The sequence below is a fragment of the Phasianus colchicus genome, chromosome 29 (assembly GCF_987193195.1).
Source record: "Phasianus colchicus chromosome 29, bPhaCol1.hap1.1, whole genome shotgun sequence".
NCBI lineage: Eukaryota > Metazoa > Chordata > Aves > Galliformes > Phasianidae > Phasianus > Phasianus colchicus.
The window spans coordinates 3,958,584-4,513,398 of NC_143464.1; the positions used below are offsets into that span (position 1 = coordinate 3,958,584).

At 59.6% G+C, this 554,815-nt stretch overlaps 24 protein-coding genes, 3 long non-coding RNA genes and 2 pseudogenes across 49 annotated transcripts in view; 17 read left to right on the forward strand and 12 right to left on the reverse strand.

Moving 5' to 3' along the window:
- The first annotated feature begins 4,812 nt into the window (after positions 1–4,812).
- UXT (ubiquitously expressed prefoldin like chaperone) lies at positions 4,813–13,177 on the forward strand. Its single transcript, XM_090126736.1, has 6 exons — positions 4,813–4,941; positions 8,150–8,231; positions 10,146–10,213; positions 11,802–11,909; positions 12,823–12,886; positions 12,991–13,177. The coding sequence occupies exons 1-6, from the start codon at positions 4,877–4,879 to the stop codon at positions 13,036–13,038; spliced, it is 435 nt and encodes a 144-aa protein (XP_089982862.1). The 5' UTR covers positions 4,813–4,876; the 3' UTR covers positions 13,039–13,177.
- Positions 13,178–13,858: 681 nt separating this feature from the next.
- Positions 13,859–17,101, reverse strand: LOC149914670 (uncharacterized). Its single transcript, XR_016460411.1, has 2 exons — positions 16,962–17,101; positions 13,859–14,000 (listed from the first exon to the last, which is right to left on the reverse strand). It is a non-coding gene; the product is annotated as an uncharacterized LOC149914670 (long non-coding RNA).
- LOC149914671 (metabotropic glutamate receptor 6-like) lies at positions 14,142–48,189 on the forward strand (annotated as a pseudogene). The gene is made up of 12 exons (XR_016460410.1): positions 14,142–14,267; positions 15,284–15,335; positions 16,980–17,449; positions 19,121–19,337; positions 20,334–20,469; positions 24,767–24,921; positions 27,835–27,990; positions 30,653–30,849; positions 34,454–34,590; positions 38,732–39,278; positions 43,936–44,327; positions 48,004–48,189. The product of XR_016460410.1 is annotated as a metabotropic glutamate receptor 6-like (transcript).
- Positions 42,344–43,900, reverse strand: LOC149914672 (uncharacterized). 3 transcript variants are annotated; one of them, XR_016460414.1, is made up of 8 exons: positions 43,852–43,897; positions 43,760–43,809; positions 43,669–43,728; positions 43,379–43,407; positions 42,898–43,336; positions 42,777–42,836; positions 42,715–42,736; positions 42,344–42,580 (listed from the first exon to the last, which is right to left on the reverse strand). It is a non-coding gene; the product is annotated as an uncharacterized LOC149914672 (long non-coding RNA). The 3 variants fall into 3 exon arrangements; XR_016460413.1 differs by lacking the exon at positions 43,669–43,728 and having other exon boundaries at positions 43,379–43,448; positions 43,760–43,799; positions 43,832–43,900; XR_016460412.1 differs by lacking the exon at positions 43,669–43,728 and having other exon boundaries at positions 43,379–43,448.
- A 1,496-nt stretch (positions 48,190–49,685) lies between the features above and the next one.
- Positions 49,686–69,870, reverse strand: ZWINT (ZW10 interacting kinetochore protein). 3 transcript variants are annotated; one of them, XM_090126327.1, is made up of 12 exons: positions 69,822–69,870; positions 67,161–67,251; positions 66,985–67,065; positions 59,928–60,050; positions 59,699–59,783; positions 57,325–57,430; positions 56,423–56,586; positions 54,979–55,109; positions 52,562–52,712; positions 51,280–51,389; positions 51,034–51,187; positions 49,686–50,165 (listed from the first exon to the last, which is right to left on the reverse strand). In XM_090126327.1, exons 3-12 carry the CDS (start codon positions 66,999–67,001, stop codon positions 50,106–50,108), a joined length of 1,101 nt encoding a protein of 366 aa, XP_089982453.1. In that variant the 5' UTR covers positions 67,002–67,065; positions 67,161–67,251; positions 69,822–69,870; the 3' UTR covers positions 49,686–50,105. The 3 variants fall into 3 exon arrangements, 2 of the variants coding, with proteins under 2 accessions (XP_089982453.1, XP_089982452.1); XM_090126326.1 differs by lacking the exon at positions 69,822–69,870 and having other exon boundaries at positions 66,985–67,076; XR_016460343.1 differs by lacking the exons at positions 49,686–50,165; positions 51,034–51,187; positions 51,280–51,389; positions 52,562–52,712; positions 69,822–69,870 and adding an exon at positions 53,744–53,818 and having other exon boundaries at positions 54,060–55,109; positions 66,985–67,076.
- A 279-nt stretch (positions 69,871–70,149) lies between these two features.
- Positions 70,150–110,615, forward strand: PHF8 (PHD finger protein 8). The gene is given in 21 exon segments (XM_090126325.1): positions 70,150–72,511; positions 74,123–74,208; positions 76,023–76,164; positions 77,119–77,279; positions 79,490–79,631; positions 82,390–82,576; positions 85,674–85,836; positions 86,819–86,906; positions 91,189–91,295; positions 93,857–93,948; positions 95,385–95,474; positions 98,662–98,738; positions 99,959–100,104; positions 101,288–101,373; positions 102,596–102,702; positions 104,147–104,299; positions 104,301–104,386; positions 105,392–105,487; positions 107,339–107,448; positions 109,208–109,595; positions 110,277–110,615. Coding segments are annotated over 21 exon segments (2,694 nt in total). The 5' UTR covers positions 70,150–72,413; the 3' UTR covers positions 110,366–110,615.
- Positions 110,616–111,427: 812 nt separating this feature from the next.
- HUWE1 (HECT, UBA and WWE domain containing E3 ubiquitin protein ligase 1) lies at positions 111,428–210,879 on the forward strand. The gene is made up of 85 exons (XM_090126479.1): positions 111,428–111,540; positions 114,028–114,100; positions 115,558–115,629; positions 115,732–115,830; positions 117,492–117,698; positions 119,499–119,651; positions 119,774–119,836; positions 121,204–121,281; positions 121,379–121,426; positions 121,708–121,776; positions 121,883–121,982; positions 123,080–123,180; positions 123,252–123,402; positions 123,480–123,607; positions 125,219–125,359; positions 127,747–127,861; positions 127,969–128,049; positions 128,147–128,248; positions 128,358–128,438; positions 129,607–129,713; positions 132,055–132,232; positions 133,760–133,851; positions 135,620–135,831; positions 135,931–135,988; positions 137,925–138,101; positions 139,410–139,655; positions 139,876–140,009; positions 141,170–141,270; positions 141,390–141,575; positions 143,158–143,374; positions 145,054–145,176; positions 145,324–145,555; positions 147,304–147,534; positions 148,664–148,786; positions 148,876–148,971; positions 149,711–149,980; positions 150,079–150,231; positions 152,332–152,459; positions 152,548–152,629; positions 153,070–153,246; positions 155,158–155,296; positions 157,837–158,228; positions 159,494–159,689; positions 160,737–160,904; positions 162,594–162,736; positions 162,821–162,887; positions 164,072–164,280; positions 165,917–166,128; positions 167,460–167,639; positions 168,659–168,825; positions 169,592–169,737; positions 169,828–169,903; positions 169,985–170,083; positions 170,571–170,704; positions 172,030–172,201; positions 173,204–173,432; positions 176,831–177,009; positions 178,073–178,162; positions 179,106–179,260; positions 179,339–179,390; positions 181,190–181,378; positions 184,051–184,270; positions 184,968–185,101; positions 186,840–187,051; positions 188,263–188,551; positions 190,763–190,865; positions 191,682–192,252; positions 193,032–193,169; positions 193,203–193,638; positions 195,298–195,407; positions 195,970–196,126; positions 196,218–196,350; positions 197,628–197,830; positions 197,935–198,062; positions 200,393–200,489; positions 201,200–201,352; positions 202,235–202,480; positions 203,359–203,476; positions 203,630–203,770; positions 204,766–205,053; positions 206,023–206,128; positions 206,436–206,553; positions 206,645–206,826; positions 207,672–207,862; positions 210,726–210,879. Exons 3-85 carry the CDS (start codon positions 115,585–115,587, stop codon positions 210,826–210,828), a joined length of 13,056 nt encoding a protein of 4,351 aa, XP_089982605.1. The 5' UTR covers positions 111,428–111,540; positions 114,028–114,100; positions 115,558–115,584; the 3' UTR covers positions 210,829–210,879.
- A 314-nt stretch (positions 210,880–211,193) lies between these two features.
- GNL3L (G protein nucleolar 3 like) lies at positions 211,194–216,837 on the forward strand. Of its 2 annotated transcripts, XM_031610518.2 has the most exons (15): positions 211,194–211,489; positions 211,558–211,595; positions 212,447–212,548; positions 212,645–212,761; positions 212,842–212,916; positions 213,025–213,160; positions 213,259–213,362; positions 214,370–214,514; positions 215,022–215,109; positions 215,216–215,393; positions 215,794–215,936; positions 216,011–216,147; positions 216,224–216,333; positions 216,411–216,588; positions 216,716–216,837. In XM_031610518.2, exons 1-15 carry the CDS (start codon positions 211,477–211,479, stop codon positions 216,766–216,768), a joined length of 1,617 nt encoding a protein of 538 aa, XP_031466378.2. In that variant the 5' UTR covers positions 211,194–211,476; the 3' UTR covers positions 216,769–216,837. The 2 variants fall into 2 exon arrangements, with proteins under 2 accessions (XP_031466378.2, XP_089982907.1); XM_090126781.1 differs by lacking the exons at positions 211,194–211,489; positions 211,558–211,595; positions 212,447–212,548 and having other exon boundaries at positions 212,663–212,765; positions 212,845–212,916; positions 213,025–213,173.
- Positions 216,838–216,954: 117 nt separating this feature from the next.
- On the reverse strand, positions 216,955–222,953 carry ITIH6 (inter-alpha-trypsin inhibitor heavy chain family member 6). Its single transcript, XM_090126780.1, is given in 14 exon segments — positions 216,955–217,547; positions 217,628–217,999; positions 218,093–218,206; positions 218,283–218,321; positions 218,454–218,477; positions 218,558–218,584; positions 218,684–219,775; positions 219,904–220,075; positions 220,146–220,262; positions 220,338–220,776; positions 221,337–221,447; positions 221,538–221,692; positions 221,787–222,055; positions 222,675–222,953. Coding segments are annotated over 13 exon segments (2,970 nt in total). The 5' UTR covers positions 221,871–222,055; positions 222,675–222,953; the 3' UTR covers positions 216,955–217,323.
- Positions 222,954–223,002: 49 nt separating this feature from the next.
- LOC116240179 (non-structural maintenance of chromosomes element 3 homolog) lies at positions 223,003–225,573 on the forward strand. The gene is made up of 11 exons (XM_031610514.2): positions 223,003–223,065; positions 223,218–223,261; positions 223,357–223,452; positions 223,943–224,006; positions 224,204–224,283; positions 224,382–224,476; positions 224,577–224,656; positions 224,739–224,781; positions 224,888–224,950; positions 225,211–225,325; positions 225,448–225,573. The coding sequence occupies exons 2-11, from the start codon at positions 223,220–223,222 to the stop codon at positions 225,508–225,510; spliced, it is 741 nt and encodes a 246-aa protein (XP_031466374.1). The 5' UTR covers positions 223,003–223,065; positions 223,218–223,219; the 3' UTR covers positions 225,511–225,573.
- Positions 225,574–225,575: 2 nt separating this feature from the next.
- PFKFB1 (6-phosphofructo-2-kinase/fructose-2,6-biphosphatase 1) lies at positions 225,576–229,627 on the reverse strand. 2 transcript variants are annotated; one of them, XM_090126782.1, is made up of 14 exons: positions 229,585–229,627; positions 229,017–229,142; positions 228,843–228,939; positions 228,675–228,741; positions 228,473–228,547; positions 228,291–228,347; positions 228,044–228,165; positions 227,738–227,945; positions 226,624–226,770; positions 226,437–226,541; positions 226,212–226,341; positions 226,063–226,125; positions 225,855–225,919; positions 225,576–225,691 (listed from the first exon to the last, which is right to left on the reverse strand). In XM_090126782.1, the coding sequence occupies exons 1-14, from the start codon at positions 229,610–229,612 to the stop codon at positions 225,632–225,634; spliced, it is 1,350 nt and encodes a 449-aa protein (XP_089982908.1). In that variant the 5' UTR covers positions 229,613–229,627; the 3' UTR covers positions 225,576–225,631. The 2 variants fall into 2 exon arrangements, with proteins under 2 accessions (XP_089982908.1, XP_089982909.1); XM_090126783.1 differs by lacking the exon at positions 229,585–229,627 and adding an exon at positions 229,359–229,498.
- A 1,263-nt stretch (positions 229,628–230,890) lies between these two features.
- On the forward strand, positions 230,891–233,159 carry HSD17B10 (hydroxysteroid 17-beta dehydrogenase 10). The gene is made up of 6 exons (XM_031610513.2): positions 230,891–230,983; positions 231,067–231,231; positions 231,446–231,610; positions 232,027–232,155; positions 232,243–232,351; positions 232,461–233,159. The coding sequence occupies exons 1-6, from the start codon at positions 230,960–230,962 to the stop codon at positions 232,649–232,651; spliced, it is 783 nt and encodes a 260-aa protein (XP_031466373.1). The 5' UTR covers positions 230,891–230,959; the 3' UTR covers positions 232,652–233,159.
- Positions 233,160–233,240: 81 nt separating this feature from the next.
- On the forward strand, positions 233,241–236,176 carry NAA10 (N-alpha-acetyltransferase 10, NatA catalytic subunit). The gene is made up of 8 exons (XM_031610512.2): positions 233,241–233,604; positions 234,508–234,606; positions 234,710–234,768; positions 234,894–234,939; positions 235,212–235,327; positions 235,440–235,484; positions 235,685–235,769; positions 235,862–236,176. The coding sequence occupies exons 1-8, from the start codon at positions 233,359–233,361 to the stop codon at positions 236,084–236,086; spliced, it is 921 nt and encodes a 306-aa protein (XP_031466372.1). The 5' UTR covers positions 233,241–233,358; the 3' UTR covers positions 236,087–236,176.
- A 720-nt stretch (positions 236,177–236,896) lies between these two features.
- LOC116240186 (uncharacterized) lies at positions 236,897–243,841 on the forward strand. The gene is made up of 3 exons (XM_090126784.1): positions 236,897–237,235; positions 237,315–237,620; positions 241,693–243,841. Exons 1-3 carry the CDS (start codon positions 237,038–237,040, stop codon positions 242,254–242,256), a joined length of 1,068 nt encoding a protein of 355 aa, XP_089982910.1. The 5' UTR covers positions 236,897–237,037; the 3' UTR covers positions 242,257–243,841.
- Positions 243,842–244,462: 621 nt separating this feature from the next.
- Positions 244,463–248,606, reverse strand: TSPYL2 (TSPY like 2). The gene is made up of 8 exons (XM_090126507.1): positions 248,209–248,606; positions 247,030–248,136; positions 246,855–246,932; positions 246,651–246,762; positions 245,852–245,997; positions 244,873–244,949; positions 244,687–244,760; positions 244,463–244,566 (listed from the first exon to the last, which is right to left on the reverse strand). The coding sequence occupies exons 2-8, from the start codon at positions 247,315–247,317 to the stop codon at positions 244,514–244,516; spliced, it is 828 nt and encodes a 275-aa protein (XP_089982633.1). The 5' UTR covers positions 247,318–248,136; positions 248,209–248,606; the 3' UTR covers positions 244,463–244,513.
- Positions 247,938–261,512, forward strand: LOC149914674 (forkhead box protein P3-like). The gene is given in 16 exon segments (XM_090126480.1): positions 247,938–247,967; positions 248,125–248,243; positions 248,376–248,434; positions 248,527–248,660; positions 249,265–249,320; positions 255,857–255,935; positions 256,039–256,129; positions 256,219–256,330; positions 256,431–256,506; positions 257,764–257,832; positions 257,938–257,998; positions 258,001–258,039; positions 258,149–258,213; positions 259,561–259,662; positions 260,269–260,390; positions 261,424–261,512. Coding segments are annotated over 16 exon segments (1,254 nt in total). The 3' UTR covers positions 261,464–261,512.
- On the reverse strand, positions 249,232–252,149 carry LOC149914675 (uncharacterized; annotated as a pseudogene). Its single transcript, XR_016460348.1, has 4 exons — positions 251,689–252,149; positions 251,509–251,558; positions 251,194–251,264; positions 249,232–250,443 (listed from the first exon to the last, which is right to left on the reverse strand). The product of XR_016460348.1 is annotated as an uncharacterized LOC149914675 (transcript).
- Positions 261,513–261,729: 217 nt separating the features above from the next.
- Positions 261,730–273,705, reverse strand: CCDC22 (CCC complex scaffolding subunit CCDC22). The gene is made up of 18 exons (XM_090126505.1): positions 273,657–273,705; positions 273,476–273,574; positions 272,768–272,945; positions 271,026–271,158; positions 270,822–270,928; positions 270,670–270,736; positions 270,293–270,462; positions 269,571–269,765; positions 269,422–269,493; positions 268,332–268,451; positions 268,112–268,231; positions 266,422–266,538; positions 265,017–265,118; positions 264,818–264,925; positions 263,183–263,278; positions 262,497–262,556; positions 262,193–262,267; positions 261,730–261,877 (listed from the first exon to the last, which is right to left on the reverse strand). Exons 2-18 carry the CDS (start codon positions 273,523–273,525, stop codon positions 261,764–261,766), a joined length of 1,884 nt encoding a protein of 627 aa, XP_089982631.1. The 5' UTR covers positions 273,526–273,574; positions 273,657–273,705; the 3' UTR covers positions 261,730–261,763.
- A 162-nt stretch (positions 273,706–273,867) lies between these two features.
- On the forward strand, positions 273,868–300,632 carry CACNA1F (calcium voltage-gated channel subunit alpha1 F). 11 transcript variants are annotated; one of them, XM_090126504.1, is made up of 50 exons: positions 273,868–274,154; positions 274,239–274,331; positions 274,989–275,035; positions 275,378–275,621; positions 275,862–275,967; positions 276,877–277,016; positions 277,093–277,235; positions 277,343–277,495; positions 278,020–278,216; positions 279,119–279,222; positions 279,300–279,454; positions 279,535–279,618; positions 279,745–279,832; positions 280,591–280,617; positions 281,467–281,627; positions 282,524–282,749; positions 284,119–284,326; positions 285,294–285,414; positions 286,178–286,262; positions 286,369–286,423; positions 286,881–286,950; positions 287,072–287,204; positions 288,139–288,268; positions 288,548–288,607; positions 288,728–288,834; positions 289,348–289,435; positions 289,980–290,087; positions 290,187–290,239; positions 291,120–291,266; positions 291,349–291,550; positions 292,271–292,429; positions 293,127–293,237; positions 293,322–293,405; positions 293,570–293,590; positions 293,682–293,810; positions 293,906–293,971; positions 294,066–294,157; positions 294,910–295,069; positions 295,161–295,288; positions 296,026–296,122; positions 296,207–296,309; positions 296,409–296,510; positions 296,771–296,901; positions 297,041–297,166; positions 297,262–297,395; positions 297,899–298,042; positions 298,136–298,302; positions 298,883–298,995; positions 299,086–299,316; positions 299,417–300,632. In XM_090126504.1, exons 1-50 carry the CDS (start codon positions 274,087–274,089, stop codon positions 299,675–299,677), a joined length of 6,162 nt encoding a protein of 2,053 aa, XP_089982630.1. In that variant the 5' UTR covers positions 273,868–274,086; the 3' UTR covers positions 299,678–300,632. The 11 variants fall into 11 exon arrangements, with proteins under 11 accessions (XP_089982630.1, XP_089982625.1, XP_089982620.1 ...); XM_090126499.1 differs by having other exon boundaries at positions 296,207–296,510; XM_090126494.1 differs by having other exon boundaries at positions 296,207–296,510; positions 298,883–299,316.
- A 546-nt stretch (positions 300,633–301,178) lies between these two features.
- Positions 301,179–345,010, reverse strand: KDM5C (lysine demethylase 5C). The gene is made up of 28 exons (XM_090126482.1): positions 344,981–345,010; positions 344,075–344,686; positions 338,162–338,239; positions 337,938–338,060; positions 335,276–335,446; positions 333,659–333,793; positions 332,009–332,132; positions 331,743–331,933; positions 329,315–329,473; positions 327,680–327,799; positions 327,439–327,597; positions 325,956–326,137; positions 324,393–324,555; positions 324,197–324,316; positions 321,514–321,708; positions 319,886–320,067; positions 316,626–316,750; positions 316,393–316,540; positions 314,676–314,772; positions 313,170–313,549; positions 311,047–311,185; positions 310,770–310,949; positions 310,541–310,675; positions 308,274–308,792; positions 306,900–306,957; positions 304,646–304,845; positions 302,565–302,753; positions 301,179–301,348 (listed from the first exon to the last, which is right to left on the reverse strand). Exons 1-28 carry the CDS (start codon positions 345,008–345,010, stop codon positions 301,340–301,342), a joined length of 4,923 nt encoding a protein of 1,640 aa, XP_089982608.1. The 3' UTR covers positions 301,179–301,339.
- Positions 345,011–349,276: 4,266 nt separating this feature from the next.
- Positions 349,277–391,845, reverse strand: LOC116240088 (IQ motif and SEC7 domain-containing protein 1-like). The gene is given in 17 exon segments (XM_090126483.1): positions 349,277–349,779; positions 349,782–350,349; positions 350,885–350,934; positions 352,910–353,068; positions 355,530–355,691; positions 358,157–358,256; positions 358,346–358,471; positions 360,034–360,173; positions 360,288–360,454; positions 361,792–361,914; positions 362,028–362,189; positions 365,182–366,023; positions 367,014–367,487; positions 370,553–370,838; positions 383,590–383,619; positions 385,542–386,521; positions 391,645–391,845. Coding segments are annotated over 17 exon segments (5,073 nt in total).
- Positions 391,846–399,516: 7,671 nt separating this feature from the next.
- SMC1A (structural maintenance of chromosomes 1A) lies at positions 399,517–457,471 on the reverse strand. Its single transcript, XM_090126553.1, has 25 exons — positions 457,243–457,471; positions 453,893–454,081; positions 452,213–452,325; positions 450,773–450,976; positions 446,234–446,472; positions 443,508–443,766; positions 440,920–441,060; positions 440,738–440,820; positions 436,958–437,165; positions 434,289–434,474; positions 430,818–430,997; positions 427,939–428,085; positions 425,138–425,275; positions 421,729–421,845; positions 421,539–421,645; positions 419,577–419,718; positions 418,567–418,712; positions 417,138–417,291; positions 416,060–416,170; positions 414,294–414,450; positions 408,159–408,313; positions 404,265–404,416; positions 403,382–403,451; positions 400,568–400,678; positions 399,517–399,632 (listed from the first exon to the last, which is right to left on the reverse strand). The coding sequence occupies exons 1-25, from the start codon at positions 457,349–457,351 to the stop codon at positions 399,549–399,551; spliced, it is 3,702 nt and encodes a 1,233-aa protein (XP_089982679.1). The 5' UTR covers positions 457,352–457,471; the 3' UTR covers positions 399,517–399,548.
- Positions 457,472–459,036: 1,565 nt separating this feature from the next.
- Positions 459,037–477,687, forward strand: LOC149914676 (synaptophysin-like). Its single transcript, XM_090126484.1, has 7 exons — positions 459,037–459,185; positions 459,784–459,849; positions 466,220–466,344; positions 468,283–468,484; positions 471,470–471,664; positions 474,384–474,541; positions 477,588–477,687. The coding sequence occupies exons 1-7, from the start codon at positions 459,168–459,170 to the stop codon at positions 477,685–477,687; spliced, it is 864 nt and encodes a 287-aa protein (XP_089982610.1). The 5' UTR covers positions 459,037–459,167.
- LOC116241523 (uncharacterized) lies at positions 477,573–485,155 on the forward strand. 2 transcript variants are annotated; one of them, XM_090126554.1, is made up of 6 exons: positions 477,573–480,183; positions 483,182–483,253; positions 484,286–484,327; positions 484,415–484,455; positions 484,584–484,615; positions 484,703–485,155. In XM_090126554.1, the coding sequence occupies exons 1-6, from the start codon at positions 480,120–480,122 to the stop codon at positions 484,821–484,823; spliced, it is 372 nt and encodes a 123-aa protein (XP_089982680.1). In that variant the 5' UTR covers positions 477,573–480,119; the 3' UTR covers positions 484,824–485,155. The 2 variants fall into 2 exon arrangements, with proteins under 2 accessions (XP_089982680.1, XP_089982681.1); XM_090126555.1 differs by lacking the exon at positions 484,415–484,455.
- A 116-nt stretch (positions 485,156–485,271) lies between these two features.
- Positions 485,272–503,834, forward strand: LOC149914677 (V-type proton ATPase subunit S1-like). The gene is made up of 11 exons (XM_090126485.1): positions 485,272–485,746; positions 486,635–486,770; positions 488,158–488,232; positions 490,076–490,254; positions 491,222–491,262; positions 491,824–491,912; positions 493,597–493,899; positions 495,118–495,218; positions 496,365–496,412; positions 497,740–497,989; positions 499,403–503,834. Exons 1-11 carry the CDS (start codon positions 485,649–485,651, stop codon positions 499,610–499,612), a joined length of 1,530 nt encoding a protein of 509 aa, XP_089982611.1. The 5' UTR covers positions 485,272–485,648; the 3' UTR covers positions 499,613–503,834.
- Positions 503,835–504,355: 521 nt separating this feature from the next.
- FAM50A (family with sequence similarity 50 member A) lies at positions 504,356–522,660 on the forward strand. Its single transcript, XM_090126832.1, has 13 exons — positions 504,356–504,702; positions 506,577–506,661; positions 506,775–506,874; positions 510,523–510,671; positions 511,985–512,061; positions 512,194–512,260; positions 514,603–514,664; positions 515,223–515,299; positions 516,457–516,511; positions 517,366–517,414; positions 517,549–517,619; positions 519,715–519,825; positions 522,582–522,660. Exons 1-13 carry the CDS (start codon positions 504,592–504,594, stop codon positions 522,588–522,590), a joined length of 1,023 nt encoding a protein of 340 aa, XP_089982958.1. The 5' UTR covers positions 504,356–504,591; the 3' UTR covers positions 522,591–522,660.
- Positions 522,661–522,689: 29 nt separating this feature from the next.
- LOC149914678 (uncharacterized) lies at positions 522,690–525,238 on the reverse strand. Its single transcript, XR_016460433.1, has 3 exons — positions 525,111–525,238; positions 524,344–524,472; positions 522,690–522,827 (listed from the first exon to the last, which is right to left on the reverse strand). It is a non-coding gene; the product is annotated as an uncharacterized LOC149914678 (long non-coding RNA).
- Positions 525,239–525,354: 116 nt separating this feature from the next.
- UBL4A (ubiquitin like 4A) lies at positions 525,355–531,009 on the forward strand. The gene is made up of 4 exons (XM_090126830.1): positions 525,355–525,486; positions 527,006–527,111; positions 528,268–528,509; positions 530,787–531,009. The coding sequence occupies exons 1-4, from the start codon at positions 525,439–525,441 to the stop codon at positions 530,967–530,969; spliced, it is 579 nt and encodes a 192-aa protein (XP_089982956.1). The 5' UTR covers positions 525,355–525,438; the 3' UTR covers positions 530,970–531,009.
- Positions 531,010–531,070: 61 nt separating this feature from the next.
- LOC149914679 (protein FAM3A-like) overlaps positions 531,071–554,815 on the forward strand; it is a 30,083-nt gene continuing 6,338 nt past the window's right edge. The window contains exons 1-8 of one of the 4 annotated variants that reach the window (XM_090126826.1): positions 531,071–531,156; positions 536,086–536,202; positions 541,754–541,777; positions 542,694–542,817; positions 544,691–544,749; positions 545,922–545,972; positions 551,891–551,975; positions 553,798–554,447. In XM_090126826.1, the coding sequence (XP_089982952.1) occupies positions 531,144–531,156; positions 536,086–536,202; positions 541,754–541,777; positions 542,694–542,817; positions 544,691–544,749; positions 545,922–545,972; positions 551,891–551,975; positions 553,798–554,050 (726 nt within the window). In that variant the 5' untranslated portion in view covers positions 531,071–531,143 and the 3' untranslated portion in view covers positions 554,051–554,447. Of the gene's footprint in view, positions 531,157–536,085; positions 536,203–541,753; positions 541,778–542,693; positions 542,818–544,690; positions 544,750–545,921; positions 545,973–551,890; positions 551,976–553,797; positions 554,451–554,736 lie in introns of those variants that run through there. The other 3 variants (XM_090126829.1, XM_090126827.1, XM_090126828.1) reach the window with 3 other exon arrangements.

The window sequence follows — 554,815 nt, forward strand, 5'->3', positions numbered from 1 at the left end:
CGCCCCCCCCGGCAATAAAGCGCTGCTGCTGAGCGACGGACCCTATGGAATTGGGGGGGGGGGTTGGGAGGGGGGGCTGGAGCGGCCATTGTGACGTCACAGAGCCCCATTGTGACGTCACAGAGCCCCATTGTGACGTCATACAGCCCCATTGTGACGTCGTAGAGCTCCATTGTGAAGTCACAATACCTACTGTGACATCACAGAGCTCCATTATGACGTCACAAAGCCCCATTGTGACGTCACAGAGCCCATTATGATGTCACAGAGCCCATTGTGATGTCACAATCCCTATTATGACGTCATAGGGCCCCGTTATGACGTCACAGAGCCCCATTATGACGACACACTGCCTCATTGTGACGTCACAGAGCTCCATTATGACGTCACAACGGCCATTATGTCATCACGGAGCCCATTGTGATGTCACAGAGTCCCATTATGACGTCACAATGCCTATTATGACGTCACACTGCCTCATTCTGATGTCACGCAGCCCCATTATGACATCACAATGCCCATTATGACATCACAAAGCCCCATTATGACGCCACAGAGCCCCATTGTGACATCACAAAGCCTATTAATGACGTCACAGAGCCCATTATGACATCACAAAGCCCCGTTATGACGTCATAGAGCCCCATTATGACGTCACAAAGCCCCGTTATGATGTCACAATGCCCGTCATGACATCACAGAGCCCCATTGTGACATCACAATACCTATTATGACATCACAGAGCCCATTGTGACGTCACAGAGCCCCATTGTGATGTCACAATACCTATTATGACGTCACAGAGCCCATTATGACGTCACAAAGTTCCGTTACGACGTCACAAAGCCCCATTATGACGTCACAGAGCCCATTGTGATGTCACAAAGCGTCATTATGACATCACAGAGCCCCATTATGACGTCACAGGGCCTCATTATGACGTCACACAGCCCCACTGTGACGTCACAGAGATCGATTCTGACGTCACAATGCCCATTATGACATCACAGCGCCCCATTGTGACGTCACACAGCCCCATTGTGACATCACAGAGCCCATTATGACGTCACAAAGTCCCATTATGACGTCACAATGCCTATTAATGACATCACAGAGCCCATTCTGACATCAAAAAGCCCCGTTATGACGTCACAGATCCCAGTTATGACGTCACAGAGCCCATTATGACATCACAGAGCCCGTTATGACGTCACAGAGCCCCATTGTGATGTCACAATACCTATTATGACGTCATAGGGCCCCGTTGTGACGTCATAGAGCCCCATTATGACGTCACACTGCCTCATTGTGATGTCACTGAGACCATTATGACGTCACAACGGCCATTATGTCACCACGGAGCCCATTGTGACGTCACAGAGTCCCATTATGACGTCACAATACCTATTATTACGTCACAGAGTCCCATTATGACGTCACAACGGCCCGTTATGACGTCACAGAGCCCCATTATGACGTCACAATGCCCATTATGACGTCACACTGCCTCATTCTGATGTCACGCAGCCCCATTATGACGTCACAATGCCCATTATGACATCACAAAGCCCCATTATGACGCCACAGAGCCCCATTGTGACATCACAAAGCCTATTAATGACGTCACAGAGCCCATTATGACATCACAAAGCCCCGTTATGACGTCATAGAGCCCCATTATGACGTCACAAAGCCCCGTTACGATGTCACAATGCCCGTCATGACATCACAATACCTATTATGACATCACAGAGCCCATTGTGACGTCACAGAGCTCCATTATGATGTCACAATACCTATTATGACGTCACAGAGCCGATTATGACGTCACAGAGCCGATTATGACGTCACAAAGCCCCGTTACGACATCACAAAGCCCCATTATGACGTCACAGAGCCCCATTATGACGTCACAGAGCCCATTGTGATGTCACAAAGCGTCATTATGACATCACAGAGCCCCATTATGACGTCACAGGGCCTCATTATGACATCACACAGCCCCACTGTGACGTCACAGAGCTCCATTCTGACGTCACAATGCCCATTATGACATCACAGCGCCCCATTGTGACGTCACACAGCCCCATTGTGACGTCACAGAGCCCATTATGACGTCACAAAGCCCCATTGTGACGCCACAATGCCTATTAATGACGTCACAGAGCCCATTATGACATCACAATACCTATTATGACGTCACAGAGCCCATTATGACGTCACAAAGCCCCACTGTGACGTCACAGAGCCCATTATGACGTCACAATACCTATTATGACGTCACAGAGCCACCCTATAGATTTTGGGGTTCCTATAGGATGGGAGGGGGGAACTTTGGACCCTATAGAGCCTGGGTGGGAGCATTGGGCCCCTATAGGTTGCAGGGTGGCCCTATGGACTCTATAGAATGGTGGGGGGCTCTTTGGACCCTATAGATCTTGGTGGATCCTATAGGATTTGAGGGGGGGTTCCTATGGACCCTATAGAGCCCATGTGGGGTCTCTGGACCCCTACAGGCTTTGGGGTGGCCCTATGGCCCCTATAGAATGGTGGGGGGTTCTTTGGACCCTATAGATTTTGGGGGTCCTATAGGATGAACTGGGGGAACCTGTGGACCCTATAGAGCCTGGGTGGGAGCTTTGATCCCATATAGGTTTGGGGGTGGGTCTATGGACCCTATTGATTTTGAGGGGTCCTATAGGATGGGAGGGGGTTTCCTATGGACCCTATAGAGCCCATGTGGGGTCTCTGGACCCCTATAGGCTTTGGGGTGGCCCTATGGACCCTATAGAATGGTGGGGGGGTCTCTTTGGACCCTATAGATTTTGGTGGATCCTATAGGACGGAGGGAGAGTTCCTATGGACCCTATAGAGCCTGGGTGGGAGCTTTGACTCCATATAGGTTTGGGGGTGGGTCTATGGACCCTATAGATTTTGGGGGGTCCTATAGGATGGATGGGGGGTTCCTATGGACCCTATAGAGCCCATGTGGGGCCATTGGGCCCCTACAGGTTTTCGAGTGGCCCTATGGACCCTATAGAACGGTGGGGACCCTATAGGTTTTGGGGAGTCCTATAGGGTGGGAGGGGGGAACTTTGGACCCTATAGAGCCTGGGTGGGAGCATTGGGCCCCTATAGGTTTCAGGGTGGCCCTATGGACCCTATAGAATGGTGGGGGGCTCTTTGGACCCTATAGATTTTGGGGGTCCTATAGGATGGATGAGGGGAACCTATGGACCCTATAGAGCCTGGCTGGGAGCTTTGATTCCATATAGGTTTGGGGGTGGGTCTATGGGCCCTATAGATTTTGGGGGGTCCTATAGGATGGATGGGGGGTTCCTATGGACCCTATAGAGCCCATGTAGGGTTGTGGGACTCCTATAGGTTTCAGGGTGGCCCTATGGACCCTATAGAATGGTGGGGACCCTATAGGTTTTGGGGAGTCCTATAGGGTGGGAAGGGGGAACTTTGGACCCTATAGAGCTTGGGTGGGGGTGTTGGGCACCTATAGGTTGCAGGGTGGCCCTATGGACCCTATAGAATGGTGGGGGGGTCTCTTTGGACCCTATAGATTTTGGTGGATCCTATAGGATTTGAGGGGGGTTCCTATGGACCCTATAGAGCCCATGTGGGGTCTCTGGACCCCTATAGGCTTTGGGGTGGCCCTATAAACCCTATAGAATGGTGGGGGGGTCTCTTTGGACCCTATAGATTTTGGTGGATCCTATAGGACGGAGGGAGAGTTCCTATGGACCCTATAGAGCCTGGGTGGGAGCTTTGATTCCATATAGGTGTGGGGGTGGGTCTATGGACCCTATCGATTTTGGGGGGTCCTATAGGATGGATGGGGGGTTCCTATAGGACCCTATAGAGCCCATGTGGGGTCATTGGGCCCCTACAGGTTTTCGAGTGGCCCTATGGACCCTATAGAATGGTGGGGACCCTATAGGTTTTGGGGGGTCCTATAGGATGGGAGGGGGGAACTTTGGACCCTATAGAGCTTGGGTGGGGGTGTTGGGCACCTATAGGTTGCAGGGTGGCCCTATGGACTCTATAGAATGGTGGGGGGCTCTTCGGACCCTATAGATTTTGGGGGGTCCTATAGGATGGGAGGGGGGAACTTATGGACCCTATAGAGCCCATGTGGAAGCTTTGATTCCACAGAGGTTTGGGGGTGGGTCTATGGACCCTATAGATTTTGGGGGGTCCTATAGGATGGGAGGGGGGAACTTATGGACCCTATAGAGCCCATGTGGGGTCATTGGACCCCTATAGGTTTCAGGGTGGCCCTATGGACCCTATAGAATGGTGGGGGTCTCTTTGGATCCTATAGATTTTGGGGAGTCCTATAGGATGGGAGGGGGGTTCCTATGGACCCTATAGAGCCCATGTGGGGTCATTGGGCCCCTATAGGTTGCAGGGTGGCCCTATGGACCCTATAGAACGGTGTGAGGGCTGTTTGGACCCTATAGGATTTTTTTGCTGGGATCTTTCGGGGTGACCCTATAGACGTTGGGGGGGTGAACAACTGCGGACCCATAGAAATAAGGCGCAGTTCTACGGACCCTATATAGTTCCTATAGTGGGTCACTGTAGAATGGAGAATAGGGGTGTGGGGGGGTTTAACCTATAGAGCCTCGAAGGGCCCTACGGATCCTATAGAGCCTGGAGAAGGGGACAAAAAACCCTATAAATTAGGGGGGGGGGGGCGGAGCCCCATAAGCCCCACAAAGCTGCAGGACCCTAAAAAGAAAAACGCTCCTTTATAACCCTGCCAGGACCTGGGAAGCGGAAAAGGGGGGGGGGGGGGCGGAGCGTCGTCGCGCGTTGATGACGCGGAGCGGTGACGTCATCAGTGCGCGCAAAAGGGGGGAAAATGGCGGCGGGGAAAGCGCAGCGCTACGAGGCGTTCGTCAGCGACGTGCTGCGTCGGGACCTGCGGTCAGTGACGTCATCAACGCGCGACACCCCGCAACGCTCCCTAATGGAGCGGCAATGGGACCCCAGTGGGACCCCAAATAGGGACCCCAAAGGGACCGCAAATAGGGCAGCAATGGGACCCCATAGGGACCCAAATAGGGCAGCAGTGGGATCCCAAAGAGACCCCAAATAGGGACCCCAAAGGGACCCCAAATAGGGCAGCAATGGGATCCCAAAGAGACCCCATATAGGGACCCCAAAGGGACCGCAAATAGGGCAGCAATGGGATCCCAATGGAATCCCAAATAGGTACCCCAAAGGGACCCCAAATAGGGAACCCAAAGGGACCCAAATAGGGCAGCAATGGGATCCCAATGGAATCCCAAATAGGGACCCCAAAGGGACCCCAAATAGAGCAGCAATGGGACCCCAATGGGACTCCAAATAGGGCAGCAATGGGACCCCAAAGGGACCCAAATAGGGACCCCAAAGGGACTCCAAATAGGGCAGCAATGGGACCCTAATGGGACCCCAAATAGAGACCCCAAAGGGACCCAAATAGGGCAGCAATGGGATCCCAATGGCATCCCAAATAGGGACCCCAAAGGGACCCCAAATAGGGCAGCAATGGGATCCCAATGGAATCCCAAATAGGGACCCCAAAGGGACCCCAAATAGGGCAGCAATGGGACCCCAAAGGGACCCAAATAGGGACCCCAAAGGGACCCCAAATAGGGCAGCAATGGACCCCAATGGGATCCCAAATAGGGATCCTAAATAGGGCAGCAATGGGATCCCAAAGAGACCCCAAATAGGGACCCCAAAGGGACCCCAAATAGGGCAGCAATGGGATCCCAAAGAGACCCCATAGAGGTACCCCAAAGGGACCCCAAATAGGGAACCCAAAGGGACCCAAATAGGGCAGCAATGGGATCCCAATGGAATCCCAAATAGGGACCCCAAAGGGACCCCAAATAGAGCAGCAATGGGACCCCAAAGGGACCCCAAATAGGGCAGCAATGGGACCCCAAAGGGACCCAAATAGGGACCCCAAAGGGACCCCAAATAGGGTAGCAATGGGACCCCAATGGAATCCCAAATAGGGACCCCAAAGGGACCCCAAATAGGGCAGCAATGGGACCCCAAATAGGGACCCAAATAGGGACCCCAAAGGGACCCCAAATAGGGCAGCAATGGAACCCCAATGGAATCCTAAATAGGGACCCCAAAGGGACCCCAAATAGGGCAGCAATGGACCCCAATGGGACCCCAAATAGGGACCCCAAAGGGACCCCAAATAGGGCAGCAATGGGATCCCAAAGAGACCCCAAATAGGTACCCCAAAGGGACCCCAAATAGGGACCCCAAAGGGACCCCAAATAGGGCAGCAATGGAACCCCAATGGAATCCTAAATAGGGACCCCGAAGGGACCCCAAATAGGGCAGCAATGGGACCCCAAATAGGGACCTGGATGGGACCCCAAATAGGGCAGCAATGGGACCCCAAATAGGGCAGCAATGGGACCCCAAAGGGACCCCAAAGGGACCCAAATAGGGCAGCAATGGGATCCCAATGGAATCCCAAATAGGGACCCCTACGGGACCCCAAATAGGGCAGCAATGGGACCCCAAAGGGACCCAAATAGGGCAGCAATGGGACCCCAATGGGACCCCAAATAGGGCAGCAATGAGATCCCAGAGAGACCCCAAATAGGGACCCCAAAGGGACCCCAAATAGGGCAGCAATGGGACCCCAAATAGGGACCCCAAAGGGACCCCAAATAGGGACCTGAATGGGATCCCAAAGGGGACCCCAATAGGGACCTAAATGGACCCCAAAGGCACCTCAAATAGGGGCCGCAAATAGGGCACCAATGGGATCCCAATGGGACCCCAAATAGGGCACGTATGGGATCCCAATGGGACCCCAAATAGGGCAGCAATGGAACCCCAATGGGATCCCAAAGAGACCCCAAATAGGGACCCCAAAGGGATCCCCCTATTTGGGGTCCCTATTTGGGGTCTCTTTGGGGCCCCTTTGGGGTCCTATTGGGGTCCCTACTTGGGGTCCTATTTGGGGTCCCTTTGGGGTTCCCTTGGGGCCCCATTTAGGTCTCTATTTGGGGTCCCTTTTGGGTTCCCATTGGGGTCCTATTGGGGTCCCTTTGGGGTCCGTATTTGGGGTTCGTCTGGGATCCCATAGATGCCCTATTTGGGGTCCCTTTGGGGTCCCTTTTGGGTTCCCTTTAGGATCCCATTGGGGTCCCATTGGTGCCCTATTTGGGGTCCCTTTTGGGTTCTTACTGGGGTCCCATTCAGGTCCCTATTTGGGGTCCCTATTTGGGGTCCCTTTGGGGTCCCTATTTGGGGTCTCTTTGGGATCCCATTGGGGTTCCATTGCTGCCCTATTTGGGGTCCCATTGGGATCCCATACGTGCCCTATTTGGGGTCTCTTTGGGATCCCATTGGTGCCCTATTTGCGGCCCCTATTTGAGGTGCCTTTGGGGTCCATTTAGGTCCCTATTGGGGTCCCCTTTGGGATCCCATTCAGGTCCCTATTTGGGGTCCCTTTGGGGTCCCTATTTGGGGTCTCTCCGAGATCTCATTGCTGCCCTATTTGGGGTCCCATTGGGGTCCCATTGCTGCCCTATTTGGGATTCCATTGGGATCCCATTGCTGCCCTATTTGGGTCCCTTTGGGGTCCCTTTGGGGTCCCATTTCTGCCCTATTTGGGGTCCCTTCGGGGTCCCTATTTAGGATTCCATTGGGGTTCCAAATAGGGTCTGGAATGGGACCCACCAACTGACTATAAGCCCCGCCCCCTGACTGTAAGCCCCGCCCCCACTGCACAACCCCCCGCCCCAGTGTCCAATCACCGCCCAAATCGGTCGAGGCCACGCCCTCAAAATGGAAGACCACGCCCACATCCTTGGAAGCCACGCCCACCTGCAGCTAGCCACGCCCCCAAGCCAATCCTCATGTCAAAACTAAGCTCCGCCCACTTTTGCTTAGCCCCGCCCATTGCCGCCGAAGCCCCGCCCACAACCAACCCATCTCTATTAGCATCAGGCCCCGCCCCCATTGATTTTGACCACGCCTCCTTTCGCCTTAAGCCCCGCCCCCCGCCCCTTACGCGTTGAGGCATCGCCCAGCATCCGGTTTAAGCCCCGCCCCCATCCGGTTTGAAGCCCCGCCTCCTTCCCCGGCATTGACGCAGCGCCCCCTGCAGGCGGGTTCAGGAACAGCGCGACGCCGTGTGGGAGCAGCAGGCGCAGGTCCTCCAGCTGCGAGCCGCCATTGGCCGCCTCCAGGTGGGCGGGGCCGGAAGGGGGCGTGGCTTGACCCGGATGTGGGCGTGGTCAGTAGATGGGGGTGGGGCTTAGGGGGGGTTGTTGGGGGGAATTGGGGAGGGGGGTTTTGGGGTGGAATTTGGGGGGGTTTTGGGGAGCTGGTTGGGGGGTTTAGGAGGAATTTGGGGGGATTTTGAGGGGATTTGGGGGGGATTTGGGGGGGGTTGGGGGAGTTTGGGGGCATTTTGGGGGTCTTTGTGGGGATTTGGGGGTATCTGGGGGTCCTTGGGGGGATTTAGGAGGTTTAGGGGGATTTTGGGGGGCTCAGGGGGGGATTTGGGGGGATTTGGGGGGTCTTTGGGGGGATTTGGGGGGGAATTTGGGGGGATCTGGGGGTCCTTGGGGGGATTTAGGAGGTTTAGGGGGATTTGGGGGGCTCAGGGGGGATTTTGGGGGGGTTGGGGGGAGTTTGGGGGGATTTGGGGGGGATTTGGGGGGAATTTAGGAGGATCTGGGGGTCCTTGGGGGGATTTATGAGGTTTAGGGGGATTTTGGGGGGATCAGTGAGGATTTGGGGGGATTTTGGGGGTCTTTGGGGGATTTGGGGGGAATTTGGGGGTATCTGGGGGTCCTTGGGGGGATTTATGAGGTTTAGGGGGATTTTGGGGGGCTCAGGGGGGATTTGGGGGGGGTTGGGGGGATTTTGGGGGCCTTTGTGGGGATTTGGGGGGGAATTTGGGGGGATCTGGGGGTCCTTGGGGGGATTTATGAGGTTTAGGGGGATTTTGGGGGGCTCAGGGGGGATTTGGGGGGGGTTGGGGGGAGTTTGGGGGGATTTGGGGGGTCTTTGGGGGGATTTGGGGGGGAATTTGGGGGGATCTGGGGGTCCTTGGGGGGATTTATGAGGTTTAGGGGGATTTTGGGGGGCTCAGGGGGGAGTTTGGGGGGATTTTGGGGGTCTTTGGGGGGATTAGGGGGGGAATTTGGGGGGATCTGGGGGTCCTTGGGGGGATTTAGGAGGTTTAGGGGGATTTTGGGGGGATCAGTGGGGATTTTGGGGGGGTTGGGGGGAGTTTGGGGGGATTTTGGGGGTCTTTGGGGGGATTTGGGGGGGAATTAGGGGGGATCTGGGGGTCCTTGGGGGGATTTATGAGGTTTAGGGGGATTTTGGGGGGCTCAGGGGGGATTTGGGGGGGGTTGGGGGGAGTTTGGGGGGATTTTGGGGGTCTTTGGAGGGATTTGGGGGGAATTTGGGGGGATCTGGGGGTCCTTTGGGGGATTTAGGAGGTTTAGGGGGAATTTGGGGGGGATTTGGAGGGTCTCAGGGGGGATTTGGGGGTGAATTTGGGGGGGATTTGGGGGGTCTTTGGGGGAATTTGAGAGTTTAGGGAGACTTTGGGGGGATTTTGGGGGGTTCTGGGGGGGTTGGGGGGTGAATTTGGGGGAGATTTGGGGGGAATTTGGGGGGCTCTGGGGAGATTTGTGGGTATTGGGGAGGAATTTGGGGGTCTTTAGGGGCTTAAGGGGGAAATTGGGGGGATTTTGGGGGCTCTGGGAGGAATTTGGGGGTGAATTTGGGGGGGTTTTGGGGTCCTAGGGGGGATTAGGGGGTGTATTTGGGGGGATTCTGGGGGGCTCAGGGGGGATTTGGGAGCGAATTTGGGGGAGATTTGGGAGGATTTGGGGGTTTGGGGGTAATTTGGGGGGTCTTTGGGGGGTCTTTGGGGGTTTAGGTGGAATTTGGGGGGGAATTTGGGGGTCTTCGGGGATATTTTTGCAGGAGGGCTGAATTTTGAGGGGCGGTTTGGGGTCTTTTTATGGGGCGGAGGAGTTTTATTTTGGGGGGGGGGTTCTGTTGGGGGGGAGGGGTGGGTGGTTTTATTTTGGGGGGGGGTCTCAGAGTGATTTTGGGGGGTCTCCCCCCCCCCATTTTAGGATGCTGCCACAGCACCCCTGCGCACTCAGGTGGATCTGGGCTGCAACTTCTATGTCAATGCTGAAGTGTGAGTGATGCCCCCCCCCCATAAGACCCCCAAATCCCCCCCAAATTTCCCCAGGACCCCCAGTTCCAACCCCAGGTCCCCCCAAATCCCCCCCCAGGGACCCCCAAACCCCCCTCAAATTCCCTCAAGGACCCCATATTCCACCCCAAGTCCCCCAAAACCCCTTCAGTGACCCCCAAATCCCCCCCCAGTTCCACCCCAAGACCCCCAATCCCACCCCAGGTCCCCCCAAATTGCCCCAAGGACCCCTAAAACCCCCCTAGGGACCCCCAACCTCCCCCCCAATCACCCAAAGACCCCCAATCCCACCCCAGGTCCATGTAAATCCCCCCCCCAGGACCCCCAAATCCCCCCCAAACCTCCCCAAATGCCCCCAATCCCACACCAGGTCCCCCATAAATCCCCCCAGGGACCCCCAAACCCCCCTCAAATTCCCTCAAGGACCCCCAGTTCCACCCCGGGTCCCCCCAGATCCACCCCACATCTTCTCAAGACACCAAATCCCACCCCAGGTCCCCTTAAATGCCCCCCTATGACCCCCAAATCCCCCCCAAATCTCCCCAAATGCCCCCAATCCCACCCCAGGTCCCCCAGAAATCCCCCCAGGGACCCCCAAACCCGCCTCAAATTCCCTCAAGGACCCCCAGTTCCACCCCAGGTCCCCCCAGATCCACCCCAAATCTCCTCAAGACACCAAATCCCACCCCAGTTCCTCTTAAATGCCCCCCCAGGACACCCAAATCCCCCCCAAATCTCCGCAGGACCCCCAGTTCCACCCCAGGTCCCCCCAAATTCCCCCGAAGGACCCCCAAATCCTCCTCAAATTCCCTCAAGGACCCCATATTCCACCCCAAGTCCCCCAGAACCCCTTCAGTGACCCCCAAATCCCCCCCAGTTCCACCCCAAGACCCCCAATCCCACCCCAGGTCCCCTAAAATCCCCCCCAGGGACCCCCAACCTCCCCCCTAATCACCCAAAGACCCCCAATCCCACCCCAGGTCCCCCCAAATTGCCCCAAGGACCCCTAAAACCCCCCTAGGGACCCCCAACCTCCCCCCTAATCACCCAAAGACCCCCAATCCCACCCCAAGTCCACATAAATCCCCCCCCAGGACCCCCAAATCCCCCCCAAACCTCCCCACATGCCCCCAATCCCACCCCAGGTCCCCCAGAAATCCCCCCAGGGACCCCCAAACCCCCCTCAAATTCCCTCAAGGACCCCCAAATCCCCCCCAGCTCCCCCCCAAAAGCCCTTTATTCACCCCAAATCCCCCCCAGTTCCACCCAAAGACCCCCAATCCCACCCCAGGTGCCCCCAGATCCCCTAGGGTTCCCACAAAACCCCTTCAGTGACCCCCAAATCACTGCCAGATCTCCTCAAGACCCCCAATCCCACCCCAGGTCCCCTGTAAATCCCCCCAGGACCCCCAAATCCCCCCCAAACCTCCCCAAATGCCCCCAATCCCACCCCAGGTCCCCCATAAATCCCCTCAGGACCCCCAAACCCCCCTCAAATTCCCCCAAGGACCCCCAAATTCCCCCCAGCACCCCCCCAAAAGCCCTTTATTGACCCCCAAATCCCCCCCAGGCCGGACCCCCAACGTCTCTTTGTGGCTCTGGGTTATGGGTTCTATGCAGAGCTGACGTTGCCCGAAGCTCTCCGTCACCTCGACCGTCGCAGCAGGATGCTGGACAAGTAAGCCCCGCCCACTTCCGGTTTTGACCACGCCCACCGCCGAATAGGCCACGCCCCCATACTTAGACCCCAGCCCTGCTCTCATAAAAGCCCACCATTGAAGTTTTATGGGAGGAGCCAAGGGATGCAGACCACGCCCCCAGCTTTAAGACACGCCCCCTTGCTTAAGGCCACGCCCTCCTTTCTTTAGGCCACGCCCCCTTTCCTAAAGCCCCGCCCCCACAATAGGCTCCAGCCACCCGTCAATCTCCACCATTGAAGGCCAATGAAAAATTGAAGGGAGGGGGCCAGGCACGTGTGGCCACGCCCACAATTTTAGGCCACGCCCCCCGTTTCCCACAACCCCCTGCTCGTCCTATAGGCTCCGCCCCTTCGGCAAGCCACGCCCCCTCCTTGAGCCACGCCTCCTTATCCAGGCCACGCCCACCTCTGCTAGGCCACGCCCCTTCTCGAAAGCCACACCCCCTCTGATAGGCCACGCCCGTTCTGATAAGCTCAGCTCCCACCAATGATGCCCTATGGGAACCAATAAGCCACGCCCCCTATTTAAGCCACGCCCACCAGTTTAGCCACGCCCGCTTGTTTCAGGCACGCCCCCTCTGATAGGCTGAGCTCCCACCAATGATGCCCTATGGGAGCCAATAAGCCACGCCCCCTACTTAAGCCCCGCCTCCTTATTCGGGCCACGCCGATCTCTGATAGGCCACGCCCCTTCTCTAAGCCACGCCCCCTCTGATAGCCATATCCCTCTGATAGGCTCAGCGCCCACCAATGATGCCCTATGGACGCCAATAAGCTCCGCCCCCTACTTAAACCACGCCCCCTTACTCAGGCCACGCCCATCGCTCTAAACCACGCCCCCTTTCAGAAGACCACGCCCACTTCCCCCCCTAAGCCCCGCCCCCTCCCGCAGGCTCAGCGAATCCCTGACGCGGGACGGCGCTCAGATCCGCGCCCACATCCGCCTGGTGCTGGAGGTAAGCCCCGCCCCCTCATTAACCCCTCTGCTAATTAACGAACCCGTCGTTAGCGAGCCCCGTCTTCGTTAACTGCTTTTTTAATTAACGCTTTGTTCACGCAGGGTCTGCGGGAGCTGCAGGGCTTCCAGGATCCCCCGGGTGAACTCTGACCTTGGGGTGACCTTTGACCTTGGGGTGGCCTTTGACCTTGGGGTGACCTCTGACCCTTTGGGGGAAGGGGGAATCGGAAGTTGCTCTTTTACAAGTGGGATTAAAGTGGGAATAAATCTGGAGTAATGTGGACGTACATCTGGAAGAAAATGTGAATAAAAACGGGGGGGGGGGAGAGGGAGGGGGGCGTGGCCTCGGAGTGAGCAGAATGATTGGTTGGGGCCTCGGTAGGCGGGAAGAGTAGGAGCACGGTGATTGGTTGAGGGATCTGTCAGTAGGAAAAGCAGGAGCATAACTTCAGTGTGATGCACAAGGGGTGGGGCTACAGCAGAAGGAGTGCGGTGATTGGTTGAGAGCTTTGTGGGCGGGAAGAGTGGGGGCGTGGCCTCGGGGTGAGCACAGTGATTGGTTGAAGGCTCTGTCCATGGGAGGGGCACACAGCGATTGGTCGAGGGCTCTGTCAGTGGGAGGAGAGGGAGCACAGTGATTGGTTGAGAGCTCTGTGGGTGGGAATAGCAAGGGGGCGTGGCCTCCGTGTGAGGCAAAAGGGGCGGGGCTACAGCAGAGCCTCATTTTGTGTGCTTCCATGGATGCAGGAGGGCAGCATTCTCGAAGCCATTACACGCATTTTCTGCTACATCAAAGCTTTTCTTTCCCTCTCCTGTTATTTTTCCCTTCCCTTCCTGCTTCCCGAAATGCTGTTTAAGAACGAATGCGCATCAGAAAACACCTCACGGTCACTAAGCCCCCATTTCTCGTTTATGACACTCATTATAATGCGCTAACAAGCATAAATGTAATTCCACTACTCACCAGCTGTGCAACAAGAGCATAATCAGTTTATTAAAAGCCTTTACCTCGATATTAGAAGATTCTGTTGCGCGCGGGGAGGCGCGGCCTCAGTGTGAGGGAAAGGGGCGGTGCTACAGCGGGAAGAGAGCACGGTGATTGGCTGAGGGCTCTGCGGGCGGGATGAGAGGGAAGACAGTGATTGGTTGAGGGTTCTGTCGGTAGGAAGAGCAAGGGGCGTGGCTTCTGCGTAAGCGGGCAAGGGGCGGAGATAAAGTAGAGGCGGGAAGAGAAGGAACACAGTGATTGGTTGAAGGTTCTGTGGGCGGGAAGAGAGAGCATGGTGATTGGCTGAAGGCTCTGTGGGCGGGAAGAAGAGCGCGGTGATTGGCTGAAGGCTCCGGGCGGGAAGAGCGGGTGGCGTTACCTCGGGCTTGAGGTAAACTGAGCGTAGGCAAAGCTCTCTGAGGTGAAAAGCAGGAAGAGCAGCGCCTTCGGGCGTCGAGCACCGTTAAACGCTCATTAAATCGCTATTAGCGGCCGTTAATTGCTGCTAAGAGCCACCACAGGGCAGCACCTATGGCTGCGGAGCTGCTCTGAGACTTCGGATCCCCCTCAGGCCTGGACTCTCCCATCTTCTCCCCCCCCCCCCCCCCCCCGACTTACCCCCTTTTTGGGACATTGGGGACATTATGGGGGGGGTTCTGTGTCGTTCCACCCCCCCCCCCCCCGCTTTAAGGACACATCATTTGGGTGGGGGGGGGGGCAGATCTGTATTCCCTTGCCCCCACCTTTGGGGAGAGGGGGGGGGGGAGGAGGGGGGGGTTCTGTGTCCCCTCCCCCCCTTTTGGGACATAATGGGGGGTGTCTGTGTCCACTCCTCCCCTTCAGGGTCACATTAAGGGTACATTTGGGTTGGGGGGGGGACGACCCATTTGGAGACATATTGGGGGCATTTTGGGGGGGGGGGTCTGACCCCCTTTCCTCTCCCCCCCCCTCATCATCCCCATTTTAGGACACATTGGAGAGGTCGGTGCTTCTTCCCCCTCCCCCACCTTTGGGGACATTTTGGGGGGGGGGTTCTGTATACCCCCCCCCCCCCCCCCCCCATTTTTGGACATGCTGTGGGGGGGGGGTATACATCACCTCCCCCCACCCCCGCTTTAGGGTCACACTAAGGACACATTTGGGGGGGGGTTCTGTATCCTCTCCCCCTCCCCCTTTGGGGAAACATTGGGGACATTGCGGGGGGGGGTCTCTATCCCCCCCCCCCCCATTTGGGCACCCATCTGGGCAGCAGTTGAGCAGCGGGATTATGGGATTACCGCTCCCCCCCCCCCCATCCCATAATAATCCCATGGGATTGGGGTCCTTAATCCCCCCCCACAGCTGCTGCTGTTGCGCAGAGGTTCCCCCCTCCCTCCCTCCCCCCCAAACCCCCCCCTTCATTAACAGCTGCGCTTAATTGCTGGGCAGAGGCAGCGGCGACGGCAGCAAATGGAGCGAGGTGAGGTGGGGAGGGGGGAAATATGGGGCTGTGGGACCCCCGAGTGCCCCCCCCTGTGCCCCATAGTGAACCCTGGGCCCCATGCCCCCCACACCCCCAGCCCCACATCTCCTTCCCCCTCAGCCCCACATCTACCCCCAAAGCCCTACACCCCCAACCCCCCCTACGCCTCTCCCCCCTTAGCCCCCAGCCCCAACCTACCCAGCCCCCCAGCCCCAAACCATCACCTGAAACCCCACACATCCACCCCCAGCCCCACATCTCCCCCCAACCCCCCCCCAGCTCCACTCACCCCCATCTCCCCCCAGCTCCACACACCCATCTCCCCCCAGCCCCCCAACCCTACATCCCCCCCACCCCCCCAGCTCCACTCACACCCCCCATCTCCCCCCAACCCCACAGCCCCCAACCCCACACACCCCCCATCTTCTCCGAGCCCCACACAGCTCCAAACCCCAGCCCCACTCACCCCCATCTCCCCCCAGCCCCACTCACACCCCCCTGCCCCACACAGCCCCCATCTCCCCCCAGCCCCACTTAACCCCATCTCCCCCCAACCCCCCCACTCCCCCAGCCCCACTCACACCCCCATCTCCCCCCAGCCCCCATCTCCCCCCAGCCCCACTCACCCCATCTTGCCCCAACCCCCCCACCCCCCCTCACAACCCCCCGCCCCACACAGCCCCCATCTCCCCCCAGCCTCCATCTCCCCCCAGCCCCACTCCCCCCATCTCCCCCCAGCCCCCCCACTCCCCCAGCCCCACTCACCCCCATCTCCCCCCACCCCATATATCCCCCCAGCCCCACTCAGCCCCCCATCTCCCCCCAGCCCCACTCACCCCCATCTCCCCCCCCATCTTCCCCCAGCCCCCATCTCCCCCCAGCCCCCCCACTCCCCCCGCCCCACTCACCCCCATCTCCCCCCAGCCCCCATCTCCCCCCAGCCCCTCACCCCCATCTCCCCCCAACCCCCCCACTCCCCCCGCCCCACTCACCCCCATCTCCCCCCAGCCCCCACCTCCCCCCAGCCCCACTCACCCCCATCTCCCCCCAGCCCCCATCTCCCCCCAGCCCCTCACCCCCCATCTCCCCCCAACCCCCCCACTCCCCCAGCCCCACTCACCCCCATCTCCCCCCAGCCCCCATCTCCCCCCAGCCCCTCACCCCCCCATCTCCGCCCAGCCTCCATCCCCCCCCCAGCCCCACTCACCCCCATCTCCCCCCACCCTATATATCCCCCCAGCCCCACTCAGCCCCCATCTCCCCCCAACCCCCCACTCCCCCAGCCCCACTCACCCCCCCCATCTGCCCCCAACCCCCCCACTCCCCCCAGCCCCACTCACTCCCCCCATCTCCCCCCAACCCCCCCACTCCCCCCGCCCCACTCACCCCCATCTCCCCCCAGCCCCCATCTCCCCCCAGCCCCTCACCCCCATCTCCCCCCAACCCCCCCACTCCCCCAGCCCCACTCACCCCTCCCATCTGCCCCCAACCCCCCCACTCCCCCCAGCCCCACTCACTCCCCCCATCTCCCCCCAGCCCCCATCTCCCCCCAGCCCCCCCACTCCCCCCGCCCCACTCAGCCCCCATCTCCCCCCAACCCCCCACTCCCCCAGCCCCACTCACCCCCATCTCCCCCCCCAGCCATGCTGTGGCCGCTCCTCCTGGCGCTGCTCCGCGGCGCCCGCTGCTTCCCCCCGGCGCCCACGCAGCCGCACGCCATCCGCCTGGAGGGCGACCTGACCCTGGGGGGGCTCTTCCCGGTTCACGGCCGCGGCCCGGCGGGGGTCCCGTGCGGCGCCCTCAAGCGGGAGAAGGGCATCCAGCGCCTGGAGGCGATGCTTTACGCTTTGGATCGCGTCAACGGAGACCCCCGCCTGCTGCCCAACGTCACGCTGGGGGCTCGCATCGCCGACACGTGCTCTCGCGATACGTACGCACTGGAGCAGGCGCTGGGCTTCGTCAGGGCGCTGCTCCCCCCCGCGGAAGGGGAGGGGGTGTGCGCCGATGGGAGACCCCCGCCCAGAGCCCCCCCCGAGAGGTTGGTGGGGGTGATCGGAGCGTCCGCCAGCTCCGTGTCCATCATGGTGGCCAACGTGCTGCGGCTGTTCGCGGTACGGGGGGGGCTGGGGGGATGTGGGGGTGGGGGGGGGGTCGTGGGGGGGATCTGGGGGTCGTGGGGGGGTCGTGGGGGTGTGGGGCAGCTCCGTGTCCATCATGGTGGCCAACGTGCTGCGGCTGTTCGCGGTACGGGGGGGGCTGGGGGGTCGTGGGGGGGTTGTGAGGGTGTGGGGAGGATGGGGGGGTCGTGGGGATGTGGGGGGATGTGGGGGTGGTGGGGGGTCGTGGGGGTGTGTGAGGGATGTGGGGGGGTCGTGGGGATGTGGGGAGGATGTGGGGGTCGTGGGGGGGGCGTGGGGATGTGGGGGGGATGTGGGGGGGTCGTGGGGGTGTGGGGAGGATGTGGGGGTGGTGGGGGGGGCGTGGGGGTGTGTGAGAGATGTGGGGGTCGTGGGGATGTGGTGGTGTGGGGGAGATGTGGGGGTCGTGGGGGGGTCGTGGGGATGTGGGGGGGATGTGGGGGTGTAGGGGGGATGTGGGGGTCGTGGGGGGGTCGTGGGGGTGTGTGAGAGATGTGGGGGTCGTGGGGGGGTCGTGGGGATGTGGGGGGGATGTGGGGGTCGTGGGGGGGTCGTGGGGGTGTGTGAGAGATGTGGGGGTCGTGGGGGTGGTGGGGGGTCGTGGGGGTGTGTGAGGGATGTGGGGGTCGTGGGGGTGTCGTGAGGGTGTGGGGGTGAAGTGGGGGTGGTGGGGGGGTCGTGGGGGGGTCGTGGGGGTGTGTGGGGGTCACGGGGGTTCAGGGCAGCTCCGTGTCCATCATGGTGGCCAACATGCTGCGGCTGTTCGCGGTACGGGGGGGGCTGGGGGGCGCGGGGGGGGGGAGGAGGTCCGGGGGGTCGTGGGGGAATTTGGAGGTGGGAGGGGACGGGGGTCGTGGGGGGGGTGAGGGGAATGGGGAGTGGGCGGCTCTGGGGGGGGGGGGCCTCGTAGGGGCGATCAGCACCATGGACAGCGCCGCGTTCTCACGGTGTGGCTGTGCGGGGGGGGGGGGGGGGGGGGGCGGGGACATCCGGCAGCTCCCCCCCCCCCGCACCCCCCCACACCGTTCCCACATCCCCCCGCCCCACAAGTGCGCCCCCCGCCCTACACACACACCCCCACCCCGCCTGTCTCCCTGCCCCACACCACCCCGCAGCCCCACAAGTGTCCCCCAGCCCCACACCCTCCCCGCATCCTCCAAGCCTCACATGTCCCCCAACCCCACAAACACCCCCCAGCCCCACAAGTGTCCTCCAGCCCCCCGCCACACCCCAACCCCACATCCCTCCAGCTCCACACCACCTCCCCATCCCTACATCCCCCAGCCCCACGAGCGCCCCCCAGCCCCACACCACCCCCCAGCCCCACATACCCCCAACCCCACAACACCCGCACATCCCCACCTCCCCCTCACTCCCCCCACCCCCATCCCACCCCACATCCCCCCAGCTCCCCCCCGCTCCCCTATCCCCATCCCCCACACTCCCCACACTTCCCCCATTCCCCCCCCATCTCTCCCCACATCCCCACAATACCCCCCATCCCTCCCAGCCCCACAATACCCCCTCATCCCCCCCCACCCCCACATCCCCCCATCACCCCACCCTACCCCCATCCCCACATCCCCCCCATCCCCAGCCCACCCCCACCCCCAGCCCGGCCCCACACGCCCCCCCTCCCCCCAGATGCCGCAGATCAGTTACGCCTCCACGGCTCCGGAGCTGAGCGACCGCGGGCGCTACGAGTTCTTCTCTCGCGTTGTGCCGCCCGACTCGTACCAGGCGCAGGCCATGGTGGCTCTGGTGCGCGCCCTGGGCTGGAAATACGTCAGCACCTTGGCTTCCGAGGGCAGCTACGGGGAGAGCGGCGTGGACGCCTTCCTGCAGAGCTCCAGAGAGGCCGGTGGGGGAGCTGGGGGGGTGGGAGGGACCGGGAGGGTGGTACAGGGGGCTGGGAGGGGAATGGGAGGGACTGGGAGGAGCTGGGAGGGCGCTGGGATGGACTGGGAGCAGCCTCTGTGGGGAGAGCAGAATCTTTAGAGCTTCAGAGGGGCTGGTGGGGGAACTGGGAGGGACTGGGATGGATTGGGAGGACACTGGGAGGAACTGAGAAGCACTGGGAAGCACTGGGATGGATTGGGAGGGACTGGGATGGATTGGGAGGGACTGGGGGGGACTGGGAAGCACTGGGATGGATTGGGAGGGACTGGGATGGATTGGGAGGGACTGGGGGGGACTGGGAAGCACTGAGAGGGCACTGGGAGGAACTGGGAAGTACTGGGATGGACTGGGAGCAGCCTCTGAGGGCAGCTATGGGGAGAGCAGAATCTGCAGAGCTCCTGAGGGGTTGGTGGGGGAACTGGGAGGGACTGGGAAGCACTGGGATGGATTGGGAGGCACTGGGGGGGGACTGGGAGCAACTTAGGATGGGATTCAGAGGCACTGGGAGGGTGGTACGGGGGACTGGGGGGGCACTGGGAGGAACTGGGATGGATTGGGAGGCACTGGGTGGGACTGGGAAAGACCCGGGAGCAACTTAGGGTGGGACTGGGAGGGACTGGGAGGGCACTGGGACAGACTGGGAGGCAGTGGGAGGGACTGGGATGGATTGGGAGGCACTGGGGGGGGGGGTGCTGGGAGTGGCACCGGGATGAACTGGGAGGGACGCGGGGCCATACTGGGCCATAGCGGAAGAGCTGAGTAAGGGGTCAGCATCCCCTCCCCCCACCCACCCCCCTGGGCTCTCAACCCACCGATCCAAACCGGCGTGTAGCGGTTGGTACCGGTCCGTACCGGTGCACACCGGTGCCTACTGGTCCGTACTGGTGCCTACTGGTCCGTACCGGTGCCTACTGGTCCGTACTGGTGCCTACTGGTCCGTACTGGTCCGCCCCGGCAGGCGGGCTGTGCATCGCGCAGTCCATTAAGATCCCCCGGGAGCCGCGGCCCGGCGCCTACGCGCAGGTGGTGCAGCGGCTGATGGAGACCTCGACCGCCCGCGGGGTGGTGCTGTTCGCCCACGAGGACGACATCCGGTACGGACCAGTGCGCCCAGTACACAGCCCAGCACCCAGCCCAGCACCCAGCCCAGCACCCAGCCCAGTACACAGCCCAGCGCCCAGCCCAGCACCCAGCCCAGCACCCAGCCCAGTACACAGCCCAGCGCCCAGCCCAGCACCCAGCCCAGCACCCAGCCCAGCACCCAGCCCAGTACACAGCCCAGCACCCAGCCCAGCACCCAGCCCAGCACCCAGCCCAGTACACAGCCCAGCGCCCAGCCCAGCACCCAGCCCAGCACCCAGCCCAGTACACAGCCCAGCGCCCAGCCCAGCACCCAGCCCAGCACCCAGCCCAGCACCCAGCCCAGTACACAGCCCAGCACCCAGCCCAGCACCCAGCCCAGCACCCAGCCCAGTACACAGCCCAGCACCCAGCCCAGCACCCAGCCCAGCACCCAGCCCAGCACCCAGCCCAGTACACAGCCCAGCACCCAGCCCAGTACACAGCCCAGCACCCAGCCCAGCACCCAGCCCAGTACACAGCCCAGCGCCCAGCCCAGCACCCAGCCCAGCACCCAGCCCAGTACACAGCCCAGCGCCCAGCCCAGCACCCAGCCCAGCACCCAGCCCAGCACCCAGCCCAGCACCCAGCCCAGTACACAGCCCAGCACCCAGCCCAGTACACAGCCCAGCACCCAGCCCAGCACCCAGCCCAGCACCCAGCCCAGCACCCAGCCCAGTACACAGCCCAGCACCCAGCACCCAGCGCCCAGCCCAGCGCCCAGCCCAGCACCCAGCCCAGCACCCAGCCCAGTACACAGCCCAGCACCCAGCCCAGCACCCAGCCCAGTACACAGCCCAGCGCCCAGCCCAGCGCCCAGCCCAACACCCAGCCCAGCACCCAGCCCAGCACCCAGCCCAGCACCCAGCCCAGCACCCAGCCCAGCGCCCAGCGCCCAGCCCAGCACCCAGCGCCCAGCCCAGCACCCAGCCCAGCACCCAGCCCAGCACCCAGCGCCCAGCCCAGTACACAGCCCAGCACCCAGCCCAGCACCCAGCCCAGCACCCAGCCCAGCACCCAGCGCCCAGCCCAGCACCCAGCCCAGCACCCAGCCCAGCACCCAGCGCCCAGCCCAGCGCCCAGCCCAGTACACAGCCCAGCGCCCAGCCCAGCACCCAGCCCAGCACCCAGCGCCCAGCCCAGCACCCAGCGCCCAGCCCAGCACCCAGCCCAGCACCCAGCCCAGCACCCAGCGCCCAGCCCAGCGCCCAGCCCAGCACCCAGCCCAGCACCCAGCCCAGCACCCAGCACCCAGCCCAGCACCCAGCCCAGCACCCAGCCCAGTACACAGCCCAGCACCCAGCCCAGCGCCCAGCCCAGCACCCAGCCCAGCACCCAGCCCAGCACCCAGCCCAGCGCCCAGCCCAGTACACAGCCCAGCACCCAGCCCAGCACCCAGCCCAGCACCCAGCCCAGCACCCAGCCCAGTACACAGCCCAGTACACAGCCCAGCACCCAGCCCAGCACCCAGCCCAGCACCCAGCACCCAGCCCAGTACACAGCCCAGCACCCAGCCCAGCACCCAGCCCAGCACCCAGCCCAGCACCCAGCCCAGTACACAGCCCAGCACCCAGCCCAGCACCCAGCCCAGTACACAGCCCAGCACCCAGCCCAGCACCCAGCCCAGCACCCAGCACCCAGCCCAGCACCCAGCCCAGCACCCAGCCCAGCACCCAGCCCAGCACCCAGCCCAGTACACAGCCCAGCACCCAGCCCAGTACACAGCCCAGCACCCAGCCCAGCACCCAGCCCAGTACACAGCCCAGCACCCAGCCCAGCACCCAGCCCAGCACCCAGCACCCAGCCCAGTACACAGCCCAGCACCCAGCCCAGCACCCAGCCCAGCACCCAGCCCAGCACCCAGCCCAGTACACAGCCCAGCACCCAGCCCAGCACCCAGCCCAGTACACAGCCCAGCACCCAGCCCAGCACCCAGCCCAGCACCCAGCCCAGCACCCAGCACCCAGCCCAGCACCCAGCCCAGCACCCAGCCCAGCACCCAGCCCAGTACACAGCCCAGCACCCAGCACCCAGCGCCCAGCCCAGCGCCCAGCCCAGCACCCAGCCCAGCACCCAGCCCAGTACACAGCCCAGCACCCAGCCCAGCACCCAGCCCAGCACCCAGCCCAGCACCCAGCCCAGTACACAGCCCAGCACCCAGCCCAGCACCCAGCCCAGCACCCAGCCCAGCACCCAGCCCAGCGCCCAGCGCCCAGCCCAGCACCCAGCGCCCAGCCCAGCACCCAGCCCAGCACCCAGCCCAGCACCCAGCGCCCAGCCCAGCACCCAGCGCCCAGCCCAGCACCCAGCCCAGCACCCAGCCCAGCACCCAGCGCCCAGCCCAGCGCCCAGCCCAGTACACAGCCCAGCACCCAGCCCAGTACACAGCCCAGCGCCCAGCCCAGCACCCAGCCCAGCACCCAGCGCCCAGCCCAGCACCCAGCGCCCAGCCCAGCACCCAGCCCAGCACCCAGCCCAGCACCCAGCGCCCAGCCCAGCGCCCAGCCCAGCACCCAGCCCAGCACCCAGCCCAGCACCCAGCCCAGCACCCAGCCCAGCGCCCAGCCCAGCACCCAGCCCAGTACACAGCCCAGCACCCAGCCCAGCACCCAGCCCAGCACCCAGCCCAGTACACAGCCCAGCACCCAGCCCAGCACCCAGCCCAGCACCCAGCCCAGTACACAGCCCAGCACCCAGCCCAGCACCCAGCCCAGCACCCAGCCCAGCACCCAGCACCCAGCCCAGCACCCAGCCCAGCACCCAGCCCAGCACCCAGCCCAGTACACAGCCCAGCACCCAGCCCAGCACCCAGCACCCAGCCCAGCACCCAGCCCAGTACACAGCCCAGCACCCAGCCCAGCACCCAGCCCAGCACCCAGCCCAGCACCCAGCCCAGTACACAGCCCAGCACCCAGCCCAGTACACAGCCCAGCACCCAGCCCAGCACCCAGCCCAGCACCCAGCCCAGCACCCAGCCCAGTACACAGCCCAGCACCCAGCACCCAGCCCAGCACCCAGCCCAGCACCCAGCCCACAACACGCCGCCACACACCCAGCCCCTCCACCCCCCCGCCCCGGCCCCTCCCAGTCCATCCCAGTCCCTTCTCAGTGCACCCAGTCCATCTCAGTCCCTTCCCTGTTCCTCACAGTGCCTCCCAGTCCATCCCAGTCCCTTCCTAGTGCTTCCCAATCCATCCCAGTCCCTCCCAGTGCCTCCTAGTCCCTCCCAGTCCCTTCTCAGTGCCTCCCAGTCCATCCCAGTCCCTTCCCAGTGTCTCCCAGTCCCTCCTAATCCATCCCAGTCCCTTCCCAGTGCCCCCCAGTCCATCCCAGTCCCTTCCCTGTTCCTCCCAGTCCCTCCCAGTCCCTTCTCAGTGCCTCCCAGTCCCTCCTCATCCATCCCAGTGCCTCCCAGTCCATCCCAGTGCCTCCCAGTCCCTCCTCATCCATCCCAGTGCCTCCCAGTCCATCCCAGTGCCTCCCAGTCCCTTCTCAGTGCCTCCCAGTCCCTCCTCATCCATCTCAGTCCATCCCAGTCTGTTCCCAGTCCGTTCCCAGTGCCTCCCAGTCTGTTCCCAGTCCATCCCAGTCCCTTCCCAGTGTCTCCCAATCCATCCCAGTCCCTTCCCTGTTCCTCACAGTGCCTCCCAGTCCATCCCAGTCCCTTCCTAGTGCTTCCCAATCCATCCCAGTCCCTTCCCAGTGCCTCCTAGTCCATCCCAGTCCCTTCCCAGTCCCTCCCAGTCCCTTCCCAGTGCCTCCCAGTCCCTCCCAGTCCATCCCATTCCATCCGGTTCCCTTCCCAGCCCCCCCCCTTCCATCCCACCCCCTCCCCCACCCCCCCACACCCCCTCCCAGTGCCTCCCAGTTCCTTCTTAGTCCTCCCAGTCCATCCCAGTCCCTTCCCAGTGCCTCCCAGTCCATCCCAGTCCCTTCCCAGTCCATCCCAGTCCCTTCCCAGTGCCTCCCATTCCATCCGGTTCCCTTCCCAGCCCCCCCCTCTTCCATCCCACCCCCCCCCACACCCCCCCCACCCCCACCCCCTCCCAGTGCCTCCCATTCCATCCCATTCCCTTCCCATCCCCTCCCACCCCCCCGCACCCCCTCCCAGTGCCTCCCAGTTCCTTCTTAGTCCTCCCAGTCCATCCCAGTCCCTTCCCAGTGCCTCCCAGTGCCTCCCATTCCCTTCCCATCCCCCCCCAGCCCCCCGCACCCCCTCCCAGTGCCTCCCAGTGCCTCCCAGTGCCTCCCAGTGACCCCGTTCACCCGCAGACGCGTCCTGGAGGCGGCGACTCGCGCCAACCTTTCCGGGCACTTTGCGTGGGTTGGCTCCGACAGCTGGGGCGCCAAGCTGGGCCCCGTGCAGGGCCTGGAAGGGGCGGCTCACGGCGCCATCACCATCCTGCCCAAACGGGCCTCCGTGCCGGGTGAGCGCTGCCCCACTGCGACCCCACACAGCCCCTAGAGTGACCCCATAGAGACCCCACTGCGACCTTAGAGTGACCCCACAGAGACCCCACTGTGACCCCACTGTGACCCCATAGAGACCCCACTGCGACCCCACTGTGACCTTAGAGTGACCCCACAGAGACCCCACAGTGACCCTAGAGTGACCCCACAGAGACCCCACTGTGACCTTAGAGTGACCCCACAGAGACCCCACTGCGACCCCACTGTGACCTTAGAGTGACCCCACAGAGACCCCACTGCGACCTTAGAGTGACCCCACAGAGACCCTAGAGTGACCCCACAGTGACCCTAGAGTAACCCCATAGAGACCCCACTGCGACCCCACAGAGACCCCACTGCGACCCTAGAGTGACCCCATAGAGACCCCACAGTGACCCTAGAGTGACCCCACTGCGACCCCACATGACCCTAGAGTGACCCCACTGCGACCTTAGAGTGACCCCACAGAGACCCCACTGCGACCCCACAGAGACCCCATAGAGACCCCACTGCGACCCCACTGCGACCCTATATGTGACCCCATAGAGACCCCACTGCGACCCCACTGCGACCCCATAGAGACCCTAGAGTGACCCCACTGCGACCCTATATGTGACCCCATAGAGACCCCACTGCGACCCCACTGCGACCCCATAGAGACCCTAGAGTGACCCCACTGCGACCCTATATGTGACCCCATAGAGACCCCACTGCGACCCCACTGTGACCCTATATGTGACCCCATAGAGACCCCACTGCGACCCTAGAGTGACCCCATAGAGACCCCACTGCGACCCCACAGAGACCCTAGAGTGACCCCACAGAGACCCCACATGACCCTAGAGTGACCCCATAGAGACCCCACTGCAACCCTATATGTGACCCTAGAGTGACCCCATAGAGACCCCACAGTGACCCTAGAGTGACCCCACTGCAACCCCACAGAGACCCTAGAGTGACCCCATAGAGACCCCACTGGAGTGACCCCATAGAGACCCCACTGCGACCCTAATGTGACCCCATAGAGACCCCAGAGCGACCCTATATGTGACCCTAGAGTGACCCCATAGAGACCCCACTGCGACCCCACAGTGACCCTAGAGTGACCCCATAGTGACCCCACAGCGACCCTATAGCGACCCCATAGCAACCCCACAGTGACCCCATAGCGACCCTATAGTGACCCCATAGGGACCCCACAGCGACCCCATAGTGACCCCAGAGCGACCCTATAGAGACCCCACAGCAACCCTATAGTGACCCCATAGTGACCCTATAGCGACCCCACAGTGACCCTATAGCGACCCCATAGAGACCCTATAGCGACCCCACAGCGACCCCACAGTGACCCTATAGCGACCCCGTAGAGACCCTACAGTGACCCCATAGTGACCCTATAGCGACCCCACAGCGACCCCACAGTGACCCTATAGCGACCCCATAGTGACCCTATAGCGACCCCATAGAGACCCTATAGTGACCCCATAGTGACCCTATAGCGACCCCACAGCGACCCCACAGTGACCCTATAGTGACCCCATAGAGACCCTATAGTGACCCCATAGTGACCCTATAGCGACACCACAGTGACCCCACAGCGACCCTATAGTGACCCCACAGCGACCCCATAGAGACCCCACAGTGATCCAGAGCGACCCCATAGCAACCCCACAGCGGCCCCATAGCGACCCCATAGTGACCCCACAGCGGCCCCATAGCGACCCCACAGGAATCCTGCAGTGACCCCTTAGCTATGGGTTGCTATGGGGCACTATGGGGCCGGCCCTATAGCGCTATGGGGCGCTGTGTGTTGCTATGGGGCCGGCCCTATAGCGCTATGGGGCGCTGCGTGTCACTATGGGGCTGGCCCTATAGCGCTATGGGGCGCTGTGTGTCGCTATGGGGCTGGCCCTATAGCGCTATGGGGCGCTGCGTGTCGCTATGGGGCCGGCCCTATAGCGCTATGGGGCGCTGCGTGTCGCTATGGGGCCGGCCCTATAGCGCTATGGGGCACTGTGTGTCACTATGGGGCTGGCCCTATAGCGCTATGGGGCGCTGTGTGTCGCTATGGGGCCGGCCCTATAGCACTATGGGGCGCTGTGTGTCGCTATGGGGCTGGCCCTATAGCGCTATGGGGCGCTGTGTGTCGCTATGGGGCTGGCCCTATAGCGCTATGGGGCGCTGTGTGTCGCTATGGGGCCGGCCCTATAGCGCTATGTCTCCCTATGGGGCCGGCCCTATAGCGCTATGGGGCGCTGCGTGTCGCTATGGGGCCGGCCCTATAGCGCTATGGGGCGCTGCGTGTCGCTATGGGGCGCTGCGTGTCGCTATGGGGCCGGCCCTATAGCGCTATGGGGCGCTGCGTGTCGCTATGGGGCCGGCCCTATAGCGCTATGGGGCGCTGTGTGTCGCTATGGGGCCGGCCCTATAGCGCTATGGGGCGCTGCGTGTCGCTATGGGGCGCTGCGTGTCGCTATGGGGCCGGCCCTATAGCGCTATGGGGCGCTGCGTGTCGCTATGGGGCCGGCCCTATAGCGCTATGGGGCGCTGCGTGTCGCTATGGGGCCGGCCCTATAGCGCTATGGGGCGCTGCGTGTCGCTATGGGGCCGGCCCTATAGCGCTATGGGGCGCTGCGTGTCGCTATGGGGCCGGCCCTATAGCGCTATGGGGCGCTGTGTGTCGCTATGGGGCCGGCCCTATAGCGCTATGGGGCGCTGTGTGTCGCTATGGGGCCGGCCCTATAGCGCTATGGGGCGCTGCGTGTCGCTATGGGGCTGGCCCTATAGCGCTATGGGGCGCTGCGTGTCGCTATGGGGCCGGCCCTATAGCGCTATGGGGCGCTGTGTGTCGCTATGGGGCCGGCCCTATAGCGCTATGGGGCGCCCCATAGGCTTTGACGACTACTTCACGTCGCGCTCCCTGGAGAACAACCGGCGCAACCTTTGGTTCCACGAGTTCTGGGAGGAGGACTTCAACTGCCACCTGCCCCACAGCGCGCCCCACAGTGCGCCCCACGGCGCCGCCGGCCCCACGCGCAAGTGCACAGGTAGCACCCCATAGCCTGCCCCATAACCTGCCCCACAGCACCCCATAACCTGCCCCACAGCACCCCAAACCTGCCCCATAACCTGCCCCACAGCACCCCATAACCTGCCCCACAGCACCCCAAACCTGCCCCATGGCACCCTACATCCTGCCCCATAACCTGTCCCATAGCACCCCATAGCATGCCCCACAGCACCCCAAACCTGCCCCACAGCACTCCTATCTACCCCACAGCACCATCTGCCCCACAGCACCCTTATCTACCCCACAGCACCCCCACCTGCCCCATAGCACTCCTGTCAGCCCCACAGCACCCTTATCTACCCCAGAGCACCCCCGTCTGCCCCACAGCAACCCCACCTGCCCCACAGCACCCCCATCTGCCCCATAGCACCCCTGTCTGCCCCATAGCACTCCTGTCAGCCCCATAGCACCCTTACCTACCCCACAGCACCCCCACCTGCCCCACAGCACCCCCATCTCCCCCACATCACCCCGTCTGCCCCACAGCACCCTTACCTACCCCACAGCACCCCCACCTGCCCCACAGCATCCCCCACAGCGTCCCCCACACCTCCATCCCCACAACCCCCACCCCACAGCCCCCTCCCCTCCCCCCCCCCCCCCCCCGCCCCATAACCGCCCCCTCCCCACTTATGGGGCAGGCCGGGAGCGCATCGGCCGTGACTCCCCCCCCGCCCCATAACCGCCCCCCACTTATGGGTTGCCGTGGGGCAGGCTGGGTGTGTATCTGCCCCATAGCACCCTTATCTACCCCACAGCAACCCCGTCTGCCCCACAGCACCATCTGCCCCATAGCATCCTCATTTGCCCCACAGCACCCTTATCTACCCCACAGCACCCCCATCTGCCCCACAGCACCCCCACCTGCCCCATAGCACTCCTGTCAGCCCCATAGCACCCTTACCTACCCCACAGCACCCCCACCTACCCCACAGCACCCCTGTCTGCCCCATAGCACCCTTATCTACCCCATAGCACCCTTACCTACCCCACAGCACCCCCACCTGCCCCACAGCACCCCCATCTGCCCCATAGCACCCCTGTCTGCCCCACAGCACTCCTGTCAGCCCCATAGCACCCTTATCTACCCCACAGCACCCCCACCTGCCCCACATCACCCCTGTCTGCCCCATAACACCCTTATCTACCCCACAGCACCCCCATCTGCCCCACAGCACCCCCACCTGCCCCACAGCACTCCTGTCAGCCCCATAGCACCCTTACCTACCCCACAGCACCCCCACCTGCCCCACAGCACCCCCATCTGCCCCATAGCACTCCTGTCTGCCCCATAGCACCCTTATCTACCCCATAGCACCCTTACCTACCCCACAGCACCCCTGTCAGCCCCACAGCACCCCCACCTGCCCCACATCACCTCCATCTGCCCCACAGCACCCCCACCTGCCCCATAGCACCCTTATCTACCCCACAGCACCCCCACCTGCCCCACAGCACCCCTGTCTGCCCCATAGCACTCCTGTCAGCCCCACAGTACCCCCATCTCCCCCACATCACCCCCATCTGCCCCACAGCACCCCCGTCTGCCCCATAGCACCCTTACCTACCCCACATCACCCCATCTGCCCCACAGCACCCTTACCTACCCCACAGCACCCCCACCTGCCCCACAGCATCCCCCACAGCGTCCCCCACACCTCCATCCCCACAACCCCCACCCCACAGCCCCCTCCCCCCCCCCCCCGCCCCCTGCCCCATAACCGCCCCCTCCCCACTTATGGGGCAGGCCGGGAGCGCATCGGCTGTGACTCCCCCCCGCCCCATAACCGCCCCCCACTTATGGGTCGCCGTGGGGCAGGCCGGGTGTGTATCTGCCCCATAGCACCCTTATCTACCCCACAGCACCCCCATCTGCCCCACAGCACCCCCACCTGCCCCACAGCACTCCTGTCAGCCCCATAGCACCCTTATCTACCCCACAGCACCCTTACCTACCCCACAGCACCCCCACCTGCCCCACAGCACCCCCATCTGCCCCATAGCACTCCTGTCTGCCCCATAGCACCCTTATCTACCCCATAGCACCCTTACCTACCCCACAGCACCCGTCAGCCCCACAGCACCCCCACCTGCCCCACATCACCTCCATCTGCCCCACAGCACCCCCACCTGCCCCATAGCACCCTTATCTACCCCACAGCACCCCCACCTGCCCCACATCACCCCCATCTGCCCCATAGCACCCTTACCTACCCCACAGCACCCCCATCTGCCCCACATCACCCCTGTCTGCCCCATAGCACTCCTGTCAGCCCCACAGCACCCCCACCTGCCCCACATCACCTCCATCTGCCCCACAGCACCCCCACCTGCCCCATAGCACCCTTATCTGCCCCACAGCACCCCCACCTGCCCCACATCACCCCCGTCTGCCCCATAGCACCCTTACCTACCCCACATCACCCCATCTGCCCCACAGCACCCTTACCTACCCCACAGCACCCCCACCTGCCCCACATCACCCCCACCTGCCCCACAGCACCCTTATCTACCTCACAGCACCCCCACCTGCCCCACAGCACCCCCCACACCTCCATCCCCACAACCCCCACCCCACAGCCCCCTCCCCTCCCCCCCTCCCCCCCGCCCCATAACCTCCCCCCCCACTTATGGGGCAGGCCGGGAGCGCATCGGCCGCGACTCCCCGTACGAGCAGGAGGGCAAGGTGCAGTTCGTCATCGACGCCGTGCTGGCCATGGCCCACGGGCTGCACAGCCTGCTGGCCGAGGTCTGCCCGGGGGGGGGCTCTGCCCACACATGGACCCCCCCGACGGACGCCGCCTCCTCCAGCACATCCGGAGGGTGGCCTTCAATGGTACGGGGGGGGATTGGGGGGATTGGGGGGCGATGGGGGGGGATTGGGGGGTGATAGGAAGGATTGGGGAGAGAATGGGGGGGATTGGGGGCAATGGGGGGGTTGGGGGGCAATAGGAAGGATTGGGGGGGAATTAGAGGGGAATGAGGGGGATTGGGGGGCAATGGGGGGGGTTGGGGGGCGATGGGGGGAGATGGGGGGCAATGGGGGGGATTGGGGGCAATGGGGGGATTGGGGGCAGAATGGGGGGGATTGGGGGGGAATGAGGGGGATTGGGGGACAATGGGGGTGAATTAGGGGGCAATGGGGGGGTTTTGGGGGGTGATAGGAAGGATTGGGGGGAGAATGGGGGGGATTGGGGAAAATGGGGGGGTTGGGGGGCAATAGGAAGGATTGGGGGGGAATTAGAGGGGAATGAGGGGGATTGGGGGGCAATGGGGGGGATTGGGGGGCGATAGGAAGGATTGGGGGGAGAATGGGGGGGATTGGGGGGGAATGGGGGGGGATTGGGGGGCGATGGGGGGGATTGGGGGGTGATAGGAAGGATTGGGGGGAGAATGGGGGGGATTGGGGGGCAATGGGGGGATTGGGGGCAGAATGGGGGGGATTGGGGGGGAATGAGGGGGATTGGGGGACAATGGGGGGATTGGGGGCAGAATGGGGGGGATTGGGGGCAATGGGGGGATTGGGGGACAATGGGGGGGAATTAGGGGGCAATGGGGGGGTTGGGGGAGATTGGGGGGCAATGGGGGGGGTTGGGGGGCGATAGGAAGGATTGGGGGGAGAATGGGGGGGATTGGGGGGGAATTAGGGGGGAATGAGGGGGGTTGGGGGGCAATGGGGGGGATTGTGGGAGATTGGGGGGCAATGGGGGGCACTGGGGGAAGAATGAGGGGGATTGGGGGGCAATGGGGGGGATTGGGGGGGGATTGGGGAGCAGTGGGGGGGGAATGGGAGGGATTCGGGGGCATTGGGGGGGAATTAGGGGGGAATGGGGGGCAAATGGGGGGGAATGGGAGGGAATTAGGGAGGAATGGGGGGGATTGGGGGGCAATGGGGGGGAGGGAAGGGGAGGGGGGGGAATGGGAGGGGTTGGGGGGAGAATGAGGGGAATTGGGGGGCAATGGGGGGGATTGGGGGGCAATAGGAGGGATTGGGGGAGGATTGGGGGGCAATGGGGGGACAATGGGTGGGATTGGAGGGGGGGCTGGGGGGCAATGGAGGGGAATTAGGGGGGAATGGGGGGCAATGGGGCGGGAATGGGGGGGGAATGAGGGGGATTGGGGGGCAATGGGGGGGAACGGGGGAAGAATGAGGGGGATTGGGGGGCGATGGGGGGAGATGGGGGCTATTGGGGGGGATTTGGGGGAGATTGGAGGGGGAATGGGGGGGATTGGGGGGCAATGGGGGGGTTGGGAGGGGGATTAGGGGGGAATGGGGGGGGAATTAGGGGGGAGAATGAGGGGGATTGGGGGGCAATGGGGGGGGATGGGGGGCAATAGGAGGGATTGGGGGCAATGGGGGGGATGGGGGGCAATAGGAGGGATTGGGGGCAATGGGGGGGATGGGGGGCAATTGGGGGGCAAATGGGGGGGGTTGGGAGGGGGACTGGGGGGAATGGGGGGCAATTAGGGGGGAGAATGAGGGGGATTGGGGGGCAATGGGGGGGATTGGGGGGCACTGGGCGGGGCAAGGAGAGGCACTGAGGGGACTGGGTGGTGCTGGGAGGGCACTGGGATGGACTGGGAGGGCACTGGGAGGAACTGGGATGGACTGGGAGGGCACTGGGGGGGACTGGGATGGACTGGGAGGGCACTGGGGGGGACTGGGATGGATTGGGGGGCACTGGGAGGAACTGGGATGGATTGGGGGGCACTGGGGAGGACTGGGATGGATTGGGAGCGCTGGGGGGCGGTAGAATGGGGGGCACTGGGAGCAGACTGGGAGGCACTGGGAGGGACTGGGAGGGTTTGGGGGGCTCTGGGAGGAGACTGGGAGGAACTGGGGGGCGCTGGGGAGGAACGGGAGGCACTGGGGGGGCTGGGAGGAAGTGGGGGGCACTGGGAGGGGACTGGGAGGGACTGGGGGGTCTGAGGAGGGGCACTGGGTGTTACTGGTCCATACTGGGAGTTACTGGGCCATGCTGGGGGGGCGCTGGGAGGGACTGGGGGGCACTGGGAGGAATTGGGGGGCACTGGGAGTGGACTGGGAGGGACTGGGGGCTGTGAGGGTGGGGCACTGGGTGTTACTGGGCCATACTGGGATGGACTGGGCCGTACAGATTGTTACTGGTCCATACTGGTCCATACTGGGAGCCGCAGGTTCCCATTCCCATCCCAGCACCGCAGCCTTGCGGGGTTGGCAGCGGGGTCAGCCCGGTTTGTGGCAGCCTACAGCGGTGTGGGGCGCTCCGTACTGGTTTATACTGGTCTGTACTGGTTTATACCGGTCTGTACTGGTTTACACTGGTCCGTACTGGTTTATACCGCTCCGTACTGGTTTACACTGGTCCGTACTGGTTTACACCGGTCCGTACTGGTTTACACTGGTCCGTACTGGTTTACACCGGTCCGTACTGGTTTATACTGGTCTGTACTGGTTTATACCGGTCTGTACTGGTTTATACTGGTCCGTACTGGTTTACACCGGTCTGTACTGGTTTATACCGGTCCGTACTGGTTTATACCGCTCCGTACTGGTTTATACTGGTCCGTACTGGTTTACACCGGTCCGTACTGGTTTACACTGGTCTGTACTGGTTTACACTGGTCCGTACTGGTTTATGCCGCTCCGTACTGGTTTACACCGGTCCGTACTGGTTTATACCGCTCCGTACTGGTTTACACTGGTCCGTACTAGTTTATACTGGTCCACACGGGTTTACACTGGTCCGTACTGGTTTATACCGCTCCGTACTGGTTTATACCGCTCCATACTGGTTTATACCGGTTCATATTGGTTTACACTGGTCCGTACTGGTTTATACCGCTCCATACTGGTTTATACCGGTCCGTACTGGTTTACACTGGTCCGTACTGGTTTACACTGGTCCGTACTGGTTTACACCGGTCCGTACTGGTTTATACTGGTCTGTACTGGTTTATACCGGTCTGTACTGGTTTATACTGGTCCATACTGGTTTACACCGGTCTGTACTGGTTTATACCGGTCCGTACTGGTTTATACCGCTCCGTACTGGTTTATACTGGTCCGTACTGGTTTACACCGGTCCGTACTGGTTTACACTGGTCTGTACTGGTTTACACTGGTCCGTACTGGTTTATGCCGCTCCGTACTGGTTTACACCGGTCCGTACTGGTTTATACCGCTCCGTACTGGTTTATACCGCTCCATACTGGTTTATACCGGTTCATATTGGTTTACACTGGTCCGTACTGGTTTATACCGCTCCATACTGGTTTATACCGGTCCGTACTGGTTTACACTGGTCCGTACTGGTTTACACTGGTCCGTACTGGTTTACACCGGTCCGTACTGGTTTATACCGCTCCGTACTGGTTTACACTGGTCCGTACTGGTTTACACCGGTCTGTACTGGTTGATACTGGTCCGTACTGGTTGATACCGGTCCGTACTGGCGCAGGCAGCGCCGGCACGCCGGTGATGTTCAACGAGAACGGCGACGCGCCGGGGCGCTACGACATCTTCCAGTTCCAGTGGAGCAACGGCAGCGGGGCGTACCGGCCTGTGGGGCACTGGGTGCAGGGCCTGCATCTCCAGGTGGGCCCCAAAACCGCCCCACATCGCCACAAAGACACCCCAAATGGCCCCACATAGACCCCAAGTGGCCCCACATAGACCCCAAGTGGCCCCAAATAGACCCCAAACGGCCCCGAATCGCCACAAATGGAACCCAAATGGCCCCAAAATGGCCCCAAATCACCACAAATGGACCCCAAATGGCCCCAAATCGCCACAAATGGAACCCAAATGGCCCCAAGTTGCAACAAATGGCCCCAAAACGGCCCCAAATCGCAACAAATGGCCCCAAAATGGCCCCAAATCACCACAAATGGACCCAAAACGGCCCCAAATTGCAACAAATGGCCCCAAATGGACCCAAACGGCCCCCAAACAGCCCCAAATCGCCCCCAAATGGCCCCAAATTGCAACAAATGGACCCCAAATGGCCCCAAAACGGCACCCGAACGGCCCCAAATTGCAACAAATGGACCCCAAATGGACACAAATTGCAACAAATGGACCCCAAATTGACCAAAATGTCCCCAAAACGGCCCCAAATTGCAACAAATTGCAACAAATGGTCCCAAAACGGCCCCAAATGGCCCCAAAACGGCCCCAAATCGCCACAAATGGACCCAAAACAGCCCCAAATCGCAACAAATGGCCCCCAAATGGCCCCATATCACCACAAATGGCCCCAAAATGGCCCCAAATTGCAACAAATGGCCCCAAAATGGCCCCCAAACAGCCCCAAAATGGCCCCCAAACGGCCCCAGATTGCAACAAATGGACCCCAAATGGCCCCAAATTGCAACAAATGGCCCCCAAATGGCCCCAAAATGCCCCCAAATCACCACAAATGGACCCAAAACGGCCCCAAATCGCCACAAATGGACCCAAATGGCCCCAAATTGCAACAAATGGCCCCAAAATGGCCCCCAAATGGCCCCAAATCACAACAAATGGACCCAAAACGGCCCCAAATTGCAACAAATGGCCCCAAAATGGCCCCAAATTGCAACAAATGGACCCAAAACGGCCCCAAATTGCAACAAATGGCCCCAAAATGGCCCCAAAATGGCTCCAAATTCCCCTAATGGACCCCAAACGGCCCTAAATTGCAACAAATGGCCCCAAACGGCCCCAAATTGCAACAAATGGTCCCAAAACAACAACAAATGGACCCCAAACCGCCCCAAATCGCAACAAATAGACCCCAAACGGCCCCAAACAGCCCCAAATCGCAACAAATGGACCCAAAATGGCCCAAAATGGCAACAAATGGATGCAAAACAGCCCCAAATGGACCCAAAGTGGCCCCAAATCGCAACAAATGGACCCCAAACGGCCCAAAATTGCAACAAATGGACCCCAAACGGCCCCAAATTACCCTAATGGACCCCAAACGGCCCTATATCGCAACAAATGGCCTCAAATGCCCCCAAAACGGCAACAAATGGCCCCAAAACAGCCCCAAACCACCACAAATCACCCCAAAATGGCACCAAAATGGCCCTATATATGGCCCCAAAATGGCAACAAATGGCACCAAATCATCCCAAAACAGCCCCAGATTGTCCCAAAATGGCACCAAAATGGCCCTATATGGACCCAAAATGGCAACAAATGGCACCAAATGTCCCCAAATCGCCCCAAGTGGCCCCAAAAAGGCCCAAAATGGCCCCAAAATGACTCTATATGGCCACAAACAGCCCCAAATCGCCCCAAATGGACCCCAAACCACCCCAAATAGACCCAAAATGGCCCTATATGGCACCAAATAGCCCCAAATGGCACCAAATGGTCCCAAAACAGCCCCAAAATGGCAACAAATGGCAACAAATCACCCCAAATGGCCCCAAAACAGCCCCAAATCATCCCAAAATGGCACCAAATGGTCCCAAAACAGCCCCAAATCGCCCCAAATAGACCCAAAATGGCTCAATATGGCACCAAATGGCCCAAACGGTCCCCAAATGGCCACAAATGACATGAAATGGTCCCAAAAATGGCAACAAATGGCCCCATATGGCAACGAATGCCCCCAAAACGGCCCCAAATTGTCCTGAAATGGCTCAAAATGGCCCCAAAATGGCCCCAAATGGCTCCAAAACGGCCACAAATTGATCCAAAATGACCCCACCCTCGATACCCCCCAAGCCCCCTCAATCCCCCCCCAGCCACCCTCTAGACCCCCAAACCAGCCCCCAGTCACCCTCTCGACCCCAAGCCCCCCCAACCCCCCCAAATACCCTCTAGAGCCCCCCAAACCCCATCAATCCCCCCCAATCACCTTCTAGACCCCCCCAAAGCCCCCAACCACTCTCTAGACCCCCCAAAGCCCCTCAATCTCCCCCCAACCATCCCCCAGACCCCCAAACTACTCCACAATCACCCTCTAGACCCCCCCAAACCCCTCAATCGCCCCCAACCACCCTCTAGACCCTCCAAATCCCCCCCCCAAATACCCTCTAGACCCCCAAACCACCCCCCAATCATCCCCTAGACTCCTCCAAATCCCCTCAATCTCCCCCCAGCTACTCTTTAGACCCCCCCAATCACCCTCTAGACCCCCAAACCCCCTCAACCCCCCCCAAATGCCCTCTAGACCCCCCAAACCAGCCCTCAATCACCCTCTAGACCCCCCCAAACCCCCCCAATCACCCTCTAGAGCCCCCCAAGCCCCCCCAACCTCCCCCAGCCACCCTCAAGACCCTCCCCAAGGCCCCCCCCATCACCCTCTAGACCCCCCGAACCCCTAAATTCCCCCCCCCAAATACCCTCTAGACCCCCAAACCAACCCCAATCACCCTCTAGACCCCCCCAACCCCCCCAAATACCCTCTAGAGCCCCCCAAACCCCATCAATCCCCCCCAGTCACCCTCTAGAGCCCCCCAAGCCCCCCCAACCTCCCCCAGCCACCCTCAAGACCCCCCCCAAGGCTCCCCAAGCCCCCCCAATCACCCTCTAGACCCCCAAACCCCCTCAACCCCCCCCAAATGCCCTCTAGACCCCCCAACCACCCCCCAATCACCCTCTAGACCCCCCCCAAACCCCCCAAATGCCCTCTAGAGCCCCCCAAACCCCATCAATCCCCCCAATCACCCTCTAGAGCCCCCAAAGCCCCCCCAACCTCCCCCAGCCACCCTCAAGACCCCCCCCAAGGCTCCCCAAGCCCCCCCAATCACCCTCTAGACCCCCCGAACCCCCTCAATCCCCCCCCAAATGCCCTCTAGACCCCCCAACCACCCCCCAATCACCCTCTAGACCCCCCAAAGCCCCTCAATCCCCCCCAAAGCCCCTCAATCCCCCCCCAAATACCCTCTAGACCCCCCAAACCAGCCCTCAATCACCCTCTAGACCCCCCCAACCCCCCCCAATCACCCTCTAGAGCCCCCCAAAGCCCCCCCAACCTCCCCCAGCCACCCTCAGGACCCCCCCCAAGGCTCCCCAACCACCCTCTAGACCCCCAAACCCCCATCAATCTGCCCTCAATCACCCCCCAGACCCCCCCAACTCCCCATCACCCCCCTAACTCTGCCCACCCCCCCAAACCCCACCCAGGTCCAAGCCATGCGCTGGGCCGGCCCCCCCGGTTCCCCCCCGCCGCCGTCGGTGTGCAGCCTCCCCTGCGGTCCGGGCGAACGCAAGAAGCCGGTGAAAGGCGTTCCGTGCTGCTGGCACGTTGCCCCACCTCAACGCCCCCCCAGCCCTCCCCAACATCCCCCACACCCTAAAACCACCCCCAAAGCCCCCCGCAACCCCCCCCAACCTCCCCCAGCCACCCTCAAGACCCCCCCAAGCCCCCCAGTCACCCTCTAGACACCCCAAAGCCCCTCAATCTCCCCCCAAATACCCTCTAGACCCCCCAAACCACCCCCCAATCACCCTCTAGAACCCCCACAAAACCCTCCAACCCCCCCCCAAATACCCTCTAGAGCCCCCCAAACCCCATCAATCCCCCCCAGTCACCCTCTAGAGCCCCCCAAGCCCCCCCAACCTCTCCCAGCCACCCTCAAGACCCCCCCCAAGGCTCCCCAATCACCCTCTAGACCCCCCAATCACCCTCTAGACCCCCTCAATCTCCCCCAAACTACCCCCCAGTCACCCTCCAGCCTCCCTCGAACTCCCCATCACTCCCCTAACTCTGCCCCCCTCTCCCCCAAACCCCACCCAGGTCCAAGCCATGCGCTGGGCCGGCCCCCCCGGTTCCCCCCCGCCGCCGTCGGTGTGCAGCCTCCCCTGCGGTCCGGGCGAACGCAAGAAGCCGGTGAAAGGCGTTCCGTGCTGCTGGCACTGCGAGCTGTGCGACGGCTACCGCTACCGCGCCGACGAGCTGACCTGCCTGCCCTGCGCCCCCCACCTCCGCCCCACGGCCAACCGCTCCGCCTGCCGCCCCACGCCGCTGGTCCGCCTGCCCTGGTCCTCCCCTCTGGCCGCTCTGCCTTTGGCTCTGGCCGCCCTGGGGCTGCTGGCCACGGCTTTCGTGCTGGCCACCTTCGCCCGGCACCACGACACGCCCATCGTCAAGGCGTCGGGCCGGGAGCTGAGCTACGTGCTGCTGGGGGGCATCGCCCTGGTCTACGCCATCACCTTCCCCATGGTGGCCGAGCCCGGCGTGGCCGTGTGCGCCCTCAGGAGGCTTTTCCTCGGGCTCGGCATGAGCGTCACCTACGCGGCGCTGCTCACCAAAACCAACCGCATCTACCGCATCTTTGAGCAGGGTGAGGGGCTGCCGGGGCTGCGAGGGGCTGCGAGGGGGTGCGAGGGTCATGGGTTGGGGTTAGGAGCCATGGGTTGGGGTCAGGAGTCGTGGGTTGGGGTCAGGAGGCATGGGTTGGGGTCAGGAGTGACACAGTGGGGTCAGGAGTCATGGATTGGGGTCAGGAGTGACACAGTGGGGTCAGGAGTCATGGGTTGGGGTCAGGAGCCATGGGTTGGGGTCAGGAGTGACACAATGGGGTCAGAAGTCATGGGTTGGGGTCAGGAGTGACACAGTGGGGTCAGGAGCCATGGATTGGTGACAGGAGTGACACAATGGGGTCAGAAGTCACGAATTGGGGTCAGGAGTGACACAGTGGGGTCAGGAGCCATGGGTTGGGGTCAGGAGTGACACAGTGGAGTCAGGAGCCATGGGTTGGGGTCAGGAGTCATGGATTGGGGTCAGAAGCCATGGGTTGGGGTCAGAAGTCATGGGTTGGGGTCAGGAGTGACACAATGGGGTCAGGAGCCATGGGTTGGGGTCAGAAGTCGTGGGTTGGGGTCAGAAGTCGTGGGTTGGGGTCAGGAGTGACACAATGGGGTCAGGAGCCATGGGTTGGGGTCAGGAGCCATGGGTTGGGGTCAGAAGTCGTGGGTTGGGGTCAGAAGTCATGGGTTGGGGTCAGAAGCCATGGGTTGGGGTCAGAAGTCGTGGGTTGGGGTCAGAAGTCATGGGTTGGGGTCAGAAGCCATGGGTTGGGGTCAGGAGGCATGGGTTGGAGTCAGAAGTCATGGGTTGGGGTCAGGAGTGACACAGTGGGGTCAGAAGTCATGGGTTGGGGTCAGGAGGCATGGGTTGGGGTCAGGAGTGACACAGTGGGGTCAGAAGCCATGGGTTGGGGTCAGAAGTCGTGGGTTGGGGTCAGGAGCCATGGGTTGGGGTTAGAAGTCGTGGGTTGGGGTCAGAAGCCATGGGTTGGGGTCAGAAGTCGTGGGTTGGGGTCAGAAGTCGTGGGTTGGGGTCAGGAGCCATGGGTTGGGGTTAGAAGTCATGGGTTGGGGTCAGGAGTGACACAGTGGGGTCAGAAGTCACGGGTTGGTGACAGCAGTGACACAATGGGGCCAGGAACCATGGGTTGGGGTCAGAAGTCATGGGTTGGGGTCAGGAGCCATGGGTTGGGGTCAGGAGTGACACAATGGGGTCAGGAGACATGGGTTGGGGTCAGGAGTGACACAATGGGGTCAGAAGCCATGGGTTGGAGTCAGGAACCATGGGTTGGGGTTAGGAGCCATGGGTTGGGGTCAGAAGTCGTGGGTTGGGGTCAGGAGTGACACAATGGGGTCAGAAGTCGTGGGTTGGGGTCAGAAGTCATGGGTCGGGGTCAGGAGTGACACAGTGGGGTCAGGAGCCATGGGTTGGGGTCAGGAGCCATGAGTTGGGGTCAGGAGCCATGGGTTGGGGTCAGAAGTCGTGGGTTGGGGTCAGGAGTGACACAGTGGGGTCAGGAGCCATGGATTGGTGACAGGAGTGACACAATGGGGTCAGAAGTCACGAATTGGGGTCAGGAGTGACACAGTGGGGTCAGGAGCCATGGATTGGTGACAGGAGTGACACAATGGGGTCAGAAGTCACGAATTGGGGTCAGGAGTGACACAGTGGGGTCAGGAGCCATGGGTTGGGGTCAGAAGTCATGGATTGGGGTCAGAAGTCATGGGTTGGGGTCAGAAGTCATGGATTGGGGTCAGAAGCCATGGGTTGGGGTCAGAAGTCATGGGTTGGGGTCAGAAGTCGTGGGTTGGGGTCAGGAGTGACACAATGGGGTCAGGAGTCATGGGTTGGGGTCAGGAGTGACACAATGGGGTCAGGAGTCATGGGTTGGGGTCAGGAGTGACACAATGGGGTCAGGAGCCGTGGGTTGGGGTCAGGAGCCATGGATTGGGGTCAGGAGTGACACAATGGGGTCAGGAGCCATGGGTTGGGGTCAGGAGCCATGGGTTGGGGTCAGGAGCCGTGGGTTGGGGTCAGGAGCCATGGGTTGGGGTCAGGAGACATGGGTTGGGGTCAGAAGTCATGGGTTGGTGACAGGAGTGACACAATGGGGTCAGAAGTCACGGATTGGGGTCAGGAGTGACACAGTGGGGTCAGGAGCCATGGGTTGGGGACAGCAGTGTCCCACTGCATGATGCTGACTAACACCACTGTGTCCCCACTGTCCCCACATCTCACCATCCCCAACCATCCCCAATGTCCCCAATATCCCCAAATCCCATTGTCCCCACCATCCCCACCATCCCCAATGTCCCCATATCTCATTATCCACAATGTCTCCATTAATGTCCCCAATGTCCCCATTAATGTCCCCATTATCCCTGATGTTGTCCCCAATGTCCTCACATCCCATTATCCCCAATGTCCCCATGAACGCCCCCATGAACGCCCCCATGATCGCCCCCATTAACTCCCCATATCCCCAACGCCCCCATTAACTGCCCACATCCCCAATGTCCCCACTGACGCCCCCATTAACGCCCCCATTAACTCCCCATATCCCCAACACCCCCATGAACTGCCCATTAACTCCCCATATCCCCATCGCCCCCATTAACTCCCCCACTAACTCCCCATGAACTCCCCATTAACTCCTCATTAACTCCCCATTAACTCCCCCATGAACGCCCCCATTAACTCCCCATTACCTCCCCACATCCCCAACGTCCCCACATCCCCAATACCCCCACATCCCCAACGCCCCCATTAACTCCCCATATTCCCATCGCCCCCATGAACACCCCATTAACTCCCCATGAACTCCCCATGAACTCCCCACACCCCCACGGCCCCCATTAACTCCCCGCATCCCCAACGCCCCCATTAACTCCCCATTAACAACCCATATCCCCAACGCCCCCATTAACTCCCTATTATCCCCAACGCCCCCATTAACTCCCCATTATCCCCATCGCCCCCATGAACTCCCCATGAACTCCCCCTATCCCCAATGCCCCCATTAACTCCCCATTATCCCCAACGTCCCCACATCCCAATGTCCCCACTAACGCCCCTATTAACTCCCCATATCCCCAACGCCCCCATTAACTCCCTCACTAACACCCCATGAACTCCCCATTAACTCTTCATTAACTCCCCATTAACTCCCCATGACCACCCCACACCCCCACGGCCCCCATAACCTCCCCATGACCTCCCCACACCCCCATGACCTCCCCATGACCTCCCCACACCCCCATGACCCCCCCATGACCCCCCCATGACCTCCCCACACCCCCATGACCTCCCCACGACCTCCCATGACCTCCCCATGACCTCCCCACACCCCAATGACCTCCCCGTGACCTCCCCATGACCTCCCCATGACCTCCCCACACCCCAATGACCTCCCCGTGACCTCCCCATGACCTCCCCATGACCTCCCCACACCCCAATGACCTCCCCGTGACCTCCCCATGACCTTCCCATGACCTCCCCACACCCCCATGACCTCCCATGACCTCCCCATGACCTTCCCATGACTTCCCCACACCCCCATGACCTCCCATGACCTCCCCATGACCTCCATGACCTCCCCACCCCCCATGACCCCCCCATAACCCCCCCATGACGTCCCATGACCCCCCCATGACCTCCCCGTGACCTCCCCATGACCTCCCCACTCCCCCATGACCTCCCCACACCCCCATCACCCCCCCATGACCTCCCCATGACCTCCCCACTCCCCCATGACCCCCCCATGACCTCCCCACACCCCATGACCTCCCCACACCCCATGACCTCCCCACACCCCATGACCTCCCCATGACGTCCCATGACCTCCCCATGACCTCCCCTCACCCCCATCACCCCCCCATGACCTCCCCACGACCTCCCCACACCCCCACGACCTCCCCACTCCCCCATGACCTCCCCATGACGTCCCCACACCCCCATGACCTCCCCACGACCTCCCATGACCTCCCATGACCCCCCCATGACCCCCCCATGACCTCCCCACACCCCCATGACCTCCCATGACCTCCCACGACCTCCCCACTCACCCATGACCCCCCCATGACCTCCCACGACCTCCCCATGACCTCCATGACCTCCCCGTGACCTCCCCATGACCTCCCCACTCACCCATGACCTCCCACGACCTCCCATGACCTCCCACGATCTCCCCATGACCTCCCATGACCTCCCATGACCTCCACACACCCCCATGACCCCCCCATGACCTCCCATGACCTCCACACACCCCCATGACCTCCCCATGACCTCCATGACCTCCCCACTCCCCCATAACCCCCCCAAAACCCCCCCATGACCTCCCATGACCTCCCACGACCTCCCCACACCCCCATGACCCCCCCATGACCTCCCATGACCTCCCCACACCCCCAAAACCCCCCCATGACCTCCCATGACCTCCCACGACCTCCCCACTCACCCATGACCCCCCCATGACCTCCCATGACCTCCCCATGACCTCCATGACCTCCCCGTGACCTCCCCATGACCTCCCCACTCACCCATGACCTCCCACGACCTCCCATGACCTCCCCATGACCCCCCCATGACCTCCCATGACCTCCCACGACCTCCCATGACCTCCCACGACCTCCCCATGACCTCCCATGACCTCCCACGACCTCCCACGACCTCCCCCTTCCCCCCCCCGGCAGGGAAGCGCTCGGTGACGCCGCCGCGTTTCATCTCCCCGGCGTCGCAGCTGGCCATCACGTTCGGGCTGAGCGCCCTGCAGGTGGTGGGGGCGGGGGCCTGGCTGGGTCTCAGACCCCCCCACGCCGTGCTGGACTTCGAGGCGGGCCGGGCGGCGGACCCGGAGCGGGCGCGGGGGGTGCTGAGGTGCGACATGGCGGAGGGCGCCACGCTGGCCTGCCTGGCCTACGCCCTGCTGCTGATGCTGACCTGCACGGTGTACGCCGTGAAGGCGCGCGGCGTGCCGGAGACCTTCAACGAGGCCAAACCCATCGGCTTCGCCATGTACACCACCTGCGTCGTGTGGCTGGCATTCGGGCCCATCTTCTTCGGCACCGCGCAGAGCGCTGAGAAGGTGGGGGGCGGGGTGGGGGGGTGGGGGGAGGTGGGGTGGTGGGGTGATGCAGGGGATGCGGGGTGATGGGGAGATGGGGGGAGGTGGGGGGTGGGGGGTGATGGGGGGAGATGGGGAGTGGGGGGGGAATGGGGTGATGGGGGGAGGTGGGGGGAGGTGGGGGGTAGGGGAGGAATGGGGTGATGGGGAGGTAAGGGGAGATGGGGGCTGGGAGGAGGTGGGGGGAGATGGGGAGATGGGGGGGGAATGGGGAGATGGGGGGAGGTGGGGGGTGATGGAGGGAGATGGGGGCTGGGGGGGGAATGGGGAGATGGGGGGAGGTGGGGGGTGATGGAGGGAGATGGGGGCTGGGGGGGGAATGGGGAGATGGGGGGAGGTGGTGGGAGATGGGGGATGGGGGGAGATGGGGGCTGTTGGAGGGAGATGGGGGGTGGGGGGGGAATGGGGAGATGGGGGGTGGGAGGAGGTGGGGGGTGATGGGGAATGGGGGGAGGTGGGGGGGAATGGGGAGATGGGGGGAGGTGGGGGGAGATGGTGAGTGGGGGGGGAATGGGGTGAAGGGGGGAGGTGGGGGGAGGTGGGGGGTGGGGGGGGAATGGGGAGATGGGGGGAGGTGGGGGGAGATGGGGGGAGGTGGGGAGATGGGGAGATGGGGAGTGTGGGGGGGAATGGGGAGATGGGGGGAGGTGGGGGGAGATGGGGGGAGGTGGGGAGATGGGGGGTGGGAGGAGATGGGGGGAGATGGGGAGTGGGGGGGGAATGGGGAGATGGGGGAAGGTGGGGGGAGATGGGGGGTGGGGGGAGGTGGGGGGTGATGGAGGGAGATGGGGGCTGGGGGGGGAATGAGGAGATGGGGGGAGGTGGGGGGAGATGGGGGATGGGGGCTGTTGGAGGGAGATGGGGGGTGGGGGGGGAATGGGGAGATGGGGGGTGGGAGGAGGTGGGGGGTGATGGAGGGAGATGGGGGCTGGGGGAGGAATGGGGTGATGGGGGGAGGTGGGGGGAGGTGGGGGGAGGTGGGGGGAGGTGGGGAGATGGGGAGTGTGGGGGGGAATGGGGAGATGGGGGGTGGGAGGAAGTGGGAGGAGGTGGGGGGAGATGGGGAGATGGAGTGATGCAGGGGATGCGGTGTGATGGGGAGATGGGGGGAGATGGGGGATGGGGGGAGGTGGGGGGAGATGGGGGTGGGAGGAGGTGGGGGGAGATGGGGAGATGGGGAGTGGGGGGGGGAATGGGGTGAAGGGGGAAGGTGGGGGGAGATGGGGGGTGGGGGGGGAATGGGGAGATGGGGGGAGGTGGGGGGAGATGGGGGGTGGGGGGGGAATGGGGAGATGGGGGGAGGTGGGGGGAGATGGGGAGATGGGGGGGGGAATGGGGAGATGGGGGGTGGGAGGAGGTGGGGGCTGATGGAGGGAGATCGGGGGTGGGGGGAGGTGGGGGGAGATGGGGAGATGGGGAGTGGGGGGGGAATGGGGAGATGGGGGGAGGTGGGGGGAGATGGGGGGAGGTGGGGAGATGGGGGGTGGGAGGAGGTGGGGGGAGATGGGGAGATGGGGTGATGCAGGGGATGGGGGGTGATGGGGAGATGGGGGATGGGGGGAGGTGGGGGGTGATTTCAATGGATTCCGATGGGATTTTTGGGTTTCTATGGGATTTCAATGGATTCTGATGGGATTTTTTGGGTTTCTGTGGGATTCTGATGGGATTTTTGGGTTTCTGTGGGATTTCGATGGATTCCAATGGGATTTTTTCAGTTTCTATGGGATTTCGATGGATTCTGATGGGTTCCAGTGGGATTTAATGGATTCCAATAGGATTTTTTGGGTTTCTATGGGATTTCAGTGGATTCTGATGGGATTTTTGGGGTTTCTATGGGATTTCAATGGATTCTGATGGGAGTTTATTGGGTTTCTATGGGATTTGGATGGATTCCGATGGGATTTTTTGGGTTTCTTTTGGAATTTAATGGATTCCAAAGGATCCCAGTGGGATTTCATTGGGTTCCAATGGGACTTAGATGGATTTCAGTGGGATGTTTTGGGTTTCTATGGGATTTCGATGGATTCTGATGGGATTTTTGGGTTTCTGTGGGATTTCGATGGATTCTGATGGATCCCAGTGGGATTTGATGGATTCCAATAGGATTTTTTGTGTTTCTTTGGGATTTCGATGGATTCTGACGGGATTTTTTGTGTTTCTTTTGGAATTTAATGGATTCCAAAGGATCCCAGTGGGATATTTTGGGTTTCTGTGGGATTTCAATGGATTCTGATGGGATTCATTGGGTTTCTATGGGGTTTCAGTGGATTCCGATGGGATTTCATTGGGTTTCTATGGATTTCAATGGATTCTGATATATTCCAGTGGGATTTGGATGGATTCAGATGGGATTTTTTGGGTTTCTGTGGGATTTTAGTGGGATTCATTGGGTTTCTATGGGATTTCAATGGATTCTGATGGATCCCAGTGGGGTTTCAATGGATTCCGATGGGATTTTTGGGGTTTCTATGGGATTTGGATGGATTCTGATGGGATTCATTGCGTTTCTATGGGATTTCGATGGATTCTGATGGGATTTTTGGGGTTTCTATGGGATTTCGATGGATTCCAATGGGATTCATTGGGTTTCTATGGGATTCCGATGGATTCTGATGGGTTTTTTTGGGTTTCTATGGCATTTCAATCGATTCCAATAGGATTTTTTGGGTTTCTGTGGGGTTTCAATGGGTTCTGATGGGATTTTTTGGGTTTCTATGGGATTTCGATGGATTCCGATGGGATTCATTGGGTTTCTATGGGATTCCGATGGATTCCAATGGGATTCATTGGGTTTCTATGGGATTCCGATGGATTCTGATGGGATTCATTGGGTTTCTATGGGATTTCGATGGATTCTGATGGGATTTTTTGGGTTTCTATGGGATTTCGATGGATTCCAATGGGATTCATTGGGTTTCTATGGGATTTTGATGGATTCCAATGGGATTTTTTGGGTTTCTATGGGATTTTGATGGATTCCAATGGGATTCATTGGGTTTCTATGGGATTTCGATGGATTCCAATGGGATTTTTTGGGTTTCTATGGGATTTCGATGGATTCCAATGGGATTCATTGGGTTTCTATGGGATTTTGATGGATTTCAATGGGATTTTTTGGGTTTCTATGGGATTTCGATGGATTCCAATGGGATTCATTGGGTTTCTATGGGATTTTGATGGATTCCAATGGGATTTTTTGGGTTTCTATGGGATTTTGATGGATTCCAATGGGATTCATTGGGTTTCTATGGGATTTCGATGGATTCCAATGGGATTTTTGGGGTTTCTATGGGATTTCGATGGATTCCAATGGGATTCATTGGGTTTCTATGGGATTTTGATGGATTCCAATGGGATTTTTGGGGTTTCTATGGGATTTCGATGGATTCCAATGGGATTCATTGGGTTTCTATGGGATTTCGATGGATTCCAATGGGATTTTTTGGGTTTCTATGGGATTTCGATGGATTCCGATGGGATTCATTGGGTTTCTATGGGATTCCGATGGATTCTGATGGGATTCATTGGGTTTCTAAGGGATTCCGATGGATCCCAGTGGGATTTGGGTGTTTCCCAATGGGGTTCCCAAGCAATTCTGCTGGACTCCGATGGATCCCCCCCCCGTTTCCCCCCCCAGGTTTACATCCAGACGGCCACGCTGACGGTGTCCATGAGTCTGTCCGCCTCGGTGCCCCTGGGGCTGCTGTACGCCCCCAAGGTTTACGTCATCCTGCTGCACCCCGAGCGCAACCAGCCGCGCAGAGCGCGGGGGGAGCCCGCCCCATAGCGGGGGGGCACGGGGCGGGGGGGGGCGTGGGGAGGGGGGGAACGTCCTGCGTAGTGCTGGGGAAATAAAGGTGTGTGTAGAGAGGAGATTCGGTGGGGGGATGGGGGGCACGGGGAGGGCGGTGGGGTGTGGGGGGGCAGTGGGGGGTCGGGGGGAAGTGGGGGGGGGCGATGAGGGTGTGGGTTGGGAGTGGGGGTGGGGGGAAGTGGGGGGGGAGTGGAAGGGCAGGGGGGCGGTGGGGGGCAATGGGGGGGCAGTGGGTGTGCGATGGACAGAGGGGGTGGGGGAAAGTGGGGGGGAAGTGGAAGGATGGGGGGGTGGGGGCAGTAGGGGGGGCAGTGGGGGTGCGGTGGGGCAGAGGGGGTGGGGGGAAGTGGGGGGGCAGTGAGAACGTGGGGGGGCAGTGGAGGTGGGGGGCAATAGGGGGCAGTGGGGGTGTGGGGGGCAATTTGGGGCAGTGGGGGTGTGGGGGAACAGCGGAGGTGGGGGGCAATGAGTGTGGGGGGGTCAGTGGGGGGGTAGTGGGGGTGTAGGGGCAGTGGGGGGGGGGAACATCCTGCGTAGTGCTGGGGAGATAAAGGAGTGTGTAGAGAGGAGATTCGGTGGGGGGAAGGGGGGCACGGGGGGGGCGGTGGGGTGGGGTGTGGGGGGCTGTGGGTGGGCAGTGGGGGGTGGGGGGGAAGTGGGGGTGGGGGGAAATGAGGGGGAAGTGGAAGGGCAGGGGGGCGGTGGGGGGGGAGCGGGGGCAGTGGGGGGGCAGTGGGGGTGTGGGGGAATTGGGGGGGCAGTGAGAACGTGGGGGGGCAGTGGAGGTGGGGGGCAATAGGGGGCAGTGGGGGGTGGAGGAAATGGGGGGGCAGTGGCGGTGTGGGGGGGCAATGGGGGTGTGGGGGCAGTGGGGGGGCAATTTGGGGCAGTGGGGGTGTGGGGGAGCAGTGGAGGTGGGGGGCAATGGGGGGCAATGAGTGTAGGGGGGTCAGTGGGGGGGTAGTGGGGGTGTAGGGGGGCGGCAGTGGGGGGGCAATGGGGGGCAGTGGGGGGGGCAGTGGGGGGCAATGAGTGTAGGGGGGTCAGTGGGGGGGTAGTGGGGGTGTAGGGGGGCGGCAGTGGGGTGGCAATGGGGGGCAGTGGGGGGGGGGCAGGGGGGTTGTGGGGCGATGGGAGTGGAGGGGGCAGTGGAAGTGGGGGGCAGTGGGGCTGTGGGTGGCAGTGGGGGGGGGGCTGGGGCAGGGGGGACACCGGGAGACATGGGGACATGGGGGTGTTTGGGGACAATGGGTCAGTAGGGGAAATGGGGGCCTTTGGGGACACCGGGGGGCGTGGGGACATTTAGGGACAACGGGGTCCTATTAAGGACACTGGGGACCCCTGGGGGACATTGGGATCCCATGTGGGACCCCTTGAGGACACTGGGGGACATGGGGACCATTTGGGGACAATGGGGGGGATATGGGAACCCCTAAGGGACAATGGGGTCCCATGGGGGACATGGAGACCTTTTGGGGACACGGGGAGGGGACATGGGAACCCCTGAGGGACACTGGGGGACATGGGGACCTTTTGGGGACAATGGGGGGACATGGGGACCATTTGGGGACACGGGGGGGGACATGGAGACCCCTGAGGGACACTGGGGGACATGGGGACCATTTGGGGACATGGTGGGGGGGGACATGGGGACCCCTGAGGGACACCGGGGGACATGGGGGCCATTTGGGGACACGGGGGGGGGGACATGGAGACCCCTGAGGGACACTGGGGGACATGGGGGCCATTTGGGGACACGGGGGGGGGGGGACATGGGGACCCCTTAAGGACACTGGGATCCCAGTGGGGACAGCAGGGAACATAAGAGCCCTTGGGGACACAGTGACAGCACACAGCGTTTATTTGGGGGGGGGGTCAGGGGGGTCACCTGCGTCCCTCTGGAGCCACTGTGGAGTGGGGGGGGGTCACGGGGGGGTCCCCACCAGCAGCTCCACCCACTGCGTCAGTGTCGGCGCTGCTGAGGGCTGTTTGGGGGGGGGGGGGTTCAGTGGGGGACCCCAAAATCATCCCCCAGTATCCCAACACCCCCCCCCCTCCAGGCCCCCCATCTCAAGAACCCAAACTGCCCCCCCCCCCAACTCCCAGAGACCCCCAAATCCATTCCCCAATTCCCAAATGCTTCCCCCCCCCCCACACACAAAGGACCCCAAAAGCACCTCAGGGAGACCCCCAATGTCCCTATTACCCCCCCCTCCCCAAGCTGGGGGGCTCTAAGGACCCCCAACCACACCCCATGACCCCCCCCCCCCAATGACCCCTCCCAGGACCCAAAAGTTGCCCCCCCCCCATGCCCCCAAACCCCTTCGTTGCCTCTCCCCCCACCAAGACCCCCAGTGCCCCCCAGTTCCCCCCCTCAAACCCTTCCAGACCCCCCCCTCCTCCAAGCCCCCCCATAAAACCCCCCTCACTCCAGGACCACCCCCCAAACCCCTTCAGGGCCCCCAAAATTTCCCCCCTGCGACCCCCCCATCTCCAGCCCCCACCCAAAAGACCCCCCCCAAGGACTCCAAAACCTTCAATTCCCCCCCCCCAAGCCCCCCCCCCTCCCCCAATAAAACCCCCATTACTCTGGGACCACCCCAAACCCCTTCAGGACCCTCCAAGCAACCCCCCCCCCCCCCCAAAACCAACCCCCACAACAGACCCCCCCCCTCCCCCCCAAGGACCTTCAAATGCCCCCCCCCAGTTCCCCCCCCAACTCTGAATCACCCCAAACCCCTTCAGAGCCTCCAAAACAACCCCCCCGGGTCCCCCATCCCCCAAAAGACCCCCCCCCAGGGATCCCAAAACCTTTAAGTCCCTCCCCCCCCAGTTAAAAAAAAAGCAACTCACGGGGTTGGGGGGCTCCTTGCCGGGGGGGGCCACCACCCTCACAGCCCCCCCCGGGTGGGGGTACCCCCCCTCCAACTCCAGGGTCCAAACAACACCGGGACCCCCCCCCAAAACACGCACACGGCTGCGCTCCGGCTCCCAGTCCAGGGCGAACCTTTTTTTTGGGGGGGGGGGGTCATTATGTCAATATGGGACATTGGGGGGGGTCCTGGGGGGGCATTTTGGGGACGGGGGGGGGGCACCCACCTGCTCTGCAGCGCCCTCACTTCGCCCCACAGCGGCCCCCAGGCCCACAGTTGGCTCTGCAGCTCCAGCAGCCCAGGGCCTGGAGGGGGGGGCAGCGGGGGGGGGCTGCCCTAAATTGGAGGGGGGGGGGGGTAATTAGGGGGAAGCGGGTGGCCCCCACCTGATTGAGAGCAACGTGGAGACCCCCTGTGGTCCTTAGTCTTCCCCCACCCCCCCCCCCCAGGCCCTACAACCACCCCCCATGTGCCCCCCCCCATGCCCCCCCCAATCCCCTTTTCTCCCACCTCACCCCTTCCAAGACCCCCCATCTCTCCCCATATTCCCCCCCCCCACACACATAACCTCATTCTTCCCCCCCCCCCCCACCAGGACCCCCAATTCTCCCCCATACTCCCTACCCCAGAACCCTCAACCCCCCCCCCGCATATAATCCCCCCCCCCAAAAAACCCTCCTTTTCCCCCATGCTCCCACCTATACCTGCCCCATACAATCCCCCCCCCATAAACCCTCATCCTTTTCCCCCATGCTCCCCCCCATACCCGCCCCATACAATCCCCCCCCCCCATAAACCCTCATCCTTTTCCCCATCCCCCCCCCCAATAAACCCTCATCCTTTTCTCCTGTTTCCCCCCATACCCCCCCCATACAATCCCCCCCCCCATAAACCCTCATTCTTTCCCCCCATGCTCCCTCCTATACCCCCCCCATAAACCCTCATCCTTCCCCCCCCCCCCCCCCAAAAAAACCCTCATCCTTTTCCCCCATGGTCCCCCCCATACCCCCCCATAAATCCCCCCCCATAAACCCTTATCCTTTCCCCCATACCCCCCCATTAATCCCCCCCCATAAACCCTCATCCTTTCCCCCCATACCCCCCCCATACAATCCCCCCCCCATAAACCCTCATCCTTTTCCCCTGTTTCCCCCCATACCCCCCCCATACAATCCCCCCCCCCATAAACCCTCCTCCTTTCCCCCCATTCCCCCCCCATAAACCCTCATCCTTTCCCCCATAACCCCCATACAATCCCCCCCCCCATAAACCCTCATCCTTTTCCCCCATGCTCCCCCAATACCCCCCCATAAATCCCCCCCCATAAACCCTCATCCTTTCCCCCATACCCCCCCATAAATCCCCCCCCCCATAAACCCTCATCCTTTCCCCCATACCCCCCCATAAATCCCCCCCCCATAAACCCTCATCCTTTCCCCCCATACTCCCCAACCCCCCCCCACATAATCCTGCCCCCCAACCTCCCCCTCCCCCCCCCCCCAACTCACCACCACACTCAGCTCCCCGTTGCCCCCCCCCCTGACCCTCACTGCCGGGGGGGGGTCGGAGACCCCCGGGGGGGGTCCCAGCTCCAGCTCCAGGCCTGGCAGCAGCCGCACCCCCGCCAGCGCCTGCATTAAGCGGCAGCGTGCCCCCCCCCTGCCACAACACGGACGCTGTGTGACCCCCCCGCGGCACGCAAGTGTCCCCTCCCCCCCTCCCATGTCACCTGGGGTCCCCAAATGTCCCCCCCGGGGTCTCTAAGTGTGTCCCCCCCCCCTCCATGTCACCTCGTGTCCCCAAGTGCCACCTCTGGGTCGTCCCGTCCCCCCCCCAATCAATGGGGGCCCACAAATGTCCCCTCCTGCCCCATGTCACCTCGTGTCCCCAAATGCCACCTCTGGGTCGTCCCCCCCCCCCCCCCCAATCAATGGGGGCCCACAAATGTCCCCTCCTCCCCCATGTCACCTCGTGTCCCCAAATGCCACCTCTGGGTCATCCCCCCCCCCCCAAATCAATGGGGGCCCACAAATGTCCCCTCCTCCCCCATGTCACCTCGTGTCCCCAAATGCCACCTCTGGGTCATCCCCCCCCCCCCAAATCAATGGGGGCCCACAAATGTCCCCTCCTGCCCCATGTCACCTCGTGTCCCCAAATGCCACCTCTGGGTCGTCCCCCCCCCCCCCCCCCCAATCAATGGGGGCCCACAAATGTCCCCTCCTGCCCCATGTCACCTCGTGTCCCCAAATGCCACCTCTGGGTCGTCCCCCCCCCCCCCAAATCAATGGGGGCCCACAAATGTCCCCTCCTCCCCCATGTCACCTCGTGTCCCCAAGTGCCACCTCTGGGTCCCCACATGTCCCGTCCCCCCTCAATCAATGGGGCCCACAAATGTCTTCCCCCCCCCCCCACAACACCTGGGGTCCATAAAGTCCCCCGCCCCCCCCCCCCCCTTGTCACCTGGGGTCCCCAATTCTCCCCTCCCCACCCCCATCCATGTCACCAGGGGTCCCCAAATGTCCCCCCCGGGGTCTCTAAGTGTGTCCCCCCCCCCTCCATGTCACCTCGTGTCCCCAAGTGCCACCTCTGGGTCGTCCCGTCCCCCCCCCAATCAATGGGGGCCCACAAATGTCCCCTCCTGCCCCATGTCACCTCGTGTCCCCAAATGCCACCTCTGGGTCCCCCCCCCCCCCCCCCCCCCCAATCAATGGGGGCCCACAAATGTCCCCTCCTGCCCCATGTCACCTCGTGTCCCCAAGTGCCACCTCTGGGTCCCCACATGTCCCGTCCCCCCTCAATCAATGGGGCCCACAAATGTCTTCCCCCCCCCCCACAACACCTGGGGTCCATAAAGTCCCCCGCCCCCCCCCCCCCCCTTGGCACCTGGGGTCCCCAATTCTCCCCTCCCCACCCCCATCCATGTCACCAGGGGTCCCCAAATGTCCCCCCCGGGGTCTCTAAGTGTGTCCCCCCCCCTCCATGTCACTTTGTGTCCCCAAATGCCACCTCTGGGTCGTCCCGTCCCCCCCCCAATCAATGGGGGCCCACAAATGTCCCCTCCTCCCCCATGTCACCTCGTGTCCCCAAGTGCCACCTCTGGGTCGTCCGTCCCCCCCCCCGCAATCAATGGGGGCCCACAAATGTCTTCCCCCCCCCCCCACAACACCTGGGGTCCATAAAGTCCCCAAATGTCACTCCTGGGGTCCTTCAGTGTCCCCCACCCCCATCAATGGGGGTCCACAGATGTCCCCTCCCTCCCCCCCCCTTGTCACCTGGGGTCCCCAATTCTCCCCTCCCCACCCCCATCCATGTCACCAGGGGTCCCCAAAGTCCCCCCCCCCTCCACATTGTTCCCTGGGGTCCCCAGCTGTCCCCAAACGCCACCCCTGGGGACACACAGGACGGACATGGGGACACACAGGAGACACAGTGGGGGACATTGGGGGCACTTCTGAGATCCTACAGGGACACAGCGGGGACATGGGGACACAATGGGGACACAATGGGACATTGAGGACACAATGGGGACATGGGGACAAAATGGGGACACAATGGGACATTGAGGACACAATGGACATGGGGACATACTGGGACACAATGGGGACACAATGGGACCACAATGGGGACATGCAGACTCAGGCAGGACACAGTGGGACACAATGGGGACATGGGGACACAATGGGGGCACAATGCGGACATGGGAATACGATGGAGACATGGGGACACAATGGGGACACAATGGGGACATGGGAATACAACAGAGACATGGGGGCACAATGGGGACACAGTGGGGACACCATAGGACACAATGGAGACACAATAGAACACAATAGGGACGTGGGGATACAACAGGACACAATGGGGACACAGTAGGACCACACCGGGGACATGGGGACCCAATGGGACGCAATGGGGACAGCGCCACCTGCTGGCCGCCCCCTGCTGGCCGCTCATCGCACGCCGCCGCTCCTCCAGTCGCCCCCGCAGCGCCACCGCGCGGTCCCGCAGCGCCACCACGCGGCTCCGCCGCCGCTCAACCTCCGCCGACAGCGCCGCCTGCCGGCGGGACGGAGTAACGGCAGGGCCCGCCATGGAGCCCCCCCTCACAACCCCCCCCCGGACCCCCCATACCTCCTCAAAGCCCCCCCCCCAAATACCCCAGGACCGCCCCCCCCCAAAAAAAAACCCTCCAGGACCCCTCCGTACCATCCTCATAACCCCCCCCCCCAAGAAACCTTCCAGGACCCCCCGCCCCCCTCATATACCCGCCTCATAACCCCCCCTCCTCCCAGGACCCCCCCCAAACTCCCCCATAACCCCCCCAGGACCCCTCAAATAACCCCAGGGGACCCCCCCACCCCAGGACCCCCCCAGGACCCCTCAAATAACCCCAGGAGACCCCCCCACCCCAGAGCCCCTCCAGGACCCCTCATGTCTTCCTCATAACCCCCCCATGTGAACCCCCCCCCCCCACAAGAACCCCTCAAGGACCACCCCCACCCCCCATCTCCCCCATAACCCCCCATGACCCCCCCTCCAAAACCCCCCCCTAACCCCCCCCCAAAAGAACCACCCCAGAACCCCCCCCATCTCCCCCATAACCCCCCCTCCAAACACCCCCCCAAACCCCCCCCCCCATCTCCCCCATAAGCCCCCAGGACCCCCCCCTCCCCCAAGAACCCCCCCAAAAGAACCACCCCAGAACCCCCCCCATTTCCCCCATAACCCCCCAGGACCCCCATTCCAAAAACACCCCCCCCCCACCCCCCCCCTCAAAGAACCACCCCAGAACCTCCCCCCATCTCCCCCATAACCCCCCCTCCAAACACCCCCCCAAACCCCCCCCCCCCCATCTCCCCCATAACCCCCCCAGGACCCCCCCCTCCCCCAAGAACCCCCCCCAAAAGAACCACCCCATAACCCCCCACCCCATCTTCCCCATAACCCCCCAGGACCTCCCCCTCCCCCAAGAACCCCCCCATAAGCCCCCCCCATCTCCCCCAAAACTCCCCAGGACCCCCCCCTCCAAAAACACCCCCCCAACTCCCCCCCCCAAAGAACCACCCCAGAACCCCCCACCATCTCCCCCTCTCCAAGCCCCCCCCCCAAAAGCACCACCCCAGAACCCCCCCAATCTCCCCCATAACCCCCCCTCCAAACCCCCACCCCAACCCCCCCCCCCCATCTCCCCCATAACCCCCCAGGACCCCCCCTCCCACAAGAATCCCCCCCCCCCCCATAACCCCCCAGGACCCCCCCTCCAAAACCCCCCCCCAACCCCCCCCATCTCCCCCATAACCCCCCCTCCAAAAACATCCCCACCCCCCACCCCTCAAAGAACCCCCCCATGACCCCCCCCCAATTTGTACCCGGGGGGGCCGCATTGCACGCCGTATCCTCCTCAGCAGCCCCCGCCCCCGGCCCAGCTGGGTCAGGGTAGGGGGCACCGCCCCCCCCAGCGCCCCCACGGCCCCCCCGTAGCCCCCCTTCAGCGCCCGCCAGCGGCTCCGAGCCTCTGACACTGCGGCTGGCCCTGGGGGGGGGACAAAAATTGGGGGGGGGGGGAATTCAGGGGGGGATTTGGGGCTCCGGTTTTAGCGGGGGGGGGGGCAGCTGTAGGAACAGCCAAAGGATGGGGGGGAAAGGATGGGGGGGGCTTTGGGGCTCCAATTTTACTGGGGGGGGGGCAGCGATGGGAACAGCCAAATGATGGGGGGGGGAAACCAAAGGAGATGGGGGGGGCACTGAGGGGGTGGGGGTGTTCATAGGGATGGGGGGGGGCAACAAATGGGTGTAAATGAGGGAGGGTGGGGTGCGTATGGGGACACTCAGTAAATTGGGGGGGGGACTAAAGGGTCTGGGGGGGGGGCAGGCACCCAAAAGGTCTGGGGGAAGGGGGGGGGGCACTTATGGGGACAGCCAAAATGGGGGGGGGGGCACACAAGAGGACAGCCAGTAAATTGGGGGGGGGGGGGCACACAGGACACCAAAATTGGAGGGGGGGACCTAAAGGGTCTGGGGGGTGGACAAGGGAGGGGGGGGGCACAAATGGGGACACTCAGTAAACTGGGGGGGGGGCAGGCACCCAAAGGGGGGGGGGCACAATAAATGGAGGGGGGGGGGGGGAATCTAAAGGGTCTGGGGGGGGCATAAAGGGACACTCAGTAAATTGGGGGGGGGGGGCACCAAATCGGGACAGCCAATAAATGGAGGGGGGAGGGGGAGATGGGAGGGGGTCCCAGGGGACATTGGGGGGGGGGGGGTCACTCACTGAGGGGGGGGGCGGCCGGGGGGGGCGCGGGGGCTTCGAGGACCCCCAGCAGCAGCCGCAGAACACGGAGCTGAGTCAGTAGGAGCTTCTGGCGGCGGCGGGAACCCTGGGGGGTTTGGGGTGAAAATGGGGGATTTGGGGTTAAAGGGGGGGGAAGAGGGGGATGGAGAAGGGGGGGGAAGGGGGATTTGGGTTGAAAATGGGGAATTTGGGGTAAAGGGGGGGAAGAGGGGGATGGGGAAGGGGGGAGGGGGGATTTGGGGTGAAAATGGGGGATTTGGGGTGAATGGGAGAGAAGGGGGCAGGGGAATGGGGGCAGAGGGGATTTGGGGTGAAAATGGGGGATTTTGGGTAAATGAGGGGGGAAGAGGGGGATGGAGAAGGGGGGAGGAAGGGGGGGAGGGGGATTTGGGGTGAAAATGGGGGATTTGGGGTTAAAGGGGGGAGAAGGGGACAGGGAAATGGGGGGAGGAGGGATTTGGGGTGAAAATGGGGGATTTTGGGTAAATGGGGGGGGAATAGGGGGGTGGAGAAGGGGGGGAAGGGGATGGGGGATTTGGGGTGAAAATTGGGGAATTGGGGTAAATGGGGGGAGGGGGTTGGGGGGATGTGGGGTGAAAATGGGGGATTTGGGGTAAATGGGGGGGGAAGAGGGGGATGGAGAAGGGGGGAGGAAGGGGGGAGGGGGATTTGGGGTGAAAATGGGGGGTTTGCGGTAAATGGGGGGGGGTTGGGGGGATTTGGGGTGAAAATGGGGGATTTGGGGTAAAGGGGGGGGAAGAGAGGGATGGAGAAGGGGGGAGGAAGGGGGAGGGGGGATTTGGGGTGAAAATGGGGGATTTGGGGTGAATGAGGGGGGAAGAGGGGGATGGGAATGGGGGCAGGGGGAATTTGAGGTGAAAATGGGGGTTTTGGGGTAAATGGGGGGGGGTGAGGAATGGCTGGCATGGGGATTTGAGGTGAAAATGGGGGAATTTGGTAAAGGGGGAAGAAGGGGGGCTGGGGAATGAGGGGGAGGGGGGATTTGGGGGTTAAATGGGGGATTTGGGGTAAATGGTGGGGGGAGATGGGGGGATTTGGGGTGAAAATGTGGGATTTTGGGAAATGGGGGGGAAAGGGGGGATGGGGAAGAGGGAGGGGTGGGGGGATTGGGGTTGAAAATGGGGGATTTGGGGATATAAGGGGGGGATGGGGGGATTTGGGGTGAAAATGGGGGATTTTAGGTAAGTGGAGGGGAGAGGAGGTTATGGGGAATGGGGAGGGGGGTATCAGAGATGGGGAGGGGAAGCAGGGGGATTTGGGGTGAAAATGGGGGATTTGGGGTAAAGGGGGAGGGAAGGGGGCATGGAGGGAATGAGGAGGGGGGGGATGGGGGGATTTGGGGTGAAAATGGGGGATTTGGGGGAGTAAATAGGGGGGGGAAGGGGGGATGGGGAATGGGGAGGAATGGGGAGGGGGTATGGAGGGATTTGGGGTGAAAATGGGGGATTTGGGGTAAAGGGGGGTGGATTTGGGGAAGGGGGGATTTGGGGTGGAATAAGAGGGGATTCAGGGCAAAAAAAATGGTAATTTGGGGCAAAATTATAGGAAAAAGTGGAGTGTATGAAGAAATGGGGATTTGGGGGCAAATAAGAAAGAATCTGGGGACAAAAGGGGCAATTTTGGGCAAAAATAATGGGGGAAAGTGAGAGTAGGAGGGGAAATGGGGATTTTGGGACAAAATAGGGCAATTTATGGCAAAAGAACGGGGAGAAATGGGAGCACATGAAGGAGAATGTGGATTTGGGTGAAATGAGAGGAGATTTGGGGCAAAAAATGTCGATTCGGGACAAAAATCGCCATCGGTTTGGGTGGAAATGGGGATTTGGGGGCAAACAGGTGGGAAATTGGGGGCAAAATAAGGCAATTTTGGGCAAAAATAGCGGGAAAAAAGGAGTAGAGAGGGAAATGGGGGTTGGGGGAGAAACAAAGATAGGATTTGGGTCAAAAAAAGGTGAGTTTAGAGCAAAAATGCAGGAAAAGTGGGAGTATAAGGGGGGGAATGGGGATTTGGATGGAAATAAGAAAGGATTTGAGGGTAAAAAGGGGCAATTTAGGGCAAAAACAGGAGTATATGAGGGGATGTGGGAGCAAAGAAAAAAGAACTCGAAGAAAAAAAGCGCAACTTAGGGGAAAACAGCGAAGAAAAAAGGGGAATATGTGAGGACATGGACGTTTTGCTTCACGTAAGAGCGAATTTGGGACAAACGAGAGCGAATTTTGGGAGAAAAACTGCGGATTTTGGGACAAACGCTGCGGATTTGAGGCCGAGCTGCGGGCGCTGTGAGGAACGCCGCCTTTTTGGGGCCAAAGCGGCGGATTTCGGCTGTCTCACCACGAGGTGCTCGGCCAGGAGCCGCGCCGGGATCCCCCCGTCCTCCTCAGGCAGCGCCACGGCGGCCCGCAGCCGCTCCGCCAGCCTGGAAACAGCGGCGTGAGGGCGGCCAGCCGTTCCCCGACGGCTCACCGGGCCCGCCGTGACGAGAGCCGAGCGCCTCCGGTGGGCGCCAAGATGGCGGCGCGCTCTGAGGGAGCGCCGCGTTCCCGCCTTTTAGCTCTCTCACCCCCGCGCGCGTTCCGCCGCCGCCGCCGCCATTTCCGCCGCTCCAATCCTCCCGCGCGAGTCTCGCCCCGCCCACTTCCGGCGGAGGGAGCCAATCGGAGAAGGGTAACGCCCATCTTCTCGCCTTCGGGAAGGAGCCAATGGGAGAGCGGCGCGGGAAGCGCAGTGGGCGGCGCCATGTTGGGGGATGGCGATCCTCAGCCCCCCCCCCCCAAATTCCCCAGCAGAGCCCTCAGGGCCCCCCCGCGACCCCCCCCCAAATTCCACCGCGACTCCTCCCTTCCGCACAGCCCCCCCTCCCCAAAGACCCCCCGCATCCCGCAGGATCCCCTCAAAAACCGCCAAGGACCCCCCGCCCCCCTCCCCAAAAGCCTCTCAGGACCCCCAAAACCCCTCCACAAAAGACCCCCCCCCCAAAAAAAAAAACCCTCTGCCCTCCCAATACCCCCCCGCCCCAAATTGCCCACAAAACCCCCCCAAATTCCTTCTCAACCCCCCCCAAGACCCCCAAATACCTCAAGACCCCCCCCCAAAATCTCTTCAAGACCCCCCCTTCCCTCAACCCCCCCACCCCCCCCCAAATTCCTTCTGAGCCCCCCCACAGCCTCAGACCCTCAAGACCCCCCAAAATCCCTTCTAGACCCCCCCCCATCCAAAACCCCCCCAAGACCCCCCCCAAATTCCTTCTGAATCCCCCCCAAGACCCCAAAATCCCTCAAGACCCCCCCCCAAAATCCCTTCTGGACCCCCCCTTTCCTAACCCCCCCCAAGCCCCCCCCCCAAATTCCTTCTAACCCCCCCCAGACCCCCAAATCCCTCAAGACCCCCCCCCAAAATCCCTTCCGGACCCCCCCTTCCCTAAACCGCCCCCAAACCCCCCCCCCCAAATTCCTTCTGAGCCCCCCCACAGCCCCAAACCCTCAAGACCCCCCAAAACCTCTTCTGGACCCCCCCATCCCCCAAGCCCTCCCCCCGAGACCCCCCCAAATTCTTTCTATACCCTCCCCTCCAGCCCCCCCCCCAAAAAAAAACCCTTCTGGGTTTCCCCCTGCCCCAAAATCCCCCCCAAGACCCCCCCAGAAAATCCCCTTTTCAGCCCTCAGACCCCAAAACCCCCCTCAGACCCCCCCCAAATTCCTTCTAACCCCCCCCCCCAGACCCCCAAATCCCTCAGGACCCCCCCAGAATCACCTTCTGGACCCCCCCCCCAATCCACCCCCCACGGCGCCCCCCAAATTCCTTCTGAGCCCCCCCCCCCAGACCCCCAAACCCTCAAGACCCCCCCCCAAAACCCCCTTCTAGACCCTCCCCCCCTCAAATCCCCCCCCCAAGATTCCTTCTGAACCCCCCCAGACCCCAAAATCCCCCCCCAGTCCCCCTCCTGAATTCCTTCTGAATCCCTATGGACCCCCCCCCAAAAAAAAACCCCTTCCGAATCCCCCTCCCCCCAAATCCCCCCCAAACTCCATCTGAAACCCCCCAAGACCCCCCCAATTTCTTCTGACCCCCCCCCCCAAAAAAACACCCACCCAAATCCCCATCCAAAAACCCCTTCAAAACCTCCCCTAAATCCCCCCCCCCAAATTCCTTCAGTACCCCCCCCCCCCAAATTCAGGACCCCCCCCCACAACACCTCCAAACATCCAACCATCGTCACCCCCCCCCCTTTTTATTTCCCCTCCAAACGCAGCCCCAGGCCCCCCCGAATTAAAAGGGGGGGGGGGGTTACACAATGCCCCCCCCCCAAAAAAAAATATGGGGGTCCCACACGATTGCAACCCCCCCCCCCCCCAAATAAAAATCATCATCGCCGCCGTCTGTGCACCAGCGTCCATCCGCCGGGGTCCGGGGGGGGGCTGACGTCCATTTCCTGGGGGGGGGGGGGACAATGAGTGACCGGGGGGAGGGGGGGGACACTGGGGTGACAATGGGGGGGGGGGCAGCGAGTGACAATGGGGGTCATTGGTGACAATGGGGGGGCGTTGGGGGCATTGAGTGACAATGGGGGGGGAATTGGGGTGAGAATGGGGGGGCACTGGGGTGACAGTGGGGGTCATTGCGGACACTGGGGTGACAATGGGGGGGGTTGGGGACATTGAGTGACAATGGGGGGACATTGGCGTGACAGTGGGGGGGCGCTGAGTGACAATGGGAGTCATTGGGGACACTGGGGTGACAATGGGGGGGCATTGGGGTCACAATGGGGGGGGACACAATGAGGTGACAGTGGGGGGGGCATTGGGGACATTGGGGTGACAATGGGGGGGCGTTGGGGGCATTGAGTGACAATGGGGGGACATTGGGGTGACGGTGGGGGGGCACTGAGTGACAATGGGGGGGCATTGAGTGACAGTGGGGGGGCATTGGGGTGACAGTGGGGGGGGACATTGGGGACATTGAGTGACAATGGGGGGGAATTGGGGTGACAGTGGGGGGGCACTGAGTGACATTGGGTGACAGTGTGGGGGGGTGTTGGGGTGACAGTGGGGATCATTGGGGACACTGGGGTGACAATGGGGGGGCATTGGGGTCACAGTGGGGGGGGCACTGAGTGACAACGGGGGTCATTGGGGGCACTGGGGTGACAATGGGGGTCATTGGGGACACTGGGGTGACAATGGGGGGGGCGTTGGGGGCACTGAGTGACAATGGGGGGCATTGGATGACAATGGGGGTCATTGGGGACACTGGGGTGACAATGGGGGGGGCGTTGGGGACATTGAGTGCCAATGGGGGGCATTGGGGTGACGGTGGGGAGGCAGTGAGTGACAGTGGGGGACATTGTGGGCACTGGGGTGACAATGGGGGGGGAATTGGGGTGACAATGGGGGGGGGCGTTGGGGGCATTGAGTGACAATGGGGGGGGCATTGGGTGACAATGGGGGTCATTGTGGGCCCTGGGGTGACAATGGGGGGGGAATTGGGGTGAGAATGGGGGGGCGTTGGGGTGACAGTGGGGGTCATTGGGGACACTGGGGTGACAATGGGGGGGCATTGGGGACATTGAGTGACAATGGGGGGCATTGGGGACACTGGGGTGACAATGGGGGGGGCGTTGGGGGCATTGAGTGACAATGGGGGGCACTGGGGTGACAGTGGGGGGGGCAGCGAGTGACAATAGGGGTCATTGGGGACACTGGGGTGACAATGGGGGGGCATTGGGGTGACAGTGGGGGGGGACACAATGAGGTGACAATGGGGGGGCATTGGGGTGACAGCGGGGGGGCACTGAGTGACAATGGGGGGGGCATTGGGGACATTGAGTGACAATGGGGGGGCACTGAGGTGACAGTGGGGGGGGGGCATTGGGTGACAATGGGGGAGCACCGGGGTGATAGTGGGGGGGGGGGGGGCTATTGGGGACATTGAGTGACAATGGGGGGGGGGTCATTTCGGTGACAGGGGGGGGGGGCATTGAGTGACAATGGGGGGGCATTGGAGTGACAGTGTGGGGGGGCATTGAGTGACAATGGGGGGGGACACAATGAGGTGACAATGGGGGGGGCATTGGGGATGCTGAGTGACAATGGGGGGGGCATTGGGGTGACAGTGGGGGGGGGACATTGAGTGACAATGGGGGGGCACGGGGGTGACAGTGGGGGGGGGCACTGGGGACATTGAGTGACAATGGGGGGGTCATTGGGGTGACAGTGGGGGGGGCATTGAGTGACAACAGGGGGGTCACTGGGCACAATGGGGTGACACCGGGGGGGGGGCACTGGGGTGACAGTGGGGGGGGGGACACAAGGAGGTGACAATGGGGGGGGGGCGCACGCTGGGATGACAGTGGGGGGGGGGCATTGAATGACGCTGGGGTGGGACGTCGGGGTGACAGCTGGGGGGGGGCACTGAGCACACTGACTTAAAGCGTGGGGGGGTCACACGCACAGCGCCCCGCCGTCCCCAATGTCCCCAATGTCCCCAATGTCCCCCCCCCAAAAAAAAAGACCCCCCCCCTCACCTCCGTCGGCTCCTCGGCGCTGCCGGCACCGTCGCCCCCGGGGGGGTCTTCAGCTCCACCGTGGGGGTCTTCGGTGCCACCGCGGGGGGGGTCACCGTCCCCATCCCCGTCCCCGTCCCCCCCCCGGCGGCTGGCGGCCACCGCAGCCCGGAGGGCCGGAGCCCGGCGGGACAACGCGGCCACCGCCCCCCCCACGGCCACCGCGTCCCCGCGCCCGGCGGCCGCGGCCAGAGACAGCAGCTGGCGGCTCACCTGGGGGGGCATCAACACACAGCGATGCTGGCCCCGCTGATGGCCACACTGATGGCCCTAATGGTGGCCCCACTGATGGCCCCATTGCTGGCCCTATTGGTGGCCCCACTGATGGCCCCATTGCTGGCCCTATTGCTGGCCCTATTAATGGCCCCACTGATGGCCCTATTGGTGGCCCCACTGATGGCCCTAATGGTGGCCCCACTGATGGCCCTATTGGTGGCCCCACTGATGGCCCTATTGATGGCCCCATTGCTGGCCCCACTGATGGCCCTAATGGTGGCCCCACTGATGGCCCCATTGCTGGCCCTATTAATGGCCCCACTGATGGCCCTATTGGTGGCCCCACAGCAGCCCCACTGATGGCCCCATTGCTGGCCCTATTGATGGCCCCACTGATGGCCCTATTGGTGGCCCCATTGCTGGCCCTATTGCTGGCCCCACAGCAGCCCCACTGATGGCCCTATTGCTGGCCCCACTGATGGCCCTATTGCTGGCCCCACAGCAGCCCCCCTGATGGCCCCATTGATGGCCCCATTGCTGGCCCCACTGATGGCCCCATTGCTGGCCCTATTAATGGCCCCACTGATGGCCCTATTGCTGGCCCCATTGCTGGCCCCACTGATGGCCCTATTAATGGCCCCACTGATGGCCCTATTGCTGGCCCCACAGCAGCCCCACTGATGGCCCTATTGGTGGCCTCACTGATGGCCCTAATGGTGGCCCTATTAATGGCCCCACTGATGGCCCCATTGCTGGCCCTATTAATGGCCCCACTGATGGCCCTATTGGTGGCCCCACAGCAGCCCCACTGATGGCCCCATTGCTGGCCCTATTGCTGGCCCCACAGCAGCCCCACTGATGGCCCTATTGCTGGCCCCACTGATGGCCCTATTGCTGGCCCCACAGCAGCCCCACTGATGGCCCTATTGGTGGCCTCACTGATGGCCCCATTGCTGGCCCTATTAATGGCCCCACTGATGGCCCTATTGGTGGCCCCATTGATGGCCCCACTGATGGCCCCATTGCTGGCCCCACTGATAGCCCCATTGGTGGCCCTATTGATGGCCCTATTGCTGGCCCCATACTGTCCCCATTGATTGCCCCATGGCAGCCCCACTGATGGCCCCATTGCTGGCCCTATTGCTGGCCCCAGTGATGGCCCCACTGATGGCCCTAATGGTGGCCCCACTAATGGCCCTATTGATGGCCCCATTGCTGGCCCCACTGATGGCCCTAATGGTGGCCCCATTGATGGCCCTATTGGTGGCCCCACTGATGGCCCTATTGATGGCCCCACAGCAGCCCCCCTGATGGCCCTATTGGTGGCCCTATTGCTGGCCCCACTGATAGCCCCATTGGTGGCCCTATTGATGGCCCCATACTGTCCCCATTGATTGCCCCATGGCGGCCCCACTGATGGCCCCATTGCTGGCCCTATTGCTGGCCCCATTGCTGGCCCTATTGCTGGCCCCACAGCAGCCCCGCGATGGCCCTATTGGTAGCCCCATTGATGGCCCCACTGATGGCCCCACTGCTGGCCCCACTGCTGGCCCTATTGGTGGCCCCATTGGTGGCCCTATTGCTGGCCCCATTGGTGGCCCTATTGCTGGCCCCATACTGTCCCCATTGCTGGCCTTATTACTGGCCCATTGATGGCCCCATTTGGGCCAATCGATTGTCCCCACACCCCACAACGTCCCTATGTCCCCCCACACCCCATAATGTCCCCACACCCCATAACACCCCATGTCCCCCTCCCCCCACAATGTCCCCCCACACCCCACAACGTCCCCATGTCCCCCCAGACCCCATAACATCCCAATGTCCCCCCAGACCCCATAATGTCCCCATGTCCCCCCCACACCCCACAACATCCCCATGTCCCCCCACTCCCCACAATGTCCCCACACCCCATAACGTCCCCATGTCCCCCCACACCCCATAACATCTGCACACCCCATAACATCCCATGTCCCCCCCACACCCCACAGTGTCCCCATGTGCCCCCAGACCCCATAACATCCCAATGTCCTCCCACTCCCCATAACACCCCACGTCCCCCCACACCCCACAATGTCCCCACACCACACAACGTCCCCATGTCCCCCCACTCCCCACAATGTCCCCACACCCCATAACATTCCATGTCCTCCCACACCCCATAATGTCCCCACACCCCACAACATCCCCATGTCCCCCCAGACCCCATAACATCCCAATGTCCCCCCACACCCCATAATGTCCCCACATCCCACAATGTCCCCATGTCCCCCCCCACCCCATAACATCCCAATGTCCCCCCACACCCCATAACGTCCCCACATCCCATAGCATCTCCATGCCCCCCCCACACCCCACAACGTCCCCATGTCCCCCCACACCCCATAACACCCCATGTCCCCCCCACACCCCACAACGTCCCCACACCCCATAACATCCCATGTCCCCCAGACCCCGTAACATCCCATGTCCCCCCACACCCCATAACATCCCAATGTCCCCCCACACCCCATAATGTCCCCACACCCCACAACCTTCCCACAATGTCCCCACACCCCATAACATCCCATGTCCTCCCACACCCCATAATGTCCCCACACCCCACAACGTCCCCATGTCCCCCCACACCCCATAACGTCCCCATGTGCCCCCACACCCCACAACGTCCCCATGTCCCCCCAGACCCCATAATCCCATGTCCCCCCACACCCCATAACACCCCATGTCCCCCCAGACCCCACAATGTCCCCATGTCCCCCCACACCCCATAACACCCCATGTCCCCCCAGACCCCACAACGTCCCAATGTCCCCCCAGACCCCACAACCCCCCCGCCCCCCACCTCCTGCAGACTCCCATCCTCCACGGCGGTGTCGAACTCGTTGTCCATCACCTCAGCCAGGAACTCCTCCACCTCCTCCTGCTGCAGCGCGGCTGCGGCGACGCCTCCGTGTGACACGCGGGTGACAGCAGGTGACAAACCCCCCCCCTGTCCCCCCCCCCCCGACGTCCCCTCACCGTTCTGCTGGAAGAAATCCCCCAGGACCCCCTCCAACCACGTCACCTTTTCGGGGCCGTGGGGGCCGCCGAAGCCGTGGGCCACCGCCAGCTGTGGGGACACAAAGTGTCACCTGGGGCACCTCCCCCCCCATGTCACCTCCCCCCGTGTCAGCCCCTGTGTCACCTCCCCCGTGTCACCTCCCCCCCATGTCAGCCCCTGTGTCACCCCCATGTTACCTCCCCCTTGTAGCCCCCATGTCACCTCCCCTGTGTTACCTCCCCCCATGTCACCCCGTGTCACCCCCCTGTCACTTCCCCCTGTGTCATCTCCCCTGTGTCACCCCCCCATGTCACCCACCTGTGTCATTTCCCCCCTGTGTCACCTCCCCTGTGTCACCCCCGTGTCACCTCCCGTGTTACCTCCCCCCATGTCACCCCTGTGTCACCTCCCGTGTCACCCCCCTGTGTCACCTCCCCCTGTTTCACCTGAGTCCCCTCCCCCCATGTCACCCCTTCATGTCAGCCCCCTCATGTCAACCCCCCCACGTCACCCCCCCCGTCACCTCCCCCCCATGTCACCCTCACATGTCACCTCCCCCCATTTCACCTGGGTCACCTCCCCACATGTCACCTCCCTGTGTCACCCCCCCATGTCATTTTCCCCCGTGTCACCTCCCCCCGTGTCACCTCGCTCTCATGTCACCTCCCCTCATGTTACCCCTCTCACGTCACCCCCCAATGTCACCCCCCAGTGTCACCTCCCCCCATGTCACCCCCCCAATGTCACCCCGTGTCACCTCCCCCGTCACCCCCCATCACCTCTCCCAGTGTCACCTTCCCCCTGTCACCTCCCCCAGTGTCACCCCCCCCAGTGTCACCCCCCCATGTCACCCTCCATGTCACCCCCCCCGTGTCACCTCCCCCTGTGTCACCCCCCCTCAGTGGCACATCTGTCACCTCCCGCTCCCAACCCCACGTCCCCAAATCCACTGCACCCCACAACGTCCCCATCATGTCCCCACGACGTCCCCGTGTCCCTATGATGTCCTACAAAGTCCCCATCGTGTCCCATAACGTCCCCATGAGGTCCCCATAACCCCACAACGTCCCCACATCCCCACGATGTCCCCATGTTCCCACATCCCTACGATGTCCCCAAAATGTCCCCACGTCCCCATAATGTCCCCATGCTGTCCCCATGTCCCCACGATGTCCCCATGTTCCATAACCCCATGACGTCCCCATGTTGTCCCCATGTCCCCATGTTGGGACGTGTTCCCACATCCCCATGTTGTCCCCATGATGTCCCCATGTTCCCAAAATGTCCCCACGTCCCCATGATGTCCCCATGTCCCATAACCCCACAATGTCCCCATGATGTCCCCGTGTTCCATAACCCCATGACGTCCCCATGCTGTCCCCATGCTGTCCCCATGTCCCCACGATGTCCCCATGTCTCCATGTCAGGACGTGTCCCCACATCCCCATGTTGTCCCCACGATGTCCCCACGTTCCCACATCCCCACGATGTCCCCATGTCCCATAACCCCACGATGTCCCCATGATGTCCCCGTGTTCCATAACCCCATGACGTCCCCATGACGTCCCCATGTCCCCATGATGTCCCCATGTCCCCATGTCAGGACGTGTCCCCACATCCCCACGATGTCCCCACGTTCCCACATCCCCATGATGTCCCCATGTCCCCACGATGTCCCCATGTCCCATAACCCCACAATCTCCCCACGTTGTCCCCACGATGTCCCCACGTTCCCACATCCCCATGCTGTCCCCATGTCCCCACGATGTCCCCATGTCCCATAAGCCCACGATGTCCCCATGATGTCCCCGTGTTCCATAACCCCATGACGTCCCCATGACGTCCCCATGCTGTCCCCATGTCCCCACGATGTCCCCATGTCCCCATGTCGGGACGTGTCCCCACATCCCCACGTTGTCCCCACGATGTCCCCACGTCCCCACATCCCTACGATGTCCCCACGATGTCCCCATGTCCCATAACCCCACAATCTCCCCATGTTGTCCCCACGTCCCCACGATGTCCCCATGTCCCCATGATGGGACGTGTCCCCACATCCCCACGTTGTCCCCACGATGTCCCCACGTCCCCACATCCCTACGATGTCCCCACGATGTCCCCGTGTTCCATAACCCCATGACGTTCCCATGACGTCCCCATGCTGTCCCCATGTCCCCACGATGTCCCCATGTCCCATAACCCCACAATGTCCCCATGTTGTCCCCACATTGTCCCCACGATGTCCCCACATTCCCACATCCCCACAATGTCCCCAAAATGTCCCCAAAATGTCCCCACGTCCCAAAACCCCACGACGACCCCATGTCCCCATCATGTCCCCTCATGTCCCCAGGATGTCCCCATATCCCCACGTCCCCACGATGTCCCCACGTCCCCACGGTGTCCCCATGTCCCCATAATGTCCCCATGTCCCACAACCCCACGATGTCCCCACGTCCCCACGATGTCCCCACGTCCCTCAGCCCCACGTTGTCCCCACGTGTCCCCACGTTGTCCCCGCGACGCCCCCACCCCCCCCAAAGCCCCCCAAACCCCCAACCCAGCGCCCCCCCGCCCCCTCCCCCAACGAATCCCCCCCCAACGAACAAGCCCCGCCCACTTGAAGCCCCGCCCCCGACCTGTAGCGCCGCCCACCCGCCGAGCACGGCGCGCACCCCCTCCGCGAACAGCGCGGCCGCCGCCATGCCGACCGGAAATGGGAGCGGGGCTCAGCGCCACCGGGCCGCGCGCAGTGATGACGTCACATCCGGTTCGCCGAGCGCAGCCCCCGCCTATTGGCTCTAAGGGGAGTGGGCGGGGCTAACGCTTAGGGGGCGTGGCCTGCCGGGAGGAGGAGGAAGGGAGACTACAGCTCCCGGCAGCCCCCGCGCGGGGCGTCACGTGATCCGGGTGAGCGGGGGGGGGGGGAGTCTATAGGTTCTATAGGGTTTAGAGGCGCTGCGGGTTCTATGGCGGATATAGGGGAGGGGGGGGCGTACAAACCGTGTAGGGATTACAGATTCCATAGGGGGCACGGGGGGGGATGGGCTGTGGGTTCTATGGGGAGTTTAGGGGCGAAGGGGGCAGAATGGGGTGTGGGCTCTATAGGGGCTTGGGGGTTGTAGGCAGTATAGGGGGATACGGGTTCTATAGGGAGTTCAGAGAGCATTGAGGACTGTAGGATCTATAGAAGATTGGGGGCATAGGGGGATATAGGCTCTATAGGGGCCTTGGGGGTCTGGGTTTCTATAGGGGGTTTAAGGAGCATAGGGAGCTTTGGGGGGTATGGGTTCTATAGGGGGCTGGGGGGTATGGGGAGCAGAGGAGGGTATGGGTTCTATGGGAGCTGGGGGGTGTGGGGAGTATAGGGCGTGATGATTCTATGGGGCTTGCGGAATGTAGGGAGCAGAAAGAGATAGAGGTTCTATATGGGAGCGGGGGGTGTTGGGAGCATAAAGGGTGGAAGTTCTATGGGGCGTTTGAACAGTATAGGTTCTATAGGGGTTAATGGGCTGTGGGGGTTTGGGGGTATAGGGCTTATGGGAGATTTGGAGCTAAGGGGATTACAGGGGAGTATGGGTTCTATAAGGCTCCCAGGGAGACTAGAGTTCATAAGGGAAGATAGGTTCAGTATGAGACTTAGAGGGGATAGGGGGCGAATAGGTTCTGTAGGGAGCTTGGGGCTGCAGGGGGCATAGGGAGACATAGGTTCCATAGGGGACACGGGGGTTCTATAGGCGCTGTGAGGGCCGGAGGGCTGTAGAGATTCCTTAAGAACCAAAAAGGACGCGGGCTCTTTAAGATCTACCGGAAGTACAAGGGCTTGTAGTTTCTATCGAGGGACCCGACTTCCGCCGCGGAGCCGACTTCCGCCCTGCTCCTCCAGTACTTCCGGCGTCCCCCCCAAGATGGCGGCGCGGCCCTCCCCAAGATGGCGTTGCGGCTCCGCCTCCCCTTTCCCGTTCCGCGTTTGAATAAAACTTTCTCGGGAGGACCCGGGGCCACCGGGAACCGCGGAGAAGGAGGAGAAGGCGGCGGTGAATCCCCGACCGGAGCCGGGAAAGCGGCGCGGAACGGTCGGAAAGCGGCTGAGGCGGCGGCTGAGGCCTACGGGCCTCGCGGGGCCTGTAGAGGTGTAGAGGCCTTCGGGGAGGCCGGGCTGTTCTGGGCCCTATAGGGAGGACGGGACCTTCTATAGGATCCCGGGCCCTATAGGGCGTTTGTGGGGGGGTGTGCTGGGAGTGTGGGATCGTAGGGGTGCCGTAGGCGCTGTGAGGGGGGGAGTTGGGGCCCTATAGGTTCTATAGGGAGCTCTGTAGGGCGACAGGGGCCCTATAGGGGTTTTGTGGGGTGACAGGTGCCCTATAGGGGCTTCGTAGGGCAACAGAAGCCCTATAGGGGCTCTGGAGGGTGACAGGGGCCCTATCGGAGTTTCCCATAGGTGGTTTGGGGTGCTGTAGTGCTCTCAGAGAGCCCTATAGATCGTTTCTAAGGCATTCTATAGACCCTACAGAGATCCCAAAAAACGTTTTGGTGGGGGGGGGGGTGGGAGGAGTTCCCAGGACCTTATAGGTTTTCTGAGGAGCACTTACGGGGCCCTATAGATTCTTTAGGGGGTGCACCAGAGCTCTGTAGGCCCTTTGGGAGCAGCTAGAGGGGCCTATAGATGCTTTAGGGGTCTTTCTATGGCCCTCTAGGCCCTTTAGGAGCCCCTATAGATCCTTTGCGGGGGTTCCCGGGGCCTTATAGAGCCTGAGGGTCCTATAGCCACTCTAGGCGGCCCTATAGATCTTTCTGGTGCCCCTATAGATCCTTTGGAGGGGTTCCTGGGGTCTTATATTGTTTTTGGAGCGGGTTCAAGGGCCCTATAGGCTCTTTAAGGGTCTGCCCTGGGCCCTATAGATTCTTTTGGAGGCCCTGTCAATGTGCAGGTTCATATAGATTCTTTAGGGATTGTCCCCTTACATTTTTTTTTGGGGGGGAGAGGGGGGGTTCTCCTTGGTCCCCTATAGGGTCTGTCAGAGTTCTCCAAGCTCAGTCACCCTATAGAACAGCAGGGATCCATCTATGGGTGTCGTATAGAGGAAAGGTTACCCTATAAATACACTGTCCCCCACTGAGGGGGTTTCTATAGGGGTAAACAATAAATAAGGGGTGGGGGGGGGGGGGAGGGGAGTCTATAGGGGCCCCCATCGATGCCCGGGGAGGATCTATAGGGGCCTATAGGGGCCATGGCCTCCGTGCCCGTCTATTGCCTGTGCCGCCTGCCCTACGACGTCACGCGCTTCATGATCGAGTGTGATGGCTGCCAGGACTGGTTCCATGGCAGGTGGGCACTGGGATGGACTGGGAGGGAACTGGGATGGACTGGGAGGTGCTGGGAGGAACTGGGAAGGGATTGGGATGGATTGGGAGGTGATGGAAGGGGGCTGGGGGGCACTGGAGGGGACTGGGATGGACTGGGAGGGAACTGGGAGGTGACTGAGGGGCACTGGGAAGGGTCTGGGACGTGCTGGGAAAGGATTGGGATGGGACAGATTGGGAGGTGATGGAAGGGGGCTGGGGGGCACTGGAGGGGACTGGGATGGACTGGGAGGTGCTGGGAGGAACTGGGAAGGGATCGGGGTGGATTGGGAGGTGATGGAAGGGGGCTGGGGGGGACTGGGAGGGAACTGGGAGGTGACTGAGGGGTACTGGGAAGGGACTGGGATGTGCTGGGAAGGGATTGGGATGGGACGGATTGGGAGGTGATGGAAGGGCACTGGGGGGCACTGGAGGGAACTGGGATGGACTGGGAGGTGCTGGGAGGAACTGGGAAGGGATTGGGATGGATTGGGAGGTGATGGAAGGGGGCTGGGGGGCACTGGGAAGGGACTGGAGTGGACTGGGAAGGGATTGGGAGGGGATGGAAGGGGACTGGAATAGACTGGGGGACACTGGGATGGACTGGGAAGGGTTTGAGATGGATTGGGGGGTGCTGGGAGGGGCCTAGGGGGGACTGGGATGTGCTGGGAGGGACTGGGATGGATTGGGAGGTGCTGGGAGGGGTCTGGGGGGCACTGGAAGGAACTGGGATGGACTGGGGGGCGCTGGGAAGGAACTGGGATGGACTGGGGGGCGCTGGGAAGGAACTGGGATGGACTGGGGGGCGCTGGGAAGGAACTGGGATGGACTGGGGGGCACTGGGAAGGAACTGGGATGGACTGGGGGGTGCTGGGAGGGGCTTAGGGGGGACTGGGATGTACTGCGAGGGGGTTGGGGGGCACTGGGATGTACTGGGGGGGACTGGGCTGGACTGGGAGACAGACTGGGAGGTGATGGAAGGTGTCTGAGGGGCACTGGAGGGGACTGGGATGGATTGGGATATACTGGGAAGGGACTGGGGGTCACTGGGAGGGAGGTTGGGTGGAGTTGGGGGCACTGGGGGGTAGTAGGAGGGAACTGGAGGCACTGGGAGCTACTGGGAGGGATTGGGAAGGGGACTGGGGGAGAACTGGGAGGGACTGGGAAAGGAGCGGGGGATACTGGGGGGGACTGGGGGCACTGGGAGGGGACTGGGGGCACTGGGAGCTACTGGGAGGGAGTGGGAAGGGGACTGGGGGCACTGGGAGGGGGCTGGGGCACTGGGAGGTACTGGGAGGGAGTGGGAAGGGGACTGGGGGAGAACTGGGGAAGAGACTGGGGGAGAACTGAGGGGCACTGGGAGGGACTGGGAAGGGAACAGGGTGTACTGGGTTATACTGGGGGGCACTGGAAGGAGGCAGAGATGGGGAAGCGAGTGATGAAAGAAGGCACTGGGGGGGACTGGGGTGAGTTGGGATGTTGTGGGGTGGGTGCTGGGATGTACTGGGGGGGGCAGCAGGGGAGTATTGGTCTGTATTGGTGTGTACTGGGATGTACTGGGATGTACTGGGATGTACTGGTGACGCTGTCCCTGCAGCTGCGTGGGGGTGGAGGAGGAGGCGGCGGCCGAGATCGACCTGTATCACTGCCCGCAGTGCGCCGTGCTCAGGGGGCCCTCCGTCAGTGAGTGGGGCTGGGGGGTGGCAGCTGTGGGGCTGGGCCCTATGGGGCTGGGGCTGGGCCCCATGGGGTCGGCAGTGTGTGGGGTTGGGCCCTATGGGGTCAGCAATGTGTGGGGCTGGGCCCTATGGGGCTGGGGCTGGGCCCTATGGGGTTGGCAGTGTGTGGGGTTGGGCCCTATGGGGTCAGCAATGTGTGGGGCTGGGCCCTATGGGGCTGGGGCTGGGCCCCATGGGGTCGGCAGTGTGTGGGGTTGGGCCCTATGGGGTCAGCAATGTGTGGGGCTGGGCCCTATGGGGCTGGGGCTGGGCCCTATGGGGTCGGCAGTGTGTGGGGTTGGGCCCTATGGGGTCGGCAGTGTGTGGGGTTGGGCCCTATGGGGTCAGCAGTGTGTGGGGTTGGGCCCTATGGGGTCAGCAGTGTGTGGGGTTGGGCCCTATAGGGCTGGGGCTGGGCCCTATGGGGTCAGCAGTGTGTGGGGCTGGGCCCTATGGGGTCAGCAATGTGTGGGGCTGGGCCCTATGGGGTTGGCAGTGTGTGGGGCTGGGCCCTATAGGGCTGGGGTTGGGATTTATGGCGTCAGCAGTGTGTGGGGCTGGGTCCTATAGGGCTGGGGTTGGGATTTATGGGGTTGGCAGTGTGTGGGGTCAGGCCCTATGGGGTCAGCAGTGTGTGGGGCTGGGCCTTATGGGGTTGGCAGTGTGTGGGGCTGGGCCCTGTGGGGCTGGGGTTGGGATTTATGGCGTCAGCAGTGTGTGGGGCTGGGCCCTATAGGGCTGGGGTTGGGCCCTATGGGGTTGGCAGCGTGTGGGGTTGGGCCCTATGGGGTCAGCAGTGTGTGGGGTTGGGCCTTATGGGGTTGGCAGTGTGTGGGGCTGGGCCCTATAGGGCTGGGGTTGGGATTTATGGGGTCAGCAATGTGTGGGGTTGGGCCCTATGGGGTCGACAGTGTGGGGCTGGGCCCTGTAGGGCTGGGGTTGGGATTTATGGGGTCAGCAGTGTGTGGGGCTGGGCCCAATGGGGTTGGCAGTGTGTGGGGCTGGGCCCTATGGGGCTGGGGTTGGGCCTTATGGCGTCAGCAATGTGTGGGGCTGGGCCCTGTAGGGCTGGGTTTGGGCCTTATGGGGTCGGCAGTGTGTGGGGCTGGGTCCTATAGGGCTGGGGTTGGGCCCTATGGGGTTGGCAGTGTGTGGGGCTGGGCCCTATAGGGCTGGGGTTGGGACTTATGGGGTCAGCAGTGTGTGGGGCTGGGCCTTATGGGGTTGGCAGTGTGTGGGGCTGGGCCTTCTAGGGCTGGGGTTGGGATTTATGGGGTCGGCTGTGTGGGGGGTCAGGCCTTATAGAGCCAAGAGCGAACTGCATAGGGCTATATAGGGGTCTATAGGATCTTATGCAGCTGGGACTGGACCATTTGGGGCTGTGGTGGGGCCATATAGGGCCATATGGGGCTGGGGGTGGCCATATGGGGTAGTAGTGGGGCCATATAGGGCCATAGAGGGCTGCGGTGGAGCCATATAGGGCCATATGGTGTTGTGGTGGGGCCATATGGAGCTGCGGGGGGCCATATAGGGTTAAGACTGAACCATATGGCGTAGTAGTGGGGCCATATAGGGCCATGTGGGGCTGCGGTGGGGCCATAAGGGGCTGCGGTGGGGCCATATGGGGCCATATGGGGCTGTGGGGGGGCCATGTGGGGCTGCGGTGGGGCCATATAGGGCCATAAGGGGCTGCGGTGGGGCCATGTAGGACTGCGGTGGGGCCATGTGGGGCTGCGGGGGGGCCATATAGGGCCTGGCCCCCCCCCGGGGTCCCTATAGGTCCCTATAGGTCCTCCTGCCCCGTAGTGAAGCGGCGCCGGGCCGCCCCCAAAGGCGCCGCGGGGGACGCGGATGTGGGGCGCCCCATAAGGACCGGCAGCGCTCAGTTCGTGCGGGAGCTGCGGGGTCGCACCTTCCCCAGGTGAGGGGCGGCGCTTATAGGGCCGCTCGTTTTTCTATAGGGTTCTCATTTCGTTGTGGGGTTCTTTTGGTTTTCTATAGGACTCTCTGTTCCCTTTTCCTGCCCAGGGTGCTCTGTGTTCTTCTATGGGGTTTTGTGTTCCCCTGTAGAGTTCTATGTTCCGTTATAGGATTGTATGTTTCTTTGTAGGGTTTTATATTTTCTATAGGGTCTGTCTTCCTGCTGTAGGGCCCTGGGTTCCCCTGTAGGGCCCTGGGTTCCCCTGTAGGGCCTGTCCCCCACCTATAGGAGCCCTCGCTCCCCTATAAGCTGCTCTGCTGCCATATAGGATTCTTTTTTTCCTTTATAGGATTCTTTTTAGTTTTTTAGGGCTCTTTGTTCCCCTATGGGCCCCATTGTGCTCCTCTATATGGCCTCACGTTTTCTATGGGGTCTGCTTCATCCCTGAGAGCTCTCCACTACCTATAGCCCTTCTGGCTATTGGCCCGAGACCCCATAGACCTCATGACCCTCCCTATAGACCCCATAACGCCCCCTATAGACCCCCCAGACCCCATAACCCCCCACAGACCCCATAACCCCCCCTTGCCCCCCCGCAGTGCAGACGAGGTGCTGCTGAAGCCCAGCGGGGCGCAGCTGATGGTGGAGGACCTGGAGGAGCCCCCATAGACCCCATAACCCCCCCCCTATACACCCGAGAGACCCTGATCTGCCCCCCTATAGACCCCACAGACCCCATAACCCCCCCACAGACCCCATAACCCCCCCTTGCCCCCCCGCAGTGCAGACGAGGTGCTGCTGAAGCCCAGCGGGGCGCAGCTGATGGTGGAGGACCTGGAGGAGCCCCCATAGACCCCATAACCCCCCCCCTATAGACCCCATAACCCCACTATGGACCCCCCAGACCCCATAACCCCCCCACAGACCCCATAACCCCCCCTTGCCCCCCCGCAGTGCAGACGAGGTGCTGCTGAAGCCCAGCGGGGCGCAGCTGACGGTCGAATACCTGGAGGAGAAGAGTTTCAGCGTCCCCATCCTGGTGGCCCGCAAAGAGGGGCTGGGGATGACGTTGCCCCCCCCCAGCTTCGGCCCCCGCGACGTCGAACACTACGTGGGTGAGTGGGGGCGGGGGGGGGATTAAAGGGGGGGGGTCCTGACCCCAAATCTGACCCCAGTCTGCCCCTATATGACCCCAAAATGAGGCCATGAGACGCTTTGGGGGGTTTGGGGCTCAAAGGACCCCCCCCCAAGTTCTCAATATTGGGATTTTGGGGCTCAGACGACCCCCCCAGTGCACGTATTGGGTTTTGGGGTGTCCCCCCCCCCAGAAGAATGGACATTGTGGGGCTTTTGGGGGTTTCCTGACCCCAAATCTGACCCCAATCTACCCCTAAATGACCCCAAAATGAGGCCATGGGACACTTTGGGTGGTTTGGGGCTCAAAGGACCCCCAAGTTCTCAATATTGGGTTTTGGGGTGTCCCCCCCCCAGAAGAACAGACATTGAGTCACTTGTGGGGCTTTTTGGGTTTCCTGACCCCCCCAATCTGCCCCTAAATGACCCCATAACGACACCATAAGATGCTTGAGGGGGTTTGGGGCTCAAAGGACCCCCCCCCCAAGTTCTCAATATTGGGTTTTGGGGCTCAAAGGACCCCCCCAAGTTCAAAATATTGGGGTTTGGGGGCTCAAAGGACCCCCCCAAGTTCAAAATATTGGGGTTTGGGGCTCAAAGGACCCCCCCAAGTTCAAAATATTGGGGTTTGGGGGCTCAAAGGACCCCCCCAGTGCACAATATTGGGGTTTGGGGTGTCCCCCCCCAGAAGAACAGACATTGAGTCACTTGTGGGGTTTTTGGGGGTTTCCTGACCCCAAATCTGACCCCACTCTGCCCCTAAATGACCCCAAAATGAGACCATGAGACACTTTGGGGGGTTTGGGGCTCAAAGGACCCCCAAGTTCTCAATATTGGGGTTTGGGGGCTCAAAGGACCCCCCCCTATTTCACAATATTGGGGTTTTGGGGGTCCCCCCCCCAGGAGAACGGACATTGAGTCACTTGTGGGGCTTTTTGGGTTTCCTGAACCCCCAGTCTGCCCCTAAATGACCCCAAAATGAGGCCATGAGACACTTCAGGGGGTTTTGGGGCTCAGAGGACCCCCCCCAAGTTCACAATATTGGGTTTTGGGGGTCCCCCCCCCAGGAGAACGGACATTGAGTCACTTGTGGGGCTTTTGGGGGTTTCCTGACCCCAAATTTCACCCTAAATCCCACCCCGATCTCCCCCAGATTGCCCCAAAATTACCTCAAAACTTCCCCGACCCACATTTGGGGTTCTGTGTGTCCCCCAGCCCCAAAGGCCCACATTTGGGGTTCTGTTGTTCCCCAGACCCACATTTGGGGTTCTATGTGTCCCCCAACCCCCCCCCCGACCCACATTTGGGGTTCTATGTGTCCCCCAGCCCCAAAGTCCCCTGCCCCACATTTGGGGTTCTGCGTGTCCCCCAGCCCTGAAGACCCACATTTGGGGTTCTGTGTGTCCCCAGCCCCCAAAGCCCCACATTTGGGGTTCTGTGAGTCCCCCAGCCCCACATTTGGGGTTCTTTGTGTCCCCCTGCCCCACATTTGGGGTTCTTTGTGTCCCCCTGCCCCACATTTGGGGTTCTGTTGTCCCCCAGCCCCACATTTTGGGTTCTGTGTGTCCCCAGCCCCAAAGCCCCCAGCCCCACATTTGGGGTTCTGTGTGTCCCCCAGCCCCCAAAGACCCACATTTGGGGTTCTGTTGTCCCCCAGCCCCACGTTTGGGGTTCTGTGTGTCCCCCAACCCCCCCCTGCCCCACATTTGGGGTTCTGTGTGTCCCCCTGCCCCACATTTGGGGTTCTGTGTGTCCCCCAGCCCCCAAAGACCCACATTTGGGGTTCTGTTGTCCCCCTGCCCCACATTTGGGGTTCTGTGTGTCCCCCAACCCCCCCCTGCCCCACATTTGGGGTTCTGTGTGTCCCCCTGCCCCACATTTGGGGTTCTGTTGTCCCCCAGCCCCACACTTGGGGTTCTGTGTGTCCCCAGCCCCAAAGCCCCCTGCCCCACATTTGGGGTTCTGTTGTCCCCCAGCCCCACATTTTGGGTTCTGTGTGTCCCCAGCCCCAAAGCCCCCAGCCCCACATTTGGGGTTCTGTGTGTCCCCAGCCCCAAAGCCCCCTGCCCCACACCGCAGCTCCTCACGCCTCAATCGATGGGATTCCCCCCCTCCTCCCCCCGCACCATGTGGGGTTTTGGGGTCTCCCCGCCCCCCCCCGACCCCCCGGCCGTGTTTTGGGGTCCCGCAGGAGCGGAGAAGGAGGTGGAGGTGCAGGACGTGGGGCGCCAGGCCGCCCTCACCATGAAACTGGGGGATTTCATCGCCTACTTCTGCGGCGCGCGGCGCGACCGCGTCCTCAACCTCACCGCGCTCGAGTTCTCCGACACCAGGTGGGGCTTTGGGGGGGGGGGGGCGTTTGGGGTGAGGGGGGGATTTGGGGTGATGGGGGACTGGGGGGTGAGGGGGGGATTTGGGGTGATGGGAAGCTGGGAGGAGATGGGAGTCTGGGGGGTGAGGGGGGGATTTGGGGTGATGGGGGCAGAGGGGTGGGAGGGGGGGATTTGGGGTGATGGGAAGCTGGGAGGAGTGGGTGGGATTTGGGGTGAGGGGGGGATTTGGGGTGATGGGAAGCTGGGAGGAGTGGGGGGGATTTGGGGTGAGGGGGGGATTTGGGGTGATGGGAAGCTGGGAGGAGTGGGGGGGATTTGGGGTGGGGGGGGTCTGGGGGATGAGGGGTGGTTTTGGGGTGATGGGGGGCTGGGGGGAGTGGGGGGATTTGGGGTGGGGGGCATTTGGGGTGGGGGGGCTGGGGGGTGAGGGGGGGATTTGGGGTGATGGGGGACTGGGGGGTGAGGGGGGGCTGGGAGGAGTGGGGGGATTTGGGGTGGGGGGGACTGGGGGGAGTGGGGGGATTTGGGGTGGGGGGGCTGGGGGGTGAGGGGTGGTTTTGGGGTGATGGAGGGCTGGAAGGAGTGGGGGGCACTTGGGGTGAGGGGGGGATTTGGGGTGAGGGGGGACTGGGGGGTGAGGGGGGGATTTGGGGTGATGGGAAGCTGGGAGGAGTGGGGGGGATTTGGGGTGGGGGGGTCTGGGGGATGAGGGGGGGATTTGGGGTGGGGGGGGACTGGGGGGTGAGGGGTGGTTTTGGGGTGATGGGGGGCTGGGGGTGATGGGGGGTGGGGGGAGTGGGGGGATTTGGGGTGGGGGGCATTTGGGGTGGGGGGGCTGGGGGGTGAGGGGGGGATTTGGGGTGATGGAGGACTGGGGGGTGAGGGGGGGCTGGGAGGAGTGGGGGGATTTGGGGTGGGGGGGGTTGGAAGAAGTGGGGGGATTTGGGGTGAGGGGGGATTTGGGGTGAGGGGGGGCTGGAAGGAGAGGGGGTCTGTGGGGTGAGGGGGGGATTTGGGGTGAGGGGTGGCTGGGGGGTGCGGGGGGGATTTGGGGTGAGGGGGGGACTGGGGGGTGTGGGGTGGTTTTGGGGTGAGGGGGGGCTGGGGGGAGTGGGGAGGATTTGGGGTGAGGGGGGGGTTGGGGGGAGTAGGGGGCGTTTGGGGTGAGGGGGGGATTTGGGGTGAGGGGGGGACTGGGGGGTGAGGGGTAGTTTTGGGGTGATGGGGGGCTGGGAGGAGTGGGGGGGATTTGGGGTGAGGGGGGGTCTGGGGGGTGAGGGGTTATTTGGGGTGATGGGAAGCTGGGAGGAGTAGAGGGGATTTGGGGTGGGGTGATGGGGGGCTGGGAGGAGTGGGGGGATTTGGGGTGAGGGGGGGGCTGGGGGGTGAGGGGGGGATTTGGGATGATGGGGGGAGTTGGAAGGAATGGGGTGGATTTGGGGTGGGGGGGGGCTGGGAAGAGTGGGGGGGATTTGGGGTGGGGGGGGCTGGGGGGAATGGGGGGCATTTGGGGTGAGGGGGGGATTTGGGGTGAGGGGGAGGCTGGGAGGAGTGGGGGGCTGGGGGGAGTGGGGGGGATTTGGGGTGATGGGGGGCTGGGGGGAGTGGGGACGTTTGGCATTTGGATCCTAATAGGATCTCTTTGGGATCCTCCTGGCCCTGCTGACCCCATACCCCATCTTTGGGCTCCTCCTGGCCATGGTGGCCCCAATAGGATCTTTTTGGGCTCCTGCTGACCCCTTTGCCCCCCCTTTGCCCCCCTTTCCCCCCAGGCTGTCCAACGTGGTTCTTTGGGATCCTCCTGGCCGTGCTGACCCCATATCCCATCCTTTGGGGTTCTCTTGGCCATGGTGGCCCTAATAGGATCTCTTTGGGCTCCTCCTGGCCCTGCTGACCCCATCTCCCATCTTTTGGGATTCTCCTGGCCCTGCTGACCCCATCTCCCATCTTTTGGGGTTCCCTGGCCCTGCTGACCCCATACCCCATCTTTTGGGCTCCTCCTGGCCATGGTGGCCCCAATAGGATCTTTTTGGGCTCCCACTGACCCCTTTGCCCCCCCTTTGCCCCCAGGCTGTCCAACGTGGTTCTTTGGGGTTACCATGGCCAGGAGGATCCCAATGGGGCATCTTTGGGCTCCTCCTGGCCCTGCTGACCCCATATCCCATCCTTTGGGATTCTCCTGATCATGCTGACCCCATACCCCATCCTTTGCGATTCTCTTGGCCATGGTGGCCCCAATAGGATCTTTTTGGGCTCCTGCTGACCCCTTTGCCCCCCTTTGCCCCCAGGCTGTCCAACGTGGTTCTTTGGGCTCCTCCTGGCCCTGCTGACCCCATATCCCATCCTTTGGGGTTCTCTTGGCCATGGTGGCCCTAATAGGATCTTTTTGGGCTCCTCCTGGCCCTGCTGACCCCATACCCCATCTTTTGGGCTCCTCCTGGCCCTGCTGACCCCATACCCCATCTTTTGGGCTCCTCCTGGCCCTGCTGACCCCATACCCCATCTTTTGGGCTCCTCCTGGCCCTGCTGACCCCATATCCCATCCTTTGGGGTTCTCTTGGCCATGGTGGCCCCAATAGGATCTTTTTGGACTCCTCCTGGCCATGGTGGCCCTAATAGGATCTTTTTGTGCTCCTCCTGGCCCTGCTGACCCCATACCCCATCCTTTGCGATTCTCTTTGCCATGGTGGCCCCAATAGGATCTTTTTGGGCTCCTGCTGACCCCTTTGCCCCCCCCTTTGCCCCCCTTTGCCCCCAGGCTGTCCAACGTGGTGGAGACGCCGCGCATCGTGCGCAAGCTGTCGTGGGTGGAGAACCTTTGGCCGGGGGAATCGGCGCGCGAGCGGCCGAGCCTGCAGAAGTTCTGCCTGCTGGGGGCCAGGGACAGCTTCACCGACTTCCACATCGACAGGGGGGGGGCCTCGGCCTGGTGCCACGTCCTCAGGGTACGGGGGGGGCGGTTGTGGGGCTGTGTGGGGTGGTTATGGGGCTGTGTGGGGTGGTTATGGGGCTGCGCAGGGCGGTTATGGGGCGGTTTGGGGGTCTATGGGGTGGTTTGGGAGCTGTATGGGTGGTTTGGGGGGTCTATGGGGCGGTTATGGGGCTGTGTGGGGTGGTTATGGGGCGGTTTCGGGGTCTATGGGGCGGTTAGAGGGCAGTTTGGGGGCTGTATGGGGCGGTTATGGGGCTGTGCGGGGCGGTTATGGGGCAGTTTGGGGGCTGTGTGGGGTGGTTATGGGGCTGTGTGGGGTGGTTATGGGGTAGTTTGGGGGTCTATGGGGCGGTTATGGGGCGGTTTGGGGGTTGCTTGGGGTGGTTATGGGGCTGCTTGAGGTGGTTATGGGGCGGTTTGGGGGGTCTATGGGGCGGTTATGGGGCTGTGTGGGGTGGTTATGGGGCTGTGCGGGGTGGTTATGGGGCAGTTATGGGGCTGTGGGGGGTGGTTATGTGGCAGTTTGGGGGCTCTATGGGGCAGTTAGAGGGCGGTTTGGGGGCTGTATGGGGTGGTTATGGGGCTGTGCGGGGCGGTTATGGGGCGGTTTGGGGGCTCTATGGGGCGGTTATGGGGCTGCGCGGGGTGGTTATGGGGCAGTTATGGGGCTGTATGGGGTGGTTTTGGAGTGGTTATGGGGGTTTGAGGTGGTTATGGGGCTGTGTGGGGCGGTTATGGGGTAGTTTGGGGGTCTATGGGGCGGTTATGGGGCTGTGTGGGGTGGTTATGGGGCGGTTATGGGGCTGTATGGGGTGGTTATGGGGCTGCGTGGGGCAGTTATGGGGTGGTTTTGGAGGAGTTATGGGGCTGTGTGGGGCGGTTATGGGGCTGTGTGGGGTGGTTATGGGGCAGTTATGGGGCTGTATGGGGTGGTTATGGGGCTGCGCGGGGCGGTTATGGGGCGGTTTGGGGGTCTATGGGGTAGTTTGGGAGCTGTATGGGTTGGTTTGGGGGGTCTATGGGGCGGTTGTGGGGCTGTGTGGGGTGGTTATGGGGCGGTTATGGGGCTGTATGGGGCGGTTATGGGGCTGCGTGGGGTGGTTATGGGGTGGTTTTGGAGGAGTTATGGGGCTGTGTGGGGCGGTTATGGGGCTGTGTGGGGTGGTTATGGGGCAGTTATGGGGCTGTATGGGGTGGTTATGGGGCTGCATGGGGCAGTTATGGGGCGGTTTGGGGGCTGTATGGGGTGGTTTTGGAGGGGTTATGGGGCGGTTATGGGGCTGCGTGGGGTGGTTATGGGGTGGTTTGGGGGTCTATGGGGTGGTTTTGGAGGGGTTATGGGATTATTGGGGTGGTTATGGGGCGGTTATGGGCCCTCTATGGGGTCAGTATGGGGCAGCTGTGGGGCAGTGATGGGGTCTCTATGGGGCAGTTATGGGGTCTCTGTGGGATCTGTATGGGGCAGCTATGGGGCGGTTCTGGGCTCTCTATGGGGGCTCTATGGGGCAGTTATGGGGTCTTTGTGGGGTGGTTATGGGGCCGCTATGGGGTCTGTATGGGGCAGCTGTGGGGCAGCTATGGGCTCTCTATGGGGGCTCTATGGGGCAATGATGGGGTCTCTGTGGGGTCTGTATGGGGCCGCTATGGGGCAGCTATGAGCTCTCTATGGGGCAGCTATGGGTTGGTTGTGGGGTCTCTATGGGGCAGCTGTGGGGCAGCTATGGGCTCTGTATGGGGCCGCTATGGGGCGGCTGTGGGGCAGCTATGGGGCAGCTGTGGGGCGGCTATGGGCTCTCTATGGGGCAGCTGTGGGGTCTGTATGGGGCAGCTGTGGGGCGGTTATGGGCTCGCTATGGGGGCTCTATGGGGCAGTGATGGGGTCTCTGTGGGGTCTGTATGGGGCAGATATGGGGCAGCTGTGAGGCGGCTATGGGCTCTCTATAGGGCAGCTATGGGGTCTCTATGGGGCAGCTATGGGGTCTGTATGGGGCAGCTGTGGGGTGGCTATGGGCTCGCTATGGGGCCGCTATGGGGTCTGTATGGGGCAGCTATGGGGCAGCTGTGGGGCGGTTCTGGGCTCTGTATGGGGCCGCTATGGGGTCTGTATGGGGCAGCTATGGGGCAGCTGTGGGGCAGTTCTGGGCTCTGTATGGGGCCGCTATGGGGTCTGTATGGGGCAGCTATGGGGCAGCTGTGGGGCGGTTCTGGGCTCTGTATGGGGCTGCTATGGGGTCTGTATGGGGCAGCTATGGGGCAGCTGTGGGGCGGTTCTGGGCTCTGTATGGGGCCGCTATGGGGTCTGTATGGGGCAGCTATGGGGCGGCTATGGGCACTCTATGGGGTCTGTATGGGGCAGCTGTGGGGCGGCTATGGGGTCTGTATGGGGCAGCTGTGGGGCAGCTATGGGCTCACTATGGGGTCTGTATGGGGCGGCTGTGGGGTGGCTATTGGCTCGCTATAGGGTCTGTGTGGGGTGGCTATGGGGTCTGTATGGGGCTGCTATGGGGTCTGTATGGGGCAGCTATGGGGCAGCTATGGGGCGGCTATGGGCTCTCTATGGGGTCTGTATGGGGCAGCTGTGGGGCGGTTCTGGGCTCTGTATGGGGCTGCTATGGGGCAGCTGTGGGGTATGTATGGGGCAGCTATGGGGCAGCTGTGGGGCGGTTCTGGGCTCTCTATGGGGCAGCTGTGGGGTGGCTATGGGCTCTCTATGGGGTCTGTATGGGGCAGCTATGGGGCGGTTCTGGGCTCTCTATGGGGTCTGTATGGGGCAGCTATGGGGCAGCTGTGGGGCGGCAATGGGCTCTCTATGGGGCCGCTATGGGGTATCTATGGGGCAGCTATGGGGCGGCTATGGGCTCTCTATGGGGTCTGTATGGGGCAGCTATGGGGCGGCTATGGGCTCTGTATGGGGCTGCTATGGGGCAGCTGTTGGGCGGCTATGGGGGCTCTATGGGGCAGCTATGGGCTCGCTCTGGGGCCCGCCCCCCGGCTGCCGCCCCCCGGCTGCCGCCCCACGGCTGCCGCCCCACGGCTGCCGCCCCACGGCTGCCCGCCCCCCGGCTGCCGCCCCCCGGCTGCCGCCCCACGGCTGCCCCATTGCGGCGCAGGGCGAGAAGATCTTCTACCTGGCCCGGCCCACGGCCGCCAACCTGGGGCTGTTCGAGGCGTGGGGCCGCTCGCGCAACCAGGGCCAGCTGTTCTTCGGGGACCAGGTGGATCGATGCTACCGCTGCCCCCTGCGCCAGGGACAGACCCTCTTCATCCCCACCGGTATGGGGGGTGAAATGGGGGGCATGGGGGGGGTCCTGGGGGGTGAAATGGGGGGATTCTGGGGGGGGTCCTGGGGGGTGAAATGGGGGGATTCTGGGGGGCCTGGGGGGTGAAATGGGGGGCCTGGGGGGGATTCTGGGGGGTGAAATGGGGGGCCTGGGGGGGTTCTGGGGGTCCTGGGGGGGTTCTGGGGGGCCTGGGGGATGAAATGGGGGACCTGGGGGGGCTGGGAGGCTTTTGGGGGCAGGCAGGAGGGTGAAATGGGGTGCCTGGAGGGTGAAATGGGGGGCCTGGGGGGATTCTGGGGGTCCTGGAGGGTGAAATGGGGGCCTGGGGGGGGTCCTGGGGGTTCTGCAGGGTGAAATGGGGGCCTGGGGGGGTTCTGGGGGGCCTGGGGGATGAAATGAGGGGCCTGGGGGGGGTTCTGGGGGGATTCTGGGGGTCCTGGGGGGGGTTCTGGGGGTCCTGGAGGGTGAAATGGGGGTCCTGGGGGGGATTCTGGGGGGCCTGGGGGGTGAAATGGGGGGCCTGGGGGGGTTCTGGGGGGATTCTGGGGGTCCTGGAGGGTGAAATGGGGGCCTGGGGGGGTCCTGGGGGCATTCTGGGGGTCCTGGAGGGTGAAGTGGGGGGCCTGGGGGGGGTTCTGGGGGTCCTGGGGGGTGAAATGGGGGTCCTGGGGGGGGTTCTGGGGGGCCTGGGGGGTGAAATGGGGATCCTGGGGGGGGATTCTGGGGGTCCTGGAGGGGTTATTTGGGGTCTCAGCCCCATTTTGGGGGTCCTGGGGGGATTCTGGGGGTCCTGGAGGGTGAAATGGGGGGCCTGGGGGGAGAAATGGGAGTCCTGGGGGGGGTTCTGGGGGTCCTAACCCCATTTTGGTGGTCCTGGAGATGTTTGTGGGGGTCCCAACCCAACGCTGAGGCTCCCGGCCCCATATTTGGGGGTCCAGGTTTGCTCAGCCCCACATTTTGTGCCCCCCCCCCAGGTTGGATCCACGCCGTGCTGACCCCCGTCGACTGCCTGGCCTTTGGGGGCAACTTCCTGCACAGCCTCAACATCGGCATGCAGCTCAAGTGGGTGGGGGGCTGGGGGGGGGGCTTGGGGGGGGCTATGGGGTGGTTTGGGGGGGATGTGGGGCGGATGTGGGGAGTTTGGGGCTGGTTTGGGGGGGGTATGGGGGGGCTATGGGGTGGTTTGGGGGGGTTTGGGGGGGCTATGGGGTGGTTGGGGGGGATGTGGGGCGGATGTGGGGAGTTTGGGGGGGGTTTGGGGGGGTATGGGGGCGCTATGGTGTGGTTTGGGGGGGTTTGGGGGGGCTATGGTGTGGTTTGGGGGGGTATGGGGGGGCTATGGGGTGGTTTGGGGGGGTTTGGGGGGGTCCATGTGGCTGGGGGTTGGGTTGGGGGGGGTTGTGGGGCGGATTTGGGAAGTTTGGGGGGGGGGTTGGAGGGGTTTGGGGGGGTCCATGTGGCTGGGGGGTGGATTTGGGGAGTTTGGGGCTGGTTTGGGGGGGGGGTTGGGGGGCTATGGGGTGGTTTGGGGGAGATGTGGGGTGGTTTTGGGGGGGTGGGGGGCTTCATGTGGCTGGGGGTTGGATTTGGGGGGGGGTTATGGGGCGGATTTGGGGCTGGTTTGGGGGGGGGCTATGGGGTGGTTTGGGGGGGTTTCGGGGGGTCCATGTGGCTGGGGGTTGGGTTGGGGGGGGTTGTGGGGTGGATTTGGGGAGTTTGGGGGGGGGCTTGGGGGGGCCTTGGGGGGGCTATGGGGTGGATTTGGGGCTGGTTTGGGGGGGGGTTAGGGGGGGCTATGGGGTGGATTTGGGGGGGTTTGGGGGGGTCCATGTGGCTGGGGGTTGGGTTTGGGGGGGGTTGTGGGGTGGATTTGGGGAGTTTGGGGCTGGTTTGGGGGGGGGGGTTGGGGGCGCTATGGGGTGGTTTGGGGCGGTGGGGGGGTCCATGTGGCTGGGGGGTGGATTTGGGGGGGGTTGTGGGGTGGATTTGGGGCTGGTTTGGGGGGGGGTTGGGGGGGGCTATGGGGTGGTTTTGGGGGGGTGGGGGGCTTCATGTGGCTGGGGGTTGGATTTGGGGGGGGGTTATGGGGTGGATTTGGGAGTTTGGGGCTGGTTTGGGGGGCGCTATGGGGCGGATTTGGGGCTGGTTTGGGGGGGGCTTGGGGGGCTATGGGGTGGTTTGGGGGGGATGTGGGGTGGTTTTGGGGGTCCATGTGGCTGGGGGGTGGATTTGGGGGGGGTTGTGGGGTGGATTTGGGGCTGGTTTGGGGGGGATGTGGGGGGATTTGGGGGTGGATTTTTGGGGGGTGGGGGAGTCTATGGGGCTGGGGTTGGGTTTGGGGGGTTATGGGATCACGCTGTGGGGCGCTGGGTGTCGCTGTGGGGCGCTGTGGGTCGCGCTATGGGGCACTGTGGGTCACTATGGGGTACTCTGGGTCACGCTATGGGGCGCTGTGGGTTGCACTGTGGGGAGCTATGGGTCGCTATGGGGCACTGTGGGTCGCGCTATGGGGCACTGTGGGTTGCTATGGGTTGCGCTGTGGGGCGCTGTGGGTCACTATGGGGCGCTGTGGGGCCCTGTGGGTCGCACTATGGGGCGCTCTGGGGCGCTGTGGGTCACTTTGGGGCGCTCTGGGGCGCTGTGGGTCACTTTGGGGCGCTCTGGGGCGCTGTGGGTCACTATGGGGCGCTCTGGGGCGCTGTGGGTCACTATGGGTCGCGCTCTGGGGCGCTGTGAGTCGCTATGGGGCGCTGTGGGGCGCGCTATGGGTCGCTGTGGGTCGCTATGGGTCGCTGTGGGTCGCTATGGGTCGCTGTGGGGCGCGCTATGGGTCGCTGTGGGTCACTATGGGTCGCTGTGGGTCGCTATGGGGCGCTGTGGGTCGCGCTATGGGGTGCTGTGAGTCGCTATGGGGCGCTGTGGGTCACTATGGGTCGCGCTCTGGGGCGCTGTGAGTCGCTATGGGGCGCTGTGGGGCGCGCTATGGGGCACTGTGGGTCACTATGGGGCGCTGTGGGTCGCTATGGGGCGCTGTGGGGCGCGCTATGGGTCGCTGTGGGTCACTATGGGTCGCTGTGGGTCGCTATGGGGCGCTGTGGGTCGCGCTATGGGGTGCTGTGAGTCGCTATGGGGCGCTGTGGGTCACTATGGGTCGCGCTCTGGGGCGCTGTGAGTCGCTATGGGGCGCTGTGGGGCGCGCTATGGGGCGCTGTGGGTCACTATGGGGCGCTGTGGGTCGCTATGGGTCGCTGTGGGGCGCGCTATGGGTCGCTGTGGGTCACTATGGGTCGCTGTGGGTCGCTATGGGTCGCTGTGGGTCGCGCTATGGGGCGCTGTGGGTCGCTATGGGGCGCTGTGGGTCACTATGGGTCGCGCTCTGGGGCGCTGTGAGTCGCTATGGGGCGCTGTGGGGCGCGCTATGGGGCACTGTGGGTCACTATGGGGCGCTGTGGGTCGCTATGGGGCGCTGTGGGGCGCGCTATGGGTCGCTGTGGGTCACTATGGGTCGCTGTGGGTCGCGCTATGGGGTGCTGTGAGTCGCTATGGGGCGCTGTGGGTCACTATGGGTCGCGCTCTGGGGCGCTGTGAGTCGCTATGGGGCGCTGTGGGGCGCGCTATGGGGCGCTGTGGGTCGCTATGGGGCGCTGTGGGTCGCTATGGGTCGCTGTGGGGCGCGCTATGGGTCGCTGTGGGTCACTATGGGTCGCTGTGGGTCGCTATGGGGCGCTGTGGGTCGCGCTATGGGGTGCTGTGAGTCGCTATGGGGCGCTGTGGGTCACTATGGGTCGCGCTCTGGGGCGCTGTGAGTCGCTATGGGGCGCTGTGGGGCGCGCTATGGGGCACTGTGGGTCGCTATGGGGCGCTGTGGGTCGCTATGGGTCGCTGTGGGGCGCGCTATGGGTCGCTGTGGGTCACTATGGGTCGCTGTGGGTCTCTATGGGGCGCTGTGGGTCGCGCTATGGGGTGCTGTGAGTCGCTATGGGGCGCTGTGGGTCACTGTGGGTCGCGCTCTGGGGCGCGCTATGGGGCGCTGTGGGGCGCGCTATGGGGCGCTGTGGGTCGCTATGGGGCGCTGTGGGTCGCTATGGGTCGCTGTGGGGCGCGCTATGGGTCGCTGTGGGTCACTATGGGTCGCTGTGGGTCGCTATGGGGCGCTGTGGGTCGCGCTATGGGGTGCTGTGAGTCGCTATGGGGCGCTGTGGGTCACTATGGGTCGCGCTCTGGGGCGCTGTGAGTCGCTATGGGGCGCTGTGGGGCGCGCTATGGGGCACTGTGGGTCACTATGGGGCGCTGTGGGTCGCTATGGGGCGCTGTGGGGCGCGCTATGGGTCGCTGTGGGTCACTATGGGTCGCTGTGGGTCGCTATGGGGCGCTGTGGGTCGCGCTATGGGGTGCTGTGAGTCGCTATGGGGCGCTGTGGGTCACTATGGGTCGCGCTCTGGGGCGCTGTGAGTCGCTATGGGGCGCTGTGGGGCGCGCTGTGGGGCACTGTGGGTCACTATGGGGCGCTGTGGGTCGCTATGGGGCGCTGTGGGGCGCGCTATGGGTCGCTGTGGGTCACTATGGGTCGCTGTGGGTCGCTATGGGGCGCTGTGGGTCGCGCTATGGGGTGCTGTGAGTCGCTATGGGGCGCTGTGGGTCACTATGGGTCGCGCTCTGGGGCGCTGTGAGTCGCTATGGGGCACTGTGGGGCGCTGTGGGTCGCGCTATGGGGCGCTGTGAGTTGCTATGGGTTGCGCTGTGGGGCGCTGTGGGTCGCGCTATGGGGCGCTATGGGTCACACTATGGGGCGCTGTGGGTCGCTATGGGGCGCTGTGGGTCGCGCTATGGGTTGCGCTGTGGGTTGCTATGGGTTGCGCTGTGGGTCGCTGTGGGGCGCTGTGGGTCGCGCTATGGGGCGCTGTGGGTCGCGCTATGGGGCGCTGTGGGGCGCTGTGGGGCGCTATGGGGCGCTGTGGGTCGCGCTATGGGGCGCTGTGGATCACTATGGGTCGCGCTGTGGGGCGCTGTGGGTCGCGCTGTGGGTCGCGCTGTGGGTCGCGCTGTGGGGCGCTATGGGGCGCTATGGGGCGCTGTGGGTCGCGCTATGGGGCGCTATGGGGCGCTGTGGGTCACTATGGGTTGCGCTCTGGGGCGCTGTGGGTCGCTATGGGGCACTGTGGGTCACTATGGGGCGCTGTGGCTCGTGCTGTGGGGCGCTATGGGGCGCTGTGGGGCGCTATGGGGCGCTGTGGGTCGCGCTGTGGGGCGCTGTGGGGCGCTATGGGGCGCTATGGGGCGCTGTGGGGCGCTATGGGGCGCTGTGGGGCGCTGTGGGGCGCTATGGGGCGCTGTGGTGCTGCAGGGCGTACGAGATGCAGCGGCGGCTGAGCTCCCCGGCGCTCTGCACCTTCCCCAACTTCGAGACCATCTGCTGGTACGTGGGGCGCCACCTGCTGGACACCTTCCGAGGTGGGTCCCGGGGGGCCGGGGGGAGCTTGGGGGTCCCGGCCCCGCGCCTGGGGGTCCGGGGGGTCCTGGGGGGATTCCAGCCCCTGCTTGGGCGTCCTGGGGGGATTCTGGGGGCCCCAGCCCCACACCTGGGGGTCTCAGCCCCACACCTGGGGGTTCTGGGGGTCCTGGGAGGCTTCCAGCCCCACACCTGGGGGTCCTGGGGGGATTCTGAGGATTCCCAGCCCCACACTTTAGGGTCTCAGCCCCACGCCTGGGGGTCCTGGGGGGATTCTGAGGGGTCCCAGCCCCACACCTGGTGGGATTCTGGGGGTCCCAGCCCCACACTTGGGGGTCTCGGCCCCACACCTGGGGGTTCTGGGGGTCCTGGGAGGCTTCCAGCCCCACGCCTGGGGGTCCTGGGGGGATTCCAGCCCCACACCTGGGGGCCTTGGGGAGATTCTAAGTGGTCCCTGCCCCACACTTGGGGGTCTCAGCCCCACGCCCGGGAGTCCTGGGGGGCTTCCAGCCCCACCCCTGGGGGTCCTGGGGAGATTCTGACAGGTCCCAGTCCCACACTTGGGGGTCCTGGGGGATTCTGGGAGGTTCCAGCCCCACACTTGGGGGTCTCAGCCCTACACTTGTGGGCCTGGGTTGAACTTGGGGGTCCCAGACCCACATTTGAGGGTCCCAGCCCCACACTTGGGGGTTTCAGCCCCACACTTGTGGGTCTGTGTTGAACTTGGGGGTCTCAGCCCCACACTTGGGGGTCTGGATTGAACTCGGGAGTCCCAGCCCCACACTTGAGGGTCTCAGCCCCACACTTGGGGGTCTGGGTGAACTTGGGGGTCCCAACCCCACACTTGTGGGCCTGGATTGAACTCGGGAGTCCCAGCCCCACACTTGGGGGTCCCAGCCCCACACTTGGGGGCTCTGGGGGTCCCGGCCCCACACTTGGGGGTCTGGGTGAACTTGGGGGTCCCAGCCCCACACTTGTGGGCCTGGATTGAACTCGGGAGTCCCAGCCCCACACTTGGGGGTCCCAGCCCCACACTTGGGGGCTCTGGGGGTCCCGGCCCCACACTTGGGGGTCTGGGTGAACTTGGGGGTCTGAGCCCCACACTTGTGGGTTTGTGTTGAACTTGGGGGTCCCAGCCCCACACTTGGGGGTCTCAGCCCCACACTTGGGGGTCTGGGTGAACTTGGGGGTCCCAGCCCCACACTTGTGGGCCTGGATTGAACTTGGGGGTCCCAACCCCACACTTGGGGGTCTCAGCCCCACACTTGGGGGTCTGGGTGAACTCGGGAGTCCCAGCCCCACACTTGGGGGTTTCAGCCCCACACTTGTGGGTCTGTGTTGAACTTGGGGGTCTCAGCCCCACACTTGGGGGTCTGGATTGAACTCGGGAGTCCCAGCCCCACACTCGGGAGTCCCAGCCCCACACTTGGGGGTCCCAGCCCCACACTTGTGGGCCTGGGTTGAACTTGGGGGTCCCAACCCCACACTTGGGGGTCCCAGCCCCACGCTTGGGGGTCTGGGTGAACTTGGGGGTCCCAGCCCCACACTTGTGGGCCTGGGTTGAACTTGGGAATCCCAGCCCCACACTTGGGGGTCCCAGCCCCACACTTGGGGGCTCTGGGGGTCCCGGCCCCACACTTGGGGGTCTGGGTGAACTTGGGGGTCCCAGCCCCACACTTGTGGGCCTGGATTGAACTCGGGAGTCCCAGCCCCACACTTGGGGGTCCCAGCCCCACACTTGGGGGCTCTGGGGGTCCCGGCCCCACACTTGGGGGTCTGGGTGAACTTGGGGGTCTGAGCCCCACACTTGTGGGTTTGTGTTGAACTTGGGGGTCCCAGCCCCACACTTGGGGGTCTCAGCCCCACACTTGGGGGTCTGGGTGAACTTGGGGGTCCCAGCCCCACACTTGTGGGCCTGGATTGAACTTGGGGGTCCCAACCCCACACTTGGGGGTCTCAGCCCCACACTTGGGGGTCTGGGTGAACTCGGGAGTCCCAGCCCCACACTTGGGGGTTTCAGCCCCACACTTGTGGGTCTGTGTTGAACTTGGGGGTCTCAGCCCCACACTTGGGGGTCTGGATTGAACTCGGGAGTCCCAGCCCCACACTCGGGAGTCCCAGCCCCACACTTGGGGGTCCCAGCCCCACACTTGTGGGCCTGGGTTGAACTTGGGGGTCCCAACCCCACACTTGGGGGTCCCAGCCCCACGCTTGGGGGTCTGGGTGAACTTGGGGGTCCCAGCCCCACACTTGTGGGCCTGGGTTGAACTTGGGAATCCCAGCCCCACACTTGGGGGTCCCAGCCCCACACTTGGTGGCTCTGGGGGTCCCAGCCCCACACTTGGGGGTCTGGGTGAACTTGGGGGTCCCAGCCCCACACTTGTGGGCCTGGGTTGAACTTGGGGGTCCCAACCCCACACTTGTGGGTTTGTGTTGAACTTGGGGGTCCCAGCCCCACACTTGGGGGTCTCAGTGAACTTGGGGATCCGAGCCCCACACTTGGGGGTCCCAGCCCCACACTTGTGGGTCGTGTTCCCCCCCCCCCCCCCCCCAATTCCCGCAGGTCTGCGGGAGAACCGGCGCCCCCCAGCGGCGTATTTGGTGCAGGGCGCCAAGGCGCTCACGGCCGCCTTCCGGGCGTGGACGCGGAGAGAGGTGGGGGGGGGGGATTAATTAGGGGGGGGTCCTTAATTAGGGGGGGTCCTTAATTAGGGGGGGGGTCCTTAATTGGGGGGAGGGTTTTTAATTGGGGGTCGGGGTCCTCATTTGGTACGGGAGGTTTTTAATTGGGGGGGGGGGTGTTTAATGAAGGGGGGGTGCCTCGTTTGGGATGGGGGGGGTCTTTAATTAGGGGTTTCTTAATTAGGGGGGGCCTTAATTAGGGAAGGGTGGGCGTTAGTTGGGAGGGAGGATTCTTAATTGGGGGGGGCTCATATGGGAGGTCTTTAATTAGGGGGTGGGGGTCCCGCATTTGGGATGTGGTCCTTGATTGGGGGGGGGTCCTTAATTAGGGGGGGTCCTTAATTAGGGGGGGGGTCCTTAATTGGGGGGAGGGTTTTTAATTGGGGGTCGGGGTCCTCATTTGGTACGGGAGGTTTTTAATTGGGGGGGGGTGTTCTGCATTTGGGGGGGGTGCTTAATTGGGGGGGGTCTTCTTAATTGGAGGGGGTCCTTAATTTGGGGCAGTCCCTCATTTGGGGGGGGGGGGTGCTTAATTAAGGGGGGGGTGCTTAATTTGGAGGGGAGTCCTTAATTGAGGGGGGTCCTTAATTAGGGAAGGGGGCCCTCAATTGGGGGGGGGTCCCTCATTTATTTTTTAGGGGGGTCAGATGGGATTTTGGGGGCTGGGGGGGGGTCTTAATTGGGGGGGTCCTCATTAAGGAGGGGGGGGGCCCTAATTAGGGGGACCTTAATTAGGGAAGGGGGTCCTCAATTGGGGGGGGGGTCCCTCATTTTTTTGGGGGGGGTCAGATGGGATTTGGGGGGATGGGGCTGGGCGGGTCCCAGTGAAATTTGGGGGGGGGGTCTTAATTGGGGGGGTTCCTAATTAGCCTAATTAGGGGGTCCTTAATTAGGGAAGGGGGTTTTCAATTTGGGGGGGTCCCTCTTTCTTTTGGGGGGGGTCAGATGGGATTTGGGGGCTGGGGGGGGTCTTAATTGGGGGGGTCCTCATTAAGGAGGGGGGGGGCCCTAATTAGGGGGTCCTTAATTAGGGAAGGGGGTCCTCAACTGGGGGGGGTCCTTCATTTTTTTGGGGGGGGGGGGGTCAGATGGGACTTTGGGGGCTGTTGGCAGGGGTCCCAGTGAAATTCGGGGGGGGGCTCTTAATTGGGGGGGGTCGTCATTAATGAGGGGGGGGTCCCTAATTAGGAGGGTCCTTAATTAGGGAAGGGGGTCCTCAACTGGGGGGGTCCTTCATTTTTTTTGGGGGGGGGTCAGATGTGATTTGGGGGCTGGGGGCTCCCAGTGAAATTCGGGGGGGGTCCCGGGGAGATTTGTGGTGTGGGGGGGGGGTTGGATTTTGGGGGGGGGTCAGGGGGCGGTGCTGGGTATTTTTTGGGGGGGGTCCTCAATTCCCCCCCCCCCCGCAGGCACTGGAGCAGCACGCGGCTGACATCCCCGAAACGCTGCGGCCGGGGCAGCTGCTCAGGGAGCTGGGCAGGGAGGTGCGCCTCGCACAGGTGCGCCACACTGGGACGGACTGGGAGGGACTGGGAGGGACTGGGAGGGACTGGGATGGGATTGGGGGGGACTGGGAGGGACTGGGAAGGGACTGGGAGGGACTGGGAGGGACTGGGAGGGACTGGGATATACTGGGAGGGACTGGGAAGGGATTGGGAGGGGCTGGGGGGGACTGGGAGGGACTGGGATATACTGGGAGGGACTGGGAAGGGACTGGGACGGGATTGGGGGGACTGGGGGGGACTGGGAGGGACTGGGATGGGATTGGGGGGGACTGGGAAGGGGCTGGGAAGGGACTGGGGGGGACTGGGATGGACTGGGATGGACTGGGAGGGACTGGGATGGACTGGGAGGGACTGGGAGGGACTGGGATATACTGGGAGGGACTGGGGGGGACTGGGAAGGGACTGGGATATACTGGGAGGGACTGGGAAGGGATTGAGAGGGGCTGGGGGGGACTGGGAGGGACTGGGATATACTGGGAGGGACTGGGAAGGGACTGGGACGGGATTGGGGGGACTGGGGGGGACTGGGAGGGACTGGGATGGGATTGGGGGGGACTGGGAAGGGGCTGGGAAGGGACTGGGGGGGACTGGGATGGACTGGGAGGGACTGGGAGGGACTGGGATATACTGGGAGGGACTGGGGGGGACTGGGAAGGGACTGGGATATACTGGGAGGGACTGGGAAGGGATTGGGAGGGGCTGGGGGGGACTGGGAGGGACTGGGGGGGACTGGGAAGGGACTGGGATATACTGGGAGGGACTGGGAAGGGATTGGGAGGGGCTGGGGGGGACTGGGAGGGACTGGGATATACTGGGAGGGACTGGGATGGGACTGGGAGGGACTGGGAGGGACTGGGGGGGACTGGGAAGGGATTGGGGGGACTGGGATGAACTGGGAGGGACTGGGACGGGACTGGGATGGGATTGGGGGGGACTGGGATGTACTGGGAGGGACTGGGGGGGATTGGGAAAGGGATCGGGGTATACTGGGAGGAACTGGGATATACTGGGAAGGACTGGGAAGGGATTGGGAGGGACTGGGATATACTGGGAAGGACTGGGATGTACTGGGGGGGGACTGGGATGAACTGGAATGAACTGGGGGGAGCACTGGGATTTACTGGGATGAATTGGGATGAACTGGGGAGTGCGGCAGTGTGATGTACTGGGATGAACTGGGAGGCACTGGGGTGTACTGGGATGAACTGGGGGGGGCACTGGAACGAACTGGGATGTAGTGGGGTGAACTGGGAAGCACTGGGGGGGCACTGGGACAAACTGGGATGAACTGGGAAGACACAAAGGAGGCACTGGGATGAACTGGGATGGACTGGGAAGAATTTAAGGAGGCACTGGGATCAACTGGGATCGACTGGGAGGCACTGGGATGAAACTGGGATGTACTGGGATGAACTGGGAGGCTCTGGGGGGGAGCAGCGTGATGAACTGGGATGAACTGGGGTGAACTGGGGGGGGGCAGCGTGATGTACTGGGATGAACTGGGATGAACTGGGGTGAACTGGGATGAACTGGGGGGGGGGCAGCGTGATGAACTGGGATGAACTGGGGGGGGGGCAGTGTGATGTACTGGGATGAACTGGGATGAACTGGGGGGGTGCAGCGTGATGAACTGGGATGAACTGGGATGAACTGGGATGAACTGGGGGGGGGGGCAGTGTAATGTACTGGGATGAACTGGGGGGGGGGGGCAGCGTGTTGTACTGGGACGAACTGGGACGAACCGGGCTGACCTTTGACCCCCCCCAGGAGCTGTTCCCGCCGAGTGGGGTGAAGCCGGGCGCCCCCCCCTTCGCCCCCCCCCCTCGTGGCCCCCCCCACGTGACCGCCGCCCACCCCCCCCCACCCGCTGCCGCCCCCCCCCCCCTCCACAGCGACCCCCCCCCAAACAGCAGCGCTCGGCGCCGCCCGCACTGCAGGGCCCCCCCCGAGGAGGAGGAGGAGGAGGAGGTGGGGGGGGGTTGGGGGGTCTTTGTTGGGGGGGGTCTTTGGGGGGGTGGGTGGAATGGGGGGGGTCTTTGGGGGGGGGGTCTTTGGGGGGTGGGTGGAATGGGGGGGGTCTTTTGGGGAGGGGGTCTTTTGGGGGGGTGGGAATGGGGGGGTCTTTGTTGGGGGGTCTTTGGGGGGGGTCTTTTGGGGGGGTGGGAATGGGGGGGGCATTGGGGGGGTCTTTGTGGGGGGGGATTGGGGGGTCTTTGTGGGGGGGGTGTTTGTAGGGGGGTCTTTTGGGGGGGTCTTTTGGGGGGGTCTTTGTGGGGGTCTTTGTGGGGGGTGGGAATGGGGGGGCATTGGGGGGGTCTTTGTGGGGGGGGGTCTTTGGGGAGGGGGGGGATTGGGGGGTCTTTGTGGGGGGGGTGTTTGTAGGTGGGTCTTTTGGGGGGGGTCTTTTGGGGTGGGGTCTTTTGGGGGGTCTTTGTGGGGGGTCTTTGGGGAGGGGGTCTTTTGGGGGGGGTGGGAATGGGGGGGCATTGGGGGGGTCTTTTGGGGGGTGGGAATGGGGGGGTCTTTGTTGGGGGGGTCTTTGGGGAGGGGGGGTTGGGGGGGTCTGTTGGGGGGGTCTTTGGGGAGGGGGTCTTTCGGGGGGTGAGAATGGTGGGGTCTTTGTAGGGGGGTCTTTTGGGGGGTCTTTGGGGGGGGAGTCTTTGGGGAGGGGGGGGATTGGGGGGTGTTTGTGGGGGGGGTCTTTGGGGGGTGGGTGGAATGGGGGGGTCTTTTGGGGGCTCTTTGTGGGGGGGGTCTTTTGGGGGGGGTTGGGGGGGTCTTTGGGGGGGGGTCTTTGTTGGATGGGGAATTGGGGGGTCTTTGTTGGGGGGGGTCTATATGGGGGGGGGGCTTTTGGAGGGGGGACCATAGGGGGGTCTTTGTGGGGGGGGTCTTCTGTGAAGGGGGGGGGTCTTTGTGGGGGGGGGGTCTTGTTGGGGGGTCCTTGGGGGGCGGCATGAGGGGGTCTTTTTGGGGGGGGAATGGCGGGGGGGGTCTTTGCAAAGGGGGGGGGTCTGGAGGGAGGATTGGGGGGCATGGGGGGGGTCTTTGTGGCGGGGGGGGGGTTGAGGTAGGGAAGTGAGGAAGGTGTGTTGTACAGGGGGGGGGAGTTTGGGTTGGGGGGGGGGGGGGGGGGGGGGGCGCGTGAAATTTGGGCTCATTTTGCCCCCCCCCACAACAGCCCCCCAGCTCCAGCCCTGAGGAGACGGACGGAGACTCAGAGGGGGACCCCCAGATCCTGCTGGCCAATGGCGCGCGGTGAGAGACCCCCCCCCAATAAATAGGGGCCCCCCCTTAAAGCAATGCCCCCCATCATAGACCCCCCCCAATAAATAGGGGCCCCCCCTTAAAGAAATGCCCCCCCCAAATAAAATGGGGACCCCCCCCTTAAATGATTTCCCCCCCCCATTATAGGGCCCCCCCCAATAAAATAGGGACCCCCCCTTAAAGCAATGCCCCCCATCGTAGGGCCCCCCCCCAATAAAATAGCCCCCCCCTTAAAGCAATGCCCCCCCATTATAGCCCCCCCCCCAATAAAATAGGGACCCCCCCCAAATGATTTCCCCCCCCCATTATAGGCCCCCCCCAATAAAATAGGGACCCCCCCTTAAAGAAATGCCCCCCCCATTATAGGCCCCCCCCATAAATTGGGGACCCCCCCCTTAAAGCAATGCCCCCTCATCATAGCCCCCCCCCCAATAAAATAGGGACCCCCCCCAAATGATTTCCCCCCCCCATTATAGGACCCCCCCCCACTAAAATATGGCGACCCCCTCTTGAAGGAATAGCCCCCCATCATGCCCCCCCCCCCCCCATTATTAGCAGGACCCCCCCGTTTTAATAGCCCCCCCCCCATAAAATAACTCACCCTGCTGTAGACCCCCCCCCCCATTTTTACAGCCCCCCCCATAATTAGCAGGGTCCCACAATAGCGACCCCCCCCCATTAAATAACGACCCCCCCTTTATTACAGGGACGTCCCTATTATTTTAGGGCCCCCCCCCATTTTTATGACCCCCCCCTTTAATAAGGACTGTTGGGGGGGGGGGCCACACATAGACCCCAATATTGGGATACTGGGGGGGGGGGACATAAGGATGGGGGGGGGGGAACATAAGGACTGGGGGGGGGCACTTGGGGGGGGCCCCCCCTGAAATATTAAGGATCATAGGATGGGGGGGGGTCCCTATTTTCTAAGGGGGGGGCATGGGACCAATTGATGGCACATGGGATGGGGGGGGGGGGTCATGAGGGCCCCCTCCCATATTTTAGGGTCCTGCGGACCCCCCCCCATTTTAAAGAGTTTTTTTTTTGGGGGGGGGGGGCAGCATTAAAGGCTTTGGGGGGGGGGGCAAAATAAAGAGCTATTGGGGGGGGGAGGGGGGGGCAAAATTAAAGAGTGCAAGGAAATAGTTGGGGGGGGGGGTCTTGGGGTTCGTCCCCCCCCCCCAATTTAAAAGTTATCCCCCCCCCTCCAGCACCCGCCGCAGTCGCCGTGTGGGGGGGCCCCGTGCCCCCCCCTCGCCTTCCTGCTCCCCCCCGACCCCCCCCCTGGACCTGGATTCCGAAGAGGATCTGCAGATTGATGAGACCCCCCCCCGGCGCGGCCCCCGCCGCCTGCCCAGTGAGTGCGGACCCCCCCCACAAAAAAAATATGGACCCCCCCCCCCAAACAAGGGGCACAGCCACAAAGAGGACCCCCCCCCCCCCCCCCAGAAATTACAGCCCCCCCCCTCAAAAGATGGAACCTACAAAAAGGGCAGCCCCCCCCCCCCCTCCAAAATCAGGACTCTTCCAAAGGAGGAGCCCCCCCCCCAAAAAAAGAGTCCCCCCCCAAAAAAAAAAGAGTCCCTAAATTTGCCCCCCCCCCAAACCTTCAAAATCGCCCTATAACAAGGATACCCCCCCCCCCCAAAAAAAAATTCCCCTACCCCCCCCCAAAAAAAAACCCAACCCCCCCCAGCTCCCCCCCCCCCACCCAAAGTTCAACCCCTCCCCAAATAGTGACCCCCCCCCCCGAGAAAAAAATTGAAGACCCCTCCCCCCAAAATGAGCCCCTAAATTCACCCCCCCCCAAAAAAAAGTTGCCACAACGAGGACAGCACCCAAAACCTCCCCCCCCCCCAAAACCCCCCCGCCGCCCCCCCCCAAACTGCCCCCCCCCAAAGCCCATCCCCTCCTCGAATAGTGGCCCCCCCAATAGAAAAATTGGACCCCCCCCCTAAAAAAAAACTGAATTTGTGCCCCCCCAGCTCCCCAAAATCATTGTCCAACAACAGGGACACCCCAAAAACCCCTCCCCCCCCCAAAAAAAAAACACCTGACCCCCCCGCAAACCGCCCCCCCCACAAAGTCCGACCCCTCCCCGAATAGTGACCCCCCCCTCATAGAAAAATGTGGCCCCCCCTGCCAGAAATTGCCCCTAAATTTGCCCCCCCCCCCCAGCACCCAAAATTGTTCTCCAACAACAGGGACACCCCAAAAAACCCCTCTTCCCCCCCCCCAAAAAAAAACCCGACCCCCCCCAAACCGCCCCCCCCACAAAGTCCAACCCCTCCTTGAATAGTGACCCCCCCCAATAGAAAAATTGGAGGCCCCCCCTGCCAGAAATTGCCCCTAAATTTGCCCCCCCCCAACACCCAAAGTCACCCTCCAACAACAAGAACACCCCAAAAAAACCCTCTTCCTCCCCCCCCCCAAAAAAAACCCGCCCCCCCCCAAACCGCCCCCCCCACAAAGTCCGACCCCTCCCCGAATAGTGACCCCCCCACCAATGACCCCCCCCCCATTTTTTTGCCCCCCCCCAGGGCTGCCCCGCAAGCTGCCCCGCGCCAAGCCCTGCTCCGACCCCAACCGCGTCCGTGAGCCCGGGGAGGTGGACTTCGACATTGAGGTACAAAATGGGGCTTTATTTTGGGGGGGGGGGGGATTTTGGGCTGGGGGGGGGCAGAGGGTCAACCCCCCCCTCTGTGCCCCCCCCACCCCCACCGCTGTGGGAATGTTTGTTGGGGGGGGGGGCGACGAAAATTCCAACCCCCCCCCTTCCTGTAATGGGTCCTCCTTCCAATAGGGGGCGCTGTTAAAATAAGGACCCCCCCCCCCAGAGCCCCCAAATTTTTAACCCCCCCCCAAAAAAAAAATAAAGACCCCCCCCCCCCACCCAAAATAGGGCTTTTCTAATAGGTGATAGTGTTAAAATGAGGACCCCCCCCCCAAAAAAAGTAGGGACTCCTTTCCCCCCCCCCAAAATGGAATCTCCCCCCAATAGGAGGCAGTGTTAACATGGGGAGCCCCCCCCCCAAAAAAAAAGTGGGGGCCCCCACCCAACCCCCCCCCCAAAAAAAATGGGGTTGCCCCCATCCCTCCCCCCCCCAAGAAAAATGGGGGCTTCCATATTTGTGCCCCCCCCGAAAAAAAAATGAGGGATTTTGAGGAGGGATCCCAGATTTCAGTGCCCCCCCCCAAAATGAAAAGAGATTTTGAGGGGGAGGGGGGTCCGTATTTGTGCCCCCCCCAAAGAAAAGAAAAGAAAATAGGGATATTGAGGGGGGGGTTCCTATATGAGGCATTTTGGGGAGGGGGGGCTCCGGATTTTTGCCCCCCCCCCAGCCCCCAAAAGCCATTCTAATAGTAGGTATATTGAAGGGGGGGTCCATATTTGTGCCCCCCCCCAAAAAAAATAATTGGGATATTGAAGGGGGGGGGGGGGGGCGGGGAGATCCCATATAAAGGATTTGGGGGGGGGTCCAATATTTGTGCCCCCCCCCAGAAAAAAAACCAACCCCAATAATGGGGGTATTGAAGGGGGGGGGGTCCCATATTTGTGCCCCCCCCCCCAAAAGAAAATAATGAGGATTTTGAAGGGGGGGGTGGGGGGGAATCCCATATAAGGGATTTTGAGGGGGGGTCCAATATTTGTGCCCCCCCCTCCCAAAAAAAAAAAAGTCAATAATAGGAATATTGAAGGAGGGAGGATCCCATAGAACAGATTTTGGAGGGGGGGCATCCAATATTTGTGCCCCCCCCCCCCAAATAATAATAAGGGTATTGAAGGGGGGGGGGGTCCCGTCTATTTTGGGGAGGGGGGGTCCCACATTTCCGTGCCCCCCCCGCAGGAGGATTACACCACGGAGGAGGAGGAGGGGGGGGGCAGCGCGGCGGGGCTCCTGCATCTGCTGAAAGCCAGCCGGCAAGTGGGGGGGGCTGAGCTCCCTGCCATCAGGTGGGGGGGGGGGGCGACATCTATTGGGGGGGGGGGTCACACTATGGGGGGGGGGGGCTGAGCTCCCTGCTATCAGGTGGGGGGGGGGGTGACATTTCTTGGGGGGGGGGCAATAAGGGGGGTGGGGGGGGCTGAGCTCCCTGCCATCAGGTGGGGGGGGGCGACATCTATTGGGGGGGGGCTATAAGGGGGGGGGGGTCACATTTGGGGGGGGGGGCTGAGGTCCCTGCTATCAGGTGGGGGGGGGGGTGACATTTCTTGGGGGGGGGTGACATTTGGCGGGGGGGGGCTGAGCTCCCTCATATCAGGTGGGGGGGGGGGCAATAAGGGGGGTAGGGGGGGCTGAGCTCCCTGCTATCAGGTGTGGGGGGGGCGACATCTATTGGGGGGGGGGCAATAAGGGGGGTGGGGGGGGCTGAGCTCCCTGCTATCAGGTGTGGGGGGGGCGACATTTATTGGGGGGGGGCTATAAGGGGGGGGGGGTCACATTTGGGGGGGGGGGGGCTGAGGTCCCTGCTATCAGGTGGGGGGGGGAGTGAGATTTCTTGGGGGGGGGCCAATAAGGGGGGTGGGGGGGGCTGAGTTCCCTGCTATCAGGTGGGGGGGGGGCGACATTTATTGGGGGGGGGGGTCACATTTTGGGGGGGGGTCTGAGCTTCCTGGTATCAGGTGGGGGGGGGGGGCGACATTTATTGGGGGGGGGCAATAAGGGGGGTGTGGGGGGGTGACATTTGTTGGGGGGGGGCTCACATTTTGGGGGTGGGGGGGCTGAGCAACCTGCTATCAGGTGGGGGGGGGGGGTCACATTTTGGGGAGGGGTCGGACTTTGTGGGGGGGGCAGTTTGGGGGGGCGGTGGGTCGGGGTTTTTTTTGGGGGGGGGGTTGGGGGTGTCCCTGTTGTTGGAGGGTGACTTTGGGTGTTGGGGGGGGGCAAATTTAGGGGTTTTTTTTGGGGGGCCGGGGGGGGCGCATTTTTCTATGGGGGGGGTCACTATTCAAGGAGGGGTCGGAGTTTGTGGGGGGGGTGGTTTGGGGGGGGTCGGGTGTTTTTTTTTGGGGGGGGAGGGGTTTTTTGGGGTGTCCCTGTTGATGGAGGGTGACTTTGGGGGTTGGGGGGGCAATTTCGGGGGGGGGGGGGGCTGAGCTCCCTGCTATCAGGTGGGGGGGGGGGTGAGATTTATTGGGGGGGGCTGAGCTCCTTGCTCTCACGTGGGTGGGAAGAGATTTATTGGGGGGGGGGGTCCTTAATTTTAACCCCCCCCCTCAATGCTGGACCAAAACTGGGGTGGGGGGGGGGAGCTCGTATTGGGGATACGGGGGGGGGGGGGAGCATCGCATTGGGAACACGTGGGGGGGGCTGTATGAAAATGGGGAGACCCCCCCCCCAAATTAAATACGTGCCCCCCCCCCCCCCAATTAAAATACGCCCCCCCCCCCCTTGCAGTGAGGCCCCCGCCTCCCCCAGCACCCGTGAAGCCATTCAGGGAATGCTCCGCATGGCCAACCTTCCCGGTGCCCCCCCCGGCCCCCCCCCCCATTTCTGGCCCCCTCCCCCAGCAGAACGAAGCGCTTTTAATCCGGGGGGGGGTCCGGCCCCCCCCCCCGCCCCCCCCTCGCAGCACTGATAGCGAGGAGGGGGACGAGCAGGACAGCCTGGGGGCCTGCTTTAAGGATGCGGAGTACAGTGAGTGGGGGGGCTGTTTTTTTTTGGGGGGGGGGATGTTGGGAGGGGGGGGGCTTGGAAGTTGGGGGGGGATCCAGGGTATTTGGGGGGGGGTCGTTAAAATGCAAGGGGTCCCAGGGGGGATTTGGGGGGGGGGGGTTGAATGGGGGGGGTCCTTAACATGGGGGTGGAATTTGGGGAGGATTTAGGGGGGGGTCTGGAAATTTGGGGGGGTTTGGGGGGGCTGGAAATTTGGGGGGGGGTTTGAATGGGGGGGGTCCAGGAGTTTGGGGGGGGGGGTTAAGATTGAGGGGGGGGGCTTGGAATATTGGGGGATCCAGGATATTTGGGGGGGGTCGTTAAAATTCAAGGGGTCCTGGGGGGATTTGGGGGTTGGGGGTTGAATGGGGGGGGGTCTTTCACATGGGGGTGGAAATTGGGAAGGATTTGGGGGGGGGTCTGGAAATTTGGGGGGGGCCTGGATGGGGGGGGTCCAGAAGTTTGGGGGGGGGGCTTAAAATTGAGGGGGGGGGCTTGGAATATTGGGGGATCCAGGATATTTGGGGGGGGTCGTTAAAATTCAAGGGGTCCTGGGGGGGGGATTTTGGGCTGGTGTTTGAATGGGGGGGGGGGGTCCTTAAATTGGAAGGGGGGGGGGGAGATGTCCAGAAATTTAGGGGGGGGGTCGGTGGGGGGGGGTGGAATTTGGGGGGGAGGGGGGTGTTCCTAAAAATTGGTGGGGGGTCCTTGGGGAGATTTGGAGGCGGGGGGGGGGGGCAGTGTCTGGATGTGGGGGGGGGGGGGGGCTTCCAGGAATTTGGGGGGGGGGGTTTGGATGGGGGGGGTGTCCAGGAATTTGGGGAGGGGGGGGGATTTGAGAGGGGGGGATTTTGATGCAAGACAGGGGGGGAAGGAGGGGGAATTTGGGGAGGGGAGATCCTTAGGATTTGAGGATTTGGGGTTTTTTTTTGGGGGGGGGGGGGGGGGGCTAAAATTAATGCCCCCCCCCCTGACCCCCCCCCCCAGTTTACCCCTCCCTGGAGTCAGACGAGGACGACCCAGCGCTGAAGTCCCTCCCCAAGAGGAAAAAAGCCACCGATGACGCCCCATGGAGCCCCAAAGGTTGGGGACCCCCCCCCCAAATGCCTGCCCCCCCCCCATTTGTGCCCCCCCCCCTATTTGTACTCCCCCCCATATCCCCCCCCCAATAACCTCTGCCCTCCCCATACCCACCTCCATACGTGCCCCCCCCCCATACGTGCCCCCCCCCCCCAACAACCAGTGCCCCCCCCATTGGCCCCCCCATATAACCTGCGCCCCCCCCATGGCCCCCCCTCCCCATATCAACCCCCTAATAACCAGTGCCCCCCCCCTCCCACACGTGCCCCCCTCACTAACCATTGCCCCCTCCGTATGTGCCCCCCCCCCGATAACCTGTGCCCCCCCCATATGTGCCCCCCCCGTATGCCCCCACCAATAATCCTTGGCCCCCCCCCATGCTCCCCCCAATAACCAGTGCCCCCCCAATACCTATTGCCCCCCCATATGTGCCAACCCCAATAATCATTGCCCCCCCCATGTGCCCCCCCGTACCCCCCCATGTACCCCCCCACTGACTATTGCCCCCCCCATATATGCCCCCCCCATATGCTCCCTCTATACCCCCGATACGTGCCCCCCCACATGTGCCCCCCCCCACTAACCAGTGCCCCCCCATACGCCCCCCCAATCCCTATTGCCCCCCTATATATGCCCCCCCCATATGCTCCCCCTATACCCCTGATACGTGCCCCCCCCATGTATGGCCCCCCCCATATGTGCCCCCCCCACACTCTCCCCACTAACCATTGGCCCCCCCCACATGTCCCCCCCCCATATATACCCCCAATACGTGCCCCCCCCATATATGCCCCCCCCATATGTGCCCCCCCCACGCCCCCCCACTAACCATTGCCCCCCCCATATGTGCCCCCCATATGTGCCCCCCATATGTGCCCGCCATATGTGCCCCCCCCTGTGCCCCCCAATAGCCATTTGCCCCCCATATGTGCCCCCCCCATATGTACCCCCCCCAATATGGGCCCCCCCTTACGCCCCCCCAATCCCTATTGCCCCCCCATATATGCCCCCCCATATGCTCCCCCTATACCCCCGATACGGGCCCCCCCCATATATGGCCCCCCCCATATGTGCCCCTCCACAATCCCCCACTAACCATTGCCCCCCATATGTGCCCCCCATATTTGCCCCCCCATGTGACCCCCCCATATGTACCCCCCCATATGTGGCCCCCCATATGCCCCCCAATACCTATTGCCCCCCCCATATGTGCCCCCCCCATATGTGTCCCCCCCACACCCCCCCCACTAACCATTGGCCCCCCCCATATGTGCCCCCCATATGTGCCCCCCCCCCGTGCCCCCCAATAGCCATTTGCCCCCCATATGTACCCCCCCATATGTACCCCCCCCTACATGTGCCCCCCCCATATATGGCCCCCCCCATATGTGCCCCCCCCCCACTAACCATTGGCCCCCCCCATATGTACCCCCATGTGCCCCCAATAGCCATTTGCCCCCCATATGTACCCCCCCATATGTACCCCCCCCCACATGTGCCCCCCCCATATATACCCCTGATACGTGCCCCCCCCATATATGGCCCCCCCCATATGTGCCCCCCCCACACCCCCCACTAACCATTGCCCCCCATATGTGCCCCCCCATATGTGCCCCCCCACATGTGCCCCCCCATACGCCCCCCCAATCCCTATTGCCCCCCCCATATATGGCCCCCCCCACACCCCCCCACTAACCATTGCCCCCCCCATATGTACCCCCCATGTGCCCCCCAATAGCCATTTGCCCCCCATATGTACCCCCCCCACGTGCCCCCCCCCCCACACGTGCCCCCCCCCCCCAAACCCCCCCCCACTAACCGCTGCCCCCCCCCCCCCTTGTTGCCCCCCCCCAGCCCGCGTGACGCCGTCGCTGCCCCGCCAGAGCCGCCCGGTGCGGGAGGGCACTCGGGTGGCTTCCGTGGAGACGGGGCTGGCGGCCGCCGCAGCCAAACTGGCCCAGCAGGTGGGTTTGGGCTGAAATCCACCCCTTTTGGGACTTTGGGGCTTTTGGAGCATTTCTGTCTATGGGGTTTTGGGGTGATTTGGGGTTTTTTGGGGGGATTTGGGGGGCTGCTCCCCCCCCACTGCTGTTAATTCAGAGGCGTTCTGTCAATGTGATGCTTCGGGGTCCATTGATCCCATGGGGAATTTTGGGGTGAATTCCATCAATTTTGGGTCCGTTTGGGATTTTAGGGTTTTGTAGCATTTCTATCTATGGGGTTTTGGGGTATTTTGGGGTTTTTTGGGGGGGATTTGGGGGGCTGCTCCCCTGTTAATTCAGAGGCGTTCTGTCATTGTGATGCTTTGGGGTCCATTGATCCCATGGGGAATTTTGGGCTGAATTCTGTCAATTTTGGGTTCGTTTGGGATTTTAGGTTTTGTAGCATTTCTACCTATTGGGTTTGGGGGCTTTTTGGGGTATTTTGGGTTTTTTGGGGGATTTGGGGGGGCTGCTCCCCTGTTAATTCAGAGGCGTTCTGTCAATGTGATGCTTTGGGGTCCATTGATCCCATGGGGAATTTTGGGTCAAATTCCATCAATTTTGGGTCCGTTTGGGGTTTTAGCATTTTTTAGCATTTCTATCTATGGGGTTTTGGGGCTTTTTGGGGTATTTTGGGGGCTGCTCCCCCCCTCTGCTGTTAATTTGGAGGCGTTCTGTCAATATGGTGCTTTGGGGTCCATTGATCCCATGGGGAATTTTGGGCTGAATTCCATCAATTTTGGGTCTGTTTGGGCTTTTAGGGTTTTGTAGCATTTCTGTTTATGGGGTTTTGGGGTATTTTGGGGTTTTTTGGGGGGGATTTGGGGGGCTGCTCCCCCCCCAACTGCTGTTAATTTGGAGGCGTTCTGTCATTGTGATGCTTTGGGGTCCATTGATCCCATGGGGAATTTTGGGCTGAATTCTGTCAATTTTGGGTCTGTTTCAGATTTTAGGATTTTGTAGCATTTCTGTCTATGGGGTTTTGGGGTATTTTGGGGTTTTTTGGGGGGGATTTGGGGGGCTGCTCCCCCCCCACTGCTGTTAATTTGGAGGGGGTTCTGTCAATGTGACGCTTTGGGGTCCATTGATCCCATGGGGAATTTTGGGCTGAATTCCATCAATTTTGGGTCCGTTTGGGATTTTAGCATTTTGTAGCATTTCTACCTATTGGGTTTGGGGGCTTTTTGGGGTATTTTGGGTTTTTTGGGGGATTTGGGGGGCTGCTCCCCCCCCAGTGCTGTTAATTTGGAGGCGTTCTGTCATCGTGGTGCATTGATCCCATGGGGAATTTTGGGTCAAATTCCATCAATTTTGGGTCCGTTTGGGATTTTAGGTTTTTGTAGCATTTCTGTCTATGGGGTTTTGGGGCTTTTTGGGTTTTTGGGGGGATTTTGGGGGCTGCTCCCCCCCTCTGCTGTTAATTCGGAGGCGTTCTGTCAATGTGATGCTTTGGGGTCCATTGATCCCATGGGGAATTTTGGGCTGAATTCCATCAGTTTTGGGTCCGTTTGGGATTTTAGGGTTTTGTAGCATTTCTGTCTATGGGGTTTTGGGGCTTTTTGGGGTATTTTGGGACGGTCTCCCCCCCCCCCCATTGTGATTTCTTTGATTGGGGGGGGTGGGTTCTGTATGGGGTCTCAGCTGACTTCAAAATTCCTACAGGATTTTTGGGGTGAATTCTGATGATTTTGGGGTTCTCCCCCCCCCCCGTTTTGTTTTTTTTTTCCTCTCCCCCCCCCAGGAGCACCGGAAGCTGCAACGCCGGAAGGGTCCACCCAAACGTCGCCCCCCCTCCCCCCCCAGCCCAGAAGAAGAAACCCCCGAATTGGGGGGGGGGCTGGGGGGGGGCGGTGACCCCGACCCGGATTTGGGGGGAATGGAGGCGGATTTGGGGCCGTCGGAACCCGAAGCGGAATTGGGAGGGGGAGTAGGGGGGGGGGGAGCTGGGGATGCTGACCCCCCCCCGGCGGAAGCTTCGTACCCCCCCAGTTTGGCTGATCATGAATACACGGCGAGGCCCGGGGGGGGCGCGGGGGGGGTCCTGGGAAGAGCCCCCACCCCAATGGCACCTGGGGTCTTTCTCACTCAACGGCGGCCCCCCCCCGGAACGGCCGGGACCCCCGGGCAGGGTGAGTGGGGGGGGGTCGGGGGGGGGCATTAATAGGGGGTTTTATGGGGGGGGGTCCATTATTGGGGTTTTTATAAGGGGGGCTTCACTATTGGGGCCCATAATTGGGGGGGGGGTTCATTTGGGGGGGGGTGCATTATTGGGGGGGCCATTATTGGGGTTTTTATAGGGGGGTCCACTATTGGGGTCCATAATTGGGAGGGGGGTTATTTGGGGGGGGGGGTGCATTATTGGGGGCCATTAATAGGGGGTTTTATTGGGGGGGTCCACTATTGGGGGGTTTTATTGGGGGGGGGTCCATTACTGGGGTTTTTATGGGGGGGGTCCACTATTGGGGTCTTTATGGGGGGGGGAGGGGGGAGTCCATTATTGGAGGCCATAATTGGAGGTTTTTATGGGGGGGGTCCATTATTGGGGGGGGTCCATTATTGGGGTCCATAATTGGGGGTTTTTATGGGGGGGGGTCCATTATTGGGGTTTTTATGGGGGCGTTCCATTACTGGGGCCATAATTGGGGGGTTTTATTGGGGGGGGGGGTCTATGATTTGGTTCTTTATTGGGGGGGGGGGGGGGTTGTTTTTTTTTTAATTTGGGGGGGGGGGGTGTCCATAATCGGGGTGGGGCCGTGACGTCACGCAGCGTGATGACGTCACCGCGCTGACGTCACCCCCCCCCCCAATAGGGAAGCGCCCCAAGAAAGGCCTGGCCACCGCCAAGCAGCGCCTGGGCCGCATCCTTAAGATCCACCGCAACGGCAAGCTGCTGCTCTGAGGGCGGGGCCACGGGGGGCCACGCCCCCTTGTGGGCGGGGCCAGCACCAAACCACGCCCCACCAGGCGGTGCTTGCGCCGAAGCCACGCCCCTCCTGATTGACTGACTCCGCCGGAAGGGGGCGGGGCGATGGGTAAGCCACGCCCTCTCCTCGCCCCGCCCCTCCTCAGCTCTTTCTCTTCAGGTTTTGTAGGCGGGGCCGGAAGGTGAGGACCCGCCCCTACTTTTGTATTTGTTAGAATAATAAAAAGAAGTTAAAAAAAAAAGAATTGAGAAATCTGGGCTCCGGCTGAGGAATGGGGGTGGGGGGGGGAAGTCTCGCGAGATTTCACGAGGGATCGAAGGGGAAATGGGGGCTGCGAGTCTCGCGAGATTTTCGCGGCGGGAGCCTGCAGCTCGCGAGAGCTCGGCGCCGTTTTCTCGCGTGAGCTGAGCTCAGCCGTTTTCTCGCGAGAGTTGAGGTGCAGCTGAGGGAGGGCCGCGCCGCAACCGCCGCGCTCGGCTCCTCCTCCTCGGCCGCTTCTCGCGAGAGTCTCCGCGCGGCCTCGCGAGATCTCCCCGCGCCGGTGAGTGGCCAGGAGCCGGGATTTGGGGTTTCGGGTTGGGGGGTCGGGACGGTTTTGTGTCCCCCCGCACATCAAAAAAATACCGAAAAAATTCCTCCATAATAATCCCTCAAAATCGGCGTTGGGGGCCCCTCGTGACCCCGGTCCCCTCAGGAAAACTCGCGAGATCTCGGCTCAGACTCAGCCGGCTCTAACTTTCTCCTCACGGGGTCTCGCGAGAACTCCTCTCCGCCTCAAACGGCCCTAACTTTCTCTTCACGAAATCTCGCGGGATCTCTCAGCCGGGTTTAACTTTCTCCCTGGGAAACCTCGCGAGATCTCCTCTCGGCCTCCAAACCGTCCCTCCGCAATCACCTCCGGAACTCTCGCTCTGAGAGAAACACCTCGCGAGACTTCCCCTCTCCTCCCCGCCGCCCCTCCTCCGCCTTCCTATTGGCCCGCTCCCCCCTCCGAGCCCCGCCTCCTTTCCCCACCCCTCCGCGCAACTCTCGCGGGAGGCGGCGCTCTCGCGGGATTTCGGCGGGGCCGCGGCTCGGGGGCGCTGTGTAAGATGGCGGCGGCGGCGGGAGGCGGCCGGGCCCGGCGCTGAGCCCCTCCTTCCCCCTGCAGGTACCGGGCGGGCGCGGGACCGGGCCCGGCGGAGCCCTCAGGCTTCCCCGCTTCCCCCTTATAACCATTAAACCACCTCTAAGACCCTTCCTTCAACCCGACCCGACGCCGAGCTCCGCCGCTCGCAGGCCCCGAGTCGCGGCCCGGCCCTCACCGGGCGCTCCGGGCGTTTCCCGCCGCGGGGGCTGCGGGGTTTCAGTGCCCCCCCCTCTCCCCCCCCCTCCCCCCTTTCCAGCTTTGGGTTCGGTTCCTTTCTCTTAAGGTCCCGTTCTGTCGGGCTTTGCTGTCATTTAGGCCCCGCTCTGCCCCCCCCCCCCCTTTACCCCCCCACCCCAAAACCGGCTTATGATTCAGGGTCCTCCCTCTGCCCCCCCCCATCCATTTAGGGTCCTCTCTTCCCTCCCCCCCCCCACATTTACGGTCTCTGTTTCCCCATTATTTTGGGTTCCTTCTCTGCCACCCCCTCTCCCCCCATTTAGGGCCCCCCCCCTCACCAACTTAGGGTCTCTTTTTTTTCCCACTATTTAGGCCTCCCCTTTCCCGCCCCCCCCCAAAAAAAAAAAAAATTAGGGTCTCAGTTTTCTTTACCCACTATTTATGGTTCTGTCCCCCCCCCCCCCCCTTCAAATTTAGGATTTCCCTTTTCTTTCCCCACTATTTTGGGTCCCCTCTCTGCTCCCCCCCCCCCCCCCACCATTTAGGGTCTCATCTCCCCCCCCCCGTCCATATTTAGGGTCTCTGTTTTCTTTCCCCACTATTTTGGTTTTTTTTTTCTGTTCCCCCCCCCCCCCCCCATTTAGGGTCCTCTCTTTCTCCCCCCCCTCCCCCACAAATTCAGGGTCTCTTTTTTCCCCCACTATTTAGGGTTCCCTTTCTGCTCCCCTCTCCTCCCCCCATTTAGGGTCCTCTCTTTTGCCCCCCCTCGACCCCCCCCCCAAATTTAGACTCTCTTTTCTTTCCCCACTATTTAGGGTTCTCTCTCTGACCCCCCTTCCTCCCCCCATTTAGGGTCCTCTCTTCTCCCCCCCCTGCAATTTGGGGTCCTCCTTTTGCTCCTCCCTCCGATTTAGAATTCTTTTTCTGCCCCCCCCTCAATTTAAGGTCCTTCCCCCCCCCAAAATTTATGTCCTCACTCTGTCCGCCCCCCCCCCCCCCTCTATTTAAGGTCCCTTCTCTGCGCGCCCCCCCATATTAAGATCCTGTCCCTTCCCCTCCCCCCTGACTTAGAGTCTCCTCTCTGCCCCCCCCCTTCAACTTAAGCCCCCCCCCCTTATTTTGACACCCCTTATTCCCCCCCCATCCCTCAATTAGGCACGCTTTATCCCCTTCTTAATTAATGCTCATGTCTTAATCCAGGGTCTTCTTTCTGCCCCCCCCCAACCCCCCCCATGAACTTGGAGCCCCTCGCTGTAACTCAGTTCCCCCCCCCTTTTAATTTAGCAATTTATCTCTGCTCCCCCTTAATTACCGCCCCCATTCCTTCCTCCCCTTTATTTAGAGTTTTCTCTTTGCCCCCCCCCCCCCCTTAATTTAGGAGCTTTTCTCTGCCCCCACCGTAATTTAGGGCCCCCCCAGTTTGGAGCCCCATATCCCTCTCCTGTTATTAGGGCCCTATTCCCCCCCCCCCCATAATTTAGGGCTTCCTTTGTGCCCCACTCCCTTTAATTTGGGATACCTTTAATTGTCGCCCCCCCCCCCCCCTTAATTTCAAGCTTTTTTTTCTGCTCTCTTCTTAATTTCAGATTCCTTCTTTTGCACCCCCCCCCCCCCCCCCATTAATTTAGGATCATTTCCCTCACTTTGATTAAACAGTTTCCCCCCCCCCCCAGATAATTTGCATTCCTTTTCTTACTTCTTGTTGTACTTAAGGCCTTATTTCTGACCCCCCCCCCCCCCGCAAAACTTTGGATCCCATCTTATCAGACCCCCCCAGTTTAACCCCCCCCCATTTCCCCCATAATTCAGCCCCCCTTTTTACAAGTTCCCATTTTATCCCCCCCCAAAAAATCCTAAGTTAAATCCCCCCCCATTTTTCCATCATTTTGAGCCTCTCCCCCCATTTTGGTGCCCCCCCCCCCCTTTTGGGTTTTATTTAGGATTTCCTTATCACCTAATCGTTAACCACTCCCCCTCCCCAAATAAGTTCGACCCCCCCCCCAAAATAAATAGAGCCCCCCCTCTGTGAGGGGCTCCCAGTAAATCACAGACCCCCCCCCATTATTTCTCTATAGTTTTTCATCACTTAAGCTCCTTTTATTGTGCTGTAGGCCCCCCCTTTTTACAGCCCCTATTATTCCCCCCCCATTGAATCGTGTGCCCCCCCCCATTTCCCATCAATTTCCCTTAAATCCCTGCTTACATCCCCCCCCAAATTCCCCATTTATTTCCATAAGACCCCCCTTTTTTTTTTCCCTCCTTGTGCCCCCCCCCAGGAGGACTCCCCATTTCCCCTCCTCACTCCCACTTTTGCCCCCCCCCCCCCTCCAGGCCCCCCCAAAATCCGTTGGTTCCCCCCCGAAACCGCAGCGGGACGGCGAGGATGGACTGGCTGTGATTCCCGGTGAGTTCCCCCTCCTAGTTATTTTTTTTGGGGGGGGGATTGGAGATGTGGACCCCCCCCCAACTCCCAATGAAGGGATTGGGGACGTGGACCCCCCCCTTCCTGCTCTGTGCATCCCCCCCACCCCCCCTGAGGGGTTTGGGGTCAACAGACACCCACTTGTTATGCCCCCCCCCCCCCAATTCTGATAATTAGGGAACAGAGGAATACTTCCCCCCCCCCCCAATCAATTTTGCTAATTAGAAGACATCTCCCTGCTCCTCCCCCCCCCCCCCGTTTTGTAAACTGGGGGAAAAGGGATAGCCCCCCCCCCCCCCCCCCCATTTTGCTAATTGGGGGATGTAACCCCCCCCCCCTCCCCCTTCTGCTAACTTGGGGCAAGGCCCCCCCCCTATTCTGCTAATTAGGGGACAGAGGACTCTCTTTCTCCCCCTCCATTCTGCTAATTGGGGGACAGTAGATCCCCTCCATTCTGCTAATTGAGGGGCAAGGAACCCCCCCCCCCACGCTCCAAACCCCCCCCCCCCATTTTGCTAAATGGAGGAACCCGATGTGTCCCTTCTCCCCAAATCCTTCCCCCCCAATTCTTTTAGTTGGGGGGGACAATAAATGCCCCCCCCCCCCTGCCCCCCCATTCTGTTAATTGGAGGAAAACAAACTCCCCCATTATACCCCCCCCCATTCTGCTAATTGCAGGACAAGGGACCCCCCCCCCATTTCCCTACCCCCATTCTGCTAACTGAGGGATGGAGGACCCCCCCTCCTCATTTTGCTAACTGGGGTTACTACAAAATTTGGAGGGGGGGGGGGGGGGGCCTTCCCATTTTGTTTTTTCTGTGGGGGGGGGTTGGGGGTCCCAAAATTTGTTTTCCCCCCCCCCCCCTCGCTGTATTTTGGCTGCCCTATGCAGCACGGTGACGCTGTCACCCAACCAGCTCTGCCTGTTGTTCCGGGGGGGGGGGGTGGACACCCTAAAATTAACCGATGTGGGGGGGGGGGGGGAACACCCTAAAATTAATGTGGGGGGGGGGGGCACGCAGCAGCGAGCGCCGCGGGGTTAATTAATGAGGTCAGCACCCGGCTGGTTGGCGTCCTGCCGCTAATTACTACCAGGAAACGAAGCGGGAGGGGGGCAGGGCTGGAAGGGGGGGGGGGTGGGAGGAATCCTTATGCTGTGGATTTAAGGGGGGGGGGGGGGAATAAAATGGGGAGGGGGGGGAGCAATGTGAGCCCCCCCCCCCCCCCCCGTGCGGCGCCGCGGGGTTTTGCACATTCATTGTTCCACCGCACGGCGCGACGTCATCGGCTGCCGCCGGCGCAGCGCATGTCGGGACTGCGAGTCCTCGGGGGGGGGGAACACAGCACGACCCCCCCCAGCATCCTGACACAGCGAGGGGGGGCCTAAACGTCTGCCCCCCCCCCCACCACAACGGCCAGCCTCCTTCTGTTCCTTAAAGGGTGAACGAACGGACGGGTCCCCCAAAATGAAAGTGGATCGGACGAAGCTGAAGAAAACCCCAACCGAGGCGGTGAGTGGGTTTTTTTTTTTTTTGGGGGGGGGGGGGGGGGGGTTGGTGCTGATGTTGTGGGGGTGTATTTTAACACCCCCCCCCCCCTTAATTTTTTGGCAGCCCGCCGACTGCCGGGCCCTCATTGAGAAGCTGAAGGCGTGCGGCGATGAGCAGCTGCTGGCCGAGCTGCAGCACATCAAGACATGGAACATCGGCAAGGTGTGCCCCCCTCCCACCAAAAAGGCATTCATCACAGAGCCCCCCTTGGCCCCATAGGGTCCCCCCCCATCCCCTGTGTTCCCATAGACCCCCCCTTGTCTCCTTAAACCATCCATCCTTCTGATCTTCTCTGTACCTATAGGTTCATTTCTTGTCTTCTCAATCCATCCCCCCTTGCCCCCATAGGGTCCCCCCCCCCCCGTTGTCCCCTAGAGCCCCCCATCCCCATACGGCCCCCCCCTCTGTCCCCATAGGCTCCCCCCCTTTCCCCATAGATCTCTCATTGTCTCCTTAAATTGCTCCCCTCCCCCCGTTGTCCTCGCCTCCCCTTGTCCCATCGAGACCCCTGTCCCCATAGGTCCCCCCTTGTCTCCTTAAACCACCCTCCCCCCCCCATTGTCCCCATAAAGTTCTCTCTTTGTCCCCATATGTTCTCCCTTGTCCTATAGAGGCTTCCTGTCCACATGGGGACTTCCTTGTCTCCTTAAACCACCCCCTCCCCCCCCTTGCCCGATAGGGACCCCCCCCCTTGCCCTATAGAGCCTCCTGTCCCCATAGGTCCCCCTTTGTCTCCTTAAAATGTCCTTCCTGTTCCCATAGGATCCCCCTTGTTCCCTCCCCATCCCTATAGGGGGGGGTCAGTGGGGATGGGGGATGTTGGGATGGGGGCTCAATGGTGTGGGGGGGGCAGTGGGGATGGGATGTGCTGGGGGTGGGAGAGAAATGATGGGATGGGGGGGGTTCAGTGGGGGTGGGAGATGCTGGGGTTGGGGGGGTCGATGGGATGGGGGGGGTTCAATAGGGATGGGGAATGCTGGGATGGGGGGGAATGGGGGTCGTTGGGGTGTAGTGGTCAATTGGGTTGGGGGATGCTGGGGGGGTTGCTGAGGGGTAGGGGTCGATGGGATGGGGGGTCGACGGGGTTGGGGGATGCTGGGATGGGGGTGAATGTTGAAATGGTGGTCAATGGAGATGAGGGGTTGATGGGATGGGGGGGAGTGGTGGAATGGAGGTCAGTGGGGTTGGGGGTCGATGGGATGGGGGTCGTCGATGGGGTTGGGGGTCGATGGGATGGGGGGAGGGGTGGAATGGGGGTCAGTGGGGTTGGGGGTCAATGGGATGGGGGGAGTCGATGGGGTTGGGGGCGTCGATGGGGTGGAGGTTGCTGGGATGGGGGGGAATGGTGAGATGGGGGTTCGATGGGATGGGGGGAGTCGATGGGGTTGGGGGGGTCGATGGGGTTGGGGGATGCTGGGATGGGGGGAGTTGATGGGGTTGGGGGCATCAATGGGGTGGAGGTTGCTGGGATGGGGGGGAATGGTGAGATGGGGGTTCGATGGGATGGGGGGAGTCGATGGGATGGGGGGAGTCAATGGGGCTGGGGGATGCTGGGATGGGGGGAGTCGATGGGGTTCGGGGGGTCGATGGGGTTGGGGGATGCTGGGATGGGGGGAGTCGATGGGGTTGGGGGGGTCGATGGGGTTGGGGGATGCTGGGATGGGGGGAGTCGATGGGGTTGGGGGTGTCGATGGGGTTGGGGGATGCTGTGGTGGAGGGGTTGCTGGGATGGGGAAGATGGATGGGGTGAAGGTTTCTGGGGTTGCGTCGGAGGGGTAAGGGGGTACCCTGTTAATTTTTGGGGTGCCCCCCCATGCTTTCAGTGCGAGCTGTACCACTGGGTGGATCTCCTGGACCGCTTCGACGGCATCCTGGCGGACGCGGGGCGGACGGTGGAGAACATGTCGTGGCTGCTGGCCTGCGACCGCCCCGAGAGGGAGCAGCTGAAGGCGCTGCTGCTGGCCGTGCTCAACTTCACGGCCCTGCTCATCGAGTACAGCTTCTCACGGCACCTCTACAGCTCCATCGAGGTGGGGAGGGGGCGGTCTGGGGGGGTTTGGGGTTGGAAGGCTGCGGAGGGAAATGGGGGAGATGGAGGGAGAGTTGGGGGGGGGTGGAGGAGTGATAGGGGAAAGGAGGGGGGTTTGGAGGGAGGTGGGGAGGGTTGGGAGGGGTTTGGGGGCAGCTGGGAGGAGATGGGGGGGTGTTGGGGGAAAGGAGAGGGGGTTTGGGGGAGATGGGAGGGTTTGGGGGGCAGGTGGGGGGAGATGGGGGGTGTGGGGAAAGGAGAGGGGTTTGGGGGGTGATAGGGGGAGATGGGGGTTTGGGGGAGATGGGGAGGGTTTGTGGGGCAGCTGGGGAGAGATGGGTGTTGAGGGAAAGGTGAAGGGTTTGGGGGAGATGGGGAGGCTTGGAAGGGGTTTGGGGGAGATGGGAGGATATGGGGGGTGTTGGGGGAAGGGAGGGGAGTGTGGAGAGATGGGGAAGGGTTTCGGGGGGTTGTTGGGGGGCAGCTGGGGGGAGATGGGGGGTGTTGGGGGAAAGGAGAGGAGTTTGGGGGGGTGATAGGAGGAGATGGGGGGTTTGAGGGAAAGGAAAGGGGGTTTGGGGGTAGCTGGGAGGAGATGGGGGGGTGTTGGGGGAAAGGAAAGGGAGTTTGGGGGAGATGGGGAGGATTTGGGGGGGAGGTGGGGGGGTGTTGAGGGAAAGGAGAGGAGTTTGGGGGGGTGATAGGAGGAGATGGGGGGTTTGGAGGGAAGGGAGAGGGGGGTTGGGGGCAGCTGGGGGGAGATTGAGGGTTTGGAGGGGAGACGAGGGGGTTGGAGATGAGGATGGGAGTTGGGGGGGAGAGGGGGGGCTTGGGGAGAAAGGAAGGGAGGATTTGGGGGGAGACAGAGGGTTTAGGGGAAAGAAAGGGGGAATTCAGGGGTAATTGGGGGGAGACAGAGGGCAGGTGGGGGGTTTAGGGGAAAGGAGGGGGGGTTGGGGGAGGTGGGGCAGTTGGTGGGGAGATTGGGGGAGGTGGGGGAGGATTTGGAGGGTTTGGGGGAAGATTGAAGAGTTTGGAGGGATTTGGGGGAAAGGAGGGGGGGATTTGTGGGCAGTTGGGGGGAGATTGAGGGAGTTGGAGGCGAGGTGGGGGAGAATTGGGATATGGGGGGGTTGTGGGGGAGAAGGGGATTTGGGAAGAAAGTAATGGGGATTTGGGGGAAAGATGAGAGGTTGGAGGGGGAAGAAAAGTTTAGGGGAAAGAGTGGAGTTTTGGGGGACATGGAAGGATTTTGGAGGGGAGATTGGAGGGCTGGGGGAAAGTGGGGGACAGTGGGGAAGTTTGGGGTTTTGAGGGGGAGATGAGGGAGGTTTGGGGTGGTTTGGGGGCAGATAGGGGAGGTTTGAAGAGCAGATTGAGGAGATTTGGGGTGGTTTGGGGGCAGGTAGGTGAGGTTAGAGGGACGGATTGAGGAGATTTGGGGTGGTTTGGGAGCAGGCAGAGGAGGTTTGGGGTGGTTTGGGGGCAGGTAGGGGAGGTTTGGGGGCAGGTAGGTGAGGTTTGGGGTGGTTTGGGGGCAGGCAGGGGAGATTTGGGGTGGTTTGGGGGCAGGCAGGGGAGATTTGGGGTGATTTGGGGGCAGGCAGGGGAGATTTGGGGGCAGGTAGGTGAGGTTTGGAGGAAAGCAGGGAGGATCGGAGGTTTCTCTGGAGGCAGACGGGACAAATTTGGGATCAAGCAGCGCGGATTTGAGGTGGTTCGGGTCTGCAGCACCGGTTTGCCTTCTCGTGACCCCGCAGCCATCCTAATGATGTTTTGGGGCTGTTTTGATGTTCCTCAGCACCTGACGACGCTGCTGGCCTCCTCGGACATGCAGGTGGTGCTGGCCGTGCTCAACCTGCTCTACGTTTTCAGCAAACGCTCCAACTACATCACGCGCCTCGGCTCCGACAAGCGCACCCCGCTGCTGTCCCGTCTGCAGCACCTGGCTGAGGTTTGGCACCCCTGGGTGGGCTGGGGGGGGGCGTGGGGGCACCCTGAGGGGTTGGAGGGACGTGTGGTGGCGTCGCCTCGTCCCCAACGCCGTCCCCTGGTTGGTGTCCCCTCCCCGTGCAGAGCTGGGGCGGCAAGGAGAACGGCTTCGGGTTGGCCGAGTGCTGCCGAGATCTGCACATGATGGTGAGCCCCAAATGGCAGCCGGGGGTCCCCAAGTGCCACCCTGTGTCCCCAACCCCATCCTGGGGTCCCCAAGTGCCACCCCGTGTCCCCGCATCCCATCCTGGGATCCCCAAGTGCCACCCCGTGTCCCCGCACCCCATCCTGGGATCCCCAAGTGCCACCCCGTGTCCCCACATCCCATCCTGGGATCCCCAAGTGCCACCCCGTGTCCCCGCACCCCATCCTGGGATCCCCAAGTGCCACCCCGTGTCCCCACATCCCGTGCTGGGATCCCCAGGTGCCACCCCATGTCTGCATATCCCATCCTGGCTTCCACAGGTCCTACCCCCGTGTCCCCAGTGAGGTCCCCAGGTGCCACCTTGTGTCCCCACATCCCATCCTGGGGTCCCCAGGTGCTACTCTCATGTCCCTAGTGAGGTTCCCAAGTGCCACTCCATGTCCCCAACCCCGTCCTGGGGTCCCCAAGTGCCTCCCCACATCCCCAACCCATCCTGGGGTCCCCAGGTGCCACCTTGTGTCCCCACATCCCATCCTGGGGTCCCCAGGTGCTACTCTCATGTCCCTAGTGAGGTTCCCAAGTGCCACTCCATGTCCCCAACCCCATCCTAGGGTCCCCAAGTGCCTCCCCACATCCCCAACCTATCCTGGGGTCCCCAGGTGCCACCTTGTGTCCCCACATCCCATCCTGGGGTCCCCAAGTGCCTCCCCACATCCCCAACCCAATTCTGGGGTCCCCAAGTGCCACCCTATGTCCCCACATCCCATCCTGGAGTCCCCAGGTGCCACCCCCATGTCCCTAGTGAGGTTCCCAAGTGCCACTCCATGTCCCCAACCCCGTCCTAGGGTCCCCAAGTGCCTCCCCACATCCCCAACCCCATCTTGGAGTCCCTACGTGCCACCTCCATGTCCCCATCCCCATCCTGGGGTCCTCAGGTGCCACCCCATGTCCCCATCCCCATCCTGGGGTCCCCAAGTGCCACCCCATGTCCCCACATCCCATCCCAGGGTCCTCAAATGCCACCCCATGTCCCCATCCCCATCCCTGGGTCCCCATGTTCCCTCCACATCTCCCCCATCCTGTTCTGGGGTCCCCTTGTGCCACCCCATGTCCCCACATCCCATCCTGGTGTCCTTACCTACCACCCCATGTCCCCATATCCCCCCCCGCTGTCCCCAGATGCCACCCAACACCCCCAGTCCCCTCTTGTCCCCCCATCCCTATTTTGTCCTCACTGCTGTCCCTTAGGACACCCCCCCCCCCCTCCCTCCTGTTGTGGGGTCCCCCAGTGCCACCCCCTCCCTCTTGAGAACTCCCCCCAGCCCCACTCACTCCTTTATGTGCCCCCCTGCCCCCTTCCCCCCCCCAGAAATACCCCCCCAGTGCCACCACGCTGCATTTCGAGTTCTACGCTGAGCCGGGCGCTGAGGTGAAGGTGGACAAACGGGTGAGCAGCCCCCCCAGCCCCAAAAACCACGACCCCCCCCCAAAAAAAAACCTCTTAACCCCCCCCCACCCCTTTTTTCCTCCCCGTCTTCCCCCAGGCCACCAGCACCACCCTGCACTACATCCACATCGAGCAGCTGGACAAGGTGAGCTGGGGGGGGGGGGAGTCAATTGGGGGGGGGGGTCTCTGGGTGCTTCTTCTTTGCCCCCCCTCCCCCTTAAACCCATACATTTTTTTAACCCCGCCTTTTCTGTTTTGCTCTCTATTCTTTTTTTTTTCCTGTTTTCTCTTTTCTGCTTTTTCCCACTGCTTTTACCCCCCCTTTTGCTTTCTGCCCCCACCCCATTTTCTGCCCCCCCCCCCCCCCAATTTTTCTTTACATACGTATAATTTTTTACCTTGATTTCATACCCTCCCCCCCCCCAGATTTCAGAGAGCCCCTCCGAAATCATGGAATCCCTCACCAAGATGTACAGCATCCCCAAGGACAAGCAGGCAAGCTCAGAGGGGGGGACACACACCCATACAGACCCTAAAGGGGGGGTCCCCAAAATTAGGGACCCCCTGTGACCCCCCCATTTCCCCCCACCCCCCCCCCCAGATGCTTCTGTTCACCCACATCCGCCTGGCTCACGGCTTCTCCAACCACAAGAAGAGGCTGCAGGCGGTGCAGGCACGGCTGCACGCCATCTCCATCCTTGGTAGGGGGGGTTTGGGGGGGGGGAAACGGGGATTTGGGGTTTTTTTTTGGGGGGGGGGGGGGGTTGGGGAGAGGAAAAGAGGGTTTGGATGGGGGAAAAAGGGGGATTGGGGTTTTTTTGGGGGTGGGGAGGGATTTGGGGGGAGGAAAAGAGGGATTTGGTGGGGGAAAAAAGGGGGATTGGGGTTTTTTTTGGGGGGGAAAGAGGGATTTGGGGGTTTTTGGGGGGGGAAAAGGATTTGGGGGCTTTGGGGGGGGGGAAGAGGGTTTTGGGGGGGGAAGGGGATTTTTTTGGGGGGGGAAGAGGGATATTAGGGATCTGGGGGGGAAAGGGGGGATTTGGGGAAGGGAAAAGGGAGGATTTGGGTTTTTTTGGGGGGGGGAAGGGGATTTGGGGGAGGAAGAGAGAGTTTGTGGGGGGTGGGAAAAGGGGGGATTTGGGGGTCTTGGGGGGGTATTTGGGGTTTTTTTGGGAGGAAAGGGGGGATTTGGGGTTTTTGGGGGGGAAAGAAGGGACTTGGAGGGAGAGGGGAGATTTGCGGTGGTTCTGGGGAAGGATAGGGGGGTTTTGGGGGAGATTTGGGGTCATTTTGGGGGGAAGTGAAGGAGAATTGGGGTAATTTGAGGGGCAGATGGGGGAGATTTGGGGTTTGGGGGGAGGACAGAGGGATTTGGGGGTTGTTTTGGGGGAAGGTAGGGGAGATTTGGGGAAAATGGGAAGGATTTGGGGGTTTGGTGGAAGATGGGAGAGATTTGGGATTTTGGGGGAAAGACAGGGGAATTTGGGGGTTATTTGGGGGGAAAGTAGGGGAGATTTGGGGGAAAACGGGATTTGGGGGAAAATGGAGGGGATTTGGGGGAAAATGGGAAGGATTTGGGGTTGTTTTGGTGGAAGATGCTGTATTTTGGGGGGTCGTTTTTGGGGAAAACAGGAGGGATTTGGTGGAAGACGGGAGCGATTTGGGGCAAAACGGGAGGGCTTTGGGATTATTTTGGTAGAAGACGGGGGGAGATTTGGGGGAAAACCAGGGGAAACGTGTGGTTCTTTTGGGGCAGCCCCCCTTTTTTGGGGTCTGACGATGCTCTCCCCCCCCCCAGTGTACTCCAATGCGCTGCAGGAGTCGGCCAACAGCATCCTGTACAACGGGCTGATCGAGGAGCTGGTGGACGTGCTGCAGATCACCGACAAGCAGCTGATGGTCAGCATCCCCCCCACTGCCACCCCCCAACCCCCTCCCCGCACCCCCTGACCCCTTAAACCCCCCCCCAGGACATCAAAGCGGCCTCGCTACGCACCCTCACCTCCATCGTCCACCTGGAGAGGACCCCAAAGCTCAGCAGCATCATCGACTGCACCGGCACCGCGTCCTACCACGGCTTCCTGCCCGTCCTCGTCCGCAACTGCATCCAGGCCATGATCGGTGCGACCTCACCGGGGTTTGGGGGGCACCGGGAGGGGTCCCGACCCTTCCTAACCCCCCCTGTCCCCCTCTCCCAGACCCTTCTATGGAGCCCTACCCCCACCAGTTTGCCACGGCTCTCTTCTCCTTCCTCTACCACCTGGCCAGCTACGACGCGGGCGGCGAAGCCTTGGTGTCTTGTGGCATGATGGAGGCCTTGCTCAAGGTAGAGAGCCCTGAAATTTGATGGTTTTTTTCCCCGTTTTTCCCCCTGGGATCACAGAATCAATCACCAAAGTTGGAAAACACCTACAAAATCACGCAGTGCCCACCATCACCAGTAGCTCTCCTAAACCACGTCCCTCAACGCAACGTTCCTTGGATACCTGCAGGGTCGCTGACTGCAGCACCTCCCTGGGCAGCCCTTCCACTGCCTGAGCTCTCTTCCAGAGCAGTGTAACTTCCTAACATCCAGCCTGAATCTCCCTTGGCACAGCTTGAAGCTGCACCCTCCAGTCCTATCACTGTTACACGAGAGAAGCCAACCCCCAGCTCACATCAGGCTCCCTTCAGGCAGTTGCAGAGAGCAGTGAGGTCTCCCCTGAGCCCCCACTTCTCCGGACTGAACAATCCCAGCTCCTTCAGCTGCTCCCCATTGTGCTCCAGGCCCTTTTGTTGCCCTTCTTTGAACACATTTCAGGGCCTCAGTGTCTTTCTTGCAGCGAGGGGCCCAAAACTGGACGCAGCACTGCAGCTGTGATTCTGAGTACAGAGGGACGATCACTTCCCTGTTCCTGCTGGCCACACTATTTCTGATCCAAGCCACGATGCCATTGGCCTTCTTGGCTAGCTGGGCACACTGCTGGCTCACGTTCAGCCCAGCATCAACCAACACCCCCAGCTCCATTTCCTCTGCACGGTCATCCAGCAGCTCTGCCCCCAGCCTGTAGCGTTGCCTGTAGGTTTTTGTGGCCAAAGTGCAGGACCCAAAATTTGGTCTCGTTGAACCTCAGCCCAGCCTGTCCACATCCCTCTGTAGGGCCTCGCTACCCCCGGGCAGACGAGCCAGCAGGGTGTGATTACAGCTCAGAAAGCAACCTGTATCCTGGGCTCCATCAGAAGAGGGGTGGCCAGCAGGGACAGGGAGGTGATCGTCCCTCTCTGCTCTGCTCTTGTGAGGCCACATCTGCAGCACTGTGTCCAGGGCTGGAGTCCCTAATGTAAGAAAGGCAGAGAGCTGCTGGAGAGGGTGCAGAGGAGAGCCACGAAGATGATCAGGGGGCTGCAGCACCTCCCCTTGTTCAGCCTGGAGGAAAGAAGGCTGCAGGGTGAATGATTGCTGCCTTCCAGCACCTAAAGGGAGCCTACAGACAGGAGGGGAATCGGCACTTTGAAAGGGTAGATAATAGCAGGATGAGGGAAAATGGCTTTAAGTTGAAGAAGGGCAGATTGAGGTTGGATATCAGGGGAAACTCTTTGCTCTGAGGGCAGTGAGGTGCTGCGACAGCTGCACAGAGGGGCTGTGGGTGCCCCGTCCATCCCTGGGGGTGTTGAAGGCCAGGTTGGATGGGGCCCTGGGCAGCCTGGGCTGGTGTTAAATATGGAGGTTGGTGGCTGTGCCTGCAGGAAGGGTTGGAATTCATCATCCTTGAGTTCCCTTCCAACCCAACCGTTCTGTGATGGTGCTGTGACCCTTCCAGCCGACTCGGTGTCATCTGCAAACTTCTCGAGGCTGCACTCAGTGCCTCTCATCAACAAAGATACTGATAACAACCCCTGGGGGACAGCGGCGTGTCCACATCACTGATATCATTGTTCCTCCCCCCTCCTTTAATAGGTGATCAAGTTCCTGGGTGATGAACAGGACCAGATCACCTTCGTGACGCGGGCGGTGCGCGTGGTGGACCTGATCACCAACCTGGACATGGCAGCCTTCCAGTCGCACAGCGGGCTCTCCATCTTCATCTACCGCCTCGAGGTACGGCCTTCCGGGGGGGTGGGCTTTTTGAGGGGGTGGGCTGCTTTGTAGGGGGAGATGGGCTTCTTTTTGGGGGGAAGATGGGGTCCTTTTGGGGTGTTGAGCCTCTTTTTGGGAGCAGGCAGTCCTCTTTTTGGGGGTGACAGGTCTTTTTTTGGGGTGTTGGGCTTCCTTTTGGGGGAGGTGGGTTTTTTGAGGGGGTGGGCTGCTTTGTAGGGGGAGATGTGGTCCTTTTTGGGATGTTGGACCTCTTTTTGGGGGAGTGGGCTTCTTTGTAGGGGGAGATGGGCATCTTTTTGGGGGAAGATGGGGTCCTTTTGGGGTGTTGAGCCTCTTTTTAGGAACAGGCAGTTCTCTTTTGGGGGATGACAGGTCGTCTTTTGGGGTGTTGGGCCTCCTTTTGGGGGGAGTGGGCTTCTTTGTAGGGGGAGATGGGCCTCTTTTTGGGGGAAGATGGGGTCCTTTTGGGGTTGTTGAGCCCCTTTTTGGGAGCAGGCAGTTCTCTTTTGGGGGATGACAGGTCTTTTTTTGGGCGTTGGACCTCCTTCTGGGGGGAGGTGGGCTTTTTGAGGGGGTGGGCTGCTTTGTAGGGGGAGATGGGCCTCTTTTGGGGGGAAGATGGGGTCCTTTTGGGGTGTTGAGCCTCTTTTTAGGAACAGGCAGTTCTCTTTTGGGGGATGATAGGTCGTCTTTTGGGGTGTTGGGCCTCCTTTTGGGGGGAGTGGGCTGCTTTGTAGGGGGAGCTGGACCTCTTTTGGGGGGAAGATGGGGTCCTTTTGGGGTGTTGAGCCTCTTTTTGGGAGCAGGCAGTTCTCTTTTTGGGGGTGACAGGTCTTTTTTTGGGGTGTTGGGCTTCCTTTTGGGGGAGGTGGGTTTTTTGAGGGGGTGGGCTTCTTTGTAGGGGGAGATGTGGTCCTTTTTGGGATGTTGGATCTCTTTTTAGGGGAGTGGGCTTCTTTGTAGGGGGAGCTGGACCTCTTTTGGGGGGAAGATGGGATCCTTTTGGGGTGTTGAGCCCCTTTTTGGGAGCAGGCAGTTCTCTTTTTGGGAGTGACAGGTCTTTTTTTGGGGTGTTGGGCCTCCTTTTGGGGGAGGTGGGTTTTTTGAGGGGGTGGGCTGCTTTGTAGGGGGAGATGGGCCTCTTTTTGGGGGAAGATGGGGTCCTTTTGTGGTGTTGAGCCCCTTTTTGGGAGCAGGCAGTTCTCTTCTGGGGGTTGTCAGGTCTTCTTTTGGGATGTTGGGCGTCCTGGGGGGAGGTGGGCTTCTCTGTAGGGGGAGATGGGGTCCTTTTTGGGGTGTTGGACCTCTTTTTGGGGGAGTGGGCTTCTTTGTAGGGGGAGATGGGGTTGTTTTGGGGGTTGTTGAGCCTCTTTTTGGGAGCAGGCAGTTCTCTTTTGGGGGATGACAGCTCTTCTTTTGGGGTGTTGGGCCTCCTTTTGGGGGGAGTGGGCTTCTTTGTAGGGGGAGATGGGCCTCTTTTTGGGGGAAGATGGGGTCCTTTTGGGGTGTTGAGCCTCTTTTTGGGAGCAGGCAGTCCTCTTTTTGGGGGTGACAGGTCTTTTTTTGGGGTGTTGGGCTTCCTTTTGGGGGAGGTGGGTTTTTTGAGGGGGTGGGCTGCTTTGTAGGGGGAGATGTGGTCCTTTTTGGGATGTTGGACCTCTTTTTAGGGGAGTGGGCTTCTTTGTAGGGGGAGGTGGGCCTCTTTTTGGGGACAGGCAGTCCTCTTTTTTGGAGGGTGGGCTTTTTTGGGGAGATGGGGTCCTTTTTGGGTGTTGGACCTCTTTTGGGGGAGTGATCTTTTTGGGAGGATTTGGGTTTTTGTTTGGGGGGGGGTGGGTTTCTTTTGGGGATGACAGGGTCCCTTTTTGGGGTGTTGGGCCTCGTTTTTTGGGGAGCTGGTCCTATTTTTAAGGGGAGATGGGGTCCTTTTGGGGGGGCTGGGCCTTCTTTTTGGGTGGAGAAATCCCACCTTTTTTCTGGGGGGAGGGGAGAACCCCTTTTTTTTTCTTTCTTTTGCCCCCACCTCTTTTTGGGTAGACTTTCATTCCATTTGCACCTCCTTTCATTGTAGAATCTCTCCTTTTTTTCAGCCTTTTTTCCTTTTGAGGGAAAACCCCTCTTTTTAGGGCACCTCTGCTCTCTTTTTAGGAAGGATTTCCTCTTTTCTGTTGTCCCCCCCCTTTTTGGGTGCAGCCCCCCCCCATTTCGGGGCTGGATTCCTTTTCTGACAGCCTTTTGTTTCTATTACTTTAATAGGACCATTTCCCTTATTTTTATGGGCGTTTTCTCTTTCTTACCCCAAAACCCTTATTTTAAAGCCCGCCATTTTGGGATTTGGGGTCACTTTGGTGTCATTTTCACCCCAAATTCCCCCCCTCTCCCCCCAGCACGAGGTGGATCTCTGTCGCCGCGAATGTCCCTTTGTCATCAAACCCAAAGTGCAGCGCCCAGCCGCCACCGCTGCCCTCCCAGAGGGCGAAGAGATGGAGACCGACATGGAGGGTGAGCTGTGGGGGGGAGGGAAAGGAAAAAAAAAACCCAAAAACTGCAAGGACACCCCCAAAACTTCCCCCCTCAACCCCCCCCTCACCCTTCTGCTGTCCCCACAGTGACCGACGTGGCCATGGAGAGCAGCCCAGGCCCTTCTGCCGAGCCCAGCACCAGCAGCACCGCCGTGTCGCCGCGCAGCGGTAGGCGATGGCAAATCGGGGAGGGGGGAGAGAATGGAGTTGGGGGGGGCAACAGCGTCACCGATGCGACCCCCAGTGCCCCCCCTCCCCCCCATAGGAGTGCAGTGCATCCCGCAGCGCGCCGCTCTGCTCAAATCCATGCTGAATTTCCTCAAAAAAGCCATCCAGGACCCGGCGTTCTCCGACGGGATCCGGCACGGTGAGTGGGGTCGGTCTGAATTGGGGGTGGGGGGGGGCAGAGGAAGGGGGGGGTTTGGGGACAGGAGGGGATGCAGCGCGGTGACACTCGTCCCTTTGTCCCCACGCAGTGATGGACGGCTCGCTGCCCACCTCCCTCAAACACATCATCAGCAACGCCGAGTACTACGGGCCCTCGCTCTTCCTTCTGGGTGAGGGGCTGCAGGGGGGGATTGGGGGCACCAATGGGGGGGGCCTGGGCACACCACAAGGGCCTGGGGACACCATGGGGGGGTCTTGGGGGCATCACAAGGACCTGGGGACACTTTGAGGATCAGGAGACAACACAGAGATCTGAGGACACCGTGGGGTGGTCTTGGAGACACCATGGGGGTCTTGGGGGCATCACAAGGACCTGGGGCACCACTTGGGGGTCTTGGGGGTACCAAGGGCGCCATGAAGACTTGGGGACACTTGGAAGATATGGGGACACCTTCAAGACTTGGGGGACCCTTCCAAGATTTGAGGACGCCGTGAGGACTTGGGGGCAATGTGGGGCTTGGGGACACTTCCAAGACTTAATGCCATGAGGACTTGAGGATGCTTGGGGACACTATGAGGAGCTGGGGACACTTCCAAGACTTGAGGACACTTGGGGACACCTTCAAGACTTGGGGACACCATGAGGATTTGGGGACACTTCCAAGGCTTGAGGACACCATGAGGACTTGGGGTCAGTGTGGGGACTTGGGGACAACTTGGAGACCCTCCCAAGACTGGAGGACACCATGAGAACTTGGGGACACCACGAGGATTTGGGGACTCTTCCAAGACTTGGGGGCACTTGGGGACATTTTCAAGACTTGGGGACCCTTCCAAGACTTGAGGACACCATGAGGACTTGGGGTCAGTGTGGGGACTTGGGGACAACTTGGAGACCCTCCCAAGACTCGAGAACGCCATGAGAACTTGGGGACACCTTCAAGACTTGTGAATAGCATGAGGATTTGGGGACACCTGGGAACACTTTCAAGATTTGGGGACACCGTGACATCTTGGGGACACCATGAGGACTTGGGGACACTTCCAAGACTTGGGGTCAGCGTAGGGACTTGGGGACAACTTGGAGACTTTCCCAAGCCTGGAGGATGCCTTGAGGACTTGGGGACACTTGGGGACACCTTTAAGACTTGCGGATACCATGAGGACTTGGGGACGCTTCCAAGATTTGGGGACACCATGAGGACTTGGGGACCCTCCCAAGCCTGGAGGACGCCATGAGGACTTGGAGTCAACATGGGGACGCCTCAGGGCCACGAGGATTGTGGGGCTGCCCCGTTGTCCCCCCGTAACGCCGTTGTCCCTTGCTGTCCCCTGCAGCGACGGAGGTGGTGACGGTGTTCGTGTTCCAGGAGCCCTCGCTGCTCTCCTCCCTGCAGGACAACGGACTGACGGACGTCATGCTGCACGCGCTGCTCATCAAGGACGTCAGTGCTCAGCCCCCCACCCCAAAACCCACCCTAACACTTCTGTTCCCCTCCTCCTCCCCCAGACCCCTGTTTTCCCCCCCAAACTCCCGTTTTTGCCCCCCTAGCCCCTCATTTCCTCTTTAACCCCTCAAGACCCCTATTTCCCACCCCCCAAACTCCCCCTTTCCCTTCAGACAACTCATTTTTCCCCCCTAGACCCCCATTTTTCCCACCCAAACCCCCATTTCTACCCCCAAACTCCTCCTTGTCCTTCCCTCATCCCCCTCCAAAGTCCCCATTCCCCTTCCAGACCCCCACTTTTATTCCCTGGACCCCCATTTCCTACCCAGACTCCCCGTTTCCCCAGAACCCCTCATTTTCATCTCCTGAGACCCCCATTTCCACCCCCCAAATTCCCCCTTCCCCCTCCGACCCCCATTTCCACCCCTAAACTCTTACTTTCCCCCCTGGATCTTCATTTCCCCCCTTAAACTCTCCCCCTTTTCCCCTCCCCAACCCCTCATTTCTCCCCCAAACACCCCCATTTCCCCCCAGCCCCTCATTTCCCCCCAAACTCCCCTCTTCCCCCCATTTCCCCCCCTTACAGACCCCACAACCCCCCCATCACCCACTCTCCTCCTTGTCCTCCTCATTTCCCCACCCCAGACCCCCATTTCCCCCCCAAACTCCCCTCTTCCCCCCCGTTTCCCCCCTTACAGACACCACAACCCCCCCATCATCCACTCTCCTCCTTGTCCTCCTCATTTCCCCACCCCAGACCCCCATTCTGCCCCCCAAACTCCCCTTTTTCCCCCTATTTCCCCCTCTTACAGACACCACAACCCCCATCACCCCCTTTCTTCCTCTTCCCCCTCATTTCCCCACCCCAGACCCCCATTTCCCCCCCAAACTCCCCTCTTCCTCCCCATTTCCGCCCCCAAACTCCCCTCTTCCCCCCCCTTTCCACCCCGAAACTCCCCTCTTCCCCCCTTTTCCCCCCTTACAGTCCCCACAACCCCTCCATCACCCCCTTTCTTCCTCTTCCCCCCATTTCCCCACCCCAGATCCCCATTTCCCCCCCAAACTCCCCTCTTCCCCCCATTTCCCCCCCTTACAGACCCCACAACCCCCCCATCACCCACTCTCCTCCTTGTCCTCCTCATTTCCCCACCCCAGATCCCCATTTCCCCCCCAAACTCCCCTCTTCCCCCCCGTTTCCCCCCTTACAGACACCACAACCCCCCCATCATCCACTCTCCTCCTTGTCCTCCTCATTTCCCCACCCCAGACCCCCATTCTGCCCCCCAAACTCCCCTTTTTCCCCCTATTTCCCCCTCTTACAGACACCACAACCTCCATCACCCCCTTTCTTCCTCTTCCCCCTCATTTCCCCACCCCAGACCCCCATTTCCCCCCCAAACTCCCCTCTTCCTCCCCATTTCCGCCCCCAAACTCCCCTCTTCCCCCCCGTTTCCACCCCGAAACTCCCCTCTTCCCCCCTTTTCCCCCCTTACAGTCCCCACAACCCCTCCATCACCCCCGTTCTTCCTCTTCCCCCCCATTTCCCCACCCCAGATCCCCATTTCCCCCCCAAACTCCCCTCTTCCCCCCATTTCCCCCCCTTACAGACCCCACAACCCCCCCATCATCCACTCTCCTCCTTGTCCTCCTCATTTCCCCACCCCAGACCCCCATTCTGCCCCCCAAACTCCCCTTTTTCCCCCTATTTCCCCCTCTTACAGACACCACAACCTCCATCACCCCCTTTCTTCCTCTTCCCCCTCATTTCCCCAACCCAGACCCCCATTTCCCCCCCAAACTCCCTTCTTTCCCCCCATTTCCCCCCCAAATTCCCCTCTTCCCCCCCATTTCCCCCTTACAGTCACCACCACCCCCTCCACCACCCCATTTCTTCCTCCCCCCCTCATTTCCCCACCCCAGACCCACATTTCCCCCCCAAACTCCCCTCTTCCTCCCCATTTCCGCCCCCAAACTCCCCTCTTCCTCCCCATTTCCGCCCCCAAACTCCCCTCTTCCCCCCCGTTTCCACCCCGAAACTCCCCTCTTCCCCCCTTTTCCCCCCTTACAGTCCCCACAACCCCTCCATCACCCCCTTTCTTCCTCTTCCCCCCCATTTCCCCACCCCAGATCCCCATTTCCCCCCCAAACTCCCCTCTTCCCCCCATTTCCCCCCCTTACAGACCCCACAACCCCCCCATCACCCACTCTCCTCCTTGTCCTCCTCATTTCCCCATCCCAGACCCCCATTTCCCCCCTAAACTCCCCTCTTCCCCCCATTTCCCCCCCTTACAGCCCCCACAACCCCCCCCTCACCCCCTGTCCTCCTGCCCCCCCCCAGGTCCCAGCCACCCGGGAGGTTCTGGGCTCCCTGCCCAACGTTTTCAGCGCTCTGTGCCTCAACGCCCGCGGCCTGCAGTCCTTCGTTCAGTGCCAGCCCTTCGAGCGCCTCTTCAAGGTGCTGCTGTCCCCCGACTACCTGCCCGCCATGCGCCGCCGCCGCAGCTCCGACCCCCTGGGTGAGCACCCTGGGCCCCCCAGCCCCGCACCCGGGGGTCTCTGCCCCCTCCCATCCCCAAATCTGGGGATCTCTGCCCCCTCCCGTCCCCAAATCTGAGGGTCTCTGCCCCCTCCCGTCCCCAAATCTGGGGATCTCTGCCCCCTCCTGTCCCCAAATCCTGTGGGTGCCTTCCTCAAACTCTGTCTCCAAACCCAGGGGGCCCCGTCCCATCCCATCCCCACACTTGGGGGTCTCTGCCCCCTCCCGTCCCCAAATCTGAAAGTCTCTGCCCCCTCCTGTCCCCAAATCTGGGGATCTCTGCCCCCTCCCGTCCCCAAATCTGGGGATCTCTGCCCCCTCCCGTCCCCAAATCTGAGGGTCTCAGCCCCCTCCCGTCCCCAAATCTGGGGATCTCTGCCCCCTCCTGTCCCCAAATCCTGTGGGTGCCTTCCTCAAACACTGTCTCCAAACTCAGGGGGCCCCGTCCCATCCCATCCCCACACGTGGGGGTCTCTGCCCCCTCTTGTCCCCAAATCTGAAGGTCTCTGCCCCCTGCTGTCCCCAAATCCTGTGGGTACCTTCCCCAAACTCTGTCTCCAAACCCAGAGGGCACCATCCCCACACCTGGTGGATCTCTGCCCCCTCCTGTCCCCAAACCCAATGGGGGACTATCCCCAAATCTGGGGGTCTCTGCCCCCTCCTGTCCCCAAACCCAGTGGGGAACTGTCCGTAGATCTGGGGGTCTCTGTCCCCAAACCTGGGGGTCTCTGTCCCTTCCTGTCCCCAAACCTTGGGGGCACTGTCCCCTCCTGTCTCCAAACTGTCCCTTCCTGACCCCAAATCTGAGGAGGTATCCAGGGTATCCGTGTCCTCTGTCAAGCTATGGCATGGATTTTGGGGTGTCCCTGTCCCCCATTGAGTTAGGGTTGGGGTTTTGGGGTGCTCCTGTCTCCCACTGAGTTACAGGGTGGATTTTGGGGTGTCCCTGTGCCCCATTAAGTTAGGGTTGGGATTTTGGGGTGTCCCTGTCCCCCACTGAGCTAAAGGATGGATTTTGGGGTGCCTCTGTCTCTCATTATGTTAGGGTTGGGGTTTTGGGGTGCCCCTGACCTCCATTGAGTTACAGGGTGGATTTTGGGGTGCCCCTGTGCCCCATTAATTTAGGGTTGGATTTTGGGGTGCTCCTGACCCCCACTGAGTTCCAGGATGGATTTTGGGGTGCCCCTGTCCCCCATTGAGTTAGGGTTGGATTTTGGGGTGCCCCTGTGCCCCATTGAGTTATGCTTTGGATTCTGGGGTGCCCCCACGACTTCGGGGCTCATTTTTGGGGGTGTCCCTACCCCCTGCTTTACGGAGGACCCCCACCCTTGCGGACCCTTTTTGGGGGCGTCCCTCTCCCTCACAATTCCAACCAATCACAAAAAAAAAAAAACCCAAATCCACAGCCTTGGAAGACCTCTCCCCCCGCTGATTCCCCACAAAACTCGGGGTCCCTCCCTGATTTTTGGGGTCCCCCCCAACCCCCCTTGTGTGCCCCCCCCCCCAGGTGACACCGCCTCCAACCTGGGCAGCGCAGTGGACGAGCTGATGAGGCACCAGCCCACCCTGAAGACCGACGCCACCACCGCCATCATCAAGGTTTGTGCGGGCAGAAAAACCCCAAAACCCACTTCTTTCACCCCAAAACAGCCCTCTCCTCCCCCCCCCTCCCCAAACCCCCATTTTTCTCCCCCAAACCCCCATCTTTCCCTGCCAACCCCCTTCCCAAAGCCCCTATTTGCCCCTAAACTCCCCTTTTTTGCCCCCCAACTCCCATGTCGCCACCCCCCAAACCCCCAGTTTTCCCCCCATATTCCTTACATCACCCCCCAAACCCTCACTTCCCCCCCAAGCCCCCATTTTTCCCCACTTATCCCCACAAACCCCCATTTTTACCCCACTTCACTCCTCAACCCCCCTCCCCCCCCCAGTTTCAGCCCCCAAACCCACTACTTTCCCCCCCTTCCTCCCATACCCCTATTTCTCCCCCCAGAACCTTTGATTTTTCCCCCCAGGCCCCAACTTCCCCCCACCCCAAGCCCCATTTCTCCCCCCCAGACCTCCATATTTTCCCCCAAAACCCCCATATTTCCTCTCAATACCCCCATTTCTCCCCCCAACCCCCCACTTACGCCCCCAAACCCCCATTTCTCCCCACAACACCCCTATTTCTCCCCCCAAACCCCCATATTTTCCCCTGAAATTCCCATATTTCATCTCAGTATCCCCGTTTCTCCCCCCCAAACCCCCTTATTTTCCCCCAAGCTCCCACTTATTCCCCTAAAACCCCCTATTTCTCCCCACCAAACCCCCATTTCTCCTTCCAAGTCCCCATTTCTCCCCCCCGAACCCCATATTTCTTCTCAATACCCCCATTTCTCTCCCCAAACCCCCATATGCCCCCCTAACCCACACTTACCTCCCCCTTATTTCCCCCTAAAACCCTATATTTTGTCTCAATATCCCCATATTTCCCCCCAAAACCCCCATATTTCCCCCCAAACCCCCATATTTCTTCTCAATGCCCCCATTTTTCCCCCCCAAACCCCTATTTCTCCCCCCCAATGCCCCATATTTCTTCTCAATGCCCCCGTTTCCCCCCACAAACCCCCATTTCTCCCCACAAACCCCCATATTGCTCCCCAAACCCCCATATTTCTTCTCAATGCCCCCGTTTCTCCCCCCAAACCCCCCATATTTCCCCCCTAACCCCCATATTTCTTCTCAATGCCCCCATTTCTCCCCCCCCAACCCACCTATTTTCCCCCTCAAACCCCCATTTCCCCCCCCAACCCCCCATATTTCCCCCCTAACCCCCATATTTCTTCTCGATGCCCCCATTTCTCCCCCCCAACCCCCCTATTTTCCCCCTCAAACCCCCCATTTCTCCCCCCAAACCCCCCATATTTCCCCCCCAAACCCCCATATTTCTCCTCAATGCCTCCATTTCTCCCCCCTCAAACCCCCATTTCTCCCCCCAAACCCCCCATATTTCCCCCCCATACCCCCATATTTCTTCTCAATGCCCCCGTTTCTCCCCCCAAACCCCCATATTTCTCCCCTAACCCCCATTTCTCCCCCATCAAACCCCCATTTCTCCCCCCAACCCCCATATTTCTTCTCAATGCCCCCGTTTTCCCCCCCAAACCCCGCATATTTCCCCCCTAACCCCCATATTTCTTCTCAATGCCCCCATTTCTCCCCCCAACCCCCCCCGTTACCCCCCAAACCCCCCATATTCGCCCCCTAACCCCCATATTTCTTCTCAATGCCCCCGTTTCTCCCCCCAAACCCCCATTTCTCCCCCCAAACCCCCCATATTCCCCCCCTAACCCCCCTCAATTTTAACCCCCCCATCCCCCCCCAGCTCCTGGAGGAGATCTGCAGCCTGGGCCGGGACCCCAAGTACATCTGTCAGAAGCCCTCCATGCAGAAGGCAGACGGGACGGCCGCCGCCCCCCCCCCGCGCTCCCCCCACGCCGCAGAGGAAGCCTCCAGCGAGGATGAGGAGGAGGAAGAGGTGCAGGCCATGCAGAGCTTCAGTGCCACGCAGCAGAGCGAGGCTGAGCCCGGGCAGCAGTGAGTGCCCCCCCCCCCCCCAAAAAAAAACCACCCCCAGCTCATTGATGGGGTGAACCCCCCCCCCCCAAAAAAAATGTGTCCCATTGCATCTCGTAGGGTGGTGGGCACCGAGGAGCGAATCCCCATCCCGCTCATGGATTACATCCTCAATGTGGTGAGTGGGGGGGGGGGGGCTTGCTTTTTTGGGGGAAAATGGGGGGGATTGAAGGGTTTTGGAAGCCCTCAGTTGCTTTTGGGGGGTAATTGAGGGAACTGAAGGTTTTTGGAACCCCTTAATTGTTTTTTTGGGAGGTAATTCGGAGAAAATTCCGTGGTTTTGGAACCCCTTGAGTGCTTTTTTGAGGGAGAATGGGGAGAATTTGAGAGTTTTGGAAGCCCTCAATTGCTTTTTGGGGGACAATTTGGGGGAAATTCCATGGTTTTGGAACCCCTTGTCCTGTTTTGGGAGGTAATTTAGGGGGAATGAAGGATTTGGGAACCCCTTGACTGCTTTTTTGGGGTAGAATGGGGGGAATTGAAGGGTTTTGGAACCTAATTGTTTTTTTGGGGGAGAATGGGGGGAATTGAAGGGTTTTGGAACGTCTCAGTTGCTTTTGGGGGGGCAATTTGGGGGAAATTCCTTGGTTTTGGAACCCCTTGTCCTGTTTTGGGGGGTAATTTAGGGGGAATGAAGGATTTGGGTTGCCTTGAGTGCTTTTCTGGGGGAAAACGGGGGGAATTGAAGGGTTCTGGAACCCCTCAATTGCTTTTTGGGGTAATTTGGGAGAATTGAAGGTTTTTGGAACCCTTTAATTGCTTTTTGGGGGAGTAATTTGGGGAAAATTCCATGGTTTTGGAACCCCTTGAGTGCTTTTTTGGGGGAGAATGGGGAGAATTTAAGAGTTTTGGAACCTAATTGGTTTTTTGGGGGAGAATGGGGGGAATTGAAGGGTTTTGGAACGTCTCAGTTGTTTTTTTGGGGGCACTTCGGGGGAAATTCCATGGTTTTAGAACCCCTTGATTGCTTTTTTGGGGTAGAATGGGGGGAATTGAAGGGTTTTGGAACTCCTCAATTGCTTTTTGGGGGGCAATTTGGGGGAAATTCCATGGTTTTGGAACCCCTTGTGCTGTTTTGGGGGGTAGTTTGGGGGAATGAAGGATTTGGGCACGCCTTGATTGCTTTTTTGGGGGAAAATGGGGAGAATTTAAGAGTTTTGGAACCTAATTGGTTTTTTGGGTTAGAATGGGGGGAATTGAAGGGTTTTGGATCCCCCCAATTGCTTTTTGGGGGTAGAGTGGGGGAAATTGAAGGGTTTTGGAACCTAATTGGTTTTTTTGGGGGACAATGGGGGGAATTGAAGGGTTTTGGAAGCCCTCAGTTGCTTTTTGGGGGGCAATTTGGGGGAAATTCCTTGGTTTTGGAACCCCTTGATCTCTTTTTGAGGGGTTAATTTGGTGGAAATTGAAGGTTTTGGAACCCCTTGACTGCTTTTTGGGGGGAGAATGGGGGGAATTGAAGGGTTTTGGAACCCCCCAATTGCTTTTTGGGGGTAATTTGAGGGAACTGAAGGTTTTTGGAACCCCTTAATTGTTTTTTGGGGGGGTAATTCGGAGAAAATTGCATGGTTTTAGAACCCCTTGATTGCTTTTTTGGGAGTAATTTGGGAGGAGTTGAAGGTTTTTGGAACTTGGCCTTTTTGGGGAGGCAATTTGGGGGAACTGAAGGATTTGGGAACCCCTCAATTTCTTTTTTGGGGGTAATTTGGGGAAAATTCCATGAATTTTGGAACCATTGAGCTCTTTTTGGGGGGCTAATTTAGTGGAAATTGAAGGTTTTGGGACTCCCTTGATGGCTTTTTTGGGGGAATTTGGGGGAATTGAAGGTTTTTGGAACCCCAACAACCTCTTTTTTGTGCTGATTTGGGGGGAATCGAAGGTTTTGGAAACCCTATTAACCTGTTTTTTGGGCTAATTTGAGGGAATTGAAGATTTTGGAACCCCCTCGACTGCTTTTTTTGGGGTAAATCAGTGGGAATTGCGGACGATGGAGCAAATTTGACAAACCGAGGGGTTTTCCTGCCCCCACGTTGACCTTTTTTTGCCCTTTTTAGATGAAATTCGTGGAGTCCATCCTGAGCAACAACACGACAGACGACCACTGCCAGGAGTTCGTGGCGCAGCGCGGGCTGCGGCCGCTCGTCACCATCCTGGGGCTGCCCAACCTCCCCGTGGATTTCCCCACATCAGCTGCCTGCCAGGCCGTGGCCGGAGTCTGCAAATCCATCCTGGTATGGCATTTTTGGGGGAAAAAATGGCAAAAATGGGGCTGGGAGCCCCAAAAATGGGCTCCGAACCCGCGGAAATGAGGTGGGAGGTCATAAAGTCGAGAGGGGAAAAATGGGGTGAGGGCACTAAAATGACAGCAGAGCCTTGGAAATAGAGCAGAAAATGGGTCTGAGCATCCCAGAAAAAAAGCAGAACCTCAGGAAATGGAGGTGAACATGGGTCTGAGCCCCCCAAAATAAGGCAGGACATCAAGAAATGGGTCTGAGCCCCCCAAAGGGAAAGCAGAACCTCAAGAAACGCAGATGAAAATGGGTCTGGACCCCCCAGAATAAGGCAGAACCACAAAAAATAGGTCTGAGCCTTCCAAATGGAAAGCAGAACTTCAAGAAACAGAGGTGAAAATGGGGTCTGAGCCAACCAAAATAAGGCAGAATCACAAGAAATGGGTCTGAGTCCCCAAACAGAAAGCAGAACTTCAAGAAAAGGAGGTGAAAATGGAGTCTGAGCCCCCCCAAAATAAGGCAGAACCTTAGGAAGTGGATCTGAGCTCCTTAGAATAAAACAGAAACTCAGGAAATGCATCTGAGCCCATAGAAATTGAGGTAAAAAGGGGGCTGAGCCCCCTGAAATAAGACAGAACCTCAAGAATTGGGTCTGAGCCCCCCCAGAATAGGGCAGAACCACAAGAAATGGGTCTGAGCCCCCCAAAATAAGGCAGAACCTCAAGAAATGGAGGTGAAAATGGGTCTGAGCCCCCCAAATAAAAAGCAGAATCTCTAGAAACGGTGGTAAAAATGGGGTCTGAACCAACCAAAATAAGGCAGAATCACAAGAAATGGGTCTGAGCCCCCAAATAGAAAGCAGAACCTCGAGAAAGAGAGGTGAAAATGGGTGTGAGCCCCCCAAAATAAGGCAGAACCTCAGGAAATGGGTCTGAGCCTCCCAAATGGAAAGCAGAACCTCAAGAAACGCAGGTGAAAATGGGGTCCGAACCCTCCAAAATAAGGCAGAACCTCCAGAAATGGGTCTGAGCCCCCCAAATAGAAAGCAGAATCTCTAGAAACAGAGGTGAAAATGGGTCTGAGCCAACCAAAATAAGGCAGAACCACAAGAAATGGATCTGAGCCCCCCAAAATAAGGCAGAACCACAAGAAATGGATCCGAGCTCCCCCAAAATAAGACAGAACCACAAGAAATGGATCCGAGCTCCCCCAACATAAGGCAGAACCTCCACAAATGGTTGCGACCCCCCCCAAAAAAAGAAGCCACGCCGGATCTGATTGCCCTCATTTCCCCCCTTCTCCCCCCAGACTCTGTCCCACGAGCCCAAGGTGCTGCAGGAGGGGCTGCTGCAGCTGGACTCGGTGCTGTCTGCTCTGGAAGCCCTTCATCGCCCCATCGAGGCCCCGGGGGGGTCGGTGCTGCTGCGGGAGCTGGCGGGGGCTGGAAGTGTCCCCGATGCCACGCTGTCAGCCCAGGCCACCCCCCTGCTGCACGCCCTGACGGCCGCTCACGCCTACATCATGATGTTTGTGCACACGTGTCGCGTGGGGCAGGTAGGAGGGAGTGGGGATGGGGGGGGTTTTTAGGGTGGGGGGGGGTCTGCAGAAGGGGTGGTGACCACCTGGGGAGGTCAAAGGAGGATGTGGAGAGGGTTTTGTGGGGATGGAAGGGGGCAGGGAGTATTCAGAGGGGCTGGGGGGGGATCGTGGGGGTCCTGGGGGGCCCCCAGCCCACAGGAATGGCTCTTTAATGCTGTCCCCCCCCCTCTTATAGAGTGAGATCCGGGCTATCTCGGTGAACCAGTGGGGCTCGCAGCTGGGGCTGAGCGTGCTGGGGAAGCTGAGCCAGCTGTACTGCTCACTGGTGTGGGAGAGCACCGTGCTGCTCAGCCTCTGCACCCCCAACAGGTGAGGGGGGGGCTCGGGGAGGGGCGTGAGGGGGGGATTATGGGGGGTAGGGAGCAGTGAGAGGGGTCTGGGGGGGAATGGGGAGGGTTTGGGGGCGCCTGGGGGGGGTTATGGGGGATAGGGAGCAGTGGGGAGGAGTCTGGAGGTGGAATGGGGAGGGTTTGGGGGTGCCTGGGGGGGTTATGGGGGATAGGGAGCAGTGGGGAGGAGTCTGGAGGTGGAATGGGGAGGGTTTGGGGGTGCCTGGGGGGGTTATGGGGGATAGCAGCAGTGGGAGGGGGCTGGGGGGGATTTGGGGAGGGCTTGGGGGTGCCTGGGGGGGGTTATGGGGGATAGGGAACAATGGGAGGGGTCTGGGGGGGATTTGGGGTGCCTGGGGGGGAGTAATGGGGGATAGGGAGCAGTGGGAGGGGTCTGGGGGGAGGGAATCGGGGGGAAATGGGGAGGGTTTGGGGGTCCCTGGGTGGGGGTTATGGGGGGTAGGGAGCAGTAGGAGGGGTCTGGGGGGATTTGAGGAGGGTTTGGAGTGTCTGGGGGGCTTATGGGGGATAGAAAGCAGTCGGGGAGGTCTGGGGGGGATTTGGGGGGATACTGGGGGAGTTATGGGGATGGGGGGCAGTGGGAGAGGACTTGGGGGGGGGATTTGGGGGGATACTGGGGGGGGTTATGGGGATGGGGGGCATTTGGGGAAGGTCTGGGGGGGGGGAGGGATGGAAAGGGGCAGGGGGTATCCGAGGGGTCTGGAGAGGATTTGGAATGGGGGTTTTGGGGGGTCCAAGGGGGCACAGGGAGCGTCTTGGGGGGGTTGAGGAGGATTTTGGGGTTTGGGGGGGGTGGAAGGGAGTATCCCAAGGGGGTTGGGGAGGATTTGGGATGGGGGGGGGGCGGGGGGGGTTTGGTGAGGGTTATGGGGATCTGGGGGGATGTGGACCACCTGAAGTGGTCTGGGGAGGATTTGGGGGGGGGGTCGTGGGGGCCTTGGGGGGGGCAGAGAGCATCTTGGGGGGCCCCCACCCCCACAGGACACCTCGTGGGATGCCCCCGTGTCAGGATGCTCACGTTGTGGGGTGCTGCGGGGCTGCTGTTACGGAGGGGAGGGGGGGGTCACAGCTCCCAAGCTATGGAGCAGCCCCCCACCCCATTAATCCCCCCCCCCCCAGCCTCCCCCCGGGCTGCGAATTCGGCCAAGCCGACATGCAGAAGTTGGTCCCCAAGGAGGAGAAAACAGCCCCCAGCCCACCCCAGGGGGGCAAACGAGCCGGTAAGCAGCGAGACCCCAACCCCAAAACCCCAAAATCTGTGCTCAGAGCTTTTTTTGGGGGGGGAGGGAAGGAAGGAAGGTGAACGACACCCTTCCTAACCCCCCCCATCACCCCACAGAGGGCGAAGCAGAGGGGCCGGGCTCCGAGCCCCCCGCCCAGGGGCTGCTGGAGGGGATGGGGCTGGACAGCGAGGCGCTGGCCCCCATGGAGACGGACGAGCCCAGCAACGCCGACCCCAAAGGCAAAGCCAAAATCACCCCGGCCATGGCTGCACGCATCAAGCAGATCAAACCGCTGCTGTCGGGTGAGACCCCCACCCTTGGGGGGGGTCCCGAACCCCATTTTGGGGGTGGGAGAAGGATCTGGGGGGGGTCTGTGGTCTTTATGGGGAGATGCGTGGGGTACGGAGAGGGAGGGGGGTGGGTTTTGGGGGTTGTGACGATGAAAGGAGCATCAATATTGGGCGGGGGTCCCTGAAATGGGGGGGGGGGGTTGAACCGAGTGTTGGGGGAGATAAAGGGGGTTGGATGTGGGGGGGCTTTGAGGGGGAGGAAGAGACCCCGAGGTCCCCCCAGAAGGAAAAGGGGAGCGCGGATGTTGGGGCTCTTTGGGGTGGGGGTGACCTGGGGTTGGATTCAGGGGTCTGTGGGGTGGGGGGAAGACCCCCGGTGTGCCCAGTGAGTTTGGGGGGACCCCAGTATTGGGGTCTCTCTTCTGGGGGGAGGTCGGTGAGAGCTTCACTGGGGGAGCTGGGGGGCAGAGGAGATCCTGGGGGTCCCCAGCACCAAAGAGGGGAGCAGTAATATTGGGTTCCTCTGGAGATGGATGGGGAGGGGTTGGATGTGGGGGTCCTTGGGGTCCCCAGTATTGGGGATCCTTTTGGGATAGGTGGAACGGGGTTGGATGTGGGGGTCCTTGGGGTCCCCAGTATTGGGGATCCTTTTGGGATAGGTGGAACGGGGTTGGATGTGGGGGTCCTTGGGGTCCCCAGTACTGGGGATCCTTTGGGGATAGGTGGAACGGGGTTGGATGTGGGGGTCCTTGGGGTCCCCAGTACTGGGGATCCTTTGGGGATAGGTGGAATGGGTTTGGATATGGGGGTTCTTGGGGTCTCAGTATTGGGGTTTGATGTTGGGATTCTTGGGGTCCCCAATATTGGGGTTTCTTCTGGGATAGATGGAACGGGGTTGGATGTCAGGATTCTTGGGATTCCCAGTATTGGGGTTGGATGTGGGGACTCTTAGGATCCCCAATATTGGGGTTCCACGTTGAGATTCATGGGGTCTTCAATACTGGGGACCCCATAAATCCCAATGGGTTGGGGTTGGATGCTGGGATTGTTGGGGTCCCCAGTGTTGGGGTTCCATGTTGGGATTCTTGGGTTCTTCAATACTGGGGTTGGATGTGCTGGGATTCTTGGGGTCCCCAGTGTTGGGGTTGGATGCTGGGATTCTTGGGGTCCCCAGTGATGGGGTTGGATGCTGGGATTCTTGAGGTCCTCAATATTGGGTTTGGATGCTGGGATTCTTGGGGTCCTCAATATTGGGTTTGGATGCTGGGATTCTTGGGGTCCTCAATATTGAGGTTCCATGTTGAGATTCTTGGGGTCTTCAATATTGGGGTTGGATGCTGGGATTCTTGGGTCCCCAGTATTTTGGTTCCTGTTGAGGTAGACAGAGTGGGGTTGGATGTGGGGGTTTTTGGGGTCCTCACTATTGGGGGAGCCAAGAATCCAAATGTGGCACCCTAATAGTGTGTGTGGGACCCCAAAGCCCCCCGGTAACAAAGCCAAGAGCCCAACCCTTGGCATTCCTGGCCCTGGCGATGCTCGGGGTGCACCCAGGAGCCCGGGACCCCCCCGGCTCACCCCACATCCCCCTCCCCAGCCTCGTCACGGCTGGGCCGGGCGCTGGCCGAGCTGTTTGGGCTGCTGGTGAAGCTGTGCGTGGGTTCCCCGGTGCGGCAGCGGCGCAGCCACCACGCAGCCAGCGCAGCCCCCGCCCCGACCCCCGCCGCCCGCGCCACCGCCTCCGCCCTCACCAAGCTGCTGACCAAGGGGCTGAGCTGGCAGCCCCCACCCTACACACCCACCCCCCGCTTTCGGTGAGTCGGGGTGGGGATGGGGGTCCTGGGGGGTTTGTGGGGGAGGTTGGGGGGCTTCTGGGGTGATTGGAGGGGTCCTGGGGGGATTGGAGGGGTCCTGTGGGGAGATGGGGGGCTTCTGGGGGGATTGGAGGGGCAGCCCCCACCATACACACCCACCCCCCGCTTTCGGTGAGTCGGGGTGGGGATGGGGGTCCTGGGGGGGGAGTTTGGGGGAGGGTTGGGGGGTTTCTGGGGAGATTGGAGGGGTTTCTGGGGAGATTGGAGGGGTCCTGCGGGGATTGGAGGGGTCCTGTGGGGAGATGGGGGGCTTCTGGGGGGATTGGAGGGGCAGCCCCCACCCTACACACCCACCCCCCGCTTTCAGTGAGTCAGGGTGGGGATGGGGGTCCTGGGGGGCTTTGGGGGGGGTTGGGGTGGGTTTTGGGGAGATTGGAGGGGCAGCCCCCACCCTACACACCCACCCCCCGCTTTTGGTGAGTCGGGGTGGGGATGGGGGTCCTGGAGGCATTGGGGGGGGGTTGGGGTGGGTTTTGGGGAGATTGGAGGGGTCCTGTGGGGAGACGGGGGGCTTCTGGGGGGATTGGAGGGGCAGCCCTCACCCTACACGCCCACCCCCTGCTTTCGGTGAGTTGGGGTGGGGATGGGGGTTTTGGAGGGGGGGGGTGTTGGGGGGCTTCTGGGGAGATTGGAGGGGTCCTGTGGGGAGATTGGGGGGCTTTTGGGGGGATTGGAGGGGTTCTGTTGGGGGGTTGGGGGTCTTCTCGGGGGTTTGGAGGGGTCCTTTGGGGAGATGGGGGGCTTCTGGGGGGATTGGAGGGGTCTGGGGAGGTCTGGGTGGGGGGTTGGGGGGCTTCTGGGGAGATTGGAGGGGTCCTGGAGGGATTGGAGGGGTCCTTTGGGGAGATGTGGGGCCTTCTGGGGGGATTGGAGGGGTTCTGTGGGGGGTTGGGGGTCTTCTGGGGGGATTAGAGGGGTTCTGGGGAGATGGGGGGGTTTCTGGGGAGATTGGAGGGGTCCTGGGAGGATTGGAGGGGTCCTGTGGGGGTTTGGAGGGCTTCTGGGGGGGTTAGAGGGGTCCTGTGGGGAGGTGGGGGGCTTCTGCGGATTGGAGGGGTGCTATGGGGGTTTGGGGGGATTGGAAGGGTCCTGGGGGGGATTGGGGGGAATTGGAGGGGTCCTGTGCAGGTTTGTGGGGACTCCTCGGGGTATTGGAGGGGTCCTGGTGGGACTGGGGGGCTTCTGGGGGGTTTAGAGGGATTCTGGGGGAGTTTGGGGGGACTTGTGGGGGTTTTGGGGAGCTTCTGTGGGATATTGAAGGGTCCTTTGTGGGGTTTGGGGATTAGAAGAGTCTAATGGGGGACTGGAGGGGTGGGGGGTAAAGAGGGGTTGGGTCAAGGGTTGGGATGGGGTGGGGGTGAAGGGTTGAGGTGGAGTCACGGGTAGGATGGGGTCCTAAGGGTGGAGGGATCTGTGGGGAAGGGGGGGGAGGGAATTGTGCAGCGTGGAATTAATGGGGAGGGGTCTTGGAGTGAGGGAAATCGATGTGGGAGAGTCAAGGGGAAAAAATGGGATTTGTGTAGGGTGGAACCGATGGGGACCGGTGCTATGGGGGGGGGGGGGGCAGAGCCTCATCCCTTGTGTCCTCCATCTCCCCCACTCCCCCCCCCCCCCCCCAGGCTGACGTTCTTCATCTGCTCGGTGGGCTTCACGTCCCCGATGCTCTTCGACGAGCGCAAGTTCCCCTACCACCTCATGCTGCAGAAGTTCCTCTGCTCCGGCGGCCACAACGCTCTCTTCGAGTGAGCCCCCCCCTCCCCACCCCCCCACCCCCAAAAAAAAAACCCAAACAACCCCAAAAACATCTTAGAGGAGCCAGCAAAAAACAAAACCCTGACCTCCCCCCCCCCCCACCTCCCACCCCTCCCCCGATATCTGTCATTCCCCAGGACGTTCAACTGGGCGCTCTCCATGGGGGGCAAGGTGCCGGTGGCGGAAGGTTTGGAGCATCCCGAGCTCCCCGACGGCACCGGGGAGTTCCTGGACGCCTGGCTGATGCTGGTGGAGAAGATGGTGAACCCCAGCACTGTGCTCGAATCCCCCCACGCCCTCCCTGCCAAAGCCCCCGGCCACGGCCAGCCCCACTTCAGCGCCCTCCGCTTCCTCGTCGTCACCCAGAAGGTCTGGGGGGTTGGGGGGGGAGTTGAAGGGGTCCTGTGAGGGTTTGGAGGGGTCTAAGGGGGTTTGGGAAGCTCTTATAGGGTATTGGAGGGGTCCTATGGGGATGTGGGGGTCCTGTGGGAGTTTGGGGGTGTTCTGTAAGGCTTTGGGGGGGTCCAGGGGGGTCTGGGAAGCTCTTGTAGGATATTGGAGGGGTCCTATGGGGATGTGGGGGGTCCTGTGGGAGTTTGGGGGGCTCCTGGGGGAATTGGAGGGGTGCAAGGTGGTCTGGGGAGCTGCTGTAGTAGGATATTGAGGGGTCCTGTGGGGATCTGAGAGGGTCCTGGGGGAGTTTGGGGGGAATTGGGGGGGTCCAAGGGGGTCTGGGGAGCTCCTGTGGGGGACTGGAGGGGTCCTATGAGGGTTTGGAGGGGTCTAAGGGGGTCTGGGGAGCTCCTATGGGATATTGGAGGGGTCCTATGGGGATGTGGGGGGTCCTGTGGGAGTCTGTGGGGGCTACTGGGGGAATTGGGGGAGTCCAAGGGGGTCAGGGGAGCTTTGGGGGGCTGCTGTGGGATATTAGAGGGGTCCTGTAGGAACGTGGGGGGTCCTGTGGGATATTGGAGGGGTCCTTTGGGGGGCTTGGGGGGCTTCTGTGGGACATCGGAGTGTGGTCCAAAGGGTTTTGTGGGATCCTGTGGGGGGCTTGGGGGCTTCTGGAAGGGATATTAAGAACCACAAGGACCTGGGGACACGTGGAGGGGACACTGGGGACCATGAGGACTTGGGGACATGTGGAGGGGACATTGGGGACCACAAGGACTTGGGGATGCATGGAGGGGACATTGGGGACCACGAGGACTTGGGGGCACGTGGAGGGGACATTGGGGACCATGAGGACTTGGGGACATGTGGAGAGGACATTTGAGACCACGAGGACTTGGGGCCACGTGGATGGGGACACTGGGGACCACAAGGACTTGGGGACACATAGAAGGGGACACTGGGGACCACGAGGACTTGCGGAGGGGACATTGGAGACCATGAGGACTTGGGGACACGTGGATGGGGACATTGGGGACCACGAGGACTTGGGGACACATAGAAGGGGACACTGGGGACCGCGAGGACTTGCGGAGGGGACATTGGAGACCATGAGGACTTGGGGACACATGGAAGGGGACATTGGGGACCATGAGGACTTGGGGACATGTGGAGAGGACATTTGAGACCATGAGGACTTGGGGCCACGTGGATGGGGACACTGGGGACCACGAGGACTTGGGGACACATAGAAGGGGACACTGGGGACCACAAGGACTTGGGGACACATGGAGGGGACACTGGGGACCATGAGGACTTGTGGAGGGGACATTGGAGACCATGAGGACTTGGGGCCACATGGATGGGGACATTGGGGACCATGAGGACTTGGGGACATGTGGAGAGGACATTTGAGACCACGAGGACTTGGGGCCACGTGGATGGGGACACTGGGGACCACAAGGACTTGGGGACACATAGAAGGGGACACTGGGGACCACAAGGACTTGGGGACACATGGAGGGGATGTTGGGGACCACAAGGACTTGGGGCCACGTGGACGGGGACATTGGGGACACATGGAAGGGGACACTGGGGACCACGAGGACTTGGGGACATCTCCACGAGCACACGGAGACGTGTGGTCAGAGCGAAGCATCCTCGCTGCTCACTCAGGGGTCCGCCTGCCCCCCCCCGTAACCCTCATCCCATCGACCCCCCCGCAGGCAGCCTTCACCTGCATCAAGCAGCTGTGGAACCGGCGGCCTCTGAAGGTGTACGGCGGCCGCATGGCCGAGTCCATGCTGGCCATCCTGTGCCACATCCTGCGCGGGGAGCCCCTCATCCGCGAGCGCCTGGGCCGGGAGCGCGAGGGGCCGCGGGGGGAGGAGGAGGCGGGGGGCGAGGAGGGGGGACCCCGGCGTGAGCCCCAGGTCAACCAGCAGCAGCTGCAGCAGGTGGGAGCCCGGCCAGGGGAGCGGGACCCCCGACCCCTTCCTTGGACCCCCAGCCTTCTTCTGGTCCCCCGACCCCTTCTTTGGACCCCCGACCCCTGCATTGGACCCCCAGCCTTCTTCTGGTCCTCCCAACCCCTTCTTTGGACCCCCGACCCCTTCTTTGGACCCCTGTCCTCTTCCTTGGACCCCCAGTCTTCTTATGGTCCTCCCAACCCCTTCCTTGGACCCCCAGCCTTCTTCTGGTCCCCCGACCCCTTCTTTGGACCCCCGTCCTCTTCCTTGGACCCCCAGTCTTCTTATGGTCCTCCCAACCCTTTCCTTGGACCCCCAGCCCCTTCCTTAAACCCCCAGTCTTATGGTACCCCCAGCCCCTTCTTTGGACCCCCAGCTCCTTTCTTAGACCCCCAGTCTTACGGTCCCCCCAACCCCTTCCTTGGACCCCCAGTCTTCTGGTCCTCCCAAGCCCTTCCTTGGACCCCCGACCCCTTCCTTGGGCCCCCAGCCCCTTCCTTGGAACCCCAGTCTTCCTCTGGGCCTCTTAAGCCATTCTTTTGGATCCCCGTCCCCTTCCTTGGACCCCCAGCCTTCTTATGGTCCTCTCAAGCCCTTCTTTGGACCCCCAACCCCTTCCTCGGCTCCCCAGCTTTTTTCTGGTCCCCTTTATTCCCTTCTCGTCCCCCAAACCCTTTCCTTGACCCTCAACCTTATTTTGGTGCCCCCAAGCTCTTCCTTGCACCCCCAACTTTATTTTGGTGCCCCAATCCCTTCCTTGAACCCTCAACCTTCTTCCTTTTCCCTCTCGTTCCCCCAACCCTTTCTTTGACCCTCAACCTTATTTTGGTGCCCCCAATCCTTTCTTTGGACCCCCAACCTTCCTCTGGTTCGCTCTATTCCTTTCTCATCCCCCCAGCCCCTTTTCCTTGCCCCTCCAATCTTCTTCTGGTCCCCCTCAAGTTCCCCCTCATCCCCCTCCCCAAATTCCTTTCTGGTCTCCCCCCTAATCCCTTTCTGGTCCTCTTAATCCCTCCCTTGTTCCCTCTCATCCCATTTTGGTCCCCCCCAGCCCCCTTTTTGACCCCCCCCAGCCCCCTATTTGCCCCCCTAACCCCCTGTGTGTCCCCCCCCACAGCTGATGGACATGGGCTTCTCACGGGAGCACGCCATGGAGGCTCTGCTCAACACCAACACCATGGAGCAGGCCACCGAATACCTGCTCACCCACCCCCCGCCCCTCATGGGGGGAGTGGTGCGGGTAAGGAGGGGCACAGCCGCTTGGAGTGGGACCCAAACATCCCCCATAGACCCTCACCACCTTCTCCTGCCCCCCCCTCCCACCCCCAGGACCTCAGCATGTCGGAGGAGGACCAGATGATGCGTGCCATCGCCATGTCTCTGGGCCAGGACATCCCCATGGACCAGCGGGCCGAGTCCCCCGAGGTGCTGTGGGGCAGGCTGGGGTCGCGTTGGGGGTCCCACAGCCCCATTTAATCCCCCCACGTTCCCATCTCACATCTCAGCACCTCCTATCTCTCTCCACTCTCCCTATTTCCCCATTTCACCTCCCTGTGTCCCTCACCTTGCTTCTATTATGTGTCCCTACATCCCTACCTGACCCCATATGTCCTTGGGTCGTCATGTCCCCACGTTTTGTCACTTTGTCCCTATTTAATGACCCTGTGTCCTCATTGCATGCCCCCTCCCCCGTCATGCTCCTTGTAGCCCCGTTGCATGTCCTTACATCCCCATCTGACCCCATAAATCCGCTCCTTGTGTCCTCGCATCCCCACCTTGCATCCCTGTGACCCCGTTTACGTCCCAGTGTCCTGCCTCACCCCACACATCCCTAATCCTGCTCCCCCGTGACCCCGCTGTGGTTTTCACAGCCCCGTTTCGTGTCCCCACGTCCCCATCTCACATTCCAGTGGCCCCATTTCACATCCCTGCATCCCCATCTCTCCCGTCTCCCCTTCTCACATCCCCACAGCCCTCCCTTGCGTCCCTCCGTCCCCATTTCACATCCCTCTGTCCCCATTTATCTCTTCCCACGTGTCTCCATCAAAACATCCCCGTCGATCCTCACTTCCGCATCCCCCCCATGTCACGATATGACATCCCCCACCTCTCGATCCCCCTCGTTCCATGTCCCCCCATCACGATATCTCATCCCCCGCCACAGGAGGCCGCCTGCCGCAAGGAGGAAGAGGAGCGCCGTGCCCGCGAGCGCCAGGAGGAAGAAGAAGCCAAATGCTTGGAGAAATTCGAGGGGGCCGAACCCCTGGAGCCCTCAGAGCTGCTGGCCTTCACCGACACCATGCTGCCCGGCTGCTCACAGCTGCTGGACGAGCTCCCCGACACCGTCTACCGCGTCTGCGACCTCATCATGACGGCCGTCAAACGCAACGGGGCCGCCTATCGCGACTCCATCCTCAAGCAGGTGGTCAAGCAGGTAAAAGGATCCTCCCCCCAGAACCCCCTCGTGAGTTTTTTGTTGTTTTCGTCCCCATATTCGGGGTTCTCCTGCTGCCCCACGCTTTAATTTTGAAGGTTTGGGAAGCGGCCGACGTTCTCATCAAGGCAGCGCTGCCGCTCACCACCAGCGACACCAAAACGGTGTCGGAGTGGATCAGCCAGATGGCCACGTTGCCCCAGGCCTCCAACCTGGCCACCCGCATCCTCCTCCTCACCCTGCTCTTCGAGGTGAGATGTTGTTCTGGGGGAAAAAAGCACGTTTTGGGGTGGGAAAAAGCACGTTTTGGGGCTCGCCAGGATGTTTTGGGGTGTTAGGGTCAACGTAGAGCATTGACACAATGGCATTGATGCCTCGAGGGTTGACACGTTGAGAATTGACACAGTGATGCTGACACATTGAGTGTGGGGATGATTATTTTGATGCTGAATGTGGACACGTTGAGCACTGACGCTGTAATGTTGAGCGTTGACACATCGAGCGTTGAAACGATGACGTGGATCACAGAACAGCCTGGGTTGAAAAAGACCACAGTCATCATGCAGTTTCAACCCCTCTGCTGTGTGCAGGGAATGATGTTGAGCATGGACACGTTGAGTGTTGGCACAGTGACGTTGTTGAGCGTTGGCAGGTTGATGTTGACAAGTTGAGCATTGACGTGTTGATGTTGACGTGTTCATCGTTGACATGTTGAGTGTTGACAAGTTCAGCATTGACAAGTTCAGCATTGACATGATGACATTGACATGTTGAGCGTTGACATGATGACTTTGACGTGATGTTGACCTGGTGACATCGACATGTTGAGTGTTGACGCTGAACATTGAACATTGAATTGACTCAGTACTGAGTGTTGACACGATGTTGAGCATTGACACGTTGAGTGTTGACATGGCAACTTTGATTTTGAGCATTGACACGTTGAGTGTTGACATGGTGACACATTGAGTGTTGAGATGATGACACCGGTGTTGAGTGTTGACATGTTGACACATTGACATGTTGATGCATTGACATGTTGAGCATTGACGTGATGACGTTGACATGTGGAGCACTGACGTGTTGAGCATTGACATGGTGACATTGACATGTTGACACGTTGATGCTGAGCATTGACATGGTGACATTGACGTGTTGAGCATTTACTTGTTGGCATTGACATGTTTGCTACTGACACGTTGACACGTTGAGCATTGATGTGATGACATTGACATGTTGACACATTGATGCTGAGCGTTGATGTGACAGCACTGACATGTTGAGCATTGACATGTTGGCATATTGACACGTTTGCTACTGACATATTGACATGTTGAGCATTGAATGAGGACGTTGACGTGTTGAGCAGTGACATGTTGACACATTGACACGTTTGCTACTGATACACTGACACGCTGAGCATTGACATGATGACATTGACGTGTTGACACATTGATGCTGAGCATTGACATGACAGCACTGACATGTTGAGCATTGACATGTTGGCATATTGACATGTTGACATGTTGAGCATTGACATGATGACATTGACGTGTTGACACACTGATGCTGAGCGTTGACATGACAGCACTGACATGTTGAGCATTGACATGTTGGCATATTGACACGTTGAGCATTGACATGATGACATTGACATGTTGACACATTGATGCTGAGCATTGACATGAGGACGTTGACGTGTTGAGCATTGACATGTTGACACATTGACACGTTTGCTACTGATACACTGACACGCTGAGCATTGACATGATGACATTGACGTGTTGACACACTGATGCTGAGCGTTGACATGACAGCACTGACATGTTGAGCATTGACATGTTGGCATATTGACACGTTGACATGTTGAGCATTGACATGATGACATTGACGTGTTGACACATAGATGCTGAGCATTGACATGAGGACGTTGACGTGTTGAGCATTGACATGTTGGCATATTGACACGTTTGCTACCGACACGTTGACATGTTGAGCATTGAATTTGGACGTTGACGTGTTGAGCAGTGACATGTTGACACGTTTGCTGTTGATACACTGACACGTTGAGCGTTGTCGTGTTGACACACTGACGTATTGACACGTTTGCATTGATACTGAGCATTTACACATCAAGTGTTGACACGTCAAGTGCTGACACGATGACCTTGAGCGTTCAGACACCGTGATGACATCAGTAGGTTGACGTGATGATGCTGAGTGTTGTTGGTGTCCTCACAAAGCCTGATAACCTTGGTCCAAATCCAAACCGTGGCATTTTGGAGCATTTGAAGGAATGATTGAGGGGTTTTGGGGGTCCCTAACCTGTGTCTTTCCCCCCTTCCACGCAGGAGCTGAAGCTGCCGTGTGCCCGCGTGGTGGAATCGAGCTGCGTCCTCGATGTCCTCATCAAGCTGCTGGAAGTGGTGCAGCCCTGCCTGCAGGCTGCCAAGGAACACAAGGAGGTGCAGACCCCCAAGTAAGGACCCTTCCAGACTCCTCCCTATCCCTATAAATCCCTCAGATCCCCCCCCCCCCAATCTCTTTTGACACCTCCCAACCCCCAGGTGGATCACCCCGGTGCTGCTGCTCATTGACTTCTACGAGAAGACGGCTGTGTCCTCCAAGAGGAGGGCGCAGATGAATAAGGTTCGGGGGTCCTGGGGGGGCTCATGGGGGTCCTGAAGGGTTGTGGGGGTTCCTGGTGGGGCACACGAGGTCTTGGGAGGACGCGTGAGGGTCCTGGGGGGGTCAAAGATGGGATTTTGTGGGGTCAGATGAGGTCCTGATGGAGTATGCCTGATCCAGGAAGGTCACGAGGGGATCCTGGGGTTCCCTCCTGGGGGGCACACAGGGTGCTGGGGTGAATTTTTGTGGGGAATGGGTTTTTTTTGGTGGGGAGGGCAACGTGGGGTCTTGGAGGAGTAGAGGGGAACACGGGGTCTTGTAGGAGTGGAGGATATGGGGTCCCCTACACACAGCCCTGTGCCCCCACCCACCAAAACACGCAGGGATCGCCGCATCCATGCCCCTTTGGGACCTCAGCGCTGTGTCCCCACCCCCCTAATTTCTCACCCACCCCCCTGCAGTACCTGCAGGCCAACGGCAACAACTGGCGCTGGTTCGACGACCGCTCGGGGCGCTGGTGCAGCTACAGCGCCAGCAACAACAGCACCATCGACGCCGCCTGGCGCGCCGGGGAGAGCAGCGTGCGATTCACCGCCGGCCGGCGCCGCTACACCGTGCAGTTCACCACCATGGTGCAGGTACTGCAGCTCTGGTGGCTCCTGCCTGGCGCCTGTTGTCACCTGCCTGTCACCCGTTGTCACCTCCGTGTCGCCGCTGGCACTTCTGTGTCACCTGGTCAGCTCCCTGTCACCCATTGGCACCTCCCTGTCACCCATTGGCACCTCCCTGTCACCTGCCTGTCACCCGTTGTCACCTCCGTGTCACTGCTGGCACCTCCGTGTCACCTCTGGCACTTCTTTGTCACCTGGTCACCTCCACGTCACCACTGGCACCTCCCTGTCACCCATTATCGCCTCCCTGGCACCTCCCTGTCACCCGTTGTCACCTCCGTGTCACTGCTGGCACCTTCATGTCACCGCTGGCACCTCTGTGTCACCTTGTCACCTCCACGTCACTGCTGGCACCTCCATGTCACCCATCGTTACCTCCCTGTCACCCATTGTCACCTCCATATCACTGCTGGCACCTCCCTGTCACCCATTGTCACCTCCCTGTCACCCATTGTCACCTCTGTGTCACTGCTGGCACCTCTGTGTCACCGCTGGCACCTCCCTGTCACCCATTGTCACCTCCATGTCACTGCTGGTACCTGGTCCTGATTGTCACCTCCCTGGCACTGCTGGCACCTCACTGTCACCACTTGCACCTACACGTCACCCATTGTCACCTCCATGTCACCTCTGGCACCTCTGTGTCACCTGGTCACCTCCACGTCACCACTGGCACCTCCCTGTCACCCATTGTCACCTCCCTGGCTCCTCCCTGGCACCCGTTGTCACCTCTGTGTCACTGCTGGCACCTCCATGTCACCACTGGCATCTCCATGTCACCCATTGTCACCTCCCTATCACTGCTGGCACCTCTATGTCACCACTGGCACCTCCACATCACCCATTGTCACCTCCATGTCACCTGGTCACTTCCCTGTCACTGCTGGCACCTCCATGTCACCCATTGTCACCTCCATGTCGCTGCTGGCACCTGGTCCTAGTTGTCACCTCCCTGTCACTGCTGTCACCTCCATCTCACCCATTGTCACCTTCATGTCACTGCTGGCACCTCTGTGACACCTGGTCACTTCCCTGTCACTGCTGTCACCTCCCTGTCACCTTTGTTACTTGGTCCTAGTTGTCACCTCATCATCATTGTCACCTCCATGTCACTGCTGTCACCTTCCTGTCACCACTGGCACCTCCGTGTCATCATTGTCACCTCCCTGTCACTGCTGGCTCCACTGTGTCACCTGGTCACCTCCCTGTCACTGCTGTCACCTCTCTGTCACCTTTGTTACTTGGTGCTCGTTGTCACCTCTCTGTGTCTGCTGTCACCTTCTCACTGTTGTCACCTCCTTTTCACCAGTGTCACCTTCCTACTTTTGTCACCTTCCCTTGGCTGATTTTGCCTTCTCACTTTTGTCACCTCCTTCGTAACGTTGTCACCTCCTTCGTAACGTTGTCACCTCCTTCGTAACGTTGTCACCTCCTTCTCACTAGTGACACCTCCTTTTGACCACTGTCACCTTCTCACTGTTGTCACCTTCTCACTGTTGCCACCTTCTCACTGTTGTCACCTCCCCTTGGCTGTTGTCACTTTCTCATTGCTGTCACCTCTTGGCTGTTGTCACCTTCTCACATTTGTCACTTTCTCACCGTTGTCACTTTCTCACCGTTGTCATCTCCCTTTGGCTACTGTCACCTTCTCCCCGTTGTCACCTTCTCCCCGTTGTCACCTTCTCCCCGTTGTCACCTTCACCACCGTTGTCACCTTCTCCCCACTGTCACCTTCTCCCCACTGTCACCTTCCCCACCGTTGTCACCTTCCCCACCGTTGTCACCTTCCCACCATTGTAACCTCCTCCCCACTGTCCCCCCCCCCTTCCCCCATGACCGCCGTGTCACCGCTGTCCCCATTGCTGTCCCCCCCCTCAGGTGAACGAGGAGACGGGGAACCGGCGCCCAGTGATGCTGACCCTGCTGCGCTCCCCCCGGGGGGGCAAAGGGGGCCCGGCTGACAGCGAGCGGCCCCCTGAGGAGAGCCCAGCGAGGGCAAAGGAGGAGCCTGGAGCGGGTATGGGGAGGGGGCACGGGGTCCTGGGGGGGGGAAACAGGAGGTGGGTGAGGGGTTATAGGGCCCGAGGGGCAGCTTGGAGACCATGGGGGGCAATTTGGGGATGGGGAGGGGGGTATTGGTGGCCATGGGGGGCAATTTGATGACCCTGGGGGGCAACTTGTTGGGCTTGGGGTCAATTTGATGACCTTGGGGGGCAACTTGTTGGCCTTGCATTCAATTTGATGATGTTGGGGGCAATTTGTTGGCCACGGGTTCAATTTGATGACCTTGGGGGGTAATTTTTTGGCTGCTGGGTCAGTTTGGTGACCGTAGGGGGCATTTTGTTGGCCATGGGTTCGTTCTGATGACCTTGGGAAGCAACTTGATGGCCACAGGATTGATTTGGTGGCCATGAGGGGCAATCTATTGGCCATGGGCTCAATCTGATGACCCTGGGTGGCAACTTGATGATCTTGGGGTCAAATTGATGACCCTGGGGGACAACTTGATGGCCACAGGATCGATTTGGTGGCCATGCGGGGCAATCTGTTGGCTGTGGGTTCAATCTGATGAACCTGGGTGGCAACTTGATGGTCTTGGGGTCAAATTGATGAACTTGGAGGCAATCTGTTGGCCATGGGTTCGACCTGATGATGTTGGGTGGCAATCTGTTGGCCATGGGTTCAGTTTGATGACCCTGGGGGGCAACTTGATGGTCTTGGGGTCAAATTGATGACCCTGAGGGGCAACTCGATGGCCACAGGATCAATTTGGTGGCCATAGGGTGCAATCTGTTGGCCATGGGCTCAATCTGATGACCCTGGGTGGCAATCTGTTGGCCATGGGTTCAGTTTGATGACCCTGGGTGGGAACTTGATGGTCTTGGGGTCAAACTGATGACCTTGGAGGCAATCTGTTGGCCACGGGTTCAATCTGATGACCGTGGGGAGCAACTCGATGGCCACAGGATCCATTTGATGACCTTGGAGGCAATCTGTTGGCCGTGGGTTCAATCTGATGACCCTGGGGGGCATCTTGCTGGCCGCAGGATCGATTTGATGACCTTGGGTGGCAATCTGTTGGCCATGGGTTCAGTTTGATGACCCTGGGTGGGAACTTGATGGTCTTCGGGTCAAACTGATGACCTTGGAGGCAATCTGTTGGCCGTGGGCTCAATCTGATGACCCTGGGGGGCAACTCGATGGCCACGGGATCGATTTGATGACCTTGGAGACAATCTGTTGGCCATGGGTTCGATCTGATGACCCTGGGGAGCAATCTGTTGGCCGTGGGTTCAGTTTGATGACGTTGGGTGGCAATCTGTTGGCTGTGGGTTCAATCTGATGATGCTGGGTGGCAATCCATTGGCCATGGGTTCAATCTGATGACCTTGGAGGCAATCTGTTGGCTGTGGGTTCAGTTTGATGACCCTGGGTGGCAACTTGATGGTCTTGGGGTCAAACTGATGACCTTGGAGGCAATCTGTTGGCCACGGGTTCAATCTGATGACCGTGGGAAGCAACTTGCTGGCCACAGGATCAATTTGATGACCTTGGAGGCAATCTGTTGGCTGTGGGTTCAATCTGATGACCTTGGAGGCAATCTGTTGGCTGTGGGTTCAGTTTGATGACCCTGGGTGGCAACTTGATGGTCTTGGGGTCAAACTGATGACCTTGGAGGCAATCTGTTGGCCACGGGTTCAATCTGATGACCGTGGGGAGCAACTCGATGGCCACAGGATCGATTTGATGACCTTGGAGGCAATCTGTTGGCCGTGGGTTCAATCTGATGACCTTGGAGGCAATCTGTTGGCCGTGGGTTCGATCTGATGACCCTGGGGAGCAATCTGTTGGCCGTGGGTTCAGTTTGATGACCTTGGGTGGCAATCTGTTGGCTGTGGGTTCAATCTGATGACCTTAGGGGCAATCCATTGGCCATGGGTTCAATCTGATGACCTTGGAGGCAATCTGTTGGCCGTGGGTTCAATCTGATGACCTTAGGGGCAATCCATTGGCCATGGGTTCAATCTGATGATGCTGGGTGGCAATCCATTGGCCATGGGTTCAATCTGATGACCTTAGGGGCAATCCATTGTCCATTGGTTCAATCTGATGACCTTGGAGGCAATCCATTGGCCATGGGTTCAATCTGATGATGCTGGGTGGCAATCCATTGGCCATGGGTTCAATCTGATGACCTTGGAGGCAATCTGTTGGCCATGGGTTCAATCTGATGACCTTGGAGGCAATCTGTTGGCCGTGGGTTCAGTTTGATGACCTTGGGTGGCAATCCATTGGCCATGGGTTCAATCTGATGACCTTAGGGGCAATCCATTGGCCATGGGTTCAATCTGATGACCTTAGGGGCAATCCATTGGCCATAGGTTCAATCTGATGACCTTAGGGGCAATCCATTGGCCATGGGTTCAATCTGATGACCCCAGGTGGCAACTTGCCGGCCACGGGATCAATTTGTTGGCCACGGAGGGCAATTTATTGTCCGCACGGCCATCCCAGCATCTACAGGATGGACCAACACCCCCCTTATCCCCCCCCCAGACCCCCCCCCAGCAGAAGACGAAGCAACGCCGGATCCGACCCCGACCCCATCGGAACCCCAAGCGGAGGCACCACCGGAGCCCCCCGCCGACCCCAACGCCGAAGCCCCGGTTCGGGGTCTGGCCGAAGAAGCCGTCCCTGCCGTCCTTCGCGCCTGCGTCAGCATGCTGGGGGTCCCGGTGGACCCCGACACCCTGCACGCCACGCTGCGCCTGTGCCTGAGGCTGACCCGGCACCACAAACACGCGCTGCTCTTCGCTGAGCTGCGCAGCACCCGCACCATCCTGGGGCTGACGCAGAGCTCCGGCTTCACCGGCTTCACCCCGCTGGTCACTTTGCTCTTCAGGCACATCATCGAGGATCCCTGCACCCTCAGGCACACCATGGAGAAGGTGGGGGGAACGGGGGGTGGTGGGGGGGGGGGGGGGTGTAGGGATGGGGGAGATGGGGGTCCTGGGGGGGATGGGGGAGGTGGGGCTCCTGGGGGGGACATGGGGTCCTGAGGGAAATGGGGGATGTGGGGATGGGGGATGTGGGGTCCTGAGGGGGATGGGGGACGTGGGGTCCTAGGGGGGTGGGGATGAGGGGGACCTGGGCTCCTGGGGGGGTTGGGGGTGTTGGGATGGGGGACGTGGGGTTCCTGGAGGGGTTGGGGAGTGTGGGGATGGGGGATGTGGGGTCCTGAGGGGAATGGGGGGTGTGGGGATGGGGGATGTGGGGTCCTGGGGGGGGGACATGGGGTCCTGAGGGGAATGGGGGATGTGGGACGTGGGGTCCTGGGGAGGTTGGGGGTGTTGGGATGGGGGACGTGGGGTTCCTGGAGGGGTTGGGGAGTGTGGGGATGGGGGACGTGGGGTTCCTGGGGGGGGACATGGGGTCCTGAGGGGAATGGGGGATGTGGGGATGGGGGACGTGGGGTCCTGGGGGGGTTGGGGGTGTGGGGATGGGGGACGTGGGGTCCTGGGGGGGTTGGGGGTGTGGGGATGGGGGACGTGGGGTCCTGGGGGGTTGGGGGTGTTGGGATGGGGGACGTGGGGTTCCTGGAGGGGTTGGGGAGTGTGGGGATGGTTGACGTGGGGTCCTGAGGGGGATGGGGGGTGTTGGGATGGGGGACGTGGGGTCCTGGGAGGGTTGGGAGGACATGGGGATGGGGGACGTGGGGTTCCTGGGGTGATGGGGGATGTGGGGTCCTGGGGGGATGGAGGGATGTGGGGATGGGGGACATGGGGTCCTGGGGGGGATGGAGGGACGTGGGGGTCCTGGGGGACGTGGGGGTCCTGGGGGGGATGGAGGGACGTGGGGGTCCTGGGGGGGATGGGGGGACGTGGGGATGGGGGAAGTGGGGTTCCTGGGGGGGTTGGGGAGTGTGGGGATGGGGGATGATCCTAGGGGGGTTAGAGGGTATGGGGATGGGGGATGTGGGGTCCTGGGGGGAATGGGAGGACGTGGGGATGGGGGACATGGGGTCTTGGGGGGGACCTGGGGACGGGGGATGTGGGGTCCTGGGGGGTCTGGGGACACTGGGGATGAGGAATGGGGCTGCGTGGGGGTGTGGGGACATCAGGGGCAGGGGGATTGGGGGACATTGGGGTCTGGGGACACATCGGATCCCCCATCCCCGTGTCCCCCCCCATGACAAACCGTGTCCCCCCCCCAGGTGGTGCGCTCAGCAGCCACCAGCGGGGCGGGCAGCACCACGTCGGGGGTGGTGTCGGGCAGTTTGGGTTCTCGTGAGGTCAACTACATCCTGAGGGTTTTGGGGCCGGCCGCCTGCCGCAGCCCACACGTCTTCACCGAGGTGGCCACCGGCTGCATCCGCATCGCCCTGCCCGCCCCGCGCGGCTCCGGGACCGGTGGGTGCTCCTAGGGGGGTCCTGGGGGGGTGGGGGGGGTCTGAGGGGTGTATATGGGTCTTAAATGGGGGTGCTGGGGGTGTATGGGGTTCCGGGTGGGGTGGGGTGGGGTCTGGGGGTGTATATGGATCTTAAATGGGGGTGCTGGGGGTGTGGGGTGGGGTCTGGGGGGTGTATATGGATCTTAAATGGGGGTCCTGGGGGTGTGGGGTGGGGTCTGGGTGGTGTATATGGATCTGAAATGGGGGTCCTGGGGATGTATGGGGGTCCTGGGGGTGCGGGGTGGGGTCTGGGGGTGTATGTGGCTCTGAAATGGGGGTCCTGGGGATGTATGGGGGTCCTGAGGGTGTGGGGTGAGGTCTGGGGGTTGTATATGGATCTTAAATGGGGGTCCTGGGGGTGTATATGGATCTTAAATGGGGGGCCTGGGGATGTATGGGGGTCCTGGGGGTGCAGGGTGGGGTCTGGGGGTGTATGTGGCTTGAAATGGGGGTCCTGGGAGTGCAGGAGGGGGTCCTGGGGACGTATGTGGTTCTGAAATGGGGGTCCTGGGGGTGTGGGGTGGGGTCTGGGGGGTGTATATGGCTCTGAAATGGGAGTCCTGGGGCCCCCACCACCCCCTATCCCCCCCAGTGAGGGACCCCATTGCCCCCTATCCCCACCCACCCCCCCCGTGACTCCCCCCAACCCCAAGAAGGGCCCCCATCACCCCTACCCCCACCCAGCCCCCCTGCTGACCCCCCCCCTTTCTACCCCACCCCCCCCTGCAATAAAGAACCCCATTGCCACCTATCCTCCCCACTAAAGGCCCCCATCACCCCCTACCCCCACCCATCCCCTGCTGACCCCCCCAACCCCAATAAAGGCCCCCATCACCCCCTACCCCCACCCACCCCCCTGCTGACCCCCCCACTTTCTGCCTCACCTCCTCCCCACCCAACAAAGAACCCCATTGCCACCAATCCTCCCCAGTAAGGGACCCCATCACCCCCTACCCCCACCCAGCCCCCTGCTGACCCCCCCACTTTCTTCTCCCCCCCCCCCCAGCATCAGACGACGAATTTGAGAACCTGCGCATCAAAGGCCCCAACGCGGTGCAGCTGGTGAAAACCACAGCAGCCAAACCCGCCGCGCTGCCCCCCATCCCGGAGCCCATCAGGGAGGTGATCTACGACATGCTCAACGCCCTGGCCGCCTACCACGCCCCCGACGAGGGTCAGACCCCCCCCCAAATTAAATACGGGGGGGTTGGGAGGGGGAGGGGGGTGTTCTGTGGGGTTGGGGGCAGAGGTTGGGTGGAGGAGGTGGGATGGAAGGGGGGTGGAATGGAGGTTTGGGGCGGTTGGTTGGGGGGGGGGAGGTGGGTGGGGGGCTGGGGGGATCGTAGGGGAGATTTGGGGTACCTGGGGGTGGCAGTGGGGGGGATTTGGGGTGTTTGTAGGGGATGGAGAGTTGGGGTACCCGTGGAGGGGCAACGGGGGGAGATTTGAGGTGTTTGTAGGGGATGGAGAGCTGGGGTGTCCATGCAGGGGGGATTTGGGGTGTTTGTAGGGGATGGAGAGCTGGGGTGTCCATGCAGGGGGGATTTGGGGTGTTTGTAGGGGATGGAGAGCTGGGGTGTCCATGCAGGGGGGATTTGGGGTGTTTGTAGGGGATGGAGAGCTGGGGTGTCCATGGAGGGGGGATTTGGGGTGTTTGTAGGGGATGGAGAGCTGGGGTGTCCATGGAGGGGGGATTTGGGGTGTTTGTAGGGGATGGAGAGCTGGGGTGTCCATGCAGGGGGGATTTGGGGTGTTTGTAGGGGATGGAGAGCTGGGGTGTCCATGCAGGGGGGATTTGGGGTGTTTGTAGGGGATGGAGAGCTGGGGTGTCCATGGAGGGGGGATTTGGGGTGTTTGTAGGGGATGGAGAGCTGGGGTGTCCATGCAGGGGGGATTTGGGGTGTTTGTAGGGGATGGAGAGCTGGGGTGTCCATGCAGGGGGGATTTTGGGGTTTCTGTAGAGGATGGAGAGTTGGGGTGTTCATGGAGGGGGATTTTGGGGTGTTTGTAGGGGATGAAGAGCTGGGGTACCCATGGAGAGGGATTTGGGGTGTTTGTAGGGGATGGAGAGTTGGGGTGTCCATGGAGAGGGATTTGGGGTGTTAGTAGGGGATGGAGAGCTGGGGTACCCATGGAGGGGGATTTTGGGGTGTTTGTAGGGGATGAAGAGCTGGGGTACCCATGGAGAGGGATTTGGGGTGTTTGTAGGGGATGAAGAGCTGGGGTACCCATGGAGAGGGATTTGGGGTGTTTGTAGGGGATGAAGAGCTGGGGTACCCATGGAGAGGGATTTGGGGTGTTTGTAGGGGATGGAGAGCTAGGGTACCCATGGAGGGGGATTTGGGGTGTTTGTAGGGGATGGAGAGTTGGGGTGTCCATGGAGGGGGCAGTGGGGAGAGATACAGGGTATTTGTAGGGAAGATTTGGGGTACCCATGGAGGGGGCAATGGAGGGAGATTTAGGGTATTTGTAGGGAAGATTTGGGTTATCTGTAGGGTATGGAGGTTTGGAGCATCCATGGGGGGGGAAATTTGGAGTGTTTGTAGGGGAAATTTGGGGTGTCTGTAAGGTATGGAGGTTTGGAGCGTCCCTGGGGGGGGGGGGGATTTGGAGTGTTTGTAGGGGAAATTTAGGGTGTCTGTAGGGGATGGAGGTTTGGAGTGTCCATGGGGGGGGCATTTGGGGTGTTTGTAGGGGAAATTTGGGGTGTCCGTAGGGTACGAAGTGCCCATGGGTAGAAATCAAATCACCAACAGAACGGAGGTTTCGGGGAGCACAACGAGGGCTGTCATAGGGGATAAAGAAGTGGGGGGTCCTGACATTTGTGTGTCGTCCCCCCCCCCTTATTTTTTTTTCCTCCCAGGGGACAAAGGTGACCCCAAAGCCGCGGTGCCCAGCGAGGTGAGCCAGCTGCTGACCGACATCGGTGACGACATGTACCAGCAGTACCGCAGCCTCACCAGGCAGCCCCCCGACTTCGACCCCCCCGCCGGCTTCGGCATCAACGTCTGTGGGATTTTTCTTAGGGTGGGGAGGATTGGGAGGTGAAGGGCACCCCGTGTCTGACCCACGCGTCCCCCTCTCCTGCAGGCTCAGGTGTTTGGGGCGGATGGGGCGGCTGCGGAGACGCCGCCGACGGGGACGCCCCAAGGAGAAGGTACCCCCCGTCGCCCCCCCCCCCCACGACCCCCAAATATCCCTCCCACCCCCCCCCCAGCATCCCCAGAACCCCTCCGTGTCCCTCAGCGCGGCCCCTGAGCCTCCCAACACCTCCGTGCCCCAAATCCCCCATACGTGCCCTGCGTGTCCCACCCTGTCACCCCCGATGTCCCCCCCAGTCCCCTTTAACATCCTCTCAATGTCCCCGAGACCCCAAACAAACTCCCCGAATCCTTGACCCCCTGATGCCCACCCCATATCCTCCACCACATCCCTGTAACGTCCTCAAGACCCTAACGTCCCCAAACATCCCTACAGTGCCCCCTAAACTTCCCTACAGTGTCCCCAAGCCCCTAAGAACCCCCAGATGTCCCTACAATGTCTCCAAGACATCCCTACTATGCCCTCAACCCCCCTAATGTTCCCTAAATGTCCCTACAATGCCCTTGACCCCCTCTAATGTCCCCTAAATGTCCCTACAATGTCCCCTAATCGTCCCTACAATGTCCCCTAATCGTCCCTGCAATGCCCCCAACCCCCTTAATGCCCCCTAAATGTCCCTACAATGCCCCTGATCTCCTCTAATGTCCCTATATGTCCCTACAATGCCCCTGACCCCCCCCAATGTCCCCAAAGCATCCCTACAATGTCCCCAAGACATCCCTACAATGCCCCCAACCCCCTTAATGCCCCCTAAATGTCCCTACAATGCCCCTGACCCCCTCTAACGTCCCTAAATGTCCCTACAATGCTCCTGACCCCTCCCAGCATTCCCTAAACGTCCCTTTAATGCCCCCAGCCCCTCTGATGTCCCCTAAATGTCCCTACAATGCTCCTGACCCCCCCCAGCATCCCCTAAATGTCCCTACGATGCCCCTGACCCCCTCTGATGTTCCCTAAGCGTCCCTATAGTGCCCCTGACCCCCTCTAATGTCCCCTGAATGTCACTATAATGCCCATGGCCCCCCCCCCAACATCCCCTAAACGTCCCTACAATGCCCTTGACCCCCTCTAACATCCCCCTAAGAACCTCACTACCGTCCCCAAGCCCCTTCCTGCCTCCTCATCTCCCCGCTAACATCCCCCAGCTCCCCATATCCCCGAGCCCCCTCACGCCCCCATCGCCCCTCTGACGTCCCCTCATCCCCTCCGCTTTGTGCGTCCCCCCCTCCCCCAAAAAAGCCTCCAGCCCCGAGGAAGGCCGCGAGGGGAGGAAGGAGAAGGAAGGCGAGCGGGGCGAGGAACGGCAGCGCCCCAAAGGCTCCAAACCTCTGCTGCCCACCTCCACCATCCTGCGGCTGCTGGCCGAGCTGGTGCGCTCCTACGTGGGCATCGCCACCCTCATCGCCAACTACAGCTACACCGTGGGGCAGTCCGAGCTCATCAAGGAGGTTTGTCACCATCCCTGCCACCCCTCAGGGGTGGGGGGTAGCTGTGTTGGGTGCTGCCGTCAGGCTGGGTGTCTTTGGGGGGAGTTCTGACTGTTGTCACCTGTCTGGTTGTGTTGGGTGCTGCCTTCAATCTGGGTGTCTGGGGGGGTTCTGACTGTTGTCACCTGGCTCGTTGTGTTGGGTGCTGCCGTCAGGCTGGGTGTCTTGGGGGGGTTCTGACTGTTGTCACCTGTTTAGGGTGTCACCATCAACTTGTTCTGACTGTTGTGCCCCCCCCAGCACCCTGTATCCCTGTCCCCACCTGCCCCAACCCCACTTGTGTCCCCCCACGCATGCCACTGTCATCCCCATAGGGCTGTCCCCATCCCCCATAGGATTATCTCCATCACCCATAGGTTTGTCCCCATCACCTATTGGGGTCTCCCCATCCCCCATAAGTCTGTCCCCATCCCCCCATAGGATTATTCCCATCCCCATAGGATTATCCCCATCCAACATAGGGGCCTCCCCATCCCCCATAGGATTATCCCCATCCCCCATTGGGGTCTCCCCATCCCACATAGGATTATCCCCATCCCCTATAGGGCTGTCCCCATCCCCCATTGGGGTCTCCCCATCCCCCCATAGGCTTATCCCCATCCCCCCATAGGCTTATCCCCATCCCCCATAGGCTTATCCCCATCCCCCATAGGCTTATCCCCATCCCACATAGGGGTCTCCCCATCACCCATAGGATTATCCCCATTACCCATTGGGGTCTCCCCATCCCACATAGGGCTGTCCCCATCCCCCATAGGATTATCCCCATCCCCCATAGGCTTATCCCCATCCCCCATAGGGGTCTCCCCATCACCCATAGGATTATCCCCATCCCCCATAGGGGCCTCCCCATCCCCCATAGGATTATCCCCATCACCCATTGGGGTCTCCCCATCCCACATAGGGCTGTCCCCATCCCCCCATAGGATTATCCCCATCCCCCCATAGGATTATCCCCATCACCCATTGGGGTCTCCCCATCCCACATAGGATTATCCCCATCCCCCATTGGGGTCTCCCCATCCCCCCATAGGCTTATCCCCATCCCCCATAGGATTATCCCCATCCCCCATAGGGCTGTCCCCATCCCACATAGGGCTGTCCCCATCCCCCACAGGATTATCCCCATCCCCCACAGGATTATCCCCATCCCCCATAGGGGTCTCCCCATCACCCATAGGATTATCCCCATCCCCCATAGGGGCCTCCCCATCCCCCATAGGATTATCCCCATCACCCATTGGGGTCTCCCCATCCCCCATAGGTCTGTCCCCATCACCTATTGGGGTCTCCCCATCACCCATAGGTCTGTCCCCATCACCCATTGGGGTCTCCCCATTCCCCATAGGGTTGTCCCATCACCCATTGGTCTGTCCCCATCCCCTATAGGGCTGTCCCCATCCCCCATTGGGGTCTCCCCATCCCCCATAGGGGTCTCCCCATCCCCCATAGGACTGTCCCCATCCCCCACAGGATTATCCCCATCACCCATCGGTCCGTCCCCATCACCCCTGTGGTACCACCTCTTCCAGGTTCTTCTGGGGGGGGTGGGGGGGTCTGGAACCCATCCACCCCATCACCCCGTGTCTCCCCACAGGACTGCAGCGTTCTGGCCTTCGTGCTGGACCACCTGCTGCCCCACACACAGAACGCTGAGGACAAGGACACGCCGGCGCTGGCGCGGCTCTTCCTGGCCAGCCTGGCCGCCGCCGGCAGCGGGACGGACGCGCAGGTGGCTCTGGTCAACGAGGTGAAGGCAGCGCTGGGACGGGCCCTGGCCATGGCCGAGAGCACCGAGAAGCACGCCAGGTGGGGGTGGGGGGCATGGAGGGTGGCACCTCGCTCCCACCACCCAGCGTGGGGTGTCCCCAGCACCACTTGGGTGTCCCCAGCACCACTTGGGTGTCCTCAGCATCGCTTGGGTGTCCCCAGCACCACTTGGGTGTCCCCAGCACCAGTTGGGTGTCCTCAGCATCACTTGGGCGTCACCATCACCACTTGGGTGTCCCCATGGCCCCATGGGGTGTCCCAGTCACCAGTTGGGTGTCCCCAGCACCATTTGGGTGTTGTCAGCATCACTTGGGCGTCACCATCACCACTTGGGTGTCCCCATGGCCCCATGGGGTGTCTCAGTCACCAGTTGGATGTCCCCGACACCAGTTGGGTGTCCCAGTCACCAGTTGGGTGTCCCCATGGCCCCATGGAGTGTCCCCATCACCACTTGAGTGTCCCCATCACCACTTGGGTGTCCCCATGGATCCATGGGGTGTCCCAGTCACCACTTGGGTGTCCCCAGCACCAGTTGGGTGTCCTCAGCATCGCTTGGGTGTCACCATCACCTCTTGGGTGTCCCCATGGCCCCATGGGGTGTCCCAGTCACCAGTTGGGTGTCCCCATCGTCAGTAGGGTGTCCCCATGGCCCCATGGAGTGTTCCAGTCACCACTTGGGTGTCCCCATCACCACTTGGGTGTCCCCAACACCACTTGAGTGTCCCCATGGCCCCATGGGGTGTCCCAGTCACCACTTGGGTGTCCCCAGCAGCACTTGGGTGTCCCCATGGCCCCATGGGGTGTCCCCGTCACCACTTGGGTGTCCCCATCACCACTTGGGTGTTCCCATGGCCCCATGGAGTGTCCCCAACACCAGTTGGGTGTTCCCAACGCCAGTTCGGTGTCCTCTTCACCCTTGGGGTGTTCTTTTCATCCTTGGGGTGTCCCCATGGGGCGTCCCCTACCACCCATCGCCAGTTGGGTGTCCTCAGCACCTTTGGGGTTTCTTCTTCATCCTTGTGGTGACCCCATGGCCCCATCTGGTGTCCCCCACTACCCATCGTGGAGTGTCCCCAACACCACTTGGGTGTCCTCAGCATCCTTGGTATGTCCCCATCCTCCTGTCCCTCACTGGTCACTTCAGTCCCACCACTCATTTTGGGGTATCTCCATCACCAGTTGGGTGTCCTCATCACCAGTTGGGTGTCCCCACCACCCGTGGGATGTCCCCATCCCTCAGCACCTTGGTGTCACCAAAGTCCCACCATTCATTGCGTGTTGGCTCCATCCTCATCACTTGTGGAGGTGACCCAGCCCCACGGAGGTGACCCAGCCCCACGGAGGTGACACATCCCTTTGTCCCCACGCAGGCTGCAGGCCGTCATGTGCATCATCAGCACCATCATGGAGTCGTGCCCTTCCACCTCCAGCTTCTACAGCAGCGCCACCAAAACCCAACACAATGGCATGAACAACATCATCCGCCTCTTCCTCAAAAAGGGCTTGGTCAACGACCTGGCCAGGGTCCCACACAGCCTCGACCTCTCTAGGTATACCCTACGTGTGGGGCTGGGGACACGTGGTGGGGTTGGGGACACGTGGTGGGGTTGGGGACACCCACTCTTGGTCACCATGTTGGGTATCGCTATTTCTACATTGGATGGATGGCGTTGGTGTTGTGATGTTTGCACCAAAATGATGGGGTTTGGGGTCACCTGAGTGCCACAGAGGGGACATTTGGGGACAGCCAGACCCCCGATGTCCCATCACATGTCCCCTCTCCCTCGGTGTCCCATTGTGTGTCCTCTCCCCCAAAGATGGCCAACACCACATGGTGTCTTGACACCAAACATCTCTATTTCTATGTTGGATGGATGGCGTTGATGTTGAGATGCTTGCACCAAAATGATGGGGTTTGGGGTCACCTGAGTGTCACAAAGGGGACATTTGGGGACAGCCAGACCCCTGGTGTCCCATCGGGTGTCCCTTCCCCCCAACACAGCCAACACCACATGGTGTCATGGCACCAAATATCTCTATTTCTACGTTGGATGGATGGCGTTGATGTTGAGATGCTTGCACCAAAATGTTGGGGTTTGGGGTCACCTGAGTGCCACAAAGGGGACATTTGGGGACAGCCAGACCCCTGTGTCCCATCGGGTGTCCCCTCCCCCCAACACAGCCAACACCACATGGTGTCATGGCACCAAACATCTCTATTTCTACGTTGGATGGATGGCGTTGATGTTGTGATGCTTGCACCAAAATGATGGAGGTTGGGGTCACCTGAGTGCCACAGAGAGGACGTTTGGGGACAGCCAGTCTCATCATGTGTCCCCTCCCCCTTGGTGTCCCACTGTGTGTCCTCTCCCCCAGAGATGGCCAACACCACATGGTGTCATGGCACCAAACATCTCCATTTCTACGTTGGATGGATGGCGTTGATGTTGTGATGCTTGCACCAAAATGATGGGGTTTGGGGTCACCTGAATGCCACAAAGGGGTCATTTGGGGACAGCCAGACCCCCGTGTCCCATCGGGTGTCCCCCCCCTCTCCCCTCTCCTCCAGCCCCAACATGGCCAACACGGTCAACGCGGCGTTGAAGCCATTGGAGACGCTGTCGCGCATCGTCAACCAACCCAGCGGGCTCTTTGGCACCAAGGGCTCCTCCAGCAAGAGCAAAGGAGATGGAGGTGGGGGGTCCCGCGACGCCGGCGCAGCCCCCCCGGATGGAGGTACAGCCTCTCTTCCCCCACCCTACACCCCCCCACACGTCATTGTCCCATCTCATGGGGGTGTCCCCCCGTATCACCCTTCCGTGTCCCCACATCTCCTCTGTGACCCCTCTTTGTGCTACTCTCGTCCCCTTCAGTCACTTTCCCATGTCCCCAAATCCCTTCCGTGTCCCGAAACCCCCTTTGTGTCCCCTCTGTGACCCCTCCATATCCCCAGATCCCCTTTGTCCCTTCCACGTTCCCTCCATGTCCCCAGATCTGCTCTGTGTCTCCTCTGCATCCCCTCTGTGTCCCCAAATCCCCTCCATGTCCCCAAATCCCCTTTGTGTCCCCTCTGTGACCCTTCCATATCCCCAAATCCTCTTTGTCCCTTCCACGTTCCCTCCATGTCCCCAGATCTGCTCTGTCTCCTCCATGTCCCCTCCGTGTCCCCAAACCCCCTTTGTGTCCCCTCTATGACCCCTCCATATCCCCAAATCCCCTTTGTTCCTTCCACGTTCCCTCCATGTCCCCAGATCTGCTCTGTGTCCCCTCTGTGTTCCCCCCATGTCCCCAAATCCCCTCTGCATCCCCCCCATGTCCCCAAATCCCCTATGTCCCCTGTGTATCTCCAAATCCCTTCTGTGTCCCTTCCATGTCTCCAGCCCCCCTCTGTGTCCCCCCCATGTCCCCAAATCCCCTCTACATCCCCTGCATGTCTCTGTGTCCCCTCCCTCTGCCCCCCCCGCCCCCTTTTCACATGTCACCCCTTGTGTTCCCCCCTTAGGGGACCCCGGGGACCCCGAGCCCCCCGAGGAGGACGCAGAGGCAGCGCAGGCGGAGGCAGCAGACGGAGACATGGATGGGGAGACCGAGGGTGACACAGTGGTGCTGGCAGGGCAGCCCGAGGGGCTCAGCACCCAGGAGATGCAGGTCAGGACCCCCCTTCCCCCCCTCAACTCTCATTTTCCCCCCTCCCTTCTTCCCCATCCCCAAATCTCCTATTTTTACCCCCCAACAAAGGTGGAGAACGAACTGGAGGACCTCATCGATGAGCTCCTGGAGCGGGACGGGGCCACCGGCAACAGCACCATCATTGGTGGGAGCCCCCTCCTCACCTCACCCCGTAAGATTTTTGGGGTTCCCCCCCCAGTTTCTCACATTTCCCCCCCCCTTACAGTGAGCCGCTCGGGTGAGGATGAGTCTCAGGAGGACGTGCTGATGGACGAGGCGCCCTCCAACCTCAGCCAGGCCTCCACCCTACAAGCCAACCGGGAAGGTGAGCGGGTTTGGGGCACCCTATGGGATCCGGGGGGCACCCCGTGGTGATTTGGAGGACACCCTATGGGATTCAGGGCACCCAGTGGGGTTTTTGGGGCACCCCATAGTTTTTCTGAGGGACACGCTTGGGATTCAGAGAACCCCAAAGGTGTTTGGGGTTCCCCATGGGTTTTTGGGGATGCTCCATGGGATTCTGGGGGACACCCCATGGGATTGGAGGTACCCCATGGATTTTTGGGGACACCCCATGGGATTTTGGGGCTATTCATGGCCTTTTTGGGATGCCCCATGCATTTTTGGATACACCTCATAGGATTTGGGGAACACTCCATTGGATTTCGGGACACCCCGTGGTGTTTTGGGGACACCCCATGGGAATTTAGGACACTCCATCCATTTAGGGGGCCGCCCCATTGGATTTTGGGGGCACCCCATGGATTTTTGGGGACGCCCCATGGCATTTTGTCCCCTTTGTGCCCCCAAAGACTCGATGAACATCCTGGACCCCGAGGATGAGGAGGAGCACACGCAGGAGGAGGACAGCAGTGGCAGCAATGAGGATGAAGATGACAGCCAGGACGAGGAGGAGGAGGAGGAGGAGGAAGATGAGGACGATCAGGTTTGGGGGGGGGGTTCCAGCCCTACACTCCCCCGCTTTCCTCCCCTCCCCCAATCCCCCCTTTTTCCTCCCAGACTCCCTTCCCTTTTCCAGATCCCCCTTTGCCCCATAATCCCTTTTTTTCCTCCAAAATCCTCTTTCTTCCCCCAACCTCCCCTTTTTCCCCCTCACACCCCCTTTTCCCCTCCCCCAAGCTCCCCCCTTGCCTCCCAAATCTCCTCTTCCTCCCAGCCCCCTTTTTCCTTCTCCAAATCCCCTCTTTTCTTCCCCCAACCCACCTCTTTCCCCCCCCCATTCCTCCTCTTCCCCCCTGCCAAATCCCTATCTTTCCCCCCAAATCCCCATCTTCCCCCCCCCAAACTCCCTTTTCTCCCCATAAACTCCCTCATTTCCCCCCCAGTCCCCTTTTTCCTCCTCCAACCCCCCTCTTTTCTCCCCCAAATCTCCTTCTTACCCTCACAAATCCCCTTTCTCCCCCAAACCCATCTCTCCCCCCTTACCCCTCATTTATCCCCCAACCCCCCTCCCCTTAATCCCCTTTTTCCTCCTCCAACCCCCCGATTTCCCCCGAATCCCCTTTTCTCCCCCCAAACCTCTTCTTTTCCCCTAAATCCCTTTCTTCCCCCCCCAAATCCCCCCATTCCCCCCATAAACTCCCACATCCCCCCCACCCCAATCCCCTTTTTCCTCCTCCTCCAACCCCCCCATTTCCCCCCAATCCCCTTTTCTCCCCCCAAACCTCCTCTTTTCCCCTAAATCCCTTCCCCCCCCCCACTCCCCCGTAAACTCCCACATTCCCCCCACCCCCATCCCCTTTTTCCTCCTCCTCCAGCCCCCCCATTTTCCCCCAGTCCCCTTTTCTCCCCCCAAACCTCTTCTTTTCCCCTAAATCCCTTCTGCCCCCCAACTCCTCCCATAAACTCCCACATTCCCCCCCACCCCCATCCCCTTTTTCCTCCTCCTCCAACCCCCCCATTTTCCCCCAGTCCCCTTTTCTCCCCCCAAACCTCTTCCCCTAAATCCCTCCCCCCCCTCCCCCCATAAACTCCCACATCCCCCCCACCCCAATCCCCTTTTTCCTCCTCCTCCAACCCCCCCATTTCCCTCAGTCCCCTTTTCTCCCCCCAAACCTCCTCTTTTCCCCTAAATCCCTTCTGCCCCCAACTCCCCCCATAAACTCCCACATCCCCCCCACCCCCATCCCCTTTTCCCTCCTCCAACCCCCCCCATTTTTCTCCCCCCAACCCCCCTCATTCCCCTCCAACCCCCCCTGCAATCCCCCTCGTCCCCCCCATTAACCCTCCCCCCGACGCTCCCCCCCCCAGGACGATGAGGAAGGGGAGGAAGGGGAGGAGGAGGAGGACGACGATGATGGCTCCGAGATGGAGCTGGACGAGGATTACCCCGACATGAACGCCTCCCCCCTGGTCCGCTTCGAGCGCTTCGACCGCGACGACGACCTCATCATCGAGTTTGACAACATGTTCTCCAGCCCCAGTAAGGGGGTGGGGGGCAAGGGGGGGGCAGTGGGGGTGGGCAGCAGCCCCCCGAGTCCCTGTGAGGTGCAGGAAGGGCGGGGGTCCCTCTGTAGCGTCTCATTGGGATGGGTTCAGCCCCACTGTTTCGCTTCTATATGGATTATGGGGGGGGGTAGGGGGTGGGCTTCACCCCATTTCTGCTCCTCCCCACCCCCCATTATTAGCTTTTTTTTTTGGGGGGGTGGGGGGGTGGGAAGGGGTTTGCCTGCATTTCTTCCCTTCCTTTTGGTTTTGGGGGTGTCAGGGTGGGGGTCACCCCTGTTTCTTCATCCCTGTATCGATCTGGGGTTGGAACCCCCCCCCAAATTTCTTTACTCTTACATAGATGTGAAGGGGGGGGGAGTTGTCAGAGTGGGGATTGTAGGGGTGGGGGGTCATCCCCATTTCTTTACCTTTATATGGATTTGGGGAAGGGGTTGTCGGGGTGGGGATCACCCCCCCGTTTCTTCTCCCCTGTATGGATTTGAGGGGGGTGGGGGGGGTCAAAACAGGTTTCCTCCCCATTTCTTCATCTCTGTATGGATTTAGGGGGGGGGCGGAGGAGGGATTCACCCCATTTCTCCCCCTCCCCCTTATTTCAGGGTGGCTCAGGGTGGGCTTCACCCCATTTCTTCCCCACCCCATTATTTTGTGGGGGCTCAGGGGGGTTTTCGCCCTCAACTTCATCACTCCCTATCATTTTGGGGGGGGGCATCAGAAAGGCTCTCAGCCCCATTTCACCCCCTCCCCCTTATTTTAGGGCTTCACCCCGTATCTCCCCCTCCCCATTATTTTAGGGTGACTCGGGGGGGGGGGGCTTCACCCCCACTCCTTCCCTCCCTATCATTCTGAGAGCCATCAGGAAGGGTCTCCACCCCATTTCTCCCCCCTCCCATCGTATCAAAGCTGCTCAGGACTGCACCCACCCCCCCCCCCTCCCCCTCTTCTTTATTAACCCCCCCCTCATTTCTCTCCCTCGCAGCCGACATCCCCCCCTCCCCGGGGAACATCCCAGCCACTCACCCCCTCCTGGTTCGCCACGCAGACCACGGCTCCCTGGCCTTGGGGGGGGGCTCGTCGGGGGCCCGCCTGGCGCAGGGGATGGGGCGCAGCCAGCGCACGCTGCGGCAGCTGACGGCCAACACGGGGCACACCATCCACGTGCATTACCCCGGCACCCGGCAGCCCAACCCCCCCCTCATCCTGCAGAGGTGAGCCGCCCTTCGGGGTGTCCCCCTCCCCACCTCCTGTCACCTGGGACATCACCCTGGTGGCCCCTCCGTTCCCCTCCGTGTCATCGCGGTGTCCCCTCGTGTCACCCCAGTGTCCACTGATTCCCCCTCGGTGGCACCCCATGGCTCCCGGTGTCCCCTTGTGTCACCCTGGTGTCAGCCCAGCATCCTCTGATTTCCCCTTGGTGGCACCCCGTGGCTCCTGGTGTCCCCGTGCATCACCCTGATGTGACCCCAGTGTCCCCTGCTTTCCCCTTGGTGGCACCCCATGGCTCCTGGTGTCCCTTGTGTCACCCTCATGTCACCCCACTGTTCCCTGATTTCCTCTTGGTGGCACCCCATGGCTCCTGGTGTCCCCTTGCGTCACCCTGGTGTCAGCCCAGTGTCCCCTGCTTTCCCCTTGGTGGCACCCCATGGCTCCTGGTGTCCCCGTGCATCACCCTGATGTGACCCCAGTGTCCCCTGATTTCCCCTTGGTGGCACCCCATGGCTCCTGGTGTCCCTTGTGTCACCCTCATGTCACCCCACTGTTCCCTGATTTCCCCTTGGTGGCACCCCATGGCTCCTGGTGTCCCCGTGTGTCACCCTCATGTCACCCCAGTGTCCCCTTCTGTCATCTCATTGTCCCCTGCTTTCCCCTCGGTGGCACCCCATGGCTCCCGGTGTCCCCGTGTGTCACCCTGATGTCACCCCAGTGTCCCCTTCTGTCATCTCATTGTCCCCTGCTTTCCCCTTGGTGGCACCCTATTTCTCTTGGTGTCCCCGTGTGTCACCCTGGTGTCAGCCCAGCATCCTCTGATTTCCCCTTGGTGGCACCCCGTGGCTCCTGGTGTCCCCGTGTGTCACCCTGATGTGACCCCAGTGTCCCCTGATTTCCCCTTGGTGGCACCCCATGGCTCCTGGTGTCCCCGTGCATCACCCTGATGTGAACCCAGTGTCCCCTGTTTTCCCCTTGGTGGCACCCCATGGCTCCTGGTGTCCCTTGTGTCACCCTCATGTCACCCCACTGTTCCCTGATTTCCTCTCGGTGGCACCCCATGGCTCCCGGTGTCCCCGTGTGTCACCCTGATGTCACCCCAGTGTCCCCTTCTGTCATCTCATTGTCCCCTGCTTTCCCCTCGGTGGCACCCCATGGCTCCTGGTGTCCCCGTGCATCACCCTGATGTGACCCCAGTGTCCCCTGATTTCCCCTTGGTGGCACCCCATGGCTCCTGGTGTCCCCGTGCATCACCCTGATGTGACCCCAGTGTCCCCTGCTTTCCCCTTGGTGGCACCCCATGGCTCCTGGTGTCCCCGTGCATCACCCTGATGTGACCCCAGTGTCCCCTGCTTTCCCCTTGGTGGCACCCCATGGCTCCTGGTGTCCCTTGTGTCACCCTCATGTCACCCCACTGTTCCCTGATTTCCCCTTGGTGGCACCCCATGGCTCCTGGTGTCCCCGTGCATCACCCTGATGTGACCCCAGTGTCCCCTGATTTCCCCTCGGTGGCACCCCATGGCTGCTGGTGTCCCTTGTGTCACCCTCATGTCACCCCACTGTTCCCTGATTTCCCCTTGGTGGCACCCCATGGCTCCTGGTGTCCCCGTGCATCACCCTGATGTGACCCCAGTGTCCCCTGATTTCCCCTTGGTGGCACCCCATGGCTCCTGGTGTCCCTTGTGTCACCCTCATGTCACCCCACTGTTCCCTGATTTCCCCTTGGTGGCACCCCATGGCTCCTGGTGTCCCCGTGTGTCACCCTGGTGTCAGCCCAGCATCCTCTGATTTCCCCTTGGTGGCACCCCGTGGCTCCTGGTGTCCCCGTGTGTCACCCTGATGTGACCCCAGTGTCCCCTGCTTTCCCCTTGGTGGCACCCCATGGCTCCTGGTGTCCCCGTGCATCACCCTGATGTGAACCCAGTGTCCCCTGTTTTCCCCTTGGTGGCACCCCATGGCTCCTGGTGTCCCTTGTGTCACCCTCATGTCACCCCACTGTTCCCTGATTTCCTCTCGGTGGCACCCCATGGCTCCCGGTGTCCCCGTGTGTCACCCTGATGTCACCCCAGTGTCCCCTTCTGTCATCTCATTGTCCCCTGCTTTCCCCTCGGTGGCACCCCATGGCTCCTGGTGTCCCCGTGCATCACCCTGATGTGACCCCAGTGTCCCCTGATTTCCCCTTGGTGGCACCCCATGGCTCCTGGTGTCCCTTGTGTCACCCTTATGTCACCCCACTGTTCCCTGATTTCCTCTCGGTGGCACCCCATGGCTCCCGGTGTCCCCGTGTGTCACCCTGATGTCACCCCAGTGTCCCCTTCTGTCATCTCATTGTCCCCTGCTTTCCCCTTGGTGGCACCCCATGGCTCCTGGTGTCCCCGTGTGTCACCCTGGTGTCAGCCCAGCATCCTCTGATTTCCCCTTGGTGGCACCCCATGGCTCCTGGTGTCCCCGTGTGTCACCCTGATGTCACCCCAGTGTCCCCTGCTTTCCCCTTGGTGGCACCCCATGGCTCCCGGTGTCCCCGTGTGTCACCCTGATGTCACCCCAGTGTCCCCTTCTGTCATCTCATTGTCCCCTGCTTTCCCCTTGGTGGCACCCCATGGCTCCTGGTGTCCCCTTGTGTCACCCTGGTGTCAGCCCAGCATCCTCTGATTTCCCCTTGGTGGCACCCCGTGGCTCCTGGTGTCCCCGTGCATCACCCTGATGTGACCCCAGTGTCCCCTGTTTTCCCCTTGGTGGCACCCCATGGCTCCTGGTGTCCCTTGTGTCACGCTTATGTCACCCTGGTGGCCCCTGGTGCCCCTTGTTGTCACACAGGTGACCCCTGATGGTCCTTTGTCCCCTCCCCCACCTTGTCCCCATGAGCATCCCTGGTTCCTCCATTCCCCTCCACCTTGGTTCCCACGTCCCATCGTGTGTCCCCATGTCCCAGTATGTCCCAACATGTGTCCAAATGTCTCAACACATGTCCAAATGTCCCAACACATGTCCCCACGTCCCAACACGTGTCCCCACGTCCCATTATGTCCCAACATGTGTCCCCATGTCCCAAGATGTGTCCAAATGTCCCAGCACATGTCCCTATGTCCCAGTGCGTCCCAACATGTGTCCCTATGACCCAACACGTGTCCCATGTTCCAACGTGTGTCCCCATGTCCCAGTGTGTCCCAACATGTGTCCAAATGTCCCAACACGTGTCCCCACGTCCCAATGTGTGTCCCCACGTCCCAGTGTGTCCCAACACGTGTCCCCACGTCCCAACACGTATCCCCCTGCGCCCCTCCCCCTCGCTCCCTCCTCCTCCCTACGCCCCCTCCCATCCCCAGCATCCCCCCGCCCCCCCTGTGTGACTCCCCCCCCACCCCCTCACCGTCCCCACATTGTCCCCGTGTCCCCGCAGGCTGCTGGGCCCATCGGCGGCAGCCGACATCCTGCAGCTGAGCAGCAGCCTGCCGCTGCAGAGCCGGGGCCGGGCCCGCCTGCTGGTGGGCAACGAGGACGTGCACATCATCGCCCGCTCCGACGATGAGCTGCTGGATGACTTCTTCCATGAGCAGGGACCTACGGGCAGCCAGGCAGGCGAGTGGGGGAGGGGACGCAGGGGGTGGGGGGGGGAGGGGTCGGGAGGGGTGGGGTCAGGAGGTGGGGGGGGGTCAATGGGATGGGGAGGAGTCAGGAGGAGGGGGAGGGGTTAAGGGGAGGGATGGGTTGGGAAGTGGGAAATGAAGGTCAGAAGAATGAATGAATGGGATGGAGGTGGGGCTAGAGGGTAAGGGGCGTGGCCAGAGTATGGGGGCGTGGTCTTGAGGGGTGTGGTCAGTGGGTGTGGACAGCGAGGGGGTGGGGTCAGGAAGGGGAGGGGTCAGCACCTGTGGGAGGTGCAGGGCTATAGGAGAGAGAAGGGGGCGTGGCCATGGTCCAGAGGGCGTGGTCATGATGGGTGTGGTCGGTGGGCGTGGCCGAAGTGGAGGGGTGGGGTCAGCAGGGGAAGCGTCAGCCCTTATGGTCTACGCAGGGCTATAGGAGAGAGAAAGGGGGCATGGCCATGACCTATGGGGCGTGGTCAGAATGCAGGGGGCGTGGCTACAGTGGGTGTGGTCAGTGGGCGTGGCCAGAGTGGAGGGGTGGGGTCAGGAGATGAGTTAGTCCTTATGGGAATGCAAAGCTATGGGAGAGGGGCGTGGGGGGCGTGGCCAGAATGTAAGGGGCGTGGCCATAGTCATGGGGGCGTGATCACGAAGGGTGTGGTCAGTGGGCGTGGCCAGAGTTGGGTGGTGGGATTAGGAGGGAAAAGTGAGCAGAAGAATGAATGGGGTGGGGGCGATGCTAGAATGTTAGGGGCGTGGCCATGTAGCAGGGGGCATGGCTAGATGTTGAGGGGCGTCGCCATAGAGCAGGGGTGTGGCCATGGAGCAGGGGGCGTGGCTAGATGGTGAGGGGCGTGGCCATAGAGCAGTGGGCGTGGCCATGGAGCAGGGGGCGTGGCTAGAGGGTGAGGGGCGTGGCCTCGCTGAGTTGCGGCATTGAGGGCTTAAGGATGAAACCGGCCTGGGGGGCGTGGCTTAACAGGGGGCGTGGTTTTCCGCGGGGGCGTGGCTCCGTGCTGACCACGCCCCCCCCTCCGACGCCCCGCCCCCTGCAGGCACGCTGTCCTCCATCCCCACGGCGCTGACGCGGTGGACGGAGGAGTGCAAAGTGTTGGATGCTGAGAGCATGCACGACTGCGTCTCGGGTGAGGGGCTCTGTCCCCACCGTGTCCCCCCCCCAGGGGTCCCCATATGTCCCCCCCCTCCCGCCATACCCCCCAGTGCCCTATATGCCCCCCCAATGCCCCATATGCCCCCCTAACCGCAGCACCATCAACGCTGCCCCCATTGCAATACAGAGGGTGGCAGCTCCCCAGGTGTCCCCTCGTGTCCCCAAATGTCCCCGAGGTGTCCCCATACCCCTCAACCCCCTATATTTCCCCCTCCCTCCCCAGTGCCCCACGCGTCCCATCAGTGCCCCAAATTTCCCCCCCCAACCCCAGCACCACCACCGCCCCATTGCAATACAGGGGGTGGCAGCTCCTCCTGTGTCCCCTAAGTGTCCCCAAATGTCCCTTAGGTGCCCCCACACCTCCCAACCCCCCCATATGTCCCCCCCAGTACCTCATATGTGCCCCCCAGCTCCACATATTTCCACCCCAATCCCCCCCCAAGTGTCCCCCCATCCCCAGCACCACCACCACCACCGCCCCATTGCAGTACAGGGGGTGGCAGCTCCTCCTGTGTCCCCTAGGTGTCCCCAGATGTCCCTTAGGTGTCCCCACACCCCCCAACCCCCCATATACCCCCTCAGCACCCCATATGTGCCCCCCAGCTCCACATACTTCCACCCCAACCCCCCCCCCCAAGTGCCCCCCTAACCCCAGCACCACCGCCCCATTGCAATACAGGGGATGGCAGCTCCCCTAAGTGTCCCCAAATGTCCCTTAGGTGTCCCCACACCCCCCAGCCCCCCATATACCCCCCCCCAGCACCCCATATGTGCCCCTACATACTTCCACCCCATCCCCAGCACCACCGCCCCATAGCAGTACAAGGCTTAGCAGCCCTCCCAGCGTCCCCAAATGCTCCCCACTGCCCCCAAACGCCCCCCCGTGTCCCTAAACGCCCCCCGTCCCCCCCCCGCAGTGGTGAAGGTGCCCATCCTGGCCCGCCTGGAGGCTCTGCGGGACGAGGAGTTGGACGAGAGGCGCGAGAAGCGACGGCGCCAGGCGGCCGAGGAAGAGGCCAAGGGCTCCGAGAGGGGACAGGAGGACAAGGAGGGGGCAGAGCCGGGGGCGCAGGTGGGTCTGGGGGGGGGGACGACCCTATAAACCCCCCCTACAGCATCCCCCCCAACCAACGCTCCGTTCTCCCCATAGGGCACCGCAGCCCCCAAAGCCCCCAACGGCAGCACTGACGCCCCCCAGGCAGGTGAGTGTCCCCAAATGTCCCCCTCCCCGAACCCCCCCCTATCTGTTATGTCCCCTCCCCCCCCCAAAATATACAACCAGACCCGGTGCCCCCCGGGGTGAGGTAGTAGATTGTATAGTTGGGGGCTCACACGCCCGGCTCGGAGATAACTATACAGTCTACTGTCTTCCCTGTGGGGTGCAGATGGCATCGATGGACCCCCCCCCCAAAAAAAAAATACATGGGGGTCCTACAGGGGGTCCTGTGGCGCCTGCAGGTGAAGGTGAGGACGTTCTGGGGGGGAGGTGTTGGGGTTGGGGATGATTTTGGGGGGGGAGGAGGAGGAGGAAGCACTATTTGTTGTTATATTTAGGATTTGGGGGTGGGGGGTTCTGTTAGTTTGTCCATATGTAGGATTTTAGGGTGGGGGGGTCCCTGTGGTTTGTCCTTATATAGGATTTTAGGGTGGGGGTTCCCCTCTTTTTTCCCTATAGATGGGATTTTTGGGTGGGGGTCCCTCTGTTTTCACCTATATATGGGACTTTGGAGATGGGGGTACCTTCTTTTCTCCCTATAGATGGGATTTTAGGGGGGGCTCCCATCTTTTTTCTTCCTATAGATGGGATTTTAGGGGGGGGGTCCCATCTTTTTTCTTCCTATAGATGGGATTTTAGGGTAGGGTCTCTCTTTTTTCCCTGTGGATGGGATTTTAGGGTGGGGATCCCTCTTTTTCTCCTTGTATATGGGATTTTAGGGTGGGGATTCCCCCTCTTTTTTTCCCTATGGATGGGATTTTAGGATTGGGGTCCCATCTTTTTTCCTATATATGGGATTTTAGGGTGGGGTCCCATCTTTTTTCCCTATAGATGGGATTTTAGGGTGGGGATCCCTCACTTTTTTCCCAATGGATGGGATTTTAGGGTGGGGGTCCCTCTGTTTTTTCCCTATACATGGGGTATTAGGATTGGGGTCCCATCTTTTCTCCCTATAGATGGGATTTTAGGGTGGGGTCCCATATTTTTTCCCTCTATATGGGATTTTAGGGTGGGGGTCCCTCTCTTTTTTCCCAATGGATGGGATTTTAGGGTGGGGATCCCTCTGTTTTTTCCGTATACATGGGGTATTAGGGTGGGGGTCCCATCTTTTTTCCCTATATATGGGATTTTAGGGTGGGGATCCCTCTGTTTTTTCTCTATACATGGGGTATTAGGATTGGGGTCCCATCTTTTCTCCCTCTAGATGGGATTTTAGGGTGGGGATCCCTCTCTTTTTTCCCAATGGATGGGATTTTAGGGTGGGGGTCCCTCTGTTTTTTCCGTATACATGGGGTATTAGGGTTGGGGTCCCATCTTTTTTCCCTATATATGGGATCTTAGGGTTGGGGTCCCATCTTTTTTCCCTATATATGGGATCTTAGGGTTGGGGTCCCATCTTTTTCCCTATAGTTGGGATTTTTGGGGTGGGGGGGGGGTCTCCTACCAATCTGTAGGATTTCAGCCCATGTGTGGATCCTTTCTTCCCTCACCCTCTAGGGTTTCAGGGCCGGGTTTGGGGTGGGGGCCATTCCCATGGGGGGGTCTTGGTGTGGCCCCGGGGGGGTGAGGTAGTCGGTTGTATTGTTGGGGGGCCGGGATGGGGCCCCACACTCGAGGTAACGATGCAGCCGACTACTTTCCCCCACGGGAACCCCTGGCTGCAGGTTATTTGGGTTTATGGGCTGGGGGGGGCACCCAGAGGTGCTGCTGACCCCCCCCCCCTCCCCCCCCCACACACACCTTCTGATTTTTAATCTCTGCCCCCTTCCCCTCCCCAAAACCCAGAGACAACAGGGGAGCCCCCCCCCCACCGCACGCTGGTGATGCTGGAGCCCGCACCCACCGCCCCACAGCCCCCCCCCGAAGCCCCCGGCCGCCCCCCACCGCCCCCCGAGCACGAGGAGGGGGGACCAGGACGGCCCCCCCAGGAGGCTGAGGCCACGCAGATGGAGCTGTCGCCTGCTCCCACCATCAGTGAGTTGGGGGGGGGGGGAATAGGGTCGATTTGAGGTCTTTAGGATCGATTTGAGGGGGGGAGTCGGGTCAATTTTGGGGTCTTTAGGGTCTTTTTGGGGTTCTTGATCGATTTTGGAGGGGGTCAGATTGATTTGGGGAGGGGGTTAGGATCAATTCCGGGCTTCTGGGTCCTTTTTGGGGTCTTTAGGAGGGATTTTGAGGGGGTTGGGATCAGTTTGGGGTCTTTAGGGTCGATCTGGGAGCTGTTCAGATTGATTTGGGGAGGGTTAGGGTCAGTTTTGGGTCTTTAGTGTCGATTTGGGAGGGGTTAGGATTGATTTTGGGGTGATTTAGGATCAATTTGGAGTCTTAAGGATCGATTTGGGGGAGGTTAGGATTGGTTTGAGGTCTTTAGGATTGATTATGTGGGGTTTAGGATCCGTTTTGGATGGGATTAGGATCAATTTGGGGTCATTAGGATCGATTTGAGGGGGGGAGTCGGGTCGATTTTGGGGTCTTTAGGGTCTTTTTGGGGTTCTTGATCGATTTTGGAGGGGGTCAGATTGATTTGGGGAGGGGGTTAGGATCAATTCCGGGCTTCTGGGTCCTTTTTGGGGTCTTTAGGAGGGATTTTGAAGGAGTTAGGATCAGTTTGGGGTCTTTAGTGTCGATTTGGGGGAGGTTAGGATTGATTTAGGGGTGGTTTAGGATCAATTTGGGGTTTTTTAGGATCGATTTGGGGCTGTTAGGATCGATTTGAAGTCTTCAGGATTGATTATGGGGGGTTTAGGATCCGTTTTGGATGGGATTAGGATCAATTTGGGGTCATTAGGATCAATTTGAGGGGGGGAGTCGGGTCGATTTTGGGGTCTTTAGGGTCTTTTTGGGGTTCTTGATCGATTTTGGAGGGGGTCAGATTGATTTGGGGAGGGGGTTAGGATCAATTCCGGGGTCTTCTGGGTCCTTTTTGGGGTCTTTAGGAGGGATTTTGAGGGGGTTGGGATCAGTTTGGGGTCTTTAGGGTCGATCTGGGAGCTGTTCAGATTGATTTGGGGAGGGTTAGGGTCAGTTTTGGGTCTTTAGTGTCGATTTGGGAGGGGTTAGGATTGATTTTGGGGTGATTCAGGATCAATTTGGAGTCTTAAGGATCGATTTGGGGGAGGTTAGGATTGGTTTGAGGTCTTTAGGATTGATTATGTGGGGTTTAGGATCCGTTTTGGATGGGATTAGGATCAATTTGGGGTCATTAGGATCGATTTGAGGGGGGGAGTCGGGTCGATTTTGGGGTCTTTAGGGTCTTTTTGGGGTTCTTGATCGATTTTGGAGGGGGTCAGATTGATTTGGGGAGGGGGTTAGGATCAATTCCGGGCTTCTGGGTCCTTTTTGGGGTCTTTAGGAGGGATTTTGAAGGAGTTAGGATCAGTTTGGGGTCTTTAGTGTCGATTTGGGGGAGGTTAGGATTGATTTAGGGGTGGTTTAGGATCAATTTGGGGTTTTTTAGGATCGATTTGGGGCTGTTAGGATCGATTTGAAGTCTTCAGGATTGATTATGGGGGGTTTAGGATCCGTTTTGGATGGGATTAGGATCAATTTGGGGTCATTAGGATCAATTTGAGGGGGGGAGTCGGGTCGATTTTGGGGTCTTTAGGGTCTTTTTGGGGTTCTTGATCGATTTTGGAGGGGGTCAGATTGATTTGGGGAGGGGGTTAGGATCAATTCCGGGGTCTTCTGGGTCCTTTTTGGGGTCTTTAGGATGGATTTTGAGGGGGTTGGGATCAGTTTGGGTCTTCAGGGTCAATTTGGGGGGTGTTTGGGTTGATCTGGGGAGGGTTAGGGTCAGTTTTGGGTTGTTAGTGCCAATTTGGGGGAGGTTAGGATTGGTTTTGGGGTGATTTAGGATCAATTTGGGGGTTTTTAGAATCGATTTGGGGCTGTTAGGATCGATTTGAAGTCTTCAGGATTGATTATGGGGGATTTAGGATCCATTTTGGACGGGATTAGGATCAATTTGGGGTCATTAGGATCGATTTGGAGGGGACTTAGGGTCAATTTGGGGCCTTTAGGATCAATCTGAGGGTCTTTAGGATTGTTTTTGGAGTGGTCAACATTGATTTGGGGTCTTCAGGATCGATTTTGGGGCTTTGAGGATCGATTTCGGAGTCTTTAGGATCAATTTGAGGTCTTTAGGGTTGATTTGGGGGGGGACCAAGGTCGATTTGGGGATTCCTAGGTTAATTTTGGGGTCCTTTAGGATTGATTTTGGGGTCTTATTGGTTGGGGGGGGGTTAAGATTGATTGTGGGCTTTTGGGTTGATTTGGGGGGTCTTTAGGATCAATTTTGGGATCTTTACTATCAACGCGGGGGCTTTAGGGTTAATTTGCAGGGGCTTTAGGATCAGTTTTGGGGTCTTTAATATCAACGTGGGGGCTTTAGGGTGAATTTGGAGGGGCTTTAGGATCAGTTTTGGGGTCTTTAATATCAACGCGGGGGCTTTAGGATCTCTTTTGGGGCTTTAGGATTGACGGAGGGATGCTAAGATCGACGTCAGGCTCTTTTAGGATCAATTCGGGTGACTTTTAGGACTGTTCTGGGGGCCTCGAGGATCCTTTTGGTGCCGTTAAGGTGGATTTGGGGCTCTTTGGCACCTATTTATGGGATTTAGCCTCCATTTAGGGTCTCCCCCCCCCAGCCTCGCTGTCCCCGGAGCGCGCGGAGGATTCGGATGCGCTGACGGCGGTGAGCAGCGCCCTGGAGGGGTCCCCCATGGACACATCCAGCCTGGGCTCGGGGCCACCAGAGGAGGGGGCTGAGGGGGGGTCTGCGGCCCCACAGGGCCCCCCCGGAACCCCTCAGGGACCCCCTCCAGCCCCACCAGGACCCCCCGATGCTGCCCACCCCACTGACGACAGGTGAGACTCCCAGAGGGACCCCATAAGCGTGATGGGTTGGGGAGACCCTGAATTTGAGACCCCCGTAGGGGCCCCATAAAATCTTTTTTTTTGGGGGGGGGGGGGGACACAACTTACATTTGTGACCCCATATGGACCCGTAAACATTTGGGAAAGCGGGGGTAACCCCAATTTGAGACCTCAGAAGAGCCCCGTAAACATGATGGAGGGGGAAAAACCCCAAATTTGACACCCTGTTGACACGACTCGGGGGGGATTCCCCAGTTTGAGGTGGGGGGGGGGGACTCATATTTTGGGGCAGGACGCCCCAATTTTGGGACTGACCCAAATGTTGGGGTGCCCCAGTGTTGCACATCGTCCCTCTCCATCTCACCACAGTCCCCGTTGTGTCCCATTCACCCTCTTCCCCCCCCCCCATTAATTTGATGGTGGGACACCCACATTTTTTTGGGGGGAGGGGGGGCAGGTTGCACACATTTGGGGGAAGGGGGGGGGAAAACCCCAATTTTAGGGGAGAGCCCAAATTTTGAGGTGCCCCCCGTTGTGTCCGCACCGCTTTATCGTGCCCCCGTCTCTATGGAAGAACACCCAAACTTTACAGCCCCCTCCCCCAAGATTTTGGGGGTGACCCCCCCCCCCCCCCACACACACACACTTTGGGCTGACCCCGATGTTTTTGGGACCCCCCCCCTCCCAGCTCGCCCCCCGCCTCGTCCTCCGAGAGCCCCTCCACGAGGGATTCGGCCGCAGCCATGTCGGGCTCCGACTCACGGGGGATCCTGGAGGAACCGCTGCCCTCCACCAGCTCCGAGGAGGAGGACCCCCTCGCCGGTCAGCGTCCCCAAATGTCCCCAAATGTCCCCACCTGTACCCACATGTCCCCAGGGAGGTCCACGTCCCCCAGTCCCTATGACCCCAAGGGAGGTCCCTATGTCCCCAAGGAGGTCCATGTCCTCAAGCCCTCGTGTCCCCAAGGAGGTTGATGTCCCCAAGGAGGTTTATGTCCCCAAGGATGTCCCCAAGGAGGTCCCAATGTCCCCAGGAGGGTCCACATCCCCCACTCCCTGTGTCCCCAAGGAGGTCCGTGTCCCCAAGGAGGTCCCAGTGTCGCCAAGGATGTCCCCAAGGAGGTCCCTATGTCCCCAAAGAGGTCCATGTCCTCAAGCCCTCGTGTCCCCAAGGAGGTCCCAATGTCCCCAGGAGGGTCCACATCCCCCGGTCCCTGTGTTCCCAAGGAGGTCCATGTCCCCAAGGATGTCCCCAAGGAGGTGCCAATGTCCCCAAGGGGATCCCAGTGTCCTCAGGAGGGTCCACATCCCCCACTCCCTGTATCCCCAAGGAGATCCCAATGTCCCCAAAGAGGTCCATGTCCTCAAAGATGTCCCCAAGGAGGTTGATGTCCCCAAGGATGTCCCCAAGGAGGTCCCAATGTCCCCAGGAGGGTCCACATCCCCCGGTCCCTGTGTTCCCAAGGAGGTCCATGTCCCCAAGGATGTCCCCAAGGAGGTCCCAGTGTCCCCATGGAGGTCCACAACCCCCAGTCCCTATGTTCCCACAGTGGTCCATGTCCCCGATGATGTTCTCATGTCCCCAAGGAGGTCCTTGTCCCCAAGTCCCCGTGTCCCCAAAGGAGGTCCCCAAAAAGGTCCATGTCCCCAAGGATGTCCTCATGTCCCCAAGGAGGTCCATGTCCTCAAGTTCTCATGTCTCTGAGGGCATCCTCAGGTCCCTGTGTCCCCAAGGATGTCCCCAAGGAGGTCCATGTCCTTAAGTCCCAGCGTCCCTAAGGAGATCCGCATGTCCCCAAGGAGGTCCCAGTGTCCCCAGGAGGGTCCACATCCCCCAGTCCCTATGTTCCCAAGGAGATCCATGTCCCCGGGGATGTCCTCATGTCCCCAAGGAGTTCCTTGTCCTCAAGTCCCCATGTCCCCAAGGAGGTCCTTGTGTCCCCAAGGACGTCCTTATGTCCCCAAGGAGGTCCATGTCCCCAAGGACGTCCCCATGTCCTCAAGTCCCATGTCCCCAAGGACATCCCCAGGTCCCTATGTCCCCAAGGAGGTCCCCAGGGAGGTCCATGTCCCCACGTCACAGTAGATACCACCATGAACATATGACCCCCCCATCCCCAGTCCCTGGCGGTGTCCCCGTGCCCCACAGAGGGGTCTCCATTTCCCCCAGGGAGGTCCCCACATCCCTCCCACTGTCCTCCCCACGTCCCACCAGGTACCACCATAACCCCCCCCCAACTCCTTGAAGCCCCCCAACCCAATCCTTAAGTCCTGGGGGTGTCCCCATGGACCCCCCCCCCATCCCTCCATGTCCCCCCACTGTGTCCCCATAGACATGTGGCCCCCCATCCCCTAGCCTTGGGGGTGTCCCCATTTATCCGCCCCCCATTCCTTTCTCCCTTCTCAGTCCCCATAGCCCCCCACCCCATGTCCCCATGGGTATGTCTCCCTCCCATCCCCTGGGGGAGTCTCTGGGGGGGTCTCCATAGAGGGGGGATCTCCATAGGGGGGGTGGGGATGTCCTCAAAAGATCCCCTCTCCCCCCCCCCCCCAAATTTTAGGGATCAGCCTCCCCGAGGGCGTGGACCCGTCGTTCCTGGCGGCGCTGCCCGAGGACATCCGCCGGGAGGTGCTGCAGAACCAGCTGGGCATCCGGCCCCCCGCCCGCACCCCCCCAGCCCCCAGCCCCGCCCCCCCCGTGGTGGCCACCCCCGGCCTCACCGAGGTCAGCCCCGAGTTCCTGGCAGCGCTGCCCCCAGCCATACAGGAGGAGGTGCGTGGGGGCGGGGCCTGGGGGAGGGGGCGGGGCTATTGCTTGTGGGCGGGGTCTGAAGTGGAGGGGGTGGGGCTTAAAGTGGAGGTGGATTGGGATCTGAGGAGGGTGGGCGGGGTCAGAGGTGGAGGGGGCGGGGCCTGAGATGAAGGGGTGGGGCTTGATGGAGGGAAGGGGTGGGGCAAATGTTTTGTGGGCGTGGTCTGGGTGGAGTGGGCGGGGCCTTGCGGGAATGTGGTGGTGGTCAGTGGTGGGGTGCAGACATGGGGGCGGGGCCTAAGGCTGTGGGTGGGCGGGGCTACTGGCTGTGGGTGTGGCCTATGTGAGAATGTGGGCGGAGTCAGCAGTGGCCACAGTCTGATAAGGGGGCAGGGCGGGGCTTAAAGTGGATGTGGGTGGAGTCTGAGGTTGGTGGGCGGAGCCTAAGGGTGGGTGTGGGCGGGGTCTGAAATGGGTGTGCGGGCTGAGAGGGCGGGGCCTAAGCTGGAGGGGGCGGGGTCTGAGATGAGGGGGTGTGGCCTAAGGGTGTGTGCAGTCTATGAGTGAGGGGTCCCCAAGACCTGATGGGGATCCCCCAAAGCCCCGCAGGACGTGCTCCAGAGCCCCCTAAGATGATCCAGTTCCTCCCAAAGCCCCTCAAGACCTGATGGGGAGCCCCAAAGCCCCCCAGGACATGCCCCAGAGACCCCTAAGATACTCCAGAGCCTCCAAAGCCCCTCAAGATCTGATGTGGAGCCCCCAAAACCACCCAGGACGTGCTCCAGAGCCCCCTAAGATGCTGCAGTGCCTCCTAAAGCCCCTCAAGAACTGATAGGGACCCCCCAAAGCCCCTCAGGACGTGCTCTAGAGCCCCCTAAGATGCTGCAGTGCCTCCTAAAGCCCCTCAAGAACTGATAGGGACCCCCCAAAGCCCCCCAGGACGTGCTCTAGAGCCCCCTAAGATGCTCCAGTTCCTTCCAAAGCCCCCCAGGATATTGGAGAGCCAGAGAAGATTGTGACCCTAAGGTAGTCAGCCAGCGAGGATCTAAGAGAGAAAGAGAAAAGCATCGATCAGTAGGACATAAAAAGGTGGAAGGCTGCTTTCTGGGCGCTCCCCTGTTGCAGGAGGCCCAGCGTTGCCATCGCAAACAAAACCTGCTTGATCAGAGGCAGCAGCGTCCCGATAAAACGACCGGGGGCAACTTCCAACCCCCCCCCTCTGCCCCCCCCAGGTGCTGGCGCAGCAGCGAGCGGAGCAGCAGCGCCGGGAGCTGGCCCAGGCCACCAGCTCGGATGCTCCGATGGACCCGGTGACCTTCATCCAGACGCTGCCGTCGGAGCTGCGGCGCTCGGTGCTGGAGGACATGGAGGACAGCGTGCTGGCCGTCATGCCGCCCGACATCGCCGCCGAGGCGCAGGCGCTGCGCCGGGAGCAGGAGGCCAGGCAGAGGCAGCTGATGCACGAGAGGCTCTTCGGTCACTCCAGCACCTCCGCGCTCTCTGCCATCCTCCGCAGCCCCGGTGAGAAGCCGCCGTGTCCCCTCCGCGCGCCGCCTCCCGCTCCTCTCCGTCTTCCCTTTGTCCCTTATCCCCCATCCCTCACGTCCTCCATCCCTTCTCAGTAAGTTTCCCTTTGACTTCTCCCCCCCGTTGGTTCACTGACTTCTCCCCCCCATCACTGACTTCCCCCCCATCACTGACTTCTCCCCCATCACTGACTTCTCCCCCCCATCACTGACTTCTCCCCCCCATCACTGACTTCTCCCCCCCATCACTGACTTCTCCCCCCCATCACTGACTTCTCTCCCCCATCACTGACTTCTCTCCCCCATCACTGACTTCTCTCCCCCATCACTGACTTCTCTCCCCCATCACTGACTTCTCCCCCATCACTGACTTCTCCCCCCCATCACTGACTTCTCCCCCATCACTGACTTCTCTCCCCCATCACTGACTTCTCTCCCCCATCACTGACTTCTCTCCCCCATCACTGACTTCTCTCCCCCATCACTGACTTCTCCCCCATCACTGACTTCTCCCCCCCATCACTGACTTCTCCCCCATCACTGACTTCTCCCCCCCCATCACTGACTTCTCCCCCCCCATCACTGACTTCTCCCCCCCATCACTGACTTCTCCCCCATCACTGACTTCTCCCCCCCATCACTGACTTCTCCCCCCCATCACTGACTTCTCCCCCCCATCACTGACTTCTCCCCCCCATCACTGACTTCTCCCCCCCATCACTGACTTCTCTCCCCCATCACTGACTTCTCCCCCCCCATCACTGACTTCTCCCCCATCACTGACTTCTCCCCCCCCATCACTGACTTCTCCCCCCCCATCACTGACTTCTCCCCCCCATCACTGACTTCTCCCCCATCACTGACTTCTCCCCCATCACTGACTTCTCCCCCCCATCACTGACTTCTCCCCCATCACTGACTTCTCCCCCCCCATCACTGACTTCTCCCCCCCATCACTGACTTCTCCCCCCCATCACTGACTTCTCCCCCATCACTCACTTCTCCCCCCCATCACTCACTTCTCCCCCCCATCACTCACTTCTCCCCCCCATCACTCACTTCTCCCCTCATTTGACTTCTCCCCCCCATTTACTACTTCTCCCCCCCATTGACTTCTCACCCCCATCACTGACTTCTCCTCCCCATTGACTTCTCCCCTCCCCATTGACTTCTCTCCCCATCACTGACTTCCCCCCCTTACTCCTCCCCACTGCCTTTCTCCATTGCCTTTTCCCAGTTGATTTCTCCCATTGGCTTTTCCCCGTTCACCCCACTGTCCCCCATGCCCCATCCCCACCCCCCCAGACCCCACTGACCCCATTCTTCCCACAACCTTCACCCCACCAACTCTTACTGCCCCCCCCCATTCCCCATCCCCACACCCCAAGACCCCACTGACCCCCTTCTTTCCCTCACAACCTTCACCCCACCAACCCCATTCCCCATCCCCACACTCCCAGACCCCACTGACCCCCTTCTTTCCCCCCAACCAACTCCTACTGACCCCCTATCCCCAGCCCCCCAGCCCCCCACTGACCCCCTTCTTTCCCCCCCAACCTTCACCCCACCAACCCCATTCCCAATCCCCACCCCCCCAGACCCCACTGACCCCCCGTTTCCCCCCCAGCCCTCACTCACCAACACCCATTCCCCGTCCCCACACCCCAAGACCCCCCTGACCCCCTTCTTTCCCCCATAACCTTCACCCCACCAACTCCTACTGACCCCCCATCCCCAGACCCCACTGACCCCCTTCTTTCCCCCATAACCTTCACCCCACCAACCCCATTCCCCATCCCCACCCCCCCAGACCCCCACTGACCCCATTCCTCCCATAACCTTCACCCCACCAACCCCCATTCCCCATCCCCACACCCCCCAGACCCCATTGACCCCCTTCTTTCCCCCACAACCTTCACCCCACCAACTCCTACTGACCCCCCATCCCCAGACCCCCCTGACCCCCTTCTTTCCCCCCCAACCTTCACCCCACCAACCCCATTCCCCATCCCCACCCCCCCAGACCCCCCTGACCCCCTTCTTTCCCCCACAACCTTCACCCCACCAACTCCCATTTCCCATCCCCACACCCCCCAGCCCCCCCAACCCCACTGACCCCCTTCTTTACCCCACAACCTTCACCCCACCAACCCCATTCCCCATCCCCACCCCCCCAGACCCCACTGACCCCCTGTTTCCCCCCCAGCCTTCACCAGCCGGCTCAGTGGGAACCGCGGGGTGCAGTACACCCGGCTGGCAGTGCAGCGAGGTGGAACCTTCCACATGGGGGGCAGTGGTGGCCACAGCCGGTATGGATGTGGGGTCTGGAGGTTTTTTTTGGGGGGGAGGATCCCCACATGCCTCTTTGGGATCTTTTAGGGAACTCCATGAGGTTCTGGGGGACCCTACAAGCTTTTGGGTTTTTTTTTTCTCCATTGACATTGAAGGGACACAGGTGATGAATGGGATTGAGGGTTTGGGGGTGATTTCCTCTAAAACTCCCCTCCATGGACATTGAGGGGATGTGGGTGATGGATGGGATTGAAGGTTTTGGGGGGTTTTGGGGGTGATTTCCTCCAAAATATCCTTCCACAGACAGTGAGGGGATATGGGGCTGGGGCAGTTTGGGGGATTTTGGGGGTGATTTCTCCAAAAACTTCCCTCCATGGCCTGTGAGGGGACACGGGTGATGGATGGGATTGAGGGTTTGGGGGTGATTTCCTCCAAAACTCCCTTCCATGGACAGTGAGGGGATATGGGTGATGGATGGGATTGAGGGTTTGGGGGTGATTTCCTCTAAAACTCCCCTCCATGGACATTGAGGGGATGTGGGTGATGGATGGGATTGAGGGTTTGGGGGTGATTTCCTCCAAAACTTCCTTCAACAGACATGAGAGGATATGGGTGATGGATGGGATTGAGGGTTTAGGGGTGATTTTCCCCAGAACTCCCCTCCATGGCCAGTGAGGGGACACGGGTGATGGATGGGATTGAGGGTTTGGGGGTGACTTCCCCCCCAGAACTCCCCTCCATGGCCATTGAAGGGACATGGGTGATGGATGGGATGGGAGCCAGCCCCGGCGCATCCTTGGGCCCCCCACGAAACCCATTCCCACCCCTCTCAGGCCGTCGGGGAGCAGCGTGGACAGCCTGCTTCGCCTGCGCGGCCGCCTGCTGCTGGACCACGAGGCTCTCTCGTGCCTCCTGGTGCTGCTGTTCGTGGACGAGCCCAAGCTGAACACCAGCCGGCTGCACCGCGTGCTGCGCAACCTGTGCTACCACGCTCCCACGCGGGGCTGGGTGGTGCGCAGCCTCCTCTCCATCCTGCAGAGGAGCAGCGAGAGCGAGCTGTGCCTCGAAGCCCCCCGAGGGGCGGCGACCCCGCAGACCCCCGACGAGCGGCCGCAGCGCCGCCCCGCGCCCCGCGGCTCCGCCCCGACCCCGAACGAAGCCCCGCGGGCGTTGGATTTGATGCACCGCGTGGAAGCGCGCAGCTCCGGGCAGCTCTCGTGGCTCTCCGTGTCCATGGACGCGGCGTTGGGCTGCCGGACCAACATCTTTCAGATCCAGAGGGCTCCCGGCAGGAAACACACCGAGAAACACGCCGCCGCCGCCGGCTCCGCCGTCCACATCCACCCGCAGGCGGCTCCCGTCGTCTGCCGGCACGTGCTCGACACGCTCATCCAGCTGGCCAAGGTGGGCTGGGGGGGCTCTGGGGCACGTCCTGGGGGGGCTTTGGGGGTCCCCATCGGGTCCTGGGGGGCTTTGGGAAGCACTAGAGCATCTTAGGGGGCTCTGGGACATGTCCTGGGGAGTTTTGGGGGGTCCCATCAGGTCCTAGGGGGCTTTGGGAGGCACTGGAGCATCTTAGGGGGCTCTGGAGCATGTCCTGGGGGGCTTTGGGGGGTCCCATCAGGTCTTGAGTGGCTTTGAGAGGAACTGGAGCATATTAGGACGTTCTGGAGCACATCCTGGGGGGCTTTGGGGGCTCTTCATCAGGTCCTGGGGGGCTTTGGGAGGCTCTGGAGCCTATTGGGGATCTCTGGTGCATGTCTTTGGGTGGCTCTGGGGGGTCCCCATCAGGTCTTGAGTGGCTTTGAGAGGAACTGGAGCATCTTAGGGGCTCTGGGTCGTGTCCTGGGGGGCTTTAGGGGCTCCCCTTTAGACCTTAGGGGTTTTGGGGGGTCTCTGAGGCATCTTAAGGGCTCTGGGGCATGTCCTGGGGGGCTTTGGGGGCTCCCTATTGGGTTTTGGGGTCTGGACCCCACTGGGAGGGGCTCTGGGGCAATGCTGAGGGTCTCCAAGGGTTTCCTCACCATCCCTGGAGTTGCTTGAAGGCTGCTTTGGAACACGGCCCCATAACCTGTGAAGGGGGGGGGGGAGCGCAGAGCATCATTTCTCCCCCTGAAACACCTCTTTTTTTCTTCTGTTTTCTCCCCTTTTCCCCCATTTTTTTCACTCCCCCCCCCTTCCAGGTGTTCCCCAGCCACTTCACCCAGCAGCGCGCCCGTGACCCCGCACCCGACCCCACCACCAGCGACCGCAGCGGAGCACCCAAACCGGGGGGAGGTGGTGGTGGTGGCGGCGGCGGCAGCCCCTGCCCCCCACCCCCCGCCCCGACCACCCCCACCCCCAACCCCCCCGCCCCCGCCGCCCCCGCCATGGGGCTGAGCACCGACTTCTGGGACCTGCTGGTGAAGCTGGACAACATGAACGTCAGCAGGAAGGGGAAGGGCTCGGCCAAAGCGGGGCCGGGGGGCGGGGGTCCCGACGGGGAGGTGGGGGGGTCGGGGCTGGAGGCGTCCCCCCTGGGGCAGCTGATGAACATGCTGTCCCACGGCGTCATCCGACGCAGCGCGCTGCTGACCGAGAAGCTGCTGAGGCTGCTGTCCCTCATCTCCATCGCGCTCCCGGAGGGGGGGAAAGGGGCCGAGGGGGGGGCGGCGACCCCCACCGGGAGCGGGGTGGGCAGCGGCGGCGCGGCGGGGGCAGGAGGAGCGGCGGCTCACAGCCCCACGGCTGCAGGAGGAGCGGCTGCAGGAGGAGCGGCAGCCACGGGTGCTGGGAGCGCTGTGGCTGGGGGTGAGCGCTGGGGGGGTGGGGGGATTTTGGGGGCTGGGGGGGACGTTGGGGGGACGTTGGGGGTGAGGGTACAGAGATGGGGGTGCAGGGGGATGGGGGATATGGAGGTGGGGTAGAGGGATGTGGGGGGACAGATGGGGGTGCAGGGGGATGGGGGATACAGAGGTGGGGTAGAGGGATGTGGGGGGACAGAGATGGGGGTGCAGGGGGATGGGGGATATGGAGGTGGGGTAGAGGGATGTGGGGAGACAGAGATGGGGGGTGCAGGGGGATGGGGGGTACGGAGGTGGGGTAGAGGGATGTGGGGGGACAGAGATGGGGGTGCAGGGGGATGGGGGATATGGAGGTGGGGTAGAGGGATGTGGGGGGACAGAGATGGGGGTGCAGGGGGATGGGGGATATGGAGGTGGGGTAGAGGGATGTGGGGAGACAGATGGGGGTGCAGGGGGATGGGGGGTACAGAGGTGGGGTAGAGGGATGTGGGGGGACAGAGATGGGGGTGCAGGGGGATGGGGGCGTGGGGGTACAGGGGGATTGATTGGGGTATAGGGATGGGGACATGGGAAAAAGGGGACCTGGGGGTGGAGGGGGATGGGGTGCAGGGATGGGGGATGTATGGAGATGGGGGAACAGGGGGATGGGGGTGTGGGGTAGAGAAGGGGATGGGGGTGCGTGGATGCGGGGATGTCAGGAGGTGGAGATGGGTACAGGGATGTGGGGGTACAGAGGTGGGGGTACAGGGGGATGCGGGTACAGGGATGGAGATAAAGGGATGGGGGGTACAGAGGGGGTACAGGGGGATGGGGACATGGGGATACAGGGGGTACAGAGATGGGGGTACATGGGAATAAGGGGATCTGGGGGTAGAGGGGGATAGGGTACAGGGATGTGGGGGTACAGAGATAGGGGGATGGGTAGAGGGGGATGGGGGGTACAGGGATGTGGGGATGTTGGGAGATGGAGATGGGTACAGGGATGGGGGAGTATAGAGATGGGGTACAGGAGGACGGGGACATGGGGTACAGGGATGTGGAGGTACAGAGATGGGGGTACAGGGGGATGGGGGCTATAGGGATGGGGTGATATGGGAATAAGGGGACCTGGGGGTACAGGAGAGTGGGGGTACAGAGATGTGTACAGGGGGATGGGGACATGGGGGTACAGTAATGGGGATACGGGGATGTGGGAATAAGGGGAGGTGGGACATGGAGGTACAGAGATATGGGATTTTAGGGATGTGGGGACATGGGGATACTGGGATATGGGGGGACATGGGAATACTGGGATATAGGGGTGTGGTCACAGGGGCATGGGGTCGATGGGGTGAGGATGAGGATGGGGAGTACAAGGATGGTTACAGGAATGGGGACAGGGACACAGGGACAAGGATGGGGACACGGTGTTGGGAACAGGGCCAGGGACTTGGAAATAGGGCTGGGGGTGTGGGGATGATGGGGAAGGGCAGCCATGGGGTTGAGGAAATGGGGGAATGGAGGACGGGGATATGGGGTCAGGGTTGTGGGGATGGCGGGGATGGAACAGGGGGTGGGGACATAGATGGGGTGGGGGACAAGATGACAAGGGATGGAACGAGGACGTGGGGACAGGAATGGAGGTGGCCGTGAGCCCCACTGATGGCACCGTGACCCCCATCCCCAGCAACCCCCAAGAGCTCCAAGTCCCCCCCAGCCAAGGGGGGTGAGAGCAGCGCAGACCCCCGCATGGCCGCCACGGGGCTGACCGAGAGCCAGCTGCAGCTGTCAGTGGAGGTGAGTCTGGGGGAAATGACCCCCAAGGCCCCTCATTCTCTGCATCACCTCACTATTTCTGTTATCTGTAGGGTCAGTTTTGGGGTACGTCACCCCCAAATCCCCCCAGACTCCCCATCCTCTACATCAGCCACGTTCCTTTGCTGTCCCCCAGCTGCCCGTGGGAGTCAGTTTTGGGGGAAAGCCCCCCAAAATCTCCCATCCCATACATCGCCCCCATTCCCTCACTGTTTCTCAGTTGGCTGTAAGGGTCAGTTTGGGGAAAAATTACCCCAAACCCCCCATCCCATACATCACCCACGTCCCCTCACTATCCCCCAGTTGTCTGTGGTGATGAATTTTGGGGGCTATCACTCCAAAACCCCCCCATCCCATACATCACCCCCGTCCCCTCGCTATCCTCCAGCTGTCCATTGGGGTCGGTTGTGGGGGGAAAAACCACCCCAAATCCCCCCATCCTCTACACCCCCCATCCCCTCGCTGTCCGTGGAGGCGCGTTGAGGGATAAAACCACCCCAAACCCCCCCCTCCATCCCCCGTCTCCCCCTCCCTGCCCCCCCAGGTGCTGACATCCCACTCGTGCTCAGAGGAAGGACTGGAGGACGCCGCCAACGTCCTCCTGCAGCTCTCCAGGGGTGACCCCGGCACCCGCGACACCGTCCTGCGGCTGCTGCTCAGCGGCGCCCGGCAGCTGGGGGCCACCCTGTGCCGCCAGATCGGTGGGTCACCCCCCCCCCAAAAACCCAAACCTCACCTCCGACCCCCCGACCCCCTCCTGTCGGCCCTGACGTCACCCCCACCCCCCCGCAGGCACGCTGCTGGCCGAGCTCCGCGAGTACAACCTGGAGCAGCAGCGCAGGGCGCAGAGCGAAGCGCCGTCCCCAGAGGGGGTCCCCGACGAGCAGCCCCCCAGCGCCAAGCTCAAGGGCAAGATGCAGAGCCGGTGAGCGGCCCCGAGGGTCCACGTGTGGTCCCTGCTCACACACCCCACTCTTTTCTCTCCCAGCAACTCTGGTCCCGCTCGGTTCCCCCCTGACCCCACTCTTTTCCATCCCATTAACTCTGGTCCCTAATGACCCCGCTGTTTTCCTTTCCCAATAACTCTGGTCCTTACTAACCCCACTCTTTCCCATCCTGACCCCACTCTTTTCCCTCCCAATAACTCTGGTCCCTGCTGACCCCACTCTTTTCCTTTCCCAATAACTCTGGTCCCTGCTGACCCCCCTCTTTTCTCTCCCAATAACTCTGATCCCTACTGACCCCACTCTTATCTCTCCCAATAACTCTGGTCCCTAATGACCCCACTCTTTTCTCTCCCAATAACTCCAACACTGGTCTTTTCCTTTCCCAATAACTCTGATCCCTACTGACCCCACTCTTTTCCCACCTGACCCCCTCTTTTCCCTCCCATTAACTCTGATCCCTACTGACCCCACTCTTTTCCCTCCTGACCCCACACTTTTCCCTCCCAATAACTCTGATCCCTTCTGACCCCCCTCTTTTCCTCCCCAATAACTCTGGTCCCTTCTGACCCCACTCTTTTCCTCCCCAATAACTCTGGTCCCTACTGACCCCACTCTTTTCCCACCTGACCCCCTCTTTTCCCTCCCATTAACTCTGATCCCTACTGACCCCACTCTTTTCCCTCCTGACCCCACACTTTTCCCTCCCAATAACTCTGATCCCTTCTGACCCCCCTCTTTTCCTCCCCAATAACTCTGGTCCCTTCTGACCCCACTCTTTTCCCACCTGACCCCCTCTTTTCTCTCCCATTAACTCTGATCCCTTCTGACCCCACTCTTTTCCCACCTGACCCCACGCTTCTCCCTCCCATTAACTCTGGTCCCTTCTGACCCCACTCTTTTCCCACCTGACCCCCTCTTTTCTCTCCTGTTATCTCTGGTCCCTACTGACCCCACTCTTCCCATCCTGACCCCCTCTTTTCCCTCCTGCTAACTCTGATCCCTTCTGACCCCCCTCTTTTCCTCCCCAATAACTCTGGTCCCTTCTGACCCCACTCTTTTCCCACCTGACCCCCTCTTTTCCCTCCTGTTAACTCTGATCCCTTCTGACCCCCCTCTTTTCCCTCCTGTTAACTCTGGTCCCTTCTGACCCCTTCTTTTCCCTCCTGACCCCACACTTCTCCCTCCCAACACCTCCCACCCGTCTCCTTTCCCCCCGATGCCCCCTGCTGACCCACCTCCCCGTCCCCCCCCCCAGCTTCGACACGGCCGAGAGCGTTGTGATCGTGGCATCCCAGAAGCGTGCCCTGGGCGGACGGGAGCTGCAGCTGCCCTCCATGTCGGTGCTGACCTCCAAGACCTCCACGCAGCGCTTCTTCCTGCGGGTGCTGCAGGTCATCATCCAGCTCCGCGACGACACGCGCCGGGCACACAAGAAGGCCAAGCAAGCCGGGCGTCTGGGTAAGGCCCCGGGGGAGGTCGGGGGTCTCGGGGACCCCCCCCCATCCCCCCCCCACGCCTTGGAGGCGTGTTGGGGTTTTTGGGGTGCTGACGGCTGTCCGCAGGTGCCGGGGGCCTCGGGGCGGCTGGCAGCATCCAGGCGGCCGTCCGGCAGCTGGAGGCCGAGGCCGACGCCATCATACAAATGGTACGTGAGGGCCAGAGGGCCCGGAGGCAGCAGCAGGCGGACACGGTTAGCACGGCCCTTCGGCCTCACCTCCTCCTCCTCCTCCTCCTCCTCCTCCTCCTCCTCCTCCTCCTCGCCGCCTTCTTCCTCCTCTCCCTTCAGTGCCGCCTGTCGTCCCCGTGCTGTTTGCGCTGTGGTTTCTCCCGTCTCCACCCTCCTTCCTCCTCCCCTTCATCCTCTTCCTCCTCCCCTTCATCCTCTTCCTCCTCCCCTTCATCCTCTTCCTCCTCCCCTTCATCCTCTTCCTCCTCCCCTTCATCCTCTTCCTCCTCCCCTTCATCCTCTTCCTCCTCCCCTTCATCCTCTTCCTCCTCCCCTTCATCCTCTTCCTCCTCCCCTTCATCCTCTTCCTCCTCCCCTTCATCCTCTTCCTCCTCTCCTTCATGCTCCTTAATTCCCACCACCCTCCTTCCTCCTCTCCTTCATCCTCCTTAATTCCCTCCATTGTCTTCCTCCTCTTCATCCTTCTTAATTCCATCCACCCTCCTTCCTCCTCCCTTTCATCCTCTTCCTCCCCTTCATCCTCTTCCTCCTCCCCTTCATCTTCATCTGCCTCCCATTCATCCTCCTTAATACCCTCCACCTTACTTCCTCCTCTCCTTCATCCTTCTTAACGCCCTCCATCATCTTCCTCCTCCTTTTCATCCTTTTTAATTCCCCTCCATCCTCTTCCTCCTCCTCTTCATCCTTAATTCCCCTTCATTCTCCTTCGTCTTCTCCTTCATCCTTTTCCTCCTCCTCTCCTTCATCCTTCTTAACGCCCTCCATCGTCTTCCTCCTCTCCTTCATCATCTTTCTTCTCCCCTTCATCTTCTTTCTCCTTCCCTTCACCTTCCTCAGTTCTCCTCTTCTTCTTCTCTCCTTCATCCTCCTTAATTCCCCCGCATCATCTTCCTCTTCCCCTTCATCCTTAATTCCTTTTCATCTTCCTCATGCCCTTCATCCTTTTCCTCCTCCCTCTCATCCTTCTTAATTCCCCCTCATTCTCCTTCCTCCTCTCCTTCATCCTTAATTCCCTCTTCCTTCTCTTCTTCCTGTTTATTTTCTTTATTCTTCCTCCTCTTCCTGTTTATTGTTTTCCCCTTCCTCTTCATCCTCCTTATTCCTTCTCTTACTCCTCCTCCTCTTCATCCTCTTTCTCATTTTCCCCTTCCTCCTCTTCTTTCTCCCTCACTTCATCTTCATCCTCTTCTTCCCTCTCCTCTTCCTCCTTCCTTTTCTTGCTTTTCCTCCTCCTGTTTATCATCCTCCTCTTCTTCCTCTTCATCTTCCTCCTTCTCCTCATCCTCATCTTTGTATCTTTCTCTTCCGCTTCCCTTCATCCTCATCTTCCTTCTCTTTTTCGCCATTGTTTTCCTTACTCCTCCTCCTCTTCATCCCCCTCTTTTCTTTCATCCTCTGTAGTTTTCCTCCTCTTCATCTTCCTCCTCCTCTTCTTCCTCCCCCTCCTCTTCTTCCTCCTCCTGTCTCCTCCTGCATTGCTTCCTCTCTTCCTCCTCTTCTTCCCCCATTCACCCCACAGCCTTCTCTCCTCTCCTCTCCTCTCCTCTCCTCTCCTCTCCTCTCCTCTCCTCTCCTCTCCTCTCCTCTCCTCTCCTCTCCTCTCCTCTCCTCTCCTCTCCTCTCCTCTCCTCTCCTCTCCTCTCCTCTCCTCTCCTCTCCTCTCCTCTCCTCTCCTCTCCTCTCCTCTCCTCTCCTCTCCTCTCCTCTCCTCTCCTCTCCTCTCCTCTCCCCTCCCCTCCCCTCCCCTCCCCTCCCCTCCCCTCCCCTCCCCTCCCCTCCCCTCCCCTCCCCTCCCCTCCCCTCCCCTCCCCTCCCCTCCCCTCCCCTCCCCTCCCCTCCCCTCCCCTCCCCTCCCCTCCCCTCCCCTCCCCTCCCCTCCCCTCCCCTCCCCTCCCCTCCCCTCCCCTCCCCTCCCCTCCCCTCCCTTCCCCTCCCCTCCCCTCCCCTCCCCTCCCCTCCCCTCCCCTCCCCTCCCCTCCCCTCCCCTCCCCTCCCCTCCCCTCCCCTCCCCTCCCCTCCCCTCCCCTCCTCTTTCTGCTCATCATCTTCCTCATTCCTCTTCATTCTCCTTTCCTCATCCTTTCCTTTCCTTCCTCTTCCTCTCTCCTTTCTCTTCTTCATCCTCCTCTTCCTGCACATTATATTTCCCCTTTTCCCCTTCTTCCCCCTTTCCCCCTTCCTCTTCCCCCCCCCTTCCCCCATCCCCCTTCCTTTTTCCCCTTCCTGACCCCCCCACCCTTCCCCCTACATCTCTATGGTGGGGGGAGGATACAGGGGGTGACACGGACCCCCCCGGGGCCCCCCCATAACCCCCCACCCTGTGCCCCCCCCAGTCTGAGCCCGGCCCAGCAGACGGCACCCCCCGCCGCGACGAGTCGCCCATGGACGTGGACCAGCCCTCGCCCGCCCCCCCGGATGCCCCTTCTGTGGGTGAGTGCCGCCCAGTATAAACCAGTACCCCCCCCATACACCAGTTTATGGCATTAGGGGGCAGCTGGGGGCCTCCCACTTCCTGTGGGATGGGGTCAGCAGAGCACTATGGGGCTGACCTCATGCCACCCCCCGGGGCAAGTGACCCAGGAACCCCCCCAGGTGCCCCTCCCAGTATAAACCAGTGCCTCCCCCTGCCCCCAGTATAAACCAGTGCCTCCCCCTGCCCCCAGTATAAACCAGTGCCTCCCCCTGCCCCCAGTACAGCAGTTTATCCCATTGGGAGGCTCCCAGTTTGCACTGGGTGTGTGGAGTGGGTTGATCCTGTGCCCCCCCCCCACCTCTTGACTCAGTAGTACCTTCCCCTCACCCCCCTCTAATTTTTCCCTTCCCATTATAGACCAGTTTCCACCCCCACACCCCAGCTCATCCCATTCAGGAGCAACTGGGGGGTTCCCAGTTTGCACAGAGGGGTTCAGCAGCCCCATAGGGCTGACCCTCTCCCCTCCCCCACCCCACCCCCAGCCAAGTGACCCCCATCCCCCTCATTTCTCCCTTCCCAGTATAAACCAGTCCCCCCCCCCCCACACACACACACACCAGTTCATCCCATTCAGGTGCAACTGGGGGGTTCCTAGCTTGCACAGAGGGGGGTCAGCAGCCCCATAGGGCTGACCCTGTGCCCCCCCCCCCTCCCCACACACACACAGGCTCAGAGGGGCCGCAGGGGGGGGAGCGGGAAGAACGGCCCCCCCCAGAACTGCCATTGCTGAGCGAGCAGCTGTGCCTGGACGAGCTGTGGGACATGCTGGGGGAGTGCCTCAAGGAACTCGAGGAGTCCCACGACCAGCACGCCGTGCTCGGTGAGGGGCTGGGGGGGTCCTGGGGGGGGTCTGGGATGATGTAAGGGGATGGGAAGGGGGATTTGGGGGATGGGAGGCGGTTTTTAGGGGGGATCTGGGGGGTCTGAGGTGGATTAAGGGGATGGGAGGGGGGGTATTTTGAGGGTCTGAGGTGGTTTTAGGGAATGGGAAGGGGCTTTGGGGTTGGGTTGAGGGTCTGGGATGGGAAGGGGCTTTTGGGGGGGAATCTGGGGGGGTCTGATGTGGATTAAGGGGATGGGAGGGGGGAGTATTTTGAGAGTCTGAGGTGGTTTTAGGGAAGGGGAAGGGGCTTTGGGGTTGGGTTGAGGGTCTGGGATGGGAAGGGGCTTTTGGGGGGGAATCTGGGGGGGTCTGAGGTGGATTAAGGGGATGGGAGGGGGAGTATTTTGAGGGTCTGAGGTGGTTTTAGGGAAGGGGAAGGGGCTTTGGGGGGTGGGTTGAGGGTCTGAGGTGGTTTTCGGGGATGGGAAGGGGCTTCTGGGGGAGGTTTGGGGTGATGGACTAGTTTTTTGCAGGGTCTGGGATACTCTTAAGGGGATGGGACGGAATTTGGGGGGGCTGGAGTAGGTTTTGGGGGGTGGGAAATGGTTTTTAGAGGGCATTGCGGGGTCTGGGGTCGGGTTTGGGGGTGAGAAGGAGTTTTTAGAGGGGGGCTTTTGGGGCTGGATTAAGGAGATGGGAAGCATTTTTGGAACAGATTTGAGGGGTCCAGGGTGGGATTTGGGGAAAAAGAAAGCACTTTCAGAGGAGAATTCGGGGCTCAGGATACCCTGGGGCTATAGGAACCACCCCTTTCTTACCCCCTCCTCAGTTTTGGGGTCCCCTAACCCCTTTATTTCCCTCTCCCCCCCCCCATTCCAGTCCTGCAGCCGGCGGTCGAAGCCTTTTTCCTGGTGCACGCCACCGAGCGGGAGAGCAAACCTCCGGTGCGGGACACACGCGAGAGCCAGCTGGCCCACATCAAGGACGAGCCCCCCCCGCTGTCCCCCGCCCCGCTGACCCCCGCCACCCCCTCCTCACTCGACCCCTTCTTCTCCCGTGAGCCTTCCTCCATGCACATCTCAGCCAGCCTGCCCCCCGACACCCAGAAGTTCCTGCGCTTTGCTGGTATGGGAGAGATGGGGGGAGGGTTGGGGGGGATTTGGGGGGCTGGGAGGGGGCTTGGGGGTGATTTGAGGGACGGTTGTGGGGCTGTCGGAGGGATTGGGGGGGATTTATGGGGGCACTTGGGGCTGGAGGGGGGTTTTTAGGAGGATTTGGGAGGGGGTGTTTGGGAGGGTGTTGGGGGATTTGAGGGGTGATAAGGTGGGGGTGGGATTTCAGGTGCTGGAAGGGGGTTTGGAAGAGGGGTGGGAGGAATTTGGGGGTTTAGAAGGGTGATATGGGGGGATTTAAGCACAGGAAGAGGGTTGGGGGGATTTAGGGGATTTGGAAAGGGGCTTGGGGGGAGTTGGGGAGGCTGGAAGAGGGTTGGAGGGGGGCTTGGGGAGCAGAAAGCAATTGGGAGAGGGGTTTGGGGGGGACTGGGAGCAGTTGGGGGGTGGAAAGGGGGATTTTTGGAGTCTGGGAGAGGGTTTGGATGGGGACTTGGGGGGCTGGAAGGGGTTTGGTGGGGATTTAGGGGGCAGAAAGGGGAGATGGGGGTGATAAGAGAGTTTGGGAGGATTTAGGGGACTGGAAGAAGATTTGGGGGGAGAAGGGCAGTTTGGGGATGATCTGAGGGGGATTCGGAGGGCTAGAATGAGATTTAGGGGTGACTTGGGGGGAAGGGTGGTTTGGGGGCAGGTCTGGGGGTATTTGGGGAGACTGGAAGGGGGTTTGGGGCATCTAAAGGAGATTTGAGGGATTTGGGGAGACAGGGGTTGTGAGTCCGGGATGCTTTCAGGGGATTTGAGAGGAGTTGGGATTTGGGGCAGAAATCAGGGTTCTGGCTGCCGGGAACCAACCCCCAAAGCCCCTTTTTCACCCCCTCCCACCCCCCCCAGAAACCCACCGCACGGTGCTGAACCAGATCCTGCGGCAGTCCACCACCCACCTGGCCGACGGCCCCTTCGCCGTCCTCGTCGACTACATCCGCGTCCTCGACTTCGACGTCAAGCGCAAGTAGGGGGCGACGCGATGCCGTCCCTGCGGGGGGGTGACAGCCTCCTCCTCCTTCCCCCCTAAAAAAAAAAACTTTTTTTTTTTTAATGTTTTGGGTTTTTTTTTTGTTGTTTTTTGGTGTTTTTTTTTTTCCCCTCTTCCCCCCCGTTGTAGGTATTTCCGCCAGGAGCTGGAGAGGTTGGATGAAGGCCTGCGGAAGGAGGACATGGCCGTGCACGTGCGGCGCGACCACGTCTTCGAGGACTCGTACCGGGAGCTGCACCGCAAATCCCCCGAGGAGATGAAGAACCGACTGTGAGACCCCCCCCAAAAAAAAAGTCACCCCAAAGGGGGCAGCCAGGGGACCCAGAGTCGTTGAGGCGGGGGGGAGATCCGCAGGGGGCAGGTTTGGGGTCTTGTAGGGCCACCCAAGATCAGCTGAGAGGTTTTAGGATGGGTTTGGGGTGACGTGAGATCCTTAGGGTCAGGTTCTGGGGTCTGTAGGGCACCACAAGGCCACCTGAGAGGTTTTAGGATGGGTTTGGGGTGACGTGAAATCCGTAGGGTTGGGTTCTGGGGTCTGTAGGGCACCCCAAGGCCACGTGAGAGGTTTTAGGATGGGTTTGGGGTGACGTGAGATCCTTAGGGTCGGGGTCTGGGGTCTGTAGGGCACCATAAGGCCACATCAGGGGATGTGTGATGTGTTTGGGTTGTGTAGAGATCCATGGGACCAGGTTCGAGGGGTCTGTAGGGCACCCCAAGGCCACCTGAGAGGTTTTAGGATGGGTTTGGGGTGATGTGAGATCCTTAGGGTCAGCTTCTGGGGTCTGTATGGCACCACAAGGCCACCTGAGAGGTTTTAGGATGAGGCTGGGGTTGCATGAGCTCCTTAGGGTCAGGTTATGTGCCATCCCCCCAGGACCACAGAGGGGATGTAGGGTGAGTTTGGGGTTATGTGAGGTCCTTAGGGACAGATTTTGGGCTGGGTGGGCTCTCCCAGAAGAGGGTTACAAGTTATGGGTGGCACCAAGGATGGGTTTGGGGTTATGTGGGGTCCTTAGGGACAGATTTTGGGGGGTCTGTAGGGTACCCCAAGTCTACCTTAGGGGATGTGGGATGGGTTTGGGGTGGCGTGAGATCCGTAGGATGAAATTTTGGGGTACGCCGCATCCTCCAGGACTACGTCAAAGGATTTAGGGGACCCCAGAGCTGGGTTTTGGGTTGGTGTGAGATATGTAGGGCCACGTTTTGGGGTCCGAGGGGCCGTTTGGGATCCCATCAACCACCCCTTCCCTCTCCCCCCGCCGCAGGTACATCGTCTTCGAGGGCGAGGAGGGGCAGGACGCCGGGGGGCTGCTGCGCGAGTGGTACATGATCATCTCCAGGGAGATGTTCAACCCCATGTACGCGCTGTTCCGCACCTCGCCGGGCGACCGGGTCACCTACACCATCAACCCCTCGTCCCACTGCAACCCCAACCACCTCAGCTACTTCAAATTTGTGGGGCGCATCGTGGCCAAAGCCGTCTACGACAACCGGCTGCTCGAGTGCTACTTCACCCGCTCCTTCTACAAACACATCCTGGGCAAGTCTGTCCGGTAAGGAGCGTGGAACCCAAATGTTTTGGGGGTGGAACTCGGCGATTTGGGGGCGTGGGACCCAATTGGAGTGAGCAGAACCCAGTGATTTTGGGTGTAGAACCAGACTGTGGGGTGCAGAACCCAAGCACAGGGTGTGAAACACAACTGTAGTGTCTAGAACCCAACCACGAGGCAGAGAACTCAACTATAGCATCTAGAACCCAACCACGGGGCATAGAGTCCAACTATTAACATCTAGAACCCAACCACAGGGCATAGAGTCCAACTGTAGCATCTAGAATCTAACCATGGGGCATAGAACCCAACTATGGTGTCTAGGACCCAACTGTAGCATCTAAACCCCAATGGTGGAACACAGAATTCAACTACAGCATCTAGAACCCAACAGTGGAACACAGAACCCAACTATAGCATCTAGAACCTAACTGTGGTGCATAGAATCCAACTATTTGGGGCATAGAACCCAACCACAGGGCATAGAACCCAACTGTACTGTCTGGAACCCAACTATTTGGGGCATAGAACCCAACTGTAGTGCAGAGAACCTAGCTGTGGAACCCAACTGTAACATCTCAAACCCAGCAGTGGTGCAAAGACTCCAGCTGTAGTGTGTAGAACCCAACTGTCTTGGGCGCAGAACCCAAATGTGGGGTCTAGAATGCCATTGAGGGGCACGGAACCCAGCAGTTGTGTGGAACCCAACCATTTTGGACATAGAACACCCAAGAATTTTGGGTGCAGAACCCAATTATTTGGGACGTGGAATCTAAGCACAGGGCATAGAGCCCAACCATAGCATCTAGAGCCCAACAATTTTGGGCAGAGAGCCCAACTGTAGCGTGGAGAACCTAACTGCGGGGCATAGAACCCAACTATTTTGGGTGCAGAACCCAAAAAGGTATCGAAACCCCCCCTAAACAATATGGGAACCCCAAAAAAGGGGTGCTGACCCCCATTTCCACGCAGGTACACGGACATGGAGAGCGAGGACTACCACTTCTACCAGGGCCTGGTCTACCTGCTGGAGAACGACGTCTCCACGCTGGGCTACGACCTCACCTTCAGCACCGAGGTGTGCAGCAGGGGGGGGGACACCCCACAAACGGGTCCTCTGCGTCCCATGGAGCCCTGGGGACATGGGGACACCCCGAAATCCGGTCACCTGTGGCCCGTAGAGCTCTGGAGACACCCCAAAATAAGGTCGCCCCTATGGTCCTAATCTCCCTGCCAGTGGTGCTCCTGATTCTGGGTGTCCCCTCTGTCCCAGGGGTGTCCCCTTTTGTTCCAGGGACGTCCCCTCTTTCTTGGGGTGTCCTCTCTGCCCCACGGATGTCCTTCTGCCCCAAGATTTGCCCCTCACCCCCCCCGACCGCCCCCAGGTGCAGGAGTTCGGGGTGTGTGAGGTGCGGGACCTCAAACCCAACGGAGCCAACGTGCTGGTGACGGAGGAGAACAAGAAGGAATACGTGCACCTCGTCTGCCAGATGCGCATGACCGGTGAGACAGGGGTCTGGGGGGCCGGGGGGGGGCAGGTTGGGGTCCTGGTGGTCAAAACCTCCCCCTCTGAACGTCCCCTGTTGTCCCCCAGGGGCCATCCGGAAGCAGCTGGCCGCCTTCTTGGAGGGTTTCTACGAGATCATCCCGAAGCGCCTCATCTCCATCTTCACAGAGCAGGAGCTGGAGCTGCTCATCTCGGGGCTGCCCACCATCGACATCGACGACCTCAAGGCCAACACCGAGTACCACAAGTACCAGGGCAACTCCATCCAGGTGGGGGGAAACCCCAAACCCTCCTTACCCCCGAGGTTGCCATCCTGGTGGCACCTCACCCCCGTGTCTCCATGTCCACTTGCGTGTCCTCCATCCCCCTGTCCTTCTTCCCTGTGTCCACACGTCTGCATGCCCTGTGCCCTTGTCTCTTTGTCCTCACATCCCCTTGTCCCCACGTCCCATGTTCCTGTGTTCCCACACCTCCCCATCTCCATCCATCTGTGTCCCCATCCCTGCGCTCCCACATCCCTGTGTCCCCGCAGCCCCATATCCTCACGTTCCCTTATCCCCACATCCCATGTCCCCATGTTTGTTCTTTGTGTCCCCACATCTCTTGTCCCCCTGGCCCCATGTCTCCATGTCTCCACATCCCCACTTTCCTCTGTCTTTTTTCCCCAATCTCATGTCCCATGTCCCCACATCTCCATATTCTTGTGTCCCCACATCCCCATGTCTTCCCATCCCTGCATTCCCATGTTCCCACAACCCATGTCTCCGAATCCCCATGTTCTTGTGTCCCCAAATCCCACATCCCCGTGTTCCCATGTCCCTGTCTCTCTGCATCCCCATATCCCCACATTCTTGTGTCCCCACATCCCATACCCCCACATCCCATGTCCCCCCATCCCCACATCCTCGTGTCCCCATGTCTCCCCATCCCTGCACTCCCATGTCCCCACGTCCCCATGTTCTTGTGTTCCCACATCCCCATGTCTCCCCATCCCTGCACTCCCATGTCCCCACGTCCCCATATTCTTGTGTCTCCATATCCCCCCATCCCCACATCCCCATCCCCACCGATTCAGGCTGTGACCTCCCCCCTTCCCTCCCCCCCTCCCCATCAGATCCAGTGGTTCTGGCGGGCGCTGCGCTCCTTTGACCAGGCGGACCGGGCCAAGTTCCTGCAGTTTGTGACGGGGACATCCAAGGTCCCTCTGCAGGGCTTTGCTGCCCTCGAGGGCATGAATGGAATCCAGAAGTTCCAGATCCACCGCGACGACCGCTCCACCGACCGCCTGCCCTCAGCACACACCTGGTAACGGCACGGGGATGTGGGGGGGGGGGACACAAAGGGAGGGTGATGGGGGACGTGGGAGCACAGGGACAGAGAGATACAGGGACAAGGATGGGAGGAATGGGGTCAAAGAGTTGGGGGGGGACATGGGGATATATATAGGGATGGGGGACATGGGAACGTAGGGACAGGGATGAGGGACGTGAGGACAGGGGACGTGGGGATGGGGGGACATGGGGTCAAAGAGTTGGGGGGATATGGGGACATACATAGGGATGGGGGGCAGAGGGTCATGAGGACGGGACGTGAGGACAGGGATGGGGGGACATGGGGTCAAAGAGTTGGGAGGACGTGAGGATATATATAGGGATGGGGAACAGGGGGACACAGGCACAGGGGGACATGAGGGCAGGGGACATGGGGACGGGGATGGGGGACATGGGGTCAAAGAGTTGGGGGGACATGGGGACGTATATAGGGGTGGGGGACATGGGGTCAAAGAGTTGGGAGGAGGTGGGGACATACGTAGGGATGGGGGACAGGGGGACATGGGGACAGGGATGGAGGGATATGGGGACATACATAGGGAAGGGGGAGACAGGAATGGGGACAGGAGGACATGGGTACAGGGTTGGGTGGACATAGGGACACATATAAGGATGGGGGATGCAGGGACATAGGGACAGAGATAAGGAAGGAAGACATGGGGACGGGGGGGACATAGGAACACGTGGGTGTAGTGGTGGGTGAACAGAGCCATGGGGTTGAGGACATAACGTGGGGATGTGGGGATGTGGAAACGTGTTTTGGTGGCACCGGGGGAACATGGGGACACTGGGGTGAGGTGGCACCAGGTTGCCATGGCGATAAGGGGGTGGGGATGGAGATAATGGGATGGGGATATGGAGACATGGGGATTTGGGGACACATGGGGATATGGGATTATGGGGTGGGTACAGCTGGGGATATGGAGTGGATACATGGGGCCAAGGGTTTGGGGGGACATGGGACCATAAGAAAGTGGGGTTGAGGGGACATGGGGACGTGGGGACGTGAGGTTGGGGACACACGGAGATATGGGAACATGGAGTGGAGACACGGGTTTGGTGACAGGTAGGTATGTGGGGTGGGGACGCAAGGGGGTGAGGGGACATGGGGGGTTGAGGACACATGGGGGACATGGGTTGGTAGGACATGGAGTTGGGGGGGGCATGGGGATATGGAGTAGGGAAAGGAGGTTGGGGATGTGGGGATATGAGGTGGGAACACATGGGGCCAGCACCATGCATGGAGCAATGGCGTGTGGGGGCATACAGCACCATGGGGTTGGAGAACGATGGGAATATGGGAACGTGGGGTGGGGACACAGGGTTGGGGCAGATGAGGACATAGGGTGGGGAGTGGGGTTGGGGGGACACGGGGTTGGGGATATGGGGTGGGGACATGAGGGGATATGGGGTGGGAACACATTAGAGCATGGGGTTGGGGGGACATGGGGCTACAGGTCTGGGGGGAGGTGGGACCATGAGGGTGTGAGGTTGAGGGGAAAGGGGGATATACATCATGGGGTGGGGACACGTGGGGAGTGGGGTTGGGGGGATGTGGGGTGGGGACAGAGGGGACCGTGAGGAAGTGGGGTTGAGGGGACACAGGGATATGGGGTGAGGACTGAGGGTAAATGGGGTGAGGACACATTGGAACATGGGGTTGGGGGGACATGGGGCTACAAGTGTGGGGGGACGTGGGACCATGAGGGAGTGGGGTTGAGGGGAAAGGGGGATATACATCATGGGGTGGGGAGTGGGGTTGGGGGGATGTGGGGTGGGGGCATAGGGGAACATGGGGAAGTGGGGTTGAGGGGACACGGGGATATGGGGTGGGGACACGTTGGAACATGGGGTTGGGGGGACATGGGGCTACAGGTCTGGGGGGACGTGGGACCATGAAGGTGTGGGGTTGAGGGGAAATGGGGATATACATCATGGGGTGGGGACACGTGGGGAGTGGGGTTGGGGGGATGTGGGGTGGGGGCATAGGGGACCATGGGGTGGGGACATGTTGGAACATGGGGTTGGGGGGACATGGGGCTACAAGTTTGGGGGGACGTGGGACCATGAGGGTGTGAGGTTGAGGGGAAATGGGGATATACATCATGGGGTGGGGACACGTGGGGAGTGGGGTTGGGGGGATGTGGGGTGGGGACAGAGGGGACCGTGAGGAAGTGGGGTTGAGGGGACACGGGGATATGGGGTGAGGACTGAGGGTAAATGGGGTGAGGACACATTGGAACATGGGGTTGGGGGGACATGGGGCTACAAGTGTGGGGGGACGTGGGACCATGAGGGAGTGGGGTTGAGGGGAAAGGGGGATATACATCATGGGGTGGGGAGTGGGGTTGGGGGGATGTGGGGTGGGGGCATAGGGGAACATGGGGAAGTGGGGTTGAGGGGACACGGGGATATGGGGTGGGGACACGTTGGAACATGGGGTTGGGGGGACATGGGGCTACAGGTCTGGGGGGACGTGGGACCATGAAGGTGTGGGGTTGAGGGGAAATGGGGATATACATCATGGGGTGGGGACACGTGGGGAGTGGGGTTGGGGGGATGTGGGGTGGGGACATAGGGGACCATGGGGTGGGGACATGTTGGAACATGGGGTTGGGGGGACATGGGGCTACAAGTTTGGGGGGACGTGGGACCATGAGGGTGTGAGGTTGAGGGGAAATGGGGATATACATCATGGGGTGGGGACACGTGGGGAGTGGGGTTGGGGGGATGTGGGGTGGGGACATAGGTGAAGATGGGGAAGTGGGGTTGCGGGGACACGGGGATATGGGGTGGGGACACACGTGGACACGGGGCCGTGACGTCCCACCCCACAGCTTCAACCAGCTGGACCTGCCGGCCTACGAGAGCTACGAGAAGCTGCGGCAGATGCTGCTGCTGGCCATCCAGGAGTGCTCCGAGGGCTTCGGGCTGGCGTAGCCCCGGCCCCGCCTATAAATATATATATATATTTTTCGGTTCCATTGGCTTTTTTTTTTTTTCCTTTTTTTGTTGTTGTTGTTGTTTTTCCTTTTTTTTTTTTTTTTTTTTTTGGTGGGTTTTTTTTTTTTCCTTTTTTTTTTTTCTTCTCTCGGTTTTTGCTTTTTTTTTTTTTTTTTTTTTTTTTTTGTGAGGTTGAGTTCTGGGGGGGGGGGGGGTTGGGGTGGGAGGGCCGCCCTTCCCCCGTCCCTTCACCCGCTTTTTTTTTTTGGGGGGGGGGAGGGGGTGGGAGGGTGGGGGTGGCTCAAAGAAAAAAAAAAAAAAAAGGAAAAAAATTATATAAAAGCAGCGGCTCGGCCCCTCCCCCGCCCCAAAGTGAGAGGAAAAAAAAAAACGTTTAAAAAAGGAAGAAAAAAAAGAAAAAAATCCGCAAAAAAAAAGGAATAAAAAAAGTGCACTCTTGTTAAGGGCCGTCCCGCTCGTTTGTGGGGGTGTGGGCGCCGCCATCTTGTGCGCGGCGCGTCGCAGTGTGATGGCGTCACTAAGCGCGACACTCGGGTGGGCGCAGAGGGGGCGTGGTTTTTTGCCGTCGCGCCGGAAGTGACGAAGCAGCGAAGCGGAAGTGAGCAGAGCAGCGTGGGCTCAGCCATGACCCGATCCCGTGCGTCCCGGGGGGCGGCGGTGGGGGCCTGGGGGGGGTTCTGCCCGTCACACTGCCGCTCCCCGCAGGGCGACGGAGGGAGGCGGCCCGCGGGAAGCGGCTGCAGGTGAGAGCGGGGCCGGAGCACCCGGGGATGGGGTGTTTTTCCCCAAAATGGGAACATTCTTCCCCCTAAACTCGTTCGTTTTTCCCCAGAATTTGTCTGGATTTCCCCCAGACGGGAAATTTTCCATTTTCCCCTCTAATTGTTCTGTCCCCTCATCCTCTCGCTAAAAAAATCGGTCCGGTTTCCCCAAGAACCGGGCCTTCCCTCCCCCCCCCCCCCCCCCCCAAACCCCCTATTGCTCTGTTTCCCTTTAAACCCGTTCAGTTTCCCCCAGATTTGGTTATTTCCACCCATGCTGGTTCAGATTCCTCTGAACTGGGATTTTCCCCTCCCAAATTGCTCCGTTTCCCTCCTTCCCCTGCCCAGTATGATTTTTTTCCCCCGTACTGATCCACATTCCCTCAAACTGGGATTGTGCCCTCCACAAAATGGTCCGGTTTCCTTTGGACTGATCCAGTTTCTCCTAAAACTTGGCCAGTTTCCTTCTGAACTGGCATTATCCACCTAAATTCGCACAGTTTCCTCCACAACTAGGCCAGACTCCCCCCAGATCTTCCCATTTTCCCTCGAGAACTGCTCCAGATCCCCCTTCTCCCTCCAGACTGCTCAGATTTCCCCCTAAAATTCGGATTGTTCCCCCCTAACTGGGACTGTCCCCCACAAAACGGGTCCACTTCCTCCTAAAAGGTGATTAATTTCCTAAAGTGGGATCATCCCCTTCCCAGACACAAAAGTTTCACCCTTATCCAGTCCAGATCCCTCCCCAGTTGGGTCCAGTATCCCCCAAAACCGGTTCTTTCCCCCGAACTGGGATTGTCCCCCTCCCAAACTGGGCCCATCCCACCTTGCAGGGCAAAGCCGTGAAGGCAGCAGGGAAGAAGGACCCCGGGGTGCCGCAGTTGGGCCGATTCGCCGCCCACGTGGAGCAGCAGAACGAGAAGAGGCAGAAAAGGGTAATGCTGGAACACACACAAGAGGGAGAGAAAAAAAAAAAAGTGAGTTTTGGGGTGAAAGACCTCAAAATAAGGCATTTCTGCCCCCTCATGCAGGCGGCCGAGGCGCAGCGGCGGCGGGAGGCGGCGCGGGAGGCAGCAGTGGGGCAGCGGCGCAGCCTGGGGGGGCTGCAGGAGGACGCTCTGCGCCGGCAGAGGGATTTTGAGCAAAAAGTGAGTTGGGGGCTGTTTCCCCCCAGCCACATCCCACCGTGAGACCCCCCCCTCAGTTTGATACTATTGTGGTTTTTTAGAAGGAGGAAGCGTCGAGCCGGGGGGATGCGCAGGGAGAGGCGGCGCTGCGGCAGTACGGGCGGGAGCTGCGTAAGGTGAGCGCTGGGTTTTGGGGTTGGGGGATAAAAACAAAAAAAAAGAGTGATTTTTGGGGGGTGCCCCTATGCTGAATCACATTGGTGTTTTTTTTTGCGGGGGGGGAGGTGTTGGAGGCTGCTGATGTGGTGTTGGAGGTGTTGGACGCCCGGGACCCGCAGGGCTGTCGCAGCCCACAGCTGGAAGCGGCCGTGCGCAGAGCTGGGAGCCGGCAGCGCCTGGTGCTGGTCCTCAATAAGATCGGTACGGAGGGGAGGTGGGTTTTTTATGGGGGTGGGGGAGGTGCATACAGGACCCCTGTGTGGCACGGTGACATTTTGTCATCCCTGTCCCTCCTCCAGACCTGGTGCCGCGGGACGTGGTGGCCGCGTGGCTGAAGTATCTCCGTGCTGAGTTCCCCACCGTGGCCTTCAAGGCGTCCACGCAGCAGCAGAGCCGCAACCTGGTGGGGAGCTGCCATCAATGGGGGGAGGGGGAGGTGTCACCCGCTGTCACTCAGTGTCCCCTTGTCACCAGGCAGTGTTTTGTTGTCACTCAGTGTCCTTTAATGTCGTCTTGTCACCCTGTGTCACCCAGCAGTGTCCCCTTGTCACCTGGCATCACCCACTGTCACTTGGTGCTGTCGTCTTGTCACCCGCTCTCCCTTTGTCACCTGGTATCCTGTTGTCACCCGTTGTCACCCAGCAGCGTCCTGCTGTCACTTACTGGTCCTTGCTGTCCCTATGTCACCTAGAGGTGTTCCTTTTGCCACCTGGCATCACCCACTGTCACTTGGTGTTGTGCTCTTGTCACACGCTCTCCCTTTGTCACTTGTTCCTTTGTCACTTGGCACCTTATGTTCACCCAGTATTACCCAGCAGTGTCCCATTGTCACCTATTGTCACCTATCCATGTCCCATTGTCACCCAGCATTGTCCCGTTGTCATCCACTGTTCCCTTGTTGCCTGGTGTCTGTTTATCACCCAGTGTTCTTTTGTCACCCGGTGTCACCTTGTCACTCCATGTTCTCTTGTTGCCTGATGCCCATTTGTCACCCACTGTCCCTGTGTCACCCAACAGTGTTCTCCTGTCACCTGTTGCCACCTACAATTGTCACCTTGTCACCTGGTGTTTTCCCTCCCACTGTTATCCCTTCATCACTTGACATCCTTTTTTTCACTTGGCGGCGTCCCCATTGTCACCTGAAGTCCCGTTGTCACCCGATGTCCCCATTGTCACCCAGTGGTATCTCCGTTGTCACCCAATGTCCCCATTGTCCCCTGTTGTCCCCGTATCACCCGGTGATGTCCCATTGTCACCTGGTGTCCCTGTGTCACCCGGTGGTTTCCCACTGTTACCCAGTGGTGTCCCCATCTCACCCAGTCTCTCCCAGTGTCCCGTTGTCACCCGATGTCCCTGTGTCCCCCAGTGTCCCATTGTCACCCCGTGTCACCTGGCCGTGTCCCCACACAGAAGCAGAGCCGGGTTCCGGTGACAGCAGCCCCAGAGGAGGTGTTGGCTGGCAGTGGCTGTGTTGGGGCCGACTGCCTGCTGCGGGTGCTGGCCAACTACAGCCGTTCACAGGACGTGAAGACGGCCATCACTGTGGGCGTCGTGGGTGAGCGGGGCTTTAGGACCCCCCCAGTGTTTGGGGATCCCTCTGACCCCCAGTTCCCCCCCCTCTGACCCCCAATTTCCCACCCTTTGACCCCCAGCTTCCCCTGATCCCCCATTCTCCACTCCTTTGACCTCCAATTCCCCACTCCTTTGACTCCCCCCAACACACAATTCCCCACTGACCCCCAGTGCTCCACTTATTTGACCCTGAGATTCCCCCCTGACCTTCAACTCTCCACTTATTTGACCCCCCAAGTTCCCCCTCTGGCCTTCAATTTCCTACCAACCCCCAGTTTCCTCCTGAGCCCCAATTCCCCACCCCTTCAACACTGTTTCCTCCCTGGCCCCCAGTTCTCCAATACTTTCACCCCCAGTGTCCCCTTTGACCCCCATTTCCCCACTTCTTTGACCCCTTATTCCACACTGACTCCCAATTCCCCAGCTCTTTGACTTCCAATTCCCCCCTTGACTCCCCCCAGTTGCCCCTTTGACCCACCTTGCCCCCCAGGGTACCCCAACGTGGGTAAGAGCAGCCTCATCAACAGCCTCAAGCGGAGCCGGGTGTGTGTGGTGGGTGCAGTGCCAGGGGTCACCAGGTAAGCTCTGTCTCCCTAAGGGAGGAGCTGACGCAAGCCCCCCTCCAACTTTCCCCTAAGTTGGGGGTGAGGGAGGGGTCAATCTAAGCCCCTTCCCCCCTCCCAGGTGCCTGCAGACAGTGCAGCTGGACCGCCACATCCAGCTGTTGGATTGCCCCGGTGTTGTCATGGAGACAGGAGCCCCCACTGCTGCCGCCCCACTCCGGGGGGCTTTGGCCCCACAGCGCCTGCGGGACCCCCTGACCCCCGCTGCTGCCATCCTGCGGCGCTGCCCCCCTGAGCAGGTGAGTTCAGCCCCATTGCTATGAGAGGGGGGTGGGCTTCAGCCCTATTTCTGGGGGGGTCTGGAGAGCTTTGTATGTCTGAGGGGGTCTCAGCCCCATTGCTGTGGGGTTTGGAGGTGTCCGGGGGTTCTCAGACGCACTGCTGTGAGGCTTAGGGGTGTCATGGGGGGGCTTCAGCTCCATTGCTGTGGGGCTTGGGGCTGTTTGGGAGGGGTTCAGTCCCACTGCTGGGGATCATGGGGGTATTGGTGGAGTTTAGGAATGTTTGGGGAGGATCTCCACCCCATTGCTGTGGAGTTTGATGGCATCTGTGGGGCTCAGCCCTATTGCCATGGGGACGGGGAGGTCCCCATCACTGTGACAGTGGGGTGACAATGGTCTGTTCTCCTTTTCTCCCCAGCTGAGCCAGCTCTATGGGGTGCCCCCCTGCCCTGACCCCCGGCAGTTCCTGTCCCACCTGGCCCGCCGGCAGGGCCGCCTCCGTCCGGGGGGGCTCCCAGACCCCCACGCCGCCGCCGTGGCTTTGCTACACGATTGGACCAGGTGAGCAGTGTGACAGCATACAGAGCGGGGACTCTGCACCCTAAAACCCCATAATTCACCCCAAAATCCCACAGCGGGAAGATCTCTTACTACACACACCCCCCCAAGCGTGACGAGGTTGGGGTGCAGCTGGAGGCACAGATCCTACAATCAATGGGGCCGGAGCTCGACCTTGAGGCGCTGGAGAGGGGCGACGCTGAGGCGCTGGCAGGTGGGAATTTGGGGTTTTTTACCCCCAAAATTCAGCCCCCACTCATCTCCACTGCGCTGACCTGGTCCTGTTGTAGTGGTTCCGGAGGTGGTGACGGGTATTGAGATGTCCCCGTGTGTCCCTGAGGAAGAGGAGGAGACCATGGAGGACAGCCACGAGCAGGAGGACAATGGGGACGACCTGGAGGTATGGAAATAAAAAAGAATGGGGTGAATTTGGGGTTTTTAGGGTATGGAGATGGTTCTTTAGGATCTCCTCCCCAGCTCGGTGCGGTGATGGTGGAGCTGAAGGCACGGACAAAGGCGGGGGGAGGCGGGGAAGAGGAAGAGCCCCCACCCCGTGCCCCACGTTTGGAGGAGGTGGCTGCTCTCCCCCCGCTGCTGCAGGGCCAGGGGCTGGCAGCTGCTGGGAAACGGAGGAAAAAGCTGCAAAAAAGAGCAGGTGAGCAGAAAACTAATCTGTAATTTTTGTGAGTCGACCCTTTTTCCTCATTCCCCTCCCTCCCCCAACACAAGCACCTCCAATGGTGACCATATTTTCCCCCCCTCCCCACACTCTTCCCTGGCAGAAAAAATCGCCACCAAGCTCTCGGACTCGCTGATGGCAGCCATGCAGTTCTGAAGATGGAGATTTATTATTTTTGTATGAAATGGTTAAAAAGCAGCTTTGGCAATAAAAATACATATGGAGTTGGGGTGTCAAGGCGGTCTGGAGATGTGGTTGGGGTCTCATGGCTACTTGGGGAGGTTACAGAGTGGTCCCCTGTTTCCTGAAGGGGGTTGGTGGGGCAGGTCAGCTTGTTTCAGCACTCCAGAAGTTGATGGTGGCTTTAGGGTTCCCACATGTGCCAGAGGTGTGAGGATATTGGCAGCCATGGGGTCCCCATATCTATGGAGCTGGCGGTGGCTGTGGAGTCTCTACGAATTCCTGGGGACAATGGTGGCCTCCACAAGTCCTTGAGGTTGGTGGCAGCCATGATGTCCCGTATCACACATCCATAGAATTGGTGGTGGCATTGGAGTCACCTGAGCACCTATGGGGACACTGGTGGCTGTGAAGTCCCCCCCATGGGGTCCAGCAGTGGCTGCATTGTCTCCTTATGTCCCAGATCTGGAGGTGGCCATGGAATCCCCAACCCCATAGAGTCCCACATCCGTGGGGACAGCAGGGACAATCTTAGGCTGGCAGTGAAGAGGGGGACAGGAAATCCCCATAGGGCCCCCCCAGCAGCACCGGCACTTTGGAACGTGGGACCAACCAGCAGCGGCCAGGCCGGGCTGTCCCCTGTGCCACCTGCAGCTCCTTTGTCACCAGCCTGGCCATCACTGTCACCTCACCCCGGGACAGCCGCGCCATTCCCGTTGTCCCCAGTGGGAACAGCCGGATGCCACGCAGGCGGCCTAAAGGAAAGGGGACACGTGTCACACCCCCCCCTGTGCAGGTGACAAAGCCACCCCGTGGGGGTGAGGACAGCACTCACCCAACAGCCCCCCAGCCCTTGGGGACAACCAGCTGCCGTTGGTGATGTAGAAGCCGAGGTGGTCGCGCTGCAGGGCGCCGGGTCGGCTGTAGCGGTGACGCAACACCAGGAGTTCCAAGCGGGGACCCCATTGGAGGTGCAGGCGGCCCCCCGGCCCCAAAACCAGCATCACGGGGGGGAGGTGGAGTTGGGTGGGATGGGAGAAGGGCAGAGAAATGGGGGGACCCTCCCCGCTCACACGGATCCCCTGGAGGGTGACGGTGACGATGACGGTGTGCCCCGAAATGGTGACAGTGTTGACAAAGGTGCGGGGACGTAATGGGGCGCTCGGCCAGGATGGGGCACTCATCAGGTGCCCATGGACTGTTAGTCCTGTAGAATAGGTTGGGAGGGGGACATGGGGTGACCCCTCCTCTATTTAAAGGGCACTGGGGGCTCCCCACAGGTTTTTTGGGGTGTCCTCACCGAGTGACGGGTCAGTCAGCAGCTGCAGGATGTCCCCGGGGCGACCATCGAGGGTGAAGCAGAGGGGGTACGGCGTGCCCTGAACGTGGGCCACAAAGTGGGGGTCCCCATCCACTGTGGGGGGGTCGGAGGGGTCATTTGGGACCCTCTAACCCCTTTGGTACCGCCCCCTTACCCTCTGTCCCCTTACCTGAGGCTGAAAAGGTGAAGAATGTGGGGCTGGAGGAAGCTAGAGAATAAGGGGAGATGCATGGGGGGGCTGCAGATGCTGTTATGGGTGCTGTGCCGCCTCCCACCCAATCCTGGGGGTCTTGGGTATCTCTGTGCTCCTCTCCCATTTATGCAGTGTCCCTCAACTCACCCACATCAACATCATGGCTAAGATCTGGAAGAGAAATGGGTAATTGGAAGGGGAGCTGTGGTGTGCCTCCTTCCCAGATTTTGGGGCTGTGGGGGGGCTGTTACCTGTGGCATCTTCATCATCAGGGGGCCCTGGGAGGATGAGATAGAAGTGAGGATGTGGGGGGAGGGGAGGGGTAGGCCACAAAAAGGGGGAAATTTAGGGTTCTGTGGAGAAGGGGCAGAGCCCACCTGTGGGTGTGAGGATGACATAGACGGGGGGGTTCAAGGACTCCACGAATTCCTCACCCCCCACGCCGGGTGCCAGCAGCTCGGCCTCATCTGTCTGCAGCAGCACCGCGTTCCCAGGGCCGCGGGGCAGGCTGGGACCCCCCCACGCCACTGGGGGCACCTGGAGTTGGGGTGGGGGGGGCTGCAGCTGCACGGTGGGTGGCACTGTGTCCCCCGTCACCGTGTGGTCCCCGAGTTCTCCCCGTGCTGTAGCAGCAGCTGTGACAGCTCCATCCGGTGTCCCCGTGACGTCCGGTGTCCCCGTGGGGCTGATGGTGGTGATGCTGGGGGGGGACGTCAGTCCTCCGTCACCCGGTGTCGTCACCACGAGGGAGGTGAAGGGGGTGACAAAGTGATAGAGCAGGGACAGCTCGGTGGCCTCGGCAGCGAGCCGGCGGCGTGCGGCCGTGCTGTTGGCACCCAGCTGAGCCCGCAGCAGCTCCTGGATGGTGACAAAGGCCCACAGCCGGCGGACGAAGGCACCGAGCAGCGCAGCAGGGTGTTGGGGACAGCTGGGTGGCAGCTCGGTGATGTTTGCCACCACCTCGGTGTCGGCGTGGAGCTCGCCCTCACCGCCTCGCCCGGATGCTTGGATACGGAGCCGCTCCGTGCCCGGTTCCAGCTTCCCAGCCACCACCAGCTCAGAGCCTTGGAAATAACCGGGGAACAGCTTTGGGGCGACGTGCCGTGCGGCTGCGCCGGGGTAGGTGAGCTCCACGTCCCGCAGGAGCGGGCTGTCGATCTCCCTGAAAACGTCGGTGAGATGAAAGGCAGCGTCGGCGTCCTCGGGGATATGCTGCGCTGTTCCCCCGCTGGCGGCGGCGAGACGGCGCAGAAGGGCAAAGTCAGCATCGGCCCCGAAAGCCAAGCCGAAAAGCAGAGCAGCTGAGGGGGACAGGGCACGGCGGGTGTTGGAGAGGATGCGGGGGACGTCGGTGACCCCCGCGGTGGGCTCGCCGTCTGTCAGGAGGAGCAGCAGGGCGACGCGGGGCTCCTCGGCCAGGCGGTGAAGGAGAGCAGCTGCCACCTGCAGTGCGTGGTTGATGTCGGTCCCTGCGGGAACAGCAGGTGGAGGTGTGTGATAATGCAGTCAGAAGAGGGCAATGCGGTGTTGGCAGCCGTGTGTGACAGCACAGTGACGCGCTGCACATGCAGAGATGCTCACTACGTGTGGTACTCACAGCCATCAGCCTGAAGGGCGTCAATGTACCGCGTGGCACTGCGGATGGAGGATGCAGAGGCCGGGACGGAGCCGCCCTCCTGCCACACGCAGGCGGCCTCGGCGAAGGCGACGATGTTGAAGCGGTCGCGGGGACGCAGGTCGTGCAGGATGGAGCGCATGGCCGCCTTGGTCTGTGGGTACGGGCAGAGTAAAAGTGGGGACACGGCAAGAAATGGGGTCTGTGGGGTGTCTGAGCACTACCTGCTTCATCTTGATGCCTGACATGGAGCCGCTGACGTCGATTACGAAGACGACATCCTTCGGGATGGGGGACAGCCCAGTGGGTGCGAAGAAGTGGACGAAGTGTCCGTCGTACAGCTAGAGGACAAACAGGGGCAGCTGGAGGATGGGCTCACACCCACCTCCCGGTGCATCCATCCGTCCTCAGCACACCTCCACCTCCCCTGCGGCGTCACGCCGCGCCACGTCGTACTCCAGCACGAAATCACCGAGCGCTGCCCGTTCCTGCGGGGTGGGTTTGAAGGCGACGCGGGCGCAGTGCGTGCCCTTCTCCACCCGGATGGACGGCGTCACCCGGCCTGCGTGGTGGAGGAGGTGGCATCAGGGCTCTGCCACCGAGACGGGGGGGACCGCTGTCAGCACGGCCGTACCTCCGAGCAGAGGCAGCACGCGGAGCTGAGCAATGCCGGCCCGCTCGGTGATGCTCAGCTCCACGCAGAGCTCGGCTACGACGCGGTGGGGATGGAGGTGCAGGGCGTAGCGGTACGTGCCCAAGCGACGCCGCAGCAGCTCCTCGTAGCACAGCTCAAAGGATGCATCCCTGCCGGCTGCCACCGAGGCCGTCACATGGAAGCGTTGGGTTTCCTTCTCCCTGTGTGGCAGGAGGGGAGCATTACAGCTGCCATCACATGTTGACATATCCCATCCCTCTCCCCATCCCTCTCCTCTCCCCATCCCTCTCCTCTCCCCATCCCTCTCCTCTCCCCATCCCTCTCCTCTCCCCATCCCTCTCCTCTCCCCATCCCTCTCCTCTCCCCATCCCTCTCCTCTCCTCTCCTCTCCTCTCCTCTCCTCTCCTCTCCTCTCCTCCCCTCCCCCCCCTCCCCTCACCCCTCCCCCCCTCCCCTCCCGCCTCCCCCCCTCCCCTCCCCCCTCCCCTTACCCCCCTTCCCTTTCCCTCCCCTCACCCCCCCTCCCCTCCCCTCACCCCCCTTCCCCTCCCCTCACCCCCCTTCCCCTCCCCTCACCCCCCTTCCCCTCCCCTCACCCCCCCTCCCCTCCCCTCACCCCCCTCCCCTCCCTCCCCTCCCCATTCTATCCCCTCCCCTCCCCTCACCCCCCTCCCCTCCCTCCCCTCCCCATTCTATCCCCTCCCCTCCCTATCACATCCCTATCCCATCCCTATCCCTATCCTCCCTTCCCAGTGCTCACTTGGTGCCAACATGGGCGGCCGTCCTGCCCTGCCGGCGGGCCGCTTCATACAGCTCCCGAGCCCGGCGCTTCTCCATCACCTCAGCCCGGTGCTCCTTGCCACCAACCATCCTGGTGGAAAACAGCAAGTCCAGCTGTGCACGGCTGCCTCTCCTCACCCAGCCGAGTGTCCCATGTGGGCACGCAGCCCCTCCTCGTTACAGGGTGAAGTTGGTGATGAAGGCAGCAGGCGGCAGGTCCAGCTGGAAGGCGGCGCGGCGCGGCCGGGCGTCGGGGTTGTGCACGGCGCCGCACACACAGGTGGAAGCGTAGCGGGAAACGATGGTGGCCTTCACACCAAAGCTCCTCACCGGCAGCTGTGAGCGAGGGCAGCGTCAACACAACCCCTCCCACAGCTCAGCCCGCTCCCCGTAATTAATAAAAACGAACTCGTTAACGGTCTGCGCTCACCTCCGGGCTGAGGGACAGACCTGGGGCAGGCAGGAGTAAGGGCAGCACGGCGTACCAAGCCCAGGTGCAGCCCAGCTCCTCCATGCCTCCTCCTTCGCTGCCTTCACTCCTCACCCATCCCCAGAACAGCTCACCTTCCTCTCTTCTTTTTTTTTTTTTTTTTTTCTGCTCCTATTTCTTTTTCCATTTTCCTCCGTCTCAACAAACGCTGCATTCACGGAGACAAGCTGGGTTTGTCCGCAGGCTGCAGTCTGGAGAGGGGCCAGGACCTGCCAAAAAAAAAAAAAAAAAAAGAAAGAAAAACAGAACGCCCGGAAATAACCTTATTTATTTTTTCCCTTTATTTGTTTGTTGTTTTTTTTTTTTAATGTATTTATTTCCGTAAGAGCTTAACGCGTTCGCTGGGGAGATGGTAGGGAAGGGGTGGGCTGGGGGAGGGGGGAGAATTTGGGGTAAAAAAGAGGGAAAAAGGGGAAATTTTGACCTTAAGAGATCCCTGGATGGGAATAAACACAGTCCTGCAATTGGGAAGCCTCCGCCAGCCGCTTTAATGCTTTAAAGTGCTTGAAAACACTTTAATGCTTTATTAAGCAGAAAAAGGTTTGCATTCAGGCTCTATTTGAGCTTCCCAAGTATTTTTTTATTTCTTTTTTTTTTTTTATTCCCCACACACAAACTGTTATCTCCAAATGGGGTTTGGATGAAGGCCCCCAAAATCCCGCTTTTAGGAGGGAATTGCTGCCATCCTACTTAGATCTCATCTTTATCCCAACAACTAAACTTTTCTTTTTTTGGTCTTTTTCATCTTTGCCCTCTCCTAATACGCAATTCGAATGCATTTTACAAGCAGCAAACAACCACTCCCATTGACCCCATCACCATACGCACTTGTCACAGAAATATTTCCCTTCACACCCTTTTTTCGCTTCCTTTCTGCATTTCTGACTGTTTGTTTGAGCTTCGTTGCCCGCTTTCTTGAGGCTGAGTGTATTTATTTTTCCCCTCCCTGCGGGGCGGCTCCCTGCCGCCATTTTGTTCCCTGAGGTAATTTTGGGCGGGCGATTTTCCCGCTCTTTTTCGATGGGCCGCGGGCGCGAAGCCGCGCGGCCGGCACGCGGAGTTGGGGGCGTGACCGCGGGGCCGCTCGACCAATCACAAGCCGAGGAGGTGCCTCGTGGGGGCGTGGTCGGTTGAAGGAGGTGGGACTACGGGGGGAAGGGCCAATCAGGGGGCGGTGCTGCGCTGGCGCATGCGCGCTGAGAGGAGCGGCCTGAGGGCGGTGGGTAATGGCGGGGCGGCGTCTCCCGTGCGCGGAGATTTGCGACCGTTTTAACGGCTCCTGGAGGCACCGAGCGGGGGTTGGGGGCTGAGAGAGAGAACGGGGAGCGGCTGATGGCTGCCTGAGCTGGGCTGGTCCTGCCTTCTCCTCAGAGATGTCCCAGAGGAAGCGCAGTAGAGGCTCCGGCCTCACCCAGGTACTGGTGGGCCCGGTTCTGATGTGAGGGGGTGGGGGAGGGGTGGGTCACCGCCCCTCCATCCCGTGTGTCGTCACCTTCCTGATCCTCTGCAGGGCGACGATGAGGATTTCAGCGTGGTACCCACGCAGAGCCCCAGCCAAGTGCAGAGGAACCTGGAGAGCCGCTCCCAGGAGGAGATCGATCGGAAGGTGGGGGGAAGAGGGGACGGGGGAATGGGAGGTCTGGGGAGGGAAGGGAGGGGAAGGGGGGGATCTGGGGAGGGAAAGGGGGGAAGAGGGGGGTGGGGATGGAAGAAGGTCTGGGTGGGGAAGGAAGGGGGGGAAAGAGGGTTTGGGAGAGGAGGGGGTCTGTGGAAGGGAGAGGGGTCGGGGGGGAAGAGAGGAAGGGGTTGGAGAAGGGAAGAGGGGACAAGGGGAAGAGGGTCTGGGGAGGGTAGGGATGGAAAAAGGTCTGGGGGGAAGGAAAGGGGGGAGAAGAGAGAGGGGATGGAAGGGATCTGGGGGGGGGAAGGGGTCTGGGGGGGCAGGGGAGGGGTGTGTGCTCCCTCTCTATAAAGATACAGCTTTATTTTTCTACAGTCTATTGAATTTTTTTTTTTTTTTTTTTTTTTTTTGCTTTTTTGGGACTTTTTCCTCTTCTTTTTCTCTATAATATTTTTTCCTTTTTGTTTTCCTACAGGTGACCGAGCTGGTGCAGTTTCTGCTTGTGAAAGACCAGAAGAAAATCCCTATTAAAAGAGTAGGTGAGTTCAGATGTTTCTTATTTCCAGAGACCTTTTCCTTATGGAGTCATCCCCACGCCCTGCAGGGTGTGATGTCTCCCATCCTCCTGCAGAATTTTATGGCGTTGCCCCCCCTTCCTCCCCTCCAAATCTTTATGGGATGGCTTCCCCCTCTTCAAAACCTTATAGGATTGCCCCCACCCCTCTGTTCTCTGCAGACATCCTGAAAAAAGTCATCCGTGAATACAAAGATGTTTACTCAGAGATTGTCAACCGGGCAGGCAGGACCCTGCAGCAGGTATGGGGGGGGTTCAAAGGTGTGGGGGTCAGTTTTTCTCCCCCCCCCCCCCCATCTCCCTGTGCTGAGTTAACCCTTGTGTCCCCCTCCCCTTTTAGGTGTTTGGGTTGCAGATGGTGGAGATTGACACCAAGCACCACATCTACATCCTCACCAGCACCCTGCCCCGTGTCGAGGGGGAGAACCTGAAACAGTGAGGGGATGGTGGATGTTTCTAGGGTGGAGGGAACGTTGAGAGGCCCCTTCCCCCTCCTGGTCCACTTTTTGGGTCCGTGATGCTTTTTCTGCCGCAGGGATATACAGACAGCCAAGCTGGGTCTCCTCATCGTCATCCTCAGCTTCATCTTCATGAAGGGCAACTCAGCCAAAGACAGTGAGCCCCTCTTGCTACCCCAGTCCCCGATTTCCCCTTGTGTTCATCCCCCCCTCCTATCCTGATCCTTTTCCCCCCCTAGGTGCTGTATGGGAGTTCCTGCGCCGGCTCCGGTTGAACCCAGGGTAGGATTTTATTTTTTGGGGGGGGGTGGGGGGGGGTAGGGAAAAAAAACTGTGGAACCAGAGCTGCGTGCTTCCATCCCTCATTAACCCCACGTTGTGCCCACAGGGAGAAGCACAAGGTGTTTGGAGATGTGAAGAAGCTGGTGATGGAGGAGTTTGTGCGGCAGAAGTGAGTGCAAAGAGGGGGAGGGGATGCTATTAGAGGGGGGAGAGGTATTTTTTTGGGGGGGGGGAACCCCGGTGTGCACAGAGCAACCGCGGCACGAGCGTCAGCCCGGCTGTTTATACCGCACCGCAGAGCAACCACTGTTGTCCCCCCACCCCCCGTGGCTTTAAGGTGACATCACAGGGCAGGGGGCACAACGGGACACCTCTTGGGACCCCCCCACCACCACTGAAACGTGGAGTTCACCCCATTGCTCCCTGCAGGTACCTGGAGATCACCCCAATCCCCCTGACAGACCCCCCCGAGTTCAATTTCCAGTGGGGGCCGAGGGCTGCCAAGGAAACCTCCAAGAAGGACATTCTGAGCTTTGTGGCAAAGGTGGGGGCATAGGGGGGATCTCCTTTTTTTTTTTTTTTTTTTTTTTTGGAGGGGGGACCCAGGGCAGAACCTGACCTCCCCCCCCTTTTTTTTTTTTTTTTTAAACTCCTTTTTGCCCTCAGATTCAGAAGAAGGAGCCCAGCTTCTGGATCAGCCAATACAACGAAGCCAAGGCCAACACATGAAGCTCTTCTCCTTAAATAAAATTGTGTTTTCTGGGGGGTGCTCAGCTCCCCAGCACGCACCAGGCTCTTTGTTAAGGCAAGCTTTAATTATCTTTGGGGGGGGGATGTTGGGGGAAGGGGCTCAGTAGTGCTCAGGAACGGTGACCAAAGCTTCAGCCGTGGGGCGGCTGACATCGACGTTCTGCGGTACAAAATGTGATATTTATCACTCCTAAATGTGATCATTTCCCCCCAGAGCGTGCACCCCCACACCATGGGGGGGTCAACAGATACTGTGTGCCCTCATTGTGCTAACAGGGACTTCTAGGGTCCCATTTCTCCACTCCAAACTGTGCCCACCTCACCTGGGGCCGCTCGCGATGGGTGTTCACTGCCTCCACGTTGAGGAAGATGGACTCCACTTCACACCCTGATTTCCCCATAGCAGAGATGGAGGGGACAAAAGGGACCAGAATACAGCTGGGGCCGCCCTTTGGGATGGGGGGGGGGCATGCACACGGGGTGGTGTCCTTTTTCCCCCTCCCCCAGGTGATATTTGTGTTCCCCACTCACCGTAAGCCACGGGGGTCAGCTTGAGCACTGTGTGCAGGGGGCACCGGAGGTAGGGCAGCTCCTCTGGGGTGGAGGGGGGCAGATAATAAGGAGGGAGGAGGGGTGGAGTGAAGGGTGGCTTCGTCCCCAAATTGTCCCCATGGCCTCACCAGAGCTCTTGTCCAGGAAATAAGCCAGCAGGCAGCGCATGACGGCCTGGTGACAGATGACCAAGACGTTCTCCTGCCGCTCCAGCTCCATGATGACAGGCTCCAAACGCTGCACCAGGTCCTCGTAGGACTGGGGTGGGGAGGGGAGAGAGGCTGCCGTGAGGGTGGGGGGGGGGGTTGTGTCTCCAACCACCCCCTTGTCCCCAAGTCCCCCGCTGTTGTCACCTCGCCCTTGGGGTAGCGGTAGCGGTACTTGTCCTGGTCACGCAGGGCAAACTCCTCGGGGTAACGCTCCTGGATCTCCTCGTAGGTCATCTCCTCACAGACACCCTGCCGTGGGGAGGAGTTTTAAGGGGGCATGGGGGGGGGGGTCTATTTGGGAGAAACCTCTCCCCCCCCAGCAAACACTGACCGCATCGATCTCATTGAGCGCCTTCCACTGCTCGTAGGGCACGCCCAGCGCCTCGGCCGTCTCGATGGTGCGCTTCATGTGGCTGGTCCACACCTTCAGCTCACGGATGCTTTGGCTCCGGATGAATTCGGCCAAGGCCTGGGCGTACTGAGGGGGTGGGGCTGAGTTTGACACCCCCCCCACCCCTCAAGCCTTGGGGTCGGGGCTCAAGCCTTGGGGTCGGGGCTCAAGCCTTGGGGTCGGGGCTCAAGCCTTGGGGTCGGGGCTCAAGCCTTGGGGTCGGGGCTCAAGCCTTGGGGTCGGGGCTTGTCTTTTGCCCCTTGCTGTATGCAAATGGCTGTGGTGGTTAGTGAGGGTGCAGTTTGATCCTGAGCCACTTAGCAATGTCAATTAATTGGCTGTGTTGTTTGGGGGTGGGGCTTATTTAATTAGCTCCACCCTTTCATTTGTATCTACATTTGGAATGGCTTGTGGGGGTGTGGCCTCTGTTAGCCCCACCCCTTTCGTGGCAGCCAATTGGATTGGTTCATGGGGGTGTGGCTTCCTTCAGCCCTGCCCTCTCTGCACTAAATTATTGGCAGGCTTATGTTGGCAGCATCCTTTTCTCAACGACCAATTGGCTCATGGGGGCGTGGTTTGTTTCAGCTCCACCCCTTTCCAACATTATTTGCTGTGGTAGGCGTGGCTTCTGCTAGCCCCACCCTCTGACAACAGCCAATTGGAATAGTCCTTGGGGGCGTGGCTTTGGTCAAAGTTCCTCTCCATCTCCACACTGGAATGTATACTGGGGGGGGGGCGTGGCCTCTTCGTCCGGCCTCTTTTTTCCTATTGGTCAGGTCTGGTCCTTGGGGAGTGGTCTATTTTAGCCCCACCCCTTTCTCAATATGCTGCTGTAGAGTGTTTCTTGGGGGGCGTGGCCTCACAGTCCTGCCTCTTATTGGACAGTCGTCCCTGGGGGCGTGGTCTCTCATAGCCCCACCCCCTTCGTTTCCATATTTGGTGTATCCTGGGAGGGGTTGCCCTCTATTGCAATCCTTGCTGTCCCATCCCAACCCAACCCACCCCACTGTGCTCCCACCCCAATATATCACCCCACAAGTCACCCCAGCCCCACCTGGCGCCCACGGGGGGACAGCCCTGCGTCCCCCCCGATGCGTCCCTTCAGGTTGAGCTGGCTCTCCCCGTGGCGACTCAGGTAGATGGCACGTGGTGTGACGTGAGTGTTCATCAGGTAGTACACCGTCCTGCTCTGCACGTGGCCCTGCACCCGGTTGGCCAGGTACCGGACCCCCACGTCGAAGATCTTGATGTAAGACAGCCCGCTGTGTGTCCCCCCAACCCCCCACACCTTGTGTCACATCACCCCCAGGGTGTCCCCAAACCCAGGGTTGGGGGGTGAGGGGACACAGCAGGGTGGCACCTGTCCAGCTGTTCGTCCAAGGGCTCGTAGGTGGCTTTGTAGCATTCGATGCGCTGCAGGAAATCGGCCACTGCTTCCTCCGGGGTGCAGCCCTTGTAGTCAGGGCTGCTCAGTTTCACTTGCTGTAAGGGGAGGGGGGGCATCACACTTTGGTGGGGGCTACAGTTTAAAATTTGGAAGGGGGGGCGGGGGGGGGTAGGGAAGGCTTGCATTGGGGGTGACACGTTTTAGGGAGGCATCACCTCACCTTGATGTTCTCCTCAATGATGGCAGGGTCATCACAGATGGACTCGACAAACAGGACCTGAAGGGGGAAGCAGGGTGTGTGCCCCCCCACCCCAAAATGCAATAAGTTCCCTCCTTAATCCCCACGCCATGACTTCTCTCACCCCTCCCACCCCCCCAAAAAAAAGAAATTGTCATCAGTACCTTGTAGCCATTCTCCCTTGCAAACTGCATGATGAGGGCTCGGCGCTCCCTCGTCGTGTTGGTGGCATCAAACACCTGCATTTGGGGCAATCGGAACCCTCAGGGGGTAATCCCCCCCACCTCCAGGGGGGTTAATTGCCCTCTGGGGGGGGATTAATTACCCCCTGTGGGGGTTATTTCCCTCTGGGGGGGGTTCTCTTACCGCCACCTGCCCCTCTTCAGAGCTCAGATAGGTGCGGACGTCCTGCAGTGCAGCCAGCGCACACTGCCTGGGGGGGGGGAGGGGGTGGTGGTATTACAGTGGAGGAGGCCGTCAGCTACTGAGGTGACCCCCCCACACACACACCTCCCCCCCAGATCCCCAAAAAACCTGCGGATCTGCATGGCCTCCTCGTTATCGTGGCGGAAGAACTCGTAGTTCTTATAGCTCTGCACTGCTTCACGGCGGTATTGCCCCACATTGAACACTGCCAATTGGAGGGGCTGGTTAGGGGGCACCCCAAAGCCTTCTTATCCCCCCCCATCCCCCTAAAAAATGACTCACCCCGTGTTGGCATGCCGATCCAGTTGAGGTACCGGGTGAGCTTGCGGGAGATGTAGGTTTTGCCACGGGCTGGCAGCCCCACCAGGATCACCATGGTGGGGCAGTTGGTGAATTGAGGTACAGTTGCTTTTTTTTGGGGGGGAAACACAGGATTTAAGGGGATCTGCAGCACCAGAGCAGTACAACACCCCCCCCCCCAAATCCCCCCTTGAAACTCTCATCCATGCCATTGGGGGGGGGGGATTGGATTTAACAAGATTTAGGAGGGTCTGCAGCAGCACAGCACCCCAAATCCCCCCACAAAACCCTCAACTCCCCTTCTCCACCCCCCCCAAAACTCACATCCTCTCCTCCGCAGACGATGCAGGCTAAGGGGAACCCATACTTTTTGCAGGGGGTTCTGAGTCAGCTGTCCCGATGCCACCGCCGCCATGGCTCTGCCCTCTGTCCCCACTACGGTCAGTGTCCCCGGAGCTGCGGGTCACCCCCCCATTCCCCCCCCCTTATACAAACACAACCCCTCCCCTCCCTTCTATTCTTCTTCCCGCCCCCCACCTTTGTCCCATACCCGGGATTTTGGCTGATTTCTCCTCCATGGTGGAGCTGGGGGGGGTTGGCGTGGCGGTGCCCCCCCTGAGCAAGGTCAGAGGTAACGCTATACCCTGGCTGCCCGCCGGGACAGGGACAGCAGCTGGGATGAGGCGTGGGGGGGCCCTGTCTGTTCCCAACCCCCCCCCCCCCCCAGCTTCCCCCCCTTCCCATCAGCAGTGCTGGCACTGCATCCCATCCATGGGGATGCTGACCCTGCCCTCATTCAGTGCATCTGGGGGTTCTAGCCCTTGTTTATTGGGGGGGGGGGTGTGAACCCCCCTTTATTGGTGGGGGGGGATTATTTCAGACCCTCTTCTGGTCCTGGCCACCCTTTCATCCCCATCTTTGGAGGTCCTGAGCCTTATCTCTGTGGGGTCCTGATCCCCAACCTCCTGAGGGAGATCCTCGTTTTTGGGGGAGGTGACCCCAACCCTTGGGTGAGAAAGGTGGAGGAGAAGGGGGTCCCATTTTGAGGGGTGATTCCCGTTCTTGGTAAGTTCCAATCCTTGTGTGGGGAGGTGTCCCTATTTTTTTTGGGGGGGTCCCTATTTTTGGGGTGGTCCTCATCCGTGAGGAGGGATTCCCATTTTTGGGGGGATCTCCATTCTTGGAAGGAGGTCCAGCTGGTTCCTGAGGGTGTCCCCATCCCTGGGGGTCCTGCACTTCCTTGTGGGATTGGGGTCTTTGTCCCCGCTGGGGGTCCCCAGATCCATCTCGGGGGCTCCTCGTCCTATCGGGGGTCGTCACCCCTATCCCCTATAGGGGGTAGGGGATGGGGTCTCAATTCCCACGGAGTTTCCAAGTTCCCACTCCACTGCACATCCCAATAGTAGACCCTCCCACCCCTACACGGGGGTCCCGATTCCATCCCCTACAGCCGCTCGGCTCTACTCGGATTCTCTCGGCTCTATTCGGGTTCCCTTTGCTCTACTCGGCAAATCTCGGCACCATTCGGATCCTTTCGGCTCCGCCTACAGCCGCTCGGCTCCGTTCGGGTCCTCTCGGCTCCACTCGGATCCTTTCGACTCTCCAGCCACTGTTCAGCCCCTCCCACTGCCCCTCTGCTCCACCAATCACCGCTCTCGTCCTCTAGGCTCCACCCACCGCCCCTCAGTTCAACCAATCACCACTCTGGTCCTTTCGGCTCCGCCCGCCCCCGCTCAGCTCCTCCCGGCTCCGCTCGGCTATCCTCGTGTTCCCTCCCGTCTATCCCCGCCCACCGCCCTTCAGTTCCACCAATCTCTGTTCCCTTCCTCTCGGTTCCACCAATCAGCGCTCTCCTCCGCTCGGCTCCTCCCGCCACCCTTCGGCTCCTCCCGCCACCACCTCCCCCCATCACCATTGGCCCCAGCATGGCGGCCCTGCGCAGTGTCAAGGTGCCGGGGAGCTCCGGACCCCGCGATGGGGGGGGACCCGAGCTCGCTCCCCGACACCCCATTAACCCCATCCCACTTTCCAGGGAATGGTGGCCCTGGTGACCGGCGGAGCCTCAGGGCTGGGCCGGGCCACGGCGGAGCGTTTGGTGGAGCAAGGAGCCCGCGTTGTCCTCCTTGACCTGCCCAGCTCGCAGGGGGCACAGCTGGCAGCAGAGCTGGGGGAACATTGCGCCTTTGCCCCTGCTAACGTGAGCACCGGGATTGGGTGTCACACCGCTGCGGGGTCATCCACGGCAACGGGACTCAAAGCAGGGACAAGGGGACACCCCAAGATGGGGACAGGGGTGGAAATTGGGGCATGGATTTGGGGCAGCTGGGGCTCAGAGGGGAGAATTGGGGCCTGGAGGGGGGAATTGGGGGCCTGGAAGGGATCTGAGGGGGTTCTGCTCCCCATCCACACAGGTGACATCGGCCGAGGAGGTGGAGGCTGCCCTGGAATTGGCCAAGAAGACTTTTGGGAAGCTGGAGCTGGCGGTGAACTGCGCCGGGGTGGGAATCGCCGTCAAGACCTACAATGCCAAGAAGGACAAAGTGCACGAGCTGGAGGATTTCCAGCGGGTCGTGAATGTGAGTGTCTGACCGGGGTCAGCGGGGTGAGATTGTTGTGGGGTGGTCAGCAGGTTGGTCTTGGTCAGTGGGATGAGCTTGGTCAGGTTGTGGGGTCGTCTTAGTCAATGGGGGTGGTCACGGTTAATGATTTTAGTGGGGTGATTTTGGTCAAGGGGGGTGGTCTTTGTCTGTGGGGCTGCCTTGGGGTCGTTTTGTCAATGAGGTAGGCATAGGGTGGCCTCGGTTAATGGGGTGGGCACAGGGTTGTCTTGGTTGTTTTGTGGTCTTGGGGTGGTCTTGGGCAGTGGGTTGGTTCTGGGGTGGTCGTGAGGGGTCTCCAGTCAATGGAGTGCATGTCCTGAGGTGTCCTTGACCAGTGGGGTGCTTGTGGGGTTGGGGTCACATCCATGTCCCCGTTGCCCTTTGTCTTGCAGGTTAACCTCATTGGGACCTTCAACGTTATCCGCCTCAGCGCTCGCCTAATGAGCCAAAACACACCTGACCCCGATGGCCACCGGGGCCTGGTGGTGAACACGGCCAGCGTGGCAGCCTTTGAGGGGCAGGTGAGCTGGGCTGGAAGGGTCTTCTATGGGGGAGGGACACCGAAGGGATGAGGGGAGCCCCCCATAACGCTCCTCACCCCCCCATAGGTGGGCCAGGCTGCCTACTCAGCCTCTAAGGGCGGCATCGTGGGCATGACGCTGCCCATTGCCCGCGATCTGGCACCGCTGGGGATCCGTGTGGTCACCATCGCCCCAGGTACGGAAGGGAGAGCTTTTAGGGATGGGAAAGGATGAGGGATACGTGTTTTACACCCCCTATTTTATTGTGGTTTTTTTTGCACATCACTTCCCCCCTCCCCTTTCAGGGCTTTTCTCCACCCCACTGCTGGCCGGGCTGCCCGAGAAGGTGCGGAACTTTTTGGGGCAGCAGGTTCCCTTCCCATCTCGGTTGGGGAACCCTGCCGAATACGCCCACCTGGTGCAGGCCTTGGCTGAGAACCCCATGATCAACGGGGAGGTGGTGAGGCTGGATGGGGCTCTCCGGATGCAGCCCTAAATTGGGGGGACACGGCGTGGGGATGGCCACGATGATGGGACGTGAAGCAGGGACGCCACGGGGCACGGGGACACCCCAAAATAGGGGCACCGTGGGGACATGGACCTACCCTTCTTTATGGGGAACACATGGGGAACTGAACCAGCATATCCTGTGTTGGGGACCTCAAGGGGACCTGGTCCGAGGTCACCTGGGTTTGGGGACCCAATGGGGCCCGTCCATGGCTGGGGACTGACCTTGTGGGCACACCTCTTTTGTGGACCCACCTGGACACAGTCCAGGCTCATCTGGTTTGAGGACCCCAAGGGGACCCGGTCCGAGGCCACCCAGATCTACGATGTGGTCTGGGACCACCCATGGGGACCCAGTCCAGAGACACCCGGACTTGAGGACCCCATGAGGACCTCATGGGGATCCGGCCAATCCTCCCACCCCCCCCAGGTTTGGGGACATGACCTCGTCACCCCGCGCTGCTACCTCCAGCAATAAAAGCTGTGTGCTCTGCTCGGCTCCGCCTCCTCTCGCTTCCCATTGGCTCGCGCGGCTGTCAATTCGGTGCGCCGCGAGGAGCGATTGGTTGGGAGTGCTAGTGGGCACGCCCTCTTGTGAATTCACGGCTGTGATTGGCTGCCGACTGGCGTGCTCTGGATTCGAGCGAGCTAGTGTAGCTGGACTTGATCGTTCCTGATTGGCTGAGAAAAGCAGCGATGGGGGTGGAGTCGTCTACTCATCTTGCTCGCTGGTTGGTTGATACGCCTGTCCATAAGGGGCTGGACAGATTGGTTAAACCAATGGCAACTAGCGTGTGGGTGGGGTCTCTCGGCAATTCGACCGCTGATTGGCTGTGGCGGGTTCTTCCGCCGGAAGCGGCGCCTAAGGAGGAGAGCGACGGCAAGGCCGGAGCCGGTGGAGCTCCCGGCTCCTCTGCAGCCATGAACATCCGGAATGCGCGGGTGGGCGGCCGGGAACGGGTCCGGGTATTCGGGGATGGGCTGGTAGAACTACGGGGAGGGGAATGGGGGAGAATCCGAGGCCCGAAGGGAGGAGAAATGGGGCCTGGAGAGGGGAACCGGGGCCTGGGGGGGGGGATATTGGGGTCTGTGAGGGGGATCTGGGGCACGGAGAGGGGATTCAGGGCCTTGAAGGGAAGATGGGGGCTGGAAGAGGGGATATTGGGGTCTGGAAGGGGGAGGGGGGTATGGAGGGGGACAATTGGGGTCTGTAGGAGGGGATCTGGGATATGGAGGGGGGATTCAGGGCCTTGAAGGGAAGATGGGAGCTGGAAGAGGGGATATTGGGGTCTGGAAGGGGGATCTGGGGCTTGGAGGGGGGAAAGTGGGGTCAGCGGGGGGGAATCTGGGGTACGGAGGGAGAATTCAGGACCTTGAAGGAAAGATGGGATCTTGGGGGGGGTGAATATTGGGGTCTGGAGGGGAGATCCCGGATGTGGAGAGGAGAAATTGGGGTCTGGTGATGAAGATCTGGGTCCTGGAAGGGGAATTCAGGGCTTTGAAGGGAAGATGGGGTCTGGAGATGGGATATTGGGACCTGGAAGGGAGATCTGGGACATGGAGGGGGATATTGAGGTCTGTGGGTGGGAATCTGGGGAATGGAGGAAGGATTCAGGGCCTTGAAGGGAAGATAGGGTGTGGAGGGGGGATTTGGGGGCCTCAAGGCTATAGATTGGGGTCTTGATAAAGGAACCAGGGAACATCACCAGGTCCTGAGCTCTAGGGGAAGGGTTTGGGGAGGGATCCGGGATCCCCAGGAAGGGATTTTTGGGGGATCCCACCCCTTGAAGGGTGGGGGTGGCTTCATTCCGGTCTCAGCCCCGCCCTGACGCTCCCCATCATTAGCCTGAGGACTTGATGAACATGCAGCACTGCAACCTGCTCTGCCTGCCCGAAAACTACCAGATGAAGTATTATTTCTACCACGGCCTCTCTTGGCCACAGGTAGGAGCTGTGATCCTCCCACCCCCCCAAAAAAAAACCACCCATGGAACTCCCAAACCCAGATTTGGGTGATCCCAATGCCATTTTTTCCCTCTTTTTGCAGCTTTCCTACATTGCTGAGGATGAAAACGGAAAGATTGTAGGCTACGTCCTGGCGAAGATGTGAGCATGGCTGGGGGGAAGGGAGGGACCATCCCCCCTTCTTTGGGGGTGTGCTCATAGATTTGGGGGTGTGCTGAGAGGAGTTTGGGGTGCCCCCACCCCCCACATATCATCTTCATATGCAGGGAGGAGGATCCTGATGACGTCCCACATGGTCACATCACATCACTGGTAAGTTATTATGGGATTTTGGGGGGGGGGGGGGGGGGGGGAATTGAAAATAGGGAACTTAAGGGAAAAATGAGGCTATGGGGTTTTGTGGGGGGGTGTCGTAGGGACTCCAAAGCAGATTTTTGAGCATTTTGGGGGGATGTTTTAATGCGTTTTGGGGTCTTTTAGAGGGAGTTGAGGATTGGGAGGAGGGCATAGGATTTTGGGGGTGGGATTTCATCACAGATGTGCCCCCCTCCCTCCCACGCACTCTAACAAACCCCCCCTTTTAGGCAGTGAAGCGTTCTCACCGACGCCTGGGGCTGGCTCAGAAGCTGATGGACCAGGCATCGCGGGCCATGATTGAGAACTTCAATGCCAAATACGTTTCCCTCCACGTCCGCAAGAGGTGGGGACCCCCCCTCCCCCTCCATCCCCCAGAGCCTCCCCAAATTCCTATTTACAATCCTAAAATTGTCTCCCCTCCTCCCTCCTTTCTTCTTTTTTTTTTAATCTGTTAGCAACCGAGCAGCTCTGCATCTCTACTCCAACACCCTCAACTTCCAGTGAGTGATGGCTTTTTCGGGGGGGGAAATTTAGGGTATTTGAGGTCACCCCTGATGGTTTTAGGGGGTGAGGGGGGGTCTGGCTGTGCTGAGAACCATAAGGGAGGGGATAGCAGCAATGTGGGAGGGGAGGGTTAATACCAACGGAGGGAGGGAGGGACAAGCAGCCCCAATAACCCTTTTCCCCCCTCCCCCCTTAGGATCAGTGAAGTGGAACCCAAATATTACGCTGATGGTGAGGATGCCTACGCCATGAAGCGGGACCTCACCCAGATGGCAGATGAGGTAGGACCCTACCTCCCCCCCTTGCCCCCATTTTGGGGTGATTTGGGCACAGCTCCCCCAACACCACTCCCTTATTTATTCCCCCTCCCCAGCTGCGCAAACAAGTGGAGCAGAAGGAGCGGGGACGACCCACCACCCTCAGCACTGGGGAGCCCCCCCGGGGGGGTGAAAGCTGTGGAACTGGGGGTCCCCCCCCACCGGGTGCACCCCCCCCAGAGGACAGCGGGGCCGACAGTAAGGATGTGAGTGAGGTGAGCGAAGCCACGGAGAGCACCGACGTCAAGGACAGCTCTGAGGCCTCCGATTCCGCCTCATAGGACCCCCCCCCAAACACTGGGGGGGGACATGGGGACCCCCTACTCCCATTTTCAAGGGGGTGGGAGGCAATAAATCCCTCTTTTTCCAGACTTTGCCTCTCTTGATCCCACCTACTGTGTAGAGAGGGGAGTCAGGGGCAATTGGAGGGGGGGAGTCTGGGCAATTTCGGGCACTGTGGGATTTGTGGGGTTGAAGTGGGGTTGCTGGGGGCAATTTGGAGCACGGTGTGAGAGATTGAGGAGCATGGGGAGGGGTCAGAGTAGGGGGAGGGTAATTTCAGGGGCTTGGGGGGCAATTTTAGGACAAGGGTGGGTGTTTAAGGAGCAGTGAAAGGTCTAGGGGGAAGAGGGGGGAAATTTTGAAGAGTTCTGTGGTGATTTTGTGGGGGAATTGGGGTTTGGAGGCAAGTGGGGGGAGGGAGGGATGTGGAGGTTTGAGAGGCAATGGGGGGATAAGTTAGAAGGGAGGGAGGAAGGTAGGGGACAGTAGTGAGGGATGGGTTTATTTGAAGGATCTTGGAGCAACTTGAGGAAGTGGGGCAGAAATTTGGGAGGCAACTGGGAGAGTGGGGGGGTAATGGGGTGGGGGGGAGCAATTTGGAAGGGGGTGAGGAGTAAGTGAAAATTACTTGCGGGGGGGGAGGGGGCAGTTGTGGGGGTTGGGAGTTAATTATGGAGATATGAGGGGCAGCTGGGGGGGGTGAGGGAATTTCGGGGGGGTTGGGGTGGGCAGCGGGGACAATTTGGAGAAGATTGGGGCAATTTGGGGAGTTTTCAGATCATTTCTCCCAACAACACAGAAAAGGAAGGAGTACTAAAGGGGCGTGGCTTCACCTGGCCACGCCTCCTCCGTGCGCTGATTGGCGACGAGGGTGATAGGCGGGGCTAAGGGCGTGGCTTGCCCTAACCCCCGCCCTCTGATTGGTTGCGGCGCACCCTTGGGGCGCCGCCATGCGGGACGAAGAGGAGACGCCGCCGCCTCCGCTGCTGAGCCGCGCCGAGGCCTTGGCCCTACCGAGCGGCCGCGGGGACCGGAACCGCCCCGGGAAACGGAGCGAGGCCGCGGGGCCGCGCTGGCGGCACGCCTGCCACATCCTCCTCTACGCCCCGCTGCCAGCCGGCGGTCCGGAGCCTCGTTTCGCCATTCTGGTGCGTACGGGAGAACCGTAACGGGTTTAACGGGGGTCGACGGAGCCGCCGCTTCCCCGCCAACTTCGGCCCCGCGCAGATGCAGCTCCGTTTCGACGGGCTGTTCGGTTTCCCGGGGGGGTTGGTGGATCTCGGCAAGGAATCGCTGGAAGAAGGATTGCTGCGGGAGCTGCGGGAGGAGCTGGGCCCGGCGGCGGGGGAGATACGGCTGCGGCCATGGCACCACCGCGGAGCAAGGGCCTGGCCCGGAAGCGGAAGGAGGAAGAAGAGCGGAAGCGGAAGTGACGTAGGGCTGGTGGCGCATTTCTACATCCGGCGGCTGCGGCTGGAGGAGTTGGTGGAGATCGAGAGGGGGGAAAAAGCGGCGCCGGAGCACGGCCTGGAGGTGGGGGGGGGAGCGGTGGGTAATGGGGGAGGGGCGGGGGGAAGGGGCCCTAATTGGGGCGGTTTGGGGGGTGGGAGCGGGAAATGGAGTATGGGGGGGGCTGGGGACGTGAGGGGGTTTGGGGGCGTCGATTTGGGGGGGGTCTGTGTGGTATTGGGGGGGTGTGTGAGGGGTTGTGGGGGTGGGGAGGGGGGGGGGTCTGTGTCATATTTGGGGGGGTGGGAGAGGTCAGTGTGGTATTGGTTGGGGTCAGGGGTGTTAATGAGGGGTTATGGGAGTAGTGGGGGGGGGTTGAGGGGGCTGGGTGGTATTTGGGGGGGTTGGGAGGGGGCTGGATGGTGTTTGGGGGGGGTCGGGGCGTTAATGAGAGGTCATGGGGGTGGAGGGGGGGTGGGGGGGATTGGAGGGGTCTGTGTGATATTTGGGGGGGGTTGGGAGGATGCTGTGTGATATTTGGGGAGGGGTGGGAGAGGTCTGTGTGGTACTGGAGGGGTCAGGGGTGTTAATGAGGGGTTATGGGACTAGTGGGGGGGGGGTTGAGAGGGCTGGGTGGCGTTTGGGGGGGTTGGGAAGGGGGCTGGTGGTGTTTGGGGGGGGTCGGGGCGTTAATGAGAAGTCATGGGGGTGGACGGGGGGCGGGGGGGATTGGAGGGGTCTGTGTGATATTTGGGGGGGGTGAGAGGGGGCTGTGTGGTATTTGGGGGGTTAGAGGCATTAATGAGGGGTTATGAGGGGGGTTGGGAGGAGGCTGTGTGGTATTTTGGGGAGGGGGGTAGGGGCCTTAATGAGGGGTTATGGGGTAGTGATGGAGGGGGTGGTCGTGGGAGGGGGCTTTGCTATGGGGTGTGGGGGGGAGAGGTGGTAATGAGGGTGTGTTGTGGGGGGGGGGGGGGGTGAAGGGGTTATGGGGGGGGCATTGGTGGAGGGCTGAGATATGGGGTGGGATTGCCAACAAGGTATTTTGGGGGGGTCGTAAGAGTTTATGGGGGTAATGAGTGGAGGGGGGGCCTGGGAGGGGCTCTGCTCTGGGGTGTGGGGGGAGAAGAGGTTTGGGGGAGTGAATTTGTTGACGGAGGGAGGGTGGAGGGCTGAGGTATGAGGTTGAGAGGGAGGGTGTTTGGGGGGGGTTAGAGGTGTTGGAGGGGCAGTAATGAGGGGTTATGGGGATAGTGGGGGGGGGGTGGCCTGGGAGGGGGCTCTGCTATGGGGTGTGGTGGGGAAGAAATAATGAGAGGGTTGGGGTAGGAGGTGGAGGGGTTATGAGGGGGGTTTGGGGGTCATTGATGGGAGTGGGAGGGGTCTATGTGATATTTAGGGGGCTGTTGGGGGGGGCAGTAATGAGGGGGTTATGGGGGTACTGATTTTGGGGGCTGGGCTCTGCTATGGGGTGTGGGGGGGAGGTGGTAATGAAGGAGCTTGGGGGTGTTTTGATGGGGGGGTGTCTGGTTTTAGGAGAAGATTTAGAAGGGGGGTGGTTGCAGGGGGTGGCAGAGGAGGAAAAGTAATGGGGGGGTGTGGGAAGGGGGAGAAAATGTGGTAAGGGGATTGGAGGGGGGGATGAGTAATGGCTGGGGGCAGAAATGTGGGTGGGGGGGTAGAATCTGCTGATATTGAAGGTGGTGGTAGTTGGGGGGCTCTGATCTGTTATGGGGGTGGGTCTGATTCCACGTTGAGGTTTGGAGAAGTGGGGGTTGGAGGGAGGGAAGGAAGGAAAGGAGGGGGGTAATAATAGGGTTTGGGGAGTTTTTTGGGGGGTTCCAGCCTGTGCCCCCCCCACCACCACACACACACACATACAGGTGCAGGGATTGGTGCGGGTGCCCCTGGGGGGGGGGCTGCCCACGTTTCTGCAGCACCAATTCATCGGAGACGCCCGCACGCAGCTCCTGGGGGCCCTTCCTGGGCTTGGGGACCCCCGTGATGGTGACCAGAGCCCCCCCGGATCCAACGGGAAAGGGGAAGAAACATGAAAAGCTCCAAAAGGATTAAACTGCCCCCAAATGTCCTGAAAAGTGTCAAAGAAATGGCCTCACGTGGAACCAAAAGCATCAAAGTGCAAGAAAAGCACCAAAAGCAGCTCCTCAAAAATGCCCCAAAATACCCCGAAAAGGATCAGGCTGCCCCAAAATACCCCCAGAAGCCTCAGAAGTGTCAAAGAAATGGCCCCACGTGGAACCAAAAGCACCAAAATGTCCTAAAAGCACCGAAAACAGCCACACAAAACGCCCCCAAAAGGATCAGAATGTCCTAAAATAGCCCCAAAAATCTCAGGTGGCCCCAGAAGCATTAAAAGCAGCCCCTCAAAAATGCCACAAAATACCCCAAAAAGGGTCAAACTGCCCCAAAATAGCCCCAAAAGCCTGACATGGCTCCAAAACAGTCAAAGAAATGGCCCCGTGTGGAACCAAAAGGACCAAAATGTCCTAAAAGCACCAAAAGCAGCCACACAAAATACCCCAAAAAGGATCAGAATGTCCCAAAATAGCCCCAAAAATCTCAGGTGGCCCCAGAAGCATTAAAAGCAGCCCCTCAAAAATGCCACAAAATACCCCAAAAAGGGTCAGACTGCCCCAAAATAGCCCCAAAAGCCTGAGATGGCCCCAAAAGTGTCAAAGAAATGGCCCCGTGTGGAACCAAAAGCACCAAAATGCCCTAAAAGCACCAAAAACAGCCACACAAAATACCCCAAAAAGGATCAGAATGTCCCAAAATAGCCCCAAAAGTCTCAGATTGCCCCAAAATTGCCAAAGAAGTGGCCCCCATCTGGAACCAAAAGCACCGAAATGCCCCAAAAGGAGCAAAAACGGCCACACAAAATACCCTAAAAAGGATCAGGCTGCCTCTAAATCCCCCCAGAATACCCCAAAAAGTCTCAAATCGCCCCCAAAGCACCAAAAACAGCCACCAAAAATACTCCAAAAAGGATCCGTGTCCCAAAAATACCCCAAAAAGTCTCTGATGGCCCCCAAAGCACCAAAAGCAGCCCCTCAGAAATGCCCCCAAATACCCCCAAAAGTCTCAGATGGCCCCAAAAGAGCCGAACAAATGGCCCCACTTGGAACCAAAATGCCCCAAAATATCCCAAAAAGGGTCAAACTGCCCCAAAATAGCCCCAAAATACCCAAAAAAATCTGAAATTGCCCCCAAAGCACCAAAAACAGCCACCCAAAACGCCCCAAAAAGGATCAAACTGCCCCAAAAGACCCAAATTGCCCCAAAGCATCAAAAGACCCTAAAAATACCCCCCCCCCCCAATGCCCCAAAAGTATCAAATGGCCCCAAAATGACACCAAAATCTGCCCAAAATACCCCAAAAGCATCAAACGGCCCCCAAGCCCCCCCCCAAAAAAAACCCCAAAATGCTCCAAAAGGATCAAACGGCCCCAAAATGCCCCCCCCCCCCCAAAAAAAAAAAGACTAAAAAAAAAAACCAAAAACTGTTGCTCTGAAAGTAATGCCTCCATTTTTATTTTATTTTTTAATATTGGGGGGGGGGTTGCTCCGAAAGTAATGCCTCCCATTTTATGGGATCTGTGGGGAGGGGGGGGACATCCCCTAATTTATTTGGGGGAGGGCGTTGCTCTGAAAGTAATGCCTCCTGATAGATGGGGGGGAGAGGTTGCTCCGAAAGTAGTGCCTCCTGATATATGGGGGGGGGGGGTTTGCTCCTAAAGTAATGCCTCCCATTTTATGGGATGGGGGGGAAGGGGGGGTTCTTCTGAAAGTAGCATCTCCTCATTTATTTGGTGGGGGGGGGGGGGGGGGGGGGGTGTTCTGAAAGTAATGCCTCCTAATATATGGGGGGGAGGTTGCTCCAAAAGTAACGCCTCCCATTTTATGGGATCTCGGGGGGTTCCTCTAAAAGTAGTGCCTCCTCATAAATGGGGGGGGGAGGTTGCTCCGAAATTAATGCCTCCCATTTTAAGATGATGATCCACACGATGTCAAAGGTAGACGGCGGGCGGGGGGGGGGATGAAAATGAGGTAGAGCCACCCCCCCCACACACACACCCTCAATAACCAAATCCCCCCCCACCTCCCCCTCCCTTTCCATGTCATTGCCGTACGCCAGATGGCAGCGGACAAAACGTCTCCCGACATCGAGGTGAGGACGAAGCAGCGCTGCGTGATCGAATTCCTCCACGCGGAAAAAATCGCCCCCATCGACATCCACCGCCGCCTGCTGAACGTCTACGGGGACCAAACCGTGGATGTGAGCACCGTCAGGCGCTGGGTCGGCAGATTCAGCAGCGGCGACAGCGACGTGAAGGACAAACCCCGCTCCGGCCGGCCCTGCACCGCCGTGACGCCGCGCAACGAAAGGAGGCTGGAGCAGCTGATCCGCCAGAACCCCTGGATCACCACCCGAGAGCTGAGGGCGGAGCTGAAAATCGGATTCAACGCCCTGGAGACGATGGTGGCCACGTCGGATTACCGTAACGTCTGCGGGATGTGGGTGCCCAGGGTGTTCGCCAACCCCCTGCACGTGTGTCGGGACGTGTGGACGCGGTGCGAGGGAGAAGGGGATGAGTTTTTGGGGCGCATCATCACCGTGGATGCGCCCTCCAACAGCGAGAATCACTCGGATGGGGAGGGACCGCCCCCGAAGTGGAGCAGGGAAGGGGCGGAGGCGTAGAGCTGGCCCTGAAACTGCGCCCTGGAAGGAGGAGGAGGGACAGGAGCGTGCCCAAATGACCCCAAAACTGCCCCCCCCCCAAGGAGAAAACAGGGCACAGTGCCACCTGAAGTGCAGCAGGCTGCTCCTGAGGGCAGGAAACTGGACAAAACGGAGCCTGAACTGCTCCCAGGAGCATCAGGCTGCGCCTAAACTGCATCAGACTGGACTAAATCGCCCCCAAAAGGCCCCAGAACTACTCACGAGAGAGGGAAATGGGACAGAACTGCACAAGACTGACGTCATTTGGGGACATCAACCCCAAAAACTGCCCCTCAGAAGCAACAAACTGCAGAAAACAGGGCAAAGTTGCCCCAAAAGTACACTGTACCGCTCTAAAATTTGCTCCCAAGAGCAGAAAACAAGACAAAACTGACCCCAGACTGCTCCTAAGAGCATCAAACTGCCCCAAAAACTGCCCCCAGAAGCATCAGACTGCACTAAATGGGACAGTTCTGCCCCAAAAGTGCATCCAACTGCTCCAAAATTGCTCCCTGGAGCAGGAAATGGGACGAGCTGCACAGGACTGTCATCATTTGGGGACATCAACTCCAAAAACTGCCCCTCAGAAGCATCAAAGTGCAGAAAACAGGGCAAAACTGCCCCCTGAAGTACATCCAACTGCTCCAAAATTGCTCCCTGGAGCAGGAAATGGGACGAGCTGCACAGGACTGTCATCATTTGGGGACATCAACTCCAAAAACTGCCCCTCAGAAGCATCAAAGTGCAGAAAACAGGGCAAAACTGCCCCCTGAAGTACATCCAACTGCTCCAAAATTGCTCCTAAGAACAGAAAATTGGACAAAACTGTTCTAAAAAGCTCCAGAACTGCTCCAAAACTGCATCAGGCTGGACAAAGGTGCTCCAAAACTGCTCAAGATTGTCCCCAAGCAACCCCAAAACTGCCCCCCCAAGTATCAAACTGCAGAAAATTGGACAAAACTGCCCCCAAACTGCATCCAACTGCTCCAGAATTGTTCCCAAGAGCAGAGAACCACACACAAAAGGGGAAAACGGGACAAAACTCCACAAGGCCATCCTCATTTGGGGACATCAACCCCAAAAACTGCCCCTCAGAAGCATCAAATTGTAGTAAACAGGGCAAAACTGCCCCCTGAAGTACATCAAACTGCTCCCAGGAGCAGAAAATGGAGTAAAACTGACCACAAACTGCTCCTAAGAGCACAAAACAGCCCCCCAAAAAGGCCCAGAACTGCTCCAAAACCACATCAGATCAGACAAAACCACCCCCAAAAACTCAAGCACTAATCCCCAAAGCAGAAAATGGGACAAAACTACACAAGATTGTCCCCAAACGACCCCAAAACCATCCCCAAAAAAAGCAAAAAGGACAAAACAACCCCCCAAAAAAGCATCAAAATGGACAAAAAGACCCCAAAACAGCCCCCCTCCCCACCCCAAAGCATCGAACTGCCCCGAAATCACCCCCAAAAACTACAGAACTGCCTTAAAATGCACCCTTCCTCCCTCCCCCCATTGTCACCCATGGCTTTTTTTTTGGGGGGGGGGGGGGGGGGGGGTAGGGGAGAGGGGAAAAAACTAGACACCCCCCCCTTTGTAAATCTTTTCCTTTATTATAATCTTTGAGATTTAAAAAAAAAAAAAAAAAAAAAAAAAAGGAAAAAAAAAAAAAGGAAAAAAATCTCAAAGTTTTACTTTTTTTTTTCTTTTTTTTTTTTTAAGCTGCAAAATGTACAAAAAAATTGCTTTGATTTCCCCAAAATCTCTCCTGGGGAGTTGGGAGGGGGGAAATATTAAGAACCCACCCCCCAATGGGTTGGGGGTGCATGGGGGGGGGGGGGGGGGGGGGAAGTATTCAAGGCTAGAAACCCTGAGCTGTGGTTTTATATTGGAGGGGGAGGGGGGAAATGGATCCCTAAATCCCCTTCAGTTCAATTCTGCCCCCTTTTTTGGGGGGGGGGGGGCTATTTGGTGGGGGGCACCCCCTCAATTCCAACCTCTTCCCCTCCCCCCCCATTTCACTGAGGGGCACCCCCTGAATTCCAACCCTTCCCCCTACTTTAATTCCATTCTCTGCCCCTTCTGGTGTCTGCCTGGGGGGAGGGGGGGGGACAGCCCTTAAATTCCCCCCTTTCCCCCCTTCCAGTTCCATCCCTGCCCCTTTTGGGGTCTGTCTGGGGGAAGGGGGGGGGGGGGCTGCACGCCCTAAATTTTCTACCCCCCTCACCCCCCTTCTTCAATCTCTGCCCCTTTTGGACTCCTCAGCCACGACCTCTTCCACACCACTGCCTGAAAATAGAGGGGAAGGGGGGCACAAAATCAGAGCGGGAGGGGGGGGGGGGGGGCAGAAGAAAGTGGAGAACCCCCCCTGGAGGGGAGGGGGGGTTGGTTTGGGGTTGGGTTCCATACCATCACCATCATCCAGGATCTCCTGCACATCCTCGTCATCATCCACAATCACCACGCTGTCTTCACCACTTTCACTTTGGGAAGGGGGGGGGGAGGGCACACAGTGTGAGTGCCCCTCTATTTCCACCCCCCCCCTCAGCCCCCCACCCCCAACACACCCCACAGCCCCCTCCCCAAATTTCTGACCTCTCAGGGGGGCCCTCAGCACCCTCTCCCAGCAGATAGAAGGGCAGCGGGTTCGGCCACAGCTCCTCCTTGATAATCTGGTATGGGGGGGGGGGGGAGGGGTCAGGGATACTGGGAGGCACTGGGGGGGGGGGCTGGGAGGATACTGGGATGGATTTTGGTGCTGGAGGGGTTGTTTGGAAGAGTTTGGGTGGGTATTGGGGGTGCTGGGGGGCACTGGGATGCACTTCATAGAGCATAGCATGAACTGGGATGGATACTGGGAGGCACTGGGGAAGGGAACTGGGGATACTGGGATGCTCGAGGGAGTACAGCATGTACTGGGATGGGTAATGGGAAGATACTGGGAGGCACTGGGGGTAGTACTGGGATGCTGGAGGGGATCTTTGAGTGGGTACCGGGTGGGCTTGGTGGCACTGAAAGGGGAACTGGGGATACTGGGATGCTCTTGAAAGAATATAGCATGTACTGGGAGGGGTAATGGGGGGATACTGGGAGGCACTGGGGGGATTTGGGTGCTGGAGGGGGTCTCTGGAGGTGTTTGGGTATTGGGTGAACTAGGGATACTGGGATGATCTTGAAGGAGTATAGGAAGCACTGGGCTGGATACTGGGATGGACACTGGGGGTGATTTGGGTGCTGGAGGGGGTCTTTTAGTGGGTACTGGGGGGTACTGGGAGGGGAATGGGAGATACTGGGATGCACTTCAGGGAATTCAGCATGTCGTGGGATGGGCACTGGGAGGCTCCAGAATGGGTACAGAGAGCACTGGAACGCCTTTGGGAGTAAAGTGGGTGTAGTGGGAGGTACTGGGAGGCCCCAGGACAGGTACTGGGAGCACTGGGACGCCCTTGAGGGTGTACTGGATGTACTGGGAGGCACCCGAAGTGCAATGGGGCACTGTGAGGGGTACTGGGATGTGCCTCGAGGAGGATACAGGACATACTGGGATGGATACTGGGAGGATACTGGGGCTCACCTCAGCCACGCGGTCCCCTGCAGGGAAGCTGTGGTCCCCAAACCACGTGAAAAAGCTGCGAGGACCGGGGGGGCCTTTTTGGGGGTGGCACCGGGGGTCCTGCCCCTGCCACCAGCGGATGGGGGTGGAGTGGGACACCAGGTGACCTGGGGGGTGGGGGGGGTCACCACTGGCTCCCCTAGCCCCATATCACCCCCACCCCAGCCCCATATCCATCCCCTTCAAGACCCTGCCTCCTCAGCCCACTATTACTTGCTGCCAGGACCCCCCAGCCCCATATCAGCACCCCAAGACTTCTTCAACCCCCCCAGCCCTCCATCTACCTCCCAGTCCCATATCATTCCCTGCCAGGACCCCCTTCTGGCCTCATATCAACCCCCGCCACGACCCCAAGGACACCCCCAGCCCCATACATCCCCACAGTTCCTCCCCCCTCCCCCTTAAGACCCTCTCCCCAGCCGCATACATCCTTCCTGAACCCCCTCTCCTCCCCCCCCCCCCAGCTCCATATCCCTCCCTCCAAGGACCCCCTCCCCCCCCGAGCCCCATACCCCTTTTTGCCCCCCACAAGGATCTCCCCCCAGCTCCAAGACCCCCCCCCAGCCACATACCCACCATGCCCCCCACAAGGACCCCCTCCCCCCCATCCCCCAGCCCCACACATCTCCCCAGGACCCCAGCCTCACACATACCCCCATGAACCACCAGCTCCATACATCACTCCTCCCTACCCCCATACATCCCTCCAGGACCCCCAACCCCAGCTGAGGACCCCCCCACCCCAGCTGAGGACCCCCACCAGAGGGGCCACGCACGAACTCCTTGGCCACGACCCGGTTCTGGAAATAGGGATTGATAGCAAAGAAGAAGCGGATCCTGCAGCCAGGCTGTGCCACTCCAAATTCCTCCACCTGCAGGAGGAAGCAGAGAGTTACCCCAACCATATTGGGGGGGCACAACCCCTTAACACCTCCCCTCCCCCCCCCAAAATAAAAGGAAATACCTGCAGGCTGGTCATGTAGCTCAAAGCATCCTCATCACGATCGCTGATCATGGCCGAGAGCTGGGGGTGGTTCAAGAACTAGCAAAAAAAAAATTAAGGAAAACGAACAGCCCCTCCCCCCTGCAAATTAAAAAGCAATTAAAGAGGCTTTCCCCCCTCCCCCCCCCAAGGATACGGCCGTGACCCAGAAGCCAGGGATGTGCTGGATGAGGCGGTTGCGGCGCTGCAGGTGCGGCCGTCGCCGCAGCCCGAATTTGGCCCGCAGGCGGCGGAAGGCTCGAGCTGCTTCCTCCTCCACCGCCTCCAGCTCCAGCTGCACGGCTTCCAGCGCCGCCAGGTAACGGCCCGGGCCTTCCTCCAGCTCTTCCTCCTCCTCCTCCTCCTCCTCTTCTTCTTCATCTTCACCCAAAGAGATCACGGCGCAGTCCTCCGGGCTGCCTCGTTTGGGTGCCAGGCCGCCCATCCCGGCTCTGCTTTGCTCTGAGGGGCTGACAGCGCCACTCTCCAGGATCCCATTGGGCTCAACGTTGTCCCCCGCCCCCCCTTTGGGCTCAGCGGTGGTCTCCAGCCCCCTCCCCCACTCAATGCTGCTCTCGAGGCCCCCATTTAGACTTCTCCTTTGCTCCGAGCACCCGGTACTAGCAGTTTCCAGGCTCTCCTTCCCCTCTCGACCCCTTTTTCCCCCCTCCCTTTCCCCAAGGAGCCAGGACTGACACTTTCTAGCCCCCCTTCATCTTCTGGTCCCGTTTTGCCCCCCCTTCCTTTCCCCAAGGGGCTCCCAGCAATGATTTCCAACCCCCCCTCAGACCCAGCAGTGCTCTCCAGATCCCCATTTCTTCTCCTCTCTTGCTCTGAGCACCCAATAGCGCTGGATTTCACCCCCCCCACACCCTCCAGTCCCCTTTTTCCCCCCCTCCCTTTCCCCAAGGGGCTCCCGGTGACGCCTTCCAGCCCCCCCACACCCTCTGGTCCCCTTTTTCCTACTCTCCCTTTTCCTAACAAACCGGGACTGACGCTTCCCAGCCCCTCGTCGTCCTCTGGTCCCCCTTTTCCCCCCTCCCTTTCCCAAAGTGGCTCCCGGCGATGCTTTCCAGCCCCCCCCCAAATCCAGCGGTACTCTCCAGACCCCCATTCCTACCCCTCCCAGGGGTCTCCAGCCCCCTTTTCTCCTCCGAACCCCTCTTCCTCCCCCTCTCTCGCCCCAAGGACACGGGAGCGAAGGCTTCCTTCCCCCCCTCGGCCTCTCCGGTGCTCTCCGTGCTCCCCGCAGCCTCCGGGCTCCCTAAAACGAGAAGACAACGTGGGTTCCAAAGCCCCCACCCCCTCCAGCCCCCCACTCCAGGCCCAGGCTCACCTCCGGGGCTCAACGCCTCCGCTCCAGGCTCAGCGGTGGGATCCAAGCGGCGGAGCTTAGCAGCGGGAGGCGGGGAGCGCTCCGCCCCGGCCCCGCTCATGGCGGGGGCCGGGGGGGGCTTCAGGACCCTTCCAGTCTCCGGTTGTTGCTGTCCGCGGTCGTAAAAGCGCCGCCAAGCGCGCCGCACACTTCCGGCCACGAGGAGGAGGTGCTTCCGCTGAGTCACGTGAGAAAAGCACCAACCAATCGCCGAACGGCTTTTTGGCGGGCACAAGATGACGGGAGCGTAGAAAGGAAGTCGGCGGTGCGCACGCAAAGCGCATGCGCCGCGTGGTGACGTCATCAAGCGCGACGCTCCCGCCCTCCCCCCCCCCCCCCCTCAGTCGGCGGCGGACCGTCGAAGGGAGCGGACGTGCGGCTCAGCTGTGCCGGGGTCAGGCCGCACCGCGGGGGTGCGGAGCATCGAAATCCCCCCCCCACCCCCTCCCTCGGCATCACTCTGGGTTGTGTTGAAAGGCTTAACAGCCCCCCACCCAAAATACCCCCCCCAAAAAGTAACTTTTAGAACCTAAAGACACCTCCCCCCCACCCCCCAAATAACGTCTAAAGCCTTGAGGACACCCCCTCCCCCCCAAAAAAAAGCTTTGAGGGTCTCCCCTCCCCCCCCAAACCCAGTTGCATCCAGGATCCTAAAGACCCCCCCCCCCCCAAATGAACTTTTAGGCCCTGAGCCCCCCCCCCCCTCCCCACATCCCCAAGTTGCATCATGGGGCCTATGGCCCCTTCCCCCCCCTCCCCCACCCCCAAGTTAACTTTAAGGTCTGAGGCCCCCAGTTAACATTTAGAGTGTCCCTCCCCCCCCCCAAAAGAAAAACGTTTTGTCTCCTGTGGGTCCCATGACCTTTGCAGGGGACCTTCCCCAGGGCAGGAAGCAGCTGCGACAGAGCCAAGAAAGAGGGGGAGGGGGGGGGCTGAAAACAGAGGGGGGGGGGGCCCAGCTATCACTCCCCCCCCCTTCCCCCCGCCTTTATCCCAAACGTCCCCCTCCCCCCCCAGAAAAACCCCATAAGGAATGAGGGGAGAGCGCGTTTCCACGGCTGTATCTACACCAGGTACACAAAATAGCAGCAAGAAGAGGAGGGAGGGCGTGGGGGGGGACCCCAAAATGGCAGTGTTCCTCCCCCCCCCCCTGTGAATGATTTGGGGCCTTCCACCAACCCCCCCCCCAATTATGAGAGATTTGGGGTGACCAATGAACCCCCCATTATGAATGGTTTAGGGTCTCCCATGCCCCCCCCCCTTAATGGTTTGTGGTTTTCCATGCCCTCCCCCATTATGAATGGTTTGGGGTCTCCCATGCCCCTGCCCCCCCCATTATGAATGATTTGGGGTCTCCCATGTCACCCCCCATTATGATTTGGCATTTTCTATGCCCCCCCCCCCTCAAACTATGAATGATTTGGGGTCTCCCATGCCCCCCTGTTATGAGATTTGGAGTTACCCATGCACCCCCCCAAATTATGAGCGATTCCATCCCCAATTTGGGGTGTCCTCGGCCATCCCAACCACAACATGCAGGGTGGGGTTGGGGGGGGGGGGGTCACGATAAATACGGGGTTCCCCCATGCCATGCCCATGCTCTGTGTGCATTCCGGGGTGGGGGGTCCACACTTCACATCCTCCCCCCTCCTCCACCCATTTGGGGTGTCCCCATACCTGGAATGGGGATGGAGGGGGGGGGGGGGGGGCGGGTGACCCTGCATCAATTTGGGGGGCTCCCCCCGTTTTGCTCCCCCCCCCCTCCCATTCACGTCAACCAGGTCAAGGCCAGGTAAATCCCCAAAGCCAACGCGGCCGTGGGCCCCCCCCCATCCCCACAAGCCACTGGCACCAGCACGGCCAAAGCCAACACAACCCCACAACGCCTCAAAGCCCCCCCCAAAGTGTCCCCCCCACCCCGTCCGGGGGGGGGTCGTGCGGGTACCACCAAAGCCCCCACCACCGGTCCCCCCCTCCCTCGTAATTCCGGGGGGCTCCGACGTCCTCCCCCCCCCCTTCGTGATGGAGAGCCATTTCGGCTGCGAGGGAGGTGTTGGGGCCTCGTTCGGGTAAGGGGGGGGCCCTGCAGGTTGGGGGGGGGGCTGTGTTGTCCCCTGGCCCCCCCCGGAGGCGGCGGAGGTGGGAAAGGTAAAGCTGCTCCAGCTCGCGGGCCACGGCCTCGTCCTCAGCGTTCTGCTAAAAGTGAAGGGGGGGGGGGGATGCAAAAAGTGAGGGGGGGGCTCAAAAAATCAGAGTGGGGAGACCTTAATGGTGGGGGGAGGAGTTAAGGATGAGAGGGGTCTCAAAAAGTGGGGGGGCGGGGGGGAGGGGTACTAAAGGGGTGGGCAGAAAGTTGGGTGGGGGGAGGATGACAGTTTGGGGGGGGGCTTGAAGGATCAGAGAGGTATCAAAAGGTGGGGGGGGTCCTAAAGGAGTGGGCAGAAGGCAGGGTGGGGGAGAGTGAAAGGGTTGGGGGGGGGTCCAATGGTGGTGGGGGGGGTTAAAGATCAGAGGGGTCTCAAAAGGTGGGGGGGCAGGGGGTCTTAAAGGGGTGGGCAGAAAGCTGGGGGGGGGGGGTGAAAAGCTGGGGGGGGTCCAATGTTTTAGGGGGGGGAGTTAACGATCAGAGGAGTCTCAATAGGTGGAGGGAGGGGTCCCAAATGTCAGGGGTGGGTGGAAAGTTGGGGGGGGGTTGAGTGAAAGGTTTGGGGGGGGCGCAACAGTGGGGGGGCTTGAAAGGTCAAGGGGAGGACAAAGGTGAGAAGGGACCCAAAGGCCGGGGGGGGGATCCCCAAATGACTGGGGGTGGGGACAAAAGGATAGGGGGCGGTCCCAGATGTTGGGGGGGTCCCAAAATATTTGGAGGAGGGGGGGGTGAAAGGATAGGGGGGTCCCAAAAGGTAATGGGGGGGTTACTTTTCAGGGGGGGGGACGACAATGACTCACCTGTGTTGGGGGCTGCTCTGCTTCCAGGGGGGGCGGTGATGGGACAGGTTTGGGGTCAGCGGGGTCAGGGTCTGGGGAGGGAAAAGGGGGGAGGGGGGGGGCAGAGGTGAGGTGCACCCCCCCCAACCCCCAAAATGGGGAGGGGGGGGGGCAGACCTCGAATGGGAAGGGTGAAAGCCCCCCGAAATTGGGGCAGGGGTTGAAATCACAAAATGGGGGGGGGGGGGAGAACTCAAAAGGGAGTGAATTTCAAATGGGGGGGGCGAACCCCCCCCCTCCAGACCCCAAACTGAGGGGGGGGGGGGCAGCACTTACCTGCGCTGCAGCAGAGGGGTGGGGGCTGCTCCTCCTCCGCCTCTCGTGGCCTTTTTTTTAAGAGGGGGGGGGGGGGGTACAGAATGGGGGGGGGTCACCGCCTGCAGCCAGGTGTCCTGGTGCCCCCTCCCTTCCCCCCCTCCCCCCCAGATTTTAATGGGGTTGGGGGGGGGCTCTTACCTGCCCTGCCCCGGCCTCATCCAGCTCTCGGGTTCCTGCCCCCCCCCCGGACCCCCCCTTAACCCCTCGCAACCCCCCCTTTCCCCACTGGGTCCCAACCCCGGGGGGGGGCCCCCAAAGCCCCGGGGGGGTCCAGGTGGGTATTGCCGGAGGCTGGCGAGGGGCAGCCCCAAAGCGTCGGCAAACAGAACCCGGCGAGACCCCCCCCCGGGGGGGGGCACGGTGGGGTCCGGACCCCCCCCTTCAACCCAAACACCACCCCCCGGGAGCCAGGGGGTCCCCCCGGGGAGCCAGACCTCGGGGGGGGACTCAGGAAGGAGCCAGGCCCCCGGGGGGGGGTTGGGAGGGTCGAGGGGGGGGTCTAGGGGTGGGGGGAGCGGGGGGGTGGGTTGAGAAGGGCCCCCCCGGCGCGGGGCATGCCGGGAGTCCGGCCAAGGGGCGGAGGCGGGTGGCCGCGCCATGGCGGCCGGGGGCGGGGCCGGGGCGGGGGTAAGTGGGAGGGGAGGGGCCCGATTGGCTGCGCAGGCGGAGGGGGCGGGGTTATAAGGACAGGGCGGGGGTTGGCGCGACAGGGGCGTGGTTATCGGAAGGAAGGGCGTGGCCTGATTGGCCCTTCCTGGCGAAGGGGGTGGGGCTACATGGAAAGGGGGCGTGGTTGCAGGCGGAGGGGGCGGGGTTAGAGGCAGAGGGGCGGGGCTTTGAGGTCCCTCCTTCAGTACCATGTGAGTGGGGGGACAGCCTGGAGGATTAGGTTCTTTTGGGGGGGGGAGTTGTGTGGGAGTGGTCAAATAGCCGCCCCCCCCCAAAATGTCAGCATCCGTTGGGGTGAAGCAGGGACCCCAAATTCCTCAGGAGATGATTTGGTTGGAGTGTGTGTGGGGGGGTAAAATAGGTTCTATCTGCAGTGTCTACACCCATGCACTGAGTATTTTGTTGGGGAGGGGAAAAGGTGAAAGAAGGCCCCCCCCCAAACCAAAGTGTTTGGGTTCCTTATGAGAGTGAAGTGTCATTGTTTTTGGGGTGGTGCAGAGGGGTCAAGCTGTGCCCCCTCCCTCCCCACAGCTGTTGATCCTCTGAAGGTTTGGGGTGGGGGGGGGTGGAGGGTAGGGGAGGGGGGGAAGTGCTTATGGGGTGAAGCTTTGCCTCGCCCCCCCCCCGCCAAAAAAAAAGGAAAAAAAAAAAAAGAATTCAGAAGTGAAAGTCTGTGTGGTGCTGGTTCTCCACACACACACACACACCCCATGGGGAAGGGGTGGAGGATTGTTTGGGGGGGGGGGGGAGGGAGGCAGGACCCCCCCCCCCCCATCCCTCTCCCCAGGAGGAGGTTCTCTGACATCACCTGGGGGGGGGGGAGGTGAAGACACCCCATAAATAGTGGGGTGCCAGTGGGGCCAGTGCGTGGGGCGCTGCTGGTGAGTGGGGTTGGGGGGGGGTCTGCACCCCTTATTATGGGGTGGGGGCTTGGTGGGCCCCCCCTCCCCTCGGTTTCCTGCATCTCTCAGAGCAGTTTCAGCTCTGAGCTGGGAAAGTCCCAATGTGTGAATTGGAGGGGGAGGGGGAGGGGGAGAACCACCCCCAAACAACAACCCCCCCCCCCCCATCCCTGAAACTGAGGGGGGGGTGGTGAGAAGGCAGGGGGGTCTTGAATGAGGGCACAGCTTTGGGGCAAAAAGCGGCGAATTTGGGTCAAGAAAGGGCTGAAATCAGCATTGAACACAAAAGTGACGTTTTGGGGCGAAAAAGGTCAAAAGAGGGGCCTGGAGGAGGGGAAAAACAATGAATTTTGGGGGTTTAATGGTTTCGGAGCACTTTGGGGGAATTTGGAGCGTTTTAGCGTTTTCGGTGATTTTTTTTTACCCTTTTTTTTGGGGCCGTTTCGTGGCATTTTGGTGTGTTTGAGGCCCTTTTAGTTTAGATTTTTTTTTTTTTTTTCCGATGCGTTGCATTTTTGGGGCGTTTTCCGGAGATTTCGGTGTCAGAATGCGGGAAATGGGGTGGGGACATTTTGGTGCATCTGAGCAGCCATTTTGGGGCATTTATCTCCATTTTGGGGCCATTTCGCTCCATTTTTTGGGTCATTTATCTCCATTTTGGGGTATTTCTCACAATTTTGGGGCCATTTATCTCCATTTTGGGGCATTTATATCCATCTTGGAGCCATTTTGCTCCATTTGGGGCTATTTCTCTCCATTTTGAGCCATTTCTCTCCATTTTGGGGGCATTTCTCTCCGTTTTGAGCCATTTCCCTTCATTTTGGGTCATTTCTCTTTCTTTGGGAGCGTTTCTCTCAATTTTGGTGAATTTTGCTCTATTTCCAGCCATTTCTCTCCGTTTTGGGGCAGATCTCCCCGTTTTGGAGCTATTTCATTTCAGTTTGGGCCATTTCTCACCGTTTTTGGTGTTGTTTCTCCCCGTTTTGGCATATTTTTCTCTATTTTGGGACATCTCTCTCAATTTTTGGCCATTTCTCTCTATTTTGGGGTCATTTCTTACCATTTTGGGGCAGATCTCTCCATTTGGAGTCATTTCTTTCCACTTCGGGCCGTTCTTCCCAATTTGGGGTCATTTTTCTCCAGTTTGGGGCCATTTTTTTCCCATTTCTGGCCATTTCTCTCCATTTTGGGGTCATTTCTCTCCATTTTGGGGCATTTCTCTCTGTGTGGACACATTTCTATCACTTTTTGGACTGTTTCACTCAGTTTTGGGGCATTTCCCTCAATTTTCAGCCATTTCTCAGTTTGGGGGCATTCCTCTCTATTTTGAGGTGTTTTCTCTCCATTTTGGGCCATTCCTCTCCATTTTTGGGGCCATTTCTTGGCTTTTCAGAGCATCTCTTTGCAGCCCTTTCAGGACGCTCACATTCACCCATTTTAGGGCGTTTCTCCACGTTTTGAGCATTCTCTCATCATTCCATTTTGGGTTGTAGGTACCCCAAAATCGGTTTAGAGCTCTCCCTACCCAACGATTTTGTGCCATTTCTTTGCATTCTGGGCAAATTTTCACCCACCAATTCGGGCTTATTTTCATTCATCCCTTTCCACACATTTGGGGACATTTCTCCGCCTCTGGAAGTGCTTATTTTGAACCAGATCTTCATTATTCCCCCCCCATTTTGGTACACCGGGGGCTCTGGGTCTGGGGGCCCCCCCAACACCCCCCCTCCACCCCCCCGCATGACTCAGGGCTGTGGTTTCCCGTCTATAAAATCGGGGGTGGAGGCACCCGGTGTCACCCAAAGCCATGGCGGGTGCCCGGGACCCGTGAGCGGGGGCACTGGGAGCACTGGGATGGGACTGGGGGGGTTACTGGGAGCACTCGATGGGGTTAAATGGGACTGGGGGGGCAGTAGGTTGGGGCTGAATGGGATTGGGGGGCACTGGGAGAGACTGGGAGGGGAACTGGGAGCACTGGGATGGGACTGAGAGGCACTGGGGGGCACTGAGGTGAAGCTAATTGGGACTGGGGAGCAATGGGGGGGGTAACTGGGGGCTCTGGGATGGGGCTGAATGGGACTGGGATGCACTGGGATGGGGTTGAATGGGACTGGGATGTACTGGTGGGCACTGGGATGGGGCTGAATGGGACTGGGATGCACTGGGATGGGGCTGAATGGGACTGGGATGCGCTGGTGGGCACTGGGATGGGGTTGAATGGGACTGGGATGCACTGGGATGGGGCTGAATGGGACTGGGATGCACTGGTGGGCACTGGGATGGGGTTGAATGGGACCGGGATGGGGCTGAATGGGACTGGGATGCACTGGGGGGGCCCTGGGATGGGGCTGAATGGGATTGGGATGCACTGGGATGGGGCTGAATGGGACTGGGATGCACTGGGGGGGCTCTGGGATGGGGCTGAATGGGACTGGGATGCACTGGGATGGGGCTGAATGGGACTGGGATGGGGTTGAACGGGACTGGGATGCACTGGGATGGAGCTGAATGGGACTGGGATGCACTGGGATGGGGCTGAATGGGACTGGGATGCACTGGGGGGGCTGAATGGGGCGCTGGGGGGGGGTCACCACCCACACGCATGGACCAGGACTTGCCATGACGCACGGCTCACGTCATATGGGGAGGGGGGGGCAATTTCACCCCATTTTTCCCCTTCTCACCCCATTTTCTCTGCTCCCTTCCCCTTCCTCCCACCCCCCCCCCAAAAAAAGGCTCCGCCGCCCCCCCCGCCCCCCCCAGGACCGCCCCACAGTGCTGACCCACGGCGAGGGGCTCCCCCGGCGCACGCAGGTAAGGAAGGTTTCATATCCTTTCTGTGTGTGGGGGGGGGGGTCCCCAAATTTGGGGTCCATCCCCTGTGACCCCCCCCCCCCCACCCCCTTTTTTCCAAAAGGTGCCCACCGAAGGGGCTTTGTGCCCCCCCCTCCTGCACGTCCACCACCCCGGAGTGCTGGTGATGAGGACGCGGCTCCCCCCCCCACATGGTAACCCCTCTCCCCCCCCCCAATTTACACACCTAAATGAAACAGGGGGTCCCCCATCTCCCCCCCCCCGCATAAAAATTCTCTTTCAGGTCTCCCCAACTTCGAATGGAGCTCCAAAGACCCCCCAGGACGTGAGCGGGCCCCTTCCCCCCCCCCTGCAGGGAGCGATCCCCCCCCCAGCGCTGCCCCACAGCCCCCCAGGTGAGGGATAAGCAGATCCCATACTGGGGTTTGGGGGGGGGGGGGGGGCACAGACGTTGATATTTAGGGTCGCCCCCCCTCCATCTACCCCCCATTCCAGACCCCCTCGCTGTGACCTGGGGGAGGTGGCGCAGTGCCTGCGGCAACTGGAGCGCATCCAGGAGCTGGAGCAGCAGGTGATCCCGACCCTAAATCCTAAATCCAACCCCAAACCTCACCCTAGCCCTAAACCTGACCCTAAATCCAACCCTAAACCCGACCCTAAATTGTAAATACAACCCTAAACCTGACCTCAAATCCTAAATCCAACCCTAAACCTGATCCTAAATCCTAAACCTGACCCTAAATCCAACCCTAAACCTTGCCCCAACACTAAACCTGATCTTAAATCGTAAATACAACCATAAACCTGACCCCAACCCTAAACCCGACCCTAAATCCTAAATCCAACCCTAAACCTGACCCCAACCCTAAACCCGACTCTAAATCGTAAATACAACCCTAAACCTGACCTCAAATCCTTAATCCAACCCTAAACCTGACTCCAACCCTAAACCTGACCCTAAATCCAACCCTAAACCTTGCCCCAACACTAAACCTGATCCTAAATCGTAAATATAACCATAAACGTGACCCTAAATCCTAATTCCAACCCTAAACCTCACCCTAGCCCTAAACCTGACCCTAAATCCTAAATCCAACCCTAAACCTGACCCCAACCCTAAACCCGACCCTAAATCGTAAATACAACCCTAAACCCGACCCTAAATCCTAAATCCAACCCTAAACCTGACTCCAACCCTAAACCTGACCCTAAATCCAACCCTAAACCTTGCCCCAACACTAAACCTGATCCTAAATCGTAAATACAACCATAAACCTGACCCTAAATCCCAATTCCAACCCTAAACCTCACCCTAGCCCTAAACCTGACCCTAAATCCTAAATCCAACCCTAAACCTGACCCCAACCCTAAACCCAACCCTAAATCGTAAATACAACCCTAAACCTGACCTCAAATCCTTAATCCAACCCTAAACCTGACTCCAACCCTAAACCTGACCCTAAATCCAACCCTAAACCTTGCCCCAACACTAAACCTGATCCTAAATCGTAAATACAACCATAAACCTGACCCTAAATCCTAAATCCAACCCTAAACCTGACCCCAACCCTAAACCCGACCCTAAATCCTAAATCCAACCCTAAACCTCAACCCTAAATCCTAAACCCACATCCTAACCCCAAATCCCAACCCTAAACCCTCAACATTAACTCTAAATTCCAACCCTAAAACCCAGCCCTTAATCCAACCCTAACCCCAACCCTAACCCCCCCGTACCCATACACCCTATGACCCCCCCAGCACTTAAAATGAGACCACCAGCCCCCCCACCCTAATAAAACCCCATATTTTTTGCCCCCTCCCCAAGTTGGCCCGAGAGCGGCACCGCTTGGGGTTACTGCAGGCACAGCTCATCCGGAGGGCCCCCCCCAGTACGGTAAGGAGGAGGAGGGGGGGGGCACCCCAAAATAGGGACCCCCCAAAGCCCCCCCCCCCCCCTCCCCATCCCCTCACCGGTGCGTTTGTGCCCCCACCCTACAAGGCCCCCCCAGGGAAAAGCCAAGCCTCCATATGGGGTGAAGACCCTGAGGCCCCCCTGCCCCCCCCCCGGAGCACCTTTGGGATCACGGTGGGATCTGCCCAGGTAAGATGGCAACAGGATTGTGGGGTTTTTTTCTGGGGGGGGGGGTCCCCAAAATGCAGGAGGGGGGGTCAATTCTGATCGACACCCCCTCCTCACCCCCCCAAAAAAGATATGGAGTACTATCGGCTCAGCACCGCCCGCCCCCCCTATACCTACGCCATGCTCATTCGTTGGGTGAGTGACCCCCCCAAATCCCATATTGCCCCCCCAAATCCCGCACTACCCCCCCCACGTCTCTTATAGCCCCCACCCCAAACCCTTTACAAACCCCTCAATCCCCTATAGCCGCCCCCAAATCCCTTACAACCCCCCCAAGCCATCCCCCCCCACCTCATAACCCCCACCCCGAGTCCCCAAACCCCACAATTTATCTTCAAAAATCCCACATCCCTCCCCCCCCGACCCTCTTGAAGTGTCCCCAACGTCCCCAAATTGTCCCAAACCCCCTCCTGCCCCCCCAGCCCCTCCTCAAATATCCCCAACCCCCAAAATTGTCCCCAAACCCCCCTCTGTGCCCCCCCTGTCCCTCTTGAATTGTCCCCAAATCCCCTCTGTGCCCCCCAGACCCTCCTCAAATGTCCCCAAGCCCCCCAAATTGTCCCCAAAATCCCTCTGTGCCTCCCCAGCCTCTCCTCAAATGTCCCCAACCTCCCAAGTTGTCCCCAAAACCCCTCTGTACCCCCTAAGACCCTCCTCAAATGTCTCCAACCCCCCAAATTGTCCTCCAACCCCCTCTGTGCCCCCCCGTCCCTCTTGAATTGTCCCCAAACCCCCTCTGTGCCCCCCCTGTCCCTCTTGAATTGTCCCCAAATCCCCTCTGTGCCCCCCCAGACCCTCCTCAAATGTCTCCAACCTCCCAAATTGTCCCCAAAATCCCTCTGTGCCCCCCCAGCCTCTCCTCAAATGTCCCCAACCTCCCAAGTTGTCCCCAAAACCCCTCTGTACCCCCTAAGACCCTCCTCAAATGTCTCCAACCCCCAAAATTGTCCTCCAACCCCCTCTGTGCCCCCCCTGTCCCTCCCAAATTGTCCCCAAATCCCCTCTGTGCCCCCCCAGACCCTCCTCAAATGTCCCCAAGCCCCCCAAATTGTCCCCAAAATCCCTCTGTGCCCCCCAGCCTCTCCTCAAACATCCCCAACCCCCCAAATTGTCCCCAAACCCCCTCTATGCCCCCCCAGTCCCTCTTGAAATGTCCCCAAATCCCCTCTGTGCCCCCCCAGACCCTCCTCAAATGTCCCCAAACCCCCTTTGTGCCCCCCCCAGACCCTCCTCAAATGTCCCCAAACCCCCTTTGTGCCCCCCCAAGACCCTCCTCAAATGTCTCCAACCTCCCAAATTGTCCCCAAAATCCCTCCGTGCCCCCCCAGATCCTCCTCAATTGTCCCCAAACCCCCTCTGTGCCCCCCCCAAGACCCTCCTCAAATGTCCCCAAAATCCCTCTGTGCCCCCCTCAGACCCTCCTCAAATGTCCCCAACCCCCCAAATTGTCCCCAAACCCCTCTGTCGTCCCCCCCCCCCCAGGCCATCCTGGAGTCCCCACAGCGGCAGCGCACCCTGGGGGAGATCTACCATTGGTTCAGCCGCATGTTTGGCTACTTCCGCCACAACACCGCCACGTGGAAGGTGGGGACCCCCCCCCCAGCATCCCAAAAACACCCGCCCCCCCCCTCAAGAGAAGGGACCCCAATAACCCCCCCCCCTCCCACCCCAAATCTGTCATTTCAAAGAGCTTTGAGACCCAAATCCTATACAGGAGATTGAGGGGGGGTGGGTAAGACCCTAAAATCTCCTCTTATGGTCCCTGTCCCCCCCCCCTTCCCAACCCCATAACACCACCATAGGGAATGGGGGGGGGACCCCAATAATCCCCCTCCCATAGCTTCCCCCCCCCCAAAAAAAACAACCTTGCCACCTCCAAGAGATGGGACCCCCGAAGGGGAGACCAGGAACCCCCCCCCCCCCCATACCAATAGGGAAGGTGGGACCCTCAAACCTCTTCTTGGGATGGGAATATCCCCCCCCCCCAAAAAAAAAAAACACTTTGGAAAGGGGGGGGACCCCAATACCATCCCTCCCCCCCCCTCAGAAAAAAGCTCTTCAAAATGGGACACCAGAACCCCCCCCCCCAGGATCTCCCCCAGTGACCACCAAACACACCCCAAAGCAGCCTTGGGGGTGGGAGACCCCAACCCATTATTTTTTTGGGGGTGCCCCCCCCACACCCCACAGAATGCAGTCCGCCACAACCTGAGCCTGCACAAATGCTTCGTGAGGGTGGAGAACGTCCGTGGGGCTGTATGGACTGTGGATGAGGCTGAATTCCGGCGCAAGAGGGGACAACGCTACCCCAGGTAACCCCAAATACCCCCCCCACCCCAAAAATCCCCCCTAGCACCCCAAAAATCCCCCCAAAATAATGGGGGGTTCCTCAGCGCCCCCGAATCCCATCCTTAAACCCCACAATTTGCCCATATGGTCTGTGACATCGAGTGCTTCCTGCCACCCAACCCCACCCCTCCAGCACCCCATGCCCCCCCAGGATCCCCAAATTCACCCCCAGCCCCCCAACCTCCCCCCCCCCCCCAAAATAATGGGGGGTTTCTCAGTGCCTCCAATCCCACCCTTAAACCCCACCATTCACCCACAGGGACTGCGACCTCAAGTGCTTTCTGTCCCCCAAATCACCCCCATTTCTTCCCTATCACCCCAGAATTCCCCCCCCAGCACCCCAAATCCCCCCCCAGCACCCCAAATCACCCCCCAAAAATACTGGGGGTTTCTCAGTGCCCCCAGTCCCACCCTTAAACCCCACCCTTCACCCACAGGGACTCCGACCTCAAGTGCTTTCTGCCCCCCATATCACCCCCAGAACCCCAAAGTTCCTCCCAATACCCCAAAAATCATTCCCAGAACCCCATATCCCCCCCCAGCACCCCAAATCCCCCCCAGAACAATGGGGGTTCCTCAATGCCCCCCAATCCCACCCTCAAACCCCACCATTCACCCACAGGGACTGCGACCTCAAGTGCTTCCTGCTCCCCGTATCACCCCCAGAACCCCAAAGTTCCTCCCAACACCCCAAAAATTACTCCCAGAACCCCATATCCCCCCCCCAGCACCCCAAATCCCCCCCAAAACAATGGGGGTTCCTCAGTGCCCCCCAATCCCACCCTCAAACCCCACCATTCACCCACAGGGACTGCGACCTCAAGTGCTTCCTGCTCCCCGTATCACCCCCAGAACCCCAAAGTTCCTCCCAACACCCCAAAAATCACTCCCAGAACCCCATATCCCCCCCCCCAGCACCCCAAATCCCCCCCCAAAACAATGGGGGTTCCTCAGTGCCCCCCAATCCCACCCTCAAACCCCACCATTCACCCACAGGGACTGCGACCTCAAGTGCTTCCTGCCCCCACGGAGCTGAGAGGACCCCAAAACCACAAAGTGGGGGGAGGGGGGGCTGTCGGGGAGGGGGCAGAGGTTATCCCCAACTCCACAGCATTGGGGGGGGTCCCCCCCTTCCCTCTCCCCCCACCCCCAATTAGAACACAAAACCCCCAACCGCCCTGCAGAAAATTTTATTAACACCGTAAAAACGCTCCATCGTCAGACATGGGTTCATTTTTTAGGGGTGCCCACATTCTGGGGGGGCTCTCAGAGGGGAGGGGGGGTTCAGGACCCCCCCCCTTCCTCAAGGCCATGTTATAATTTGGGGTTTTGGGGTTCAGGCATTCCGGATTCGGGCTGCCAGCAGGGCGTTCTCCTCCCGCAGTGCCCGGCAGTCGCTGAGGATGCGATCGAGGCTGGCGGGGGGCTTGGAGCTCATCTCCCCCTCGATCTTTAAGGGGAAGGGGGTATAAAAAATGAGGGGGGGGGAGGGATGGAAAGAGGGGGGTCCCATGAAATTGAGAGAGGAGGGGGCACAGAATTTGGGGGGAGAAGCCCCAAAGAGTTTGGGGACACGGAGCGAGATTTGGTGAGATGCAAAAGACAAAGATTTGGGGTTTGAGACAGAAAAAGGGGTGTACAAAAATGCAGTGGAAAAGCCCCAAAAGCATTTGGGGGGGGGGTTCCCCAAATCTTCCCCCCTCCTCCCCCAACTCCAATCTGGATTCAGTCTGTCCACCCCTCCCCCATTTTCCCAGACCCCCACCTGCTCCTCCAGGTCCCGGATCTCCCTCTGGATGGTCCCGGTGTCCTCAATGGTCTGGATGAGCTGGGCACAGTTCTGGGGGGGACAACACAAATATTGGGCTGAACAGCCCCCCCATATCTTCATCCTTCCCTAACCACCCCCAGGACCCTCTCACTTCCATCCAGACCCCTCCCCATTCCACCCAATGCCCCCCAAACTCCATATCTCCACACTTCCATGTCATTAAACACTGAGCACCCCAAAATCCAGCTCTTCCCTCCCACCCCCCCAAAAAAAAGTGGATCCCCCCCCCTCCCATTACCTCATGCAGTGCTGCCAGGTACTTGTAGGCCTTCCTCACCACCTCATCCCTCTTGGCATCCTGGGGATGGGACACAATTTGGAGGGGGGTCCCCAAGTCACATTCCAATGGTTTTTGGGGTCCCTGGGTCCCATTTTGGGGGGTTCTGGGGGTCCCTGGGTCCCTCCATGGTAGGTCTGGGGGTCCCCTTTGGGCTGAGTTTTAGGGCCCCAGGTACCATTTTGATGGGTTTGGGGTCTTTGGTCTCTCTGCATTGGGTTTTGGGGGCTTTGCGGTTCCTTTTGGAGTGGATTTTGGGGTCCCTGGGCCCATTCCGATGGTTTTGGGGTCCCCTGCTTTTCCATGGTGGCTTTGGGGGACTTTGGGGTGAATTTTGGGGACCCTACATCTCCTACCTGGTCATTTTTCAGGGTCTCAGGGGCTCTGGGGTCTCTTTTGGGCTGAGTTTTGGGGTCCCTGGTTCAAATCTGGGTGGGTTTTGGGATTCCCCATAGGTTGGGGGGCTCTGGGATCTCCTTCCTTATAGGATTTAGGACTCTGCGACACCCCAATTGTCCCTGAGCAGAGTTTAGTCCCCTCAAGACCCCCCTCACATTCTCCAGAGCTCCCCATACTCCCTCACCACAACCCCCACAACCCTTCAGGACCCCCCAAAACCCTTTCAGGACCCCCCAAAAGCCCCAAACCTTGAAGAGCAGCTCGTCGGTGACGCTGAACGTCCGCTCCAGTTTCCCCACCAGCGCATTGATCTCCTTCTGCAGGGCCCGTGTGTCCACCAAAATCTGGGGGGGAGGAGAGACCCCATTAATTTTGGGGTACAGCCCCACTCCCAAATCCTCAGCTCACCCCATCTCCCCCTTCCAAGATCCCAAACAGGAAAGCATAACCCCCAAACCTGATGCCAAAATCTCATCCTGAGAGCCACGAGGACCCCAAATCCCCCTAATTTGAGAATACAGCCCCCCCTAAATCCCCAGATCCCCCAAACTCTCTTCTCCAACCTCTTCCGAGACCCCAAGTGACTGTGATAACCCCCAAACACACCCCACAAACCCCATACAGACCCTCAAATCCCCACCCTGAGTGCCATGGTGAACCCCAAAAACCCCTATATTCGGGGTACAGCCTCCCCCAAATCCCCCCTCCAACCCCAATATCCCCAAAAAGACACCATAACCTCCATAACCACCCCACAAAGCCCACGGAAACCCCCAAATCCCCACCCTGAGAGCCACTGGGATCCCCCAAAACCCCATTTTTGGGGCACAACCCTCTCAAATTCCCCCTCCAACCCCAAGACCCCCCTCCAAAAGACACCATAACCACCCCACAAACCTCACAGAGACCCCAAAATCCCCACCCTGAGAGCCACTGGGACCCCCAAAACCCCCATTTTTGGGGCACACAACCCCCCAAGCCCCCTCCTCCAACCCCAAGACCTCCCAAAAAGACACGATAACCCCCAAACCCACCCCACAAACCCCATGGACACCCTCAAATCCCTACCCTGAGAGCCACTGGGACCCCTAAAACCCCCATTTTTGGGACACACAGCCCCCCAGACCCCTCCTCCAACCCCAAGACCCCCCCCAAAAGACACCATAACCACCCCACAAACCCCACAGAGACCCCAAAATCTCCACCCTGAGAGCCACTGGGACCCCCAAACCCCCCATTTTTGGGGCACACACCCCTCTCAACCCGCCCCCCTCCAACCGCAAGAACCCCCCAAAAAAACTCATAACCATCCCACAAACCCCACAGAGACCCCAAAATCCCCACCCTGAGAGCCACTGGGACCCCCAAAACCCCTATTGTTGTGGCACAACACCCCAAATCCCCCCTCCAATCCCAAAAGCCCCCCAAAAAGACACGATAACCCCCAAAACCACCCCACAAACCCCATGGACACCCCCAAATCCCTACCCTGAGAGCCACTGGGACCCCCAAAACCCCCATTTTTGGGGCACACAACCCTCTCAAACCCCCCCCCCTCCAACCCCAAGAACCCCCCAAAAAAACCCATAACCATCCCACAAACCCCACAGAGACCCCAAAATCCCCACCCTGAGAGCCACTGGGACCCCTAAAACCCCCATTTTGGGGGCACACAACCCTCCAGACCCCCCCTCCAACCAAGAACCCCCAAAAAAGACACGATAACCCCCAAACCCACCCCACAAACCCCATGGACACCCCAAAATCCTCACCCTGAGAGCCACTGGGACCCCCAAAACCCTTATTTTTGTGACGCAACACCCCGTAACCCCCCTCCTCATATCCCCCTACCCCAAAATTTGGAACCCCCCCCTCCCCCCAACCTTCCCAATCTCCTCCTTCTGCTTGCGGATGTTGCCGACGATCTCCAGGATCCGCTGCGTGTAGACGGCGCGGGAGACATCGCGGGGCAGCGCCTCCAGCTCCACCAACTGCACGTAAAACACAAAGGGGGGGGGGGAAGGTAGTCACCCATGGACCCCCCCTCACCTTTAAACCACGAGACCACCCCCATAAATTCACCAGCTGCTTGTAGAGCTCTTCCTTGCGCCGCGCTTCCTCGGCTGCAGAGCGGCTGCGCTCGTGGAGGGCGCGGATCTCCGACAGCCGCCGCGAGGATTCCAGCTGGGGTAGGAAGGGGGTGGGGGGCTTGATGGGGGGCTGGGGGAACCCCAAAAGGCACAGAGGGGGATCCCAAACCTCCTGGGGTTGTCCCGCAGCCCTATGAAGCCGTGGGGAAGGGGAGCGCGGGGCTGGGATGCGTAACGAAGGGGATTTTATGGCGTGTAATCCCATAGGGAAGAGGGTTCTGTAGGGTATAATCCCATAAAGAAAAGAAACCCGGGGACCCAAAAGCCATAGATCTTCAAATCCTATAAGAAAAGGGATCCCAGAGCCCATAATCTCATAGGAAAGAAGTTCCTGTGCTCTACAATCCCATAGCGAATGGGACTCCAAAGCACCAAAATCGATGAAGCTCCAAACCCCATTAACTATCCCAGAGCCCATAATCCTACAGAGAACACGGTCCTGTAGACTATGATCCCATAGAAAATGGGATCCCAAAGCCCCTAAACCCATACAGCACCAAATCCCGTAAAAAAAGGGATCCCACAGCCTGCAATCCCAAAGGGAAGTGGGTGTCATTGTCCACAATCCCAGAGAAAAGGGGACCCCAAAGCCTCTGAACTCCTAAAGCTCCAAATCCCATAAGAAAAGAGACCCCAGAGCATCCAAACCTATAAGGAGAGGGATCTCAGAGACCCTAAAACCAAAGAATGATCCCGCAGCCCCCAAAGCCAAAGGGAATGGGGACCTTGGAGCCCCTCAGCCCCCAAAACTAATGGCAAAGTGACCCCAGGACCCCATGGTCCCCAAAACCCACCAAAATGGGACCCAGGGACCCCAAAACTCAGCCCAAAGGAGACCCCAGACTACATGGGACCCCAAAAAAAACTACCACAGAGACCCCAGGACCCCAAAACCCACCCCAGGATCCCCAAAACCTATGATGGAAGACCACTGAACCCCAAAAACCAAGAAAATGGGACACAGGGACCCTAAAACTCACCCCAAAGGGGACCCCAAAGTCCCCAAAACCTATAATGAAAAACCAGGGGACCCCAAAACCCTCCAAAATGAGACCCAGAAACCCTAAAACCCACCCCAAAGAGGAACACATAGTCCCCAAAACCTACCATGGGAGAACAAGAGACTCCAAAACTCACCCCAAAGGGGACTCAGGGACCCCAAAACCCATCCCAAAGGGGATCCCAAATCCCCCAGCACCCCAAATCCCCCAGGAAACGATACAGACAGAGCTCCCAAACCCATAGGGAAATGACTCCAAAACCCCTGGAAATCCACCCTCCCCATCAAAATGAAGCACACCCCAAATCCATAAGAGACCCCAAAAGATCCCCCAAACCTGAGCGGAGTCGCGCAGGGCGCGGAGCTGCCGGTACTCGGTGAGGAGGGGTCCGCGGTGCCGCTCCCACTGCCCCGCCAGGCTGACGATGCGCCGGCTGCTGGCTTCCACCACCGCCTGCACGCCCCAAAAAACCCCACAGACCCCCATCGTCAGTCCCCACATCCCCCCTACAAACCCATCCCCACAGCCCACATCGCCTGCCTTGCGGAGCCCTGAAAATTCCCTCCCACCCCTTCCCCCAAAAAATCATCAGATCAGACTCAATACCCCAATGTTGACCCCAACACCTCAGTGTTGACCTCTACAACCCCAAACTGGTCCCAATGACCCCAAAATCAACCCTAGTACCCTAATGTTGACCCCAATACGTCAACATGGATCTCTGCAACCCCAAACTGGTGCAAGTAACCCTACATCCATCCCAGTACCCCAACGTTGACCCCAGTACCTCAACATGGATCTCTGCAACCCCAAACCTGTCCCAGTGACCCCAAAATCAGCCCCAATACCGCAACATTCACCCCAGTACCTCAATGTTGACCTCTACGACCCCAAACCTGCCCCAGTTGACCCCAAAATCAGCCCCAGTACCCCAACGTTGACCCCAATACCTCAACGTTGACCTCTACAATCCCAAACTGGTCCCAGTGACCCTAAAATCAGCCCCAGTACTCCCAAATCCATCCCAATATGCCAACATTGACCCCAACACCTCAATACTGACTTCTACAACCCCAAACCTGTCCCAGTGACCCCAAAATCAGACCCAATACCCCCAAATCCATCCTAGCACCCCAATGTTGACCCTAACACCTCAGTACTGACCTCTACAACCCCAAACTGGTCCCAATGACCCCAACATCAGCCCCGGGACCCCAACATTGATTCCCAACAGCTCAACACTGAGCTCTACAACCCCAAACCTGTCCCAATGACCCCAAATCCATCCCAGCACCCCAACATTGACCCCAATACCTCATCATGGACCTCTGCAACCCCAAACCGGTCCCAGTGACCCCAAAAATCAGACCCAGGACCCCAACATTGACCCCCAACAGCTCAACGTTGACCTCTATAACACCAAACCTGTCCCAATGACCCCAAAATTATCCCCAGTGACCCCAAAATTGATTCCAGCACCTCACCATTGACTTCTACAACCCCAAATCTGTCCCAGTCTCCTCCAAACCGACCCCAATAGCCTCAAAATTGCTTCCTACAGCCCCCAAATCAGCCCCATAGCCCTCAAATGGATCCCAATAGCCCCCAAACCGACTGCAGTCACCCCAAAATTGCCCCCAGCACTCCTAACTTTGATCTCTATAACCCCAAGAACCCCAAAACTGATCCCAAGAACCCCAAAACTTCCCCCCAGCGCCCCAAATATGCCCTCTACAACCCCAAACCCACCCCCCATTAACCCCCAAAACTCACCCCAGTGGCCCTACACTGACCTCTACAACTTCACAACTGACCTTAACCACCCCAAAACTGACCTCCACAGCCCCAAAATCATCCCAATAACCCCCAAATCGATCCCAATAACCGCCCCTCCGTAGAGCACCACCACCACCTTTCCCCCTTCCCCCTCCCCCCCAATGGTTCCAAACCCACCTCGCAGCCCCGTAGGGGTCTTCACCCACCCCCCCCCCCCATCCCACCCCAAGACCCCCAACCCCCCCCCAACCTGCAGCTTGGCCATATTGCCCTCTGCATCCGGCAGCAGCTCCACTGCCCGCGTCTTCAACCGCAGCGCATCCTCACGGCCCCCCAGCGCCATGCGGCCCTGCTGCACCTCTGCCTCCACCTTTATGGGGTCGGGGAGGGGACACGCACCATTAGGAACCCCCCCCCCCCCCCAAAAAAAAAACCCCACACCCCTCAGATCACCCCCCTGTCAAACCCACTTGGCTGAGGTTGAGCTGGGTGTCCCGCACCGCCCCGCGGCACCGCTCGATTTCGGTTTCCAAACGGGTCAGGGTCTCTTGGAGGGAGGATTCCTCGCTGGCCTGGCGTGCCCCCCCGTCCTGTAATGGGATGGGGGGCGATGAGGGGGGGGGGCATTGCCCTAATAAGGGCGTCCGTGAGGTTCTGAGTGAACCCCCACCCCCCAAAATCCATCGGTGGGGTTGTAAAGTAAACGCCAAAGCAACAGGACCATCAGTAGGGACCAGAGTGAACGTCCCCCCCCGCCCCCAAAAGCCATCATTAGGATCCAGAGCTGGAACCCTGACCCCCCCCCACAAAAAGAAACCCATCAGTGGGGTTCAGATTGAACCCCAAAATCCATCAGTAGGGCTTCGGAGTGAGCTAGGAAGAGTTAATAGGACCATCAGTAGGGTCCAGAGTGAACGACCCCCCCCTCTTAAAAAACAAACAAACAAACATCAGTGGGGTTCAGAGTGAACCCCCCCACCCAAAAAAAATCCATCAGTAGGGTTCAGAGTGAACCCCCCCACCCCCAAAAAATCCATCAGTGGGGTGCAGGGTGAACACCAAAGTAATAAGACTATCACTAGGGTCCAGAGTAAACACTCCCCCCACCCCAAAAACCATCATTAGGATTCAAAGTAGATTCTGTCCAACCCCCACACCCCCCAAAAAAAAAAAAACCCACATAGGTAGGGTTGAGAATGAACTCCCCCATCCCCCCACCCCCCAACATCTATCAATGGGGTTCAGAGTGGACACCAAAGTAATAAGACCATCAGTAGGGTCCAGAGTAAACAGCCCCCCCATCCCAAAAGCCATCACTAAGAATCAGAGTGGATAACCCCCCCCCCACCCCCCCCAAAAAACATGTAAGTGGTGTTGAGAGTGGACCCCCACCCCCAAAAAAATCATTAGTAGGGTCCAAAGCGAAGGCCCACTCCCCAAAAAGCCATCATTAGGATTCACAGTGAATGCCCCCCCCACCCCAAAATCCATCAGCGAGGTTCAGAGTGCCCCCCCCTCAAATAAAATAATTAGGGTTCAGACCGCCCCTACTGCCATCACCTCCTCAGAGCCCCCCCTCGGGGGCAGCAGGTTCTCAGCTGCCTGGATCCGCTGCAGTGCCATTTTAGGGTCCTGGGGGGGCAAGATTACATCAGTCCCCCCCCCCAAAAAATCCAACAGCCCCCCCAGCAGCTTCCAGACCCCCCCACCTCCTCATGAGTCAGGTGCTGTGCTCGGGTGAAGCGAGATCCCTTGGGTAGGGCCCCCCCGACCCCCCCAGCCCCAAAAGCTTCCCGGAGCCACGTGGGGTCCAGGGGGGAATTTTGGGGGTGGGGGGGGCAAGCTTGGCGCAGGGGTTCCAACGCTCGCAGCCGTGCCCGCAGCCGCTTCTTTGCCACGTATTCCTGGATGGGGGGAAAGAGGGGGGGGGGACACAAACAATAATGGGGAGGGGGAGAGAAGGCTCTGACCCCCCCCCCATTCCCTTCCCCCTCCCCCCAAACCCATTTTTCAGAGAAACTTCCTCCCCCAACCCTGCCTCCCCCCCTACCCCCCCGGTGATCATCTCACTTTTGGGGGGTGGGAAGCAAAATAATGGAGAAGGGGTCAGAACCACCAGGACCCCCCCCCAATTAACCCCTTCCCCAATTCCCACTCTTCAGATTCAGACCCACAGCATCGTCGTCCCCCCCCCCGCCACCATCCCACCCCAAAGAGACCCCCCCCAGACCCCATAAATAACCCCCTACTCCACGGATGACCCCCCCCTCCCCACCAAGACCCCATAATTCCCCCCTTGATGCCCCCCCCCCACCCCATAGCTACACCCCCTCCTCCCAAATGCCACCACCCACACCCCACAAATGCCCCCCACCTCTCTCCCTCCTCCCCCCTTCCCCCCCCCCCCAATTCCCCCCAACTCAGATCTCACCTGGGGGGGCAGACGTGAGGCCAGCCCTGCCCCCCCCCACTCTGCTTCCCAATCACGACGGGCGCTCATTTGGGCCATGTGGGTCTCCAGGAGCGATGGGGGGGTCCAGGAGGGCAGTGGGGGCTGCTCTGTCACAGGGGGGGCCAGCCCCCCAAAATACTCCTGCAATTCTGAAAGGGGGGGGGGGGGGGCAAGTAAACAGTTGATCTCCCCAAGCCCCCCCCCAAAAGAATCTCCTAAACCAGGCCCCCCAAAATAAAAAGCCTCCCTAAAGAGCAATAAATAATGCATTCAACCCCACCAACAGACGTCTTCCCGCCCCCCCCCCACACCCCAAAATTGGCTTTTTCCTGCCCCCCCACCCCCCAAATCCTTACCTGGGGGGCCCCCGCTTTGGGGCAGAACTATGGGGCAGGTGGTGAAGGGACGCAGGTGAGCAGCGCCCTGGTGGAAAGAAACCACAGTAATTAGCTTTTTCGTTAACTAAGATTATAAGTAGGAATTTTAACATGGGGGGGGGGGGGCTCACCTGGAGGCGTTGCAGCCGGGGGGGTCTGCAGGAGGGGGGCACCCAGGGGGTCCCCAGTTGCTCACGGATGCGGGCGCCGATGGCTCGGAGCAACGCTCCCGATTTCCCTGATCAAACATAAACCACATTGGAAGGGGGTGGGGTGGGGGGGAGAAGATCCCCATTAACTTTAAAGATGCCCCCCCCCCGGGATAAAATCCATACCGGGGGGCTCAGCCCCCCCCTCGCTGTCATCTCGGGGCAGTTTTTCCACCAGGAAGAGGAGCAGACGGCGCGTGTCGTGTTCAGAGCTGTACAGGAAGGTCTGGTACCCCACATCTCCCCCAAATCCCAGCTCCTGGGGGGGGGGGGGAAGTAAGGTTGGGGGGGTCGGTTATCCCAAGTGGAGCCTCCAAATTGACCTATATGTTTTTAGGGCTTTTTTTTTTGGGGGGGGGGAAGAGCTGAAGAAATGTGGGGAAATTGGGGGCTGGGCTGAAGGGGGGGATTTGAGAAATGGGGGGGGGGGGAATAGGAAGAGCCTAAAAAATGAGAGTGAGGCTAAAAAATGAGAAGGGGGGGGGGGGGGTTGGAAAAACATCCTAAAGAATTTAAGGGAAATTTGAGCATATGGGGTTGGGAATGAGGCGGGGGGGTGGGGGTCCTGAATGGGATTTGGGGGTTTTTGGGGTGGGGGGGAGGAGGGGAGCCTGGGGGAAGACCAAAACTTATTAGAAGGGGTGGAGGGGGGGTGTTGGGAGGGATCTGGAAAAATAGATGGGATGACCCTAAGAAATAAGAGAGGGGGGGTCCGAGAGAGGTGGGGGGGGGGGGGGGCATGGGGGAAGACCCTGAGAAATGTAGGGGAAAGTCAGGGGAGAAATGTGATTAGAAAAGACCTGGAGAAGGGGGGGGGCTCTGAAATGAAAAGGGAAGGGGGGGGTCCTGAAGGGGGGGAATAGGTTGGGGGGTGTCTTTGGGAGAAGACCCTTAGAAATTTAGAGGAAAATTAAGGGGGGGGGGGGGGGGGGTGTTAATGTGATTGGGATGGACCTGGAGAAGGGGGGAGGCTGTGAAATGAAAGGGGGTGGGAGTCCTGAGGGGGGGGGGGGGGTATCTGAGGGTGGTGCCTGGGGAAAGGGGGGAGTCCTGGGGAAGGACCCTTAAAAATTTAGGGGAAATTGAGAGGAAGATGGATGGGGGGGGGTGGGGGAAATGTGATTGGGATGGGCCTGGAGAAGAAATGGGATGGGGGGAGCTATGAAAAGGGGGGGTCCTGGGGTGGGGGAAGCTGTGAAGGGAGGGGTCCTGAGTGGGGGATGGTGTTGGGGGGAGATATGAAAGGAGGAGTTTTGAGAGAGGGTGGGGGGGTCTCCGTGGGTGGTGTTGGGGGGCAGCTATGAAGGGAGGGGTCCTGAGGGGGGTCTCTGAGGGTGGCTTTGGATGGGAGATATGAAAGGAGAAATCCTGGGGGGGGGGTAGATAGGGTGTCTCTGTGGGTGGTGTTGGGGGGCAGCTATGGAAGGAGGGGTCCTGAGAGGGGGGGTCTCTGTGGATAATATTGGGAGGAAGAAGCTATGAAAAAAGGGGTCCTGAGGGGGGTGGGGGTCTCTAAGGGTGGTGTTGGGGGGGAGAAGTGAAAGGAGGGGTCCTGAGAGGGGGGGGATCTCTGAGGGTGGCATTGGGGGCAGCTATGAAAGGAAGGGTCCTGAGGGGGGTGGGTGGGTCTCTGAGAGTGGTGTTGGGTGGGAGATATGAAAAGAGGGGTCCTGAGGGGGGGATAGGGGGTCTCTGTGGATGGTGTTGGGGGGCAGCTATGAAAGGAGGGGTCCTGAGAGGGGGGGGGGGGGCAAAGGGGGGGGAGGTCTGGGGGGGGGTGTTTGGGGCAGCTATGAAAGAAGGGATCCTGAGGGGGGGGGGGTGTGGGTGGGGGGTCTCTGTGGGTGGTGTTGGGGGGGTTTGGGTACCTGACATGCAGCGGCGAGGTCGGAGGCGAGCCGGAAGCGTGCAGAGATGCCGGGGGGGAGGTGGGGGCTGAGGGGCCCCCCCAGGGCCGGGCGCACCGCCCGCAGGCACCGCACGGCCGCCTCCACCACCAGCTCTGCGCTCAGCTCCCGCACGCTCTGCACCTCGGGGGGCACCGGCCTGGGGGGGGGGGAAGGAAACAGCAAGGAGAACCGCCCCCCCTCCTCCTCAGCACCCCTAAATCCACCTGCAGACCACCCCCCATCCATCCAGGCACTGCCATCTAACGGGACCCCAACCCCTCCCCCCTCCCCCCCATCAGGATACTCAGCTCTCCCCCACACACAAGGACCCCCCCCAAAATCCTCCCCCACCCCCTCTCCCCTCAAGGACCACCCCCCCCCCCCCATTTCTTACAGTCACCCAAGAGGTCACCCCCCCAACCCCATATTCCTCCCAACTCTCTTAGCCTCTCCCCCCCCCCAAACTCTCCATGCCCCCCCCCACCCCCAAGACTCCCCCAAGCCTCCCCAGTATCCCCCCTCCCCATTTCCTAGTGTCCTCCCCCAACTTCACCCATCCCCACATCCCCAGTTTTCTTAGGTTCTTCTCCCAGACCCCAACCCCCCAAACCACTCCTTGCCGCCCCCCCCCCCCACCACCCAATTTTTTCTGCCCCGTTTCCTTTTAACCCAAGGACCCCCACTCACGTCCCCACTTGCCGCAGCGAATGGATCAGGATTTTGTCCACTTCCTCCATGGTGGCAGCGCTGAGGGGGGGGTCCCAAATCCTCTGGGGGGGCCTAATGCTTAAAAGGGGGAGGGGGGAGTCAGGGCGCCCAGGACCCCCAAAACCACTCTTTTTCTATTCTCTTTCCCCCCCTCCTTTACCCCTGGGGTTTCTGGGGGGGGTCCTCAAGGAACTTTTCTGGGGGGGGGGGGTCCCAAGGATTTGGGGAGGGACCAAAGATTTGGGGCTCCGCCGGCCCAGCACCGCCCCCGTCACGTGACGAGAAGCTCGTCTATCACGTGACGCACAGCACCTCCCCGCCATGTCACGTGGAGAAGCTCACTTCCTGTCACGTGACACCGACCTCCGCCGGAAAGTGCGGCTTCCCGCGCAGCCGCCATTTTGCTCGTTCCTTGCCGTCCGCCATCTTGTCCGCTGACAGCTTTGAGTTTTTTGGTGAAAATTCGCTGAAAAGAGAAAAAAAAGAGAGCGTAGTTAATTGAGTTCTTCTCTGCAAGCGAGCCACTGTAAATTATTGTAGGAAAAAAGGGCAACGTTGCCGATATACAGCTGGGTTTTGTGTGTGGAGTAATGGCGGCCGTCTCTCTCAGTGTGGTGTCGGCCCGCCCTCATCCCTCACAGCCGGCCGTTAACTACGTGTGAGTGTTGGAAATACCCAAATAACTTCTGTCAGGACGGTATCTCTGATAAAAAGCAGATTTTATTCACAATTGCAATGGCAGGCATCCCGCAGGAGCACACCTATGGGCACAACATGCCAGTCTTTGTACGACTGGCATGTTGTACGACCTTTGTAGGCACGATGGGAAGTGTAGGTAACGGTGAGCAAGATGGGAAATGTAGTCCGTGTTGGGGGCATGATGGGAGTTGAAGTCTGCAGTGGAGCATGATGAGAGTTGTAGTTTGTGGTGGGCCCTCCACGCAGGGCAGGATGGGAGGTGGAGTGTGAGGTGTGAGGCACAGCAGAGGGGAAAACGGTGTCCATGGGGGGTGGGTGAGGGGGAAATGGTGCCAGCGAGGGGGCAACTGCGGGGGGATGGTGTGTGATGGGGAGGTGATGGATGTGGGGTGTGAGGGGGGGGGTTGAGTGGAAATGGGTGGCCGTGGGGGTGGGTGAGGGGCAGATGGGGTCTGCAGGGGGAGAAAATGGTGCCCGTGGTGGTGGTCAGACCTTTCCCTTTGCCCCTCGCCCTCCCATGCCCCCATTCCCCTGCTGCACACGTGGGCACATGTCCCCATCCCAGCCTTGTTAAGCCGTTAATCCCTCGGCAGTAACGAGCGCGAGGCCGCAGGAGGAGCCGTGGGAAGGGCCTGGAGCCCAGAGACCCCCCCAACCTCCCTCAAATTCCCTCCCACTGCCCTCCCCCACCCCCTCCAAGCCCCCTAAGATTCCCAACATCCCCCCCCACAACCCCATCAGCACCCTCAAAATACCACAATCCCCTTGAGCGCCCTTAAAATTGTCCCCCAAGTCACCGGACCCCTCCTGGGATGTCGGAGTCTGAAGAGAATGGAGAGGGTGAGTGTAGGGGGTGTCCTGAAGGGGTCTTAAGGGGATGTGGGGTTCAAGAAGGGGAGCTTAAAGGGGATATATGGGGGTTTGGGGGAGAGCTCAAGGGGAATGTGGGGGGTGGGGGGTCCCAGTGGTGTTATGGAAGTTCTGGGGGGAGTCCCAGTGGGTCATAGAGGTGGTGAGGAGAGTCCCAAAGGGGATGTGGGGGGTCTGGGGGCATCTGAGGGGCTATGGGACGTCTTTAGGAAGATTTGGGAATGGGGGGGCTTCCTCAAAGGTGTGTGGGGGGGTCTCAGTATATTGGGGGGGGGGTCATTGCTCACCCCACTGACAAACCCTCCCCCACAGGCCCCCCCAAGGGGCTGTCACCTTTGGCCGAAGCCATGGGGCAGCCCCTGGGGTGGTCAGGAACAGAAAGCAACGGGGGGGTAACAGACGGTGGGACCCCCCCGGGGCAACGGCACCGCCGTCCCCCCCACACCAAACACAAGGGACAGGGAACAGGGGGGGTCCATCGCTCCCCCCGCGCCCTGTTCTGCCTCCACCTCAACAACCCCATCCGCAGAGCAGCCATCAGCATCGTGGAGTGGAAGTAAGTTCTGTTTTGGGGGGCGTGCAGGTAAGATGGGGTCACTTTTGGGGAGGGGGGTGAGTTTGGGAGTGACATGAGGACAATTTGGGGGCTTATAGGGAGGTGGGGGGATGGCCATTTGGGAATTTGGGGGCACAGCACTTCTTAGGGTGGGGGGGACAGGGGTTGGGGATGGCTATGGGGAAAACTGGGGGCCTGAACCCCCCCACTACTCATTGCCTCCCCCCTTTGACCTCGCAGGCCCTTCGACATCCTCATCCTCGCCACCATCTTTGCCAACTGTGTGGCGCTGGGGGTCTACATCCCCTTCCCTGAGGATGACTCCAACGCTGCCAACCACAACCTGGTAGGAACCCCCCCCCCCCCACCCTGTTTAAATGGGGGGCAGCTTGATGTGTGTCACACGTGTCCCTGTGCACACGTGTGTGCTGCTGCCTTAAGCTGCTTAGTTGGGGGCATGGGGGGGGGGGGTGTGGAATTAATCTGGATTTAGTGCCCTTCCCCCACAGCAAGGGATGGTTGTGACATTTATTCCCAAAGGGGGAGGGGGTGGTGGCCATGAGGGTGTGATCTCGGGGGTCCCGGGGTTCCTTGTCCCCAAGAGAGGGGTTACCATGGGGATGTGACACGGGGGGTCTCTTGTCCCCAAGGGGGGGGGGCAGTGGCCACAGGGATGTGATCCTGGGGGATCTCTTGTCCCCAAGGGGGGGGGGGGGGATGGCCATGGGGATGTGACATGGGGGGTCTCTTGTCCCTAGGGGGAGGTTGTGGATGTGGCTATGTGACATGTAGGGTCCCTTGTCCCCAAGGGGGGATATGGCCATGGGGATGTGACCTTGGGAGTCCTTTGTCCCCAAGGGGGATGTGGCCATGGGGATGTGACATAGGGAGTCTCTCGTCCCCAGGGGGAGGTTGTGGATGTGGGGATGTGACATTAGGGTCCCTTGTCTCCAAGGGGGGGTGGTGGATATGGGGATGTGACACAGGGGGTCCCTTGTCCCCGAGGGGAATGTGGCCATGAGGATGTGGCATGGAGGGGGTTCCTAGTCCCCAAGGGGGGGGTGGCCATGGGGGGTCTCTTGTCCCCTGGAGGGGGGGTTGTGGATGTGACATGGGGACTCCCTTATCCTCAAAGGAGGGGTGGTGGATGTGGGGTTGTGACACAGGGACTCCCTTGTCCTCAGGGGGGGAGGAGTGGCTGTGGGGATGCCTGCAGCACCCCCAGACCCCTGTCCCTTGTCCCCCCTCCCCATAGGAACAAGTGGAGTACGTTTTCCTCATCATCTTCACGGTGGAGACGTTCCTGAAGATCATTGCCTACGGGCTGGTGCTGCACCCCAGCGCCTACATCCGCAACGGCTGGAACCTCCTCGACTTCGTCATCGTCATCGTGGGGTGAGACCCTGACCTTGGGGGGGACGCAAAGAGGTGGGGACCCCCCACGCGACCCCCTCCTCGTTGTCCCCCTCAGGCTTTTCAGCGTCATCCTGGAGCAGGTGTCCCACAAACCCGGTGAAGCTCACCACATGAGCGGCAAACCGGGCGGCTTCGACGTCAAAGCTCTGCGCGCCTTCCGCGTCCTGCGGCCCCTCCGCCTCGTCTCCGGCGTTCCCAGTGAGCTGGGGAGGGGGCTGTTATCTGTGGTGGGGGAGTGGGGTGGCACATTGACCCTCCCCCCCTCATCCTCAAGCTTCCTGCTGAACCCTTCTGGGCTCCCCCAGGCCTCCACATCGTCCTCAACTCCATCATGAAGGCCATGGTGCCGCTGCTGCACATCGCCCTGCTGGTGCTGTTCGTCATCATCATCTACGCCATCATCGGCCTCGAGCTCTTCATCGGCCGCATGCACAAGACCTGTTTCTTCATTGGTTCTGGTGAGGGGTGCCCACGGGTGCCCACTGCCTCCCTCTCCCCCACCAGGATCCTTAGGACTCCCCTGAAATTGCCCAGGATCCCCCCCATTGGATGTCTCCTTCCGTGCACCACGACAATCTCCCATCTCTGGGACTCCAGAGAGCCCCTAGTTGTCTGAAATCACTTCCCAGAGGGGTTCTAGGGCCCCCTGCCCTCCCCCCCTCCCAAAATTACTCAAGACCCCCCTCCCACATTGGCCACCTGCCCCTATATCACATGAGACCCCCACCCTCAACTCCAAGATTCCATAATTCCCCTTCCATCACCCAACACCACCTCACAACTGTATGTTAGGATCCCCCCCCCGCTCCCTTAAAGCTCTCCCAGAGCTGCCCCCCATGAGACCCCCACCCCAAACCTCCCCCTCCCTTACAAAGAGGAGGCATCTCTCACCATCTCTCATACATCAACCCCCTCTCCATCCCCCAAACTGCCTCCTAACCCCATTGTGGGGGTGCTGATGACCCCCCTGGACCCCCCCCAGACCTGGAATCGGAGGACGACCCCTCCCCCTGTGCTTTTTCGGGGCACGGCCGGGCCTGCTTGCAGAACAACACGGAGTGCAGGGGCCGCTGGGAGGGCCCCAACGGTGGCATCACCAACTTTGACAACTTCTTCTTCGCCATGCTCACCGTCTTCCAGTGCATCACCATGGAGGGGTGGACCGATGTCCTCTATTGGGTGAGCCCCCCCTTTCCCTGGGAGGGTGGGGGGAAACCCCAAAATGTGCCTCCCTCCTTTGTGTGTCCAGACCACGCTGCCTTTCTGCTTTGTCAGCCCCCATTTCCCCCCGTTATGGGGTTACCACAAATCCCAACTGCCCCAGTGTTGCCGAGAGACACCACAAAGGTCACCCAGTGTCGCTCTGTGAGGCCACCCCAAATGTCTCTTGGGGTCACCCCGGAATTCTCCCAGTCACCCCCAAATATACCTTAAAGTTCCTCCAAAGTCACCCCAAATATACCCCAGTCACCCCCAAATGTCCCCTAACATCACCCCAAACATCCCCCAAAGTCACCCCCAAATATTTCCCCAATCTTCCCCCAAAATCACCCCAAAGTTATCCCAAATATTGTTCCACTTTCAGATCAAAAACCAACCAGTGTCCCCAAATTTTGCCCAAATCACCCCAAATATCATCCTACGTTGTCACCTGAAATGTCCCCCAGAGTCACACCCAAATGTCCCTCAAAGTTATCCTAAATATTGTCCCCTGTTGTCACCCCGATTTTCCCATAGTCATCCCAAATTCCCCCCAAATATCCCATGTTGTCACCCAAAATGTCCCCCAAACTCACCTCAAATGTCCCACAGGTTCACCCCAAATTCCACCCATGCTAAAGTCGCCCCACACATCCCCCAAAACCACCCCCAAAGTCGCTCTATGGGGTCACTCCAAATTCCACCCCCTCGACATCACCCTATATTGACCCTAAATGCCACCCCATGCGGTCACCCTGAATTCCATCCCTCTAAACTCACCCTAATTGTCACCCCATGGGGTCACCCCAAATTCCACCGCCCCCAGCGTGACCCCAAATAGCCCGGGACCACCCCAACACCCCCCCGTTGTGCCCCCCCAGATGCAGGATGCCATGGGCCACGAGCTGCCCTGGATTTACTTCGTCAGCCTCGTCATCTTCGGCTCCTTCTTCGTCCTCAACTTGGTGCTGGGGGTGCTGAGCGGGTGAGCAGGCTGGTAGCGTGTCCTTAGCGTGTCGTTAGCATGTTGTTAGCGTGTGTCACGCGTGCCCATCCCCTCAGGGAGTTCTCCAAGGAACGTGAGAAGGCCAAAGCACGCGGTGACTTCCAGAAGCTGCGGGAGAAGCAGCAGCTGGAGGAGGACCTGCGGGGCTACATGGACTGGATCACGCAGGCTGAGGACCTGGAAGGGGATGAGGACGAGCACGAGAAGCACCGTATGTCACCGAGGGGGGGATAGATACGTGTCCCCCCCACCCAATTCCTTTTGTCACCTCGTTGTCCCCCTTCCCTGCAGGCCTGACCGCCGAGGAGCTGATGGGGAAGAGAAAACCTCGCCTCAAGTGGCTGCGCCACGCCAGCCACTCCACCGACACCCACGGTAAGGAGGTGACGACAAAAACGAGGGTGCACCCCCTAAAATCGGGGTATACCCCATAGATTAGGGCTGCCCCCCACCTTTGTCCCGTCGTGGGGTGCTGATCTTGCCCTCCCCCCAACTCCACAGCCAGCCTCCCCGGCAGTGAGACGACGTCGGTGAACACCGAGACGGCAGGAGAGGAGGAGGCACAGCCCAACGCCTGCGACCGCTGCCTGTGAGTGCAGCCCTGGGGTCCCAGGAGCCTTCAGACCCTCTGCAGCCCCCCCCGCAGTGCTCCCTACTGTGCCTGCAGCCCTCCCCAATGCTCCCTATAGCCCTCAGCATCGAGCCTGGGACCCTCATGGTTCCCTGTATTTATCTCTGGATACCTCTACAGCTCTTCCAGGACCTCAGCGTTGACTTTGAGACCCCCTTTAGTTCCCTATCCCCCACCCCAGACTCCAAAAGTGACCTTGTGTCTCCTCTACAGGTCATTATAGACCTCCCAAGATCCCAAATTGACCCTAGGACTCCCCCAGTAGTTCCCTATCCCACTCCCCAGACCCCAGATTTCACACTGGGACCTCACATTTTTCCTTATAGACCCCCCAGGACCCCAAAACTGACACTTAGGACTCCCCTTACACTTTCTTATAGATCTTCCAGGACCACAAAACTGACCTTGGGACCCCTCACTGCTCTTTATAGACCTCCTCAAACCCCAAAGTGGACCCTTGGACCCCCCCATAACTTCCTACCTCCCCCTCCAGACCCCAAAAGTGACTTTGGAACTCCCCTACAGCTCCTTATAGACCTCCCCCAGGACCCCATAAGTGACCCTGAAACCCCCCCCCACAGCTCCTTGACCCCCAGGGACCCCAGCACTGACCCCCAGACCCCCCCTGCATCCACAGGGACCCCCACATACACCCTGTGTGCCCCTCGATTCCCCCAATTTTTTGGGTAACTCTGTGCTTTCTTTTCCCTCCCCAGGGGCAAAATTACCAAGACAAAATTTTGGTGAGTTGAAGAAATGGGGGCATGCTGTGCCCCCCCCCCCAAATCCACACAGCCAACAGCATCCGTGTGTCTCCAACTCTACCCACTGTACCCCCACAATGCCCCCAAATCCTCCAGTGTACCCCAAACCACCCCCCAACATTGCCCCCTAGTCCTGCTGTTGTACACCCAAACTACTGCTGTTATGCCCCAAATTCCCCATATACTCCAAAACTCACTCATGGTGCCCACAGATCCCCCTCGTGTATCCCTACCATCCCCATAAACCCCCAAATTCCCCCAATATCCCTCAAACCACTCCTATAATCCCCCCAATTCCCCTGATAATACCCCAAACCACCTCTATAAACCCCCTAAATTCCCCTATATACCCCCAACCACCCCCGTCACCCCCCAGATCCCCTCAGTATACCCCAAACCATCCAATAAATCCCCAAATGCCCCCATATACCCCACACCACCCCCCATAAATCCCCAAATTCCTCCAAGCCACCCCTTTAATCCCCCAACTACCCCCGATTTACCCCAAACCACCTCCACAAACCCCCCAAATCCCCCCATATACCCCCAACCACCCCAATCATCCCTAAATCCCCTCGATATACCCCAAACCATCTAATAAATCCCCAAATGCCCCCATATACCCCACACCACCTCCCATAAATCCCCAAATTCCTCCAAGCCACCCCTTTAATCCCCCAACTTCCCCCGATTTACCCCAAACCACCTCCACAAACCCCCCAAATCCCCCCATATACCCCCAACCACCCCCATCACCCTCCAGATCCCCCCGACACCATCCAACCCCCCCCCCAGATCTCCCCCAGCTCACCTCATCCTCCCCTCCAGGCGCCGCCTGCGCCGCCTGAACCGGGTTCTGCGCCGGCGGTGCCGCGGGGCGGTGAAATCCGTTTCCTTCTACTGGACTGTGCTGCTCCTCGTCTTCCTCAACACCCTCACCATCGCCTCCGAGCACCACGGGCAGCCCCAGTGGCTCACCGAGACGCAAGGTACGGGGTCACCGTGTCACCCTGGCACTCTTTGTCCCCATTGCTGTGCCGCTCCATCGCCGCGTTGTCCCCTGTGCTCTTCGTGGAGGTGAGAGGTGGCTCTCTGTCACCCCACAGTGACCCCAGCATTATGTTGTTCTTGTGGGCCATGTCACCTTCTTGTCCTTGTCACCATGTCATCCTGGTCACACTGTCCTCCCTGTCACCCTTTCACCTTTGTCACCTTCTTGTCCCTGCCTTCACATCATCCCTGTCACCCTCTCCTCCCTGTCACCCTCTCCTCCCTGTCACCCTCTCCTCCCTGTCACCCTCTCCTCCTTGTCACCTTCTTGTCCTTGTCACCATGTCATCCCTGTCACCCTCTCACTTTTGTCACCTTGTCTCTGTCACCATGTCATCCCTGCTGCCACATCATCTTTGTCACCTTCTCATCCTTGTCACCTTCTTGTCCTTGTCACCTTCTTGTCCTTGTCACCTTCTTGTCCTTGTCACCTTCTTGTCCTTGTCACCATGTCATCCCGATCACCCTCTCCTCCCTGTCACCCTCTCACTTTTGTCACTTCTTGTCCCTGTCACCATGTCATCCCTGCCGCCACATCATCTTTGTCACCTTCTCATCCCTGTCACCGTATCATCCCTGTCACCACATCATCCTTGTCACCCTCTTCTCCCTCTCACCCTTTCATCTTTGTCACCCCCTGATCCCTGTCACCTTCACCCCTGTCACCACGTAATTCCTGTCACCCTCCCATCCTGTCCCCATCGTGTCCCATCACCCTATCATCCCCGTGCCACCAAACAGACTCTCCTCAGAGCTGACGATGGCTCTGAGTCACCCCACCACCGCACGGTCACCCCAGCCCCCAAAATCCACCCTTTTTTCCCCCTCCAAACAGCCTACGCCAACAAAGCCCTGCTCTCCCTGTTTGCTGCCGAGATGGTTCTGAAGCTGTACGCCCTGGGGCCCTCCTGCTACTTCGCCAGCTTCTTCAACCGCTTCGACTGCTTCGTGGTGTGCGGCGGGGTGTTGGAGACAGCGCTGGTGGAGCGCGGTGCCATGGAGCCCCTGGGCATCTCCGTGCTGCGCTGCGTGCGCCTGCTGAGAGTCTTCAAGGTCACCAGGTGGGTGTGAGGGGGGAGAGAGGGACGGGTGGGGAAGGGTGACGGGGAGGTGGGGGTGCTGAAGGGGATGTGGAGAGGCAGAGATGTGAGGCGGCTGTTTGGTGGCACGGGGTGGTGAAGGGGGTGACGGTGACAGGGGTGACATGGTGATGGGTGACAGGGATGACAGGGTGACAGGGTGATAGGGTGATGGGTGACAAGGTAACAAGGATGACAGGGTGACAGGGATGACAGGGTGACAGGGTGATGGGTGACAGGGTGACAGGGATGACAGGGTGACAAGAATGACAGGGTGATGGCACAACAGGATGACAGGGTGATGGGTGACAAGGATGACAGGGTGACAGGGATGACAGGGTGACAGGGATGACAAGGTAACAAGGATGACAAGGTGACAGGGTGATGGCACAACAGGGTGGCAGGGATCACAGGGTGACAGGGATGACAGGGTGATGGGTGACAAGATGACAGGGTGACAGGGATGACAGGCTGATGGATGACAAGGTGACAGGGATGACAGGGTGATGGCACAACAGGGTGGCAGGGATGACAGGGTGACAGGGATGACAGGGTGATGGGTGACAAGATGACAGGGATGACAGGGTGATAGGATGACAGGGTGATGGGTGACAAGATGACAAGGATGACAGGGATGATGGGTGATGGCACAACAGGATGGCAGAGTGATGGCACAACAGGGTGACAGGTGACAGGGTGACAGGGATGACAGGGTGATGGCACGATGGGGTGATGGGTGACAAGGTGACAGGGATGACAGGATGACAGGAATGACAGGGTGATGGCACAACAGGGTGACAGGGATGACAGGGTGACAAGGACAGCGTGGTGTTGGGGACACCAGGAGGTGATACTGAGCTGCCTCTGTAGAGCTCCAGTCTGGTGGCACGGGGACAACATGGTGGTGAGAGTGACACGGTGACACTCAGTGTGGTGTTGGGGTGACACGGTGACAGGGACAGCCTGGTGACAAGGACAACTGAGGACACTGTGGGTTGACACAGTCGCTTCTCAGCTCTGTGAAGCGCCGCTTTGGTGGCAGAGAGGTGACACAGTGATGGGGACAACAGGGTGACAGGGTTGGTGTTGGTGGTGGGGATGGCAAGGTGACAAGGTCAGCACGGTGTTGGGGGTGCTGTAGGTTGACACAGAGCCGCCTGTTGTCTCCACAGAGCACAGGTTTGGTGGCCTGGGGACAACACCATGCTGGGGACAGCAGGGTGATGGGGATGACGTGGTGTTGGGAAAAACGTGGGGATGGGGGCAACAGTGTTGAGGTGACAACACGGTGACACCGAGAGGTGACCATCCCAGTGCTCCCAGTAACCCCAGTACCCCCCCCCTCCTCCAGGCACTGGGCGTCGCTGAGCAACCTGGTGGGCTCGCTGCTGAACTCCATGAAGTCCATCGCGTCGCTGCTGCTGCTGCTCTTCCTCTTCATCATCATCTTCGCACTGCTGGGCATGCAGCTCTTCGGCGGCCGCTTCAGCTTCGACGAGACGCAGACCAAGCGCAGCACCTTCGACACCTTCCCCCAGGCCCTGCTCACCGTCTTCCAGGTGCCCTGAACCCCCTTAGGACCCTAAGATCCCCTTTAGAGACCCCAAAAAACCCCCTTAAGGACCCCAAAACTCCTTTAGAGTCCCCAAAAATCCCCTTTAGAGACACCCAAAATCCCTCTTTAGGGACCCAAAAACCCTCTTAGGGACCCCAAAACTGCCTTTAGAGACCCCAAAACTGCCTTTAGAGACACCCAAAATCGCCCTTAGGGACCCCAAAAGCCACCTTAGGGACCCCCAAAATCCTCTTTAGAGACCCCAAAATCCCCCTTAGAGACACCCCAAAGCCCCCTTAGGAACCCCAAAATCCCCTTTAGAGACACCCAAAACCCCTTTAGAGACTGCAAAATCCCCTTAGGGAGCCAGAACCCCTCACCTTAGAGACTCCTTAAACCCATTTAGGGACACCAGAACCTTGTATGGACACCCCAAACCCCTCTTGAGGACCCCAAAATCCTCTTAGGGACTCCAAACCCCTTTTAAGTACTCAAAAACCCTATTAGAGACCCTGAAATCCTGTTAGGGACCCCAAAATCTTGTAGGGAGACTCCAAATTCCTTTTAGGAAACCAAAAATGCCCTTAAGAAACCCCAAATCCTTGTAGGGAGATCCCAAACACCTTTTAGGGAACCAGAAACCCCTCTAGGGACTCCAGAACCCATTTAGGGACCCCAAAACTTTGTAGGGGAACCCCAAACCCCTTTCAGAGGCCCCAAAACACCTTTAGAGACCCCAGATTCTGGTAGGGGACCCCAAAACCTTGTGAGGGACCCCAAAACTTTGATGAGACCCTAAAATGTGGCTGGAAAATCTCCCCCCTCCCCAAGTTGCAGTCCTGTGGGTGGCTGACAGAGGGGGGACTGGGAGGCCACGTTGCTTGAATTGGGGGTGTACTGGGAGCACTGGGATCACTGGGAGGGGGACGCTGAGGTTTTGGGGTGTGTCCCTCCCCCCATTTTTGGCCCAGATCCTAACTGGGGAGGACTGGAACGCGGTGATGTATGATGGGATCATGGCTTATGGCGGGCCTGTCTTCCCTGGGATGCTCGTCTGCGTCTACTTCGTCATCCTCTTCATCTGTGGGAACTGTGAGTGAGCACTGGGAGCACTGGGAGCACTGTGGGAACTGTGAGTGGGCACTGGGGGCACTGGGAGCACTGGAAGGGCTGGGAGGGACTGGAAGGAGGCTGGGGAGCACTGTGGGGAGACTGGGAGGCACTGTGGGATAGTGGGGGGCGCTGGGGGGATGCTGGGGGCAACTGGAAGGACTTGGGACACAAACTGGGGGGAACTGGGGGATAATGAAGGGCAGAGGGGGGATGCTGGGGGATACTAGGAGGAGACTGGGGGGCACTGGGAGATGGCTGGGAGGCACTGGGAGGGGGTTGGGAGGGACTGAGGGAATTGTGGAGGCACTGGGGGATACTGGAAGGCACTGGGGAGAGACTGGGGGGAGTGGAGGGTACTGGGAGGCAATGGGGGATAGTGGGGAGCACTGGGGGATACTGGGGGGAACTGGAAAGAGACTGGGGGGTACTGGGGGGGGATACTGGGGGGAACTGGAAAGAGACTGGGGGGTACTGGGGGGGATACTGAGGACACTGGGGAGATGCTGGGGGATACTAGGAGGAGACTGGGGGCACTGGGGGGATACTGGGAGGCAACGGGAGATAGTGGGGAGCACTGGGGGATACTGGGGGGAACTGGAAGGAGACTGGGGGGCACTGAGGGGGATGCTGAGGGCACTGGGGAGATGCTGGGAGGAGACTGGGGGCACTGTGGGATACTGGGAGGCACTGGGAGGATACTGGGAAGCACTGGGAGCATTGCTTAACCCCTTCCTCCCCACAGACATCCTCCTAAATGTCTTCCTGGCCATCGCGGTGGACAACCTTGCGGATGGTGATAACATCAACTCGGGGGCAGAGGGCAAGAAGTGAGCGGGGGGGGTCCCAAACCCAGGGAGGGGGGTGTGGGTGTGGAGGGGGCACCACTGTCCCATGTGTGAGCCCCCCCAGTTTGTCCCCTCCACCCAACTTTAGGGACAAGGCCGGGGAGGTGGAGGCTGACGCAGGGAGCCAGGATGTGAGCGTGAAGGTGAGTGTGAGTGGGTGTGCACGCCTCAACACGCGTGTGTGTGGCCCTCGTGCACCCTTACACGTGTGTATATTGCCCTCACATGACCCAACATGCATGCACACGACCCTTACACACCTCAACATGTGTGTATGGCCCTTGCACACCACCAACGTATGTGTAACCCAACACGTGTGTGTATGGCCTTCACATGACTCAACATGTGTGTACACAACCCTCACACACCTCAGTATGTGAGTATATGGACCTTGCACACCCCAACAGGTGTGCACAGCCCTTGCACAACTGTCACGTGTGTATGTGACCTTCACATGATCCAGCACAACCCTTGCACACCCCAACACGTGCGTGTGCATCTCGCACACGCTTGCACCCCCCCAACACATGTATGCACAGCCCTCTCATGACCCAACCCATGACCTCACACGCATGTGCACGGCCTTGCACACTCCTCCAGGTCGAAGGGGAGCAGCAGCAGGAGGAGGAGGAGGAGGAGGAGGAAGAGGAGGAGGAGGGCAGCGAGGAAGGTCAGCCCCACGTCAAAATCCCTGGAGGGGGGGAAAAGAGGGGGAAGAAGGGGCAGAAGGACCCCCCCTCCCTTTGGAGGGGGCAGAAGGACCCCCCCCACGCACTGGTGGTTCCCCACAGGTGATGAAGGGGCCGGGGGGGAGCGGGACAGCCTGGGGAGGCAACGGCTGGAGAGCCTGGAGGAGCCCCCCAAGAACAAAGTGGCACCGATCCCTGAGGGCAGCGCCTTCTTCCTGCTGGGCAGCACCAACCCGTGAGCACTGGGAGGGACTGGGGGGGTACTGGGAGCACTGGGAGCGGGGAGGTGGGGACACGGGGATGGTGGGGGGGCATTGGGACTAGAGATATGTACTTGGGGGGACTGGGGACACTGGGACTGGGAAAACTGGGACTGGGGACACAAACTGGGGGCACTGGGAGCACTGGGACTGGAGATGTGTACTGGGGGGACTGGGACTGGGAAAACTGGGACTGGGGACACAAACTGGGGGCACTGGGAGCACTGGGACTGGGGACACTGGGACTAGAAAGACAGGGAGCGCTGGGGACACTGGGACTGGAAATGTGCACTAGGGGGACTGGGGACACTGGGACTGGGGATGCGAACTGGGGGCACTGGGGATACTGGGACTGGAGATGTGTACTGGAGGGTCTGGGGATACAAACTGGGGATGCTGGGACTGGAGATGTGTACTGGAGGGACTGGGGACACTGGGACTGGGAATGCAAACTGTGGGCACTGGGAGAATAGGGCTGAGGGAAACTGGGACTGGGGATGTATACTGGGGGAACTGGGAAAACTGGAACTGGAAAAATTGGGAGTGGGGACACAAAGTGGGGGGGGTACTGGGGACACTGGGACTGGAGATGTGTACTGGGTGACCGGGGGCATTAGGACTGGAAAAACTGGGATTGGAGATGTGTACTGGGGAAACTGGGGACACTGGGACTTGGGCCACAAACCGGGGCACTGGTACTGGGAATATTGAACCTGGTGATGCAGACTGGGAGCACTGGGAGCACTGGAACTGGGCCACAAACCGTGTCAATTGGAACTGGGGACGCCAGGTGTGGGGATACAGACTGAGGGAAACTGGGAGCAATGGGGTGGTGCCCGGGTCACTGGTTTGAGGGGAGTGGGGGGTGTACTGGGAGCACTGGGAGGTGCTGACCTGTGCTCTGGGCAGGCTGCGGGTGCGGTGCCACGCTCTCATCCACCACCATGTCTTCACCAACCTCATCCTCGTCTTCATCATCCTCAGCAGCGTCTCGCTGGCCGCCGAGGACCCCGTGCGCGCCCACTCGCCCCGCAACCACGTGGGATACTGGGCAGACTGGGGATACTGGGGGGGGGGGAACCGGGAAGGACTGGGGAGGGTCCCTTACCCCATCCCCATGTGGGACCTGCATGCCCCATGATGGGGTGGGGGGGGATTGAGAGGGGTGCTGGGGGGGTCCTTGGGGATTGGGGGGGTTCTTCGGGTTTGGGGGGTTGTGTTTAGGTGTTGGGGGGTGTTTGGGGGTTGGAGAGAAGTCCTGGGGGGGGGGGGGGGAGGCTGGGGTCACCCCATTCATCCCCTCCTCTCCTCCCCACAGATCCTGGGCTACTTCGACTATGCCTTCACCTCCATCTTCACTGTGGAGATCCTGCTGAAGGTACCAGGAGAATCTGGGGGAGTTGAGGGACCCGTGGGGGACTTAGGGGGGGGTTGTGGGGTTGTTTGGTGTTTTTTTTTGGGGGGGGTCTGTGGTGCTGGGGCTCACGGGCTCCCCCAGATGACGGCCTTCGGCGCCTTCCTGCACAAAGGCTCCTTCTGCCGCAACTGGTTCAACCTCCTCGACCTGCTGGTGGTCGGCGTCTCCCTCGTCTCCTTTGGCATCCAGTGAGCACTGGGGACACTGGGAGCGCTGGGAATGTGGGTTGGGGGCGCTGGGAACAGTGGGAGTGCCGCAGGGGTGCACTGGGAGTGCTGTTGGTGGCACTGGAAGGCACCAGGGACACTGGAGGTGTCAACTGGGGGCACTGGAAAGCACTGGGAGCACCACTGGGGGCACTGGGAACATGGGTTAAAGTCACTGGGAGTGCCACTGGGAGTGTCACTGAGAACGCTGTAAGGCACTGGGGTCACTGGAGGTGCTACTGGGAGCACTGGAGACATGGGCTAATGTCACTGGGAATGCCACTGGAGCACTGGGAGTGCCACTGGGGACACTGTAAGGCACTGGAGGTGCCACTGTGGGCACTGGGAGCAGCACGGGGTCACAGGGAACATGGGTTAAGGTCACTGGAAGTAGCACTGAGAGTGCTAGGAGCGCTGCTGGGGCAACTGGGAGCACTGGGAGCACTGTTGGGGGCACTGGGATCTAACTGGGTGCACTGGTGTCCCCGCTGACAGCTCCAGTGCCATCTCAGTGGTGAAGATCCTACGGGTTCTGCGCGTCCTGCGGCCCCTGCGAGCCATCAACCGTGCCAAGGGCCTCAAGGTGTGCTGCTGGGAGGGACTGGGAGGCACTGGGGGGGCACTGGGAGGTGCCCGGGGCAGCTTGCTGGGTGTACTGGTGTGAATGGGAGCACTGGGACTCCTAACATGGGGTGTGACTGGGGTGCTGCTGCCACAGGTGTGAGTCTCTGGTTCGTCATGGTGTCCTTGTGTCTGAACACTGAGTGTCACACTTTCCTGGTGTCCCCAGTACCCAGTGTCATACTGTCCTGGTGTCCCCAACTTGCACTGTTATGGTGTCCCCAGCACCTGGTGTCACATTGCCCTGGTGTCCCCAACACCCACTGTCACACTGTCCTGCTGTTCCCAACACCCAGTGTCACACTGTCCCCATATCCTGGTGTCCCCAACACCCAATGCTCCCAACTCCTGGTATCCCACTGTCCCCAACACCCCATTTCTCCAACACACTGTTTTTCCCCACACCCTGTGTCACACCACCCCTGGTGTCCCCAACCCCCCGACGTCCCCAACATACCATTTCTCCCCTCATGGCGTCACGCTGTCCCCATCCTGCCGTCCCCCAGCACGTGGTGCAGTGCGTCTTCGTGGCCATCCGCACCATCGGCAACATCATGATTGTCACCACGCTGCTGCAGTTCATGTTTGCCTGCATCGGGGTGCAGCTCTTCAAGGTGGGCCCCCCTCACCTCCCCCGAGGGGCTGGGACCCCTCCCAGGACCCCAGATGGGTTCCCCCCCACCACCACCACCTCTGACTGTTGTTTCCCCCAGGGCAAGTTCTACAGTTGCACCGATGAGGCCAAGCACACACCTGGGGAGTGCAAGTGGGTGCTTCTGCCCCTGAGTGTGAGCGGAGGGTGTGAGTGGAGGCTGAGTGTGAGTGTAGGTTGTGTAGGGTGTGAGGTGTGAGTGTAGGGTATGAGTGGGGTGTAGGTGGTGTGAGGTGTGAGTGTAGGCTGTATGTGGAGCGTGAGTTGTGAGTGTTGGTTGTGAGTGGAGGTTGTACGTTGAGTGTGAGCTGTGAGTGTTGGGTGTGTGTTGTGAGCGTCGGTTGAGTGCGACTGTAGCCAAGCATGACTGCAGACTGTGAGTGTGAGCTGAGTGTGAGCTGCACGTGAGCACAGCTACAGCAAGTGTTGGCTGTGGGTTGGGTCTGAGTGTAGGTGGAGTGTTGGTGGTGAGTCAGAAGTGAGCATAGGGGAGTGTGTGTGTGTGTGTGTGTGTGTGTGTGTGTGTAGAGGCTGCCCGCGTGTGTCACCATCCCCCCATGTGTCACCGTGTCTGGCTGCTGATGTCCCCATGCTCTCCCCACCCCTCTGGGAACCCTGTCCCCATGCTGTCCCCACCCCACCCCTCTGTTGTCCCCCTCCCCACACTGTACCCACCCTTCTGCTGTCCCCATCCCCACATTGTCCCCACCCCACCTGTCTGGTGTCCTCATACCCACGCTGTCCTCATCCCACCTGTCTGTTGTCCCCCTCCCCATGCTGTCCCCATCCTTCTGGTATCCCCCTCCCCACACTGTCCCCACCCTTCTGCTGTCCCCATCCCCACGCCGTTCTGACCCCACACCTCTGTTGTCCCCCTCCCCATGCTGTCCCCATCCCTTTGGTGTCCCCATCTCCACACTGTCCCCACCCCACCCCTCTGTTGTCTCCCTCCCCACGCTGTCCCCACCCCACTGACGCCCCCCGCCCCCCCCAGGGGCACCTTCCTGGTATACAAGGACGGGGACGTGTCCCACCCGTCGGTGCGCGAGCGCCTGTGGCACAACAGCGACTTCAACTTCGACAACGTGCTGGCAGGCATGATGGCCCTCTTCACCGTCTCCACCTTCGAGGGGTGGCCCGCGTGAGTCTCCTGCACAGTGACACCCCCAGTGGCCCCCTCCCCACCCTCGGGGAGGTGCTGACCCCTCCTGGCATCCCCGCAGGCTGCTGTACAAAGCCATCGACGCCAACGCGGAGGACCAGGGCCCCATCTACAACTACCGGGTGGAGATCTCCATCTTCTTCATCGTCTACATCATCGTCATCGCCTTCTTCATGATGAACATCTTCGTCGGCTTCGTCATCATCACCTTCCGTGCCCAGGGCGAGAGCGAGTACCGCAACTGCGAGCTGGACAAGAACCAGGTGCACGTCAGCCCAGCATCACCTCGTCCCAGTGTCACCTCACCTTGGTGTTCCTTAGTCCCAGTGTCATCCATCTTGGTGTCACCTCATCCCAGTGTCACCTCACCTTGGTCTTCCTTAGTCCCAGTGTCATCCATCTTGGTGTCACCTCATCTTGGTGTCACCTCACCTTGGTGTTCCTTAGTCCCAGTATCATCCATCTTGGTTGTCACTTCATCTTGGTGTCACCTCGCTTTGGTGTTCCTTAGTCCCAGTGTCATCCATCTTGGTGTCACCTCATCCCAATGTCACCTCACTTTGGTGTTCCTTAGTCCCAGTGTCATCCATCTTGGTGTCACCTCATCCTGGTGCTCCTCAGTCCCATTGTCACCCATCTCAGTGTCACCTTGTCTCAGTGTCACCTCTTCTCAGTGTTACTTAGTCCCAGTGTCACCTCATCTCGATGTCACCTTGTCTTGGTCCTCCTCAGTCCCACTGTCATCCATCTTGGTGTCACCTTGTCTCGTTGTCACCTCTTCTTGGTGTTCCTGATCCCATTGTCACCCATCTCAGTGTCACCTTCTCTCGTTGTCACCTCATCCCGTCGTTCCTTATCCCATTGTCACCCATCTCGGTGCCACCTCCTCCCAGTATCCCACTCTCCCAGCATTTCCCAGTCCCTCAGGATGCCAGCAGTCCCTCTGTCACCCCTCCTCATGTCCGTTTGTCCCGGCGCTGCAGCGGCAGTGTGTGGAGTACGCGCTGAAGGCGCAGCCGCTGCGGCGCTACATCCCCAAGAATCGCACCCAGTACCGCGTCTGGGCCATGGTCAACTCCACTGCCTTCGAGTACATCATGTTCGTCCTCATCCTGCTCAACACCATCGCCCTGGCCGTGCAGGTGGGGGGGGACCGGGGGGGTGTTTTGGGGGGGTTGTGGGGGCTGTCGGGGACCCATGGGGGACGAATAAGGACCCTGGGGGCAGTTAAAGCACGCCTAGAGGTCACTTGGAGACTGAGGGTGGTTAAAGGATCACTGGGGGGTCAGTAAGGGATGGGATGGGGGTGATTCAGGACTCCGGGGGGCAATTAAATGTCCCGGGGGGCAGCAAGGAGTCTTAAAGGGGTAGTTAGGACCCTTATAGGGGCAGTCAGGACGCCTGGGGGCAGTTAAAGGGTCACAGGGGTGTGTAAGGGACAGGGTGGGGGCAGTTAGAGCGCACCTGGGGGTCTCTTGGGGAGTCCAGGGGCAATTAAAGGGGTCACTGGGGGGGCTGTAAGAGGTGATAATCGGGACAATTAGGGACTGTGGGGGGGCAGCTAGATGGCCCAGGTGTCAGTAAGGGACAGTAGCGGGGCAGTTAGAGGAATTGGGGGCAATTTAAGCCCCCCTGGGGGGCAGTTGAGGTCCCTGAGGGGCACTTGAGGGCCCTGGGGGGAGTGAAGGGTGCACTGGGGGGACGAGGGGAGGAAATTTGGGCCCCTGGGGGCAGTGAGAGCACCCATAGGGGATCAGTTAAGGGTCCTGGGGGGACAGAAGGAGGTCAGGGGGGGCAATTAGAGGCACGGGGGTGGGCAATTAATACCCCCTCCCCCAGCACTATGAGCAATCCAAGCCCTTCAACTACGTGATGGACCTTCTCAACATGGTGTTCACTGGGCTCTTCACCGTGGAGATGGTGCTCAAGATCATTGCCTTCAAACCACGGGTAGGGCCCTGGGGGGGGGTAACATGGTTGGGGGGGGGGGCTCCTCTTTTAGGGTCCTACTCTCATTAATGTACCCCCTCCCAGCATTACTTCTGTGATGCCTGGAACACCTTTGATGCCCTCATCGTGGTGGGCAGTGTGGTGGACATCGCCGTCACTGAGGTCAACGTGAGTCACTCCTCTTCCTTGATGGGAAGGGGGGGAGTCCCCAGAACATTTTTCTGGGAGGGGGGGGGGGGTCCCTTATATTTGGGACCCCCGTATTCGCCTCCATCCATCCGTCCATCATTTTCACCTGCTTTCATCTGTATTCATCCATTTCCATGTGACAGAACGGGGGTCACGTCGGTGAGGTAGGGACATCCCCAGGGGTGTCTTTAAGGTCTGGGGGGGCTTTTTGATGTCCCCCTGACCTCTCCTGTCCCCCCCCCACACACCCTGCAGAGCTCAGAGGACAGCTCCCGCATCTCCATCACCTTTTTCCGCCTGTTCCGTGTCATGAGGTTGGTGAAGCTGTTGTCCAAAGGCGAGGGCATCCGCACGCTGCTCTGGACCTTCGTCAAGTCCTTCCAGGTGGGATTCTGGGGACAACGGGGGGACAGTGGGGAGGGGATATTTTGGGGGGGGGGGGGGACACCAGGGAGCCCCTCACCACCCCGTTTCCGCAGGCCTTGCCCTACGTCGCGCTGCTCATCGCCATGATCTTCTTCATCTACGCCGTCATTGGCATGCAGGTGAGGGACACACGTGTGTGCGAGGGATGCACGTGTGTGAGGGCGGGGGTCCCACGGCACGCCCAGTTGTGTATCACCCCCTCCTCCCCAACAGACCTTTGGGAAGGTGGCCCTGCAGGATGGAACCCAGATCAACCGTAACAACAACTTCCAGACCTTCCCCCAGGCTGTGCTGCTGCTCTTCAGGTGGGGCTGGGGGCTCCCGGGGGAGGTCTGGGGGTCACTAGGTGGTTCTGTGGGGTCTGGGGGTCCTAAAGGGCCTCTTTGGGGACTGTGGGTCACTGCACTGTTCCTATAGGGTCCTTATAGGAGCCTGAGGATCACTAGATGGTTCCATAGGGTCTCTGTGGGGTCTTTGAGTTCTAAAGGGTCCCTATGGGGACTGTGGGTCACTGCATCATTCCTATAGGGTCCCTATGAGGGTCTGAGGGTCACTAGGGAGTTTTGTGGGTCCTATAGGACCCCTATGGGGACTCTGGGTCAGTGCACTGTTCCTATAGGTTCCCTATGAGGATCTGGGGGTCACTATATGGTTCTGTGTGGTCTCTGGGTCCTGTAGGGTCCCTATGAGAGTCTCTGAGTCCTATAAGGTCCCTATGAGGGTCTGGGTGTCACTGGATGTTTCTGTGGGGTCTCTGGGTCCTGTAGGGCCCCTATGAGGGTTTGGGTGTCACTGGATGTTTCTGTGGGGTCTCTGGGTCCTATAGAGTCCCTATGAGAGTCTGTGGGTCCCTATGATGGTTCTGTGGGGTCTCTGGGACCTATAGGGTCCCTATGAGGGTCCGGGGGTCACTGGATGGTTCCTTTTGAATTCCTCTGGAGTCCAGACTTGTTGCAGCGTCACCGTAAAGGGAACAGGGCTCAGGTCCAGCCCCCCTCTATATGGGGCAGCCAGAGGGGCTCTGCAGGGCCCCATAGGTGTCCCTCTGGCCCTATAGGTGTGCCACGGGGGAGGCCTGGCAGGAGATCATGCTGGCCAGCCTGCCCGGCAAGCGCTGCGACCCCGAGTCGGACGCGGGACCCGGCGAGGAGTTCACCTGCGGCAGCAACTTCGCCATCGTCTACTTCATCAGCTTCTTCATGCTCTGCGCCTTCCTGGTGAGCCCCACGGCGCTGCCCCACGGCGAGCTCCCTGCCCCACAGCCGCCCCGTAGCAGACGCAGCGCTCTTTCTCTCCCCTCACCTCCAGATCATCAACCTCTTCGTGGCCGTCATCATGGACAACTTCGACTACCTGACACGGGACTGGTCCATCCTCGGCCCCCACCACCTGGATGAGTTCAAGCGAGTCTGGTCCGAGTACGACCCTGCTGCCAGGTCTGTCACCGTCACCCCCTGTCACCATCCCCCCATCACCATTATCCCCTGTCACCATCAGCCCATCACCATCATTCCCTGTCACCGTCACCCCCTGTCATTGTCACCCCATCACCATCATCCCCTGTCACCGTCACCCCCTGTCATTGTCACCCCATCACCATCATCCCCTGTCACAGTCACCCCCTGTCATTGTCACCCTGTCACCATCATCCCCTGTCACCATCACCTCGATCACCATCACCTCGATCGCCATCATCCCATCGCCATCATCCCCTGTCACTGTCACCCCCTATCACTGTCACCTCCTGTTTTGTCACTGTCATCCTCCTTTCACCATCAGATCCATCACTGTCAACATCACCCTCCTGTCACTGTCACATGCCACCTGTCATCCTCCTGTCACTATCACCCTCATGTCATTGCCCCATTAGCACCCGGTCACTGTCACCCCTCCATCACTGTCACCATCGCACCCCACCTCCTGTCACCTTCACAGCCTCCCCATCACCACCGCCACCCTCCTGTCACCATCACAGCCTCCCCATCACCACCGTCACCCTCCTGTCACCATCACAGCCTCCCCATCACCACTGTCACCCTCCTGTCATCTTCACAGCCTCCCCATCACCACCATCACCACCGTCACCCTCCTGTCACCATCACTGCCTCCCCATCACCCTCCTGTCACCCTCCCCACCGCCTGTCACTGTCCCCCTGCTGTCCCTGTCCCCCAGGGGCCGCATCAAGCACCTGGACGTGGTGACGCTGCTGCGCCGCATCCAACCCCCGCTGGGCTTTGGGAAGCTGTGCCCGCACCGTGTCGCCTGCAAGGTGCTGGAGGGAGGGGTGTGGGGGGGTCACCGGGTCTCCTCTCCCCCTGTTCTTATCCTACCCCCCCCCTCGCCCCTCCCCCAGCGCCTGGTGGCCATGAACATGCCCCTCAACTCGGATGGCACCGTCACCTTCAACGCCACGCTGTTCGCCCTGGTCCGCACCTCCCTCAAGATCAAGACGGAAGGTTTGGGGCTGGGGAGCAGCGGGGGGGGGGGCGATAACAGGACCCTCCTCGAGGGGGACGGGAGGGGTGACGCTGCCGTGTGTCCCCATAAAAAAAAAGGGAACCTGGATGTGGCCAACAAGGAGCTGAGGGCTGTCATCAAGAAGATCTGGAAGCGGACGAAGCCCAAGCTGCTGGATGAGGTCATCCCGCCTCCTGAGGGTCAGTGTGGGGGTCCTCCCTCCTCGGTGCTGCCGTGGGGAGGGGGGTCCTGGTGACACTTTGAGGGAGGTGGGTGGCCCCAGCTGACATTTGGAGGGAGGTCCCGTAGCCTTTGAGGATACAGCAGGGGGGTCCTGGGGATGCCAGAAAGGCTTTGCTGCCCCCTTGGAACACTGTAGAGGGATCTTGGTGGCTGTTAGGGATGCAGTGGGGGGGGGTCCTGCTGCCCTTAACGCTGTCCCCCCCCCCCAAACACACAGAGGAGGAGGTGACCGTGGGGAAGTTCTACGCCACTTTCCTCATCCAGGATTATTTCCGCAAGTTCCGGCGGCGGAAGGAGCGCGGGATGCTGGGCCCCAGCGCCAGCCCCAGCAACGAACGCGCCCTGCAGGTGGGGGTCCTCAGCCCGGGGTTGTGTCTGTGTGGGTGTGGGTGTGGGGGGGGGGGAGATGGGGCGATAGAGGACCCCCACCCCCCTGCACGCACACACGGCCCGGTGATCCCCTCCCCATCACCCCTCGTTGCTGCAGGCCGGGCTGCAGACCCTGCAGGCGTTGGGCCCCGAGATGCGGCGGGCGCTGAGCTGTGACCTGGGGGAGGACGGAGGAGGGGGAGCGGAGGAGGAAGAGGAGGAGGAAGAGCAGCTGACCTACGCCGTAAGCCCCGCCCACATCGACCGCGCCCTCGCGGCCACGCCTACCGCCTTGGCCACGCCCACTCAGGAAGCCCCTCCCACCCACCCCCTTTGCAGGCACCCGAGGCTCTGTATGGCTCCGCCCCCGACTCCCCGGGGAGGGGAGACGCTCCCAAGGCCCCCCCCAGCCCCAGCGAAGGGGAGGAGCCCGCAGCCCCCCCCCACGGGGTCACCCAGCGGCACGGGGGCAGGTATGGATGGGGGGGGTGAGGGGGGTGGTCTTGATACTGGGGGCCCCAATGGAGAGAGAAGGGGATGGGGGGGTAGGAGGAGAGTAGGTGGAGATGAGGGTGGGAGGGGGTCTTCAAGGAGGGAGGAGAGGAGGGGGGGGGGTCTTCAACGCTAGGGTGACCCCAAGGGGGAGAGGGTTCGATATTGGGGTTCCTATTGGGATAAGGGGGTTCCCAACATTGGAGAGGGGGCTCTGAAATTGTGTGTGTCCTCGCCCCCCCCCAATGGGGTGGGGGCTGGAGGGGTCCAGACATGGAATGGGGATGGGGGGGGGGCACAAAATGGAGATCCCCAGGGAGGGTTAAGAAACCCCAACAGTGGGGACAAAAGGGGTTTGGGGGGGTTCCTGATAATAGAATCCCCATGGGATTGGGGGGGGGGGTCCCAACATCGGGGGTGCCCACAGTGAAGGGGCTGAGGGGTCCCATCCCCACTGAAGCCTCCACCCCCCCCAACCGTTCAGGCGGCAGCACCCGGCTGGGGGTCCCGGCCCCCTCCCCGCCGCGGGGCAGGAGGAGCCCCCCGAGGAGCGGGAGGAGCCGGGGGACGTCGGAGGCGAGGAGGAGGCGCAGGGAGCGGCCCCACGGCTGCCGTGGGCAGCGGACGGGTACGGATGGGGGGCTGTGGGGGGCGGGGGCCCCTCCGGAGCCCTCCGCAACGCGTCCTCGTGTCTGTCCGTCCCTTCTCCCCCCCGCTCCAGGCTGCCGGGACCCACAGCTGCCCCCCAGCCCCCGCGCTGGGCAGGGGCAGCTCAGAGGGGGGGATCGCTGCCGCTGCCCAGCCGGCACTTCGCGCTGCGCGGCCCCGGGGGAACCATGGAGGGGCAGCAGCTGAAACGGCGCCGGCTGCTGCCGCCGACCCCGGCCGGTAGGGGGGCGGGGCTTAAGCGAGGGGGGCGGGGCTTATGGAAGGAAAGCGTGGGCTTGGGACTGGGCGGGGCTAAGGGTGTGGGCGTGGTCTTTTAGCATACGGTGCTTCTGATAGGTGGGGTTATGGAGGTGGGCGTGACCTACGAGCAAATGGCATTTCTGATAGGTGGGGTTACAGAAGTGGGTGTGGCCTATGGGCACATGGTTTGTGATAGGCGTGGTCATGGAGGTGGGCGGTGCCAACAGGGACACGGCGATTCTGATAGGTAGGGTTATGGAGGTAGGCGGTGCCAAAAGGGACACGGTGATTCTGATAGGTAGGGTTATGGAGGTGGGCGTGGCCTATGGGCACAAGGTTATGATGGGCTATTGAGGTGGGGGTGGCCAACGGGAAGATGGCATTTGATAGGTTGGGTTACTCACGTTGGCGTGGCCTACGGGGAAATGGTGTTCCTGATAGGTGGGATAAGGGCGGAGGGGGCGTGGCCTACCATAGCTTGGCATTTCGGATAAGCGGCGTAAAGGAAGGGGGCGTGGCCTGGCAAAGGGGCGTGGTCTAACAGGGGACACACCCACAGGCCGGAAGCCATCTTTCACCATCCAGTGCCTGAGGCGCCAGGGGAGCTGCGAGGACGAACCCATCCCAGGCACCTACACCCCATCTGGGCCACCGGGTCCAGCCAGGCCGCAGGTAGCGGGGAGCAGCTGTGCCGCCATCACTCAGCCATGCCACCGCCAGCACCAGCATCGCCCCCTCACCGTGTGCTCCAACCCCACGCAGGGCTACGGCAGCTCCGAGACGTGGCGCCTGGGCTCCTCCTCCCACGCCTGGGCCACGGCTCCCGCACGCGGCCACGTCCTCTACGCTCCCCTCATCCTGGTGGAAGGAGGAGGACCCCCGGGGGGGTCGGGGGGCGGCAGCCTCCCCCCGCTGTCCCGCTGGTTCCCCTCAGGGTCCCTCCGGCTGCGGGAGCCGCTGGGCCGCGGGTCGGCCGACAGTTTGGTGGAGGCTGTGAGTGCACCGCTAAACCCCCTCTTTCCCCCTCCAGAAAGCCGACTCACCCCAAAACCCAACCCCATGGCCACGTCCCCTTTTTTTTTTCCCCCTTCAGGTTCTGATCTCGGAAGGGTTGGGGTTATTCGCCCGCGACCCCAAATTCGTGGCGGTGGCCAAACGGGAGATCGCGGACGCGTGCGAGATGACGATGGACGAAATGGAGAGCGCTGCTGCAGACCTGCTGACCAGGAGGCACCGAGGCCCACCCCCACCCCACAGCACCGCTGCTGCCGTCTACAGCGACGAGGAGACGCTGCGGGCAGCGCCCGGGGAGGAGGAGCTGGCAGATGAGATGGTGTGCGTGGGGGGACCCTAAATGGGGGAGGGCTGGGGGGGGGTGGATCAAGAAGGGGGGCTGTACTTCAACAGAGCGGTGTTTTGCATCAAAAAGTGGTGGTTGGTGTGAAAAGAGGGGGGGGTTTGGCCTGAAGGGTGCTGTGGGAGGTGGCAAGGGGGGTGTGTGGACTCAAAGGGGGGGGGTTGGCTCGAAGAGGGGCGTTTAAACTCAAAGGAGCGGCGTCTGATCTGAAATCAGGGGTGTTTTGCCTCAAAGAGGGGTGTTCAATATCTGAAGAGTGATGTTCTGTCTCAAAGAGGGGCCTTTAACCTCAAAAACACAGGGCTTTCCTAAAAAGAGTGGTGCTTTGCCTCAAAGAGGGGTATTTCACCCCAAAACTGCGGTGCTTTGCCTCAAAAATGTTTTTTTTTTAACCTTGGAAAGGGGAATTTCTACCTCAGACAATAGTGGTGGAGAGCAGAACAGGAGAAAGGGGTGGTGAATGCCGCCAAAGGGCTTTTCACCTCCACAAAGAATCACAGAATCACAGAATCATAGGGGTTGGAAGGGACCTCCAGAAATCATCGAGTCCAACCCCCCTGCCAAAGCAGGATCCCTACACCAGGTCGCACAGGTAGGCGTCCAGGCAGGTCTTGAATATCTCCAGAGAAGGAGACTCCACAACCTCCCTGGGCAGCCTGTTCCAGTGCTCCGTCACCCTCACCGTAAAGAAGTTCTTGCGCACATTGGTGCGGAACTTCCTATGCTCCAGCTTCTGGCCATTTCTCCTTGTCCTGTCTCCGGCAGCCCGGACTTCAGAAAAAGTTTTTTTTTTTTTTTTTAACCCGTGAGAAACCCCGAAAATCTTCGTTTTACTTCAAAAAATGCACATCTGCCTCACGCCACGTGCTCCTCACCCCGCCCCACCCCGCGCGCCCATTGGCGGAAGCGAGGACCAATGAGGAACGCCTACACACCCATAAGCCCCACCCACTTCCGCACATACACAGTGCTCACACCCACCCACTTCCGCACATGCTCAGTGCTCTCACCCACCACTTCCGCACATGCGCAGTGCTCGGGCCACGCCCACATGGCAGCACGGAGGTCTCTGCCCGCCCCCCCCTTAAAAATCCGCATTTTTAACCTCCAAAGTTTAATAATAATAAAAAAAAATCATAATACAATAAAATAAGGCCCCCCCCCCCCGCCCCCCCGGTAGTGTCAGCAGGGGAGGAGGGGCGGGGGGTGGACCCGAATTGACCCCCCCTCCTCCTTCCCCCCCTCCCACCAATTCCCCCCCTCCCCCCTCCAAATTCCTATAAAAAACCCGGCGCGAAGGGGGAGGGGAGGGGGGGGGAGGGGGGCTGTGCTGGTTGGGGCCCCCCCATTTTTGGGGGAGGGGGCCCAGACCCCCACCTATGTGTGTGTGTGTGTGTGTGTGTGTGTGTGTGTGTGTGTGTTCCCCCTCCCCCCCCCCGGGGGGGGCTGAACAATACAAAAGAAATCAACTCAAATAATTACATCGCGGGGGGGGGGGGGCGGGGTGGGGGGGGGTTGTCCTGGTAGGGTGGCAGTGGGAGGGAGGGGGGGGGACAACACAGTGCGGACCCCCCCCTCTCCACCCACATCCTCTGCTCTGTCCCAGCCCAACCCCCCGGGTGGGGGGGGGGCACCTCCGTGTGAGGTGGGGGCGGCGCGTCACGAGTCCTGGGGGGGGGGTGGGAAAAGAGGAGGGGGGGGGGTGGGCAAAATAGACCCCCAAAGCCTTACAGGGACCCCCCCATACCACCCTCATTCATTACGTTGGCTCTGCAACCCATAAATCCCCCCCCCCTCCCAAAATATATTGGGACCGACACCCCACATCCAACCCCCAGATCCCCTTCCCCCCCCCAGGATCCCCCCATTCTCTTTAAGACACCCCTCCCCCAGTATTGGGGGGGTTTTAAGGGAGTCCTTAATAATAGGGTCACCCCCTACAGTCCCCCCCCCAAATAATGGGGTCACCTCTATAACCCCCCCAAACATCACCCACCCCCTTAATAACCCCCCCAGATTGCACCCACTAAAATAACCCCCTCCCCAACAGTGCCCCCCCCAAAAAAACACTGCCCACCCCCTATAAACCCTACCCCAAACGCTGCCCCCCCCAAACACCACCCCCTTTAAGCCCCCCCAAACACTGCCCCCAAACCCTTCCCCCCTTAAACCCCACCCCCTCATAACCCCCCCCCAAACACTCCCTCCCATAACCCCCCCCAAACGTTGCCCTCCCCCCCAAATAACCCCCCCCCTAAACATTGCCCCCCCCCAATAAACCCTTCCTAAACGTTGCCCCCCTACCAAATAACCCCCCCAAACGTTGCCCCCCCCAATAAACCCTTCCTAAACGTTGCCCCCCCCAATAAACCCCGCCTAAATGTTGCCCCCCTACCAAATAACCCCCCCCTAAACGTTGCCCTCCCCCCCAATAACCCCCCCAAACGTTGCCCTTCCCCCCCCCCAAATAAACCCCCCTAAACGTTGCCCTCCCCCTCCAATAAATCCTCCCTAAACGTTGCCCCCCCCCCAAATAAACCCCCCTAAACATTGCCCTCCCCCCCAATAAATCCTTCCTAAACCTTGCCCCCCCCCAAATAAACCCCCCCTAAACGTTGCCCCCCCAATAAACCCACCCTAAACGTTGCTTCCCCCAAAACGTTGCTCCCCCCCCCCCAAATTGAGCTCTATACCCCCCCCAACCCCAAAATTAGGGTCTTCCCCCTTCCCCCCCTCCCCCCCACTCCCAAGATTAGGGTCTTTCCCCTTCCCCCCCCCCAAAATTAGGGTCTTCCCCCTTCCCCCCCTCCCCCCCACTCCCAGAATTAGGGTCTTTCCCCTTCCCCCCCCCCCAAAATTAGGGTCTTCCCCCCCATCAACTCACCCCCGGGGCGGTGGGGCCGGGTGGGGGGGTGCTGTCCCTCGGTGCCCCCCCCTCCGCCCCCCGGCTCCTCTTTGGCTCCAGCTCCTCCTTGGCGAGGGGGGGTCCGTCCCCCCGCTCCCCCCGGCGTTTGCGGCGTCTCTCAGGGTCCCGACCCCGACCCCGCGACCCCCGGCGCTCCGCCTGCTCCAGCTGGGGGGGGGGGACACAGGGTTAATGAGAGCCCCCCCAGAATGGGAAGGGGGGGGGGGAAATGGGGAATTATGGGGGTGAAACAGGGGGATTTGGAGGTGAAAACTCAAATTTGGGGGGGGGGACGAAGACACAATGTTAATGAGAGCCCCCCCCCAGAATGGGAAGGGGGGGGGGGGGAATGGGGAAATTTGGGGGTGAAGATTGGAATTGGGGGGGGTGGGGGGAGTGGGAGGAAGGGGAACACAGCATGAGAGCCCCCCCAGAATGGGAAGGGGGGGGGAATGGGGAATTATGGGGGTGAAAAAGGAGGATTTGGAGGTGAAAACTCAAATTTGGGGGGGGGGGGACATGGGGTTAGTGAGATCCCCCCCAGAATGGGAAGGGGGGGGGAAAATGGGGAAAATTGGGGATGAAAAGGGGGATTTGGAGGTGAAGAGTGGAATCTGGGGGGAGGGGGTGGCACAGTGTTAATGAGAGCCCCCCCCAGAATGGGAAGGGGGGGGGGCAGGGGAGTTGGGGGGAGGGGAAGAGTGGGGTATTATGGGGGTGAAAAAGGGGGATCTGGAGGTGAAAACTGGAATTTGAGGGGGGGGGGGGGGAACATGGGGTTAGTGAGAGCCCCCCCAGAATGGGAAGGGGGGGGAAATGGGGAAAATTGGGGATGAAAAGGGGGATTTGGAGGTGAAGAGTGGAATCTGGGGGCAATGGGATGACACAACATTTATGAGAGCCCCCCCTTAATGGGAAGGGGAGGGCAAATGGGGAAATTTGGGGGTGAAAATTGGAATTGGGGGGGGGGGGGGTCTTGGGGGTACCAAGGGGCCCCCAGAGCAGATTTTGGGGGGTGGGAGACTTAGGGTCAACAACTGGAGGATTTGGGGGTCCTGGAGAGTAGTAGGGAGGGGGTTCTGAGGATCCCAGGGTGGCTTTTTGGGGATAAAAGGGACATTTTTGGGGAATCCTGAGGTCTGGGGTGGGATTTGGGGGGTAATAGGGAAGATTTGGGATCAGTAATTGAGATATTTTGGGGCACTGCCCCCAGTTTGATCCTGGGGGTACCAGGGGGGTTCTGGAGATATCAGAGTGGTTTGGGGGGGGGGGGGGAAGAAGTCATTTTGGGGGTCCTGCAGGAATCCCTGAGGTCTCGGGGGGGGCTGTGGGATCTGGGGTGGGATTTGGGGTGGGATTCGGGGAGACTTGGGGTCAGCAATTGAGGCATTTCAGGGCCAGGCCTCCCAGTTTGGTCTTGGGGGGGGTCCAGGGGGGTCCTGGGGATGTCAGAGTGGTTTTTTGGGGGGAGAAAAAGTCATTTTGGGGGTCCTGCAGGAATCCCTGAGGTCTGCAGGGTGGGCTGTGGGATCTATGGTGGAATTTGGGATCAGTAATTGGGATATTTTGGGGTAGTACCCCCCCAGTTTGGTCCTGGGGGCTCCAGGGGGGTTCTGGAGATGTCAGAGTGTGTTTTTTTTTGGGGGGGGGGAAAGAAGTCATTCTGGGGGTCCTGCAGGAATCCCTGAGGTCTGCATGGCGGGCTGTGGGATCTGGGGTGGGATTTGGGATCAGCAATTGGGATATTTTGGGGCACTGCCCCCCAGTTTGGTTGAAGGGATGTCAGAGTAGTTTTTTTTTGGGGGGGGAAAGAAGTCATTTTGGGGGTCCTGCAGGAATCCCTGAGGTCTCAGGGCGGGCTGCGGGATCTGGGGTGGGATTTGGGGGGGGATTTGGGGTCAGCAATTGGGATATTTTGGGGCACTGCCCCCCAGTTTGGTTGTGGGGACGTCAGAGTGGTTTTCTGGGGGGGAAAGACGTCATTTTGGGGGTCCTGCAGGACGGGCTGCGGGATCTGGGGTGGGATTTGGGGTGGGATTTGGGGTTTTTGGGGCACGTACCTCGAGGAGGAGGCGGAAGAGGCCGAGGGGGGGCGGGCGGGCGGCCTGCAGCAGGCGCCAGATGCTGGTGGCCTCGTCCAGCGTCACCTCCAGGAGGTCCCCCTCCATCATCAGCTCCTCCAGCGGCCGCCGCGCGCCTTCCGGCAGCTCCAGCACCGGGCCCTGCAGCCGCGGCAGCGCCGAGCTCAGCGCCTCCAGCTCTGCGGGGACAGCGGGGCACGTGGGGTGATAAGGGGACAGCGGGGGACATGGGGTGATAAGGGGACAGCGGGGCACGTGGGGTGATAAGGGGACAGCGGGGGATGTGGGGTGATAAGGGGACAGCGGGGGACATGGGGACAGTGGGGGGATGTGGGGACAGTGGGGGGATGTGGGGACAGCGGGGCACGTGGGGTGATAAGGGGACAGCGGGGGGTGTGGGGTGATAAGGGGACAGCGGGGGACATGGGGACAGTGGGGGGATGTGGGGACAGCAGGGGGATGTGGGGGTGATAAGGGGACTGCAGGGGACGTGGGGACAGTGGGGGGACAGTGGGGACAGTGGGGGGACGTGGGGTGATAAGGGGACTGCAGGGCACGTGGGGACAGCAGGGGGACGTGGGGTGATAAGGGGACTGCGGGGGATGTGGGGTGATAAGGGGACTGCAGGGGACGTGGGGTGATAAGGGGACTGCGGGGGATGTGGGGTGATAAGGGGACTGCAGGGGACGTGGGGTGATAAGGGGACTGCGGGGGATGTGGGGAGATAAGGGGACTGCAGGGGATGTGGGGACAGCGGGGGGACGTGGGGACAGCGGGGGATGTGGGGTGATAAGGGGACAGCAGGGGATGTGGGGACAGTGGGGGGACGTGGGGTGATAAGGGGACTGCAGGGCACGTGGGGTGATAAGGGGACAGTGGGGGGATGTGGGGTGATAAGGGGACTGCAGGAGACATGGGGACAGTGGTGGGATGTGGGGACAGCAGGGGGATGTGGGGTGATAAGGGGACAGCAGGGGACAGTGGGGGGACGTGGGGTGATAAGGGGACTGCAGGGGGACGTGGGGTGATAATGGGGACAGTATGGGAACGTGGGGTGATAAGGGGACAGCAGGGAGACGTGGGGACAGCAGGGGGACGTGGGGTGATAAGGGGACTGCAGGGGACGTGGGGTGATAAGGGGACAGCGGGGGACATGGGGACAGTGGGGGGATGTGGGGACAGCAGGGGGATGTGGGGTGATAAGGGGACAGCGGGGGACATGGGGACAGTGGGGGGACAGTGGGGGGACGTGGGGTGATAAGGGGACTGCGGGGGATGTGGGGTGATAAGGGGACAGCAGGGGATGTGGGGACAGCGGGGGGACGTGGGGACAGCGGGGGGACGTGGGGTGATAAGGGGACTGCGGGGGGATGTGGGGTGATAGGGGGACAGCAGGGGACTTGGGGACAGTGGGGGGACGTGGAGACAGCAGGGGGACGTGGGGTGATAAGGGGACAGCAGGGGACAGTGGGGGGACATGGGGCGATAAGGGGACAGCAGGGGATGAGGGGACAGCGGGGGGATGTGGGGACAGCGGGGGGATGTGGGGTGATAATAGGGACAGTATGGGAACGTGGGGTGATAATGGGGACAGCAGGGGGACGTGGGGATAGCGGGGGGATGTGGGGTGATAATGAGGACAGCAGAGGACATGGGGACAGCAGGAGGAAGTGGGGACAGCAGGGGGACGTGGGGTGATAAAGGGGACAGTATGGGTACATGGGGTGATGTGGGGACAGCAGGGGGACATGGGGACAGCAAGGGGATGGGGGGTGATAAGGAGACAGCAGGGGGACATGGGGTGATAAGGGGACTGCAGGGGTACATGGGGACAGCAGGGGGACATGTGGTGATAATGGGGACAGTATGGGACACGGTGTGATGCTGGGGACAGTATGGGGACATGGGGTGATGCTGGGGACAGTATGGGGACATGGGGTGACACTGGGGCGTGGGGACACTGTGGGGACATCATGGGACATTGTGCCACTGGGGTGTGGGGACATCATGGGGACACCGCGTGCCGTGGGGGAATAAGGATCCGTGGAGTTCATATAGATTCCATGGGGCTCAGATGGGATCCGCAAGGCTCATATAGGATCTGTGGGGCTCCCATGGGATCTGTGGGGCTCACGTGGGATCTGTGGGGCTCATGTGAGATCTATGGGGCTCCCGTGGGATCTGTGGGGCTGGGATGGGACCCAGTGCCCCACACAGCCCCACCCCCACTCACCTGAGGGCAGGGGGCCGTTCTTCTCTGGGCTGGGGGCGTCACCGTTCTCCACAGAGACCTGGGGAGGGGGCACGTGGTGTTATATGGGGGTTCATACGGTGTTACGTGGGGGTCACAGCCCCACTGAGCTGCCCCCCCAGTCCCAACATCTGCCCTACAATCAGCCCGCGCCCCACACCTCCTCCAACCCCAGCTGTTGCCCCAACACCCCACCACCAACCCCAAAACCCCACTCCCAGCCCCAATACTCCCCCACCAGCCCCACTCTTGACCCCAATACCCCCTTACCCCACTCCCAGCCCTCCAAGTCCACTCCCAGCCCCAATACCCCACCACCAACCCCAGTACCTCCCTCCCAAACCCACTCCCAGCCTCCAAATCCCACTTTCAGCCCCCAATATCTCACTCCCTGCCCCACTTCCAACCCATTACCCCAATCCCAGCGTCAATATCCCACTCAGCCCAACTCCCAGCCCCACTACTCCACTCCCTGCCCCACTCTCTGCTCCAATACCCCATTCCCAGCTGCAATACCCCAGTCAGCCCCACTCCCAGCCCCAATACCCCACTCCCAGCCCCAGTACCCCAATCAGACCCTCTCCCAGCCCCAATACTCCACTCCCAGCCCCAATACCCCACTCAACCCCACTCCCAGCCCCAATACTCCACTCCAATCCCCCACTCCCAGCCCCAATCCCCCACTCTTCCCCACTCCCAGCCCCAATACTCCAATACCCCACTCAGCCCCACTCCCAGCCTCAATACCCCACTCAACTCCACTTCCAGCCCCAATACTCATCCCAATACCCCACTCCCAGCCCCACTCCCCCACTCTTCCCCACTCCCAGCCCCAATCCCCCACTCTTCCCACTCTTCCCCACTCCCAGTCCCAATACTCCACTCCCAGCCCCAATCCCCCACTCAGCCCCACTCCCAGTCCCAATACCTACCCCAATCCCCCACTCCCAGCCCCAATCCCCCACTCAGCCCCATTCCCAGCCCAAATCCCGGTCTCAATCCCCAACTCAGCCCTACTCCCAGCCCCAATCCCCCACTCTTCCCCATTCCCAGCCCCAATAATCCACTCCCAGTCCCAATCCCCCACTCTTCCCCACTCCCAGCCCCAATCCCCCACTCAGCCCCATTCCCAGCCCCAATATCTACCCCAATACCCCATTCCCAGCCCCAATCCCCCACTCTTCCCCACTCCCAGCCTCAATCCCCCACTCCCATCCCCAATCCCCAACTCAGCCCCACTCCCAGCCCCAATCCCCCACTCCTCCCCACTCCCAGCCCCAATACCCCATTCCCAGCCCCAATCCCCCACTCTTCCCCACTCCCAGCCCCAATCCCCCACTCTTCCCCCCCCCCCACCTTTGTCTGCTCGTTGCCCCTTGCCTCCCGCAGCGCGGTGCCGCCGTCGCCGTGCAGCCTCTGCCGGATGGCCGCCAACCTCTCCATGGCTGCAGCCACTTCGGGGGAGGCCAGCAGCGCCCGCGCGCGGTCCTGCCAGGTGATGGCTCTCTCGGTCAGGCACTGCAGGGCCTCTCCTTCGGGCAAACGCACCGGCAGCTTCTGCAGAGCCACCAGCAGGGCCAGGATGGTTTCCAGGCGAGGGCGACGCGAGCGCTGGCACAGAGGGCACAGGAATTTGGCTTCCCATTCCCACCAGGCCGGCGAGGGTTTCTGGTTGGCCAGACGAGGCCAGGCCACGCAGGAGCCGTGGAACCAATCTCGGCACAGCTGGCACTGCAGCATGGAGGGCCCCGCCGGCTGCCCGCAGACGCAGGACGGGGGGCCGGGGGCTGGGGGGGCGGGTTTCTGAGAGTTGGCGTGGCGAAGGCGCTGCATCCCTTCCTTCTCCTTCTGCTCGCCTTCCTTGAAGGCCAGGATCTGTGCGGGGAGGGGTGGGGGGTGAGGTGGGGAGGGGTGGGGAGAGGGGAGGAGGTATGGGGCGAAAGGGGAGGTGGGAGAGAGGAGAGGTAACATGGGGGGAGAGGGGATGGGGGACGGGAGGAGATATGGGGGAGAGGGGGGAGGGGAGGTGGGGGAGAGAGGAGGAGATATGGGGGGAGAGGGGATGGGGAGGGAGAGGGGAGGAGGTACGGGGTGAAAGGGGAGGTGGGAGAGAGGAGAGGTAATATGGGGGGAGAGGGGATGGGGGGATGGGAGGAGATATGGGGGAGAGGGGAGGAGATATGGGGGGAGAGGAGAGGGGAGGAGATATGGGGGAGAGGGGAGGAGATATGGGGGAGAGGGGAGGAGATATGGGGGAGAGGGGAGGAGATATGGGGGAGAGGGAAGAGGAGATATGGGGGAGAGGGGATGGTGGGAGAGGGGAGGGGAGGTGGGGGAGGAAGGAGGAGATATGGGGTGAAAGGGGAGATGGGAGAGAGGAGAGGTAATATGGGGGGAGAGGGGATGGGGGGACGGGAGGAGATATGGGGGAGAGGGAAGAGGAGATATGGGGGGAGAGGGGAGGGGAGGTGGGGGAGGGAGGAGGAGATATGGGGGGAGAGGGGAGGAGATATGGGGGGAGAGGGGATGGGGAGGGAGAGGGGAGGAGGTATGGGGTGAAAGGGGAGGTGGGAGAGAGGAGAGGTAATATGGGGGGAGAGGGGATGGGGGGACGGGAGGAGATACGGGGGGAGAGGGGAGGAGATATGGGGGGAGAGGGGATGGGGGAGGAGATATGGGGGGAGGGAGGGAGGGAGGGGAGGTGGGGGAGAGGGGAGGAGATACGGGGGGAGAGGGGAGGGGAGGAGATATGGGGGAGACAGGATGGGGAGGAACAGGGGACGTGATACAGGGGGAGAGGGAGATAGGAGGAGATACGGGGGAGAGGGGAGGAGGTATGGGGGGAGAGGGGTGGGGAGGAGATATGGGGGAGAGGGGAGGGGAAGAGATATGGGGGGGAGGGGAAGGGAGAAGATATGGGGGGAGAGGGGATGGGGAGGGATAGGGGACGTGATACAGGGGGAGAGGGGATGGGGGGAGAGAGGAGGGGAGGTGATGTGGGGGAGAGGGGAGGAGATATGGGGGGAGAGGGGATGGGGAGGAGATATGGGGGGGAGAGGGGAGGTGTGGGGAGAGGAGGGGATATGGGGGAAGAGGGGAGAGGGGAGAAAATATGGGGGAGAGGGGAAGTGTGGGGGGAAAGGGGATGTGGGGAGAGACGGGAGAAGATATGGGGTAGAGGGCAGGAGATATGGGGGAGAGGGGGGAGAGAGGATGTGTGGGGAGAGATTTGGGGCGAGAGGGGGATGTGGGGGGAGATGGGAGAAGATATGGGGGAGAGGGGGATGGGGGGAGGTTGGGGAGAGAGGAGGAGATATGGGGAAAAGGGGATGAGAGGAGATTGAGGAGTGAGGAGGAGATATGGGGGGAGAGGGGATGTAGGGGGAGAGAGGGGAGGAGATATGGGGGGAGAGGGGAGGAGACATGGGGGGAGAGAGGATGTGTGGGGGGAAAGGGGATGTGGGGAGAGAGATTTGGGGCGAGAGGGGGATGTGGGGTGAGATGGGGACATGGGGGGAAGGCGGGGTAAGAAGAGACACGAGAGGGAGACGTAGGGAGACGTGGGGCGACGTGGGGCTGGAGGGGACCCCGGGGGGGGCGTTTGGGGGTCCCCCCGTGCTCACCACAGCGCCGGGGTCACGCAGGTCCTGTGCTGACAGCCCCAGGCTCTCAGCATCCAGGCGGTACAGCCCTGGCTCCTGCCTCCATTTCAGCCTCTTGGAGCTGTCAGACCCGGCGTCGGCGCAGGGACACAGCACCTATGGGTGTCACCACATCACCGTCGTGTCTCTCAAGACCCCCCCCCCCCAAAACCCCCCCGCATCTCTGAGGGGTCTCTGCCACGCCACCCACCTCCAGCAGGGTGTAGCAGGAGTTCTTTTTGAGGAAGGTCCTGGAAGCTTTGTCCCTCCATGAGTGCGCCGTGCCCACCTGCACCTCCAGCTGCCTCAGCTCCTCCAGGCGCACGGGCAAATCGCGGCCCACGGCCACCAAGCCCTCCAGGTCATCCAGGCAGGGGTAATGATCCCCGTTCTGCTTCAAAACGACCCCCGCCCCACAGGAAAAATGAGTTAAAAGGAGTTAGAATGACGGGTGTGGGGGGGGATTTAAGGTGGCGCGGGGCACGCACCTGGATCTCCTCCACGTCGGCGATCCACGCGCGGGCTTTGGCCAGCGCCTCCTTAAGGGCAGCGATGTTGGGGAGCAGAGCTGGGATGTTCTCTGCCTCCTTAATGATGGCGGCCAGCGTGGCCGGGGGGTGCTTCTGCCTGTGGGGTGGGGGAAAAGGTGGGTGGGGTCTCATAGGGTTGCCCTTTATATCCCCCGTGGGCCATCTTAAATCCCATCGGGGCCCTTCATATCTGCTCTCCACATTAAAACCCAGGTGGGGCCACAGGGACAGCCCCCAAACCCTTATATCCTATAGGGTCCCCCTTTACATCCTGTATGGGCCACCTTAAATCCTTAAGGGCCCTTTATATCCCCCCTGGGCCACCTTAACTCCCCATCAAGGCCTTTCATATCCCATAGGGACTACCTTAAAGCCCATCTGGGGTCATGGGGACAGCTCCCAGACCCCATAGAGCCTTCCCTAACATCTCATAAGGACCACCTTAAATCCTATGATGGCCCACCCATTCCCCCCCCCCCCCCAATACAGGCTACCTTAAATTCATAGGGGGTTCTTCATATCTCACCGGGGCCACCTTAAACCCCATAGGGACCCTTTACATAACAACAAAGCCACCTTAAATCCATAGGAACTCTTCCTATCTTTTTTAGACCACCTTAAATCCCATCGCAGCCCTTCACATCCCATAGGGACCACCTTAAAACCCATTCGGGGCCCTGAGGACAGTTCCCACAGTATCCCTATATACCACAGGGTCCTGACTTACATCCCATAGGAGCCACCCTAAATCCATAGGAACCCTTCATATCCCAGCTGGGCCACCCCAGATTCCATTAGGGCTCTTCATATCCCAAAGGGACCACCTTAAAGCCCACCTGGGGCCATGGATAGGGCCCCCAGATCCCTATATCCCATAGGGTCCCCCTTACATCCCACACGTGTCAATTTAAACCCCAAAGGGGCCCTTTATGGATCAATAAAGGCACCTTAAATCCATAGGGACCCTTCATATCTCCCCTGGGCCACCTTAAATCCCATGGGGGATTTATATCCCATAGGGACCACCTTAAAACCCATTCGGGGTCATGGGGACAGCTCCCAGACCCTCAAAAACCCACAGGACCCCATGAATGGTCGCCAAGACCCCCCAAAGGCCATGGGACCCCATGAATGGGCACCAAGACCCCCCCAAAAGCCTACGGGACCCCATGAATGGGCACCAAGACCCCCCAAAAGGCCACGGGACCCCACTAATGGTCGCTGAGACCCCCCAAAAAGCCACGGGACCCCATGAGTTTGCACCAAGACCCCATTAATGGTCACCAAGACCCCCCAAAAAGGCCATGGGAACACACGAATGGTCACCAAGACCCCCCAAAGCCCACGGGACCCCACGAATGGGCACCAAAACCCCCCAAAAGCCCATGGGACCCCACTAATGGTCACCAAGACCCCCCAGAAGCCCACGGGATCCCATGAATGGGCACCAAGACCCGCCAGAAGCCCCTGGGACCCCCTGAATGGGCACCAGGACCCCACAAATGGTCACCAAGACCCCCCAAAAGCCCACAGGACCCCACGAATGGTCACCAAGACCCCCCAAAAGCCCACGGGACCCCATGAATGGTCGCCAAGACCCCCCAAAAGCCCATAGGACCCCATGAATGGGCACCAAGACCCCCCAGAAGCCCACGGGACCCCATGAATGGGCACCAAGACCCCCCAGAAGCCCCTGGGACCCCCTGAATGGGCACCAGGACCCCACTAATGGTCACCAAGACTCCCCAGAAGCCCACAGGACCCCACGAATGGTCACCAAGACCCCCCAGAACCCCACGAGAGCCCACAAATGGTCACCAAGACCCCCCAAAAGCCCACAGGACCACATGAATGGGCACCAAGACCCCCCAAAAGCCCACAGGATCCCATAAATGGTCACCAAGACCCCCCAAAAGCCCACGGGACCCCATGAATGGGCACCAAGACCCCCCAGAAGCCCACGGGACCCCATAAATGGTTGCCAAGACCCCCCAAAAGCCCACAGGACCCCACGAATGGTCACCAAGACCCCCCAGAAGCCCACGGGACCCCCCCCTGTACCCCCCCCCCCCCCCCCAGACCTGGCTTCCAGACACATCTGCGCCTTCTCCTCCCAACGCTGGGCGATGGTGAGCAGCTCCTGCAGTTCTGCCATGGCCACGTCCACGGCCGGGCCGGGGGCCACGGTGCGACCAGCCTGGATCAGCCCCCGCATGACGGGGAGGGGGACGCGGGCGCGGGGGGAGCGCAGGGTGGCCGTCACCTCCTCCAGCCATTGGCTCTGAGCTAATTGCAGTTCCAAACGCCGACCTTCCGGCACTTCCACCCCCAAACGGGCACCACGTTCTAAAAGACCCCGTAAAGCCACCGGTCCTGGGGGGGCGGCTCCGGGTTCTGGGGGGGTCGATTCTAAAACGGCGCGGGCTTCGGCTTGGAAGGCTTCCACGCGGTCCAGGAGGGCCTGTGGGGGGGGGAGAGGGGGTGGTGAGCCCCCCCATGGGGGTACAGAGACACCAATGTGGGTAATAGGGTCGTAGGGGGGTGGAAAGGGGGTGGGAGAGCCCCCCACGGGGGTACAGAGACACCAATGTGGGTAATAGGGTCGTAGGGGGAAGGGAAGGGGGTGGTGAGCCCCCCCATGGGGGTATAGAGATACCAATGTGGGTAATAGGGACCTGGGGGGGTAGGTGAGCCCTCCCCATGGGGGTACAGAGACACCATCGTGGGTAATAGGGTCATAGGGGGGTGGAAAGGGGGTGGGAGAGCCCCTCATGGGGGTACAGAGACACCATTGTGGGTAATAGGGTCATAGGGGGGTGGAAAGGGGGTGGGAGAGCCCCTCATGGGGGTACAGAGACACCATTGTGGGTAATAGGGACCTGGGGGGGTGGAAAAGGGGTGGGGGAGCCCCCCATGAGGGTACAGAGACATCAATGTGGGTAATAGGGTCGTAGGGGGAAGGGAAGGGGGTGGTGAGCCCCCCCATGGGGGTATAGAGACACCAATGTGGGTAATAGGGTCGTAGGGGGAAGGGAAGGGGGTGGTAGAGCCCCCCATGGGGGTAGAGACATCAATGTGGGTAATAGGGCCTTGGAGGGGAGGGAAGGGGTGGTGAGCCCCCCCATGGGGGTATAAGGGCATTGTGGGTGGGGGAAGGGGTTGGGGGGGAAGGGGATGGTGGGGTGAGGGAGACCCCCCTGGGGTTATAGGGACCCCCATAGGGGTAAAGGGACATAGGGTGGGGGTGGATGGGGTTGGTGGAGTGGGGGAGCCCCCCCACTGGGGTTACAGGGATACTGGGGAGGGTGAAGGAGGGAGGAAGGACCGATTTTGGGGGGGTTCCTCTATTGTAGTGGTGAATGGAAGAGCCCCACACTTCCATCCCACGGGGGGGGCTGAGGGGGAAGGACCCCATAGTGGGGGTGGGAGGACCCTATATTTGGGAAGAGACTCCTAAGTGGGGGGATGAATCCCCTATTTTCTTTTGGGAAAGGAGAGGAGGGGGAAGGAATCCCGTATTTGGGAGATGGGACACGCCCATAGGGGGGGGACACCCCATTTTTTTGGGGGGGAGGAGGGGGGCTCACCTGGACGTCCCCGATCTGGTGCATGACGCAGGGCAGCTGGTTCATCTGCTCCAGGAACACACGGAGCTCCTCCACCGTCAGCGAGGGGGCGGGCAGCCTGGGGGGGGACAGGGGGGTCACAGTGACGGGGGGGTGGGGATGGGATGGGGACAGGATGGGGACAGCAGGTCATGGGTGTGGGAACAGGACGGGGACACCAGGACACAGGGACAGGATAGGGGACACCAGGACCTGGATATGGGGACACCAGGATATAGGGACAGGATGTGGGACAACAGGACCTGGATGTGGGGACACCAGGATATAGGGACAGGACAGGGGGCAGCAGAACCTGGATATGGGGACACCAGAATATAGGGACCTGGATATGGGGACAGCAGGACCTGGATGTGGGGACACCAGGATATAGGGACAGGATGGGGGACAGCAGGACCTGGATATGGGGACACCAGGATATAGGGACAAGATGGGGACACCAGGACCTGGATATGGGGACACCAGGATATGGGGACACCAGGATATGGGGACACCAGGACCTGGATATGGGGACACCAGGATATAGGAACAAGATGGGGGACACCAGGACCTGGATATGGGGACACCAGGATATGGGGACACCAGGACCTGGATATGGGGACACCAGGACCTGGATGTGGGGACACCAGGATATAGGGACAGCGGGACCTGGATATGGGGACACCAGGATATTGGGACAGGATAGGGGGCAGCAGGACCTGGATATGGGGACACCAGGATATGGGGACACCAGGATATGGGGACACCAGGACCTGGATACGGGGACACCAGGATATAGGAACAAGATGGGGGACACCAGGACCTGGATATGGGGACACCAGGATATGGGGACACCAGGATATAGGGACAGGATAGGGGACAGCAGAACCTGGATGTGGCTGCGCTCCATAGGGGACAGGATGGGGACATGGGAATGGGGACAAAGCAGTGAAACAGGCAAGGGGGGCAGGATGGTGACATGGGGACAAGGGGGGGAAGACACAGGGGGGCAACAAGTTGGGGGGGGAACAAAAATGTGAGGGGGGTGGTTGGGATGGGAAGGGGGAGTGGGGGGACAGGGATGGGGGACAATGACATGGAAAGGGGGGGTGGGAGAATGATGAGGAAGGGGGGGGGGGCAGCAAGGGAGGGGATGACAAGGAAAGGGGGGACAAGGAAGAGGGAAGGGGGGGACAAGGAAAGAGGGACAAAGGAAGAGGTGGACAAGGAATAGGGAAGGGGGGGCAAGGAAAAGGATGGGGAGATGACGATGGGGAAGGGGGGGGGACAGCAAGGGAGGGGATGACAAGGAAGGAGGGGACAAGGAACGGGGGAAAGGAAGAGGAAGGGGGGGGACAAGGAAAGGGGGGGGATAAGGAAGGGGGGGGGACAAGGAGGGGGGGGGGACAAAGAGGGGGGGGGACAAAGAGGGGGGGGACAAGGAAGGGGGGGGACAAGGAAGGGGGGGGGACAAGGAAGGGGGGGGACAAGGAGGGGGGGGGGACAAGGAGGGGGGGGGGACAAGGAAGGGGGGGGTGGGAAGATGATGTAGAAAGGGGGGGACAGCAAGGGAGGGAATGAGAAGGGAGGGGATGACAAGGACAAGGAGGACAAGGAAGAGGGAAGGGGGGGGGGGGGTGGCCGACGAGGAAGGTGGGGGGGGAGGTGGGGGAGGACGAAGGGTGGTGGGGGGGGCACCCACCCGGTCTCCTGGGAGCTGATGAGCCCCAGCGCCTCGGAGACGCAGCGCTCGGCCTGCGCCAGGCAGCCCTTCAGGCGGTGCAGCAGCTCGTTCTCGGGGAATTTCCGCTCGCGCGCCTCCGACTCCAGTGCCCGCAGCTCCTCCAGGGCTGGGGGGGGGGGCACGTATATGGGGTGGTGCCGGGACCCCCCCCTCCCCCCCAACGACCCGCCCTGAATCGGGGGGGCACTCACTGCGCTTGCGGCCGTCCTCCAGCTCCAGGGCGATGCGCACTTTGTTGGCCCACGTGTCGAAGGACTCGGCGCGCACCTTCAGCTTGTGCAGCATGGCCGGCAGCTCGTCCAGCGTGTAGCGGTACCTGGGGGGGGCAAGAGTCAGCACGTGGTGCTGCTAGGGGGATGTGGGACCCACAGGACCCCAAAAGTGAGCACGTGGTGCTGCTAGGGGGATGTGGGACCCACAGGACCCCAAAAGTGAGCACGTGGTGCTGCTAGGGGGATGTGGGACCCACAGGACCCCAAAAGTGAGCACGTGGTGCTGCTAGGGGGATGTGAGACCCATTGGACCCCAAAAGTGAGCACGTGGTGCTGCTAGGGGGATGTGGGACCCATAGGAACCCAAAAGTGAGCACGTGGTGCTGCTAGGGGGATGTGGGACCCATTGGACCCCAAAAGTGAGCACGTGGTGCTGCTAGGGGGATGTGGGACCCATTGGACCCCAAAAGTGAGCACGTGGTGCTGCTAGGGGGATGTGGGACCCAATGGACCCCAAAAGTGAGCACGTGGTGCTGCTAGGGGGATGTGGGACCCAATGGACCCCAAAAGTGAGCACGTGGTGCTGCTAGGGGGATGTGGGACCCACAACCCCCATATGGACAAACCAGGACCCACAGCCCATGCCGAAATCCCCCCAATAGGTACACCAAGACCCACATCCCTCATATGGACACACCAGGACCCACAGCATCCCAAACCCATGCCCAAATCCCCCCTATAGGTACACCAAGACCCACATCCCCCATATGGACACACCAGGACCCACAGCATCCCAAACCCATGCCCAAATCCCCCCAATAGGTACACCAAGACCCACATCCCTCATATGGACACACCAGGACCCACAGCATCCCAAACCCATGCCCAAATCCCCCCTATAGGTACACCAAGACCCACAGCCCCCGTATGGACACACCAGGACCCATATGGACACACCAGGACCCACAGCCCATGCCCATATCCCCCCCTTATAGGTACACCAAGACCCACAACCCCCATATGGACACATCAGGACCCACAACCCCCATATGGACACACCAGGACCCACAGCATCCCAAACCCATGCCCACATCCCCCCTATAGGTACACCAAGACCCACAACTGCCGTATGGACACACCAGGACCCATATGGACACACCAAGACCCACAACCCCCATATGGACAAACCAGGACCCACAGCATCCCAAACCCATGCCCAAATCCCCCCTGTAGGTACACCAAGACCACATCCCCCATATGGACACACCAGGACCCACAGCATCTCAAACCCATGCCCACATCCCCCCTATAGGTACACCAAGACCCACAACCCCCATATGGACACACCAGGACCCACAACCCCCATATGGACACACCAGGACCCACAGCATCCCAAACCCATGCCCAAATCCCCCCTATAGATACACCAGGACCCACAACCCCCATATGGACACACCAGGACCCATATGGACACACCAAGACCCACAACCCCCATATGGACACACCAGGACCCACAGCATCCCAAACCCATGCCCACATCCCCCCTGTAGATACACCAAGACCCACAACCCCCATATGGACACACCAGGACCCACAGGCCCCCAAATCCATGCCCACATCCTCCCCCTATAGGTACACCAAGACCCACAGCCGCCATATGGACACACCAGGACCCATATGGACACACCAAGATCCACAACCCCCATATGGACACACCAGGCCCCATATGGACACACCAGGACCCACAGCATCTCAAACCCATGCCCACATCCCCCCTATAGGTACACCAAGACCCACAACCCCCATATGGACACACCAGGACCCACAACCCCCATATGGACACACCAGGACCCACAGCATCCCAAACCCATGCCCAAATCCCCCCTATAGATACACCAGGACCCACAACCCCCATATGGACACACCAGGACCCATATGGACACACCAAGACCCACAACCCCCATATGGACACACCAGGACCCATATGGACACACCAAGACCCACAACCCCCATATGGACACACCAGGACCCATATGGACACACCAGGACCCATATGGACACACCAGGACCCATATGGACACACCAAGATCCACAACCCCCATATGGACACACCAGGCCCCATATGGACACACCAGGACTCACAGCATCCCAAACCCATGCCCACATCCCCCCCTTATAGGTACACACCAAGACCCACATCCCCCATATGGACACACCAGGCCCCATATGGACACACCAAGATCCACAACCCCCATATGGACACACCAGGACCCATATGGACACACCAGGACCCACAGCATCTCAAACCCATGCCCACATCCCCCCTATAGGTACACCAAGACCCACAACCCCCATATGGACACACCAGGACCCACAACCCCCATATGGACACACCAGGACCCACAGCATCCCAAACCCATGCCCAAATCCCCCCTATAGATACACCAGGACCCACAACCCCCATATGGACACACCAGGACCCATATGGACACACCAAGACCCACAACCCCCATATGGACACACCAGGACCCATATGGACACACCAGGACCCATATGGACACACCAGGACCCACAGGCCCCCAAATCCATGCCCATATCCTCCCCCTATAGGTACACCAAGACCCACAGCCGTCATATGGACACACCAGGACCCATATGGACACACCAGGACCCATATGGACACACCAAGATCCACAACCCCCATATGGACACACCAGGACCCATATGGACATACCAGGACCCACAGCATCTCAAACCCATGCCCACATCCCCCCTATAGGTACACCAAGACCCACAACCCCCATATGGACACACCAGGACCCACAACCCCCATATGGACACACCAGGACCCACAGCATCCCAAACCCATGCCCACATCCTCCCTATAGGTACACCAAGGCCCACAACCCCCATATGGACACACCAGGACCCATATGGACATACCAGGACCCACAGCACCCCAAACCCATGCCCACATCCCCCCTATAGGGACACCAAGACCCACATCCCCCATATGGACACACCAGGACCCACAGCATCCCAAACCCATGCCCACATCCTCCCTATAGGTACACCAAGGCCCACAACCCCCATATGGACACACCAGGACCCATATGGACACACCAGGACCCACAGCCCATGCCCATATCCCCCCCTTATAGGTACACCAAGACCCACAACCCCCATATGGACACACCAGGCCCCACAGCACCCCACAGCCCCGACCCCCAGCAGCCCACCGGAGGTACTGCTTGCTGCGGGGGCACTTGCAGAGGTCGTCCATGTGGTAGAGGCAGACGAGGCACTGCGGGCAGTCGTAGCAGGCCAGGGCCGACAGGAAGCACGTGGTCTTGCATTTGTCGCACTGCCGCTCGTCGTCGGGCAGCAGCTCGAAGGCCTCGCGTTCCGCCTCCGTGATGCCCTAAAACGGGGGGAGAAAAATGGTGAGGTGGGGAAGGGGGGGAGGGTGAAGGGTGGGAGGAGAGTGGAGGCGGTCGGGGGGGTTCTGGGAGGTCACTGGGAGAGGAATGGTGGGGGTGGGAAGGGTTTTTCAAGACTAAAGAAGCATGGAGTGGGTTGGGTGGGTCCTGGAAGATCACTGGGAGAGGAACGATGGGGGTTGGAAGGGTTCTGTAAGGACATGGAACTGTTGGAAGGGTCCTGGGAGGTCACTGGGACAGGAATGATGGGGGTTGGAAGGGTCTTTAAAGACTAAAGAAGCATGGAATGGGTTGGGAGGGTCCTGGAAGGCCACTGGGAAAGGAATTATGGGGGTTGGAAGGGTCCTGGGAGGTCACTAGGAGAGGAAAGATGGGGGTTGGAAGGGTTTTTAAAGACTAAAGAAGCATGGAGTGGGTTGGGAGGGTCCTGGAAGGTCACTGGGAGAGGAATGGGGGGGGTTGGGAGGGTCCTGGGAGGTCACTGGGACAGGAATGATGGCAGTTGAAAGGGTCTTTAAAGACTAAAGAAGCATGGAATGGGTTGGGAGGGTCCTGGAAGGTCACTGGGAAAGGAATGGGGGAGGTTGGAAGGGTCCTGGGAGGTCACTGGGACAGGAATGATGGCGGTTGGAAGGGTCTTTAAAGACTAAAGAAACATGGAGTGGGTTGGGAGGGTCCTGGAAGGCCACTGGGAGAGGAACGATGGGGGTTGGAAGGGTCCTGGGAGGTCACTAGGAGAGGAAAGATGGGGGTTGGAAGGGTTTTTAAAGACTAAAGAAGCATGGAGTGGGTTGGGAGGGTCCTGGAAAGTCACTGGGAGAGGAATGGGGGGGGTTGGGAGGGTCCTGGGAGGTCACTGGGACAGGAATGATGGCAGTTGAAAGGGTCTTTAAAGACTAAAGAAGCATGGAATGGGTTGGGAGGGTCCTGGAAGGTCACTGGGAGTGGAATGGGGGAGGTTGGAAGGGTCGTTAAAGACTAAAGAAGCATGGAATGGGTAGGGAGGGTACTGGAAGATCACTGGAACAGAAATGATGGCGGTTGGAAGGGTCCTGTAAGGAGCATGGAATGGTTGGGAGGGTCCTGGAAGGTCACTGGGAGAGGAACGATGGGGGTTGGAAGGGTCGTTAAAGACTAAAGAAGCATGGAATGGGTTGGGAGGGTCCTGGAAGATCACTGGGAAAGGAATGATGGGGGTTGGAAGGGTCCTGGAAGATCACAGAACTACAGAATGGGCTGGAAGGGTCCTGGAAGATCACAGAATTATAAAATGGGCTGGAAGGGTCCTGGAAGGTCACAGAACCACAGAATAACAGACAGATCCTCAAAGATGACAGTCAGGATGCGTTGGAAAGGTCCTTAAAGACAACCAGTTTAGGTCAGAAAGGTCCTTGAAGATCGCAACACGCAGCTCCCAGCATCCCCACCTTCTCCAGCAGCGCCTTGCGGAGCTTGCGCTCCTCCTGCACCAGCACGAACATCTCCTTGTGCACGGCAGCGGCCAGGTTGAGGTCCAGCTTCTCGGGGCAGGCGGCCATCTTGCAGATGAGCTCCTCGTGAGAGAAGACGCAGTAGCGGCGCAGGCGGCGGTAGTGCTCGATGCATTGACGGCCGGCGGGGAGCTGGGAGGGGGAGAAACGGGGGGATGGAACCCCAAAAATGCAGGGGGAGGGGGTGGGAGCGTGGATGGGGTGTTGGGGTGGGATCCCAAAGTAGGGTGTGGGGGAGCGTGGGGTTTTGTGTTGGGGTCGGACTGAGTTTGAGGGCGTCTGCCTCCAATTCTGGGGGCATTTGGGGCTGTTCTGGAGGGATTTGGGGTGCTTCTGCTCTGGGGTTCAGGAGGGTTTGGGAGCAGGAGTATGGCTGTGGTGTAAGGGTGCGGATCCTAAAGTAGGGTGTGGGGGAGCGTGGGGTTTTGTGTTGGGGTCAGACTGAGTTTGAGGGCGTCTGCCTCCAATTCTGGGGGGATTTGGGGCTGTTCTGGGGGGATTTGGGGCAGTTTTGGGGGTTTCTTCCCCGGGTTCAGGAGGGTTTGGGGGCAGGAGTATGGCTGTGGTGTCAGGATGCAGATCCCAAAGTAGGGTGTGAGGGAGTGGGGGGCGGTTTATGTTGGGGTCAGACCGAATTTGAGGGTGTCTGCCTCCAATTCTGGGGGCATTTGGGGCAGTTCTGGGGGGATTTAGGGCAGTTTTGGGGGTTTCTTCCCTGGGTTCAGGGGGCTTTGGGGGCAGGAGTATGCATTGATGGCCGGCGGGGAGCTGGGAGGGGGCAGAAACGGGGGGATGGAACCCCAAAAATGCAGGGGGAGGGGGTGGGAGCGTGGATGGGGTGTTGGGGTGGGATCCCAAAGTAGGGTGTGGGGGAGCGTGGGGTTTTGTGTTGGGGTCAGACTGAGTTTGAGGGCGTCTGCCTCCAATTCTGGGGGCATTTGGGGCTGTTCTGGAGGGATTTGGGGTGCTTCTGCTCTGGGGTTCAGGAGGGTTTGGGAGCAGGAGTATGGCTGTGGTGTAAGGGTGCGGATCCTAAAGTAGGGTGTGGGGGAGCGTGGGGTTTTGTGTTGGGGTCAGACTGAGTTTGAGGGCGTCTGCCTCCAATTCTGGGGGGATTTGGGGCTGTTCTGGGGGGATTTGGGGCAGTTTTGGGGGTTTCTTCCCCGGGTTCAGGAGGGTTTGGGGGCAGGAGTATGGCTGTGGTGTCAGGATGCAGATCCCAAAGTAGGGTGTGAGGGAGTGGGGGGCGGTTTATGTTGGGGTCAGACCGAATTTGAGGGTGTCTGCCTCCAATTCTGGGGGCATTTGGGGCAGTTCTGGGGGGATTTAGGGCAGTTTTGGGGGTTTCTTCCCTGGGTTCAGGGGGCTTTGGGGGCAGGAGTATGCATTGATGGCCGGCGGGGAGCTGGGAGGGGGCAGAAACGGGGGGATGGAACCCCAAAAATGCAGGGGGAGGGGGTGGGAGCGTGGATGGGGTGTTGGGGTGGGATCCCAAAGTAGGGTGTGGGGGAGCGTGGGGTTTTGTGTTGGGGTCAGACTGAGTTTGAGGGCGTCTGCCTCCTATTCCAGGGGTATTTGGGGCAGTTCTGGGGGGATTTAGGGGTTTCTTCCCTGGGTTCAGGAGGGTTTGGGGGCAGGAGTATGGCTGTGGTGTAAGAGTGCGGATCCCAAAGTAGGGTGTGAGGGAGTGGGGGGGGTTTACGTTGGGGTCAGACCGAGTTTGAGGCCGTCTGCCTCCAGTTCTGGGGGCATTTGGGGCTGCTCTGGAGGGATTTGGGGCAGTTTTGGGGGTTTCTTCCCTGGGTTCAGAGGGATCTGGGGCAGGAGCACAGCAGTGGTGTTGGGGTGGGATCTCAAATTAGGATGTGGGGGAGCGTGGGGTTTTGTGCTCGGGTCAGATTGAGTTTGAGGGCGTCTGCCTCCAATTCTGGGGGGATTTGGTGCAGTTCTGGGGGGATTCGGGGCAGTTTTGGGGGGATTCAGGGTCTTATGCCCTGGGTTTGGGGGGAATGAGCACAGCTGTGCTGTTGGGCTGGGGGATCTCAGTGCCACACATGAGCTAATATGGGGTTTTGTGCTGGGGTCAAACTGAGTTTGAGAGCACCTGCCCCCAATTCTGGGGGGATTTGGGGCAGTTCTTTGGGGATTTGAGGGCTTCTGCCCCGGGTTTGGGGGAGGGTGGGGCTGCTGGAAGGGCTCGCTCCTCATTTGGGGGCGAAATTTAGGGGTGTTCCACCCTGGTTTGTGGGTCCTGATTTTTGGGGGTGGTACTTGCCCTGAGTTTGGGGAGATGTGGGGGTCCAAGGAGGCCTCAGGGTGTCCGAAGGTATCTGCCCTGAGTCATGGGGGTGGAATTTGGGGATATTTCCCCCAAGCTTTGGAGTGTTTTGCCCCAAAGGAGGGGTCCCCTCTATTTTTTAAAGGGGGGGGGGGGAGGTTTCCTGTGCTGCAGTGCTTTTTTTGGGGGGGAGGAGGGGGAGATTCACATTCACTTTCACCCCAAAACCCCCTCCCACAGCTCAGGACTATTGGGAGACGCCCCGAATGCCCCTGGCGATGCTCCCCCCTCCCCCCCCAGCCTCATTTTGGGTGGAATCAGCCCGTTTTTGGGGGCTCTGACCCAGTCAGCAGTGCAGAAGTTGACGGCCTCGGCGAAGTTGTAGCCCTGGTTGAAGCCGCTGTGATACGCCCGCGGGAAGGTGATGACAAACTCCCCAGCACATTGGTTGGTCCGAACCACCTGGAAAAAAAGCAGAGTTTGAGCTTAAAACGCAAAGATTCGGGGGTGTGAAGGAGCTGTGGGGTCCCATACTCACAGGGACGCCGTGGGCCATGAGGGTGTTGGGGTTCATGAGGGTGACGAGTTGGTGCAGCAGGTCGGGTTGGCTCTCAAACAGCTCCGGCGTCAGCTTCTTCATCACCTCCTCCAGGTGCTCGGCGGCGAAGGACGGCACGCCGTACCACGTCTTGGGTTCACCCCTGGGGAGAAACGGGGGGTCAGGGAACCCATAAAACGACCCCGGACCCACAGAGAGACGTGGGGCGGCTCAATGCCTCCAAAGAAACTTCATCCTGTCCTAAAAGGGGGGTTGGGATGGACACAAACTCTCGTCTCGTGTTGGTGAGGTTGTGGTTGGAGGGACAACACAACGTCTGCTCTCACCCTGCATCTTGAGGTCAAATCTATGGGGTCATCAGCACCCCAAAAAGCTTCACCCCACATCTTGAGTTTGGCTCTTGGGGTCATCAGCACCCCAAAAAGCTCACCCCACATCTTGAGTTTGGCTCTTGGGGTCATCAGCACCCCAAAAAGCTCACCCCACATCTTGAGTTTGGCTCTTGGGGTCATCAGCACCCCAAAAAGCTTCACCCCACATCTTGAGTTTGGCTCTTGGGGTCATCAGCACCCCAGAAACTTCACCCCACATCTTGAGTTTGGTTCCATGGGGTCATCAGCACCCCAAAAAGCTCACCCCACATCTTGAGTTTGGCTCTTGGGGTCATCAGCACCCCAAAAATCTCACCCCACATCTTGAGTTCGGCTCCATGGGATCATCAGCGCTCCTAAAAGCTCATCCCACATCTTGAGTTTGGCTCTATGGGGTCAACAGCACCCCAAAAACCTCACCCCACATCTTCTGCTCATCTCTGGGAGGCCAAAACACCCCAAAAACCTCACTCCATATCTTGAGTTTGACTCTATGGGGTCAAAAGCACCCCAGAAACTTCACCCCACATCTTGAGTTTGGTTCCATGGGGTCAACTGCACCCCAAACACTTCACCCCACATCTTCTCCTCATCCTTGAGAGGCCAAAAGCACCCCAAAAACCTCACCCCACATCTTGAGTTCGACTCTGTGGGGTCATCAGCACCCCAAAACCTCACTCCACATCTTCTGCTCATCCCTGCGAGGTCATGAGAATCCTGTGAACTTCATCCCGCACCTTGAGTTCGACTCTATGGGGTCAACTGCACCCCAAAAACCTCACCACATATCTTCTCCTCATCCCTGGGAGGCCAAAAGCACCCCAAAAGTTTCACCCCATATCTTCAGTTTGGTTCTATGGGGTCAACTGCACCCCAAAAACCTCACCCCACATCTTGAGTTTGGCTCTATGGGGTCAACTGCACCCCAAAAACCTCACCCCACATCTTCTGCTCACCTCTGGGAGGCCAAAACACCCCAAAAACCTCACTCCATATCTTGAGTTTGACTCTATGGGGTCAAAAGCACCCCAAAAACCTCACCCCACATCTTGAGTTTGACTCTATGGGATCAACAACACCCAGAAAACCCCAGCCCGCATCTTGAGTTTGACTCCGTGGGGTCAACATCACCCCAAAAAAACCCCCTCCTGCCCCACACCCAGCCCCCTACCAGTGGAGGTAGTTGATGGAGTAGCTCCAGTGGTCCTCGATGTGCCAGCAGAAGGCAGAGAAGACCATTCCCACGTAGAGCCAGGGCACCTTCATGCCCGAGATGTCGGCGTTGATGTGGCACAGCACCGACTGCTTCAGCACCGGCATCACGTTCAGGTTCCACCCGCTGCCGGCGTACTCCTGGGGGGGGGGGGACAGGTAAATTGGGGGGGGTCCTGCATGTCAACATCACCCCCGAGGTGATGGAGCTTCCCCACGTGGGGTCGATGTCAATGGGGAACAGGCACGGCCCTCAAAAGAATGGAGCTGACACTGATGGGGTCAATGATGCCCTCATGGTTGGTCAACGGGGCCCAAAGTCAACGGGGAAGAAGTGTCACCCTTGAGTGGTGTCACCTCAACGGGGCCCAAAGTCAATGGGGAAGAAGTGTCACCCTTGAGTGGTGCCACCTCAACGGGGCCCAAAATGAATGGGGACCCCAACGTTGCCCTCAAGGGGACAAAGTTGCCACTATGGAGGTCTGACGTCAATGGGGATCCCAAGTGTTGTCCCAAAAAGGGACCAACATCAATAGGGGACCAATGTCACTCTCAAGGGGACGGTGGTCCCCCCACGGGGCCCAATGTCAGTGGAGGAGAAGTGTCACCCCTACGTCAACAGGGGACCAACGCTGCCCTTGAGGTGATGGTGTCACCCTGACAGAAGCCCGCCATCAACGAGGACCCCAGTGTCACCCCAACAAGGACCAATGTAAACGGGGGACCAATGTCACTCTCATGGAGAGGCCACCACCCCAATGGAGGCCCAATGTCAACGAGGACCTCAGTGTCACCCCAACAAGGCCACCATCAACAGAGGGCCAATGTCACCCTTGAGGGGACGGTGTCACCCCAATGGGGCCAAACATCATTGAGGACCTCAGTGTCAACCCAACAGGAACCAATGTCAATGGGGGATCAGTGTCACCCTCCAGGGGATGGCGTCACCCCAACAAGACCACCATCAGTAGGGGATCAGTGTCACCCTCCAGATGATGGTGTCACCCCAACAGGACCACCATCAGTAGGGGATCAGTGTCACCCTCCAGATGATGGTGTCACCCCAACAGGACCACCATCAGTAGGGGATCAATGTCACCCTCCAGTGGATGCCGTCACCCCAACAAGACCACCATCAACAAGGGCTCAACATCACCCTCCAGATGATGGTGTCACCCCACCAGGACCACCATCAGTAGGGGATCAACGTCACCCTCCAGGGGATGGCGTCACCCCAACAGGACCACCATCAGCAGGAGATCAACGTCACCCTCCAGATGATGGTGTCACCCCAACACAACCACCATCAACAAGGGATCAACGTCACCCTCCAGGGGATGGAGTCACCCCACCAGGACCACCATCGACAGGGGTCCAACGTCACCCTCGAGGCGCCAGCATCACCCCACTGCCCCCAATACCTCCGTGGGGCCGACCCTCACCTCCTCCTCAGGCGAGAGCTTCCTCTTGCCATCGCTGATGGGGAACCCGCTGCCGAACTCCTTGGAGTGGATATCAGCGCCGTACTCCACCGTCACGTCCTCCTCGATGCTGTTCACCAACCTCCAGAACTCCTTTTCCACCAGCTCCGTGGGCACCATCTGAGGAAAGGGGGACAAGGGGGTGAGGAGGGGGCGGCGGGGACGAGGAGGGGGGGCACCGGGGGCGTCCCGGAGGACCCACGTGGACGGGCATGTTGAAGTAGTCGGCCTTGAAGGAGTCTGCCATCTCCCCGAAGCTCTGCAGGGTGTACTCCCGCGTCGCCTGCTCGAAGCCGAAAGCCTCCGGAGGCCGCTTGCACTCCTTGGGGGGAGAGAAATGGGGGTCACGGTGGGGGTCTGGGGTCCTCCAGGGGGGAAAACAAAGGGTCGCCAGCCCCAGGGAGAAGGGGGAAATAGGATGCGCGGATCTTCGTGTGGGATGGGATGCAAGCGTGGCCCCGGGGGTCCCAAACCCACAGATAGATGTGATCTGGGGGTCCCAAACCCACAGATAGATGTGATCTGGGGGTCCCAAACCCACAGACAGATGCGATCTGGGGGTCCTGACCCACAGACAGATGTGATCTGGGGGTCCCAAACCCACAGATAGATGTGATCTGGGGGTCCCAAACCCACAGATAGATTCCATTTGGGGGTCCTGACCCACAGACAGATGTGATCTGGGGGTTCTGAACCCACAGATAGATGTGATCTGGGGGTCCCAAACCCACAGACAGATGCAATTTGGGGGTCCCAAACCCACAGACAGATGCGATTTGGGGGTCCTGACCCACAGACAGATGCGATCTGGGGGTCCCAAACCCACAGACAGATGCGATTTGGGGGTCCTGACCCACAGACAGATGCGATCTGGGGGTCCCAAACCCACAGACAGATGCGATTTGGGGGTCCTGATCCACAGACAGATGCGATCTGGGGGTCCCAAACCCACAGACAGATGCGATTTGGGGGTTCTGACCCACAGATAGATGCGATCTGGGGGTCCCAAACCCACAGACAGATGCGATTTGGGGGTTCTGACCCACAGATTGATGTGATCTGGGGGTCCCAAACCCACAGACAGATGCGATTTGGCGGTCCCGACCCACAGACAGATGCGATTTGGGGGTCCCCCGCCCCACAGAAAGGACATGGGGGTCCCAATCCCAAAGGTAGATGCTACTTGGGGGTCCTCTGCCCCAGAAGGAGAATATGGGGGTCTCAATCCCATAAATCAACACTACCTGGGGGTCTCCAGCCCCAGCAAGGTGGTAAGAGGGTCCCAACCCCACAGGTAGATGCAATCTGGGGGTCCCAACCTCCCCCAAAAAAAGGCACTGAGGGTTGCAACCCCACAGACCAACACCACCTGGGGGTCCCCAACCCCAATAAAAAGACGTGGGGGTCCCAATCCCAGGTAGATGCAACCTGGGGGTCCCAACCTCCCCAAAAAAAAGCATTGGGGGTCCCAACTCTGTGGATCAACACCACCTAGGGGTCGCCAACCCCCAAAAAGAGGATGTGGGGGTCCCAATCCCACAGGTAGATGCAACCTGGGGGTCCCAAACCCCCCCAGACCAGGAACTGAAGGTCCCAACCCCACAGACCAACACCACCTAGGGGTCCCAACCCCCAAAAAGAGGACGTGGGGGTCCCAACCCCACAGGTAGATGCAACCTGGGGGTCCCAAGCCCCCCCCAAAAAAGGCATTGAGGGCCCCAATTCCACAGACCAACACCATCTGGGGGTCCCACCCCACCCCACAGACATAATTCAATGCTCCCCACCCCCCTCGACCCCAGGGGGGGTTTTGGGGGTCCCCACGCCCCCTCCTCACCGCCATGACGCATTTGGGGCAGCGCCAGATGCCTTTGGGGATCTCGGGCAGGGGGGGCAGGAGGCAGAAGATGTGATAATTATCATCACAGCCATCGCACAGCAGCAGTTTGTCGTCCTCGTCGCCCCGCGAGCAGATCCGGCACACGTAGGACTCCACCTTTTGGGGCAAAATCCCTTCAGTTTGGGGTAAAACTGCTTCATTTTGGGGTACAGTTGGTCCATTTTGAGGCACAAATGGTTCATTTTGGAGGAAAAATTGGTTCATTTTGGGGCACAACTGTTCATTCTGGGGGGACAAGCAATTTATTTGGGGCACAATCAGACCATTTTGGGGCACAACCGGTCCATTCTGGGGCAAAATCAATCCATTTTGGGGCAAAATTGGTTCATTTGGGGCGCAACCGGTTCGTTTTGGGGCACGACCAGACCAATATTGGTTCATTTCGAGGCAATATTGGTCCATTATGGGCAAAATTGGTTCTTTTGGGGTATAATCAGTTCATTATGGGGCACAACTGGCTCATTTTGGGGGCACCCCCGGCCCATTCTGTACTATAACCAGCCCATTTTGTGACACCCCAGCTCACTTTGGGGCACCCTGGTTCACTTTGGGGCACCCCCAGCCCATCTGGAGGCGCCCCCAGCTCATTCTGGGCTATAACCAGCCCATTTTGTGGCACCCCCGGCCCATTTTGGGCTATAACCAGCTCACTGTGGCACCCCCAGAGTATTCTGAGGACACCCCTGCCCATTTTGTGACACCCCAGATCATTTTGTGGCTCCCCCAGCCCATTTTGTGGCTCCCCTGGCCCACCTGGAGGCACCCCCAGCTTATTTTGGGCTATAACCAGATTATTTTGTGGCACCTTGGATCACTTTGGGGCACTCCCAGTCCATCTGGAGGCACCCCTGGCCCATTTTGGGCTACAACCAGCTCACTTTGTGGCATCCCAGCCTCATTTTGGGCTATAATCAGCTCATTTTGTGGCTCCCCCAGCTCATTTTGGGCTATAACCAGATAATTTTATGGCACCTTGGATCATTTTGTGGCACCCCCAGCACATCTGGAGGCACCCCTGGCCCATTTTGGGCGATAACCAGCCCATTTTGGCTATAACCAGCTCATTTTGTGGCACCCCCAGCCCATTTTGTGGCACCCCCAGCCCATTTTGGGCTATAACCAGCTCACTTTGTGGCACCCCCAGCCCATTTTGGGCTACAACCAGCTCACTTTGTGGCACCCCCAGCCCATTTTGGGCTAGAACCAGCCCATTTTGGCTATAACCAGCTCATTTTGTGGCTCCCCAGCTCATTTTGGGCTATAACCAGCTCACTTTGTGGCACCCCCAGCCCATTTTGTGGCACCCCCAGCCCATTTTGGGCTATAACCAGCCCATTTTGTGGCACCCCCAGCTCATTTTGTGGCACCCCCAGCCCATTTTGGGCTAGAACCAGCCCATTTTGTGGCACCCCCAGCCCATTTTGTGGCACCCCCAGCCCATTTTGGGCTATAACCAGCTCACTTTGTGGCACCCCCAGCCCATTTTGTGGCACCCCCAGCCCATTTTGGGCTACAACCAGCTCACTTTGTGGCACCCCCAGCCCATTTTGAGGCACCCCCAGCCCATTTTGGGCTATAACCAGCCCATTTTGTGGCACCCCCAGCCCATTTTGGGCTAGAACCAGCTCACTTTGTGGCACCCCCAGCCCATTTTGTGGCACCCCCAGCCCATTTTGGGCTATAACCAGCCCATTTTGTGGCACCCCCAGCCCATTTTGGGCTAGAACCAGCTCATTTTGTGGCTCCCCAGCTCATTTTGGGCTATAACCAGCTCACTTTGTGGCACCCCCAGCCCATTTTGTGGCACCCCCAGCCCATTTTGGGCTATAACCAGCTCACTTTGTGGCACCCCCAGCTCATTTTGTGGCACCCCCAGCCCATTTTGGGCTATAACCAGCTCACTTTGTGGCACCCCCAGCCCATTTTGGGCTAGAACCAGCCCATTTTGGGCTATAACCAGCCCATTTTGTGGCACCCCCAGCCCATTTTGGGCTACAACCAGCTCACTTTGTGGCACCCCCAGCCCATTTTGTGGCACCCCCAGCCCATTTTGGGCTAGAACCAGCCCATTTTGGGCTATAACCAGCCCATTTTGTGGCACCCCCAGCCCATTTTGGGCTACAACCAGCTCACTTTGTGGCACCCCCAGCCCATTTTGTGGCACCCCCAGCCCATTTTGGGCTACAACCAGCCCATTTTGGGCCATACCCATCTCATCCTGCGGCACCCCCGACCCATTTTGTGGCACCCCAGCTGCTTTTCCATCACCCGCAGCTCATTTCGGTGGGCACCCCGGCGCGTTCTGTGTTCCCCCCCTCCCCCTTTGGGCTTTCATTTTCGTTTTTTGCGATGGGCTGTGACTCACAAACTGGCTGTTGCTGTGGCTGCGACGCAGACGCATGGTCATTTTGGTGCAGGGCTCTGGGCTGTGCCTCAGCTCCTCTTTGCTCTCAGGATAAACTCGTGCCGACAGCGGCTCCGTTTTGCCCTCAGACCCCAAAGCCACCGGTTCCTCCTTCACCACCACGGTCGGGGGGCACTCGGGGCCCTCTTTATCTATGGGGTTGGGATTTAGGGTTACCCTTTTAAGCTTTTAACCCCCCTCCAGATTCTCCCCCTTCCCCCCCATACCTTTTTTCCGTAGGGTTTTGTCTTTGGCCACCAATCCCAACCCCAACATTTTGGGGCCGGCGCCGTAGATTTGAAGTTTTTTCAGCTCTGGGTTTTTCTCGATGTCCTCCTCTGTGGGTTCGGGCTGTGGGGTTGTTTTTGGGGGGGGGGAGAAGTCAGTGATGGAGGGGTCCAGAAAAATTTGGGGGGGCATTGGAATGTCATAGGCAATTTTGGGGGTCCCTAAGAGCTCGGGGGGGGGGAAAAGGGCACACCAAAAAATTTGGAGGGCCACTTTAGGGGTCCCAAAGAGATCCACAGGGTATTGGGAGGACCCTAAGAGCTGGGAGGGGGCATGAGGACACCCCCAAAAGCCTGGGGGGGGCAATTTTGGGGGTCCCAAAGAGCTCGGGGGGTACGAGGATACCCCCATAAACATGGGGAGAGGATGAGGACATCCCAAAAAACCTGGGGGGGGCATTTTGGGGTCCCAAAGGGCTCCATTGGGTATCAAGATGCTCCCAAAACCTCAGAAGGGCAATGTGAGGGTATCCCAAAAAGCACGGGGTGGGGGGTGGGAGATTCTGGTGCTCCCCATAAGTTTGGGGGGGCATGAGGACACACCCCCAAAAGCCTGGGGGGGGGCATTTTGGGGTCCCAAAGGGCTCCACTGGGTACCAAGATGCTCCCAAAACCTCGGAAGGGCAACGTGAGGGTATCCCAAAAAGCACAGGGTGGGGGGTGGGAGACTTTCAGCCTCCCCTTAAGTTTGGGGGGGGGCATGAGGACACCCCCAAAAGCCTGATGGGGGGCATTTTGGGGTCCCAAAGGGCTCCATTGGGTACCAAGATGCTCCCAAAACCTCGGAAGGGCAACATAAGGTATCCCAAAAAGCACAGGGTGGGGGGTAGGAGACTTTCAGCCTTCCCTTTAAGTTTGGGGGGGGGCATAGGGACACCCCCAAAAGCCTGGGGGGGCATTTTGGGGGTCTCAAAGGGCTCCATTGGGTACCAAGATGCTCCCAAAACCTCGGAAGGGCAATGTGAGGGCATCCCAAAAAGCACAGGGTGGGGGGTGGGAGATTCTGGTGCTCCCCTTAAGTTTGGGGGGAGCATGAGGACACCCCCAAAAGCCTGGGGGGGGGCATTTTGGGGTCCCAAAGGGCTCCATTGGGTACCAAGATGTTCCCAAAACCTCGGAAGGGCAACATAAGGTATCCCAAAAAGCACAGGGTGGGGGGTGGGAGATTCTGGTGCTCCCCATAAGTTTTTGGGCAGCATGAGGACACCTCCAAAAGCCTGGGGGGGGGGCATTTTGGGGTCCCAAAGGGCTCCATTGGGTACCAAGATGTTCCCAAAACCTCTGAAGGGCAACATAAGGTATCCCAAAAAGCACAGGGTGGGGGGTAGGAGACTTTCAGCCTTCCCTTTAAGTTTGGGGGGGGGGCATAGGGACACCCCCAAAAGCCTGGGGGGGGCATTTTGGGGTCCCAAAGGGCTCCTTGGGTACAAAGATGCTCCCAAAACCTCGGAAGGGCAACGTGAGGGCATCCCAAAAAGCACAGGGTGGGGGGGTGGGAGAATTTCAGCCTCCCCAAAAGCTTTTTTGGGGGGGTTGTTTATTTGGAGGGGGGGAAGGGGGGGTGCTTATTTTGGGTGGGGGGGGTCTGACCTCCTGCTGCAGACGCTTGGCACGCCTCCCATAGGTGTTGAACTTGGAGGGCTGCACGGACTGCCGCAGAGGGATGCTGTGGGGTTTGTATTCACGGTCCTTCTCCTCGCTGTCGAAGGGCCGAGCGGTGCACTGCTGGGGGGGGAGGAGAAAAGAGAGGTGAGGGATCCCCCCCCCCAACTCCAGAAAGCCCAAAAATCATTTAGAGGGGGGTGGGCAGCACCCCGAAAGCTTGAGGTTGGGTATTTATGGGGTGGGGGTAACGGTGGCTGGAGGATTTGAACTGTTTGTTCAGCTCGATGAATGGGGGCAGAACCCCATCATTCATACTCTGTATCTATGGGAGAGCAATGGCACCCCAAAATCCTCATCCTATACCTACAAGGGGTCAATGTCACCTCAAAATCCCCATCCTATATCTACTAGGCACCAATGGCACCCCAAAATCCTCATCCTTTATATACTGGGGGTCAATGTCACCCCCAAATCCCCACCCTATATCTACTAGGTGTCAATGGCACCCCAAAATCCTCATCCTATACCTACTAGGGGTCAATGTCACCCCCAAATCCACACCCTGTATCTACTAGGGGTAAATGTCACCCCAAAATCCTCATCCTATACCTACTGGGGGTCAAGATCACCCCAAAATCCCCACCCAGCACCTTAGGGGAGCAGCGTCACCCCATTAATTCCCACCCCGTATCTCCTAAAGGGGGGGGGTCAAGGTCGCCCCCAAATTCTCATCCTATATCTACTAGAGATCAATGTCACACCCAAATCCTCATCCTTTATCTACTGGGGGCCAACATCCCCCCCAAATCCCCACCCTACACCTTCTGAGGTTCAACACCCCCCCATATCCCCACCCTACACCTTCGGGACCCAAAACACCCCCCCCAAATCCCCACCCTACACCTTCTATAGGGCCAACATCCCCCCAAATCCCCACCCTACACCTTCTATAGGGCCAACACCCCCCCTATATCCCCACCCTACACCTTCTATAGGGCCAACATCCCCCCCAAATCCCCACCTTACACCTGCTGAACTTCAACACCCCCCCAAATCCCCACCCTACACCTTCTGAGGTTCAAATCCCCCCCATATCCCCACCCTACACCTTCGGGACCCAAAACACCCCCCCCAAATCCCCACCCTACACCTTCTATAGGGCCAACATCCCCCCAAATCCCCACCCTACACCTTCTATAGGGCCAATAACTCCCCAAATCCCCACCCTACACCTTCTATAGGGCCAACATCCCCCCAAATCCCCACCCTACACCTTCTATAGGGCCAACATCCCCCCAAATCCCCACCCTACACCTTCTATAGGGCCAACATCCCCCCCAAATCCCCACCCTACACCTTCTATAGGGCCAACATCCCCCCCAAATCCCCACCCTACACCTTCTACAGGGCCAACATCCCCCCCAAATCCCCACCCTACACCTTCTGAGGTTCAAATCCCCCCCATATCCCCACCCTACACCTTCGGGACCCAAAACACCCCCCCCAAATCCCCACCCTCCACCTCCCGTAGGCCCTCCAGCCCCATCAAACCCCCCTTTTTACCCACTCCCACCCCCCCTGGACCCCCCCCAGGCCCCTCACCACCAGGTTGGCCCCCGACTGGTACATCTCATAGGGGTAAATGATGCGCTCGTAGTGGGCGCGGAGCAGCGACCCGATGTTCTTCCCTGATGGGTAGGAGAGCCTCTGTGCCACCCGAGCCCAGCGCCGGTCCTTGCAGATGGCCTCGTAGCCACCCTCCTCCATCACCACCTGTGGCAAAGGGGGGGGGGTCAGGGGGGATTTGGGGGGGGTCAGGGGGCATCTGGGGGGATCAGGGGGGCATTTGGGGTCTCCACTGAGGGATCCGGAGGAGTTTTGGGGGATACTGAGGTGGGGTTTGGGGGTCTTGGCCTTGTAGCCACCCTCCTCCATCACCACCTGTGGCAAAGTGGGGGGGTCAGGGGGCATTTGGGGGGGTCAGGGGGTGTTGGGGGGCATCTGGGGGCTCCACTGAGGGATCCGGAGGAGTTTTGGGGGATACTGAGGTGGGCTTTGGGGTCTTGGCCTCATAGCCACCCTCCTCCATCACCACCTGTGGCAAAGGGGGGGGGGGTCAGGGGGCATTTGGGGGGGGTCAGGGGGCATCTGGGGGGGGGTCAGGGGGGTCAGGGGGTGTTGGGGGGCATCTGGAGGCTCCACTGAGGGATCTGGAGGAGTTTTGGGGGATACTGAGGTGGGCTTTGGGGGTCTTGGCCTCGTAGCTGCCCTCCTCCATCACCACCTGTGGCAAAGTGGGGGGGTCAGGGGGCATTTGGGGGGGTCAGGGGGTGTTGGGGGGCATCTGGGGGCTCCACTGAGGGATCTGGAGGAGTTTTGGGGGATGCTGAGGTGGGCTTTGGGGGTCTTGGCCTCGTAGCTGCCCTCCTCCATCACCACCTGAGGCACGGGGGGGGGGGGGGGGGGATCAGGGGATATTTGGGGGGGGCCAGGGGGTGGTGGTGGGCGTTTTGGTGGCTCCATTAGGGATCCAGAGGGGCTTTAGGGGGATACTGAAGCTGTACCCCCCCCATAACCCCGTGCCCCCCCAGCACTAAAGTCATGCCCCCCATAACCTCATACCCCCCCATAACCTCGTGCCCCCCCCCATAACCTCCCCACAACCCCATTCCCCCCCTGTAACTCCATACTCCCCCCGTAACCCCGTGCCCCCCCATAACCTCGTGCTCCCCCCATAACCCCCCATAACCTCATGCCCCCCCCCATAACCCCGTGCCCCCCCCAATAACACCCCCCACAACCCCATAACCCCCCCCATAACACCATTCCCCCTCTGTAACCCCATTCCCCCCATAACCCCATGCCCCCCCATAACCCCCTGCCCCCCACAACCTCATGCCCCCCCATTCCCCCCCCACATCCCCATACCCCCCCATAACCCCATTCCCCCCCCACAACCCAATTCCCCCCCTGTAACTCCATACTCCCCCCGTAACCCCGTGCCCCCCCATAACCCCATAACCCCCCATAACCTCATGCCCCCCCCAATAACCCCGTGCCCCCCCCAATAACACCCCCCACAACCCCATAACCGCCCCCATAACACCATTCCCCTTTTGTAACCCCATTCCCCCCACAACCCCGTGCTCCCCCCATAACCCTCCCACAACCTCATACTCCCCACAACCCCATATTCCCCTCATAACCCCGTGCCCCCCCCATAACCCCCCATAACCCCATAACCCCCCCAATAACACCGTGCCCCCCCCAATAACACCCCCCCCAACCCCATAACCCCATACCCCCCCGTAACACCATCCCCCCCATAACCCCGTGCCCCCCCCATAACCCCCCCCAACCCCATACCCCCCCGTAACCCCATTCCCCCCCCACAACTCCATATTCCCCCTGTAATCCTGTGCCCCCCCATAACCCCCCCATAACCCCATGCCACCCCCCATAACCCCATAACCCCCCATAACCTCATGCCCCCCCCAATAACACCCCCCACAACCCCATACCCCCCCGTAACACCATTCCCCCCCAACCCATTCCCCCCATAACCCCATGCCCCCCCATAATCCCCCCACAACCCCATACTCCCCACAACCCCATATTCCCCCTGTAACCCCGTGCCCCCCCCATAACCCCATAACCCCCCCATAACCCCATAACTCCCCCAATAACACCATGCCCCCCCCAATAACACCCCCCACAACCCCATAACCCCATACCCCATACCCCCCCGTAACACCATTCCCCCCATAACCCCGTGCCTCCCCCATAACCCCCCCCAACCCCATACCCCCCCGTAACCCCATTCCCCCCCCACAACTCCATATTCCCCCTGTAACCCCGTGCCCCCCCGTAACCCCATAACCCCCCCATAACCCCATGCCACCCCCCATAAGCTCGTGCCCCCCCCAATAACACCCCCCACAACCCCATACCCCCCCGTAACCCCATTCCCCCCCCACAACTCCATATTCCCCCTGTAACCCTGTGCCCCCCCCGTAACCCCATAACCCCCCCATAACCCCATGCCACCCCCCATAACCTCGTGCCCCCCCCATAACCCCATAACCCCCCATAACCTCATGCCCCCCCCAATAACACCCCCCACAACCCCATAACCCCCCCCCACAACCCCATACCCCCCGTAACACCATTCCCCCCATAACCCCGTGCCCCCCCCATAACCCCCCCACAACCTCATACTCCCCACAACCCCATAACCCCCCCACAACCCCGTGCCCCCCCCCACCTTGCTGAGGCTGTAGAGGTCCAGGATGCGCCGCTCCACGTTGGGGATCTTCAAGGAGGAGCCCTGGATCTCCCAGAACTTGGCGATCTGGTCCAGGTAATTCAGCTTCACCCGAGTCTGTGCCTGCGGGGGGGCAAGGGGGGGGGGCGGTTTTAAAGTTGGGACCCCCCCACACCCCTCTGATAATTGTGAGGATTGTGGGGAGGGGGGGAAGGGGGTCTCACCTCCAATTCGTTGAGGCGTTGGATGCGGGGGGTGAAGCGGAAATTGTCGACCTCCACGGCGAAGGGGGGCTGCCAGTCCTGGGGGGGGGAATTAATTAATGAGGGGGGGGGGGGGGTATTAATTGTGGGGGGGGTTATTAACTGGCGAGGGGGGGGGGTTAGGGAAATTAATATGGGGGTGTTATAGAAGTGTTTGGTAATGGAGGAGGTAGGGAAAGGTTTGGAGAGCTCAGGTAAATCGAGGGGGGGGGCACGGAAATGTGGAGGGGGGGGCACAAATATGGGGGGGCAACGTAAATATGGGGGGGCACCTCACGTAGATATGCAGATCTAGATGTAGGGGGGGGGGAAGCAATGCTGTTGTATGGGGGGGGGGGGGGCACACAGACCCATGTAAATATATGGGGGGGGGCACAGACCCACGTAAATGTGGGGGGGAGGAGGGGAGCACAACGCTGAGAGCCCCCCCCAAAAAAGTCCTACAGGGAAGAGGCCCACCCCCCAAAAAAAAAGTCCCATAGGGAAGAGCACAACCCCCCCCCCAAAAAAAGTCCTATAGGGAAGAGCACACCCCCTCCTGCCCCCCCCAAAAAAGTCCTACAGGGAAGAGCCCCCCCCCCCCCAAAAAAAGTCCCATAGGGAAGAGCCCCCCCCCAAAAAAAAGTCCCATAGGGAAGAGCCCCCCCCCCCAAAAAAAAAGTCCCATAGGGAAGAGCCCCCCCCCCCCCAAAAAAAAGTCCTACAGGGCCCCCCTTCCCCCCCCCCAAATCCTATAGGGAAAAGACCCCCCCCCACCCCGATGGATGCACACAAACGACCCAAATTATGGGGGATGCTGGGGGGGGGGGGGGGGGGTTAAATTGGGGGGGGGGGGACACGTCCACGTGCAGCCCAAACAGAGGGGGGGGGGGGAAGGAAGGGGGGGCAGTGACATCAGCACAGCCCTCCCCGGAAGCCCACGTCACATCCCCCCCCCCCCCCCCCAAACTAAAAACACCACATTAACATTAAAAGGACCCCCCCATGCAGCACCCCCCCCCCCCTCCCAGAAAAAAAGGGGGGGGGGCACACAATAATAAACCCCCCCCCCCCTTTGCCCCCCTCCCCAAACTCTCCCCTCCCCCACTCTGTGCCGATACGCCGCTCTCAACCCCCCCCCCCCCCCCCAAATAAAAACCCACAAAGGGAAATGAATGACGGGGGGGGGGAGGGGGGGGTGTTACCCTTCCCCGCCCCCCCCCCTCGTTGTTGCCCCCCCCCCCCCAAATTTAATCCCTCTGGACACAGCGGAGCACAGACAAAGGCTCGGTGCTGGCAGCCATATTGGCCGCCACTGTTGTTATTGTTGGGAGGGACGGCGGAAGTGGGGGGGGGGGGGCACACATCGATGCCCCCCCCCCAGCCCCCAATATCCAAATCTTAAAGCCAACCCCCCCCCCCCACATCCCATCCCATCTTCTTTTGATGCAATGGAAACCCCCCCCCCCATCCCCAACATCAGCCATAGGAAGGGGGGGGGCATTCACAAAAATCCCCCCCCCAATATAAATAGAATCCCCCCCCCCCAAAGTTTAAAGCTCTCAAAACAGAATCTGATCCTCTGACCCCCCCCCAATACAAATAGAATCCCCCCCCCCTCCCCACCACAAAGTTTAAAGCTCTCAAAACAGAATCTGACCCCCCCCCAAATACAAACAGAATCCCCCCCCCATAAAGTTTAAAGCTCTTAAAACAGAATCCAACCCCCCCCCCCCCCCCCCCCCCCCCGTGGCAGCTCACTCTTCCTCCAAAGAAAGTTTAACCCCCCCCCCCCCACCTTAAAATGGGGGCTGCCCCCCCCCCCCATAGAAACATCCGTACCCTAGAGATGCAATAAACCCCCCCCCCCCCCCTTGCAAATCCTTAATTGCCCCACGGGGGGGGGGGGGGTTAATTAAACCCCCATGGGAATGAGGGGCAGCAAATGTGTTACCCCCCCCCCCCCCCCCCCAAAAAAAGAAAAAAAAAATCAGGAAAGTCAACAGCCCCCCCTCCAAAAAAAAACAAACACACTCAGGGCACCCCCAAAATGGCAACAGCCTCGCCCCCCCCCCCCCCAAAGCTGTGCCCCCCACCAGAATGACAACAGCTCCCCCCCCAAATAGTGACATACCCCTGCCCCCCCCCCCCCCCCCCCAAGCCACAATTTGGCTCACCCACGAGGCTGTGCCCCCCCCAAACGCCACCCCCCCCCCCCCAAGGCTGTGCCCCCCCCTCAAAGCCACAATTTGGCTCACCCACGAGGCTGTGCCCCCCCCCCAAACACCAATAACACCCCCCCCCCCCCCCCCCCCAAACCACACACTGGCCCACAAAATGCACAATAAACCCAAGCAGCCCCCCCCCCCAAAATGCCAACAGTCCCCCCCCCCCCCCGGACACCACCAACCCCCCCCCCACCCCAAAATGCCAACAAACTCCTCAGATGGCAATAACTCCCCTCCCCAAAAGCCAACAGCCCCCCCCCCCTCAAAAAACAACACTTTGACCCCCCCCCAACCTACAATGAACTCTAATAACCCCCCCCCAATAGCAACAGGACCCCCCCCCCCAAAAGGCCAAGAAACCAAACTTTGGCCCAAAACACCCCCCCCCCCCAAAACCACACTTTAGCCCCCAAAACCCCAATGACCCCCCCAAATCCCAACCACTCCCCAGCCCCCCCCAAACCCAACAACCCCCCCCCAAAAAACCCTCAAAACCTCAACAACCCCCCCCCAAACCACACTTTAGCCCCTCCCCAAAACCTCAATGAACCCCCCCCCCAAAACCCCAGCCCCCCCTACAGCAGCAAGACCCCCCCCCCAAATCACACTGTTCCCCCCCCCCCCCAAAACACCAATAACCCCCCCCATCCACACTCTGGCCCCCCAACCCCCAATAACCCCCCCCCCCCAAAACTACACTTTAGCCCCCAACTCCCCCCTCCGCAAAATCCAACAACCCCCCCAGAATTACAATAAACCCCCCCCCAAAACCACTGTAGCCCCCCCAAATTTTTGCTCCTCTCCCCCCCCCAGGACTACAACAACCCCCCCAGACCACAGCAAACCCCCCCAGGACAATAATAACCCCCCCCCCCCCAAAAAAAAATCCCCAACAATCCCCCCCCCCCCCCCCCAAAACCACACAAGCCCCCCATTCTCCCCCAAAACTCCAACAAACCCCCCCAGGATGACGCCCCCAGCCCCCCCCCAAACCCCACTTTAGACCCCCCCAGCCCCCCCCCTTCGATCACACTGTAGACCCCCCCCCCCAGGCCCCCATTAAACCCCCCCCAAATCCCAATAACAACCCCCCCCCCAAAATGAAAACGACCCCCTTCCAAACCACACTTCAGCCCAACCCCCCCAAACCCAACAGCCCCCCCCCAGACCCCATCAACCCCCCCCCAGAATGACAACAACCCCCCCCAAACCACATTTAGCCCCCAACCCCCCCCCAAAGAATGACAACGACCCCCCCCAAATCACATTTAGCCCCCCCCAAACCCAATAAACCCCCCCCAAACCCCAACAAACCTCCCTAAGATGACAGCAACCCCCCCCCCAAACCACATTTCAACCCCCCCAAACCCCAACAACCCCCCCCAGAATGACAACCAACCCCCCCCCCCAACCCACATTTCAGCCCCCCAACACCCCCCAAAAACCCCATCAAACCCCCCCAGGATGACAACAACCCCCCCCCCCCCCAAAACCACATTTCAGCCTCTCAACCGCCCCCAAAACCACAGGAAACCCCAACAACCCCCCCCCCCAAAACACACTTCAGCCCCCCCAGTCCCCCCCAAAACTCCAACAAGCCCCCCCAGACCCCATCAACCCCCCCCAAAATGACAACACCCCCCCAAGCCACACTTCAGCCCCCTCAACCCCCCCCATAACCCCCCCCAAATGACAACCCCCCCCAAACCCCATCAATCATCCTCCCCCCCCCCCACGATAACAACAAACACCCCAAATCACACTTCAGCCCCCCAACCCCCCCCCCCCAAAACTCATCAAATCCCCCCAGGATGATAACAAGCCCCCCCCACCCCCCCACAACCACACTTCAGCTCCTCAACCCCCCCCCCCCCAAAACACCAACAAACCCCCCCAGGGTGACAACCCCCCCCCCCCCACAAACCCCCCAATATGACAACAACCCCCCCCCCCAAACCACACTTCAGCCCCCCCAAACCCCATCAACCCCCCCCCAAGAGGGCAACGCCCCCCCCCAAACTTCACCAAACCCCCCCAAAGTGACAACAACCCCCCCAAGCCCCATCAACCCCCCCCCCCAAGATGACAACAACCCCCCCCCAACCCCACTTCAGCCCCCCCAAAGCCCATCAACACCCCCCCCCCCCAGACTCCATCAAACCCCCAGGATGACAACAACTCCCCCCCCCAAACTTCACCAAACCCCCCCAAGATGACAACAAACCCCCCCAAACCACACTTCAGCCCCCCCAAACCCCATCAACCCCCCCCAAGAAGACAACAACCCCCCCCCCCCCAGACCAGATCAACCCCCCCCCAAACTCCACCAAACCCCCCCCCAAGACAACAACAAACCCCCGCAGGATGACAACAACCCCCCACCCCAGACCCCATCAACCCCCCCCAAACTCCATCAAACCCCCCCAGGATGACAACAAACCCCCCCCCAAACTCCATCAACCCCCCCCCAAACTACTTCACCAAACCCCCTCCAAACCACGCTTCAACTCCCCCAAACCCCATCAAAACTCCCCCAGGATGACAACAACCCCCCCCCCCAAACTTCACCAAACCCCCCAGGATGACAACAAACTCCCCCCCCCCCCAGACCCCTCAAACCCCCCCAGGGTGACAACAAACCCCCCCCAAACTCCACCAAACCCCCCCAAGATGACATCAAACCCCCCCAAACCACACTTCAGCCTTGCCAGACCCCATCAAACCCCCCCAGGATGACAACAACCCCCCCCCAAACTCCATCAACCCCCCCCCAGGATGACAACAAACCCTCCCAAGATGACATCAACCCCCCCCAAGGTGACAACAAACCCCCCCCAAACTTCACCAAACTCCTCCAAGATGACATCAAACCCCCCCCAAAACACTTCAGCCTCGCCAGACCCCATCAACCCCCCCCAGGATGACAACAACCCCCCCCCCAAACTCCATCAACCCCCCCAGGATGACAACAAACCCCCCCAAGATGACATCAACCCCCCCCAACCCCCCCAGGGTGACAACAAACCCCCCCCAAACTTCACCAAACCCCCCAGGATGACAACAAACCCTCCCCCCCCAGACCCCTCAAACCCCCAAAGGATGACAACAATCCCCCCAAACTCCAAACCCCCCCCCCCCAAACCACACTTCAGCCCCCCCAGACCCCATCAAACCCCCCCCAGGATGACAACAAACCGCCCCAAGATGACATTAACTCCCCCCAGATCCCCCCAGGGTGACAACAAACCCCCCCCAAACTTCCCCAAACCCCCCAGGATGACAACAACCCCCCCCCCAAACTCCACCAACCCCCCCCCCCCAAACCACACTTCAGCTCCCCCAGACCCCATCAAACCCCCCCAGGATGACAACAACCCCCCCCCCCAAACTTCACCAAACCCCCCAGGATGACAACAACCCCCCCCCCAAACTCCACCAACCCCCCCCCCCAAACCACACTTCAGCCCCCCCAGACCCCATCAAACCCCCCCAAGGATGACAACAACCCCCCCCCCAGACCCCATCAAACCCCTCAAAATGACAACAACCCCCCCCCAAACTTCACCAAACCCCCCAGGATCACAACAAATCCCCCCCCCCAGACCCCTCAAACCCCCCCAGGAAGACACCTCCCCCCCCCCCCCGCCCCCCCCCAAAGGCCACACACCGCAGGCGGGCGGATCTTGCAGATGCCGCTTTTCTCGGCTATGGGTCGGATCTTGGCGATGTAACCCAACGGGTCTCGGAACTCCGCCCAGCTCGGCTCGAACACGGGACACTCGGGGGGGGGCAGGAAATCTTCGGGGGGCTCCGGATCTCCTCCTCCTCCTCCTCCTCCACCCCCCCCCACGACACCCCCCACCCCCCATTCGCTTCCCCCGCTTCGAAGCCCGGAGGTCCTGCGAGGGTTTTTTTCCTCGGGGGGGGTCGATTTGCGGGGGCTGCGCTCCTCGCTTTGCTTCCCCCCCCCTCCCCCTCCACAACCTCCTCCCCCCCCGGGGGGTCCTTTGCTGCTTCTCCCCCTCAGCTCCGACCCCCCCCGGCCCCCCCTCACCCCCCCATCCCTGCCTTGGTTGGCGGGGGGGGGCAGAGGAAGGGCAGGTTGGGATGGGGGGGGCCCTTCCTCGCCGCCCCCCCCCCCACCTCCTCCTCCTCTTCCCCCCCCCTCTTCTTCATCCTCCTCCTCCTCTTCCTCTCCCCCCCCCCTCCTTCTTCCTCCTCTTCCTCCTCCTCCTCCTCCTCCCCTCCTCCTCCTCCTCCCCCCCCCCCACGGTGGGGGCTCCCCCACGGCGGTGACCCCCCCTCAGCCGCCCCCCCCCCTTCCTCCTCTTCCTCCCCCCCCTCCCCCCACTCTGCCCACCTCCCCCCCCCCTCCCCCTCCTCCTCCATCCCCGCCTCTCCCCTCACCCCCTCAGGGGGCCATTCCCCCCCACCCCCCCTCTTCCCTTCCTTCTTCCCCCCCCCCCTTTTCCCTCTTTGCTTTTTTCCCCCCTTTCCCCTCTTATCCCTCACTAAACCCCCCCCCTCGGCTCCTGCTGACCCCCCCGCTTCGCTGCGAGCCCCCCCCTCAGGCCCGAGGCCTTCCCGACGCCGCCGCCGCCATCTTGGGATCCCTCCTCCTCTCTCTTCCCCCCCTCGCACTGCGCATGCGCGGGGTGCGCTGAGTCCCTCGCACCTCACGGCTTTTTTTTGTATCCTTCCGCCTTCTGTTCCGTCCCGGATGAAGACGGGAAAACTGAACCTCAATCCGCCCGGAGGACACGGGGAGGGAGTTCAGCTTTCTTCTTTCTTTCCGCCGTCGCCGCGGTTCGACCGAAAGGAAACGGAGGGGGGTGAGAGGAAGGAGAGAAAATAGTCCGCAGGCCCCGCCCCCGCTCCCCTCGGCGGGCGGAGGGATCCGCGCGCAGCCTTCGCCTCCGCGGCGCTGGGTCAGCGCTGGGGCCGGGACTCGTTGCGCACGTTGAAAGGGGCGCAGCGCGCATGCGCCGATCCTCCGGGAAGGAGGGGGGGAAGTGGGCGGGGTTAATGTGGGTGGGCGGGACCGGAAGTGGACCAGCCCTCGCCCGGAGTTCCGGTCCCGCCCCCTATATGGTTCCTATAGGAGCCGGTAGACCCCTATAGAGTTCTGTAGAACCCTATGGGAACGCGCTGACCACCCCGTAGAATCCTATAGAACCGCAGTGCTGCAGCCCCTATAGGTGCCTATAGGAACCCACAAAGCCCCATAGAATCCTGCAGAACCCTATGGGAACATGTCGACCCCTATAGGAGCTCATCGACTCCCAGAAGAACCCATAGAATCCTATAGAACCACAGGGCCGTAGCCCCTATATGTGCCTATAGGTCCCTATAGGAACCCACAAACCCCCATAGAATCCTGCAGAACCCTATGGGACATGTCAACCCCTAGAGGAGCTCATTGACCCCCATAGGAACCCATAGAATCCTATAGAACTGCATTGCTATGGCCCCTATATGTGCCTATAGGCTCCTCTAGGAACCCTAGAACCCCTATAGAAGCCTGTAGAACCCTATAGAACCCTGTAAAACTCTATGGGAACACACTGAGCCCTATAGGAACCCATAGAATCCTACAGAACCACATTGGAATAGCCCCTATAGCTCCCTATAGGGACTCGAGACCCCCTATAGAAGCCTGTAGTCCTTTATAGAAGCCTACAGAAGCCCAAAGGATCATGCTGACCCCTATAGAGCATGTTGACCCCTATAGAAACCCAGAGAATCCTACAGAACCACAGTGCGATAGCCCCTATAGCTGTCTATAGGTCCCTATAGGAACCCACAAACAGCTATAGAAGCCTGTAGAGCCCTATGGAAACACATTGACCCCCTATAGAGCCCATTGTATCCTACAGAAATGCAGTGCTATAGCCCCGCTAGGTCCCTATAGACCCCTCTAGGAAACCAAGAACCCCCATAGAAGCCCGTAGTCCCCTATAGAATCCTGTCGAACTCTATGGGAACACGTTGACCCCTGTAATAACCCATAGAATCCTATGGAGCCACAGTGCTATAGCTCCTATAGGTGCCTTTAGACTGCCTATAGTTGCCCATAGCCCCCTATAGGCCTCTATAGGGCCACCCTATAGGGCCATTATGGACCCTATAGGCCTTAAAGGCACCTGGATATCCTTTATAGCAGCCCGTAGCCCCCTGTAGGAACCACAGGGTCCTATAGGAGCCCATAACCCCCTATAGAACCCCACTCCTACACCCCCAAGGTCACTCTTATGGCCCTCTATAGGAGCCTATAGGCTTTACAGCCCCTATAGCCCTCATAGGTGCCTACAGACCAACTATAGGTGCCCTTAAACCCTTAGGAGCCCATATACCCCTATAGCACCACACTCCTATACCCCCCAAGGACGGTGCCTATAGGCCTTATGGCCCCTATACCCCCCACAGGTACCTATAGATTGCTATAGGTGCCCCTAAACCCTTACAGGAGCCCATATACCCTCCCCCCCGCCACTCTTACAGCCCCTCCAGCCCCCCCAAAGCCAGCCCTATAGCCCACAGCCCCACTCCCTACAACCATCCCCAAAGGTGTCCCCCCAGGCCCCCCTATAGCCCCCATGGGTGCCCCCCCCAACCCCCCTATAGCCCTCATAGGTGCCCCCCCCCCGAACCCCCCAATAGCCCCCAGCCCACCTATAATCCCTATAGGTGCCCCCCGCCCCCCCTGTAGCCCCCATAGGCGGCCCCCTCCAACCCACCTGTAGCCCCCATAGGTGCCCCCCCCAACCCCCTATAGATCCCATAGGTGCCCTCCCTGCCCCCCTATAGCCCCCATAGGTGCCCCCCCCAACCCTCATAGCCCCCATAGGTGGGTGCCCCCCCCCAACCCCGCTATAGATCCCATAGGTGCCCCCCCCAACCCCCTATAGCCCCCATAGATGCCCCCCCCCAATCCCCCTATAGCCCCCATAGGTGCCCCCCTGCCCCCCTATAGCCCCCATAGGTGCCCCCCCAACCCCCTATAGCCCCCATAGGTGCCCCCCGCAACCCCCCTATAGCCCCCATAAGTGCCCCCCCCAACCCCCCATAGCCCCCATAGGTGCCCCCCCCTGCCCCCCCCCCATAGGTGCCCCTCCTCCAACCCTCATAGCCCCCATAGGTGGGTGCCCCCCCCCCAACCCCGCTATAGATCCCATAGGTGCCCCCCCCAACCCCCCTATAGATCCCATAGATGCCCCCCCCAAATCCCCCTATAGCCCCCATAGGTGCCCCCCCAACCCCCTATAGCCCCCATAGATGCCCCCCGCAACCCCCCTATAGCCCCCATAAGTGCCCCCCCCCAACCCCCCATAGCCCCCATAGGTGCCCCCCCCTGCCCCCCCCCCCATAGGTGCCCCTCCTCCAACCCTCATAGCCCCCATAGGTGGGTGCCCCCCCCCCAACCCCGCTATAGATCCCATAGGTGCCCCCCCCAACCCCCCTATAGATCCCATAGATGCCCCCCCCAAATCCCCCTATAGCCCCCATAGGTGCCCCCCCAACCCCCTATAGCCCCCATAGATGCCCCCCGCAACCCCCCTATAGCCCCCATAAGTGCCCCCCCCCAACCCCCCATAGCCCCCATAGGTGCCCCCCCCTGCCCCCCCCCCATAGGTGCCCCTCCTCCAACCCTCATAGCCCCCATAGGTGGGTGCCCCCCCCCCAACCCCGCTATAGATCCCATAGGTGCCCCCCCCAACCCCCCTATAGATCCCATAGATGCCCCCCCCAAATCCCCCTATAGCCCCCATAGGTGCCCCCCCAACCCCCTATAGCCCCCATAGATGCCCCCCGCAACCCCCCTATAGCCCCCATAAGTGCCCCCCCCCCAACCCCCCATAGCCCCCATAGGTGCCCCCCCCTGCCCCCCCCCCATAGGTGCCCCTCCTCCAACCCTCATAGCCCCCATAGGTGGGTGCCCCCCCCCCAACCCCGCTATAGATCCCATAAGTGCCCCCCCATCCCCCTATAGCTCCCATAGGTGCTCCTCCCCAATCCCCCTATAGCTCCCATAGGTGCCCCCCCCGCCCCCCTATAGCCCCCATAAGTGCCCCCCCAACCCCCTATAGCCCCCATAGGTGCCCCCCCTGCCCCCCCATAGCCCCCATAGGTGCCCCCCCACAACCCCCCATAGCTCCCGTAGGTGGACCCCATCCCCCCTATAGCTCCCATAGGTGCCCCCCCCAACCCCCATAGGTGGGTGCCCCCCCCCAACCCCCCTATAGCTCCCATAGGTGCCCCCCCAACCCCCCTATAGCCCCCATAGATGCCACCCCCAAATCCCCCTATAGCCCCCATAGGTGCTCCCCCCCCCAACCCCCCTATAGCCCCCATAGGTGCCCCCCCCCCCAAGAAGGGTCTCAGGCGGGTCGCACGCCGTTTATGAAGCATCAAATATACAGAATCTTATGTACAGAGCCCGGCGTGGGCGCATGCGGGCCCGGGGGGGGGGGGGGTCAGTATTTGGGGGGGGGGGGATATAGGGGATATATAGGGGAGGGGGACATTAAAGTGCCATGTGACATTCAGCCTGAGCCGGGGGGGGGCCCGAGCAGCCAAACACGAGCCACGTGCAGGTTGGGTTTTTTTTTGTGTTTTTTTTTTTTTTTTTTTTTTTTGGGGGGGGTTCTTTATAAAGGGGGGGGTCGTTATAAAGGAGGGGGGGGTCGTTATAAAGGGGGAGGGAGGTCCTTATAAAGGAGGAGGGGGCACAAATGTGATCCCCCCCCCCCCAATCTTTGTTCTCCCACCCGACGGTTCTTCCCATCTTTATCCTGGAGGGGGAGGGGGGGGGGGATAAAAAAAAAATGGAGTGGGGGAGGGGGGGGGTTGAAATGGGGGGGGGAGGGGCTCAGACCACGGTACTGATACGGTTCCCCCCTTTGGGTTTGGGGGGGCCCTGGGGGGGTGGGGGTTGACCGAGGGGGGAAGTGGGACCTGCGGGGGAGTGGGGGCTGAGGGGGGTGTGGGGAGAAGGGGGGGGCAAAGGGGGGTAAGAAGGGTGGGGGGGGATGGGGGAGTGGGGGGGGGCGGCGTGGTGGTGGTGGTGGTGATGGTGGTGGTGGTGGGAAGGGGGGGCGGCCGACCCCCCCCCCACGACCCCGGCCCCCCCCCCGCCGCTTCTTAAAGGCCCCCCCCCCCCGAAAACGAAATGTTTGGCCGCCGTGGTGATGGGAGGAGGAGGGGGGTGGTGGCGGGGAGGGGGGGGGCCGGGGGGGTACGGATGGCTCAACCCGTGGGGGGGGGGAGCGGGGCTGTAAAGGGGTAAAGGGGAAAGGGGTTGCCTGGGGGGGGGTCCTGAAAGAGCCCCCCCGCGTTTGCCGGGACGGTGTAAAGTATAATGGGGGTGGGGGGAGGGAAGCTCCCTCCGGGGGGGCCGTGCTGCACCGGGGGGGCGGAGAGAGGGGGGGTGGGACCCCCGTGAAAGCGGGGGGGGGCACCGGCAGCGATGGCGGGGAGGGGAGGGGGGGGAGCGGGGCGACCGGGAGGGGGGGGCTGCTGGGGGTAAGGGGGTGGGGGGGGTGGAGGGGGACCGGGACCGCCACCCCCACCTCCCCCGGCCCCCCCGTGGCAGTATTGAGCGTGGAGGGCTTGGAGTTTGGAGGGAGCTTCCGAGGGCTGGGGGGGGCCCGGGGGGGGGTGGTGATGGTGGTGGGAGGAAGAGGCGGAGGAAGAGGAGGCCGAAGCCGAAGTGGGGCCCTGGGGGGGGTGGTGGTGATGGGGGGGGTTGGAAGAGGTGGGTTGAGTGGGGGGGGGGCCGGGGGGGCCTTTTCCCCTTCGGCTGCCAAAGAGGGAGCCCAGGAAAGAGGAGGAGTTGGAGACGGGCCGGGGGGGCGGCTTGTAGGGTTCGGGGGGGGGTCCCGCGCTGACCCCCCCCGCCGGAGGACCGCGGGTCTGGGGGCGGGGGCTGCTGATGATGGAGCCCTGCGGGGAGAAAGGGGCGGGGTTAAGACAAGCCACGCCCCTCTCCCACAAGACCACGCCCCCTCGTGTGATGGCCACGCCCCCAAACGCGTGGCCACACCCCCTTCTATTCCCAACCACCGCCGCATACCCACCCTTCAATAACATGAATGGGACGCATCGGGAGGCGTGGCTTCGTAAAAAGGGGGGCGTGGTTAAGATAAACCACGCCCTCTCCGTCCACCCCCAACCAGCGTGGCCACGCCCCCTTCAGACCCCACTCTTCCACAAATGCCACGGGGATATCTCCAGGTGGGCGTGGCTAACGAGAAGGGGGCGTGGCCAAGAGAAACCACGCCCCCATACACCACCCCTCGCTTCCCATGCGATGGCCACGCCTCCTCCGTCTCTAAGCCACGCCCCCTCATAAAAAACTCTTTGAATAACAATGAGAAGGCGTGGGGGCGTGGCTTATCTGGGCGTTGTTCAAATTGGGGGGCGTGGCTTAGAAGGGTGTGGCACGTGGAGGGGGGCGTGGCCAAAGCCCCCCACTCACCTCAATGGTGCTGTCCAGGGACCCCACGCTGTTGCGTCGGCCCCGCTTCCCTTGGGGGGGGGGAGGTGGGGGGAGACGGTTGGTTATGGGGCACAAAGTGAGGAGGGGTCTTTTAGGGGGGTGCCCTAATTGCCCCCCCCCATGGGTGTCTAATTGCCCCATAAGGACCCCTAATGCCCACTCCAGGTGACCCCAAGCCCCCCCCAGCTGACCCCAAGGACCCCAAATGCCCCTCAACGACCCCAAATCCCCCCCAGGTGCCCCAAAACCCTCCTCAAATGACCCCAACCCCCCACCAAAGACCCCCAATCCCCCTCCCCCATATAAACCCTCCCCACAATGACCCCCGATGAACCCCCAACCCTCCCCCACCCCCCCCAAGCTGACCCCAAAAGACCCCCAAGGACCCCAATTGCCCCTCAATGACCCCAAATCCCCACCAGATACCCCCAAACCCCCCTCAAATGAACCCAAGCCCCCACCAAAGACCCCCCCAACCCCCCCCCATATGTGTACCCCCTCCAGGTGACCCCCATGAACACCCAATCCCTCACCCAAGCTGACCCCAAAAGACCCCTAAGGACCCCAAATGCCTCTCAACGACCCCAAATCCCCCCCCAGGTGCCCCCGAAACCCCTCTCAAATAACCCCAACCCCCCACCAAAGACCCCCCAACTCCCCCTCCCCCATATGTACCCCCCCCAGATGACCCCCATGAGTCCCCAACCCTCCCCCCAGCTGACCCCAAGGACCCCAAATGCCCCTCAACGACCCCAAATCCCCCCTCAGGTGCCCCCGAAACCCCTCTCAAATGACCCCAACCCCCTCCCCCATATGTAACCCCCCCCCAGATGACCCCCAACCCCCCCTGCCCCCCCACAATGACCCCAAAAGACCCCCAAAGACCCCAAATGCCCCTCAACGACCCCAAATCCCCCCCCAGGTGCCCCCGAAACCCCTCTCAAATAACCCCAACCCCTCCACCAAAGACCCCCCAACCCCCCCGCCCCCTATGTGACCCCCCATGAACCCCCAACCCCCCCCCCCCAAGCTGACCCCAAAAGACCCCCAAGGACCCCAAATGCCCCTCAACGACCCCAAATCCCCCCCAGGTGCTCCCAAAACCCTCCTCAAATGACCCCAACCCCCCACCAAAGACCCCCAATCCCCCTCCTCCATATAAACCCTCCCCCCAATGACCCCCGATGAGCCCCCCACCCCCCCCACCCCCCCCACAATGACCCCAAAAGACCCCCAAAGACCCCAAATGCCCCTCAACGACCCCAAATCCCCCCCCAGGTGCCCCCGAAACCCCTCTCAAATAACCCTAACCCCCCACCAAAGACCCCCCAACCCCCCCTCCCCCATATGTACCCCCCCCAGATGACCCCCATGAGTCCCCAACCCTCCCCCCAGCTGACCCCAAGGACCCCAAACGCCCCTCAACGACCCCAAATCCCCCCTCAGGTGCCCCCGAAACCCCTCTCAAATGACCCCAACCCCCTCCCCCATATGTAACCCCCCCGCAAATGATCCCAACCCCCCCTGCTCCCCCCAAGCTGACCCCAAAAGACCCCCAAGGACCCCAAATGCCTCTCAACGACCCCAAATCCCCCCCCAGGTGCCCCCGAAACCCCTCTCAAATAACCCCAACCCCCCACCAAAGACCCCCCTCCTCCCCCTCCCCCATATGTACCCCCCCCAGATGACCCCCATGAGTCCCCAACCCTCCCCCCAGCTGACCCCAAGGACCCCAAATGCCCCTCAACGACCCCAAATCCCCCCTCAGGTGCCCCCAAAACCCCTCTCAAATGACCCCAACCCCCTCCCCCATATGTAACCCCCCCCAAATGACCCCCAACCCCCCCTACCCCCCCCAAGCTGACCCCAAACACCCCTCAACAACCCCAAATCCCCCCCCAGGTGCCCCCGAAACCCCTCTCAAATAACCCCAACCCCTCCACCAAAGACCCCCCCAACCCCCTCCTCCCCCCCCCCACCCCCCAAGTCCCCCCCCCAGCTCACCCCCATCAGACAGGTCCCTCAATGAGCTGCTCAGGGCGCTGCGTTTCAGCCCCTCCCCGAAGTTCTCCTCCACGCTGCTGCGGCTCAGCCCGTTCAGAGCCTCGCGGGGGGGGCCCCCACCCCGTGCCCCCGACACCCCCTTCTGCTTCTCCAGTTCGGCTGGGGGGGGGGGGGGGCGAAGGGGGGGTGGAGGTCACCCCGGTGCTCCCCAGTGTCATTTAATCCCATCCCAGTGCTCCCAGTACATCCCAGTGCCCCCAGTACATCCCAGTGCCCCCCGGTCCCCACCCAAGAGTCCCCAGTGCCCCCAGTGTCATTAGGTCCCATCCCAGTGCTCCCAGTACATCCCAGTGCCTCCCAGTCCCCATCCAACTGCCCTCACTATTCCCCAGTGTCATTTAATCCCATCCCAGTGCTCCCAGTACATCCCAGTGACCCCCAAGCCCCATCCCAGTGCCCCCAAAATCCCATCCAAGAGCCCCAAGTGCCCCCCAGTCTCCATCCCAGTGCTCCCAGTACATCCCAGTGACCCCCAAGCCCCATCCCAGTGCCCCCAAAATCCCATCCAAGAGCCCCAAGTGCCCCACAGTTCCCATCCCAGTGCTCCCAGTACATCCCAGTACCATTCAGTTCCCATCCAAGTGCCCTCACTATTCCCCAGTGCCACTCAGTCCCATCCCAGTGCTCCCAGTACATCCCAGTGCCCCCCAATCCCCATCCCAGTGCTCCCAGTGCCTCCAGTGCCCTCCCAGTGCCTCCCAGCACCTCCCAGTGCCCTCCCAGTTCCTCCCATTCCCTCCCAGTGCCCTCCCATTGCCTCCCAGTTCCTCCCATTGCCTCCCAGCAGCTCCCAGTGCCCTCCCAGTGCTCTCCCATGGCCTCCCATTGCCTCCCAGTTCCTCCCAGTGCCTCCCATTACCTCCCAGTGCTCTCCTATTTCCTCCCAGTTCCTCCCATTGCCTCCCATTACCTCCCAGTTCCTCCCAGTACCCTCCCATTACCTCCCAGTGCTCTCCCATGGCCTCCCATTGCTTCCCAGTGCCCTCCCATTGCCTCCCAGTTCCTCCCATTGCCTCCCAGTTCCTCCCAGTGCCCTCCCATTGCCTCCCAGTTCCTCCCAGTACCCTCCCATTACCTCCCAGTGCTCTCCCATGGCCTCCCATTACCTCCCATTGCCTCCCATTGCCTCCCAGCACCTCCCAGTGCCCTCCCATTACCTCCCAGTGCCCTCCCATGCCTCCCAGTTCCTCCCAGTGCCTTTCTATTACCTACCATTGCCTCCCAGTGCCTTCCCATTGCCTCCCAGCAGCTCCCAGTTCCTCCCATTGCCTCCCAGTTCCTCCCCGTGCCCTTCCATTGCCTCCCAGCAGCTCCCAGTTCCTCCCATTGCCTCCCATTCCCTCCCAGTACCCTCCCATTACCTTCCAGTGCTCTCCCGTGGCCTCCCAGTGCCTCCCAGTGCTCTCCCATTGCCTCCCAGCATCTCCCAGTGCCCTCCCCTTGCCTCCCAGTTCCTCCCATTGCCTTCCATTCCCTCCCAGTGCCTTTCCATTACCTCCCAGTAGCTCCCATTACCTCCCATTGCCTCCCAGCAGCTCCCAGTTCCTCCCATTGCCTCCCATTCCCTCCCAGTGCCCTTCCATTACCTCCCATTGCCTCCCATTACCTCCCAGTGCTCTCCCATGCCCTCCCATTGCCTCCCAGCAGCTCCCAGTTCCTCCCATTACCTCCCATTCCCTCCCAGTGCCCTCCCATTTCCTCCCAGTGCCTCCCAGTGCCCTCCCATTGCCTCCCATTCCCTCCCAGTGCCTCCCAATACCTCCCAGTGCTCTCCCATTGCCTCCCAGTGCCTCCCAGTGCCCTCCCATTCCATCCCATTGCCTCCCAGTTCCTCCCATTGCCTTCCATTCCCTCCCAGTGCCCTCCCATTGCCTCCCAGTTCCTCCCATTACCTCCCATTCCATCCCATTGCCTCCCATTGCCTCCCAGTTCCTCCCAGTACCCTCCCATTACCTCCCAGTGCCCTCCCATTGCATCCCATTGCCTCCCAGTTCCTCCCATTGCTTCCCAGTTCCTCCCAGTGCCCTCCCATTGCATCCCATTACCTCCCAGTGCCCTCCCATTGCCTCCCAGTTCCTCCCAGTGCCTCCCAGTGCCCTCCCATTGCCTCCCAGCATCTCCCAGTGCTCTCCCATTGCCTCCCAGTTCCTCCCATAGCCTTCCATTCCCTCCCAGTGCCCTCCCATTGCCTCCCAGTTCCTCCCATTGCCTCCCAGTTCCTCCCATTGCCTCCCAGCATCTCCCAGTGCTCTCCCATTGCCTCCCAGTTCCTCCCAGTACCCTCCCATTACCTCCCAGTGCTCTCCCATGGCCTCCCATTACCTCCCAGTTCCTCCCATTGCCTCCCAGTTCCTCCCAGTGCTCTCCCATTGCCTCCCAGTTCCTCCCAGTGCTCTCCCATTGCCTCCCAGTTCCTCCCAGTACCCTCCCATTACCTCCCAGTGCTCTCCCACTGCCTCCCATTGCCTCCCATTGCCTCCCAGTCCCTCCCATTGCCTCCCAGCAGCTCCCAGTCCCTCCCATTGCCTCCCAGTTCCTCCCAGTTCCTCCCATCGCTCACCCTCCACTCGGTACTTCTCCATCTCCTGCACCTCAGCCACGGACTCCCGCAGGTCGCTGGCGAAGCGCAGCCTGTCCTGAGGGCTGGGCGCGTTGAAGACGATCAGCACCTTCCGCTCCCCCCCCGGAGCCGCCGACAGCAGCTTGATCCCAAACTGGTAATCTGGGGGGGGGTTATGGGGGGGGGGGTCAGAGGGTATGGGGGAATTTGGGCAAGGGGGGCTGTGGGGGTGGGGGAATGAAGGGATGTTCCGTTGGGGATGCTGAGGGGTGAAAAGGAATCCCATTGGGGACAGCATGGGGCATCACATTGGGGACAGCATGGGGCATCCCACTGGGGTCAGCATTGGGCATCCCATTGGGGACACCATGGGACATCCCATTAGGGACAGCAGGGGACATCCCATTGGGGACACTATAGGGCATCCCCTGGGGACACTATGGGACATCCCACTGGGGACACCATGGGGCATCCCATTATGGGACGTCCCACTGGGGACAGCATGGGACATCCCACTGGGGTCAGCATTGGGCATCCCATTAGGGACACTATGGGACGTCCCACTGGGGACACCATGGGGCATCCCATTATGGATACTATGGGACATCCCACTGGGGACAGCATAGGACATCACATTGGGGACACTATGGGACATCGCACTGGGGACAGCATTGGGCATCCCATTGGGGACACTATGGGGCATCCCATTGGGGACAGCATGGGGCATCCCACTGGGGACAGCATGGGGCATCCCACTGGGGACACTATGGGGCATCCCATTGGGGACAGCACGGGACATCCCATTGGGGACACTATGGGGCATCCCATTGGGGACAGCATGGGACATCCCATTAGTGACACTATGGGGCATCCCACTGGGGACAGCATGGGGCATCCCATTAGGGACACTATGGGACATCCCACTGGGGACATTGTGGGGCAGCATGGGGCATCCCATTGGGGACACTACGGGACATCCCATTGGGGACACTATGGGGCATCCCACTGGGGACATTGTGGGGCAGCATGGGGCATCCCATTGGGGACACTACGGGACATCCCATTAGGGACACTATGGGACATCCCACTGGGGACATTGTGGGGCAGCATGGGGCATCCCATTGGGGACACTACGGGACATCCCATTGGGGACACTATGGGGCATCCCACTGGGGTCAGCATTGGGCATCCCATTAGGGACACTATGGGACGTCCCACTGGGGACACCATGGGGCATCCCATTATGGATACTATGGGACATCCCACTGGGGACAGCATAGGACATCACATTGGGGACACTATGGGACATCGCACTGGGGACAGCATGGGGCATCCCATTAGGGACAGCATGGGACATCCCATTAGGGACACTATGGGGCATCCCACTGGGGACAGCATGGGGCATCCCATTGGGGACACCAAGGGACATCCCATTAGGGACACTATGGGACGTCCCACTGGGGACACCATGGGGCATCCCATTATGGATACTATGGGACATCCCACTGGGGACAGCATAGGACATCACATTGGGGACACTATGGGACATCGCACTGGGGACAGCATTGGGCATCCCATTGGGGACACTATAGGGCATCCCCTGGGGACACTATGGGACATCCCACTGGGGACACCATGGGGCATCCCATTATGGGACACTATGGGGCATCCCACTGGGGACAGCATGGGGCATCCCATTATGGACACTATGGGACATCCCACTGGGGACATTGTGGGGCAGCATGGGGCATCCCATTGGGGACACTGTGGGACATCCCATTGGGGACACTATGGGGCATCCCACTGGGGACACTATGGGACATCCCATTGGGGACAGCATGGGACATCTCACTGGGGACACCATGGGACATCTTGCTGGGGACACTATGGGGCACCAAGGGACATCCCACTGGGGACACCAAGGGACATCCCATTGGGGACACTATGGGACATCCCACTGGGGACACCAAGGGACATCCCATTGGGGACACTATGGGACATCCCACTGGGGACACCAAGGGACATCCCATTATGGACACTATGGGACATCCCACTGGGGACACCATGGGACATCTCACTGGTGACACCATGGGACAACTTGCTGGGGACACTACGGGGCACCAAGGGACATCCCATTGGGGACACCAAGGGACATCCCACTGGGGACACCAAGGGACATCCCATTGGGGACACTATGGGACATCCCACTGGGGACACTGGGGCAGCAAGGGACATCCCATTGGGGACAGCATGGAGCATCCCATTAGGGACACTATGGGGCATCAATGGAGATCCCACTGGGGCCAGCATGGGGCATTCCATTGGGGACAGCATGGGACATCCCATTGGGGACACCAAGGGAAATCCCACTAGGGACAACAATGGACATCCTACAGGGGACACTATGGGACCTCCTGTTGGGGACACTACGGGACCCTCACCCTGGGGACACCAAGGGCCATGGGGCTATGGGACTCCCTATAGGAAACCCCACAGAACTACGGGACACCCTACAGGACAGAGTGGCTCCCAGCAGTGGGCCCCTCTGGGATGTAGGGACAGGAGAACGTCCCTTTGGGGACCCCGTGTGACATGGGGACATCTCGTGGGGGTCCTGGGGGGCTCACAGGCGTTCTGGAAGAGCTGCATGTGCATCTCGACGAGGGGGAAGCTCTGACGGAAGCTGTAGGTCACCAGGATCTTCTTCTTCTGGAAGATCTTCGTCACCTGCCGGGGGACGTCGCGGTGTCACCACGTTTGGGGTCACCTGATGGGTGGTCCCCACCTTGGGGACATCCCCAATGTCCGGCTCTCACCACCAGGAGGTCGTTGAAGAGGAAGACCTCGCGTTGGTGCAGCCCCAAACGTTGGGGACGATTGGGGTCGGGGACTTCGTAGAGTTGGCAGCAGCAGACCAGGCGGCGGTGGGGCAGGGACAGCACCTAGAACGGTTCCCCCCAGAGGGTCACCTAGAACATTCCTCATTGGTCATGTAGAACATTCCCCTGTAGGGTCACTTAGAACATCCCCTGTAGGGTCACCTGGAACATCCTCAATGGGTCACACAAAGCTTTCCCCATAGAGTCACCTAGAACATCTCCCATGGGGTCACCTAGAACATCCCCCATAGGGTCACACAAAGCTTTCCCCATAGAGTCACCTAGAACATCTCCCATGGGGTCACCTAGAACATCCCCCATAGAGTCACCTAGAACATTCCCCATGGGGTCACCTAGAGTATGCCCCATAGAGTCACCTAGAACATCCCCCATAGGGTCACCTAGAACATCACCCATTGGGTCACACAGAGCATTCCCCATAGAGTCACCTAGAACATCTCCCATGGGGTCACCTAGAACATCCCCCATAGGGTCACACAAAGCTTTCCCCATAGAGTCACCTAGAACATCTCCCATGGGGTCACCTAGAACATCCCCCATAGAGTCACCTAGAACATTCCCCATGGGGTCACCTAGAGTATGCCCCATAGAGTCACCTAGAACATCCCCCATAGGGTCACCTAGAACATCACCCATTGGGTCACACAGAGCATTCCCCATAGAGTCACCTAGAACATCTCCCATGGGGTCACCTAGAACATCCCCCATAGGGTCACACAAAGCTTTCCCCATAGAGTCACCTAGAACATCTCCCATGGGGTCACCTAGAACATCCCCCATAGAGTCACCTAGAACATTCCCCATGGGGTCACCTAGAGTATGCCCCATAGAGTCACCTAGAACATCCCCCATAGGGTCACCTAGAACATCACCCATTGGGTCACACAGAGCATTCCCCATAGAGTCACCTAGAACATCTCCCATGGGGTCACCTAGAACATCCCCCATAGGGTCACACAAAGCTTTCCCCATAGAGTCACCTAGAACATCTCCCATGGGGTCACCTAGAACATCCCCCATAGAGTCACCTAGAACATTCCCCATGGGGTCACCTAGAGTATGCCCCATAGAGTCACCTAGAACATCCCCCATAGGGTCACCTAGAACATCACCCACAGGGTCACACAGAGCATCCCCCATAGAGTCACCTAGAACATCACCCATAGGGTCACCTAGAGTATGCCCCGTGGGGTCACTTAGAACAATCCCCATAGGGTCATCCTGAACGTCCCCATAGAGTCATCTAGAACACTCCTCACGTAAGGATGGCCCCCATAGGGTCACCTAGAACATTCCCCATAGGGTAACCTAGAATATTTTCCATTGGGTCACCTGGAACACGACTCATGGGGTCACAAAAAAACACCCCACATAGGGTCCCATTCTACATTCTAATAGGATCACCTAAACCACCCCCCACTGATCACCCACAGCACCCCCATGGGGCGATGACCCTAAAGGCCCTTCAAATAACCTCAAACACCCCCGGATGCCCCCTGGGTGACCCCAAATCCCTGCTAAGGACTGCAAACCGCCCCCCACGTGACCCCAAATGCCCCCCAAGGACCCCAAAAGCCCACCCCCTCTCCCCTGGGGTCACCCACCGGCTTCTTGCCGACGATCATCCTCTCGACAGCCTGAACCTGGGAGACGTGGTCGTCGTTGGTGCGCAGCTCCCGGCTCTGGATCCGCTGGTAGATGCCCACCAGCATGTCCCGTGGGATGTCCTCCCCGTTGTCCACCCCTGCGCGACACCCGGTCCCTCGCTCTAGAACCCGTCGGGTTCCGGATGCCGCAAGGAAAAAGAGGGACGAGGAGACCAACCCACCCCCCTTCACATCGATCCCCCCCTCCCCACCTCGGAGGTTCTTGATGAAGTCCTCCAGCTTCATCTTGCGCTCCGCCTTCACGCTGGGGCTGTACATGTCGGTGTTGAGGAGGATGATGGCGAAGGCCAGGATGAAGATGGTGTCCGGGTTGCGGAACTGGCGCAGCAGGGCCGCGTTACACACGCAGTAGCGCTGGCTGCGGGGCGGACAATCCCCACGGCCTATGGGGTCAGAGTGCCCCACGGACAGCCCCACGCCGCTGGGGTAGGGCACCCCACAATGGTCCCAGTGTGGGGTGCCACTTCCTCCCAGTCTATAGGGTCACCTAGAACATCTCTGTATTGCACAGGGAATGTCAACCCGAATGTTGTTCCCCCTGGGCCTATAGGGTCACCTAGAACATCTCTGTATGGCGTAGGGAATGTTGACCTTAATGTCTTCCCCCTGGGCCCATAGGGTCACCTAGAACATCTCTGTATGGCGTAGGGAACGTTGACTTTAATGTCTTCCCCTCTGGGCCTATAGGGTCACCTAGAACATCCCCTTATTGCATATGGAATGTCAACCGTAATGTCTTCCCCCCCTGGGCCTATAGGGTCACCTAGAACATCTCTGTATGGCGTAGGGAATGTTGACCTTAATGTCTTCCCCTCTGGGCCTATAGGGTCACCTAGAACATCCCCTTATTGCATATGGAATGTCAACCCTAACGTCTTTCCCCCCCTGAGCCTATAGGATCACCTAGAACACCTCCTTACTGCATACAGAATGTCAACCCTAATGTCTTCCCCCCCTGAGCCTATAGGATCACCTAGAACACCTCCTTATTGCATAGAGAATGTCAACCCCAATGTCTTTCCCTATAGGATCACCTAGAACGTCTCCTTACTGCGTATGGAACATCAACCCTAATGTCTTCCCTCCTCCTCCCCCCCCCCGAACCTATAGGGTCACCTAGAACATCTTTGTATTGTGTAGGGAATGTCAACCCTAATGTCTTCCCCTCTGGGCCTATAGGGTCACCTAGAATGTCTCCTTCTTGCATACAGAACTTTAACCCTAATGTCGTCCCCCTTGGGCCTATAGGGTCACCTAAAATGTCTCCTTATCGCATCTGGAACATTAACCCTGATGTTTTTCTCACTGAGAACTTATCAGGTCTCCTAGAACATCCCCCTCTCAATCCATAGGGTCACCTAGAACACCTCCTTATTGCATACGGAACATTAACCCTAATGTCTCCCCTCTTCTGGACTTATTGGGTCACCTAGAACATCCTCCTCTCGATCTATAGGGTCACCTAGAACGTCACTTGTGGGTTATCACCGCCAGTATCTGCCCCTTAATCCACAGAGTCACCTAGAACACCCCCCCCCCCTTGACCCATAGGATCACCTAGAACATTCCTCTCCTGACCTATACAACATCCCCCCAAACCACACAGGCCACCACCCCTAATATCTCCCACCTTGACCCATAGGGGCACGAAGACAGCCCCCCCCCACGACCGCCCCGTTTCCCCGTCCCCCTCACCTGAAGGCCTCGATCAGGCGCTCGACTTTCTGGGCCTCCCCCTGCACCCGGATGTGGGACTGGAACTTACGCAGGGCCTCGTCCAGCTCCATCCCAGAGAAATCCATCTCGTCCACCACGCAGCTACGGGACAACCCCGCTGCACGGAGATGGCCCCCATCCCGAGGAACCCCCCACTGGTGCCACGTCCCCATAAATCCCATCCGGTTCCCCCCCCCCGACCCCCCACTGCTTACTCGAGGACGTCGCGGTTGAATTGCTTCTGGCGATTGCCGAGGAACTCGCCGATCATCTGCCGGCTCAGCCCCTTCCTCTCCAGGATGAAGTGGGCCACCCCCACCGGGGTGTCGGACAGGAAGCCCCTCTCGATCAGGTACTGGATCCCCTTTTCAGGTTTCCTGAGAATGGGGAGGGGGTCTGGGGGTCAACCCGACTTGTGGGGGACTCCAGAGTCACCCCACAAATGTCCTGGGGACATTTGGTGGCACCGCGTCCTCTGGAACGTCAGCTCCTGGCTGTGGGGTCACCTAGAACATCGTCTACTGGTTATAGGGCCATCTGCATTGTCACCTCGTAGGGTCACCTAGAACATCACCTACTGGTTATAGGGCCATCTGCATTGTCACCTTGTAGGATCACCTAGAACATCGCCTTCTCCTGGTTATAGGGCCATCTGCATTGTCACCTTGTAGGGTCACCTAGAACATCACCTACTGGTTATAGGGCCATCTGCATTGTCACCTTGTAGGGTCACCTAGAACATCACCTACTGGTTATAGGGCCATCTGCATTGTCACCTTGTAGGATCACCTAGAACATCGCCTTCTCCTGGTTATAGGGCCATCTCATTGTCACCCTGTAGGGTCACCTAGAACATCACCTTCTGGTTATAGGGCCATCTGCATTGTCACCTTGTAGGATCACCTAGAACATCGCCTTCTCCTGGTTATAGGGCCATCTCATTGTCACCTCGTAGGGTCACCTAGAACATTGCTTTCTCCTGGTTATAGGGCCATCTGCATTGTCACCTCGTAGGGTCACCTAGAACATCACCTACTGGTTATAGGGCCATCTGCATTGTCACCTTGTAGGGTCACCTAGAACATTGCTTTCTCCTGGTTATAGGGCCATCTCATTGTCACCTTGTAGGGTCACCCAGAACATCACCTACTGGTTATAGGGCCATCTGCATTGTCACCTTGTAGGATCACCTAGAACATCGCCTTCTCCTGGTTATAGGGCCATCTCATTGTCACCCTGTAGGGTCACCTAGAACATCACCTTCTGGTTATAGGGCCATCTGCATTGTCACCTTGTAGGATCACCTAGAACATCGCCTTCTCCTGGTTATAGGGCCATCTCATTGTCACCTCGTAGGGTCACCTAGAACATTGCTTTCTCCTGGTTATAGGGCCATCTGCATTGTCACCTCGTAGGGTCACCTAGAACATCACCTACTGGTTATAGGGCCATCTGCATTGTCACCTTGTAGGGTCACCTAGAACATTGCTTTCTCCTGGTTATAGGGCCATCTCATTGTCACCTTGTAGGGTCACCCAGAACATCACCTACTGGTTATAGGGCCATCTGCATTGTCACCTTGTAGGATCACCTAGAACATCGCCTTCTCCTGGCTATAGGGCCATCTCATTGTCACCTCGTAGGGTCACCTAGAACATCACCTTCTGGTTATAGGGCCATCTGCATTGTCACCTTGTAGGATCACCTAGAACATCGCCTTCTCCTGGTTATAGGGCCATCTCATTGTCACCTCGTAGGGTCACCTAGAACATTGCTTTCTCCTGGTTATAGGGCCATCTGCATTGTCACCTCGTAGGGTCACCTAGAACATCACCTACTGGTTATAGGGCCATCTGCATTGTCACCTTGTAGGGTCACCTAGAACATTGCTTTCTCCTGGTTATAGGGCCATCTCATTGTCACCTTGTAGGGTCACCCAGAACATCACCTACTGGTTATAGGGCCATCTGCATTGTCACCTTGTAGGATCACCTAGAACATCGCCTTCTCCTGGTTATAGGGCCATCTCATTGTCACCTCGTAGGGTCACCTAGAACATCACCTTCTGGTTATAGGGCCATCTGCATTGTAACCTTGTAGGGTCACCTAGAACATCACCTTCTGGTTATAGGGCCATCTGCATTGTCACCTTGTAGGATCACCTAGAACATCGCCTTCTCCTGGTTATAGGGCCATCTCATTGTCACCTCGTAGGGTCACCTAGAACATCACCTACTGGTTATAGGGCCATCTGCATTGTCACCTTGTAGGGTCACCTAGAACATTGCTTTCTCCTGGTTATAGGGCCATCTCATTGTCACCTTGTAGGGTCACCCAGAACATCACCTACTGGTTATAGGGCCATCTGCATTGTCACCTTGTAGGATCACCTAGAACATCGCCTTCTCCTGGTTATAGGGCCATCTGCATTGTCACCTCGTAGGGTCACCTAGAACATCACCTTCTGGTTATAGGGCCATCTGCATTGTAACCTTGTAGGGTCACCTAGAACATCACCTTCTGGTTATAGGGCCATCTGCATTGTCACCTTGTAGGATCACCTAGAACATCGCCTTCTCCTGGTTATAGGGCCATCTCATTGTCACCTGGTAGGGTCACCTAGAACATCATCTACTGGTTATAGGGCCATCTGCATTGTCACCTTGTAGGGTCACCTAGAACATCTCCATGTCCAGGCTATAGGATCACCTAGGACATCTCAATATCCAGGCTATAGGATCACCTAGAACACCTCAATATCCAGGCTATAGGATCACCTAGAACATCTCCATGTCCAGGCTATAGGATCACCTAGAACATCTCGATATCCAGGCTATAGGATCACCTAGAACATCTTCATGTCCAGGCTATAGGGTCACCTAGAACATCTCGATATCCAGGCTATAGGATCACCTAGAACATCTCAATCTCCAGGCAATAGGATCACCTAGAACATCTCCATGTCCAGGCTATAGGGTCACCTAGAACATCTCCATGTCCAGGCTATAGGATCACCTAGAACATCTCCATGTCCAGGCTATAGGATCACCTAGAACATCTCCATGTCCAGGCTATAGGGTCACCTAGAACATCTCGATATCCAGGCTATAGGATCACCTAGAACATCTCCATGTCCAGGCTATAGGATCACCTAGAACATCTCCATGTCCAGGCTATAGGATCACCTAGAACACGACCACATCTTGACTCCAGGCTCACCTAGAACACCGGCTCTCCGCCATAGGATCACCACCACATCTCCCACCACTACCACAAAGCCACCAAACCCCCCTCCCCCTCCCCACCAGGACAACCCTGAGACCCCCACATAACCCCCCCTGGACCCCCCCCCCACTCCCCCCGGCTCACTTATTGAAGAGGTTGAGGCCGATGCGGTACTGCCTGCGCTGCACCACGTCGTTGTTGAGCGCCGGTGAGTCCCAGCTCTGCCGTGGCTCCCGTTGGTACGTGGCTTTCCCGGGGGGGCCGGAGGCACCGGGGGGTTGCGGGGGGGCGGCGGGAGGCGGTGGTGGGGGCGGGGGGGGTCTCCTCAAGCTGTCGTGGGACGAGGAGCCCGAAGAGCAATTGAGGGTCTCGTTGGAGTTGGAGCTGCTCCCCAAACTCTCGTTGTCCCCCTCCGAACCTTCCTCAGGGGCGGCGGGGGGGGGTGGCGGCGGAGGGGGCGGTGGGGGTGGGGGCGGGGGTCCGCTGCGGGGTAAAGTGCCCCCCCCGGCACCGTCGGGTTCGTAGGGACCCCCCCCGACCCGGTTGACGGAACCGCGGTCGGAGCGGTCGCTGAGGTCGGCCGAGCTGTCGCTGGGGGGCTCGACGGTCAGCAAAGGAGGGTGACCCCCCCCGTGACCCCCGCCGTGACCCCCCCGACCCCGACACTCCAAGCAGGGGGGGCCGCGACGAGGTGGGAGCTCTTCTTGGGGAGTCCCAGCTCCGACCCAACTACCGGGGTTGGATTGGGAAGGAGGTGGAGGCGGGGGGGCGGGGGGAGGTGGGGGTCCACCGCTTTCCGGGGGGGGTTCGGGGCTGGGGGGGCGTTCGGGGGAGCGGGGGGAGCCGGGGAGCCCCTCGTCCAGGTAAAGGGTGACGTCGCTGGCGGAGGTGGCGGCGCTGTCGGCGGCCGTGGGGGGAGCGGAGCCCTGCGGACCCCCCCGGCCCCCCCCCAGGGCTTCGTCGATGGAGGCGGCCAAGGACTTCACCTGAGGAAGGGAGACCCCCACCCACGGGTCCCGTTAGCCACGTGGACCCCCTTGGTCACCCCCGACATCCCCCCCCTCCCCCCCATGACCCCTGTGACACACATGACACCATGATCCCCCCCCCGTGCCCCCACATGACCCCATAACCCCCACTGTCCCCCACTGTCCCTCGATGACCCCATAACCCCCAATGACCCCATGACCCCCAATGACCCCATGACCCCCAATGACCTCCACTGTCCCCCCGTCCCTCATTGAACCCAATGATCCCCAATGACCCCATGACTCCCAATGACCCCAATGACTGTCAGTGACCCCATGACCCCCACTGTCCCCCAATGTCCCCATGCCCTCCAATGACCCCATAACCCCCAATGTCTCCCAATGACCCCAGCGACCCCATAACACCCAATGACCCCATGACCATCAATGACCCCAATGTTCCCCAATGCCCCCAATGTTCCCCAACATCCCCATGATCCCCAATGACCCCATGACTCTCAATGACCCCACGACCCCCAGTGTCACCCAAGGTTCCCATAGCTCCCAATGACCCCACGACCCCCAATGCCCCCAATGTCCCCCAACATCCTCATGACCCCCAGTGTCACCCAGTGCCCCCACAACCCTCAATGCCCTCATGATCCCAAACGACCCCACCACCCTCGATGTCCCCTAACGTCCCTGTGACCCTCAATGACCCCGTGACCCCATAACCTCTGTTGTCCTTCATTGTCCCCAATGCCCCCACGACCCTCAATGACCCCGTGACCCCCGATGACCCCATGACCCCCAATGCCCCCATGACCCACGATGTCCCCTAACGTCCCCAACATCCCCAAACGCCCCCCTGACACCATGCCTCCGTGACCCTCAATGACCCCATAACCCCCAATGTCCCCACGACCCCCAATTTCCCTACAATCCCCAAAGCCCCCCAACTTCCCAATACCCCAACAACCCCCCCACCCCCCCCCGAGCCCCCCCCACCTGCTGAGCGAACGCTTCTTCCAGATCCGCCCCTCCTGGCCCGAAATCCGCCGATGCCGAATGCTGCCTGGTTGGGGGGGTCCCGGCTCCCCCTACCCCCCCGCTCCCCCCTCCACCTCCACCATCACCGGGCCCCCCCCCATCCAACCCAGCCCTACAAGACCCCCCGTAACGAGGCGCCCTCCTCGGCCCCCCCAAAACCCCCTCGTCCAGCGAGGCGGGTTTCCCTTGGAAATAAGGGGGAGGTGGAGGAGGGGGTCCTGGGGGTCCCGGGGCTGGGGGGCCACGGTCGTATTCTTCGAATGAGAATTGGAGGCGTAAACCCGGCAGGGCCAAACGTCGGGCCCGCCCCCCCTCGCTGCGCAGCCGCTCGAATTTCTGAGCCATGCGGTAACGCCGGAAGGCGGCCTGGATGGTGCGGGCGGCGCGGCGCGTGCGGAAGTAGCCGCCATATTTGCGCTCCAGCATCTCCACCTGGGGGGAAGGGGGGGGAAGAGATTGGGGATTTTGGGGTGGGGGGGTTAAGGGGGGTGTGAGGGGTGACGGGGAGGTCGTGGGGTGGGGGAGTGGGGGATTTGGGCCGTTGGTGGGGTGATTGGGTGGTGGTGGGTGGGGTCGTTGGGTGGTGGATGGGGTCGTTGGGTTATGAGTGGGGTCAATGGGATGTGGGGGGGTTATGGGGTCATTAAGCCATGTGTGGGGTCAATGGTATGTGGGAGGGGTCAATGGGAAGCAGGGGGAGTCATTGGGTCATGTGTGGGGTCAACGGGATGTGGGAGGGGTCAATGGGAAGCGGGGGGGTCATTGGGTCAAGTGTGGGGTCAATGGGATGTGGGAGGGGTCATTGGGTCATGGGGGGGTTATGGGGTGATGGGGAGATGTGGGGTCAGAGGTTGTAGGGTGGGGGCTTTGGGCTGTTGGTGGGGTCATTAGGTGGTGGGTGGGGTCTTTGGGTCGTGAGTGGGGTCATGGGGTCATGGGTGGAGTCAATGGGATGTGGGAGGGGTCAATGGGATGTAGGGGGGGTCACCAGGATGTAAGGGGGTGGTCATTGGGTCATAGGGTCAAGGGGTCATGGGTGGGGTGACTGGGTCATGGGTGGGGACATGGGGACTTTGGATGGGGTCATTGGGTGATGACCGCCATATGGGATTGATGACCACCACACGGGATTGATGACCACCATATAGGGTCATTGACCACCATATAGGATTGATGACCACCATATTGGGTCATTGACCACCATATAGGATTGATGACCACGATATAGGGTCATTGACCACCATATGGGATTGATGACCACCATATAGGGTCATTGACCACCATATAGGATTGATGACCACCATATAGGGTCACTGACCACCATATAGGATTGATGACCACCATATGGAGTCATTGACCACCATATGGGATTGATGACCACCGTATGGGATTGATGACCACCATATAGGGTCATTGACCACCATATGGGATTGATGACCACCGTATGGGATTGATGACCACCGTATAGGGTCATTGACCACCATATGGGATTGATGACCACCATATGGGGTCATTGACCACCACATGGGATTGATGACCACGATATAGGGTCACTGACCACCATATAGGATTGATGACCACCCTGTGGGTTTGATGACCACCATATAGGATTGATGACCACCCTGTGGGTTTGATGACCACCATATAGGGTCACTGACCACCATATGGGATTGATGACCACCATAAGGGGTCATTGACCACCACATAGGATTGATGACCACCATATAGGGTCATTGACCACCACATAGGATTGATGACCACCCTATGGGATTGATGACCACCATATAGGGTCATTGACCACCATATAGGATTGATGACCACCCTATGGGTTTGATGACCACCATATAGGGTCACTGACCACCATATGGGATTGATGACCACCATATTGGGTCACTGACCACCATATGGGATTGATGACCACCATATGGGGTCATTGACCACCACATAGGATTGATGACCACCATATAGGGTCATTGACCACCACATAGGATTGATGACCACCCTATGGGATTGATGACCACCATATAGGGTCATTGACCACCATATAGGATTGATGACCACCCTATGGGTTTGATGACCACCATATAGGGTCATTGACCACCATATGGGATTGATGACCACCATATGGGGACATTGACCACCATACGGGATTGATGACCACCTTATGGGTTTGATGACCACCAGATAGGGTCACTGACCACCATATGGGATTGATGACTGCCATATGGGATTGATGACCACCATATTGGGTCATTGACCACCATATAGGATTGATGACCACCATATGGGGTCATTGACCACCACACGGGATTGATGACCACGATATAGGGTCATTGACCACCATATAGGATTGATGACCACCCTGTGGGTTTGATGACCACCATATAGGGTCACTGACCACCATATGGGATTGATGACCGCCATATGGGGTCATTGACCACCATATAGGATTGATGACCACCATATAGGGTCATTGACCACCATACGGGATTGATGACCACCCTATGGGTTTGATGACCACCAGATAGGGTCACTGACCACCATATAGGATTGATGACCACCATATAGGGTCATTGACCACCATATGGGATTGATGACCACCGTATGGGATTGATGACCACCATATAGGGTCATTGACCACCATATAGGATTGATGACCACCCTATGGGATTGATGACCACCATATAGGGTCACTGACCACCATATGGGATTGATGACCACCATATGGGGTCATTGACCACCATATGGGATTGATGACTGCCATATAGGGTCACTGACCACCATATAGGATTGATGACCACCCTATGGGTTTGATGACCACCATATAGGGTCACTGACCACCATATGGGATTGATGACCACCATATTGGGTCACTGACCACCATATGGGATTGATGACCACCATATGGGGTCATTGACCACCACATAGGATTGATGACCACCATATAGGGTCATTGACCACCACATAGGATTGATGACCACCCTATGGGATTGATGACCACCATATAGGGTCACTGACCACCATATGGGATTGATGACCACCATATGGAGTCATTGACCACCATATGGGATTGATGACCATCCTATGGGTTTGATGACTACCATATAGGGTCACTGACCACCATATGGGATTGATGACCACCATATGGGGTCATTGACCACCATATGGGATTGATGACTGCCATATGGGATTGATGACCACCATATGGGGTCATTGACCACCATATGGGATTGATGACCACCCTATGGGTTTGATGACCACCATATAGGGTCACTGACCACCATATGGGATTGATGACCACCATATGGGATTGATGACCACCCTATGGGTTTGATGACCATCCTATGGGTTTGATGACTACCATATAGGGTCACTGACCACCATATGGGATTGATGACCACCCTATGGGGCTGAGGACCACCATATGGGATTGATGACCACCCTATGGGGCCGAGGACCACCATATAGGGTCACAGACCCCCCCCCCCACCCCATACCTTCTTATCCTGCAGGTCGGTGGAGAGCTCGTAGCTGTCGCTCAGAGCCTTCGGCCTCTTGCTCTCCTCCTCCTCCTCCTGCTTGCGCAGCGCCACGCTGGCGGGTTGGGGGGGCAGCCGAGGCCAGGCCACGGCCGGAGACCCCCCACTCCCACCGGGACCCCCACCGGGACCCCCCCCGGCATTTTGGGGGGTGGGTTGAGGTAAACCACGGTATGGGGGGGGACGGCTGGGACTGTCGGGAACGGGAACTCCAACGTCGCTGCCCGGCACTTCGCCATCCACACTATGGGGTGTGGGGGGGGGGGATATAGGGTGGGGGGGGTCAGCAATGCTGGCAGATGCCCCCAGAGCCCCAGAGAACCCCCCCACGGACCCCCTATAGATCCCTGTATACAACCAGAGAACCTTCAGACCCCCAGAACCCCCCCTATAGACCCCTATAGACCACCAGAGACCCTTGAGACCCCTTCTGTCCCCCCTGAGACCCCCAAGAACCCCCCCAAAATCCCTCCAGAGACCCTTGAGACCCCCAGAATCCCCCTATAGACCCCTATAGAATCCTATATACAACCAGAGACCCTTGAGACCCCCAGAATCCCCCTATAGACCCCTATAGACCACCAGAGACTTCCAGAGACCCCTTATGCCCCCCCCAGAGATCCCCTATAGAACCCTACATATACCCAGAGACCCTTCAGACCCCCAGAACCCCCCCTATAGACCCCTATAGACCACCAGAGACACCTTCTGTCCCCTCCACAGACCCCCAGAATCCCCCTATAGACCCCTATAGAATCCTATATACAACCAGAGACCCTTGAGATCCCCAGAATCCCCCTATAGACACCTATAGACCACCAGAGACCCTTCAGACCCCTTATGTCCCACCTGGGACCCCCAAGAATCCCCCCAAAATCCCTCCAGAGACTCTTGAGACCCCCTGAATCCCCCTATAGACCCCCACAGACCCCTTCTGTCCCCCCCGAGACCCCCAGAATCCCCCTATAGACCCCTATAGAATCCCTTGAGACCCCCAGAATCCCCCTATAGACCACCAGAGACTTCCAGAGACCCCTTATGCCCTCCCCTATAGAACCCCTATAGAACCCTATATATACCGAGAGACCCTTCAGACCCCCAGAATCCCCCTATAGACCCCTATAGACCACCAGAGACCCCTTCTGTCCCCCCCACAGACCCCCAGAATCCCCCCCAGAGACCCCCTATAGTACCCTATATACAACCAGAGACCCTTCAGACCCCCAGAATCCCCCTATAGACCCCTATAGACCACCAGAGACTTCCAGAGACCCCTTATGCCCCCCCCTATAGAACCCCTATAGAACCCTATATATACCCAGAGACCCTTCAGACCCCCAGAATCCCCCTATAGACCCCTATAGACCACCAGAGACCCCTTCTGTCCCCCCCACAGACCCCCAGAATCCCCCCAGAGACCCCCTATGGTACTCTATATACAACCAGAGACCCTTGAGACCCTCAGAATCCCCCTATAGACCCCTAGAGACAACCAGAGACCCTTGAGACCCCTTCTGTCCCCCCTGAGACCCCCAAGAACCCCCCCCAAATCCCTCCAGAGACCCTTGAGACCCCCAGAATCCCCCTATAGACCCCCCACAGATCCCTTATGTCCCCCCCAGAGACCCCCAAAATCCACCTGGGACCCCAAGAATCCACCCAGAGACCCCAAAGACTCCCCAGAATCCATCGAGAGACCTCAAAGACCTCCCAAAATCCACTCAGAGACCCCGAAGAACCCCCCAAAATCTACCCAGATACCCCCCAAAATCCACTCAGAGACCACCAGGGACCACAGGAATCCACCCAGAGACCCCAAAGACTGCAAGAATCCATCCAAAGACCCCAAAGACCCCCCAAAATCTACTCAGAGACCCCCAAAATCCACCCAGAGACCCCAAAGAATCCCCCAAATCTACCCAAAGACCCCCAGAATCCACTCAGGGACAACCAGGGACCACAAGAATCCACCCAGAGACCCCAAAGAACCCCCAAAATCCATCCAGAGACCTCAAAGACCCCCCAAAATCTACTCAGAGACCCCCAAAATCCACTCAGAGACCCCAAAGAACCCCCAAAATCCACCCAGAGACCTCAAAGACCCCCCAAAATCTACTCGGAGACCCCCAAAATCCACCCAGAGACCCCAAAGAACCCCCCAAGAATCCATCCAGAGACCCCAAAGACCCCAAGAATCCACGCAGAGACCCCAAAGACCCCCAAAATCTACTCAGAAACCCCCCAAATCCACTCAGGGACCACCTGGGACCCCAAGAATCCATCCAGAGACCCCAAAGAACCCCAAGAATCCACGCAGAGACTCCGAAGAACCCCCAAAATCCACCCAGAGACCCCAAAGACCCCCAGAATCCAACCAGAGACCCCAAAGACCCCCCCAAAATCTACCCAGAGACCTCCAAAATCTACTCAGGGAAAACCAGGGACCCAAAGAATCCACCCAGAGACCCCAAAGAACCCCCAAAATCTACCCAAAGACCCCCAAATCCACTCAGGGACTACCAGGGACCCCAAGAATACACCCAGAGACCCCAAAGGCCCCCCCAAATTCTACTCAGAGACCCCCAAAATCCACCCAGAGACCCCAAAGAACCCCCCAAGAATCCACCCAGAGACCCCAAAGACCCCCAAAATCTACTCAGAAACCCCCAAAATCCACTTAGGGAGAACCAGGGACCCAAAGAATCCATCCACAGACCCCAAAGAACCCCCAGAATCCAACCAGAGACCCCAAAGAACCCCCAGAATCCACTCAGAGACCCCCAAAGACCCCCCAAAATCTACCCAAAAACCGCAAAGACCCCCCCCAAAATTCACTCAGAGGCCACCAGAGACCCCCAAAATCCATCCAGAAACCCCAAAGGCCCCCCAGAAACACCCCAAAGACTCCCAAAATCCACTCAGAGACCCCCAAAGACCCCCCAAATCCACCCAGAAACCCCAAAGACCCCCCAAAATCCACTCTGAGACCCACAAAATCCACCCTGAGACCCCAAAGACCCCCCAGAATCACCCCCAAAATCCACTCAGAGACCCCCAAAGACCCTCCAAATCCACCCAGAAACCCCAAAGACCCCCCAAAATCCACTCTGAGACCCACAAAATCCACCCTGAGACCCCAAAGACCCCCCAGAATCACCCCCAAAACCCCCCAAATCCACTCAGACACCCCCAAAGACCCCCCAAAATCACCCCAAAGACCCCCCCAAATCCACTTAGAATCCCCCCAAAGACCCCCCAGAATCCAGATATGAGGGAATGCGAGGACAATGGGACAGACAGACATGGGGACAGACAGACAAGGAGGAGTTTGGGGTGAGATTTGGGGATTTTGGGGTGAGAAATGGGGATTTGGGGGAGGGATTTGGAGGTTTTGGGGTGGGAAATGAGGGTTTTGGGGTGGGAAATGAGGATTTGGGGGCAGGAAATGAGGTTTTGGGGGTGGAATAAGGAGATTTTGGGGTGAGAAATTGGGATTTTGGGGTAGAAAGTGAGGATTTGGGGATGGAATAAAGGGAATTTGGGGGGGAATAAGGAGATTTTGGGGTAGGAAGTAAGGATTTTGAGATGGAAGAAAGGGATTTTAGGGTAAGAAATGGGGTTTTGGGGTAGAAGAAGGACATCTTGGGATGGGATGTGAGGGTTTGGGGTGAAATATGGGGATTTTGGGGTGGGATGTGAGGATTTTAGGGTAGAATAAGGGAATTTTAGGGTCATAAATGAGAATTTTGGGGATGTAATAAGGGGATTTTGGGGTGAGTTGTGAGGGTTTGGGGTGAGATGTGGGGATTTTAGGGTAGAATAGGGGGATTTTAGGGTAAGTAATGGCAATTCTGGGGTGAGAAATGGGGATTTTAGGGTGAGAAATGGGGATTTGGGGTGAGAAATGGGGATTTTGGGATAGAATAAGGGATTTTAGGTTCAGACATGGGGATCTGGGGGTGGAAAAAGGGGGTTTTAGGGTAAGAAATGGGGATTTTGGGTGAGAAATTGGGATTTTGGGGAGAGAAATGGGGTTTTGGGGTGGGATGTGAGGAGTAGGGGTGAGATGTGGGGATGTTAGGGTAGAATAGAGGGATTTTAGGGTGAGAAATGGGGATTTGGGGTGAGCAATGGGGATTTTGGGAAAGAAATGGGGATTTTGGGGTGGGATGTGAGGAGTTGGGGTGAGATGTGGGGATTTTAGGGTAGAATAACAGGATTTTGGGTGAGAAATGGGGATGTTAGGGTCAGAAATGGGGATTTGGGGGTGAGAAATGGGGATTTTAAGGCAGAAATGGGGATTTTAGGGTCGGAAATGGGGATTTGGGGGTGAGAAATGGGGATTTTGGGGTGGGATGGGAAGGGTTGAGGTGAGATGTGGGGATATTAGGGACAGAAATGGGGATTTTGGGGTGAGAAATGGGGATTTTGGGGTGGGATGTGAGGGTTTGGGGTGAGATGTGGGGATTTTAGGAGAGAATAGAAGGATTTTAGGGTCAGAAATGGGGATTTTAAGGCAGAAATGGGGATTTTGGGATGGGATATGAGGGATTGGGGTGGGAGGTGGGGATATTAGGGTCAGAAATGGGGACTTTGGGATGGGATGTGAGGGGCTGGGGTGAGGATGTGGGGATATTAGAGTCAGAAATGGGGATTTGGGGAGTGAGAAATGGGGATTTTAAGGCAAAAATTGGGATTTTGGGGTGAGAAATGGGGATTTTGGGGTGGGATGTGAGGGGTTGGGGTGGGGATGTGGGGATCTTAGGATAGAATAGAAGGATTTTAGGGTCAGAAATGGGGATTTTGGGGTGAGAAATGGGGATTTTGGGGTGGGATGGGAAGGGTTGAGGTGAGATGTGGGGATATTAGGGTAGAATAGAGGGATTTTGGGGTGAGAAATGGGGATTTTGGAGTGAGAAATGGAGATTTGGGAGTGAGAAATGGGGATTTTAGGGTCGGAAATGGGGATTTGGGGTGAGAAATGGGGATTTTAGGGTCGGAAATGGGGATTTTGGGGTGAGAAATGGGGATTTTAGGGTCGGAAATGGGGATTTGGGGGTGAGAAATGGGGATTTTAGGCTCGGAAATGGGGATTTGGGGGTCGGAAATGGGGATTTTAGGGTCGGAAATGGGGATTTTGGGGTGAGAAATGGTGATTTTAGGCTCGGAAATGGGGATTTTGGGGTGAGAAATGGGGATTTTAGGCTCGGAAATGGGGATTTTGGGGTGAGAAATGGGGATTTGGGGTGAGAAATGGTGATTTTAGGGTCGGAAATGGGGATTTTAGGCTCGGAAATGGGGATTTTGGGGTGAGAAATGGGGATTTTAGGCTCGGAAATGGGGATTTGGGGGTGAGAAATGGGGATTTTAGGGTCGGAAATGGGGATTTTGGGGTGAGAAATGGGGATTTGGGGGTGAGAAATGGTGATTTTAGGGTCGGAAATGGGGATTTTGGGGTGAGAAATGGGGATTTTAGGGTCGGAAATGGGGATTTGGGGGTGAGAAATTGGGATTTGGGGTGAGAAATGGTGATTTTAGGGTCGGAAATGGGGATTTTGGGGTGAGAAATGGGGATTTTAGGGTCGGAAATGGGGATTTTGGGGTGAGAAATGGGGATTTTGGGGTGAGAAATGGGGATTTTCGGGTCGGAAATGGGGATTTGGGGGTGAGAAATGGGGATTCTAGGGTCGGAAATGGGGATTTGGGGGTGAGAAATGGGGATTTTAGGGTCGGAAATGGGGATTTTAGGGTCGGAAATGGGGATCTGGGGTGAGAAATGGGGATTTGGGGGTGAGAAATGGGGATTCTAGGGTCGGAAATGGGGATTTTAGGGTTGGAAATGGGGATTTTAGGGTCGGAAATGGAGATTTTAGGGTCGGAAATGGGGATTTTAGGGTCGGAAATGGGGATTTGGGGGTGAGAAATGGGGATTTTAGGGTCGGAAATGGGGATTTTAGGGTCGGAAATGGGGATCTGGGGTGAGAAATGGGGATTTGGGGGTGAGAAATGGGGATTCTAGGGTCGGAAATGGGGATTTTAGGGTTGGAAATGGGGATTTTAGGGTCGGAAATGGAGATTTTAGGGTCGGAAATGGGGATTTTAGGGTCGGAAATGGGGATTTGGGGGTGAGAAATGGGGATTTTAGGGTCGGAAATGGGGATTTTAGGGTCGGAAATGGGGATCTGGGGTGAGAAATGGGGATTTGGGGGTGAGAAATGGGGATTCTAGGGTCGGAAATGGGGATTTTAGGGTTGGAAATGGGGATTTTAGGGTCGGAAATGGAGATTTTAGGGTCGGAAATGGGGATTTTAGGGTCGGAAATGGGGATTTTGGGGTGGGATGTGAGGGGTTGGGGTGGGAGGTGAGATGGGGGGGGGTCGGATGGGGTCCGGGGGGGCCCCGACTCACCCGTGCAGCAGTCGCTGCCGGAGCGGCCCCCTCCGCCGGTCGGCGGTGCATTGCAGGCACCACATTTTGGGGTCGAATTGAACGGGTTTGGGATTTTTTTTTTTGGTTTGTTCGGTTGGTTTGTTATTATTTTTTCTTTGGGGAGGGGGGGGGGGGGGCGGTAATTTGAATAAAATCGAAGGTTCGTTTATTTTTTTATTATTATTATTATTTTGGGGGGGGGGGGGTTGTTTTGGTTTTATATTTTGGGAAGGGATTGGGGAGGGGGAGGGGGGAGGGGGGGGGGTTGGCTCCGATGTCGCATCCGAACCGATGGCTGCGGGGGGGGGGGGAAGGGGGGGGGGGATGGGGAGGAGCCTTTGGTTGGATGGATGGAGGGGGGGGGAGAGCGGGGGGGGGGGGGGGGAGACACGATATGGGGCTCCTTGGGGTTTGGGATGGGAAATGGGGGGGGGGGGGGGGGATGGACGATATGGGGGTGGGGGCACAGATTTGAGGGGGGGGGACGGGACGATTTTGGGGTGGGGAGGCACGAAGTGGGGAGGGGTACAAAAGGAGGGGGGGGGGTGGGAATAATAAACGTAAAGCGTGGGGGGGGGGGTTGATGGGGGAGGGGGTGATGGGGTGGTGCCCCCCCAAATCCGCTTTTTAATTGATTGGGGGGGGCTCTCGGTTCGGTGGGGTGTGCGCATGCGCAGAGCGATCCCCATCTTGGCACCTCCTCCTCCTCCCCCCCCCCCCCCCGTATTTCGAGGGATGGCGGTCGCCATGGAAACGAGGAAGGAGGGGGGGGGATGGGGGGGGGACCGAGGGATGCCGGGGGCCGCTGTTGCCATGGAGACGGGAGGGAGGGATAAGAAGGGGGCGGGGCCATAGAAAAGGCCAGGCCCCCCACAACATTCCCCCCCCCCCCCCCCCAAAACCCCCTAAAAATAACCCCGGAGGAGGCGTTGCCATGGAAACCGCCCCCAAAGGCGTGAAAACAACGCTGGGATGGAGGGGAGGGGGGGGGGAACATATGGATCTTATAGATCCCTGCGGTACGTATTGGGCCCTATAGGCTCCTATGGGTCACTGGAGCCCCTATGGGGCCTCTATGGGGTCCATATAGGCTTCTATAGGCTCCTATGGGGCCCTGGCGGTCCCTATAGATCCCTATGGACTCCTATGGGGCCCTGGGGGGTCCATATAGGTCCCCATATGCCCCTATGGGGCCCTGGGGTCCATATGGGTTCCTATAGACTCCTATGGAGCCCTGGAGCTCCTATGGCGCCCTGGGGTCCCTATGGGTTCCTATAGTCTCCTATGGGGCCCTGGGGGTCCATATAGGTCCCTACAGGCCCCTATGGGGCCCTGGGGTCCCTATGGGTTCCTATAGACTCCTATGGAGCCCTGGAGCTCCTATGGGGCCCTGGTGGTCCCTATAGGCCCCCTATGGGGCCCTGGGGTCCCTATGGGTTCCTATAGACTCCTATGGGGCCCTGGGGGTCCATATAGGTCCCTACAGGCCCCTATGGGGCCCTGGGGTCCCTATGGGTTCCTATAGACTCCTATGGGGCCCTGGGGGTCCATATAGGCTCCTACAGGCCCCTATGGGGCCCTGGGGTCCCTATGGGTTCCTATAGACTCCTATGGAGCCCTGGAGCTCCTATGGGGCCCTGGCGGTCCCTATAGGCCCCCTATGAGGCCCTGGGGTCCCTATAGATCCCTATAGACTCCTACGGGGCCCTGGGGGGTCCATATAGGTCCCCATATGCCCCTTTGGGGCCCTGGGGTCCATATGGGTTCCTATAGACTCCTATGGAGCCCTGGAACTCCTATGGGGCCCTAGGAGTCCCTATAGATCCCTATAGACTCCTACGGGGCCCTGGGGGGTCCATATAGGTCCCCATATGCCCCTATGGGGCCCTGGGGTCCATATGGGTTCCTATAGACTCCTATGGAGCCCTGGAACTCCTATGGGGCCCTAGGAGTCCCTATAGATCCCTATGGACTCCTATGGGGCCCTGGGGGTCCATATAGGTCCCTACAGGCCCCTATGGGGCCCTGGGGTCCCTATGGGTTCCTTTAGACTCCTATGGAGCCCTGCAACTCCTATGGGGCCCTGAGTCCCTATAGGCCCCCTATGAGGCCCTGGGGTTCCTATAGATCCCTATAGACTCCTATGGGGCCCTGGAGGTCCATATAGGTCCCTACAGGCCCCTATGGGGCGCTGGGGTCCGTATAGATCCCTATAGGCTCCTATAGGTCACTGGAGCCCCTATGGGGCCTCTATGGGTCCATATAGGCCCCTCCAGGCCCCTATGGGGCAATGGGGTCCCTATAGGTCCCTATAGATTCCCGTAGGTCACTGGAGCCCCTATGGGTTCCATAGATCTCTAGGGGTTCCCATAGACCCCTATAGGCTCCTATAGGTCACTGGAGCTCCTGTGGGTCCTTGGGGGTCCTTATAGATCCCTGTAGATTCCTATGGGTCACTGGAGCCCCTATGGGCTCCTGGGGGTCCCTATAGGTCCCTATAGGCTCCTACAGGTCACTGGAGCCCTTATGGGACCCTGAGCTTGATGGGTTCCTATGCATCACTGAAACCCCTATAGCTCCTATGGGTCCCTGGGATCCCCACAGATTCCTATAGGTCACTGGAGTCCCTATGGGTCCCTGGGATCCCTATAGATTCCTATAGGTCACTGGAGCCCCTATGGGTCCCTGGGATCCCTATAGATTCCTATAGGTCACTGGAGCCCCTATGGGTCCCTGGGATCCCTATAGATTCCTATAGGTCACTGGAGCCCCTATGGGTCCCTGGGATCCCTATAGATTCCTATAGGTCACTGGAGCCCCTATGGGTCCCTGGGATCCCTATAGATTATATAGATCCCTATAGATATAGATCCCCTATAGACATGGGGACACTATGGGGACACTGGGACACCATGGGGACAGTGGGACAGACATGGGGACATCGTGAGGACAGACGTGGGGACACCACAGGGATGTGGGACATGGGGCCAGCGGGCGGAGGGACAGAGGGACGGACATGGGGACATCGTGGGGACAGTGGGGTGTCGAGGGGGAACAGGAGGGACATGGGGACGTGGGACAGAGGGATATGGGGACAGACATGGGGACAGAAGGACAGACACGGGGACAGGGGGACATCGGATAGAGGGAAAGAGGGACATGGGGACAGACATAGGGACAGACATGGGGACGTGGGGATAGATGGACAAAAGGACACAGGGACAGAGGGACCTGGGGATGGGGGGGCATGGGGACATAAGGCCACCATAGGACAGAGGGACAGACATGGGGACAGAGGGACAGATATGGGGATGTTGTGGGGATAGGGGGACACTATGGGAACAGTTGGACAGACATGGGGACACCATGGGGACAGGCACCGGGACAGGGGGACATGGGGACAGGGGGACAGACATAGGGATGTGGGGACAGATGGACAGAGAGGCCTGGGGACTGGGGGACATGGGGACAGACGCAGGGACATAGGGACAGGGGGATATGGGGACAAGGGGACAGACTTGGGGACAGGGGGACAGACATGGGGACAGACACAGGGACACAGGGTCAGGGGGATAAGGGGACAGACATGGGGACACTATGGGGACATGGGGACGCTATGGGGACAGTGGGACGGGCATGGGGACAGAAGGACATGGGGACAGACATGGGGACAGACATGGGGATGTGGGGACAGAGGGACAGGGAGACACGGGGACGGATTTGGGGACATGGGGACAGACATGGGGACACACCATGGGGGCACTATGGGGACAGACAGAGGGACAGAGGGACAGGGGGATAAGGGGACAGACATGGGGACAGAGGGACAGGGGGAAAGGGGGACGTGGGGGGACAGACGTGGGGACAGCATAGGGACAGGGGGACAACTGTGGGGACGGAGGTCACCAGAGGTCACCAGAGGTGACGTGGGGGTCACAGAGGGGTCGCAGAGGGGGGGGGGGGGGGGGCGAGGTGACATTAGGGGACAACAGGAGATGGACTGGGGGGGGGGGGGAGGGGAAGGGGGGGTTCTGTTGTCCCCTGTGGGTCCTTTGCCCCCCCCCCCCCCCCCCCAGGCCGTGCCCCCCACTCACATCACTCCCTCCATGTCCCCAAATGGCACCAAATTCCTCCCTCTGGGTTGTGTTTCTGTCTGTCTGTCTGTCTGTCCGTCCCCCCCCCCTCCTCCCCTCCCCCACTCAGCGTTACGCCCTTCCTGTGGCCCCCCCCCCCCCCTCCCCCCTCCCCCCTCCCCCCTCCCTTTTCCTCCCATCCATTTCCCAGCACCGGACGTGAGGACAGAAGGACACACAGACACACAGACACACAGACACACAGACACACAGACACACACCGGGGGGGGGGGGGGGGGCGGGGGGGAGGCGGCAGCAACGCATTGCAAAAGCACTGCAAATAATTGCACGCCGTTGCACAACGTTGCACACCAACCACTGCATGGTGCTGCACACCGTTGCACACCAACCATTGCGCGGTGCTGCACGCCGTTGCACACCGTTGCACAACTTTACACACCAACCATTGCAGGGTGCTGCACACTGTTGCACAACGTTGCACAACTTTACACATCAACCATTGCACGGTGCTGCACACCGTTGCACAACTTTACGCACCATTGCACAGTGCTGCACACCGTTGCACACCGTTACACACCAACCATTGCGTGGTGCTGCACACCATTGCACACCATTGCACACCAACCATTGTGCGGTGCTGCACACTGTTGCACAACGTTACACACCATTGCACGGTGCTGCACACTGTTGCAAACCGCTGCACAACTTTACACACCAACCATTGCACGGTGCTTGCACACCATAGCACACCATTGCACACCATTGCACACCAACCATTGCACGGTGCTGCACACTGTTGCACACTATTGCACAGTGCTGCACACCATTGCAAACCGTTGCACAACCTTACACACCAACCATTATCCGGTGCTGCACACCATTGCACACCGTTACACACCAACCATTGCACGGTGCTGCACACTGTTGCACACCGTTGCACACCACTGCACGGTGCTGCACACCGTTACACACCAACCATTGCACGGTGCTGCACACCATTGCACACCGTTACACCCCAACCATTGCACGGTGCTGCACACCATTGCACACCGTTGCACACCAACCATTGCACGGTGCTGCACACCGTTGCATACCGTTGCACAACTTTACACACCAACCATTGCACGGTGCTGCACACCATTGCAAACCATTGCACACCGTTGCACACCGTTACACACCAACCATTGCACGGTGCTGCACACCATTGCACACCATTGCACACCGTTGCACACCGTTGCAAACCACCATTGCACACCACTGCATGGTGCTGCACACCATTGCACACTGTTGCACCACGTTACACACCATTGCACGGTGCTGCACACCATTGCACACCATTGCACGGTGCTGCACACCATTGCACACCGTTGCACAACTTTACACACCAACCATTGCACGGTGCTGCACACCATTGCACACCATTGCACACCGTTGCACACCGTTACACACCAACCATTGCACACCATTGCACACCATTGCACACCGTTGCACACCGTTGCAGACCACCACGGTAAACCATTGCACGCCGTTGTGAAACCGCTGCAGGAACGTCACTAAATCGTTTCGCACCGCTGCGCACCACTGCACACCTGTGCAATACAGATCCTATCGCGATACACAGGTCCTATCGTGATAGACAGTTCCTATCGTGCTATACAGATGCTGTCATGATATACAGGTCCTATCGCGAAATATAGTTCCCATCATGATATACTGGTCGTATCGCGATGCACAGGTCCTGTCGTGATATACAGGTCCTATCGTGATGGGTTGGCCCTATGGCAACACAGAGGCTCTGTCACAACACCTCAGCCCTATTGCAATCTGCAGGGCCTGTCACAATAGGTCAGCCCTATTGCAATGTGTGTGTCCTATTGTGATAGGTTGGCCCTGTTGCGGTATGCAGGTCCTGTCATGATAGGTCAGCCCTGTTACGATATACAGGTCCTACCGCAATAGGTTGGTCCTGTCGTGATATACAGGTCCTATTGTGAGAGATCAGCCCTGTCGCAATATGCAGGTCCTGTCATGATATACAGGTCCTATCACAATAGGTCAGCCCTATGGCAACATGTAGGCCCTGTCATGATATATCAGCCCTATCGCAATGAGCAGGTCCTGTCGTGACATGTCAGCCCCATCACAACATGTGGGACCTGTTGCAATAGGTCCCATTGTGACACATCAGCCCTTTCGCAACATGAAGATCCCGTCATGAAACGTGAGCCCTATCGCGACATGGAGACACTATCGTGACAAGTCAGCCCTATTGAGATATGCGGAATCTGTCATGATAGGTCAGCCCTATTGCAACATGTAGGTCATATCATGATAGGCTGAGTCCTACCACGATAACATCACCATATAATATGGTGAAAGGCCCCATGGTGACACAGAGGCGCTATCGCGATATATCGGCGCTATCGCGACACACGGAGGGGAGGACACGGGGACAATGTGGGGGGCACTGACCTCACCGTCCTCGAGCTGTCCCGGTCCGACCTGGGGGGGGGAAGGAAGGGGTCAGTGAGGGGCTCCCCCCCAATATAACCCCCTCCCCCAAATGTCGCGATATAGGAGGAATGTTGCAATATAAGGGGGGAAAGTCACGATATAGGGGGGGGAACACAATACAGGGGGAATATATCACAGCTGTGGGGGGGCCGCCGTGCAGGGAGATGTCGTGATATAGGGGGAATGTGACAATATGGGGGGACTGTCACGATAGCGGGATGATGTCATGACATGGAGTGGAGATGCACAGTATAAGGTATCGCAATAAAGGTTGGGGAATCGTGATATAGAGTGGGACATCGTGATATGCAGGGGATCATGCTACAGAAAGGGGTGTCGCAATATGGAGGGGTATCACAATATGGGGAGGGGTGTCACGATATAGGATGGGATATTATGACATAGGGGCATTGTGATATAGGAGGTGTCATGATATAGGGTGGAGTATTGTGGCATAGGGTGGGGTATTGCAATACGGACAGGAATATGGTGATATAGGGGAAAGTATTGTGATGGAGGGAGATCGCAATAGTGGGGAGGGGTATCGCAATAGAAGGAAGAGTATCATGATATCGGGTGGGGTATCGTGATAGAGGATATCATGACAGAGGGTGGGGGATTGTGATATAGGGAAGGCTACTGCGACAGAGGGACGGCTATTGTCATAGAGGAAGGGATGTCATGAGAGAGGGTGAGGTATCACAATAGAGGGAGGACTATTGCGATAGAGAGTAGGGTACTGTCATAGAGTATGGAGTACCACAATATTGGGAAGGGTATCACGATATCAGGTGGGGTATCACAATAGTGGGAGGGCTATCATGAAAGAGAGTGGGGTATCACAATATAGAAAAGTTATCATGATAGAGGGAGGGCTATCACCACAGAGGAAGGGATATCATGACAGAGGGTGGGGTATCACGATAGAGAGAGGGATATCGTGACGGAAGGTGGGCTTTCATGATAGAGAGTGGTGTAGTGTGATATAAGGAAGGGTATTGTGATAGAGGATGGGGTATCATGATGGAGGGATACTGTGATGGAGGGATATCATGATAGAGAGGTATTGCGATAGTGGTGGAGTATTGTGATAGAGAAATATCGTGATGAAAGGAGGGATAGCGTGAAAGAGAATGAGCTATCACGATAAAGGGAGGGCTATCATGACAGAGGGAGGGCTGCTGTACTAGAGGGTGGGGTATCACAATAGAGGGAGAGCTATCACAATAGAGGGAGGCATATTATGACAGAGGGAGGGATTTATGGCAGATGGAGGGATATCGTGACAAAAGGAGGGCTGCTGCAATAGAAGATAGGGTATTGTGATAGAAGATGGGGTATCACGATGGAGGGCTATCATGATAGAGGGTGGGGTATTGTGATAGAGTGTGGGGTACTGCGATATAGGGAAGGGTATCGCGTCAGAAGGGGGGGCATCATGACAGTGGGAGGGGATGTTGCAACAGAGGGAGGAATATCGCGACAGAGGGTGGGGTATCGCGATATAGGGAGGGCTATCACGATATAGAGAAGTATATCACGATATAGGGAAGGATATCGAGATATACGGAAGGATACCACGATATAGGAAGGCATATCGCGATATAGGGAGGGCTATCACGATATAGAGAAGTATATCATGATACAGGGAAGGATATACAGATAGGATACGGAAGGATACCACGATATAGGAAGGCATATCGCAATATAGGGAGGGCTCTTGCGATATAAAGAAAGATATCAGGATATACGGAAGAATATCATGATATAGGGAGGCATATCGTGATATAGGGAGGCATATCGTGATATAGGGGAGGACATCACTACATAGGGAAAGCTATTGCAAAATAGGGAGGCATATCGCGATATAGGGAGGGCTATCGCGACGGCAGGGGCGCGCGCGGCCTTACTTGCGCTGCAGGGTGGTGGCGGGGCTGGTGCTGGCGCTGGTGCTGTGCCCGCCCCCCCCAGGGCTGGAGCTGCGGCTCAGAGCCCCCCAGTCCCGATCCCAATCCCGGGGGGCGGCACCGCAGCGGTTCCGATCCGGCCGAGATCCGAAGGGCCCCTCCCGGCCTCGAAACGGCGCCTCCCGCTCCGTGTGGGCCGCGTACGGACCGTCCCGGTCCATGTGGGGCTGATAGGGCGCCTCGCGGTCCAAGTGGGGCTGATACGGTGCGTCCCGGTCCATGTGGGGCTGATAGTGCCCATCGCGGTCCATATGGGGCTGGAACTGGAGATCCCGCTCCAAGCAGCCGTGGAACGGCGCGTCCCGGTCCATATGGGGCTGATAGGGCGCCTCGCGGTCCATATGGGGCTGATACTGCCCGTCCCGGTCCATATGGGGCTGATAGGGCGCGTCCCGGTCCATATGGGGCTGATAGGGCCCCTCGCGCTCCATACGGGGTTGGTACTGCCCGTCACGGTCCATATGGGGCTGATACTGCGCCTCCCTCTCTATATGGGACTGGAACTGAGCCTCGCGGTCCATATGGGGCTGGTACTGCCCGTCCCGGTCCATATGGGGCTGGTACTGCCCGTCCATACGTCCCGGATATCCCCTCTCCCTCTCCTTCCGACGGCCTCCATACGCTCCTTCCCTCTCCGCCAGCGCTTCGTATGGGGCCTCGCGGTCCATATAGGGCCTCTCCCGGTCCATATGCGCCCCATACTGCCCGTCCCGGTCCAGATGTGCCCCATATTGCCCGTCTCGGTCCATATGTTCTGCGTACTGCCCGTCCCGCTCCATACGTCCCCCATAGGGCCTGTCACGCTCTAGGTGAGCCTGGTACGGCTCCCGGTCCGTATGGGATCCATACTGCCCCTCGGGGTCGGCGTAGGGACCTTCGGGCTCCACGTGGTTCTGGTATTGACCTTCGGGGTCGGCGTGGGTCTGAGGGGGGGGGAGGGGGGAGAAGAGAGGGTGGGCACTATGGGCTATATGGGACCCACACCCATGGGGTCTATATGGCCCCGGGACCCCCGACCTCGTCTATAAGGCCCTGGGATCTCCCCATGGGGTCTATAAGGCCCTATAGGTGCTGTATATCACCCTAAAACTCCCCCCCTCATGGGGTCTATATGGCCCTGGGACCCCCAACCCCGTCTATAAGGCCCTATAGGTGCTGTATATGACCCTAAAACTCCCCCCCTCATGGGGTCTATATGGCCCTGGGACCCCCAACCCCATCTATAAGGCCCTATAGGTGCTCCATATGGCCCTGGGACCCCCAACCCCATCTATAAGGCCCTATAGGTGCTCCATATGGCCCTGGGTCCCCCAACCCCGTCTATAAGGCCCTACAGATGCTCTATATGGCCCTGGGACCCCCAACCCCGTCTATAAGGCCCTACAGATGCTCTATATGGCCCTGGGACTCCCAACCCTGTCTATAAGGCCCTACAGATGCTGTATATGAGCCTAAAACTCCCCCCCTCATGGGGTCTATATGGCCCTGGGGCCTCCAGTCCCATCTATGTGGCCCTACAGATGCTCTATATGGCCCTGGGACCCCCAACCTCGTTTATATGGCCCTACAGATGCTCTATATGGCCCTGGGGCCTCCAACCCCATATAAATGGCCCTATAGATGCTCTATATGGCCCTGGGACCCCCAACCCCACATATATGGCCCCCGATGTGCCCCCATATGGGCCCTATAGACCAACCAGACCTCATACCCTCATAGACCCCAAATACCCCCTAGACCCCGTAACCCCCCATGCCCTATAGACCCCCACGCACCCCATAACCCCATAGACACCCATGCACCCCCACAGACCCCAAAGACCCCAAAGAAAGACCCTATAGACCCAAAGACCCCATAACTCCCCAGACCCCATAGACCCCACGCACTCCATAACCCCATAGACCCCCTATACCCCACAGACTCCATAGACCCCCTATACCCCATAAACCCCCAAACCCCCAAATCCCATATCCCCCCATAGACCCCATAACCCCCCAGAGCTATAACCCCATAGACCCCATAGATCCCAAAGACCCCCTATCCCTCCCCCATACCCCATAACCCCCCATGACCCCATACCTCCATAGCCCCACAGACCCCATAGACTCCCTATACCCCCCAGCCCCCATAACTCCCCCCATAGACCCAATAACCCCATAGACCCCATAACCCCCCCATAAACCCCATAACCCCCTATACCCCATAGATTCCATAACCCCACCCATAGACCCCAGAACCCCCCACACCCCATAACCCCAAAGGCCCCCTATACCCCGTAGATCCCATAATCCCCCATAGACCCCTTAACCCCCACAGACCCCATAACCCCCCCCATAGACCCCACAACCCTATAGATATAGATCCCCTATACCCCCCAGCCCCCACAGACCCCGTATATCCCACAGATCCCATAACTCCCCAGATCCCATAACCCCACAGACTCCATAACCCCACAGACCCAATAACCCCACAGACCCAAAACCCCATAAACCCCATAACCCAGAGACCCTGCAGACCCCATAACCCCCCCCATAAACCCCATAGCCCCCCATAGACCCCATAATCCCTCCCCAGCCCGCATAACCCCTCAGACCCCATAAACCCCCCACACCCCATAAACCCCCCATAGACCCCGTAATCCCCCATAACCCCCCATACCCCACAGGCCCCACAGACCCCATAACTCCATAACCCCCCATACCCCATAACCCCCCGTACCCCACAGACCCTATAACCCCATAGATCCCATAACCTCACCTATAAACCCCATCACCCCATAGACCCCATAACCCCCCATACCCCATACTCCCCCATACCCCATAACCCCATAACCCCCCCATACCCCCCATAACCCCATACCCCCCCATACCCCATTCCCCCCCCATACCCCATAACCCCATAACCCCATAACCCCCCCATACTCCACAGACCCATAACCCCCACAGACCCCATAACCCCCCCAAAACCCCCATAACCCCATACCCCGCCATAACCCCATACCCCATACCCCCCCATACTCCCCCATAACCCCATACCCCATAACCTCCCCATAACCCCATAACCCCATACCCCCCCATACCCCCCATAACCCCATACCCCCCCATACCCCATACCCCCCCCAGACCCCCATACCCCCCCCCCATAACCCCATAACCCCCAACCCCCCCATACCCCATAACCTCCCATACCCCATAACCCCATAGCCCCCCCATACCCCACAGACCCCATAACCCCATAACCCCATACTCCCCCCATAACCCCCCCATAACCCCATACCCCCCATAGACCTCATAATCCCCCCATAACCCCATACCCCCCCCAGACCCCATAACCCCCCCATAACCCCATAACCCCATACGCCATAACCCCATAACCCCATACCCCCCCATACCCCCCATAACCCCATTCCTCCCCGCATACCCCATAACCCCATACCCCCCATAACCCCATACCCCATAACCCCATAACCCCCAACCCCCCCCATACCCCATAACCCCCCCATACCCCATAACCTCCCATACCCCATAGCCCCATAGCCCCCCCATACCCCACAGACCCCATAACCCCATACCCCCCCCATAACCCCATACCCCATAATCCCATACCGCCCATACCCCATTCCCTCCCCCAGACCCCATAACCCCATAACCCCATAACCCCATACCCCATACCCCCATAACCCCATAACCCCATACCCCCATAACCCCATACCCCATACCCCAGACCCCAGACCCCACACCCCATTCCCCCCCCCGTAACCCCATACCCCATAACCCCACACCCCAGAACCCCATAACCCCACACCCCACAACCCCACACCCCAGAACCCCATACCCCATAACCCCATACCCCATACCCCCCATAACCCCACACCGCATAACCCCACACCCCATAACCCCATAACCCCACACCCCACAACCCCACACCCCATAACCCCACACCCCATAACCCCCCCTATACCCCACAACCCCACACCCCATAACCCCACTCCCCATAACCCCACTCCCCATAACCCCATACCCCATAACCCCATAACCCCACACCCCATAACCCCACACCCCATAACCCCATAACCCCATACCCCATAACCCCACACCCCATAACCCCATAACCCCATAACCCCATAACCCCACACCCCATAACCCCCCCTATACCCCACAACCCCACTCCCCATAACCCCACACCCCATAACCCCACACCCCACACCCCATAACCCCATACCCCATAACCCCACACCCCATAACCCCATAACCCCACACCCCATACCCCCACACCCCATAACCCCACACCCCATAACCCCATACCCCCATAACCCCATACCCCAGACCCCAGACCCCACACCCCATTCCCCCCCCTATAATCCCATACCCCATAACCCCATAACCCCATAACCCCATAACCCCACACCCCATAACCCCACACCCCACACCCCATAACCCCATAACCCCATAACCCCACACCCCATAACCCCACACCCCATAACCCCACACCCCACAACCCCACACCCCACAACCCCACACCCCATAACCCCATAACCCCACATAACCCCACACCCCACAACCCCACACCCCATAACCCCACACCCCACACCCCATAACCCCATAACCCCATAACCCCACACCCCATAACCCCACACCCCATAACCCCATAACCCCATAACCCATAACCCCACACCCCATAACCCCACACCCCACAACCCCACACCCCATAACCCCACAACCCCACACCCCATAACCCCATAACCCCACATAACCCCACACCCCATAACCCCACACCCCATAACCCCATAACCCCATAACCCCATAACCCCACACCCCACACCCCATAACCCCACGCCCCATAACCCCATAACCCCACACCCCACACCCCATAACCCCATAACCCCACACCGCATAACCCCACACCCCATAACCCCACATCCCATAACCCCATAACCCCACACCCCACACCCCATAACCCCACACCCCATAACCCCATAACCCCACACCCCATAACCCACACCCCATAACCCCATAACCCCACAACCCCACACCCCATAACCCCACACCCCATAACCCCATAACCCCATAACCCCACACCCCACACCCCACAACCCCACACCCCATAACCCCACACCCCATAACCCCATAACCCCATAACCCCACACCCCATAACCCCACACCCCATAACCCCATAACCCCACACCCCACACCCCACACCCCATAACCCCACACCCCATAACCCCCCCTATACCCCACACCCCATAACCCCACACCCCACAACCCCACACCCCACACCCCACACCCCATAACCCCATAACCCCATAACCCCACACCCCATAACCCCATAACCCCACACCCCATAACCCCACACCCCACACCCCATAACCCCACATAACCCCACACCCCACACCCCACACCCCACACCCCATAACCCCATAACCCCATAACCCCACAGCCGATAACCCCATAACCCCACACCCCAGAACCCCACACCCCACAACCCCACACCCCAGAACCCCACACCCCACAACCCCACACCCCACAACCCCACACCCCATAACCCCACACCCCATAACCCCATAACCCCACACCCCACAACCCCACACCCCATAACCCCACACCCCACACCCCACACCCCACAACCCCATAACCCCATAACCCCATTCCCCCCCCACACCCCATAACCCCACATAACCGCACATAACCCCACACCCCATAACCGCCCCATAACCCCACACCCCACAACCCCATAACCCCATAACCCCATTCCCCCCCCACACCCCATAACCCCACATAACCGCACATAACCCCACACCCCATAACCGCCCCATAACCCCACACCCCACAACCCCATAACCCCATAACCCCATTCCCCCCCCACACCCCATAACCCCACATAACCGCACATAACCCCACACCCCATAACCGCCCCATAACCCCACACCCCACAACCCCATAACCCCATAACCCCATTCCCCCCCCACACCCCATAACCCCACATAACCCCACATAACCCCACACCCCATAACCGCCCCTATACCCCACACCCCACAACCCCGCCGTACGCGGTGCCCCCTGCGGAGATGCCGGTTCTCCCTCTGCAGGCGCTGCAGCTGCCCCTCCAACTGCGCGATGCGGCGGCGCTGCGCGCTCAGCAGATGCCGTTGGGTGGCGATGATGCGGTTGAGTTCCAGCAGGTATTCCACCGCCCGGTCCGGGGGGGGGTCCGGGAGGGGGGGGGGCGGCGGGCCGGGGGCGCCCTCCATCGGTGGGGGGGGGTTGGGAAAAAAAATATAAAGGGGGAGGGGGGAGAAAGGGTGAAAGGAGGGGGGTTATGGGGGGATTTGGGGGGGTTTGGGGGGGGTTGGGGGGGGATGAGGGGGTTATGGGGGGGTTATGGGGGCTTTGGGGGGGGATAAGGGGGTTATGGGGGGGTTATGGGGTTTGGGGGGGGGATGGGGGGGTTGGGGGGTTATGGGGGGATTATGGGGGGGGATGGGGGGGGATGGGGGGGGATGAGGGGGTTGGGGGGGTTATTGGGGGGGGTTTGGGGGGGTTATGGGGAGGGTTGGGGGGGGATGAGGGGGGTTGGGGGATTATGGGGGGGTTATGGGGGGGGAAGGGGGCAAATGAGGGGGTTGGGGGGGTTATGGGGGGGGATGGGGGGGGGTTATGGGGTTTGGGGGGGGGATGGGGGGGTTGGGGGGTTATGGGGGGGTTATGGGGGGGGTTGGGTGGGGATGAGGGGGGTTATGGGGGAGTTATGGGGGGGGGTTATGGGGTTTGGGGGGGGGATTGGGGGGTTATGGGGGGGTTATGGGGGGGGTTGGGGGGGGATGAGGGGGGTTATGGGGGGGTTATGGGGTTTGGGGGGGGATGGGGGGGTTGGGGGGTTTTGGGGGGGTTTGGGGGGTTTGAAGGGGGGATGGGGGGGGTTGGGGGGGTTATGGGGGGTGATGGGGGGGTTTGGGGGGTTTGGGGGGGGTATGGAGGGGTTATGGGGGGGGTTTAGGGGGGGATGAGGGGGGTTGGAGACTTATGGGGGGTTATGGGGGGGTTTGGGGGGGGATGAGGGGGGTTGGGGGGTTATGCAGGGGGGGGTTATGGGGGGAGTTGAGGGGTTATGGGGGGGTTGGGGGGGTTATGGGGGGGGATTTGGGGGGTTTGGGGGGGATAGGGGGGGGATAAGGGGGGGTTTGAGGGGTTATGGGGGGGTTTGGGGGGGATAAGGAGGGGGATGGGGGGATTTGGGGAGGGGGTTGAGGGGTTATAGGGGGGATTTTGGGGGGTTATGGGGGGGTTATGGGGGGGTTATGAGGAGGATGGGGGGATTTGGGGGGTTATGGGGGGGATAGGGCGGATTTGGGGGCAATAAGGGGGGGTTATGGGGGGGACGGGGGATTTGGGGGGTAATGAGGGGGTTTGGGGGGGTTATGGGGGGGATAGGGGGGGATTTGGGGGCAATAAGGGGGGTTAGGAGGGGAATGGGGGGGATTTGGGGGGTTGGGGGCGATTGGGGGGGGTTTGGGGGGGTTTAGGGGGGGAATAGAGGGGATTTGGGGGGGGTATGGAGGAATAGGGGGAATTTGGGGGGGTCTAGGGGGGAATGGGGGGGTTATGGGGGGTTATGGGGGGGTTTGGGGGGTTAATGGGGGGAATGGGGGGGATTTGGGGGGGTTTAAGGGGGGGTTGAGGTTTTTTTGGGGGGATGGGGGGGGATTTGAGGGGTTATGGGGGTAATAGGGGGGATTTGGGGGGGGGTGAGGAATTGTGGGGGGAATCAGGGGGGTTGGGGGGGGCGTGGGGGGGGGTAGGGGTTATAGGGGAGAATTGGGGGAAATGGGGGGGATGAAGGGGATATAGGGTGGGATGTGGGGGGGTTATAGGGGAAATGGGGGGGCTGGGGGGGTGATGGGGGGGGATTTGGGGGGTAATGGGGGGGGGTAGGGGAAATAATGCGGGGTTGGGGGGAAATGGTGAGGGGGGGGGGTTATGGGGGGGGTATAAGGGGGTTATGGGGGGGGGTCCGGGTGGGGGGTGTGGGGGTGAATAAGGGTTTATGGGGGGGTTACGGGGGGGGGGATTGAGGGGATGGAGGGGAGTTGGGGTGGGGGGGGAAATGGGGGGGTTATGGGGGGGTGGGGGTGATGGAAGGGGTGATGGAGGGGGGGGGGTTCGGGGGGGGGTGGGGTGGGGGGGCGATGATGGGGGGAATGAGAGGGTTATGGGGGGGTTATGGGGGGGTTATGGGGGGGTTGTGGGGGGGTTATGGGGGGGCCGGGGGGGGCTCTGGGGGGGTTCGGAGGAGGATGAGGGGTTCGGAGGGAGATGGGAGGGGGGGGTATTCGGGGGGGGGGCGGAGCGATGAGGGGGGGTGGGAGGGAACGGGGGAGTGAATGGGGGGGTCTTGGGGGGGTTCCGTGTGGGGGGGTTTTTGGGGGGGTTCGGAGGGGAATGGGGGGCGGGGGGGGGGAATAAAGGGGTTCTGGGGGGAAATGGGGGGGGGATCTGGGGGTCCCGGGGGGGTTCGAAGGGAGATGGGGGGGTTCTGCGGGTCCGGGGGGGGGGGAAGGTCTGTGGGGGGGTTCCGGCAGGAGGTTTTTTTTGGGGGGGGGGGAATAAAGGGGTTCTGGGGGGGTCCTGTGGATGGGGGGGGGGAGTGAGGAGGATGGGGGGGGTTCGGGTTGGGGGTTCGGGGGGGGGGGGAGGTGAGAGGGGGAAATGGAGTGGGGTCGTGGGAGGGGGGGGTGCGGGGGGGGGGGTCTGAAGGAGATGGGGTGAAAATGAGAGGGGGGGGGGGAAATGAAGGGGGGGGGTCGTGAGGGGGTCGTGGGGGGGGTTCAAAGGGAGATGGGGGGGAATGGGGGGGTGCTGGGGGGGGGCCCGATGCGGTGATGGCGGTGAAAGGGTGATGGGGGGGGGGGGGAAGGGGGGGGCGGAGGGGGCGGGGCGTGGCCACGAAGGGGGGCGTGGCCAAATTAAGCCACGCCCCCTCCTTCTCCCCCCCTCCCTCCCTCCCCCCCCATATTATTTTTTATGGGGGGGGGGTTGGACACCCCCCCCCCCCTCAAAAAAAAAATGGAAGGGGGGTGGGGGGGGGGGGGTTACGCACAGCCATTGTGCGAAGGGGAGCGGGGAGGGGGGGGGTGGAATTTGGGACCCCCCCCCCCCTCAATAGGAAAAAAAAAAAAAATCGATTAATTAACGAACCGTAATGAGGGGAGGGGGGGGGGGTGGGGATGATGGGGGTGTGGGGGGGGGGGGGGACACGTGTCGGCCCCCCCCCCCCGGTTTATTCTCACCTCCCCCCGCCATGGGAACGGGGCGCAAATAACTCCGCTCCTGATTGGGGGGCGGCCGCCGCACGGGGAGGGGTTCCCCCCCCCCCCTATAGATCCTATAGGGTGTCCTCCCCAACCCCACCCCCCCTTTCAAGCCACACCCCCCCCCCGAAACCCCCCTCTTCCCCCCAACCCCCCCCCCGTAGATCCTATAGGGTGTCGTCCCCCCCCCCCCAACCCCCTCCCAGGCCCCCCTATAGATCCTATAGGTTGTCCCCCCCCAAATCCGCCCCTATAGATCCTATAGGGTGCCCCCCCAACCCCCCTCATCGATCCTATAGGATGTCCCCCCACCCCCACCCCCCCTATAGATCCTATAGGGTGTCACCCCCCCCAACCCCCTCCCAGCCCCCCCTATAGATCCTATAGGTTGTCCCCCCCCAAATCCGCCCCTATAGATCCTATAGGGTGTCCCCTCCCAACCCCCCCAGCCCCCTCCAGCCCCCCCCCCCATAGATCCTATAGGGTGCCCCCCCAACCCCCCTCATCGATCCTATAGGATGTCCCCCCACCCCCCCTATAGATCCTATAGGGTGTCACCCCCCCCCAACCCCCTCCCAGCTCCCCCTATAGATCCTATAGGTTGTCCCCCCCCAAATCCGCCCCTATAGATCCTATAGGGTGTCCCCTCCCAACCCCCCCAGCCCCCCCCCTCATAGATCCTATAGGGTGCCCCCCCAAACCCTGCCCAGCAGCCCCCTATAGATCCTATAGGGTGTCGTCCCCCCCCCAACCCCCTCCTAGCCCCCCCTATAGATCCTATGGGATGCCCCCTCCCCCCATCCCTCCCCTATAGATCCTATAGGGTGTCCCCCCCCTCAACCCCCCCCCCTGTAGATCCTATAGGGTGTCGTCCCCCCCAGCCCCCTTCCAGCCCCCCCTATAGATCCTATAGGTTATCCCCTCCCGGACCCCCCCCCATAGATCCTATAGGGAGTACCTTCCCCCCGACCCCCCCTCTATAGATCCTATAGGGTGCCCCCCAAAACCCTGCCCAGCAGCCCCCTATAGATCCTATAGGATGTCCCCCCTCCCCCAACCCCCCCGTAGATCCTATAGGGTGTCGTCCCCCCCAACCCCCTCCCAGCCCACCCTATAGATCCTATGGGATGCCCCCTCCCCCCATCCCTCCCCTATAGATCCTATAGGGTGTCCCCTCCCACCCCTCCCAGCCCCCCCTATAGATCCTATAGGGAGTACCTTCCCCCCGACCCCCCCCCCCATAGATCCTATAGGGTGCCCCCCCAAACCCTCCCAGCAGCCCCCCATAGATCCTATAGGGTGTCTTCCCCCCCACCCCCCCTCTATAGATCATATAGAGAGTCGTTCCCCCCCCCAACCTCCCCCCAGCCCACCCCTATAGATCCTATACAGTGTCCCCCCAAGCCCCTAACCGCCTCATCGATCCTATAGGATGTCCCCCCTCCCCCAACCCCCCCGTAGATCCTATAGGGTGTCCCTTCCCCTCCAGCCCCCCTATAGATCCTATACGGTGCCCCCCCAAACCCTGCCCAGCAGCCCCCTATAGATCCTATAGGGTGTCGTCCCCCCCCCAACCCCCTCCTAGCCCCCCCTATAGATCCTATGGGATGTCCCCCCCCCCATCCCTCCCCTATAGATCCTATAGGTTGTCCCCTCCCACCCCCCCCAGCCCCCCCAATAGATCCTATAGGGTGTACCTTCCCCCCGACCCCCCCTCTATAGATCCTATAGGGTGCCCCCCCAAACCCTGCCAAGCAGCCCCCTATAGATCCTATAGGGTGTCTCCCCCAACCTTCCCCATAGATCCTATAGGATGTTGTGTCGTTCCCCCCCCCCCCCCCGATCCTATAGGGTGTTCCCTATAGGATCCCCCTATGGATCTCATATGTTCCCCTATGGATTCCATACGTTCCCCTTATGGACCCCATGTATTCCCCCTATGGATCCTATACCTTCCTTCTATGGACCCCATATATTCCCCTATGGACCCTGTGTATTCCCCCTATAGATTCCACACTTTTACCCTATGGGCCCCTCCATTTCCCCCTATGGACCCCATACATTGCCCTCTGCACCCCATATATTACCCCTATGGATCTCCATACATTCTCCCGATAGATTCCTTATTTAACCCTATGGACCCCAAATGTTCCCCCTATGGACCCCATATGTTCCCCCATAGATTCTATTCTTTAACCCTATGGATCCCATACTTTAACCCTATGGGCCCCATACATTTTCCCTGTGGATCTCCATCTGTTCCCTCTGTGGGACCCCATATATTCCCCCCTATGGATCCTATATATTCCCCTACGGGACCCCATATATTGCCATTATAAATCCCATACATTACCCATAGGGCCCCTATAGAGCCCATACAGCCCCTATGGAGCCCCATAGGATCCTTATGGACCCCATACATTACACATAGGGCCCCTATATACCCCACAAGTCCCTATGGAACCCCATAGTGTCCCTATGGATCCCATACATTACCCATAGGGCCCTATAGACCCCATACAGCCCCTATAGAGCCCCATAGGGTCCCTACGGACCCCATACATTACCCATAGGGCCTCTATAGACCCCATACAGACCCATAGGGTCCCTATGGACCCCATACATTACCCTTAGGGCCCTATAGACCACATACAGCCCCCATAGGGCCCCATAGGGTCCCTATGGACCCCATACAGCCCCTATAGATGCATATACGGTCCCTATGGACCCCATACATTACTATAGGGCCCCTATAGACCCCATACAGCCCCTATGGAGCCCCATAGGATCCCTATAGACCCCATACAGCCCCTATGGAGCCTCATGGGTCCCTATGGACCCCATACATTACCTATAGGGTCCCATAAAGCCCCTATAGCCACTCCGCCTTCCTCCCCCCCCCCCCCCCCTTCCCCCGCATGAATCCGTTTAGATGTCCTTATAGCCCCTATAAATTTAGGGGGGGGGGGGCATATAGAAACCTATAGGGTCCCCATAAAGAAAAGGACAGAAGGGGGCTGGGGTGGGGGGGGGAGAATTAAAATCCTTTATTTTTCCAATGCAGAAATCAGCAGAAATGACATAAAAAAATGAGATGGGGGGGTGGGGGGGGGAGGAGGCACATATAGGATTTCGGGGGGGCACATATAGGATTTGAGGGGGGGCACATATAGGATTTCGGGGGGGCACATATAGGATTTGGGTGGGGGGAACATATAGGATTTCGGGGGGGCACATATAGGATTTGGGGGAGAGGATGGGGGGCATATAGGACTGGGGGGGGCATATAGGATGGGGGGGGTACAGAGGACTGGGGGGGGCATATAGGATTGGAGGGGGTATATAGGATTGGGGGGGGATATAGGGATGGGGGGGTCATAAAATACTGGGGGGGGGGAAAGGGAGGATGTGGGGTCATATAGGATTGGGGGGGCATATAGGGTGGGGGGGCACAGAGGACTGGGGGGGTTTATAGGATTAAGGAGGGGATATAGGGATGGGGGGGCATATAGGATTGGGGGGGGTCACAAAGGATGGGGGGGTCATATAGGATTCGGGGGGGCTTATAGGATTGGGGGGGGATACAGGGATGGGGGGGCATATAGGATTGGGGGGGTCACATAGGATGGGGGGGGCATAAAGGACTGGAGGGGGGGGTCATGTAGGATGGGGGGTCATATAGGATTGGGGGGGCATATAAGATTGGGGGGGCATAAAGGACTGGAGAGGGGGGGGTCATGTAGGATGGGGGGTCATATAGGATTGGGGGGGCATATAAGATTGGGGGGGCATAAAGGACTGGAGAGGGGGGGGTCATGTAGGATGGGGGGGCATATAGGATTGGGGGGGGCTTATAGGATTAAGGGAGGGGATATGGGGGGGGAGCATATAGGATTGGGGGGGGTCACATAGGATGGGGGGTCATATAGGATTGGGGGGGGTCATATAAAATTGGGGGGGCATAAAGGACTGGAGAGGGGGGGTCATGTAGGATGGGGGGGCATATAGGATTGGGGGGGGGCTTATAGGATTGGGGGGGGATATAGGGATGGGGGGGCATATAGGATTGGGGGGGTCATATAAGATTGGGGGGGGCATAAAGGACTGGAGAGGGGGGGGTCATGTAGGATGGGGGGGGCATATAGGATTGGGGGGGCTTATAGGATTGGGGGGGGATACAGGGATGGCGGGGCATATAGGATTGGGGGGGTCACATAGGATGGGGGGTCATATAGGATTGGGGGGGGTCATATAAAATTGGGGGGGGCATAAAGGACTGGAGGGGGGGGTCATATAGGATGGGGAGGGCATATAGGATTGGGGGGGGCTTATAGGATTGGGGGGGGATATAGGCCTGGGGGGGTCATAAAATACTGGGGGGGGCAGAGAGGATGGGGGGTCATATAGGATTGGGGGGGGCTTATAGGATTAAGGGAGGGGATACGGGGGTGGGGGGGCGTATAGAATTTGGGGGGGGTCTCAGCTATAGGGCTGAATGGGGGGGGGGGCAAAGAGAAGCATGATTGTATCTCAGGTTTTTGGTTTTTTTTGGGGGGGGTCACATATATCACGATATTTGGGGGGGTGGGGGTGTCATTTTGGGGGGGGGTGTTTGTGTGTGGGGGGGGGTTTTGGGGTGGGGGGGGTCACTGGTCGTTGGGGTTGGGGTTGGCGTCGGGGTATTTGGTGAGGTCAAAGGTCAGCACTTTGCTGATGACGCAGTCGCCTTGCTGTTGGGGGGGGGGGGCAAATAATTAGAGGGGGGGGGGACAAATAATTAGGGGGGGGGGGGGCAGATCCCAACCATCTGCCGCCCCCCCCCCAATCAGGAGGGTATTAACCCTTCAAACCCCATAACCCACACCCTACAATTAACCCCAATGGGGGGGGGGGGGGTATTTATCCCATTATAACCCCCATAGGGTCTCCCTTTGCCCCCCCCCCCCCGGGGTTATTTTGCCCCCCCCCCCCCCCCGCCCTATTTCCCCCCCCCAGGTATTTCTCCCCACCTTTACCCCCCCAGCATCCATATTACCCCCCTAAAACCCCCTTCCCCCCCCCCAGCTGCCATTATAACCCCTATAAGGTCCCTCTTTGCCCCCCCCCAGGGTTTTTTTTGCCCCCCCCCCATATTTTTTTGCCCCCCCTTGGGTATTTCCCCCCACCTTTACCCCCCAGGAGCCATATTACCCCCCCCAGCATCCATATTACCCCCCTAAAACCCCCTTTTCCCTCCCCCAGCTGCCATTATAACCCCCATAGGGTCTCCCTTTGCCCCCCCCAGGGTTTTTTTTGCCCCCCCCCCCATATTTTTTTGCCCCCCCCGGGTATTTCTCCCCACCTTTACCCCCCCAGGATCCATATTACCCCCCTAAAACCCCCTTTCCCCCCCCCCAGCTGCCATTATAACCCCCATAAGGTCTCCCTTTGGCCCCCCCAGGGATAATTTTGCCCCCCCCCCCATATTATTGCCCCCCCCAGGTACATTTCTCCCTACCTTTACCCCCCCAGGAGCCATTTTACCCCCCCAGCATCCATATTACCCCCCTAAAACCCCCTTCCCCCCCCCCAGCTGCCATTATAACCCCCATAAGGCCTCCCATTGCCCCCCCCCCAGGGTTTTTTTTTGCCCCCCCCCCCCAATTTCTTGTTGCCCCCCCCCCACCTCTGGGTAAACGCCAATGAGGCTCTGTGCTTTGGTGTAGAATTCCTCCTTCAGGGAGATGACGATGGCCTGGAAGTTGGAGGCCGACTGCTCCTTGATGTAATTGGCCACCTGGGGGGGGGACGGGGGGGGTAAAGAACAAAGTTTGGATTGGGGGGGGGGTCTGGGGGGGGTGAGGGAATCCCAACATTGGGGGGAGGGGGGGGCAGAGTGGGGCTGGGGGGCAGAAAGTGGGGCTGGGGGGGGGTGGTGGCTCAGAAAACAGGGCTGGGGGGTCCCTGTGGGGCTGGGGGGGGGGCAGAAAATGGGGGTGGGGGGGTCAGAAAGTGGGGCTGGGGGGCAGAAAGTGGGGCTGGGGGGTCAGAAAGTGGGGCTGGGGGGCAGAAAATGGGGGTGGGGGGGTCCCTGTGGGGCTGGGGGGGGGGGGGGCAGAAAATGGGGGTGGGGGAGTCAGAAAGTGGGGCTGGGGGGCAGAAAGTGGGGCTGGGGGGCAGAAAATGGGGGTGGGGGGGTCAGAAAGTGGGGCTGGGGGGTTGGGGGGCTCAGAAAATGGGGCTGGGGGGTCAGAAAGTGGGGGTGGGGGGTCAGAAAGTGGTTCTGGGGGGCAGAAAATGGGGGGGGGGTCAGAAAGTGGTTCTGGGGGGCAGAAAATGGGGCTGGGGGGGTCAGAAAGTGGGGCTGGGGGGCAGAAAATGGGGGTGGGGTGTCAGAAAGTGGGGCTGGGGGGCAGAAAGTGGGGCTGGGGGGGTCAGAAAGTGGGGCTGGGGGGCAGAAAATGGGGCTGGGGGGGACAGAAAGTGGGGCTGGGAGGCAGAAAATGGGGGTGGGGGGTCAGAAAGTGGGGCTGGGGGGTTGGGGGGCTCAGAAAATGGGGCTGGGGGGTCAGAAAGTGGGGCTGGGGGGCAGAAAATGGGGGTGGGGGGGTCAGTGTGGGGCTTGGGGGGGGCAGAAAATGGGGCTGGGGGGGTCAGTATGGGGCTTGGGGGGGGCAGAAAATGGGGCTGGGGGGGGTCACAAAGTGGGGCTGCGGGTTCTCTATGGGTCTGGGGGGGGGCAGAAAATGGGGCTGGGGGGGTCCCAATGGGTCTGGGGGGGTCTGTATGGGGCTGAGGGGGTCAGAAAGTGGGGGCTCTCTATGGGGCTGGGGGGTTCCCTATGGGTCTGGGAGGGGTCTCTATGGGTCTGGGGGGGTCCCTATGGGGATGGTGGGGTCTCTATTGGTCTGGGGGGGTCACTATGGATCTGGGGGGGGGGTCCCTATGGGGCTGGGGGGGTCTCTATGGGTCTGGGAGGGGTCTCTATGGGTCTGGGGGGTCGCTATGGGGCTGGGGGTGTCAGAAAGTGGGGGGTCTCTATGGCACTGGGGAGGTCCCTATGGATCTGGGCGGTCTCTATGGGGCTGGGGGGGTCCCTATGGGTCTGGGGGGGTCCCTATGGGGTTGGTGGGGTCTCTATGGGTCTGGGGGAGTCTTGGGGGGGTCTCTACGAGGCTGGGGGGTCTCTATGGGGCTGGGGGGTCTCTATGGGTCTGGGAGGTTCCCTATGGGGCTGGGGGGTCTCTATGGGTCTGGGGGGGTCCCTATGGGTCTGGGGGGGGGTCTCTATGGGGCTGGGGGGTTCCTATGGGGCTGAGGGGGGTCAGTATGGGGCTGGGGGGTCACTAAGGGGCTGGGGGGGGTCTCTATGGGGCTGGGGGGGTCCCTATGGGTCTGAGGGGGGTCTCTATGGGGCTGGGGGGTTCCCTATGGGGTGGGGGGTCTCTATGGGGCTGGGGGGTTCCTATGGGGCTGGGGGGGGTCAGTATGGGGCTGGGGGGTCTCTATGGGTCTGGGGGGTCTCTATGGGGCTGGGGGGGTCTCTATGGGGCTGGGAGGTTCCCTATGGGGCTGGGGGGTCTCTATGGGTCTGGGGGGGTCCCTATGGGTCTGGGGGGGGGTCTCTATGGGGCTGGGGGTTCCTATGGGGCTGAGGGGGGTCAGTATGGGGCTGGGGGGGTCAGTATGGGGCTGGGGGGTCCCTAAGGGGCTGGGGGGGGTCTCTATGGGGCTGGGGGGGTCCCTATGGGTCTGGGGGGGGTTCCTATGGGGCTGAGGGGTCTCTATGGGTCTGGAGGGTTGCTATGGGTCTGGGGGGGTCCCTATGAGTCTGGGGGGGTCCCAATGGGGCTGGGAGGTTCCCTATGGGGCTGGGAGGGGTCAGTATGGGGTGGGGGATTTCTATGGGGCTGGGGGTTTCCTATGGGGCTGGGAGGTTCCCTATGGGGCTGGGAGGTCTCTATGGGGTGGGGGGGGTCTGGGAGGTTCCCTATGGGGCTGGGGGGTCTCTATGGGGTGGGGGGGGTCTCTATGGGTCTGGGAGGTTCCCTATGGGTCTGGGGGGGGTCTGGGGGGTCTCTATGGGTCTGGGAGGTTCCCTATGGGTCTGGGAGGTTCCCTATGGGGCTGGGGGGGGTCTCTATGGGGCTGGGGGGTCTCTATGGGGTGGGGGGGGTCAGTATGGGGCTGGGAGGCTCCCTATGGGTCTGGGGGGGTCTCTATGGGGCTGGGAGGTTCCCTATGGGGCTGGGAGGTCTCTATGGGGTGGGGGGGGGTCTGGGGGGTCTCTATGGGGCTGGGGGGTCTCTATGGGGTGGGGGGGGGTCTCTATGGGGCTGGGGGTCTCTATGGGGCTGGGGGGTCTCTATGGGGTGGGGGGGGTCTCTATGGGGCTGGGGGTCTCTATGGGGCTGGGGGGTCTCTATGGGGTGGGGGGGGTCTCTATGGGGCTGGGGGTCTCTATGGGGTGGGGGGTCTCTATGGGTCCGGTGCCCCCCACCTTCCCAATGTTGGTGTTGTCCAGGGCCGCGTCGATCTCATCCAGCACGAAGAACGGCGCCGGTTTGTAGCTGCCATCGCGGCGCAGAACGAAACGTTGGGGGGCGGGGGGGTCCCCCGATCCCGACCCCAAATCCCCCAATCCCGACCCCAAATCCCCCAATCCCGACCCCAAATTCCCCAATCCCGACCCCAAATCCCCCAATCCCGACCCCAAATCCCCCGATCCCGACCCCAAATCCCCCAATCCCGACCCCAAATTCCCCAATCCCGACCCCAAAGCCCCCAAAGCCCCCAATCCTGACCCCAAAGACCCCTGAAACCCCCAATCCCGACCCCAAAGCCCCCAAAGACCCCAATCCTGACCCCAAAGCCCCCAATCCCGACCCCAAAGCCCCCAAAGCCCCCAATCCCGACCCCAAAGCCCCCGAAGCCCCCAATCCCGACCCCAAAGACCCCAAATCCCCCAATCCTGACCCCAAAGCCCCGAAACCCCCAATCCCAACCTCAAAGACCCCAAATCCCCCAATCCCGACCCCAAAGCCCCTGAAACCCCCAATCCCAACCCCAAAGACCCCAAATCCCCCAGTCCCGACCCCAAATTCCCCAATCCTGACCCCAAAGCCCCCAAAGCCCCCAATCCTGACCCCAAAGACCCCAAAGCCCCCCAATCCCAACCCCAAAGACCCCAAATCCCCCATTCCCGACCCCAAATTCCCCAATCCTGACCCCAAAGCCCCCAAAGCCCCCAATCCTGACCCCAAAGACCCCAAAGACCCCCAATCCCAACCCCAAAGACCCCAAATCCCCCATTCCCGACCCCAAATCCCCCAATCCCGACCCCAAATGCCCCGACCCCAACCCCGACGCCCCGCACCCCATACCTGTGTATGGCAAAGAGCAGCGCCAGCGCCGCCACGGTTTTCTCCCCCCCCGACAGGTTGTCCATGGGCCGGAACCGCTTCCCCGGCGCCACGCAGTTGTAGTTGATGCCGTCCAGGTACGGCTCCTCGGGGTTCTCGGGGCCCAGGAAGGCCTGGGGGGGGGATATGGGGTTTTTTTTGGGGTGGATGGGGGGGAATTTGGGGTTGGGTTTTGGGGGGACCCCAAAAGTGAGGGAAAACGACTCCAAAAATGAGCAAAAGCAGCCCCACAGTGGGCAAAATGACACAAAGACCCCAATTCCGAAGACCCCAAAGACCACAAAGACCCCAATCCCAACCCCAAAGACCCCAATCCCAACCCCAAAGACCCCAATCCCGACCACAAAGACCCCCAAACACCCCAATCCCAACCCTAAACTCAACCCCAAAGACGCCAAACCCCGAAGATCCCAAAGCCCCCAATCCCAACCCCAAAGACCCCAATCCTGACCCCAAAGACCCCAAAGCCACCAATCCCAACCCTGAAGACCCCAATCCCAACCCCAAAGACCCCAAACGCAACCCCAAAGACCACAAAGCCACCAATCCCAACCCCAAAGCCCCCAGTCCCGACCCCAAAGACCCCAAACACCCCAATCCCAACCCTAAACTCAACCCCAAAGCCCCCAACCCCAAAGATCCCAAAGCCCCCAATCCCAACCCCAAAGACCCCAATCCCAACCCCAAAGACCACAAAGCCACCAATCCCAACCCCAAAGACCCCAAAGACCGCAATCCCAACCCTAAACTCAACCCCAAAGACCCCAAACCCCGAAGATCCCAAAGCCCCCAATCCCAACCCCAAAGACCCCAAAGCCACCAATCCCAACCCCAAAGACCCCAATACCAATCCCAAAGACCCCAAATGCAACCCCAAAGACCACAAAGCCACCAATCCTAACCCTAAACTCAACCCCAAAGCCCCCAACCCCAAAGATCCCAAAGCCCCCAACCCCAAAGCCCCCAATCCTAACCCCAAAGACCACAAAGCCCCCAATCCCAACCCTAAACTCAACCCCAAAGACCCCAAACCCCAAAGATCCCAAAGCCCCCAATCCCAACCCCAAAGACCCCAAAGCCACCAATCCCAACCCCAAAGACCCCAATTCCAACCCCAAAGACCCCAATACCAATCCCAAAGACCCCAAATGCAACCCCAAAGACCACAAAGCCACCAATCCCAACCCCAAAGCCCCCAATCCCAACCCCGAAGACCCCAAAGACCCCAATCCCAACCCTAAACTCAACCCCAAAGCCCCCAACCCCAAAGACCCCAAAGCCCCCAACCCCAAAGCCCCCAATCCTAACCCCAAAGACCGCAAAGACCCCAATCCCAACCCTAAACTCAACCCCAAAGAACCCAAACCCCAAAGATCCCAAAGCCCCCAATCCCAAACCAATCCCAACCTCAAAGTCCCCCAAACTCAACCCCAAAGCTCCCAATCCCCACCCCAACCCCAACCCCAAAGACCCCATAGACCCCAATCCCAACCCCAAAGACCCCAATCCCAACCCCAACCCCAAAGACCCCATAGACCCCAATCCCAACCCCCAAGCCCCCAATCCCAACCCCAACCCCAACCCCAAAGACCCCATAGACCCCAATCCCAACCCCAAAGACCCCAATCCCAACCCCAACCCCAAAGACCCCATAGACCCCAATCCCAACCCCCAAGCCCCCAATCCCAACCCCAACCCCAACCCCAAAGACCCCATAGACCCCAATCCCAACCCCAAAGCCCCCAATCCCAACCCCAAAGACCCCAAAGACCCCAATCCCGACCCCAAAGCCCCCAGAGGCCCTAAATCCCACCCCAAAGCCCCCAAACCCAATCCCAAAGACCCCAATGACCCCAATCCTGACCACAAATCCCCCAATCCCAACCCCAAAGACCCAAAGCCCCCAACCCCAAAGACCCCAATGACCCCAGCCCCGACCCCGAAGTCCCCGGCGGCCCCCAAACCCGACCCCAAAGACCCTGAATCCCCCAATCCCGACCCCAAAGCCCCCAGCCCCGAACCAGAAGACCCCGGAGGCCCAAAATCCTGCCGTGAAGCCCCCAAACCCAACCCCAAATCCCCCAATCCCAACCCCGAAGCCCCCAGCCCCGACCCCGAAGCCCCCGGCTGCCCCCAGCCCCAACCCCAAAGACCCCAATGACCCCAATCCTGATCCCAAACACCCTGAAGCCCCCAATCCCAACCCCGAAGCCCCCAGTCCCGACCCCGAAGCCCCTCCAGGCCCAAAATCCCGCTGCAAAGCCCCCAAACCCAATCCCAAAGACCCCGGCGGCCCCCAACCCCAAACCCAAAGACCCCAATGACCCCAATCCCAACCCCAAAGCCCCCGGAAGCCCTAAATCCCACCCCAAAGCCCCCAAACCCAATCCCAAAGACCCCAATCCCGACCCCAAAGACCCCAATGACCCCAGCCCCGACCCCGAAGCCCCCAGAGGCCCAAAATCCTGCCGTGAAGCCCCCAAACCCAATCCCAAAGACCCCAATCCCGACCCCAAAGACCCCAATGACCCCAATCCCGACCCCGAAGCCCCCAGCCCCGACTCTGAAGCCCCCGGCAGCCCCCAAGCCTGACCCCAAAGACCCCAATGACCCCAATCCCGACCCCGAAGCCCCCAATCCCGACCCTGAAGCCCCCGGCGGCCCCCCAACCCCGACCCCAAAGACCCCAATGACCCCAATCCCGACCCTGAAGCCCCCGGCGGCCCCCAATCCCGACCCCAAAGACCCCAAAGCCCCCAATCCCGACCCTGAAACCCCCGGCTGCCCCCAATCCCGACCCCAAAGACCCCAATCCCGATCCTGAATCCCCCGGCGGCCCCCAATCCCGACCCCAAAGACCCCAATGACCCCAATCCCGACCCCAAAGACCCCAAAGCCCCCAACCCCGACCCTGAAGCCCCCGGCGGCCCCCCAACCCCGACCCCAAAGACCCCAAAGCCCCCAACCCCGACCCTGAAGCCCCCGGCTTCCCCCAATCCTGACCCCAAAGACCCCAAAGACCCCAATCCTGACCCTGAAGCCCCTGGTGGCCCCCAATCGCGACCCCAAAGACCCCAAAGCCCCCAATCCCAACCCTGAAACCCCCGGCTGCCCCCAACCCTGACCCCAAAGACCCCAATGACCCCAATCCTGATCCCAAAGACCCCGAAGCCCCCAACCCCGACCCTGAAGCCCCCAGCGGCCCCCCAACCCCGACCCCAAAGACCCCAATGACCCCAATCCCGACCCCGAAGCCCCCAGCCCCGACCCTGAAGCCCCCGGCGGCCCCCAATCCCGACCCCAAAGACCCCAATGACCCCAATCCTGACCCTGAAGCCCCCGGTGGCCCCCAATCCCGACCCCAAAGACCCCAAAGCCCCCAATCCTGATCCCAAAGACCCTGAAGCCCCCAATCCCGACCCCAAAGACCCCAATGACCCCAATCCTGATCCCAAAGACCCTGAATCCCCCAATACCGACCCCAAAGGCCCCAATGACCCCAATCCTGATCCCAAAGACCCTGGTGGCCCCCAATCCCGACCCCAAAGACCCCAAAGCCCCCAATCCCGACCCTGAAACCCCCGGCTGCCCCCAATCCCGACCCCAAAGACCCCAAAGCCCCCAATCCTGACCCCGAAGCCCCTGGCGGCCCCCAATCCCGACCCCAAAGACCCCAAAGCCCCCAATCCTGATCCCAAAGACCCTGAAGCCCCCAATCCCGACCCCAAAGACCCCGAAGCCCCCAATCCCGACCCCAAAGCCCCCAATGACCCCAATCCTGATCCCAAAGACCCCAAAGACCCCAATGACCCCAATCCCGACCCCCAGCCCCGACCCCGACGCCCGCAGCCCCACCTGCGCGCTGCTGTTCCTGGACAGCGCCTTGTAGATCTCGTCGATGTTGGTGGCCACGGACTCGAAGCAGGCGTTGAAGCGGTCGAAGCGCTCCTTCTTCATCTGCTCGAACGCCTGCTTGGCCTTCTTGGCCCGCTTCCGCGCCGCCTCGAACTCTGCGGGGCGGGGGGTTGGGGTCGCCGGGGGTCTTTGGGGTCGGGATTGGGGTCTTCGGGGTCATTGGGGTCACTGGGGTTGGGATTGAGGTCTTCGGGGTCATTGGGATCATTGGGGTTGGGATTGAGGTCTTCGGGGTCATTGGGGTCACTGGGGTTGGGATTGAGGTCTTCGGGGTCATTGGGGTCATTGGGGTTGGGATTGAGGTCTTCGGGGTCATTGGGGTCATTGGGGTTGGGATTGAGGTCTTTGGGGTCGCCGGGGGTCTTTGGGGTTGGGATTGAGGTCTTTGGGGTCGCCGGGGGGTCTTTGGGATCGGATTGAGGTCTTCGGGGTCATTGGGGTTGGGATTGAGGTCTTCGGGGTCATTGGGATCATTGGGGTTGGGATTGAGGTCTTCGGGGTCATTGGGGTCACTGGGGTTGGGATTGAGGTCTTCGGGGTCATTGGGATCATTGGGGTTGGGATTGAGGTCTTCGGGGTCATTGGGGTCATTGGGGTTGGGATTGAGGTCTTTGGGGTCGCCGGGGGTCTTTGGGGTTGGGATTGAGGTCTTTGGGGTCGCCGGGGGGTCTTTGGGATCGGATTGAGGTCTTCGGGGTCATTGGGGTCGGGATTGAGGTCTTCGGGGTCATTGGGATCATTGGGGTTGGGATTGAGGTCTTCGGGGTCATTGGGGTCACTGGGGTTGGGATTGAGGTCTTCGGGGTCATTGGGATCATTGGGGTTGGGATTGAGGTCTTCGGGGTCATTGGGGTCACTGGGGTTGGGATTGAGGTCTTTGGGGTCGCCGGGGGTCTTTGGGGTTGGGATTGAGGTCTTTGGGGTCGCCGGGGGGTCTTTGGGATCGGATTGAGGTCTTCGGGGTCATTGGGGTCGGGATTGAGGTCTTCGGGGTCATTGGGATCATTGGGGTTGGGATTGAGGTCTTCGGGGTCATTGGGGTCACTGGGGTTGGGATTGAGGTCTTCGGGGTCATTGGGATCATTGGGGTTGGGATTGAGGTCTTCGGGGTCATTGGGGTCATTGGGGTTGGGATTGAGGTCTTTGGGGTCGCCGGGGGTCTTTGGGGTTGGGATTGAGGTCTTTGGGGTCGCCGGGGGGTCTTTGGGATCGGATTGAGGTCTTCGGGGTCATTGGGGTCGGGATTGAGGTCTTCGGGGTCATTGGGATCATTGGGGTTGGGATTGAGGTCTTCGGGGTCATTGGGGTCACTGGGGTTGGGATTGAGGTCTTCGGGGTCATTGGGATCATTGGGGTTGGGATTGAGGTCTTCGGGGTCATTGGGGTCATTGGGGTTGGGATTGAGGTCTTTGGGGTCGCCGGGGGTCTTTGGGGTTGGGATTGAGGTCTTTGGGGTCGCCGGGGGGTCTTTGGGATCGGATTGAGGTCTTCGGGGTCATTGGGGTCGGGATTGAGGTCTTTGGGGTCATTGGGATCATTGGGGTTGGGATTGAGGTCTTCGGGGTCATTGGGGTCACTGGGGTTGGGATTGAGGTCTTCGGGGTCATTGGGATCATTGGGGTTGGGATTGAGGTCTTCGGGGTCATTGGGGTCACTGGGGTTGGGATTGAGGTCTTCAGGGTCATTGGGGTCACTGGGGTTGGGGTTGAGGTCTTCGGGGTCATTGGGGTTGGGATTGAGGTCTCTGGGGTCGCCGGGGGACTTTGGTGTCGGGATTGAGGTCTTCGGGGCCATTGGGGTCATTGGGGTTGGGATTGAGGTCTTCGGGGCCATTGGGGTCATTGGGGTCGGGATTGAGGTCTTTGGGGTCGCCGGGGGTCTTTGGGGTCGGGATTGAGGTCTTCGGGGTCATTGGGGTCACTGGGGTTGGGATTGAGGTCTTCGGGGTCATTGGGGTCACTGGGGTTGGGATTGAGGTCTTCGGGGTCATTGGGGTTGGGATTGAGGTCTTTGGGGTCGCCGGGGGACTTTGGTGTCGGGATTGAGGTCTTCGGGGCCATTGGGGTCATTGGGGTTGGGATCGAGGTCTTTGGGGTCGCCAGGGGTCTTTGGGTTCGGGATTGAGGTCTTTGAGGTCAGTGGGGTTGGGATTGAGGTCTTTGGGGTCGTTGGGGGTCGTTGGGGTCGGGATTGAGGTCTTCGGGGTCATTGGGGTCATTGGGGTTGGGATTGAGGTCTTTGGGGTCATTGGGATCTTTGGGGTTGGGATTGAGGTCTTTGGGGTCGCTGGGGGTCTTTGGGGTCGGGATTGAGGTCCTCGGGGTCATTGGGATCTTTCGGGTTGGGATTGAGGTCTTTGGGGTCGCTGGGGGTATTTGGGGTTGGGATTGAGGTCTTTGGGGTCATAACGGGTCTTTGGGGTCGGGATTGAGGTCTTCAGGGTCATTGGGGTCATTGGGAACTTTGGGGTCAGGATTGAGGTCTTCGGGGTCATTGGGGTCACTGGGGTTGGGATCGAGGTCTTTGGGGTCGCCGGGGGGTCTTTGGGGTCAGGATTGAGGTCTTCGGGGTCATTGGGGTCATAGGGGTTGGGATCGAGGTCTTTGGGGTCATATGGGGTCTTTGGGGTCGGGATTGAGGTCTTCGAGGTCATTGGGGTTGGGATTGAGGTCTTTGGGGTCGCCGGGGGTCTTTGGGGTCGGGATTGAGGTCTTCGGGGTCATTGGGGTCATTGGGGTTGGGATTGAGGTCTTCGGAGTCATTGGGGTCACTGGGGTTGGGATTGAGGTCTTCGGGGTCATTGGGGTTGGGATTGAGGTCTTTGGGGTCATTGGGGTTGGGATTGAGGTCTTCGGGGTCATTGGGGTTGGGATTGAGGTCTTTGGGGTCGCCGGGGGACTTTGGGGTCGGGATTGAGGTCTTCGGGGCCATTGGGGTCATTGGGGTCGGGATTGAGGTCTTTGGGGTCATTGGGGTCGGGATTGAGGTCTTTGGGGTCATATGGGGTCTTTGGGGTTGGGATTGAGGTCTTTGCGGTCATTGGGGGTCTTTGGGGTGGTGATTGAGGTCTTCGGGGTCATTGGGGTTGGGATTGAGGTCTTTGGGGTCATTGGGGTCATTGGGATCTTTGGGGTCGGGATTGAGGTCTTTGGGGACATTAGGGTTGGGATTGAGGTCATTGGGGTCATTGGGATCTTTGGGGTCGGGATTGAGGTGTTTGGGGTTTTTGGGGATGAGATTGAGTTCCTTGGTTTTGGGTTTGGGGTCATTGGGGGTCTTTGGGGTCGTGATTGAGGTCTTTGGGGTCATTGGGGTCGGGATTGAGGTGTTTGGGGTTTTTGGGGATGAGATTGAGTTCCTTGGTTTTGGGTTTGGGGTCATTGGGGGTCTTTGGGGTCGTGATTGAGGTCTTTGGGGTGATTGGGGGTGGGACTGAGGTCATCAGGTTGAGTTTGGGGTCACTTGGGTTGGGGTCCTTGGGTTGAGTTTGGGGTCATTGGGGTTGGGGTCCTTTGGTTGAGTTTGGGGTCATTGGGGTTGGGGTCCTGGGTTCAGTTTGGGGTCCTTGGGTTGAGTTTGGGGTCATTGGGGTTGGGGTCCTTGGGTTGAGTCTGGGGTCAATGGGGTTGGGGTCCTTGGGTGGAGTCTGGGGTCATTGGGGTTGGGGTCCTGGGTTCAGTTTGGGGTCCTTGGGTTGAGTTTGGGGTCACTGGGTTGACTTTGGGGTCATTGTGGTTGGGGTCCTTGGGTTGAGTTTGGGGTCATTGGGGTTGGGGACCTTGGGTTGAGTCTGGGGTCACTGGGTTGAGTTTGGGGTCACTTGGGTTGAGTTTGGGGTCACGGGGGTTGGGGTCCTTGGGTTGAGTCTGGGGTCATTAGGGTTGGGGTCCTTGGGTTGACTTTGGGGTCATTGTGGTTGGGGTCCTTGGGTTGAGTCTGGGGTCACTGGGGTTGGGGTCCTTGGGTCGAGTTTGGGGTCCTTTGGTTGAGTTTGGGGTCATTGGGTTTGGGGTCCTTTGGTTGAGTCTGGGGTCACTGGGTTGAGTTTGGGGTCACTTGGGTTGAGTTTGGGGTCACGGGGGTTGGGGTCCTTGGGTGGAGTTTGGGGTCCTTGGGTTGAGTTTGGGGTCCTTTGGTTGAGTTTGGGGTCATTGGGTTTGGGGTCCTTTGGTTGAGTCTGGTGTCACTGGGTTGAGTTTGGGGTCATTGGGGTTGGGGTCCTGGGTTCAGTTTGGGGTCCCTGGGTTGAGTTTGGGGTCACTGGGGTTGGGGTCCTTGGGTGGAGTTTGGGGTCACTGGGTTGAGTTTGGGGTCCTTTGGTTGAGTTTGGGGTCATTGGGTTTGGGGTCCTTTGGTTGAGTCTGGTGTCACTGGGTTGAGTTTGGGGTCATTGGGGTTGGGGTCCTGGGTTCAGTTTGGGGTCCCTGGGTTGAGTTTGGGGTCACTGGGGTTGGGGTCCTTGGGTGGAGTTTGGGGTCACTGGGTTGAGTTTGGGGTCACTGGGATTGGGGTCCTTGGGTTGAGTCTGGGGTCATTAGGGTTGGGGTCCTTTGGTTGAGTCTGGGGTCACTGGGTTGAGTTTGGGGTCACTTGGGTTGAGTTTGGGGTCATGGGGGTTGGGGTCCTTGGGTGGAGTTTGGGGTCCTTGGGTTGAGTTTGGGGTCCTTTGGTTGAGTTTGGGGTCATTGGGTTTGGGGTCCTTTGGTTGAGTCTGGGGTCACTGGGTTGAGTTTGGGGTCATTGGGGTTGGGGTCCTGGGTTCAGTTTGGGGTCCCTGGGTTGAGTTTGGGGTCACTGGGGTTGGGGTCCTTGGGTGGAGTTTGGGGTCACTGGGTTGAGTTTGGGGTCCCTGGGATTGGGGTCCTTGGGTTGAGTCTGGGGTCATTAGGGTTGGGGTCCTTGGGTTGAGTCTGGGGTCATTGTGGTTGGGGTCCTTGGGTTGAGTTTGGGGTCCTTGGGTTGAGTTTGGGGTCACTGGGTTGAGTCTGGGGTCATTGTGGTTGGGGTCCTTGGGTCGAGTTTGGGGTCCTTGGGTTGAGTTTGGGGTCATTGTGGTTGGGGTCCTTGGGTTGAGTTTGGGGTCACTGGGTTGAGTTTGGGGTCATTGGGGTCGGGGTCCTTGGGTTGAGTCTGGGGTCACTGGCTTGACTTTGGGGTCATTGTGGTTGGGGTCCTTGGGTTGAGTTTGGGGTCCTTGGGTTGAGTTTGGGGTCACTGGGTTGAGTTTGGGGTCACTGGGGTCGGGGTCCTTGGGTTGAGTCTGGGGTCATTGGGGTCGGGGTCCTTGGGTTGAGTCTGGGGTCATTGGGGTTGGGGTCTTTGGGTTGAGTTTGGGGTCACTGGCTTGACATTGGGGTCATTGTGGTTGGGGTCCTTGGGTTGAGTCTGGGGTCACTGGGGTTGGGGTCCTTGGGTCGAGTTTGGGGTCCTTGGGTTGAGTTTGGGGTCCTTGGGTTGAGTTTGGGGTCACTGGGGTTGGGGTCCTTGGGTGGAGTTTGGGGTCACTGGGTTGAGTTTGGGGTCACTGGGATTGGGGTCCTTGGGTTGAGTCTGGGGTCATTAGGGTTGGGGTCCTTGGGTTGAGTTTGGGGTCATTGTGGTTGGGGTCCTTGGGTTGAGTTTGGGGTCCTTGGGTTGAGTTTGGGGTCACTGGGTTGAGTTTGGGGTCACTGGGATTGGGGTCCTTGGGTTGAGTCTGGGGTCCTTGGGGTTGGGGTCTTTGGGTTGAGTTTGGGGTCACTGGCTTGACTTTGGGGTCATTGTGGTTGGGGTCCTTGGGTTGAGTCTGGGGTCACTGGGGTTGGGGTCCTTGGGTCGAGTTTGGGGTCCTTGGGTTGAGTTTGGGGTCACTGGGTTGAGTTTGGGGTCACTGGGATTGGGGTCCTTGGGTTGAGTTTGGGGTCACTGGGGTTGGAGTCCTTGGGTTGAGTCTGGGGTCACTGGGTTGAGTTTGGGGTCACTGGGGTTGGGGTCCTTGGGGTTGGGGTCCTTGGGTTGAGTTTGGGGTCACTGGGGTTGGGGTCCCCACATCCCTCCCCCTCTCCCCACCCCCTCGGTGCCCCCCCGGCCCCCCACCATCCGAGGTCTCCTGGAACTTGTCCCGCACGCTCTCCAGCTTCTCCATGGCCTTCATGTTGGGGGCGGCGATGCGCTGCAGGACGCTCTGCTGCTCCGTCAGCCTCTGCTGCAGCTGGTTCATCTCCTGCCGGATCTCCTCCTCTGCCTGAGCGTCCTTGGGGGGGGGGATGGGGGGGGGGGTCACGATGGGGGCAGGGCTTAAGGGGGTGGGGTCGGGGGGGAGCGGGGCTTGGCCGGGGTGCGGCGTGGAATGGGTTAAATTCAGCCATAGGAATGAATGGAGGGGGCGGGGCTTCAATCAAGGGGGCGGGGCTTGGGCAGGGTGGGGCGTGGAACGGGTTAAATTCAGCCATAGGAATGAATGGAGGAGGTGGGGCTTGTGGGAGGGGGCGGGGCTTGGGCAGGGTGGGGCGTGGAACGGGTTAAATTCAGCCATAGGAATGAATGGAGGGGGCGGGGCTTCAATCAAGGGGGCGGGGCTTGGGCAGGGTGGGGCGTGGAACGGGTTAAATTCAGCCATAGGAATGAATGGAGGGGGCGGGGCTTCAATCAAGGGGGCGGGGCTTGGGCAGGGTGGGGCGTGGAACGGGTTAAATTCAGCCATAGGAATGAATGGAGGAGGTGGGGCTTGTGGGAGGGGGCGGGGCTTGGGCAGGGTGGGGCATGGAACGGGTTAAATTCAGCCATAGGAATGAATGGAGGGGGCGGGGCTTCAATCAAGGGGGCGGGGCTTGGGCAGGGTGGGGCGTGGAACGGGTTAAATTCAGCCATAGGAATGAATGGAGGGGGCGGGGCTTCAATCAAGGGGGCGGGGCTTGGGCAGGGTGGGGCGTGGAACGGGTTAAATTCAGCCATAGGAATGAATGGAGGGGGCGGGGCTTCAATCAAGGGGGCGGGGCTTTACTCAAGGAGGCGGGGCTTTGCACACAGTGCATCCATCATAGGAATGAGTGGAGGGGGCAGGGCTTCACTCAAGGGGGCGGGGCTTTTTGCACACAGTGCTTCCATCATAGGAATGAATGGAGGGGGCGGGGCTTGGGGGAGGGGGCGGGGCTTTGTCCACAGTGCGTCCATCATGGGAATGAATGGAGGGGGCAGGTCTTCACTCAAGGGGGCGGGGCTTTGTCCACAGTGCATCCATCATGGGGATGAATGGAGGGGGCGGGGCTTCACTCAAGGGGGCGGGGCTTTGTACTGATCATGTCCATCATAGGAAAGAATGGAGAGGGCGGAGCTAGTGGGAAGGGGGCGGAGCTTGAGTGTGGGGTGGGAGGGACCAATGTCACCCATAGGAATGAATGCGAGTGGGCGGGGCTCGTGGGAGAGGGCGTGGCCTCATTCTAGGGGGTGTGGCTTTCCCAGAGTCCACCCATAGGAATGAATGGAGTGGGGTGTGGCTTGCGTGAAGGGGCGTGGTCAGAACCAAGGGGGCGTGGCTTCCAAAACTGGGCTCACTTATAGGCAGGAAGAGGTGGGTGGGGCTTATGGTAATGGGGGCGTGGCCCCAGTAAAAAGGAGTGGAGTCTAAATGGAGGGGGAGGGGCCATAGTAAAGGAGGAGGGGCCTGAATGCGGAGTGGGAGGGGCTTAAGTTGAGGGGGGGCATAGAAAAGTGGGTGTGGCCTAAATGAGTAGTGGGAGTGGCCAAAGGGTGGCTCTATATGGGGACCAGAGGAATGGTAGGTAAATGGGCGGGGCTTTATAAGAAGTGGGCGTGGCTTGCGGGGGGAGGTGGGCGGGGCCTGCCTTAAAGGGCCGTCGCACCTTGAGCTCCTCAGGCAGGTCGCTGTAGTCGATTTCTATCAGTGCTTCGCGGGCGTAGAGACTGGAGGAGCGCTGAGAGCCGCTGCCTGCTTCCTCCCCACCACCACTGCCCTACGGGGGGGGGAGAAAAAGGGGTCTTGAGTCCCCCCAGTGGCCCCCCAGAGCCCGATGTGGGTCACAAAAGGGGTTGGGGGGTGGACTGATCCCCACGGTGGCCCCCACAGGACTCTATAAGAGGTTGGGGTTGGCCTGAGCATCCAATGGCCCTGAAGTGGGGGGGACAAAAGGGAGTTGGGGGAGGCCTGAGCCTGCAGTGACCCCCATAGGAGGTGGCTAAAAAGATGTTTGGGGCTCCTGAGCCCCACAGTGGCCCCACAAAAGGACACACAGAGGAGTCGGGGAGTCCTGAACCCCAAAATGTCCCTATAGGAATGAGATAAAGAGAGGTCGGGGGGTTCTGAACCCAAAAACGGCCCCATAGGGGAGAACGTAGGTGGGCTGCGGGGTCCTGAGCCCTCCAATGGCCCCATAGCCGAGGACAAAGAGGTGAGGGCATCCTGAGCTCCCCCCCAGTAGCCCCACAAGGAGTCATAGAGGGATTCAGGGCTCCTAAACCCCAAAACAGTTGTATGGGGGGAGACATAAAGGGTTTGTGGGGGTCCTATGCCCCCCAAATGGCCCCATAAGAGTGGACAAAGAGAGGTTGAAGGGGTCCTGAGCCCCTCAATGGCCCCATAGGGGGGGGGGAATAGATGGGTTCGGGGCTCCTGAATCCCAAAATGTCCCTATGGGGGGAGAACAAAGAGAGGTCGGGAGGTCCTGAGCCCTAATATGGCCCCTAAAAGGGTTTGGGGGGGGGGGTCCTGAGCCCCTCAGTAGCCAAACAGAAGGAAACAAAGAAGGGTCAGGGGAATCCTGAGCCCAAAAATGAACCCATAGGAGGGGGGTTATGGGGTCATGAGCCCCCAGTGGCCCCATAGTGGGGGACAAAGAGAAGCTGGGAGGGTCCTGAGCCCCCCCCCAATTGATCTCAGGAGCCACTTTGGGGGGGTTGGGGAGGGGGGAGGGGGGGGTTAACCTCTTCCTGGCTGATGTCGTCCATGGTGCCCTTGGAGAGGGGCAGTTTGATGTCCTGCATCTTGCAGGCCTGCAGCAGGTTGTGGCGGTCGCTGCGCTTCTGCTCCAGCTTTGTCTCGATGGCCGTCACCTCCTTCTGCAGGTGGGTCATTTCCCTGGGGGGCGGCGGGGGGGGGACACAGGGGGTCACAGAGCGCGTGCGTGGAGAAGGGAATGGGGCTGGGATGCGGTTGGCCCCGCCCACAGGCTCATAGCCCCGCCCACAGGCTCATAGCCCCGCCCACAGGCTCATAGCCACGCCCTTTGAACCATAGCCCCGCCCACTGAACCCAGGGTCCGCCCACTGGGTGAAAGACACGCCCACTGGCTCTAGGCCCCGCCCACAGCCTCATTGTCCCACCCACAGGCTTATAGCCACGCCCTTTGGACCAAAGCCCCGCCTACTGAACCCGGGGCCCGCCCACTAGCTCCAGGCCCCGCCCACAGCCCCATTGCCCCGCCCACAGCCTCATTGCCCCGCCCACAGGCTCATAGCCACGCCCTTCGAACCATAGCCCCGCCCACTGAACCCGGGACCCGCCCACTGGCTCCAGGCCCCGCCCACAGCCTCATAGCCCCGCCCACAGCCTCCTGACACTGCCCAGAAGAAAATAGCCACGCCCATAATCCCCTGGCCCCGCCCACAGGCTCATAGCCCCGCCCACTGACTCCAGGCTGTGCTCAAATGCCCGTAGCCCCGCCCACTGGCTCCTGGCCCCGCCCACATAAGAGCCCCACCCACAGACTAATAGCCACGCCCACAGCCGCCTGACCCCGCCCACAAGATCATAGCCACGCCCACAGACTCTTAGCCCTGCCCAGTGGTTCATAGCCACACCCTTCTGGCTCATAGCCCACCTCCAATTAAGCCCCTCCCCCTCCATCCCTGGCTCCGCCCCCAAATGCTCTGCACTGACCCCAAAGCCACAACCCCACCTCCAAAGCCCCTCCCCTCCCAATTACGCCCCGCCCCCTCCCAATTATGCCCCTCCCCCTCATCAAGCCCCTCCCCTCATCAAGCCCCTCCCCCACCATTTAAGCCCCACCCTCATTAAGCCCCGCCCCCTCCATCCCTGGCTCCGCCCCCAAAGGCTCTGCACTGATCCCAAAGCCACAACCCCACCTCCAAAGCCCCTCCCCTCCCAATTACGCCCCTCTCCCTCATCAAGCCCCTCCCCTCATTAAGCCCCTCCCCCACCATTTAAGCCCCACCCTCATTAAGCCCCGCCCCCTCCATCCCTGGCTCCGCCCCCAAATGCTCTGCACTGACCTCAAAGCTACAACCCCACCTCCAAAGCCCCTCCCCTCCCAATTACGCCCCTCCCAATTAAGCTCCTCCCAATTACGCCCCTCCCCCAATTAAGCCCCTCCCCCAATTAAGCCCCGCCCACTTGTTGGCCCCGCCCAGCTTCTTGCGGATCTCGTCCATCTCGTGGTTCTTGTCGTTGACCTCCGACTTCTTGGCCAAATGTTGGTTCTTCAGGTCCTGCAGCTGCGCCATCGTCTCGTCGATGATCTTCATGTGCCTCTGCTCCTCCTGGGGGGGGTGGGGGTCCCCAATTTTGGTGGGGGGGGGTCATAAGGTGTGGGGGAGGAAGCGGCGAGGAGAAGGGATGAGGTCAAAGTTGGGTGGGGGGGACACAAAGTTGGGTGTGGGGTCATCGAAGTTGGGTGGGAAGACCCCAAAGTTGGGTTGGAGAACCTCAAAGGTGGGTGGGAAGACCCCAAAATTGGGTACAGGGCCACCAAAGTTGGGTGGGAAGACCCCAAAATTGGGTATAGGGCCACCAAAGTTGGGTACAGGGCCACCAAAGTTGGGTATAGGGCCACCAAAGTTGGGTACAGGGCCACCAAAGTTGGGTATAGGGCCACCAAAGTTGGGTGGGAATCCCAAAGTTCGGTGGGGGGAACCCAAAGTTGGGTATAGGGCCACCAATGTTGGGTATGGGGCCACCAAAGTTGAGTATAGGGCCACCAACATTGTGTCTAGGGCCATGAAAGTTGGGTGGGAACCCCAAAATTGGTTATAGGGCCACCGAAGTTGGGTGGATACCCTAAAATTGGGTACAGGACCACCAAAGTTGGGTGGGAAGAGCTCAAAGTTGGGTTTGAAGACCCAAAATTGGGTATGGGGCCACCAAAGTTGGGTGGGAATCCCGAAGTCGGGTGGGGGGGGGGACCCCAAAATTGGGTATGGAGCCACCAAAGTTGGCTATGGGGCCACCGAAGTTGAGTGGGAAGACCTCGAAGTTGGATGGGAAGACCTGAAATTTGGGTTTGAAGACCCCAAAGTTGGGTGGGAACCCTGAAGTCAGTTATAGGGCCACCAAAGTTGGATGGGAACCCCAAAATTGGTTGGGAACCCCAAAATTGAGAGGGGAGGGGACCCCAAACTCCTCACCTTCTTCAGCTTCTCGATCTCGGCCTCGTCCTTGCGCACGCCCTGCTCCCACATCAGCACCTTCTCCTGGTCCTCCCGCAGCTGGTTGCGCTCGAAGTCCAGCTGGATGCCCAGCCGGGTCTTCTGGTTCTCAAATTCCAACCTGGGGGTGGAAATAGGGGTGGGGGGGGTCTGAATTTTCCCCATAATTACCCCAAAATTGGGTACAGAGACAGCGAAGGGGGGTGGGAACACTGAAGTTGGGTATGGGGCCATCAAAGTTGGGTGGGAAGAGCTCAGAGTTGGGTTTCAAGACCCTAAGTTGGGTATAGGGCTCAAAGATGGGTGGAAGCCCCAAAGTTGGGTATGGGGCCATCAAAGGTGGGTGGGAAGACCTGAAAGTTGGGTTTCAGGACCCAAAATTGGGTATGGGGCCACCAAAGTTGGGTGGGAAGAGCTCAAAGTTGGGATTCAGGACCCAAAATGGGGTATGGGACAACCAAAGTTGGGTGGGAAGAGCTCAAAGTTGGGTTTCAGGACCCAAAGTTGGGTACGGGGCCATGAAAGTTGGGTGGGAAGAGCTCAAAGTTGGGTTTCGAGACCTAAAATTGGGTATGGGGCCACCAAAGTTGGGAGGGAAGAGCTCAAAGTTAGGGGGGAACCCCGAAGTTGGGTATAGGGAACCAAATATGGGTGGGAAGACCCCAAAGTTGGATATGGGGCCACTGAAGTTCGGTGGGAAGACCTGAAAGTTGGGTTTCAAGACCCAAAGTTGGGTATGGGGCCACCAAAGTTGGGTGGGAAGAGCTCAAAGTTGGGTGGGAACCCTGAAGTTGGGTATGGGGTCACCAAAGTTTGGGTGGGAAGACCTCGAAGTTGGGTTTCAGGACCCAAAGTTGGGTATGGGGCCACCTAAGTTGGGTGGGAAGAGCTCAAAGTTGGGTTTCAGGACCCAAAGTTGGGTATGGGGCCACCAAAATTTAGTAGGAAGAGCTCAAAGATGGGTTTCAAGACCCAAAATTGTGTATAGGGCCACCGAAGTTGGGTGGGAACCCCAAAGTTGGGTATGAGGGCACCAAAGTTGAGTGGAAACCCCAGAATTGGGTATGGGGCCACCAAAGTTGGGTAGGAAGACCCCAAAACTGGGTTTCAGGCCCAAAATTACGTATGGGGCCACCAAAGTTGGGTGGGAAGACCCCAAAACTGGGTTTCAGGCCCAAAATTACGTATGGGGCCACCAAAGTTGGGTGGGAAGACCCCAAAACTGGGTTTCAGGCCCAAAATTACGTATGGGGCCACCAAAGTTGGGTGGGAAGACCTGAAAGTTGGCTCGAAGTTGGGTTTCAGCACCCAAAATTGGGTAAGGGGCCACCAAAGTTGGGTGGGAAGACCTCGAAGTTGGGGGGGAACCCTGAAGTTGGGTATGGGGTCACCAAAGTTTGGGTGGGAAGACCTCGAAGTTGGGTGGGAACCCCAAAATTGGGTATGGGGCCACCTAAGTTGGGTGGGAAGACCTGAAAGTTGGGTTTCAGGACCCAAAATTGGGTATGGGGCCACCAAAATTTAGTGGGAAGAGCTCAAAGATGGGTTTCAAGACCCAAAATTGTGTATAGGGCCACCGAAGTTGGGTGGGAACCCCAAAGTTGGGTATGAGGGCACCAAAGTTGAGTGGAAACCCCAGAATTGGGTATGGGGCCACCAAAGTTGGGTGGGAAGACCCCAAAATTGGGTTTCAGGCCCAAAATTGGGTATGGGGCCACCAAAGTTGGGTGGGAAGACCCCAAAACTGGGTTTCAGGCCCAAAATTATGTATGGGGCCACCAAAGTTGGGTGGGAAGAGCTCAAAGTTGGGTTTCAGGACCCAAAATTGTGTATAGGGCCACCAAAGTTGGGTGGGAAGACCTCGAAGTTGGGTGGGAACCCCGAAGTTGGGTTATAGGGCCTCTAATGGGGGTGGGGGGGTTCTTAGGGTTGGGGTCTCACCTCTTCTTGGCGATCTCATTCTGCCTCTTCACCTTCTCCTCCTCGAACTCGCGGATGTTGCGGACGCCGATTTCGCGGCAGAATTCCTCAAAAACCTCATCCTCCACCTTTTATTTGGGATGGGGGGGGGGTCAGGGTCGGCCCCACTTCACCCCCAGACCCTTAAAATCCCCCCGAATCCCCCCCACACCTGGTTCATCTTCTCCTTGAGGTCCTTCATCTCGCGCTCCCTCCCTTGGATGATCCTTTTGATGTCGTTGATGCGTGGCCCGAAGTTGGCCAACTCACTCTCCAGTTTGGATTTCTCCTGCGAGGAAAATGGGGGAGGGGGGGGGTCAGGAGAAGCCCCCAAAATTCCCTTCTTTCACCCCAAAGTTCCCAGCGGAAGGGTGGCATTGGGGGGAGGTGCTCCCAGTTTTGGGGGGTTGATGGCACGAAGCGGTGAGTAGGGGTGGTGGGATGGCTACAGAGTCGTAGAGTTTGGCCCCAAAATGGCAGAACGTGGCCTAAAAGTGGCAACTTTTGCCCTCAAAATGGCACAATTTGACTAAAAATGGCAACATTTGTCCTCAAAATGGTGGAATTTGCCCTCAGAATGGCACCATTTGGACCCAAAATGGCAGAATTCGGCCTAAAATTTGCCCTGAAAACGACAGAATTTGATCAAAAATGGCACCGTTTGCCCTCAAAATGGCACAATTTGAGCAAAAATGCCAACATTTGCACCCAAAATGGCAGAATTTGACCAAAAATGGCACCATTTGGCCCCCGAATGGCAGAATTCGGCCTAAAATTTGCCCTGAAAATGACAGAATTTGATCAAAAATGGCACCGTTTGCCCTCAAAATGGCAGAACGTGACAAGAAATGGCACCATTTGGCCCCAAAATGGCACAATTTGACAAAAAATGGCAACATTTGACCAAAAAATGGAATACTTTGACCCCAAAATGGCTCAACTCGTCCTCAAAATGGGATTTCTTGCCCCCAAATGGCACAATTTGACCCCAAAATAGTAAAATATCACCCCCAAATGGCACCATTTGACCAAAAACTGGAATACTTCGACCCCCAAAATGGCACAATTTGCCCCAGAAGTGACACAATTTGCCCCCAAAATGCCATTTTTTAGCAATTTGCCCCAAAAATGCTCAATTTACCCCAACATTTTGGCATTACCTGCAGGTCGAGTGCCAGGTGCCGCGTCTTGGTCCGCTCCCCAAAATGCCACAATTCACCCCAAAAATGGCACAATTTGACCCAGAAAAGCCACAATTTGACCCCAAAAGGGCCATTTTTTAGGAATTTGCCCAAAAATGGGCGGATTTGCCCCAAAACCACCTGCAGGCTGAGCGCCAGGTGCCGCATCATGGTCCGCTCCCACCTACGACTCACCTCCAAAATGGCCAAATTTCACCCCCAAAATGGCCAAATTTCACCCAAAAAATGTCACAATTTGACCCAGAAAAGCCACAATTTGACCCCAAAAGTGCCATTTTTGATCAGTTTGCCCAAAAACAGGCGGATTTGCCCCAAAACCACCTGCAGGCTGAGCGCCAGGTGCCGCGTCTTGGTCCGCTCCCACCTACAATTCACCTCCAAAATGGCCAAATTTCACCCCAAAAATGGCCAAATTTCACCCAAAAAATGTCACAATTTGACCCAGAAAAGCCACAATTTGACCCCCAAAGTGCCATTTTTTAGGAATTTGCCCAAAAAGGGGCGGATTTGCCCCAAAACCACCTGCAGGCTGAGCGCCAGGTGCCGCGTCTTGGTCTGCTCCCACCTACGATTCACCTCCAAAATGGCCAAATTTCACCCCAAAAATGCCACAATTTCACCCAAAAAATGTCACAATTTGACCCAGAAAAGCCACAATTTGACCCCCAAAGTGCCATTTTTTAGGAATTTGCCCAAAAAGGGGCGGATTTGCCCCAAAACCACCTGCAGGCTGAGAGCCAGGTGCCGCGTCTTGGTCCGCTCCCACCTACGACTCACCTCCAAAATGGCCAAATCTGACCCCAAAAATGGCCAAATTTGACCCAGAAAAGCCACAATTTGACCCCCAAAGTGCCATTTTTTATCAACTTGCCCAAAAACGGGTGGATTTGCCCCAAAACCACCTGCAGGCTGAGCTCCAGGTGCTGCGTCTCGGTCCTCTCCCACCTACGACTCACCTCCAAAATGGCCAAATTTCACCCCAAAAATGGCCAAATTTGACCCAGAAAAGCCACAATTTGACCCCAAAAGTGCCATTTTTGATCAATTTGCCCTAAAACGGGTGGATTTGCCCCAAAACCACCTGCAGGCTGAGTGCCAGGTGCCACATCTTGGTCCGCTCCCACCTACGACTCACCTCCAAAACGGCCAAATTTCACCCCAAAAATGTCACAATTTGACCCAAAAAATGGCCAAATTTGACCCAGAAAAGCCACAATTTGACCCCAAAAGGGCCATTTTTTAGGAATTTGCCCAAAAATGTGCAGATTTGCCCCAAAACCACCTGCAGGCTGAGCGCCAGGTGCCGCGTCTTCGTCCGCTCCCACCTACGACTCACCCCCAAAATGGCCAAATTTCATCCCAAAAATGGCCAAATTTGACCCAGAAAAGCCACAATTTGACCCCAAAAGGGCCATTTTTTAGGAATTTGCCCAAAAAGGGGCGGATTTGCCCCAAAAGCACCTGCAGGCTGAGTGCCAGGTGCCGCATCTTGGTCCGCTCCCACCTACGACTCACCCCCAAAATGGCCAAATTTTACCCCAAAAATGCCACAATTTGACCCAGAAAAGCCACAATTTGACCCCAAAAGGGCCATTTTTTAGGAATTTGCCCAAAAACAGGCGGATTTGCCCCAAAAGCACCTGCAGGTTGAGCGCCAGGTGCCGGGTCTTGGTCTGCTCCCACCTACGATTCACCTCCAAAATGGCCAAATTTCACCCCCAAAGTGGCCAAATTTCACCCAAAAAATGTCACAATTTGACCCAGAAAAGCCACAATTTGACCCCAAAAGTGCCATTTTTGATCAGTTTCCCCAAAAACGGGCGGATTTGCCCCAAAAGCACCTGCAGGCTGAGCGCCAGGTGCCACGTCTTGGTCCGCTCCCACCTACAACTCACCTCCAAAATGGCCAAATTTCACCCCCAAAATGTCACAATTTGACCCCAAAAATGGCACAATTTGACCCCCAAAGTGCCATTTTCTAGGAATTTGCCCAAAAATGGGCGGATTTGCCCCAAAACCACCTGCAGGCTGAGCGCCAGGTGCCGCATCATGGTCCGCTCCCACCTACGACTCACCTCCAAAATGGCCAAATTTCACCCCAAAAATGCCACAATTTGACCCAGAAAAGCCACAGTTTGACCCCCAAAGTGCCATTTTTTATCAACTTGCCCAAAAAGAGGTGGATTTGCCCCAAAACCACCTGCAGGCTGAGCTCCAGGTGCCGCATCTTGGTCCGCTCCCACCTACGACTCACCCCCAAAACGGCCAAATTTTACCCCAAAAATGCCACAATTTGACCCAGAAAAGCCACAATTTGACCCCAAAAGGGCCATTTTTTAGGAATTTGCCCAAAAACAGGCGGATTTGCCCCAAAAGCACCTGCAGGTTGAGCGCCAGGTGCCGGGTCTTGGTCTGCTCCAGGTCGCTCTGTGAGTATTTCAGCCTCATCTGCAGCCCGTGAGCCTGGGACTGAACCTGGCGCAGCTCTGCCTCCTTCCTCTTGGCTTTCATCTGCTCCTGGGGGGGGGGAAATGGGGGGGGGGGTCAATGGGGGGGGGGCGTGGGGGGGTCCTATGGGATCTTGGGGGGGGTCCTGGGGGGGAATTTTAGGGGTTTGGGGGGTTTTGGGGGGGGTTTTGGGGGGATTTGGGGGGTCCTGGAGGGTCTCTGCCTCCTTGTACTTGGCTTTCATCTGCTGCTGGGGGGGGGAAATGGGGGGGGGTCAATGGGGGGGGCGTGGGGGGGTCCTATGGGGTCCTGGGGGGGGGATTTTAGGGGTTTGGGGGGTTTTGGGGGGGGATTTGGGGGGTCCTGGAGGGTCTCTGCCTCCTTGTGCTTGGCTTTCATCTGTTCCTGGGGGAGGCAAATGGGGGGGGGGGTCAATGGGGGGGGCGTGGGGGGGTCCTATGGGATCTTGGGGGGGGTCCTGGGGGGGAATTTTAGGGGTTTGGGGGGTTTTGGGGGGGGTTTGGGGGGGATTTGGGGGGTCCTGGAGGGTCTCTGCCTGCTTGTGCTTGGCTTTCATCTGCTGCTGGGGGGGGGAAATGGGGGGGGTCAATGGGGGGGGCGTGGGGGGGTCCTATGGGGTCCTGGGGGGGGATTTTAGGGGTTTGGGGGCATTTTGAGGGACATTTGGGGGGGGTTTGGGGGGTAATGGAGGGTCTCTGCCTCCTTGTGCTTGGCTTTCATCTGCTCCTGGGGGGGGGAAATGGGGGGGGGTCAATGGGGGGAGCGTGGGGGCGTCCTGGGGGGGGGTCCTGGGGGGGGAATTTTAGGGGTTTGGGGGGTTTTGGGGGGGGGTTGGGGGGGATTTGGGGATTTGGGGGGTCCTGGAGGGTCTCTGCATCCTTGTGCTTGGCTTTCATCTGCTGCTGGGGGGGGGAAATGGGGGGGGGTCAATGGGGGGGGGGGCGTGGGGGGGTCCTGGGGGGGGGTCCTGGGGGGGGAATTTTAGGGGTTTGGGGGGTTTTGGGGGGGGTTTGGGGGGGATTTGGGGATTTGGGGGGTCCTGGAGGGTCTCTGCATCCTTGTGCTTGGCTTTCATCTGCTGCTGGGGGGGGGAAATGGGGGGGGGGTCAATGGGGGGGGGGGCGTGGGGGGGTCCTATGGGGTCTTGGGGGGGGTCCTGGGGGGGAATTTTAGGGGTTTGGGGGGTTTTGGGGGGGGTTGGGGGGGATTTGGGGGGGGTTTGGGGGGTCCTGGAGGGTCTCTGCATCCTTGTGCTTGGCTTTCATCTGCTGCTGGGGGGAGGAAATGGGGGGGGGCATGGGGGGGTCCTATGGGGTCCTGGGGGGGGGATTTTAGGGGTTTGGGGGGTTTTGGGGGGGGATTTGGGGGGTCCTGGAGGGTCTCTGCCTCCTTGTGCTTGGCTTTCATCTGTTCCTGGGGGAGGCAAATGGGGGGGGGGGTCAATGGGGGGGGCGTGGGGGGGTCCTATGGGATCTTGGGGGGGGTCCTGGGGGGGAATTTTAGGGGTTTGGGGGGTTTTGGGGGGGGTTGGGGGGGATTTGGGGGGGGTTTGGGGGGTCCTGGAGGGTCTCTGCATCCTTGTGCTTGGCTTTCATCTGCTGCTGGGGGGGGGAAATGGGGGGGGGGGTCAATTGGGGGGGGGGCGTGGGGGGGTCCTATGGGGTCCTGGGGGGGATTTTAGGGGTTTGGGGGGGCCTTTGGGTGGCAGCTATGGGGCGGCTATGGGGCAGCTATAGGGCAGCTATAGGGCAGCCATGGGGCAGCTATGGGGCGGCTATGGGGCAGCTGTGGGGCAGCCAGGGGGCAGCTATGGGGCAGCCATGGGGCAGCCATGGGGCGGCTATGGGGCAGCCATGGGGCAGCTCTGAGGTTACTATAGGATCCCTATGGGGTGGCCATGGGGCGGCTATGGGGTGGCTATGGGGCAGCTATGGGGTTACTGTAGGATCGCTATGGGGCAGCTATGGGGCGGCTATGGGGCAGCTGTGGGGCAGCCGTGGGGCAGCTATGGGGTGACTATAGGATCTCTATGGGGCGGCTATAGGGCAGCCATGGGGCAGCTATGGGGCAGCTATGGGGCAGCCATGGGGCAGCCATGGGGCAGCTATGGGGTGGCAATGGGGCAGCTATGGGGCGGCTCTGGGGTTACTGTAGGATCCCTATGGGGTGGCCATGGGGCGGCTATGGGGTGGCTATGGGGTGACTATAGGATCTGTAAGGGCAGCTATGGGGCAGCCATGGGGTGGCTATAGGGCGGCTATGGGGCAGCTATGGGGTGGCTATGGGGCAGCCATGGGGCAGCTATGGGGCGGCTATGGGGCAGCTATGGGGCGGCTATGGGGTCACTGTAGGATCTCTATGGAGCAGCTATGGGGCGGCTATGGGGCGGCTACGGGGCAGCTATGGGGCAGCTATGGGGCGGCTATGGGGTGACTATAGGATCTCTATGGGGCAGCTATAGGGCAGCCATGGGGCAGCTATGGGGCGGCTCTGGGGTTACTGTAGGATCCCTATGGGGTGGCCATGGGGCAGCTATGGGGCAGCCATGGGGCGGCCATGGGGCAGCCATGGGGCGGCTATGGGGCGGCTATGGGGCAGCTATGGGGCAGCCATGGGGCGGCTATGGGGCAGCTATGGGGCAGCCATGGGGCAGCTATGGGGCAGCCATGGGGCAGCCATGGGGCAGCTATGGGGCAGCCGTGGGGCGGCACCTTGAGCTCGTCGGTCAGGCGCTCCTTCTTGTCCTTCAGTTTGTCCACCGCCTTCTCGTCCCAGCGCCGCGCTTTGGCCTTCAGGTCGCTGGCGCCGCCAGAAATGACGCCGGACTTCTGGAACAGCGTCCCGTCCAGAGCCACCGTCTGGGGGGGGGGAGCACAATGTGTGGGGCTGAGACCCCAATGTGTGGGGCTGGGGGGGGGGGGGGGGCCTGATATGTGGGGCTGGGGGGGGGGAACCCAATGTGTGGGCCTGGGGTGGGGGGGGACCCTGATGTGTGGGGCTGGGGGGGGGAAGGACCACAATGTGGGGGGCTGAGACCCCGATGTGGGGGGCTGGGGTTGGGGGGGGGGGCCCTGATATGTGGGGCTGGGGTGGGGGACCCCAATGTGTGGGGCAGAAGGCTGGCAGACCTCAATGTGTGGGGCTGGGGGGGGAAGGACCCTGATATGTGGGGCTGGGGTGGGGGAGCACAATGTGTGGGGCTGGGGGGGGAAGGACCATAATGTGGGGGGCTGAGACCCCAATGTGTGGGGCTGAGACCCCGATGTGTGGGGCTGGGGTTGGGGGGGACCCCAATGTGTGGGGCTGGGGTTGGGGGGGGACCCCAATGTGTGGGGCTGGGGGGGGAAGGACCATAATGTGGGGGGCTGAGACCCCAATGTGTGGGGCTGAGACCCCGATGTGTGGGGCTGGGGTTGGGGGGGACCCCAATGTGTGGGGCTGGGGTTGGGGGGGGACCCCAATGTGTGGGGCTGGGGGGGGAAGGACCATAATGTGGGGGGCTGAGACCCCAATGTGTGGGGCTGAGACCCCGATGTGTGGGGCTGGGGTTGGGGGGGGACCCCAATGTGTGGGGCTGGGGGGGGGGAGCACAATGTGTGGGGCTGAGACCCCGATGTGGGGGCCTGGGGTTGGGGGGGGACCCTGATATGTGGGGCTGGGGTGGGGGAGCACAATGTGTGGGGCTGGGGGGGGAAGGACCATAATGTGGGGGGCTGAGACCCCAATGTGTGGGGCTGAGACCCCGATGTGTGGGGCTGGGGTTGGGGGGGACCCCAATGTGTGGGGCTGGGGTTGGGGGGGAAGGACCACAATGTGGGGGGCTGAGACCCCGATGTGGGGGGCTGGGGTTGGGGGGGGACCCCAATATGTGGGGCTGCGGTGGGGGAACCCAATGTGTGGGGCTGGGGGGGGGGGGAGCACAATGTGTGGGGCTGAGACACCGATGTGTGGGGCTGGGGTTGGGGGGGGACCCCAATGTGTGGGGCTGGGGGGGGGAGCACAATGTGGGGGGCTGAGACCCCGATGTGGGGGGCTGGGGTTGGGGGGGGACCACAATGTGTGGGGCTGGGGTGGGGGACCCCAATGTGTGGGGCAGAGGGGGGGCAGACCTCAATGTGTGGGGCTGAGAGCACAATGTGTGGGGCTGGGGGGGGAAGGACCACAATGTGTGGGGCTGGGGGGAGGGGGGGACCCTGATATGTGGGGCTGGGGTGGGGGACCTCAATGTGTGGGGCTGGGGGGAGGGGGGGACCCCAATGTGTGGGGCTGAGACCCCAATGTGTGGGGCTGGGGTTGGGGGGGGACCCCAATGTGTGGGGGTGGGGTGAGGGACCCCGATGTGTGGGGCAGAGGGGGGGCAGACCTCAATGTGTGGGGCTGGGGTGGGGGACGAACCCCAATGTGTGGGGCTGGGGGGGGGAAGGACCACAATGTGTGGGGCTGAGACCCCGATGTGTGGGGCTGGGGTTGGGGGGGGGACCCCAATGTGTGGGGCTGGGGGGGGTGAAAGCAATGTGTGGGGCTGAGACCCCAATGTGTGGGGTGAGGTGGGGGGGGGACCCCAATATGTGGGGCTGGGGGGAGTTGGGGGGCTGAGACCCCGATGTGTGGGGCTGGGGGGGGGCCCTCCCATTCATGGCTCCGCCCACCCGATGGCCCCGCCCCCAAGCGATGGCCCCGCCCCCCCTCGTCGCCCTGCTGCCCCCCAAAGGCGATGCACTCACCCCATATCCAGCCCCCCAGCACCATGGGGCCACCATTTATGGGTTCACCCCCCAACTTATGGGTCCCACCCCCCAACTCCTGGGTGCCCCCCCCCACCTTGTGGCGCTGCTGCCCCCCGAAGGCGATGCACTCACCCCCTACCACCATGGGGCCACCACCTATGGGTTCACCCCCCAACTTATGGGTCCCCCCCCAACTCCTGGGTGCCCCCCCACCTTGTGCCACTGCTGCCCCCCAAACGCGATGCACTCACCCCATATCCAGCCCCCCAGCACCATGGGGCCACCATTTATGGGTTCACCCCCCAATTTCTGGGTCCCACCCCCCAATTTCTGGGTCCCCCCCCCAACTTATGGGTCCCCCCCCCCACCTTGTGGTGCTGGTGCCCCCCAAACGCGATGCACTCACCCCATATCCACCCCCCCAGCACCATGGGGCCACCATTTATGGGACCACCCCCCAACTTATGGGTTCCCCCCCCAACTCCTGGGTCCCAGCCCCCAATTTATGCCCCCCCCTCCTACCTCCTTCCTCTTCTGCCCCCAAAGGCGATGCACTCACCCCATATCCACCCCCCCAGCACAATTGGGCCACCATTTATGAGACCACCCCCCAACTTATGGTTGTCCCCCCCAACTTATGGGTCCCACCCCCCAACTCCTGGGTGCCCACCCCCCAATTTCTGGGTCCCTCCACCCACCTTGTGGTGCTGGTGTCCCCCAAACGCGATGCACTCACCCCATATCCCCCCACCTCCTTCCTCTTCTGCCCCCAAACGCGATGCACTCACCCCATATCCACCCCCCCAGCACCATGTGGCCACCACCTATGGTCCCACCCCCCAACTCCTGGGTCCCCCCCCCACCTTGTGGCGCTGGTGCCCCCCGAAGGCGATGCGCCGGGCGTCCTCCACGTTGTCGCACACCAGGGCGTTCCCGCAGGCGTACTGCAGGGCCTTCTTGATGTGGGGGGGCTCGTAGCGGATCACGTCGATCACCAGCTTGGCCCCCTTCAGCTCCCGCAGCTTCTCGTCCGTGGGCTTCACCTGGGGGGGGGGCAGGAGTAAGGGGGGGGGGGATGGGGGGAGAGATGGGGGGGCAGAAGTGGGAGGGAGAGATGGGGGGTGGGAGAAATGGGGGGAGAAATTGGGGGGGAGAAGTGGGAGGGGGGAAGAAATGGGGGGGGAAGATATAGGGGAGAGAAATGGGGGGGTGAGAAATGGGAGGAGAAATGGGGGGAGAAATGGGGGGGGCAGAAATGGGGGGAGAAATGGGGGGGAGAAATGGGGGGGCAGAAATGGGGGGAGAGATGGGGGGGAGAAATGGGAGGAGAAATGGGGGGGTGAGAAATGGGGGGAAGAAGAAATGGGGGGGGAGGGATGGGGGGAGAGATGGGGGGGGAGAAATGGGGGGGAGAAATTGGGGGGCAGAAGTGGGAGGGAGAGATGGGGGGTGAGAAATGGGGGGGAGAGATGGGGGGGGAAGAAATGGGGGGGAGAGATGGGGGATGAGAAATGGGGGGAGAAATGGGAGGGAGAGATGGGGGGGAAATGGGGGGGCAGAGATGGGGGGTGAGAAATGGGGGGGGGAAGATATAGGGGAGAGAAATGGGGGGGTCAGAAATGGGAGGAGAAATGGGGGGGAGAAATGGGGGGGAGAGATGGGGGGGGCAGAAATGGGGGGAGAAATGGGGGGGAGAAATGGGAGGGAGAGACGGGGGGTGAGAAATGGGGGGGGAAGAAATGGGGGGGGAGGGATGGGGGGAGAGATGGGGGGGAGAAATGGGGGGGAGAGATGGAGGGGGGAAGAAATGGGGGGGAGAAATTGGGGGGCAGAAGTGGGAGGGAGAGATGGGGGGTGAGAAATGGGGGGGAAGATATAGGGGAGAGAAATGGGGGGGTCAGAAATGGGAGGAGAAATGGGGGGGAGAAATGGGGGGGTGAGAAATGGGGGGGCAGAAATAGGGGGGAAGAAATGGGGGGGGGGCAGAAATAGGGGTGAGAAATAGGGTGAGAAATGGGGGTGAGAAATGGGGGGGAGATATTGGGGGCAGAAATGGGAGGGAGAGATGGGGGGGGAAATGGGGGGCAGAGATGGGGGGTGAGAAATGGGGGGGGGAAGATATAGGGGAGAGAAATGGGGGGGTGAGAAATGGGAGGAGAAATGGGGGGGAGAAATGGGGGGTGAGAAATGGGGGGGGCAGAAATGGGGGGAGAAATGGGGGGGAGAAATTGGGGGCAGAAGTGGGAGGGGGGAAGAAATGGGGGGGAGAAATTGGGGGGAGAAATGGGGGTGAGAAATGGGGGGAAATGGGGGGAGAAATGGGGGGGGAAGAAATGGGGAGGGAGGGATGGGGAGGAGAGATGGAGGGGGGAAGAAATGGGGGGGAGAAATTGGGGGGAGAAATGGGGGGTGAGAAATGGGGGGGCAGAAATAGGGGGGAGAGATGGGGGGGGCAGAAATGGGGGGAGAAATGGGGGGGAGAAATGGGAGGGAGAGATGGGGGGTGAGAAATGGGGGGGGAAGGAATGGGGGGGGAGGGATGGGGGGAGAGATGGGGGGGAGAAATGGGGGGGAGAGATGGGGGGGAAGAAATAGGGGGGGAGAAATTGGGGGGCAGAAGTGGGAGGGAGAGATGGGGGGTGAGAAATGGGGGGGAGAGATGGGGGGGAAGAAATGGGGGGGAGAGATGGGGGGTGAGAAATGGGAGAAATGGGAGGGAGAGATGGGGGGGAAATGGGGGGGCAGAAATAGGGGGGAGAGATGGGGGGGGAAGATATAGGGGAGAGAAATGGGGGGTCAGAAATGGGGGGGAGAGATGGGGGGGGAAGAAATGGGGGGGAGAAATGGGGGGAGAAATGGGGGGGCAGAAATGGGGGGGAGAGATGGGGGGGGAAGAAATGGGGGGGAGAAATGGGGGGTGAGAAATGGGGGGAGAAATGGGGGGGCAGAAATGGGAGGAAGAGATGGGGGGTGAGAATTGGGGGGGGGCAGGAAATGGGGGGAGAAATTGGGGGGAAATGGGGGGGGTCAGAAATGGGGGGAGAAATGGGGGGGGAAGAAATGAGGGGGCAAAAATGGGGGCAGAAATGGGAGGGGAAGAAATGGGGGGGAGAGATGGGGGGGGCAGAAATAGGGGGGAGAAATGGGGGGAGAAATGGGGGGAGAAATGGGGGGGAGAGATGGGGGGTGAGAAATGGGGGGGAAATAGGGGGGGGAAGAAATGGGGGGGGAGAAATAGGGGGGAGAGATGGGGGGAAGAAATTGGGGGGGAAATGGGGGGGTCAGAAAAGGGAGAAATGGGGGGAGAAATGAGGGGAGAGATGGGGGGGGAAAAAATGGGGGGGGCAGAAATAGGGGGGAGAGATGGGGGGGCAGAAATGGGGGGGAGAGATGGGGGGGGTCAATAATGGGGGCAGAAATGGGGGTGGGGGTCAGAAATGAGGGGGGTCAGAAATGGGAAGGGTCAGAAATGGGGCCTCCCCACTTTTGGGCTCCTTTCCCCCACTTTTGGGCTCCTTTCCCCCACTTTTTGGGATCCCCTCCCCATTTTTGGGGTCCCAGAGCCCATTTTTGGGCTCCTTTCCCCCACTTTTGGGCTCCTTTCCCCCATTTTTGGCCTCCTTTCCCCCACTTTTAGGGGTGCCCTCCCCATTTTTGGGGTCCCAGAGCCCATTTTTGGGCTCCTTTCCCCCACTTTTGGGCTCCTTTCCCCACTTTTAGGGGTCCCCTCCCCATTTTTGGGCTCCTTTCCCCCACTTTTGGGCTCCTTTCCCCCAATTTTTGGGATCCCCTCCCCATTTTTGGGGTCCCAGAGCCCACTTTTGGGCTCCTTTCCTCCACTTCTGGTGGCCCTCTCCCCACTTTTGGCCTCCTTTCCCCCATTTTTGGAGGTCCCCTCCCCATTTTTGGGGTCCCAGAGCCCATTTTTGGGCTCCTTTCCCCCATTTTTGGCCTCCTTTCCCCATTTTTGGGCTCCCAGAGCCCATTTTTGGCCTCCTTTCCCCCATTTTTGGGCTCCTTTCCCCACTTTTGGGGGTCCCTTCCCCATTTTTGGGCTCCTTTCCCCCATTTTTGCTGTCCCAGAGCCCATTTTTGGTCTCCTTTCCCCCATTTTTGGCCTCATTCCCCCCATTTTTGGGTTTCTTTTCCCCATTTTTGGGCTCCTTTCCCCACTTTTGGGTGTCCGCTCCCCATTTTTGGGCTCCTTTCCCCCATTTTTGGCCTCCTTTCCCCCACTTTTAGGGGTCCCCTCCCCATTTTTGGGCTCCCAGAGCCCATTTTTGGCCTCCTTTCCCCCATTTTTGGCCTCCTTTCCCCCATTTTCGGTCTCCCACCTCCAGGTAGTCGAGGGGCAGGAAGGTTTCGGGCTCCCCTCGTTGCTCCTTGATGTATTGGATGCAATCCCTGCCCGTCTTCTCCGAATCCACGATGATGGCATCCATGTTTTTGCCCAGCACTTTGGTGACAGCAATCTGGTATTTCTTCTGGGTGGGTTGGCACAGGTCGATCAGACGGCCGTACTGGGATGGGGGGGAAGAAATGGGGGGTTAATGGGGGGTTAATGGGGGGATAAGGGTGGAAATTGGGGACAGGAAGGGGGTGGGGGTGAAAAGAGAGGGGTTGGGGCGAAGAAAAAGGGGAAAGGGAGGGGAGGGGGCAGAAAGAAAGGGGGAAATGGGGCAGAAAGAAGGGGGTGGGGGGCAGAAAGGGGGGTTGGGGGGTGAAAGGGGGGGAAATTGGGGAAAGAAAAGGGGGTGGGGGCAGAAAGAAAGGGGGTGGGGGGCGAAAAGAGAGGGATTGGGGCAAAAAAAGGGGAAAGAGAGGGGATGGGGGGGGCAGAAAGGGGGTGGGGGCAGAAGGAAAGGGGAAAATTGGGCAAAAAGGGGAAAATTGGGGAAAGGAAAGGGGGTGGGGGGCAGAAAGAAAGAGGTTGGGGTTTTGAGTTCTTCCAGTTGGGATTTTGAGTTCTTCCAGTTGGGATTTTGGCCTCTTTCACAGAATCACAGAATCACAGAATGACCTGGGTTGGAGGGGACCTCAAGGATCATGTAGTTCCAACCCCCCTGCCTAGCAGGGCCACCAAACATACACCTTTACTAGATCAGGTTGCCCAGAGCCTCGTCCAACCTGGTCTTGAACACCTCCAAGGACGGGGCATCCACAACATCCCTGGGCAGCCTGTTCCAGGACCTAACCACCCTCCTAGTAAAAAACTTCCCCCTAACATCCAACCTAAATCTTCCCTCTTTTAACTTAAAACCATTTCCCCGTGTCCTGCTATTATCAGCCCTTATGAAGAGTTTATTCCCCTCCTGGGAGTAAGTTCCCTTCAGATATTGAAAGGCTGCAATGAGGTCGCCCCGCAACCTTCTCTTCTCCAGGCTGAACAAACCCAACTCCCTCAGCCTGTCCTCATAGGGGAGGTGCTCCAGCCCCCTGATCATCTTCGTGGCCCTCCTCTGGACCCTTTCCAAAATCTCCATGTCTTTTTTGTACTGAGGGCTCCACGCCTGAACACAGTACTCCAGATGTGGCCTCACAAGAGCAGAGTAGAGAGGGACAATCACCTCCCTATCCCTGCTGACCACCCCTCTCCTGATGGAGCCCAGGATCCCATTTGCTTTCCGGGCTGCCAGAGCGCACTGCTGGCTCATGTTAAGTTTCTCATCTATCAGGACCCCTAGGTCTTTCTCTGCCGAGCTGCTCTCAAGGACAACTCCCCCCAGCCTGTACAGGTGCCTGGGGTTCTTCCGGCCCAAGTGCAAAACCTTGCACTTTGCCTTATTGAACCTCATTAGGTTCACCCGAGCCCAGCTTTCCAGCCTGTCAAGGTCCCTCTGAATGGCCTCCATTCCCTCCACCGTATCGACTGCACCACTCAGCTTGGTGTCATCAGCAAACTTGCTGAGGGTGCACTCCATTCCCTCATCGATGTCATTAATAAAGATGTTAAAGAGCACCGGTCCCAAGACAGACCCTTGAGGGACACCGCTCGTTACCGGCCTTTCCACCAGATTTGGATTTGGGGACCCCCCCAGTTGGGATTTTGAGCTCTTCCAGTTGGGATTTTGGCCTTTTTCCACCAGATTTGGATTTGAGGACCCCCCCCAGTTGGGATTTTGGCCTCTTCCAGTTGGGATTTTGACCTCTTCCCACCATATTTCGATTTGAGGACCCCCCCCAGTTGGGATTTTGAGTTCTTCCAGTTGGGATTTGGGCCTCTTTCCACCAGATTTGGATTTAGGGAGCCCCCAGTTGGGATTTGGGCCTCTTCCAGTTGGAATTTTGACCTCTACCCACCACGTTTGGATTTGAGGACCCCCCAGTTGGGATTTTCAGTTCTTCCAGTTGGGATTTTGACCTCTTCCCACCATATTTGGATTTGGGGACCCCCCCCAGTTGGGATTTTGAGTTCTTCCAGTTGAGATTTTGGCCTCTTCCCACCATATTTCGATTTGGGGACCCCCCCCAGTTGGGATTTTGAGCTCTTCCAGTTGGAATTTTGGCCTCTTTCCACCAGATTTGGATTTAGGGACCCCCCCAGTTGGAATTTTAGTCTCTTCCAGTTGGAATTTTGACCTCTTCCCACCATATTTGGATTTGAGAACCCACCCAGTTGGGATTTTGAGTTCTTCCAGTTGGAATTTTGAGTTCTTCTAGTTGGGATTTTGGCCTCTTTCCACCAGATTTGGATTTAGGGACCCCCTCAGTTGGGATTTTGGCCTCTTCCAGTTGGGATTTGGGCCTCTTCCCACCATATTTGGATTTAGGGAGCCCCCAGTTGAGATTTGGGCCTCTTCCAGTTGGAATTTTGACCTCTACCCACCACGTTTGGATTTGAGGACCCCTCCAGTCGGGATTTTCAGTTCTTCCAGTTGGGATTTTGACCTCTTCCCACCACGTTTGGATTCAGGGACCCCCACAGCTTGGATTTTGAGCCCCCCAGTCGTGATTTTCAGACCCTCCGGGTTGTGATCTGTACCCCCTCACCCCCCTGCCATACCACAGATCCGGGGTAGAGCCTCTTGATGCTGTCCATGATCTCTGCCTTCCTCTGCTGCCTGCTGCTCTCCTGGCGGTCGATGCGGGCGTCCCCCAGCTGCTCCATCACCTGGTTCAGCTCCTGGTTGATCTCATCGATCCGCCGCTTGGCCGACTCCACCTCGGCCGTCAGCTCGCCCTCCAGGCGCTTCTGCTCCTCCAGGGACTGCCTGGGGGGGGGCAGGGGGGGCGTGGGGCACTTTGGGGACCATGTGGGGACCCTCTGGGGCACTTTGGGGCCATTTGGGGCCATTTGGGGACCCTCTGGGGCACTTTGGGGACCTTTTGGGGACCCTTTGGGGCACTTTGGGGCCATTTTGGGCCATTTGGGGACCATTAGGGGCACTTTGGGGACCTTTTGGGGACCCTCTGGGGCACTTTGGGGCGATTTGGGGCCATTTGGGGCACTTTGGGGACCCTATGGGGCACTTTGGGGACCCTATGGGGACCCTTTGGGGCCAATTTGGGGACACTTTGGGGTCATTTGGTGATGTGAGGATTCTTGGAGACCCTTTGGGACCATTTGTGCCAACTTGGGGCCAATTTGGGGACACTCTGGGACCATTTGGTGACATGAGGACATTTTGGGGACCCTTTGGGGCCATTTTGGGGCCAATTTAGGGCCATTTTGGGGACACTTTGGGGCCATGCTTGGCCGACTCCACCTCGGCCATCAGCTCGCCCTCCAGGCGCTTCTGCTCCTCCAGGGACTGCCTGGGGGGGGCAGGGGGGGCGTGGGGCACTTTGGGGACCATTTGGGGACCCTCTGGGGCACTTGGGGGCCATTAGGGGCACTTTGGAGACCCTTTGGGGACCCTTTGGGGGCACTTTGGGGCCATTTTGGGCCATTTGGGGACCATTAGGGGCACTTTGGGGACCTTTTGGGGACCCTTTGGGGCACTTTGGGGCCATTTGGGGCCATTTGGGGACCCTATGGGGCACTTTGGGGAACTTTTGGGGACTCTCTGGGGCACTTTGGGGACCATTTGGGGACCCTTTGGGGCACTTTGGGGCCATTTGGGGCACTTTGGGGACCATTAGGGGCACTTTGGGGACCTTTTGGGGACCCTTTGGGGCACTTTGGGGCCATTAGAGGCACTTTGGAGACCCTTGGGGACCATTTGGGGCACTTTGGGGAACCATTTGGGGACCCTCTGGGGCACTTTGGGGCGATTTGGGGCCATTTGGGGCACTTTGGGGACCCTATGGGGCACTTTGGGGACCCTATGGGGACCCTTTGGGGCCAATTTGGGGACACTTTGGGGTCATTTGGTGATGTGAGGATTCTTGGAGACCCTTTGGGACCATTTGTGCCAACTTGGGGCCAATTTGGGGACACTCTGGGACCATTTGGTGACATGAGGACATTTTGGGGACCCTTTGGGGCCATTTTGGGGCCAATTTAGGGCCATTTTGGGGACACTTTGGGGCCATGCTTGGCCGACTCCACCTCGGCCGTCAGCTCGCCCTCCAGGCGCTTCTGCTCCTCCAGGGACTGCCTGGGGGGGGCAGGGGGGGCGTGGGGCACTTTGGGGACCATTTGGGGACCCTCTGGGGCACTTTGGGGCCATTAGGGGCACTTTGGAGACCCTTAGGGGACCCTTTGGGGCACTTTGGGGCCATTTTGGGCCATTTGGGGACCATTAGGGGCACTTTGGGGACCTTTTGGGGACTCTCTGGGGCACTTTGGGGCCATTAGGGGCACTTTGGAGACCATTTGGGGACCCTTTGGGGCACTTTGGGGCCATTTGGGGCCATTTGGGGACCCTATGGGGCACTTTGGGGACCTTTTGGGGACTCTCTGGGGCACTTTGGGGACCATTTGGGGACCCTATGGGGCACTTTGGGGACCCTATGGGGTACTTTGGGGCCATTTGGGGCCAATTTCGGGCCACTTTGGGCCATCTAGGGACACTTTGGGGCCATTTGGTGACATGAGGATTCTTGGAGACCCTTTGGGACCATTTGCGCCAATTTGGGGCACTTTGGGGACACTCTGGGACCATTTGGTGGCATGAGGACCATTTGGGGACCCTTTGGAGCCATTTGGGGCCAATTTAGGGCCATTTTGGGGACCCTCTGGGGCAAATTTGGGGCCATTAGGGGCACTTTGGGGACCCTAGGGGCACTTTGGGGACATGGGAACCCTTTGGGGACCCTTTGGGGCCAATTTTGGGACACTTTGGGGTCAGTTTGGGGCCATTTGGTGGCATGAGGACCATTTGGGGACCCTTTGGAGCCATTTGGGGCCAATTTAGGGCCATTTTGGGGACCCTCTGGGGCACTTTGGGGCCATTAGGGGCACTTTGGAGACCCTTGGGGACCATTTGGGGCACTTTGGGGACCATTTGGGGACCCTCTGGGGCACTCTGGGGCCATTAGGGGCACTTTGGAGACCCTTTGGGGACCCTTTGGGGGCACTTTGGGGCCATTTGGGGCCATTTGGGGACCCTCTGGGGCACTTTGGGGACCTTTTGGGGACTCTCTGGGGCACTTTGGGGACCATTTGGGGACCCTTTGGGGCACTTTGGGGCCATTTTGGGCCATTTGGGGACCATTAGGGGCACTTTGGGGACCTTTTGGGGACTCTCTGGGGCACTTTGGGGACCCTTTGGGACCACTTGGGGCCAATTTGGGGCCAATTTGGGGCCATTTGGTGACATGAGGACCCTTGGGGACCCTTTGGGACCATTTGTGGCCAATTTGGGGCCATTTGGGGACACTTTGGGGCCGTTTGATGACATGAGGACCCTTTGGGGGCCATTTTGGGGACCATTTGGGGACACTTTGGGGACACTTTGGGGCCATTTGGTGACATGAAGATTCTTGCGGACCCTTTGGGACCATTTGCGCCAATTTGGAGCCAATTTGGGGCCAATTTGGGGACACTTTGGGGCCGTTTGGTGACATGAGGACCCTTTGGGGGCCCTTTGGGGCCAATTTGGGGAAACTTTGGGGACACTTTGGGGCCATTTGGTGACATGAAGATTCTTGGAGACCCTTTGGGATCATTTGCGCCAATTTGGGGCCAATTTGGGGCCAATTTGGGGACACTTTGAGCCCATTTGGTGACATGAGGACATTTTGGGGACCCTTTGGAGCCATTTGGGGCCATGTTGGGGTCGTTTTAGGGACACTTTGGGGACTCTCTGGGACGACTTGGGGCCAATTTGGGGTCATTTTAGGGACACTTTGGGGACCCTTTGGGACCACTTGGGGCCAATTTGGGGCCATTTGGTGACATGAGGACCCTTGGGGACCCTTTGGGACCATTTGTGGCCAATTTGGGGACACTTTGGCGCCATTTGGTGACATGAGGACCCTTTGGGAGCCATTTTGGGGACCACTTGGGGACACTTTGGGGACACTTTGGGGCCATTTGGTGACATGAAGATTCTTGCGGACCCTTTGGGACCATTTGCGCCAATTTGGGGCCAACTTGGGGACACTTTGAGCCCATTTGGTGACATGAGGACATTTTGGGGACCCTTTGGAGCCATTTGGGGCCATTTTGGGGTCGTTTTAGGGACAGTTTGGGGACCCTTTGGGACCACTTGGGGCCATTTTGGGGTCGTTTTAGGGACACTTTGGGGACCCTTTGGGACCACTTGGGGCCAATTTGGGGGCATTTTGGGGACAGTTTGGGGACACTTTGGGGCCATTTGGTGACAGGAGGACCCTTTGGGCCAATTTGGGGCCAATTTGGGGCCAATTTGGGGCCATTTTTGGGCCCCCCCCTCACTTGCTGGTGGCGATGTACTCCTCCAACTTCTCGATGCGCTTCTGGTTCTCCTCGATCTCCCGCAGCTTCTGCTTGATTTTCGCCTGCATTTCGGGGCCAAAAAACCCAAATTCGGGTCCGTCCGTCCCCCAAGACCCCGATGTCCCCAAGGGGGTGGGGGTAGAAATGTCCCATAATGTCACCTCGGTCTCCACTTTTTTCCTCTCCTCCAGGTCCAGACGATCCTGATCGGCTTTTTGGTCCCTGTTGAATTTTTCCAATTCCTGAGCCAAAGTGGCGGCACGTTTGGAAGCTTCCTCCTTCAGTCGGTGGTATTTCTTCACCTGGGGGGGAAAGGGGGGGTTTTGGGGTGAAAATGGGGGGATTTGGGGGTTTGGGGGGGGGAACAGAGGGGTTTGGGGGGGGTATATGGGGGTGAAGGGGTGGAAAAAGGGGGGATTTGGGGAGAAATGTGAGGGTTTGGGGGAGGTATGGGGGGGAAAGGGGGGATTTGGGGGTGGAAATATGGGGGTTTGGGGGGAAAATGGGGGGATTTGGGGGTTTGGGGGGGGGAACAGAGGGGTTTGGGGGGGTATATAGGGGTGAAGGGGTGGAAAAAGGGGGGATTTGGGGAGAAATGTGAGGGTTTGGGGGAGGTATGGGGGGGAAAGGGGGATTTGGGGGTGGAAATATGGGGGTTTGGGGGGAAAATGGGGGGATTTGGGGGTTTGGGGGGGGGAACAGAGGGGTTTGGGGGGGTATATAGGGGTGAAGGGGTGGAAAAAGGGGGGATTTGGGGAGAAATGTGAGGGTTTGGGGGAGGTATGGGGGGGAAAGGGGGATTTGGGGGTGGAAATATGGGGGTGAAGGGAGGGAAAAGGGGGGATTTGGGGGTTTGGGGGGGAATGGGGGATATATGGGGGTGAAGGGGTGGAAAAAGGGGGGAATTGGGGAGAAATGTGAGGGTTTGGGGGGGATATGGGGGATTTGGGGGGGAAAAGGGGGGTTGGGGGTGGAAATATGGGGGATTGGGGGGAAAATGGGGGGATTTGGGGGTTTGGGGGGGGAACAGAGGGATTTGGGGGGATTTGGGGGCAAAAAATGGGATTTGGGGTCAAAATAGTGGATGTGGGGGCAAAAAAAGTGGCATTTGGGGGCGAGAAAGTGTCGATTTGGGGCAAAAAAAGGCGATTTAGGGGTGAAAAAGTGTCGATTTGGGGCAAAAAAAGGTGATTTAGGGCCGAAAATTGTCCTTTTGTGGCAAAAAAGGGTGATTTAGGGGTGAAAAAGTCTCGATTTGGGGCAAAAAAGGGTGATTTAGGGGTGGAAAAGTGTCCTTTTGGGTCAAAAAAGGCGATTTAGGGGTGAAAAAGTGTCGATTTGGGTCAAAAAAGGCGATTTAGGGGTGAAAAAGTGTCGATTTGGGGCAGAAAAAGGCGATTTAGGGGTGAAAAAGTCTCGATTTGGGTCAAAAAAAGGGTGATTTAGGGGTGAAAAAGTGTCGATTTGGGTCAAAAAAGGCGATTTAGGGGTGGAAAAGTCTCGATTTGGGTCAAAAAAGGGTGATTTAGGGCCGAAAAAGTGTCGATTTGGGTCAAAAAAAGGCGATTTAGGGGTGGAAAAGTGTCGATTTGGGTCAAAAAAGGCGATTTAGGGGTGAAAAAGTGTCGATTTGGGGCAAAAAAGGCGATTTAGGGGTGGAAAAGTGTCGATTTGGGGCAAAAAAAGGCGTTTTAGGGCCAAAAAAGTCTCGATTTGTGTCAAAAAAGGGTGATTTAGGGGTGAAAAAGTGTCCTTTTGGGTCAAAAAAGGGTGATTTAGGGGTGAAAAAGTGTCCTTTTGGGTCAAAAAAGGTGATTTAGGGGTGAAAATGTCTCGATTTTGTGCAAAAAAAGGTGATTTAGGGTGGAAAAGTGTCGATTTGGGTCAAAAAAAGGCGATTTAGGGGTGGAAAAGTCTCGATTTGGGTCAAAAAAGGGTGATTTAGGGCCGAAAAAGTGTCGATTTGGGTCAAAAAAAGGCGATTTAGGGGTGGAAAACTGTCGATTTGGGGCAAAAAAAGGCGATTTAGGGGTGGAAAAGTCTCGATTTGGGTCAAAAAAGGGTGATTTAGGGCCGAAAAAGTGTCGATTTGGGTCAAAAAAAGGCGATTTAGGGGTGGAAAAGTGTCGATTTGGGGCAAAAAAGACGATTTAGGGCCAAAAAAAGTGTCGATTTGGGTCAAAAAAAGGTGATTTAGGGGTGGAAAAGGGTAATTTAGTGGCAAAAAAAGGCGATTTGCGGCCGAAAAAGTGTCGATTTGGGGCAAAAAAAGGCGATTTAGGGGTGAAAAAGTCTCGATTTGGGGCAAAAAAGGGTGATTTAGGGGTGGAAAAGTGTCGATTTGTGTCAAAAAAGGGTGATTTAGGGTGGAAAAGTGTCGATTTGGGTCAAAAAAGGCGATTTAGGGGTGAAAATGTCTCGATTTTGGGCAAAAAAAGGCGATTTAGGGGTGAAAAAGTGTCGATTTGGGTCAAAAAAAGGCGATTTAGGGGTGAAAAAGTGTCCTTTTGTGGCAAAAAAGGCGATTTAGGGGTGGAAAAGTCTCGATTTGGGTCAAAAAAGGGTGATTTAGGGGTGAAAAAGTGTCGATTTGGGGCAAAAAAAGGCGATTTAGGGGTGAAAAAGTGTCGATTTGGGTCAAAAAAAGGCGATTTGGGGTGAAAAAGTGCCATTTTGCACCCGAAAAGTCACATTTCGGCGTCGGAAAAGCTGCTTTTTGTTGGGAAAAAGCCCCGTTTTTCGGTCCCACCTGGTTCTCCTCCAAGGTGAGATCCCTGCCCTGGCTCTGGCTCTCCTCCTCCATGCGTTCCTCGAACTCCTGGCGCGCTTTTTCCACGGCTCCCATCTCCTTCTCCAGCTCATCCATGTCCGCCTTGCGCTTCTTGTACTGCTTCTGCGCGTTCTGCAGCGCCTTGCGGGCCGCCTCCACCTTCTTGATCTTATGGGCCGTGTTCTCCTTCGCCTTGATGTACTGCGGCCGCTTCTGGTTCAGCTCCGCGTCCTTCTCCCTGCAATTCGGGGGGGGACACTTGGATTTGGGGCATTTGGGGGCATTTGGGGTCATTTGGGGACACTTTGAGTCATTTTGGGGCACTCAGATCCATCTGGGGACACCCCACACTGATGCACTGCGGCCGCTTCTGGTTCAGCTCCGCGTCCTTCTCCCTGCAATTCAGGGGGGGGACACTTGATTTTGGGGCATTTGGGGCCATTTGGGGGCTATTTGGGGACATTTCGGGACACTTGGAGCCATTTTGGGGCACTCAGATCCATTTGGGGATGCTTCATGTCCTTCTCCCTGCAATTCGGGGGGGGGACACTTGATTTTGGGGCATTTGGGGGCATTTCGGGACACTTGGAGCCATTTTGGGGCCATTTTGGGGCACTCAGATCCATTTGGGGACACCCCACACTGATGCACTGCGGCCGCTTCTGGTTCAGCTCCGCGTCCTTCTCCCTGCAATTCAGGGGGGGACACTTGATTTTGGGGCATTTGGGGGCATTTGGGGGCATTTTAGTGACCCATTCATCCATTTTAGGGGCAATTTGAGCCATTTTGGGGCATTTTGAGGCACTCAGATCCATTTGGGGACACCCCATAGTGATGCTCCACGTCCTTCTCCCTGCAATTCAGGGGGGGGCACTTGGATTTGGGGCATTTGGGGCCATTTGGGGGCACTCTGAGCCATTTCAGTGACCCATTCATCCATTTTGGGGCTATTTGGGGGCATTTCAGGACACTTGGAGCCATTTTGGGGCATTTTGGGGCACTCAGATCCATTTGGGGACACCCCATAGTGATGCTCCACGTCCTTCTCCCTGGAATTAAGGGGGGGGCACTTCAGTTTGGGGCATTTGGGGGCATTTTGGGGCCATTGGGGGCATTTGGGGGCCATTTGGGGGTATTTCGGGACACTTGGAGCCATTTTGGGGCATTTTGGGGCACTCAGATCCATTTGGGGACACCCCACACTGATGTACTGCGGCCGCTTCTGGTTCAGCTCCTTGTCCTTCTCCCTGCAATTCAGGGGGGGGCACTTGAATTTGGGGTATTTGGGGGCATTTGGGACAATTTTGGGGCAATTTTGAGCCATTTTAGCGACCCATTCATCCATTTTGGGGGCTATCTGAGCCATTTTGGGGCCATTTTGACCCATTTTAGGGCCACTTCGACTCACCTTTGGGCCACTTTCCTCCATTTTGGGCCACTTTCACCCATTTTAGGACCACTTTCATCCACTATAGGGCCACTTTCACCCACTATAGGGTCACTCTGACCCATTTTAGGGCCACTTTGGTCCACTTTAGGGCCACTTTCACCCATTTTAGGGCCATTTTGACCCATTTCAGGACCACTTTCATCCACTATAGGGTCACTCTGACCTATTTTAGGGCCACTTTGGTCCACTGCAGGGCCACTTTCATTCACTTTAGTGCCACTTCGACCCATTTTAGGGCCACTTCGATTCACCTGTGGGCCACTTTCATCCACTATAGGGCCACTCTGACCCATTTTAGGGCCACTTTGGTCCACTTTAGGGCCACTTTCACCCATTTTAGGGCCACTTTCACCCACTTTAGTGCCACTTCAACCCATTTTAGGGCCATTTTCACCCATTTTAGGGCCATTTTGATGTATTTCAGGACCACTTTCATCCACTATAGGGCCACTCTGACCCATTTTAGGGCCACTTTGGTCCACTTTAGGGCCACTTTCACCCATTTTAGGGCCACTTTCACCCACTTTAGTGCCACTTCAACCCATTTTAGGGCCATTTTCACCCATTTTAGGGCCATTTTGATGTATTTCAGGACCACTTTCATCCACTATAGGGTCACTCTGACCCATTTTAGGGCCACTTTGGTCCACTTTAGGGCCACTTCAACCCATTTTGGTGCCACTTTGACCCATTTTAGGGCCATTTTGACCCATTTCAGGACCACTTTCATCCACTATAGGGCCACTCTGGCCCATTTTAGGGCCACTTTGGTCCACTTTAGGGCCACTTTCACCCATTTTGGTGCCATTTTGACTCATTTTAGGGCCACTTTCACCCATTTTTGTGCCACTTCGACCCATTTTAGGGCCACTCTGACCCATTTTAGGGCCACTTTGGTCCACTTTAGGGCCACTTTCACCCATTTTTGTGCCATTTTGACCCACTTTGGTCCACTTTAGGGTGACTTTGACTCACCTTTGGGCCACTTCTCTCCATTTTGGGCCACTTTCATCCATTTTTGTGCCACTTTGACCTATTTTAGCACCACTTTGCCCCATTTTAGGACCACTTTGGTCCACTTTAGGGCCACTTTCACCCACTTTAGAACCACTTCCCTCCATTTTGGGCCACTTTCATCCATTTTGGGGCCACTTTCATCCATTTTGGGGCCACTTTGCCCCCATTTACAACACCTTTACCCCCTCCCCCATCACCCTCAGCCCCCTCCCCACACTCTGGGGCCCCAAACACCCACTTGATCTCCTTCTCGATCTGCTGCTGCTCTCTCATCATCTTGCCCAGCTCCTTCTTACGGTCCTTCAGCTCGTCCTCCACCCTGTCCATCCTTTTCTTATCTTTGTCGATCTCACGGTTTTTCAGCCCCAATTCTTTGTTCAGTTTTTCGATCTCTGCCTCATTGTGGTACAGCTTGAAGAGCTGCAGCTGAACCTGAGCCCGAACCACTTCGTCCTTCAGCCGCTGGTAGCGGTCAGCCTGGGGGGGGGGGGGACACATTTTGGGGAGAAAACAGCAGTTTTGGGTGCATTAGGTGGGAATAATGGGGGGGTTGGGGGTCACAGAGGGCATTTTTGGGGCTGCTGGAGGGGGATTTGGGGGTAAAACCTGGGGTTTTGGGGGGAGAGCATCATGTTGGGGGGGTTGGAGGACAGTTTTGGGGTGAAATCAGCACATTTGGGGGGAAATGTGGGGTTTGGGGGGGCTAGAGGGCTGTTTTGGGGTGAAAACAGAAGTTTTGGGGCATTAGGTGGGGATAATGGGGGGCTTGGGGGTCACAGAGGGCATTTTTGGGGCTGCTGGAGGGGGATTTGGGGGTAAAACCTGGGGTTTTGGGAGGAGAGCATCATGGTGGGGGGGTTGGAGGGCAGTTTTGGGGTGAAAACAGCACATTTGGGGGGAAATGTGGGGTTTGGGGCTGCTAGAGGGCTGTTTTGGGGAGAAAACAGAAGTTTTGGGGCATTAGGTGGGGATAATGGGGGGCTTGGGGGTCACAGAGGGCATTTTTGGGGCTGCTGAAGGGGGATTTGGGGGTAAAACCTGGGGTTTTGGGAGGAGAGCATCATGTTGGGGGGGTTGGAGGGCAGTTTTGGGGTGAAAACAGCACTTTGGGGGGGAAATGTGGGGTTTTGGGGAGAAAACAGCAGTTTTGGGGCATTAGGTGGGGATAATGGGGGGCTTGGGGGTCACAGAGGGCATTTTTGGGGCTGCTGGAGGGGGATTTGGGGTAAAACCTGGGGTTTTAGGGGGAGAGCATCATGGTGGGGGGGTTGGAGGACAGTTTTGGGGTGAAAACAGCACATTTGGGGGGAAATGTGGGGTTTGGGGCTGCTAGAGGGCTGTTTTGGGGAGAAAACAGAAGTTTTGGGGCATTAGGTGGGGATAATGGGGGGCTTGGGGGTCACAGAGGGCATTTTTGGGGCTGCTGAAGGGGGATTTGGGGGTAAAACCTGGGGTTTTGGGAGGAGAGCATCATGTTGGGGGGGTTGGAGGGCAGTTTTGGGGTGAAAACAGCACTTTGGGGGGGAAATGTGGGGTTTTGGGGAGAAAACAGCAGTTTTGGGGGCATTAGGTGGGAATAATGGGGGGCTTGGGGGTCACAGAGGGCATTTTTGGGGCTGCTGGAGGGGAACTTTGGGGTAAAACCTGTGGTTTTGGGGGGAGAGCATCATGGTGGGGGGGTTGGAGGGCAGTTTTGGGGTGAAAACAGCACATTTGGGGGGAAATGTGGGGTTTGGGGCTGCTAGAGGGCTGTTTTGGGGAGAAAACAGAAGTTTTGGGGCATTAGGTGGGGATAATGGGGGGCTTGGGGGTCACAGAGGGCATTTTTGGGGCTGCTGGAGGGGAACTTTGGGGTAAAACCTGGGGTTTTGGGGGGAGAGCATCATGGTGGGGGGGTTGGAGGGCAGTTTTGGGGTGAAATCAGCACATTTGGGGGGAAATGTGGGGTTTGGGGGGGCTAGAGGGCTGTTTTGGGGAGAAAACAGAAGTTTTGGGGCGTTAGGTGGGGATAATGGGGGGGTTGGGGGTCACAGAGGGCATTTTTGGGGCTGCTGGAGGGGGATTTGGGGGTAAAACCTGGGGTTTTGGGAGGAGAGCATCATGGTGGGGGGGTTGGAGGGCAGTTTTGGGGTGAAAACAGCACTTTGGGGAGGAAATGTGGGGTTTTGGGGAGAAAACAGCAGTTTTGGGGCGTTAGGTGGGGATAATGGGGGGCTTGGGGGTCACAGAGGGCATTTTTGGGGCTGCTGGAGGGGGATTTGGGGTAAAACCTGGGGTTTTAGGGGGAGAGCATCATGGTGGGGGGGTTGGAGGGCAGTTTTGGGGTGAAAACAGCACTTTGGGGGGAAATGTGGGGTTTGGGGCTGCTAGAGGGCTGTTTTGGGGAGAAAACAGAAGTTTTGGGGCATTAGGTGGGGATAATGGGGGGCTTGGGGGTCACAGAGGGCATTTTTGGGGCTGCTGGAGGGGGATTTGGGGGTAAAACCTGGGGTTTTGGGAGGAGAGCATCATGGTGGGGGGGTTGGAGGGCAGTTTTGGGGTGAAAACAGCACTTTGGGGAGGAAATGTGGGGTTTTGGGGAGAAAACAGCAGTTTTGGGGCGTTAGGTGGGGATAATGGGGGGCTTGGGGGTCACAGAGGGCATTTTTGGGGCTGCTGGAGGGGGATTTGGGGTAAAACCTGGGGTTTTAGGGGGAGAGCATCATGGTGGGGGGGTTGGAGGGCAGTTTTGGGGTGAAAACAGCACATTTGGGGGGAAATGTGGGGTTTGGGGCTGCTAGAGGGCTGTTTTGGGGAGAAAACAGAAGTTTTGGGGCATTAGGTGGGGATAATGGGGGGGTTGGGGGTCACAGAGGGCATTTTTGGGGCTGCTGGAGGGGAACTTTGGGGTAAAACCTGTGGTTTTGGGGGGAGAGCATCATGGTGGGGGGGTTGGAGGGCAGTTTTGGGGTGAAAACAGCACATTTGGGGGGAAATGTGGGGTTTGGGGCTGCTAGAGGGCTGTTTTGGGGAGAAAACAGAAGTTTTGGGGCATTAGGTGGGGATAATGGGGGGCTTGGGGGTCACAGAGGGCATTTTTGGGGCTGCTGGAGGGGAACTTTGGGGTAAAACCTGGGGTTTTGGGGGGAGAGCATCATGGTGGGGGGGTTGGAGGGCAGTTTTGGGGTGAAATCAGCACATTTGGGGGGAAATGTGGGGTTTGGGGGGGCTAGAGGGCTGTTTTGGGGAGAAAACAGAAGTTTTGGGGCGTTAGGTGGGGATAATGGGGGGGTTGGGGGTCACAGAGGGCATTTTTGGGGCTGCTGGAGGGGGATTTGGGGGTAAAACCTGGGGTTTTGGGAGGAGAGCATCATGGTGGGGGGGTTGGAGGGCAGTTTTGGGGTGAAAACAGCACTTTGGGGAGGAAATGTGGGGTTTTGGGGAGAAAACAGCAGTTTTGGGGCGTTAGGTGGGGATAATGGGGGGCTTGGGGGTCACAGAGGGCATTTTTGGGGCTGCTGGAGGGGGATTTGGGGTAAAACCTGGGGTTTTAGGGGGAGAGCATCATGGTGGGGGGGTTGGAGGGCAGTTTTGGGGTGAAAACAGCACTTTGGGGGGAAATGTGGGGTTTGGGGCTGCTAGAGGGCTGTTTTGGGGAGAAAACAGAAGTTTTGGGGCATTAGGTGGGGATAATGGGGGGGTTGGGGGTCACAGGGGGCATTTTTGGGGCTGCTGGAGGGGAACTTTGGGGTAAAACCTGGGGTTTTGGGGGGAGAGCATCATGTTGGGGGGGTTGGAGGGCAGTTTTGGGGTGAAAACAGCACTTTTGGGAGGAAATGTGGGGTTTTGGGGAGAAAATAGCCTCCTTTTCCTTCCTTGTTTTCTTCTCCTTCCTTCATCTTCAATTTTGCCCCCCAATCCCCCCAATTTCCCTCCTCCTCCCCCCCCACCTCCTCCTTCTCCTCCTTTTCCTGCTCCTCCTTCTTCTCTCTCCTCAACCCCAATTTTGCCCCCAACCCCCAATTTCCCCCCTTCTCCCCCCGCCACCAACTCCTTCTCCTTTTTCCTTCATCTCCAATTTTGTCCCCAACCCCCCCAATTTCCCCCCTTCTCCCCCTCCACCTCCTCCTTCTCCTGCTTTTCCTCCTCCTCCTTTTCCTCTCTCCTTCAGCCCCAATTTCACCCCAACCCCCCCAATTTTCCCCCTTTCCCCCCCCCACCTCCTTCTCCTCCTTTTTCTCCTCCTTTTCCTCTCTCATTCAGCCCCAATTTTGCCCCCAACCCCCCCAATTTCCCCCCTTCTCCCCCTCCACCTCCTCCTTCTCCTGCTTTTCCTCCTCCTCCTTTTCCTCTCTCCTTCAGCCCCAATTTCACCCCAACCCCCCCAATTTTCCCCCTTTCCCCCCCCCACCTCCTTCTCCTCCTTTTTCTCCTCCTTTTCCTCTCTCATTCAGCCCCAATTTTGCCCCCAACCCCCCCAATTTCCCCCCTTCTCCCCCTCCACCTCCTCCTTCTCCTGCTTTTCCTCCTCCTCCTTTTCCTCTCTCCTTCAGCCCCAATTTCACCCCAACCCCCCCAATTTTCCCCCTTTCCCCCCCCCACCTCCTTCTCCTCCTTTTTCTCCTCCTTTTCCTCTCTCATTCAGCCCCAATTTTGCCCCCAACCCCCCCAATTTCCCCCCTTCTCCCCCCCCCACCACCTCCTTCTCCTCCTTTTCCTCCTTCTCCTCCTTTTCCTCTCTCCTTCAGCCCCAACTTCGCCCCCAACCCCCCCAATTTCCCCCCTTCTCCCCCCCCACCTCCTCCTTCTCCTGCTTGGCCTCCTTCCTCTCGGCAGCGATGTTTTTCTTGCGGTGGTAATTGAACTGGGTGTCCTCCTCAGCCTTCACCATCTCCTTCTTACGCTTGTCGTACTCCTGGGCCAGCTCCCCCGAGCGGCTGATCTCCTCAAACAGCGCCGTGCGCTCCTTGGGGTTCTTCATGGCGATGGATTCCACCGCTCCCTGGGGGGGAAAAGACCCCAAAAGACCCTAAAAATGGGGCTGGAGACCTCAAATATAATCCTAGCAGGCATTGGGTGGGGATGGAGGGTGAGAAATGGGGGATTTGGGGGTCAGATTTGCATGAGATTTGGGGTTGGGGTGGAGAGAAATGAGAAATGACATGGATGCGGGGTTTTGGACCCCAAAAATGCCACAAAAATGGGGTTTGGCCCCAAAGATTTGATCCTAAGAGGCAAGGGGTGGGGATGGAGGAGGTTTGGGGGTCAGGAATGGTTGGGATTTGAGGCTGGGGACACCAAAAATCCCCTAAAAATGGGGTTTGAGCCATGTGCTCCTTGGGGTTCTTCATGGCGATGGATTCCACTGCTCCCTAGGGGGGAAAAGACCCCAAAAGACCCTAAAAATGGGGGTTGGGACCTCAAATATAATCCTAGCAGGCACTGGGTGGGGATGGAGGGTGAGAAATGGGGGATTTGGGGGTCAGAAATGATTAAGATTTGGGGTTGGGGTGGAGAGAAATGAGAAATGACATGGATGCGGGGTTTTGGAACCCAAAAATGCCACAAAAATGGGGTTTGGCCCCAAAGATTTGACCCTAAGAGGCACTGAGTGGGGATGAAGAGGGTTTGGGGGTCAGGAATGGTTGGGATTTGAGGCTGGGGGCCCCAAAAATCCCCTAAAAATGGGGTTTGAGCCATGCGCTCCTTGGGGTTCTTCATGGCGATGGATTCCACTGCTCCATAGGGGGGGAAAGACCCCAAAAGACCCTAAAAATGGGGCTGGAGACCTAAAATATAATCCTAGCAGGCACTGGGTGGGGATGGAGGGTGAGAAATGGGGGATTTGGGGGTCAGAAATGGATGGGATTTGGGGTTGGGGTGGAGAAAAATGACCCAGAAATGGATGCGGGGTTTTGGAACCCAAAAATGCCACAAAAATGGGGTTTGGCCCCAAAGATTTGATCCTAACAAGCAAGGAGTGGGGATGAAGAGGGTTTGGGGCCAGGAATGAATGGGGTTTGGTGTTGTGGACCCCAAAAATCCCCTAAAAATGGGGTCTGTGCCATGCGCTCCTTGGGGTTCTTCATGGCGATGGATTCCACCGCTCCATAGGGTGGAAAAGACCCCAAGAGACCCCATAACACCCCTAAATCCCCCCTAATCCCCAATAACACCCCATAACCACCCCAAAATCCCCCCCTGCTCCCCATAACCCCCCAAAATTGCCCACCCCCACCTGGAAGACGAGGAAGTTTCGGGCCTTGATGAGGATGCCCAGCTTCTCCAGCTCCTCGCTGTATTCGCTCAGCTGCACCACGCGGTTGTTGATCTTATATTCCGAGGAGCTGCCTGCAAAAAAACCCCAAAAATGACCCAAAATCCCCACATTTCACCCCAAAACGGAACCCCAAAAGGGACGCTTTCCTATCCTTAATGTGTCCCCAACACAATGATGGGGAAATGAATGATGGACAGATGAATGATGGACTCCATCTCAGAGCCCACCCCCACCCCAAACCCCCATAGACACCCCCACCCCCCAAACCTCCCAAATTTCCCCCATTTTTGCCCCAAATCCCCCGATTTCACCCCAAAACGAAGCCCCAAAAGGGACATTTGCTCTCCCCAATGTTTCCCCAGCACAATCACACTCACGCAACCAAAGCAATCCTAATTACAACCCCCATCAATGCTCCATGCACCCCCACAACCCCACAGATCCCCTTATACCCCAAACCTCCCAAATTTCCCCCATTTTTGCCCCAAATCCCCCGATTTCACCCCAAAACGAAGCCCCAAAAGGGACATTTGCTCTCCCCAATGTTTCCCCAGCACAATCACACTCACATACCCACAGCCATCCTCATTTCAGCCCATCTCAAAGCCCACCCCCACCCCACACCCCCATTCACTCTCCCACCCCCAAACCCCCCAAATCTCCCCCGTTTTTGCCCCAAATCCCATGATTTCACCCCAAAACGAAGCCCCAAAAGGGACACTTTCCTCTCCCCAATGTCCCCAATGTGTCCCCCAATGTCATGAAAGAAGAAGCCCATCTCAGAGCCCACCCCCACCCCACACCCCCATTCACTCTCCCACCCCCCGAACCCCCCAAATCTCCCCCATTTTTGCCCAAAGTCCCCCGATTTCACCCCAAAACAAAGCTCCAAAGCGGGCACTTTGCTGTCCTTAATGTCTCCCCAACACAGTGACATCAACACAACCAAAGCCATCCTCATTTCAGCCCATCTCAAAGCTCACACCCCCATTCACTCTCCCACCCCCAAGCCCCCCATATTTCCTCCATTTTTGCCCCAAACCCCCCGATTTCACCCCAAAACAAAGCCCCAAAAGGGACACTTTGCTGTCCTTAAGGCCTCCCCAACACAGTGACATCAACACAACCAAAGCCATCCTCATTTCATCCCATCTCAAAGCCCACCCCCACCCCACACCCCCATTCACTCTCCCACCCCCAAACCCCCCAAATCTCCCCCGTTTTTGACCAAAATCCCATGATTTCACCCCAAAACGGAGCCCCAAAAGGGACACTTTCCTCTCCCCAATGTCCCCAATGTGTCCCCCAATGCCATGAAAGAAGCAGCCCATCTCAGAGCCCACCCCCACCCCACACCCCCATTCACTCTCCCACCCCCCAAGCCCCCCAAATCTCCCCCATTTTTGCCCAAAGTCCCCCGATTTCACCCCAAAACAAAGCCCCAAAAGGGACACTTTGCTGTCCTTAAGGCCTCCCCAGCACAGTGACATCAACACAACCAAAGCCATCCCCATTTCAGCCCATCTCAAAGCCCACCCCCACCCCACACCCCCATTCACTCCCCCACCCCCCGAACCCCCCAAATTTCCCCCGTTTTTGCCCCAAATCCCCGGATTTCACCCCAAAATCCCCTCTCACCAACGATGAGGCGTGCGAACGTCCTCTCGGTGCCGCACTCCTGCGCGTACACCATGCTGACGCAGGCACGGTTCGATGCTGGCTTCCCCACCGGGGCCCCGTGGATCAGATCCCGCAGGGCCTTCACTCGAAGGTTGGACGTCTTCTCCCCCAGCACGAAGCTGATGGCGTCCATCAGGTTGGATTTCCCTATGGGGTGGGGGGTTATGGGGTCGTTTATGGGGTTATGGGGTCGCTTATGGGGTTGTGGGGTCGCTTATGGGGTCACTTATGGAGTTATGGGGTCGGATATGGGGTCACTTCTGGGGTTACTGAGGCGCAGGTTGGACGCCTTCTCCCCCAGCACGAAGCTGATGGCGTCCATCAGGTTGGATTTCCCTATGGGGTGGGGGGTTATGGGGTCGTTTATGGGGTTATGGGGTCGCTTATGGGGTTGTGGGGTCGCTTATGGGTTCACTTATGGAGTTATGGGGTCGGATATGGGGTCACTTCTGGGGTTACTGAGGCGCAGGTTGGACGCCTTCTCCCCCAGCACGAAGCTGATGGCGTCCATCAGGTTGGATTTCCCTATGGGGTGGGGGGTTATGGGGTCGCTTATGGGGTTATGGGGTCACTTGTGGGGTTGTGGGGTCGCTTATGGGGTCACTTATGGAGTTATGGGGTCGGATATGGGGTCACTTCTGGGGTTACTGAGGCGCAGGTTGGACGCCTTCTCCCCCAGCACGAAGCTGATGGCGTCCATCAGGTTGGATTTCCCTATGGGGTGGGGGGTTATGGGGTCGTTTATGGGGTTATGGGGTCGCTTATGGGGTTGTGGGGTCGCTTATGGGGTCACTTATGGAGTTATGGGGTCGGATATGGGGTCACTTCTGGGGTTACTGAGGCGCAGGTTGGACATCTTCTCCCCCAGCAAGAAGCTGATGGCGTCCATCAGGTTGGATTTCCCTATGGGGTGGGGGGTTATGGGGTCCCTTGTGGGGTTGTGGGGTCCCTTGTGGGGTTGTGGGGTTGCTTATGGGGTCACTTATGGAGTTATGGGGTCGGATATGGGGTCGGTTATGGGGTTACTGAGGCGCAGGTTGGACGTCTTCTCCCCCAGCACGAAGCTGATGGCGTCCATCAGGTTGGATTTCCCTATGGGGGGGGGGGTTATGGGGTCGATTATGGGGCTGTGGGGTCCTTTGTGGGGTCACACACGGGGTTATAGGGTCACTTATGGGGTCACTTCTGGGGTTACTGAGGTGCAGGTTGGACACCTTCTCCCCCAGCACGAATCTGATGGCGTCCATCAGGTTGGATTTCCCTATGGGGTGGGGGGTTATGGGGTCACTTGTGGGGTTATGGGGTCACTTGTGGGGTTGTGGGCTCAATTATGGGGTCAGATATGGGGTGATGGGGTCGCTTATGGGGTCAATTCTGGGGTTACTGAGGCACAGGTTGGACGCCTTCTCCCCCAGCACGAAGCTGATGGCGTCCATCAGGTTGGATTTCCCTATGGGGTGGGGGGTTATGGGGTCGTTTATGGGGTTATGGGGTCGCTTATGGGGTTGTGGGGTCGCTTATGGGGTCACTTATGGAGTTATGGGGTCGGATATGGGGTCACTTCTGGGGTTACTGAGGCGCAGGTTGGACGCCTTCTCCCCCAGCACGAAGCTGATGGCGTCCATCAGGTTGGATTTCCCTATGGGGTGGGGGGTTATGGGGTCGCTTATGGGGTTATGGGGTCCCTTGTGGGGTTGTGGGGTTGCTTATGGGGTCACTTATGGAGTTATGGGGTCGGATATGGGGTCGGTTATGGGGTTACTGAGGCGCAGGTTGGACGTCTTCTCCCCCAGCACGAAGCTGATGGCGTCCATCAGGTTGGATTTCCCTATGGGGGGGGGGGTTATGGGGTCGATTATGGGGCTGTGGGGTCCTTTGTGGGGTCACACACGGGGTTATAGGGTCACTTATGGGGTCACTTCTGGGGTTACTGAGGTGCAGGTTGGACACCTTCTCCCCCAGCACGAATCTGATGGCGTCCATCAGGTTGGATTTCCCTATGGGGTGGGGGGTTATGGGGTCACTTGTGGGGTTATGGGGTCACTTGTGGGGTTGTGGGCTCAATTATGGGGTCAGATATGGGGTGATGGGGTCGCTTATGGGGTCAATTCTGGGGTTACTGAGGCACAGGTTGGACACCTTCTCCCCCAGCACGAAGCTGATGGCGTCCATCAGGTTGGATTTCCCTATGGGGGGGGGGGTTATGGGGTCGCTTATGGGGTCGCTTATGGGGTTATGGGGTCACTTACAGGGTTATGGGGCCGCTTATGGGGTCATATGATGACTAATAGGGTCAAATGTGGGGTTATGGGGTCGGTTATGGGGCTACTGAGGCGCAGGTTGGACGCCTTCTCCCCCAGCACGAAGCTGATGGCGTCCATCGGGTTGGATTTCCCTATGGGGTGGGGGGTTATGGGGTCGCTTATGGGGTTGTGGGGTCAGATGTGGAGTTATGGGGTCGCTTATGGGGTTATGGGGTCAGATGTGGGGTGATGGGGTCACTTATGGGGTTATGGGGTCAGATGTGGGGTTATAGGGTCGCTTATGGGGTTATGGGGTCAGATGTGGGGTTATAGGGTCGCTTATGGGGTTATGGGGTCACATGTGTGACACTTATGGGGTCAGATGTGAGATTATTGGTTCACTTATGGGGTCAGATGTGGGGTCACAGGGCCTCTTATGGGGTTATGGGGTCAGATGTGGGGTGATGGGGCCTCTTATGGGGTTATGGGGTCAGATGTGGGGTGATGGGGTCACTTACGGGGTTATGGGATCACATGTGGGGTTATAGGCTCACTTATGGGGTTATGGGGTCAGATGTGTGACACTTATGGGGTCACTTATGGGGTCAGATGTGGGGTGATGGGATTATAGGAGACCCCAGAGCATTGTAGGATGGTGGACGCAGAGCATTATGGGATGGGGACCCCAAGGTATTATGGGATGGAGAGCAACGGGACCCCAATCATTATGGGATGGAGACCCCAAGGTATTATGGGATGGAGAGCCACGGGACCCCAATCATTATGGGATGGGGACCGCTGGGGTATTATGGGATGGAGAGCCACGGGACCCCAATCATTATGGGATGGGGACCGCTGGGGTATTATGGGATGGAGAGCCACGGGACCCCAATCATTATGGGATGGGGATCCCTGAGGCACTATGGGATTGGGATTTCTGGACTATTATGGGATGGAGACCCCCCGCCTCCCCCGGCATCCCAATCATTCTGGGATGCGGAAGCAGAGCAGCGCGGCAGCCTCAGCCCGGAATATTATGGGATGCGGGGATCGCCGAGGCCTCACCGGAGCCGTTGGGGCCGATGATGGCGGTGAAGCGGCGGAAAGGCCCGATGATCTGCCGGCCTTTGTACGATTTGAAGTTCTCGATCTCGATCAGCTTGAGGAAGCCCATGGCGGCGGCGGAGTGTAAACGGGGTGAAAAATGGGGGAAAAAAAGGGAAAAAAAGGGAAAAAAAAAAAAAAAGGGGAAAAAAAACCGCGGCGCCGCCGCACTGAGGGAACTCCGAGGGCGGGAAACTGAGCTGCTACGGCGGCCGAGAGAGCCCACCGCACTTCCGGCCGCCGCCGGCGCTGATTGGTTCACTCCGATGTCACTGCCGCCACACTTCCGGCAGCCGCCGGCGGTGATTGGTTCGCCACTGTGTCTCTTTTTCGGTTGTTCCGCCTACTGCTCGGCGATTGGCTGAATTGAGGGGACGGCCCGCCGCACTCCAGGATTGGTTGGGAAGCGTTGAGTTATTTGCATAGGGCGGGGCGTCGCCATGGCAACTGCGAATACGGGGGGAGGGGGGCGTGAATATTGGGGCCAATGGGGTCAGTGGGGTCAATGGGAACTTTGGGGTCAGCGGGGATATGGGGCCAATGGGGACAACGGGGGACAATTGGGGGTCAGTGGAGACAATGGGGACAGTGGGGACTTTGGGGACAATGGGAACAATGGGGACTTTGGAGAACATTGGGGTCATTGGGGACAATGGGGACTTTGGGGTCAATGGGAGACAACGGGAACATTAGGGTCAGTGGGGACATTGGGGAACATTGGGGTCAATGGGGACATTAGGGTAAATGGGGACAATGGGGGATAATGGGGTCAATGGGGACAATGGGGACATTGGGGACAATGGGGACAATGGGGACATTAGGATCAATGGGGACAATGGGGACAATGGGGGATAATGGGGTCAATGGAGACAATGGGGACATTGGGGACAATGGGAACTTGGGGTCAATGGGAGACAATGGGAACATTAGGGTCAATGGGGACATTGGGGAACACTGGCGTCAATGGAGGATTTGGGGTCAGTGGGGATAATGGGGGTCAATGGGGATATTGGGATATTGGGGTCAATGGGAACAATGGGGTCTTTGGGACAACGGGGTTATTGGGGTCATTGGGACAATGAGGCATAATGGGGTCAGTGGAGACAATAGGGACATTGGGGACAATGGGGACATTGGGGTCAATGGGGACATGGGGAGCCAATGGGTTCAATGGGGACAATGGGGTCAATGGAGGCTTTGGGGTGAGTGGGGATAATGGGGGTCAATGTTGATATTGGGACATTGGGGTCAATGGGAACAATGGGGTTATTGGAACAACGGGGTCATTGGGACAATGGGACTTTGGGATTAATGGGGACATGGGGGTCAATGGGGATATTGGGAACAATGGGGCGAGTGGGGGCCAATGGAAGGGGGTCCCTTTAATGAGACCACGCCCCATTCCTCACACCCTTTCCCCAATCCGCAGCCATCCCATAGGCCACGCCCACTTCCCCAAACCCCGCCCCTTTCTCAGACCACGCCCCATCCCCAATCCCCGCCCCATTCAGACCCCGCCCCTTCTCTAAGCCCCGCCCACTCCACCCACACAAAACGTCTCCACCAAAAAAGCCACGCCCACTCCCTCAATCCCCGCCCCCTTCCTCTAAGCCCCGCCCCAAACACGGGGCCTTCCTCTAAACCACGCCCCTTCCCTATAAACCACGACCCTCGTCTTTAGCCCCGTCCCTTCTTGCTCCCCTCTGCATTCATTCCCTTTTGCCCACACCCGCAATGGCGCCGCTCTCTTCCGCTTCTTGACGTCACTTCCGCCCTTCTCTTCCGCCCTCCGCCGCTGTTCCCTCGGCTCCGCCCCTCCCTCCGCGGCTGTTCCGCCCCGCGCCGTTCCCCCCCCCGCGGCGCTGCGTCTGCCCTCAGCCGCAGCCATGGAGGTGGTGAACCAGGTACGAAAATCCACCCCCCCCCATCTTTTCGAGCTCAGGGAGGGTGCGTAGAGAGGGTAGCGTGCATGCACGGGGTGCGCCGCGGAGGGGGGGCAATTGCACGCTGGTTTTTTTTTTGCAACGATTTTGCAGCTTGCAACGAGGGGGGGGGGAACGGGAAAAGCAGGGGGGGGCGGATTGCAAAAAGAGGGGGGCGGAGAGGGGCGGGGGGAGGGTGGGAGGGTGTTAGGGATCGAGGGGGGCTGGGGGGTGGAAGGAGGGGCAAGAGGGTGAAAAGGGGGGGGTGCGGGGGGGGATTTTTTGCACTCGTGGGGGGGGGGAGGGGGGAGATGTGAGGGGCTTTCTGCCCCGAAGAGGGATTTTTTGGTGTCGGGAGGGGCAGATTTGAATCCGGGGGGGTCGATTTACCCCAGGGGGGGTGGGTTGGTCCGGGGAGAGGGGGGGGGGTGGGCAATAAACAGGGGGGAGGGGGGGTGGGGTTAATGCCGCAGCATCGCTGTATTGAAGGGGAGCAGAGTGATGCAGCATTGGGGGCGGGGGGTGACGTCACGGAGCGTCACTGTGACGTCACGATCACTCCCCCCCCCCCCCCTTGCAGCTGGTGGCCGGGGGCAACTTCCGAGTGCTGAAGGAGCCCCTGGGCTTCATCAAAGTGCTCGAGTGGGTGAGCAGCCCGAAAACGCCGGAATCCACCCCAAAATCGCACGGATGCGTGGCCCAAAATGCAGAAATTCCACCCCGAAATCAGAAACCCCACTCAAAATGCACAACTCTGCCCCCCAAAACGCCCCGATCTGCCCCCAAAATGATGTGAATCTGCATTGAAAGGCTGAAATCAGCCTTCGAAATGAATGAATCAGCCTCCCGAAGCGCACGAATCCGCCCCAAAATGACACAGATCTGCTCTAAACTAAGAGAAATCTGCAGCAAAAAGCAGAAATTTGCCACCAAACTGCAGAAATCTGCCCTAAAATGTAGAAATCTGCCTCAAAAAACACAAATCTGCCCCCCAAAAACACACAAATCTGCCCCAAAATGCAGAAATCTGTCCAGAAAATGCAGAAATCTGCCCCCAAATAACCCAGATGTCCCCAAAAAGCAGAAATTTGCCCCCCAGAATGCACAAATTTGCCCCAAAATGCAGAAATCTGCCCCAAAATTATCTAAATCTGCACCAAATATGCTGAAATTTGCCCCCAAATGAATGAGTTCACCCCCAAAATAGCAGAAATGTGCCCCCAAACAACAGAAATCTGCACCAAAAACCCAGAAATCTGTCCCTAAAAGGCAGAAATTGGTCCTAAAACGTAGAAATCTGCCTCAAGAAACACAAATCTGCCCCAAAATGCCATAAATCTGCCCCCAAAAGGCAGAAATTTGCCCCAAAATGAATGTATTCATCCCAAAATACTACAAATGTGCCCCCAAATAATAGAAATCTGCACCAAAAAGCAGAAATTTGCGTGCAAAGTGAAGGAATTCACTCCAAAATTCCCAAATTTGCCAGAAAATTACATAAATCTGCCTCCAAAAAAGCATCAATTTGCCCCACAATGAAGGAATTCACCCCAAAAATGCAAAAATCTGCCCAAAAAACTGCAGATCTGCCCCCAAAAGCATCAATTTGCCCCCAAAATGAATGAATTCACCCCAAAAAGACACAAATCTGCCCTCCAAAATAAGAGAAATCTGTACCAAAAAACGGAAATTTGTCACTACAATGCAGAAATTGGCCCTAAAATGTAGAAATCTGCCTCAAAAAACACAAATCTGTCCCAGACTGCCATAAATCTGCACCAAAAAAGCAGAAATTTGCCCCCAAAATGAATGAATTCAACCCCAAAATGCAGAAATCTGCCCCAAAACACTGCAAATATGCCCCAAAACAACAGAAATCTGCAGCAAAAAGCAGAAAATTGCCACCAAACTGCAGAAATCTGCCCTAAAATGTAGAAATCTGCCTCAAAAAACACAAATTTGCCCCCCCAAAAAAACACAAATCTGCCCCAAAATGCAGAAAATGCACAAATCTGCCCCCAAATAACTCAGATCTGTCCCCAAAAAACAGAAATTTGTCCCCCAAAAGACACAAATTTGCCCCAAAATGCAGAAATCTGCCCCAAAATAACAGAAATCTGCAGGAAAAAAGCACAAATTTGCCCTAAAATGTAGAAATCTACTGCCAAAAACACAAATCTGCCCCAAAACAACAGAAATCTGCCCCCAAATAACAGAAACCCACACCAAAAAAGCAGAAATTTGCTCCAAAATGAATGAATTCACCCCAGAATACCACAAATCTGCACCAAAACCCCACAGTTTTTCCCCCAAAATGCCAAAATTTGCCCCCCAAAAATGCAAATCTCCCCCAAAATTGCACCAATCTGCCCCCAAATGACAGAAATCTGCAACAAAAAAACAGGAATTTGTCCCTAAAATGCAGAAATTTGCCCTAAAATGTAGAAATGTGCCCCAAAATACCACAAATCCACCCCGACTGCCATAAATCTGCACCAAAAAAGCTGCGATTTGTCCCCAAAACGAATGAATTCACCCCAAAAACACACAAATCTGTGCCAAAAAAGCTGAAATTTGCCCCAAAATGACACAGCTCTGCCCCCAAAATACAGAAATCCGTCCCCAAATCCTCAAATTTACCCCCCCAAAAATGGAAATTCCCCCCAAAAGTCACAGGTTTGTCCCAAAGTGCCCAAATCCTCCCCCAAAACTCCCCTCTAAATCCCCAATTTTCCCTCAAAATCCATCATTTTGCCCCAAAATACAGAGGTTTGCCCCCCAAATCCACACATCACCCCCCAAAATCCATCATTTTGCCCCAAAATACGGAGACTTACCCGAAAAATCCACACATCTACCCCCCAAAATTCACATCTTTGCCCCCAACTCCTCCATAGATCCCATAGATCCCCATAGATCCCCATGGATCCCCCATAGAACCCTACAGAACCTCATAGATCTTCATAGATCCCCACAGATCCCCCATAGATCCCCCATAGACCCCCACAGATCCCCATAGATCCCCCATAGAACTCCACAGATCCCCATAGATCCCCCGTAGAACCTAATAGATCCCCCATAGAACCCCACAGATCCCCCATAGAACCCCACAGAACCTCATAGATCTTCATAGATCCCCACAGATCCCCCATAGACCCCCACAGATCCCCATAGATCCTCCATAGAACCCCATAGATCCCCCATAGAACCCCACAGAATCTCATAGATCCCCCTAGATCCCCCCTAGATCCCCCATAGAACCCCATAGATCCCCCATGGATCCCCATAGATCCCCACAGATCCCCCATAGATCCCCCATAGAATCCAAAGAACCTCATAGACCCCCACAGATCCCCATAGATCGCCCATAAAACCCCCCAAATCCCCCATATATCCCCACAGATCTCCCATAGACCCCCTTAGATCCACCCTAGATCCCCCATAGAACCCCATGGATCCCCATAGATCCCCACAGATCCCCCATAGATCCCCCTAGAACCCAAAGGACCTCATAGATCCCCATAGATCCCCTATAGATCCCCAATAGAACCCCATAGATCCCCCATAGATCCCCCCAAATCCCACATAAATCCCCACAGATCCCCTATAGATCCCCTACAGATATCCATAGACCCCCATAGACACCTATAGATCCCCACAAATCCCCATAGATTCCCCATAGAATCCCCCTAGACCCCCTAGATCCCCCATAGACCCCCATAGAACCCCATAGATCCCCCATAAATCCCCATAAACCCCCCCACAGACACCCCACAAAACCCGATAGAACTCCATAGATCCCCCATGGATCCCCACAGACACCCATAGATCCCCGATAGATCCCATATATCCACTATAGAACCCCACAGAACCCCATAGATCCCTCATAGACCCCCACAGATCTCCATAAACCCCCACAGACCCCCATAGATCTCCCCTAAACCCCACATAGAACCCCATAGATCCCCCATGCATCCCCACAGATCCCCCATAGAGCCCCATAGATCCCCATAGACCCCATAGAACCCCAGAGATCCCCCACTGACCCCATAGGTCCCCATAGAACCCCCGTAGACCCCCATACATCCCCATAGACCCCCCAAAGACCCCCATAGATCCCCCATAGACCCCCACTGCCCCCCATAGACCCCCATAGATCCCCCATTGACCCCCAAGACCCCCGTAGATCCCCCATAGAACCCCATAGATGCCCCATTGACCCCCATAGGTCCCCCATAGACCCCCATAGAACCCCATAGATCCCCCATTGACCCCCATAGAAATCCATAGATCCCCAGTAGACCCTGATAGAACCCCATAGATCCCCCATTGACCCCCATAGATCCCCACAGAACCCCATTGACCCCCATAGATCCTCATAGATCCCCCATAGAACCCCATAGATTCCCCATAGATCCCCATAGAACCCCATAGATCCCCAATAGACCCCCATAGAACCCCATAGACCCCAGTAGACCCCCAAAGATCCCCATAGATCCCCATAGACCCCCATAGATCCCCATAGATCCCCATAGTCCCCCATTGACCCCCATAGAACCCCATAGATCCCCAATAGACCCCCTGTAGTACCCCATAGACCCTCATAGATCCTCCCTAGATCCCCCATAGATCCCCATTGACCCCCATAGATCCCCATAGACCCCCATAGATCCCCCATAGATCCCCCATAGACCCCCATTGACCCCCATAGAACCCCATAGATCCCCAATAGACCCCCTGTAGAACCCCATAGACCCTCATAGATCCTCCCTAGATCCCCCATAGACCCCCATAGACCCCCATAGATCCCCCATAGATCCCCCATAGACCCCCATTGACCCCTATAGAACCCCATAGATCCCCATAGACCCCCATAAAACTCCATAGACCCCCCATTGACCCCCATAGATCCCCATAGACCCCCATAGATCCCCCATAGACCCCCATAGAACCCCACAGATCCCCAATAGACCCCCGTAGAACCCTATAGACCCTCATAGATGCTCCCTAGATCCCCCATAGATCCCCCATAGACCCCCATAGAACCCCATAGACCCCCATAGATCCCCATAGACCCCCATAGAACCCCATAGATCCCCCATAAAACCCAATAGACCCTCCATTGACCCCCATAGATCCCCATAGACCCCCATAGATCCCCATAGTCCCCCATTGACCCCCATAGAACCCCATAGATCCCCAATAGACCCCCTGTAGAATCCCATAGAATCCCATAGACCCTCATAGATCCTCCTTAGATCCCCCCTAGATCCCCCATAGACCCCCATAGAACCCCATAGACCCCCCATTGACCCCCATAGATCCCCCATAGACCCCCATTGACCCCCATAGAACCCCATAGATCCCCAATAGACCTCCTGTAGAACCCCATAGACCCTCATAGATCCTCCCTAGATCCCCCATAGATCCCCCATAGACCCCCATAGACCCCAGTGGACCCCCAAAGATCCCCATAGATCCCCCATAGACCACCATAGAACCCCATAGATCCCCATAGACCCCCATAAAACCCCATAGATCCCCCATTGACCCCCATAGATCCCCATAGACCCCCATAGATCCCCCATAGATCCCCCATAGACCCCCATAGACCCCCATAGAACCCCATAGATCCCCAATAAACCCCCATAGAACCCTATAGACCATCATAGATGCTCCCTAGATCCCCCATAGATCCCCCATAAAACCCCATAGACCCCCATAGATCCCCATAGATGCCCAATAGACCCCCTGTAGAACCCCATAGACCCTCATAGATCCTCCCTAGATCCCCCATAGATCCCCCATAGACCCCCATAGAACCCCATAGACCCCAGTAGACCCCCAAAGATCCCCATAGATCCCCCATAGACCACCATAGATCCCCATAGAACCCCATAGATCCCCCATAGAACCCCATAGACCCCCCATTGACGCCCATAGATCCCCCATAGACCCCCATTGACCCCCATAGAACCCCATAGATCCCCAATAGACCCCCTGTAGTACCCCATAGACCCTCATAGATCCTCCCTAGATCCCCCATAGATCCCCCATAGACCCCCATTGACCCCCATAGATCCCCATAGACCCCCATAGATCCCCCATAGATCCCCCATTGACCCCCATAGAACCCCATAGATCCCCAATAGACCCCCTGTAGAACCCCATAGACCCTCATAGATCCTCCTTAGATCCCCCATAGATCCCCCATAGACCCCCATAGATCCCCATAGACCCCAGTAGACCCCCAAAGATCCCCATAGATCCCCCATAGACCACCATAGAACCCCATAGATCCCCATAGACCCCCATAAAACACCATAGACCCCCCATTGACCCCCATAGATCCCCATAGACCCCCATAGATCCCCCATAGATCGCCCATAGACCCCCATAGACCCCCATAGAACCCCATAGATCCCCAATAAACCCCCATAGAACCCTATAGACCATCATAGATGCTCCCTAGATCCCCCATAGATCCCCCATAAACCCCATAGACCCCCATAGATCCCCATAGATGCCCAATAGACCCCCTGTAGAACCCCATAGACCCTCATAGATCCTCCCTAGATCCCCCATAGATCCCCCATAGACCCCCATAGAACCCCATAGACCCCAGTAGACCCCCAAAGATCCCCATAGATCCCCCATAGACCACCATAGAACCCCATAGATCCCCATAGACCCCCATAAAACCCCATAGACCCCCCATTGACCTCCCTAGATCCCCATAGACCCCCATAGATCCCCAATAGACCTGCTGTAGAACCCCATAGACCCTCATAGATCCTCCCTAGATCCCCCATAGACCCCCATAGACCCCCCCCCACACCCCCATTTCCCCTCAACAGACCCCCCCCCCAACCTCCCCCCACCCTCCACAATTCCAATACTCCCCCCCCCCCCCCATTAATCTCCTCCTCCCCATTAATCCTAATCCGTTAATCCTGGATTATTCCCCCCCTTCCCACCACCCCCAACATCCCCCCCCCCATTTCCTCCCCCCACAGCTGTTCTCCATCTTCGCCTTTGGGACGTGTGGGGGTTATGGGGGATCCTTCCGTCTCAGCATCGAATGCCCGACCCCAAACCTCAGCCGACCCAGCATCCCTGTGGCCTTCGAATACCCATTTCGGTGAGCTATGGGGCAGCTATGGGGCAGCCGTGGGGCTGGGGGGGGGGGGGGGTGGGGAGGGGGTCGTAAAGCCATAGGGAATGGTTTGATGGGGGAAGGGGTGGGGGGGAGGGTTAATGGGGACGTAAGGGTGAGGAGGGGGGCTGTGGGGGGGATGCGTCAGTGGGAGCAGTTGGGGGTCTGTAGGGCCATAGGGAGGGGGTTTGGGGGGCAGTGGGGCCATAGGGATGAGGTGGGGGGTCAGTGGGGACGTAAGGGTGAGGTGGGGGGCTGTGGGGATCAATTGGGGGTCAGTGGGGGTGGGTGGGGGGCTCTAAGGAGGTTTGGGGGTCAGTAGGGGTGGGTGGGGGTCTGTGGGGCCATAGGGAGGGGGTTTGGGGGGCAATGTGGCCATAGGGATGAGGTGGGGGGTCAGTGGGGGTGGGTGGGGGGCTGTAGGGCCGTAGGGAGGGACTTGGGGGTCAAAGGGGACGTAAGGGTGAGGAGGGGGGCTGTGGGGATCAATTGGGGGTCAGTGAGGGTGGGTGGGGGTCTGTAGGGCCATATGGAGGGGTTTGGGGACAGAGATCCCCATAGGGGGATCCTAGGGATCCATAGGGATGAGTTGGGGGTCAGTGGGGGTGGGTGGGGGTCTGTAGGGCCATAGGGAGGGGGTTTGGGGGGCAGTGGGGCCATAGGGATGAGGTGGGGGGTCAGTGGGGGTGGGGGGGGGGGCTGTAGGGCGGTAGGGAGGGGCTTGGGGACAGAGATCCCCATAGGGGGATCCTAGAGATCCATAGGGATGAGTTGGGGGTCAGTGGGGGTGGGTGGGGGTCTGTGGGGCCATAGGGAGGGGGTTTGGGGGGCAATGGGGCCATAGGGATGAGGTGGGGGGTCAGTGGGGATCAATTGGGGGTCAGTGGGGTGGGTGGGGGGCTGTAGGGCCGTAGGGAGGGGTTTGGGGACAGGGATCCCCATAGGGGATGAGTTGGGGGTCTGTGGGGCTCTAAGGGGGCCCCTCGATGACCACGCCCCTTCCGGTGGAAGCCCCGCCCACCACCACAGTAACCACACCCATTAAGCTACAACCACGCCCCTTTTGCATAAATTATCCCATCCATATAACCCCGCCCGTTCTGGCACCGGCCCCGCCCTCTTTCATTCATAACCCCGCCCCTTCCGGCCCAAACCCCACCCCTTCCGGCACTAGCCCCACCCCTTTCCTGTACACTCCACATTTCCCTATACAAACCCCGCCCCCTTCTCACATTACCCCGCCCCTTCCGGCACAGGCCCCGCCTTTTCCTTCCGTAACCCCACCCCTTATGCCTCCACCCCACCTTATTTCCTTTCGAAGCCCCACCCCCTTCCTGTTCTAACCCCGCCCCTTCCCTCTATAACCCCACCCCCTTCCTATCCAACCCCCCCTATCCGCCATAACCCCGCCCCTTCCGGCGCTAGCCCCGCCCCTTGGTCCATAACCCTGCCCTAACCACCATAACCCCGCCCCTTCCCGGCATTAGCCCCGCCCCTTCCTTTATAACCCCGCCCCTTTCCTATCCAGACCCCGCTCATCTCCACCGTAACCCCGCCCTTCCGGCGCTAACCCCGCCCCTTCCCTCCATAACCCCACCCCCTTCCTATCCAGACCCCGCCCTATCCACCATAACCCCACCCCCTTCCCATCCAAACCCCTCTCCTTTCCACCATAACCCCGCCCCATCCGGTTCTCGCCCCGCCCCTTCCCTCCATAACCCCACCCCCTTCCTATCCAGACCCAGCCCTATCCACCATAACCCCGCCTTTTCCGGCGCAAGCCCCGCCCCTTCCCTCTATAACCCTACCCCCTTCCCATCCAAACTCCTTTCCTTTCCACCATAACCCCGCCTTTCCCGGCATTAGCCCCGCCCCTTCCGGCGCTAACCCCGCCCACTTCCGGCGTTTGCCCCTCCCCCGCAGGCTGCACCAGGTGTATTTCGAGGCGCCCTCCTGCCAGCAGGGGGCGCCGCCGGAGCGCGTTTTCCTGGTTGGCGACCATTCGTCGGCGGCGCAGTTTTTCGTCACCGTCGCTGTCGCTGCCTTCCTGTACGCCCCCGCCGCATTGGGCGGTTACGTCTGTCGCCCCGCCCACTTCCGGCCGGGAAGCCCCGCCCCCCGTATTGTAAGTAGTGGGCGGGGTTAACGTGGGGGTGGGGCTGTGTGTGGGGGGGGGTTAAGGGGGATCAATGGGACCCATGGATCTGTGGGGCTGGGGGTCAGTGGGACCCATAGATCTGTGGGGTTGGAAGGTTGAGGACAATGGGACCCATAGATCTGTGGGGCTGGGGGGCCGTGAGACCCATAGATCTGTGGGGCTGGGGTCAATGGGACACATAGATCTGTGGGGCTGGGATCAGTGGGACCCATAGATCTGTGGGGCTGGGGTCAATGGGACCCATAGATCTGTGGGGCTGGGGGGCCGTGGGACCTATGGGTCTGTAGGGTTGGGGTCAGTGGGACCCATGGATCTGTGGGGTTGGGGTCAGTGGGACCCATAGATCTGTGGGGCTGGGGGCCCATGGGACCCATGGATCTGTGGGGCTGGGGGTCAATGGGACCCATAGATCTGTGGGGCTGGGGTCAATGGGACCCATAGATCTGTGGGGCTGGGATCAATGGGACCCATAGATCTGTGGGGTTGGGGTCAGTGGGACCCGTAGATCTGTGGGGCTGGGGGTCAGTGGGACCCATGGATCTGTGGGGCTGGGGTCAATGGGACCCATAGATCTGTGGGGTTGGGTCAATGGGACCCATAGATCTGTGGGGCTGGGGGCCCATGGGACCCATGGATCTGTGGGGCTGGGGGTCAATGGGACCCATAGATCTGTGGGGTTGGGTCAATGGGACCCATAGATCTGTGGGGCTGGGGGCCCATGGGACCCATGGATCTGTGGGGCTGGGGGTCAATGGGACCCATAGATCTGTGGGGTTTGGGTCAATTGGACCCATGGATGTGTGGGGCTGGGGGGCTGTGAGACCCATAGATCTGTGGGGCTGGGGGTCAATTGGACCCATGGATCTGTGGGGCTGGGGGTCAATGGGACCCATGGATCTGTGGGGCTGGGGGGCCGTGGGACCCATAGGTCTGTGGGGCTGGGGTCAGTGGGACCCATAGATCTGTGGGGCTGGGGGGCCGTGGGACCCATAGATCTGTGGGGCTGGGGTCAGTGGGACCCATAGATCTGTGGGGCTGGGGTCAGTGGGACCCATAGATCTGTGGGGCTGGGGGGCCGTGGGACCTATGGGTCTGTAGGGTTGGGGTCAGTGGGACCCATGGATCTGTGGGGCTGGGTATTAAAGGATTGAAGTCAATGTTTGGGTCCAGGCCCTATAGGATCTATGGGGCTGGGACCCACGGCCCCCCCACATCTATGGGTCCAGGCCCTATAGGGTTTATGGGGCTGGGATCCATGTCTCCCCCACATCTATGGTTCCAGACCCCATAGGCTTTATAGGGCCCCCCCCCATCTATGGGTCCAAGTCCTATAGGGTTTATAGGGCCCCCCCCACATCTATGGGTCCAGACCCTATAGGGCTTATCGGGCCCTCCTACGTCTATGGGTCCAGACCCTATAGGGCATATAGGGCCCCCCCACATCTATGGGTCCAGACCCTATAGGGCATATAGGGCCCCCCCACATCTATGGCTCCAGACCCTATAGGGTTTGTAGGGCCACCCCATCTATGGGTCCAGACCCTATAGAGTTTATAGGGCTGGGACACCCGCCCCCCCATATCTATGGGTCCAGACCTTATAGGGCTTATAGGGCCACCCCATCTATGGGTCCAAGTCCTATAGGGTTTATAGGACCCCCCCACATCTATGGGTCCGGACCCCATAGGCTTTATAGGGCCACCCCTCATCTATGGGTCCAGACCCCATAGGCTTTATAGGACTCTCCCCATCTATGGGTCCAGACCCTATAGGGCATATAGGACCCCCCGCTATATCTATGGCTCCAGACCCCATAGGGTTTATAGGGCCCTGCCAGGTCTATGGGTCCAGACCCCATAGGCTTTATAGAGCCTCCCCCATCTATGGGTCCAAGTCCTATAGGGTTTATAGGACCCCCCCCATCTATGGGTCCAGAGCCTATAGAGTTTATAGGGCTGGGACACCCGCCCCCCCATATCTATGGGTCCAGACCTTATAGGGCTTATAGGACCCCCCCCCATCTATGGGTCCAGGTCCTATAGGGCATATAGGCCCCCCCCACATCTATGGGTCAAGACCCCATAGGCTTTATAGGGCCCCCCCCTATCTATGAGTCCAAGTCCTATAGGGTTTATAGGGCCCCCCCCCATCTATGGTTCCAGACCCTATAGGGCATATAGGACCCCCCCACATCTATGGCTCCAGACCCTATAGGGTTTGTAGGGCCACCCCATCTATGGGTCCAGACCCTATAGGCTTTATAGGGCCCCCCCATCTATGGGTCCAAGTCCTATAGGGTATATAGGACCCCCCCCATCTATGGGTCCAGGCCCTATAGGGTTTATGGGGCTGGGACCCATGTCTCCCCCACATCTATGGTTCCAGACCCCATAGGCTTTATAGGGGCCCCCCCCATCTATGGGTCCAGGTCCTATAGGGTTTATAGGGCCCCCCCATCTATGGTTCCAGACCCTATAGGGCATATAGGACCCCCCCCACATCTATGGGTCCAGACCCTATAGGGCTTATAGGACCCCCCGCTATATCTATGGCTCCAGACCCCATAGGGTTTATAGGGCCCTGCCAGGTCTATGGGTCCAGACCCCATAGGCTTTATAGAGCCTCCCCCATCTATGGGTCCAAGTCCTATAGGGTTTATAGGACCCCCCCCATCTATGGGTCCAGACCCTATAGAGTTTATAGGGCTGGGACACCCGCCCCCCCATATCTATGGGTCCAGACCTTATAGGGCTTATAGGACCCCCCCCATCTATGGGTCCAGACCCTATAGAGTTTATAGGGCTGGGACACCCGCCCCCCCATATCTATGGGTCCAGACCTTATAGGGCTTATAGGGCCCCCCCCATCTATGGGTCCAAGTCCTATAGGGCATATAGGCCCCCCCCCAACTATGGGTCCAGCCCCACAAAACTTTTCCCCCCCCCCCCCCAGGACCTGCTGGTGACGGCGCTGCTGGCCTTCCTGTGGCTGGTCAGCTCCTGCGCCTGGGCCGTGGCGCTGGGCGACGTGAAGGCGGCCACCGAACCGGGGGCGGTTCTGGCCCAGGTCGCCGCCTGCCAGGCCGGGGGGGTGGGGCGCTGCCGGGCCTTAAGCTCCGCCCACACGGCCGGCCTCAACACCTCCGTGGTGAGTCGCCCGCCCTCTGATTGGGCAGCTCGGCTCATAGCCCCACCCCCCCACGCTTCACAGCCGCCGCCAATCATCCGCTGACCACGCCCCCTCGCTCAGGCTCCGTTCCCATTTGCCATCCATCACTAAGCCACGCCTCCTCCAGTTCAAGCCACGCCTCCTCCACTCAAGGCCCCGCCCTGGTCTGCTAGGCTCCGCCCTCTTCTTTCCAGGCCCCACCCCCTTCCTTTCCAGGCCCCGCCCCCCTCCTCAGAGTCCAGGCCCCGCCCCCTTCAGGCATAGCCCCGCCCACTCCAGCCATAACCCCGCCCCTTCTGTCCTGGCCCCTCCCACCCCCGCAGTCACGTGACCCCCATTAGCTCTGCGGGCATCTCGGCCTCAACACATCTGTGGCGAGTCTCCCGCTCTCTGATTGGGCAGCCTGGCTTATAGCCCCGCCCCCCCATGCGTCACAGCCACCGCCAATCATGCGCTGACCACGCCCCCTTTAGACCACGCCCCTTCACTCTCAGGCTCCGCGCCCTATTCGCCATCCATGACTAAGTCACGCCCCCTATAGTCCAAGCCACGCCCTCTTCTTCCCAGGCCACGCCTACTCCTGCCAAGGCCCCGCCCCCTTCCTCTCCAGGCCCCACCCCCTCCCCAGAGTCCAGGCCCCGCCCCCGTCCAGGCCCCGCCCCCTCTAGTCCTGACCCCGCCCCTTCTGCCCTGGCCCCGCCCACCCCGCCCCACAGCCCCCATAGAGCCCCATATCTGTACCCCATAAGCGCCCCATAAAGCACCCCACAACCATCTCCACCCCACATCTGCACCCCGCATCGCCCCACATCGCCCCGCATCTGCACCCCACATCTGCACCCCGCATCACCCCGCATCGCCCCACATCGCCCCACATCGCCCCACATCGACCCATATCTGCACCCCACATCTCCACCCCACATTGCCCCACATCGCCCTGCATCCCCACCCCACATCGCCCCACATCTGCACCCCACATCGCCCTGCATCGCCCCGCATCGCCCCACATCTCCACCCCACATCGCCCCATATCTGCACCCCGCATCGCCCCGCATCGTCCCGCATCTGCATCCCACATCTGCACCCCACATCTGCACCCCACATCGCCCCACATCACCCCACATCTGCACCCCGCATCGCCCCACATCGCCCCACATCTCCACCCCACATCGCCCTACATCACCCCACGTCTCCCCACATCACCCCATATCTGCACCCCACATCACCCCATATCTCCACCCCACATCGCCCCATATTTTCACCCCACATCACCCCATATCTGCACCCCACATCCCCCCACATCACCCCATATTTCCACCCCACATCCCCCCATATTTTCACCCCACATCCCCCCCATCCCCGCCCCACTTTGCCCCATATCCCCCCACATCTCCACCCCACATCCCCCCACATCCCGCCCCACATCACCCCATATTTTCACCCCCCATCCCCACCCCACATCACCCCATATTTTCACCCCACAACACCCCACACCTCCACCCCACATCACCCCATATTTTCACCCCACATCCCCCCACATCGCCCTACATCTCCACCCCACATCACCCCATATTTTCACCCCCCATCCCTGCCCCACATCACCCCACACCTCCACCCCACATCACCCCATATTTTCACCCCCCATCCCTGCCCCACATCACCCCACACCTCCACCCCACATCACCCCGTATTTTCACCCCACACCCCCCATCCCCGCCCCACATCACCCCACACCTCCACCCCACATCACCCCACATCCCCACCCCACATCCCCCCATATTTTCACCCCACATCCCCCCCCATCCCCACCCCACATCCGCACCCCACCTCCACCCCACATCCCCCCACATCTGCACCCCACATCACCCCACATCCCTGCCCCACATCCCCCCCATCCCCACCCCACATCACCCCATGTTTTCACCCCACATCCCCCCCATCCCCACCCCACATCCCCCCATATTTTCACCCCACATCCCCCCACATCGCCCCACACCTCCACCCCACATCCCCCCATATTTTCACCCCCCATCCCCGCCCCACATCACCCCATGTTTTCACCCCACATCACCCCATATTTTCACCCCACATCCCCCCCCATGCCCGCCCCACATCCCCACCCCACAACCCCCCACGTCTGCACCCCACATCACCCCACATCGCCCCACATCCCCCCCCGTCCCCGCCCCACATCCCCACCCCACATTTCCCCACATCCCCCCCATCCCCGCCCCACATCACCCCATATTTTCACCCCACACCCTCCCATCCCTGCCCCACATCCCCCCCCATCCCCGCCCCACATCCGCACCCCACAACCCCCCATCCCCGCCCCACATCCCCACCCCACAACCCCCCATCCCTGCCCCACATCACCCCATATTTTCACCCCACACCCCCCCCATCCCCACCCCACATCCGCACCCCACACCCCCCCATCCCTGCCCCACATCCCCACCCATTCCCGCCCCACATCCCCCCACATCTGCACCCCACATCACCCCACATCGCCCCACATCCCCCCCCGTCCCCGCCCCACATCCCCACCCCACAACCCCCCATCCCCGCCCCACATCCCTGCCCCACATCACCCCATATTTTCACCCCCCATCCCCCCCCCACATTGCCCCACACCCCCCCATCCCCGCCCCACATCCGCACCCCACAACCCCCCCAACTTTTCTCCCCCCCCCCGCAGGTGTTCGGTTTCCTGAACCTGGTGCTGTGGGGCGGCAACGTTTGGTTCACCTTTAAGGAGAGCGGATTTGGGGGTCCTGGGGGGGGGCGACCCCAAAGCGGGGGGGGGGGGGGGATCCCAGAAAAACCTCCGGTCCCGGAAGGGGGAATCGAGGGGGGGTACGGGGTGGGGGGGGGGGCAGAATATGGGGCCGGAGGTTATGGGGTCGCCCCTATGGAAGGGGGGGGGTACGGCCAGGGGGGGGCCCCCCCAGGAGGAGGCGGCGGTGGATTCGGAACGCAGATGTAGGTGAGTTTTTTTTTTGGGGGGGGGGGGAGTTATGGGGTTTTTTTTTGGGGGGGGGGGAGTTATGGGGTTTTTTTTGGGGGGGGGGAGGGGAGGGGGATTGGGGGGGTGCATGAGGTTTTTTGGGGGGGTTATGGGGTTTTTTTGGGGGGGTTGTGGGGTTTTTAGGGGGGTTGTGGAGGTTTTGGGGGGGTTATGGGGTTTTTTTTGGGGGGAGGGGGTTGGGGGGGGTTATGGGGGGAGTTATGGGGGTTTTTGGGGGGGTTATAGGAGTTCTTTGGGGGGCTTATGGGGTTTTTTTTTTGGGGGGGGAGGGGGTTGGGGGGGGTTATGGGGTTGGGGGGGTTATGGGGATTTTGGGGGGGGGGTTTTGGGGGGGTTATGGGGGTTTTGGGGGGGGTTATGGGGGTTTTTGGGGGGGTTATAGGGGTTCTTTGGGGGGGTTATGGGGGTTTTTTTTTGGGGGGGGAGGGGGTTGGGGGGGTTATGGGGTTTTTGGGGGGAGGTTATGGGGGTTTTTGGGGGGGTTATGGTGGCTTTTGGGGGGGTTATAGGGGTTCTTTGGGGGGGTTATGGGGTTTTTTTTTTGGGGGGGGGGGAGGGGGTTATGGGGTTTTTTGGGTGGGGGTTTGGGGGGGTTATGGGGTTTTGGGGGGGGTTATGGGGGTTTTTGGGGGGGGTTATAGGGGTTCTTTGGGGGGGTTATGGGGTTTTTTTGGGGGGGTTGTGAGGGGGTTACGGGGCTTTTGGGGGGTTTATGGGGGTTCTTGGGGGGGGTTATAGGGGTTCTTTGGGGGGGTTATGGGGTTTTTTTTGGGAGGGGGGAGGGGAGGGGGTTATGGGGTTTTTTGGGGGGGGTTTTGGGGGGGTTATGGGGTTTTGGGGGGGGTTATGGGGGTTTTTGGGGGGGTTTTGGGGTTTTTTTGGGGGGGTTGTGGGGGGGTTATGGGGGTTTTTGGGGGGGTTTGTGGGGGATTATGGGGTTCTTTTGGGGGGGTTATAGGGATTCTTTGGGGGGGGTTATGGGGGTTTTTGGGGGGGGTTTGGGGGTTTTTTGGGGGTGGTTGGGGTTTTTTTTGGGTGGGGGGGTTGTGGGGTTCTTTTGGGGGGTTATGGGGTTTTTTGGGGGGTTATGGAGGGTTATGGGGTTTTTTTTGGGGGGGAGGAGTGGGTTGGGGGGGTTATGGGGTTGGGGGGGTTATGGGGTTTTTTTGGGGGGTTGTGGGGGGATTATGGGGGTTTTGGGGGGGTTATGGGGGTTTTTGGGGGGGTTATAGGGGTTCTTTGGGGGGGTTATGGGGTTTTTCTTTTGGGGGGGGAGGGGAGGGGGTTGGGGGGGGTTATGGGGTTTTTTTGGGGGGGTTTGTGGGGTTTTTGGGGGGGTTGTGGAGGTTTTTGGGGGGGTTATAGGGGTTCTTTGGGTGGGCTATGAGGTTTTTTTTGGGGGGGAGGGGGTTGGGGGGGTTTTGGGGGGGGTTATGGGGGTTTTTGGGGGGGTTATAGGGGTTCTTTGGGGGGGTTATGGGGTTTTTTTTGGGGGGGAGGGGGTTGGGGGGGTTATGGGGTTGGGGGGGTTATGGGGATTTTGGGGGGGGGTTTTGGGGGGGGTTATGGGGTTCTTTGGGGGGGTTATGGGGTTTTTTGGGGGGGGTTGTGGGGGGGTTATGGGGCTTTTGGGGGGAGTTATGGGGGTTTTTGGGGGGGTTATAGGGGTTCTTTGGGGGGGTTATGGGTTTTTTTTTGGGGGGGAGTGGGTTGGGGGGGTTATGGGGTTTTTTGGGGGAGGTTATGGGGGTTTTGGGGGAGGTTATAGGGGTTCTTTGGGGGGGTTATGGGGTTTTTTTGGGGGGGTTTGTGGGGTTTTTGGGGGGGGGTTGTGGAGGTTTTTGGGGGGTTATAGGGGTTTTTTTTTGGGGGGCAGGGGAGGGGGTTGGGGGGGGTTATGGGGGTTTTTTGGGGGTGGTTATGGGGTTCTTTTGGGGGGTTATGGGTTTTTTTTGGGGGGTTATGGGGTTTTTGGGGGAGGGTTATGGGGTTTTTTGGGGGGGTTATGGGGGTACTTGGGGGGGGTTATGGGGGTTTTTTGGGGGTGGTTATGGGGTTCTTTTGGGGGGTTATGGGGTTTTTTGGGGGGTTATGGAGGGTTATGGGTTTTTTTTTTGGGGGGGGAGGGGGATGGGGGCGTTATGGGTTTTTTTGGGGGGGTTTATGGGGGTTCTTGGGGGGGGTTATGGGGGTTTTTTGGGGGGGGTTATGTTTTTTTTTTGGGGGGGGGAGTTTGGGGGATTTATGGGGTTTTTTTTTGGGGGGGGTTCTGTGGGGTTGGGGGGGGAGGTTATGGGGACGGTTATGGGGTGCCCTATAGGGGGCTATGAGGGGATATGGGGGGGGGAGATTATGGGGTTTGTGGGGTTTTTTTTTGGGGGGGGGGGCTCTCTGTAGGGTTGGGGGGGAGGGGAGGGTTATGGGGTGCCCTATAGGAGGGTGTGGGGTGGGGAGGGGGCAATGGGGTGCCCTATAGGGGAGTATGGGGGGGATATGGGGTGTGTGTGGGGGGGTGTAATGGGGCGTTGGAGGCTGTGGGGTGCCCTATAGAGGGATATGGGGCGGGTGTAGGGTGGAGGGGGTCTGTGGGGTGCCCTATAGGGGGCTGTGGGGTCTTTGGGGGGGCTCTGTGGGGTGGGGAGTGGAGGGTTGTGGGGTGCCCTATAGGGGAGTATGGGGGGGCTATGGGGTGGGGGGGCCGTGGGGCGCCCTATAAGGGGTGTTGGGGGGGGTGTATGGGGTGTGTGGGTTTTGTGGGGTGTGGGGGGGTTGTGGGGCAGCCCCATAGCGGGGTTCGGTGGTTTTGGGATCGCCCCATAGCGGCCGTGGGGCGCCCCATAGATTCGGTCCTCCCGCAGGTCCTCCCCCCCACAGGGGGGCGCTGTGCCCAGAGCCGCCCCGGGAGGGGCAGCGCGCCGTAGGGGGCGTGGTTTGTCTGAAGCCCCGCCTCCTCTCTCCCCTCATTGGTCCGTGACGTCAACGGGGCCGGAGCTCCGCCCCTTCGTGCCACTGCCCCATAGCGGGACCCACAGCCCCACAGCCCTGCCCCATAGCGGGACCCTCAGCCCTGCCCTATAGCGGGACCCACAGCTGCCCCATAGCCCCATATCCTGCCCCATAACGGGACCCACACCCCTGCCCCATAGCGGGACCCACAGCCCTGCCCTATAGCGGGACCCACAGCCCTGCGCCATAGCCCCATATCCTGCCCCATAGCGGGACCCACAGCTGCCCCATAGCCCAATATCCTGCCCCATAACGGGACCCACAGCCCTGTCCCATAGCGGGATCTACAGCTGCCCCATAGCCCCATATCCTGCCCCATAACGGGACCCACAGCCCTGCCCCATAGCGGAACCCAGAGCTGCCCCATAGCCCCATATCCTGCCCCATAGCGGGACCCACAGCCCTGCCCCATAGCCCCATATCCTGCCCCATAGCGGGATCCACAGCCCTGCCCCATAGCCCCACAGCCCTGCCCCATAGCGGGACCCACAGCTGCCCCATAGCCCCATATCCTGCCCCATAACGGGACCCACAGCTGCCCCATAGTGGGACCCTCAGCCCTGCCCCATAGCGGGACCCTCAGCCCTGCCCCATAGCAGGACCCACAGCCCCACAGCCCTGCCCTATAGCGGGACCCACAGCTGCCCCATAGCCCCATATCCTGCCCCATAACGGGACCCACAGCCCTGCCCCATAGCAGAACCCATAGCTGCCCCATAGCCCCATATCCTGCCCCATAGCGGGACCCACAGCCCTGCCCCATAGCCCCATATCCTGCCCCATAGCGGGATCCACAGCCCTGCCCCATAGCCCCACAGCCCTGCCCCATAGCGGGACCCACAGCTGCCCCATAGCCCCATATCCTGCCCCATAACGGGACCCACAGCTGCCCCATAACGGGACCCACAGCTGCCCCATAGCGGGACCCTCAGCCCTGCCCCATAGCAGGACCCACAGCCCCACAGCCCTGCCCTATAGCGGGACCCACAGCTGCCCCATAGCCCCATATCCTGCCCCATAACGGGACCCACAGCTGCCCTATAGCGGGACCCACAGCCCTGCCCCATAGCGGGACCCACAGCCCCACAGCCCTGCCCCATAGAGGGACCCTCAGCCCTGCCCCATAGCCCCATATCCTGCCCCATAACGGGACCCACAGCTGCCCTATAGCGGGACCCACAGCCCTGCCCCACAGCGCCAAAGCCCTGCCCCATAATCCTACCCCATAGCCGGACCCACAGCTGCCCCATATGCTGCCCCATAGCGGGACCCACAGCCCTGCCCCATAGCCCCACAGCCCAACCCCATAGCGGGATCCATAGCCCTGTCCCATAGCCGGACCCACAGCTGCCCCATAGCGGGACCCACAGCCCTGCCCCACAGCCCCAAAGCCCTGCCCATAACCCCACAGCCCAACCCCCTAGTGGGACCCACATCCCTGCCCCATAGCCGGACCCACAGCTGCCCCATAGCCTCATATCCTGCCCCATAGCCCCATATCCTGCCCCATAGCAGGACCCACAGCTGCCCCACAGCCCCATACCCTGCCCCTAGCTCTGCCCCATAGCTCTGCCCTATAGCCTCAATGGAACCCTATTGGGCAGCCGCATACCCTGCCCCATAGCTCTGCCCCATAGCTCTGCCCCATAGCCCCAGTGGAACCCTGTAGGGCAGCCCCATAGCTCTGCCCCATAGCCCCCATGGAACTCTATAGGGCAGCCCCATAGCTCTGCCCCACAGCTCTGCCCCATAGCCCCAGTGGAACCCTGTAGGGTAGCCCCATAGCTCTGCCCCATAGCCCCAGTGGAACCCTGTAGGGCAGCCCCATAGCTCTGCCCCACAGCTCTGCCCCATAGCCCCAGTGGAACCCTATTGGGCAGCCCCATAGCTCTGCCCCACAGCTCTGCCCCATAGCCCCCATGGAACCCTATAGGGCAGCCCCATAGCTCTGCCCCATAGCCCCAGTGGAACCCTATTGGGCAGCCCCATACCCTGCCCCATAGCTCTGCCCCATAGCTCTGCCCCATAGCCCCCATGGACCCCTATAGGGCAGCCCCATAGCTCTGCCCCACAGCGCTGTGCCTCGTGGCCCCGCCCCCTTTGTGCCCCCGCCCCATTTCCGTGGCCCCGCCCACTCCCTCTCAACCACACCCTATTTATAACCACGCCCCCCTTTGCCCCGCCCTTCGCGTGGCCCCGCCCACCCCCTCTCGACCACGCCCTATTTATAAGCCCCGCCCCCTTCGTCTGTCTCGTGCCGTGATTGTGACGTAACCGCGGGGAGGGGGCGGGGCCGGGGCGCGGCCAATAAACTGAGAGAACCGAACGCGCTCCCGCCCCTTTTCCCCCCCCTCGTGACGTCACTTCCATGCGCCGGCGCGCCGCGATGACGTCACGGCCATGGAGCAGTACCGGGGAATGACGGACGCCGAACTGCTGCGGCGGCTCCGGAGGGGCCGAGAGGGTGGGGGGCGCGGGGGGGGCTGTGTGGGGCAAAATGGGGTCTGAAGGGGGGTCTGTGGGGTTCTTTGGGGTCTCTGTGGGGTCTCTCTGGGGTCTCTGTGGGGCACAGTGGGCTCTATGGGGCGCATTGGGGTCACTATGGGGTCACTATGGGGCACTATGGGGTCTCTATGGGGAGCTATGGGGTCACTATGGGATCCTATGTGTCTCTATGGGGTCTCTATGGGGCACAGTGGGGTCTCCATGGGGCTCTATGGGGTCTCTGTGGGGCACAGTGGGGTCTATGGGGCGCATTGGGGTCACTATGGGGTCTGTATGGGGCTCTCTGGGGTCTCTGTGGGGCACAATGGGGTCTGTATGGGGGCTCTATGGGATCTAAGGGGCGCATTGGGGTCACTATGGGGTCTATGGGGCGCATTGGGGTCACTATGGGGTCTTTGTGGGGCTCTATAGGGTCTCTGTGGGGCACAGTGGGGTCTGTATGGGGGCTCTATGGGGTCTTTGGGTCTCTATGGGGCTCTATGGGGTCTCTGTGGGGCACAGTGGGGTCTGTATGGGGGCTCTATGGGATCTATGGGGCTCTATGGGGCGCATTGGGGTCACTATGGGGTCTTTATGGGGCTCTCTGGGGTCTCTGTGGGGCACAATGGGGTCTGTATGGGGGCTCTATGGGATCTAAGGGGCGCATTGGGGTCACTATGGGCTCTATGGGGCGTATTGGGGTCACTATGGGGTCTCTATGGGGCTCTATAGGGTCTCTGTGGGGCACAGTGGGGTCTGTATGGGGGCTCTATGGGGTCTTTGGGTCTCTATGGGGCTCTCTGGGGTCTCTGTGGGGCACAATGGGGTCTCTATGGGGGCTCTATGGGATCTAAGGGGCTCTATGGGGTCTCTATGGGGCACAGTGGGGTCTGTATGGGGCTCTATGGGGTCCCTGTGGGTCACAGTGGGGTATGTATGGTTCTCTCTGGGGTCTCTGTGGGGCACAATGGGGTCTGTATGGGGGCTCTATGGGATCTAAGGGGCGCATTGGGGTCTCTATGGGGCACAGTGGGGTCTGTATGGGGCTCTATGGGGTCCCTGTGGGTCACAGTGGGGTATGTATGGTTCTCTCTGGGGTCTCTGTGGGGCACAATGGGGTCTGTATGGGGGCTCTATGGGATCTAAGGGGCACATTGGGGTCACTATGGGGCACAGTGGGGTCTCTGTGGGGCTCTATGGGTCCTCTGTGGGGCACACTGGGGTATGTATGGTTCTCTCTGGGGTCTCTGTGGGGCAGAATGCGGTCTCTATGGGGCACAGTGGGGTCTCCATGGGGCTCTATGGGGTCTTTGGGTCTCTTTGGGGTCTCTGTGGGGCACACTGGGGTCTCTGTGGGGGCACAGTGGGCTCTATGGGGCGCATTGGGGTCACTATGGGGTCACTATGGGGCACTATGGGGTCTCTATGGGGAGCTATGGGGTCACTATGCGATCCTATGTGTCTCTATGGGGTCTCTATGGGGCACAGTGGGGTCTCCATGGGGCTCTATGGGGTCTCTGTGGGGCACAGTGGGGTCTGTATGGGGGCTCTATGGGGTCTTTGGGTCTCCATGGGGCTCTATGGGGTCTCTGTGGGGCACAGTGGGGTCTGTATGGGGGCTCTATGGGATCTATGGGGCTCTATGGGGCGCATTGGGGTCACTATGGGGTCTGTATGGGGCTCTCTGGGGTCTCTGTGGGGCACAATGGGGTCTGTATGGGGGCTCTATGGGATCTAAGGGGCGCATTGGGGTCACTATGGGCTCTATGGGGCGTATTGGGGTCACTATGGGGTCTCTATGGGGCTCTATAGGGTCTCTGTGGGGCACAGTGGGGTCTGGGGGCTCTATGGGGTCTTTGGGTCTCTCTGGGGCTCTCTGGGGTCTCTGTGGGGCACAATGGGGTCTGTATGGGGGCTCTATGGGGTCTTTGGGTCTCTATGGGGCTCTATGGGGTCTCTGTGGGGCACAGTGGGGTCTGTATGGGGGCTCTATGGGGTGCATTGGGGTCTCTCTGGGGTCTTTATGGGGCTCTCTGGGGTCTCTGTGGGGCACAATGGGGTCTGTATGGGGGCTCTATGGGATCTAAGGGGCGCATTGGGGTCACTATGGGGCACAGTGGGGTCTCTATGGGGCTCTATGGGGCCTCTATAGGGCACATTGGGGTCTCTGTGGGGCAGAATGCGGTCTCTATGGGGTCTCTGTGGGGGCACAGTGGGCTCTATGGGGCGCATTGGGGTCACTATGGGGTCTTTATGGGGCACAGTGGGGTCTGTATGGGGGCTCTATGCGGTCTTTGGGTCTCTTTGGGTCTCTGTAGGGCACAGTGTGGTCTATGGGGCGCATTGGGGTCACTATGGGGTCTTTATGGGGCTCTATGGGGTCTCTGTGGGGCACATTGGGGTCTGTATGGGGGCTCTATGGGGTCTATGGGTCACTATGTGGCGCATTGTGGTCACTATGGGGCACAGTGGGGTCTCTATGGGGCTCTGGGTTCTTTGTGGACTCTATGGGGTCTCTATGGGGTCACTATGGGGTCTCTATGGGGCGCATTGGGGTCTCTATGGGGTCTCTGTGGGCTCTCTGGGGTCTCTGTGGGGCAGAATGGGGTCTGTATGGGGACTCTATGGGGTCTACGGGTCTCTGTGGGGCTCTCTGGGGTCTCTGTGGGGCACAGTGGGGTCTATGGGGTCTATGGGGCACATTGGGGTCTCTCTGGGGCTCTCTGGGGTCTCTGTGGGGCACAATGGGGTCTGTATGGGGTCTCTATGGGGTCTATGGGTCTCTATGGGGCGCATTGGGGTCTCTATGGGGTCTATGGGTCTGTGTGGGGTCTCTGTGGGGCACAATGGGGTTTCTGGGATCTATGGGGCACAGAGAGTCTCCGTGGGGCACAGCAAGGTCCCTGTGGGTCGCTGTGGGGCACATTGGGTTTTATGGGGTTTCTGTGGGTCCCGCTATGGGTCGCTGTGGGTCGCAGGTCCCACCCGCAATCTGTACCACCTGAAGGTCGTTGAGTACGAGCGGCAGCGGCGCTGCCGGGGGAGGGCAGGTGGGTGCCCCATAGCTGCCCCATAGCCACCCCATAACCGCCCCACAACCACCCCATAACTGCCCCACAACCGCCCCATAGCTGCCCCATAACCACCCCATAACCGTCCCATGGCTGCCCCATAGCTGCCCCATAACCGCCCCATAGCTGCCCCATAACCGTCCCATAACCACCCCATGGCTGCCCCATAACCACCCCATGGCTGCCCCATAACCACGCCATAACCGCCCCATAGCTGCCCCATAACCGCCCCATAGCTGCCCCATAACCACCCCATAACCACCCCATAACCGTCCCATAATCACCCCATGGCTGCCCCATAACCACCCCATAGCCTCCCCATAACTCCCCATAACCACCCCATGGCTGCCCCATAACCACCCCGTAGCTGCCCCATAGCCCCCCCATAATCACCCTATAACTGTCCCATAACCACCCCATAACCACCCCATAACCGCCCCATAGCTGCCCCATAGCTGCCCCATAACTGCCCCATAGCTGCCCCATAATCACCCCATAATCACCCCATAGCCGCCCCATAGCTGCCTCATAGCTGCCCCATAGCCACCCCATAACCGCCCCATAACTCACAGTCACGTGACCCCCCCCTCCCCCCTCATGTGCACCCCATAACTGCCCCATAATCCCATCGGTCATGTGACCCTCATGTGCCCCATGACCCCATGGTCATGTGACCCCCCCCCCCACCGAACCCATGTGCCTCATAACTGCCGCATGACTCACAGTCACGTGACTCCTATGCGTCCCGTGACCCCCGTGGTCATGTGACCCCCTCCATGTGCCCCATAATTCATAGTCATGTGACCCCCATGTGCCCCCCAACCCCACAGTCATGTGACCCCCAACCCCGCAGTCACGTGACCCCCATGTGCCCCCCAACCCCAAAGTCACGTGACCCGCATGTGCCTCCCAACCCCACAGTCATGTGACCCCCAATCCCGCAGTCACGTGACCCCCATGTGCCCCCCCAACCCCAAAGTCACGTGACAACCTCCCCCCTTCCCCCTCCAGCTCCCCCTGAGGAGGAGAACGAAGAGGAAGAGGAGGAGGAAGGTGAGAAAAATGGGAGGAGCTGAAGGGGGCGGGGCGATGGGGTGTGGCCTCGTTTGGCCACGCCCACATAATGGCTCCTCCCCTCAGGCCTCGACCACACCCACCACCCCTCCCCCACGTGGCAGGAGGTGAGTTGGGGGCGGGGCCAATCCCAACTGGAGGCGGGGCCTCTGCTCCGGAGGGGGGCGTGGCTTGCCGAATGGGCGTGGCCTCACAGTGGGCGTGGCCTCACAGTTGCCCCTCCCCTTTCCTACAGTCCTGGCCACGCCCCCAGGAGCTGCTGGACAGGTGAGTGTGGGGGGCGGCGCTTAAGGGCTGAGTGGGCGTGGCCCAGAGGGGCGTGTCCCCCATTGACTCCGCCCATTTTACTCGCAGGCCCCGCCCACCCGATGACCACGCCCCCCGCAGGATACTCCCCCTGGGCCCGCAGCTATTGGTGCTGGGGTTATTGGGGGCGGGGCTTGCGGTGCTGGGGTGGTTCCGGGGTGGGGCTTAAGTGGGCGTGGTCCGGAAGTGGTTGCCGGAAGTGGGCGGGGCTTCTCAGCTCTCTTCTTTCTCTGTGTTTCTTCATTGAAATAAAGGTGGAAAAAGAATGAATGGGGGCGGGGTCAAAATGGGGGCGGGGTCTAAAGGGGCGTGGCCTAAAGGGGGCGTGGCTACAGGGGCCGCTTCTTATGAATGGGGCTGAAGGCGTTGAGTGGGTTTGGATCTGTGTGGGGTGGGGGGAGGGCAGGAAAGGGGGCGTGGCCAGAGTGGGGTGGGTGTGGTCACGTTGGTGGGCGTGGCTTCAACTGGGGCGTGGTCTCAAGGAGTCTGGGGGCAATTAATGGTGCTGGGGGGGGGTGTCGATGGGGCAGGAGTTTTTTAAGAGGATGGGAGGAGGAGGATTAAAAATGGGGGGGGGGGGCGGGAGGATGAAAAAGGGGGCGTGGCTACGAGCGGGTGTGGTCGGAGTGGGCGTGGTCAAAAGGGGTGTAATGGCTGCGCTCGATTAAAGGGCAAATGGGTCGCCGTACGGGTTTGGACGACGTTTGAGAGTTGTCGCGATATGGGCGTGGTCACGATACGGGCGGGGTCGCGGTGGAGGCGGAGTAACTGCGGTATCACTTTGTGAATGGGCGCGTGGGAACGCAAGGGCGTGGCCCAGTCTCTCGTGGGCGTGGCCAAGCGTCGCGCCGTCCAATCACTGCCATCCCCCTTCTATTCCCGCCCCTTGGCTTCGCTTTGCCGTTGGCTGTTTATAATGTCCGCCTCTTCCGGTCCGCTCCGTGCCGACTTCCGGCGTCTACGCGCCGCCATTGGCTGACGGCGCTGCGGCAAAATGGCGGCGGTGTTGGCGGTGCTGCTGTGCTTCTCCGCGGCGCTGCGCGGGGCCGCGGCGGGGGGGGCGGTGCCGCTCGTGGCCTGGTCCACCGAAAGGTGAGGGAAAACGGGGGGATATTGGGGAAAATCGGGGCAAATTGGGGCGTCTGGGGGGAAATTGGGGGAAAGTGAGGAGAAATCGGGGGGAGAATGGGGAGAAAATGGGGGAAAATGTTAAAATTCGGGGATCTGAGGTGAAAATGCGGGAGAGGAGGGAAGATGGGGGGAAAAGGGGGTGAAAATGGGGAAAGTGGGGGATCTGCAGGGGGAAAACTAGGAGAAAATAGGGGAAAATGGGTTAAATGGGGGAAAGTGAGGAGAAATTGGGGGGAAATGGGGAGAACATGGTGGAAAATGTTAAAATTTGGGGATCTGAGCTGAAAATGCAGGAGAGGAGGGAAGGTGGGGGGGGAAATAGGGTGAAAATGGGGAAAGTGGGGGATCTGCAGGGGGAACATAGGAGAAAATGGGGAAAATGAGGGGAAATTGGGTGAAAATGGGGAGAAAATGGTGGAAAAGGGGGGTCTGAGCTGAAAATGGGGGAGTGGAGGGAGGGTGAGGGGACAGTGGGGTTGAAAATGGGGAAATTTGGGGGTCTGCAGGGGGAAATCTGCGGAAAATAGGGGAAATTGTGGGGCCTGGGGGATAAATGGGGGAAAATGGGGAGAATTTGTGTTGAAAACGAGGGGGACGTCTGGAGGAAATAGGGAAAAGTGGAGTGAAAACGGGGGAAACTGGGGAGAAAAGGGGGAAAATTGGGGCGGGGAGAGGAGGTGAGGGGAAAATAGGGGGGGCAAATGGAGGAGAAACTGGGGGAAACGGGGCGTAAAACTGGGCAGACAACGGGAATTTTGGGGTGAAAAGATATAGAAATAGTTGATGAAAATTTTGGTGGTTTTTTTTTCTTTTTTTTTTGTTGTTTTGTCTCATCATTTTCTCCTATAGGGGCCTTTGGTCCGGCCCCAACGCCCCCCCCCTGCCGGCTGCCGGCCACCTGCTGGAGGACCACCAGCTGGGGGCGCTGTTGGAACCTGCGCTCACACGAGGGCCCAGAACCCTTCTGTTGGTGCTGCACGATGAGGTCAGGCCACGCCCCCCCGGGGAATAGGCCACGCCCCCTTTGGAATAGATAACACGACCATGGACTAGGCTACGCCCCCTTTGGAATAGATAACATGGCCATGGACTAGGCCACCCCCCTTGGAATAGGCTACGCCCCCTTTGGAATAGATAACACGGCCATGAAATAGGCCACGCCCTTCCAATAGGCCACGCCCCCCTGCAAATAGGCCACACCTCCTTTAGTATAGATAACATTCCATGAAATAGACCACGCCCCCCAATAGGCCACACCCCCTTTGGAATAGATACATCCATGAAAAAGGCCACGCCCCCTTGGAATAGGCCACGCCCCTTGGAATAGGCTACGCCCCCTTTGGAATAGATAACATGGCCATGGACTAGGCCACGCCCCCTTGGAATAGGCCACGCCCCCTTTGGAAATAGATAACACGTCCATGAAATAGGCCACGCCTTCCAATAGGCCACGCCCCCCTGCAAATAGGTCACGCCTCCTTTAGAATAGATAACATTCCATGAAATAGGCCACGCCCCCCAATAGGCCAGGCTGCCCAATAGGCCACGCCTCCAATAGGCCACGCCCCCTTTTGAATAGATAACACGTCCATGAAATAGGCCACGCTCCCTTGGAATAGGCCACGCCCCCATGGAATAGGTAATGCCCCCTTTTGAATAGATAACACGTCCATGAAATAGACCACGCCCTTCCAATAGGCCACCCCCCCAATAGGCCACGCCCCCCAATAGGCCACACCCCCTTTGGAATAAATAACATGTCCATGAAATAGGCCACGCTCCCAATAGGCCATGGCCCTTGGAATAGGCCACGCCCCATTTTGAATAGATATCACATCCATGAAGAAGTCCACGCCCCCCCAAACAGGCCACGCCCCCCACTAGGCCACACCCACTTGGAATAGGCCACGCCCCCATGGAATAGGTAACGCCCCCTTCAGAATAGATAACATGTCCTTGAAATAGAACACGCCCCCCAATAGGCCACACCCCCTTATGAATAGATAACACGTCCATGAAATAGACCACGCCCCAAATAGACCACGCCCCCTTGGAATAGGGCATGCCCCCTTTTGAATAGACAACACGTCCATGAAATAGACCATGACCCCCGAACAGGCCACGCCCCCAATAGGCCACGTCCCTTGGAATAGGCCACGCCCCCTTGGAATAGGTGACGCCCCCTTCCAAATAGACCACACACCCCTGAAATAGGCCACGCCCCCCAGAATAGGCCACGCCCCTTCTCCATATTCCCCGTCCCTTCTCCCATTGCTCCGCCCCCCTTTTTCCTCCATTGGTGGGTTGGAGGCCACGCCCCTCGTGCCGCGGCTTCTGATTGGTTCACGTGACCCGTTTGGCTCCGCCCCCAGCTGAGCGTGGAGGATTTCACGGCCTTTGGCGGCGTCCATGGCGACAGCGGGGACAGCGCCTTCCCTCGGCTGCAGGTGGGGGCGGGGCTTGTGGCTGGGCGGGGCCAATGGCGCACCGGGGGCGGGGCTTAGCGGGCCAGGATTTGCATTAGGGGTGGGGTTTGTGGCTGGGAGGGGCCAATTGCGAGCCGGGGGGCGGGGCTGAGCAGGGCTGGGATTTGCATTAGGGGCGGGGTTTGTGGCAGGGTTGGGCCAATGGCGAGATGGGGGTGGGGCTTACCAGTCGTGTGGTGGGACTTATGGGAGGGCACGGCCAATGGCGTGATGGGGGCGGGGCTTAGCAGGGCCTGGGTTTGCATTAGGGGCGGGGTTTGTGGATGGGTGCTGCCAATGGCGAGCCGGGGGCGGGGCTTAGCGGGCCAGGATTTGCATTAGGGGTGGGGTTTGTGGATGGGTGCTGCCAATGGCGAGGCGGGGGCGGGGCTTACCAGTCGTGCAGTGTGGCTTATGGGAGGGCACGGCCAATGGCGTGCCGGTGGGCGGGGCTTAGCAGGGCTGGGGGTTGCATTAGGGGCGGGGTTTGTGGCTGGGAGGGGCCAATGGTGACCTGGGGGGCGGGGCTGAGCAGGGCTGGGGCTTGCATTAGGGGCGGGGTTTGTGGGTGGGCACGGCCAATGGCGAGATGGGGGCGGGGCTTACCAGTGGTGGAGTGGGGCTTATGGGAGGGCACGGCCAATGGTGTGATGGGGGCGGGGCTTAGCGGGCCAGGATTTGCATTAGGGGTGGAGGTTGTAGATGGGTACGGCCAATGGCGAGCCGGGGGCGGGGATTAGCAGGGCTGGGGTTTGCATTAGGGGCGGGGTTTGTGGGTGGGCGCGGCCAATTGTGAGCCGGGGGCGGGGCTTAGCAGGCTGGGATTTGCATTAGGGGTTGGGCTTGTGGGTGAGCGGGGCCAATGGCGTGTCGGGGGCGGGGATTAGCTGGGTTGGGGTGGGGCTTATGGGAGGGCACAACCAATGGCGAGCCGGGGGTGGGGCTTAGCAAGGCTTGGATTTGCATTAGGGGCAGGGTTTGTGGCTGGGCAGGGCCAATGGCGTGATGGGGGCGGCGTTTAGCAGGGTTTGGATTTGCATTTGGGGCGGGGCTTGTGGGTGGGCACGGCCAATGGCGTGTCGGGGGCGGGGATTAGCTGGGTTGGGGTGGGGCTTATGGGTGGGCAGGTCCAATGGAATGCCAGGGGGGGGGCTTAGGAGAGTGGGGGCGGGGCGTGTGTGTGGGCAGGGCCAATGGCATCCTGGGGGCGGGTCTTAAAAGGGCCTGCTACCCACTTTTGGGGTTCTGGCCCCATACTTGGGGGTCTGTGCCCCCCACTTGTGGGTCTGCCCCACACTTCTGAGTCTCTGGCCCCATCTTTGGGGGTCTGTGTTCTTTAATTCTGGCTCTGCCCCACACTTCTGGGTCTCTGGACTCCCACTTGTGGGTCTGCCCCACACTTCTGGGTCTCTGGCCCCATCTTTGGGTGTCTCTAGCCCCCCACTTGTGGGTCTGCCCCACACTTATGGGTCTCTTCGGGGGTCTGTGCCCCACATTTCTGGGTCTGTGCCCCATGTTTAGGAATCTATGCCATTTAATTCTGGCCCTGCCCCACGCTTGTGGGTCTCCGGCCCCATCTTTGGGTGTCTGTGCCCTTTAATTCCGGCCCTGCCCCACACTTGTGGGTCTTTGGCCCCATATTTGGGTGTCTCTGGCCCCCCAGTTGTGGCTCTGCCCCCCACTTCTGTGTCTCTGGTCCTATATTTGGGGGTCTGTGCCCCACACTTGTGGGTCTCCGGCCCCATATTTGTGTGTCTGCGCCCTTTAATTCCGGCCCTGCCCCACACTTGTGGGTCCGCCCCACATTTCTGCTGTGTCCCCACAGGCGGCGCTGGCGGCTGCAGGTTCGGTGCTGCAGTTGATGGCGGTGCCGGGCGGTGCCGTGGGGCTGCCCCACACTTTGGGGGCGGAGCAGCTGCTGGACGCCGGCGCTGTGGGGCGGCTGAAGGCGACGAATGGCTCCGGGGGGGCTCTGCTGCTGCGGCTGCCCCGCATCGCCCACGGGTACGGCCCCATAGCTGCCCCATAGCTGCCCTATGGCTGCCCCATAGCTGCCCTATAGATACCCCATAGCCGCCCCATAGCTGCCCTATAGGTGCCCCATAGCCGCCCCATAGCTTCCCCATAGCTGCCCCATAGCCACCCCATAGCCACCCCATAGCCACCCCATAGCTACCCCATAGCCACCCCATAGCTGCCCCATGGCTGCCCCACGGCTGCCCCATAGCTGCCCCATAGCTGTCCTGTAGATACCTCATAGGTGCCCCATAGCTGCCCCATAGCTGCCCCATAGCTGCCCCATAGCTGCCCTATAGATACCCCATAGCCGCCCCATAGCTGCCCCATAGCCGCCCCATAGCTGCCCCATAGATATCCCATAGCCGCCCCATAGATATCCCATAGCTGGCCCATAGCTGCCCTATAGATACCCCATAGATACCCCATAGATACCCTATAGCTGCCCCATGGCTGCCCCATAGCCGCCCCATAGCCCCCCCATAGCCGCCCCATAGCTGCCCCATAGCTGCCCTATAGATACCCCATAGCTGCCCCACGGCTGCCCCCTGGCTGCCCCATAGCTGCTGCATAGTACCCCGTAGCCACCCCATAGCTGCCCTATAGATACCCCATAGCTGTTCCACGGCTGCCCCATAGCTGCCCTGTAGATACCTCATATGTGCCCCATAGCTGCCCTATAGATACCCCATAGCCGCCCCATAGCCGCCCCATAGCTGCCCCATAGATATCCCATAGCTAGCCCATAGCTACCCCATGGTGCCCCATGGCTGCCCTATAGATACCCCATAGATACCCCATAGATACCCTATAGCTGCCCCATGGCTGCCCCATAGCCGCCCCATAGCCGCCCCATAACCGCCCCATAGCTGCCCCATAGCACCCCATAGCCACCCCATAGCTGCCCCATAGCTGCCCCACGGCTGCCCCACGGCTGCCCCCATCTCTCCCCCAGGTCCCACCTCGTGTCCCCCCGGGAGGTGCTGGCCAGCAATGGTGAGTGGGGCACTTGGGGGGCACTTGGGGGGATGGGGGCACTTGTGGGAACTTGTGGGGGATGTGGGGCACTTGGGGGGACGGGGGCACTTCTGGGAATTGTGGGGGATGTGGGGCAATGGGGGGGGCACTTATGGGGTTGGGGGGCACTTATGGGGCAGTTGGGGGGATGTGGGGCACTGGGGGGGCACTTATGGGGCAGTTGGGGGGATGGGGAGCACTGGGGGGCCACTTATGGGGCTGGGGGGCACTTGGGTTGGGGGGCACTTATGGGGCACTTGTGGGGATGTGGGGCACTGGTGGGGCACTTATGGGGCTGGGGGGCACTTGGGATGTGGGGCACATAGGGGGCACTTATGGGGCATTTGAAGGGGTGGGGGGCATTTATGGGGCACTTGGGGGGATGGGGGGCATTTGGGGGGCACTTATGGGGCACTTGGGGGGATGTGGGGCACATAGGGGGCAGTTATGGGGCAGTTGGGGGGTGGTTGGGGGGCGCTGGGTGGCACTTGGGGGGCAGTGTTGGGTGAGCTGTGGGGCTGAGGCCGTGGCACCCCATAGATGAAGCCCTGGGGGAGGTGCTGAGCGCCCTGCAGGCGGAGGGGCTGCCCTACAGCGCCGTGCTCACCGCCCTGCGCCCCTCCCGCCGCGTGAGTCTGCCCCATAGCTGCCCCATAGCTGCCCCATAGCTGCCCCATAGCGACCCATAGCGACCCATAGCGACCCAGAGCTGCCCCATAGCTGCCCCAGAGCGACCCAGAGCGACCCATAGGTGCCCCATAGCTGCCCCATAGCGACCCATAGCGACCCATAGCGACCCATAGGTGCCCCATAGCTGCCCCGTAGCGACCCATAGCAACCCATAGCGGCCCATAGGTGCCCTATAAAGACCCAATAGCTGCCCCATAGTGACCCATAGTGACCCATAGTTGCCCCATAGCGACCCATAGCGACCCATAGTGACCCATAATAACCTATCGTTGCCCCGTAGCGGCCCAGAGCTGCCCCATAGCGACCTATAGCAACCCAGCTGCACCCTATAGCAACCTATGGCTGTTCTATAGGTACCTCATATCTGCCCTATAGTAACCTAGAGCTGCCCCACAGCTGCCCCATAGCAACTCATAGTTGCCCCATAGCTGCCCCCATAATCTGCCCCACCCCACAAACTGACCCCCCCACCCCATAACCCCCCCCCCCAAAACTGCCCCCCCCACCCCAAATCCCCCCCCCAACCCCACTGACCCCTTTGCCCCCCCACAGGTGCCCCCCAAATCCCCCCCCACCCGACAAACTGCCCCCCCACCCCATAACCCCCACCCAACTGCCCCCCCACCCCATAAACTGCCCCCCACCCCATAACCCCCCCCCAAACTGCCCCCCCTACCCCATAAACTGCCCCCCCCAACCCCACTGACCCCTTCCCCCCCCCACAAGTGCCCCCCAAATCCCCCCCCACCCCATAACCCCCACCAAACTGCCCCCCAAACCCCACTGACCCCTTCCCCCCCCTACCCCAAATCCCCCCTCCTCAAACTGCCCCCCCCCAACCCCACTGACCCCTTTCCCCCCCACACAGGTGCCCCCCAAGTCCCCCCCCACCCCATACCCCCCCCCCGAAATGGCCCCCCCACCCCAAAAACTGCCCCCCCCAACCCCACTGACCCCTTTCGCACCCCCATCCCATAACCCCCACCCCATAAACTGCCCCCCCACCCCATAACCCCCCCCCAAACTGCCCCCCCCACCCCATAAACTGCCCCCCCCCAACCCCACTGACCCCTTTCCTCCCCCACCCCATAACCCCCACCCCATAAACTGCTCCCCCACCCCATAACCCCCCCTCAAACCCCCCGCCACCCCAAATCCCCAGCCCCCAAACTGCCCCCCCCCAACCCCACTGACCCCTTTCCCCCCCCCCACAGCTGCCCCCCCCCCCCATAACCCCCCCCCAAACTGCCCCCCCCCAACCCCACTGCCCCCTTTCCCTCCCCCCCCATAACCCCCCCCCAAACTGCCCCCCCCCACCCCATAAACTGCCCCCCCAACCCCACTGACCCCTTCCCCCCCCCACCCCATAACCCCCCCCCATACTGCCCCCCCCACCCCATAAACTGCCCCCCCCAACCCCACTGACCCTTTTCCCCCCCCCCCCTACAGGTTCCCCCCAAATCCCCCCCCACCCCATAACCCCCCCCCAAACTGCCCCCCCCAAATCCCCCCCCCACCCCATAACCCCCCCCAAACTGCCCCCCCCAAATCCCCCCCCCACCCCATAACCCCCCCCCAAACTGCCCCCCCCACCCCCACTGACCCTTTTTCCCCCCCCCACAGGTTCCCCCCAAATCCCCCCCCCACACCCCATGGATGGACGACGCCGTCGGGGGGGGGGGCGGCCGCTCCCTCCTCCAAACCCCCCAAAAATCGGGGGGGGGGGGCAGCGGAGCTGAAGAGCCCCCCTCGGTGCCCCCCCCCCTTCGCTGGCCGCCCCCCCCCGCCCCCCCCAAAATGTTGCTGTGGGCCGAAAACCTCACCGTGGGGCTGGGGGGGACGCAGTGGGATTTGACCCCCCGCACTTTTGGGGTCGGAGCCGACGTGGATTTGGGGGGGTCCCAGTGGGACCCCGAAGAGGCACGGTGAGGGGGGGGGGCACTTATGGGGTTTTTGTGGGGTGCTGGGGGGGTTCTATGGGGTCCTATTGGGGTTTTGTGGGGTTCTATGGGGTTCTATGGGGCTGGGGGGGTTTATGGGGTTCTATTGGGGTTCTATGGGGTTCTATGGGGCTGGGGGGTTCTATGGGGTTCTATTGGGGTTCTGTGGGGTTCTATGGGGCTGGGTGAGGTTCTATGGGGGTCCTATGGGGTTTTTGTGGGGTTCTGTGGGGCTGGGGGGGTTCTATGGGATTTTGTGGGACTGGGGGAGGTTCTATTGGATTCTGTTGGGGGTCTATGGGGGATTTTATGGGGTTCTATGGGGTTCTATGGGGCTGGGGGGCTCCTATGGGGTCCTATTGGGGTTCTATGGGGTTCTATGGGGTCCTATTGGGGTTCTATTGGGGTTCTATGGGGCTGGGGGGGTTCTATGGGGTTCTATTGGGGTTCTATGGGGTTCTGTGGGGCTGGGGGGGTTCTATTGGGGTTCTGTCGGGTTCTATGGGGCTGGGGGAGGTTTTATGGGGGTCCTATGAGGTTCTATGGGGTTGGGGGAAGGTTCTATAGGATTCTATTGGGGTTCTATGGGGGATTGATGGGGTTTTATGGGGGCTGGGGGGGGCGCAGTGGGATTTGACCCCCCGCACTTTTGGGGTCGGAGCCGACGTGGATTTGGGGGGGTCCCAGTGGGACCCCGAAGAGGCACGGTGAGGGCGGGGGGCACTTATGGGGTTTTTGTGGGGTGCTGGGGGGGTTCTGTGGGGTCCTATTGGGGTTTTGTGGGGTTCTATGGGGTTCTATGGGGCTGGGGGGGTTTATGGGGTTCTATTGGGGTTCTATGGGGTTCTATGGGGCTGGGGGGTTCTATGGGGTTCTATTGGGGTTCTGTGGGGTTCTATGGGGCTGGGTGAGGTTCTATGGGGGTCCTATGGGGTTTTTGTGGGGTTCTGTGGGGCTGGGGGGGTTCTATGGGATTTTGTGGGACTGGGGGAGGTTCTATTGGATTCTGTTGGGGGTCTATGGGGGATTTTATGGGGTTCTATGGGGTTCTATGGGGCTGGGGGGGTTCTATGGGGTCCTATTGGGGTTCTGTGGGGTTCTATGGGGCTGGGTGAAGTTCTATGGGGGTCCTATGAGGTTCTATGGGGTTGGGGGAGGTTCTATAGGATTCTATTCGGGTTCTATGGGGGATTGATGGGGTTTTATGGGGGCTGTGGGGGCGCAGTGGGATTTGACCCCCCGCACTTTTGGGGTCGGAGCCGACGTGGATTTGGGGGGGTCCCAGTGGGACCCCGAAGAGGCACGGTGAGGGGGGGGGGTCACTTATGGGGTTTTTGTGGGGTGCTGGGGGGCTGGGGGGGTTCTGTGGGGTCCTATTGGGGTTTTGTGGGGTTCTATGGGACTGGGGGAGGTTCTGTAGGATTCTATTGGGGGTCTATGGGGGATTTTATGGGGTTCTATGGGGTTCTATGGGGCTGGGGAGGATCTATGGGGTCCTATTGGGGTTCTATGGGGTTTTGTGGGAGTGGGGGAGGTTCTATAGGATGGTATTGGGGGTCTTTGGGGGATTTTATGGGGTTCTATGGGGTTCTATGGGGCTGGGGGGGGTTTATGGGGTTCTATTGGGGTTTCTATGGGGTTCTATGGGGCTGGGGTGGTTCTATGGGGTTCTATTGGTGTTCTATGGGGTTTTGTGGGACTGGGGAAGGTTCTATAGGATTCTATTGGGGGTCTATGGGGGATTTTATAGGGTTCTATGGGGTTCTATGGGGTTCTATGGGGCGGGGGGTGTTCTATAGGGTTCTATTGGGATTCTATGGGGCTGGGGGGCTTCTATGGGGGTTCTATGGGGGATTTTATGGGGTTTCTATGGGGCTGGGGGGTTCTATGGGGTTCTATGGGGCTGGGGGGGTTTTATGGGGTTCTGTGGGGTTCTATGGGGTTTCTATGGGGCCGGGGGGGTTCTATGGGGTTCTATGGGGTTCTATGGGGTTCTATGGGGCTGGGGGGGTTTTATGGGGTTCTGTGGGGTTCTATGGGGTTTCTATGGGGCCGGGGGGTTCTATGGGGTTCTATGGGGCTGGGGGAGTTTTATGGGGTTCTGTGGGGTTCTATGGGGTTTCTATGGGGCCGGGGGGTTCTATGGGGTTCTATGGGGCTGGGGGGGTTTTATGGGGTTCTGTGGGGTTCTATGGGGTTTCTATGGGGCCGGGGGGGTTCTATGGGGTTCTATGGGGCTGGGGGGGTTTTATGGGGTTCTGTGGGGTTCTATGGGGTTTCTATGGGGCCGGGGGGGTTCTATGGGGTTCTATGGGGTTCTATGGGGCTGGGGGGGTTTTATGGGGTTCTGTGGGGTTTCTATGGGGCTGGGGGGGTTCTATGGGGTTCTATGGGGTTTCTATGGGGCGGGGGGCTTCTGAGTGCTCCATTAATCCCCCCCCCCCCCCCCAGATGGGTGCTGCGTTACAGCGACGTTGCCGGGGGGCCCCTCACCATCACGTGAGTCACCCCCCCCCAAATTATTCCACCCTCCCCTCATTTCCAACCCCCCCCCAAATTATTCCACCCCCCCCTCAATTCCAACCCCCCCCAATTCCAACCCCCCCCAATTCCAATCCCTCCCAATTCCTACCCCCCCTCATTTCCAACCCCCCCCCATTTCCAAGCCCCCCCCTCAATTCCAACCCGCCCCTCAATTCATTCCAATTTATGACCCCCCCCCCCCCAATTTCTGACCCCCCCCCCAATTACCCCCGTGCTAATTATCGCCCCCCCCCAATTATTCTTTGCCACCCCCCCAGGCTGTTGCTGAAGCAGCGCTGCTTCCCCATCACCCCCCCATTCCCCCCCACTCCCCCCCATAACCACCCAATTTCTGCCCCCCCCCAATTTCACCCCCCCCCCAATTAGCCCCCTGCTAATTACCACCCCCCCCAATTATTTCCTGCCCCCCCCAGGCTGGTGCTGAAGCAGCGCTGCTTCCTCATCACCCCCCCATTCCCCCCCCATTACCCCCCCATTCCCACCCAATTCCTGCCCCCCCCCCAAATTCTGACCGCCCCCCCCCCAATTACCCCCCTGCTAATTACGCCCCCCCCCAATCATTTCCTGCCCTCCCAGGCTGCTGCTGAAGCAGCGCTGCTTCCCCATCACCCCCCCATCACCCCCCCATTCCACCCCCATTCTCCCCCATTCCCCCCATTCCCACCCAATTCCTGCCCCCCCCCCCCAAATTCTGACCGCCCCCCCCAATTACCCCGCTGCTAATTACGCCCCCCCCCAATTACTCTTTGCCCCCCCAGGCTGCTGCTGAAGCAGCGCTGCTTCCCCCATCACCCCCCCATCACCCCCCCATCACCCCCCATTCCCACCCAATTCCTGCCCCCCCCCCCCCCAATTCCTGCCCCCCCAATTTCTTCCCCCCCCCCCAATTACCCCCCTGCTAATTACCGCCCCCCCCCCAATTACTCTTTGCCCCCCCAGGCTGGTGCTGAAGCAGCGCTGCTTCCCCATCACCCCCCCATTACCCCCCATTCCCCCCCATTACCACCCAATTTCTGCCCCCCCCCCAATTCCTGCCCCCCCCAATTTCAGCCCCCCCCCCAATTACCCCCCTGCTAATTACGCCCCCCCCAATTAATTCCTGCCCCCCCAGGCTGGTGTTGAAGCAGCGCTGGTTCCCCATTACCCCCCCATCACCCCCCCCATCAATCAGCCCCCCATTACCCCGCATTCCCACCCAATTCCTGCCGCCCCCAATTTCAGCCCCCCCCCCAATTACCCCCCCCGCTAATTACACCCCCCCAATTAATTCCTGCCCCCCCAGGCTGGTGCTGAAGCAGCGCTGGTTCCCGGTGTCGGCGCGCCGTTGGTTCTGGTTGGGGGAGGCGCTGATTTCGGGGGGGGGGACGCCGCCATTGACGCCCCCCCCCAATTTGAGCCGCTTTGTCGGGGGGGGGGGCGCCGGGGCCCCCCTGGGTTGGAGCTGGCGCTGCCAGGAGGTGGGGGGGCCTGGGGAATTTCTCACCCCCAGCGACCCCCCCGGACCGTGGAGGATCAGCATCAGGGGGCTGCAGGTAATTTGGTTAATTGGGGGGGGGGGGTGATTAATTGCGGGGTGGTTAATTAGGTGGGGGGGGGAAATAGGGGAGGGGGAGCAGGGGGAGATTTAAGGGAGGGGGAGAAATGGGGGGGGTTAATTGGGGGGTGGAGGATCAGCATCAGGGGGCTGCAGGTAATTTGGTTAATTGGGGGGGGATTATTAATGGGGGGTGGTTAATTAGGTGGGGGGGGGGAAATAGGGGAGGGGGATCGGGGGAGAGGAGATGGGGGGAGAAATAATGGAGGGGGGGGAATTGGGGGTGGGGGCTGAGCAGGAGGGGGCTGTGGGTAATTGGTTAATTGGGGGGGGGATTAATTAATGGGGGGGTGGTTAATTGATTGGGGGTGGTTAATTAGGTGTGGGGGGGAAATAGGGGAGGGGGAACAGGGGGAGATTTGGAGGGAGGGGGAGAAATGGGGGGGGTTAATTGGGGGGTGGGGGCTCAGCATCAGGGGGCTGCAGGTAATTTGGTTAATTGGGGGGGGATTATTAATGGGAGGTGGTTAATTAGGTGGGGGGGGCAAATAGGGGAGGGGGATTGGGGGGGAAATTGGAGGGAGGGGGAGAAATGGGGGGGGTTAATTGGGGGGTGGAGGATCAGCATCAGGGGGCTGCAGGTAATTTGGTTAATTGGGGGGGGATTATTAATGGGAGGTGGTTAATTAGGTGGGGGGGGCAAATAGGGGAGGGGGATCGGGGGGGAAATTGGAGGGAGGGGGAGAAATCGGGGGGGTTAATTGGGGGCTGTGGGTAATTATCCCCCCCTTATCTTCTCCCCCCTTGTCTCCCACCCCCCACCCTCCCCCCCCATTTTTCCCCCCTATTCCCCCCCCATTCCCCCCCTCCCCCCCATTGTCCCCCCCATTGTCCCCCCCATCCCCCCCCATTGTCCCCCCCCATTTTCCCCCCTATTTCTCCCCCCATCCCCCCCCATTGTCCCCCCCCATTTTCCCCCCTATTTCTCCCCCCATTGTCCCCTCCCCCCCATCCCCCCCACACCCCCCATCCCCCCCCATTTTCCCCCATTTCCCCCCCATTGCCCCCCCATTTTTCCCCCCTATTTCCCCCCCATTGCCCCCACATTCCCCCCTCCCCCCCCATGTCCCCCCCCATTTCCCCATCCCCCCCCATCCCCCCCCCTTTTTCCCCCCTATTTCCCCCCCATCCCCCCCCTTTTTTCCCCCCTATTTCCCCCCCCATAACCCCCCATTTCCCCATGTCCCCCCCCCATTTCCCCCCCCATTTCCCCATGCCACCCCAACCCCCCCCTTTTTTCCCCCCTATTTCCCCCCAATTCCCCCCTCCCCCCCTCCCCATAACCCCCCATTTCCCCATGCCCCCCCCCCATTTCCCCATGTCCCCCCCCCATGTCCCCCCCCCCCCGTAGGTGCAGCCGTTCAACGTCTCCTCGTTGCAGTTCGGGGGGGCCAACGACTGCTCGGGTTTTTTCTCGGGGGGGTCGGCGATGGGGCTCCTGCTGGGGGCGCTGCTGACGGCGGTGGCCGCCCAGGGGGGGGCGCTGCTGCTCCGCCTGCGCCCCATGGATCGATTCGACGACCCCCGCGGGCCCCCCCTGCACGTGGCGCCCGGGGAATGAGGGCTGCCGTGGGGCTGCCCCATAGCGGGACCCGGAGTGGGATCTGTGGGGCTGCCCCATAGCGGGACCCATGGCGGGATCTGTGGGGCTGCCCCATAGCGGGATCTGTGGGGCTGCCCCATAGCGGGACCCATGGCGGGATCTGTGGGGCTGCCCCATAGCGGGATCTGTGGGGCTGCCCCATAGCAGGACCCAGAGCAGGACCCATAACAGGATCTGTGGGGCTGCCCCATAGCGGGACCCGGAGCGGGATCTGTGGGGCTGCCCCATAGCGGGACCCATGGCGGGATCTGTGGGGCTGCCCCATAGCGGGATCCATAGTGGGACCAATAACAGGATCTGTGGGGCTGCCCCAGAGCGGGACCCATGGCGGGATCTGTGGGGCTGCCCCATAGCGGGATCTGTGGGGCTGCCCCATAGCAGGACCCAGAGCAGGACCCATAACAGGATCTGTGGGGCTGCCCCATAGCGGGACCCGGAGCGGGATCTGTGGGGCTGCCCCATAGCGGGACCCATGGCGGGATCTGTGGGGCTGCCCCATAGCGGGATCCATAGTGGGACCAATAACAGGATCTGTGGGGCTGCCCCAGAGCGGGACCCATGGCGGGATCTGTGGGGCTGCCCCATAGCGGGACCAGTAGCGGGATCTGTGGGGCTGCCCCATAGATCTGCCCCATAGCGGGACCTGGAGCGGGATCTGTGGGGCTGCCCCATAGTGAGATCCGGAGCGGGATCTGTGGGGCTGCCCCATAGCGGGATCCATAGTGGGACCCATAACAGGATCTGTGGGGCTGCCGCATAGCGGGACCCATGGCGGGATCTGTGGGGCTGCCCCATAGATCTGCCCCATAGCGGGACCTGGAACGGGATCTGTGGGGCTGCCCCATAGTGAGATCCAGAGCGGGATCAGTGGGGCTGCCCCATAGCGGGACCAGTAGCAGGATCTGTGGGGCTGCCCCATAGCGAGACCCATGGCGGGATCTGTGGGGCTGCCCCATAGATCTGCCCCATAGCGGGACCTGGAGCGGGATCTGTGGGGCTGCCCCATAGCGAGACCCAGAGCGGGATCTGTGGGGCTGCCCCATAGCGGGATCCATAGTGGGACCCATAACAGGATCTGTGGGGCTGCCCCATAGCAGGACCCATGGCAGGATCTATGGGGCTGCCCCATAGCAAGACCCAGAGCGGGATCTGTGGGGCTGCCACATAGTGGGATCCATAGTGGGACCCATGGTGGGATCTGTGGGGCTGCCCCATAGCGGGACCCGGAGTGGGATCTATGGGGCTGCCCCATAGCGGGACCCATGGCGGGATCTGTGGGGCTACCCCATAGTGGGATCCATAGTGGGACCCATAACAGGATCTATGGGGCTGCCCCATAGCTAGACCCATGGCGGGATCCGTGGGGCTGCCCCATAGCGGGATCCATAGTGGGACCAATAACAGGATCTGTGGGGCTGCCCCATAGCGGGACCCATGGTGGGATCTGTGGGGCTGCCCCATAGTGAGATCCGGAGCGGGATCTGTGGGGCTGCCCCATAGTGGGATCCATAGTGGGACCCATGGTGGGATCTGTGGGGCTGCCCCATAGCGGGACCCGGAGTGGGATCTGTGGGGCTGCCCCATAGCGGGACCCATGGCGGGATCTGTGGGGCTGCCCCATAGTGGGATCTGTGGGGCTGCCCCATAGCGGGACCCAGAGCGGGATCTGTGGGGCTGCCCCATAGCGGGACCCGGAGTAGGATCTGTGGGGCTGCCCCATAGCGGGACCCGGAGTAGGATCTGTGGGGCTGCCCCATAGCGGGACCCAGAGCGGGATCTGTGGGGCTGCCCCATAGCGGGACCCGGAGTGGGATCTGTGGGGCTGCCCCATAGCAGGACCCATGACGGGATCAGTGGGGCTGCCCCATAGTGGGATCCATAGTGGGACCCATAACAGGATCTATGGGGCTGCCCCATAGCTAGACCCATGGCGGGATCCGTGGGGCTGCCCCATAGCGGGATCCATAGTGGGACCCATGGCGGGATCTGTGGGGCTGCCCCATAGCGGGACCCGTAATGGGATCTGTGGGGCTGCCCCATATAAGTTCATATGGAGCCCTTATAGGAGTCCTATGGAGGCCCAGTGCTGCCCCAATAGAATCCTTATGGAATCCCTACGGAATCCCTATGGACACCCTATGGAATCCTATGGACACCCTATGGAATCCCTATGGACCCCTTATGGAATCCCTATAGGATCTCTATGGAATCCCTATAGGATCTCCATGGACACCTATGGAATCCCTATGGAAGCCCTATAGAATCCCTATGGACACCCTATGCAATCCCTATAGGATCTCTATGGAAGCCCTATGGAATCCCTATGGAATCCCTATGGAATCCCCTATGGAATCCCTATGGAAGCCCTATGGAATCCCTATAGGATCTCTATGGACACCTTATGGAATCCCTATGGAAGCCCTGTGGAATCCCCATGGCCATCCTACAGAATCCCTATGGACACCCTACGGAATCCTTATGGACACCCTAGGGAATCCCTATGGACACCTTATGGAATCCCTACAGAATCCCTACAGAATCCCTATGGACATCCTATGGAATCCCTATGGAAGCCCTACAGAATTGCTATGGAATCCCTATGGAATCCCTATAGAATCCTTACGGACACCTTATGGAATCCCTATGGAAGCCCTACAGAATCCCTATGGACACCCTATGGAATCCCTATAGGATCCCTATGGACTCCTTATGGAATCCCTATGGACACCTTATGGAATCCCTACAGAATCCCTACAGAATCCCTACAGAATTCCTATGGACATCCTATGGAATCCCTACGGAAGCCCTACAGAATTCCTACGGAAGCCCTACAGAATCCCTATAGAGTCCTTACGGACACCTTATGGAATCCCTATGGAATCCCTATGGAATGCCCTACAGAATTCCTATGGAAGCCCTATGGATCCCTATGGACACCCTATGGAATCCCTATGGAAGCCCTATGGAAGCCCTACAGAATCCCTATGGACACCTTATGGAAGCCCTATAGACACCATGTGGAATCCCTATGGAATCCTACAGAATCCCTATGGACCCCTTATGGACACCCTATGGAATCCCTATAGGATCCCTATGGAAGTCCCATGGATCCCTATGGAGCCCCTATGGAATCTGCCCCCCCCCCCCCCCCCAGAGCTGCCCCCCAGCTGCCCCACGGCGCCGCGCCCCCTATTTATTGTGTGCTGTGTTGTTGCTCAATAAAGCTGCCCCACTTCTGCCCCACGGCTGCCCCATAACCGCCCTATAGCTGCCCTATAGCTGCCCCATAACCGCCCTATAGCTGCCCTATAGCTGCCCCATAACCGCCCTATAGCTGCCCTATAGCTGCCCCATAACCGCCCTATAGCTGCCCTATAGCTGCCCCACAGCTGCCCTATAGCTGCCCCATAACCGCCCCACAGCTGCCCCATAGCCGCCCCACAGCTGCCCTATAGCTGCCCTATAGCTGCCCCATAGCCACCCTATAACTGCCATATAGCTGCCCCATAACCGCCCCACAGCTGCCCCACAGCTGCCCCATAGCTGCCCCATAGCCGCCCCATAACCGCCCTATAGCTGCCCTATAGCTGCCCCATAACCGCCCTATAGCTGCCCTATAGCTGCCCCACAGCTGCCCTATAGCTGCCCCATAACCGCCCCACAGCTGCCCCATAGCTGCCCCATAGCTGCCCCATAACCGCCTTATAGCTGCCCTATAGCTGCCCTATAGCTGCCCCATAACCGCCCTATAGCTGCCCCATAACTGCCCCACAGCTGCCCTATAGCTGCCCCATAGCCGCCCTATAACTGCCCTATAGCTGCCCCATAGCTGCCCCCCACCTGCCGGAAGTAGGCGGGGCCAAAAGATCAGCTCCTCCAATAGGAAAAGTCCACTGAGAGGGGCCGGGGTTACAGGTGGGCGGAGTCAAAATGACGTATCCTCTGATTGGGCAAACCCACAGGAAGGGGGCGGGAACAGAAAGGCTTCCTCCGATTGGATAAAGACACGAGGAGGGGGCGGGGCCAAGAGGCGTTTCTTCCAATTGGGTGAAGACACCGGAATTGGGCGGGGCCAAAGAGGCAGTTCCTCCCATTGGGTAAACCCACGCAGAGGAGGCGGGGTTACAGGTGGGCGGAGCCAAAAGGGCATTCCCTCCGATTGGCTAAAGCCACAGGAAGGGGGCGGGCTCAAAAAGGCAGTTCCTCCTATTAGATAAAGCCAGTGGGAGGGGGCGGGGCTACAAGTGGGCGGAGCCAAATTAGCCTTTCCTTCAATTGGCAAAAGCCACCGGAAGGGGGCGGGGCCGAAAGGGCAGTTCCTCCTATTAGAGAAAGCCACTGGGAAGGGGGCGGAGCTACAGGTGGGTGGAGCACAAAGGAACATTTCCTCCGATTGGCCAAAGCCCCGGAAGGGGGGCGGGGCCAAAATGGCTGTTCCTCCGATTGGATAAAGCCGATGGGAAGGGGCGGGGCTAGAGGTAACCCGAGCCCAAAGGCCTTTTTATCCGATTGGATAATCCCACCGGAAGGGGGCGGGGACGAAAAGACAGTTCCTCCGATTGGATAAAACCACCGGAATGGGGAGGGAACAGACAATTCCTCCGGTTGGCTAAAAGCAGAGGGAGGGGGCGGTGCCAAAACAACCATTCCTCCAATCCGACAAGCCCAGAGGGAACGGGGCGGGGTTTGACGCCGGAAGCGTCGCGCCGCGGTGACGCACATCCGCTTCGCGTCGCACTTCCGCTTCTCCCTTCTCTGAGGGCGGCCGCTCGCTTCGGTCGCTCCGTTCTGCTCCCTTTCCGTTTCATTTCCGTTTCCGTTCCGTTTCATTTCCGTTTCCGTTCCGCTCCCCGCTTTGACGCGGGTGCCGCGGCCCCGAGGCCCGTTTCGTTCGTTCGGAGGGCGGTTCGAGGCCCGGTCCCGGCGGTACCGCAGGCATGGCGCAGTACAAAGGAGCCGCCAGCGAGGCGGGCCGGGCGCTGCAGCTGATGAAGAAGAGGGAGCGGCAGAGGGAACACATGGAGCAGCTCCGGCAGCGCATCGCTGAGGTGGGGGGGGGTCGTTATGGGGGGAAGGGGGGGAGATATGGGGGGGAGTGGGGTCTTATGGGGTCGTTATGGGGGGAATGGGGTTCTATGGGGGTTTATGGGGTCGTTATGGGGGGGAATGGGGGGAGATATGGGGGGGAATGGGGTTCTATGGGGGGTTATGGGGTCGTTATGGGGGGGAATGGGGGGAGATATGGGGGGGAATGGGGTTCTATGGGGGGTTATGGGGTCGTTATGGGGGGGAATGGGGGGAGATATGGGGGGAATGGGGTCTTATGGGGTCGTTATGGGGGGAATGGGGTCCTATGGGGGGTTATGGGGTCGGTATTGGGGGGAAGGGGGGGAGATATGGGGGGGGGGTTCTTATGGGGTCGTTATGGGGGGAATGGGGGGAGATATGGGGGGGAATGGGGTCTTATGGGGTCGTTATGGGGGGAATGGGGTTCTATGGGGGGTTATGGGGTCGTTATTGGGGAGAATGGGGGGAGATATGGGGGGAATGGGGTCTTATGGGGTCGTTATGGAGGGAATGGGGTCGTATGGGGGGTTAAGGGGTCGTTATTGGGGGGAATGGGGTCCTTATAGGGGGTTATGGGGGGGAATGGGGGGAGATATGGGGGGAATGGGGTCTTATGGGGTCGTTATGGGGGGGAATGGGGTCCTATTGGGGGTTATGGGGTTGTTATTGTGGGGGGAAAGGGGTCCTTATGGGGTCTTATAGGGGATTATGGGGTCATTATGGGGAGGAATAGGGTTCTATGGGGGGTTAAGGGGTCGTTATTGGGGGAAAGGGGGGGAGATATGGGGAGGAATGGGGTCTTATGGGGTCGTTATGGGGGGAATGGGGTCGTCCTGGGGGTTATGTGGGGAAATGGGGCCGTTATGGGGTCGTTACAGGGGGTAGTGGGGTCCTTTGGGAGGTTATGGGGTCGTTATTGGTAGTAATGAAGTCTTATGGGGGAGGAATGGGGTCCTTATGGGGTCGTAATGGGGTCCTATGGGGGGGAAGGGGGGAGATATGGGGGGAATGGGGTCTTATGGGGTTGTTATGGGGGTAATGGGGTCCTATGGGGGGTTATGGGGTCGTTGTGGGGGGGGAATGGGGTCCTTATGGGGGGTTGTGGGGGGGAATGGGGTCGTTATGGGGGGGAATGGGGTCCTATGGGGGGTTATGGGGTCGTTATTGGGGGGAAGGGGGGGGTATTGGGGGGGAATGGGGTCTTATGGGGTCGTTATGGGGGTATGGGGTCCTATGGGGGGTTATGGGGTCGTTATTGGTAGTAATGAAGTCTTATGGGGGGGGAATGGGGTCCTTATGGGGTCGTTATGGGGGTAATGGGGTCCTATGGGGTCTTAATTGCACCCCCCCACCAGAACAGCCTGAGTCCCCCCCATTACGTTTCCAATCACCCCCATAACTCTGGACTCCTCCCCCCGTTATTTTCAAGTATCCGCCTCTTAATTAACTCTCTCTTCTCCTTAATTAATCTCTCATTTCCTTAATTAACCCCCCTTCTAATTGTGCCCCCCCCAGGAGAACACCTTGAAGCCTCTCCTTTTCTTTCCAATCACTCCCATAACTCTGAACCCCTTTCCCCATTATTTCCAAGTACTTCTTCCTTAATTAACTCCCCTTCTTCCTTTATTAACCTCTCCCCTGCTTAATTAACTCTCCCCTCTAATTGTGTCCCCCCCCCCTCCCCCAGGAGAGCACCCTGAGCCCCCCCATTACGTTTCTAATCACCCCCATAACTCTGAACTTCTCTCCCTATTATTTCCAAGTACTTCCTTCTTAATTAACTTTATCTTTTCCTTAATTCATCTCTCATTTCCTTAATTAACCCCCCCTCTAATTGTGCCCCCCCCCCCCCCAGGAGAACACCCTGAAGGCCAACATAGACAAGAAATTTTCAGCCCATTACGACGCCGTGGAAGCCGAGCTGAAATCCAGCACCGTCGGTGAGCCCCAAAACTCCCCAAATTCACCCCAAAATTCACCCCCAAACCCCCCCCCCTGCCCCCCCCCAACTGATTTTGGGGGGGGGGGTCTCAATGCCGTGCCCCCCCCCCAGGGTTGGTGACGTTGAACGACATGAAGGCAAAGCAGGAGGCGTTGGTGCGGGAGCGCGAGCGGCAGCTGGCCAAGAGGGAGCAGAGCAGGCAGCTGCAGCTGTGAGCCCCAAATCCTGCCTTTTTCAGCCCAAAAATCGCACCTCACACCCCACCCTGATCACCTCTGCCCCCGAAATCCCACATTTTAGCCCCAAAATGCCCCTCCTGTGCCCCAAAATCCCACTTTTCAGCCCCAAAACGACCCCGTTGTGCCCCCAGAGACACAGCAGAACAGGCAGCTGCAAGCCCCAAATGCTGCCTTTTTCAGCCCAAAAATGGCACCTCACGCTCTATCCTGACCACCTTTGCCCCAAAATCCCACATTTTAGCCCCAAAATGCCCCTCCTGTGCCCCAAAATCCCCCATTTTAGCCCCAAAACGACCCCGTTGTGCCCCCAAAGAGGCAGCAGAGCAGGCAGCTGCAGCTGCAAGCCCCAAATCCTGCCTTTTTCAGCCCAAAAATGGCACCTCACACCCCACCCTGATCACTTTTGCCCCCAAAATCCCATTTTTTACCCCCAAAATGCCCCTCCTGTGCTCCGAAATCCCACATTTTAGCCCCAAAACAACCCCATTGTGCCCCCAAAGAGACAGCAGAGCAGGCAGCTGTGAGCCCCAAATGCTGCCTTTTTCAGCCCCAAAATGGCACCTCACGCTCTATCCTGACCACCTTTGCCCCAAAATCCCACATTTTAGCCCCAAAATGCCCCTCCTGTGCTCCAAAATCCCCCATTTTAGCCCCCAAACGACCCCGTTGTGCCCCCAAAGAGACAGCAGAGCAGGCAGCTGCAGCTGTGAGCCCCAAATCCTGCCTTTTTCAGCCCCAAAATCGCACCTCACACCCCACCCTGTCCACCTTTGCCCCCGAAATCCCATTTTTTACCCCCAAAATGGACCTCATGTGCCCCAAAATCCCACTTTTCAGCCCCAAAATGCCCCTCCTGTGCCCCCAAAGAGACAGCAGAGCAGGCAGCTGTGAGCCCCAAATCCTGCCTTTTTCAGCCCAAAAATGGCACCTCACGCTCTATCCTGACCACCTTTGCCCCAAAATCCCACATTTTAGCCCCAAAATGCTCCTCCTGTGCCCCCAAAATCCCACTTGCCCCAAAATGGCCCCATTGTGCCCCCTAAGAGACAGCAGAGCAGGCAGCTGCAGCTGTGAGCCCCAAATCCTGCCTTTTTCAGCCCAAAAATGGCACCTCACACCCCACCCCGATCACCTTTGCCCCCAAAATCCCACATTTTAGCCCCAAAATGCCCCTCCTGTGCCCCAAAATCCCCCATTTTAGCCCCAAAACGACCCCGTTGTGCCACCAAAGAGACAGCAGAGCAGGCAGCTGCAGCTGCAAGCCCCAAATGCTGCCTTTTTCAGCCCAAAAATGGCACTTCCCATCCCTTCCTAATCATCTCTGCCCCCAAATCCCTCTTTTTAGCCCCAAAATGCCCCTCCTGTGCCACCAAAATCCCACTTTTTAGCCCCAAAATGCTGCTCCTGTGCCACCAAAATCCCACTTTTCAGCCCCAAAATGCCCCTCCTGTGCCCCCAAAGAGACAGCAGAGCAGGCAGCTGTGAGCCCCAAATCCTGCCTTTTTCAGCCCAAAAATGGCACCTCACGCTCTATCCTGACCACCTTTGCCCCAAAATCCCACATTTTAGCCCCAAAATGCCCCTCCTGTGCCCCAAAATCCCCCATTTTAGCCCCAAAACGACCCTGTTGTGCCCCCAAAGAGACAGCAGAGCAGGCAGCTGCAGCTGTGAGCCCCAAATCCTGCCTTTTTCAGCCCAAAAATGGCACCTCACACCCCACCCTGATCACGTCTGCCCCAAAATCTCTCTTTTCAGCCCCAAAATGCCCCTCCTGTGCCCCAAAATCCCCCATTTTAGCCCCAAAACGACCCCGTTGTGCCCCCAAAGAGGCAGCAGAGCAGGCAGCTGCAGCTGCAAGCCCCAAATCCTGCCTTTTTCAGCCCAAAAATGGCACCTCACACCCCACCCTGATCACTTTTGCCCCCAAAATCCCATTTTTTACCCCCAAAATGCCCCTCCTGTGCTCCGAAATCCCACATTTTAGCCCCAAAACAACCCCATTGTGCCCCCAAAGAGACAGCAGAGCAGGCAGCTGTGAGCCCCAAATGCTGCCTTTTTCAGCCCAAAAATGGCACCTCACGCTCTATCCTGACCACCTTTGCCCCAAAATCCCACATTTTAGCCCCAAAATGCCCCTCCTGTGCTCCAAAATCCCCCATTTTAGCCCCCAAACGACCCCGTTGTGCCCCCAAAGAGACAGCAGAGCAGGCAGCTGCAGCTGTGAGCCCCAAATCCTGCCTTTTTCAGCCCCAAAATCGCACCTCACACCCCACCCTGTCCACCTTTGCCCCCGAAATCCCATTTTTTACCCCCAAAATGGACCTCATGTGCCCCAAAATCCCACTTTTCAGCCCCAAAATGCCCCTCCTGTGCCCCCAAAGAGACAGCAGAGCAGGCAGCTGTGAGCCCCAAATCCTGCCTTTTTCAGCCCAAAAATGGCACCTCACGCTCTATCCTGACCACCTTTGCCCCAAAATCCCACATTTTAGCCCCAAAATGCTCCTCCTGTGCCCCCAAAATCCCACTTGCCCCAAAATGGCCCCATTGTGCCCCCTAAGAGACAGCAGAGCAGGCAGCTGCAGCTGTGAGCCCCAAATCCTGCCTTTTTCAGCCCAAAAATGGCACCTCACACCCCACCCTGATCACTTTTGCCCCCAAAATCCCATTTTTTACCCCCAAAATGCCCCTCCTGTGCTCCGAAATCCCACATTTTAGCCCCAAAACAACCCCATTGTGCCCCCAAAGAGACAGCAGAGCAGGCAGCTGTGAGCCCCAAATCCTGCCTTTTTCAGCCCAAAAATGGCACTTCCCATTCCCCATTCCCCTTCCTAATCATCTCTGCCCCCAAATCCCTCTTTTCAGCCCCAAAATGCCCCTCCTGTTCCCCCAAATCCCACTTTTTAGCCCCAAAATGGCCCCGTTGTGCCCCCAAAGACACAGCATAGCAGGCAGCTGTGAGCCCCAAATCCTGCCCTTTTTTGCCCCAAAAATGGCACCTCACACCCCATAGCCCCATCCCAGTGCCCCCCAGTGCCCCATAGCCCAATCCCAGTTCCCCATAGCCCCATCCCAGTGCCTCCCAGTGCCCCATAACCCCATCCCAGTGCCTCCCAGTGCCCCATTGCCCTATCCCAGTGCCCCATAGCCCCATCCCAGTGCCACCCAGCACCCCATAACTCCTTCCCAGCACCCCATAACCCCCTCCCACTGTTTCCCACTGTCTCCCAGTGCCCCATAACCCCATCCCAGTGCCACCCAGTGCCCCATAGCCCCATCCCAGTGCCCCTTAGCCCCATCCCAGTGCCTCCCAGTGCCCCATAGCCCTATCCCAGTGCCCCCCAGTGCCCCGTAGCCCCATCCCAGTGCCCCCCAGCACCCCATAACCTCTTCCCAGCACCCCATAACCCCCTCCCACCATTTCCCAGTGCCCCCCAGTGCCCCATAACCCCATCCCAGTGCCCCATAGCCCCATCCCAGTGCCTCCCAGTGCCCCATAACTCCCTCCCAGTTCCCATAAATCCCTCCCAGTGCCCCATAGCGCCATCCCAGTGCCTCCCAGTGCCCCATAACCTCATCCCAGTGCCCCCCCCATAACCCCCCATAACCCCCCCCCAAAATAGGAAGCTGGAGCGGCTCCGTGAGCGCGCTCGGAAGCAGCAGCAGCGGCGGCAGATCTGCAGCCTCAGCTTCAACCTGGATGAAGAGGAAGAGGAGGAGGGGGGGGAGGGGAAAGCCCCCCCAGGGACCCCCCCAGCGACGGTCAGTGGGGGCAGAGAAACCCTTTGGGGTGGGGGGGAGGCGGGGCCAAGGTGAAGCCCCGCCCCTTTTGCCCATATATGGTGGAACAGGGGAAGTAGAGGCGAAGCTTCATCCCAGCGTGGGTGTGGCCATGTGCTGACTCCGCCCTTTTGCCCATATATGGATGCTGGTAATGGTGCAGGGGCAGGGCTTCAAACTCTGGATGTGACCATGCTGTAGCCCCGCCCCTTTTGCCCATATATGGAGGAACAAGGGAGGGAGAGGCGGGGCTTCATCGCAGTGTGGGTGTGGCCATGTGTTGACTCCACCCCTTTGCCCATATATGGATGCTGGCAACGGTGCAGGGGCAGGGCTTCAGTGCAGATGTGGGCAAGCTGTAGCCCCGCCCCTTTTGCCCATATATGGAGGAACAAGGGAGGGAGAGGCGGGGCTTCATCCCAGCGTGGGTGTGGCCACGTGCTGACTCCACCCCTTTGCCCATATATGGATGCTGGCAACGGTGCAGGGGCAGGGCTTCAGTGCAGATGTGGGCAAGCTGTAGCCCCGCCCCTTTTGCCCATATATGGAGGAACAGGGGAAGTAGAGGCGGGGCTTCATCCCAGCGTGGGTGTGGCCATGTGCTGACTCCGCCCCTTTGCCCATATATGGATGCGGCAATGGTGCAGGGGCAGGGTTCAAACTGTGGGTGTGACCATGCCGTAGCCCCGCCCTTTTGCCCATATATGGAGGAACAAGGGAGGGAGAGGCGGGGCTTCATCCCAGCGTGGGTGTGGCCACGTGCTGACTCCACCCCTTTGCCCATATATGGATGCTGGCAATGGTGCAGGGGCAGGGCTTCAGTGCAGATGTGGGCAAGCTGTAGCCCCGCCCCTTTTGCCCATATATGGAGCAACAGGGGAAGTAGAGGCGAGGCTTCATCCCAGCGTGGGTGTGGCCATGTGCTGACTCCGCCCCTTTGCCCCTATATGGATGTTGGCAATGGTGCAGGGGCAGGGTTCAAACTGTGGGTGCGACCATGCCGTAGCCCCGCCCATTTTGCCCATATATGGTGGAACAAGGGAGGGAGAGGCGGGGCTTCATCGCAGTGTGGGTGTGGCCACATACTGACTCCGTCCCTTTGCCCATATATAGGGGTCATCTAAGGATGTGGGCGGGGCTTCATAGTCTGGGGGCGTGGCCAACATGTAGCCCTGCCCCCCATGCCTGTTTATTATGGTCCCCTCTGGAGGTGGGCGGGGTTCATACAAGGGGGCGGGGCTTAAGTGGGTGTGCGCACTTGGGGGCGGGGCCAATCCTTAGCCCCGCCCCTTTGCCCATATATAGAGGAGCCCCCCCGGAAGAAGAAGCTGGGGAAGAACCCGGATGTGGACACCAGTTTCCTCCCGGATCGCGACAGGGAGGTGAATTTGGGCCCCAATTTTGGGGTTTTTGGGGTTTTTTTTTGGGGGGGGGGGAGCGTGGATGGGGGGGTGGGAGGCACAGGGTGCCGAGAGCCCCGAACTTTGTGTTTTTCACCCCAAAATGTGGGGTAGGAGGAGGAGAATCGGCTGCGGGAGGAGCTGCGCCAGGAGTGGGAGGCCAAGCAGGAGAAGATCAAAAGTGAGCGGCTGGGGGCTGTGGGGCTGGGATCTATGGGGCTGGGATCTATGGGGCTGGGAGCTGTGGGGCCATGTCCCATAACTGTATGGGGCTGGGGGCTGTGGGGCTGGGAGCTGTGGGGCCGTGCCCCACTGATCTGTGGGGCTGGGATGTATGGGGTCGTGCCCCACTGATCTGTGGGGCTGGGGGCTGTGGGGCTGGGGGCTGTGGGGCTGGGAGCTGTGGGGCCATGCCCCACTGATCTGTGGGGCTGGGATGTATGGGGCTGTGCCCCACTGATCTGTGGGGCTGGGGGCTGTGGGGCTGGGATCTATGGGGCTGGGAGCTGTGGGGCCGTGCCCCACTGATCTGTGGGGCTGGGATGTATGGGGCTGTGCCCCACTGATCTGTGGGGCTGGGATGTATGGGGCTGTGCCCCACTGATCTGTGGGGCTGGGGGCTGTGGGGCTGGGATCTATGGGGCTGGGAGCTGTGGGGCCGTGCCCCACTGATCTGTGGGGCTGGGATGTATGGGGTCGTGCCCCACTGATCTGTGGGGCTGGGGGCTGTGGGGCTGGGGGCTGTGGGGCTGGGAGCTGTGGGGCCATGCCCCACTGATCTGTGGGGCTGGGATGTATGGGGCTGTGCCCCACTGATCTGTGGGGCTGGGATGTATGCGGCTGTGCCCCACTGATCTGTGGGGCTGGGGGCTGTGGGGCTGGGGGCTGTGGGGCTGGGAGCTGTGGGGCCATGCCCCACTGATCTGTGGGGCTGGGATGTATGGGGCTGTGCCCCACTGATCTGTGGGGCTGGGATGTATGCGGCTGTGCCCCACTGATCTGTGGGGCTGGGGGCTGTGGGGCTGGGGGCTGTGGGGCTGGGAGCTGTGGGGCCATGCTCCATAACTGTATGGGGCTGGGAGCTGTGGGGCTGGGAGCTGTGGGGCCGTGCCCCACTGATCTATGGGGCTGGGATGTATGGGGCTGTGCCCCACTGATCTGTGGGGCTGGCAGCTGTGGGGCTGTGCCCCCCTGGTCCGTGGGGCCGGGATCTATGGGGTTGGGAGCTATGGGGCTGTGCCCCACTGATCTGTGGGGCTGGGATCTATGGGGTTGGGAGCTATGGGGCCATGCCCCACAACTGTATGGGGCTGGGTTCTATGGGGCTGGGAGCTATGGGGTTAGGAGCTATGGGGCTGTGCCCCACTGATCTGTGGGGCTGGGATCTGTGGGGCTGGGAGCTATGGGGCCATGCCCCACACTTGTATGGGGCTGGGAGCTGTGGGGCTGGGGGCTGTGGGGCTGGGATCTATGGGGCTGGGAGCTATGGGGCCGTGCCCCACAACTGTATGGGGCTGGGATCTATGGGGCTGGGATGTATGGGGCTGTGCCCCACTGATCTGTGGGGCTGGGAGCTGTGGGATTGGGAGCTATGGGGCCGTGCCCCACAACTGTATGGGGCTGGGATCTATGGGGCTGGGAGCTGTGGGGCTGTGCCCCCCTGGTCCATGGGGCTGGGATCTATGGGGTTGGGAGCTATGGGGCCGTGCCCCACGGATCTCTGGGGCCGGGATCTATGGGGCCATGTTTTATATTTCTATGGGGCTGGAATCTATGGGGCCGTGCCCCACAGAAATATGGGGCTGGAATCTATGGGGCCGTGCCTTATATTTCTGTGGGGCCGGGATCTATGGGGCCATGTTTTATATTTCTCTGGGGCTGGAATCTCTGCGGCTGGGATCTATGGGGCTGTGCCCCACGGATCTCTGGGGCCAGGATCTACGGGGCCGTGCCCCACGGATCTCTGGGGCCGGGATCTACGGGGCCGTGCCCCACGGATCTATGGGGCCGGGATCTATGGGGCCGTGCCCCACGGATCCATGGGGCCGGGATCTATGGGGCCGTGCCCCACGGATCCATGGGGCCGGGATCTATGGGGCCGTGCCCCACGGATCCATGGGGCCGGGATCTATGGGGCCGTGCCCCACGGATCCATGGGGCTGGGATCTATGGGGCCGTGCCCCACGGATCTCTGGGGCCGGGATCTATGGGGCCGTGCCCCACAGATCCATGGGGCCGGGATCTATGGGGCCGTGCCCCACGGATCCATGGGGCCGGGATCTATGGGGCCGTGCCCCACGGATCCATGGGGCTGGGATCTATGGGGCCGTGCCCCACGGATCTCTGGGGCCGGGATCTATGGGGCCGTGCCCCACAGATCCATGGGGCCGGGATCTATGGGGCCGTGCCCCACGGATCCATGGGGCCGGGATCTATGGGGCTGTGCCCCACGGATCCATGGGGCCGGGATCTATGGGGCTGTGCCCCACGGATCCATGGGGCCCCTCATTCTCATTGGCGCAGACGAAGAGATCGAGATCACATTCAGTTACTGGGACGGCTCCGGGCATCGCAGAACTGTTAAGGTTGGGGGGGGGGGGGGGAATTTGGGGTGAATTTGGGGCTTTTTGGGGTTTTTGGGGTGGTGTTTGGATTGTTGGGGTTTTTTTTTGCATGGGGGGGGCGGTTATTATGGGGTTTTGAGAGGGGATTTGGCAATTTTGGGGGGTTTTGGAGGGGTCGTTTGGGGGGGGATTGGGAGGGTTGGAGAGTCTTTATTTTGGGGGGGGGGATTTGGGGTTTTGGGGGGGGATTTGGGGTTTTAAAGGGGGTCTTTTGGGGGATTTATTTTGGAGGGGGGGTTATTTTGGAGGGGGGTTTTTTGGGGGGGTGATTTGGAGGTCTTGGGGCTTTTTTGGGGGGGGGGATTGGAGGGGTCTTCTTGAGGAGAGGTTATTTGGGGAGGGGGGGATTTTGGGGTGGATTTGGGGTTTTTTTTTGGGGGGGGGGCACTTCTGGAAGGGCTTTTTTTGAGGGGGGGTGGGGGTTATTTGCGGGGGGGGTTATTTGGGGCGGATTTGGGGTTTTTTTGGAGGGGGGGGGGGCAAAGATTTTGATCCCCCCCCCCCTGTTTTGGGGTGCAGATGAAGAAGGGCAACACAATGCAGCAGTTCCTGCAGAAAGCTTTGGAGATCCTGCGCCGTGACTTCAGCGAGCTGAGGTGCCGATTAAGTGCTAATTAACGCTGCTAATTAATGAGGAAGGGGGGGGCTGGGTGGTCCTGCTTATTGCTGCCCCTTAATTAATGCTAGGGGCTGGCGCGTTGTTTAGAGGGGGGCATGGCCCTTTAAGAGGAGGCGTGGCCTCGGGTGGAGGCGTGGCCTATCGGTGGGCGTGAGTGATTGGGGGAATGAAAAAGGGGCGTGGCTTGTGGGCTGGGAGGTGGGGCTTCTGGTAGTGGCCAACGTGGGTGGGCGGGGCTTCGGGAGGAGCGGTGGGCGTGGCTTATCAGTGGGCGTGGTCTGTTGGGGGAGAGAAAAGAAGGGGGAGTGGCCTGTTGATGGGGGCGGGGCTTCTTGGTCGGTTGGGGGCGTGGTCTGCCGGAGGGGGTGTGGCTCATTGGGTGTGTGGAAAGGGGGCGTGGTCACGGCTGAGCTGAGGGGGTGTGGCCTGGGGGCTGGGGGCGTGGCTTATTGATTTTGAGTGAGTGTTCGAGTAAGAAGGGGGCGTGGCTTCTGGTTGGACAGGGGGCGTGGTTTGTGGGAGGGGGCGTGGCTCATTGGGTGTGTGGAAAGGGGGCGTGGTCACGAGTGAGCTGAGAGGACGTGGCTTATGTGGGAGCTGGGGGCGTGGCCTGGTGATTTCGAGTGAATCTATTGGGGGAGGAAAAAGGGGGCGTGGCCTCTGGGGGGGAGCTGGGGGCGTGGTCTGCGTGAATGGGGGCGTGGCTTCTGGGTGGTATGGGGGCGTGGTCTGTAGGAAGGGGCGTGGGTTATTGGGCAATTGGAAAGGGGGTGTGGTCAGGAGTGAGGTGAGAGGGCGTGGCTTATGTTGGAGCTGGGGGCGTGGCCTATTGATTTCGAGTGAACCAATTGGTGGATTAAGAAGGGGGCGTGGCCTCTGGGGGGGCTGTGGGCGTGGCCTGCGTGAACGGGGGCGTGGCTTGTGCGGTAGAGCAGGAAAGGGGCGTGGCTTCTGAGCTGGGGGCGTGACTCCCACGATTTGGGAGCTGAAGAAACGGAGGGGCGTGGCCTCCTTGTGGGAGGGGGCGTGGCCTACTGGGAAGGGGGCGTGGCTTTTAGGGAGTGGCTTGCGGTGGTGGGGGGCGTGGCCACGAGGGTGAGAGGGGCGTGGCCTGACTTGGCTCCTCCCCTTCAGGTCGGCGGGGGTGGAGCAGCTGATGTACATCAAGGAGGATCTCATCATCCCACACGTGAGCATTGCCCCCCCCCCTCGTGACGTCATCGCCCCCCCCCTCCCCCCGTGACGTCACAGCCCCGTCGTGACATCACAGCCCCCCCTGCCCCCCCCCCAAGACATCACAGCTGGGTGGTGATGTCACCAACCCCCCCCCAGCCCCCCCCCTGCCGTGATGTCACCCCCCCTGTAGTGACATCATCAGCCCCCCCCCCCCCCCCCAGTGACGTCACTGACCCCCCAATGATGTCACCAACCCCCCCAACCCCCCTGGGCGTCACCAAATCCCCCCCATCATCACCGGCCCCCCCCCCAACATCAATAACCCCCCCCATGACGTCACCAAGTCCCCGCGTGACGTCACCAAATCCCCCCCATCATCACCCCCCCCCCTGACGTCACCAACCCCCCCCCCCCCCCCCCTTAAGACCCCTGCCTGTGATGTCACCAACCCCCCCCCCGTGACGTCACCAAATCCCCCCCCATCATCACCAACCCCCCCCCCCAAGGCCCCCCCGTGATGTCACCACCCCCTCGTGACATCACCAACCACCCTCCCCCCCCAAGGTCACCACCCCCCCCACCCCCACCATGACGTCACCAAATCCCCCCTGTCATCACCAACCCCCCCCCGATGTCACCAACCTTACCCCCTTAAGGCCCCCCCCGTGACGTCACAGCGCCGTTCCCACCTCCTTTCAGGCCACCCAACCCCCCCCCTCCCCGTGACGTCATCAACCCTCAGTGACGTCACCCCCCCCCCCCCCCTTCCCGAAATGTGACGTCACAACCCCCCCCCCCCCCGTGACGTCACAACCCCCCCCAATGACGTCATTTCTTCCTTCCCCCCCCCCCCCAAAACCAACCCAGCATCACAGCTTCTACGACTTCATCGTCACGAAGGCGCGCGGGAAAAGCGGTGAGAGCCCCCAACCTCCCCCCCGTTGTGACGTCATCAACCCCCCCCCGTTGTGACGTCATCGACCCCCCCGTGACGTCATCGACCCCCCCATGATGTCATCGACCCCCCCATGACGTCACGCCGCCCCCCAGGGCCCCTCTTCAACTTCGACGTCCATGACGACGTCAGGCTGCTGAGCGACGCCACCGTGGAGAAGGACGAGGTGGAATGGATGTGTGGGGCTGGGGGACCCGAATGTGTGGGGCTGGGAACCATGGATGTGTGGGGCTGGGGGACGGGGATGTGTGGGGCTGGGAGATGGGGATGTGTGGGGCTGGGGGACCTGGATGTGTGGGGCTGGGAGATGGGGATGTGTGGGGTTGGGAATCATGGATGTGTGGGGCTGGGAACCATGAATGTGTGGGGCTGGGGGACCTGAATGTGTGGGGCTGGGGGACGGGGATGTGTGGGGCTGGGGGACCCGAATGTGTGGGGCTGGGGGACGGGGATGTGTGGGGCTGGGGGACCTGGATGTGTGGGGCTGGGGGACGGGGATGTGTGGGGCTGGGAGACCTGGATGTGTGGGGCTGGGGGACGGGGATGTGTGGGGCTGGGGGACCCGAATGTGTGGGGCTGGGGGACCCGAATGTGTGGGGCTGGGGGACCTGGATGTGTGGGGCTGGGAACCATGGATGTGTGGGGCTGGGGGACCTGGATGTGTGGGGCTGGGAACCATGGATGTGTGGGGCTGGGGGACCTGAATGTGTGGGGCTGGGAACCATGGATGTGTGGGGCTGGGGGACCTGAATGTGTGGGGCTGGGAACCATGGATGTGTGGGGCTGGGGGACCTGAATGTGTGGGGCTGGGAACCATGGATGTGTGGGGCTGGGGGACGGGGATGTGTGGGGCTGGGAACCATGGATGTGTGGGGCTGGGGAACCTGAATGTGTGGGGCTGGGGGACCGGGATGTGTGGGGCTGGGGGACCGGGATGTGTGGGGCTGGGGGACCCGAATGTGTGGGGCTGGGGGACCTGAATGTGTGGGGCTGGGGAACCATGGATGTGTGGGGCTGGGGAACCTGAATGTGTGGGGCTGGGGGACCGGGATGTGTGGGGCTGGGGGACCCGAATGTGTGGGGCTGGGGGACCTGGATGTGTGGGGCTGGGGGACCCGAATGTGTGGGGCTGGGGGACCCGAATGTGTGGGGCTGGGAGACCTGGATGTGTGGGGCTGGGGGACCCGAATGTGTGGGGCTGGGGGACCCGAATGTGTGGGGCTGGGGGACGGGGATGTGTGGGGCTGGGGGACGGGGATGTGTGGGGCTGGGGGACCTGGATGTGTGGGGCTGGGGGACAGGGATGTGTGGGGCTGGGGGACAGGGATGTGTGGGGCTGGGAACCATGGATGTGTGGGGCTGGGGGACCTGGATGTGTGGGGCTGGGGGATGGGGATGTGTGGGGCTGGGGGACCTGAATGTGTGGGGCTGGGAACCATGGATGTGTGGGGCTTTGGAGACGGGGATGTGTGGGGCTGGGGGATGGGGATGTGTGGGGCTGGGGGACCTGAATGTGTGGGGCTGGGAACCATGGATGTGTGGGGCTGGGGAACCTGAATGTGTGGGGCTGGGGGACAGGGATGTGTGGGGCTGGGAGACGTGGATGTGTGGGGCTGGGACCCACAGATCTATGGGGCTGAGGTTTGCAGATCTTAGGGAACAAGATTCATAAATCTGTGGGGCCGAGACCCACGGATCTATGGGGTTGAGACCCGCGGATCTATGGGGCCGAGACCCGCGGATCTATGGGGCCGAGACCCGCGGATCTATGGGGCCGAGACCCGCGGATCTATGGGGCCGAGACCCACGGATCTATGGGGCCGAGACCTGCAGATCTATGGGGCCGAGACCCACAGATCTCTGGGGCTGAGACCCACGGATCTCTGGGGCTGAGACCTGCAGATCTATGGGGCTGAGACCTACAGATCTATGGGGCCGAGACCCGCGGATCTATGGGGCCGAGACCCGCGGATCTATGGGGCCGAGACCCACGGATCTATGGGGCTGCAGATCTGTGGGGCCAAGATTCACAAATCTGTGGGGCCGAGACCCGCGGATCTGTGGGGCCGAGACCTGCAGATCTCTGGGGCTGAGACCCACAGATCTCTGGGGCCGAGACCCACGGATCTCTGGGGCTGAGACCTGCAGATCTATGGGGCCGAGACCCACGGATCTATGGGGCCGAGACCTGCAGATCTATGGGGCCGAGACCCACGGATCTATGGGGCTGAGCCCCCCATAAGTGCCCTCCCCCCCCCCAGTCCCACGCAGGGAAGGTGGTGCTGCGCAGTTGGTACGAGAAGAACAAACACATCTTCCCTGCCAGCCGCTGGGAGCCCTACGACCCCGAGAAGAAGTGGGACAAATACACGGTCAGGGGGGGGGCTATGGGGGGGGGGGGCTTCGGGGGGGGGGAGGGGGCGGTCCGGGGGGGTGCTGGGGGGGGTTAAGAGGGGGATTGGGGGGGTTGGGGGGTGTTTAGGGGGGTCTGGTGGGGGGTAGGGGGCATTGGGGGGGGGATTTGGGGGGGAGTTGGGGGTCTTGGGGGGGGGTCCATTGGGGGGGGGGTGGGGGAGGCTAAGAGAGGGACTGGGGGGTGTTTAGGGGGTCTGGGGGAGGGTAAGGGGGGAGTTGGGGGTCTTGGGTGGGGGGGATTTGGGGGGGGATCCAATGGGGTGCTGGGGGGGGGGTTAAGAGGGGGATTGGGGGGGTTGGGGGGCTTTTAGGGGGGTCTGGTGGGGGGTGGGGGGGATTTGGGGGGGGAGTTGGGGGTCTTGGGTGGGGGGGATTTGGGGGGGGTCCAATGGGGTGCTGGGGGGGGTTAAGAGGGGGATTGGGGGGGTTGGGGGGTTTTTAGTGGGGTCTGGTGGGGGGTAGGGAGGATTTGAGGGGGGTTTAGGGGGGAGTTGGGGGTCGTGGGGGGGTTGTTGGGGGGGGGATTTGGGGGGGAGTTGGGGGTCTTGGGGGGGGGTCCATTGGGGTGCTGGGGGGGGGGTTAAGAGGGGGATTGGGGGGGTTGGGGGGCTTTTAGGGGGGTCTGGTGGGGGGTGGGGGGGATTTGGGGGGGAAGTTGGGGGTCTTGGGTGGGGGGGATTTGGGGGGGGTCCAATGGGGTGCTGGGGGGGGGTTAAGAGGGGGATTGGGGGGGTTGGGGGGTTTTTAGGGGGGTCTGGTGGGGGGTAGGGGGGGATTTGGGGGGGGTTTAGGGGGGAGTTGGGGGTCGTGGGGGGGTGGTTGGGGGGGGGATTTGGGGGTCCATTGGGGTGCTGGGGGGGGGGGAGGCTAAGAGGGGGACTGGGGGGTGTTTAGGGGGTCTGGTGGGGGGTGGGGGGGATTTGGGGGAGGATTAGGGGTGAGTTGGGGGTCTTGGTGGGGGCTTTGGGGGGTGGGGTCCGGAGGGGTGCTGGGGGGGGGGGGGGGGGTAAGAGGGGGATTGGGGGGGTTGGAGGGTTTTTAGTGGGGTCTGGTGGGGGGTAGGGGGCATTTGGGGGGGTTTAGGGGGGAGTTGGGAGTCTTGGGTGGGGGGGATTTGGGGGGGGGTCCATTGGGGTGCTGGGGGGGGGTTAAGAGGGGGATTGGGGGGGTTGGGGGGTGTTTAGGGGGGTCTGGTGGGGGGTGGGGGGGATTTGGGGGGGGTTTAGGGGGGAGTTGGGGGTCGTGGGGGGGTGGTTTGGGGGGGGGATTTATGGGGGGGATTTGGGGGGGGGTCCATTGGGGTGCTGGGGGGGGGTTGGGGGAGGCTAAGAGGGGGACTGGGGGGGGTTTGGTGGGGGGTAGGGGGGATTTGGGGGGGGTTGAGGGGGGAGTTGGGGGTCGTGGGGGGGTGGTTGGGGGGGATTTGGGGGGGGTCCATTGGGGTGCTGGGGGGGGGGGTTGGGGGGTGTTTAGGGGGTCTGGTGGGGGGTAGGGGGGATTTGGGGGGGGTTTAGGGGGGGTTTAGGGGGGAGTTGGGGGTCTTGGGGGGGTGGTTGGGGGGGGAATTGGGGGAGGGATTTTGGGGGGGTCCATTGGGGTGCTGGGGGGGGGTTGGGGGAGGCTAAGAGGGGGACTGGGGGGTGTTTAGGGGGTCTGGGGGAGGGTAAGGGGGGAGTTGGGGGGTCTTGGGGGGGGTCTGGGGGAGGAGGCTTCGGGGGGGGATTTGGGGGGGGTCCGGAGGGGTGCTGGGGGGGGGGTTAAGAGGGAGATTGGGGGGTCTGGGGGGGTTTGGGGGGGATTTGGGGGAAGATTAGGGGTGAGTTGGGGGTCTTAGGGGGGTCTTTGGGGGGGGGGGTCTGGAGGGTGCTGGGGGGGGGGTTAAGAGGGGGTCTTGGGGGGGGCTTTGGGGAGGGGGTCCATTGGGGTGCTGGGGGGGGGGGGGGTTGGGATGTCTGGTGGGGGTAGGAGGGATTTGGGGTGAGTTGGGGGTCTTAGGGGGGGCTTTGGGGGGGGGTCCGGAGGGGTGCTGAAGGGGGTGTGGGGGGCCTAGGGGTCTTGGGGGGGGGTTTTGGGGGGGGGGTCCGGAGTGGTGCTGGGGGGGGGTTGGGGGAGGCTAAGATGGGGACTGGGGGGGGTTGGGGGGTGTTTAGGGGGTCTGGTGGGGGGGATTTGTGGGGGGGATTAGGGGGGAGTTGGGGGTCTTAGGGGGGGGCTTTGGGGGGGGGTCTGGAGGGATGCTGGGGGGGGAGGGGTTAAGAGGGGGATTGGGGGGGGGATTAGGGGGGACTGGGGGTTGTGGGGGAGTTGGGGGGTTTATGGGGGGGGTTGGAGTTCTGGGGGGGGGCTTTGGGGGGTCTGAAGGGGATTGGAGGAGGAGGGGGGGGGTCTGGGGGGGCTTCAAGGGGGGACTGAGGGGGATATGGGGGGGTTTGGGGGATTTAGGGGGGATCTGGGTAGGGGGGGCTTTGAGGGGAGTTTGGGGGGGGGGCTTGGGGGGGGTCTGAAGGGGATTGGAGGAGATTGGGGGGGATTTGAGGGGGGGTCTGGGGGGCTTTGGGAGTGATGGGGGGGATTGGGGGGATGAGGAAGTAGGGGGGTGGGGGGAATTGTGGGGGGGGGTCTTTTAAGGTGGTTTGGGGGGGGGTGGGGGGCTGGGCAAACTGTGTCCCCCCAGCACTGACCTGAACCCCCCCCCCCCAAATTTCTCTTCCAGATCCGTTGAGCTTCTGCCCCCCCCCCATCTTCCATCACCCCCCAGACCCCCATCGTGCCCCCCCCCCCAAAATAAAACCTCCATTGGGGTTTAACGGTGGCTTTTATTTATTTAGGGGAGGGGGGGTCGTTTAATTTTGGGGGGGGGTCCCCAAATCTCTCCATGGTTTCCAGCACCACCCCCAGCAGCTCCAGGAATGCGGTGACAGCAGCGCGCAGCCGCCGGGCGTCCCCCCCCCTCCAGCTCCTGAAATTGGGGGGGGGGGGGAGGGGGCGGTGAGACCCCCCCCCCCCCCCTTCAGAATGACCCCCACCCCACTCCCAGTACATCCCAGTAACCCTCCCCCCTCCCAGTATGTCCCAATCGACCCCCCCACCTTCTTAATCCCACTCCCCCCCCCCTCCCATTATGTTCCCAGTGCCCCCCCCAGTTCCCAATGGACCCCCCCCAAATTAATAGAGCCCCCCCCCCAGTATATCCCAGTGCCCCCCCCCAGTATGCCCAATTGCCCCCCAGTTCCCCCCAGTTCCCAATGGACCCCCCCAATTAATAGAGCCCCCCCCCCAGTATATCCCAGTTTATCCCAGTGCCCCCCAGTTCCCCATAGACCCCCCCCCAGTTTATCCCAGTGCCCCCAGTTCCCATCAGACCCCCCCCCAATTAGCAGAGCCCCCCCCAGTTCTCCCCAGTTCCTAATGGACCCCCCCCCCCCCAGTTCATCCCAGTTCCGCCCAGTTCCCCTCAGAACCCCCCCAATTAGCAGAGCCCCCCCCCCAGTTCATCCCAGTGCCCCCAGTTCCCAATGGACCCCCCCAATTAATAGAGCCCCCCCCAGTATATCCCAGTGCCCCCCCCCAGTATGCCCAATTGCCCCCCAGTTCATCCCAGTTTATCCCAGTGCCCCCCAGTTCCCCATAGACCTCCCCCCAGTTAGCAATGCCCTCCCCCCAGTTCATCCCAGTTCCCCCCAGTTCCTAATGGACCCCCCCCAATTAATAGAGCCCCCCCCCAGTATATCCCAGTGCCCCCCCCAGTATGCCCAATTGCCCCCCAGTTCATCCCAGTTCCTCCCAGTTCCCAATGGACCCCCCCCAGTTCATCCCAGTTCCCCCCAGTTCCTAATGGACCCCCCCCAATTAGCAGAGCCCCCCCCCAGTTCATCCCAGTGCCCCCAGTTCCCAATGGACCCCCCCCAATTAATAGAGCCCCCCCCCAGTATGCCCAATTGCCCCCCAGTTCATCCCAGTGCCCCCAGTTCCCAATGGACCCCCCCAGTTTATTCCAGTCCCCCCTAATCAGATAAGCCAATCACAGCATCACCCCGCCCACAACCCCGCCCCCTCATCGCGTAGACCAATCACAGCGTCACCCCTCCCATAAACCCACCTCCTCACCATTTCGACCAATCACAGCATCACCCCCATAGTCCCGCCCCCTCACCATATAAACCAATCACAGCGTCACCCCTCCCCCTCACCATATAAACCAATCACAGCATCACCCCTCGCATAAACCCCGCCCTCTCAATCACATAGACCAATCACACCATCACCCCTATAGTCCCGCCTCCCTCACCATATAAACCAATCACAGCGTCACCCCTCCCACAACCCCGCCCCCCTCATACACATAGACCAATCACACCATCACCCCTATAGTCCCGCCTCCCTCACCATATAAACCAATCACAGCGTCACCCCTCCCACAACCCCGCCCCCCTCAATCACGTCGACCAATCACAGCGGCGACCCCGCCCACTCACGCCCGTAGCCCCGCCCCCTGGACGCCGATGTCCCATCGTAGCCCCGCCCTCTTGGGAGGCGGGTCGGGGCGCAGCGCCTCCACCGCGATCACTGCGGCGCGCGCCGAGGGGAGGGGCACCCACAGCAGCCTGCGTTAAAAGGGCAACGCCGCGCCGTGTTAAAGGGGCCACGCCGCTGTGGGCCCCACCGCAGCCACAAAACCCCAAATTCCCCTCGACTCTGCGCGCAAAGGCGTGGCCGTCCCCCAGTAACACCCCGCGAGCCCCCAGACCCCCGTAAGTTTTTAAGCCCCTTCAGTTCCCCTCTGCGTTCCAACTGAACCCGTCAAATTCACCCCGTACGTCCCACTTCTACCCCGCGCTTCTCCCCAGAATCCCATTTCGATCTCCGAATGCATTTTCAAACGCAAAAAATTTGCCTCCAGGTTTCATTTTTAATTTTTAACCCCACGCTCCATTTCAATCCGCGGATTTGACTCTCCAGAAAACGGCATCCAGGTTCCATTTTCACTCTTTTTCCCCCCAGATCCCCTCCCAAATCCCCAGAGCCCCAGATTCTCCCATTTCTCCCTAAATTCTCCTTCAAATCCCCCCCAAGGCTCTCCCCAGCCACCATTTCCCCTTCTTCTTGCCCCTTTTATCATTATTTTCCCCACAATTCTCCTTTAAATACCCCCTAGGCCCCCTCCCAACGCCCCCAGAGCCCCCAATAACCCCCAATTTCGCCCATTATGCCCCCAATTCCCCCATTTTTCTCCCCCACTCACAGCTCCAATTCCTCTGCCGCCATTTGAAGCCACGCCGTCTCTCAGCCCCTCCCACTTCCGCCCTCTCCACCAATCCTCGTCTTCCATTTCTCAGTCTCTTCCCGTCTTTCCCCGCCACTTCCGATGCGCGACAGTGCTTCCGGTGTCTCGCGACGCGCTACCCCTCTTAACTCGTTAGTGCTGCGCCGCTCTCACCGCTCGCGGTCCTCCCGACTCTTTTTCCTTCCACTTCCGTTTCATCTCCACCACTTCCGGCTCCGCTCTGCCCGCCTTCTCGTTGGTGCCGCCTCAGCCCCGCGGCCGCTCTATCCGCGCGGTCCTCCCCGCCATGCTGCTGACGGTGAAGGCGCTGCAGGGCCGCGAATGCAGCCTCCAGGCACGGGAGGGGCGAGGAGCGAGAATTTCGGGAGGCCCCAGTCGGTCGGGGGGGGCACCGATTTTGGGGGGGGGAAAGGGGAGAGAAAGGGAAGGGCGGAACCATAGAGATGGCTGTGGTGGGGTCATGTGATGGTGGCTTCGCGCTGCGATTGGCGGAGAGTGGGGTGTAGGCTTGCGTCACGTGGCGTCTACGGAGGTGCGTGATTGGCGGAGAGGGGGCAAAATGGCGGCGGTGGGGAAATGGGGAAGGGGTTTTGGTGGGGGGAGGGGTCTCCATTTTGGGGCTCCCATGGGAGGATCCTAATTAGGGGTCCTTAATTAGGGGTCCTTAATTAGGGGTCCCCATTTGGGGGCACCAATTTGGGTATCCTTAATTTGAGGGTCCTTAATTTGGGGGTCCCCAATTGGGGTCTATGGGGGGGGGGGGTCTGAAAATGGGGTTCAATGAGAGGATCCTAATTAGGGGTCCCTTAATTAGGGGTCCTTAATTAGGGGTCCTAATTAGGGGTCCCCGTTTGGGGACACAAATTCGGGTGTCTTAATTTGAGGGTCCTTAATTTGGGCTCTTATGAGGGGGGGTTCCGCAAATGGGGTTCTATGGGAGGATCCTTAATTAGGAGTCCCTAATTAGGAGTTCCTAATTAGCGGTCCCTAATTAGGGGTCCATGGGGAGGGGGGGTTCCCCAAATGGGGGCCTATTGGGGGGGTCCCATGTTGGGGTTCCCATATTAAGGGTCCCCAGTTGGGGTCTATGGGGGGGATTTTCCTTAATTGGGGTTCTATGGGGGTGTCCCAATTACGGGTCCCTAATTAGCGGTCCCTAATTAGGGGTCTGTGGGGAGGGGGGGTTCCCCAGATGGGGGTCTCTGGGGGGGTCCTTAATTTGAGAGTCCTTAATTTGGGGTCCCCAATTGGGGTCTATGAGGGGGGGGTTCCCCAAATGGGGTTCGATGGGGGTTTGCTAATTAGGAGTCCCTAATTAGGGGTCCCTAATTAGGGGTGTGTGGGGAGGGGGGGTTCCCCAAATGGGGGCCTGTGGGGGGTCCCATGTTGGGGTTCCCATATTAAGGGTCCCCAATTGGGGTCTATGGGGGGGATTTTCCTTAATTGGGGTTCTGTGGGGGTGTCCCAATTAGTGGTCCCTAATTAGCGGTCCCTAATTAGGGGTCTGTGGGGAGGGGGGGTTCCCCAAATGGGGGTCTCTGGGGGGGTCCTTAATTTGAGGGCCCTTAATTTGGGGTCCCCACTTGGGGTCTATGGGGGGGCAGGGTTCCCCAATTGGGGTTCTATGGGGGTTTGCTAATTAGGGGTCTCTAATTAGCGGTCTCTAATTAGAGTTCTATGGGGAGGGGGGGGTTCCCCAAATGGGGGTCTATGGGGGGGTCCCATGTTTGGGTTCCCATATTAGGGGTCCCCAATTAGGGTCTATGGGGGGGATTTTCCTTAATTGGGGTTCTATGGGGGTGTCCCAATTAGGGGTCCCTAATTAGCGGTCCCTAATTAGCGGGGTCCCTCAGGTGTCCCCGCAGGACCTGGTGTGGTCGCTGAAGCAGCAATTAGCGGAACGGCTCAGCGTTCCTCCAGCCCAGCAGCGCCTGCTGTACCGCGGCAAAGCACTGGCAGGTACCTCATTAATTACTCATTAATTAGCGCTAATTAATACCAACCCCCCCCTCACCCCCCCCGGCTCCTTTTTCCCCATCCTTCTCCTCCCCTCCCCCTTTTTAATTCAGCCTCATTAAGCGCTCGTTAGGTTGCTCGGTCCCTCCCCCACCCCCGTTAATAGGCTTGCTAATTAATGCTAATCATGAGTCTAATTAATGCCGCTTGGCCGCTATTGGCCACGCTGCTGTTTGATTGGCTTTTTATTAGGCCTTAATTAGTTCTGATTGGCCCACAGGAAGTGCTGATGGTGATGGTGGGAGGGTGCTAATTAGCCTTAATTAGCTGTGGGGATCGCTAATTGCGTGCGATGAGTCTTCATTAATCCTAATAACCCCGAGTTGTTCTCATTGCCTTGATTTATCTTCTCATTAATCCTTAATTAATCCCTGATTACCCCGCAAATGGCTCCCAATGGATCCATTAGAATCGCTTTAACCCCAATTAGCCCTAATTAGCTCTTAATTAACGTCACTTATTGGGGGAACAGCCAATTAATTGGGGTTAATTAACCCTTAGCACCCCGCCTAGTGGCACCAATGCTCTACTTATGAGGAAAGTGTCTAATTAAAGAGAATTAATTAATTACTATCGCTACTGTTTGTGCAATAACACCAATTATACGCTAATTAGATGACTAATTAAGGTTGATTAGTGCTAATTAGGCTTTCCTATCAACCCTGGCAGTGTCACTTTGCTCCATTGAAAGAGGAAAATGTCTAATTAATGGGGATTAATTATAGCCCTAATGCCACTCAGCTCTTATTAATATTAATTAGGTTAATTAATCCCTTGCCTAGATCCTGGCAATGCCTCTGTGCCCAATGTAAGGCCTAAAACATCTTAATTAATGAGTTTTAATTGACCCCGAACACCGCTAGCAACCAAACACCCTGAGCCGAATTTAATTGGGAGAGCAATTAAGGCTAATTAACGCTAGGAACCGTTAATTAATCCGTCCTCTAGACCTCATCAATGCTTCTGTGCCCCATGGAAAGGCAGAAGCTCGTCAGCAGAAGACAATTAACGAACCCCTATGACTCCCCGTCAACCCTCACGGCGACTAATCCGGCGCCGGGAATGCTAATTAGCGCTAATTACTGCTAATTACCCGCAGATGACCGCCGCCTGTGCGATTACGCCATCGGCCCCTCGGCACGCCTCAACCTCGTGCTCAAGGGGGCGGGGCCTGGGCTAAGCCCCGCCCCTTCTCCATCAGGCCCCGCCCCATCGCCTCCAGGCCACGCCCCTTCGGCGCCAGGCCACGCCTCCGAGCGCTGGTGGGCGGAGTTGGGGGCGGAGCTTGGGAGGCGCTTCGGGGCGGGGCCTGGGGGGCGGGTCCTGCAGCACCTGCGGCAGGTAAGGGGGGGGGGGGGAATAAAGGGTCTGGGGGATGGGGGGGGAATGGGGGGAGATAGGGGGAAATAGGGGGATCTGTGGGATGGGGGGGGGGAATGGGGGGGAAATAAAGGGTCTGGGGGATGGGGGGGAATAGGGGGGAAATAAAGGGTCTGGGGGGAATGGGGGGGAAATGGGGGGGAATAGTGGGGGAAATGGGGGGGAAATAGAAGGGAAATAGGGGGGTCTGGGGAAAATGGGTGGGGAAATGGGGGGGTCTGGGGGGGATGGGGGGGAATGGGGGGGAAATAAAGGGTCTGGGGGATGGGGGGGGAAATGGGGGGGTGATAAGGGGGTCTGGGGGGAAGGGGGGGGAAATGGGGGGGAAATAGGGGGGTCTGGGGGGGAAATAAAGGGTCTGGGGGATGGGGAGGGAAATGGGGGGCTGATAGGGGGTCTGGGGGAAATGGGGGGGGGAATGGGGGGGAAATGAGGGGGAAATAGGGGGGTTTGGGGGACGGGGGGAGGGGGATTGGGGGGGAAATAAAGGGTCTGGGGGATGGGGGGGAATGGGGGGGAAATAGGGGGTCTGGGGGATGGGGGGGAAATGGGGGGGTCTGGGGGGGAAATAAATGGTCTGGGGGATGGGGGGGGAAATGGGGGGTGATAGGGGGGGTCTGGGGGAAATGGGGGGGGGAATGGGGGGGGAAATGGGGGGAAATAGGGGGGTTTGGGGGACGGGGGGAGGGGGATTGGGGGGGAAATAAAGGGTCTGGGGGATGGGGGGGAATGGGGGGGAAATAGGGGGAATTGTGGGACGGGGGGGGAAATAGGGGGTCTGGGGGACGGGGGGGAAATGGGGGGGTCTGGGGGGGAAATAAATGGTCTGGGGGAAATGGGGATGGAATGGGGGGGGAAATGGGGGGAAATAGGGGGATCTGTGGGACGGGGGGCGGGATTGGGGGGGAAATAAAGGGTCTGGGGGATGGGGGGGGAATGGGGGGGTGATAGGGGGGTCTGGGGGAAATGGGGGTAAATGGGGGGGGAAATGGGGGAAATAGGGGGAATTGTGGGACGGGGGGGGAAATGGGGTTGTCTGGGGGGAATGGGGGGGAAATAGGAGGGAAATAGGGGGGTCTGGGGAAATGGGGGGGAAATGGGGGGGTCTGAGGGGAATGGGGGGAAATAGGGGGGTCTGGGGGGAATGGGGGGGGTCTGTGGGACGGGGGGGAAATGGGGGAGTCTGGGGGGGAATGGGGGGGAAAGAGGGGGGAAATAGTGGGGTCTGGGGGAAAATGGGGGGGGGAAATGGGGGGGTCTGTGGGATGAAGGGGGAAATGGGGGGGAAATGGGGGGGGTTTGGGGGGAATGGGGGGGGAATCGGGGGGTCTGTGGGACGGGGGGGGAAATGGGGGGGTCTGGGGAAAATGGGGGGGGAAATGGGGGTACCTGTGGGGGAGGGGAATGGGGGGGGAACTGGAGGGGAATGGGGAGGGGGAGGTCTGTGGGGTGGGAGGGAAAATTGGGGGGAATGGGGGGGTCTGGGGTTGGGGGGGGGGTGGAATGGGAGGGTCCTGGGGGGTCTGGGGGGGGGGAAATAGAGGGGTCTGGGGAATGGGAGGGGGGGAGATGGGGGGGAAATGAGGGGCACAGTGGGTCTCTATGGGGCACAGTGATTCCCTATGGGTTTCTGTGGGGCACAGTGGGTCTCTGTGGGGCACAGCGATTTCCTATGGGTCCCTATAGGGCACAATGTGTTCCTATGGGGCACAGTGGGTCTCTAGGGGCACAGTGTTATCCCTATGGGTCTCTAGGGGCACAGCCATGTCCCTATGGGTCTCTATGGGGCACAAAGGGAATCTATGGGGCACAGTGTGTTCCTGTGGGGCACAGCAATTTCCTATGGGTCTCTATGGGGCACAGCGATTCCCTAAGGGCCTCTATGGGGCACAGTGGGTCTCTATGGGGCACAGTGATTCCCTATGGGTCTCTATGGGGCACAATGGATCTCTATGGGGCACAGTGGGTCTCTATGTGTCCCTATGGGTCTCTGTGGGGCACAGTGGGTCCCTATAGGGCTTTATGCGTTCCTATGGGTCTCTATGGGGCACAGCGAATCCCTATAGGGCTTTATGGGTTTCTATGGGGCACAGTGGGTCCCTATAGGGCTTTATGCGTTCCTATGGGTCTCTATGGAGCATAGCGATTCCCTATGGGTGTCCCTGAGGGCGGGGTTATGCAAAGAAGGGGGCGTGGTTCTGTCAAGCCCCGCCCACACGCGGCCCCGCCCCCCCGCAGGACTACGAGCAGTCGCTGCGCGCGCTCAGCCTCGATGACGTCGAGCGCCTGGCCGCGCGCCTATTGGCCGGCTCCTCCTCTTCCGGCTCAGACTCCGCCTCTTCCGGCCAAGACGCGGTGTCTTCCGGTTTAAGCCCCACCCCTGGTGATACTGACCCCGCCCCCGCCGAGCTCGTCCAATAAATAAACGCGGTGCTGAACGCTGATTGGTTGCGCGTACCGGAAGTCTGCGATGTGGGAGGGTGTCGATCGACGAACGGGATTGGTTGCGCTCACCGGAAGAAGAGGGAGCAACGCGCCGGGCGGATTTCCGGCGTGGTTGGTGGGGGCCGGGGTGGAGGGGAGAAGGGCGGAGCCATGAGGCTGGCGGGTACGGAGCGCTGTGCCGCGGGGGGTGGGGCGGCTGTGGGGCGGTTATGGGGCGGTTATGGGGCCCTATGGGGCGGCTATGGGGCGGTTATGGGGCTGTTATGGGACTGAAAGGCCGCTATGGGGCGGCTATGGGGCCCTGTGGGGCGGCTGTCGGGCTGCTATGGGGCTGCGAGGCCGCTATGGGGCGGTTATGGGGCCCTGTGGGGCGGCTATGGGGCTGAGAGGTTGCTATGGGGCTGCTTTGGGGCTGAGAGGCCGTTATGGGGCGGTTATGGGGCCCTGTGGGTCGGTTATGGGGCGCTATGGGGCGGTTATGGGGCTGAGAGGCCGCTATGGGGCGGTTATGGGGCCCTGTGGGTCGGTTATGGGGCGCTATGGGGCAGTTATGGGGCTGAGAGGCCGCTATGGGGCGGTTATGGGGCCCTGTGGGGCGGCTTTGGGGCGGTTATGGGGCTGAGAGGCCGCTATGGGGCGCTGTGGGGCGGTTGTGGGGTCCTGTGGGTCAGTTATGGGGCTCTATGGGGTGGTTATGGGGCTCTATGGGGCAGCTATGGGGCTGAGAGGTTGCTATGGGGCTGCTTTGGGGCTGAGAGGCCGTTATGGGGCGGTTATGGGGCCCTGTGGGTCGGTTATGGGGCGCTATGGGGCGGTTATGGGGCTGAGAGGCCGCTATGGGGCGGTTATGGGGCCCTGTGGGGCGGCTATGGGGCTGCTATGGGGCTGAGAGGTTGCTATGGGGCTGCTTTGGGGCTGAGAGGCCGCTATGGGGCGGTTATGGGGCTGAGAGGCCGCTATGGGGCGGTTATGGGGCCCTGTGGGGCGGCTGTGGGGCTGCTATGGGGCTGAGAGGCCGCTATGGGGTCCTGTGGGGCGGCTATGGGGCTGCTATGGGGCTGAGAGGTTGCTATGGGGCGGCTATGGGGTCCTGTGGGGCGGCTGTGGGGCTGCTATGGGGCTGAGAGGCCGCTATGGGGCGGTTATGGGGCCCTGTGGGGCTGCTATGGGGCTGAGAGGTTGCTATGGGGCTGCTTTGGGGCTGAGAGGCCGTTATGGGGCGGTTATGGGGCTGAGAGGCCGCTATGGGGCGGTTATGGGGCCCTGTGGGGCGGCTGTGGGGCTCTATGGGGCAGCTATGGGGCTGAGAGGCCGCTATGGGGCGGTTATGGGGCCCTGTGGGTCGGTTATGGGGCTCTATGGGGCAGCTATGGGGCTGAGAGGCCGCTATGGGGCGGTTATGGGGCCCTGTGGGGCGGCTATGGGGCTCTATGGGGCTGAGAGGCCGCTATGGGGCCCTGTGGGGCGGCTATGGGGCTGCTATGGGGCTGAGAGGCCGCTATGGGGCGGTTATGGGGTCCTGTGGGGGCGGCTATGGGACTGCTATGGGGCTGAGAGGCCGCTATGGGGCCCTGTGGGGCGGCTATGGGGCTGCTATGTGGCTGAGAGGTTGCTATGGGGCGGTTATGGGGCCCTGTGGGGTTCCTGTGGGGCTGCTATGGGGCTGAGAGGCCGCTATGGGGTCCTGTGGGGCGGCTATGGGGCTGCTATGGGGCTGAGAGGTTGCTATGGGGCGGCTATGGGGTCCTGTGGGGCGGCTGTGGGGCTGCTATGGGGCTGAGAGGCTGCTATGGGGCGGTTATGGGGCCCTGTGGGGCTGCTATGGGGCTGAGAGGTTGCTATGGGGCTGCTTTGGGGCTGAGAGGCCGTTATGGGGCGGTTATGGGGCCCTGTGGGTCGGTTATGGGGCGCTATGGGGCGGTTATGGGGCCCTGTGGGGCGGCTATGGGGCTGCTATGGGGCTGAGAGGCCGCTATGGGGTGCTGTGGGGTGGCTGTGGGGTCCTGTGGGGCGGTTATGGGGCGGTTATGGGGCTGAGAGGCCGCTATGGGGCGCTGTGGGGCGGTTGTGGGGTTCTGTGGGTCAGTTATGGGGCTCTATGGGGTGGTTATGGGGCTCTATGGGGCAGCTATGGGGCTGAGAGGTTGCTATGGGGCTGCTTTGGGGCTGAGAGGCCGCTATGGGACGGTTATGGGGCCCTGTGGGTCGGTTATGGGCCGCTATGGGGCGGTTATGGGGCTGAGAGGCCGCTATGGGGCGGTTATGGGGCCCTGTGGGGCTGCTATGGGGCTGCTATGGGGCTGAGAGGCCGCTATGGGGCGGTTATGGGGTCCTGTGGGGCGGCTATGGGACTGCTATGGGGCTGAGAGGCCGCTATGGGGCGGTTATGGGGCCCTGTGGGTCGGTTATGGGGCGCTATGGGGCGGTTATGGGGCTGAGAGGCCGCTATGGGGCGGTTATGGGGCCCTGTGGGTCGGCTATGGGGCTGCTATGGGGCTGAGAGGTTGCTATGGGGCTGCTTTGGGGCTGAGAGGCCGCTATGGGGCGGTTATGGGGCTGAGAGGCCGCTATGGGGCGGTTATGGGGCCCTGTGGAGCGGCTGTGGGGCTGCTATGGGGCTGAGAGGCCGCTATGGGGTCCTGTGGGGCGGCTATGGGGCTGCTATGGGGCTGAGAGGTTGCTATGGGGCTGCTTTGGGGCTGAGAGGCCGTTATGGGGCGGTTATGGGGCCCTGTGGGTCGGTTATGGGGCGCTATGGGGCGGTTATGGGGCCCTGTGGGGCGGCTATGGGGCTGCTATGGGGCTGAGAGGCCGCTATGGGGTGCTGTGGGGTGGCTGTGGGGTCCTGTGGGGCTGCTATGGGGCTGAGAGGCCGCTGTGGGGTGGTTATGGGGCTCTATGGGGCAGCTATGGGGCTGAGAGGTTGCTATGGGGCTGCTTTGGGGCTGAGAGGCCGTTATGGGGCCGTTATGGGGCCCTGTGGGTCGGTTATGGGCCGCTATGGGGCGGTTATGGGGCTGAGAGGCCGCTATGGGGCGGCTATGGGGTCCTGTGGGGCGGCTGTGGGGCTGCTATGGGGCTGAGAGGCCGCTATGGGGCGGTTATGGGGCCCTGTGGGGCTGCTATGAGACTGCTATGGGGCTGAGAGGCCGCTATGGGGCGGCTATGGGGCCCTGTGGGGCGGCTGTGGGGCTGCTATGGGGCTGAGAGGCCGTTATGGGGCGGTTATGGGGCCCTGTGGGTCGGTTATAGGGCGGTTATGGGACTGCTATGGGGCTGAGAGGCCGCTATGGGGCGGTTATGGGGCCCTGTGGGGCTGCTGTGGGGCTGCTATGGGGCTGAGAGGTTGCTATGGGGCTGCTTTGGGGCTGAGAGGCCGTTATGGGGCGGTTATGGGGCCCTGTGGGTCGGTTATGGGGCGCTATGGGGCGGTTATGGGGCTGAGAGGCAAGTTGTGGGGTGGTTATGGGGCGGCTGTGGGGTCCTGTGGGGCGGTTATGGGGCGGTTATGGGGCTGAGAGGCCGCTATGGGGCGCTGTGGGGCAGTTGTGGGGTCCTGTGGGTCAGTTATGGGGCTCTATGGGGTGGTTATGGGGCTCTATGGGGCAGCTATGGGGCTGAGAGGCCGCTATGGGGCGGTTATGGGGCTTGTAGAACGCTTATGGGATTCTGTGGGGCTGTTATGGGGCTGTTATGGGGCAGTTATGGGGTCCTGTGGGGCGGCTGTGGGGCGCTATGGGGTGGTTGTGGGGCTCTATGGGGCGGTTATGGGGTCTTTATGGGGTTCCTATGGGGTCTGTATGGGGTCTGTATGGGGTCTTTATGGGGTCTCTATAGGGTCTCTGTTTATGGGCGCCCTATGGGGTCTCTATGGGGTCTTTATGGGGTCCCTATGGGGTCTCTATGGGGTCTCTGTCTGTGGGGTCCCTATGGGGTCTTTATGGGGTCTGTATGGAGTCCCTATGGGGTCCCTATGGGGTCTCCGTGTGTCCCTATGGGGTCTTTATGGGGTCTCTGTGTGTCCCTATGGGGTCCCTATGGGGTCTTTGTGGGGTCCCTATGGGGTCTCTGTCTGTGGGATCCCTATGGGGTCTCTATGAGGTCCTTTTGGGGTCTCTGTCTGTGGGGTCTGTATGGGGTCTTTATGGGGTCTGTATGGAGTCCCTATGGGGTCTCCGTGTGTCCCTATGGGGTCTTTATGGGGTCTTTATGGGGTCATTATCTATGGGATTTCTATGGGGTCTTTATGGGGTCCCTATGGGGTCCTTTTGGGGTCTGTCTCTGTGGGGTCCCTATGGGGTCCCTATGGGGTCTTTATGGGGTTTTTGCCCCCCCAGCCGTGCTGCGCCTGGCCCTGCTGTGCGGGGGGCTGCGCTCAGTGTCCCTATGGGGTCTTTATGGGGTCTTTATGGGGTGTCTGTGTGTCCCTATGGGGTCCTTTTGGGGTCTGTCTCTGTGGGGTCCCTATGGGGTCCCTATGGGGTCTTTATGGGGTCTTTATGGGGTTTTTGCCCCCCCAGCCGTGCTGCGCCTGGCCCTGCTGTGCGGGGGGGCTGCGCTCAGTGTCCCTATGGGGTCTGTATGGGGTCCCTATGGGGTCTTTATGGGGTTTTTTTGGGGTCCCCCCCAGCCGTGCTGTGCCTGGCCCTGCTGTGCGGGGGGGCTGCGCTCAGTGTCCCTATGGGGTCCCTATGGGGTCTTTATGGGGTGTCTGTGTGTCCCTATGGGGTCCTTTTGGGGTCTGTCTCTGTGGGGTCCCTATGGGGTCCCTATGGGGTCTTTATGGGGTCTTTATGGGGTTTTTGCCCCCCCAGCCGTGCTGCGCCTGGCCCTGCTGTGCGGGGGGGCTGCGCTCAGTGTCCCTATGGGGTCTGTATGGGGTCCCTATGGGGTCTTTATGGGGTTTTTTTGGGGTCCCCCCCAGCCGTGCTGTGCCTGGCCCTGCTGTGCGGGGGGGCTGCGCTCAGTGTCCCTATGGGGTCCCTATGGGGTCTTTATGGGGTGTCTGTGTGTCCCTATGGGGTCCTTTTGGGGTCTGTCCCTATGGGGTCCCTATGGGGTCTTTATGGGGTTTTTTTGGGGTCCCCCATAGCCGTGCTGCGCCTGGCCCTGCTGTGCGGGGGGGCTGCGCTCAGCTGGCTGCTGATGAGCGCCGTCCTCGGAGCCCCCCCCGCTCTGCCCCCATTGAGGAGGCTGCTGGCTGAGTGGGGTGAGTGGGGGGCAATTAGTGGGGGGGTTAATTGGGCGGTAATGAGTGGGGTAAGTAGTGGGGGGGGGTTAATTGGGGGGGATTCTTGGGGTTATTGGAGGGGAGGTGTTAATTTGGGGGGGAGTTAGTGGGGGGGTGTTAATTGGGGGGGGTTGGGGGGGTTAATTGGGCGGTAATTAGTGGGGTAAGTAGTGGGGGGGGGTAAATTGGGGGGGGGAGTTAGTGGGGGGGGTTAATTGGTGGGGATTGGGGGGGTTAATTGGGGGGGTAATTTGTGGGGTAATTAGTGGGGGGTGTTAATTGTGGGGATTAGTGGGGGGGCTTAATTGGGGGGGTAATTTGTGGGGTATTGGTGGGGTGGTGTTAATTTGGGGGGGGAATTAGTGGGGGGTGTTAATTGGGGGCGGATTAGTGGGGTAATTAGTGGGGGTGTTAATTGGGGGGAATTAGTGGGGGGGGTTAATGGGGGGGTCACTATGGGGCAGCTATAGGGCGGCTATGGGGCAGCTATGGGGCAGTTATAGGACAACTATGGGGCAGCTATGGGGTATCTATAGGGCAGCTATGGGGCAGCTATGGGGCAGCTATAGGGCAGCTATGGGGCAGCTATGGGGTATCTATAGGGCAGCTATGGGGCATCTATGGGGCAGCTGTGGGGTATCTATAGGGCAGCTATGGGGCAGCTATGGGGCAGTTATAGGACAACTATGGGGCAGCTATGGGGTATCTATAGGGCAGCTATGGGGCATCTATGGGGCAGCTATAGGGCAGCTATGGGGTGGCTATGGGGTATCTATAGGGCAGCTATAGGACATCTATGGGGCAGCTGTGGGGTATCTATAGGGCAGCCATGGGGCGGCTATGGGACATCTGTGGGGCAGCTATAGGGCATCTATGGGGCAGCTATGGGGCGGCTGTGGGGTTTCTATAGGGCAGCTATGGGGTGGCTATGGAGCAGCTATAGGGCATCTATGGGGCCACTATAGGGCAGCTATGGGGCAGCTATGGGGTGGCTATGGGGTGGCTATGGGGTATCTGTAGGGCAGCTATAGGGCAGCTATGGGGTATCTGTAGGGCAGCTATGGGGTGGCTATGGTGTATCTATGGGGCAGCTATAGGACATCTGTGCGGCAGCTATGGGGCGGCTGTGGGGTTTCTATAGGGCATCTATGGGGCAGTTATAGGACATCTATGGGGCAGCTATAGGGCAGCTATGGGGCAGCTGTGGGGTATCTATAGGGCAGCCATGGGGCAGTTATAGTACATCTATGGGGCAGCTATGGGGCGGCTGTGGGGTTTCTATAGGGCAGCTATGGGGCAACTATGGGGCAGCTATAGGACATCTATGGGGCAGCTATAGGATATCTATGGGGCAGCTATGGGGCAGCTATAGGACATCTATGGGGCAGCTATGGGGCAGCTATAGGACATCTATGGGGCAGCTATGGGGCAGCTATAGGACATCTATGGGGTATCTATAGGGCAGTTATAGGACATCTATGGGGCAGCTATGGGGCAGCTATGGGGCAGCTATAGGACATCTATGGGGCAGCTATGGGGCAGTTATAGGACATCTATGGGGCAGCTATAGGACATCTATGGGGCAGCTTTGGGGCAGTTATAGGACATCTATGGGGCAGCTATGGGGCAGCTATAGGACATCTATGGGGCAGCTATGGGGCAGTTATAGGACATCACGGCTTTTTTGACCATGGGGCAATCTACACTGCACCTGGCATGATGGCTGCTGATGCAAGCAGCCTGTCCCTGAGGGGTAAGAGGGTATTAGCTGAAGAATTAGCGGGACTCATTGACAGGTCTTTAAACTAGGAATGAAGGGGGAAGGGGGCAAAATAAAGGCTACTGGGGTTGAACGGTTCATTCGAGGGATTGTACCAAACTCTGTGGGCAATGATGGCAGGGTGCAAAAGGAGGGAGTAGGGCAGGGGGATGCTGGGGATGCTGCTGTTCTAGCGGATCCTGGATCGCTTATGAAGGTGGTGAGACGGACAGCCCGGCTGAAGTGCCTTTATACTAATGCACGAAGCCTGAGTAACAAGAAGGAGGAACTGGAAACTGTGATGCATTCTGAAAGTTATGACATTGTTGCTATCACAGAAACATGGTGGGATGACTCCCACAATTGGGATACTGCCGTCGACGGCTATAGACTCTTTAGGAGAGATAGGAGAGGTAGGAAGGGTGGGGGAGTTGCTCTCTATGTCAGAGATTGGATAAACTGTGAGGAGCTCCCCATGAGAAACAGTCAAGAACAGGTTGAGAGCCTGTGGGTTAGGATTAGAGATGGGACTAATAAAGGTCAGCTGGTATTAGGGGTATACTACAGGCCACCTGACCAAGGGGAGGCTGCTGATGAGGCTTTCTTGCTCCAAATGCGTGAGGCGTCTGCCTCACGGGCTCTTGTCCTGGTGGGGGACTTCAACCATCCGGACATTTGTTGGAAAAACCACACGGCGAGCTGCAAGAGCTCCAGAAGGCTCTTGGAATCCATTGATGATAGCTTTCTGGTTCAGGTATTGGACAGACCGGCCAGAGGTCAAGCGTTGCTGGACCTGCTGCTCACCAACGCTGAGGAGATCATCAAAGGCGTCAAGGTTGGAGGATGCCTAGGCTCCAGCGATCATGCCCTGGTTGAGTTTGTGATCTCAAGCGATGTGGGCCTGGTAAAGAGCAGGACCAGGACGCTGAACTTTAGAAGAGCAGACTTCAAGCTACTCAATGGAATGCTGGCCAAGATCCCCTGGCGCGCTGCCCTCAAAGATAAGGACGTTGAGGAGAGCTGGCTGCTCTTCAAGGATGCCCTCCTGGCAGCACAAGAGGTCTCCATTCCCCTGATTAAGAAAGTGGGCAGGAGAGGTAGAAAACCGGCATGGCTCAGCAAGGACCTGCTAAGAGAACTGAGGGTGAAGAAAGGGGTGTACAAGCTCTGGAAACAAGGCTGTGTCACCTGGGAAGAATACAGGGATGCCGTCCGGACTTGCAGACGTGGGATCAGGAAAGCCAAGGCGCAGGCAGAACTGAACTTGGCCAGGGACGTGAAAAACAATAAGAAAACCTTCTACAGGTACATTGGCCAGAAGAGACAGGCCAAAACGGGCGTACCTGCTTTGGTAAATTTAAAAGGAGAAATGGCTTCAACAGATGAAGAGAAAGCTGAGGTGCTGGATGAGTTCTTCACCTCGGTCTTCACTGGTGGCCAGGATTCTAGTCTTTTTCACGTCCCTAAGTCTTGCACCCCCATACCTCTATGTGGGGACCAAGGAGGTAAATCCCTCCCCACTGTAAGGGTTGAGCAAGTCCGAGAGTGCCTCCTTAGACTGAATGAGTATAAGTCTATGGGGCCGGATGGCGTGCATCCCAGGGTCCTGAAGGAGCTGGCTGAGGTGGTTGCTGAGCCGCTCTCCATCATATTTGAGAAGTCGTGGCTGTCAGGTGAGGTCCCGGACGATTGGAGGAAGGGTCACGTCACTCCCATTTACAAGAAGGGGAGCAGGGAGGACCCGGGTAACTACAGGCCGGTGAGTCTCACCTCCGTGCCTGGGAAGATTATGGAACAGATCCTCCTGGACAATATGCTTGATCACATAAAGAACGAGCACGTGATCCTAGATAGCCAGCATGGCTTCACCAGGGGAAGGTCATGCTTAACTAATCTTGTGGCCTTCTATGATGGAGTGACGGCATTGGTGGACGAAGGGAAGGCAACTGATGTCATTTACCTGGACCTGAGCAAGGCCTTTGACATGGTCCCCCATCACATCCTCATCTCCAAACTGGAGGGAGGTGGATTTGACGGGTGGACAACTAGATGGATAAGCAATTGGTTGAAAGGCCGCAGACAGAGGGTGGTGGTCAATGGCTCCATGTCCAGGTGGAGGCCGGTAACGAGCGGTGTCCCTCAAGGGTCTGTCTTGGGACCGGTGCTCTTTAACATCTTTATTAATGACATCGATGAGGGAATGGAGTGCACCCTCAGCAAGTTTGCTGATGACACCAAGCTGAGTGGTGCAGTCGATACGGTGGAGGGAATGGAGGCCATTCAGAGGGACCTTGACAGGCTGGAAAGCTGGGCTCGGGTGAACCTAATGAGGTTCAATAAGGCAAAGTGCAAGGTTTTGCACTTGGGCCGGAAGAACCCCAGGCACCTGTACAGGCTGGGGGGAGTTGTCCTTGAGAGCAGCTCGGCAGAGAAAGACCTAGGGGTCCTGATAGATGAGAAACTTAACATGAGCCAGCAGTGCGCTCTGGCAGCCCGGAAAGCAAATGGGATCCTGGGCTCCATCAGGAGAGGGGTGGTCAGCAGGGATAGGGAGGTGATTGTCCCTCTCTACTCTGCTCTTGTGAGGCCACATCTGGAGTACTGTGTTCAGGCGTGGAGCCCTCAGTACAAAAAAGACATGGAGATTTTGGAAAGGGTCCAGAGGAGGGCCACGAAGATGATCAGGGGGCTGGAGCACCTCCCCTATGAGGACAGGCTGAGGGAGTTGGGTTTGTTCAGCCTGGAGAAGAGAAGGTTGCGGGGCGACCTCATTGCAGCCTTTCAATATCTGAAGGGAACTTACTCCCAGGAGGGGAGTAAACTCTTCATAAGGGCTGATAATAGCAGGACACGGGGAAATGGTTTTAAGTTAAAAGAGGGAAGATTTAGGTTGGATGTTAGGGGGAAGTTTTTTACTAGGAGGGTGGTTAGGTCCTGGAACAGGCTGCCCAGGGATGTTGTGGATGCCCCGTCCTTGGAGGTGTTCAAGACCAGGTTGGACGAGGCTCTGGGCAACCTGATCTAGTAAAGGTGTATGTTTGGTGGCCCTGCTAGGCAGGGGGGTTGGAACTACATGATCCTTGAGGTCCCCTCCAACCCAGGTCATTCTGTGATTCTGTGATTCTGTGAGCTATGGGGCAGCTATGGGGCAGCTATGGGGCAGTTATAGGACATCTATGGGGTATCTATAGGGCAGCTATGGGGCAGCTATGGGGCAGTTATAGGACATCTATGGGGCAGCTATGGGGCAGCTATAGGACATCTATGGGGCAGCTATGGGGCAGTTATAGGACATCTATGGGGCAGCTATGGGGCAGCTATAGGACATCTATGGGGCAGCTATGGGGCAGTTATAGGACATCTATGGGGCAGCTATGGGGCAGTTATAGGACATCTATGGGGCAGCTATGGGGCAGTTATAGGATATCTATGGGGCAGCTATGGGGCAGCTATGGGGCAGGTATAGGACATCTATGGGGCAGCTATGGGGCAGGTATAGGACATCTATGGGGCAGCTATGGGGCAGTTATAGGATATCTATGGGGCAGCTATGGGGCAGCTATGGGGCAGGTATAGGACATCTATGGGGCAGCTATGGGGCAGGTATAGGACATCTATGGGGCAGCTATGGGGCAGTTATAGGACATCTATGGGGTATCTATAGGGCAGCTATGGGGCAGCTATGGGGCAGTTATAGGACATCCATGGGGCCGCTATGGGGCAGCCCTATTGTTCGCTATGGGGCGCCCTGACCCCCCCCCCCGGTTTCAGGTCCGGAGCCGCCCCCCACCGAAGGTGAGCGCTGCGGTTTGGGGGTTGATTAATGGTAATTAATGTGCGATTAATGACTTAATGAAGGCGTTAACTGCTAATTGGGTTGCAGTGTGGGAATTCGGGGCGTGGGGGGGTTAATTAGAGCTAATTAATAGGTGATTAATGACTTAATGAAGCTGTTTATTGTTAATTGTGTTTCAGTGTGGGAATTCGGGGGTCAGGGGGGTTGATTAGCGGTAATTAATATGCGATTAATGACTTAATGAAGGCGTTAATTGCTAATTGGGTTGCAGTGTGGGAATTCGGGGGGTGGGGTGTTGATTAGTGGTAATTAATAGGTGATTAATGGATTAACGAAGGTGTTAATTGGTGATTGGGTTGCAGTGTGGGAATTTAGGGGGTGGGGGGGGTTGATTAGCGCTAATTAATAGGTGATTAATGACTTAATGAAGCTGTTTATTGTTAATTGTGTTTCAGTGTGGGAATTCGGGGGTCAGGGGGGTTGATTAGCGCTAATTAATGTGCGATTAATGATTTAATGAAGATGTTAATTGCTAATTGTGTTTCAGTGTGGGAATTTGGGGGATGGGGGGGTTGTTTAGCGCTAATTAATAGATGATTAATGACTTAATGAAGGTGTTAATTGCTAATTGGGTTGCAGTCTCAGAATTTGGGGAATGGGGTGTTGATTATCGGTAATTAATATGCAATTAATGAATTAATGATGGTGTTAATTGCTAATTGGTTTGCAGTGTGGGAATTTGGGGGGTGGGGGGGTTGATTAGTGCTAATTAATGTGCGATTAATGATTTAATGAAGATGTTAATTGCTAATTGTGTTTCAGTGTGGGAATTCGGGGGTCGGGGGTGTTGATTAGCGCTAATTAATGTGCGATGAATGACTTAATGAAGCTGTTAATTGCCCCCCCCCCCCCCAGCCCGGCCCCCCCCCGCCCTGCCCTGCGCCCTCCCCCGCCGCTGCCCCCCCCACCATTTCCCCTTCCGCCTCCGCAGCGGCGCCGCCAACGTCGTGGGACCCAAAATCTGCCTGGGGGGGAAAATGTGAGCGGGGGGGGGGCAGGAAGTGGGGGGGGGACAGGAAGTGGGGGGGGGGGCAGGAAGTGGGGGGGGGAACGGGAAATTGGGAGGGGAAGTGGATGCTGGGGGGGAAATGGGAAGTGGGGTCCAAAATCTGCCTGGAGGGGAAAATGTGAGCGGGGGGGGACAGGAAGTTGGGGGGGGGAACAGGAAGAAGGGGGACAGGAAGTGGGGGGGGGGCAGGAAGTTGGGGGGGGGACAGGAAGTGGGGGGGGAAACAGGAAGTGGGGGGGGAAATGGGAAGTGGGATGTGGGGGGGAAATGGGAAGTGGGATCCAAAATCTGCCTGGGGGAGAAAATGTGAGCGGGGGGGGGGGCAGGAAGTGGGGGACGGAACAGGAAGTGGGGGGCGGAACAGGAAGTGGGGGGGGAATGGGAAATTGGGAGGGGAAATGGGAAGTGGGATCCAAAATCTGCCTGGGGGGGAAAATGTGAGCGGGGGGGGGGACAGGAAGTGGGGGGGACGACGACAGGAAGTGGGGGGGGGGACAGGAAGTGGGGGGCGGAACAGGAAGTGGGGGGGGAATGGGAAATTGGGAGGGGAAATGGGAAGTGGGATCCAAAATCTGCCTGGGGGGGAAAATGTGAGGGGGCGGGGGGACAGGAAGTGGGGGGGGGGGGGAAAGGAAGTGGGGGAGGTGGGACAGGAAGTGGGGGGGGGGGAAAGGAAGGGAGGGGGGAAATGGGAAACTGGGGGGGAAATGGGCAGTGGGATCCAAAATCTGCCTGGGGGGGAAAATGTGAGCGGGGGGGGGGACAGGAAGTGGGGGGGGAGACGACAGGAAGTGGGGGGCGGAACAGGAAGTGGGGAGGGAATGGGAAATTGGGAGGGGAAATGGGAAGTGGGATCCAAAATCTGCCTGGGGGGGGAAATGTGAGCGGGGGGGGGGACAGGAAGTGGGGGGGGAGACGACAGGAAGTGGGGGGCGGAACAGGAAGTGGGGGGGGAATGGGAAATTGGGAGGGGAAATGGGAAGTGGGATCCAAAATCTGCCTGGGGGGGGAAATGTGAGCGGGGGGGGGGACAGGAAGTGGGGGGGGGACAGGAAGTTTTGGTGGAAATGGGAAATTGGGAGGGGAAATGGATATTGGGGGGGAAATGGGAAGTGGGATCCAAAATCTGCTTCGGGGGGGGAAATGTGAGGGGGGGGGGACAGGAAGTGGGGGGGGCGGAAGTAGGGGGGAAACAGGAAGTGGGGGGGGAAATGGATATTGGGGGGGGAAATAAGAAGTTGGGGGGGAAATGGGAAGTGGGATCCAAAATTTGCCTGGAGAGGAAATGTGATCGGGGGGGGGGGACAGGAAGTGGGGGGAGATAAGAAGTTGGGGGGGAAACGGGAAGTGGGATCCAAAATCTGCCTGGGGAGGAAATGTGAGGGGGGGGGGGGGGGGGACAGGAAGTGGGGGGGGAAATAAGAAGTTGGGGGGGAAATGGGAAGTGGGATCCAAAATCTGCATGGGAGGGAAAATGTGAGGGGGGAACCGGAAATGGAGGGGTGGGACAGGAAGTGTGGAGGGGTAATGGGAAGTGGGGGAACAGGAAGTGGGGAGGCAGGAAATTGGGGTGGGAAGGATGTAGTGGGAAGCAGGAAGTGGGGGAAACGTGAAGTGGGGGGGGATAGGAAGGGGAGGCGGGACAGGAAGTGGGGAGGAACAGGAAGTGGGTGGTTGGGGACAGGAAGTGTGGGGAGAGGAAATGGGGAGGGACCGGAAGGGGGGGTAGGGGACAGGAAGTGGGCAGAAGGGGTGCGGGCGGGACCGGAAGTGATGAGGGAGGGGGCCGGAAGTGGTGTGGGCGGGACCGGAAGTGACCTCTTCAGCCCCTCCCGCCCCCCAGGCTGATGAGCAGCGCGCAGAACAACGTGGGGCGCGGGCTCAACGTGGCGCTCGTTAACGGTGCGTCATTAATTAATTAAGTAAAATTAAGTAACAAATTGCCTCCGGGAGTGAACGAATGGTCCCTAATTAGTTTTATGTTCGTTAGCTCGTTAATTAATTGCTAATTAAGTCATTAACTAGTGAAGTAATGGGGTGAATGAATGGGTATAAAGTGCTTTCTTGCTAATTAACTGATTGACTAATTGTTTTCCAGGGTTAAATTAGTGCTTCTTATTTGTTTCTCCACTAATTAAATCATTAATGAACTGCACCTAGGAGTAAATTAGTCGTTCTTAGTTGTTTCTCCACTAATTAACGAATTAATTAAGTGCACCTAGGAGTGAAGGAGTGGCTGTTAGTTGCTCTCCCACTAATTGACTAATTAGCTAATTGTTTTTAGGAGCGAGTGAATGGCTTTTAATCGCTTTTCTGCTAATTAATTAATTAACTGCTCCTGGAGTGAATGGATAGCCTCCAATTAATTAGCTCTCTTCCTAATTAACTTATTGTTTAATTGCTCCGGGGATTGGTTGAATGACTCTTAAAGGGTGCTGCGCTAATTAACTAATTAATTTATAGCTCTTAGGTGCTAATGAATGGCTCTTAGTTCTTCCTATGCTGATTAATTAACTAATTAATTGCCCCCAGGCGTCAATGGATAGTCCTTAATTGTTTTCCCACTAATTGATTAATCAGATAATTATTTGTAGGAGTGAATGAGTGGCCCTCAATTGCTCCCTTGCTAATTAACTGATTAATTAATTGTCCCTAGGAGTCAATGAATGGCCTTAATTACTTTTCCACTAATGAACCCGCTGCCCCCAGGAGTGAATGAATGGCTCTTAATTGCTTTTCCCCTAATTAACTAATTGCCCCTCGCAGTGACTGAAGGGCTCTTAATTGCTTTCCCCTAATTAACTAATTACCCCTCGCAGTGACCGGAGGGCTCTTAATTACTTTTCCCCTAATTAACTAATTGCCGCTAGCTGTGACTGGAGGACTCTTAATTGCTTTCCCCTAATTAACTAATTGCCTCTCGCAGTGACCCAATGGCTCTTAATTGCTTTCCCCTAATTAACTAATTGCCCCAGCAGTGACCCAATGGCCCCGGCCCTCCGTCGCCCCCAGGCTGATGGGCCGATTAAGCAGCTCCTTAATTAATTAGTGATGAATTAATTGGTTTCTGGCAGGCGTTACAGGGGAGCTGCTGGCGGCGCGGAGCTTCGACATGTGGGCAGGAGGTGGGAATTTGGGGGGAAAATGGGGATTTTGGGGAAAAAATGGGGGATTTGGGGGAAAAAATGGGGGATTTGGGGGAAAAAGTGGGAGACTTGGGGGGAAAAATGGGGGAATTGGGAGAAAAAAATGGGGGATTTGGGGGTGAAAATGGGGGATTTGGGGAGAAAAATGGGGATTTGGGGGAAAAATGGGGATTTTGGGGAAAGAACTGGGGATTTGGGGGTGAAAATGGGGATTTTGGGGAAAAAAATGGGGATTTGGGGGAAAAAGTGGGGGACTTGGGGGTAGAAATGGGGATTTTGGGGGGAAAAATGGGGATTTGGGGGAAAAAATGGGGATTTTGGGGAAAAAATGGGGATTTTGGGGAAAAATGGGGATTTGGGGGAAAAAAATGGGGATTTTGGGGGGAAAATGGGGATTTGGGGAAAAAATGGGGATTTGGGGGGGAAAATGGGGATTTGGGGGAAAAACATGTGGATTTTGGGGTAAAAGTGGGGGATTTGGGGAAATAAATGGGGATTTTGGGGTAGAAATGGGGATTTTGGGGAAAAATGGGGATTTGGGGGGGAAAATGGGGATTTTGGGGGGAAAAAATGGGGATTTGGGGGGAAAAATGGGGGATTTGGGGAAAAAAATTGGGATTTGGGGGCAAAAGTGGGGGATTTGGGGGAAAAAATGGGGATTTGGGGGAAAAATGGGGATTTTGGGGAAAAATGGGGGATTTTGGGGTAAAAATGGGGGATTGGGGGGTAGAAATGGGGATTATGGGTAAAAAATGGGGATTTTGGGGGGAAAAATCGGAATTTGGGGGGAAAAGTGGGAGATTTGGGGGGAAAAAATGGGGATTTGGGGGGAAAAATGGGGATTTTGGGGGGAAAATGAGGATTTGGGGGGGAAAATGGGGATTTTGGGGAAAAATGGGGATTTGGGGGAAAAAATGGGGATTTGGGGGGGAAATGGGGATTTTGGGGTAAAAGTGGGGGATTTGGGGAAATAAATGGGGGATTTGGGGGTGAGAATGGGGATTTTGGGGAAAAAATGGGGATTTTGGGGAAAAAGTGGGGGATTTTGGGGTAAAAATGGGGGATTTTGGGGAAAAATGGGGATTTTGGAGAAAAATGGGGGATTTGGGGGTGAAAATGGGGATTTTGGGGTAGAAATGGGGATTTTGGGGAAAAAATGGGGATTTGGGGAAAAAATGGGGGATTTGGGGGCAAAAGTGGGGGATTTGGGGGAAAAAATGGGGATTTGGGGGAAAAATGGGGATTTTGGGGAAAAATGGGGATTTGGGGGGGAAAATGGGGATTTTGGGGTAAAAGTGGGGGATTTGGGGGTGAAAATGGGGGATTTGGGGAAAAAATGGGGATTTGGGGGGAAAAATGGGGGATTTGGGGAAAAAAATTGGGATTTGGGGGAAAAAGTGGGGGATTTTGGGGGAAAAATGGGGGATTTTGGGGGAAAAGTGGGAGATTTGGGGGGAAAATGGGGATTTTGGAGAAAAAATGGGGATTTTGGGGAAAAAAATGGGGATTTTGGGGGTAAAAATGGGGATTTTGGGGGTAGAAATGGGGATTTTGGGGTAAAAGTGAGGGATTTGGGGGAAAAATGTGAGATTTTGGGGGAAAAATGGGGATTTTGGGGTAAAAATGGGGGATTTGGGGGAAAAAATGGGGATTTTGGGGGTAGAAATGGGGATTTGGGGGGGAAAATGGGGATTTTGGGGGTAGAAATGGGGATTTTGGGGAAAAAAATGGGGATTTTGGGGGAAAAAAATTGGGATTTTGGGGGAAAATGGGGATTTTGGGGTAAAAATGGGGATTTTGGGGAAAAAGTGGGGGATTTGGGGTAAAAGTGGGGGATTTGGGGTAAAAATGGGGGATTTTGGGGGAAAAATGGGGATTTTGGGGTAAAAATGGGGGATTTGGGGGAAAAAATGAGGGATTTTGGGGAAAAATGGGGGATTTGCGGGTGGAAATGGGGATTTTGGGGTAAAAGTGGGGATTTGGGGGTGAAAATGGGGGATTTGGGGAAAAAATGGGGGATTTGGGGGGAAAAAATGGGGGTTTTGGGGGTAGAAATGGGGATTTTGGGGAAAAAGTGGGAGATTTGGGGTGAAAAAATGGGGGATTTGGGGGGAAAAATGGGGGATTTTGGGGAAAAAATTGGGGATTTGGGGGAAAAAATTGGGATTTGGGGGGGAAAATGGGGGATTTGGGGGAAAAATAGGGGATTTGGGGTAAAAAATGGAGGATTTGGGGGTGAAAATGGGGGATTTGGGGGTAAAAATGGGGGATTTGGGTGAAAAATGGGGATTTGGGGGGAAAAATGGGGCTTTTGGGGGAAAAAATGGGGATTTTGGGGAAAAAATGGGGGATTTGGGGGTAAAAGTGGGAGATTTGGGGGGAAAAATGGGGGATTTGGGGGAAAAAAATGGGGATTTGGGGGGTGAAAACGGGGGATTTGGGGAAATAAATGGGGGATTTGGGGATAAAAATGGGGATTTTGGGGGTGAAAATGGGGGATTTGGGGAAAAAAATGGGGATTTGGGGGGAAAAATGGGGGATTTGGGGGAAAAAATGGGGGATTTTGGGGAAAAATGGGGATTTTGGGGTAAAAGTGGGAGATTTGGGGGAAAAATGGGGGATTTTTGGATAAAAATGGGGATTTTGGGGAAAAAATGGGGGATTTTGGGGAAAAATGGGAATTTTGGGGGTAGAAATGGGGATTTTGGGGAAAAAATGGGGGATTTGGGGTAAAAGTCGGGGATTTGTGGGTGAAAACGGGGGATTTGGGGAAATAAATGGGGGATTTGGGGATAAAAATGGGGATTTTGGGGAAAAAATGGGGATTTTGGGGTAAAAGTGGGAGATTTGGGGGGAGAAATGGGGATTTTGGAGAAAAAATGGGGATTTGGGGAAACAAATGGGGATTTTGGGGGTAAAAATGGGGATTTTGGGGGTAGAAATTGGGATTTGGGGGTAAAAGTGGGGGATTTGGGGGTGAAAATGGGGGATTTGGGGGTAAAAATGGGGGATTTGGGGTAAAAGTGGGGGATTTGGGGGTGAAAATGGGGGATTTGGGGAAATAAATGGGGGATTTGGGGGTGAAAATGGGATTTCTGGGGAAAAAATGAGGGATTTTGGGGGAAAATGGGGGATTTGGGGGGAAAAAATGGGGGATTTGGGGTAAAAGTGGGGGATTTGGGGTAAAAGTGGGAGATTTGGAGGAAAAAATTGGGATTTTGGGGGGAAAATGGGGGATTTCGGGGAAAAAAATGGGGGATTTGGGGATAAAAATGGGGATTTGGGGGAAAAAATGGGGGATTTGGGGGGAAAAATGGGGGATTTGGGGGAAAAAATTGGGACTTGGCGGGGAAAATGGGGGATTTGGGGGCAAAAGTTGGAGATTTGGGGGTAGAAATGGGGATTTGGGGAAAAAATTGGGATTTGGGGGGAAAAATGGGAATTTTGGGAAAAATGGGGATTTGGGGGGAAAAATGGGGATTTGGGGGAAAAAATGGGGGATTTGGGGTAAAAGTGGGGGATTTGGGGTAAAAATGGGGGATTTGGGGGTAGAAATGGGGATTTTGGGGTAAAAGTGGGGGATTTGGGGGAAAAATGGGGGATTTGGGGGAAAAAATGGGGGATTTGTGGAAAAAATGGGGATTTTGGGGGTAGAAATGGGGATTTTGGGGTAAAAGTGGGGGATTTGGGGGAAAAATGGGGATTTGGGGGGGAAAATGGGGGATTTTGGGGGAAAAATGGGGATTTCGGGGTGAAAAATGGGGATTTGGGGGAAAAACATGTGGATTTTGGGGTAAAAGTGGGGGATTTGGGGGTAGAAATGGGGATTTGGGGGAAAAAATAGGGTTTGGGGGGAAAAATGGGGATTTGGGGTTAAATTAGTGGGATTTTGGGGCAAAAATGGGGTTTGGGGGCAAAAGTGGGGGATTTTGGAGTAAGAAAATGGGGGATTTGGGGACAGAATTGCTGAGTTTTGGGTGAAATCTTTGGGGTTTTGGGGTGAAATCTTTGGGATTGGGGGTTGAACTGTTGGGATTTGGGTCAAATCTTTGGGATTTTTGGGGTCAAATGTTTGGAATGGAATTGCTGAGATTTGGGTGAAATCTTTGGAGTTTTGGGGTGAAATCTTTTGGATTTGGGATCAAAACTTTTGGGTTTCAGGTCAAATTTTTGGGATTTTTGGTGTGAAATCTTTGGGATTTGGGGTTGAACTGCTGGGATTTGGGTCAAATCTTTGGGATTTTTGGGGTCAAATCTTTGGGATGGAATTGCTGAGATTTGGGTGAAATCTTTGGAGTTTTGGGGTGAAATCTTTTGGATTTGGGATCAAAACTTTTGGGTTTCAGGTCAAATTTTTGGGATTTTTGGTGTGAAATCTTTGGGATTTGGGGTTGAACTGCTGGGATTTGGGTCAAATCTTTGGGATTTTTGGGGTCAAATCTTTGGGATGGAATTGCTGAGATTTGGGTGAAATCTTTGGAGTTTTGGGGTGAAATCTTTTGGATTTGGGATCAAAAATTTTGGGTTTCATGTCAAATTTTTGGAATTTTTGGTGTGAAATCTTTGGGATTTGGGGTTGAACTGTTGGGATTTGGGTCAAATCTTTGGGATTTTTGGGGTCAAATCTTTGGGATGTGGGGGATTTTTGGTGTGAAATCTTTGGGATTTGGGGATGAAACTTTTGGGATTTGGGGGGTGAAATCTTTGGGATTTGGGGACGGAATTGCTGAGATTTGGGTGAACTCTTTGGGGTTTTGGTGTGAAATCTTTGGGATTTGGGGTTGAACTGTTGGAATTGGGGTGAAATCTTTGGGATTTGGGATCAAAACTTTTGGGTTTCAGGTCAAATTTTTGGGATTTTTGGTGTGAAATCTTTGGGATTTGGGGTTGAACTGCTGGGATTTGGGTCAAATCTTTGGGATTTTTGGGGTCAAATCTTTGGGATGGAATTGCTGAGATTTGGGTGAAATCTTTGGAGTTTTGGGGTGAAATCTTTTGGATTTGGGATCAAAACTTTTGGGTTTCAGGTCAAATTTTTGGGATTTTTGGTGTGAAATCTTTGGGATTTGGGGTTGAACTGCTGGGATTTGGGTCAAATCTTTGGGATTTTTGGGGTCAAATCTTTGGGATGGAATTGCTGAGATTTGGGTGAAATCTTTGGAGTTTTGGGGTGAAATCTTTTGGATTTGGGATCAAAAATTTTGGGTTTCATGTCAAATTTTTGGAATTTTTGGTGTGAAATCTTTGGGATTTGGGGTTGAACTGTTGGGATTTGGGTCAAATCTTTGGGATTTTTGGGGTCAAATCTTTGGGATGTGGGGGATTTTTGGTGTGAAATCTTTGGGATTTGGGGATGAAACTTTTGGGATTTGGGGGGTGAAATCTTTGGGATTTGGGGACGGAATTGCTGAGATTTGGGTGAACTCTTTGGGGTTTTGGTGTGAAATCTTTGGGATTTGGGGTTGAACTGTTGGAATTGGGGTGAAATCTTTGGGATTTGGGATCAAAACTTTTGGGTTTCAGGTCAAATTTTTGGGATTTTTGGTGTGAAATCTTTGGGATTTGGGGTTGAACTGCTGGGATTTGGTGGGATTTTTGGGGTCAAATCTTCGGGATTTGGGGGATTTTTGATGTGAAATCTTTGGGATTTGGGGTTGAACTGTTGGGATTTGGGTCAAATATTTGGGATTTTTGGTGTGAAATCTTTGGGATTTGGGGATGAAACTTTTGGGATTTGGGGGGTGAAATCTTTGGGATTTGGGGACGGAATTGCTGAGATTTGGGTGAAATCTTTGGGATTTTTGGGGCGAAATCTTTGGGATTCGGGGCTGCCGCCCCCCCCCACCCCCTCCCCTCCCGTCTCCGTTTTGGGTGGAAACGCGGCGTTTTTGGGTCAGATGCCAACGAGCTGCTGAAGTTCCTGCGGCCGCTGCACGAGGGCACCGTGGTGCTCGTGGCCTCATACGATGATCCCGCAACCAGGTGGGGGCTGCGGGGGGGCTACGGGGTGGCTATGGGGTGGCTATGGGGTGGGGGGGGCTATGGGGTGGCTATGGGGTGGCTATGGGGTGGGGGGGCTATGGGGTGGCTATGGGGTGGCTATGGGGTGGGGGGGCTATGGGGTGGCTATGGGGTGGCTATGGGGTGGGGGGGCTATGGGGTGGCTATGGGGTGGCTATGGGGTGGGGGGGCTATGGGGTGGCTATGGGGTGGCTATGGGGTGGCTATGGGGTGGGGGGATCTATGGTGTGGCTATGGGGTGGCTATGGGGTGGCTATGGGGTGGGGGGATCTATGGTGTGGCTATGGGGTGGCTATGGGGTGGGGGGGCTATGGGGTGGCTATGGGGTGGCTATGGGGTGGGGGGGCTATGGGGTGGCTATGGGGTGGCTATGGGGTGGGGGGATCTATGGTGTGGCTATGGGGTGGCTATGGGGTGGGGGGATCTATGGTGTGGCTATGGTGTGGCTATGGGGTGGCTATGGGGTGGCTATGGGGTGGGGGGGCTATGGGGTGGCTATGGGGTGGCTATGGGGTGGCTATGGGGTGGGGGGGGTCTATGGGGTGGCTATGGGGTGGGAGGGTATCTGTGGGGTGGCTATGGGGTGGCTATGGGGTGGGGGGATCTATGGGGTGGCTATGGGGTGGGGGGATCTGTGGGGTGGTTATGGGGTGGGGGGATCTGTGGGGTGGCTATGGGGTGGGAGGGTATCTGTGGGGTGGCTATGGGGTGGGGGGGCTATGGGGTGGCTATGGGGTGGCTATGGGGTGGCTATGGGGTGGGGGGATCTATGGTGTGGCTATGGGGTGGCTATGGGGTGGGGGGGGTCTATGGGGTGGCTATGGGGTGGGAGGGTATCTGTGGGGTGGCTATGGGGTGGCTATGGGGTGGGGGGATCTATGGGGTGGCTATGGGGTGGGGGGATCTGTGGGGTGGTTATGGGGTGGGGGGATCTGTGGGGTGGCTATGGGGTGGGAGGGTATCTGTGGGGTGGCTATGGGGTGGGGGGGCTATGGGGTGGCTATGGGGTGGGGGGATCTGTGGGGTGGCTATGGGGTGGCTAAGGGGTGGCTATGGGGTGGGGGGATCTGTGGGGTGGGATCTATGGGGGGTCTATGGGGTGGGGGGATCTATGGGGTGACTATGGGGTGGGGGGATCTATGGGGTGGCTATGGGGTGGGGGGGCTATGAGGTGGGGGGATCTGTGGGGTGGGGGGATCTATGGGGGGTCTATGGGGTGGCTATGGGGTGGAGGGATCTACGGGGTGGCTATGGGGTGGGCGGATCTATGGGTTGGCTATGGGGTGGGGGGGTATCTGTGGGGTGGGGGAGTCTATGGGGTGGGGGTGTCTGTGGGGTGCGGGGATCTGTGGGGTGGGGGGGGCTATGGGGTGGCTATGGAGTGTGGGGTATCTATGGGGTGGCTATTGGGTGGGGGTATCTTTAGGGTGAGGGGATCTGTGGGGTGGGGGTTCTGTGGGGTGGGGGGAGTCTATGGGGTGAGGGGGGGCTATGGGGTGGGGGAATCTGTGGGGTGGGGGATCTATGGGGTAGGGGATCTATGGGGTGGGGGTATCTATGAGGGGGCTATGGGGTGTCTATGGGGTGGGGGTGCCTATGGAGTATCTGTGGGGTGGGGGGGGATCTGTGGGGTGGAGGAGTCTATGGGGTGGCTATGGGGTATCTATGGGGTGGGGGTATCTTTGGGGTGGGGGTGCCTATGGGATGGCTATGGGGTGACTATGGGGCAGTTATGGGGTATCTATGGGGCAGAGCTGCGGGGTGACGCTGCGGGGCCCCCCAGGCTGACGGAGGAGTGCCGCCGCCTGCTGGCGGAGCTGGGCAGCGCTGTGGGGCAGCGCTGTGGGGCAGCGCTGTGGGGCAGTGCTATGGGGCAGCTATGGGGCAGCCATGTGGTCGCTATAGGATCCGCTATGGGCCACCAGGGGGCGCTATGGAGCAGCAATGCAGCTGTTATAGGGAACATATGGGGTGGCTATGGGGCAGTTATGGGGTATCTATGGGGCAGCTGTGGGGCAGCTATAGGGCAGCTATAAAAGGCAGCTGTAGGGCAGCTATGGGGCAGTGCTATGGGGCAGCTGTGGGGCAGCCATGCTGTCGCTGTAGGATCCGCTCTTGGCCACCAGGGGGCGCTATAGCATCCATTATTGGCCACTGGGGGGCGCTATGGAGCAGCAATGCGGCAGCTATAGGGAACTTATGGGGCAGCTATGGGGCAGTTATGGGGTATCTATGGGGCAGTGCTATGGGGCAGTGCTATGGGGCAGCTATGGGGCAGCCATGCAGTCACTGTAGGATCCGCTCTAGGCCAGCAGGGGGCGCTATAGCATCCATTATCGGCCACTAGGGGGCGCTATGGAGCAGCAATGCGGCAGTTATAGGGAACTTATGGGGCAGCTATGGGGCACCTATGCAGCTGTTATAGGGAACATATGGGGCAGCTGTGGGGCAGCTATGGGGCAGCTGTGCAGCTGTTATAGGGAACATATGGGGCAGCTCTTGGGCAGCCATGCTGTCGCTGTAGGATCCGCTCTTGGCCACCAGGGGGCGCTATAGCACCCATTATTGGCCACTGGGGGGCGCTATGGAGCAGCAATGCGGCAGCTATAGGGAACATATGGGGCAGTTATGGGGTATCTATGGGGCAGCTGTGGGGCAGTTATGGGGTGTCTATGGGGCAGCTATGGGGCAGAGCTGTGGGGTGACGCTGCGGGACCCCCAGGCTGACGGAGGAGTGCCGCCGCCTGCTGGCTGAGCTGGGGCAGAGCTATGGGGCAGTGCTGTGGGGCAGCTATGGGGCA

Bases quoted from the DNA above. Each gene is read 5' to 3' on its own strand.
- LOC149914676 (XM_090126484.1), top strand. The intron at 459,850-466,219 runs GTGAGCAGCCCG...CTCCCCCCACAG, and splicing joins TCATCAAAGTGCTCGAGTGG to CTGTTCTCCATCTTCGCCTT. The intron at 471,665-474,383 runs GTGAGTCGCCCG...CCCCCCCCGCAG, and splicing joins CCGGCCTCAACACCTCCGTG to GTGTTCGGTTTCCTGAACCT.
- FAM50A (XM_090126832.1), top strand. From the start codon at position 504,592: ATGGCGCAGTACAAAGGAGCCGCCAGCGAGGCGGGCCGGGCGCTGCAG. The intron at 506,662-506,774 runs GTGAGCCCCAAA...CCCCCCCCCCAG, and splicing joins GCTGAAATCCAGCACCGTCG to GGTTGGTGACGTTGAACGAC. The intron at 517,415-517,548 runs GTGAGAGCCCCC...GCCGCCCCCCAG, and splicing joins GAAGGCGCGCGGGAAAAGCG to GGCCCCTCTTCAACTTCGAC.
- GNL3L (XM_031610518.2), top strand. The intron at 212,917-213,024 runs GTGAGCGCTGGG...GCGGGGGGGGAG, and splicing joins ACGGGCGGGAGCTGCGTAAG to GTGTTGGAGGCTGCTGATGT. The intron at 216,148-216,223 runs GTGGGAATTTGG...GTCCTGTTGTAG, and splicing joins CGACGCTGAGGCGCTGGCAG to TGGTTCCGGAGGTGGTGACG.
- CACNA1F (XM_090126493.1), top strand. From the start codon at position 274,087: ATGGCGGCCGTCTCTCTCAGTGTGGTGTCGGCCCGCCCTCATCCCTCA. The intron at 279,833-280,590 runs GTGAGTGCAGCC...TTCCCTCCCCAG, and splicing joins AACGCCTGCGACCGCTGCCT to GGGCAAAATTACCAAGACAA. The intron at 282,750-284,118 runs GTGGGTGTGAGG...CCCCTCCTCCAG, and splicing joins AGAGTCTTCAAGGTCACCAG to GCACTGGGCGTCGCTGAGCA.
- HSD17B10 (XM_031610513.2), top strand. From the start codon at position 230,960: ATGGCGGCCCTGCGCAGTGTCAAG. The intron at 230,984-231,066 runs GTGCCGGGGAGC...CCCACTTTCCAG, and splicing joins CGGCCCTGCGCAGTGTCAAG to GGAATGGTGGCCCTGGTGAC. The intron at 232,156-232,242 runs GTGAGCTGGGCT...ACCCCCCCATAG, and splicing joins TGGCAGCCTTTGAGGGGCAG to GTGGGCCAGGCTGCCTACTC.
- HUWE1 (XM_090126479.1), top strand. From the start codon at position 115,585: ATGAAAGTGGATCGGACGAAGCTGAAGAAAACCCCAACCGAGGCG. The intron at 128,050-128,146 runs GTAGGCGATGGC...TCCCCCCCATAG, and splicing joins CGCCGTGTCGCCGCGCAGCG to GAGTGCAGTGCATCCCGCAG. The intron at 206,129-206,435 runs GTGTGCAGCAGG...GACCGCCCCCAG, and splicing joins ACCTCACCTTCAGCACCGAG to GTGCAGGAGTTCGGGGTGTG.
- TSPYL2 (XM_090126507.1), bottom strand. From the start codon at position 247,317: ATGGGCGGCCTGGCACCCAAACGAGGCAGCCCGGAGGACTGCGCCGTG. The intron at 246,763-246,854 runs GTATTTCCTTTT...TTCCTCCTGCAG, and splicing joins GCTACATGACCAGCCTGCAG to GTGGAGGAATTTGGAGTGGC. The intron at 244,761-244,872 runs GTCAGAAATTTG...CCCTTCCCAAAG, and splicing joins GCTGAGGGCCCCCCTGAGAG to TGAAAGTGGTGAAGACAGCG.
- UXT (XM_090126736.1), top strand. From the start codon at position 4,877: ATGGCGGCGGGGAAAGCGCAGCGCTACGAGGCGTTCGTCAGCGACGTG. The intron at 11,910-12,822 runs GTAAGCCCCGCC...CCCCTCCCGCAG, and splicing joins CGCAGCAGGATGCTGGACAA to GCTCAGCGAATCCCTGACGC. The intron at 12,887-12,990 runs GTAAGCCCCGCC...TTGTTCACGCAG, and splicing joins ACATCCGCCTGGTGCTGGAG to GGTCTGCGGGAGCTGCAGGG.
- PFKFB1 (XM_090126783.1), bottom strand. From the start codon at position 229,449: ATGGCGGCGGTGGCATCGGGACAGCTGACTCAGAACCCCCTGCAAAAA. The intron at 225,920-226,062 runs GTGAGTGGGGAA...TGGGGAAATCAG, and splicing joins GCTGACCCCCGTGGCTTACG to GGTGTGAAGTGGAGTCCATC. The intron at 225,692-225,854 runs GTGAGGTGGGCA...TTTGTACCGCAG, and splicing joins CCCATCGCGAGCGGCCCCAG to AACGTCGATGTCAGCCGCCC.
- NAA10 (XM_031610512.2), top strand. From the start codon at position 233,359: ATGGGGGTGGAGTCGTCTACTCATCTTGCTCGCTGGTTGGTTGATACG. The intron at 234,607-234,709 runs GTAGGAGCTGTG...CTCTTTTTGCAG, and splicing joins ACGGCCTCTCTTGGCCACAG to CTTTCCTACATTGCTGAGGA. The intron at 235,485-235,684 runs GTGAGTGATGGC...CTCCCCCCTTAG, and splicing joins TCCAACACCCTCAACTTCCA to GATCAGTGAAGTGGAACCCA.
- LOC116240186 (XM_090126784.1), top strand. From the start codon at position 237,038: ATGCGGGACGAAGAGGAGACGCCGCCGCCTCCGCTGCTGAGCCGCGCC. The intron at 237,236-237,314 runs GTGCGTACGGGA...GGCCCCGCGCAG, and splicing joins AGCCTCGTTTCGCCATTCTG to ATGCAGCTCCGTTTCGACGG. The intron at 237,621-241,692 runs GTGGGGGGGGGA...GCCGTACGCCAG, and splicing joins CGCCGGAGCACGGCCTGGAG to ATGGCAGCGGACAAAACGTC.
- LOC116240179 (XM_031610514.2), top strand. From the start codon at position 223,220: ATGTCCCAGAGGAAGCGCAGTAGAGGCTCCGGCCTCACCCAG. The intron at 224,657-224,738 runs GTGAGCCCCTCT...TTCCCCCCCTAG, and splicing joins GGGCAACTCAGCCAAAGACA to GTGCTGTATGGGAGTTCCTG. The intron at 225,326-225,447 runs GTGGGGGCATAG...TTTTGCCCTCAG, and splicing joins TTCTGAGCTTTGTGGCAAAG to ATTCAGAAGAAGGAGCCCAG.
- ZWINT (XM_090126327.1), bottom strand. The intron at 55,110-56,422 runs GTACAAATTGGG...TCCCGCCGGCAG, and splicing joins GTGCAATGCGGCCCCCCCGG to GCGGCGCTGTCGGCGGAGGT. The intron at 52,713-54,978 runs GTGGCGCTGTCC...GTGTTGTGGCAG, and splicing joins CAGCAGGGGGCGGCCAGCAG to GGGGGGGGCACGCTGCCGCT.
- LOC149914677 (XM_090126485.1), top strand. From the start codon at position 485,649: ATGGCGGCGGTGTTGGCGGTGCTGCTGTGCTTCTCCGCGGCGCTGCGC. The intron at 485,747-486,634 runs GTGAGGGAAAAC...TTTCTCCTATAG, and splicing joins GTGGCCTGGTCCACCGAAAG to GGGCCTTTGGTCCGGCCCCA. The intron at 497,990-499,402 runs GTAATTTGGTTA...CCCCCCCCGTAG, and splicing joins TCAGCATCAGGGGGCTGCAG to GTGCAGCCGTTCAACGTCTC.
- LOC116241523 (XM_090126554.1), top strand. From the start codon at position 480,120: ATGGAGCAGTACCGGGGAATGACGGACGCCGAACTGCTGCGGCGGCTC. The intron at 484,456-484,583 runs GTGAGTTGGGGG...CCTTTCCTACAG, and splicing joins CCTCCCCCACGTGGCAGGAG to TCCTGGCCACGCCCCCAGGA. The intron at 484,616-484,702 runs GTGAGTGTGGGG...TTTTACTCGCAG, and splicing joins CCCCAGGAGCTGCTGGACAG to GCCCCGCCCACCCGATGACC.
- CCDC22 (XM_090126505.1), bottom strand. From the start codon at position 273,525: ATGGAGGAAGTGGACAAAATCCTGATCCATTCGCTGCGGCAAGTGGGG. The intron at 270,463-270,669 runs GTAAGGATTTGG...CCCCCCTTTCAG, and splicing joins CCAAAGCGGGGGCCCCCCAG to AATTGCAGGAGTATTTTGGG. The intron at 268,232-268,331 runs GTGGGTTTGACA...GACCCCATAAAG, and splicing joins CCCAGCTCAACCTCAGCCAA to GTGGAGGCAGAGGTGCAGCA.
- KDM5C (XM_090126482.1), bottom strand. From the start codon at position 345,010: ATGGCGGCGGCGGCGTCGGGAAGGCCTCGG. The intron at 332,133-333,658 runs GTCAGACCCCCC...ACAACCCCACAG, and splicing joins CCAAGCGTCTGCAGCAGGAG to CCCGAACCCACAGAGGAGGA. The intron at 331,934-332,008 runs GTATGGGGGGGA...CCAACCCCATAG, and splicing joins CAAAACCCTACGGAAAAAAG to ATAAAGAGGGCCCCGAGTGC.
- SMC1A (XM_090126553.1), bottom strand. From the start codon at position 457,351: ATGGGCTTCCTCAAGCTGATCGAGATCGAGAACTTCAAATCGTACAAA. The intron at 419,719-421,538 runs GTGAGACCCCAA...TTCCACCCCCAG, and splicing joins AATGAGATCGCCAAGAAGAG to GTTGGAATTTGAGAACCAGA. The intron at 416,171-417,137 runs GTTAACCCCCCC...CCCCCCCCGTAG, and splicing joins ACGACATCAGCCAGGAAGAG to GGCAGTGGTGGTGGGGAGGA.
- UBL4A (XM_090126830.1), top strand. From the start codon at position 525,439: ATGCTGCTGACGGTGAAGGCGCTGCAGGGCCGCGAATGCAGCCTCCAG. The intron at 525,487-527,005 runs GCACGGGAGGGG...GGGGTCCCTCAG, and splicing joins GCCGCGAATGCAGCCTCCAG to GTGTCCCCGCAGGACCTGGT. The intron at 528,510-530,786 runs GTAAGGGGGGGG...GCCCCCCCGCAG, and splicing joins TCCTGCAGCACCTGCGGCAG to GACTACGAGCAGTCGCTGCG.